General features: G+C 37.2%; 1 protein-coding gene and 2 non-coding genes across 3 annotated transcripts; 1 reads left to right on the forward strand and 2 right to left on the reverse strand.

Moving 5' to 3' along the window:
* Positions 1 to 13,181: 13,181 nt before the first annotated feature.
* Prex2 (phosphatidylinositol-3,4,5-trisphosphate dependent Rac exchange factor 2) lies at positions 13,182 to 312,037 on the reverse strand. Its single transcript, XM_046428586.2, has 40 exons — positions 311,364 to 312,037; positions 243,862 to 243,933; positions 242,116 to 242,238; positions 239,728 to 239,832; positions 235,903 to 236,004; positions 232,368 to 232,529; positions 224,088 to 224,221; positions 220,410 to 220,513; positions 203,519 to 203,668; positions 200,372 to 200,516; positions 197,433 to 197,533; positions 191,863 to 191,966; positions 191,105 to 191,154; positions 188,392 to 188,467; positions 184,106 to 184,178; positions 181,053 to 181,195; positions 180,822 to 180,914; positions 178,247 to 178,395; positions 167,476 to 167,561; positions 164,374 to 164,510; positions 161,800 to 161,917; positions 157,603 to 157,787; positions 155,465 to 155,626; positions 146,296 to 146,518; positions 145,505 to 145,712; positions 138,095 to 138,274; positions 135,622 to 135,716; positions 134,743 to 134,825; positions 133,739 to 133,829; positions 132,927 to 133,055; positions 127,824 to 127,865; positions 113,973 to 114,190; positions 107,897 to 107,999; positions 101,468 to 101,611; positions 82,080 to 82,194; positions 59,164 to 59,230; positions 58,725 to 58,915; positions 31,854 to 31,956; positions 25,360 to 25,427; positions 13,182 to 19,329 (listed from the first exon to the last, which is right to left on the reverse strand). Exons 1-40 carry the CDS (start codon positions 311,502 to 311,504, stop codon positions 19,284 to 19,286), a joined length of 4,821 nt encoding a protein of 1,606 aa, XP_046284542.1. The 5' UTR covers positions 311,505 to 312,037; the 3' UTR covers positions 13,182 to 19,283.
* Trnaa-ugc (transfer RNA alanine (anticodon UGC)) lies at positions 73,958 to 74,031 on the reverse strand. The gene has a single exon. It is a non-coding gene; the product is annotated as a tRNA-Ala (tRNA).
* On the forward strand, positions 152,071 to 152,143 carry Trnav-cac (transfer RNA valine (anticodon CAC)). The gene has a single exon. It is a non-coding gene; the product is annotated as a tRNA-Val (tRNA).
* Positions 312,038 to 430,676: the final 118,639 nt, after the last annotated feature.

A 430,676-nucleotide genomic window follows, 5' to 3' on the forward strand; every position in this document is an offset into this window, starting at 1 on the left:
ATAGGGTAAGAAGAACTTTAGAGAGGCCAGTGTGTTTAACAATAGGCAAGAAGATCAGCTATTACACTATTGCACTCATGTTCATAAGATAACATTATTCACAATAGCCTAAAGCTACCAGCAACCCAAGTGTCCATCAGTAGAGAATCCATACACAAAATATGGTATATACATATAATGGAATATTATTTGACTTTTAAAAGGAAGGAAGTTATGACACATAGTAAAACATGGATGGACCCAACGACATTGTTCTAAGTAAAATAAGCCTGTCACAAAAGACAAGGACTGTATGATTCCATTAATATGAGATACTTAACAGTGGTCAGATTCACAGATACAGAGGCTAGGAGGAGGGAGGAGTGGGAAGTTGTTTAGTGGCTACAGAATTAGATTTGCAAGACGAAAAGTTCTGAAGATTGATTGTACAACAATGTGAATGTTCTTAATATCTTTGAACTATACACTTAAAAATGGTTAAGATGATAAATTTTGTGTGTATTTACTGCAATTAAAAAGGAAGTTTAAAAAAGTTATTAAAACTTTGTCTAAGTGGCTTCATTTGTAAAATGAAGATAATCACAGATATCTCATGCATTTGATGTAAGAATGAACAGAATCATCCATGTAAAATGCCTCTACACGCCCTGGTTTGTAAATGCTGTTACATGTTGACTGTCCTTATTATCACAGTTGCTGTTCTTGCTGTGATTGTACCTATCAGCAATTCTCTAGGATGCTATCTCCTTATTCTGCTTTGTATTTTCAAAGCACCAACCCTCTGTGGAATTATTTTATCTTTTGTAGTGTTTGCTATTTGATTTGCTGTCTCCTTCATGAAAGCAAGAATTCTTGTTGAAATTTATCATCGTGGACCCTTATCCCAGAACATAGCTAGCATAGAATAGGTACCAATACATACCACATGAATAAATTAGCTCTATTATTGTTATTGTCATTATTATATGACATTCAGATATTTTTCTGTAGGCTGGTAGATTCCAAACTTGCCTGATGATAAAAATTATCTGGAATGATTCCCAGGTCCAACCCACCCTGCTGAATCAGAATCTCCAGGCAAATTCCCAGGAAGCCTTATTTTTAAACAAGGCCCCCAGGTGAATTATGTGCTGGGTTGTTATTCAAAATGTGGTTATGGCACCAGGTAGCTTGCTAAAATGCAGAATCTCAGGCCTCACTCGGAACAACTGAGATTTAACAGGCATCCTAGGGATTGCTAAGTACACAGAAGTTTAAGAAAGGACTGGAGATATAGGGTGCTTGCCCAGCACATGTGAGGCCCTGGAATTAGTTCCTAGCACTGGAACATAAAGAACTGGCCTAGAGTTATAGTCTCTTGGAATTTTCAAACCTGTCACCAAAATTACTTAGTAAAATTGGAGTAAGGCCTGAGAACAGGGCATCATTTTCCTTCTGATTATCTGAGTAACTCTGATGGTGAGCCAGAATCAGGAACCACAACGTGATTCCTATTCCCCAGATACAAACTAGCTTACCACAGACTTTAAAGAGAAAATGAGACCTTGCCTCTTAGAAAAATGTCATCCAGTCCTATGCTCAAAGTCAGGAGCATATGATAAACAAAATCTAGCCAATTAATTAAGTAAAAGTAACTACCTAATCAGCATAACCAGTTAAGGATTTAAAGTACAGGTGATAATGTTAATGAGCCTTGGTGACCTCTAAGGAGGTATCTTCCAGCAGTTAAAAATAAGAGTATCTGTCTGGGACTGTTCCCAAACGGCTTTTGGAACAATCAGAATACCAATGGAATTTTTGGGTTTTTTAAAAATGTCTGTATTCATTTATTTTTATGTGGTGCTGAAGATGGAACCCAATACCTCACAAGGGCAAGGTAAGCGCTCTACCACTGGGCCACTACCTCAGCCCACCAATGAAGTTGTATTGTCCTATTCTCAGATACTCAAAGATGAAATTTACAGCTGTCCCTTCACACCCTCCCTACTTAAAAATACATTTTTTTCATTATTCATGTATGGTGAGGTCAAAAGATCAAGAAACAACAGCCCTCAAAAATGCAGTTCTTTATACTCCCAGATCCCAAGTGGAAGGGTCAGCCCATACCATGAAGGAAGCACTGGACTCAGACCAGAGGCAGAGGGAAGGGAGGAAGTGAGGACAAGAGCCTTCCTGTGGCTCCTCTGGGAAGGAATGGGCAGGGCAGAGTGAGCGGGTTTAAGAACAACTGGTCTGAAGAGTCTCCGAGGCTCTCAGAGCTGTCCTTGCTGTCTAGCACCCAGCTGTGGGGATGAGGGCAGGTGAAAGGTGGTCTGGGGCGTGAAAGCCCACAATGCAGTTGACCAGGAGTGTGGGCTCTGGATTGGTTGGTTTGAGTAGGAAAAGGCAGACTGCACATGAGTTATGTTCTCCCTTTATGAATTGACTAGCTCTGGGTATGGCAGTCCCTCCAGGGTCAGCAATGGCCACATGACAAAGCATCAGAAAAACAGAAAATGAAAGACATGATTAATACAAGGCCCCTGCCCCACCACTCTTTGTCTGCCAGAATCAGAAACATTTGTTTTTCTGCCGGTCTGAGACTTTGTCCTGACTTCTATGTAGAAAATACATCTCCTTGTTAACATCCTCCCCTTCCTCGCTGGCATTCCATGTCCCACTGCCTCTATATTTAACATAATGACAAGTATGAAAACTGAGATATGATTCAACTGCGACATTTCAGATGCCGCTACTCCCTTGAGGATTGGCAGGGGTTACAATCAGGGTTCTGCTTTTGAAGTTTTCTCAATCAATTGTTTTTTCTCAACCTATTCCTATTAACCAGTGCTAATATAAATATTAACCTGAACATATTTCAGTTTCCACAATGCCCGTTCTCTAAAGGCAAGTTTGATATTACTTGGGATTCGGGCTTGCCGAACTGTTGAGTTTATGTCACTAACTTTGATGAACTCGCCCTGGGTAAAATGAAATTTAATCATAGTCCTTTCCTTTTTCCCCTCTGGTTGAGGAGTAAAGTGACAGTGAGTTAAAGTCACTCCAAAAGATGCTGGAAATACATCTTAGACACTCGGGAGAAGCCACAGGCAATGCCTCTTACACGCATCTCATGATTTATAGCATCAGATGTAAAAGTATTGCATAATAGAATTTGATCATCTCCTTTGTGATGATGTGCCATCATCATGGCACATCACATTCATTTTAAACCTTAGTTTTAAAGTTGAATTTCAAAGCCATCAATATTTCCTCTTTCATCTATGCAGCAAATTACTACTCTGGTAATAATCATCTAGATCTTCTACCTCAGTGTTCTCATCTTATCCCAGAAGGAATGTTTAGGAAATAAGTTCAGAATTAGACATTCCACCCATTGTTAGGTCTGAATTCAAAATTGTGCCAAGGAACTTTACTCTGATTATCCTTAAAGAATAATTTCATGATACAGACAATACTATGACATTTAAACGTGGAAACCAGCATCATTTAGGTCATTTGCTTTTCAACCCTTGATGATGTCTGATATAAAATATGAAGCTCAGGTTTGTATCATCAACTTGCCAAATATGTCTTGGGACTCTTTAACCCATTTTTACCAAGGTTAACATCACACTGGAAACTCACAGTTGAATAATGCATCTGCAAGGGCCAAAGCCAAATGAAAAAGGGCAGGAAAAAAAAATCCAAGACATGAATATTTACATACTCTTACAGTGAAAAGCATTTTCCCTAATAGCTATATGAAAAATAAGCATCTTCATCCATAAGAAAGGAATCTTAAGTGATCCCTGCCTATAAGGAAAAAGAATTTTATTTTATTTTTAAATTTTTTTTAATTTTACTCTCTCCTACTCAATTCTCTCTCTCCTTTCTCTTTCTAGCACTGAATAAGAAAAGTGATCCATAGTTGCTTTGCCTTTCTCTTCTGTTCAGTATTTAACCTCCTGGCTTCTTGACCAAATATCCATTTAATGATAACTATTCTCCTGTTCGACTTTTAAAAGATAGGAAATTCATAGAATTTACAGTCCATTTCACATGACTGGCACGTCAATGCAAGATAAAGCACATAATTAAGATTGGCACAGGAACACTCTAGTGCTACTCTCCCAGCCATCTGTTGTTTATGCCTGCCCAGAATCCATTCCTGCTTTTGGTAATACCACTCTGATTCTCTTTTGGCAAATCTCTGACAGTTGCATTTCTTAAGAGATGGAAAGTGTAATCCTGGTCTGGTCAACAAGATACCATTTGATTCTAGTGATTGGTTTAGGGGAAAGCATGTGACTCTGTCTAGACCAAGGAGAAGCAGGGCAGGGATTTTTAGAGCAACATTTGTGTTGTTTTCTTCTATTGAAGTTGGTGTATAAAATATAAATTTAGCAATCCTGGTGGACAGCTTGCTATTCTTCCCCCCCCCCCACATTTAAAAAATTGGAGCATTATAATTGTACATAATGATGGGATTTGTTGTTTCGTATTTGCTTATATGCACAATACAGCAGTCTAATTTGGCCAACATCACTCCTCGGCACTTCCCCACCTCTCCCTTCCTCTCTTCCCCTAGTCTCTTTCCTCTTTCTACTGATCTCCCTTTGATTTTCATGGGACACCTTCCCTGCCACACCTTTTTGTTGTTGTTGGTCTTCTTAGTTATACATGGGAGTAGAGTTTATTTTGACATATTTGTACAAACATGGAGTACGTCTTATTCTAATTAGAGTCCAGTCCTGTGGATGTACACCATGCTGAGATTCACTGTGGTGTGTTCATATGGGAAAGTTATGTTAGATTCTTTCCACTATCTTTCCTATCCTATCTCCCTCTCCCTTCCTTTCATTCTCCGATGTCTAATCCACTGAAATTCTATTCTTCTCCCCATCCCTTGTTGTGATTTAGCACACATATCAGAGACCATTCAACTTTCGGGTTTTGGGGATTGGCATGATAGTTTTCAGATCCATCCATTTACCAGCAAATGTTTTAAATCATTCTTTTTTATGGCTGAGTAATTAACTTCCACATATGAAAGAAAATATACAACCCTTGATGTTCTGCATTTGGATTATTTTGCTTAACATAATAGTCTCAAGTACTACCTGTTTTATGCAAATGACATAATTTTATTTTTCTTTATGGCTGAGTGAAACTCCATTGTGTATGTGTACATTTTCTTTATCCATTCATCCACTAATGGACATCTAGGTTGGTTCCATAATTTGGTTATAAACATAGTCATGCATGTATCACTACAGTAAAATGACTTTAATTCTTTAGGATAAATAGTGAATCATATGGTGGTTACATACCTAGTCTTTTGAGGAACCTCCATACTGATTTACCTAGTGGTGGTACTAATGTATAATCTCACCAACAGTGTAAAAGTATTTTTCTCCACATCCTCTCCAGCATTTAATATTGTTTGTATTCTTGATGATTGCCATTCTGACTGGTATGAGATAAAATTTCAATGTAGTTTTGCTTTGCATTTCTCTAATTTCTAATGATGTTGAACATTTTAAAAAATATATTTGTTGGCCATTTGTATTTCTTCTTTTGAGAAATGCTGTTTCATTTGCCCTTTTATTAATTGGTTTATTTGGGGGTTGGGGTAGGGTTATAAAGTTTATTGAGTTCTTTATATGTCAGAAGAGTAGCTAGCAAAGATTTTCTCCTATTCTGTAGATTCTCTATTCACATTCTTAATGGGTTTCCTTGCTGTGCAGAAGCTTTTTAACTTGATGCCATCCCATTTATTAAATTTTCACATTATTTGATGAGCCTAAGGTGTCCTATTGAGAAACTCATTGCCTGTGCCTCTATGCTGGAGTGTTGACCCCACATTTTCTTCTAGTAGTTACATAGTTTCTGGTCTAATTCCTAGGCCTTCAATCTATTTTGAATTTATTTTTGTGCAGGGTTGAGAGGGAAGGGTCTAGTTTCATTCTTCTTCAAATAGATAACTGGTTTTCCCAGCAACATTTGTTAGAAGGCTGTCTTTTCTCCAATGTATATTTTTGGGATCTTTGTCAATAAGATGACTGTAGATATGTAGGTTTGTCTCCATGTCTTCTATTCTGTACCATTGGTCTATGTGTCTGTTTTTAAGCCAGTACCGGGCAGTTTTTGTTTCTATAGCTCTGTAGTATAATATGAAGTCAGGTATTATGACACCTCTAGCATTGCTTTTTTTGACTAAGTGTTGCTTTGGCTATTCTGGGTCCTTTATTCTTCCAAATGAACTTTAGGACTGTGTTTTTTTTCCTACTTCTGTGAAGAATGTCATTGGTATTTTGATGGGGATTGCATTGAATCTGTGTATTGCTTTTGGTAGTATGTTCATTCTAACAATATTAATTCTGCCTTTACATGAACATGAGAGGTCTTCTATCTTATGAAGTCTTCTTTAATTTCTTCTAGTTTTCATTGTAGAGGTCTTTTACCTCCTTGGTTAGATTTGCTCCTGGGTATTTTATTTTATTTGAGGCTATTGTTAATGGGATTGAGTTCCTGATTTCTTTCTCAGCAGATTCATTGTTAGCATACAGGAAAACTATTAATTTTTGTGTGTTGGTTTTGTAAACTGCTACTTTGCCATATTTGTTTCTTAGCTCTAGCAGTCTTTTGGTGCAGCTTTTTGCATCTTCTAGGTATAGGACCATATCATCTGCAAATAGTGATAATTTGAATTTTTTCGATCTTTCTCCCTTTTATTTCTTTATCATCAACTGGTTGTTCTCAAAAGCCAGCCAGTATAAGAGGGCAAAAGGAGATAAAGATAAATTCCTGATGGCACCATTTTAACCATGAAGTGTGGTCTTGCCAAGAAGAGTCATCTGCAGCATTTTTCAGTTTTGTTATAGTCTCTCAATGTTGGTTTTGTCTGTCAAAGCCACTCATACTTTGGTTCTGGTACTTAATACTAAAAGTATTGGGCTAATATAAATATCATTCAGTGTTGATAAAGTTGCTGGGCAATAGGAATTCTGGTAGGACTCTTTATTGCTGTAAGATTTTTGAAAAATAAAATGTTCCTGAACTTTAAAAAAAGCCCATTAAAACTTTGCAACTAATATTTAAGAAAGCACACACATATAAAAATAAAAGTAGTTCAAGGACTAAATGTCCTTTCTACTTCTCAGTCATATGATCCAGTAAATCATTTGATGATTCCCTTTTTGAACTCCATTTTATGGACTTCTGTGGCCACCCAATTAACTGGATCTTCTCCTCCCAACCACTTCAAATATGTGTTTTGGATTTCATCCACAGGATCTTTTCTTTTGCTTAAATTTTAGTGCCTCAGGATAGTACCCTCGGATCTCCAATCTTCTCACCCCATGTGCTCCTGTTGATGCCTTAATTATTCACATACACTTGCTGGTTTTTCATTTCTCATCTTTCACTTGAAATCCAGATGAGTTTTTCCACAAGTCTATTTGCTACCTCCATCTGGAAGTCCTCAAATTCAACTTGTGCCAAAGGGCATGTGTTTTCATTACTTCCTAGTCTGCTACTCATCCTGCCTTCTCTTACTATGGGGACCAACTGTCCAAACTAAACACTTTGTCAACATCCCATCTCGTTTCTACAATTCACTGTTCTGCACCCTATGGATTGGCAACTCTTGTTAATTTACCTTCTAAATCTTTCTCAAAGCATCTCTTCATCTTTATTTCTCAGATGCTCTTTCATTAAGAATTCCAGCTTTTCACTATAGACTTTATGGAGGATCACCACGGCAGGTGCCTGGGGTCTGCAAAATTATGGACCCAGAACCCTGGTCCACCATGAGAAGTGCACAAATATGAGAAAACTGAATGGCAGACTTAATATAGAATATTGAAGGGAGTGGCCTATCATAAGTTTGCATATTAGCAAAAGGATCACTAGCAGCTGAGTACTAAAGCCTGAAGCATTGGGCTTTCATGAGGTTTTGAGAATGGAGTGCTGAAATGCAGGCTATAGACCTGGTGGCAACACCTCAGCCCAGGGGAGGCTATATCTCCTAGAGGATGGTCAGTTCCAGGGATCAGTAACCACCATTGATCTGATTCTGAAAACCTAAACAGCTTCAACATTTGGAAACATGCTCACCGGTGTATCAGGCTGTTCTCAACAGTCAAGAGATTATCTAGCAACTTTATCTAGGATAGTCCCATTTGGTGTCAGTACTCGACCTAACAGGAACTTCTAGACCTTTTAATAAATTTATGTGTACAACAACAACAAAGAGTTCCACTACTGTTAGCCAGGTGCAGTGGTGCACACCTATAATCCTATGGATTTGGGAGGCTGAGGCAGAAAGATCACAAGTTTGAGGATAATCTCAGCAATTTAGCAAGGCCCTCTGCAATTTAGTGAGACCCTACCTCAAAAAAGGGCGGGGGTGCTACAGTGGAGGTGTAGCTCAGTGGTAAAGCACCCCTAGGTTCAATTCTCAGTACCAAACAACAAAGAAAGAATTCTACCACTTTTAGATTAACAATTTACAAATATAGGTGTACAAAAAAGAACCACTTGGGCCCAGTGCAGTGTAGCACACCTATAATCCCAGCTGCTCAGAAGGCCGAGGCTGGAGGATCACAAGTTCAAAGCCAGTTTAATGAGGCCCTAAACAACTTAGCCAGGCCCTGTCTCAGAATAAAAAGGATGTGGGAAATGGCTCAGTAGTTTGGCGCCCTGGTACCAAAAAATAAAATCCCCCAAAGCTGGAAAGCTTACTAAGAATGATACCCCCAAGTACAATTCCTCAAGATGTTCTGATGGGCTTGGCCTGAGAAACATTATATGAATCATCACAACAGTAACTCTTCTGATCAGTTAATTGGCTCCCCTGCTTGAAAACGTTCAAAGGTTCACCCCTGTCTACAAGATACACTACAACTCCTTCACATGGGAAACCATGCTTTCAAACTGCAGCCAACTCCTCAAATTGTATTTCTCAATTCCTCAGACAAGCCATCTGTCTTAAGGAAATGTCTCTGGAGAATAGATCTTTCCTTCTACCACTAACTTAGATCAATCCCATAATACTTAATACTCTTTCATTTAGTTCCCATTAAAGGTGCTTCTAACTGTCAGGCTCAATGCTAAATTCTGATCTATGGATCCTATTTAGTTGGTCTTATTTAGTTCATCTTATAGCCATATGGAGCAAATGGCATTATTATTATAAATTTACCGTTTGAGGAATCTGAGGCTAAAGGAAATAACTTGTTTATGATCATGGAGTTATTAAGTCCTGAAGTGGGATTCTTAATCAGGCAACAAACTTGCTGCTACTTCTAAAATACAAATTCCTCAGGACCTGAAATTTCGGGTACCAAATGCTACAACCAAGTCTTATAGGACATGCTCAATTTGTGCAACTGATTTTCTGAATGAACCAATGCTAGAAGGCAGACAGGACAAGAAAGTAATCATGGTGTTTATTAGCTTTGACAAATGTAATTTCATTTCCAGGTATTTTGCTCTTAAGACTAAGTAAAGATCATATGTATTGTTTACTTAATTTTCCCCAAAGGTTTACAATTTGGAAAAGTGTAGTAGTTTCAAACCAGAATATTGACATGAATACTGTCAAGTAAAAACAATTCCTGTTGCTCTTACCTAATCACACCAACTTCTCTCCTGTCTACACACGAATCTGGTCTATTTCTATCATTTTGCCGGTTGAAAATTTTTGTATGAATGAATGATACAGCATGAAATCTTTTGCAACTTTTTTTCAGAATTCTTTCCATCAGACACGAGTGATTTATGGGATGGTTTTCCACTTCTCTCCCAGTCTGCAACTCACTTTTCATTGTCTTCAGATAGGCTTTAAAATAGAAAATGTTTTAAATTTTGATAAGGTCCAATTTATCAACTTTCCCTTTTATGGATCATGATCTTTATGTCAAGGCTAAAAAAATCTGTCTAGCTCTAGATCTTTAAGAATTTCTTCTCTATTTTTTCCTTCAACATTTTGTAATTTTATATTTTAAATCTAAGTCCATTTGGAGTTAATTTTTTTGGTGCAGTGTGTAACATTTAGTTGGAGGATCATTTTCAGGCCTACAGACATCTGACCGTCCCAGCCCCATTTGTTGAAAAGGCTATCCATCCTTCATTGAAATGCTTCTCCATGTTGGTCAAAAATGTGAATCTTCAATTGTCTCCATATAAGCTTAATTTTAGAAACCCCCATTTCAGGGTGATGAGAATATTTGGAAGTAAATAAAGGCGACACTGTGAATACACTAAAGGCTGTGGAACTGTGGATTTTAAGACAGTTAATTTTATGTTGAGAATCTCCTCTCAAGAAGAGAATGAAGAAGCTTCTCCTAGCTAAGCATCTGTTTAATGACTTATACAACTCAAATAAGTTTTTCAAAGATTGTGTGTAGAAGCCTCCCGGCACCTTCCAGTCTATTCATCATTCAGTATTTTCAGCTCCCTCCTTGCTAAAGTTAGGTAACGTCCTAATGTCTAACCTCCGGGTAAACATTTTTAACAGTGAGGCGACATGTGGGCAGTCAGAACAGCAGCAGTTCTTAGTAGACCTAATATTTCCTGGCAATCAATCCCCACATGTCCTTAGTCATTCTTTGACCATTATTTATGTTCGCACTTGTCTTCATCCCTCTGAAGTAAAGTGCCCTCAACAGAACACTCTATTATATCATGTGGTAATCACTCCCTTTCCCTCTGAGTACACAGCTCTGGAATAATATATTTTATCACTTTTCTGGCAAGGAGTTCACAGGCTTCTGCTAAATGAGAGCAACATAGTGAGTCAAGGGCAGAGAGTCTAAGACGTCTAGGACTTGCTGAATTTCCAGGCAGTCTGGTACGGAAACTTGCTCCCATGGATTCACAAGGAAGAGGGTCCACGTTTAGATATCTGGAAAATTTCGGATTAAAAGAAATCTTGGAGGTGGCATAGGTGAGACAAATATCTTTCTAAATCTAGGGGTTTATATTGCCACAGTATGACCTGGCTTTGAGAAATCAATCAGAATTTATATCACTGCATTTAGATAATCTTCAAGTGGTCAACCAAGGTCAAGCTGGAGAACCCCATACAGTCTATGTCTTTTGAATACTTCTTGTGAAGAGAAAATTAGTCTTTAAGTCATCTAACTTATGACACCTGGGCCATGGCCATCAAGCATTCTAAATTTAGTCCAGAAACCAGAGCAAACTGGAGACAAGTTTTAACACATCAAAGTGACCTCCAACCTGACATCGAATCACATGGCTAGGCATGGGAAGGGAGAGGATACCTTTGAATCCCTGTGGAATGAGCTCTTCCTGGCCGTGGTGCCCTGAACATAGGTTCAGGGTGAAAGAATGATGCAACCTGCTTTTAACCCTAACTTGCTGTGACCGTTCATTTATGCAAATAATTGTCATCTCTTCCTTCTAACCTCAATGTGTGACACCTCATCAGGTAAACACTCTGCCGTCCCCATTAGTGTGTTAACTATTTTTTTCCTTTCATGTTATTTCCCAGAACAGTTCCCCCTGTATTGTCCTTTGATGAATACTTGCACTCCAGGGAAATATTAACAAGTCTTCCAAGAAACACTTTCCATTTTCTCTTGAGCTCAAAGAATACTGCATACCACATCTCTCCTCCTCCACAATCAGGTTTGTTATTATGACATTAGGAGGTTGGGGAGTCCTGTAATAAACTTGCTTAACTTTGTGTTTCTCAAACCTAATTTTACACCCCCCCCCGCGACACACACAAATCTTGCATGGTGTGTGCCTGGGTGCCTGTGCGTCCCAGGAACATCTCTGGAACACAAGGGGCTGGAAGGCTATTTTAAAACAAACAGCCTACACTTGCTGATTCTATTTTCTCACTCTTATAGCTGTATTAAATTTGCCATCTCAGAGTCTACTAGCAATCTGCAAAAAGTAAAATCCAGTTATTGATTTTTGCTTCTTCCATTAATATTGTTTTTGACATTTCCAAAGCTAGTCCACACCTTCAACAGCTACAGATTCTTCAAGCTTCCCACTTGGAATTTGTAATTCCTTATCACTGCCATCAGCTATTTATCTCAATTTTCTTATACTCTCTATGTCCAGACCTCTTAGCCCGGCCTTCAGAGATGCACACCACCCAAACCCCATCTTATTTTCCATCTGTCTTTTTCTAATCACATCCACACATCTTTATCCTCTGTCCGGACGAATCTGTTCACCACCCTACCAAAATACCACTGCATTTCTGTCTTAGAGTCGTTCAGTTCTAGCGAACAAGGTTAAAAAGCTTCCCTTATCCTGATGCTTATTTTTTTTGTCCTGAAAGCCACTACCCTTGCTAACCTAGCCTTCCCATCATTTTTTATATTAATATCAATGTTTCCTCCTTTAGCCTGTAAACTCCATTACAACAATGGCCATATATGTGTTTCTAGTTACAAATTCTTCAGCTTAGCTCAGTAGCTGCTAAGTAATCTGTAGATGTTCCAGAAGTTCAAGTTTAATTGAATCTAAATTCAATTTCTATAGCCTGTGCTTCTCATTGATTTCCATTGGTAGTTAACATTTTGGTCTGTGCACTCCACAAATCACCTTAAATATACCAATTTCTTTAACCTTATGTTTAGGGAATTATGTGCATTTGTGACACCCTCAGCAACCAGGAGAATGGCTCATACATAATTTAAGTACTGGAGACACCTTGAAAGCTCGGCTAGTTAATTCAGAGAACAGCACAGGTCTTATCTCCCATGAAGTTTCCTATGCCATGTCTCATTATCAAGCTTCTTATTCTGGTTCCTTCCTAGTAGTTCCTATCTCCCCAGCTCGTATTTATATATTTGCTTCATGCACACATATCAACTTTCTTCTATTGAGCTTTTGATTTTTTTTTTTAATACCAGGGATTGAACCCAGAGGTACTTAACCACTGAGCCACATCCCCAACCCTTTTTATTTTTGAGATAGTGTCTTGCTAATTGCTTAGGTCCTTGCTAAGTTGCTGAAGCTGGCTTAGAACTTGCGATCTTCCTGCCTCAGCCTCCCAAGTCCCAGGGATTCCAGGCACACACCACGGAGCCAGTCAAGTTTGTGAATTCTTGAAGGGTAAAAAAAATCCATGTTTCATAGTTGGTCTTTTAATCAGGGAAGAATGTAAGAGGAATTAATCACATGTAAATGAAAAGGAGCTGAACTGCTTACACTACAATTCCCTTTATTATTGTTGATATTTGTGATACGATGTTACCATTTCAATATTTAATGCACACACAAATAAATGACATAAAATACATAATGCACTGATAATTTTAATCATACACAAAATATGAAGTGATCAGAACTATGTTACATATATATTTTACAAGAAAAGGGGCTAATAACACATTCAGATGAAATATATCATTAAATTTGGGATGTTATATGATGTTAAATATAGATATACTTAAAACAATTACTATTTAGAGAACCAATCTGATATTTTGCCATTTAAAATAATGAATACTGTGTAAATGAGTACTTATAAAAATATTTTTTAATCAAAAAGCTATGTTCTACTCATTTACTTGGCAGTTACAAAAATATATATTCATCTGAAACTCTAATAAATTTGCTTGAAGCATTAGATATTCAAATTTGAAAGTGTTTTCTAAAGTATTTCACCAACTTAGTCTTCTTGACTACATACAATATTTATATGCACATGATATTAGAATAGGTTTGTTACAAATATTGCCATTTTAAAAGATACAAGTGATCAATAAACACAGACACACCAAAGATTTCCCAACCAAACAACCAACACGAACACTTGACCCACCAGCTGCACCATGTACAACATAAAATCTTGAAAGCATTTGTTGAATTCCTACATGACATTTATTCTGTTATTTGCACCTAAAATTAACTACCAAAACCTTTCTATTTCTAGTAGAACTGTAGTTTTAAAACTTAACGATTTTCTTTTTAATCAGATACTTCTTGATGGCAAAGCCAGATCAAATAATTTCAAACTGAATTGTGAGTAGTACAGTTTGTATTTTGAATGTCCCTCAAAGGTCCACGTAGTAGAGGGCACTACTGGTGGAACCATATGCAGGTGGGGCTTATGAGAGAAAGTTATGTCATTGGGGGGTGTACCCTTGAAAGGGACTGCAGGACCCTGGTCCTTTTTCTTTCCTTGCTTCCTGATCACAAGTTGAGTGGATATGCTCTGCCATGTACTCCTGCCAGGATATGTTGCTTTGCCACAGGCCCAATACCATGGGGCCAAGTGATCATTTAGAACCTCTCAAACTGTAAGCTGAAACGAACCTTTTTTCTTTATAAGCTTATTATTTCAGGCATTTTATAATGGTTTCAAAAAGCAGACTAAAATATACCAAACTAGCATCAGTGATTGAAAGATGTTCAGCCAAGTACACTTACTACTTTGGACAGCTCTGATGTCTACATTACATACACTGAACAATTCCATTTTTCATATCTTACTGTAAAACAAGACATAAGAATCTCACTGACTTTTATAATGAGTTATCATAAAAACAAAAGCCGTAAATACATACAATATATATAGACATACACACAGATATATCTCATTTAGTACACCTAGTAGACTTCAGAAATCTCTTCTCAGAGAGAGAAGCAAACTATCCTGAGTGAAGTAGGCCTTGTGTCTAGGGAACGAAGGCTAAAAGACGCACAGGCCACGTAACAGTCTTCCATGCTTGCTCTTAGATGTTTGCCAATATGAATACTGACATTGCTTTTAATGGCAAATTGTTGAAGTAGTCAAATTCTTCTGAAACCAAAGATTAGCCATAATGACTATTACGGAATTGTAGCACCAAGGAAGATGGCGGCCAGTATTTGTAAAGGGAATCACCTGGGGCTATTCTTGGCACAGCCCCTCTTATATTTTCCCAACCTGTTCTGAAAGTTAAAGCTTTGCTGAGAATTATCACGAAAACTGCAAATACTTGAGAGAATACAAAATATTTTTTCATAATTGAAATTCAGATCATCCTAAACCATTTCAAAATCTTTTTCCCTAATAGTTAAAGAAGACAACTGACAACCCATTCAGCAAACAGGTAAATGAATATATATATATTATTTTTTTTCCCAAAAATTCAGAAGCAATTCAGTCCAATCTAGTTTCAATAGTAAATTGTAAAGGAAAATGACATTTAAAGTAAAATATAAAGTACAAGCGACCTGAAGGATGGCTATTGATTTTACATTTCCTTATTATGAGTTTATAAAAATGTAAGTGAATAAAAAAGGTGCCCACTAATCAGCATTAAACCATGTTAGACAGAAAAAGATCTACTTCATCTAGTGAAAGAATACTTTAGTATTTTAGGTAAAAATATATTCTTAGTTGTTAAATACATGGAGTAATTTATTCTCAACCTAATACTTCCAAATCAATAAATACTAATCTTGCCTATAAAATATGCTGCCAGAGGACTTGAAAAGGGTTTGCTTTCCTTAAATCAGTTTGCCCCTTACAATTTGCTTGCCTGTTCATTTTCTTGGCTAGTACGGTTATCATTAGGATCAACTTCATTTCCTTTTTCATTTAATGATCACAAAATTTAAATGAACAGTCGTAATCAATGTCATAGGTTTTACAGTATCCTAAGAAGTTGACCTCATTTTAAATTGAATATTGTTGCTGCAAGAAGAGTGGCCAAAATGCACAGGACCCTAAACCACTGGAAGAATGTACTTGGAAGGGACAGAAGATAGTTTGGGACTTCAGGTTGGGATACTGGTTTATAAAATAAAGCTTACAATCTAAATTCAACATCACATAGCTAACAAAAGTAAAACTAGTACAGAAATTCTTCCCCTTCCTTACATTCTAATGGAAATAAATGTAAATTTCTAGTGTTTTCAAACTCCTCATACTCTTTAACAGCACACTAAATTTTATAATTAGAAGATATGTATCAGTTATGATAAAATATTTATGATGCATTGACTCTGAATTACTAATTATTATTTTAAAAAATATTTTTAGTTGGAGATGGACAAAATACCTTTATTTTATTTATTTATTTCTACATAGTGCTAAGGATCAAACCCAGTGTCTCGCATGTGCCAGGCAAGTGCTCTACCACTAAGTCACAACCACAGCCCCACTAATTAATTATTTTTAAGTCAGTTCCTATGCAGAGATCCCAAATTTCAATGCATGACTCTCCTTCCCTTTTAGGTAGGAAGGGGCAGATATCCAAATCCAGAGTTTGGATGAACAGTTAGCAAGCTTTAGAAATATTTGAAGGAACCATGGTTACAGAGAAACATGGTTCTAAAATTCAAGGCAAATTAAATGCCCAGTATCATAAGGAGACATAATATGGTATTGAAAAATTGACCCATTAGATGTTTTTTTGGTTTTGTTTTGTTTTTCTACTATTACCACTGTCTTGGAATTAATAGTCAAATTTTATATCATTACATTCTAGACTTGCAATATATATCTAAAACTACCATCTTTTGATGATAAGGCATATGATATAAAATATTTTGTTCAGTTTGCAACAGCACTGGGTTTCCTCAAAATGTATATCCAAATGTTAAAATTTCCAGGAAATCCTATGATTTTCATGTGTTAAAGGCATTTCACATAGTTCCATTCACTTTTTTTTTTTTTTTAGTTACAGATGGAAACAATATATTTATTTATTTATTTATTATCTTTATGTGGTGCTGAGGATCGAACCCAGTGATCTACACATGCAAGGCACGTGCTTTGCCACTGAGCCACAACCCCAGCCCCCATTCACTTTTTTTTTCAGCTTAATATGTATATTTTCATGGCAACACATGCCATATAACTCTAGCTTTACTAACAAGTAATTGGTAATATTACAATAGTTGTTATATCAACATGGAAAAGCAGCATAACATATTAAGAAAAAGGATTTCCTGGGTTTGAACTTTGCTTCTACCACTTGTGAGTCATACGAACTGGTACAAGTCACTGGAACATTCTTTGCTTCAGTTCCTCAAATGCAAATAAAATGGGAGTGATAAAAATAATACCAACTAATATCAATGTTATGAGGATTATGTGAAGTAGTAACAAAATGTGGGAAAAGCAATCAGAGGTGCCACTTAGCACACAGTGATCATTTAGTAAATATTAGTTACAGATATTATTACCGTTAAAAACAACAGTGACTCATGTTAATATAAACCATTCAGGCTTTCATGAATTTAGTAGGTGGCATATACACTGATAGATTGTACACTTACATTTAACCCTGAAAATATTATTGAGCATATTCTATTATAGAGATTAGACCCTTTAAAATATATTAATTTGTAAATACCTAAAGAGCAGATAGTGGAGCCCAGGAGATGTGGCAAAGTTCTAAAATGTTTAGGTGACAGGCCTCTGATGAGGATCACTGCCAGGATGGTGACTAGAAGACAGTAATGACAACATGATAAGTACCAGCTAATTAACCAGTTGTGTTCACTCATTAGCCCTGTGTTGAAAGTTATTGAATTTTCAAAACAGGAAAAAAATCACAAATTAGATGAGCCTTCAGGATCACTTGCTGAAAATGTCAAGAATGTGAGACTTCTGAGAGTCCAGAGTTATTTATATAGAGACTTATGTGAAGGTCATTATCTTCATTAAACTCAAAATGTCCAACTTTTGCTCTGGAAACTTTGATCTTAGTTTCCTTGTTTGTCGCTATACCTATGGGCTCAACAGAAGAGTCTCAAGTGCTTCCGTGCCAAATAACAACTATTACCTTGACCAGTAAATTTACAGACATAATACAGAACATGGTATTTTTGTTACTCAAAACACAACTGCTAGTGATGAAAGTTTTTAATGATAGTATGAAAGCCATTATTAGATTTTGCAAATTAAAATTTAATAACGATTTGCCTAAACCATGGTTATTTCACATACTTAGTCTAAATCCACATGCAGTCATGTGCTGCATAATGACATTCTGGTTAATGAAGGACAGCATATATGACAGGGGTCCCACAAATTAAACCATCTAATGATGTCGTAGCCATCTCAGCTTGTGTAAGCGCATGATAGTTGCATGATGATGAAATTGCCTAGTGACACTTTTCTCAGGGCGGCCTCCTGCTGTGAAGCAAAGTGTGGCTCTAATTATTATAAACACAATAAGAATCTTTCCATTATTTTGAGAATTATGAATTTAAAATAAATGTTAATTATTCACAATGATAAAACCATACTATTCTATCAATGGAGAAATGGCAAAAATCACACAGACTTTAGGATGAACATGGGATATACTTTGTGTCCACAATCAAGGTTTCCAGTGGTCCTTTTAAAGTATAACAAGCTTTATTTTCACATCTTGTACAATACTTGGATGAAAAAAGCACTCCTGATGGTGAATTCTTTTGAGTCTGACATCTTGTGGAAAGGCTTCCAAAAACTGAGTTTTAGGTTTCTTTCTAAGGTAGACATGTGAGTTTTTAAATAGGTTTATTTTTTTCTTCTTGACCCATTGCCTTTCCCCTCACCTTTCTGATCCCCACACCATGCCCTACCCAGGGCCACTGATTTGAGACAGGTATCCTTGGGAAGCCAGGCCCACAGCAGAGACCAAAGACAGCACCAGCTCACTGGACTTGTTCATGAGCATAAAGTACACTTGGAAGTAATGGAAGAAAGTCTTGCTGGAGGCCTGAAAGCTCTCTTCTCCTCTACTGAGCAGCCCTTAGGACAAACAGAGAAGCATGTGTTTCCAGCTTCCACACATATACCCTCCTCTGACATGAGTGGGGGATGGGAAACCTATGCCTCTCAGTCTATACCATTCTTAACTTTCACATGATGATGTGCCGAGTGTGACCATGTGTTTTTCAGTGACAGACTTCTTCAAGCAAAACTATCCATTATTACATGTGTCCATTTGGGGAATGGACTGAAAACAGATACAATCAAACGAATGAATCCGAGAGGAGACCAATAGTTAAATGTTTTTATCTCGGACATTTTTTTTTTCTATAAATTCCGGAGATGAATTTTTGCCCGAAAAATGAAGACATAACATCAATCTACAGAGATCACTTTGTGAGGCTGAAGTCTGAATGAACTCCTACCCATTTCCAGCATAAATATCCAAGTACAAACTGAGCATTAGTTATAAAACACCGTGGGGAAAGATTTAGAGGAAAGAAAAAAATGCAGTTCTTTTATTTTCAGTGGAGAATGCTGAACCAGCATGTACTGGTCAGGGCCAGTGTTCAGAAGCTTCCACCTGCTTGGTTCCTTGGGATTCTCTTCATTCTTCTCCAGCCGTGGGAGGGGGCTCGCACAGCTTGTACAGCCTAGAAGAGGCACAGGTAAGTTTGACAGCTGCCCACTGTATTTTTCTTACCTAAGATAATTTTATTGGTGTAACAAATACATTGAAAGTAATTATTTTTGGTTCTATGAGTCAAGGTCGCATTGTTTACTTCACTAAGCATAGCATATGAATAAGCAAACTCTAAAATTTTGGTTCTGTGATTTAGAAAACCAGGTTTCTTTGCATCTCTCAATGGCTACTGATTATGCCACACTGCATTTTAAAAACCTGCTGTTCTGCTCAAGTGCTGCCAATCCAAGCCTGCTTAGCTTGCTGGTAGTAAAAATCTATTCTCTGAATTCCAGGAGGTAATATTATTATAATTGCCATCACCTCTGTCATTATGAATATCTTGTTTACAGGAAGACAGCTCTTATCTCACAGGGATCTGCTGGTTTTCTGACCAGTTTTGAAGCTAACTGCATTTTGGACTATGCCTGAGGTGTGGATGTGAATAATGGCCTGACATGGCAGATTCCTGAGGCCTGAATCTCAAAGGCACATTAGCTGGGGTTCCCTGAGGACTTGCCACCTGGTTCTGCCATCTATCACTTACCTGGCCAGTGGATTCTAAAGTGGGTCAAAGAATCCACATTAACTGTGGAGATGCCTGGAGATGCTCCCCTTTGAAGCCCAGGTCTAGTTGTTTGAGCACTAACAAAAAACTCCGAGGAACTAGCTAAGTTTACACAAGTTCCAGTCTCTACATTCTTTTTAATAGTTGAATCCTAATTCTAGAACCAAAGTAAAAGTGAACATGATGGCTGCCAGATAACCCTAACTCTAGTGACCTCAAGGCCATGTGCATTACTTTCAGTGTATCCTGAAAGAAGAGAGGCTGAACTAAAGTGGTTGGATATTGGACTACACCTGTTACCTCTAATAATGACCAAGGTTCCACACTCGTCAAACTGCAGAGCTTAAGCTAATGACTTTAAACGCAGAACCCAACGCTACCCCTTCCTCTGTTGTTTATTTATTTCTGGTGCTAAGGATTGAACCCAGGGCTGCATGCATGCTAAGCACACACTCTACTTCTGAGCCACACTCTGAGCCCCAACTTTTCCCTTTTTCAAAAGCAGTCCAAACTCAGGGACTGCTATAGTGATTCACTCCCATTTACAGATTACGTTGAACACAGCGTAAATGAATTGTTAACCTATTTAGTAAATTATAAATTCTCTCTCCTTTGACATTTAATTCCATGCTAATTCTAAATCAATGGGTAAGAAGGAGAAAGCTTTAATTTAGAGTTGTAAATTTGGTTAACAACATGAACTTTCTTAGGAAACGCAAAATGTATTATCTTTGAACATACTTCAAGTCGGGAAGGTGGTTTATGTTCTATATGTTATTTCCATGGAAGAGATGAATAATGAACTAAGGACATGTCACATTATAAAAGCTTATTTCATCTTTCCTGGAGAAGAGAATGCATTAAATTGAGCTAGTGTACTTGAAATGTTCTTTTGCAGCTGAAAGATAGGGTGTTACTTCAAATTGCTTTCTCAGGACTGAAAAAAAAATCGGATGATCAGAAGGTTCTTTTCCTCCTTAATTTCTGTCCTCTTATTTCCCTGACAGGGCTGCCTAAGGAGTAAGAAAGCACAATGGCTTTTACTCAGGTAGAAAAGAAAGAGGAGGATGGGCGGTGGACGTCCTGCCCCATGAGATCTGGGCTGTGCCACCACATCCCATTACCTTGCTCTGCACGTTTGCACAGAATGTAACTAATGCCACTAGGTAGATGAGTCTGAAATGTCTGCCTTGCAAATTGGAGAAAAGGCTACTCTCTGTGATCACCTAATGAAATAATAGCTCTGGGTTCTGTGGAGCTGGGCAGATTCAGCTTCTGAGGCTTCTTGGAAGAGACTCAGGGTTATTTGAGTTCAGCCACATTTGTAATGGAAATTGTTGAGCTCTGGGAATTCAGAGCAGGCAGATGAAGTTTGGAAGTAAAATGTAATAGGTAAAGAGTTGGACTCCAACTCGGCTCTGAGGCATTTGTGTTTTGGCAGCTAAATTGTTGGGCACCAGGAGGACTTTTTTTGCCCAACATCTGGGGCCCTTCCTGTATTCTCATTACACTCATGCATACCAGTGCCCTGCAGGAGTGAGGTCTGTTCCTGGCTCCACTTCCTCCTATTCCTGTTTGGGCTCAGGGAGCCATTTTTGGAGCTGGTGATTCAGTCCAAATTCAAATTAGCAGAGAGAAGAATTTTCAAACTTTATTCTATAGATCAGGCTTTTCATCTTTCTTTTCTTTAATATTTATTTTTTAGTTGTAGTTGTAGTTAGACATAATACCTTTATCTTATTTATTTATTTATTTATCTGTGGTGCTGAGGATCGAACCCAGGGCCTCGTGCATGCTAGGTGAGCACTCTACAGCTGAGTCACAACCCAAGCCCATGCTCTTTATCTTTCTATATAGCAAAAATATAAGATGTATTAATGGAGATGACAAAGTAAATGCCTCTTCTGAGGTTCAAGTACCAATGGTACTCTATCTCAAGACAATTCTCTTTATCCTACAGATTGGAAAATAGAATCTCAAAAAACGAAGACCTCACTAAGATCACATAGCAGGATCTGGGACTCCTCAAAAAATCACTTTTCTTCTTTTTTAACCACTATAGTACGATGCGGCCTTCCCACTACACAAATAAAGTCTTTACAGCAAAATACTTCTGGATTTTGTGACATAACAGAAAACAATATGCCACAACTAGTGGTCTGACATTTGGAATGACATATTTGGTTGTTGATGAAAATTTGATAATTGCTTTGCAAAGCCAATGCAAACGTGGGAGCCAAAGAGAGGAAGTCTGCCCCCAACCCCTACTTCAGTGCCATTCAATCACAACACATTCATCTGATCGCCCAAACCTATGTTTTCTTTCCATTCTATTGGACTGCAAGCGCCTGTAGTACATGGAATGCTTCTCATCCACCTTGATATCCTAAAAACAAAAGTAGTTTCTGATACGTTTCAGACCCTGATTCCTAGAGGGGAGTATGCAAAATGTGATGAAGCCAAGATGCCAAGATGTCCAGGAAACCTGCTCCCAGGAGTAGACTTTCCGTTGTCACTACTCAGAACCAACCTACCTCAGCACTATTAAACCCTAACACTCCTGTCTCCAGCATTCTGATTCCAGAAATTATTACGTTCACTCTTTCTATGGTGTGACCACAGCCACTTCCTCCTTTTTGAATTCTAGAACAACCAGCTCCTATTTTCCTTCCATGTTCCCAATTGCTCTCCTTTGACTCTGTCACTCCTGTTCCTTTGCTTTCTCTTCACTATTGGCGTTTCTCTGGTGGGTTCTGGATCTTCTCTCATCTGTTATCTACTCACCATGGCAATAACATTCACTTCTATATCCTCACTGACTTTATAAATATTGATGACTCACAAGACCACAGACAGCTCCACCTATTTGCCTCTCCTTGGCTTTGGACCAGTGTGTTGAACTGCCCACAAATATAACCCACATGAAAGTCCCTGTGATCCACTATCTCAGGGGACATAACCACCAACCCCTTATTACCCAAGTCAAAGATTTTATAGTCACTCTGGAATATTCCATTCCCCTATCTATCTTCATTCAATTTGTGCCCAAAGACTAGTAAGTCTGCCTTCTAAGTACTGTTCTAATCCACCCTTCAAGCACAGGGGTTCTCAATAGTCTCCTTTCAAACTTCTATTCTCAGTCTTAGAAATAGACCCTTCTAATGTCACCTGAGACAAATTCTAAAAGTCAGATCTTCTTCCAAGTAGGAAGATTATTGATGCTTCCCTACTGTCTTCAATTTAAGATGAAAACTCTTCAGTATTTCTGGTTCATCTCTTTCTGATCTGGCCCCTGCCTGCATCTCCAGCCTTGCTTAACATTATTCTTATATCACTTTCAACTGTCAGTCACACAGACTCAAGTATGGTTCTCAGAATGTAATGTTTTCTCTGGGCCCCCGTGTCTAGACCAGGAGCATTCTGTGACCTTCCTTCTCCCTCCTTTGGCTGCACATGATTCTTCCATGTTCTCATGACAATTTATGCTCAGTTTGTGTCACAGTTATTATCACATGTAGTGTACTATAATGGAGACGGGTTGGGGGATTTGAACCAAAGACCATCTCAGGCAGAGAGAGCACACTAGACTTTTGTGAAGGTAACTTCACTACCCTAGCTTTGCTGTGGGTGGTCTGAGCTTGAGAGACAAATGTGTCTTTCAACTCACTGCCTTTGAGGCTGGAGTGCTGTTCCAGCTGAGGAGGAATGCCAGACCTCTGTGCTCAGAATTCTCTCTGCACCCCACCTCCAAGGACAGCTTCTCACATTCCACCTTTGCTTACAATGATGTTTTCCTCACCAAGCCTACTTAACTAAAAGCTCCTTGAGGGCCAGAGCTACTTCTATTTCAAGTTTACATTTTTCATGAGGCATAGCAGAGTGGGCTGCATTTCTTGGGTCCTAAATAGATGCTTGTAGAATGAATAAAAGAGTAACTAAAATCCATTTTTTTTAAATTACTCTTAATCTCTCTCTCAGGGTTATTATTTTAACTTTATAGCTGGCTAATTTTATTGTGCTTCATTTCAAGTATTACATAAACCAATAAAGAAGAAAGTGAGTTCATCAGTTGCTTTTCTTGTGTTTGGCTTGCATATTGGCTTATTGATCAGGATGCTAAAGTCTTATCCCAGACTCACTGTTTGTTAGTGCTTATAAGATCTAGCTAAAAACATCCTGTAAGCCATTATCTTGTTTTTTTAACACTTCAGTGGGTCTGTTATATAATATACCATGTCTGCTCAAGGCATTGAGGAGACAAGGCTTATGTGAAATGATTCTTCAGCAATAGAAACTGGGAGATTCTAATCTAATCAACTGTGGAAGATAACGATAACAAGACGAGGATTAAACAGAGTTAGGAGTTAGCACTAAAAAGAAATGCAACTATAAAATGAATGCTCCATCCATTTCAGGGTGGGGGATATGTTTTTCCTTTTCAAAGAAATTTCATTTCCCATGTAGTTTTTCAGAATGAAATATAACTTCATAAATGCTGCAGTCTTCATTCTTGCTCTGGTAATGGTGTTGCAAATAAAAACAAATAAAAAAAGTGTCTTGTCCATGACAGTGTTTGCAGGAGCCTACTTCCTGTCCAAAGGCAATTGTATAAAAGCAATTGCATGTAGAAGAAATTAGTTAGCTTTGTCCCACTCCAAGATAGATGACTGCCTACCCTAATCACCAGGGAAACTGAGCGGAAAACATTTTTTCTGTGGATGCTAACTATGTTCATCTGTCTTAAAGGTAGACGGGAGTCCTTTATTATGATGATGCGTGAACTGTGAATATTTAGCATCTCAGACGATAGCCCTGTTAATATGCTTACTCATTCACATGTTCTTGAAATCAGTTTAGATATTGGATGTCTATGGTGAGCAAAGGAATAAAATCTACAAATCCATACTGACTCCTGAAAATTCCTACTCAGGTTGGGCACAGAAACATGTCAACAAAATACCACAGCATAATATAATAACATAAGGGCTATCATACAGCAATATACAAGATACCTAGGGCAACCAGAGAAAAGGAACACAAACAAGACTACTAGCGGAGATGATAACTAAAGTAGATTTTGTGGGTTAAGTAGGAGTCTTCCATATAGACACAGATAGGAAAGACAATCCCAGTAGAGGAAAGAATATGCATGATAATAGAAGGATAAATGAAAATGGCATGTTGGTTGTAGGCCCAGTTAGTTGTATCCATGTGGACTTTTTTTTAAATTCATAATGGAATATGCAAAATAGGATGGTATCCATTTAATTATGATCATTTATAACTAATCACACTTAGTGGCTGGGTGTTTCTGAGGTCAATCCCCAGAAATACTATAAGTACGATAGTGGACATATCCTAAAGTAGGTATATTAGCCATGCAGAACAAAAGCTGGTGAACCCTCTGGAAAGAGAAGGCAGGGATGTACTTACCTTGGAGCTGATTGAGGGGTCCGGTCTCTCACTCCCAAATTCTTTGCTGTGTTCTGAACTCTTGCTCCCTGAAGTCAGGAAAATCACTTTTAGCTCTATACTGTATTACTATTTATTTAAATATCATTAATATCTGAATGTAGAATACTTATTCCAACAATATATTTAACATCAAGAGAGACTGTATAAGGACTACGAGAAATCACCACCTGAACATCTTTGAAATTAATGCTTTTAAGAATCAAAATATGGCATGAAGGTGTTGTAAGGCTGCGCATGGTGGTATACACGTGTATTCCCAGTGATTCAGGAGGCTGAGCCAGGAGGATAGCAAGTTCAAGGTCAGCCTCAGCAATTTGCCAAGGATCTAAATAAATTAGGGAGACCTTGTTTCTAACTAAAAAATAACAAGAAGTGGGGGTATGCCTCAGTTGTAGATCCCTTGGGTTCAATTCCCAGTAGCAAAGGGCAGGGAGAAAATATGCTATGCTGTTCAAAATGATTAATAATTATTTCTAAAGACATCTGAATCATTCAAATAAGTTTAACAGCTTCCTGTTCAACATCCCATCTATGTCTTTATTCCTAGACACAATAATTAATAACTTCAAATGCTGAAAATAGGAAACAAACAAGGTAGAAATACCTGCTGTCCCACCGCCTTCTTGGAACAGTCAGTCATATGTTTTTCCTTAGCTGAATAGTTGACTATTTTAAACTTAATAATATTTAGCAAGAAAATGATTTCTGAAATAGTTCTAAAGCAATTCCTGGAAAAGCCATATCAATATGGATCTCTGAAGTTTAAGAATTTTATCTCAAAGTTTATAGTTTAAATACGATCTTCTTCTTTTCTTTAGTTTTGGGACCACGGATTGAACCCAGGGGCACTCAACCACTAAGCTATCCCTAATACTTTTTGTGTATTTTATTTAGAGACAAGGTCTCACTGAGTTGCTTAGGGCCTTGCTAAGTTGCTGAAGCAGACTTTGAACTTGAGATCCTCCTGCCTCAGCCTCCTGAATTGCTGCGATTATAGGCATGTGCCACAGCACCAGACAAATATGATCTCCAGGAATAAAAAAGTTTCTAAAACTGGTCAAGTTCATGAATAAAGTTATAATTACTGTCCAGTTCCTAATGGAAATTAGTTACTATAGAGAACAAAACAGCAGAGTTTTTTGGATGGGCATAGCTAAAGGAAGGGTGCTTAAGAAACTGCGAAATTGGAGCTGGGGTTGTGGCTCAGTGGTAGAGTGCTTGCCTAGCCCATGTAAGGCACCGGGTTGGATCCTCAGAACACATAAAAATAAATAAATAAAGGTAGTGTGTCTATCTACAACTAAAAATATACATTAAAAAAAAAAGGAACTGAAATGTTCTAGCTTCCAAATACTGAACTAAGTCAGGGGAAGAGAAAAAGGGAGAAAAAAAAAAAAAAAAACACCTAAAAAAAATTCTCTTAAGATGGACCTAATAAAAAGGCAAATAGGGAAACAGCGATGGTAGTGGTACTGGTGACAAAAGACAGGACGGATTAAAGAATTGCAATTAAGTAGCTAAAACTTTCCACTTTAAAGTGATTTTAGATTTAGATAAAATTTATAAAAATAGAACAGAGATTTTTCTTCATGCTTCATCCTTTTTCTCCTAATGTTTACCCTTTACTTAATCACAGTACAATGATAAAAACCAGGAACTGTATTGGTTCAATACAATTAACTATATGGCACATCTTATTCCAGTTCCATATTTTCCCCAATTTCCTTTTCCAGAAACCAATCCTGGATCCCCTACTGCATTTTGTTTCATATCTGCTTTGTCCCCCTGACAGTTCCTTAATATCTCCTTGTGACCTTAATTAACAGGCTGGTCATTATTTTGTAGACTGTCACCATTTATGTTTATCTGATGTCTTCTCATGATTAGGTAGAGAAAAAGAATTTTTTAAAAAATAATAAAATCACAGAAGTGATGTTGTGCCCTTCTCTGTGCATTATATTTGGGGACATATGATGCCAATAGATCTTAATACCTGGAACATTAACTTTGATCACTTGACTTAAGGGGCATCTGCCTTATTTTCCCACTGCAACATTCCCACCTTGCCTTCGCAGACTTAACAAAGACTCCGGGAAAGAGGATATGAGACTTTGCAAACATCCTTCTTCTCTTTGAACTTTCACTCACTATTTTAGCCTCCACTGGTATTTTTTTTGTCTGCAACAAAATTAGTGCAGTGCTTATGAACTGGGATTCTGTAAAGAAGGATTATTTTCCCCAAATTATTTAATTATTCAATTATATATTTAACTCAGCATGGACTTGGATATATTGGTTTTACTGTATGAGATATCCAATATTTTTATTAATTTTTTTTTACTCAAAGCATTCTAGTTTTGACTAATGGGGGCTCTTTCTGGTTGCTTCTTGTACCCTTTTGATATACACTCATTATGTTTTAATTTTAGTGTGTCTTTATTTTCTGCACCTCAAGATATTCTAGGTTCATTTTCTCTGTCTCAGTTGGTAATTCATCACTTCTCCAAGGGCCTTGGCTCTTTTCACTGGAATACAGTATTTAGAAACCAGAATTTGGATACAGGATGTGCTCATTACTGTTGATGATACAACTACTTCTAGGGCTTTCCAGAGGACGGGGCTTATTTATTAACACAAACATACTTGAACACCACATTCATTCCTACATCTGTTTGTGTCTGTGTGTGTTGTGTGTATGGACCCATTAGTCATACTGATATTGCTAATTCCAACCTAGTACCACAGGGTTCATTGTAGATTCCAGCCTTCACCCTTTCCTGATATATGACTTCTTTTTCAGTCACTGAGGGTCTGACTTCTCATTACTTATGACATCTTTACTTATTTGTTCAATCCTAGTGTACACATAAATTGGTTTATGAATTTTTAAGTCATATCCATGTGAAAAACAGATTCACTAACAAGACCCCAGTATTCACATTTAATTCTTTGTCTATAGTGTCATAATATTCCATTAAGCAGTGAATAGAAAGATTTGCTTTCTTTAAATGTGATGCTCATCATGCTGAATACATCATGTGGCATGTTTTACCTTGAACCCATCTATATAATTCTTCATATATTCAACTTGGATTCTTACACACTCATTCATGTTGCTCCCTTTGCCTAAATGCTCTCCCTAATACTCTTTTCTCTGTCTGCATTACATTTTTCTCTGAGATGCAAATAAAATATCACCTTCATTTGCTAATAACAGGTTATTCAGTAAATCACTTAATGCTTTGAGTGCATTAAGTCTATCGATTTATAGAATTCTCATTACAACACTATGAGGCAAGTGCTATTAATATTCCTGTTATAATAGTGAAAAAATTAAGAAATAAAGAAACTAAAACTCTTGTCCCAAATCACAGGATAATAAACAATGGAGGTGAGACTCCAACTGAGGCGGCTTGGCTCAAGAATCTGTGCTCTTAGCCATGATCAAATATTCACCTTGTGTGAGATGCCTTTTCCAATCTTCCTAGCTACAACCATTACTGAACAAACCTCATTTAGCACTAACTTTATACTAAGTATTATTCTAGGAAACTCTGATACCATAATGAATAAGTCTCAGTTTCCCAATTATTGAGGGACCATGCTCCCTGTTCTGTATCCTGAAAGACTGAGGTTTTACACTTGCATGTGGGTGCCTGTATCCTGGCAATTTGCCTACATATTACACTATGAGACTAGGCCAGGACTTTATCACACCCAAGTCTTTTCTTGGTGACTAGTAGGATCCTTGATACCAAAGGTATGAAGACAGAATATGTTGGAATCCCAGCTTTTACTAAAAAGATCAAAAACAATTTTTGCATAGGCTTCCTAAAAGGACATTTGGTATGCATATTTTCTAGCATGGAAAACTTTAATAAGTTTATAATGAAAATAAAATTTTAGACCTCAATATTTTCAGATCACCTGGTTATATAAAAGAGCTGCTTATGGTTATCGTAAATATTATCAAAAAGTGCAAGTTATATGGTCACTTTCCCTTCTATCTTGTATCCTTTCTTCAAACTCAAGCAACAAATTAAAATACCATGTGTACAAAATATACACATGAAAATAATACTGAAATTATAAATAAGAATAAATCATGTCAAAAAGTTCATTTCTAGAAAGAAACTGAAGATCTTAGCTTATTCATTATATTGTTTATTATGTATTGCAAAATTTCAATATATAGCTAACAAACTATTATATCTTAAAATATAAAAATTCAAATTGATAATGAAATAATTCAAATACTTCAAGTTATAGTAAAGATAAAAACTTTTCTAACCTCTCTATCTCTGAAAAGTTGAGTCTAAATGGCTAAATATTTTTCTCTGAGGTTGGAAAGCAAAAAGGACAGAAAATCCAAGTTCTAGCCTTGATTTAGATTTGTATTCTAACTGCTCAGATTCTAAGTGTGTAAGAATTGGCTTGGAGACTGGATCCCGGCCAATAAACCCACCATGTACTTTGGCTGAATACTGAAAAGAAGATTGGCCTCAGAAAGAATACTATAGAAACATCTGCTTGCTTTCCCTAAAAGAGAGCCCCAGGCTCTAAGATCTTCCACAAAGAAGTTTTAAATCAGTTATTTGGGATGCATAACTTGGTGCTGAGGAATCAGCAAAAAAAGGAAGAAAGTATTCTAAATGTATTTATTTTAAAAAATAAGGAGCAGGAAAGAGTGATAAATACAGGAAAAATAATGCAGCTCAGAAATCAATAAAGACATTACAAGACACTGCATGACTTTTCAGTATTTTAAATGATATTCCAGATATCATGTATTAATACTGTATAAATATACCATGTGTTAAAGAGCTGTGCACCATGAAATGAGTTATTAGGCTTATAAAACATTGTCTTTACTTTATCTCTATTTCCATTTTCAGTTTTAGGAAGTTAAAGATATTAGAATCATGGCTATTCATTTCCACAATGTAGGAATGTATATGTAGTGACTTAACCTCTGTAGTGGAATATTCTAAAGAAAGATAGATTCTTGCCATATGTCACAATTTTTGAGATGGCTCTTCCAAGTTCTCCTAGAAATTTACTCTAAGAGCGACACAATAAAATAAAATTAGCGATGCAAATACAATTCTGATGTGACTAATCATAAGTTTATTTTGATTTACTTTTTAAAGGATAATTTGCATATCTGCTCTCCAAAAATTCTTCCTGAGCCCTCTGGCAATTTGCATCCGTGTTTGTCCTTTGCCAGCTGGACAACAGTTTATCCCATACTTCTGGTAGACCTAACCTTTACTTAGTAAATCCTTTGACCTTCTAAGATCTTGGTTGTCAATCTTCAGTTCTTGGGTTCTTACCCAGAAGTGTCATGTATATGCCCTCACTGTACCTGATCTCTACAATGCAGGTGCCAGCTCAGTGGTAATCTTTTGTTGATTTTTTTCATTGGCTTGGTTGACATTCTGTACTGTAATCTTGGGAGCAAGCCCAGAGGGATTTATGTGTCTGCTTAGGAGTTCTACACTAAATCTTTGGTAAATACAAGCAGTTATAATTGCAAATGCATACCTTAAGAATTAATCACTCACTATCACTGGACAACTCGAACCAAAGCAGCAAATAAAGAGATTTGCTATTGTAGTAGCTTAAAAGTGATAGAAAAATGTAAAAAAAAAAAAATAGTATCTTTTGATTTTTTGTCATTCTGTAGGTTGTCTTTTCTTATAGATTAAGCTTATTTCCTAATTAGTAAATTGAAATTAGTCCATTTTTTATTTTGATTTTTTAAAAGAATTTTACAAGTTAAAAACTAAGCTACTACTCTTTAAAAAAAAGCTATTGGGTGATGGCATACAAAGTTCATTCTATTAATTCAGAGAGTACATTCTCAACTATGAATATTCCAGTGACCTAAACACAGCCCAAAGGCAGTTTATTTATTCTCTAAAGCAAAATTTAAAGTCAGCACTTTATCCTTGAAATAAAACATATACTTCTCAGCATAGCATGGAAGTCTGAGAGATCACCAGAAGTATGTAATAAGTAAGCAGATTGCTCAATTTTTTCCATCTTTTTTCTTGCCTGTCCCTCTCTCAATCCATTCCTCAAGATTTACTAAATCACGTAACAACTTCCAGAAAATTCCAAATGTCCTTTATCTTGTCCCTTACACAAGCCCCTAGTCCTTTCCTGTCCTAATTTACATAGCCAATTCCCTTTACTCCTTGAGATTACTGCATAGACCCCTTTTTTTCCAGGGTTGTCCAAAATTCTTGGAGAACACTTACCTAAGAGTCTGTATCAAGTTCTCATCCCACTGGATTGCTTCTCACCCACGACTTACCTTACCAAGTCATGTGTCTGGAAAAGTGCCCTACACATCAAGGCACCAGTCAGATACCTGACCTGATGAATGAACAAAGGAACCTTCAAACACAGGGAGTTCCAAAACTTCCCTAAACAGGCATTAGACTCACCTGCTTCCGCATCACATCTGTAGCCTGCATAATGTAGCGAGGAGGCAGCCCATGGCTCCTGGCTAGAATGATGGCTTGCTCCAGTGTCACACTCAGGGTGCACCTGTGTGCCAAGGCAAGAGGAAGTGAGAACTCACTGGTTTCTAAAACATTCTTCCAGACAGTGTGAACTATTGATTACAAGATCGGAAATCCACCAAAATCAAAGTGCTAGACAAATGAACCACTGATTTCTCTATCCAGATTACCTGAAAAAAGGTTATAGAGTCACAATTAAGAATTTAAAATTGAAATGTTTGTAAAATTAAATGTTTGTAAAAGAGCTCCTCCAAAGGAAATTAAATAACTTTTATAATTAACTATTATTTTTATTGATATTTTATGCAACTTAGAAGAAATGAATTTGTAATGTTTATCATTCATTTCTACATATTGATAGTTACTGCATTTTAACACATGCACAAATATCTTAGAAAAATAAGCAGTGAAATTCACTGTTTCACGAAGGTCAAGTTTGATTTTAAAAATTGTTTTTTGGACCCAATCTAAAACATTATTTGTAAAAGTTTTAAAAGAAATTTAAATTAGTTATATGGAAATATAATGCAAGAATAGCCCTGAGAAATGTGTCCTAACCAGAAGTGAGGGGACTGGTCAGTCTTTGTTCTTTTCTTTCCACTTAAGCCTTTCTTTTATACCTTTCCACCTTTTCTCCACAGCACCCACTAAAGCCCATAATTTAGTTGTTAGTATTTTCAGGTACTGGCCTCTGGGTTGTTTAGGGATATTTTTGCACACACTTTCAAAAAAAAATGCTCATTGAGATGTTTTTCCTAAAATTTGTATTAGTGGATTTTACTTCCTTTCTTGACTTGTTGATAGTTTGATTACAGTCTTTTCTCCACTCTGGCACTGACTCTTGTATGGTTTGGTGTCCTACTCATGTATTTTTCCAGATCAGTCCAGTATTTTCTTCTATAAATAACAGTAATAAGCAACAAATAGCAGTGAAATTGCTTCTGAGTGAGGAATATCTAACTCCTGATCCTTGGTTATGAGGCTGTAACATAAAAAGTCCAATACATTTGGTAGATTTTGATACTGATGAGTTGAGAAAAAGAGGGATTTAAAACATTACTGTTTAAATACTAGAATCTGACAAAATATGAAATATATATAAAGAAACAATGTTAAGTTTATTGATTGTTCAATGACTTGAAGGGCATCATTCCTCATTACCATTATGGAGAATTCTTTGGAAAACCTTAAATAATGAACTTCTCGTTGTACACGATGTTCACGAATATTTAGTGTATGAGTCTTATAGGAAGGCATGTTGTTTTCTGTGCACATTCTGCAGAAGAATCCATGCCAATGAAGGCCAAGCAGAGTAACTGACAGTTCAAGTTTAAGAAATCAATTTTCTACAAAGCATTTAATTGCCTGCCTGCTCAACAGACCGTAACCTTTTTCTCCTCTGTAAGGTCTCCTCTACTTCAACTTTAAATCTTTATTGATCCTAACATTTTAATCAATAATGCTCATTACACCAGCTGAATGACACTAAGGAAAAAAAATCTTTACCTTTTTCTAATCATACTGAAATATGTCTGTGCTTTCCTGGAAAAACATGACTCCCCCTACTCTACTTATGACAAACACTTACACACTATGAGGGTATTTTAACAGGCAGCCTATAATTTTTTATCCATTTTCTTAATCCTTTCAAACTGACCTATTCCTCCCTTCCTCAAGCTGCAGTAAACAGCAGTACAGCAGCAAATTATCTGCCAGAGACTAAAAAGATTTTACTACGATCAGAAAATCAATATAGCCAGTAACATGGTCCTTGACAGGGTACCTCAAAGTGTCACTGCTTTAGAACCAAAGCACATCACCTCCCAGAAAAAATCCACCATCAAATGGATACATATATTTTCCTTCCAAAATATCCAAAATGAATAGCTGCACCTACATTTGTCCTTTCATATTAAATACTGTGTATATCCAATTAGGTCCCAAGATTGTCTTGAAGTTTTTAAAAATATGTGAAAGTGACAAAGATGTAAATGTTGGAAATATTTTCTGTATTTGATTCAGGATTGCCTAGTATTTCCACTCACAGCATCACAAATATTCTATCATCTTAAATTAAGCACACAAATAAAAGCCTAGCAGTAATCCACAACTTTGCGGTCAATAGATCATTATTTGCCTCATAACCTTTTACCTTCTTTCAACTGTATCCATCTGAATGCCTAGAAGAAGAAAAAAATCGGCATTTGCAAGACATATTTTGATTCTGGTGTTCTCTAAAAGCCTCTAGATCCAGAAAATGGCACATGGCTTTTCAATGGCACTTAAATGTATACTCAAGAGTCTGGTTTTATAAGGCATTATTTGATTTTATAGGTTCTTTAAATTACCAGAGAGTCTGATCTAGTAACCTTGGGCAAGAGTGTGAAAGGAACATTATTAAGGCCAGGAACTCTAAGCAAATCCCATTCAATACGAAGTTTGTTACCTGAATAGTCAATTTCCTTTCTATTATTATCCCTAGTTTCATATTAGACAGTTAAATTAAAATTCAAGTAAAGTTATATTTTTATATCATCTGGAAAACATGGACCTTCAAAACTTTCAGCTCCCTCTAGCTGCTATGTCAGTAAAAATTTCTGGACAACTCCTTTCCTAGATGTTGCAAAAATAATAGAATAAATGTCACAGACTAGCATTTATTCTTCCTAAAAAGACATACATATTCACTGAGAAAAGTTTTCCCATAATGTCCGTAATAAGACATTCTAAGTACTGGCTCTGCCCTGCACTTGTGAGGAAGCGCACTTGATGGAATGATAAAATTGCACAGAAATTGTTCATTTCCCCACAGAAAGGAAAAGAAAAGAGTCAATGTATCTGTGCTTCTCATTAATATATTTTCTTGACATATTTCATATTGAGAATAGAGCCCAAATCACTCAGAGTTAACATAGTTCAATGATAGATGAAACCTAGAGTTAATGGGTCCAATTAAATGTAAGACACCTCAATTCAGCAATTCTATGAAAGAAAAACAAAGAAGTACTTTCTTATTCATTTAACAATTTATATATATATATATATATATATAAAATTTATGTCTGTGTGTATATATATTTTGTGTATTTACTTTCCTGATAAAACATAACATATACACACACATTTAATATATATTTTATATATATATTTTCTCCCCCTTGGGCCTACTTTGTACCTACAAATACCATTAGGTGCTGGCAGAAGTGAATTCACAGCAAAGCTAAAAATGCTTGGTTTTTAGAGCCCCTTACTTGCACAGATCTTTTTTCAAAGTTCTTGTAGGGGCCTTGAAGTATACTCTCAGTCACATGCGAAATTTGCAAAAGCAAAATGATTTAACTGCAAGGTTATAATTGCTGTCTTCTTTGCATCCTAGCATCTTTCTGTCCTGATGTGTAGTGTTTAAATGGCTCTTGGTTATTTCTGGAACTGAGCTAAGAGAAGTTGAGTTAGGGATGCACTGAGGATAGGTTTATTGGGGCTTATTTATGTGATTTATAGTTACTTCTGTTTATAGTTAGGTTATTGTGTCCTGGTGTAGGAATGGCTTCCAAAACACTCCTACTGCTCACTATACAAAGTCATCCCATTTAAAAGAGAAATATAGGGTCAGAGGTTTTGCCTATGTATTAGGGCCCCCAGGACTACGAAGTATGTGTGGTGGAGAAGAAGCAGGTTGGAAATGCATAAAGCCAGAAACTATTCTCTGCAATAATCTTTCAAACATTATGGCTCAAATGCTAAAGAACTTCAGAGATTTTTCTTTAAAAAAATTTTTTTTGTAGTTGCATATGGATAGCATGCCTTTATTTTATTTGTTGATTTTTATGCAGTGCCAAGGATCGAACGCAGTGTCTCACACATACTAGGCCAGAGCTCTGCCACTGAGCTACAACCCAGCACCAGATTTTTATTTTTGTATTTCACCATAATTTAAAATTTACAAGACATTAGCAATAATGCATTTTGATGTTGAAAGGCTTTCTAAATTCTCAGTAATTTAAATTCAATCATCCATGCTAGTAAAAAGAATAATTTTCTATTCTCTTCATAGAAAATTATAGGACAAAATGGTTATGAGAGTCAATCAGAAACAATGTTACTAAAAATTGTGGGAGGAAAAAGGATAGGAGTGGGTCAGGCAATAAAATAATAAAATATTATTTTTCTAGATTTTGTAATGATTATACTTACAATGCTTATATTTAAACTTTACAGTGCAGTTTTTTTCTAGCATTCTGAGTAAATATTAATTTTCATTTCTACTCTGTTTGATAACTTTCTATTCTTTTTCTTAAAGAGGGCACTTAATTTTAGACCCCCAATATCTCCATTATTCCAGTGAGTCTGCGGTATAACAATGAACAAAGTCAAGTTCCATTCCTTTTGGTAATCAAACTTTAGTAAGACAAAAGAAAACAAAGAAGCCAACAGTATCAGATGGCAATAATTTATCCAGAAAATAATTTTATAGCAGACGATAGACTATAAAGTAAAATGGCACTAATAGAGTGTGGGATGGCAGAGGGAGGTGCTGTTTTGGGGAAAACGAATTCAAGAAGAATAAATGCAAAGGCTCTAAGGTTAATACCTATTTGGTCTCCTCATAAATAAGCATGATGCTCTCTATATACTAGTGAACATACAAAGACAAAGGCAATGAGGTTAGGGAAACAGCCTAGGCCCAAACATGCAGGTCTTGGGGGTCAGAGTTTAGCGTAAGTGGGCTTCTTATTTACTTCTTTGGTTGACATGGAAAGAATTGCAATATTCACATTATGGGATATAAAAAAACAACTTGTTAAGCAAATTTTCAGACTGATTCAGTGTCTAACCTTAACATCATGTCAATACCGAATTCCAGACATCTTCAATTGCTATCCAATGGCAACATTTGCAAAATCAAAGCTCTTCATTCTGATGCTTAAGGTTTCCTACCAACTGACCAACCATCCTCCACCCCAAATCCCTGGATAGCATGCTTACTCCAACCAACCCATAACTTCTGTTTGTAGCCTATATCTTGGCACCATTACAGAAAACTTGCTCCAATCTGGAACGTTTGTCCAATTTTATTTGTCTTTCACTACTTTCAAAATATCTTGTAGTGTCTTCCCAAATATAGAATGGCAGTTGGCAATAGGAGTCTCACATTCAGAGGCCCTGGGAGGTTGGGAAAATCTTGTGGGGTCCTGGACAGTTAATTCTACTCTCTCAATTTCCATTCCTCATCTATAAGAAGAAAACAGGCGCACTATCTTTATAAAGTCTGTGAGGAAGACATGTAGCGCTGTGTGTGGTCACTCAGCACTACCTATAGTGAGTCCATTTCTATCTCTCTTTGCTACTAAATGATATAACATAAGCCTCCTCATTATGGGCATTATTTTGAAAATCTGAGGAACATGAGCTTTTGTAAATTCCATTTTCACAAGTCTCATCATATTTAACTATTTTTAAAAAGTTTATACTCTTTATTTTTAAAAAAAGGTGCTCATTAAAGGCAACTTGAAGTAAATTATGATAGGATTATGATGATTTCATAAAACTAATGACAAACTGCCACTAACATCTTTTCTATAAATTGACATTCAGTTAGAGTTCACCTAACCATAATCTGGTACTTGCTGATAGAACTGATGAAATTATTTGTGACTTTTTTGTTCATGAGTTTATCTCAATTGATGTTAGACATCAGGTCTAAACTTTATATGCCCAACTGTAGATGCAGAGGTAAGGGTCAGGAAAAGCATGTGAAATTGTCTCCTGTTTACCAGATGTGAGGGGTAAAAATGATGGAGGTACACTCTCCCACTCCTGTCTCTCCTCAACTAAGCCTCACTAGTGAGACAAACCTTAGTTTCCTAAATTGGCTTACAAGCAAAGTATTCTCCTACAACCATTTACTAATGCATACCTACTATACTATATTTGTTCAATTTGTAAGACTTCACATCTTACTTGAAGCAACTTTTTATATATGTTAATCTTCCCTCTTATGAAAATTCATGACATTTTTGTAATATTCTCAAAAAGTAAGGACCTTCTACATACTTGTGATTTACCATGATCACATACCAAAATATCATTACAATTCTGACTATATTCTGAGACCTCCAGAGGTCTACTGACTCATGTGATGTTGATCCAAATTGCAATATCCCAAGGGTTGAAATGCATTAAACAGTACACTTGGGGAGATGCAGTACCTCTTTTGGGCCAAAGGGTGATGCAGAACTCACATCAAAACTGACAGGAACCAGAACAATGTGAGGGTAATGGCTTTGAATTTTGTTTTCCTCCAGTGGATTTATTTGCAGGACCTGTGATGCTTTACTTGGTAGCTAATCATCACAGTGCTATCTCTTGGGGGCAATCACAAAGGATTTTATTACTAGTGGAGGAGAGTTATTCTGGTTCTTGTTATAACCTGGTGCATTAAAACATGAAAAACTTGAGTGATGATGATCTCTAAATTTGTAGCCACAATTTGTCATAAACTGATATTATACAGATGTTGAGGTGAAAAAAAAACTTTCTAAAGTAACTAAAGGTAGAAAATGCAACCTTTAATAAAAATTGCTTTGTTTATTTATTTCCCCACGTTCAGAAAATCTACAGTGGGACTGAACATTAGTTTGAAATTTCAATTGTTCGTCTCAATAAGGTTACATACTTGGCTGCCACTAAAAATTATTCTTTTTTTTTTTTTTTTTTTTTTTTTTTTTTTTTTTTTTTTTTTTTAATTTTTTTATTGTTGGCTGTTCAAAACATTACATAGTTCTTGATATATCATATTTCACAATTTGATTCAAGTGGGTTATGAGCTCCCATTTTTACCCCATATACAGATTGCAGAATCACATCGGTTACACATCCATTGATTTACATATTGCCATACTAGTGTCTGTTGTATTCTGCTGCCTTTCCTATCCTCTACTATCCCCCCTCCCCTCCCCTCCCCTCCCCTCCCCTCCCCTCCCCTCCCCTGTTCTCTCTCTGCTCCCTCTACTGACATTCGTTTGTCCCCCTTATATTATTTTTCCCCTTCCCCTCACTTCCTCTTGTATGTACTTTTGTATAACTCTGAGGGTCTCCTTCCATTTCCATGCATTTTCCCTTCTCTCTCCCTTTCCCTCCCACCTCTCATCCCTGTTTAATGTTAATCTTCTTCTCCTGCTCTTCGACCCTACTCTGTTCTTAGTTACTCTCCTTATATCAAAGAAGACATTTGGCATTTGTTTTTTAGGGATTGGCTAGCTTCACTTAGCATAATCTGCTCTAATGCCATCCATTTCCCTGTAAATTCTATGATTTTGTCATTTTTTAATGCAGAGTAATACTCCATTGTGTATAAATGCCACATTTTTTTTATCCATTCATCCATTGAAGGGCATCTAGGTTGGTTCCACAGTCTAGCTATTGTGAATTGTGCTGCTATGAACATAGATGTAGCAGTGTCCCTGTAGCATGCTCTTTTTAGGTCTTTAGGGAATAGACCAAGAAGGGGAATAGCTGGGTCAAATGGTGGCTCCATTCCCAGCTTTCCAAGAAATCTCCATACTGCTTTCCAAATTGGCTGCACCAATTTGCAGTCCCACCAGCAATGTACAAGTGTACCCTTTTCCCCACATCCTCGCCAGCACTTGTTGTTGTTTGACTTCATAATGGCTGCCAATCTAACTGGAGTGAGATGGTATCTTAGGGTGGTTTTGATTTGCATTTCTCTGACTGCTAGAGATGGTGAGCATTTTTTCATGTACTTGTTGATTGATTGTATGTCCTCCTCTGAGAAGTGTCTGTTCAGGTCCTTGGCCCATTTGTTGATTGGGTTGTTTGTTCTCTTATTGTCTAATTTTTTGAGTTCTTTGTATACTCTGGATATTAGGGCTCTATCTGAAGTGTGAGGAGTAAAGATTTGTTCCCAGGATGTAGGCTCTCTATTTACCTCTCTTATTGTTTCTTTTGCTGAGAAAAAACTTTTTAGTTTGAGTAAGTCCCATTTGTTGATTCTAGTTATTAACTTTTGTGCTATGGGTGTCCTATTGAGGAATTTGGAGCCCGACCCCACAGTATGTAGATCGTAGCCAACTTTTTCTTCTATCAGACGGCGTGTCTCTGATTTGATATCAAGCTCCTTGATCCATTTTGAATTCACTTTTGTGCATGGCGAGAGAAAGGGATTCAGTTTCATTTTGTTGCATATGGATTTCCAGTTTTCCCAGCACCATTTGTTGAAGATGCTATCCTTCCTCCATTGCATGCTTTTAGCCCCTTTATCAAATATAAGGTAGTTGTAGTTTTGTGGATTGGTTTCTGTGTCCTCTATTCTGTACCATTGGTCCACCCGCCTGTTTTGGTACCAGTACCATGCTGTTTTTGTTACTATTGCTCTGTAGTATAGTTTGAAGTCTGGTATCGCTATACCGCCTGGTTCACCCTTCCTGCTTAGCATTGTTTTTGCTATTCTGGGCCTTTTGTTTTTCCATATGAATTTCATGATTGCTTTCTCTATTTCTACAAGAAATGCCGTTGGGATTTTGATTGGCATTGCATTAAACCTGTAGAGAACTTTTGGTAATATCGCCATTTTGATGATGTTAGTTCTGCCTATCCATGAACAGGGTATATTTTTCCATCTTCTAAGATCTTCTTCTATTTCTCTCTTTAGGGTTCTGTAGTTTTCATTGTATAAGTCTTTCACCTCTTTTGTTAGGTTGATTCCCAAGTATTTTATTTTTTTTGAAGATATTGTGAATGGAGTGGTTGTCCTCATTTCCATTTCAGAGGATTTGTCGCTGATATACAGGAATGCCTTTGATTTATGCGTGTTGATTTTATATCCTGCCACTTTGCTGAATTCATTTATTAGCTCTAATAGTTTCTTTGTAGACCCTTTTGGGTCTGCTAGGTATAGAATCATGTCATCTGCAAATAGTGATAATTTAAGTTCTTCTTTTCCTATTTTGATGCCTTTAATTTCTTTCGTCTGTCTAATTGCTCTGGCCAGTGTTTCGAGAACTATGTTGAACAGAAGTGGAGAGAGAGGGCATCCCTGTCTTGTTCCAGATTTTAGAGGGAATGCTTTCAATTTTTCTCCATTCAGAATGATGCTAGCCTGAGGCTTAGCATAGATTGCTTTTACAATATTGAGGTATGTTCCTGTTATCCCTAGTTTTTCTAGAGTTTTGAACATAAAGGGATGCTGTACTTTGTCAAATGCTTTTTCCGCATCTATCGAGATGATCATATGATTCTTATTTTTAAGTCTATTGATGTGGTGAATAACATTTATTGATTTCCGTATATTGAACCAGCCTTGCATCCCAGGGATGAATCCTACTTGATCATGGTGCACAATTTTTTTGATAAGTTTTTGTATCCGAGTGGCCAGAATTTTATTGAGGATTTTTGCATCTAGGTTCATTAGAGATATTGGTCTGTAGTTTTCTTTCTTTGAAGTGTCTTTGTCTGGTTTAGGTATCAGGGTGATGTTGGCCTCGTAGAATGAATTTGGAAGTTCTCCCTCTTTTTCTATTTCCCGAAGTAGCTTGAAAAGTATTGGTATTAGTTCCTCTTTAAAGGTTTTGTAAAACTCTGCTGTATACCCATCTGGTCCTGGGCTTTTCTTAGTTGGTAGTCTTTTGATGGTTTCTTCTATTTCCTCAATTGATATTGGTCTGTTTAGGTTGTCTATATCCTCCTGACTCAATCTGGGCAGATCATATGACTTAAGAAATTTATCTATGCCTTCACTATCTTCTAATTTATTGGAGTATAAGGATTCAAAATAATTTTTGATTATCTTCTGTATTTCTGAAGTGTCTGTTGTGATATTGCCTCTTTCATCCCGTATGTTAGTAATTTGAGTTCTCTCTCTTCTTCTCTTCGCTAGCATGGCTAAGGGTCTGTCGATTTTGTTTATTTTTTCAAAGAACCAACTTTTAGTTTTGTCAATTTTTTCAATTGTTTCTTTTGTTTCGATTTCATTAATTTCAGCTCTGATTTTAATTATTTCTTGCCTTCTACTTCTTTTGCTGTTGTTTTGCTCTTCTTTTTCTAGGATTTTGAGATGAAGTATGAGATCATTTATTTGTTGGTTTTTTCTTTTTTTAAGGAATGAACTCCAAGCAATGAATTTTCCTCTTAGAACTGCTTTCAATGTGTCCCATAGATTCCGATATGTTGTGTCTGTGTTTTCATTAATCTCTAAGAATTTTTTAATTTCTTCCTTGATGTCTTCTATAACCCATTGATCATTCAGTAACCTATTGTTCATTCTCCAAGTGATGTATTCTTTTCCCTTCCTTCTTTTATCGTTGATTTTCAGTTCCATTCCATTATGATCAGATAGGATGCATGGTATTATCTCTACTCCTTTATATTGTCTAAGAGTTTCCCTGTGACATAATATATGATCTATTTTTGAGAAGGATCCATGTGCTGCTGAGAAAAAAGTGTAACTGCTTGATGTTGGGTGGTATACTCTATATATGTCAATTAAGTCTAGGTTATTAATTGTGTTATTGAGATCTATAGTTTCCTTATTCAACTTTTGTTTGGAAGATCTGTCCAGTGGTGATAGAGGTGTGTTGAAGTCTCCCATGATTATTGTATGGTGGTCTATTAGACTCTTGAACTTGAGAAGAGTTTGTTTGATGAACATAGCTGCACCATTGTTTGGGGCATATATATTTATGATTGTTATGTCTTGTTGGTGTATGGTTCCCTTGAGCAGTATGTAGTATCCCTCTTTATCCCTTTTGATTAACTTTGGCTTGAAATCTATTTTATTTGATATGAGTATGGATACTCCTGCTTGTTTCCGAAGTCCATATGAGTGATATGATTTTTCCCAACCTTTCACCTTCAGCCTATGTATGTCTTTTCCTATCAAATGCGTCTCCTGTAGGCAGCATATTGTTGGGTCTTGTTTTGTGACCCATTCTACTAGCCTGTGTCTCTTGATTGGTGAGTTTAAGCCATTAACATTTAGGGTTATTATTGAGATATGGGTTGTTCTTCCAGCCATATTTGTTTATTTATGTTACTAAACATGGTTTGTTTTCCTCTTTGATTATTTTCCCCCCTTTAGTGTCCTACCTCCCACTGTTGGTTTTCATTGTTATTTTCCATTTCCTCTTCCTGTAATGTTTTGCCAAGGATGTTTTGAAGAGATGGTTTTCTAGCTGCAAATTCTTTTAACTTTTGTTTATCGTGGAAGGTTTTAATTTCATCTTCCATCCTGAAGCTTAATTTCGCTGGAAACACAATTCTTGGTTGGAACCCATTTTCTTTCAGTGTTTGAAATATGTTATTCCAGGATCTTCTAGCTTTCAGAGTCTGTGTTGAAAGATCAGCTGTTATCCTGATTGGCTTACCCCTAAATGTGATCTGCTTCCTTTCTCTTGTAGCTTTTAAAATTCTCTCCTTATTCTGTATGTTGGGCATCTTCATTATAATGTGTCTAGGTGTGGGTCTCTTATGATTTTGCACATTCGGCGTCCTGTAGGCTTCTAGGATTTGGGGTTCTGTCTCATTCTTTAAGTCTGGGAAGTTTTCTCGTATTATTTCATTGAATAGATTGCTCAATCCTTTGGTTTGAAACTCTGTCCCTTCCTGTATCCCAATGACTCTTAAATTTGGTCTCTTGATGTTATCCCATATTTCTTGGATGTTCTGCTCATGGTTTCTTAACAGTCTTGCTGAGCTGTCTATGTTCTTTTCAAGTTGAAATACTTTATCTTCATTGTCTGATGTTCTGTCTTCTAAGTGTTCTACTCTGCTGGTAGTATTCTCAATTGAGTTTTTAAGCTGGCTTATTGCTTCCTGCATTTCTAGGATTTCTGTTTGTTTGTTTTTTATAACCTCTATTTCCCTGTGTAGTTGATCTTTTGCTTCTTGGATTTGTTTATGTAATTCATTGTTGAAGTGATCTTTCATTGTCTGATTTTGCTGTCTGATGTCTTCCTTGAGACTCCAGATCATCTGAAGCATGTATATCCTGAATTCTTTATCTGACATTCCATCTGCTGCAGCTATTACCTCTTCTAATGTTGAGTTGACCTGCATTGCTTGTGGTCCTTTCTTTCCTTGTCTCTTCATACTGTTTGCGTTCCTTTCTACTTAGTGAAACTGTTGTGTTATTGAATTTTCCCCCTATATATTTATATTGGTCTTGTATAGTTGCAAAGTCTCCCTCGCAGGCGCGGGCGGCGGCTCTGTCCCACTGCGGGCCGCTAGGCTTCTTCTGTGGGTGGTCACAGTTCTGTCTACTTTGCAGGTGCAGGCAGCGGCACTGCCCCTCTGCAGGCCTCTGGGGCTGTACTGCCAGTGGGTCGCAGGTCCGCCTACCTTGCAGGTGCGGGGGGGAGGGGGGGCGGCTCTACCCTTCCTCAGGCCACTGGGCCTGTTCTGTCTCTCGGTTGCAGGTCTGGCCTGTTCTGATGGTGGTCACAGTTCCACCTACCTGGCAGGCGCGGGGGGTGGGGGGCGGCTCTGCCCCCCAGCAGGCCCCTGGGCCTGCTCTGTGCGTGGTCACAGTTCCCTCTACCTTGCCGGTGCAGGGGGAGGGGGCGGCTCTGCCTCCCAGCAGGCCGCTGCTCCTCTTCTGCCAGTGGGTCGCAGGCCCGCCTACCTTGCAGGAGTGATTGGAAGCTCTGTCCTGCCGCGGGCCACTCGGCCTTTTTCTGTCGGTGGTCACAGTTCCACCTACCTGGCAGGCGCGGGGGGTGGGGGGTGGCTCTGCCCCTCAGCAGGCCGCTGGGCCTGCTCTGTGCGTGGTCACAGTTCCCTCTACCTTGCCGGTGCAGGGGGAGGGGGCGGCTCTGCCTCTCAGCAGGCCGCTGCTCCTCTTCTGCCAGTGGGTCGCAGGCCCGCCTACCTTGCAGGAGTGATTGGAAGCTCTGTCCCGCCGCGGGCCACTGGGCCTTTTCTGTCGGTGGTCACCTGGCAGGGGCGGGGGGTGGTGGGTGGCTCTGCCCCTCAGCAGGCCGCTGGGCCTGCTCTGTGCGTGGTCACAGTTCCTTCTACCTTGCAGGTGCAGGGGGAGGGGGCGGCTCTGCCTCTCAGCAGGTCGCTGCTCCTCTTCTGCAGGTGGGTCGCAGGCCCGCCTACCTTGCAGGAGTGATTGGAAGCTCTGTCCTGCCGCGGGCCACTCGGCCTTTTCTGTCGGTGGTCACAGTTCCCTACCTGGCAGGCGCGGGGGTGGGGGGTGGCTCTGCCCCTCAGCAGGCCGCTGGGCCTGCTCTGTGCGTGGTCACAGTTCCCTCTACCTTGCCGGCGCAGGGGGAGGGGGCGACTCTGCCTCTCAGCAGGTCGCTGCTCCTCCTCTGCCAGTGGGTCGCAGGCCCGCCTACCTTGCAGGAGTGATTGGAAGCTCTGTCCCGCCGCGGGCCACTGGGCCTTTTCTGTCGGTGGTCACCTGGCAGGGGCGGGGGGTGGTGGGTGGCTCTGCCCCTCAGCAGGCCGCTGGGCCTGCTCTGTGCGTGGTCACAGTTCCTTCTACCTTGCAGGTGCAGGGGGAGGGGGCGGCTCTGCCTCTCAGCAGGTCGCTGCTCCTCTTCTGCAGGTGGGTCGCAGGCCCGCCTACCTTGCAGGAGTGATTGGAAGCTCTGTCCCGCCGCGGGCCACTGGGCCTTTTCTGTCCGTGGTCACAGTTCCCCTACCTGGCAGGCGCGAGGGGTGGGGGGCGGCTCTGCCCCTCAGCAGGCCGCTGGGCCTGCTCTGTGCGTGGTCACAGTTCCCTCTACCTTGCCGGTGCAGGGGGAGGGGGCGGATCTGCCTCTCAGCAGGCCGCTGCTCCTCTTCTGCAGGTGGGTCGCAGGCCTGCCTACCTTGCAGGAGTGATTGGAAGCTCTGTCCCACCGCGGGCCACTGGGCCTTTTCTGTCGGTGGTCACCTGGCAGGGGCGTGGGGTGGGGGGTGGCTCTGCCCCTCAGCAGGCCGCTGGGCCTGCTCTGTCCATGATCACAGTTCCCCTACCTGGCAGGCGCGAGGGGTGGGGGGCGGCTCTGCCCCTCAGCAGGCCGCTGGGCCTGCTCTGTGCGTGGTCACAGTTCCCTCTACCTTGCCGGTCTAAAAATTATTCTTTAAAAAGAGTCTATTGCAATCACTGTGTTTACAGATATGTATTGATAATTCAAAAATTACCTGAGCAGCAATTTAACTATTTTGAGCATTAATGATATAATTGAATCACTTGGATAAATGTGATATTTTTGGCATCTATTTAGTATTAGCAGACTAACCTACTGTTAGAAAAACATGGCATTTGGGGGCCCTGGGTTCAATCCCCAGTGCTGAAAATAATTATTAATAATAAAAAATATGATATTTGATAAACTACACATATTCAAAGTCTAAAAGGCACATGTAAGGGTTTTCTGAGTTGAAGGGATCATGTAGTTCTGACTACGGAAATGCACTAGACACAAAGGGCCCCTAACAATCGAGAAAAACTGGTTAATCAAGAAACCCAAATTCGCCCCTTGCACCAATAAATAGGTTAATTTGATTTTGTACTTGGCAATATAAATAAACATTTGCAATCAGTGAGTTCTGCCCTGATGTAAGATTCCCTCATTACTCACAAGCTGATTTGGAGTTTTGGCTCTGTACTTTCACATGTGCTGCCTCATTTCCACTACCCTTTAGAACTAGAGTGCTGCTTTTCAGTGACAGAAATGAGAGGGAGAATATTCCCTTAGGGCACACCCTGCAGAGCCTATGTAGAAGGACAGCCTGAGAAACTCATCATTTTGATAATATCCTTCACATGAATTATGTCTTTATATAGCTATTAGTTTTATATTTAGAATCTTATAGATCCAGACTTTAGAACATGAAATTGTTTCCCCACTCTGAGAATCTTCTTTATTTCTCGTTTAATTAAAAGTCCTTTAATTATCTTTGTTCAAGTGAGTATTGTGAACAAGTTATTAGGAATCTAATCAACTGTGGTTCTCTGTGATACTTTACTCAGTTGATGCTACCTGAGCAGCATTCAAATTTTGGAGAAGAATGATGACTACCTATTTCAACATCAGGAAAAGGATGGGGATGTAATAAGCTGGATGTCCACAGCTCTCCCTGCTCTTAGACACCACTCTTTGAAACACAGATGCTTCTCATGACAGAGGCAAGGGAATCACAATTGATTTTACTCATCCCAGGACACCATCTAAACTTCTGTCCTGGGAAGTATAAGGCAGATTAGTTCCAACGATTTTTGTTTTCAAGCCAAACATACATTTCTACCTATTGGAAAAATTTAAATGATTCTTCTCAGTTTCGAAGTGCATTTAGCTATTTCTGAGGTCCCATTTTATTTTTTATTCAGCTAAAAAAAAGCACCTGTATGAAATAGATGTGTTAGAGATTCATTGGCCTTGAGAAAAAAAAGAGAAATGAGACACAGAAATTATTTAATTCATTAAAGGTGCACTGCACAGGGATTTTAAGTGACCTCAGCCTTTCTATTTTTATAAAACATTCCCAGAATGGGTGTGGTCAGGATTAAAATGATTGCTTTCCATTGCTTTGTCTAGCATTTTTTGATAAACCATTTATGTTTCACCTCTTGAGTAAGGAATTTTATAAATGCCCAAGTTACTGAATTAAACTCATCCATTACAAGAGATTAATGTGTGTGGTCCTGTGTGTAAATGGATCTATTTCAGTACACTTCAGACTTACTGATTTCACATTGTTACAGTCCCTCAAATCTCTTTAACTGCGCTGCTCATACCAATCTCTTGCTTCTGCTGGTATAACCTCCTGAAGGAAATATCCTGTGTAGGATACTGGGATTGCTAACAGCTGACCCTGAGCAAGTTACTCAAACTCTTCAATAATGTTTTCTCCTCTACAAAATTGAGTTTAATAATAGTATATACCTCAGATGCTGTTTCCAGGATCACATTGAAATAACTCATGTTCACTACTTAGCACAGAGTATGTAGCATGCAGTATATTCTCAACAAGTCAGTGATTTTTTTATTAATACCACCACTACCACCACCACTACCACCACCAGTCTGAACTAGTCTGGGTATTGCTCACATCCTTACATCCTACAATACTTCCTGGGACTCAGTAAACATTCAACATATTGAAAAGGTTACATGAATTCCTACCTAATATGTGCCAATGCTATTATATGTATATGCCTTAAAAGACAAGAACAAACAAATGCTAAAACACCTGAATCTTTTCAAGTCCTAAATATCTGTCTTTATTCTAACACATGCTCTTGGTTTTTCACCCTAGGAAAGAAAATGTCCTAACCTTGAATTCAAGAGGAGCTGTTCTGCTGCTTTTTGATGATTTCCTATGAGTTATCAAAGGAGGATTCTAAATACAGCTATATCAGGGCCTGGGGTTTTGTGGATTCTATTTCTTATAAATCAGAAAAGTAAACTCTTGTATTTTAATTTTCCTCCCTTTCATCCTATGGTGACCCTAAAGAGTGATTTTGTAATAATTCTTACTGGGCTTCCTCTGTTTTAGTAAGTATGATGTACTCATTTTAAGCAGATGCTTTTTGTGGGCTGGGGAATGCAGCTCAGTGGTAGAGTGCTAGTCTGGCATGTGCCAGGCTTTGGGTTCAATCCCAAGGTTCTCAAAAATAAAAAATAAAGTTAGATGTGTTCCATATTTCTAACTCTGCAATGGCAAGATGGGTTCACTGCCAAAAACATATATTTAGACTGAACAACCAGAGTGCTCACCAGTGCTAAATCCTGTAGGAGATGCACCCACATACAATGCACGCTGCTCAATGAATGTTTATCCCATTTTTGTGTGAAAAAAAACATTTATTCCCATTTCACCCATACATCTCTGAGAGACCAGGTGAGGCACTAACTTCCTTGTATAAACATGGAGTAGATGGCAGGATTCAAAAACCATTCTCTTATTCAAAATCCGGGGCTCTTTGCAGGACACCAAATTCGCATCACGTAGATGAATACATTTAGAGAATCCTGCTTCCCTACATCCATAATTCAACAATCACAATCTTGATCCCAGCATTTGTATTTTAAATGCATTGTTTTGGCAGAGTCAAATTCAGGCAGCTCAAATTAAAGTGTCATTCTAAAATGTGTTCATGATTAAAAAGGAACTAGATTTGCAGCATGCTAAGTATTTTGATGCATGCTAACTAAATATATCGATTGTAAAGCGATCGAGTAGTAAAAATAAATGGAATGGAGAATGTGTTCCTTTTTCACTACAGATTTGCATTTTTCTATACAAAATGCACTGTTCTGTGCAAAGGTGTTCAATCCTGCAATGATCACATTTATTCTAGCTTCTAATTACTTTTAACTATGGGTTGCACAGAGTGCCATTGTGGAAAGTCTATTGACAACTAGGATGAAGCACCTGACTGAAGAAACCAAAGCTTTCATGGTGCACAGTTATATTTTCCCTGCTCCCTTTATAACCTTGCACTGAGCAGAAATGTACACCTGGGGGCTAATGCAGTATATTAGGCACTCATCAATCCCCAAATGGCTGTTGTCATTCTCCAGGGGCAGAACCCTGCAAAATTAATATGGAAAGGCCAGCTGCTGACCTATTGATCTCTCCCACCTTATTCAGCCTTAGCAATGCCTTGGTGACAAATGAAAAGCTTGAGAAAATTGCCACAAGTCAACAGGGATTTCAAAAACCCAGTGCTTATGTTCTTGTTCCCCGGTAACTGAGAAGCACTTTTCCAAAGCAAATAAAAACTGTGTGTGTGTGTGTGTGTGTGTGTGTGTAAAAGAGCAGTCTATTTGTTTCATCAATGAATTATCATATCTTACACATACACACAATAAAACATTAAATATTTACACTCTCCCTTTAAGAAAATTTGAATGACTGTACAGTAGTAGCTATAAGCCAAAACCCAGTAATCACTCAGGCAAATTTTCAGTATAATTTATAGGAACAATCTCTGGATATCTGTTGATGCTATCAGCATTATGAATTCTTTGACTCTTATCAAACAGTCCCAATGAAATCTTCCCAAGACTGTACTGGGTTCCTATGTTTTATAGTCTTGAGAGCCAAAAGGCAAGGGGTTAATATGTATTTAAAAATATTTAAAGAGAGAGAGTGGCGGGGGGAGAGAGATGGGAGGCAGAGAAAGGCCCCATGGAAAAGAACTGAACAGAATGCAAAAGTGATGGGTAACAGCTGGAGTGAGATCCTGGCGGCAGAAGCAGAGCTAAATTGAATACTCCACTCACTCCATCTATCTTAAGGCAAAAAAGCAATCGAGTTTAAGGGGCACATTTTCAGCACTGCACAGGGAATTAGCCATGAAATTCTCATTAAAGATAATAGGACTTTCTATTACAACTTTCAATACATTCTTCTGAAAGTTCTCCACGTATATCTTCAAACCTAGGCTTAAAAACCAAATGCAAGGCAAAAACATTCCACAGCCCCTGTGCCTTTCTATCAAAGCACACTAAGGTGTGTTTCCTTTTGGGCTGGGTAATGGAGGTGCTTTCAGGCCCTTAGGAATAATAACCTAGAAGAGGGACTGGAATTTTATTTTGTTTTTAATATCCATTTTGCACATTTAGGGAAAACAATAACTTCAGTTTATTTATAACACATATTGAAGAAACATGCCATTTAAAAACTAGATTCTGTATTTATCACTGTTAAATAGCTAACTACAAATTTAGTAATATAAATACTTAAACTTTATTAATATTCTCAAAGAATAAAATTGGGTTTGGTAAATATAGGTGACATATAACTAATAATGTCATAGAGATATGCTTAGTTATATTATAGTTATACAATATGCTTAACATATCATGATATGTTTACCTAGACTTTTCCTATTTTAATGATGGAAAGTAATAACATATAAACTCTTGTTTTATATGTACTGAAAGTAAGTCCTGTTTGGCCAGCATCACAAGATTCCTAGATGTCAGAATTAGAGACCTGCAATAATAATCACTCTCAGAAATATTGCTTAATTAATTTGTTTATATTACACTTAAGAAAACAATAAAATTTTCTAAATAACTTACAATATTAATCTATCAAGATTCATCAATCAAGCAAAGATATGACAGTCAGACAATGAAATCCTTGAAAAATATGGCAATTTTTTTAGGGTAAAAAAACTATCTGCTATCATGTTTAAAAAGTTTGATTTCTCCCTATTATTCTAACCAAAAAATCCCTGTTGTATTTATTTGGTTGTCTTAATTAGCATAAATTTTGGTATTTATTTGCTGATTTTACAATTCAGTAAAACACAGAATTCTGGATTTACTTCTAGTGAGAAGTCATGAGACTAGACATACACTTATGAAAGACAGTGCTACTTATCTATCATAAGTTGGATCTATTTTGTCTTTCAGAGTCCCAATATTGCAGTACTTTATTTTCTTCATTCTAAAAATCAGAACATAATTTTAGAACTACTTTTTACTGATAATGTACAATATTCTTGAATCATGAGCTAGCAGGAATGTTTCTTTGGTTCTAGTTAGTCATCTTTCTAGTGATTTAAAATTCCAGCATCTCCTCTAATCTTGTTACTGGATTTCTTAGAATATTTTTGCACAAAAAATAAATGGCTACATTTGAAACCTTCATTTGCTTATGGAAGCAATTTATTATTTTTCTGGCCCCCACACAGAATCTAACCTACATAAGGAAATCCCCAGAGTAAACCTACTCCTCTTAACGTATCTGCACACAGTAGAAAAGATGCAGCTTCCCTGTTTGCCTGATTGGGACTCTGATTACCTAAGTCAGGTTACCTTGAATGCTCTACTTTTACGACACTCTCCATTACCTAATGTGGGACTATTTTTCAATTTGTCCTTAGATGTCATGATAATGACAGAATAAAATATTACTAAGAAAGGGTCATTTAGAATTTCAAAGTGGTTTTTAAAACAATTAATTCATATTGCCTGAATACGATTTTTGTAAATGCTTATATGAACCAAGAGTTCATATTGATCTTCATGTTAAATAAACACTACTCCAAGAACCACATTGGAAGTACAATGTGGTTGTAAAACATTGGTAGTAGAAATTCCTTTTAGTTGTTTTTATATTTTACCTCCTGGCTTTCAATTCTTTAACAAATGCTCACAATCATACTTTGGGGTCCTGCACTATGGTTAAATGATGGGTAACACAAGCTTCTCCAAGTGGGCAACGGGCAGGGAGGATGACCCTGGGAATTCAACCCCCCTCTGTAATGCTCAATTTCCAAATTACCAACCAATAAGGACATTTTAGAAATGTATCCTTTTAATTTGATTCTTCAAATTTTACATACATTAAAGCTAACTTCTGCAGTGTATTAAAGAAAACTACTGGATTATACAGGCAGTAGCTTGTCTGGTGATCACTATTATTGCATGTTAACAATAGTGACATGCTGGCCTTGCCACAGACTCTCTCATCACACCTATGTGGGGCTCGATCCACAGGAGAGTTTCATGTGATGGGAGCTGGGTATTGATGAGCCACAGACAATGAGGTCCTCCTGATGGTGCCACTAACCACCTCCCTTCAGATGATGGAACTCAAGGTATATTAGTTAAAATGCAGAGCTTTGCTTCCTAGAAGGGATCAAACCTCACAAGAAACATGAAGGTAATTCATATATCCAGATCTCCAATGTTTGGGTTCAAAAACATCACAGGCTAGTTGGCCACATGAGACCTGCACTCAAATCACCCACCTGCCATACCAAGGCTCAGATACCACTGACAACCCATCATTAAAAATAGAAAAAAAGAGTATGAGAACAAAAATTTTCTGGAATGAGTCCTCAGAGAGAAAAACTATGTTCCAAGATTTCTTGCCCTCACTAGAAATTTCTTTGACACATCCTGTATTCTTTTGGGTATTTCTTTGGAAATTTCTATTCACTAGATCCGTCTGGCTAAGGACGCAGAAACCAATGTGTACAATAAAAATGATATCTTTGTTTTTCTACCCAGGAAGACACAGGCTTTGAGCTGTGTAACATTTGCAGTATACTGATATATACTGGTTAAAAAAAAAAACAAAAACAGTTGGCTATTAAGCACGGTGGGAATAAAGAACCCAAACAAATTAAAATGCTGCATTGAACTGAAGGATACTGCAGTAAGAAATAAAAGGGAAATTTAGAAATTCCCTGTAGCAAGCTTTTTGATTGCCTGCCAGAAATAACTGGCATGGGTACAGAAAAGAACTTGAAAAGCCGAGTGATGATTTGATTCTATACCTTAACAAGGTTCAATTTGGCAAAAAGTAACTTTGTTAATAAAGCAGGATATACACAAAATGAACAGCATAAGTCTTTGTAGCAAGGAAATTTTTTTTTAAAAATCAAGTGCTTTCATTTACTGATAAATAAATACTAATTAAAACACTACAGAAATATAATTTTCCATCTAGCAAAAAAAAAAAATACACAAATGGATTCTAATACCCTCTGAAGACAAGGTAAAGTGTGAAAGTGCTCCAGAGCTATCTATCTACCAAACTAGTTATCTTTTGGGGGAGCCCAACCAACAATACATTAACCCAAGAGCTTTCAATTCTTTGATTTTAAATTTGAACTGGAGGATATTTTTTGTTTTCTTTTACTAAGAAAATAAACTGGCATTTGACCAGCAACATATAGAATGTTGCTTCACTGCAGGAGTTAAGTGCAATGGGGAAAGAAGATAAATCACAGAACTTAGTGTTTAGTAAATTTTAGTATTTCCACTAGATGAAATGTCATGTTGCCAAATAGATAACAAGAAAGTCAGGCTTAGTTCCTTTTGTGCTGCTGTAACAGAATACTAAGACTGGGTAATTCATAAAGAACAGATTTCATTCTTATAGTTGAAGCTGAGAAGTCTAAGGTTGAGAGGCCTGCATCTAAGTCTAAGGAGAGAGCCTTCTTGCTGCATCATCCTAGGATGAGTAGCAGATGGGCAAGAAAGCATGAAAGCAGAGAGCAAGAAGGGCCCTAATTCACTAACAACACATAGTTGTGATTACCAATCCACTCCCATGATAATGACATGAATTATCAGAGAGGTAATGATTAATTACCTCTTACTCAGCCCCACTTCACATGCCATTGTTTTAAGGATTAAGTTAGGGGGACACATTCAGAGTCTACATTATGCACATCTGGGACATATATAATTGCTATGAGCATAAAACAAATTATTAAACCACAGTTTGAATGTGTCCTCTAAAATTCACATATTGAGACAATCATCAATGTAATAATATTAAGAGGTAGGACCTTTAGGAGGTGATTAAGTCATGAGGGTTGAGTTCTCAAGATGACTAGCATTCTTATCAAATAAGTGCAAGGTAGCCAGACACAATGGTACATGATTGTAATCCCAGTAACTCAGGAGACTGAGGGAGAAGGATCACAAGTTCAAGGCTAGCCTCAAATTAGTTATTCCCTAAGCAACTTAGCAAGACCTTGTCTCAAAATCAAAAATAGAAAAGGGCTGGGGAAGTAGCTCAGTGGTAAAGCATCCTTGGGTTTAATCCCAAGTATAAGAGAACAAAAACCTGCAACAACAAAATAAAACAAAAAATAAATAAAAAGAAAGAAAAGAAAGGCAGGTTGCCTTCCTCCTCTTTTCCCTTCTGTACCTCTTGCCATGTGAAGATACAGTGTTCAAAGTGCCATCTTGGAAGCAGAGACAGGTGCCCTGAACAGATAGATATTGAACCTGCTGCATGATCCTGGACTGCAAGCCTCCATAAACGTAAAAAATAAATTTCTATTCTTTAAAATTACCCAGTCTGTGGTGTTTTGTAATAGCAGCACAAACTGTCTAAGACACTATACTACTAAGACAATGTTCAAATGTGTTATTATTTAATAGAGAAGCTGTGAGTGGCTGCAAAATGAAAAAAAAAGGTAGATCAAAATAGAAAATTCTGAAAATTTTTCTATTTGCTGAATCACCTTTTAATCGTGTTTATATTGCTTCAAAGGCAAAACCCTGGTATTAAAAAGAGATCACTCCTATCCTTCTTCCCTATTCCACAGCAATGGAGATCCTAAATGGAAATGAACAGCTAAAGAGAGCACGGACAGGAGACTTGGATCAGCTGACTTGTACTGTATGTAAAGAATTATTTCAGGGAATTGTGTTAGCTTTTCATTGCTGTGACAAATACCCAAGGAAAACAGAGGAGAAAAAAAAAATTATTTTGGCTCAGAGTTTCAGTTCATGGTCAACTGGCTCCATTTTTTTGAGCCTGAGGTGACTCAGAACATTTCAGCAGAAAGGTGAGGTGGAGAAAAGCTTCTCAGCTCATAGCAGCCAGGAAGGAGAGACAGAGAAGAGAAAGGGGAAAAGAAGAAATGCCTTTCTTGGACATGAACCATGTCCCACATTTTCCACTACCTCTTGATAGTCCATTCAGCTATCAATGGACTAATCCACTGATGAGGCCAGAGCCCTCATGATCCAATCATTCCTAAAAGCCCTACTTCTGAACACTGATGCATTGACCAAGCCTTCAACACATGAGCCTTGGGGCACATTTCAAGTCCAAACCATAACAGAGAGAGAAGCCAGGATAAGTACTATGAAGAGATTATTTTAATAGTTCATCATGAATTCTATTCCTACTAATTTTATATTCTGTTTCTATATATGCTATTCTATACAGCTCTGGCATTTGATCCAAGCTGACATTAAAATATCTGGACATTAATGATAATTAAATCTGCCTTTTAATCTGAAATCCACATTCTTTCTTTTAATATCAAATATATGCAATATAACTCAATTCTTTAAAAAAATATTTTTGGTCCTCTTCATTTGCCCAGTAAAACCAGAAAAGGCAGAAAGTTGACAATCTAATGTGAATATCATACTTTTGATTATTTCTCATCTTAATTTTAAAAGTAAAGTATAAAGACAACTTTGGAAGTGTTTGTACTAATTAACCCTGTGAATCTCTCCCCTCAGTTGGAACCTGAGGTTAACCTCTGAGGTTCATGTTGCTTGCAGGGTTCTTCTCCAGCTGTCTGCATTAGCACTACTAAAGGATTATTTTAGGAACAGTCTTCTGTGGGATTTTGAATTGCAATATAAATTAGCACAAATTTTATCTTCTGAAAAAAATCTAAGCAAAGCCTTCACTGAAAAATGAAAGATTATGTTCAAGTTCCATTTTACTCTACATAATAGGAAAATTAAAGAATTTTCAAATAGATTTAAGTTCAGCACCTTTTATGGTGCATTAGGGCCTACATCTTAGTAAATATCTTCTGAAATTAACTAACAAAAGGTCTATTTATTTTGAATAATAGGAATAAAGTCAAACTATTTTAAAAATCAATGTTTCTTAACATTCTAACATGCCAATCAATGAATATCAATATTAAACAGTTGTGTAACATTAACATGTTTCTTATACTACACCTGTCAAATTCTAAAATTGTCATAGAACATCTGTGAGAGTAATCTGCACAATATGATCATGTTCTCCAGCATTAAATGGAAGGTTTAATCATATTAACTTTTCATAAATTAATGCAGAGGTAAGAGTATATTTTCAGAGATTAAAGTTGAAAGTGTCTTCCTATTTGACCAGGTGCATCTAAGGATAACTCTGACCTTAAAGTAGGGTGAGATAAGAACACAGTCCAGGTGATGCCACTATGAACTCCTTACTGTTCTCTGAATACAGTAGGCTGTTTGCACTGCTGCTCTCCTTGGCTGGAAAATTCCTTCTCTGAGATGTGAGCACAACTCACTTTTTCATTTCACTTAATGAAATCCTCCCACTCCTATCAGAAGTTATACCTCTCTTCCCATCTTGTCACCGTTTGACTACTCTGATTCCGTGTTTTGGGGTATTTATCCACCTGCCATATCACATATTTATCATCTATTTTCTCCCAATGCCATGCACACTATATGAAAGTCAGGACTTCACTTTTTCAATATAGTAACCCCAGCCACTAGATCAGCATTGGCACCTCGAGAGATCAGCATTGGCACCTAATTCATGCTCAATGGCCATTGATGATATGAATGAATAATGAATGAATGAAAGAATGGAAACAGACTGAATGAACATGAATTTATCAGAGGCAAGATCAATTCTCTGTTCCTAAAAGGTTATAAAATAATATATGATCCATTCAGTTGCAGATAACATTTTCAATTAAGCTCTTGGTAAGATTGCAATAGTGCACAAGGTACACAGCAATTAAAATGAAGGGAAGCTGGGTGCAGTGGCACATGCCTGTAATTCTAGTGGCTCAGGAGGCTAAGACAGGAAGATCTTGAGTTCAAAGCCAGCCTCAGCAACAGCAAGGAGCTAAGCAACTCAGTGAGATCCTGTCTTCAAATCAAATATAAAATAGGGCTTAGACTGTGGTTCAGTGGTCAAGTGCGCCTGAGTTCAATCCTCAGTAACCACCCCCCCCCCCAAAAAAAAGGGAAAAATTTCAGGCTATTTTTTCAATTACAAGGATGTAATGGCCCTTTCAGAGGAATAGTCATGTTACATTTCTTAAGCAAGACAGTGCTGTGTGGGGCTTCAAAACTAGTGAATGGCCATACCAAGTCAAAAGGGATTTCACAGATGAGAGGGTTGAATGGCCCCTCTCCCCTTTCCACTTCTACAACCCAATCCATCAAACCCCCATTCAAACATCACCGTCCCCTTGGAAAGTTTCCAGATCTAACCATCTCAAAGACATATTGTTCCTGTGAATTCATTCTTCAGCTGTAACTTTTCTAGGCCACTTGAATCTTTTATAGTTTGGGGTTTTTTTGGTGTGTGTATTGTTTTTAATCTTATTCCATTATTATTATGTTTTTGTTAGCTATTTTCTGTTCGTTCTTCATGCCTTATGTCTCCAAGACGAATGCCCCACTTTATGATGTTACACAGCAGGCTCTGAAGCACCATCTGAAAACTTTGGCATCAATTAAGCACCAAGTAAATTTGAATAAATAAGTAAACACCATATTCAAAATCTAAATGGCCCACTACTAAGAACTAAGTCTTGCGAGAGAAAACTTGCTCCCTACTCAGATTAAGATTAGGACTAAAATTCTGGCCCTGTTTTCCATCTATAAGGGTTTACTTCATCATGAATATGAGAGATGATTATGAAGAGGGACTTGACTTGGGGGTACCCACTCTCATTTCAGGCCTAAGTCTGATGAAACTACATTAAATTCACACACCTTTCTTGGCTGCCCAGACAGAGCACAGTTGTCTAAGACAAATCACCTGAATAGAACCTGTCAAAGATTTTACCTTGTCTTCTCAAGCATATTTTGTGAGCTCCTGGACCATCAATGATTTTGTCCAATGGAGGAAGGCAGCAGCATCCCCAGGGAAGCAGGGAGCCCATAGGACCTGTGCTCTAGGAATGGGAAGCACTGAATAGTGGAATGTCTATCAAGCTAGTGAGAAAAAGAGTATCACTGAGCTCTCTGAATTCAGCTCTTTCTAAGCAAATCCCTACAGTGAATAAGGAAGCACATTTTTTGCACCTAAAATACAAATATGGTTCATATAAATGCAAGAAGGATAAGATTCTGGGTCACCATGGTATAAATGTAGGCATGCATTCATTTGTGTAAATTAGTATTCACTAAAAATATAAGTACTAAAACCAGAAAACATCAAAAATTTTATTCCAAATGCATCCACATCCTTTTGATGTTTCCAGTTTTGATTTCACGCAGCCTATATGCAGACAAGAACCACCAACTAACACGTGGACTAACAAATGCAAGCAAGGCAGGGAAGCTCACGTACCGATGCACTCCGCTGCTGCACATGATGATGTGGCAAGCTCCCAGCCTGTCGCACAGCTCAGAAGAAACTGACAGCAGTCCAACTCCAGAGGCGCTGCAGGCTGTGTTTGCACAAGCAGCTGTGCGTTTTGATCTGATAAATGAGCCTACCAGTCGATAAAGTTCATCCAAAGCATTGAGAGGCCTCATTAGCTGAAGAAAAAAAGTGAAGAACATAAAATTCAACATGTTTTAGTAGAAACCCTTTTTTAGATGGGAAGCAACTCACAGTTGTTACAGCTTTGAAAGTACAGTCTAAACCAAAATTATTTTGTTATGGAGGTAACAGAGCTGGAGTCTACAAATGTTGCAATTACCCGCTGCTCAAGAAGAGCAGAAAAGCTGAGTAAGGAAGGTCTAGGAATAACAAGGCAGTGATAAATATAATTATCTATTCTTACCTTATCTACATAGGCAGCTTTGGATGTGGAGTTTGGTGGTGAATTTGATTTGTCCAAATAGAATGCCCTGTCAGAATCCAAAAAAAAAAAGAAATCATGGTTGACTGGTAGAAAAAAACGTAAAATGCATCAGGATGTTCAACTTTTGTTGACTTCCTTTTAAAAAAAAGAGAATAAAGCATTGAACCTAGGGTGAATGGGGTTGCACAAAAGTCCTCATTTATCCATTGCAGGGCAATTAAAGCTACCATCAGCTCTATTACATATTGTGTGGCCTCAGATAATTGTCTTTGCTCAGTTTCCTCATTTGTAATTTGGGAATAGTGTCAGCTTCTACTTCGTAACTGCCAAGAAAAGTAAACGAGATAATGTGGGAAAAGGCTTAGAACAGCACCTAAAACAGAGTGAGTGCTTTTTAATATTTATAATAATATTATTATGAAAGTTGAAGACGTATGTTGTGACTACTGAAGAATATTTACTGTGAAAATGTCAGATTATGAAACTAATATAAAAACTAATTTTAAACAGAATATTGAGTTGATATTTTAATCAGTAAGCTATCTTCAGATAGGAAGCTATGCATTTTGAGAATGCACTGGATCTTTTTTTTTAATCAGCAGAATGCAATAGGATAATATCTATTCTAAAATATGAAACTGCATCCTAGTGGCCTGCAATAATCCAAAAAATTATTACTGTATTTGCCTTGTTTTGCTTATGGCTCAATTCTCAACAAAAATTGTAAGGAAATGATCCATAAAGATGATGTGTTCAAGTTTTGACCTAGCATTTATTTTTTAAATTGTGGTAAAGATACGCATAACATAAAGCTTACCATTTTTAAGTGAACAGTTCAATAACACTAAATACATTCACATGAACCACTAGGTTAGCAATTTTTGCTGATATAAAATAATTTCCAAAATGTGATATTTAATATTAATTTAATATTAATATAACAAAATAAGTCCTATAATATTTGAGTTGTCATATTAGATATTCCAATAAATGTTGATCAGATTGGAGTTCTGAACACTTTTCAGATTTCCAAGTATTGGCCAATTATTATCAAATACATGGATAGTAACAGGCAAAAACAAAGAGGGAGAAATCTATGCCCAGTGCTTGCTTTTTCAGTGTCTCTCTCTCTCTCTCTCTCTCTCTCTCTCTATCACACACACACACACACACACACACACACACACACACTGCTAGTCCCATTATTAGTAGTAGTATTGCTTAATTTTGTCTTTTTAAGATAAAGCAATATGGATGAATCTTATCTTAGATATAAATTAGGAAACTTTTAGAGTACCTTTCAAACAATAATTATGTTCATTCTTATTTAGAATTATTTTCTTCCTCTCTAAAATAAAGATTCAACTCTTCTTCAAAAGAATTTGTACCAATTCAGCATCCAAAGTCAGCTGTTGCTCATTAGAATCCATTCTGAACTCCTAAGAGATTTATTTCAAGATACAGGTAACACTCTAAGCCGGAATCCCACAGCCACCCCTTGCCCCTGAGCACATCCACTGTGAGGAGCCTGGGAACTACAGGAAAGCCAGGCAGTGTGTGGCTCCAAAGATGGCTAGGAAGACATGAGCCACAGAGCACCATCAAGTGCCAGGAAATTAAGTCCCTATTACAGTCACTATATCAAGAGCGAAATCAAGGAGTTTGAGGAGTCATTAGAAAATTTTCAAGATTTTCCCCAGTGTCAGGAAAGCAACAATCCAGAGGAAATCAGTTATCAAAAAAGGAAGCAAAGCTTGGGTTGTGTGAGAGGGATAAAAACTCCAGTTGGTGACTCAGGAGGTACAGACAGTGTACCCCGCTAAGGAGTTTGGGTCTTAATCTAAGGGAGTTGGGAGGCAATGAAGGAAAAGTGCAATAGAAGGAAGGAGCCTCATTACAAGTTTTTTTGTTTGTTTGTTTCCAATTTGTATATAATTGTCAGCCATTTATGTTTCCTCTATTTACCTGCTCATATTTCTTACTTGTGTGTAGTCTTACACCATTTTTTTTCCTTTGGTACTGGAGATGAGTGAATCCAGGGACACTTAACCACTGAGCTACAGCCCCACCCCTCTTTTGTATTTTAATTTAGAGACAGGGTCTCACTGAGTTGCTTAGGGCCTTGTTACATTTCTGAGGCTGACTTTGGACTCATGATCCTCTTGCCTCAGCTTCCTAAACCAGTGGGATTACAGGTGTGAGCTGCCACGACTGGTCTATACGTTTTTACACAGATTTTAGTTTTTACTTTTTAAATAAAGAATTAAATTTAATGACTTCTTAGAGTTTCTGCTCCTCTTTCCTGTTTTTTTTTTTTTTATTCTTTGTAGGCTTTCTTCCCCAAGAATATTTTTTTAAGTTGATTATTTAATTCATATTCTCAGTCATTGTTTGCTTGTGGTATATTGTGGCAGATAATTCTAGAATCCAAATTCATTGTAAATTTCCCCCCTCAATATTGCTCTTGGCATTTGTTTTCATTCTAATGGTCTTTAAAGGTGGTTTATTTTTTCTCTATTAACGTTTTCTTTTTATCCTCTAAAGTTTAACCAAAAAGTGTTCAGATATAGATTTATTTTTCTTTATCCAAATAGGTTCTCATAATGTCCTTTCTGACATTCTGAGATTTCTGACTTCCTTGAGGGGTCTCATCTTCAATTCTAAAGCAATAGCAGTTCTCTCTCTCACAGTTTCATCTTTGCACCATTGCTTCTGTTTTCTTCTTCTGGAACTTTCATTTGACACATGTCCACGTATTCTCAGGTATTCTCTCTCTCCCTCTTTCTCTTTCAACATGCACCACACTTTCTTTCTCTTAATATCTTATTTTCCCATTATTACAGTCGAGGTGATTTCCTCTGTAATATCTTTCTGTAATAACTTCTGGAATCTATCTTATCTCTGTGGCCCAAGAATGGAATTGAAATGCAAGAGATGAGTTATAGGCTGGGCTGAGGCCTCTGGCCTTCTGGGCTCTGGAGAAGGACAGAGCAGGCCAGGACAGCTTCTTCAGGATAATGGGAGATCAGTAACCCTTATCTCTGTGTCAAGCAGTTTATCCTTTCTATCAGAAACTGTATTCCAATGATTTTTTTTTTCATTTCTAAGATTTCCACCTGTTCTTATTTTATTTCTGCTATTATAAGGTAAACTTCCTACTAGACTATAAACCCCCTATATGGATATTGATTTTATTTAGTTTTGTTTATTGCTGTATCTCTAGCACCTGTAATATGGTGGAAGTATACCATTATTGAGTATATGATCTCAAGAAATACTTCTAAGTAAACTATAATTAGATAACTGATTTTTGTTTGTTTTAAGACTTTCAGCCTTTCTTTATGGATGGTATTCCCTTGTTTACATTTTAAGCATCCATAATATACTCTGCCAGGCTGTTTCAATTTATCAAATTCTTCTAGGATGTATTTATTATAAATGGTCAGTTTTTTTGGCTGTCTTTCTTACTGTCAGGTTTCTCCATGTGCTTTGGAATCACAGTTTGTAAGTTCCCTTGAAATGAGAATTTCTTTCATTTATTTTTATTTAGATTTTTTTTTATACAGTTCTATTATTGGCTCTAGTGCCATCCTTCTCTTGAAAATGGTTTTGGTATCCATTTGGTGCCCAGAATCATACATCTGTAACCTCTTTGCCTCAGTGGTTTGAGTATGACATTGTGTTGACATCCAGATTATTAACAGCCCCATCACTAACCAGTGAGTGTCTGGTTCAGTTCCTAGTTAGTGCCCTGTTGGCCAACTCCTGGCATCTTAAACCCTGAGCACCATAGTAATGGCAGTCTCAAACAGTAGGAGGCAGCAGACTTCATCCTTCACTTAGACCCAGACAAGTGCTATATGCCCTGGTTTCAAATAGCAAGGCTAGCTCTGGACTTCCACACAGTATAAGGTAACACTGATCTCCCATTATCTGGAAGAAGCTGTCCTAGCCTGCTCTGTCCTTCTCCAAAGCCCAGAAGGCCAGAGGCCTCAGCCCAGCCTATAATTCGTCTCTTGAATTTCAATTCCATTCCTTGGCCACAGAGATAATAATTGTTTTTGAGTTCAGCTGTGACTTTAACTTCTGTCTTCATATTTTATCAAGGATGACCACACATGATTTTCCTCATTTTAAAAATGGATTTTGAAATTGTCTAACATATATAAGGCACATTATTGAAGATTAAATTAGTACATATGAGATGCTCAGCCCCGTGATTAACAAATAGGACTCATTCAATAGCACCATTATTCAAGTGCACAAAGGGGGAAATTAGTCTAGGAGGATTTTTAGACATGGTTAGGAATATAAAGCCAAAGACTTTCTTTCTGCTTTCTCCTGAGACCATCTCAAATATTTAAAAAATAGAGGTTAAAAAATGAAACTTAAGTTAGATATTTGAAATCTAGATTATTACATGATAAGTGCATAAATAGAAGTTTAGGTCTAAATAGAAAAAAAATATTTTTAGGTCAAAGGAAAAAAGACTCATTTAAAGAGCTCATTGCATTAATTGTAGAAACTGCGGGTCTTCTAAACTTTGAATCATCTGGGGAGAAAAACATTCTATAAAAGAAGCCCATGGATCACTAGTGCCACGTAAGGAGAGCATTGCTACAGAAATTTGCCACCACCACTAGGCACACTCTTTCTTCTTTCTGAAAGAGATGTTTCTTTAAAAATAAAACAAACAACAACAATAACAAAAACCCCACAAAGTTGTCGCTGATTTAGACAGTTAAGAGCAGTTTAGATGAGGATGATCTGATTCTGCTATTATTCACTTACAACAGACTTGACAAAAATCTTCAAACATTCAATGGAGCAAAATCTTTAAAGAAAAAGTCCATATTTGATGAAAAGAAAATAAGTTAGATAAATAACTTTTATAGGTTGGAAATGTAGCCCATATCAAGTAAAACTTTATTTAGAAACAATTACATCTTAAAGGCTACATAACAAAACTGAAATACAAAAACCAGCTAATGATATATCTGTACAATTAAAAAAATTCTTAGGGCTGGGGATGTGGCTCAGGCAGTAGCGTGCTTGCCTGGCATGCGCGGGTGCTGGGTTCGATCCTCAGCACCACATAAAAATAAAATAAAGATGTTGTGTCCACCGAAAACTAAAAATTAATATTTAAAAAAAATTCTCTCTCTCTCTCTCTCTTTAAAAAAAAAAAAATTCTTAGAAGATAAAGGCTTACTACAGGTTTAGAGTTGAAAACACTGACATCCATATTTGTGCCCGTGGTAAATCTTTGTTAATCCATAATAATGGAAGCACATTACAAATTATTAACAATTACCAATCCATGATTATGGAAATCGCATTAATAATTATTAATTAACAAATATTAATAAAATATTATAAAGTATACCAAAGTACTGATAAAGTCCAGAGAAGATAATAAGGAGTAATAGCCACTTCAACACTCCCATGCAATAATAACCAACACATTTTTTAAATTCTATTATTTGTTAAAGTAAGAATTTGGACTCAAGGATGAAATTAATTTGGGGTATTTTCATCAGAACAAAGGTTGTTCAGCCAAATATTTTGCCATCCAGAAGGTTTACAGGTATTCACAGAATTTCAATTATCATTTAGACTATGACAAACCATGGACAAGAAATAAATTCATAATGCACTATCCTTAATTACAAAAGTCTTGCAATGCCCTTAATCAAATTTTATGGGAAAAGTTAATGGAAAAATTGGATTAAAGCCAGAACTGACAGTAGTTTATTATGCTTCTGAGGTTAGTAAGAATGAAGTCATTGTCCTTTGTCTGAATACAGAAAACCTTATTAAGGCCATTTTGAATGTGTGCTGCTATTTTACCCAGGCTGAATGGTAGGTTTCCTTTCAGGCTGATGTACATCAGGCTTCCCTGTCACAAGTTTGTAAATTAACTCTGCCACTTCAAACAAATATATTATGATACTATTTTTCATTTAATTCTCATAGAATAAAATACCAACGAAGGAGGTGATAATATCATGTGTTTTAGTAAGGAGTGTTATAAACATATTCATGTTAAATAATGACAATTAAATGAACCTTGTCTTGTTTTTCCTACCATCTAATAGCAAAGACAAGTACCCATGCATTTTTAATGGAAAGCAGATAATAGCAGGTAAATTAAAAGGTGCCAAGAGTTGCTGGGCATATAGAAGGAGGGCACATGAATAAGGTGTAAGAGTTGGACTTGGATGGCTGGATTAGGATTCTGACAGTCAAATAGGAAAGGGACATTTTAAGTAAAGGCAACACCATGAACCGCTCAGCACACATAGAATGGATGAAGCCAACTGGAATAAAGAGTGGGTTCAGGGAAGGGAAGGAGAGAAAACTCTGGAGAAGACTGGATACATGTTCTGAGAAAATAAAATAGCAAACTAAAAACCTATAGTTCATTTGTTAAGTAGTGAAGAAGGGCTACAAAAATGCAGGCTTAGCTAAGAGCTACAATAAAGAATTGGACAGGAAGAAATACTAACTCATAAAATTGAAAATTTAGGAAATTTGAGCTGCCTGAGATCCTAGAAGGGAAAAGAATCATTTAATACCAAGACCCTAGTAATATAATGAAGAGGGAATTGACACTTGCCATGAGAGAAAAACAAAACAAAACAAACAAAGTTTGTGGCACATTGAGATTAATTTACACAGAGTTATGCACGTTCATGTACTAATTTAACAGGAAACAGCTTCCTTAAAAAGGTAAATAGCATCTAGTTCAACAGGGTCAGGCTCATGCTCCAGGAATGGGATGATCAATTTTAATCAGTTTTTCACATAATGGGAGACAATGAAGCAGATTCATCTGAAATATTTAAAGCAAATTATTTTGTCATGGGAGAGAACCAAAAGTCACATCAATGACCAACCTTCTCATTTGGCAAACTTTCCCCCGCCCTTTCTCTGGGCAGCTTAGAGGCTATACAATTTCTAAGAGAGAAGATTAAGGCAAAAGAGTCTCTGATATTTTATAAATAAAAAGGAAGTACAGTTTTCAGCCTAGATCTTTGCTATATTCTTGCTTCTTCTCTAGATCATTGCTTATAAGTTCATTTCTATACTTATGATCATTTCCAGAAATTTTTCACTTGGTCAGACAAATATATATCTCCTAATACTGTATCCTATAAAAAATATTCTAAACTGTTACCAGGTTGTTTCTGATTATTTTACAAGTATTTTGGATTTTAGTGATTACTCTGCATTTCAAAAAGAACTGTAATGGCATTTGGTCAATCATGCATACTGTTCACAGGATCAGGTAAGTCCTTATAATGCAGTTGAGCACAGGTGTGACTGGGTGTCTCATGGGTATTACAGTAGAACTGCTTTTGACTATCATGACACTTAAATTAGAAAAATAAATAAACTATAGGACATCTCGTGAAACACCACTGTTCTCTTGTATAAATGAAAATCACTAGACAGTTTCAATTTATGGCCACACACAGTAAAAAAAAAAAAAAATACAGGCTGAGTGGAAAAGTGGGAGAATGTTAATTTGCACCTCCATTCCATCCATTTTTCGTGCCCCTAAGCATTAGTCTTGGTAAACTTACATGAACAGAAAATCTGTACTTAGGACTATCTTCGATTTGTCTGTCATAAAGGTTTTACTGCCAATATCCATTTTCAGCTTCATTTCCAAATCTTGAGTGTTCCATGTTGGGGAAAAAAAAATGCTACAAAGTTAACAAGAAAGGCCACAGGTGTGACCAGAGAGAAAACCTTTCATATAGATGATGGATAGATAGCATTCTCCAACTTCTTTTGTGTTCTGAAAATGTAATTATTGTGTCAGACACAGTGGAGATATGCGTTACTCCATACTATGGTCAATAATCTCATTTCAGTCTCTGTCTTGAGCTCCTACTGTGAGTGACCTGACTGGATTGAAATCCCATTCTCTGCTTTACAAACATCCTCTTATTCCACATTGATCTTTGCTCTTCCTTTCATGAATCTGCTAAGGTGGACGCTCCTTTTTCCTGTACCCACTATATGTACCTATTACCACAGATATCATCTATGCTAAAACACTCATATATACTTATTTTCCAATGACAAAACAATGCTCTGTGATTATGGAACACAATCTCTATGGAAATGGAGAGAAAAAGAAACAAATCCTTTAAAGTAAGAAAGGCTTTCTAAACAATGTTTACCTATACTGTATGAAACACTCCTCATCATACCCAGGAAGAATATTAAAGTCCGTGGCATTTTATTTTTTATATAACTATTTAATTTAATAATTATGTTTCAAGGTAATCTTTGATTTGAAAATAACAAGCTAACTATTTAGGTTTAAAATCATAAAAGTCTTACAAAGACACTATTGATAATATTATTATATTGTTATAATATTATTTTACAATAACATTAGAATAATAATAATAACATATTAGTAGTAGCAGTGATGGGTCTGTTCCTTTTCTATCACTTCTTTCTCTGTATACCTTCTGTAACTAAAATACCGTCTGTTTTTAGGATTACCTACATAAAGTACAAAGATAACCAATTTATTGCTTTACTTTAAAATCATTTAGACGGAACATGGTGGAGCATGCCTGTAACCCCAGAAATTCAGGAGGCTGAGGCATGAGGAAGGCAAATTCAAGACCAGCCTCAGCAACTTAGCAAGACCATCAACAATTTAGTGAGACTCTGTCTCAAAATTTAAAAGAAAAAAAATAAGAAGAGCTACAAATGTGGTTCAGTGGTTAGGCAACCCTGGGTTTAATCCCCAGTACCCAAAATGTGAAATAAAGCCAGGCCTTAGAAGGTTTTCCTAATGATCTACCAATAGATTTTCCATCCCATGTCTCAGGACTGTGCTCTGCCTTGCTCATGCCCTGCCCCCACAACACACCATCCACGAATTATAAGCTTCCCCACCGTTTTGCATATTGTTCTCTCTTGCTTGGAATTCCCTCTCACCTTCTTCTGCTTGGCAAAATTCTACTGATACTATTAAGCCCAGCTCAAATATGAAATCTTGAGAACTCTACTGAAATAAATTATCTCATCCTATTATTCTAGGTTGAACTCATTTTGTTGCTTGTGCTAAATTATGTACTTTTATGTTGTTGTTGGACCAAGGACTGAACTCAGGGATGATTTTAACCACTGAGCCACATCCCCAGACCTATTTAAAAAAATTTTTTTTGGAGACAGGGCCTCACAAAGTTAGCGAGCTGGCTTTAAACTTGTGATCCTCCCAAGCCCCTGAGATTACAAGCATGTGCCACCACATCCAACAGCTAAATTATATACTTTTCATGGGCACAAAACTCTTCTGACACATGCCATATATCTAATATTTGATGTAGTAATGAACTGAATTGGACTTTTATTTTACGGGAGCTAGGGTATATAAAAGTTGGAGTTACCATACTATAAAGCAACTAAATATACCTACCTGAAAGAGGAAAAGAAATACATTAAAATTTTTAATTATAAAGATGGCTAAATAATCATTACAAATATTTTTAAAAGGTTTTTTTGTTGTTGTTGATGCAAGAGAAATTCTTAGTCTTATAAGTATTAGGCTGTGACTCAATTAGCATTGAAACCTAATACTTAAACAATCATCAGAACTTAACATTAGTGAGCAAGGATGTTTGACAACCTCTACTTCAGAGAGTGACAACTATAATCAAGAGGAAAAATTCTCTAGCAACCTATGTCAGCACTGTTCTACCTATAAATGACTCTAGCAAATGATACAGCAAAATTCTTTTTCCGTTCTAAAGATGAAGAGATGAAAATAAATATGGTTATCTTCTATAACACCAAGCATTTTGTGTATCTTAATTCTTAGCTTGTATACTCTGCACCAGAATCTATACAAAGATGAGTTATCATTTATTTGGCCAAATTCAAGGTTCTTAAATATAGAACCCTTACATATAGTAAGTCATTCAATGCTAGTTGTTGTATTTATTAGTAGTAGTAGTAGTAGTAATAGTAAGTAGTATTACCAGGAATTAAATTCAGAGGCACTCAACCACTGAGCCACATCTCCAGCCCTATTTTGTATTTTATTTAGAGACAGGGTCTCACTGAGTTGCTTAGTACCCTGCTTTTGCTAAGGCTGACTTTGAACTCATGATCCTCCTGCCTCAGCTTCCTGAGCCGCTGGGATTCCTGGTATGTGCCACTGCACCTGGCTTCAATCCTAGTTATTATTCATTATCCAAGACCCATTTTCAGCATTACTTCCTTTCTCAAGCTTTCTAGTTAATCTTTAGTCACCGGCTTTTCCATATACCCCAGCACCCTCTACCTCTTTTAACTTCATTATCTCCAGTTTTATATCTGTGGGATTTGTTCACGTTTCTCTCCCCATTATACTATCAGCACCTTGAAGTTACCTATCACTTCAGAATGCCAGGAACACAGTGAGTGTTCAACATATTTTGTTTGAATAAATAAGTGAATAATTAATTCTAAAATGCATTCATGAAAGTCAGCTTTCAACCAATTCCTAGGCGAATGCATCTCCTTTCAAGTAAGAGTCTGTTTCAAAAAGTACTGAAAATTGTCCCTCATAAATGGTAGCTAGCTATTTGGTCAAAAAAAAAAAAAAAAAAAACTGTCAAGTAACATAAATTTTCTCCATCACAAAACATATACACACATTCACTATTTCTCTTATGAAATGAATTTACAGTAGGAAAAAAAAGATACTTGGCTGGAAAAGATAATCCAGGTCTTTGCCCTATCTTAAACTTTCAAGGAGCTTAATTAAAATTGGCTGAAGCAGCGTGAAATTGTCACCATCTTTGAAGATATTAAGGTCAACAATTCTAGAATGAGACTCATCTGAAAAATAATGTAGAGTCATTATTTATCAGTTATTATTTTCTGAGGGAACAACAGGGAAAATATAATTGGACTAGAATTACAGATATGTAGACAAGAGAAAGATGTTACTAGAAGAATTTAGAGACATAGAAAATATTTCAAAATAAGTCCATTAATTAAATGAAGCCCCCTCCTCAGAACTCTTTTGGTAACTTCACTCCTCAGATAAGCAAAGACATCAAAGGTACAAATTCAATAAATTGGAATTAAAGATAATCTGAATGAGGACTGGGATTCTCTCATATTTAACACCATGTACTCAACACCTAGAAAACTGTCCAACAGAGGAGTTTCTCAGTAAGAAGTTCTGAATTTCAACAAGAGTAAACAATTTAAGGACAGAATGAAAAATCAACCATTATTAACAAAGGACAACCTCCTGCAATACTGAGTCGTTCCTGCAAAGAACTGGGAGTTCGACCAAATTCACTGACTCCATGCCCCTTCTAGATCTTGTCCAATAACTTCTCCTCTTCCAACAAAAATCCATCCCAGGGAAGCCAAACTGGCCAATGCTACTTCCAACCCTTCAACCCATGCTCTGTTGACTATAACCAGGGTGCTCCTGCCACACCACTAGAGCCATCCTCTCCAATGATGCTCACGACTGTGCATTAACCAAAATTCAGTGGACAATATCCAAACATTACTTTCTGAATCTATTCTTAGAAATGGTGCCCATTCTTTCTTCAAATTCTTTATTCTCTTAGCCTTTACAAACTGACCAGGCACCTTGCTTATTTTCACATATTTTTCTTGCTCTCCCTTTTCTGCCTCCTCTCCTAGACTACTCTTCACTGCCTACCACCCCTTAAGCATCTGTTTTCCTAGGTTCTGCCTTGCCACTCAGTTGTCACTCTGAACATTCTCCTAGGTCATTTATTTATTTAGTTAGTTACTTATGTTTTGTAGGAACTCAAATATCTCTAAATTCCAGATTTCTGTATTCATATATTTGTTCATAAACAAATGCTGGGGATAACAATGTGAAAATAAGACAATATTTATCTGCAAAGGACCTAACAGTTATTGACTGAGAAAGCAAAATGGTAATTGCAATCCAGTGGGGGCAACTAGAAAGGTTTAGCAGAGTGCTAGAAAAGCACATTATTGAGCACATTAGGACAAGGAGGTATTACTAAGCCAAGGGAAAGAAGAGTCTTTAAGGCATGAGTAGAGTCTTACAGGTGAGAAAAAGAGTATGCCATTTAGATCGCGAACTTTAAGTCTGTGTAAAGCTGCTGAATTCCATGGAGAGAGGGAAAGCATTGAAAAAAAAACTGGGAGATTAACTGAGTAGATATGAACTTAGTTGAATGAAAGAGAAAAATGGTAGGTAAAATCAGAAAATGGAGGAGGAGAAGATAAGACAGAAAGGCTGGTGGGGAAAGGAGAGAGACAGCCTTATCCTTTATTTATCATAGACTCTGCCAGGTTGTATTAGATAGAAGTGAAGAGGTAAATGATGTGATGCTTTAAAAAATATGCCTTGCCCTTACTGTTGATAAACTACTGCAAAATCTGCCTTACTTTCCTGAAATCTTCATGGCATTCAACAGGAACCTAAGAGTTATAAAAGAAAGAATTTCTATTCATAAGGACATGTTCTTAATATTTTTATTGAATTACTTCAATAAGTATTTTTATGTATCAATCTAGGCACAAAGAAATATTCAATATTTAGAATATAGCAGTGAGCAAGAGTATAAAGTTCCTTCCCTCAGGGATCTTGCATTCTGGCATGCACCAGATGGGCATGTTCTCTGGAGGGAGAACAAAGTTGTTTACGATAGATTTGGGCAAACCTACTTCCTATCTGAGCTAAATCTGGGACTAGAAGCACAGCTGGAGCTGTACATTCTGATAAATAGTTTCCCACATCACCTATCCTTGTGTAGCTTTCGGGCGTGATTTCAAATGCAGTTATCTGCATTATTCTCAGAAGTATCTCCATGCACAAACAAGCTCCTCCCGCTCCATTTTGCGTAGCATTTATGCAAATTTCTTCTACGTTCTTCTCACTGAACAGAGAGGCTAGTTGCACCCACACCAAGCATCTTGGAGAAACTCTTGATACTAATTTTGCTTTCCAATTAAGTGGCTCGGCAGGAATCCTCGGAAACCCATCTTCAGATACAAATCTCTGTGATCAGCTGTTCTATTTGTTAGGTAAATATTGAGGACTAAACATACTTCTTCTCAGCTAACACTCCGAACAGTCTATAAAGCACAATTAACTCCCAAAGACAAAGAAGGAAACAGGGTTGGAGATACTAAGAACTTGCCCCAGGCACAGAGCTAGGCAACAGAGAAATGGGGACTGGAATACAAGTTTGATGAACATCCTCTAGAATAAAGCAGTGGCCAATTTCACATCATTATACTGTTTCTTCTTGTTTATATAATTGCAGATTTTCATATTTCTGCTATCCCTGCCACCATGACCTAAATGTCATTTGGTCTACTAAGTATATTTCTAGGTGTTTCTCCCCCCCCATCTCTCTCACTTGGCTCCTGAGAAATGCCATGAATGTGCTATTAGATCTATTGAAAACACGATTCCTTGAGATTAGCAAGGGATTTGTTCATCCATTATCTTCTTCACCCCTTATTTGTCCTCCATGGTATCATTATCCCTCTTACCCCCAACTGCTTAGAACTCAAAAGCAAATTGCTTCACTCACATGTTTAAGCCTAAGCTCCTTAGCTGGCATCTGAGGTCTTCATGGTCTGTTCCTGCACACCCCTCCTGCTTCACTGTCCTACAGAGCCTGAGCATACTGTTCCACCCAGTGAAACAGTGCTTATCTCCTGTTAAAACAGGCCTAGCTGCTCCACTAGCATCATCTTTTGGAACTACCCCCCAATCCCTAAACTTCCCAGTCTTTTTCTAGTACTCTTTTTTCCATGCTCTCTAGCCTATCCTGCTATCTCTGTCAGTGTTCACTGGAGTATTTCAAAATAGCCTGTTCATTTCATTTACTCTTCTTTTCCTTCTAGATTCTGAATCATCTCTGTATCCTCAATGCTATGTGCATGCCTGTACTTCCATTTAAGAGCACAATAAATACTGATGAGTCATAAGGAAGAGTTCCCACAGCAGGATGGGAGTGACTAGGAAGACCCAAGGGACATTGATAGAGTCCAGACTATTCTCCAAAAACAAATTCACCCAGGTAGTCTGCTGAAGTTATCATGATGTTAGTCAGGGACCTACCACTGTTTGCATCTTATCTCCTGGTCTGGTTACCCTAACTTCTGGGCATTTGTATTCACTTATCTATTAGTAGGTATTTTGCTAGCAATGGGGAAAGAGAGAGAGAGAGAGAGAGAGAGAGAGAGAGAGAGAGAGAGAGAGAGAGAGAGAAGGCTAGGTGAAAAGGAGAAACACATAAAATGAACATACAACATGATGTGATAAATGGTGTCATAGAGACAGACACATAAGGGAATAGAAAGAAAAAGACTCATATGGACAGGGTGGAAAGACCTCATGGAAGTGAATTCTGAGGTGCCAGAAAAATGATTAAGAGTTGGCCAAGGCAACTGAAATGAGTTATTCTGGCCAAATTTACCAAAAACCAAGCAACACTTTTGTTTGATTTTCTTCCTAAATGACAGAATTTCACAAACTTGAGTCTATATACGAATAGAACCTTGCCCTCAGGTAAAGTTGGGCAGTCTATCTCAATAGGCAATTGATTTAACAAATCAAGTTCTATTTTCTTCTCACAAATCACAAGTTTCAATGGAATAGAAGACACAGAAACAACCCCACATAAATACAGTTATCTTGTACTAGACAAAGGTGTCGAAAACACACACAGCCTCTTCAACAAATGATGCTAGGGTTTATTTATTTATTTATTTTTTATGCTGGTGCTGGGGATTGAACCCAGGGCCTTGTATGCAAGACAAGCACTCTACCAACTGAGCTATATCTCCAGCCCCAACAAATGGTGCTAGGAAAACTGGAAATCTATTTGCAGCAAAATGAAATTAAACCACTATCTCTCACCTTGCACAAAACTCAACTCGAAGTGGAACAAGGACCTACGAATTAGACCAGAGACCCTGTACCTAACAGAAGAAAAACTAGGCCCAAATCTTCATCATGTCAGATTAGGTCTTGACTTCCTTAACCAAACTCTAAATGCACAAGAAATAAAGAATATATCCATATTAATTTCTTCCAGGTTGGAATCATGTGTTCTGTATGAGAAGCTCTGGATCCAAGCTAAATTTCCTTACTGATATAAGGTTAAAGCTTTGAAAGGATTATTTATAACCATTTATTCACCTTCCATGGCACATGCACAAAATAAAAGAAGTCTGAAATGTCCACAAAAGGAACTGAACAAAAGCAGTAGGAAAAACAAATTCACCCAGGAAGCTTGACTAAGTTGCCTTGAATATATTTTTAAGGCTGATTGTCCTTGTGATCAGATAGAGAAGTCAGCAGAGTTAAAAATAAAAATCAATCTTGCTTCTATAAGCACTGAAAATTTTTTTCTCACAGAGTATATTTCCCTAACTGATTCTTTGGGGTATCCTTAGGTTTTCTTTGACACTTCCAGTTCTCATTTATTCCAAAGGAAATTCTGAGCACGAAGTACTTTCATCTTTCCTGTGCTTTGGTGAAAACAGTAGCATTTCCTAGCTTAGGGACAGAAAACAATAGGTTTTCTTAGTATCCAGATAGAGATGATTTCTTTCAAAGGATCCTTGAAAAATGAAGACCATTTTATCTGCTTCTGCTTGTCAGCCAGTATATCTATTCATCCTTACGAATATTATCACAGTGCAGGACTCTTCACAAAAACGTGAAAACTCATAGTTAAGGAATTCTAATCTCATGTTCTGCCCTTATCTAAAAAATGCATTAAAATTGCTTTAAGGTAAAAGTAAAATAGTTATAGTTAAAATCCTTCAAGGGCAAATGAATTAGTCTGAATTCAAATAAGTACAGTCGAGGTGAATTAAATATGACTACATGCATAAATGTATATACAGCTGTATTTCACTCTTGGTAAAGTAATGGTGGAAAGGTTTAATAGAATTATAGTACTTTTCAAATAAAAAAGAGATGTTGCTCTCAAAGTGCCACTACAACTTCCTCTGATCTTGTCTCACGTGAAATTTATGAACCTTGGCTACACTGATAAATATGCTGGAGAGGTCTCCAACAGAGTCAGCATCTGTACCCTTCAAATAGCCTGGAAATTTTTTGGATACAACACACAGTAGACTAGATACTGGAATAAATTCAGTAAAATAATAATGTCCAAAAAAATGTCACCATATATTACAATTAATAGGATTTCCAATTCAACTATCTTTATGATTTTATGCTGAGCATAGTGGGAACTAGGACCTGGTTAGCTTCATGAGGGAGGCAGGCAAACAATCCACAATATAATACAAAAGGCTGTTCCAAGAGGAACAATATAATCCAAGAGGCTGTTCACTATTCTAAAGAAGAAGGTCATTAATTCCAGCTGAAGCTGTAACTGAAGGCATCCTGCAAGAAGATAAGTTTGAGATGGGTACTAAATAATCAGACTCTTTTAGCAAATAGCAAAGGAGATGAAGTATGTCCTAGATGAAAGCTGAGTTAAAAGACATTGAGGGGAAAACCAAAAAAAGGAGCATACAGATTCTGCTTGCAGATTGGTTTCATGGCCCTGTTTCTCTTGAACTCAAACTTCCAATTTCTCCTTTCCCTTTTAAAATTTTCACACATGCTATCCCCGCTGCTAGAAAATAACCTCCCTCCATTTGAAGTTTACCTCCTATCCCCTTCTTTCTCTCAATTCCTCTTTTAGATCTCAGTGGAAAGGTCATTGCTTAAAGCATTCATTCCTGAAACCTTCATCTATTCCAGATTAAGAGGGACTCCCTTCCTGCACACCTACCTAGCACCTCGCAGCTTCCCCCACAGAATTTGCCTCATGTATTTTTACAATGTATTAGTGAAAAGTGTATTTTATATTTATCATAACCCACAGACAAAAATGTTGCTGCCAGGCCATGATCTTATCTATTGTTACGACACCAATATTTGACTCTGTCCTTGATACTTTGTAGGCAAGCAGTATTTATCAACTACATTTAAATATCCACCAGTTCCTTTAGTTTTACTTTGTGAGATTTTGGCACTCAAATATAACTTATGTTTTTATAAACAGGAGATACTTTCTATACTTCGTATACAGGAAAGAAGTCTCCAGAACTGTTCAGCATTTTAAGATAATTCAGATTCTAGTTTCTAGACTCTTTTTTTTTCCTTCCACGGGATAATTATTTCTCATGTAAAGCAAAATTCGCAACACTAAAAATTCTGTGTTCAGGGCTGGGGATGTGGCTCAAGCGGTAGCGTGCTCGCCTGGCATGCACGGGGAGCTGGGTTCGATCCTCAGCACCACATAAAAATAAAATAAAGATGTTGTGTCCACCGAAAACTAAAAAATAAATGTTAAAAAAATTCTCTCTCTCTCTCTCTTTAAAAAAAAAAGTTCTGTGTTCACATTCAGAAAACAGAAATAAATTGTACGCATTTGGCTGGTTGTAAATTCACCAAAATACGGATTATCTTAAGCTAAAAAAAAAAAAGGTACAAAAAAACAACAACCAGGTGGTAAAAGACAAAGTAGAAAAAATATTGAACTGATATGAAACCAGAAAGTTTCTGATTAATTAAAAAATAAATTTTATCACATAACTCTATGAGCTTCAGCTATAATAAAAAATTTAATAAAAAGGCATTATTTATAACCTAATTAATATTCTCACATACCCATTCACTTGCTCTCTAATTTTAGCCTGTACTCTCATTGATTTAATATGATTTTTCCATAAATACTTATCGATAGAACATGACATTTTTCTATTTCAAACCTGGATACACTGTTTGCTATCCAATCAAGGAATGGGAAACAGTATTTTTGTGTTGAGGACATTGAGGGAGATCAGAATGTGAGCCTGGTGTCTGGGACAGGATGTAAGAGCTGGAGTCCCTTGTGCCTTCCTGCTGTTTGATAGCTACAGGTGAAGATGTGAAACGGCAGTGAGGCCCTGCCATCCCTCATATCCATCCCATGTCAGGGGTGCATACTCACTAACATTTTATTTTTTCTGCAGAGACAGAGAGAAGTGATAGGTCTCAAAGAGATGCTATCATGGGAATAGTGAAAACACATGTTTTTGGCAGACATTTCTCGGTTGTGAAAATTGTCCAGAATATATGGCTCTGAGGTTGGTACCTGTGTGTAGTATTTCTATTTATACAGAAAATGCGCTTAGCTTTTCAAATCTCTTTTTTTAATGTGCCATTCTTTATCCACAAAGGCACACCTCAAGAGAACATTTATTTTGAATAATTGTCTTGTTTTCTTCCTACAGAGATGATGAATTTCATTTAGATACCGCGAATTGTGGGCTCTAAAAAAAAATCAGTATGAAGCTAACATTTCACAAAAATAAAATATCACAGCAGCCAATATATAATGTGTATCCTTCTGAGTTTCATTATTTCCCATTTATTTTATACTGAAAATATTGCATTTAAAAATAATAACCTAGGCCTCTGAAACTGCAAGGACTATTTTGATACAGGAACTGTTCACATTTATAGTTTTATCTCATTAGTCACCACGTAGTAGTGCTTTTTGCCAATAAAAAGGATGAATTAAAATGAAAGGGTTTGGTAATGATAAATCACCTTTAAGTAGGCAGAGGAAAATGAGGCTGATAGAAACTATGCCTGATGGCCACAGGGAATAAAAAGGAAAGTCATAGGTAGAAAAGAGAATAGAGACGGGTGAGGATAGTGAAGGGAGGGGATAATTGTAAATTTGTCTGAATATCAGAGCTAAAAATTATGCATGCTGCTTCTCTTAAACAGGTGAGAAATCAATCAAGAACATTACCTACTTAGGAGATTGAGGCAGGAGAATTGCAAAAGTCTAAGGCCAACCTGGACAATATAAATACCCTGTCACAAAGGAAGATAAAAAGGGCTGGAGGTGGAGCTCAGTGGTAGAGCATTTCCCTTGCATGTGTGAGGGCCTGAGTTCAATTTCAGTACCTAATAATAACAATAATAGTAATAATAATAAATAAAATAAAAAATATTATCTGACTTGGGCCAGGAAGGAGGTTATGTTTTAGAATATCTGTGAGACATTTCTGCAGCTCAGTCTCACTCATAGGGGAAACAGCCAGGTATCTTCAGGCACCCAGAAACAGGGCCATCATGCATGTGACAAAGGTTCCCAGATCATGTCTCAGTGGATTTCCACAGGAGATGGGAGGATACTGGTTAGACCAGTCAGCTGGCTGTGGCTTGCTTTACTACCTCCTTGTGAAAACTTCAGCCATTTTTAAGATTATTTGTAACTTATGCATGTAGTAGAAGTAATAGCATTAACTCAATAAAACTTTTCCAACAGCTTTTCTGTTGTTCTTACAATAATCCCCAAATATCCTGCAATGGTCTACCACCTTATAGAATCTGGCTCTGCATGTCTCTCTCAGTGTGTACTAGAATCACACTGACTTTCTTTGTCTCCGCCAACAGGACAGCTTGTCTGTATGACATCCATTTACTGTTTTTGTCAAGATCTTCCCCCATATTTTGACAAGGCTGCCTCCTTGTAAGTCAGGATAATGTTTAAGTCATTACTCACTACCCCCTCTGGACTATCAAACTCATAACGCATCAACTTGCTTTCTGTTTTCTTCAATGTACTTTCACTGTCTGAAAAACTTTGTTTATAGATGTATTTTTTTGTTCATTTTCTGTCTTTCCCATTTCCACAAGAATGGAAACCTCAAGTAAACCGGACGAATGAATTACCAAGGGCAAAGAAGGACTATGGGCCATGGGTAATCTCTGATACCAAAATTGAGTAACAGAGAATTCACTTTCAGTGTAAAATGTTCACTCAATTCATTGAGATGGCCTCATTTAATATTAAAAAAAAAAAGACATTAAAGAGAAACAAAAGTCTGTGCCTTAAATCCTGGTTTCATCACATATTTATCTGGGTAACCTAAGTTCCCTTTATATAATGGAAATGATATATAGATCTCATTAGGTTTTAAAACAATCCACATAACTTGCCTAGCAGTGTTACCGACACTTGATACATTCTCAAAATTCGGCATTTTGTATTATGGCCATCATTTTCTTTCCAGTAGAGAATTACTTCCATCTACTCTTGGCCATTCTAGGACAATCTCTATAACTAGAGTGGAGTCCATTGTCTCTGCTCATCCTTCTCCCTTCTCCTCACTCTTGGTGACAGTTTGCTGTTCCTCTGTGGGGTTGAACCCATTCAGAAATGGGCCTGTGACCTATTCTGAGCTAATGCATGCCTACCCTGGTCCTTGGCTAGAGCTGGTGGGCTTGGGAACATTTTCTCTTCTTCTGCGAATGTTACACTAGTTTGGAGTAACCATCTTTACCCAAGAGAGAGAGTAAAAGGAGGCCCAAAGATGAAGTCCACACAGAGTAAAGGAATACTAGCAGATAGAAAGCTAAACAGTCTCTTGAGGAACTCATAATGTCCGATCACACTGTCCCTGTAGCAGCCACAGGCCCTGGACATCTCTGATATGTTAGCCCATACATTAATTTCCTTAGGCCTATTTGAGTTTGGTTTCTGAAATTCATAAAAATCTAAAAAATGCCTTCTAATCAAGCACTAGTTTGATATAAGATTAAGGAGAAAGAGGCTTTTTCTGGCATCCAATTTGCAAATAAATTAATGTCCAGTATGAAATGATTTCCAGTGTAAATGTGAAAAAGGCACTAGGGTTATGAGGAAACAGAAACCTCAGGACTACTTCTCAAAGGGCACAGTAAATGCCCCTTAAAATGGTTATGTTGGCTTGAGGCTCTGTAAATCAAGAACAAATTGCCCATGAGCAATTTAGGACTATTTGTGCTTACAGAGTAACAGGAAAAAATTAAGGAAGAAATTAGCACCTTATTCAAGAAACAAGCAGGAAGAGAAGGTACTATTGGAAGGAGGAACATAATTACCTTTCTCTGCAAAATAAATCTAACGTGCAGCAAGCAGGATGCAGAGCAGGCAATTACTGACAAGGGCATCTAATTTGTACTGAGTTCATACTTCTCAAAATGCTTTCTCGAGGAAATATACACTAAAATGTTTTCTGAGGAGAATATGATAGCATGTAACTAATACATGTGCCATTTTCTAATAAACATCAGGAATCCGGTTCAGGCGATCATATATAATAATTCTATAAGACCCCACAGGGCTGAGAATGGTAAGCCACACCTCCACTCTTTTCTGCTAGTTATGCTTAAATACTTTAATGCAATGAAGCACATTTGTGGAGAGCATCTTATGCAAAACCCTTTGATAAATACAAAGGGGGACACGGAGATCAATTCATTCCTCATCTCAAAGAGCTTTCACTAGATAGAGAGGATGAGAATTCTGTACACATAATTCTATTATTGAGGAGGAGAAGTAATGGATTCTGCAGTAATCATAAAGTAAAGAGACAGGGTGGAAAAATGATACGATATTCATTTCGGCCTGAGATCATGGTTCTGAAATTGAAATGTACAAAAGAATTGCAGGGAAGGCTTTGTTATAACCCAGGCTGCTGGACCCATCCCAGAGTTTCTAGCAAGTCTGCAGCTGGTCTTGGAACCATCCTTTCAGAACTCTAGATTAGGCACCATTTTGGGGGAGCTTCTAAAACATTCTGGTGCCCAGGCTGCACTGGAGCTCCAAAATAAAAGAAAGATAGTTTATAAAGCAGAGTCAACTTTCTCCCAGAGTGGGATATTGAAACTTCAGATTCGCTTCTTGCTGTGAAAAGAGTCAGTACATTGTATACCTTTAAAAAATAGTGATCTAGACAAGGTGATAATGCAGGGGCAGTCTAAGAGACATTTCAGACTCATCAGGATCTTGAACTACATTTTAAAAGGAGGTAAAAATGATCGTAGGGATTTGAGACTGAGAACTTCAGAAAATGATATTTTATCAATGAACCAGAGAGCGGAGGAGAAGGGCCATGTTTGTGAGACCGGGTAAGTAGGCAAAGCATTCCTAGAGGAAAAAGCCAACCCATTGTCTTAACCACCTGAACATATACCACCTCCACGTTTTATGAATTATATTCACAGTGGGGCCCCATCATAGACAAAAACCAAAAAATACCACAACAGTATTTTTGAGTAGAGCATTTTTTCCCTTTATAAATAAAAAGCCTAGGACTAGGGATGTACTTCAGTGATACAGTACTTGTTTAGTATGCATAAGGTCCTGGGTTTGATCCCTAGTGGCACAAAAGTAAACAAACAATAAAAAGCTTAAATTTTTCAAGCAATTTTAAAAAGATACATATGCCAATATTGTTGAAAATTAAAGCTACTGAATTACAATAAACTTCCCTCCACTGATGGTGGTTAATTTTTGCAGCCATTTATCATTGTACCTTAACAATATTTTAGGGAAAAGCTTAACATACAAGCATTAACATATCTATTTGTAAGAAGATAGTTTTCCAAATACCAAGCACATGCCCTGTCATATTTTCCACGTAGAAGATATTCTCCCCTTGAGAAGGCACCAGCTGCTCCATGTACATGAAGGAACCTATGTTACCCTTAATCCCCTGAGTCTCCTTGGGGACACCACTATAACATGTCAATGTCCCCCTCTCCCCTGGAAATGGCCTATGATGTGATGCATTTATTCTCTTCTCTTTATCTTTTTCAAAGTTGAAACATTAATATGAAAATTTTAAGAACACTCTCCTTTATCATTTTTATTAGGAATAAGATTAGCCATTAGAATAGATGAAATCATAAACATTATAAGAGGACTTCATATCAAAGTAAAAATAATAAATAATCTAATATAATGGAAATGTCCCAAACCTTATTGATGTGTTCAAAATAGAGACAATGAAAAACAAAAATGACGCCAACCTGGGCAGCTACATACCTGAGTTTCTGGTTGTACTGCTTGACCTTTTCCAAGGAGGCTGCATTTATCTGGGCTTGAAATTCTTCCACAGAAACATTGTCTCTATAATAATATCCTTCCAGGCTCTCCAGTGCTGTGTAGACAAGTTATGTGTACTGTTATATGCAAATTCATAACTCAATTTGTCCACATTTAGTCAAATTTTACTATTAGTAAATGTGCCAGATAGCGCCAAATAGGAACATACATGCAAGACACTGAATACATACATGCAAGTAGCTTGAAAGAGAATCAAAACTGTTTTTCTGCTCTCAAAATAAACACCAAGCATTTGGTGATTTTTCTGTTAAGTAGGCAAAGGAAATTTCTAGTTTGAACTGTCATCTATTTTTAAAACATTTTGTATGCATTGTGGAAGACTAGAATATGCCACCCCAAAATATGCCTCTTTGGCATAAGGATTATTTTGAGCTGGTTATTTTGAAAAACTGCAAACACTGGAGAAACTCTGAAAACAAAAGAAGTTATCTTTTGTAAGAGAAATTTGCATCTGTAAAGGAAATCTGCATTTGTAAGTGTCTCCTCCCCACCAGGAAGACAGGTGACTGAATCAAGGGACTTGGATCACTTGCTCTTACTAGTTACCTCCCAGTGACTGAATACTTCCCCACCCTTCTTTTTATTTTTCAATGGAAAATACTACAGTGGGCTCTCTCATCCACAGGGTGTACCTTCCAAGACACCAGCCACCCTGTGGACTGCTGAAACCACAGACAGCCAGGATCCTGTATATCTTGTGTTTCTTCCTCTACATTATCACACAAATGTAATGCCTTTTCCATCTTAACTAAGAACTCTAACTTTTGCAGTTTGTGTTGTGACAGTAAAACTAACTTAATTTCCTTTTCCTTCTTCACTATTTCATGGGTAGAGGATCTACTCTGCCTGAAGATGCTAATTAAGAGTTTCCACCTTCTACCTTTTCAAATAAAGGAGGCACTTTAGGGCTTCTTGACATATTCTTGGACATAAGCACTGTGGTACTGCAACAGTCAATGATATGATAACTGGGACCACCAACTAATGGGCAGGTGGGGGAAAGAAGCCTGGACATTGGACAAGAGGACAGCTCATGTTCTGAGTGGGATACAACACACCACACTGCCCAGGATGGCAGGCATTCTAAAACACAGATTGCTCATTGCCCGAATTTTCCAATTTAATATTTTCAGACCATGGTAGACAGTGGGTAGCTGAAACTACTTGAGAGTACAGCTAAGGGGGACCACGGAATGCAAACCTGCCTAAGTTCAAAGCCACCCCCTGGAAATTCACTCACTTCTCCATGGGTGTCTCCTACATATGCAAGACCACGTTATTAAACTTCTGTTTTTCTCTTGTGAACATGTTTTTTGTCATAGGTGTTCATCCCAACTAAGAACTATGAAGAACAGAGAGGAAATTATTTTCCTCCCCTATCACAATCTTTGTGAAACTAAACTCAAGCTTCAAATATATAACTTACGAATATATACACACACATATGCACATATATTATGCATACACATTCAGAACAGATGAAGAGGCAGAACTGTATATGAACATATACCAGAATTTTAAAAGGAAATCATTACTATCCATGTATATTTCCAATCTTATAGCCTCAATTAAATCAATCAATATTAGTGAAACAAATAAAAAGTCTAGATAAAGTAGAACCCTAGGAAACTACTTCTACTCAAACGCTTAATTTAGTTAAACACACATGTAACACTCCATTGATTTTTTTCATATTTTTTACTGTTGCATTATAGTTCTGTATAATTGTGGAATTTATTGCTGACATATCCTAATTGCCACATTCATATCAGCACAAAATATAATTTGGCAAGCGTCATTCCCCAGTATTCCCCCTTTCTCTCCTTTCCTCCTTCTCCTTGGTCTCTTTCCTCTATGGATCTGCCTTCCATTTTCACAAAACTCCCCACATGTTAAATGTCGTTTGGTTAACACAGATTTCCTTTCTTTGCTAACATTTTTTTAAATTAAGTATTTCTTTTCCCTTTAAACTCTACTTAGTGGTATTTAAATTTTCCGTAGAGAGCATGCAACACATGATAGGACTCGGAAATGCAAAATTTCCTATGGAAAGTTTGCCAGCATCAGGAACAATAATGGGTTCGACTTGGCAATGAAAACTGTTCTTCCTTGAACTACACTGCTTTTTTTTTTTGAGCCTCAATTTTCAACAGACTATTTCAAAATTGATTAAAAAATTAAACTTTCCAAACTACTAAATGCAATAGTTCCTTACCTAAATACCGAGGTTTCTACAAATCGACAGAAGTTGCTATCACTATTTTTTTTCCCCGCAAAAACAGGAAAGATACTGCTAATTTTAGCTATGCTATATTTTCTAAACTAGTTCCAGAACACTGAACAAACAAGGAAGTTATTCAAGAGTATTACCAAGTTTGAAATTTTAAGATGGTATAATTGGTTTATAACTGATTAAAGCATCTGTGGAAGGTTAAAGAGGAAGCATATTATTTCAGTATAGGAAATCAAATGTATAGGCTTGTTATGAAGAGCCCTGTGTTTACTTATTCCTTAGACTTAGGAGTAGTTAGAATAGCTGCAACTTAGCTTAGCCAACTTCCAGGTCCTGAATACTGACAGGAAGTAAAAAGAAGTGTCCCAGATGGAACAGCCTCAAATACATACAGAAAGTGAGCTAAGTTTTCCCTCACTCAAAAAACACAGGTGACAAGCTGCTTTCTCAGGAGGATTCCGTCTATCAATAGTCATACTTCAATGTGAGTTACTCTTACTAGTTGGGAAGCTAATGATGAGACCTCCGGCATCAAAGTAAAACCCCAATTTCTGTTCCTCAGTAGCTGTTCAACTTTGGCAAGTTAATCAGTATCTGAGATCTTTGGGTTACTCAATTTTCATGTGGAAACTAAATAGTAGCTACTATTTATGGTTAATTGGAAAGAACATGATTAAATAATATTATTAAGAAAGCCTGTGACTATTCTTATTTATTGGATGTGTTTTATGTACTGGGCAACATGCCAAATACTTCTCAGGCATTATTTAATTCAATTTCCATGCGATATAGATTATGCATGAGTGTGCTTAGCTAAACAGAATGTTTTGGGAACCAAAGGTGCATGCAAGGACACTTGAATTTGTGACTTAAGACCAGAGAAACTGGAAGAAGAACACTGGGAAGGAGCAGTAGTTGAACTGTGTATCCATCTGAGCTAATTTTCACAAAGGTCTTGATGGTTCAACTTTGGCCAGGATGGCCAGCCCTGCTCCAAAAGCTTATAACAGTATAAGAGCACATAATTATATGCACATAATTGAATATAATTTTAATGAATGCTTTCGGATTCCCATAAATTCCTGTTTTCATCAAATCTTTTGAAAAGACTGTCAAATTAACAAGGCAATTAAAAATCACAATTATGTGAAATTTATAAAAAAGTAGAAAAAGTGTCTTACCAATTTGCCAAGAGGTTTAGCAAGAATTTTTTGGTACATAATAGAGTTGTGGGGAAGGAACAAGAAAAGATGAGTTCTGTATTAAAAATTAAAATTTATATGGCCAAGAATGTCTTTTGGTTAACACAGATTTCCTTTCTTTGCTAACATTTTTTTTAATTAAGTATTTTTTCCCTTTAAATTCTACTTAGTGGTATTTAAAATTTTTGTTTTTCTCTTGTGAATATGATTTTTTTGTTGTTGTTTTTTAGTTTGGGTAAATAGAATGTTTATTTATTGTTATGTATTTTGAAGACAGACAACAGAATGATATTCTGCCAAATTAATTTCTATTCTCAATAACTGTAGGTTAAATATAAAATAATGTCATGGTAACCTCAAACCTTGGTGTCTCCTTAGCCTGCTTTTTTGGCATCCTTACTTTTCATTCATATAACATATTTCACAAAAGTAATGCGGACATATTTCATTGACTAAATACTTATTTAGCAGTATGAAGTTAAATTACTTTTGAAATATAACAAGTGTTTTGTTTACATCTATCACTTTTGAATTAGAGGAGGGAACACATTCTATTAAACTTAGGTGTTAGCAAAAAAAAAATCTAATAAATGTTAAGAGAATATTAGAAGTGAAATTGTTCTAGAATAGAAAGTGATCTAAGTTTCCACTCACTCAAAAACCAGCTCAAGGTTTTTTTTTCCTTCTTTCCACCAAAAACCAAAACAAACAAACAAAAGAATTAATCAAGAAAAACAGAGTCTCTGAAGAAATCCAAATGGTCATCAAATATATTAAAAATATTCAACATCTCTAGCAATTAGAGAAATGTAAATTAAAACCACACTGAGATTTCATCTCACTCTAGTCAGAATGTCAATTATCAAGAATAGAAGTAACAATAAATTTTGGCAAGGATGTGGGGGAAATGGTTCACTCATACTGGCTGGCGGGACTACAAACTGGTGCAACCACTCTGGAAAGCAGTATGAAGAGTCCTCGAAAAATTAGGAATGGAACCACCATTTGACCAAACTATCCCACTCCTTAGTTTATATCCAAAGGACTTAAAATCAGCATACTACAATGACACTTGCCACATCAATGTTTATAGCAGTTCAATTCACAATAGCTAAGCTATGGAACCAACCTAGGTGCCATTCAACAGATGAAATGGATGAAGAAATTGTGGTTTATGTAAAAATGGAGTATTACTCAGCTATAAAGAAGAAAGACTTTATGGTATTTGCAAGAAATGAAGTGAAATTTATACATTAAAATGCAAACTCAACATTTAGAAATCCTGAAGACTATTATGCCAAGTGAAATAAGCCAGTCCCCCAAACCCAAAGATTAAATGTTTTTGCTGATATGTGGAAGCTAACCCACAATAAGGGGGGGAGAGAGAAAGAAGAGATATTCATACATTAGACAAAGGGGAATGAAAGGAAGGAAGAGGTGATAGGAAAAGGAAAGACAGTGGAATGAATCTGAAATAATCTTTCTATGTACTTATATGAATACACCATAGTGTATCCCACCATCCTGTGCATCCATACTAATGGGGTCCTCAGTACAATAAGATATACTCCTTGCTTGTATTATTATATAAAAATGAATTCTACTGTCATATATAACTGTAAAGAACCATTTAAAAAATGGAAAACAGTTTCAATCAACTAACACTTTTTTGTGATAGCTCAGTGACACCTTATTGGTTAAAAAAATGAGGTACAGCTGGGCATAGTGCACACACCTATAATCCCAGAGGCTTGGGAGGCTAAGGCCTCCAGGAGGTTAGCAAGTTCATAACCAGCCTTAAGCAATTTAGAGAGACCCTGTCTCAAAAGAAAAAAATAAAAGGGCTGGGGATGTGCTCAGTGGTTAAGTGCCCCCAGGTTCAATCCCTACAACTGAGGGGAAAAAAGTAGAACAGAAGGAATAAAAAATAAGTAGAAAGGAGGCATAAAGGAAGGATAAGAAAATAAGATTTTGATTCAGAATTTTTGATAGTTTTCCAGGCCTGTCATCCCCTAAGCTGTTACTCCCAAATTCTTGGGTGATCTGTAAGTCTACCTGTGCATTGTTAATTCACCTCCTAACAAATCAATTAAGTAAGGAAAGATATGATATCCTGAGGATCCTTTAATTTAGGAGTCTACCCAGCACTATCTATGGATCAAATAATGGAGACTGCATCAGCCTGAGGATCCTGAGACTGACAAGACCACCGGAACCCTCCTTGAGGTAACTGGACTAATGTCATTCCTACATACTTTCCCATACACGCCTCTCATCGAGTTTCCTTTAAAAGAAGAGCCAGGGAACCTCAAAAGTATGTTTCTCACTTGAGATGGCCTGAAAGCTTATCTTGCTTTACCTACAAAGGTGTCTCTCTTGAGGCTATCTCTATTCTTCCTTGAATACGTGCCTACTTTCCCAAATAAAACTGGCTATGCCTCAGATTGGCATGTACTGAAATTCTTTTCTGTCAAGAGCCTCATTGATCTTGATTTGAGTTCCTTCTTCTCCCCAGGAACTTCTTGGACCTTTCTCAGGAGACATCTCTTCTCCAGCGATAGTAAGACACTATACCTTCACTGTTTCAATTCCCCAGATATGGTTACTGCTGGTCAAAATTCCTCCAAATTGGTCACAATTATTGTGAAGAAAGCAAATTTTGTTGATTGCATTCTGACCAACACAGAAGTAGATTTATACATTAAAATGCAAACTCAACATTTAGAAATCTCAATCCTGAGAACTGTTACTTCATTTTAAAAAAGCTATTTGTTGCTTCAATTATAAATGTTGCATAAAATCAAAAGGGAAAACTAAAAGCTTAATTTTCTAATAAACTTTATGAAGATGTTTGGAGGGGGGAAGGGATGAAGATAACTCACAAAATGACAATGTTTACAACAAAATGGTCCCTTCTGTTTACAAGAGAAAGCACTCAATAGCCTAGATAATTTTAATTATTCTCTGAACAAGAAAGACAACTTTTAAAAGGCAAGTGTTCAGGGAAGTAATTTCTGGTGGCAGCTTTTTTTTCTCCTTTCATACAAGGTAAGAAGTCAAAATTGCTGGCAGAAGAAAAGCCAGAACTCCATGCCCCATTTAGTTTAAGGAAAACCACCATCCAGAGACACAAGAACCAGATATTTAACAGCACTTTGCAGGAAAGACATAGCATACTTTAAGGACACTGTGTATTTCAAATTAAAGACCTCTTTATGACACCATGTCTCAAGAGGTAGAATTCCCGATTCCAGAAACCAAGGATGAAAACATGTGTAGAAGGCTATCATTGCCACCTGGCCACTTGAAATTCTTCTGCCAGGGCACCAGCCATCAAGAAGGGCAATCCCCACTGTGGCAAGGCTAGAGGACCCTGATCATCACAGGGAGGTAGGGCTCTTGTTATATGATGGGGAAGGAAGAATCCAGATAATCTACTGAGGACCTTCTCCTGCAATTATTTTGCCTGAATATCATGGTAAATGGACAACTACCTTGGCCTGAGAAGGGCACAGCAACCAGGAGATCAAGTCCCTTAGGGATGAAGGTCTCGGTCATGCCACAGGTTAGCTAACAAGACCAGAAGCGGTTCAGGCTAAAAGTAAGGCTAATCTACATTAGAGCAGGCTCTGATCCAATGACTGGGTGTCTCCATCAGAAAAAATTTTATGATGTGGCCCTGTGAGAAGAGGGAAGAATCTATTGAGGTCCCAAGATTAGATGCAGCAACAAGGGCTATGGCTTGTCCTAGTAAATTATCCCTATTCTCCCTAAATTATCCCTATCCCAGGAAGGGAGGTCCATTTGAATCCTGAAGGAGCCTCTCCTGGACCTTAAACAAAGATAAGAATCTGACAGGTGCAAGGCATGGAGTCCGACAAAGAACTGCCGCCTCAGATCTCCATTCAGAAAAACAGGCCCAGCTAGTGCCCAGCTCTGGTTGGGGAGAAGACATTTCTCAGCTGCTCATTCTGCAGAGCCTCATAGCCTTTGCTGAAGAAAATTGCTCCATTCAAGGTCACTCCTCCTAGGGCCAGCCTGCATCCTCATGGACCTAGAATATAAGAATCTTTTACAATGCCCCAACCCTCCTTGCCTCAGCTCCCCAGAATCTAGATAAGTTGAACATTTGTGAAATGAATTAGTCTAATTAAACAAAGATTAACTGCATAATTGCATAGTTTTTCCTAATCCACACAGACCTTTGGTTTCTTATCCTGGTGAACTCCAGAATTGCATGAAAAGCTGCTAAAATACCCTGATATTTGCGTCCCACCTCCTAGCTATTCTGTCTTAATTCATTAAGGGTGTCGCTGAGTATGAATATTTTCTAAAACCTTTCCAAGATGATTAAAGTGCAGCTAGTGTCAAGAAAAACTGACAGACAGACGGCGGGGCGCACCGAGAATCGGCCAGCAAGCAGAGAGAAAGGGTGCTGCGGATTCTGTGGAGTCCTGGCGGCTGTGCCCTCACTGAGCTCCGGGCTGAGTTCGGGGTTTGAGATGGGGGAAGGAAGCGGTCCAGTTCTTTCCTCCACACCGGACAGTCCACCAAGGAAGCCAGTGGCCACCATACTGGAGAGCTGACGTCACCATCGCCAGTTTCCGACAGATTGCAACAATAAAACAGGTGTGTGTTACTCAGCCCATCTCCCATACAGCGGGGAATTCGCATAAAATCTCTCCCCTGCTTTCCTGGGGAGGGATTATCAGAACGAGCCTGCATAGAGACCTGGGGAAAAGTAAAGACACCTGACCTCCAACTCCCCCTCCCATCAGCGGTGAAAACAAAACCTGTCTTGCCAGCTCTGGGGGTGGGGCAAGCAGAAGAAATCAAAACAATAGGGTGCCAGTTCCCAATAGCCACCCTCCACACCCAGCAAACTGCAGGCCCAGAGTACAGTTTGAACTGCCTAGAGGCATCACACTGGGGAAGTCCTGGTTAGCAGGAGAAGCCAGGGGTCCAGAGGCCAGGAATAAACCTAAGCTAATAGGTTTTGAGAGACACCAGGGGGTGGGAGGAGGGAGCGGCCTCACAGGGACTGTATCCTACACCCAGAGGGCAAAATCTTGGCGCAGAAGGCACAGCACCACCTACTGGAAGTGAAGAAAATAGAAGCCTAACAGTGCCCTCCCCTTTTTTTTTCTCTTTTCTCATTTTTTTAACTCTTTAATTTTTTAATTTTTAATTTTTTGTTTGTTAATTATTATTTTTTTCTTCAATTGTAATTTTTTTTCAATTGAAATTTTTATTTTACTGCATTTTATTATTATTATTATTTTATCATTTCTTTCTTTTCTATTCTTTTCTCTTTCTTTCTTCTCTCCCTCTCTCTTTCTTGGTTTGCATCCTTACCTTTTCCCCATCTTTCCTCTTAAGCATGAACACCCAGATTACATATAACTTACTAAATGCAAATAGATGAATACTACGAATAGGTCTATAGTCCGCCTAAGCCCTTAACTACCCCCAAGTACTCCTGCCTATTCTCTTGTTAATATCCACCTGCATTTGAGCAACCCCCCAAAGAAGCTAACATATACTAACCTCCATACCATCAAATCGCCTGACCTTAACATAAAATCCTAAGTCCAAACCTCAGTTCTCTATATGCCATCAAAATCTGAAGGCCTTTAATGAAACTAATGAATTTACCTTAAATCACAATTAAATCCAACATCTCTAAACATTGTCTCCTAACACAAAGGAGAGATAGTGGAACTATAAAAACAAAAACAAATTTAAAGGAGAAAACAGAAACACAGCAATCAAACAGAGTTGGAAAGTAACTTGAGCACCATTAAAAAACAAGGGAAAAAAGGAGTACAAACAATGCAGGACAACTTAAATACACAGGAGAACCTGGAGACATCAGAAAAATGGACAGAGAAAGAACTCAAGGCATACCTAACTCAGATGGAACGGAATCTTAGAGAAGACTTTAGACAGCAAGTTCAAACAATGAAAGTATATTTTGAAAACGAATTAAATAAGCAAATTCAAATGGCAAAGAACGAGCTCTACCAGGAAATAGAGATTTAAAAAAAAAATCAAACAGTAATCCCAGAAATGCAGGAAACCGTAAACCAAATTAAAAACTCAAACGAGAATATTACAAATAGACTAGAACAAGTAGAAGCCAGAACATCAGATAATGAAGACAAAGTTTATCAACTTGAAAAGAATATAGTCAACACAGAAAGGATGCTTAAAAGACACGAGCAATCTATCCAAGAGATATGGGATGTCATAAAAAAACCAAACCTGAGAGTCACTGGGATAGAAGAAGGCATAGAGGTTCAAACGAAAGGAATGAACAATCTATTGAATGAAATAATCCTAGAAAACTTCCCAGATATGAAAGATGGAATGGATTGCCAAATCCTGGAAGCCTAGAGGACCCCAAACATTCAAAACCATAATAGACCAACTCCAAGACACATAATTATAAAGATAACCAACATACAGAACAAGGAGAGAATATTAAAAGCTACGAGAGAAAGGAGGCAGATTACATTCAGGGGTAAATCAATTAGGTTAACGACTGATTTTTCATCACAGACGTTAAAAGCGAGAAGATCCTGGAACAATGTATTTCAAACGCTAAAAAATAATGGATTCCAACCAAGAATACTGTATCCAGCAAAATTAAGCTTCAGATTTGACAATGAAATTAAAATATTTCATGATAAACAAAAGTTAAAAGAATTCGCAGCCAGAAAACCAGCACTGCACGGCATCTTGAGCAAAACAATACAAGAAGAGGAATTGAAAAATAGCACCCAAAACTAACAGTGGGAGGTAACTCAGTAAAGGGAAGGGAAAAAAAATTAACCAAAAAGCAAAAACTAGCCATATAAAAATAAATAAATAAACAAGCATGACGGGTAGTACTAACTATATTTCAATAGTAACCGTAAACGTTAATGGCTTAAATTCACCAATTAAGAGACATAGGCTAATAACCTGGATTAAAAAAACAAATCCAACAATATGCTGCCTTCGAGAGACTCATATGATAGGAAAAGACATACACAGATTGAAGGTGAAAGGTTGGGAAAAATCATACCACTCACATGGTCCTCGGAAGCAAGCAGGAGTGGCCATACTCATATCGAATAAAATCAACTTCAAACCTAAGTTAATCAAAAGGGATAAAGAAGGACACTATATACTGTTAAAAGGAACCATCCACCAACAAGACATAACAATTATCAATATATATGCACCAAACGATGGTGCTGCAACGTTCATAAAACAAACTCTCCTCAAGTTCAAGAGTCAAATAGACCACAACACAATAATTATGGGTGACTTCAACACATCGCTCTCTCCATTGGACAGATCCTCCAGACAAAAGCTGAATAAAGAAACTATAGAACTCAATAACACAATAAATAACCTAGACTTAACCGACATATATAGAATATATCAACCATCATCAAGTGGATACATGTTCTTCTCAGCAGCACATGGATCCTTCTCAAAGATAGACCATATACTATGCCATAGGGCAACTCTTAGTAAATATAAAGGTGTGGAGATAATACCATGCAAATTATCTGATCATAATGGAATGAAATGAAATCAATGATAAAAGAAGGAAAGAAAAATCCTGCATCACATGGAAAATGAACAATATGTTACTGAATGATCAATGGGTTACAGAAGACATAAAGGAGGAAATCAAAAAATTCTTGGAGATGAATGAAAATACAGACACAACATATCGGAATCTATGGGACACAATGAAAGCAGTTTTAAGAGGGAAATTCATTTCCTGGAGTTCATTCCTCAAAAAAAGGAAAAACCAACAAATAAATGAGCTCACACTTCATCTCAAAACCCTAGAAAAGGAGGAGCAAAACAACAGCAAATGTAGTAGAAGGCAAGAAATAGTTAAAATCAGAGCGGAAATCAACGAAATTGAAACAAAAAAAAACCATTGAAAAAATTGATAAAACTAAAAGTTGGTTCTTTGAAAAAATAAATAAGATTGACAGACCCTTAGCCATGCTAACGAAGAGAAGAAGAGAGAGAGCTCAAATTACTAACATACGGGATGAAAAAGGCAATATCACAACAGACACTACAGAAATACAGAAGATAATTAGAAATTATTTTGAAACCCTATATTCCAATAAAATAGAAGATAGCGAAGATATCGATAAATTTCTTAAGTCATATGATCTGCCCAGATTGAGTCAGGAAGACACACACAATTTAAAAAGACCAATACCAAAGGAAGAAATAGAAGAAGCAATCAAAAGACTACCAACCAAGAAAAGCCCTGGACCGGATGGATATACAGCAGAGTTTTACAAAACCTTCAAAGAAGAATTAATACCAATACTTTTCAAGTTATTTCAAGAAATAGAAAAAGAAGGAGCTCTTCCAAATTCATTCTATGAGGCCAACATCACCCTGATCCTGAAACCAGACAAAGACACTTCAAAGAAAGAAAACTACAGACCAATATCTCTAATGAATTTAGATGTAAAAATCCTCAATAAAATCCTGGCGAATCGAATACAAAAGCATATCAAAAAAATTGTGCACCATGATCAAGTACGATTCATCCCCAGGATGCAAGGCTGGTTCAATATACGGAAATCAATAAATGTTATTCACCACATCAATACACTTAAAGATAAGAACCATATGATCATCTTGATAGATGCAGAAAAAGCATTCGACAAAGTACAGCACCTTTACATTCAAAACACTAGAAAAACTAGGGATAACAGGAACTTACCTCAACATTGTAAAAGCTATATATGCTAAGCCTCAGGCTAGCATTATTCTGAATGGAGAAAAACTGAAGGCATTCCCTCTAAAATCTGGAACAAGACAGGGATGCCCTCTCTCACCACTTCTATTCAATTTAGTCCTCAAAATACTAGCCAGAGCAATTAGAGAGACAAAAGAAATTAAAGGCATAAAAATAGGAAAAGAAGAACTTAAATTATCACTATATGCGGATGATATGATAATATATCTAACAGACCAAAAAGGGTCAACAAAGAACCTACTAGAGCTAATAAGTGAATTTAGCAAAGTGGCAGGATATAAAATCAACGTGCATAAATCAAAGGCATTCCTGTATATCAGCGACAAATCCTCTGAAATGGAAATGAGGACAACCACTCCATTCACAATATCCTCAAAAAAAAAAAAATAAAATACTTGGGAATCAACCTAACAAAAGAAGTGAAAGATTTATACAATGAAAACTACAGAACCCTAAAGAGAGAAATAGAAGAAGACCTTAGAAGATGGAAAAATATACCCTGTTCATGGATAGGAAGAACTAACATCATCAAAATGGCGATATTACCAAAAGTTCTCTATAGGTTTAATGCAATGCCAATCAAAATCCCAACGGCATTTCTTGTAGAAATAGAGAAAGCAATCATGAATTTCATATGGAAAAACAAAAGACGCAGAATAGCAAAAGCAATTCTAAGCAGGAAGTGTGAATCAGGAGGTATAGCGATACCAGATTTCAAACTGTACTACAGAGCAATAGTAACAAAAACAGCATGGTACTGGTACCAAAACAGGCAGGTGGACCAATGGTACAGAATAGAGGACACAGAGACCAATCCACAAAATTACAACTTTCTTATATTTGATAAAGGGGCTAAACGCATGCAATGGAGGAAGGATAGCATCTTCAACAAATGGTGCTGGGAAAACTGGAAATCCATATGCAACAAAATGAAACTGAATCCCTTTCTCTCGCCATGCACAAAAGTTAACTCAAAATGGATCAAAGAGCTTGATATCAAATCAGAGACTCTGCGCCTGATAGAAGAAAAAGTTGGCCCCAATCTACACATTGTGGGATCAGGCTCCAAATTCCTCAATAGGACACCCATAGCACAAGAGTTAATAACTAGAATCAACAAATGGGACTTACTCAAACTAAAAAGTTTTTTCTCAGCAAAAGAAACAATAAGAGAGGTAAATAGGGAGCCTACATCCTGGGAATAAATTTTTACTCCTCACACTTCAAATAGAGCCCTAATATCCAGAGTATACAAAGAACTCAAAAATTAAACAATAAGATAACAAATAGCCCAATCAACAAATGGGCCAAAGACCTGAACAGACACTTCTCAGAGGAGGACATACAATCAATCAACAAGTACATGAAAAAATGCTCACCATCTCTAGCTGTCAGAGAAATGCAAATCAAAACCACCCTAAGATACCATCTCACTCCAGTAAGATTGGCAGCCATTATGAAGTCAAACAACAACAAGTGCTGGAGAGGTTGTGGGGAAAAGGGTACTCTTGTACATTGCTGGTGGGACTGCAAACTGGTGCGGCCAATTTGGAAAGCAGTATGGAGATTTATTGGAAAGCTGGGAATGGAGCCACCATTTGACCCAGCTATTGCCCTTCTCGGACTATTCCCTGAAGGCCTTAAAAGAGCGTACTACAGGGATACTGCCACAACGATGTTCATAGCAGCACAATTCACAATAGCTAGACTGTGGAACCAACCCTGATGTCCTTCAATAGATGAATGGATAAAAAAAATGTGGCATTTATACACAATGGAGTATTACGCAGCACTAAAAAATGACAAAATTATGGAATTTGCAGGGAAATGGATGGCATTAGAGCAGATTATGCTAAGTGAAGCTAGCCAATCCCTAAAAAACAAATGCCAAATGTCTTCATTGATATAATGAGAACAACTAAGAACAGAGCAGGGAGGAAGAGCAGGACGAAAAGATCAACTTTAAACAGAGACATGAGGTGGGAGGGAAAGGGAGAGAAAAGGGAAATTGCATGGAGATGGAAGGAGACCCTCATTGATATACAAAATTACATATAAGAGAATTTGAGGGGGAAGGGAAAAAAAAAACAAGAGAAAGAATTAAATTACAACAGATGGGGTAGAGAGAGAAGATGGGAGGGGAGGGGAGGGGGGATAGTAGAGGATAGGAAAGGTAGCAGAATACAACAGTTACTAATATGGCATTATGTAAAAATGTGGATGTGTAGTTGTTGTGATTCTGCAATCTGTATTTGGGGTAAAAATAGGAGTTTATAACCCACTTGAATCGAATGTATGAAATATGATATGTCAAGAGTTTTGTAATGTTTTGAATAAGCAATAAAAAAAAGAAAAACTAACAATGCAAATAAGTTAGTGGGAAGTGGGTGAAAGAAGGGACCCAAATATGCCTCCTCCTTGTGCTCCTATTTCTTTTTTTTTCTTTATTAAATGATTTATTTATTCTAATTTGTTATACATGTGGCAGAATGCAAATTATTTCATATTACACATATAGAGCATGTTTTTTTCAAGTCACTAGTTATAAACAAAGTATTTACATACCATTCATATCTTCCAACATGTACTTAGGGTAATGATGTAGAACTCATTCCACCATCATTCCTACCCCCTTGACCCTTCCCTATCTCTTCCTTCCCTTTTCCTATCTAAAGTTAATCTATTCCTCCCATGCTCCCCCATCTGCATTATGAATCAACATCCTTATATCAGAGAAGACATTTAGCACTTAGGTTTTTGGGGATTGGCTTACTTCACTTAGTATTATATTATCCAACTCCATCCATTTACCTGAAAATGCCATAATTTTATTCTCTTTTATTGCTGAGTAATGTTCCATTGTGTATATATACCAAAGTTTCCCTATCCATTCATCTACTGCAGGGCATCTGGGTGGGTTCCACAGTTTAGCTACTGTGAACTGTGCTGCTATAAACATTAATGTGGCTGTGTCCCTGTTGTACAGTGTTTTTAAGTCCTTTGGGTATACACTGAGGAGTGGGATAGCTGGATAAAATGGTGGTTCCATTCCAAGTTTTCTAAGGAATTGCCATATAGCTTTCCATATTGGCTGCACCAATTTGCAGTCCCAACAGCAATGTATGAGTGTGCCTTTTACCCCACATCCTTATCAACATTTATTGTTGTTTGTATTTTTGATAGCTGCTATTCTGACTGGAGTGAGGTGAAATTTTAGAGTAGTTTTGATTTGCATTTCTCTAATTGCTAGAGATGTCGAACATTTTTTCATATGTTTGTTGACTGATTGTATATCCTCTACTGAGAGGTATCTATTCAGTTTCTTGGCCCATTTATTGATTGGGTTATTTGTTTTTTTGTATAAAGGTTTTTGAATGCTTTATATATCCTAGAGATTAGTGCTCTGATGTGCATGTGTTAAAGATTTGCTCCCATTCTGTAGGCTCTTTGTTCACCTCACTGATTGTTTCTTTTGCTGAGAAGAGGCTTTTTAGTTTGAATCCATCCCACTTATTGATTCTTGGTTTTAATTCTTGCTCTATAGGAGTCTTATTAAGGAAGTTGTGGCCTAATCCGACATGATGGAGATTGATGTCTGCTTTTTCTTCCATTAGGCACAAGGTCTCTGAATTGCCTAATTCCTAGGTCCTTGATTCACTTTGAGTTGAGTTTTGTGCATGGTGAGAGAGACAGGTTTAATTTCATTCATTCAGTTGTAATGATGTGCTTTATCTCACTAAAGGCTCACGGTTGCCAACAGCATTAATTCTCTAACCTGAAGGAAAGCCTGTATGAATATTAGGTGGGAGATTGCTTTAATATGACCTTCATATTCTAGAATTTAGGGTATGCTTTGTGCTCATTCTCCAGTCTGCTTGTCTCTGTGTGCCTTTCCTTCAAAACATGTATTACTTTCATCTGTCTGGATTCCTGTTTTCCTCAGCAATATACATTCACCTTCAATCTTGCTCACCTCTAACCCTGAAATTCCTGATCTTACAGTTAATTCCATCTCTCAAGATCCACCATCAACTACAATGTCCATCTCCTTCCAATCCTCTATGGAGGCAAAAAAATGGAGGAAGATGATACATTTGCTGCTTCTGCACCAAATTTGTGGTATCACAGATTGTGGAATTCCCTCCGTAAATTATTTGAGGTTATTTGAACATCTTCACTTGGTCTTGAGCCAGGAAGATTTAGGTTTGGCATTGCAAACTATTTTGTGGCTCCTCCCACTCAATGGATTATGCAGTGCACCTCTGTCTTCACTAGGCTAGGAAGACCACTTTTGTTGAGTGTAACCCATTGGAACCTGGACAGCCCAACTCCTACCTTAATTGGTGAAGAACATTCTACAGAAAACCTTTGATGTTTCCCCTATATAAATAAAGCAAACGCTGGCTCTCACTCTCTTTCCAGTGTGGAAGCTTGACCCCTAAGGTCAAAGAGCTGTCCTGGCCTTGCTTTCTAAAATTACTTCCTGTGTCCTGTGGTTTTTTCACTGTTTTCTCTTTCTTAGCTTTATTTCGCAGCCACCCTACTCCACCAAAGAGGAACCTTCACTTCCACTGCCCACGCAGGATGTGGGTGGGAAGAGACAACTTTAGGCAAGCTTTAATAAATTTCCCAGGAAATTTTCACGTTCATCTGACTTTTTTTTCCCTAAGGAAGAACCATGTATATACACCTATAAAAACTAAACTAAATGAGTCAGACATTATTATTCTATGTACATGTATGATTGTATGAATGGTGTGACTCTGCATCGTGTATAACCAGAGAAATGAAAAGCTGTGCTCCATTTGTGTACAACGAGTCAAAATGCAATCTGTTGTCATGTATGACTAACTGGAACAACAACAAAAACACAACTGAACCCCTTCAAATAAACTTTCAATCCAGGAATAGGTGCCATTTAGAATCTCTTCCACTTATCTCTACTTTCAATTACCAGACTGACCTACTCAAATTAGATCTGGTTTTCCTATGCTGCTCCTTAATGAAAGTACTGAAGCTACTCAAGATTCCTTAGGTGAGTTTTATGATGGAGAAAGAAATTTTGCATTCCTTTTAAATAAACAACTTCATCAATGACAGATATTTCTTTTTTTTTTTTTTTTTCAGATGCTGAGGATGGAACCCAGGGCATTGTGCATGCTAGAGAATTGCTCCACTACTGAGCTACATCTCCAGCCTTTTTATTTTATTATGAGGCAGGGTCTCAGCTGCCCAGGATGGCCTTAAACTTGTGATGTTTCTGCCTCATCCTCCCTAGTAGCTATGATTACAAGCATGTGCCACCACGCCTGCCTTATCACTGGCAGATTTTTAATGACACAAACTGTTTTCCAGCCATCTTTACCTATCTGTGACCTCAACTACATGAATTGTTTCCTGTATTGCTTATTCAAACCATTTTTCAAATTTTGCTGCTTTGAGAATATGAAAATCTAATATTTATTATAGTTTTTACTTAAATTACATTTTTAAAGTGATATTAAATTCATCAAATACTATATATTTAGGGGTTGTTTTTAAATTGGCTCTTGCCAAAATTGTAAAACAGTGGCTGCTTGCAAAATAATCATTTTCCTTTGTACATTTGCTATTGGGTATGATTATTCAGTTATTTCAGGTGTTATGTGTCACAAATGCAAGATTTTTGAAAAAAATATGCTTAGTGCCATCTGTCATATCAGTAATTATTTCAAAGACAAAATTTTTAAAAAGAGAAAAATATATGAAGAATCGTTAACAACTGTAAGCCCTAATTAAACCTTTAAAAAGTTAACATTTCAGAACACTGTCTTCTTAAATTATCTATCCCTGTAAGGGTTTTTTTTTGTTTTGTTTTGTTTTGTTTTACATATTTAAGGTTAAATTATTCTAATATATCTTTTTGCCCATTGTTTCTTCTTTTGTATTATTTTTCATTCCGGAATCTTTATTACCTTCACAGAGTCTACCAATAAATCATGGTCCTCTGAAAAGAAATGAAAATACCCCTTAACAACTTCACTGAGAATGTCTTCTACATAAATGTATTCTTTCCAAGGATCTGTCTAGTCAATTGCAGTTTCAAACTATAACAACTGAAGGAAGGTAATCTATCATTTAGTATTTGAAGTTCTAAAATAATATGTATGTAGCACAAAACAAAACTTTCACTTGGTAGGGAATTTAGACTTAACACACATGTCCATTCTTTAGTCATACAGATTGATTATACTTTTCTCCTCTTCTCATTTTTTTATAAGAACATTAAAATTCCACAGCAAAACCAATGAAGCACTTAAAAATTTAAAATACGTAAAATTCCCTATGATATCAATCAGAGAGGTTGACATAATCTTATGACAACAATATGCATATTTTAGAAGGTGGTGGGGATCCTAAATTAAAAGAAACTACATAATAATTTGAATTTCTGATTCTTTTTGGGCATCACAAAAGAAAGATTCAGGATCTTCCCCAGAGACCTAGTCTGTGGCAAGCATCTTACTCATGCTACTCTTGACTTCTTCTACCACAGTTGACACTCATATTTATTTTTTTAAAAAGTCAGGAATATTTATTTCTTGATAAAAGAAGTGACATAATGACTTTCAAAAAAGTATCAATTAAATTACCCAAAGATGAGAAAAACATTTAGCATACGTGTGCCTTACACATACATAAATCAAAGATTGGAGATTAAAATATGTATATAAAAATAATCTGCATGCACTATATTTTCAAACATCTTCTCTCATAATATATTCTAAACATACAATTTTAATGACTTTACCATAGTTCCACTTATCTAAGCAAGTTTATTTAACCTTATTAGATTTACCATTATTTGTTTGAACAACTTGTCTTATTTCTCCCTTGTAAGTAATGCTATAATCCTATTTGATAAATATTTAAATCACAGATGATTCCTTCCCACAGTAAGTATTCCCTGAAGCAAATATATTACCTAAATGTTATAAGAATTTTCAAATTAATGGAAAAAATCTTGATTGTTAAAATTAATTTTAAAAATTGATAAACAGCAAATAATTTAGTCTGTGAAGCATACAAAGGAAAAGTTTACCTTGTGCAAAAAGAACAGGATGAATTTTAAACCCTCCTCCATTTTTCAACCTTTGGGGCAGTTGTTCAAAATGGTAACTATCAATGTAGAAATAAACCTTCAGAGCTTGCCGGCTTCCTTCCACTTGATATGTAAGAGGAACATCTAAAAGGACAATGAATGTTATATTACTTTCTAAGCTCAGAATATGCTATATAGGATATTTGGATTATTTAAGGCAGGTATTTTTAACCTTTACAAACAATCCTGATAATTACTAGTAAGTAATACATTAAAAGTGTTCACGCGTATCAAGTTCAGGTTAGACATAAAATATTGTTCAGTAAAAGTGTACTGAACCAGATTCTCATTAGCTAAAACAACCGATTTATGACTGTACCACATATAAAAATTTGTAATAGGAAACTTCGTTATACTTTGACATACCAGATGTCTCACTTAACTAGATGAGGAGTTTAGCTACACATGGCTTGGATTCAAAATCTCCCAGGGCAGCTGCCTCATTCATATTTGAGGCAAAATGAGACCTTGGGGTATATTTTTGAAGTAGTATGCAAGGAATTGAGTACATACCAACCATTAACAAAATTAGCATGGGTTTTGTCAGCTCCATTCCCTGAGCACCAGATCAAAAATAAATCATCTTCTACTGATACTCTACAGTCATTTGAAATTATCTGTCCAAATTGTAGCTACTTCCAAAGATCCCAAATTTAAGTACTTAAAAAAATCAACTATTTGAAAAGCTGAAATGCTATAAGTTTTAACAATGCGATCATAATTCCTCTTCATTTTATGATTTAATCCATGACAAACATTTACACCTCGTTAAAAAAGAATGTGAAAATCTTCCTAAAAAGCTAAAATGGTCAAACTATCTTGTTAGAAATCAAGGGCTAAATGTAGTAGGCATTTAATACATGTTGTTAATTCAATATTTGTTACTTCTAACCTGCTTCTTGAAATATGAATAAAATAAAACTAGAGTTCAAGGTCAAATGGCATCTATGATCACAGATTCCAAAATCCTTACTAAATTTATCTATTTGCTTCTTCTTATCAATAAAGGAGATATTACATGAACCTTTACAAATCTCTTTTATGCCACCTAATAATGAATATTGTATTTTTGTTACTTTTTTTTTTAAAAAAAAAGAAAGATAGAAAGGCATAAGTTTAGGAAAGAGAGAAAGTTTCTTGGTGAAGGGGTTGCAAATGAACAGCATTTTAATGATTGGGAAAATCTTTTCTTTTTTTCCTGGTTTCTAAAATAAAGAATAAATGATGTATGGACAATGAAGAAAACATAGATTTATATACATACTAAATATTTGTATCTTCCAGCTCTCCTTTCATATATTGTCATATATAGTTTAAGTTATGTTAAATTTCATTCATTGAATACTCACTGGTATCAACATTAACACTGACTAATAATGGTGATGGGGTGTGGGGGGAGCATGGGAGGAATGAAGGAACTTTAGATAGGGCAAAACGGAAGGAGGAGAAGGGAGGGGGCAAAGGGGTAGGAATGATGGTGGAATGAGTTAGACATTAGTACTCTAAGTACATGTATAAGACACGAATGGTGTGAAAATACTTTGTGCACAACCAGTGTCTTGAAAACATGTGCTCTATATTTGTAATATGAAATGAATTGCATTCTGCCATCATGTATAACAAATCAGAATAAATATAATAAAAAAATTTTTAAAAAGAACTACCCCATGTCCATGGTTAGAAGACTTAATAATGTCAAGATATCATTTCTTTCCAACTTGATCTATTGCTTTAATGCAATACATGATCAAACTTCCAAATTATTTCATGGAAATTGACAAAATGATTTTAAAGGTTAAAAGGAGTAGCCAACACATTATTTAAGAATAGAATTGGAGGACAGACAGTACCGGGAATCAGGATTTCTATAAAGCTACAGAAATCAAGATAGTGTGATATTGACAAAGAATAGAAAAACAGATCAATGAAACCCAGAAACAGAAAGCCCTAAAACATAGTCATGTAAACACAGACAATTTATCTTTGAAGAAAAGACTAAAAGTAAAATGATGGAATGAACATAGTCTTTTTAAAAAAATGGTTCTGGAACAACTAAACATCTACTTGCAGAATCTAGTCACTGAGCTTACTGCCTTTACAAAATTAACTCAAAATGGATCAGAGATCTAAAAGTGAAATGCAGAACTACATAAATCCTAGAAGATGGTATAGAAGAACATCTGCATGATCCTGTATATGGTGATTCCATTTTAAACAAAAACAACAGAATAATCAATAAAAGAACTGAAAAGAGGCCTTCATTAAAATTTAAAACTTCTGTTTTGTAAAAATAATGTCTAAAAATAATGTCAACAGAATGAGAAGCAACAGACTAGGAGAATATATTTCAAAAGACACATTTGATAAAGGACTGTCATCCAAAATATACAAAGAATATATAAAACTCAACAATAAAAAAAAAAACTTTTCAAAAACACTTTTGAAAATTATTGGCTTTTACTTGTGGCAATTTATCTATGGTGAAAAACAAACCCTGTCATTAGGATTAATGATTAAAAGTTCAAAACCATTTTTTTTTAATATGGAAAAGTTGTGTGGTCAGATCAATGGAAGGAATGACCCTTAGATGAATTTCAACAAACAGTGCCATCCCATCTCCGCAAACGTGGCACCCAACCACTGAGTGGGCCAGTCAGTTTGATAAGTCTTTTGACTTTGAAAACTCTCAAAAAGGGTTGGATCTTTTTCATCCTACAGTTCTCAGTTTAAAAACTCGTTGTATAGAAAGCCTTCTCTGGTTACCATTTAAAGGACCACCTCACCCTATCTTATTCTTTTTCTTTATATATATATATATATATATATATATATATATATATATATGCTATTTCCTTCATAGGATTTATCAGAGTCCTATCTTTGTAGTTGATATCTTATTCATGTCTCCCAACTAGGCTGTCACCTAACGGATAATATATAAAGTAGTCATATTATGAAGAAGGAGAACATCTGGATGATCCTCCAGGACAATAATAAAATGAATTAAAAAAAGTCTAATTCATCATATCTACATCTCTAGGCATGGTGCTTGGCCCATACAGGCATAGCAGGGGCTCAAAAATATTCTTTCTCCTAGTGTTATGGTTTGGATAGGAGATGAGCTCTGAAAGCTCATGGTGAGACAATGTAAGAATGTTCAGAGGTTAAATTATTAGATAATTAGAGCTATAACCTTATCAGTGGATTAATCCACTTATATGGATAAGTCTGAAGAGGTAGGTAGGTAGGGTATGGCTGGAAGAAATAGGTCACTAGAGATGTGGCTTTAGGGTTTACACTATGTCCCTGGTGAGCAGAGGTCTCTTCCTCGCTGCTTTCTGGCTGTCATGCCCTGAGCTTCCTTCCTCCACCCACACCCTTCCACTACGATGTTCTGACTCATCTTGAGCCCAGAACTATGGAGTTGATAGACCATGGATTGAGACCTCTGAAACTGTGAGCCAAAGTAAACTTCCTCCTCAAAGTTTTTCTTCTAGGGTATATCCGTCACAGAGATGGAAAGTTGACCAAAACACCTAGAAATTAATTATTATAAAATTATCTGTTTCACCATTGAAAAGGAGAAGAACTGCTATCAGTATTTCTTTTAAAAAATGCAGACTTTCCACAAAATAAATTTAATTCTATACAATCTAATCATTTGGCTAGTATATTCCCCCTTCACTATATTTCAGTGATACTTTCCTTATCACTGAAGTGGCAAAGTGCCCATTTATTTCTTTGTGTCTTTCACTAGTCTCTAAGCTCCAGGCCAATAAGGACTTGTTTTATTATCATTATATTCCTAGAACTTAGTGCAGCACTTGGTGGTAGTGGTGGTGATGGTGGTGGTGGTGATGGTGGTGGTGGTGGTGGTGGTTGAGTGTGTGTGTGTTTAAAAACTATTTCCTCGATAAAAATAAGATGTCTTCAATCTAGACTTCTTGGCATGCCATAATTCTTTTCATAATGCTTGGCATGCCATAATTCTTCTAAATTTTATAATTCTCTAATACAAAAATAAAACTATTGGTGAAGCTATAAATATGCTTTTGGGGGAAAAAAGTCAGGGAAATAAAGTGAGGAGAGACTTAAACACTTAACTGAGTACTACAGTGAGCCACATATGATGCTAGAGGATTACTTATTTCAGCCTCTCAACACTGTGAGTTAGGGGAAGTTAATGTTCTCATGTTTGCAGATGAAAATGGAGCCAGGATTTCAACTCAGGTTTCTCAAGGTCAAAGTCAATTGTTTCTTTATACCTTTATGCTTCCTCTTTTCTGTACCCACTACTCCCTTCACAGACAAGCAGTCCATTACTATCCATTTGCATGATGCAGAATTTATTAGTCCATCTAACTCCTCTGTTTCTACATGTATAGAAACGTGAAACTGTGCAATGAATGATAAAACTCTAGTTTCCTTATACTACTTACATAAGACTTGACGACCCCTGGGTTTTGAATAATTCTCTACTCTCTTGAGCCAACATAAAATGAGAACTACGTTCTTATCATCACTTTTTGATATTTGCTTGGAATATTTACTCATGTAGCATTGAAACTAGCTCTACCTTAGAGAACTATTTTCACAAGTCAAGATAGTGCTTTGAGGAAATACACACAAACATATATTGCTGAATATGTATTACAAAGCTTGTTACAGGTACAGCTACATTCATATACAACCATTACTTCCACCTTCTCGGTTACCTTTAATATTTAGCACATGTTCCAACGTGCCAGTGTTAAAGCTCTTACAGTGGGTTTATAACAAGTAAGTGTTTTATCAAGCATATGATATTCTTTCTTCCACGGCTCCACAGACCCCTTGCCAATAAAGTCACATTAGAAACACAGAAAACAGTACTTCTGTGAGCTTATAGTTCATCAGGCAAAACTTTAAAAACATATTAGATCAAAAAATCATAGTCATCTCTGCCTTCAACAAAAGTGTGCCTATGCTACTGAAGTAAACAAAAATACATCCTATTCCATATATATTCACAGATGATCACACAATTGGTTCAAATAATGCCCCTTGTCATATTCTCTCTTGAATATAACCTGCATTTCCAGCTTTGTACATCATGTTCTGATTCTCTTGTCCACTGTTAGAAACACAACTTTAGTTTTGTTTTCTCTCTACTTTCTTAAAATAATATAAACAGCACTGACATTTCTTTTTCTTTTTCTTTTTTTTTTTTGCCATCTGTACAGTTATCTTTGAGGCCAAGTCACCATGATCTCTCACCCTAGTCATTCAGTGGGTAGCTAACTCTTCCCTGGGCTTCTGTCCTAGTCCAGGGAATGATCTATTCAACACAGCAGCCAGAGGCAGACTTTTACTATGTAAAGCCAAATCCTGTTGTTCTCAATGGCTTGGTTGGAAAGGCAAACCTCTTCCCAGGGAGTGATGAGTACTGCATGGTCTGCTCTCTCCCTCTCTGATCCTCTCATTTGCTCTCCTATACCCACGCAGGCCTGCTTGCTCATCTGACAGCACGCCACATACATTCCCACCTCGGAGTCCACTGTGTGTGGGACACCCCGCTCCCAATATCTGCATGACTTGTACCCTCCACCCTGTCAGGGCTCTGTTCTCCTTAATAAGGCTTCACTCACTGCCCTATTCTTTGTGACTTCTCATCTACCCATTCATCTTTTTCCTTTATTCCCTTTTATTATTACCTTCTAATTCATTATAAAATCAACTTGTTCATTTGGCTTATTATTGTCTTTCTCCACTTGAACATAAATCCAATGAGCTACAATGACTTAGTTCTCTTGAGTCTAACACCTGGAAAATTCTTGGCCAGAAGTAGGCATTCAAGAAACTTGTGTTAAACAAATGAAAGAATAATTATCATTCCTAAATAAGATCATGGATTCAGTGAGCCTCTACTGAGTCCCTATTTATTGTACTAGACCTTAAAAAAAGGTGAAAAATAATCTCTTCCAGCCTGAAGGAGCTTACATCTTTATCATATCGTGGGGAGGGGGGGTCCTCACACTTATGAAAAAATAAGGAGGCACACACAAAAAAACAGCAAACTATGGAAGATTCCTTGAACTGATAAATTCGTTTTAAACCAATGCATGACAATGTTGAAACAGTATATGAATGATCATGACTTGCAAAAACTAGAAAATGTGAACATTAAACTGTAGGTATTGCTACTTTTCTGAATGTATACCTTCTAAATTACTGGCTTTTGTCAGGTTTAGTGATAGAAAATTGCTAAACCAAAAGGGGGCTTTTCAATCCTTCAATTCATAAAGTAACTATACAAGATATTAATATCAAAGATGTAGCATATGCTATTGTCTGGTGCTGAAGAAATTCTACAAACACATAATTACTTACTTGCAACCAGTGGTTCCTCTTCTGATGGTTTAAAGTAAAATGAAACCTTTTCCAAATCAAATAGTGCAACCAGTGTATCTTCTAGCATGGCTTGTTCATCGGTCTACAAAGAAAGAAAAACAATATGACAAAATAGAATGCAATGACATAATGTAAATCTGGATGAAACATAGCTTCATTTGTGCTTCATTTACATGCAAAATATTATCAATTCGTCCTTAAGACCTTCCTGACCAAAATGAAATTAACAAGTTCCAGAAAGTTATACATCCCTTTTATGATTTTATATTTTTTCATTTTCTCTGTTGTTTAAATGGTTATACACACATTTTTTTCAGCCTATTTTGTAGCTAGACTGTAATCATGTTGATTTCATTTACAAATAAATTCATAGAGCATGACATTTGACTCTTAGTTTCTAAAGTTTCATAAAAATAACAGCTGACAAGCAAAAGTATAATTTTATTTTAAAATCACATTATATAACAGCTACCCTATTTTATAATGGGATAATTTATTCACTGTTCAATTTTCTGTTTATTAGAACTGTGATAAAAGCAATTTCCACATATGTATATATATTTGTCTCGCAAAGAGCTTGGGGGCAAGAATTATTTTCGCTTAACTGTCTTTAAGGAGATTTAGTCTAGAATCTTGTGAATATCTGATCCAATTTCTTTTAACCATTTGTCTCATTCTTACAACTTATAATTTTCAAGCTTTGGCATCTAAGGCCAGAAATACTTATCATATCAGTGTGACTCTTAGCAATATCACCATGCTATCAGATTTTGGTCTTCTTATTAGCAGTTTAATGCATTCTCTATAGGGTCTTTTAATAGTCTCATAATGAAAATATAATTAACCTTACCACAAACAACTTTTTAAAATTCCCTTAATGATGTACATGAATCTTTTAAACAACTATCACTACATGTTTTAAACAACAGTTTAATATGTTAGTATAAGCTCTTACCATATATTTTTTTAATTTTTTATTGTGGGTTGTTCAAAACATTACAAATTTCTTGACATATCATATTCCACACTTTGATTCAAGTGGGTTATGAACTCCCACCTTCACCCCATACACAGATTGCAGATTCACATCAGTTACACATCCATTGATTTACAAATTGCCATACTAGTGTCTGTTGTGCTCCGCTGCCTTTCCCATCATCCACCATCCCCCCTCCCCACCTCTCCCATCCCCTCCCTTCCTCTCTTTCTACCTCCTCCACTGTATAACCCTGAGGGTCTCCTTCCATTACCGTGCAATTTCCCTTCTCTCTCCCTTTCCCTCCCACCTCTCATCCCTGTTTAATGTTAATCTTCTTCTCCTGTTCTTCGTCCCTACTCTGTTCTTAGTTACTTTCCTTATATCAAAGAAGACATTTGGCATTTGTTTTTTAGGGATTGGCTAGCTTCACTTAGCATAATCTGCTCTAATGCCATCCATTTCCCTGTAAATTCTATGATTTTGTCATTTTTTAATGCAGAGTAATACTCCATTGTGTATAAATGCCACATTTTTTTTATCCATTCGTCTATTGAAGGGCATCGAGGTTGGTTCCACAGTCTTGCTATTGTGAACTGTGCTGCTATGAACATCGATGTAGCAGTGTCCCTGTAGCATGCTCCTTTTAGGTCTTTAGGGAATAGACCAAGAAGGGGAATAGCTGGGTCAAATGGTGGCTCCATTCCCAGCTTTCCAAGAAATCTCCATACTGCTTTCCAAATTGGCTGCACCAATCTGCAGTCCCACCAGCAATGTACAAGTGTACCCTTTTACCCACATCCTCGCCAGCACTTGTTGTTGTTTGACTTCCTAATGGCTGCCAATCTTACTGGAGTGAGATGGTATCTTAGGGTGGTTTTGATTTGCATTTCTCTGACTGCTAGAGATGGTGAGCATTTTTTCATGTACTTGTTGATTGACTGTATGTCCTCCTCTGAGAAGTGTCTGTTCAGGTCCTTGGCCCATTTGTTGATTGGGTTGTTTGTTCTCTTATTGTCTAATTTTTTGAGTTCTTTGTATACTCTGGATATTAGGGCTCTATCTGAAGTGTGAGGAGTAAAGATTTGTTCCCAGGATGTAGGCTCCCTATTTACCTCTCTTATTGTTTCTTTTGCTGAGAAAAAACTTTTTAGTTTGAGTAAGTCCCATTTGTTGATTCTAGTTATTAACTTTTGTGCTATGGGTGTCCTATTGAGGAATTTGGAGCCCGACCCCACCGAATGTAGATCGTAGCCAACTTTTTCTTCTATCAGACAGCGCGTCTCTGATTTGATATCAAGCTCCTTGATCCATTTTGAATTCACTTTTGTGCATGGCGAGAGAAAGGGATTCAGTTTCATTTTGTTGCATATGGATTTCCAGTTTTCCCAGCACCATTTGTTGAAGATGCTATCCTTCCTCCATTGCATGCTTTTAGCTCCTTTATCAAATATAAGATAGTTGTAGTTTTGTGGATTGGTTTCTGTGTCCTCTATTCTGTACCATTGGTCCACACGCCTGTTTTGGTACCAGTACCATGCTGTTTTTGTTACTTTGCTCTGTAGTATAGTTTGAAGTCTGGTATCGCTATACCGCCTGATTCACACTTCTTGCTTAGCATTGTTTTTGCTATTCTGGGTCTTTTGTTTTTCCATATGAATTTCATGATTGCTTTCTCTATTTCTACAAGAAATGCCGTTGGGATTTTGATTGGCATTGCATTAAACCTATAGAGAACTTTTGGTAATATCGCCATTTTGATGATGTTAGTTCTGCCTATCCATGAACAGGGTATATTTTTCCATCTTCTAAGATCTTCTTCTATTTCTCTCTTTAGGGTTCTGTAGTTTTCATTGTATAAGTCTTTCACCTCTTTTGTTAGGTTGATTCCCAAGTATTTTATTTTTTTTGAAGATATTGTGAATGGAGTGGTTGTCCTCATTTCCATTTCAGAGGATTTGTCGCTGATATACAGGAATGCCTTTGATTTATGCGTGTTGATTTTAAATCTTGCCACTTTGCTGAATTCATTTATTAGCTCCAATAGTTTCTTTGTAGAGCCTTTTGGGTCTGCTAGATATAGAATCATATCATCTGCAAATAGTGATAATTTAATTTCTTCTTTTCCTATTTTGATGCCTTTAATTTCTTTCGTCTGTCTAATTGCTCTGGCCAGTGTTTCGAGGACTATGTTAAACAGAAGTGGAGAGAGAGGGCATCCCTGTCTTGTTCCAGATTTTAGAGGGAATGCCTTCAGTTTTTCTCCATTCAGAATGATGCTAGCCTGAGGCTTAGCATAGATTGCTTTTACAATATTGAGGTATGTTCCTGTTATCCCTAGTTTTTCTAGAGTTTTGAACATAAAGGGATGCTGGACTTTGTCGAATGCTTTTTCCGCATCTATCGAGATGATCATATGGTTCTTATTTTTAAGTCTATTGATGTGGTGAATAACATTTATTGATTTCCGTATATTGAACCAGCCTTGCATCCCAGGGATGAATCGTACTTGATCATGGTGTACAATTTTTTTGATATGTTTTTGTATCCGATTCGCCAGAATTTTATTGAGGATTTTTGCATCTAGGTTCATTAGAGATATTGGTCTGTAGTTTTCTTTCTTTGAAGTGTCTTTGTCTGGTTTAGGTATCAGGGTGATGTTGGCCTCATAGAATGAATTTGGAAGTTCTCCCTCCTTTTCTATTTCCTGAAGTAGCTTGAAAAGTATTGGTATTAGTTCTTCTTTAAAGGTTTTGTAAAATTCTGCTGTATACCCATCCGGACCTGGGCTTTTCTTAGTTGGTAGTCTTTTTATGGTTTCTTCTATTTCCTCAATTGATATTGGTCTGTTTAGGTTGTCTATATCCTCCTGACTCAATCTGGGCAGATCATATGACTTAAGAAATTTATCGATGCCTTCACTATCTTCTAATTTATTGGAGTATAAGGATTCAAAATAGTTTTTGATTATCTTCTGTATTTCTGAAGTGTCTGTTGTGATATTGCCTTTTTCATCCCGTATGCTAGTAATTTGAGTTCTCTCTCTTCTTCTCTTCGCTAGCATCTCTTACCATATTTTGGTACAACATTTGTAGAGGGTAAAGGAGGTGATAAGAAATTTTCATTGTATGAAAAACAATCAGTAAGGCAACCCCAGATTTCAAAGAAGTACAATACAGACGCAAATAGGTTGAGAAAATTGTCACCTTTGCACTCTTGGGTATTACCTAGGGGTAGAATTTCTGGATAATACAGAAACTCTATGTTTACCATTTTGAGGAACTAGCAAACTGTGTTCCCAATAGTTGTGCTATTTCATATTCTCATGACCAATTTATGAGGATCACAGTCTGTCCATATCCTCACCATCACTTGTTATTATCTGTCTTATGGATTACAACCATATCCATAGCACAGGTGATGTAATCTTTCTTCATAATTTGAGTTGCATTTCCCCAATGGCTAATGATGGTGATCATGTTTTCATGTTTTTATTGCCATTTCAAATCCTTTGCCCAATTTTAAACTGGGTCATTTGTCTTTTTACTGTTGAGTTATAAGGGTCCTTCGTGTATTGTAGACTAGGTCATTGCTTAGTTATATGATTGTAAAATTTTCTCCTAATCCTCGAGAATGCAAATAAAATTAAGTTTTGCTTTAAAAGAAGCAACATCTGATTAGATGATGAGAGTTTTAAAGTAAAGAGAATAATAAATCTCATTCATTTACTCATTCATTTAACAAATATTTAATGTGACAGGAAGTGAGCTTCCTATCAGAAATTAATTTACATTTGACAAACAATGACTAATTTTTATTTTGTTTTAAAACACTTTTCCAAAAATGCTTTATTTCAAATTAACCAAATAAAAAAATCAATCACCTGTAATCTACCTACTTGGGAGGCTTAGACATAAAAGGATTGCATGTTTGAGGCCAGCCTGAGCAACCTAGTGAAATTATCTTAAAAGAAAATAAAAAGGGCTGGGAATGTAGCTCAGTGAAGAATAGATACCTAGCAAGCACAAGGTCCTTGGTTCAGTCCTCCAGTACCACAAATAAATAAAAATAAATCACCCACATGGAGTGCACAGATTCTTTCCAAAGAATCTACTTAGTTACTTTGAAGTACACTGAGATGGACTTCTTTCCCCATTATTCCAGAATCTCCTACAGCTGTGCAGTTCAGCAATCACCTTGTTACCCTCAACATCACCCAAAGCATTATTTTTATGTATAACTTCATACATATTTAACTCATACATAACTCAACCTTGTTACTTAGTAGCTACATTTTCTATGTATGCTTTAATGAATGAAATAGGATTTCCTACTGAAAATCATAATCCCTTTTAACACGCACCTGAGATTCATATGTAAAAGTGAACATCTATGCCTTTAAACATCATGACCACTATCACAATCACAGAAAGTACATGTGAAAAAAAACCCTCCAAATTTAGTACAGTTTTATTTTTCAAATATTTCAAAATACTTTCTTCATATCCAGTGTGGATGCACACACATGGCCAATTCTATTACAGTTAGCACAGGGCTCTTAGATTCAACAGGGCAAATGTGATACAGAAAAACCACAATTTCTTTTAACACATGCAAATTCTAAACAGATCATCAGACAGCACACATGCATGTGACTTGTCTGAGTCTCCTCTATGAAGTACTCTCCTGATTATCAATCTTAATGGGAATTCGGATTTCACAGTGGGCTGTTTCTTCTGGACTAGATAAGGGAATTACAGTAGAAAGAACCTCTTTTTCCTGATGACCATTTTTAGTCAGTGCTTAGGGACAGAAGAAGCTGTAGCACATGGAGGCATTCTCAGCTCTCAGCAGCCACAGAAAAGAGATTTAAAAATCAGGAAAAAAAAAGAATATATTTTACATACTTATTAAAACTTGAATGACCATGGGAAAATGTGACCTTATATAAAGTAGCTAATGGCAGCTGATGTACTAACGAAGAAGAGAATGAGTGGGAAATGACTAACCACTTCATATTTGGGAACATGCAATAATGTAGCTTACAGTTGATATAGACAGAGTCGTGTGATTCCTTACCAAGTTTGGTGACAGAAGTGACTGAAAGTGAAAGAGAACACCTGCATTTGCTATCTGGTCCAGCCACCTTCTGCTGGCTTCCCATGTCTCCATCTCATTTTCCTTGCTGTTGTCAAACATCTGGTTTAAGGCTGCCATGAGCTGCTCAGAGAAGGCACAGACGGTGGCCACTAGACTTTGGCAGAAAACCATGTCTCTCCGGAGCTGTGTCTGACTGACTGTGAGTTAAGAGAACACAATGACAGCTTTGAAAAAAATGTCACAGATGGAGAAAATGAATACATTAAGCATCTACTTTGCAATGACGGGTATTTCATCTTTTTTTCCCTGTACTGGGAATTGAACTCAGAAGCACTCTACCAATGAGCTACATCCCCAGCCTTTTGTATTTTTTTTATTTTGAGACAGGGTCTCATTAAGTTGCTCAGGCTGGCCTTGAACTTGCCAACCTCCTGCCTCAGACTCTTGAATAGCTGGGATTTACAGGCAAGCACAATCATACCTGTCTACCGGTATTACATCTTTCCATCAAACTCATGCCAAGGGAAAACTGAATTTGGACTCTATTAATGAACACACACATTTTACCAAATATGTTTTTTGGCAAATTTTAAACACCAAAAAAACTTAGGAATATTAAAATTCCTTTATAAAATTTATATTGTGACTTTATTCTGCAATCGTTAAATTGTTTTATAAAATGTGAGAAAAAATAGGATTCATTTATCTATATTTTCTTTACCTGTGGGACACAATTTGCCTTTGTTAAAATATGATGTTATTAATATCGTTTAAAAAATAATTATCTACTAAACCTATCCTAATATTAGTGCATAATGCATATGAGCAAAGATTATTTGCTGTTCAATTATTTGTATGAATAAGCAAATCTGTATCTCCTGAATCCAGTTAGTCCATCAGTTACAAATATGGTCAAATATATAGGAGACAAATTCTTACATATGTTTGACAAAAGTATCAGATTTACAGTTTTACCATGAACTGATTTTTACTCCAAGATACACACACATATATACACTTATATCTTAGATATAGAAGCCTTTTCCTGCATTTGACTGGATTTTTGGGTGACCCATTTGATGGCATGTCTGCTCTGTGAATTGCCATTCTTGAGCTAGTTTTCTTTCAAACGAAAAGAAACTTATCCAGACTTTGTGTCTCTGGGTAAACACATATATACGACCTGTATAAACATCAAGCCAAACATTATGCACATTGAAAAATCACACATACTAGAAGAAAAACACAGGGAAAAATAATCTCCCAAAAGTATATTGAATATTTCAAGGGCTTATAGAACCTTCTTGAACAAAGAAGCATTGTCAATATTTGTGTATAACTGAGATAAATACTGCCTTACTCAGTGCCAAGTTCTTGAATTATTGACAAAGAGACATAATTTTAAGATGTTTACCAAGAACCCTGAACATCTGTTTTTAATAACCACGAAAAGCAAGTGTACACATAACGTATCTGAGGTGAATTTTATTCAGTTTCATCATTAGTAATACCTAGAAATTCTAGAGTAACACTCCAGAAATTTTTATTAGAAATGAATTAACCATTAAAAATATTCCTTTAGTAGATTGAACGGCATTTTGAAGTATATAAACGGCAGTTCCATACAATTCACCTTCCTAATGCAACCCACATATGTTAGACATTTCCCTTAAGTGGTTCTAAACCATGTGTTCCTTGCTACCAGATGGGAAAGAGTGTTTTGCAGGTAAAAAATACAAAAATGTCTAAACTAGGAATTAGTATTTTCGAATTCTCAATTATCAAAAAAAAAAAAATGCCTATTTTGTTGGGTACAATTTCTACAAAGAGTAGGTATTCAATAAATGTTTACAAAATGAGTAAATGGAAATAACAAACCAAAGGAGCTAATAAATAAATAAAATGAAAATGTATTAATTAATCCTCTGTGTTCCTAAAAATCTCTGGATTTAGTTGGACTTAGGAAGGAAATTCATATAGCTTGTTAGTTCAAATGTGCAGCTAGAGTACTAAGGTCTAAGAAACCAAAGAAGTAAAAATTTCCCTTGCTCTTCTTTTTACATTCTTACTTTTCAGTTGTCCTATACTAGAGCAGAAATTCTGAGTGAGATTTTAAAACTATTTCAGAAGCTTTGCAGAAATGTTCTCTTATAACTTGAAAATAATTTAATAAAAATATAATTTGAAAGAAATTCCTGATATCAAGAGTGGGAAGCCAGAGTCTAGAGAAGGAGGGCTCTGGTTCCATTGTGAGCTTTAGCGGAGACCCCCAGGTTTAACTTGGACATGAGTAGAAATACTTATCTCTAAATTGTGTTTGAGAAGAAATTCTCAAACTACTTCTTTTTTTAATGTTAAAAAGAATATATAGATGTTATACTACTCCTTACATGTAGTTAAGACAAATTGAAATTTTCACTCAACCTTATTACTGAATTGGAACTGATTTCAATTAATGTTCACTAGCCTTGCCAATAGGCAAAAGTTGATAATTCTGTATTCATTCATTACTTCGAATGCTTAACCCTGAATGCCCCACAGGAATCAAACATTGCACCAATACACTTGAGGTATAGAGAAGTCCAAATTTGGATACTGGTCATGAAATGAAAGAAGAAAAAATTTTATGTAAGTCTCCAGACCTCTCTTCCTCCTGGGAATAAAGTTCAAAGAATTTCCAAAATCTTCCTTCAAAGTAAGAATTCTTAGGCAAGAGCTACCTCTGAACACTGCAATCAATAAAGCTGCTTCCTGAAAATTCCTCAGGTGTCCAACTTCTTCTGTCCTACTTCAACAATGGATCTGAAAGCTGCCAGAACAGGGGGTGCACAGATCTGTCCTCTGAGTCACAAAGTACTGCCCCACATTCTTCAACATCAAATATACTTATTAAATGCACTTTACAGCCCATATTTTCTCTCTAGGTTTCCTCTGGCAACAGGCTGTCCTGTCCTCTCCACCTAGCAAACATTAAGTCTTTCTTCAAAAGTCAACTCCCTGAACTATGGAAACTCATTGAAATACTAGAACATTCTGTCTCCCTATGTGAAACCTCCCTTCTTTCCATGAAGAACCTTGAACTTCTTTTGTCACCACACACCAGGGGCATCCCTGGTAGATGGCTGACCACATAGCATTCAGAAAGCCCATTTACATATATATGTCCTCCAGGGGATCATCACTACACCAAGGCCAGAGGAAGTGGTGTATCCTGTGGGTTACCCTCATGGGTTTTAGATGCACATAATCTCTATATAACTACCCACTTTAAAGCATATGATCTTAGGTCATGGATCCTTATATGTAAAATGGGGTTCATTCTTACTTCTTAGGTCTTCGATAAAGATAAATGAAATTAAAACCATTTAAATCACTTAAAGTGAAATGGGGTAGACTTATCATTGTGATTCCCCTTTCTCCAGAATAGAGCAGTACCTGACACTGAGTAGGTACTCAGTTTTATTCTTGAATGTAGAAAAAACAATATGATAAACAAAGAAAAAGAGAATAAAATCAAGGCATTTGAAGGTAAATGGATGGGGTTGGAGAATATAATCCTAAGTGAAGTTAGCCAATCCCAAAAAAACAAATGCCAAATGTTTTCTCTGATATGAGGAGGCTGATTCATAGTGGGGTTGGGAGGGGGAACATGGGAAGATTAGATAAACTTTAAATAGGGCAAAGGGGAGGGGGCAAAGGGGTAAAAATAAAAGATGGTGGAATGAGATGGACATCACTACTCTAAGTACATGTATGAAGATGACACGAATGGTGTGAATACACTTTGTATACAAGTAGATATATGAAAAATTGTGCTCTATATATGTAATATGAATTGTAATGCATTCTGCTGTCATATATAACAAATTAGAGTAAAAAATTTTTTAAAAAAGAATAAAGCCTGAACAAATGAGCTCTTCTTCTTGGATACTGGTCTTTACAAATAGTATTTGACATGAAATATTATATTACATTAATGCTGTCCAAAGTATAAAAGTATAATCAGACTATAGAAAATATTATTATAACATACAAAGATGATAAATACAATGATTTAATTTAAAAAAACAAAAACAAAATCTGCTAATTCCCAGGAAAACATCTACTGTTGCCTTTAATCATTCATACTACACAAAAGCCGAACTTTTATTGCACTTCTATCAAGAAGAAAGAAGTTCAACAAGAATCATAATAGCTGCTTCCAGCTTCTAGCAAAAGATAAAGACCAAGGAATTCTAGGTTTTTGTAACAGGTTGCTTACTACTTTTATGGAGCAAGAATTTTCTTATACTGGGAATATGCTCTGAACACATGGTTTTGTTTCAATATTTAAGCACCTACTAAACTCATCTCCTACCAATGTATTTTAAAATATTAACACTTTATTTAATTTCAGCTTTTAAAAGCTCAAGTTCTATGACTAGCTAGCTGGTCAAAAAAGAATGAGATGGGGATTCGATAAGATGGCGGCGAGGGGAGTGCATTGCCCCCGTGTGCTGCTTCACTGTGTGGGAGTATGAGGAGTCAGGACGGCTAAAGGCTATCTTGGTAGGAATTTCCAGCAATAGTGGGGTGCTCCGGAACCTGGAGGAAGGATTTCCATCGCACGAGGATCGGCTACGGGGACTCAAACGCGAGAGGTTTGTCGCACGGAGGGTAACACTGCTTATTCAGCAAATCGCCCCGCGGCTAGAGTCTGCAGCGCGCGCTGGGAAACGAGGAGATAGTGACGCAGGGATACAGCGCTGCAGTTTCTGCCAGCCGTGCAAGCACCGTACTCAGGGCTGAATTCTGGGTTCGAGACGGGGGAAGGAAGCGGTCCATCTCGGTTCTCCACACCGGTCAGACCACAGAGGAGGCCAGCAGCCACCATGTTGGAAAGCTGACGTCACCATCCCTGTTTTCGACTGACCGCACCTCATTCAGCCATAGAACAGGGGAACGAAATGCTGCCATTCGCATAGGACACCAACATGGCAGAGATCTGATGTCGTCAGAAAGCGGCGGAGGAGAGAACTTCAGCAATACCAGCGGCGACAGAAACAGTTGGTCTCCTGGTAGGGGGGGTGAGGCACAGACACCCGAGTCTCTCTCGATCTGTCCTCGAGCCAGAGGGGAGGAGCCGGGCCACCGCCAGTGCCCGGAGCAGTCCCAGCGGCTCGCCGGCGTGGTGACCGCGTGACCCCAATTGGAGAGGGGGCGGAGCGGAGCCGCCACCCGCGCCCGCAAGGTGGGCAGACCCGCGACCCAGTGGTACACGGGCGTGGTAGGAGGGGCAGGGCAGAGCCGACGCCCGCGCTTGCAAGGTAAGCAGACCTGTGACAGACTGGCGGGTCAGGCCCAGCGGCCTGCCAGCGTGGTACACACGTCACCCCAACTGGAGTAGGGGCAGAGCAGATCCTTCGCCCACGCCCGGATCAGGCCCTGCCGGTGTGGTGGTCACGTGACCCCAATTGGAGTGGGGGCGGAGCGGAACCACCACCCGTGCCCGCAGGGTGAGCAGACCTGTAACCAACCTGCAGATCAGGCCCAGGAGCCTGCCGGCATGGTACACATATCACCCTAATTGGAGTAGGGGCAGAGCAGAGTCGCTGCCCGTGCCAGGAACAGGCCCAACGACCTGCCGGCGGGGTAGTCATGATACCCCAATTGGAGTAGGGGCAGAGCAGAGCCAACACCCGTGCCCGAAAGGTGGGCAGATCTGCGACCGACCAGCGGGACAGACCCAGTGGCCTGCCGGTACGACAGACACGTCACCCCATTTGGAGTAGGGGCAGAGTAGAGCCGCCACCCGCGCCCAGAACAGGCCCAGTGACCTGCTGGCGTGGTAGTCATGACACCCCAATTGGAATAAGAAGAGAGCAGAGCCGCCGCCCGCGCCTGCAGGAAAGAAACGCAAGCAGTATGAAAAGACAAGGAAAGAAAGGACCACAAGCAATGCAGGTCAACGCAACTTTAGAAGAGGTAACAGCTGCAGCAGATGGAATGTCAGATAAAGAATTCAGGATATACATGCTTCAGACGATCTGGAGTATCAAGGAAGACATTAGACAGCAAAATCAGACAATGAAATATCACTTCGACAATGAATTACGCAAACAAATCCAGGAAGCAAAGGATCAACTATACAGGGAAATAGAGGTTATAAAAAACAAACAAACAGAAATCCTAGAAATGCAGGAAGCAATAAACCAACTTAAAAACTCAATTGAGAATACTACCAGCAGAGTAGAACACTTAGAAGATAGAACATCAGACAATGAAGACAAAGTATTTCAACTTGAAAAGAACATAGACAGCTCAGCAAGACTGTTAAGAAACCATGAGCAGAACATCCAAGAAATATGGGATAACATTAAGAGACCAAATAAGAGTCATTGGGATACAGGAAGGTATAGAGCTCCAAACCAAAGGAATGAGTAATCTATTCAATGAAATAATACGAGAAAACTTCCCAGACTTGAAGAATGAGACAGAATCCCAAATCCTAGAAGCCTACAGGACGCCGAATGTGCAAAATCATAAGAGATCCACACCTAGACACATTATAATGAAGATGCCCAACATACAGAATAAGGAGAGAATTTTAAAAGCTACAAGAGAAAGGAAGCAGATTACATTTAGGAGTAAGCCAATCAGGATAACAGCTGATCTTTCAACACAGACTCTGAAAGCTAGAAGATCCTGGAATAACATATTTCAAACACTGAAAGAAAATGGGTTCCAACCAAGAATTGTGTATCCAGCGAAATTAAGCTTCAGGATGGAAGATGAAATTAAAACCTTCCACGATAAACAAAAGTTTAAAGAATTCGCAGCTAGAAAACCATCTCTTCAAAACATCCTTGCCAAAACATTACAGGAAGAGGAAATGGAAAATAACAATGTAAACCATCAGTGGGAGGTAGGACAGTAAAGGGGGGGAAAATAATCAAAGAGGAAAACAAACCATGTTTAGTAACAGAAATAAACAAATATGGCTGGAAGAACAACCCATATCTCAATAATAACCCTAAATATTAATGGATTAAACTCACCAATTAAGAGACACAGGCTAGTAGAATGGATCACAAAACAAGACCCAACAATATGCTGCCTACAGGAGACGCATTTGATAGGAAAAGACATACATAGGCTGAAGGTGAAAGGTTGGGAAAAATCATATCACTCATATGGACTTCGGGAACAAGCAGGAGTGTCCATACTCATATCAAATAAAATAGATTTCAAGCCAAAGTTAATCAAAAGGGATAAAGAGGGACACTACATACTGCTCAAGGGAACCATACACCAACAAGACATAACAATCATAAATATATATGCCCCAAACAATGGTGCAGCTATGTTCATCAAACAAACTCTTCTCAAGTTCAAGAGTCTAATAGACCACCATACAATAATCATGGGAGACTTCAACACACCTCTCTCACCACTGGACAGATCTTCCAAACAAAAGTTGAATAAGGAAACTATAGAACTCAATAACACAATTAATAACCTAGACTTAATTGACATATATAGAATATACCACCCAACATCAAGCAGTTACACTTTTTTCTCAGCAGCACATGGATCCTTCTCAAAAATAGATCATATATTATGTCACAGGGCAACTCTTAGACAATATAAAGGAGTAGAGATAATACCATGCATCTTATCTAATCATAATGGAATGAAACTGAAAATCAACGATAAAAGAAGGAAGGAAAAAGCATACATCACTTGGAGAATGAACAATAGGTTACTGAATGATCAATGGGTTATAGAAGACATCAAGGAGGAAATTAAAAAATTCTTAGAGATAAATGAAAACACAGACACAACATATCGGAATCTATGGGACACATTGAAAGCAGTTCTAAGAGGAAAATTCATTGCTTGGAGTTCATTCCTTAAAAAAAGAAAAAACCAACAAATAAATGATCTCACACTTCATCTCAAAATCCTTGAAAAAGAAGAGCAAAACAACAGCAAAAGAAGTAGAAGGCAAGAAATCATTAAAATCAGAGCTGAAATTAATGAAATCGAAACAAAAGAAACAATTGAAAAAATTGACAAAACTAAAAGTTGGTTCTTTGAAAAAATAAACAAAATCGACAGACCCTTAGCCATGCTAGCGAAGAGAAGAAGAGAGAGAACGCAAGTTACTAGCATACGGAATGAAAAAGGCAATATCACAACAGACACTTCAGAAATACAGAAGATAATCAATAAGTATTTTGAATCCTATACTCCAATAAATTAGAAGATAGTGAAGGCATAGATAAATTTCTTAAGTCATATGATCTGCCCAGATTGAGTCAGGAGGATACAGACAACCTAAACAGACCAATATCAATTGAGGAAATAGAAGAAACCATCAAAAGACTACCAACTAAGAAAAGCCCAGGACCGGATGGGTATACAGCAGAATTTTACAAAACCTTTAAAGAAGAACTAATACCAATACTTTTCAAGCTACTTCAGGAAATAGAAAAGGAGGGAGAACTTCCAAATTCATTCTATGAGGCCAACATCACCCTGATACCTAAACCAGACAAAGACACTTCAACGAAAGAAAACTACAGACCAATATCTCTAATGAACCTAGATGCAAAAATCCTCAATAAAATTCTGGCAAATCGGATACAAAAACATATCAAAAAAATTGTGCACCATGATCAAGTAGGATTCATCCCTGGGATGCAAGGCTGGTTCAATATACGGAAATCAATAAATGTTATTCACCACATCAATAGACTTAAAAATAAGAACCATATGATCATCTCGATAGATGCGGAAAAAGCATTCGACAAAGTCCAGCATCCCTTTATGTTCAAAACTCTAGAAAAACTAGGGATAACAGGAACATACCTCAATATTGTAAAAGCAATCTATGCTAAGCCTCAGGCTAGCATCATTCTGAATGGAGAAAAACTGAAGGCATTCCCTCTAAAATCTGGAACAAGACAGGGATGCCCTCTCTCTCCACTTCTCTTCAACATAGTTCTCGAAACACTGGCCAGAGCAATTAGACAGACGAAAGAAATTAAAGGCATCAAAATAGGAAAAGAAGAACTTAAATTATCACTATTTGCAGATGATATGATTCTATACCTAGCAGACCCAAAAGGCTCTACAAAGAAACTATTAGAGCTAATAAATGAATTCAGCAAAGTGGCAGGATATAAAATCAACACGCATAAATCAAAGGCATTCCTGTATATCAGCGACAAATCCTCTGAAATGGAAATGAGGACAACCACTCCATTCACAATATCTTCAAAAAAAATAAAATACTTGGGAATCAACCTAACAAAAGAGGTGAAAGACTTATACAATGAAAACTACAGAACCCTAAAGAGAGAAATAGAAGAAGATCTTAGAAGATGGAAAAATATACCCTGTTCATGGATAGGCAGAACTAACATCATCAAAATGGCGATATTACCAAAAGTTCTCTATAGGTTTAATGCAATGCCAATCAAAATCCCAACAGCATTTCTTGTAGGAATAGAGAAAGCAATCATGAAATTCATATGGAAAAATAAAAGACCCAGAATAGCAAAAACAATGCTAAGCAGGAAGTGTGAATCAGGCGGTATAGCGATACCAGACTTCAAACTATACTACAGAGCAATAGTAACAAAAACAGCATGGTACTGGTACCAAAACAGGCGGGTGGACCAATGGTACAGAATAGAGGACACAGAAACCAATCCACAAAACTACAACTATCTTATATTTGATAAAGGGGCTAAAAGCATGCAATGGAGGAAGGATAGCATCTTCAACAAACGGTGCTGGGAAAACTGGAAATCCATATGCAACAAAATGAAACTGAATCCCTTTCTCTCGCCATGCACAAAAGTGAATTCAAAATGGATCAAGGAGCTTGATATCAAATCAGAGACACGCCTTCTGATAGAAGAAAAAGTTGGCTACGATCTACATTCGGTGGGGTCGGGCTCCAAATTCCTCAATAGGACACCCATAGCACAAAAGTTAATAACTAGAATCAACAAATGGGACTTACTCAAACTAAAAAGTTTTTTCTCAGCAAAAGAAACAATAAGAGAGGTAAATAGGGAGCCTACGCCCTGGGAACAAATCTTTACTCCTCACACTTCAGATGGAGCCCTAATATCCAGAGTATACAAAGAACTCAAAAAATTAGACAATAAGAGAACAAACAACCCAATCAACAAATGGGCCAAGGACCTGAACAGACACTTCTCAGAGGTGGACATACAGTCAATCAACAAGTACATGAAAAAATGCTCACCATCTCTAGCTGTCAGAGAAATGCAAATCAAAACCACCCTAAGATACCATCTCACTCCAGTAAGATTGGCAGCCATTATGAATCCAGACAACAACAAGTGCTGGCGAGGATGTGGGGAAAAGGGTACACTTGTACATTGCTGGTGGGACTGCAGATTGGTGCAGCCAATTTGGAAAGCAGTATGGAGATTTCTTGGAAAGCTGGGAATGGAGCCACCATTTGACCCAGCTATTCCCCTTCTTGGTCTATTCCCTAAAGACCTAAAAGGAGCATGCTACAGGGACACTGCTACATCGATGTTCATAGCAGCACAATTCACAATAGCAAGACTGTGGAACCAACCTAGATGCCCTTCAATAGACGAATGGATAAAAAAAATGTGGCATTTATACACAATGGAGTATTACTCTGCATTAAAAAATGACAAAATCATAGAATTTGCAGGGAAATGGATGGCATTAGAGCAGATTATGCTAAGTGAAGCTAGCCAATCCCTAAAAAACAAATGCCAAATGTCTTCTTTGATATAAGGAGAGTAACTAAGAACAGAGTAGGGACGAAGAGCAGGAGAAGAAGATTAACATTAAACAGGGATGAGAGGTGGGAGGGAAAGGGAGAGAGAAGGGAAATTGCATGGAAATGGAAGGAGACCCTCAGGGTTATACAGTGGAGGGGGTAGAGAGAGAAGAGGGGAGGGGAGGGGAGAGGTGGGAAGGGGGGAGGGTGGAGGATGGGAAAGGCAGTGGAGCACAACAGACACTAGTATGGCAATATGTAAATCAATGGATGTGTAACTGATGTGATTCTGCAATCTGTGTATGGGGTGAAGGTGGGAGTTCATAACCCACTTGAATCAAAGTGAGGAATATGATATGTCAAGAAATTTGTAATGTTTTGAACAACCAACAATGAAAAATTTAAAAAAAAATAATGAGATGGTTTCTAGAGATCCACACAATTATCTCAGATATTACACTGAAAAAGAGATTGTAGGGGAAACATAGTGAAAAGACAATAGAACAACAACAACAACAACAATGAACACAAGAAAGAGCAAGATAGGAACAAAAAGTTAAGAAAGTGGGCTGGGGTTGTGGCTCAGTGGTAGAGCACTTGCCTAGCATGTGTGAGGCACTGGGTTTGATTCTTAGCACCACATATAAAACCAAATAAATGAAATAAAGGTCCATCCACAACTAAAATTAAAAAAAAAGTTAAGAAAGTATTTAATGGACCCATGCATCTTATTTCAAGTGAAATAACTAAAAATATGGAGTATTTTGATTACTGTTTTGGTGGCATCCTATGTATAAGAGGGAAAAGAGAGTACAATTAAGTAGGCAAACGAGTTATGGGAGGTATGAAAAAAAATCAAAATAAGCAACAGCCATCTGAATGTTAATGAACAAAACAATGAAGGCTTTCCAGGTTCACTTCTGAAACTGGCAAAACTAAGTATGACTTTCAAAACTATTTTATTCATTTACTTTTTAAGGCCTACTTTGCCTCATCCTCTTGATGCTCAAAATTATAAGTCAAATGAACGCCATTTACTAGTTATTATTCATATGTCTGAATATCAGTTTCTTTACCTTTAAAACTGTGAAAACAATAACATTCTCACATAGTGGCTGTGTGAGGACCCAGCAGAATCTGTGAAAGTTTGGTCCATGATGTGTGGTATTATTAGTAAAAATTTAGAACTGTAAGATTTTTGTTGATGTTGTCGTTATTGGTAGTCAGCAAAGCAAGGCAAAATCTTGTTTAATTAGAGCAAAAATCAACCAAACAACAGAAAAGCCCTCTTGGTTAACTGGACTAATTCATTCATTGGTAACTAAAAATTGCCACATGTGGTTTAGTGTCAAAGTGGTCACAAATTTTTCCCCTCTCTGTATCCAGGCCCTTGCAATACAGTTTTGTGACTGTTGCCATCAATAGCACATGCTCATCTGCAGACCCAGTTACTCAGGAAGCTAAAGTTAGAGAATCACTGGGGCCTAGGAGTTGAAAGCCAGCAAGCGAGCCTGGACCCACAGTAAGACCCTCTCTGGGGAAAAAATAAAAAATAAAGGCAGAGTCTCCATCTTCACCCCTGCATCTTGCATCTGAAGCTCTGGGGGGTGCCAGTTACGTGATGTGACCAACAGAAGACAGTGAACTCTAGCGTGCTTTTGCTCTCTTCTTGGAACCCTGCAAATTCTCCACATGGAAATGACCAGGCTAGTCTCATAGATGACCATACTAGTCATTTACTTAATACGGCCTAATTTACCTAATTGTCATGATGCTCAAATTTATGTGTCAAATGATTACTAGTTATTATTAACCTGCTTGAATGTCAATATTCTTCACCTTTAAAACTGTGAAAATAATAAAATTCCCAAATAGTGCTTTTAAAGACCCTCACAACCATCAGCCCTGTTATCCCAGTTAGCAGTCAACCAATTGTGACATGGGTAAGTAAGGTCACCCAAGATAATCTGTGCCCAGCCAATTTCCTCCTGGCTGCAGACACATGAACAAACCTAACCACCTCAACAAAACCTGGCAGGGATCACCAGAACACCTCAGGTGACACTAGACACTGGAGCAATGATAAACAGTTATTAAGCCACAAAATTTATACTGTTTTATTAAAAAAAAACAACTAATTGATGGGACAGATAATTATTCAGCTTGCATTTTTAGGTGCAAATTCCTTGCTGAATCTAAAGTTACTGTAATAATACTTGTTTGTATATTTATATACACATACTTGATAAGGAAGAGATTAAAATAACAAAAAATAAGTCAATCAACACATGTATATGCCTTTATATTTACAGAAAAAAAGATGTCTGAGTTTTCCTGATCTTCTGGATCCACATCCTTTTTAATGCATCTTGAATAAAAACCTTGCAGAAATATTTTCATAAAATTTCCCTTTTTAATTCAAATCATAGTCTTGCAGACATATTTATTGAACACTACATGCCAGTTCTTATTTTAAGCATTTGTTGATGATGAAAATAGACACAGTGCCTGCCTGCATAAGGCTAGCAGCTTATTGCCTGTATTTTAGAGTTTGATCAAATACTTAGTTGTCCTTAGTATCATTTCTCATTGCTAATATCTTTTAACCTACAACTAATTGCACAGCTTTACCAAAAACTGTTCCCTTCCTCCTTTTCAATGACACTGTTTAGATATTGATGTACATTTCATGTTATTACCAGTCATCAAAAATAAGCATATACTTTGTGTTTTTATTGAAACTATGTTAGTATCCATTTTTTCAATCTTTCCAAAGTTTAAAAGAAGGTAGGGATAATATTTTCAACTGTCTTTAAACCACTGGAAGTCACTGCCTTCCTATTATAAGACTTCTAAAATCCTGGAATCAGTTGCTTCAAAAAATAATGCAGAGGCTTGGGGTTATAGCTCAGTAGTAGAGCGCTTGCCTGGCACACATAAGGCATTGCATTCAATATTCAGCACCCGTAAATAAATAAAATAAAATAAAATAAAATAAAGGTATTGTGTCCATCTACAACTAAAAATATTTTTTAAATGCAAAATATTACCTGTGTATTCAAGAAGAGACAGGAGTATCCTACACTTTACCTCTGCAGAGAAAGGGAAAAAAAAAACAAAACAACAGTTCAGTTAATTGTTCTCTTTTTCAGTCACAAACATCACATTTTAACTGTGAGTAAAACTTAGCATGAACGTATTTTATATATATATATATATATATATATATATATATATAAAATAGTGTGTGTATATATATATATTTTTTAATTAGGTAATAAAAATCTCATTTACCTGACACGTTATATTTGCCTATATAAATACTATCCACTACTTACACCCTACCATGTCTTCCAGTTATGAATTATGTTACTCAATGAAACATTACATTCTGACAGCTTTTAACTCACCCTTAGCTGTGATAGCATGCAAGGAGTACTCTAATCTCCTATAGCTATTGTGGTCTGTATCAATAAACAGTCAAAACAAATTTTTGCTACTATTACTTAAAAAATACACACACACACACACACACACACACATACACACACTTCTTTCCACCCCACCCTACACAAGGCAAGTCACAGATATTTGATAAATGTGTATTAAACTTCATACCCATTGCTATAGGTCCAATGAGATATGTATTACTATTTGCTTCCAACTGGCAACCAGATCACTTGTAATTGGTAAATTAAAAAACTTACAAAGTTACCCAAAAAAAGTTAATTTGCATCCTATTCTAAACAGGTTCACAGTAGAGTCAGAAACAGAATTAAATGGTCAGCAATGTGTCAAATATTTCAAAGGGCAAGCACTTTTAAGAGACTGCAAGCTATTTCTATAAGACTGCAAAAACAAGGAGGCAGGCAAGTACGTTGAACTAAGAGTCAGAAAGCCGAGTTGTTATGTGCTAGCTTTGTAGCTTTAGAAAATTGCTAAATTACTTTAAGTCTCAACTAGCTCATTCATAAATGATAACAACATGTACTTTATCAATTTTACAGCCCAGTGTAGGAAAAACTGAGTGGGAATATATATTAAGTCTTTGAAAATTGTTTAACATTCTGTATGTGTGATAAGATTATTATTGTTCTAATCTAAACCTGGCTGAGGCTTGGTTAGAATTCTAAGACTAGAAAATATTTTGTCAAAAATTTAAAATCATACTGTCAGGGGAATAGATACATATGCTAAGAGTGTAAAATACTGCTAGCAAAGGAATCTAATACAGAATGAGTAACTAATATTTAACAATCCAGAAGAGAAAGGTTTTATTATGTATTAAATGACTGAGATTGAGAAATTAGAAAGTCCCACTGAAAAATCATTTCTCAAATCAGACTGAGAAATTTGGATTTATGTAACAGATAACACTACAAGGCTGTGGAGCAGAGCACTGAAATAAAAAAATAAGGTGTTTTAAGAAGATGAACTCAGTAATGGTATATATGAATCAGCTAAGATAGAAAAAGAAAGATTAGCCAGAAAACCATCACCGTTACTGGGACATGATAAAAAAGAGGAAAAGTAAGAGCCATACTTTGGGACATTGGGACAAATACAGGAAAAAATGAAAAAGTGGGTTGCTTAAAAAAAGACACAGATTTTGAAAGGAGTACAATTTTCATAGGTGGCAGAACTAGAAATGTTTTGACTAATAAACATTTGAATTTAAGGGGATGCTGTGTTACTCAAGGAAACACATCTTCATTCAGCTGAAACTATGAGATGAGAATTTAGCTCAGGGACTAAGCAGGAGGTAGGCACTGTCATAGTTACACCTTGCAATTAACCAGTCTCCCACTGAGTCCCCTAACTTCCCTACTCTCTTCTTTCTTCAATTTAGAAAGTTATGAGTAGATGAGAGTATAAGGATACAATGTGTGTGTGTGTGTGTGTGTGTGTGTGTGTGTGTGTGTGAGAGAGAGAGAGAGGGGAGGTACTGGGTATTAAATTCGGGGTACCTGGTCACTGAGCTACATCACCAGCTCTTTTTATTCTTAATTTTGAAACAGGGTTTCATTAAATTATCAAGACTGGTCTCAAACCTGCCCAGGCTGGCTTTGGACTTGTGATCCTCCTGTGTCTGTCTCCAAGTAGCTGGGATTACAGGTATGAGCCACCATGTGACACAATATAACTTTTGAATGGCATTGTAACAATCCTCCCTATGTAAAGATCATAGAATGGTGATATTTTGATATCCTATATGGCATACATTTGATAAGATATTTTGAAATTAGAGACAAGGAAACATCAGAGATGGGGTCATCTCATCCACATACATAAACCACAAAATTCTGGCCATGTGGCATTATGATAAATTTTGCAGAGAGCCCTCCTCCCACCACTGACTAAGAGTTCTCAATACACTCAGCCATGCTCAACCAGCTACTGGGCTCCCATGACCAAAAGAGGTACCAGTATATCAACTGGTCAGTCAATCAAAGTATACATGTAGAGTTGTTATTTCTATGGCTGCCCACTGTGACTCAAGGTACAGAGTCTAAAAGCAGGGCTTGAGATGAAAATGCAGGATTCTTAGATGAATATCTTTTTAAAAATTAAGTTTTTATCCCACATTAGAAGTCTATATCTAAATTTCTTCAAAAACAACGAAGACGTTTTAAGAATTTCTCCATTTCTAATAGATAAATGCATTTTATTCTAAAAATAAATATAATTAAATCAATTTCTTTTGTTCATCAACAAGAAACACTCAAGGATGATGAGAACTGCAGATTTACAATTCCTGGGAGTATTATGATAGTGGCATCTACTCAGAGAAAAATATGCTTTTTCTCAGTTAAGTATATGCTTAAATTCCCTACATTCAATGTCTTTTTAAAAATGTATTCATCAACCCACAACAAGGGAAGGTAGGGAGAGGAAGATTAGAAGTTCATTGGATTAGACAAAGGGGAATGAAGAGTAGGGAGAGGTTTGGGAACAGGAAAGACAGTATGAATCGGACATATATGTATGAATATATAACCAGTGAAACTCCACATCATGTACAATTACAAGAATGGGATCCTAATTAGAATATGTTATACTCCATGTATGTACAATATGTCAAAATACACCCTACCCTCACGTATATCTAAAAAGAACACGTTAAAAAAAATGTGTCAATGGTGGAGCCATTTTGGAAAACAGTATGACATTTCCTCAAGAAATTAAACATAGAACTGTAAGATCCAGCAATTCCACTTCTGGGCATATATACAAAAGAATTGAAAGCAGAGACTTAAATAGGTATTTGTATACCAAAGTTCACAGCATCATTATTCACAGCTGTCAAAAAGTAGGAACAACCTAATTGTCCCTCAATGAATGAATGAATGAATAAGAAAAACATGGTGTGCACATAAAATGTAATATGAGTCTTAAAAAGAAATGAAATTCTGACACTTGCTATAAAATAGACAAGCCTTAAGGTCATTATGCCAAATGAAATAACCTAGACATTAAAATACAAATATTGGGATTCCTCTTACATGAGGAACCAAATTCAAAGGAGTCAAACTCAAAGATACAGAAAATTGAATAGTGGTTGCCAGGGCTTAAGGGAAAAAGGAACAGGAAGCTATTGCTTAATAAGTACAGAATTTCAGTCTGAGAAATCTAAAAAGCTCTGGAGATGGAGGGTTATAATGCTTGTATGACAATAAGAATGTACTTAAAGCAACTGAACTATAAACACACACACACACACACACAAAGTTTCAAATGGTAAATTAATGTTATGCCTATTTTATAATTAAAATGATGTGTTATAAAAAATAAACGCATTCATCAATTTTGCTATTCATTAGTTTGGGGGTTTTTTAATTCAGACTTTTTGCTTAAACATGATACCAAAAAATATCCCAGGTAACTGTAATATGAAGTCATAAAATAAAAATATGGCTAATAAATCCAGCTGTCACGAACAAAATATTTCATCCCACAATAGAACTGTTATGATTTATTTGCAAAATTTTTCCATAGCTATACAAAATTTTCCAATCTTAAACATTATATAAACTGCTACATTTGAGTATATTTCTATGCAGAAGACTTAGTAATCACAGAATACTTAAACCATCTCTGTCAGTTAATAAATGAGAAAGCTGAGGCATAAAGGAGTTGAGTGGCAGGCTCAGGCTTCATCAGACACTAGGAACTGTCTTTTGTCAGCAAAGAATAAAACTCTTTCTAATATACCCCCCAAATTATGCTGGAATCCTGTTGAATATTATCTATCACACCCAATTGACATACAAAGGACTGAGGAATAAAAATGTAAACACAGGCATGATATTTACTGTATGTTTCTCAGCCTCAGCTCTATCAACATTTTGGGCCAAATAATTCTTGGTTGTGACATTGTGGCATTGCAGAAAGTTGAGAAGCACCCTTGGCCCCACCCACTAGGTGCCAATAGCACACTCACAACTGTGACAAGCAAATGTATCTCCAGACATTGCTAGTCACTAGCCGAGTCACTGAGAAGAGAACTGTTAAATTATAAAGTTCTTAAAATTATGAAAAACTTCTTATTTTATGTTTTCTATCATAACTATACCGGAAACTCTCAGAATTGTCTACTTAATTACTCTGGCCCCAAACTATATACAATCAGACTCAGTGTAGTATTCTCCATGTTTTATCTCTCCAATTTATAGGTTGTACAAATTAGAGGATGTTGTGTAAGTAATATCACGGTAGCCAATGACAATAACTGAGACTAACACTTCTGAAAAAGAAACTTTAAAACTGATGATAAAAACTATGTCAACCTATTTGATTCTCACACAGATTCACATTCAAATTTTTTGACTCTCCATAAAATTTAGCTTCATGCCTTTTGTGATCCCTTAGAAAAATGATCTCTCCATGTCCAGTTTATCTTCCTAAGTACGCCTTGTTTTATTCTTTGAGAATATTTTCAATGACACCCTATATAATTTTAAGATCCCTGGAATATGAGATTCTGCAATCTTATTCCCTCTCCTCACTTCTTCCTCACCCATTTCAATCCTTTTATTTTTCCTCACAATATGAAACACTGAAAAGTGATGAGACATTACTGGACTTTTGGTTTTAATGGGTTTTAAAGTTATTACTGATGATATCATGCAACATTCTTTGCTCTTCATGCTGACCTTCAACAAATTTTCTGATGTTCTGAGCAAGAGCCCGGACGCTGCTGGGAAGATTCCAAGGATCTTGCTTGATGTGAAGCCTTAACCTTTTTGGACAACTCAGCTTTGGTTCCATTTCCTGTTGAAATTCTAAATAAATACAGAAAATCTCTTTTAATTTTCAACCAAGTCCCAAACAGTGCAACCTGCAGGCTTCAAAGTTTTTTTGTTGTTGTTGTTGTTGTTTTTTTAATCACTCTCATCCTATAATATCAAGATGGTAATTTCTTTAGCTTAATTACAGCAGAATTGGTTAAATCTTAAAAAATCAAACCTTAATGTCATTTTCTTACAAATGTTTCAAAAAGAAGCAAATTTAGAAAACAATTCTACTTTATACATCCTAAACTAGATGTCAGAGAGTGGAAGCTCTATATCTTATTCTGCCTGGCTGCTCTATTTGCAAATTCACATTCCCAGGCCAGTTTCTCATCCCTAGGAAATGACCAAGTAGGCATCAATCTTGAATTCAGCAAAAGCAGCTTAATACTTATGTATCTTCAATTGATACATTTTTGTTTACCCTGGCCACTATTGGTATTAAAATTAAAATTTCAAGGAAACCTAAAAGGTTCATAGTGATCTATAAAAAAAAAAAAAACTGTACTAATAGTTAACATATTTGAAAATTATCAAAATAGAGGTAGTATCCATTGAATAATGAAACATAAGCAATCACATTTTTTTCTTATAAAATGTATTTCCTCCATGACTATATTGTCTATTACCTTTTGTTTCCAGATTTCTTGTACTACTTATTTTTTAAACCTTACCTTGTAATCCTCGACCTGGTGTGAGATACTTAGTTTGCTCAAAGGCCCTCACAACAGCTTGTCCTTTTAGGAGATTGGTAATTGAATCCACCTGTCAATAGCAGATTTCCAAGAGTTACATGCTTGTCTGAAGACATAATAAATATTCCTAAGAATAAGTCTTGTTGAAATTTTTTTTTTTTCATGGTACTGGGGATTGAAAGCAGAGGCACAGAGACACATCCCCAGACCTTTTTAATATTTTTATTTAGAGAAAGCGTCTCAATAAGTTGCTTAGGGCCTTGTTAAGGTGCTGAGGCTAGTTTTGAACTTGTGATCCTCCTGCCTCAGCCTCTAGAGATTCTAGGATTACAGCCATGCACCACCATACCTGTATAAATAAATATGTTTTCCTTAAAGAAACAATTGTTTTTGAAATCTCACAATGCTTACAAAATGTGTCTTTGAATAAAATATTGTAATAAACACCTGTTCATTGGAAAGCAATTCCAATAACATCTTATTCTCTTACCACACATTAATATAAAAAATAAATTTACAAAAGAAAGTGAAATTTCGGCAGTTATTAAAAAACTAAATGTTATTGGAATCCTTTTCAAAGTAGTAGAAGCTTCTACACTACAAACTTTGATTATGATTATAATTTTTTTAATACAAAACAGCAACATGAAAACCAGGATAATCTTGTACCTTTTGAAATTAAGAATGGTGTTGAGTGAGTAGCAAGAAAGGTCAAAGTATTCTGAAAACCCATCCACACAAACAGAAAAAAAAAAAAAAAACACAAATAATCTAAAAGCTATCTTCTATGTGTTTAATACTTTTAAGTTTTCAAGGACTGTAAAATATTTGATATTCACAACAGTCTTTTGGCTGAAGAAATCTTTATTCCCTTTTCAAATTGAGGGCAAAGGAGGAACAAACAGAGGCCTTTCCATTCTACCTCCAAACATCTGAGAAGGTTTTTTTCCTGTGGAAAAAAGACTGAAAACATCCTGTCATACCTGGCTGAAAAGATGCTCAAGGCAACTATGTATCTTGTCCTGTTTATCACGAGAAATGCGAACACTTAGGGGAAGTTCATCACCTAGATGTCAAAAAAAAAAAAGTCATTCATTTCATGAAATATTTTCACATTAAATAAAGTAAAAAAATAATTAAATACGAGCTCTTATTCCACATTATTTGTCATGTGCAAAAATATAATTCCAAAAGTTTTCAGAACACCTGAGATGTCAGATCACGGCTCCTCCCCAAACAAGGGAGAGCAGAATGACATACAGAAAGGACCCTGGCTGCCCCATGCTCAGGAGTATTTCCAAGGGTCTGTTTTTCTAGTGGCTGAAGGGTTGAATCAAACTGCACAGCAAAGAATTAGGATTTATTTTCACTGGATTAAAATTCTCTTTTCTTTATACACAAGAAAGACGACTTTTGAAGCTACTTAGATCACTCCCTGCTTTTCTCACCATCCCTCTCTCCATCTCCCACGTGGAAGGCTTGCTCAGGAACACCTACTGTCTTAAGAAAATCCTTCTTTGAAAATCTTTCTCACGTGTCCACCCCAATCAACAATGCCTCATGCTTTCAGTAAAACTCATTTCCTCTATACTTATGATCCTTGACACTACCGTAGAAAGCCCATAAAACACATAAGATAAAAATGGAGCCTGCTTCTTTCATTTCTTTTTAATTCACTCGCTCTGTAATTGAGACTGGCGCAACAACTTTATCCAGCACATAAAACTGGAAGGCAATACATGCAACCACTGAGAATGACTGATAAAAGGTAACTAGGCCCATGGATCAAAGAAACTAATCCCTTTAAAGTTATCTGCGATGACACCAACATCAGAAAACACAAATGCCTTTGCCAAACGAACCCGAGTCCATTTCGTCACTGTGAAAATAGGAGCTGCACTGGCTGCTGCAAATGCTGGTGAAGGAGGCGATGGAGTTCCTGTTGCTGTTGCAGTCACTGAAAAGAACGGGTTTCACATCACTTTAAGAATACGATGGCCCAAGTCCTCTGCTAGTACTTATGATGGGACTTTATGCCTCTGCCATGTTTCTTAATATGCTTTCTACAAAGTTATGAGACTGAAAAGCTCCTTTGACTTTACATATCTCACTTTTAAAAAAAATATGCATATTTAATCTAATCAAATTTCAAGTGTTGCTATGTCATATACTCCAATCCTAAGTGAATTTTAAAAAATGTGTAATTATAATACTAAGGAGTCAAACCAAACATAAAATTTTTCATGATCTATTTTGGTGACATGGGCCTGAAGCTAATTTGCTTATAGGATCAAAGTCCTGTTTCATGATTTCTGCCTTTCAAACCTTTTCAGGGCTTAAATGCAAGTTATTGGTAATATTCTGAACTCCCTTAGGGAAGTAAATACCACAAGTATTTACTATCCCTGAAGGTAAATACTCAATAATGATGAATATCCAAGGAAAGATGTTTGAATTATTTGGGTGTGAATATGGGCATAAATAGGATTTCAGAAATGGTGCAGGAGTTCCTCTTAGAGTTAGTAAAAAGAACTTACTTAACTTTAAATTTACATTTCAAGTTTCTTTCTTAGCCTAGAGGGAGGTTGTGAGGGTAATTTTAATTATCTGATAACTAGAACGTGAGGTAGAAAGTATTTTAAAACATGTAATTTCCCACCGGAGAAAAACCACAGATTCCCATTAAAGAGCATGCTGCTCTCTTTAGATGCTAAAAGTAAATGAAATGGTAAAGGTAGTTAATCTGTGTGATATATTATCAAATCTCTAGGAAAAAATTAGCTTTTATGTATTCATTAAAATTCTTCCCAGAAACACTGAAATTGGGATAATAGAGAAACGGTGAAGCCAGACAACCTGGTCATGTAGCTAAATTATGCAACTCAAATGGGGCTCAGCTTCCTTCTGTGTAAAATGGAGTTACTATCAGAACCTACCACATGGGGCTGTGGTGGGAAAATATCTGAAATCATCACATTCCCCCATGAGTCTGATAAAAACATATTTCAGTGGTAGAATACAGGTTTAATGTGCATGAAGCCCTGGGATCCATCCCCATCACCAAAAAAGAAAAAAAAAAGTATATTAAAAAAATTTTAATGTTACTTATTACTTTGTGATAAACATCCCTTGTAGGAATAACTTTGATGTAATTAAGATTCACACGATATCTTTTCATTGAAAAATGCTGCATAAGAAATGAGTGAATAAGGTAGCTTTTGCCTTCAATGTAAATGGCTCAGGATATGTCCCAGCTGCCCACGCAGCATCTGTGGCTGATTGATTGCAACAGTCCTCAATGAGGCTTCAGGGGATATAAGGATTCAAGGGAGAAAAGGCACTTTCAAAGAAGGAAATTCACTGGAGAAAGCCTCACCTGAGAATCTAAAAGAACATGACAGCAGACTCTGGAGAGGAAAGTTGAATTGCACCCTCCCAAAATTCATATGATAAAGTCTAACACTCAGAACCTTAAAACATGGCCTTATTCGGAGATGTGGTCTATACAGAGGTAATGGAGATAAAATGAGGTCACTAGGGTTGGTTATTAATTATATGACCAGTGTCCTTATATGGAGGGTAAATCTGGACACAAAGATACATATGGAGAGAAGACAATGTAAGGAGACATGGGAAGAAGATGACCATCTACATGTCAAGCAGGCCTGGAAGAACTGTCCCTCCACCCTCAGAAGAAACCAAGGTGGCTAATGCCTTAGTTTCAGACATCCTGCTTCCAGAACTCCCTGTTAATAAATTTCTCTTGTTTATACCACCCAGTGTGGGTACTTTGTTAGGGCAGCCCTAGCAAACTAATACAAAAAGTATCCAAGTGTACATCCAGAGATATGAAAATTGTGCTCTATATGTATAATATGAATTGTAGTACATTCTGCTGTCCTATATAACAAATCAGAATTTTAAAAAAGCATCCAAGAGAAGAAACAAACAAAGCTGGGCTATGGAGTTGGGCAAGTGGAATTTTTCCAGTTATTTTGGAACACAGAATTTAAGAAGAACGGGGGAAACAGGGCAAAAAAGAACTGCCATTTAGTTCCCAACAAACCAATGATCTCAAACAGATATCCAAAAAACAAATAACAACAACAACAAAAACAGTAAATGTAGGCACAATTTTCTTATCTTCTCTCCATGTTACACAATCCATTTTTAGAACAAGTCTCCCAAATTAGGTCCACACAGCTAGAGAAAAAATGTTCTTTCCAAGTTACTCAGGTTACATAAGGCAAGTATTTGAAAGATTATGCTGTCCCACTATGCTTTGACTGGGGCTGGTCATCACAGGTGAAATGAGGTGGACAATGAATGAATTACCTGTATGAGTCTCTGTTGCTGATGGTGTCATGACCTGAATCTTCCTGCTCATCTCCTGCTACGTTAAAACAGACTCGTTTGCTGTTTCTTTCTCCCTTCTCATTGTCGCTGTCTGTTGGTATTATGCCCTCTGAGGTCTTACGTTCCAATTTTGGAGAATATGTGATTGAAGATAGAAGGCTGAAAAGGGATATTTGGAAAAAAAATGATAAATGCACATTTTGAAATTGGCTGCTACAGATAACTACCTTATTTGTTTAATATGATGGGCTTACAAATATTTCTAGAGTACTCCCATATTGCACATCAAATACATATCCTCTTGCATAAAAAGCATGTAGTAGAGCAGTCGTAGTGACCCACACCTGAAATCCCAGTGATTTGGGAGGCTGAGGCAGGAGGATCACGAGTTCAAAACCAGCCTCAGCAAAGGGAGAGGCGCTAAGCAACGCAGCGAGACCCTGTCTCTAAATAAAATATAAAATAGGGCTGGGGATGTGGCTCAGTGGTTGAATGCATCGGAGTTCAATCCCAGTACCAAAAAAAAAAAAAAAAGCATGTAGTAGAGAGCTCACACTTTCTGCTTAGAATTCATAAAGAAACCACACACAGTTTAGGCCAGAAAACTATGTTTGGATCCTGTTTCTGCCACTGATCAGCTTTGTTATCAGAACAAGCTACGGACACTTTCACAAGCAGGGTGATTAGAATAACTAGCCCACATGGTGCTATGGAAGGAAATGAGAGCCACATATTCCTGGTGCACAGTAGCCATCTCCTCTCGTCTCACCATTACTGCTATCACCACCACGTGAAAATACCTGGTAAAATTTAAAGTGCTTACTAAATATTAAACCCAAACACTAAATGTGCTTTATTATCCTCACTAGCTCACCCTCAAATAGTAAAAACCCACCTACCTGCCAATTCCCACCAGGAGTTTCTCCCAGGTCTGTTCTATTTGAAAGGGACAATATCCTGTTGTCAATGGCTTCTCGCTGGCTACTCGGACAAGCAGGAGTCTGACTTTAGTGATTATAAGTCACCAAACAGAGTCACATCAATGTGACTACAGGAGGAAACAGGGACTACTCTAGTCTCATCTGCAATGTGGCCAGAATGAAATATCACAAATCGGCCCAAATGAGGACCTCTTCCTCTTGGCTCAAGGCTGGAGCACCATATGGAAATGGAGTGGTGTGAAGCCTGGGGAAGACTGCGACCTGCTGGATTCACCACTCTAAGGCCCGGATGCTTGGCCGTGGAATGCTTCCATTAGAACTAACTCAAAATCGAGCAAAGGTGTAATTGGGTTTTATTATCCAACAGAATGCTATAAAACTCACTCAATTAACTACACCACATCTAAAGCAAGATCCCATGGCTGGCTTTCAAGCCAGAACAAGCTCATACTACATGCTTATGACATTGAGTTCCAACCAATAGCACGTGTCTTGACATTTATTTTTTCATAGCAATGAAAATGTTCATTTTATTATTTGGTAGCTTTCTACCTCTTACACATATTCCCTAACATCAAACCCAAAGCTGTGTGTGGAGTGAAATCCTTGTTCAGAGGTCTCACTAATTAAGCACACTTGTTGCACCAGGTGTTATTTGTAGTGGTGTGGATACAGCTGTGTACAAACCACAAAAGTCCCTGCCTTCTTCAGAGTGTAAAATTCCCTGGAAGAAGATCAACAGTGAACAAGTAAACTTTAGAGCATAACAAAGAGTGACAAATGTTAAGGAAAAGAACAAAGAAAACACCGAGCTACAATTTCAAATAGTATAGCTGAGGACAGTGTCACTGTGAAATGATCTTTGAATACTATTTTAGCATTTTATAGGTTTTAGACATCAGTGGTGGTTGAAGGAGCCCTGTTACATAGCTCAAGGCTCTGTGAGCATTTTCAATAACTGAAAGTTACGAATTATTTTAAACAGTTTCTCTATTTGGAAATATACTTTTAATGTCTTGTAAGACAGATTGTATATTTATTCACTCCTTCTACCCCAAAGATTAAAACATTAGAGTAACTCCAATTACCCAAGCACCACACTATACAGACAGATGAACTCTGAATATCAAAGAGGAAAGATATGCAGGAGTTCTCATTTTGCAGACAGCCCTCTGTGCTTATGTATATTTTAAATTAGAAGTCATGGAGCTAAGCATAAAATATTTTCTGAAAGTAATGAGAATTATTTTCATGTATTTATTTTTCATTTCAAACAGTTGCAATCACGCTTGCATTGACCCTATGGGAACAAGTGTTTAAGCTTAAAAATAAATGATAGGAAAACCTGTTCTCAACACCATATTCTCACATAAAATTTCCAGATTCTGAAAAGCAACAATAAGGTATCAGACTATAGTACTCATTTGTGCATGCAAAAATATTTTGCTTTGCTTTTGCTCATATATGATATTAAGCTATTTACTAAAGGTCCATTAATTAAAATTCTGGGCAGCATTTCATTCCATATCAGTCACCTCCTAATGTCACTGATAAAGATTTCTGTGCACAGTGGATTTCATCTACTCGTGCTTTTAAAATATAATCCTCATCCTCACCACAAATAACATGTGTTATGCTCTTTATGTCCATCGCTATGATTTTTAACAGGTATTAATTGATTTAATCCTAAAACTACCTTATGAAGCAGGTAACATTATTGTCATTTCATTTCAGAGGTGGGGTGGGACAGATCCACTGTTGCACATGCTTTGCAAATAAAGCACAACCTTCTCTCCCTGCATATGCCTTAGGTGCTCTAGAGGGAGTAGAAGGGTCATTAGTATGATCACATGATTGGGAGGTGCTCCCTTAGCCCTCTGAGGATGGGCTTGGCCATGAGACTTGCTTTAGCCAAAATAATGTGAGTGGTTGTGAATGGGATCACTTGTAGAAGCCTCTACACACACCAGTACACAGTTTGTCTCATTTCCTTCTCCTGCCATTGATAGAAACATTCCATCTGATGGGGCACTTGTCTTTGACTCTGCGGAAGCACAATGTGGAACAGAGACCTTGTGGGCCAAGGTGGACTCAGAGTGAGTGAGAAAGAAACCTCTGTTGTGAATGATAAAGGGGGTGAAAAGCCAGTGTAACACAGAGATGTACAGAGAAGAGAGGTCTAAGTAACAGGGACAGAGGAGTATCTACTTTAATTGGAGGACAGGCAAACCTCTAAATGGGTCTGCCATCAGTCTGACTCTTGAGCACTCAGGAATTCAGACATGCAGACCTGGGAGGCAGTGCCCACCAGGCAGAGCACCTTGAAGTGGGTCAGAGTTCTGGTAACAGAAAGTGTCTACTGAAGCTGCAGCTCAGTGAGTTGAGTTTGGAGAGGCAGAAGACAGGGGCAGATCATGTAGGAAACTGCAGGCCCCAATAACACATTCATATCACATAGATTCTGCATCCATAGATTAACCAACCACACATCAAAAATATTCAGGAAAAAAAAACTATCTGTACTGAACATGCACAATTTTTTCTTGCCATTATCCCCTACATGATACAATGTATCAATTATTTACATAATATTTATAATGTCTAGGTATTATAAATAATCTAGAGATGGTTTAAAGTATACAGGAGGTTTGACACAGGTTATATACCAATAATAAACAATTTGATATAAGGGATTTGAACATCCTGGGATTTCGGTACCTGCAGGGGATCCTCAAAGCTATCTCCTGTGAATACCAAGGAACAGCCCTAGCTTCACTGTAGCATAATGTGGTTTCATGGTTTTAGGCAGGGGACTACACAATTTACCTTTCCAGGTCCCCCGGGCATCTGCTGAATATAGAATGTATCAGAGCAAATCACAGAGTGGAAACTGCTCCGGTGGTGTTAGTGAGAGAGGATGCTAACTCAATCTAAAGGGACAGACGTGAATGCATTCAGAGGTATAACTGACAGCACCTGGTGCAGAATCAGAGCTGGGGGAAGGCAAAAGAAGAACCAAAGATGACTCTTAGGTTCTGGCTTGAGGAACTGAAGAGATAGGGAATCATCTACTGAGAAGGGGAAGCCCAGGGTAGAGAAGGGTCAAAATAGGTTTAAGGATAAGGAAATCGTAATTCAGTTTTGGAAACAAAGTTAAGCTTCAAGTGTCTGTGATACATCCCAGGGTTTCATAATACAAAGCAGAGAGGAACTGTGAGAATGAAATTAGGGTATAGAACAGCATAACCCTGCCTGGCACAGAGCACCTATCATAGATGCTGCTTTTTATCAATCTATGCTTCTATTTGTACATTTTTTCAACAAAAGGCTTGAGGAAATGCCAAAGGTAATTCCACTAGCCTTTCCATCTGTGACCATCCCCCACCCCCAGGTCACTAACTGTCCTATAATGCAATCAACTCATGTCTTAATCTTGGGGCATCTGCAAAATGAAATCTGTTCCCAAATTTCCTAACTTTTCTATTCCCCAATGTTCTCTTTGTTTCCTCCCTGAAAGAACACACAAATCCTCTAATTTAAAATAGAATGGGGGCTATTCATAAATTATTTTTTGGTTTTACATATTTCAAATCTAAGTGTCTTTAACTGGAAAGAGCCCATTCAAGGACAAAAGTACTTAGTGTCCCAAAGTTAAAGAGCAATCATACAGCTTTGATTAAATTCATCACATCACCTTATCTTGTGTTACTAGATAGCAAATTCATCTCTAACTCTATCTTAGGATCTGAAGTTAAGTAGGAGGATTTAGCAAAATGCCTATGTATTAAAGAAAATTTTACTTCTAGAAGTGTTTTCAAGTGGCAGGGTGTCTAGATTTCATGATAAGACAAGCTCAACACCAGCCCTTCAGAGGAATAAGCAACTTATTAAGAGGCAATTTATTTTAAAACTTGGCAAAGCATCTGAGATCTGCTTTTCCACCCTGACCAAGAATAATTACTATATGGCAAGAAAATTGCTTGTTAACTAGCTTTTAAATAAATTGTTAAGCTCGAATGCAATGTAGCATCTCTGAATACTAAGGGCAACAGGGAATCCAGGCACTTGGACACTGTACTGTTTTAAAGTGATTATATTGCAGATTGAATTGTATGGAACATGTTTATATTTAGAATTAAATTACATGGTATGCAAAGAGAAGACCAGGCTAGCTGCACCGATCACTGGCTCATGTCATGTCACTTTTCTGATAAACATACAGAGCTGGGTAAAGGCTTTTAGAATGGGGGAAACGAGAGGAATAATTAATCATTTTAAGTAGTTCTAGCTAATAAAAATACCTAATGCCTTTCAACAGCTAATGCTTTAAATATAAACATTTCAAATCAAGTAAAGGAACCTCTTTGGCTCCAACATTTTTCTTGAAAATGTATTGACAGTACCTACTTCTTTAAAAAAAAAAAAGTTAATCAATTAACAAAGACAGTCTGATGATTGCCAGGCACTGCCGGCCAGTCAGAGCATTAGAGGCTTAGTTTCTCAAGCAGTTTCAGCTGAGGCACATCAATAATCCTGCCACCAACAAACGGGTCATTCAGAAGTATGAGATTGAGCCAGATATTCCCATAAAATTCCTTAGAGAGTTGGCATCAATGATTCAATACCATTATTTATTGCCTCATTGATAAAAATGCTTCTTTTACATATTTTCTAAATACCTCAAAGGGAAAAGAACTGGTATCTAAAGTAGAACACAATACGTAATAAAATCACATTTATTAGATTAAGCAAAGTATGACGTCCTAAATCATAAACTTCTGTTACCAGGTTTCAAGGCAATCCAAAAATATAATGCAATTGCTTAAAAATAGTTTTCTTAGCAACTTCAGGTGGTTTAATTCATCTATAAGCAGGGAAGTTACAGTTTAATATAGAAATGTTATCATTTTAAAAAGCTAGTTCATTAGACATAGAAAAATAGGATTTTAATTTTAAATCACCCCTAAAACTTCAGGAAAAAGAATAGTAATTTGAAGGCAATTTAAAAATATAATGTATCTATTTTGATCTCCAAATTTCAAAGATATGTAAAATAAGAGATCATGTCAATTAAGACTTCACTAGTATAATGCCTGATTACTACAAAAGCATGCAGTAAGTTCTAAACACTTTGTCTAAAATGAATTATCCATAAAGGTATGGGATGATATGAATGCGTGAAGGAAACATATACACATCTGCCGGCAAATTAAATCAACAACTTCATAAAGACAAAATGCAAACAAGATGATGTCGTTTATAACTGTTCTCAAAATATGCCAATTTGGGAGGTACTCAAAGATTTCCATCTATTGAATGAGTGAGAAAGCATGATATTCGTCGGTACTATGCTGACTGCTTTCTATGTTATTTTCTATAACTGTCACCAGAAACTTGAAATTCATTATTATCTACTTCAATATATAAGGAACTGACCTCTGCCCAAAGCCATGCTACTCTGACCATACTGAACTGCCTTGACTAATGAAGCATAATCACAGGAAAAAAAACATGACAAGTCATCCTACAGTCCCAAAGAGTGTAGACAATTTGCAGATTTTTGTGTGTGTGTGCTGCCAGGAATTAAACCCAGATTGGGGAGTGGGGATCGGTACCACTAAGCTATATATCTCCAGCTCTTTTATTTTTTTTTAATTTTATTTTGAGACAGGGTCTTGCAAAGTTGTTTAGAGCCTTGCTTGTTGCTGAGGTTGGCCTCCAATATGTAATCCTCCTGCCTTAGCCTCCCAAGCTTCTGGGATCACAGGCATGAGCCACAGTGCCCAGCTACCAACTGTCAAATTCTTAAGTAAGAATTAGGATTGACGTAGATAGAAAACTCCTCATTAACTGCTTCCTGGCCAGGCAATTTGGGCTATTATTTATAGGCCAGAATGTGAAACAGAAAATAAAAGAAGTATTGGTCCTGGAGGTACATTTTCCATATTTTCTCATTTAACAACTATGTTAAATATTTTAACTATGTTAAATAATAAATATTATATAAATAATAATAATATTATTAGTTAAATATAAATATTTTAACTATGCTAAAACTGTTTAAACTAGTTAAAATATTCATTATATTTTGCATCTTTCATAAATATCTCCAGTGTACATACATCAAATATCAGGAATTTGAACTGCAAAAGATAACAAGAAAATCCTCATACACAGCTGTTACAGTTTCAAACATATTATTCACATCATATTTTCACACTGAGACTTAGTTTTCCTCTATAAGATAGAATTTTGTCATTCTCTTCCCTGGTATTAAATGTCTACTTAAAATATCTATCTATCCATGGAATACTGGAAAATGAAGACGAACTGTATGATCAGCACAAATTTCCTACATTACCTAAATCTAAAGAATGGATAACTTTTTCAAAAGTCCCACTTTCTTCTGATTGTTTATTAGGCAAACGTTATAATATAAAAAACTTACTCATCTATTTGACAAACACACATCTCCACTTCTCTCAGTGCAGTCTGGATTTTGCCCAGAAGTTTCTGATAGATATCTTGAGTTTCTAAGTCTTCTTCTTTCAACAAATACCGAAGGCCATGGCCATCCTGCTGTCCCAAAGATAGTCCTGAAGGGGCTGCCATGGTCGTAATGGTGTGCTGAATGTACACCATCGGGCTCAGTTTCCCTGAGGAATCAAAATCATTCCACAGTAATATTTATTACCTTAAATGTATGACTATCCAGTCCAATACATTTTAGAGGTTCAGGCTGGTATAAAACAAAATCCCAATCCAACATTGAATTTAATTGAGGAATTAAATCTTGTGGGGAGCAGTAATTAAAAGCTACAAATAGTCCAATCCCTCATCCCACTACAATGATGCAGATTGGCATTAATGCATTTCTAACCAGTTCCTCTGGGATTTTCCCCAAAGTTATAAAGCCATTTCAGATTAGTGGCTTTCACACTCAAGATGAGCTATGCTTATCATAGACATGAGGAATTTTAATTTTAAATCATCCTGTCTTTCTTGAAAGAAAAATAATAATTTTTCATGGTATGCAAAGAGAAGACCAGGCTAATGCATAACTCCAATTTCACTCTGTGTACACTTATGCATGGATATAACTATCCACATGAGAATTCTTTTTTTTTTTTTAAAGGGCAGGATTGCTTGCATACCAGCAATCTAACATATTATAAAATGCAGCAATGCTTATAATTGCCTAAATGTTCATGTGTAATAAAATTTCAAAAGCCAACATACCTTGCTCAGAAGATTTACTTTCTTTATCCTGAGAATTATGCTTCCTACTATCCAGCTGAACACCAAAAGCACTCCCCAGAGAGGTTGATGTTTTGGGATAAGAAACTTCCATCACATTGACATGGCAGTTGGTAGGGCAGAAATCACTGCTGTGCAGTGGGGAGATCTTAGATTTGGCTTGTTTAAAGGTGGGCCAAGCTCGATTCCTCAGCACACGAGAGAACTGTAAATTACAGAAGAAATAAAAAGCAGCTGAACACACAGTAGTAATAACTCAAAACATTTCACCTGTGTCATCGAAAACAAAAAAAAAAAAATCAAAAGAAAATTAAATCATGTCAACTGGAACGAGTGACATAAATTCTAAGTTGTTGGAAATTAAACTGCTCTTTCAAAATCCAAACATTTTTAATGAGGCAAAGCAATATGGACAGCAAATGCAGGATTCCTTTGAAACTCCTGACTGCAAGCTATGTGCTAAAAGAAATGAACCTCAGTGACCAACACAACTTATTAGGACTCTATTCCACTGGCTGACAGAAAGTGAGAGAGTGTAATAGAGAAGCTGGCATCCTAGGGCACCAAGAGGCAAGAAATAAGATTTAAAAAACAGGGTAGCTATCAGGTCCAGGGTGAAAGAAGATGGGATTTTTTCAAGTATCATCAGAAAGCCAATTCAAAGCAGAAGTCCAGGCCAGACAGCAAAGTACTGTGGTGTTGACCAGAATGGCCAGACAACTGTACTGCCCATGTCTCCTGCTAATCCCTGATGTGTTTGGGGGTCACAATCAACTTGCAGATCAGTGTTCACTCTGCTTCTATGCCATTGACAATAAACTGATACTAAAATGATGTATGACTTCCAAGGGTATCTACTCCACTGCTTCAAACCTTACAACAGTCTACCATTCAAGTCTAGCTACTCCTTGCCATGGTCTATAAAGCTTCCCGAAATCCAGTTCTTACACACCTTGTTATCTATCCAAAGCTCTCCTCCCTTGTCCTCTAAGTTCCCTCAGGGTTTTGCACATGGTTCCTTTCATACACAATCTTACTCACTCTGAGCCTTTATTTATAGGTTGGTCAATGTACCTAGAATTTTCTTCTTCTCTCATGGCCAAACTTTTTCTTATGCATCTTCGGATTCTAGCAAATCATCAAGAGGGCTTCCCTGAGTCCCAGGCTATGTTCCCTTTTCCTGGCTACATGCTAGGTTGTAGCACACTGTCACTCTCTTTATAATTGTAAATAATTGCTCATCTCCAGCTCAGGCAGCAGATGGTAAACTCCAAGACGGTAATGACTATATCCATCTTGCACACCATTGATAGGTATCTCACAGAGTTGAACTGAACTGTAGTCTGAGAAGCAGAGGACTACAAGGCATGAGCTTCCTGTGTGTTCCTAGCAGCTGTCACGGTAGCTAATAAGACATCAAACAAATCAGGGTCTTTTCATCATGTGTAGCAAAATAAGGGATATGAATTATATAATCTCTATGTTCCCTTCTTGCTTAAAAACTATAACCATGATTCTATCTACTTATCATACTACTAGAGTAATAATTTTGTCATTAAAAAGAATAAAAACAAAGACTACAAGGATCATTCTCTACCTCTTCTAGGTTAAATTAAAGGATAAGTATAAAAAAATAACATCCCGTAAATATATGTTCACATTAGAATCATTATGGAATAGCATAGCCTGAACTTACTACCACTTTTATTCATTCAACAATTACATGTGTTCCTCAGTATCTGCAGGAAATTAGTTCTAGGATTTCCCAGGGACATCAAAAACCACGGATACTCAAATTCCTTATACAAAATGTCATAGTACTTTGTATAACCTATTGCACCTTCTCCTGTATCGTCTCTAGATGACTAATAATAACTAATACAATGTGAATTCCATGTACATAGTTATACAGCATTATTCTTTGTATTATTTTTAATGTTTTTTGAATATTTTTCATCTGTGGGTAGTTCAATCTGTGGGTGTAGAACCCCGAATACTGAGGGACCATTAGAGATCATAAGGGGTCTCTGTGTACCAGGCACTGTCCTAGGCATGTGGGGGAATATCAGTGAATGAAACAAAGATTCCTGACTTCTGAAAAGTTGCATTCGACAAGAGGAAAGACACGTAATAATGTGGCTCTTACCAGGATGGAAATGCAAAGCCCTTGAGAAAAAAACTGGCTGAGCACAGGGGGCAGAAGAAGGACCACCTACAGGAGAGAGATGGCAGTGGCTCACCGAGGGGCCATCAGTGATAGAGGCAGTAAGGAAAGCCTGCCTATTCTGAAGATAGAGCCAAAACAGAGTTGAGAGAAAGGGGGTGAAGAAGATAAATCAACAGAAGGATGGGTGTGCAGAAGGCTGGGATAAGGAGCTGATGTCAAACACACAAAGTCTGTGAGATCCATGGAGGTCAGACGGAGAAGTCAAGGGGGCTGAGATCTCCTGAGGCATGGTCAATGAAGAGGTCAGGAAGAAAATCAGCACAGAACACTTTGAATGAGCCACCAACAAGAAGAAAGGACAGAAGTCAGGCCTCCAGGGTGTCACAGAGAATGCTAATGAGAAGCTCGAAGTCAACTGCATCAGGTCAACTAAGACAAGGAATTCAATCAGGAAATTAACAGGCTGTGGCAAAATAGAGCCATTTCAGTCATGTGGTGGGTTCCAGAATCCATCTGGAGCATGCTAAGGGGAATGAGCAGGTGAGACAACAGGTACAGACAGGGCTATGGAAAGCTCTTTTCAGGAAGATCAAAGAATTGGAACAGGAGGTAGAGAGGAGTGTAAGAGGCAAGGGAAGCATTTATTTCTAATAAAGGTGATTATGACAGCACATTTGTATATTGATGGGAAAAAACAGTTTTTACAGTGGGAACTTCAAGTTTTGAATGCATTGGTAGCTAATTCATTAATTATTGACCATGGCCACATATTTAAACTCCATGATAGTCACTTGGCTAAAAATCAGAAGTAATACAAAGTAAGTAAGCTATTACTGTGCAGATAGTCTCCCATTTAGTCTCCCATTTCAGTGAAGTGTAAAATTCCTTAGGCACGGAGATACAAAAGTTCTGTATTAGACTGTCTTGTAAGGGGACACGGGGAAGAATTTTACATACAAGTTTCCAAATCCATCTAGCAGTTTGAGGAGTCTGAGTTAGCATTAGATAAGTACCTGGAATGTTCAAAGTTAAGACTTCTAATTCCTACTTACACTATTTCTGTACAAACAGAAACTATCTTCTGAATGCATATCAAGAAAGTATCCCCAATACTGGGGAAAAGTCCATTTATGGAATTGGTATTACGTAGGAGAATGACTCTAAAATTAAGAAGAGTTTCCCAGACAATTTACAAGGCAAATGTTTCTCAAAACAGGGAATAGATTTACATCTGAGCTGTCCACACACCCTGTTCCACACAGAATGAATGCCTGCTCAAGATTCAGTACAGCCTTCAATACGGGCCAACCTTATCATAAGATATCTGTGAACAGGAAATCTATTATTATATCCTGGCTATAGAAATGACAGAAATCAGCTGGTTACTATTTTTAAAATCTAAAACTTCTACAGTCAAAATAAAATAAAGCCTGACTCGTTAAGATTTTAGTTTCTATGGATACATTTTCTTTCACAAAAAAGGAGTGTTGAAACTTTCATCTGCAAGAAAAATATGTTGCTAATATAGTTTTTGAATAAATATGAGAAAAAATTTTAAAGTCTATATTCACACGTGTTTTTGGCTGACATGCATTTGCTATGTAACTGAAGCTAACCTCATATAACCTATTAGGAGTCTTTGTCTTAGGCATCTTCATTTCACTGAAAGTGAAAAGATCCTTTTAATACCTTCTTGCTAACTTGGCTTCTCTAGAAAGAAGATGACCAATTATTTTAAGAACATTTAAGGCCAAGTGCGATGATGATAAGATTAACTTTTAAAGCATTTCGGCCCTGATGTTTCTGACCAGACTTTTCTTTTTATTTATGAATGAAACGTAAAAATAAGTGAGGCTGCATTCCATAGGTCTGCTACTTGCCAGCTATGTGACCGGAGGCAAATGTCACCTTCTTGAGGAAGAAGCATGATGGTATGTCAGTACACACAGATGTTCTGAGACTCAGAGAACGATCAAGGGCAGAAAAGGGCTCTCTATAACTCAAGGGTATTATTTTTTGTTATCTAAAATCAATTCCTGTGGTTCTAGGGGTGTAGCTCAGTGGAAGAGTGTTCCTTGGCACAAAAAATAAAGTAAAATCATTGTCCATAAATGAAATCATTCGCCTGTCCATTTCTAACTTAAAAGCTTGCAGGATGCTAGTTATGAACAATTAAGTAGAACGTATTTCTCACTCACCAAGATGATGATTTTGAGAATCCCCAACATTTGGGTGAAACCCTAAACTATATTCTTTTCATCTCCTGCACATGCACACCTCAGTTTCTAATAAGCCATGTTTTTGTTAGAAACCAAGAAATGACAGCGTCTTCATCTGCTATAACCACTTCAGCAGATCTGCCCAGTTTTTGCCCCCTACCCGTATCTTGGAATGATCCTCTTCATCTCCAATACTGATACAGGGTCCATACCACCATCAACTCGCACTTCCACAGGTAAAGACCACTTACCAACCTCCCTGCTGTGGCTCTTCTCCCACCAACACCTTATGCAATTGCCAAAGTGATTTTCTTACTAACAAATCTGATTCTTATGCTATTCCAAAATATCACTGGAAAAGTCTAATGTTGTCGGGTTTTTTTTTTTTTTTTTAAATTACATCCACACTCAGATCTTCATTTCTAGTCCAGGGAGTATGCGGATTCTTTATCCTTAAGAGCAGTCTCATTTCTGTATCTCTGCCTGAACTTAGGTCACTTTTTATGCCATCTTCCCCTTCACTCTGACAAATCATCCCAACTTACAGGACCTACCATTTGGTGACTATTCAGTCCACAATGACTTTTTCTTTCCTGAAATCCTATTGCTTTTCCAGTCTGAACCGCACTGAGCTGTGTAACACAAAGTCAAATGCAGGTAAAGGAATAACAACCAGTGTTAGTATAAAAGGGAGCAAGTTTCAAATCCCATTGCTGTTGCCAACTGAGTGCCTTGGGCAAGTTACTTAACCACCCTGAATTTCGGGCACTTCGTTCCATGAAATGAGAAATGTGTACCTCATTTCACTGTTTTGGTAAATTCTACAATGTAAGCAAACTAGAAAACACCTCATGCAATGCTAGGTAGCTGGTTGCAGTCTGACAAAAAACCCAGTTACTTGGGAGGCTCAGGCAAGAGGATTGCAATTTCAATGCCAGTCTGGGCAACCTAGCAAGACCCTGTCTCAAAATAATAAAACGATCTGAGGAGGGAGCTCAGTAGTACAGCATTGGCCTGGCATGCTCAAAGTCCTGGGTTCCACCCCAGAACTGTGTAAGAAAGGGAGAGAGGGAAAGCACAGGACACATGCACATGTATGTGTGTATGCACACACACATGCACAGGCACACACACGCACGCACACACACTATTGTGAGCTCATAACTCTAGGAAGCACCATGAAAACTGGGTTATATGGGGCTAGCAAGTTCAGCCATTCAGGGGTATTTCTAGCAGGTTAGGTGGGCACTTGCATTCCTCATGTCCCTTTGGCTTTTCCTTTAGATTAGACTGTAAGTATGGGAGGGCAGGCATCCTGGAACAACTGTGCGTGTGCCCTACTCTTTACGTGATAAGTACACATTAGGGGCTGGGGATGTAGCTCAGTTGGTAGAGTGCTTGCCTCACATGCACAAGGCCCTGGGTTCAATCCCCAGCACTTCCTACCAAAAAAAAGAAAAAACGAAAAAAGTGCACATTAGTTAATATTTTCCTATTCCTCCTGCCCCATCCCACAACAGTTTTGCTTTGAATAGACTGGGTTTTTCATCTACGCCATTGGCTTTCATTAAAGAGAGCATTAAAAATATCTGCAATGTAAAACAGATGTTTTTGTTGAAGCCCTTCTTTCTTTCATGATGGTACGCTTATGGGCAGCACCATACAATATCTGTGTGAGAGATTTCTTTTAGCTCAAGAAAAGCTATGCTTTTCTTATGCAAAATGTCTATTTCACAGGGATGCTGCAAAAATACATCAGGATGTTTGCCTTTACATTTTGAACACCAGGAAGTAGAAAGCCAAATACAGTATTCAATTTTAGAACGTAAATAGAATCTTGGGACCTAAGGACCCTTTCCCCTGTTGGTCAGTACCATCTATTCTAATACAGCTTTACTGTGGAGTAGATATTAATAATTTTCCTCCAATACCCATTCTCCTCTTCTTCCTTTCTGTAATAAGACTCCCCAGATTTTAGTTGAGCCCAGTGAAAGTCTGCCTGAGGAAATATGTCCCAGTCTCTCTTTCAAAAAAATAACTAATAAGGGTTAAACAGAAATGATGTGGATAATTTCTGGGTCAGGCAGCAAAAGCAAACTGTGTACTTCCTCTTTGCCCTTCTGAAGATTCACAGCCTAGACATGGTGGTAAAGCAGCTTTGAACTCGCAGAAGATAGCAATATCCCTAGAAAAGCAAAACCATACATGGCAGAACATTCCTAAGATTGACAAGTTCCCACCCCACTGTACTCCTGTCAGGATGGACTTTTATGTGGGGGGAAAATAAAAATCAATCAATCATCAATCCATCTTGGTTAAGCCTGTGTTATCTTGGTCCTCTGTGAAGCAGATGAAGCAATTCACCACCCAATCTACAGTGGTTCCTAAAGTTTTGAGTGTGTGTGCATGCATGTGTTTAACAGCTCACCCTTTTCATGTATGTTCCTGTAAGCTACTTCCAGCATCTTTGTCATATGAAGGAATGGAGAGAAAAAGAAAATCAAAAAAAAAAAGAAAGAAAACGACACAGACACAAGGGACCAGTTTGACTCCCAGAATCTGCCTGAGCCCCCATCACATCTTTTACAGAACCATCTCTGAAGCAGAATGATTCTCTTTTTCAAAATGTGATCAAAAGGAGAATAAAACTTGCATTTGCTGAGAGCTTTTGAGTTTTACTTCAAAGTACTGTCACAGACTACAGAGAAAAGGAGAAGTAAAAGGAGAATCTTCTTCCCTACAACTTCCAATACTGCCCATTTGGGGACTCCTTGCCAACTCAGATGAACCAGAGTTCAGCAGTCATGGAAAGAGAGCTAATGGGTGCCGCAGGCAGGTCGCAATCTCGATATCACTTTCTCATGCGACTGGACTTTTAGAAAATTATGACAGTAATGCATGCTTAACAACCCAAATATTACAGGAAGTACGGTCTTCTACCCCTTGTCTCACTCTACCCAATGCAGCCAACAATGACAGTCCTTTGGGTATTCATTCACACACATTCTCATCCACATATAGACGCATGGACTTATTTTCACTTACAATATCAACAATATAAAATTCATGTATAGTTAAATAATATTCATTTATATCTAGATAAGTAATAATCACAAGTGTAGACATACCAAATTTTAAGCAATTACATCATTTTGAGGGGGAAATTTAATTAATTAGTCTTCTATGATATAAATACACACAAAAATTAAAAACTATTATGGGATATGCTTTGGAGGTCAATTTCCATTAATTCTATTTCCAAAATATATTCCCAAATCCATCTAATTTTCTGTCTCCTCCACCCTCATTGCTGTCATCATTGCTCAATTGAACTACTGTAATTGCTTCCAACTGTTCTCAATTTCTCCATTCCCACCCTTGCAATTCACCCCTACAAAAGCATGATTCCTTAAAATCCTCAAGTAGATAAAATCATCCCCCTGCTTAAAGCCTTCCCATTGGTCTTCATCAATATAAGAATGAAACCCAAATTCCTTCCAAAGTTCCAAAAGGCACAACACTTCTAACTCTTTCTAACGGACCCCTGCCAAAGCCTCTGACCTTACTGGAGAGCTGGCCACTCCCCCCCACCCCCACCTCCCCACCCCCACCCCCCGCCTTCTTTCTGCTTTGGGGCCTCTGTCCCCTCTGTTCCTTACACCCAAATATTCCCTTCTTCAATGCAAATGGAGAGCTCTACTTGTCATGCACACCCAGGGTTTCACAAGGAGGGTGTCCCTGACTAGGTACCACCCTGACACTACCTACTATACCTCCCTATTTTGATTTCCTCACAAGCTGTTTCAACCCCTTTGCAAGGGTTTTTAATTCTTCGCTATTTCCACACTCAAATGTGAGCACCATGAGAGGAGCGATCTTGTCTATCCCATCCCAGGTTACATTCCTCATGACAAGAAGTGCCTGGCACACAGAAGGTGTCCAAGAATGTATGACAAGTAAATAAACCAATCAATCAATTTAAAGCAGCCCATTTGCCACATACTTTGATTGAGGCCTTCCGTTTCCTTTGTTGGGAGAAAAAGGAAAGAATGACCATAGCGTAATTTAAAATTTTGATATCAGAATTAAAGGATCTGCATTTAAAAAAACCCAGCTCTATCTTTTACAGGTAAATTATTTAATTCGTTAGGCCTCAGCTAATATTATCTTTTCAAAAATGTGGGATAATAATATAGCTTATAGGCTGGCAAAGATCAAATGAGGTAATGGATATAAGACATTTTTAAAATACTCCAATATACTATTGCTATGGTTTGAATATGGACCCACAAAATTCGTGTGCTGAAAACTTAATTCCCAAATTCATGTGTGGACTGCATTGGGAGGTACACTTTGGGGAAGTAATCAAGATTAAATGAAGTCATGAAGTGGAGACTCCATGATGGCATTAGTGGCTTTATAAGAGGAAGACAGACCCTAACTAGTGTGCTGGGTATCTCATCACGTGATGCCCTCCAACACATTATGATGCAGAGAGAAGGCTCCCACTAATTGCCAGCACCTTGATATTGGGCTTCCCAAGCTCCAGAACCATGAATAAATAAACTTCTACTCTTTATAGCCTCAGGTGTTTTGCTATAGTAACAGAAAACAATAGACTAGGGCAGTTGTATAAATGTTATCATTATTACAATAAATACAGTACATAATATATGTATAAAAGGAATATCAAGGATCGATTTAAATTTGGCATTTCAATAATAATCTCAGTACTAATTACATATAAGAGTTATAGAATCTTTACCTTTTTGTAACTGGAAATTCTCTGACAAATGTGCTCAATTTTTTCACTGCACATGGCACTGAATTTACTCTGAAGGTCAGAAGGAATCACTTCATTTAGAGAATTTAGGCTGGCACAGTTTTGCACAAAATGATCATCATTTTTAGCCAGGGCTTCAAGAATCTAGTAATAAACACACAATACAAAATAAAATAAGAAAAAAAACAAACATCAGAAGTAGCCGCATAAAATTTTCATAAGTTAACGCTCCAGGGTGACTTTCCAGTATTGCTCTTCTCTTTGCGGCTCCCCAGGATTTCCATGTTCTTTGAGGCACTGTGAGAGAGGTGATTTGCTTTGCCTGTTAGGTATCTCAGGTTACACCTTCTGCTAAGTATAAAAAGGCTGCTTGGGGAGGTAAGTGGACTTCAAAGACTCCCTGCTGGACAGATCAGACATCTGATGTGGGAACATATTTCCTATATTTTTAGTCAGAGTAACCCAGAACATTTTTTCCGCTCAATTGGGTGGGAGAACAAAAAAAAAAAAAAAAAAAGCCAGGAAAAGCAATAGCGTCCTCTTACAGAGAGTCCAGCACAGACAGTGCAGTTAACAAATGCTTGCAGAAGGGATGAATAAATGAACAGTTATCCGGGTAAAATATAAATTAATGGTTATGCTGTGTCTAAGCTCTAGATGATAAAAGCATGTAAAAGCATCCATGTAATGTTTTCAGTTAGCAAACTTTTTTGAATATTTGAATCAATTGTAAGGCTGTGTGTGTGTGTGTTGTTTACCTTAGGTCACTAGAATTTCCAATGGATTGAGAATTACATGGTGTTTTATGACTGTTAGAGATCATAGGGATTGACCTTACCCTTAACCAATATTTTTATAATACTGTGTAAGACATAAAAATGTGTTGATGTTTTATTTCTTTCAGCCTCTTACTACCTCCATCCACTTCCCTGTTAGTATGAGTTTTTCATTTCACCATTAGTCTAGAAATCAGAGTTGGCCTTGTCATTGGCAGCATGCTCCAGGCTAAATGCCTTAATTCCTTTGACTTTCTTCATGTGTAAAATGGAAATGATTTTTGCAGTACTAACATAATTATCATATGTAGAATAGTCCACGCAATTCTGCAAACTTGAAGTACATGAAAAATAAGATTAAATAACTATAATAATGTGGTTTCAAACTCTTGCATGGTTTCCATTGACTGTATAACATAGTTGCAAAGGAACTATGTTTGGGAAATATATATCAATAGATACATACAATGGCACAACAGCCTCATGATGATGAGTAGTTGTACTTTTTTTTTTAAGTTGGCTTCAAGAACATAAAATAAAAAGGTAAAATATTTATTTTTAAAATGGATCACTTAGATCTCCATGTTACTTTCTCCCACTAAAATTTTAAAAATATATATTATAACTGGTGACTGTCTCAACTACACATATTTAAAACAAGAAATAAAATGAAAAGATAAAAGTAAGAGAAATATATCTCATTTTTCTTGAAGTATCTGAATTCTCTCAGAATGATAGCCAAGCAGAAACAAACACTGGAGGTCACAGAAGGAGTCTGAGGGACTCAACTTTTAGAAGCACCATGAAAAGAAAGCTCAGAGTCACATGTTTCGTCCATTTGGATATAAATTCGCTTCCTCCCTCATCTTGTTTTCGTCTAAGGACCATATGGTGATGTCCTTTCCAAATAAGACTTGTACAAATTTCTGTGGATCTATTCATAACCTGATCTCTAAGCTTCTTGAAATTTTTGACACTTGCAGAATTTGAAATTTCTTATATTTCAGAACTTCAATGACTAGGGTCAGAGGATAATGTGTATTAAAAAAAAAAAAACCTGTGAAGAAAACTATCTTAAACATATCCACAATACTGAATTAACAGAGGCTGCAAACCTATTAAATGTACGAAAGTCTTTGCCCAATCAGCTGGGCAAGAGTTCTATCCAAGTTAAAACCGTCATACAAAAGGATCAATAAAAGTAAGACCATACACATACTCAATACTAGAGAAAAAAGAAAAAGATGTTGAAGGATCTAGCAGCTACAGCATGTACAGTCATTGCATTTCATCAGGTCGTTTTAGTTAGAAGGGAACCCCTGGTGGTGACAGGTCCACTCCTACCTTGGCAGTCAGGCTGAAGAACCCCTTGGGCTCAATCATCTTCTCCACCACATTGCACTTGATCCCAGCTGTGCTGTCATACTCGTACACAACCCCGTACTCCAGGTGGACGTTGTCCACTGTCAGACTCACGTGCTCCTTCTTCCCGTCGATGATGGCCATGGTGTTGAACTTGTCGAGTGCCTCTGCAATGCAGACAATCTTAATTTGGCAACATCATGAAAGGTTTATTCATCTCCTCAAATATTTTGAGCCTCAAATAATTTTTCAAGAGTTCTTCAAAGGTCGGCTAAATCCGATGAATGAAGCATCTATTCTTGTTAACAATTTGAAAAATAAACGTACTTTATACAAAGCAAATGCTTGAGTGATTCAAATCTCACCACTTTAATATGACCAATCTCATCTTTATACCACTTAGATCTGTGGGCCATGTTTATATTTAGTTATACCAATGTAAATACTACAGATGTGATTTTGTGTTATTTTTTCATGAAAAGAGCATACACAGCTTAAATTTAGGGTTTCTAAAAATGCCTTAAACATTGAATGAATATTTTCTCAAAGCAGCAAAAAAAAAAAAAAAAACACACACACACACACATAAAGAAGGGCATATTATAGAAGACAAAGGAGATGTAAGAATTGTTTTTGAACAGAGAGGATAGGATACCTGAAGTTTCCCAAACAGCCTCTTTCAGGGAGAGTTCATTGAGAAAATTCATCATTGCTCACTATACTAAAAATTCCTATATAGGATGTCTTCCTATAGATTTTCAGCCTGCGATCAGTCAACTGGTGGAAAAACACTTAAAGTGCCATGTAAGAAACCAGGAGATCCAATAATAAATATTAAGTAAACAAAAATAAAATTGTTTATTTAAAACAACAAAATCCTAGAATAGGATAGTAAATTGTATGTATTAAATAGGCTAAAGGGGTATATTGGTTTACCTTAAACTAATTAAGGTCCAAAATAGTTAGACACCAATTCCTAACTACCAATTAACCGACCTACCTTACATTGTGACACCAAAGATTAAGTCCAAATGAGAAATAAAAGCCTCAGGTTGAGGTCCTGAGGCTCATCCTATTTTGAATAACTAACATCAGGTCTTATCATAATAATATTATGTTACTCCAATGAAGTTGAGGTATTTCTGGTTTTGCCCATGAGTTGGAACAGGATCCAACTAAACTTTCCTAGGAACCCCTTCCACGATTGGTATACACAGATGTCATATGATAAGAAACATATATTTGGTCTGTGGTCCTATTTCTGATGAGGAGCTTCTAAAATACTTACAATTTACTGAGCTATTGAGACAACAGAGGTGCCTTTTGTTATTTATGACAAGCTCCTTTCAACCACATACTAGTAATGTGTTCATGAGGTGATTCTTAGTGAGCCCTTAGATAACTTCAAAAATGGGGGCTGACGGTCAAAGGAATCAACCATGCAATTAGGGGTCTGGAACTTTCAACTCCACCTGCAGACCTCTGAGTGTAGGGGGTGGGTTGAGATTAAGTTCAGTTACCAATAGCCAATGATTGAGCCAAACCCATTACATAATGGAACCCACTAAAAAACAATGCAAGTTGGAGAGCCCCCCAAGTAGATAAACATATGCATACATCCAGAGGGGTACACATCCCAAAACACTGGGGACACAGCTCCTGTGCTTGGGACTTTACCAGAACTCACCTTGTGAACCTGTTCATGTTGTATCCTTTATAATAAATTAGTGATAGTCAGTGAAGTGTGCTTCTGAGTTCCATGAATCATTCTAGCAAATACTGGATCTAAGAAGAGGGTGTGAGAACCCCTGACCTTAAAGCCAATTGGTCAGAAATACAGGTGAAAACCTGGAACCTACAAGGGCATCTGAGGAGAGGGCAGTCTTGAGGGACTGAGCCCTTCACTTGTGACGTCCATACTAACTCCCAGAAATAGGTGTTGGAACTGAATTACAGCACACCCCATTGGTATCTGGAGAGTAGGAGACTTGCTTGGTGTGGGGGGAAAAAAACCCCACACATATGGTGTTAGAAGTGTTGCCAGTAAAAACTGCCCAGAATACAGAACTCTCTAGCTGTACTGGTTTGAAAGAATCTAATGGTATAATAAAAATAAAAATGTCCAGAGACATCCACCAATAAGATGAGTGGACAACAGGAAAATAATTATAAAGGAGGATTGTTTTTCTGTGAAAAAGTTCTAAAATAAAAATTCAAGGTATCTGTCAGAGGCAGACATACATGCAATTGCTTCAGCTGCTTTTGGCAACGCCTCTGGATAAAGCAATTTGCTGGATTGTTCAATTGAGAAAACAGAAATAGCAGGAGAATTTATCCAAAGACCTCTCTCTCTCTCTTCTTTCTCTTTTCCCATATTAGTTTGCCTCTTTCCTTACTGTCAATGTTAGAATACAGTAAAAGTTACTCAAATCAAGAAAATATTTTGAAAGGGACTATGGACCTTCCAGACCAAGGCTTCTACATTTCAATAAACATGTAAATTTTTTCAAAATGAGGATGGGCTAAGGTTCTGCTTTTTTTTTTTTTTTATTGATACCACAGATTGAACCCAGGGACGCTTAACCACTGAGCTACATTCCCAGACCTGCCCACCCCACTCCCCTCTTTTCTTAGTTTTTATTTAGAGAGGGTGGCACTGAGTTGTTTAGGGCCTCTCTAAGTTGCTGAGGCTGGCTTTGAACTGTCTCAGCCTTCTGAGCCACTGGGATCACAGGTGTGACCCACGTGCCTGGCTGAGGTTCTTCATTTTTTTATGATAACTGGAATAGCAAAATCTAAACAACATTCAATCTGCTACCTATTGATTTCTAGTTTTCCCAGAACCATTTGTTAAAGAGACTATCTTTTCTCCAGTGTATGTTTTATGGCACCTTTGTCTAGGTAACTGTATTCATGTGGATTTGTCTCTGTGTCAACTATTCTGTTACATTAGTCTCCATGCCTGTTTTGGTACCAATACCATGCTGGTCTTGTTATGATAGCTCTGTAGCATAATTTAAGGTCTGATATTGTGATACTTCCAGTTTCACTTTTCTCACAATAGCTTTGGCTATTCTGGGTCTCTTATTTTTCAAAATGACTTTCATGGTTGCTTTTTCTATTTCTATGAAGAATGACATTGGGATTTCAATAGAAATCGCATTAAATCTGTATTGCACTTTTGGTAGCATGGCCATTTGATAATATTAATTCTGCCTATTCAAGAATATGCGAGATCTTTCCATCTTCTTCAATTTCTTTCTTTAGAGTTCTATAATTTTCATCAGAGGTCTTTCACCTCTTTTGTTAGATTGATTTCCAGGTTTGATTTTGTTTTTGTTCTTTGTGGGTTTTTTTGTTGTTGTTGTTTTGGTTGTTTTTTTGTTTTTGTTTTTTTTTGAGGATATTGTGAATGGGATCATTTTCCTAATTGTTCTTTTAGCTGATTCATATCGGTGCATGGGAATGAAATTGATTTATGGGTGTTAATTTTATATCCTGCTACTTTGCTGAATTTGCTTATGAGTTCTAGAAGTTTTCTGGTGGAGTTTTTTGGGTCTTCTAAATATAGAATCATATCAGTGGCAAATAGGAAAGATAGTGGAATGATTCTGATACAACTTTCCTATATACATATATGAATACGCCACAGGGAATCTTGACATTGTGTACAACCACAAGACTGGGATCCTAATTAGAATGAGATGTACTCCATGTTTGTATGAATATATTGTTATACTCCACTGTCATGTATAACTAAAAAGAACAAAAATAAATAAACAACATTCAATTCCAAATAAGGAAACGTGACATAACTCAGGATTGAATCCTCACTTTATCACTTAACCAGAATGGGTAAAACCCTTAACCTACAAAGACCTCAATTTCTAGAAGGTTATGATCATACCTACTTTTTTTTAAAAAATGTTCTCTTTTAATGATTAAGTGAGATAAGCTATGTAAAACATTTAGATGATGCCTAACAACCAAGATATGACTATGACACATTAGGCACAAGCTATTACTGCTTGCTTATGTGACATGACATCTATTTGGTGATAATGACTTAAGATTCAAAGTCATGTTTGGAAGATACAAGACCTTCAACATTAGCAAGTAGATACAGACAGAGTAGAAAAGAAAACTATTAAATCAAAGGGAGAAAAAGAAGAAACCTACCTTCAACTTTGCAGTCAAAAGCATCCCCTGGTTCATCTCCAGGAGGTTTGGAGTTAGATTTTTGGAGGTCTTCCTGAGCACTCTCGATGCTATTATAAACCCACTGTATGGAATCTTGCTGGAAATGAGGGGGGAAAAGAAACTTCAGAGGTAATGAATACTACATCCTAAAATGCATATCCACTTCATAAACTTGCTTTAGAAGAAGAGTTGCCCTTCTTATTTACTACTCTAGTTTGTTTAGAAATAATAGAATTTGAAAGAGAAAGACAATCAACATCAGAACGAAAAGTCAATGACGATTTAACAAACTGACTTTTTTTCAAGCTTAAATTATCATCCAAAGATATGTTTTATGTAAATTTATCTTCCAAAGCTTTGTTCCAAAGATATTTTTTAAATAGGATGTATTTCTCAAATGTCTTACTTAAACGCCTCAAGTATATCTTAAAATGAGTTATAAATTACATCTTAAAAATAAGCAAATGTTAGATGGACAGTTTGGAAATGAATCAATTTTCTATCTCTGTACAAACCATTTTAAATGCCCCCAATAGTCACCTTATTTTAATACATTTAATGCTTCTTTGAATCAAACCAACATGAAAATTGGGAGAATATCTTTTATCTCATTGAGTTTCTAACTATCTTTAATCATTCCATGTCAAAAATCATCTTGTATTTTTATAGAAACAGTAGCTCCAATCTTACTTAGAGAAATGAGAGAGATGAAATGGCTACCAAATAAATGCTTCAAGGGTAATATTACTTCAAGGTTTATACTTTTCTTAGATAAGATGATAAATCAAATCTTAACTGAATTACTGAAGTGTGATGTAATCTATTTTTTCTCTTGCATCACAATTATGTTTATTATACTGCTATAAATCATTAAAATGATAGTTAAGAGCTGGGGATATAGTGTAGCTTTGTAAGTAGAGTATGTGTTTAGCAAGCAAAAAGCCCTGAGTTTAATCCCCAGAACCAAAAACAAACAAAAGCATGCTAGCTAACTTGGTCACTTGTTGTGGCCACCAATGAGCCACACCTCCAATACCCACACCTTCTGTAGTTCCTTCTCACTCTGAACCTTGGCTTGGCCTTGTGACTCCATGTGTCCAAAAGCAAGCACCATCCAACTAGGGGGTAATATTCCTTCTGGAAATCTACACACCACACAGAAAAGGAAATCCTGCTGGAGACTTGAAAGGGAAACCGTACATAGGCGCTCTGGAGGACAACCTGCCACATAGGGCAAGAGACCATGAGGAAGGGAACCCAGGCACCCAGTAAGGTCCCAGTTGAACACAATGACATAGGAACCACTAACCAGTCAAATCAAGAGAAATCATCAATCACTGTTGTTTTAAGCCACTAAGTTTTGGGGTGGTCTATTTTATAGCAACGGATACCTGAGAGAGTGCGTTACTCAGTGAATTTTTCTGTCCATTTTTTCCTTTTAAAAATTATTTCACTGATTAACACTCCTCCAAGAAGGTACTGATAAAGAGGAAAGATTTGATAATTTCTTAAAGAGTCTTTCAGAAAATGCATTCAATCATACAGCTTCTTAACAAATATTTATTGAACTACTATCAATCAGAGTAACCTATGAGTTCATGTGTAAATTCCAATTTCCATGCTAGTTTTGACCTTATTAGTAAGCAAAATTGATCGGTTCTTTCCATGTAAGTTCAAAATTTTGCAGAACATCAGTCCTGGCCTATGAAAACAATCGCCAATATGAGAACACTTTCATATTCTCAAATCCAGAAAAGAGCATTCCACCACGCATGACTATTAAAAATATAAGCCCTATCTAAATTTCCTTCTGCATCTAGTTGATTAAATTGAGAGAAATTTTCTCCTATAGTCCAATCTTCACTTTTTCTTCATGAGATAATGAACTTTGCTTATGAATTAGGATTCCAATTTCATCTCGTTGTGGCCCTTATGGATCAAAAAAAATAATGATTAAGTTTTAAGTAGAGGCAAGCACATTTTGGCATTCTCTTTTAAAAGCTAACCCAGTTTCCTAAATAAAAATATCCAAAAAAATCAACCACACTCTATAAAACCCACAATTTCAACTTTTTCACAGAAGTCTTAGGATAAACAATATATTTATAATTCACATGTACATACACAATGATCATTATTATATTCTAAAGTGATTCTAAGACAACAGCTCAATTCTTTGGATTTCAATTAGATAAACTCTTATCAAACAAAAATGAGGGCTGGGGATATGGCTTAGTTGGTAGAGTGCTTGCCTTGCATGCACACAGCCCTGGGTTCAATCCCCAGCACCACAAAAAGGAAAAAGGAAAATGAAAATACCCAACATCACTTTTTAAGCAACTAATAAGACTATAACAATAAGATACAACCATTTAAACACAGTCAACTTTGATTAATTATGCAGATAAAATAGTCACTATGGGATTTCCAATGCTGCGTTTAAATTCACTTAGAAGTGGAAACTACAAACATCTCCAGTACTATCCTAGGCTGTCCCCTTGGTCTCCTTTACAAGTTTGTTTTCAGATCCAGATAAACTGAAGAGCAGTTTACCTTCATTGGTCGCCTGTATTTCCTGCAGGCTGTAACATGCGCAATGACACTGGCGTGGGTCTCTTTGCTGACATTGATTCCATTTACTTTGATAATACACTGTCCAGGGTGAAGACCAGCTGCTGCAGCTACAGTTCCTTTAAATACAAATGCGGAAAATTGCCAAAAATGTATCTGAAGAATAAGATTCATCTTTATCATATATAGAACAATGAAAGCAATTTTTAAAATATAATAAGGGCCTAGCTAATATACTCCTAATAAATTCGGTTCTGATAGCAATTCTGTCTCAACGTTTTTCTGCTTTTTAACTCACCATTCAAACTGTGATTAAAAAACATTTTCCCACCTCCCTAAGAATTAGTTTGAGGGAATATTTCAAAGTGACCTTTAAAATGCTAATCAGTTATTTTCCTTTTTAAATGTCTAGTCAATCTAATTTCCTAATATACATCTATGTAATAAAAACTACAAAAGCCAGAAACATATGCTTATCTTTCTTTACAGAGTCCCTAAACATTGAAAGAGAACTCACTATTTTAAAAGAATGTCAATAATTTAATATGAACATAAAAAAGAAAGAAAAAAAATTATATATATATATATATATATATATATATATATTGGTGGCTCAGGGGATTGAACCCAAAACCTCACATATGCTAGGCAAGCACTCTACCACTGAGTCACATTTTCAACCCCTAAAAATAAATTTTAAAGGCAAAAATCAAGTCAATTAGCTACTGTGAACAGCCTGGATGTTTTAAGAAAACATAAGTGTTCAGGAACCAGAGAATCTGTGGAGAACAGAGCAGATACTATCAATTTTTCAATCACTTTGTTTGCATAGGTACAGATTTAAATACAGACATGGCATATTCTAGCCAGCGAGTTAAGGTCTCTCTGAACCTTCCAGTGATCGATATTGGATACTCTGAGCAAAATCAACATTGAGAAGGTACCACTGAAAAATAGAATATATGTAATTCTCACAAATGGTTGTAAAAACTAAGTGGTAGGGTGTGACTGGAGGAAGTGGGAATTGGGACATGGCACGGGGGTATATATTTTGTATCTGGAGAATGAAGTCTCTCTCTCTCTCTCTCTCTCTCTTCCTGATCACCATGTGAGCTGCTTCCCTCTGCCACACTCTTCTGCCATGATGTTCTGCCTGACCTTGAGCCCCAAGGAAGGGAGCTGGCCTTCTATGGACTAAGACCCCCGAAATCCTAAGCCCCTAAACAAACTTTTCCTTCTTCACAGTTGTTCTGGTCGGGTCCTTTAGTCACAGCAACGAAAAATCTGACCAAAACACTCCCCAAAATATCTAGGGGTTATTCAGTTATTCTGCATTGAATTGAGTCTTGGGGGAAGGAAGGACATTCCCAGCAGAGAAAATAGTAGGAAGGAGGGAATGGAGTGACAAATCACCTGGACATGTGGGGGTGTGAGCGCAGAACTGGGCAGGAGGGTGTGAAAGAGAGAGAAAGGGGAAGCAGAGCAGAGCCCCAGGGAGAAGCCCTCAGCCTCTGAACCTTAAGACACAGAAGACCCTGAAGGCCTTGTGTCTAAGAGCCAGAATTAGTGAGGTAAGAAAAGAGAAGTCAGTCTTGGGAGATAATTTTAAGAAAAAGAAGAAGGACCTAGCTGATGAAGAACACATTTAAAAAACTGCTGAGTAGTAACAGGGGCCCAGTGAAGACAAGACAGGCCATCAGGAACCACAACCACAAAGCTGTTCAGGAGAAGGGACAGAAAGGTTCATCCGAGTCTGAAATCCAGTGGCCCGGATGTAGGTAGGCAAGAGGACCTCTGGTCACACTGCAGAGAGTGGGCTGACTGCCGTGAATCACTGTGAGAACAAGGCTGGGGAGGCCTCTCTGCTTTGACCACATAACATCAGTGTGAAAAGAAACCAGAAAAACATCTTTTCATTTAATGCACACCGGAGAGGGCAAGCACAGAAGCATTTGTCTTTTGACTCTATCAGAAGCAGAAAAGCGTAAGAATCAGACTTTGACCAACCTCATCACTAATCTCCAAAGACAGAACCTTGCTCTTTAGATGATGGTAGACCTCAATTCACTCAGGATTTCAGTGACTTGCCAGTACTGGTAATGTGAACAACTCTTTTTTGGGGAGGGAGGGGGTGGGGGGTTTGTGAAAATGAAGAGATTTAATATCTAATATCCCATTTCCATTTGATAAAATTGAATGAGTTATTGAAACAGTTTTTAACAGTGTTAAAAAGAGAACAGACAAGTTTTTCAAGTATGACAGATTTTTATCATAATATGTATAATAATTAATCTTATAATCTAATAAATGTCTAACTAAATTTTATTCTGATAGCAAGGCCCTTTTAAAATGGCCTCTCTAATGTTTGAGTGATTATATTAGGATGCTTCCTGTTTCTCAGCACTAAAAGGTATTTATTTCCCCCTTGTTAGATAAATACATGGCTTCTCATGCTTACAGAAATACTTCCAGCTACAGCAATTGGTTATTTATTATGTTTAGCAATGTGGAAACTGTTATTCCATTCCATTCTTAGTGTCAGTAAAACAAAAAAAAATACATAACAACATGTCAATAGATGACTTGTCTTTCAAAAATTCGAATAATATACCAAGTTTTTAATCACCATAATTATTTAATTTAAAATGCATTTTATGGTGAAATGTATCCAAGGTTCATAAGAACACCTAAAGGAATTAAATAGAAACAGGTTATAGAGCCCACAGATCACCTGGAAGCCTCAAAACTCATATCTCTGAATTACGAAAAATGAATTAAAAAAACCAATTACTTGCAGTCAAGAAAAATACAAATATATAACCTTAAAATCATCAATACTCTTTGGTTTAAGCTGAATTATACATAAGCATTTATCCAGGATAAATAGATCAGAATTTCTGAAGAGATTTCTTTTAAAAATTTTTGTTTCTAGAATGTACTACCATTGAGTTAATACAGTGAAAATAAGATTAGTGAGAAAATTCCCAGCAACATGACTATGCATATTTTAAACATATTCCCGTTCTGAATGGAATATCTAACACATGCTGGAAAGCTCTTTACCAAGCAAGATGAATTTCTTACCTCTTCCTACTGCATGTACCACAGAAGGGCCAAATCCTCGGATCTGGAATCCAAGCCCATCAGCTGAATCTGGGATTTTCACAGTCCTAATATCAACCAGAAAATAAGGTAAGACGAATTTTAAATGCCACGATTGGTTAAAATAGCACTCATCTACACCTTTATTCACTCTTTCAATAAATACATGTGGAGGGTCCACCACATGAAAGACATTGGCTAGAAGCCCTGGGAGATAAACTTGGTCCCTACCAACACAAAAGCATATGGCAGGTACACAATACTTAATTTCTAAATTGAACACAATCATTACATAGCATATCCTGAAAAGGGGTCAGAGTCTGGGGGCAGACAAACCTCAATCAGACTCTTGAACTTCTCTGATACAAAGCTTCACTGAAACTGTTTACAGAAAGATACTGCTGTTAAAACTTACATTGCAGGTTATCAGTGAGGATTAAAAGAGACACTGTTGATAAACTGCTCTGCGCGGTGCCATGACCTAGTTAGGTACTTAATACAATGGAAGCTTCTCTCATTAATTTACTGTTACAAAGAAAGAAAGGAGTACCTTATGAAATTTCTTGGTGAATATTAATATAACAGAAACACAATGTTAATACGTTTCTACCTGTTGGGAACTTCATCAAAGAACACTAACAAAGAACAAGTTATAAAGAACAGAGCTGTCAAACACTACATCAAAATAATTAAAGAATCTGATTAACTTTAGTATTTATGCAGTGAAATTCTAAAAGAATTATACATCAAAAGGAAAACCTGAATTTTTCAAAAAAGGGAATATTTCTGATAAATCCACACAGAAAAAAAAATATGAAGGGATGGAAAACGTGAGTCAGCTGTCATGCCAAACCAGTGAAGGATGTTCAAATTGTTACTAATAAATGAGACGCTCCACAGAAGGAAGCCAGAAATCAGATAGCAACAATGCAAAGCAATGAACACCAGATAAGATGTAACATCACAACAATAAAAATGAGTACAAAATAGATGCAGTAGATGGCAAAACCAAAGAATACAATGCAATAAATTTGGATGGATAGTACTTGATGTCAAAGAAACAACATTTTTCCAAAAGATTAATTAATTATGAAATAAATGTTCACAGCTCTTCAAGGGCAGGTTGGACAAAGTCTGACATTAGATACAGCTGGTGGAAGTAGTATAAGCAACACTCTATGCCTAGAAAACTTGAGAAAGCCATAGATTCCATTTAGGCAATGATAGCAAAGGTTGCATCTGCAACCTCACATATAACCTAGGCAGGCATTTAGTGATAAAAATACAAACTGTCTGTTCTAGGGAAACTTTGAAGTATTATTATAAATCAATTTATACAGTATGAAGTGACCTGCATGTATGTGGAATGGAGGTCAGAGAATTAATATGCCCTTTATCTCTAAAGACTCTTAGGTGTACAACACTATATCCATTTCCTTTGAATCGCACACAGTTAATAGTGTCTGTCAATGATACACGGTGAATTTGCATAATACTGAAAATGAAAGATAACAAGAAAAAAAAGATCATAAATACATTTTCTGGTGAGCATGAAACAAAAATGGCCTACATATTATGAATAAAAGTTCATTTGTACTGAAGTAACTTGGGAGTTTTCAGGCATGATGAATTACTCTTGCTTTCAAATTAATGTAATTTACAAGGGCCCCTCAACCCTTTCCGAGTAGGTTTTCTGTCCTTCTGATATTGCTATGTAAGGCTGACTATCTTCCAGAAGATCATTATGTTTTTGTTAACAAAAAAATGTACAAAAAAAAAAAACATAAGATCCACTTTTAGGGGAAATGGTAGAATTCCACAAATAAAATGATCTTGTGAGAAAATGTTTTCCTGGTAGGAATATTATATTGCCTATTAAAAAGAAGGATTAAATTTATACAAGGGAAATGTTCTATTTCCTGTAGAAAATAAGTCGGCTAAATCATCTGCTACATAGGCTTCTGAAAACTTCCTTGATATTATCAAGTATAAAATACAGTTTAAATCAAAAGAAAGCTCAGTTGTATTTACTTCTCATATTTTTGCCTTTTCTCCTCCAAACAGGATGCTACTTAAATTTTTCAAAAGCTATTTTAAGAAAATCTAAGAGGGCCACACAAAAACTTCCATGCAGCTCTTCCTGAGGTCTCTTGCCCTCTAGATCTGAAGTGAAGATGACCCCTCAGGGTAGCCTTGGGAGCCAAAGGCAGGAGAAGGGAACTATGATGTAAGACAAAAGGAACTTATTGGAAAGAGCAGAGATCTTCCCACCTCTATCCAAATCCCCTCCATTTGTACTTTAAGAGTGTGAGAAATAAATCCTGCTGTGCTGAGCCATTGTGTGCATTCTGTTTGTAGCCCACAGTAGCTAATTCAGTTCATGGATTTCCTAAGAAAAGTGACCTGTTCTCTTTTATCAGAAAATTCACACAAGACAGAAACATGCGTTATCACCATTCACTCTCACATCATTTAAAGAAATTGGGAAGAAACCGAAAACAATCAGGAATGCCTTATCAAGCAGGGATATCACAATGAACACTAAGAATAAAGTAAATCTTTATAATTATCTTTAATATGTCACAACTTTCCAAAAACACTTGTAATGATGGGGTAACTACCAATTTACATAATTTGGATGTTAATTTTCAAATAGAAATGTTAAATTTAGTATTGATAATATTTTCAAAACATTTGATTCCATTAATAATAGATAAAGCCGCACTGTGGGTCTGTGCACATTGGACTACAGTGGAGAGTGTCTTTGATTGTTATAACTAGTTGTTGGGAGCTTCTACTGGCATTTAGTGGGTAGAGAATGGGATGCAGGTAAACTTCTACAGTGCCCACAGCATGTCCTCAAGGACGTTGTTAATGCAGATGAGCATTTTACTTCACCAAAGATTTTCCTGGATGGGAATCAGCATAATTGTGCAAAGAATATGTACACATCATGCAATAAAAATTGTGATTTCTCACATTAAATGTCACTCTGGCCTATTTACACTGGTTAAATATATTTTCTAAAATACCGTACTACAACCTTTTTTCCTATTCTCTTAGTAAATTTGCGTGACCATTCCAAACTTTCTCTGAAAGACAAATGTATGCATGTGTATGTGTATGTGTGTGTTTATTAATGAGTGATTTATAGTACTCAATGGAATAAAGACTCAAAGGTTATACATTTCAAAAAAAAGAAAAGAAAAAATGAATATACCATCTTCAAAAAAGTTTTTAAATACAACACAAAATAGGTCCTTTTTATCGTTAAATACAAAATTTATTTTTTGATAATGAAATCCTAGTATTTCCAGGCCTTGCCTTTTAGGAATGGTCCTTTCAACTCAATTTTTCTAGGCTTTAAATGAGACATAAACCAAAATATGTTCTTGATATAATAAGCAATGGAACAAATGAAATGAGAAAATGGGTAAAAGTACCATGTATGGTATCACAAGAGTCCTCACTATGTATTAAACCCCTCACTAAGCTCTTCATGTACCTAAAATTGCGTAGTGTCTTGGCAGCTCTGTGCACAAGCACACCTGTGCCCATCTTATGAACGCATATGCTAAAGTGAACATCGAAGTGAAGTAAAGTGCCACATTTAGCTGGTAAACAGAGAAAGAGAGGGTTGCACCTCAGGTTTCAAATACCATGCAGCAAACACTGAGGGACAGGTAAGAGCCCCCTGTCCCAGATCTGCTCTCCTAGCACTAATTCAAGGATGGGGATTTGCCTCTGTCTGTTTAGTTTGAAGACAGTGGCCTCACACCCATATATTAGCAGTTAGAAGGGTGTTCTCACACCATATGTCAGTGCACCAGTCAATAGTTATGGGGTTAAACCAGAGAGAAAAAGGCAAAGCCTTAATGCTTACTAATGATTGTTTCTGGAATTACTACTCTCTTATCCCTTTCTTATCTTATTCCAGTCTGCCTCTCCCTGTTAAAGTTCCTCAAAGTATCAGGAAATAGACAAGTGGAATAGCCTCATCCCAGGCAGAGCTGGATTAAGGGAGAGGAAGATCATAGTTAGTTTAGAAGGAAGACATTGTTGTGGTTCTTTGCTGCCCCCTAGCCCAGTCTTCCTAAATTACTAACTTTAATTAATGGTCACACTCTATTAGACCACCTGATAAGTTACTGGTGGAGCTAAAGCATCCATCAACTTTAATGATTTCACACTGCCATGAACAGACTTACTAGGGGGAATCTGGACCATTAGACTGCTCTTTGACTCAGGTAAGCTACACACAGTACCTCCAGCTATTCGTGATTATATATAAATATGCAATATTTTTTACATGTAACAATACATTTTAAGACAAGGAAGAATACTATATGTACCCAAATTTTTGTAAGCAGTTAAAAAAAATCTTGGTTTTGAAGTGATAAGTATCATTTATCTGAAAATCAATGAAGTCGCTTATTGATAAATGATATAAGTAATATCTGAACGGTAATTGTGGCATCATCATGGTACATGAAGACAATGCATTAAGTACTTTATACATATAATCTCAATCAGTTAAACAAGCAGGGCAAATCTGACTAGGTAATACTAGTACACTGATGAAAATGATTTTCAGAAGAAAAGTCACTCAATTGCAAGTTTACCTACAATATGTCTTCAAAAAACAGAACACACAGCAGTATATAAAGCATGGCGCCACGCTGTATGTATAAGGTGGTAGATATATGCGTTAACATTTAGAAAATACACTACACCCTAAATTTCAAAAAAATAGCAATTTATAGGTGATAAGACTGTAAGAAAAATATTTCCCCTCAGAAAAATCTGTACTCTCTTACTTTTCTACAATAAACATGAATATTTTTCTAATCATAGGTAGAAAGATGATAGGTCTTTTTACAGATATATTTTTTTAATTAATGAGCATATTACCAAACATATAAAAGTCTTGAGCGTCTCTCAGGCTAGATATGCTCTTATGAGCACTGAATTAAAAATGGAGTCTTGGGCTAGGGATATAGCTCAGTTGGTAGAGTGCTTGCACAAGGCCCTGGGTTTAATCCCTAGTACATACCAAAAAAGAAAAAAAAAATGGTGTCTAATTACCTCAGAGCATCAGAAAGTCTGATAGTTTTGTAACAGTGGTCTTCTTTATGCTTTGAATATAGGTGTTGGTATCCTTCCACTGTACTTATTTTTAAAATGAACATGTTTCTTTCTCTTCTTCTCCGCCTACTCCTCCCTAATCTCTCCCTGTGGCTAATCTCAGGGAAAACAGCATTACCTTTCTTCCCCATGCTCCACAGAGTTATCTGTCCTTGAGTACACACCCACCATAGGAATGAAGTAATCCAGACTTTGGGGATGGTACCAGAAGATCTCAGAAATGACTATCTCCCAAATTAACATGTGAATTAAAACTCCAACTCAGAACACATGGAATGTAGCCTTTGAGTCACCTCTTTAAAGGCCCTCTGTTCCTGCTGATGGGCAGAATCACAGCCTCTGGAACACGAGTCGTCCCCTGTGTTTCTCCTTTTCTGGCAAAGCAATAAATAAACTTCTTTTTCCCCTCGATTTCCAGTAAACCACGTCCTCATTATTGGATTGGCGGCCTCACAAGGACTGAGCTTTCAGCAACAAATTGGCACCCCAGGTGGGACCCAAGAGCAGCCCCCCACTCCAGCTTTCTTGGGCAGGCCTAGCTCTCCAAGGAACCCCACTTCCATGCTGAGGATGTAAGGCAAACTTTTCCTGAGAGCTGACTACTATAAAGTTAGGAGACAGGTAAGTGGGTGTACCTCCGGTCGAACCAAAAGAGGTATTCTAGTGAGTAAAAGAAGGGACTGAGGGACTGTCCCCAGCAGCTGCTGAAGCACTTTTTGCTTCAGGGAACCCCTGCCTTCCTTCCCTCAACTATATGGATTGCTCCATGTTGGTCTATTTGAGAAAAAAGGATGCAGTAAAGGTGTCATACCTTGACTGTTCGGTAAGTTCCATCCCCTTTACCCGCACCGAAACCTTTCCCTTTGTGAAACCATCTTGTCCCTCTTCGTGGGGACATCTGTAGTACCAATGGTATAAAAGTCAGAGCGGGAGTTGGGCACTTGAAGGATTTTCCTGTCTGGTCTGTTTTAAAGGATCCCATCTGATCAGCCATGGTTCGGGAATCCCCTCTGGTTGTCTGTCTGTGTTTCTGTTTTGTTTCTATCAGTTACCGTCCCTTTTAAGACATGGCCAATACTGCACTGATTATACAGGTAGTCTCTTGGAAAAGATTGGCTGGCCAATTTAAAGGTTCCTATTTGTCGGACTTGGTTTTGGGGCTCCTCTCTGTTGTCTCTCTCTGTTTTTTTTTTTTTTTTTTTTGGTATGATCTTGCAATTGGAGCTGGTCTGTCAAAGATAAATTAAGTTAAAGCTTGTCTGAGATAATGTTTTATTGTAACGATCTGGCTTTTGAATAGCTTTCTGGATTACTGTACAATTTTGCAATTGAAGTTGGTTGGTCAAAGGTAAAGTTAAGTGGAAGAAATTTATACATGCAGGTCTGTGTTTTAAAGGTTCCTTCCTGACTGTCAGCCCTGGTTTTGGGATCCTCTCTTATCTATCTGTTTTTGAGGTTTTGTTTGTTTGTTTGTTTTGTCTGTTACTGGGCCCTCTAAGACATGGGGCACACTGCATTGATCTTAGTGGAGTCTCTAGAACACAGAGATCATGGCTGCATAGGCCACCTATAAGGATAAGCCTGACTATGAGAAAGAGGGTTTACTGTAACACAGCTTGACCTTTATATGGTTTTTCTGGATTATTATACAATTCTGAAGTTAATGTTAGTCTATCAGGGGTGAAGTCTATGAAAGAGATTCTGTATGCACAGGCATTTATGCAGTTCCATGATAAGGGGTCTGAACAGTCAGGAACTCATTCAAGGTGCCAAAATGCATTGCCTCTGGGTCACAAGGAGAGCAAGCAGCTCACCAGCCCTAAAATGGGAGGAAAGCTGCCTGGGCTATAGAAAAAATGGCCACAGAGAACCTGGCCTCTGCCCTGCCTCCCAGCCCCTTCAGCCTCTGTTGAGTGGAAGCTGATGGCCATAAATGATGTGGTTTCAGCACTATTAGTATATGACCTGGAGACAGGAACAGTCTCCCCTTTAGGATCTGACAGGATGCCCCATTTGGCCAGGGGATATCCATCACTGGGACAAAATGATTCAATGCCTTGGGAGACTGGCAAAATAAATAACTGCACCCAGAAAAGAAAAAGACAGAAACTACGGCCAACCTGTGTTTTTAGGCAGCCTCTGCAAAGGGATCTTCAAGGAAGCCTAAAGAAAAAATGGAAAGGATCTGCTGGGAGCCATTAGCCAAGTAGGTATGACAATTTCCTTGCCAGCGTACCCCATGTTGCAGTGACATTGAATGTAGGTGACCTTGCTCAAGGACCAAGGCGGATTAGGGCATTCCAGGTTTAGGTTCCAGGTTTAAGGTTTAAGATTATTCCTGCTGGGAATAGGGCGTATCCTGCTGCCTGAGTTCCCCTTGAGTTCTCACGGGATTTAGACAGTATTTTTTGGGAGACAGATGCCCAGTGGAGGATTTTGGGCAGAGAATGTGGATTTGGGCAGAGAACGTGGATTTCCCCAGAACGTGATTGTAGACGGCTGGTGTGAGTTCGGGAATAAAGAGTTGCTGTTTGAATCTACAAGCTGTGTGGTGGCTCGTGATTGTGTGCCCAGCCAGACTGCGGCATTTGTGCCCAGCCAGACTGCAGCAAGGATCTGCCCCATTGCTCATCAATACCTAGTATAAGGAAAAGGCCCCCAAAAAAGCCTCCCAACACAACTCTCAGTGGGGAACTCACTTAAAGCTGATGGCATTGTGATACTGATTACTAGAACAGCCTCAAAAATATCATGTCTTCCAACCCCTTGAATGTAACCTGACAGAAAAAAGATTAAGGCGCAATTTTGTATATGCTAGATTTTCCAACCCTCTCCTAAGAGGAAATCTGTTGTATAAAGTAAATGCACAGATAAAATTCACAAGGACTATTTCAGAATATGAATTTAAGAGAAAGATCCAAAAATAGAAGTTATAGGTATGGAAATATATTTTAGTACAGAAAATTAGAAGGTAAAAGAAATGTTTATGGATGCTAAAGTAATTTTTTCTGGTAAAGTAATATTCTTGGGCTAAAGTCAAAGATAAAAGAGGGCAAAACTAAGGATGCAAAGTTGTGAATGTCTAAGGAAGTTGCAGAAAATCTATGGAAGGTAAATCTCAAAAAGTTTGTGTTTGTGATTAAATTGGGTATAATTAGCTCAGTTGACGTTAATGTTCTGATATGAGGCAAAGTCTAAAACACTGATCTGCTCTTATCTATCAAGATAATTTTCTTGTACTTGTTGGGTTTTCTTTCTTGGGGAAACTAAGTCTTAAAGAAATTGGGGTTTGTACCTATTTGAAAGTCATAACTGATTACTTTGAAACTGGTTAAACAAACAACGGTTACTTAGGTTATGACAATATAGTAACACCCTAATATATGTCTCAGCCTTGTCTAAGTATTATATAAAAACTTATATAAGTTTACTGGTAAGATAACCAATAAGTGCTCTTCTCTTTTTATACATTGTATCTGACATAGAAGGGTCACACTGTCATTTGAAGACCTGTCTTGTATCTTTTTGTTTTGACTAAGTCTATTTCTGATCATTAACAGTTTCCTGAATGTGTAAGAGATTTAGGGGTCTCCTTTGATTTTTTGTTAACCTATGCAGACCTGTGATTACTGTTACCATACCAACACTCCTCAAATTATTCCATAAAATAGAAAAGGAAGGAACCCTTCCAAACTCATTCTATGAGGCTAATATCACCCTGATACCAAAACCAGATAAAGATACATCAAGGAAAGAAAACTTCAGACCAATATCCCTGATGAACAGAGACACAAAAAAACTCTCAATAAAATTCTGGCAAATTGAATACAAAAACATATTAAAAAGATAGTGTGCCATGATCAACTGGGGTACATCCTGGGAATGCAAGGTTGGTTCAACATACGGAAATCAATAAATGTTATTCATCACATCAATAGACTTAAATACAAGAATCATAGGATCATCTCAAAAGATGCAGAAAAAAAGCATTTGACAAAATACAGCACCTCTTCATGTTCAAAACACTAGAAAAACTAGGGATAACAGGAATACACCTCAATATTCTAAAAGCTCTCTATGCTAAGCCCAAGGCCAACATCATTCTAAACGGAGAAAAACTGAAAGCATTCCCCCTAAAAACTGGGACAAGACAGGGATACCCTCTTTTACCACTTCTATTCAAAACAGATTGCCAGAGCAATCAGACAGATGAAAGAAATTAAAGGGATACAAATAGAAGAACTCAAATTCACTATTTGCCAACTACATGATTCTATATTTAGAAGATGCACTCTGGATTATAAATTGTACTTTAAAAGTTGAAGTCAGTTAAAGTTACTTAAATGTAAAGCTTAGGAAAGCACTTTGCCAAGTTGGCGTTCTCCAAACTAAAATTATGTGCAGCAAAAGTGCCAAATTTATATTAAAAAAAAAAAATTGGTTGGTATTTATTCATGTCATTGGACGTTTTATAGCTGGATAAAGTAACCTGTTGTTAATAAGTTACATATACAATTTTGTCTTACTCGTCACAATAAAATTAATATTTAAATGCATTTTTGGAAAATAACAAAGACAGCCTGATCTGTTTAAAGGTGACATTGTAAAACATGGAAGTATTCTGCCATTTTTTTCCACAAAAAGAAGCTGAAAGCTCTCTTAGCCTTTCTTTGATTCATGTTTCAGATATAATGTTGTATTGTGCTATTTGTAAAGAGAGATAAGGCTCTGCCTCCATGTTAGAATGCTCGAAAATAAGCTAGACTTCAGCTCATTTAAAACTGTTTTCAAAAGATTGATTTCTGTTGTAAAGATGACTGATCTCAGACAGGGGATATAATGTATAAGTAAAAGTTCAAGATTATGAAAGTCATTTTTCTTGCTTCATAGCTATTACACAAACTGAATATGTTTTTGCTCTACTAATTTCATTTTGTATTTTCCTTGTAAACTTTGTAACTGATGCCTATTACTGTTTCACACAGGTACTGCTTCTAAAAAAACAACAACCTGGGTTAATTTGTGATAATAAGTCATTACCTACAGGATAAATAGCATATAATGCTGACTTCCAGTACTAATACTGACCCCAATTAAAAGAAAGGAATAACTGTAAAATTATAGATATTGAAGTTATAATCTATTACTCCCTCTTTAAGACTGGCGAAACTGACTTGCTGAGTGTTTAAAACCCAAAATTTGGAAAACAAAAGTCAAGGAAGTAAAAAGAAGCCAACATTTTGGCTCTTGCCCTCTAAGGTGGGCCAGGACCCAGAAAACAACAGGACCCCTCCTGGATCCTGCAACTCCAGCTTTCAGCAACAATTTCACATGCAGTTCTTAATTCTCATTCATAGTTTTCTCACTTTTTCTCTCTCTCTCTCTTTTTTTTTTTTTTTGTTCCTGGGGACTGAACTCTGGGGCACTGGACCACTGAGCCACATCCACTATAAGCAATGTAGGTGTCCATGGCCTACAGACTAATATTTAGGATGCTGGTTATGTTCTAAAATATGAGATGCTTAATTCTAAAAATTTACTTAGTTAACTTCCTATTTCACTCATCTATGTATAATTCATTTAATCCCACAAAAATCATACAACTTACTCCCTTGGCTTTGTGCTCACAAGAACTCTTAGAGGCTTTCTGCTGTTTAAGCATGATTTCAAGAAGCAATCCACTTCATTGAAAGGTCTCATAAAAACCAGGTCACCATTAATAGCAAAAATCTTTTTCCCAACTTCCATGCCAGCCATCTAAAACAGAAATCACACACACACAAAAAAAAAAAAAAAAAAAAAAATTATAATTCAAACAGTGACTTAATAAGAAATCTGTTTTCACAGAACTAGAATCTGAAAAATTCAGACCTTACACACTTTGGCATTTTAAACACATCTGTAATGTTTTTTGCAAATTCACAGAATGGATAAAATAACACAGTTATCATTTTTGAGGGCCTAGTTTTGAATTTGATTATAAAGCTTCAGTGAAATTCTCATCCATTCCTCCTTGAATTGACATTGTACTCCTCTTACTCCCTTTTTCTATTGTATAAAGAAGTCCTTTTAAAATTTCACCCTTTAAAACTATATTCAAACCCCAAGTTAATTTTTTTTTTATACTAAGAGAGTTTCAATCCTTGCTGTGTGTGTATATCTACCGACATATCAATGACACTCAATGGGCATTACTGACATTACTGAGACCCTGGCAAAAGGACCTGAGTATCCACCCCTCCCTCCCTTCCTGCTTTTCAGGGCAGCTATGGAAAATAAGGAGATGTACCCCATGGGCAGCTTCTCTCAGGGCTTTTGGTCCTATAGGAAAAATGGGAGGAGGAGGGAACTTGAGAAGAAAGGAAATCTAGATTCTATCAAAGGGTCAAGACAGCCTCACTCCCTCAGGCACCAGCTCTGGACTCCCTCCTCTGTGGACTCTGGACTGTCTCTCCATTCTGTCCTTTAAAGAAAACTGAATAGGACCAGATACTGATTTTCAAGACCAGTTTCATTAGCATCAGAGTCTCCAGCAGAGCAGAGGAGTGGGCAAGAGAGCTCCAGTAATCAGAGGTGTCAACAGTGCAAGATTCTGAGAGGGGACAAGGAAGACAACACCCCTCCAAGCCAACCAGAAGCTTTTCTTATCCAACCTACTACCCATAAACTCCCTGCTGCTTTTGGCAGCCTATTTGCAGAAGCCAGAATTAGACCAGGCAGATTGGCAAGGGTCAGATCCAGAGAATGGAGGAATTGAAATGTTAATTCCTTCAGAGCCCCTCCTCCACCCTTATCAAGAACCTGCCCCTGCTCCAACCTGTTGCTAAGGTAACCAGTCCCAGGAATTGTCCTTCCCTACAGGGAGTTGTAAAAGTTGCTAATTAACTCACCCTGGGCCCCCTTCCTGCCTGGATCACTCTTCCCAGGCCCCTCCAGCCCACCTGTTTCCCACCTTTTGGCCATCCCACCCAGCATTTCCTGCACCTAGTCTTAGCAGGGAGGAGAGAGATAAGGGGGGAAGGGAGCAGGGTAACAAAGGAAGCCTAGGACATATTAAAAAAAAAAAAAAGGCAAAACCCCTCACTTCCTGGGATACTAGGATACCAGCTATGGCCCGCTTCTCCCTCCTGGGAGAAGTCTACATTACTCCTTTCTAAATAAACCCTGCTTTATATGCTTGCCTCAGAGTGCTTCTCTAATGTTGTACTTCTACATGTGAGGGAGCAGATAACCAGCAGTATCACTGGGAGAGGGCATTCATTTGTGTCACAGCAGATGAAGCTGGGCTGTCCAAAGCATCTGTTCAAAATGCCTGGGAAAACATCTCCTTGCGTGCATTTGTTGGCCAGGTCCATCAATGACATATAAGTTGACCAGAGTTACTTTGTTTGACATTAATGTGCTGTACCTAAAGCTTTATCTTGCATGAATTTGTGTTTTGGTAAAAGCAGAGACCTTGAACATTAACAGCTAGGAGGGATGGCGGACAAGTTACCATCTATTTTAAATACATTCAAAGTTAAAAGTTTTATTTCATTAATTCTCACATTCTTTATTGAGATCTGAGTATTCTGTCTGTTTCATTCATTGCTGTATTCTCACAGTTGAGAACACTATCAAGCATATAACAGCTATTAAATAAATATTCCTGAATGAAGACATGAATTATTAGGGATTCCTCTGTTTAAAACCCTGGTGAAATGAGAGACTGACAATCAGCATTAATTCAATGAGAAAATAAATCAAAGCATGTACTTTGAATGATGAAAGATATATTCATAGAAAAGATAAAGGGGGTAGGTAAATAGAAGATACAGCCCTTGATTGAAGAGAAGAGGCACACATAAATGGTACAGGCACTATGCTGTCTCCATAAGTGTCCAGTTGGAATTTGTGATTAGAGAGGCCCAGGGACATAAGAGGAGCCAAGGTGTTTGGCCTCCCAAGAAGTCAAGAAGTTCAGAGGAATACCACCACCTCCCTGTCCCCAATATCTCTGAATACATAGGTAGGAGTTCAGCAGCCACTAATCTCAAGGGTATTTGGTAGAACCTGAAAACAAGACCATGCAAAGACATTTGTCTTTGCTAAGGATACTTATAAGGTTGATTTCAATTTGTTTGAAACTTTTATGTTTGTCTATCATGACAACAATTTTAAATAAAAATGCTACTATACATTACCTCAGCATTAGACCCCTTTTCTACCAATTTTATTATTGGAACTTTATTTCTGTCTTCTAGCCCAAAGCCATAACTGCCATCATTAGATTTAATCTGAAATACAAAATAATAACATTATTGATGAAAAATTAAAATTAAAACAGAATAAAGGCATATGCATCACCACCAAAATGTTTATGCAGTCTTCTGCTACTGTCTAATCAAGAAGGCTTAACATATTAACTAACTTACCAAGAGTGACTTGGCTATAACATTTTCCACAACTTTTAAATCATGTTTCATAAGTCGATGTTTCATATTTGATCCTTCCATTTCCTCATCCGCAAAAAAACGGAAAAGTAGGGGCTCATCTTTGAATTCACTTTTTTCCAGGACTACACAAACAGAAAGATTTAAATTGTTTCAATTAATTAAAAAGTCAAATTTTCCACACCTGTAGACATTAGGTAAATAAAATATCTGCCCACAATCTCAACTTTATATTTCTAGGACAAATGACACAAATATCCCTCAGATTTTTTTTCTATTTCTTTCTATAATTTCAAATCAATGTTTCCTCTAAATTGCTGTTACCTAAAGGATTATGGATTTTTAAAATAATTATTTTTCCAATGTTAGCTTCTTTTCTACTTAACCAAGTCTGTCATTGATCAGATTAAAATCCAAACTTAAGTAAAAGATTTTAATAAATCCTAACATGCACTGCAATGCAAACTTAGAAACCTGTGGTGTTCTCAACTCATAGTAAACATTTTATGTATGTTTTTAATATCTTGCACAATTATGGAAAATTCAAATAGGTGAAGGGTTGCCTTGCATATGTGAGCAAGTCCCATGTGTCACTTTTCTTCTAAGACTTCAAGCATAAACATGCTTTCTGGGTGAAATGTGATCTTTGTTTCCACATAGTTCTTTTCTGTTTAAAAGCAATATTCAGCCAGGTGGGGTGGAGCACACAGCTCAGGAGGCTGAGACAGGAGGATGGCCATCCTCAGCAAAAGTGAGGCTCTAAGCAACTCAATGAGACATTGTCTTTAAATAAAATACAGAATAGGGCTGGGGATGTGAAAGGAAAGCCAGGAACTAGGAGACAGATGAGCGAGAAATAAAAGATGGAGAGTAGGCAGAGATACAACAGATTGTTTATTTGTCAGAGTTGACAAATAAAGGCACATCTCTCCATAGGTGGAGAGAAGCAAAACAGGCTTGGGGTTCAGGACTTTTATGGGGCAGGCTCAGGGACCTGCCTAGTCCCAATGTAGCCATTAAGGGTGAGGTTGGTATCAGGGAGTGGTGAGCCTTTCTCAGAAATGCCCTTGGGAGGGAAAGTGAAATTTCTCTTAGAATGGTGGCTGTCATTTAAAATAGCCATCCAGATGTATGTAAAGACCTTACAGATGTCATTCAGTGGTTGAGTCCCCTGAGTTCAATCCCCGGTACAACCCCAAAATTGCAATGTTCTCCAATAATCTCATTTCTGCCAAGGTCAGTTTTCTCCCTTCTATCTGACCATTAACGTTTTCGCCCAAAGCCATGGACTGATGACATAAGGTTTATGTTTTGTTAGCCTTGTTTAAACAAAGTCTAAATACTAAAGAATTTGTACAGAATGAGATCCTGACATCTGTCAAAATGCTTTACATGAGAAATCTTCTATATTTATCACTCATTTATCCTTTGTACCTTGAAGTGTACTTCTTGGGACAAGTTGATTCATAGAACTAGGAGCTAAAGGGAAGACAGTGGTCTCAGGGCACAGTAGAAAGAATTATGTTTTGTGATGGATCAGTCCAGGTCTGGAACTGATTCTGGGTGTGACAATGAGAAAATTACTTAAACATTCCACATTTCAGTTTTCTCAGTCTGCAAAATGAGGGTAATAAAATCTTCACCATGTTGTATTAAACTAAAAGGAGGCGATCTACATAAATAACTTGGCAACTTGGTAAGCAATCCAAAAAGACCGCTATTTCATTTTATTATTTTTAAAGAGTTGACTAGATAGGGAGACTGTATTGATCTTTGAATGAAAGACTCACTGGCAACGTATCAACCATGACATAAAAGCAACACAAGCCAGGGTGAACAACAGAAATGATAACATATTTTAGATTAAATCTTGCCTAAATGAGCTAAGCAGAGTCGCAAAGCCCACATGAGGCTTCTGCTATAGCTGTTTTCATTCACCAAATAACCCATCAAAAGGAACAGGGGAAAGCATCAATATAGCCAGGCACGAGGCAAACTTGTTTCCCTTGTCAGTTATGGCTACTCTGTTGTAATACAATATTTTACAATAAATGTTTAGATGAATTTACTGCTTCCTGATGCTTTATGTTAAAATGAAGAATGAATCAAAACTTTGAGCATTTTCAACCTGATATTCTAGTTTAATTCCCTAAAATGTTATAATTTCTTCCATTAAATGGTTTGTTCTTCAGGGACTAGTGTTTCTCTTGAACAACCCACACAGTGATCTGTCTACACAGAGAAGAGATAGAAATCCCCAACTAACATGTGATAACCAAGGATGCTCTCAGAACTGCTAGGACTTTGGCTATATTTCCTTCATAAAGGTGTAACAACCTTCTGTAAATAACTGGCAAATGAATACAAGTGCTATGAAACATAGTTAGAAGCACAATACATTAATAATTGAAAGAAAAATGTTTCGAGTCCACAGATTCTAGAACCTAGTGTGAATCGAGAGGAAAAATCCAATTTTGTTTTGATAAATCCATGAACTTTATTTAAAAACTCTTGCTTGATGACTTTCAGCAAATCATCAAGCCATCAAACAAGAAAAAAATCAATCATTAATGGCCAAAAAGAAACATTTTCCCCAGAGATCTATAATTTAATTCCCTAAAGTGATTTTGAAAATACCCCCCCCCAAAAAATAACAATAAATATTCAGCCATATGTCATTTAATTAGTCTACTTTCCAGTATAATTTTTAAAAATATGAGTCTAATCTGAAACCAATTCAAAGAGGTACATGAGCAAACCAAAACTTCTAGCTCAAGCCATTGCTCTTCTGGAATTAGCATTGTCTAGAAAAATAAAAGTCATGGCAACTGGTAGATAACAGCAATTTGACACAGGAATGGCACCAGCAATGAAATGGATTGCAGATGTGGTGACTCAGCATGGACCCAGGGCAACACCCACACAGCCTTGCTGGTTCCTGTGGACATCACTAGAGTACTGAGATACTCCCAATGTCCTAAGAAAAACCAAAACAATGAAATACATCTGTAAGCTTCCAAGACAAAAATCCCTACCATGGTGCATAAATCCATTGTCACAGAGTCCAATGCCAAATATCATTGCCTCTTCTCTGGTACGGCAATCCCCCTGTTAACCAAAAAGTACTGTGTAAGTCAGAATCAACACAGGCTGTCCTGTATCTTATCACACCTCACACCCTTAGCACTATATTCAGGTAAAGTCATTCATATATTGCTGCATGCATTGTTTCCTAAGACAGAATGCATTCAACAGTTATTATATACATCCATTATTTCATAAGACAGAATGTATCCAACACTCATTTAATACAAAAACAGTTTCTTTTGACAATAAATAAAAATATTTAACATTTGCCGGGTAAAATTTTTATTAAATATGGAAATATATAAGTATATAATATTTGTTGCCTCTACACATAATCCCTGTTATTTCTTAGATACTGTATCATGGTTAAGGAACAGGAAAATAGCCTATAAAATGATGACACTCTAAATATAGGTAAGTAAAAACCATTTTGCATGATCTTGGCCAATCACTCTTCTCTTCTACCAAATGCATTTACTTTTGAGGCACTCTTAACACAGCCTATTAATCTCTGGTGACTTGTAAGACCTCAAAGTGTTTGGTCAAGCCAGCAAATGCAAGCTTTTCTTTTCACTATCTAGCCAAAAGAAATAATCACATCAAGCAACTAAACCCAACAAAACAGCCTAAACAATGTCTTAATATGGTTTTGATTTGGAAAACACGATTCTACTGATAAAGATCCGTCTACCTCTATGAACACATATCTTTGTAGATATATAATCTCATATTTATATGTTTTACAGTTTAAGAAACTTTTTCTCACATATTGTCTTATTTTTTTTCCCTAGCCTATTCTTTAGAACTTAGATCCTGGACCAATCCATTTTCTCTTCTTTATCGATTCTCTTTAATTTCTATTGTCAACACACTAATCTGACATTTGATTTTTCCTTGTACAAAGTATCAACTTTTTTCTGGATATTAACATATGCTATTATAGAACTCAACTTTTATACACAGGAATTTCATGTTCCAAAATTTTACATTTATATCAAAAATTTTATTATGCTTTCAAGACCTTCCATATCCTAGTTTTACTATCCCTCTCCAGATTCACATTACAAAGTTTAATACCCACAGCTCTCACACTAGTCAGCTCAGCCTCCCTGTGTGGCCTGAATTCTCTGTCATTTTCCTCTTGTTCATGCTTGCAATGCCCTTTCCTTTACCCTCCATTCATTTAAATTCTACCCATCTTGTGTGAAGAACCTAGGGTAAGTTTCACCTCATGCTGTGACAACTGCAACCCTGTTACCTCCCAAAGCATTTTTTGAATCTGTAATTTCAGACTATGCATCAGACCTCCTTTAAAAATCTAGCTCCTTGATAATTATAATGCATTCAAGTCAAAAGATTTTTTTCTGCATATTATGCCAAGTGCTAGAGATCAAATGTTAAAATATTCAAACATAAAAAATTTCCTTGCCTTCTAGTCATTTGAATCTACTGAAGAATTTGGTCACTTAGAATGTGGCACATAGTAAGGACTCTTATTCAATTATAATTAATATTCCTCATCAGGCAGATATACCCAGAGAACAAAGATACAGAAGAAATCCCTGAGCCCATGTCAGAGAACCCAGCAAGGCTTCCCAGGGGAGACAATGCTGGAATAATTAGCCCAGTTTCCAACAGCGCTTAAGGCAGAAACCATGCCTGCTTCCAGTTTTGTTGGTTTATTGTATTTTAATCATGAAAGCACTTGTTTAAATGTTAAGTTTACAGTAAGAGCTTGTTTAATACTCACTGACATTTGATTGTTTTATTTGATAAATTATTCAAATGTTACACAGGCCAGACAAATATTATATGGAACAGTGTAAAAAATATGATCTGAAATGTCTTGGCTTCCCTATGCCTTTTAAAAATCCTACTGGTGTCACATACATGTATGAGCATTAAAGAAAGGTACAACAAAATCTGCCTGAGTTTGATGAAACAAGGCATTATTTAATCAAAAATAGGAGTGATGCATACAGACAACACAACTTGCACCAAATGAAATAATGTATTATAAGTACACCAATGCCTTTGTCCAGTAAGGTGTTGACTTCATGGAATAAGATGCTTTATTATATACTATTATACTAGAAGCAACACAGCAGCAAGCAAGAAGAGTATTAGACAAAAACAATAGTCAGTCATCCAAAATGATATCATCCAAGATATTGAAGAAAACTACAAGATCTAGACTACATTCCAAACAACACATTTACAACCTTATTGAAATCAGCTCTTCATTCTGTTCTGCAGAGCTGTCCAAATCAATCCAGTCAATACTGGCCAATACTGGAAATGAAGTCTTACCATTTGAGAATCTTGGTAGAAAGAGACCTTTATTTTATTAAAATCTCTTCTTCATATAAGTTTTAAAAGTTTAACTTGTTCTCTTTTCATTTCATTAGTGTGCATTTATCTTCCAAGATAGCCCATAATATTCTAGTTGGAAGTTAATCAGTGAGTTAAGTATGTCTTATCCTTGAATTTGGATAAGATTTACAATATCAGAATCATAAAGCTTAATGATAGTTCAAAGATGCCAGGCACAGCTATCCCAGTATGTAGTAATCAGTTATAAAAACTATAATCCAGAGAGCTGGAATGACTTGCTCAAATTTGCACTAGTTATTAGCAGAGCATGCATCAATGATCAGGTTTTCTTAAGAGCCAAGTACAGTGCAATTTCTACAATTTCTAATATACACTACTACAGGCATTGTCAAAACAGACCATTATGAAAAACTTAAGGAAAAATGTAAGTTTGTCTTGGTCCAGTTTTCAAGTAACTTACTGTATTATTCTAATGCATAACACTGGAAAGTAAAAGAGAAAAAAAAAAGTTGATAGATGACTTCCTAAGTTAGAACTTTAAATATTTAATCAGTACCAATTTTTGCTTCAAATGAATTTCCTTCAATTTTCTCATTTAAGCAACATATTCTATGCGTTCACGTGAATTTTATAGTAGCATAATTAATGTAAAATTCTAACTCTATATACTGAATAAAGAATTGATTCCAGTGATGTGCGATGATCATAGTGTTATAAGAGGCAAAACCACTGGATACAGAAATTAGGGTTTTATCTGAAAGTAATCGTTCAGTCTCATCTAAAATATTAACATTTAAATGTAAAAGTCTGGGTGTCATTAAAAAAATAAGTAGTCCTGAAGAGTCTAAAAAAATATTAAACAGCTGGGGATATACGTCAGCTGGTAGAGTTCTTGCTTTGCATGCACAAAGCCCTGGGTCCAATCCCCAGCACAGAAAAAAATAAAATAAAAATAAAAATAATATTAAACAATAAAAATCTCAAATTACATGTGCAGAGATGAAGTGAATAGGGTTTAAATATTAATAATGAAACAAAAATAAATACTTTATGATGAAATACCAAATATTATCATCTACTTGTAACAAAGACAGAGACTTTCTTTAAAAACAAGAGTAAATCTGCTCATAAAATTGACTCAAATATCTAAGTGTAATAACAACATTTTGGATAAGCACTATCTTCCCTCCTAGATAATACTTCAGTTAAAAGGGTATCAGTTCTTTTAGCCTTTTTTTTAATCAGTGGAATATTTTCATTCACTTATTAACTGACCTAGTATGAAAAAATATCTAAATAAGTATTATATTTGAATCTTTTATGATGTGCTAGATGCTTTAATTTGTTTTACACTTAGAAGCAAATCATTTTCTCAACACAAGCTGTCAGCATCCAATTCTTGAGGAGCAGAGAAACAATAACAATAATAAAATCTGTACTTTGCTATTTAAAATATACACAGACATATTAAAACTCACATTACCAAAGCACAATTGTTATCTAATAGAGAAAAAGGCATAGGGAAACTAGAATCATTTGCAAGGACTAATTAAAAAGATACTTTAAAACAAACTAGTAAAAAAACATGCAAGAAAATTGTAGCAAGAATTTGATGATGCTCAAATTATGCTTAGTGTTTTTTGATCGATCTCAGCTGATATTTTTAAGATACAACATCATACTTTTAGACAAGACAACATAAAAGTTAAGTTTAAGGATTCTGAATTCAGAATATCTAAGTTCAAATTCTAACTTTGCTTCCTATTAGTGATATGATCACGGAAAAGATACTTCACTGTACCTCATCAGTAGGCATACATTAATTTTTTTAAAAGTACCTAAGTCACATGCTCAAAGTATAGAGCAGTAGTAAATGAAACTCAGCAACTTGTGTATTTACCTGTGCAATTAACCAGTCTATCAATTTGTTGGCCATGACAACAGATTTGTAGGTCCTTAAATGGTAATCTTTATCTCTACAAAGGAAAAAGAAACCATTCACATTTACATTGAGTAAATAATAAGTGAGCACAAGGAAATATTTTTCATTTGGTGTCAGTGTACAACACAAAAGTTTACCAATGTAATGAGAATCAATTGCCCATATTATGCACAAATGTACATGTTTGCAAAGTATGTACAATGCCTGAAAAAAATCCTTCATCATCTCATTCAAGGGGAAGAGAGACGGATTATGACACTGAAGCAGAACATCTTCTTATATACACATAGGCTACTAATGTTTTAATATCTAGTAATAATTTAGCTGGAAGTTATAACACCTCATAAATAAAGAAAAAATAAAACAGAACTTCTTCCTTTAAGTCACAGTAGGTTCTACTAAAAATTTCCTTAAAATGTGGAGAAGAAAGCAACACCCATTATTCCCACTTCTGTATTCTCCAAGAAGGAAGGGTTTGTATTACAAGACTATCCACAGGGCTCTCTGGTCCTGAAAACCCTGCAGGCCTGCCCTGAAGTAGACACCATGAGAACTTGTCACCTCTTCTGCCTGATCAGAGCACAGACACAGTGACACCAAAATTCCAGGGAAAAAGCAGCCCAATGGGCTCTCCACATCAGTTCAGTAGATTTCCCAGAACTGAGGGAAAAAAATCACTCAAAGTTCAGTTAGATACTAACAAAGTCTCATGATCAGGCCCAAGGGCAGAAATCTATAATTCATTCATTTTGCAGGCCTGAATCAAAAGGGAATGAGGAAATCATGGTCCTTTCAAAATGTCAAAAAAAAAAAAAAATGCAAACTGCAAAAGCTTAAAGTGTCTACTAATTACTAGCTCTATTCACTGTTTAGCCTCTGTCAGTAATTTACAATTAATATTTCCATCTTTTTACCCACTTGCATTAAAAAGCTCCCAGATACAGTTGAATTTATGAGATTTCAATATAAATAAACTAGGTCAGCCAGTAATCAACGGCAGCTTTTTCTTTTTTTAATCTTTTAAATCCACTTCCAAGTTTCTGATACCTTACTACCCATTTCATCTGGGTTTCCATAAGCATCAATAAGAAATAAAAGGGACAGTCTGTTATACAACACATGTAGACTTATGGTTAATATACCCATTTTTTCTCTGTGTAAGTTGAAGTCATACATATTAAAAGCATGACGAACATACATTCCCTCTGTATTATGGGTTTTGGTCCATTCAATTTTCCTTTGACAACTCATAAACAATTACCATTTCTAGCAGGAGAACAATTCTTTCTTATCAAGTCTTAGAGAATGTAGCCTTTTGGATAAGAAATCCCATATGGTTAAAATATATTTTCAGAACGTATTTCACACATATAAGATCAACATGCACACAGGTGACATGCCAAATTAAACCATTCCTATTTTCTACTTACTGAGCAGAAAAAAAAAATTAATTACCCAATTGCTATTAAGTACTAAGTATTAAGTTATTCAAAATATTTGAAGGGTATCCATAACAGGATCATGGAATAAAGTCAATAAATATTCATTCTTTTCATTTCTTTCTACTTTGTGAAGCCTGTTTGTAAAAGTGCACATAACATTTCCGGAATAAAGGATAAGATCCTGAGTTCTCCTGTAGGACCTGCATGCAGTGTGATTATGCAGTGTGAAAGGACACTCCACACACTTAAGACACAGCCTTCTGCAATCTCTCTTTCCTTCTCTCTCTTTTAGTTTTGCATTTCTTCGAATTGAAAATCAGAATGAAAAAATAGAAACACTGCACACATAAAACATTTGGATCCTGCAGCCAAGAATGAAAAGCATCTTTATTCATTTCAGAAATGGAGCACGCATTTCTGTTCTGAAAATATGATTTAGCTATTAAACTCCAAATAACATCTAGCCATCTAAAATAAATTTAACGTTCTATCAGTTAATGTATATTACCAAGCTTCAACAATATTCCTCACTATCTAATCTATTAGTAATCTTAATATAAAACTCTAGATCTTTGGCGAAGGCAAAAACAAAACTAATCCTAATTCCTCCTAAAAAAGAAGTCATATCTCTTCAGTAACAAAAACATATGAGAATAAAATTGAAAAGTCATATTTGGTAACTTCAAAGAAATTTTAAATTTTCAAATATAAAACTTATTATTAAGACTATTAGAAGGAACTACCATAAGATAAACTATATATCTATAGTTTATATATATATATATATATATATATATATATATGTATATAATTATTTATATATAATATATCATTATTTATATATATCATAATGATAAATTATACAATGTAATTAAAAGGGTTAAAATACAAGTAATCATAATGTTAAATATTCAGAGTTTATGGTATTTCCAAATTCTCCCCAGTTAACTATTATTTATTAATATTAACTGGGTGTGGATTATTCCATTTTCAAGTCTATAATTTACCAAGTAATAAAAGCAAAATAACTTTGGAAGTCACAATAAAAAAAGTGAAAGACATGGTATAGAGTCGCAGAAAAATTGAGGGATACTTTAAGATAAATAATTACTTAAAATACTAAATAAAGTAAAATTTCCACTTTCAGAAGAAGACAAAATAACCCAAGTTCTAACATGCAATATAAATATTTCTATTTAAGATTCCTGGAACATAGAAACCAGACTCACCTTATCACTGGGGTAAACAGACTATGAAGACGACAATACAATCTTACTCCCTGTGCAAAATAAAGAAATGTTAAAAGCAAGGGAGATGCCTCAAGAGACATGTCAATGCCATATTGAAAGAACAAGAAAATTCACTGTCAATATCCTGCAATCATTACACCAATTTCAACCAGTGTAAAAATCATCCCAATGTTATGATAAATCCAAACATATTATTTTAAATCATTAATAATAGGATTCAATTGTGCTATGAATTTATCATATACATGATATGCTCTACAAATACTTTTTGAAATTATTTTCCTTAAAGTATAAAATTTTTAAGACATAATTTCGATTGAAAGTAAATCTATATAGTAAATAAATCTGGAAGATGTGTTTACTATATGTCAATAAACATTGTGTCAAGTATAAAATTAAAACTGGCATTATATTTATTTTTATACCTATATTTCCTGAATTTATTCAAGTATAATTATTATGTTGCTACATGTAAAAACAATTTTCAATAGTATGAAAACTATTCATGCTTCTGAATGAGGCAATAGCACTTTTTTTTTAACGAGGTAAGAGAACAAAGATATGATCTAACAACAGAATTTTTAAATTATAAAAAGAAATAAAGAGGCTTGTTTGTGTATGTAATTTTAAATTTTCTATGATAGTAGAAATTTTTAAGTCTCTCAATAGCTTTTTGTCTTTCTCAAGCATGATAACATGAATTGTGCTACTGAAGGGGTTGTGGCAAAGAGCATTACCTTTGAAATCACATCCTGCATCTCATTTCTTGGATAAAACGTACCATCGTCATACCGAAATCTATATAACATCTGCTCTGGCTTGAATTGATGTTTATCAGTAACTAAGAACATATAGGAACAATATATTAAAATGGTGACAATCTAAAAGGTGGCAGAAAAAAAAATATATTCTCAAAACACATATTCCCAAATAGAGAAACTTTGATAAAAACTAATACACATGTATGTATAAATATATAGAGTATATTTATGTGAATATAGATAAACAAGCCTATGTTTTACATTTCTTCACAATAATACAAAACTGAACACAGAGTGACTTTCAAAGAGCAGATACTCATATTCAGAATTATGACTCGATTCTCAGTCTTGGACGTGAATGTTAGCATTTATCTGTCTTATCACACTCTGATAAGGCCAAGACCACACATACACCAATCTTGATCATTTATCTTGTATTCAGACCTCCAGAGTAGATTAAATAATTTCAATATGTTGCTGATTCAAAAAATTTAAGTTTTTACACTGAGAAATGCTTTTCTCACCAGTCACTTAAAATATTCTGTCTCAGTAGAAAATGAATGTGGTCTTCCTTCATTACCATCCTCAGGATAAGATTGTCGTATTCCTAAAATCTCCTGTTCCCAAGACCTGATGGTTTCACTGGCAAATTCTAACAAATATCTAAAGAATTAATGCAAATTATTCTCAAACTCTTCCAAAACATTGAATAGAAGAGAATATTTCCAAACTCATTTTACAAGAACAGACAAGGACATTGTAAGCAAATAAAATTATAAGCCACATTCTCAATGAACATAAACACAAAATTCCTCAAACTCTATCAAATCAAATTCAACAGGACATCAAGAATCATATGCTACCAATGAACCATCCAAAGAGAACTTAAGAAAACAATTATATTTATAACAGTATCCAAAAAATCAAGCACAATACTTGGGAAGATGAAGGAGATGAAAAGATCTGTATACTAAAAACTAGAAAACATGGATGAAAGAAATTGAAGACACCAATAAGTGCAAAGACACTGTATTCATAAATAGAAAAAATTATTTTAAATTCCACATTACCCAAAGAAACCTATGGTTTAACTATAACCCCTATTTAAAACTCCAAGGGTATATTTCATGGACATTAAAAAAAAAAAATCTACAGAATCACAAAAGACCCTGAGCAGCAAAAAAGAACAAAGCTGGATGTATCGCATTACCTGACCTCAAAACAAACTACAAAGCTACAGTAATCAAAAAATATCAAAGCACTGACATAAAAAGAGACAAAAAAAAAATCAATGGAATGAAATAAGATCTCAGAAAGAATCCTAAATATCTATAGTCAATTTATCTTCAAAAAAGTTACCAGGAACGCACAATAGGAAAAGACAGAGTAATGCCTTGAATTTTGAGAAAATGTCTGGGGGTAAAATGACCTGACTATGAGAACTGTAATCTGATCAGTTTGAATGGGCTGACTGGGAGTTAACTATAGGCAGGTAGGGCATGGCTGAAGGAGGTGGGTCACTGGGGCCATGCCCTGGAGGAGTTCTTCTCCTCGGCCCCTTCCCTCTTTCTCTGCTTTCTGACCTGGTCAGGAGAGAAGTAGTTTCCCTCCATCACACCCTTCTGCCGTGATGGGCTGTCTCACCTTGGGCCCAGAGCAACAGAGCTGGCCAACAGTGGACTAAGAACGCTGAACCATGAACCCCCCAAAACTATTCCTCTCTAAGTTGTTCTGGTCAGGCAATTTTGGTCACAGTAGTGAAAAACTGACTGAAACAAATTCTCTTTAAAAAGTTGTACTAGAAAAATTGTATATCTGCAAGCAGAAGAGTGAAAATGGATCCTTATTTCACACTATACACAAAACCAACTGAAAATGGATTAAAGATTTAAAGACCTGAAGCTGTAAAACTACCAGTAAAAAGATAAGTAATGAATGTAATACCAAAAGTGCATGCAATAAAAGCAAAAATCAATTAATGGGATTACATCAAACTAAAAAGCTTCTGCATAGCAAGTAAAATAATTAACAAAATGCAAAGGCAATATACGGAATGGGAAAAAAATATTTGCAAACTGCATATTCGATTAGTAGGCTAAATTCCAAGATATATTAAGGAACTCAACACCACACTACAAATACCCCATTGAAATATAGGAAAAGGATCTAAATAGGTAATTCTCAAAAGAAGAAATTCAGATAGCTAACAGATGCATGAAAAGGTGCTCAACATCTCCAGTCATCAGGGAGATGTAAATCGAAGCCACAATGATATCACCTCACATCTCTTAGGATGGCAAATATCAAAAAGACAAAATAAAAGTGTAGAGGAGGACTTGCAGAAAAGGGAACTATAGTACATTGTTAGTAAGAGTGTAAGTTAGTATAGCCATTATGGAAAACAGTAGGGAGGATCCTTCAGAAATTAAAAATAGAATCATGATGATCCTGCAATCTTACTTCTGGAAATATATCCAAAAGAACTGAAATCAGTATGCAAACAGATATCTGCATACCCATGTTCATTGAAGCATTACTCAGAACAGTCAAGATATGTAATCAACCTAAGTGTCCATCAATGGATAAACAGAGAAAATGTGACATAATGTATTATACACTTGAAAATTGCTTAGGGAATAGATGTTAAATGCTACCATCACAAAAAAAAAATAATAATAACTATGTGAGGGAATGGATATGTTCATTAACTAGATTGGTGATCATTTCATACTGTGTGTGTATATATATAAAAATATCATGTTGTACACCATAATTACATATAACTTTTATTTGCCAATTACACCTCAGTAAAGAATCCCATTAAATATTCCCATTAAGTTTTCTCTTTTCCAGGCTGCTATTTTATAGACACCAAAATTTTAAAAATCACTGTTTTAGAAAGTAAAACCTTAAAATAAGTTCAAAGGTTTATATTTTAAAAGTTCAAAGGTTTATATTTAAATATTTTCATTATGAGGAATACAACATTTGCAAAAGAAATAATGTGCTACAATAAGCTATAGGATGAGATAGAAGACTTTGGCTTTCTGCTAGAAACACTGAAAGAGGACAAAAAACTGTCAGAATTAATTCTCATTAACTACATTTGGTGAAACCAGTAGAATATTAAAACATAAGTTAGTAAACACACGCAGTGCACATGCATACGGGCACACATACACACTTTTATCCAGCCCACCAAAGTTTGTGGCATGCAGCAATAAAACTGAACCAAGATTGTTGCCACCCTCCAAACAACAATACAGCCTTTGGAATCTTTTTTCCTAGGATAAACTATAAAGAAAAAGACACATATGGGAAAATTAAAAATTAAGAGAAATATTTTGAAATTTTATACTATATTTCAAGATGGGTCATTTATTTCTCCTATGTCATCTAATCTCATTTTTGCCCCTTAATATTCATTGAAATCAATTATTCTCTAGATATTCCAAACCTCAAGGAAACATTGGGCCCAAATGTCCCTTGCCACAATAAAACAAGTGGTAGCTGAACTCATTGTTAAAGGGGGGTTCATCTGTAATGCAAATGCTTGTGACCCTGATAGTTCCAGCCCTGGACCACTCTGCCAATCTTAGCCACTGCCTTGGAAAAACACTGAAGACTTGGAAAAACACATTCAAATCCACTGCCCCAAATTATCTAGCAGGAAAAATTTATTAACTAAAAAAGAGTTTAGGCCATCTTGTTTAATGCAATCTTTACAACAATTTTCTGAGAGAACTAGAGAGATACAAGGAGGTAGAGGAAAGTGGGGGAGGAGGACCTCTGATTTGTAGCATATGCTAATTTCTGGGATATAAACAGTCTCATTCTGGGCAATTTCAAGCTACCAACTTACAGTTACTAACACATAGTTAATTATGAGTGTCCCACTGTTACAGCACATTTCCACCACACAAAAATAATAACTTCAAAAATAAATACCCTCAAGAATATAGGTAACAATAAAATGAAGTGAAATAATTAGGAAGTGTTTAACTTTCAAGAATGCATCACCTTTGCTTATAATATAACTTGTGTAAATGTTTATTTAGTTTTAACATTAATAATAATTGTTCTTAACAACCAACCAGCTTGCAAAATATTTTTAATTTAATTATCAGCTCTCAGGAGCTTGTATAAGCCAACTTTAGCACACTAGAGGATTTAACAAATGGATCTCTGAATTCTCACATAAGAATTTTACTATAAATTCTAGAGTCAAATAAGATGAATATTAACAGCATACAATGGAAAAAGCATATGCTACCTGAAAACAAGAACTCCTGTTCTAGCAAGGTATTGCTGCGGATGATATTCTCAACAATATTTGCAAAGGGAATGATAGCAATAACAGTCAATTTTTTTTTAACTTGCTCTCTTATAACAGATGGTTCATTCAACTTTATTTTAGGGATTCTATTTTCACTAAAATGCAGCTGGAACTACATACAAATGAATCTACCACATTTGCCTCATAACTTCCATCTAATAGAAGTTCTCTATTAATGTAAAATTGCTTCATATGTTCTTTTACCCCCAGTTTGCGGTAATCAGAGGCTTTAAAAAAATTTTCTCATGACAAAAATTCAGAATACCAAATGCAACATTACAACTGGTCAAATCCTGATAATAGTAAAAGCCCTGGCCACTAAAATCGAATTTTAACCAATGTTGCCTGTCGTGTATGAGGCCCTGGGTTCAATCTCTAGCATGCATAGATAGATAGATAGATATTAGATAGATAGATAGATAGATAGATAGATAGATAAATTATCTGTTTATTTATTTATTTTTAAAACATAGTACTGGACTGGGGATGTGGCTCAGCGGTAGAGCACTCTCCTAGCACATCCAAAACCCTGGGTTCAATCCTCACTACCACATAAAAACTAAATAAAATAAAGGCATTTTGTCCAACTACAACTAAAAAATAAAAACAAACAAACAACAACACACACAAAAAAATAGTACTATCTCTCTTCAAGAATTAATCATATTATAGATACCATTGCAGTTCTCATAATTTAGATACTTGAAGGGTTCTTGCATATGAAATTTCAAAATTAATTTTTATTCAAAATGATTTGATTTCAAAATGTATTATTTAAGAAAGTGGTGCCTGGGGTTGGAGGGATAATTTGATCAAGACTAAAATTTGTTCTAACTGTATTTTGTATTAACTTGTAATTAATTTACAACCTAAATAAACTGTAACAAATGGAACATACTCCAGTTAGAACTTGCCATCTCTTACTCCATAATCCCACAGCACCTACCCATATCATAACTCCTGCCTATGTGGTGGCTGTTCATTTTATGGTTAACAATGGTTTCACCATAAACCCACACTTCATAAACCCACATCATCATCAACCCACACTCACTATTCTACACACATTAGGTATTGAAAATGCTGAGGAAAATGATTAGTTTCCTATAATGTAGAAAATTATAAACTAAACTCATCGGTGGGATTAAGAGACAGGCAATTTGTAAATATATAAGTTAAATAAGTAATTAAATTTTAATAAAATAATCACCATGGTGAATGATTCCATTTTCTAATAATGCTTGTCCCAAGTGAACACCTTCTTCGGGTCTATGAATCTCTCCAATTTCCAACAACCACGACACAAATTCACTGCAACAGAAAGCCAATAATAAAAGTAGAACAGTTCATTTCCTCCCCCATACCCGTCCCGGAAATCTATCTGTACCATGCAGTCATGAAACAACTAAGAAAGGAGTCTCAAAGTATAAAGGGATACTGGCAATGCCATTTAGCAGATATTTTTTCACATGTAAGACCTGCAAGTCATAGAAGGTGGACTTTATTCTAGAAAACCTATGTCCACACATTGTGACTCTCCTAAACTATATTTAATAAACTATTCAAATTCTTGAGGTCTCTCATAAACCCAAAGTGAAAATCTTAGCGTAGCCGTAATTACAAGACTGCTGTCCACAAAAAGGCAAATGGTCATGTGCTATCCTTAAAAGAACATTAATTACACAGACATTTTATAAATAAAAATATTCTCATAGGCATTTTTTTTTAAAAAAACTAACATTTAAACTTTGACATACTAATGAATTTGTTTTAGACTTTTTAATTTTTTGTTGTTGTTGTTACACAGAGGCCAGAAAATCAAACCTACAGACAGCATCAGGAAACTATTTTCCATTTATTACTAAACCAAAGGCAACACAAAACACTTCAAATAATCTAGACATGAAATTCTAAAATGAATGGTCTAGTCTAAGAAATATACTTTAAGGCAGAAAAAGTTGTTAAAGTGTTCCAATTCACTTATTAAATAAGAACCATCCAAAAGAAAGACCACAAATTTTTTTAAAAAGGAAGGAATAGAAGAAATAAAAGAAAAAATAAAGATATGAGAGGGTAAAATAAACTACAATGGTTGAGATCATGTACTTTGCAATAGGACAAGCTGAATTTAAATCCTGTTTCTTCTACCAGCTATGTGATCTTGGGTTAGTCAATTAGCTCTCAGCCTCAAGAATATCAATGTGATGGTGCTGTCAAATTATTAAATGAGATGGTGCATGTCAGCACAGTTCCTGGCACACTGATAAGATAGTGCTTCTCAGTGACTGACAAGTAAGCTGAACGGTTGATATGCAGCTAACCTGTAATTCTCTATCCAAGTGTCACCAGATCCTGAAAATGTCAAATTCAAAGGTAAGAAAGAGCCCCTTTAAATATAAATTGGGAATATTGTTTTTATAAATGGGAGAGGAGGTCAGAAAGAAAGTTAAGGAGTGGCTTTATCATGGGACCTCCTCAGAACAAAGAAGATTCCAACAACACTCTGCTAAAGGATCATGGTCCACTCAGGAGAGATCTGTAACTTGGCTGCATTGGATTGCTGTCAGAGAAAAGCCATAGTTAACATTTCCTAAGCCTGTCCTGGGCATCAGGTGCTGAGAAATGCTTCACGTATCACCACAACTATTACCAGCAATACATCTATATGAGATCGTATGGGTTAAGGGTCAGCAAAATGCTTTCTCCTGCAATAAAACCAAATTTGATCTGGGCTAACTTTCTAGCTTTGTCCCCCTAGACACCTGCTCAACTGGTGAAGTTATAATGTCAGCACTGTTATGGTAAAAATGACTCCTAATGGTTCAATCTCATGCCTCTAAAGGAAAGTCATAATATGAAGTGACTGTCTTGCAAGAGGGCATATCCATTTGGGGACACTGGAAGTCATCACCCTTGGAGTTGTTACAAGAGACACTGTCCTTTTGCTGTACTGAGCTTCTATGTCAAGCTGATCCACATCTGTTCTGCTCTTTGCACTAGCGTTATCACCTGGAGGGATGACAACAGAGCATGGGAGTCAGGAGCTATGCCACAGGGGGCAGCTGTATGGCAGCTCTGAGGGCCATTCTCCCTGAAGAAGAAAGTCCAGGATGCTCTGTAGCAAGGGAGTTTCCTGGCCTACATACTCCTGAGTTGGGGGTTGGGGACAGATATGGCCTATGGTTGTTCTATATGTCCCCAAAGCTAGTTTAAAAGGCATGCTGTTGGGCACTGCAGGTAAGCTCTATAATCATCTCCGTGTTTCCAGAAGAAACAGAAACTTAACTTTCCCAAATCCCATTACTAGCTAATGACAGCACAAAGATTTGAACTGAAAAAGCAAGATAGCAGTCTGTGCTTTGAATTACTGTCTCGGTGTACTTTAATGGACTCAACATTGAGAAACTATATGAACTTGTTAAGATCCCTGATCCATAGTTTCTGCATCTTTAAAAAAGAATAAAGGCATTTAACTCCCAGGTATGTATTAGTCTATTGGAAATTAGAGAAAGAGGCAAGCACAGAGTCTAGCCTAAGGAGAGCTACTGAAGCAGATACCCTTCTCACTGCTTTTGCACTGATTAAACCAGAGAATTCACTTAGCACTGTCTGCAGAAAACAAATGAGACATCATCCATGGTGTCTGGCCCCTCACACGACTCACTAGTTTTGACTCTTTGTCTATTCCCCTTCCCCCTGAACCCAGCTGTCTAAATTCCAGATTGATTGTGAGTTTGAACTGTTTGCCTTTAGCTCTCCAGTATTCCCTCATCTGAATCCACCATCAACTCTGACTTTCAAGCCCTATGTGCATTTCCATGTCAGACCCATCATTCTGTCCCCTATAAACATATCAGCTTTCAGACCACTCCCTGCCTCCCCCCCGCCCCAACCTCCACTTCACACTCAGAACTTGGTAGATCAGATACTATTGAAGTTATAGATGAAGGGATGGATGCTTTAAGTTATCTAAAGGATCCTGGTTCTCTTTTCCATTCCCTCGTCTGGCCATGGCCCAGAAAATGTAGATCATAAAGAAGTATTCAAAAATGCTTAAGAAATATTTTTCAAAAAAGGAAAAAATAAGTAAAGTTAACATGTGAGAGGGTAAACATAAAGAAGTATATGTACCCAGGTTACCAATCCTACCTTCCAAGGAAGCATTTAGGGAACGTAGTCAATTTCCTTTTTCTGTCTTTGATCAGATTTCCTTGTTTGCACATCATTTTATAAAGTTTCTCACCCTGTTCAGAGATCATTACCCAGGTGTCTTGCTCCATTCCTAGTTTTAAACCTATCAAAAATGAGACAAAGGACATGTAATTGAAAACAATCTCTTCATTCATTAGCTTATGCCTTCATTAAAGAAGCATTTATTATGAGTCTACCATGGGCTGAAGGGTATGGATACAGAGCTCTTTAGATTGGGCATAGTTTTCAAGAATTTCATGATATGCTAGGTAGATAGTCAGGACAAGATTCCCAGAGCACAGAGCACCTTTGTTACAATCATACCCCAAAGGAACACAGTTTAGCCAGTGGAGTGAGAGCAACAGATAAGAGGAGCATTACCAGGCATGGTGGTCCTAGGCGTCCCTGTGAAGGGTAAAGTGTGATAAAATAAAGAAATATTCAGGGTACCACATCTCTACCTGGAAAATGTTAAGAAATCTTTCACAGGAGGGCCATATTTAAGAGCACCACTACAAATAGGTATTTCTACACAAAGTATTTGCAAAAGCTAACTAACGTCAAGCAACACAGAGGCCCTCGAGTCCTGGGTTTTAGGCAAGAAGGCAGGAGATGTGCTGGTGGGTTAGGGAGGGTGCTTATAGTTTCAACCTAGAAGAGGGGGAAACATCTGTGTTTTAGCTAGCAGGAAAGAAAAGGCTGTGTGTAGTGTAGGAAAGAAAGTTCTGTTGTTTGGGAAACAGAGCTCAGAGGACAACGTGGAGAACAAACTGAAGGGGGTTAGGATTTACAAAGTGGAAGAATGTTATATGACTTAAATCTGGAATGTCCCCCCCAAAGCACCATGTGTTCAAAGCATGTTCCCCAATGCAGCAAGGTGCAGGGATGGGAATTTTAGGAAAAGGCTGGATTATGACAGCTGTAACCTCATCAGTGGATTAACTCATTTGATGGGTTCATAATATGAATGAACTACTGGGTGGGGCTATAACTATAGGCAGGGGCCATGGCTGGAGGAAGTAGGTCATTGGGGTTGTTGCCCTCAAAGGCTACAAAATAAACTTTTTCTCTTCTTCAAGTTGTTCTTGTAGGGTATTTTGGTCATGGCAACAAAAAGCTGACTAATACAGAGACCATTTGGAGGAAACTGTGAAAGTTACTTAAAGTCCAAGACCCTGCAAACAATAAGGGTTCTAGGGCAAGAAAGATGAAATCGAGAAACAGATGGGGGGTAGTCATGATAGGTCACAGCAACTGATCAAATGTAGGTGTAAAGGAGAGAGAAGAAATCAGGATGTTCCAGAGCTCGATGAGAGGAAGTAAATGGGGATGCTTCTGGCCAGAGACATCCAAGCAATAAGGAGTCCATCAGTGCTCAAAGTGTTGAGTGGAATCTGGGGTCAACAGAATGCACAAGTATAGAGCCTGGGACAGAGGACGAAGGCTGGACATGAAGAATGGGAAACTGGCAGTATAATGTGAAAGTTAATCTACTGGGAATAGATAACCCAAGAAAGGAATCTATTTAGAAGCTAGTGCCAAAGATAAAATGTTGGAACAAGCAACACTTAGTCAGCACATAGGCCAGAGGAAGGACTGTTTCAAGAAATATTTCAATTATTTTTAGTCTTCTAAGCTACAAAAATTTCTACTAAAATTTAATTTTTTCCAGTACAGGAGCCTTTAACAATTACCAAAAATAATGAATAATACCACAGGATCAGAGCCTAACTTTGTACAATTTCCCTATTTTATAAAATGTGCTTTTTAATTTTTTTTCACTCTTTTGTTTTCAATATTTTATCTTGGGTATCTTAAGACAAAGTTTTTCTAGAAAAAAAATTTTAAGTTTCAACTTGATGAGAAATTCAGTTCTCCTTTTAATTTATTTGCTTTTCTACTTGAAAAATTGCTATACTGAACAAAATGGTAGATTCAACAAATCTTAGGAGTCAGTTAAGCATCTATAACTTTTAAATTTTTCTGTCAGATTCTTCATCCATGATCAATCAAAGGAATAAGGATTTCAAAATGCTTTGCAAATTCTTATACAGATGTATACTACAAATATTTAAAGTTGAAACTTTGTATATTCAAGGGGAAACACCTGAAGATAGAAGAAAGCTCTTTTGTCTTGAAATTTCATTACCAAGAGCAGTTTTGTTCCCAAATCTTAGGAAGGGTAATCAGCAGTGCCATGATTGCTAACAGTTAAGAAATCAATTGGTAAAGAAATACAAGTATTAATATTTCTGAGCTGAATTGCACATGTTTGCTTGTCAATAAGCTTCACACAAGTGAATATTTGCCAGGTCAAATATCTTTTAAAAATCTTTCTAAAAGCATGAAACAAATTTTACCTAGGACTCCTAATTGAACAAATTTTTTACTGGTTACATTCCCTAATATTCAATGACATGCTGAGAATATTTCAAGCATACACACACACGCACGCACGCACGCACACACACACCCTCCAAGGGATTTAATTTACAACTAGAAAGCTAACATATTTGATCAAAGGATTTTCATTATATTATTAAACATACAGAGAGGTCCTAAATATACAGAAAGATACTATGACACTACTACATATCTCTTTCTATACAGATAAAGTATTTATATCTATGTGCATTTTTTTTTAGATGCTGGCGATCAAACCCATGATCTCACACATGTTAGGCAAGTGCTCTAACACTCAGCTACATCCCCAGCCCTTACTATGATACATTAATGAAGTCTGGTTAAAGGAAGACTTTGTGTTCTGCATTGGAGGCAGCAAGAATAATGTGCCCAGTAACAGAACAACTGTTAAAATAAGTGAAACTAAAACATTGTCACTCATGTGAAACATTATCATCTATACTATAATTATATTGCTAACTTTATAAAAACTTTTCCTTTTAAGTATTTAACAATATTGTTAATTATTCAAAAATATTTCACGGTAGACCTTATATCACACAGCAAATCAAAGTGAATATTATTTGTCAGTCCACATTCTCATAACTTTTTCCAATTACCTGCTCTAGTGCCAAGTTACAATCTTCACACACACACACACAAAAAAAAAAAAAAATCACAGGGACTAATTCATACACTCACCTTTTCGTCGTTCTCTTTCTTTCAAAATAGCTTCAAACCACTCGTGCTTTTCTTCAGGTGTTTTTGCCATGCACACAAACCACTTATTTTTTGCTGTATTATGTATCTTCCAACCGTTAACAACAATGTGTCCGCTGCTATGGAAGTCAGCTGGAAATTAATGGGCAAAGGCCAATAAGCAAAATATAAAGTATAATATCATATCAACATGATCATTCAATTCATGAAAGTTTCAAGACCACAAAATTCTTCAAGATATTTTTGCTTTTGTATGAAGACTTAAAAAACTAAAGAAACAGCTATATGTTGGATGTAGTCAGTGCTCAATTATGCAACTTTCCTAACTCATAACATATTACATGAAATTAAGCACTACAAACTTATTAACATTCATTTGCTCTATGCCCAAAAATTTGATTTGCTTTGATTGTTAAAGTTTCTAAAGCAATAAAAGATTTCAGGAACAATTTATACCCACAGAAAAATACTCTATTATTTAATAAACAGCACGGGTAAGAATGAGAACAAATCAATAAAATACACAACAAGTGGATATACCAAAGCTGCCATAAAATGGGGAAACACAAATACCAAACCATTATCATGACACGTAGTTGAAACATATCCTTTGAAAACCACATTATCTCATATAATTCTCATGAATAAAGACTCACAAAATAATTTCCTTGAAGATGAGTGCACATCAAATTGTTTTTATTTGTTATGTTATCACAATTTTGTCTAAACTATGAAGATGGATTTGTGAATGTCCCCAGGAAGCCCTCTATGGCCGCTCTCTGACCAACAGGTAGATTACAGTGACAAAACTTGTAAGAAAACTTTACTGGCCAAGACAGTGCAGACCACTCTGAAACAAAGGTTCCAAGACAGAATAATGGAGTTCAGAGGGCTGTGTCAGCATCTGTAGCAACTGAAGTGACTGTTAGGTTTTAGATGTAGTGTCCTCCAAAAGCTCACATGTGAGACAATGCAAGAAGCTTTGGAGGAGAAATGACTGGATTATAGCCTCAGCCTAATCGGTGAGTTAATGATGGGATTAACTAAAGTGGTAAGGTGTGGCTAGAGGAAGTGGGAATTGGAGTGAGGCTTTGGTGCATATATTTGTATCTAGAGGGTGGAGTCTCTCCCTGCTTCTTGATCATCATGATGTGAGCTGCTTCTTTCTGCCACACACTCCTCCATGATGTTAACCTCATTTCAAGCTCAGAGAAACAGAGCCAGCCTTCTATGGACTGAGACCTCTGAATCCGTAAGCCCTCAAATAAACTTTTCCTCCTTACAGCTGTTCTAGTCAGATCCTTTAATCACAGCAGTGAAAAATCTGACTCAAACAGTGACCTTTTTCATTTGTCTCCGCTAAAATTTCTTGAGTAGCCATGGCCATAGACAAGAGGGAAGCCAGAAAAAGGTTAAAGGTGGCTTAGAGAATGACTCTATATAGCACTTACGCTGGCTTGGTGAGTCCTCTCTCAAATGATTGATTTTGCTAAGTAAGTTTTGAACAGAAGCAGAGGTTCTTGGCACTCAGTTTCTGATAATATGCTTCCCACAGTCTTTCATTCGTACCCAAATGTCACCACACATTACCTGCTCTTAGACTATTAATTCCCCAAATTCACTATCAAATGATGTTGTAGAGTTGTGGGTCTTTCAAACTCCCAGGTTACATTTGGTTTAGAATAGAATTATATCAGACATTATAATTTTTGTACTTTTCTTCTTCCTTTTACATATTTGATTCACGTTCACATTCTGTGCAAAGCAGCACAACCTCATAATGCATGTCAGTTTAAGTACTAATGGGCAGAGGGAAAATAAAAGTTATTTATTTCATAATTATACTCTGAACCCTCCTTAATAGCTACAAAAATAAACAAGTAAGAAATTATAATAAACTGGTAGAAAAAAATAGTTAAAAAAAATCAGATTATACATGTTAACAACCCCTCCGCCCAACCACAATTTGTTTCCCTGTAAGACCAGTATCCGTGATTAGCTAAGTGAACCTTGCACTGCACTTTAAAAGATCCCACATTTATTACCATTTAAGCAATAACTCTAGATGAAGAAAACCAAAGTAGCCACATGTAGCCTATGTACTAAACATTACACTTTATTGTGTTTTTTTTTTTTTGTGTGTGTGTATGTGTGTGTGTGTATTACTGGGAATTCAATCCAGTGGTGTTTAAACAGTTTAAACATGCAAAGTCTTTTTTTTTATTTTGAGACAAGGTCTCACTAAGTTGCCGAGGCTGGCTTTGAACTCACAATCCTCCAGCCCCAGCCTCCTCAGAAGCTGGAATTATAGGCATTACACTGGAATTACTGGAATTACACTGCACCTGCCTGGACTTACTTTAAAATCAGCACAACAAATTCCTCCCACAGAGCACAAGAGACAACTAGTTCACACACCAAAGTCATCCAGGTAATGCTCCTGACATGCACAGGTGTATGCCCTGGGCCTACCACCTCTTCCTTCCTTCCCCTCCTGGGTTACTCAAGTCACATCACTGCCCTCTTCTCACCCTGCTGGCTCTTACTTTACTATTTTTTTCATCATGCCACATTTAGCTCAAAAGGCTTTGGTGTCTTGCCACTGAATCAAGTCAAAATATGTAGATTTCTTCTATGCCTGAAGCTCAGCATTGATGGAAATATTAATCATTGTTCTTGAAATTTGCAGAACTGGAAACCAACTGGGAACTACTAGGATCAGGTAGGTATGCATCATATGGCACACCAACTGTGAAAAGGTGCCTACCATTCTGGCAATACCCACGAATTGTTGAAATAAACCACTCCTGAATTAGTTTCCCAGAAAGATGGACTTTGGGTAAGAAACTTCTATCTTCTTAACCAACTAGCTTTTCAGATAAAGTCTCCTTCCTTGACTATATATCTTATCTCCCATCTGGGCCATGAGCAGCAAGATGGATCCTGCAATATCCCTGCTCACTTAGCTGAGGACGTTTTCCACAATGTTGTAATATGTTCCCGCCACTCTAGTCTTATCTACTGCTTCCTGCTTGTCCTGTGACTACAGATGCTTTCTCTAGGATGGGGTTCTCATCAAGCCACCCCACTCTCCTCTGTTGCACAGATTCTTTCTTCTTTTAATGTGTGCACCCAACTCTTCCATGAAGAGAACCTGACTATTCAAGCCTGTGCAATCAAACTTTCTTGGAAATCATACAGCTGAACTCAGGACCAGACAAGCAGGCAAGAGACTGACTGCATGCAGCTACTGTTCCAATAGACAGAAAGCCAGGTAAATTAGTTGACAGCCAAATTTGTCTCAAATTACAGGATAAATGCTGCATTTAAAATATTTTGAAAGAATATCCTCTTTCATATTACAATTTTAAATTTTTAAAGTATACATGCTGACTTTTACTATGTCAATTTTTAAAATTATATGAAAATTTAAATATCTATATATACATAGTTACACACATACACATATGCAAACGATACACATATACGTATAACAGGACTCAAAATGTAGTCCACCTACTTCATAATGCTATCATAATTACGATTTATTTTATAAAATAAGTAGATGCTTCTTGTTTACTTCAAAAGATATAGTGATGTATGGGCTGAGTTTGTGGCTCAGTGGTAGAGTGTTCGCCTAGTACATGTGAAGCCCTGAGTTCAATCCTTAGCACCACATAAAAATAAATAAATAAAGGTATTGTGTCCAACTACAACTAAAAAATAAATATTAAAAAAGGATACAGTGATGTGTACAGCTTTATGATTTTAATCATAGCATATTTTTCAATATACTCAAAACAAGAACTAACCTTCTCTATAAAGAACACTCAAAGATTAAGGAAAAGCCCAACAGTGCTTTGTCCTTAGTAGGAATTTTTTTAAAAAAAATCATAATTAAATAATAAATATTTTCTCAAATGAAAAACAGATAAATTCACAAGCTTCAGTAGATCGAAAATATTAATTTTATAGAAAGTATCAAATTAAATGTTGAGTATCTCAGTTTGATAGTCTCTGATTTTTTCCAGAATCAGAAAAATCCAAGGGTCAGACCTGAACATGTCATTATTGCTCAAAGCTTCACAATTTGCAAATTCTCACACTTAATTCAACTCACTTTCATTTAATGAGATAAGGTTTATCCAAAACTGATATACTAGAAATCTCAGTGGACATGCGGGTACCCTGTCAATATTTTTGCATTAATTAGATAGATAATATCCAAGTATTATATACACTGAAAAAGATTAACAGAAAAAAATGTAAAAATATTCATTTAAAACAACAAGTAATTGGTGTCTACATTCTGGTAATCAACAGTGCAAATATATAAATTTCAAAAGTAAACCTTCAAAATTATGATTTACTCATAAGTAGAATGTATATTTAATGTTATATAACATATTTTTGTAATAATTCTTTGATTTTTATCAAATAATAGCAGACATTTTTCTAGCATGCAAAATAATACAGGACATTATTTACGGCAACAATAAATACATGAAAAAAAGATTCCAACTGACTTTTCATTATAATGCTAAAAAGTAGCTCAATCCTCAAACTTTTTGTATTTTTAAATAATTCCCTTAAATTAATAATGTTCAAATTTTAAGTGTATCAGAAGTAACTATTATGCTCTTCGTCCTCTTTTCAACATTGTAAATTTATTCTTATTTTTTAATTACAAATATATTTGATGTAGCATATGTACTAATGTTATAATTGCTGAGGTAATTTTGGTTTACTCAGTTAACCATTAGGCACCAATTTAAAACTATGCTTATTTGGCAATAAGACATAAAGTTTAAGAAAACAATCAGTAAGATAACACTTTAATGAAAAAGGACAAAAAATTACACAGCTCATGGTCTTACACAGTTTAAAACCTACACATAAAAAGAAAAATTGAAGAAAATATTTTTAAAATATCATTCAGAAACAATATTTAATTTTATATGCAATATGTCTAATATCTTAAACACAAGTTAAAAATGAAAAGTGGAATTTTTTCTTTAAAAAAAAAAAATCTTACTTTTAAAAAACATCTTAAGAATAAGAAAATGTCGAGGATAGTGACAAGATGGCGGAATAGAGGGGTTACTTCCACGGTGGCTCTCTGGTGTGAACCAAGAAAGGCAAACTGGCACCTTTTAAGCAATAAGACATGAAGTGTCTTATTGAATGATCAAGAATTCGGGGAGAGTTTACTGGAATTTAATACTGGACACTCAAAACAGATTGGGGGATTACAGCAAGGCACATGGGCTAGAGGGACAAGGCACCCCCTCCCCATCAGTTGCCCTCCCAGGCCAGTCCCTGGCCCCCTGTAGTGGAGGAGCGTGGGGGGGGGGGGATGTTGCTGTGCGGCTCCTGCCCCAGACCCTTCTCCTCTCCAATTCTAGAACAAGGCTGCTAGGGGTGGGGGGCTCCTGGCACGGGACCAGAAGTCTTCTGCCACTGGACCCCTTCCGGTTGGCCAGAGTCATGTGTCATTTGATGGAGGACCCAGGAGAGCAGATATAATAAAACAAGGGAAATAATAAATATAATAAAACAAGAAAATCCGCCAGCCCCAGAGCCATGGTAGCGCAGTGGCTGGAGGCAAAAGCCAAAGCAGACCTCGCGTGCACACAGTAAAGCAGTAAAGGAACTCTCATTCTCAGGAAGACTGAGGTGAGTCGGGGTACAGAGAGTGTAGAGATCAGAGTCACTGCCTGACACAACAATAAGCTGTGCTGTGCGGTATCACCAGCGGGAAGGAAGCCGCCATTTTTCCCTTGGTATGCCAGAACTACAGAAGGAACCATTCTGTTGCGGCCCCGCGACACTGCGCGGCACTGCGCGGACAGCTACAAAAGCCAAGTACTGGCAGAGCCCAGTCTGGCCCAGGAAACAAGCCTGGCAGACCCACACTGCATGGCAGAGAGTGTGCCTAAGTGACCAGGAGAAAATCAAGCATAGAGAGAGGTTTACACAGGGAGATCGCAGAAACGCACCTGGCTTCCTCCTCCGCATCCAATACGGCTGCTTCCAGAACCAGGGAGAGAAGCACCTGACCGAGAATTCCAAAGGGCAGGAATAAGGAGAGATTGAGCTCTGAGACTGAATCAGAGACCAGGAATTCTCAGGTCCACGGGTGAAGGAGTGGACTATGAACAGGCTGTAGGGCTACGAACAGGCTCCTACACCAAAGAGGATTCCTGACTGCAGTCTTGCAACATATACCTGCAACGGCTGGACCCTGGAGGTATGATGAGGTAAAAATCTCCAGCCAATTGGCACCCAGCAAAGAGATCGAACCATACTTAAGCCTACACCTTGCCTCTAGTGGTTCCACCTCCATGATGAACCCTCTCACCCTAGCAATCCACCCATCCTGCGGGTGGAGCTAGCATCATAGACCAGACAACCTCATGTACATGTTGAGAAGGTAATCTGAGAAACTTCTGATCTCCAATGGAAACAATTTTTCGATTTTTTCAGAGATTATTTTTACTTTTCTTTTTCTTTTTTTCTTTCACATTTCTACCATTTTTGAAACCAATATATTTTATATTTTTTCATACATCAGTTTATTGAAGACTGGGGTGTGTGAATACTACATTACCATTTTGTTGGGTAGTCTTTTATTTTTACTTTTTCTTTCTAGTTTTAATTTTTTCAGATCATCTATATTTTTCCTCTCACATTTCCCTGGATTCTCTTTACTCTTGCTAACAGCCAACATCTATTAATCCCTCTTTCACTCCTCCTATACTTCTTTTATACTTCTTTTCTCCTCCTTCGTCATAAACATCACATCCTACACCACTTCTGTTCTCTTTGTCTACCATTTGAAATTGTAAACCCTTTTGCCAATGTACTTTATATATTATAGAGAAAAATTGATCACATAATTTATTATTATTACAATAAAACTATAGACGCCTTCATAGGCGCTGTTTGATTTAAGGGTGTATGTTGTTTGCATTGTGTGCTGTTATAGGTGGTGGCAGTGCACACCACAGAGCTGCATCCTTAAACAGGCAGCCCATCGCAACTGCATGGCCTGCCCTCACTGCCTCATCTCTGAAAGTGGTAGTGTCCATAGTGGGTTACCTCCGCGGCTGCTATCAATATCTTTAGTAGGAGGAGCTTCCATCTTGGGACACTGGCCAGGGCCTGGAAACCCAACATCAAGGTACCTACAGGTTGCCTCCGCCACTGCTGCCACTGAGAGTTCCTGCTTTCATGTAGGGATAACAGCCAGGGCCTGGAAGACCATCACCAAGTTCTCTGCAGGCTTGGTTACACCTGAGGTGTGCTAATAGCCACAAACTTGCTGCAGAGGTCTTAGCCCCTTAAAGTGCCTGTGGACCTACAATTCCTGACCTCTAATCTCTAAACTGTCTCTCCTATACTCTGGTTTCTCTTCAGATCGTATAAATCTTTCGCCTTTTCTAAACTGTCTCTCCCACCCCGACTCTTTGATTTCCCAATCAGGAACCTCTCTCTCTGGAAGTCTGAGGGCTGAGCATCAGGACCCTGTGTGACTGCCTGGGAGAGCTGTTCTGTACTGTGTAGATCAGGACAGGCATCAAGAGCTTCAGACTACTGAAGACTGGAATGTCTGAATAGTATACTACAGTTTGTAGTATTACAGTTTTACTATTACAGTTTGTATATACTACAGTTTGTACTATTACAGTTTGTATATACTACAGTTGCTGTATATTCTTTTATTTCATGTTTTTTTTTCTTTTTAATGTTTTCCAATTTTTTCTTCTTATTTTTACTTTTTAAATTAATTAATTAATCTTACTCTTTCTCTATATTTTCCTCTCACTTATCTGTTTCCCCGAATCTCTCTTTTCTCCTGCTAACAGCCAGCCACTTTTGATTCCTCTATCATTCTTCCTATGATCTAATACCTCTATATTCTCATTGCCTACCTCATAAACACCACATCCTACATCCCCATAATTCTTTCTTTGTCCACCATTAAAAACTGTAGACCCTTTTGCAAAACTACTGTTTATATTGTTGATAATAATCGAACACATAATTTCTGTTTATTGCTAAACTGTAAGCATCTGAATACAAGCCATCTGGCTTAAGGTTGCATATTGTTTGCATGGGGTGCTATTAATATTGATCTCCCCCTTAAAGGCGAGGTATTGGAAACCTTCAGAGATACTGTAAGTCTATAGGGTAGAAACTGCAATACCTTGGATCCACACTGCTAGAGGGCAAGACAAATGAACAACATGAAAAAACAAGGGAAAAAAGTGCCCCAAACAAACCAAGATGCTACAATAATAGAATCCACTGACAGCACAATAGAAGAAAGGTCAGAGAAGGAGTTCAGAATGTACATAGTTCAAATGATCTGCAAAGTAAAGGATGATATAAGAGAGTAAATGTAGGCAGCAAAAGATTACTCCAATAAAGAGGCAGAGATTCTGGGAAAAAAAAAACTGAAATCCTTGAAAATGAAGGAAACAATAAACCAAATTCAATAGAAAGTATCACCAACAGACTAAATCACTTCAAAGACAGAACCTCAAACAATAAAGACCAAATATATAATCTTGAAAATAAAGGCCTCAAACAATGAAGACAAAATATATGATCTTGAAAATAAAGGCAACCACGCAGTGAAGACGTTAAGAAACCATGAACAGAAATTCCAAGAATTATAGGATAACATGAAAAGACCAAATTTATGATTTATTGAGATAGATGAAATCACGGAGGTACAAAGCAAAGGAATGCACAATCTTTTCAAAGAAAAAATATCAGAAAATTTCCCAAACCTGAAGAATGAAATGGAAAATCAAATACAAGAGGCTCACAGGACACATAATGTAAAAATTACAACATATCCACACCAAGGCACATTATAGTCAAAATGCTTAGCACACAGAGTAAGAATAGATTTTAATGACCCGGAAAGAAAAGTATCGATTACATATAGAGGGAAACCAATTTGGATCTCAGCAGATTTTTCAACCTCGACCCTCAAAGCTAGGAGGTCTTAGAACAACATATACCAAGCTCTGAAGGAAAACAGATGCCAACCAAGAATACCATATCCAGCAAAATTAAGCTTCAGATTTGAAGAGGAAATAAAAGCCTTCCCAGGTAAACAAAAATTAAAAGAATTTGCAACCAGAAAACCTACACTTCAGAATATTCTCAACAAAATATTCCATGAAGATGAAATGAAAAAAAAAAAAATGAAAACCAGAGAACAGCCAATCAAAGAAGAAACTAATTCAAATTAAAAACTAGAAATAAATCAAAATGACCGGGAACACAAATAATATCTCAATAATAACCTTGAACATTAATGAGTTAAACTTATCAATCAAAAGACATAAACTAGCAGATTAGATTAAAAAACAAGACCCAACAGTATACTGTCTCCAAGAGACTCACCTTGTAGGCAACGTCACCCACCAAATGAAGGTGAAAAGATGGGAAAAAAACACATCATCCACATAGATTGAATAAATATGCAGGGGTTTCTGTCCTCATATCAGATAAAGTAGACTTCAAGCCATAGTTAATCAGAAACAGCAAAGAAGGACATTTTGTACTGCTTAGGTGAATCATACATCAACAAGACACAACAATTGTAAATATTTGTGCCCCAAACAATGGAGTATCTATGTATATCAAACAAACCTTTCTCAATTTGAAGAATCAAAAGCACCACAGCATCATAATACAGGTTGACTTTAACACATCTCTCCTATAATTTTATAGGAGATACACTATACAAAAACTAAACAAAGAAACTATATAACTCAATAAAAAAATCAATAATTTATACTTAACAGATGTATAGAGTATTTCATCCATCAAGGAGCTAATACACTTTCTTCTCTGCAGCACATGGATCCTTATCTAAAATAGATCATATGATGCCACAATGCAACTCTTAGCAATTACAAAAAATAGAAATAGTATTCTGCATTCTATCAAATCATAATGAAATGAAATTAAAAATCAATGATAAAATAAAAAATAGAAGCTACTTCAACACCTGCAGACTAAATAATACACTATTGAATGAACAGTGGATAGCAGAAGACATCAGAGAGGAGAAAAAATAATTCTTAGAGGTAAATGAAAACACTGATACAACATATCAAAAATCTCTGGGACACTATGATGGTAGTGCTAAGAGAAATGTTCATTGCATTGAGCTTATTCCTTAAAAGAAGAAAAATAATCAACAAATAAATAACCTAACATTATATCTCAAAACCCTAGAAAAATTTTAAAAATGAACACCAAAAGCAGTAGAAGACAGGAAATAATTAAAATCAGAGCTAAAATCCATGAAATTGGATCAATAGAAACAATTCAAAAAATTGACAACACAAAAAGTTGGGCCTTTGTAAAAATAAACAAAATTGATAAGCCTTTGCCTGTGCTAATGAAGACAGAAAACTCGAATTACTAAAATTCATAATGAAAAAGAAATATCATAACAGATGCTTCTGAAATATAGAAGACAATCAGAAACTATGTTGAAGATTTATACCTCAGTACAACAAAAAAGCTTGAAGATATCAACTAATTTCTAGAGACATGACCTACCCAAACTGAATCAGGAGGTCATACACAAGCAGATCAATTTCAAGCAATGAAATAGAAGATGTCATCAAAAGCCTATTAATTAAGAAAAGCCTGGGACCAAACAGATTCTCAGCCACATTTTACAAGACCTTCAAAGAAGAATTAACCCCAATATTTCTCAAATTATTCCATGAAATAGAAAAGGAGCAAACCCTTCCAAACTCATTCTATGGGGCTAGTATCACCCTGATACCAAAATCAGACAAAGAACATCAAGGAAAGAAAACTTCAGACCAATATCCCTGATGAACATAGATGCAAAAATCCTCAATAAAATTTGGGCAAGTTGCATACAAAAACATATTAAAAAAAAAATAGTGCATCACAATCAACTGGGGTACATCCTGGGGAATGCAAGTTTGGTTCTTCATATGGAAATCAATAAATGTAATTCATCACATCAACAGACTTAAAGATAAGAATCATATGATCATCTCAATAGATGTAGAAAAAAGCATTTGACAAAATACAGCATCATTTCATGTTCAAAACACTAGAAAAATGAGGGATAGTAGGAACATACCTCAACATTGTAAAAGCTATCTATGCTAAGCCCAAAGCCAAGATCATTCTAACTGTAGAACAATTGAAAGCATTCTGTTTAAGAACTGGAACAAGACAAGGATGTCCTCTTTTTACCACTTTTATTCAACATCGTCCTTGAAACACTAGCCAGAGCAATTAGAAGATAGAAATTAAAGGGATACAATTAAGAAAAGAAGAACTCACACTATCACTATTTGCTGATGACATGATTCTATATTTAAAAGATCTAAAAATTTCCACCAGAAACCTTCTAGAACTAATAAACGAATTAAGAAAAGTAGCAGAATATCAAATTAACACTCATAAATTAAATGTGTTCCTACACATCAGTGATGAATCCACTGAAAGAGAAATTAGGGAAACCACCCCATTCACAATAGCCTCAAAAAATAAAATAAAATACTCGAGAGTTAATCTAACAAAAGAGTTGAAAGACCTCTACAATGAAAACTACAGAACAGTAAAGAAAGAAATTAAAGAAGACCTTAGAAAATGGAAAACTCTTAGGCAGAATTAACACTGTCAAATTGGCCATACAGATATAATAGTTTCTATTATATTAAATTATATTAATTAAATTATATTCTATTATATTAAATATAATAGTTTCTATTAAAATTCCAATGAAATTCTTCATAGAAATAGAAAAAGTAATTATGAAATTCATTTGGAAAAATAAGAGACCCAGAATAGTCAAAGCAATTCTTGGCAAGAAGAATGAAGCAGGAGGTGTCACAGCCAGACCTCAAATTATGCTACAGAGGTATTATAACAAAAATGGCATGGTATTATCACCAAAACAGACATGCAGACCAAATGGTACATAATAGAAGACACAGAGACAAACCCACATAAATACAATTATCTCATACTAGAAAAAGGCGCTAAAAATATACATTGAAGAAAAGATAGCCTCTTCAACAAATAGTGCTGGGAGAATTGGAAATCCATATGTAGCAAAATGAAATTAAATCCCTATCTCTCACCCCAACTCAAAGTGGATCAAGAACTTAAACATTAGACCAGAGACCCTGTGCATAATAGAAGAAAAGGTAGGCCTAACTCTCCATCTTGTGTGCTTAGGAACCGATTTCCTCAACAAGACTCCTATAGCACAAGAAGTAAAATCAAGAATCAATAAATGTGATTGTATCAAATTAATAATTTGTAGAACAAATAAAAAAAATAATAAAAAAGTCTTATATCTTATTCAAATTTGACTACTATATTGAAATCTATAATCTGCTAAAACTCAATTATAGAATACATTTTCTATATAGGTGCCCTCTGTCCACACACACAAATAAACTAGGTCTTAAGAGAGAATAACAATATCTAGTGCTACTTTTTGTAAGGCTTTCAAAGTATGCATTATGAAAATCACCATGAAAATTGATTCTAGAAAGTTCAATAGCTTTCCTACTTTAATTTTTAGTCAGATATATTTTATAGCCTCACAACCAAACCAAGATCACCAGAAATAAATCTCAAAGAGGAATTAAGTTTCACCAAAGTCAGAATTGGTATCTAGGGAATCTGATTCTGGTCACAAACTATACGGTTAACATCTTCCTTGAACATAGGAAATAGTAACATGAACACGTTTAAGTAAACAGACAAATTTTTGTACTTCTGCATGCCATTCCACCATTTCATCACATTTTTCTTTATTAACATTAGCTAGGATACAATACAAACCATTAAGCATTGTAAATAAAATTATAATCATTTATTACTCAAAAGATTTGAGATATTTACATGTCACCTGGGAGCTTAGTCTCATTCCAAATGCAATTATTTCTTCTGCATGTTTTGAGGTAAATCAATGCAATTAAGTTTTCTGACAGAGCTTCTTTCTTAGTGGAAAAACACATTTTAATTATACGTACAGCAAATAAAAATATTCAGTATTTCTGTAATTCAAATTGGAGGAAAACTTTTTCATTCAGTTTTCCATCAAAAGTTCCAACATGCTTAAATATATATCTCAATTCATCCATTTTCATTATATAACTAGATATGGAGTAGTTGTTGGTTTTAGAGTTTGGCAATAGGAGATAAATGTCAGAGTATTTGCCCATCCCTCATTCAACTTATCCAGGATCCAGGTGTGGAGAGTATTTGGCAGGTGGGCAGCATTGAGTTCTTCCTGGATCTTTCAGCATCACAGCTCCATTCACAATGTATCTAACAAGCAGACTTAAAACCTGAGTTCATCAAAAAGAAATGTAGCTCCACTGATATTTCCTCTACTTTGATAGATTTTCCATTTTTTTTTCCTTTCTCTTTCTCTTTTTTCTCCCTACCTCTATTTTGGATTAGGGGATATCAGAAAAAACATTCAGGGTCTGGGGCTGTGGTTCAGAGGTAGAGCGCCCACCTACCATGCATGAGGCACTGGGTTCGATCCTCAGCACCACATAAAAAATAAAATGAAGATATTGTGTCCACCTACAGCTAAAAAAAATAAATATTAAAAGAAAAGAAAAAAACATTCAACCTTTGACTATTAGGGACTGGCTTATTTTACTTAGCATGACACTCTCCAGTTCCATCCATTTACCAGCAAGTGTCATAATGTCATTCTTCTTCATGGCTGAGGAATTCTCCATTGTTATGAAGGAGATTGAGGAGGAGGAAGGAGGGACCAGATCAGGGAAGAACAGTGGTATATCTGACTGAACTTTCATATGTACATATTATGAACACGCCACCATGAACAAGACACTACTTAAATTTTTATATATGTATAAATTAAATATATATTTCAGAAAGGTCGGTAGAGAGGGGAGCAGGGGGAGGCAGAAGCAGGGAAGAAGTGCTGGGGTCTAAATTAGAGCAAATTATATTCCATGCTTTTGTGAAAATGTCAAAATGCATCCTAATGTTATGTGCAACTAAAAATATTCAATGAAAATTAAAAGAAGAAATAGCAGCATCAGCAGCAGCAGCAGCAGCAGCTTCTATTATGGAAACGACCAAGAAAGGGAGAAAGTTGGTGGAGCACCCAGATTGGCTTTTTAGGAAAAATAAACAACCAAAATCAATTTTGGCATTCCTTACAGCTCCCCACTTGGTCACTGTGGATTTAAAACCTGTATAAACCTGCTGTTCTCCTATTTCTCAAGGCACGAACACATGGGTGCCTAGCAAACTTGACCCTGGCCCCAACACTGCTCTATGTGAAACAGCTGAAAAACTTGAGTGAGTTCTTAAATCCAACCTCATTTTCACTATCAATGGAAATGTTAACAGAGTATATTAATTGATTTTCAAGATCCTATTCATCTTCAAAATTCAAAAATTCTATTTTTGAATTTCCAAGACTGATAGAGGATATACTTTCCCCCGAGACTGAGTGGATACACCCAAGAGAAAACTACAATTTCCTTGTAGGAAGCTGGAGAAGGTACAAAAGTGGAGCCTGACAATTCTCTAAGTGACCTTGTAGCAACAATGTTTGCAGCCAAATTCCTGCAACATACCGCTTATGTATGTTTGTTTGTCTGGCAAAATAGCCCCGGTGAGTAATAGTCTAATGAATTTCAATGAAAGCTGAACCTTACAAATTTGCCCAAAGAGTCTCCATCAAACAACTAACTTATGACAAGTAAATGTCCCACCTTCACCCTAATGATACCCACAATGGTACTGGGATGTCTTCTAAAACGTTCCTATCCCCAGGAACTGAGGCCCCAAAGACTGGAATCTTCACAACCCCAGGACAACTTTTTGATGAGACTGTCCAAGGACCATTTGTATAAAATCTCTGTCCAAGTAACTCCCCATAGGATCTCACTCCCTATCCACCTAACTCTGCATTATATGCCCACGATTCCAAAGGCCCTGTGCCCTTCTACTTCTTCATCTAGTGCTTCAGTTTCCCGCCACCATCATCAAAATTCACTTTGACCACCAGGGCAGATGGTACCAATGGTGGTGATCACATCATTTATGGGATAGAGAAGGAACTGGAACACATGGGGAAGAGAGGTTCCATCCCTCAGGAAGTAAGGCCAGATCCTCTAAGCCTATGGAAAAGCATAAAAAAGAAACAAAATAAAGGAAGTGACTAAATGGAGGGTAGAGGTCCATTAGAGAAAGGACAAATTTTTTAAAAAAGAGTCAAGGTTTTGAGTTCTGTCTGCTGACTCTTGGGCAAAATGGGCTCTGTACATCCTCTTGAACATTCAGGTTACTGAGGCAAGATGGATCTTAACATTCTGGACAGAGGATGTTTTTAAATGTCATCACATAGTCTTAGCATAAAATGAATTTCTGCCACCTTAGGAAAAATAATAGGTCCATCCTGCTATGGAAAGGTAGCCTGCTGGTAACATCTGCAACTGTATTAGCCTGCAGCACAGAAAGGGATTTGAAATGGGTCACCTGTGCCAAGTGTCTGATGGGTCCACACTCTGTCTCATAGTTAGTCAATGAGGAGCCCCTCCACAGGATGATGTGACTCACAGGTGATTCCTAGTCTCAAGCACCTCCAAGTTTTGCCCAATGTCTGCCTTTTCCCCCTAATTGCCACAATCATGGTTCACTCTTTTAAGTACCAGACTATATGTCATGATGCTCATAATGGGATAGAAAAATAGCATACAAGTGAGCATTTGAAAAAAAAAAAAAAATCTCTACCCCTAACAGGTGATAAGCATTCTTCTCTCTGGGACCCCAGAATGACAATAAAGGTACATGGGGGGCTGGGCATGGCTCAAGTGGTAGTGCACTCGCCTGGCATGTGCGGGGCGCTGGGTTCAATCCTCAACACCACATAAAAAATATAAAATTTTTTAAAATATATAAAATTTTAAAAAAAGAGGTACATGGGAGGTAGACAGCTGAACTGTGCCCCAATTCCATGCTTATAATGAATTATAAAGACATCTCTCTATATGAAAACTAAAGTCACTCAGCAACAATTAATATATTTTATTTCATCCTATCACTTTCCCTAGTCTACCTTTGAAATTATAATAGAAATCATTGGGGAAAATGTGATTCAATTTACTAAGCACTCAATTTATAGACACCTTCTTTCAAATCAAAAATAAAATTTATTTTAACTTCATTTTATTTAATGCTTATGACTAATCATAATTTCATGAGCTCGCTTGCAAAGGTCCATACTTTAAAATTTACTAAACAAAAATGTGCTATCTTTGAGTAATAAGGTATTTAAAATTACACAAATCATCTCTACCCAAGACTTTCCTCTCTTCAGCAAAGCGACAGCCTGTCTATATTAGTCACAGTTGTACAGCAAAAAAACAAATCTGCAGTTTGTTACAGTCTATGGTGAATTTGTTATAGGAACAAAATGTCATACATATACTGATACAACAAAGTACAACCTTAAGAGAACTGAGTTATTTTCCACGCACATACTCTAAAAACAGGAATTGTGCACATCCTGTGAGATTAAAGCAAAATGGACATTCCAAGATAGAACACCACTTAGCTCTCCCTCAGTATTCTTGTATTAATGGCAGAGTTTCAGCCAAACATAATTCTCCATGTTCACAACAGACCTGTACTCATTTACCCAACCTTTCTCCTCCCTTAGCCTGATGGCTCTCTGACAAAATATTCCTAAGGTCTAATGCATGCAGATAAATTATTCAAGTGAGAACTCCGTCTTCCAAGGGACTTCACTGTTGGCATTCCATTTTCACTCCACATCACTCACCGGTGCCATCATCCACATTCTCCACCTCCATCACTTCGGTATTGATCCGGCCCCGAAATAGGTACCGGTGTCCATCTGTGGATGCTTTGCTGTTCTTCAAGCGTCTTTAAATGAATGAAACCACAAAAACTTTGTTACTAAACCTCAGGCAGAACAATGTTAAAACATCACACTTTCTTGATTCTTTAAAGAGAGAGAGAGAGAGAGAGATCAATTAAATCAACATTACAACAGTTTTTTGGCACTTGGAGATCAGACTTATGTCCTAATTGCTTTACAAGATGTGACTGATGTACTAATTTCTTTAAATAAATTAAAGTTGGGGCTAAAGATCATACACAGGTGGGAGAGCTGAGCATATGCTTTTGCTCAGTATATGACATCTGTCTTGCCCAATGAAACTGTGACACACACTAAAGGTTGAATATTTTGATGCTGCAATTCGGTTAGTTTTACCTTCATTTCTCATTACTCAGTAGCTGGTAATTCCCATTTTTAAAATTTTCTGTTAAACAAATTCAGTGAGTACTTCCCTCTTCAAAAAAACTGACTATGCTAGAAGTTCTTAAGCTGAGTGACATTCAGCTGTTAAGGAAAAAAAATCTCCTATACTCATTTTATGATATGATTACTGTAGGCTTGTTGAACAAGTCTCTTAATGCATTTATAATCCTAACCAATGGTCATATTTATTTTAAAAATAACTCAAAACATTTTTTAAAAATCTGTGTATGGTATGTCTAGTACCAACCTTTAATCACAAGGAGTATATAACACAATAAAACACCAAGGTTTACAGATGAACTTTAACAATGAACTAGGTAGTTGTATATGAGAATTCTAAACACTTTTAAGTGTTTTTAAACAACAAAACTTTTTTTTCTAATTAAACAGAAAAGAGTTTGAGAAATGATTCAAGGAGGTTTAAAAAATACCTCGTCACTCAAGAGATTTCAGTGACCCAGACTCTTCAGTTTGACTCACTGACAAAAGTCTGGCCACCAGCTGAACAGACACAAACAATGCCTAATTTACTGTGCTATATAGACACACCTAGAACAAGATGTACCTTTCCACTACCTGTAGCATCTCGTCTAACTGTGCCTGCCCTGAAGTGAATGGATGTACACAGGAGGTGTCTCAAGATACTGTCACACCGCCCCCGGCCACACACATAGGGTTCCTTCCTTGAAAAAGCCTGTATAAACCTGGTCTATCTATCCTAAACCCTCATCAGACTTACAAGTCCTAAGTTGATAATTAATCTCACTGGAGAGCCTGTCATCCCCAAACTTTTATCGCCCTGCATTCCCCATTTCATGTTGACAGCAAACTCCAAGTGTCTTAGTTAATAAGCCTAAATAAATCCTTAAGTCAGGAATTCAGGACAGGTAATTATGAAAATTGGCATCACTGAAGGTCAGATTATACATTCATTAAGAATGCTTACTAAATAGCAGGAATTTAACTTTGTAAAGCTTTTTCTGTTAACTTATTTAACAATTACAGCCATAACAGAACATCAGTTGGTACACTGATGTTAATTTTGCCAAAGCTGTGGATTTGATGTCAGGTAGACAGACAGATAGACAAAAATATCAATATCAATAATATCAACTGTCATGAAAAAAGATTTCATTCTCAAACAGATGCCTTTAATTATTCCACCAAAACACCTTCATTCCATTAAACATTTTGTGTGTGTGTAGTACTGGGGAATCAAACCCAAGGGTGCTTTACCACTAAAATACACCCCAGCCCTTTTTATTTTTTGAGACAGGGCCTTACTAAATAGCTGAGATTAGCCTAGAACTTGTGATTTTCCTGCTTCTACCTCCTGATTCCCTGGGATTACAGGCATGTGCCACTGTGCATGGTCACATTATAATTTTTTGATGAGTTGTACAATGGGTAAAATTTCCTAAAGCTTACTTCTATTAACCCCTTCTTAGCCCCTATGCTATCAAACCCAAGAATTTAGAAAGGAACAATAAAAGATATAAGTAGGTTCATTTTCACGTAGTCAAAAGAAATTTTGAGCTGGACCCATGGACATGCCTGTGGTCCCTGCTCTTCTGAAAACTAGGATAGGAGGATATCTTGAGCCCAGGAGTTCAAGACCAATCTGAGCAACACTGCAAGATCCCAACTCAACAAAGAGGGACGGGTGGGAGGGCAGAATTTTTTTTTTTTAAACTTCATTAAGGTAGAGATGATGACAATTTAACTCTCAATTCCTGACCTGTTCCCTTTCATAAAGGTACATATTACAGTTCTGTGTTTTCTTGCTTCATGTCATTGCATTTTTTAAAACTATTATCTCTTGCTAGAGAATTCTAATACTATAATCCACATGGCTTAATTGCCATATATCATCAACTTAGCTTTCAAATTTTCATTAATTTCCTCTGGGCATCTTGCTAACAGACTTAGGAAAACTCATTTCAAGAGATAAAAGATTGAAGTTCCCTTAATTCTGCCTAGTAAATCAGTTTTGTGTCTCTCATTCTCACTCTACCATAAAATGGTTGGTTAGTTTCCTCACTTCTGAACTTAGCATATCCAATTACTCAAAATCCTGACCTTCCAAACTTCTGCTATGCCTATCCATTGAATGAATGGATGCCTACTGGTACCCTCTCCCTGAAACCAGTGTCCCAGCTACAGTAGGCATTTTGAGAAGTACTCCACCAAGTTAAATGCTGCTAAGAAAACAAGTAAGACCTTCAAGAGTAGAAAAGTGGCCATTGGATTAGGAAACATGGTGGATCCTTACACATGAGCAAGTTAGTGGACTAAAGTCTCATTGAATATTGTAAAGGGGGAAACAATAAGTAAGGGATTAGAAAAATGACAACCTAAAACTCTTCCCAGAAAGGTAGTTATGAAAGAGAGCAAGAGATAGGAGAGAGTAGGACATAAGAGATATCTCTTTTTTTAAAGAGTAGACAATATTTGAAGTCAAAGTAATAGGCTCAAGGATCAGAGAGTAGCTTCCGTGGGAACATTAGAGGAGAAGTAGCAGGACAGGGAATAGTGTTCAGAGTGGGATGCTTACAATGAAGATTTTCAATTTCAAAAGTGCTTGTATTGACAAGGTAAAGGGTCAGTCACAGGACAGGAGGCTCAAGTGTAATGGAGGAAAAGGATCATTGCAGGTAAAGATACTGTGGACTTTCAGGTCCCAAAGTTTGGACAGGTCTCTATATGGATTTTGAACACTCCAAAAATCGGGACAGGAGTAGGGTGAAAGATAGTGACCCAAGAGCTAAAGCAATCACTGAATTGTGTATAACAGGGAGATGTTAAGAGAGTCACCAGAAAATTCAGTGGATCAGAAAGACATGAACTTCACATTTGCTGAGATTCTTGAGGGAAGTGGGGTGGGTGTGGATATGGTTAAAAAGCAGGATTGGGAAAGGGGGAAGACACATGGGCCTCTCCCACAGGCCCTGAGATATACAGGTGAGGAACCAACACCTCTTCTTGGCAAGGCTCTGGGGAGACAGTGTCATGATATGGTAGTGACACTTCTGTGAGGTCTACCAAGAAGGTGAAGATAACAATCAGGCTTTCCTGATTGTTATCTTCAGGATGAGCTCTGGGAAACACAAAGGAAAATGGGGAACTGTGAGGTGGATGGATCATTTCTGAAGTGTGATTTGTTTATGATCTCACCTGTGTTTCCTTTTGCAGTACACCAAAAGATTATCAAAAAGAAAAAACACGCGTTCTTGAATATTTCCAGAAGAAATTTTCAGTAAGACTCCACACATCAACATTTCAGTACAGGTGTCAGTGATGTTAGATCCCTAAATTTAAAAACAAAAAATTAATTAATTAAATTAATAACTTCTGATTACTTGGTCAAGACCTTTGTATGTAAAGATTCTTCTCATTAAAAACTATACTTCAGGCTGGAACTGTAGCTCAGTGGTACAGCACTTGCCCAGCATATGTGAGGCACTGAGTTCAAATATCAGCACTGCTTATAAATAAAGAAAGGTCCGTTGACAACTAAATATAAACAACTGAATCTAGCTCTCCTTCACCTTCCAGGTTCCTCTTCAGTCTCGGCATAGATTCTGGATGTGTGTTCAGACAGTTAATGTATGCTTGCACAAGACAGACGCATCTATAATCATGTCATCTATGCTATTTTGAAAGGAGATAATTTCAAACTAATTCATAACATTAATGTTCATATTTTTTCTTTCTTCTTTGCTTCCCCAGTATGGATAAAAGGATCCATGGACACATAAAAAAGTGTATGAAACTGTTTAAATTTTTATCAGGCATAAATTTATATATCCACCTCTGATATGGAAAAGAAGAGAAAAAAATGATATAAAGGGAACAACCTTCCAAAGAGCCACTGATTTATTAAAGGAAGACATGGGAACCTTTATTGATTAAATAAGCCTTTACTGAGTGCCCACCAAGATTACATGACTAGCGACAAAACTATAATTTCTTTTTTGGTGCTTGAGATGGGACCCAGTCCTCCTGCATGTGAGGCAAGCACTCTACCACTGACTATACCTCTCAGCCCAACAATACTGATTCTTAACACAAAGCTAACCGTTAGACAATGAGAAGAGCCACAAGATGAAGGAGCCTGAGCCCCGAATCATCAACAGAGGAAAGCTGACCTTCTAATCAGAATACCCAGGGTCTTTGGTGTGAGCTGCACATAATTTTATATGGTGAGCCATTGGAAATGTAGAATGTTTCTATACCTAACCTATCAAATAATATGCTAAGCTGGATTAAACACATAAAGGAAGTTTTCAGCAGAGATCTAGCAGTGTTCTATGCAAGAGAATATCAAGTTTAGTTAGGTCTGGTTTCTTTTAATCTGATGTCAATTTCTGATTTATTGATTCAATCAATGTTTTTATTTTTGATTTTTAAAATTTCACATTTGCACAAAATCACTAATATAGTTTTTCTAGTCAACTATAAAAATTTAAATTAAAATGACAACTCTTATGTCTGCAATAAGAAACTTCCAATAGGGAACATAAATTAGGAGAAAAAGCTATTAGGTTAACTTGGTTATCTATATTACAAATACATTTTAAATTTTAGACATTTTCCTTTTTTATTTTTTTCATTCTGACAATAGATATATAAATTAAAATGTAAAAATTTTACACAATTTCATGTATTATGTCATGAGTTTGTTAAGCAAGGATTGTCATGAAATATGAATTGTCATGAAATATGAATATGAGTTGAATATGAATATGAATTGACTGTCATGAAATATGAACCTCAAACCCAGTGACTGGTGTCAATGGTGTCTTATTATTTATTTGTAAAGAATAGCACCTTTATCTTAGACAAGAAGCTAGAATAGAATTGAAAGATAGAAAAGGAAACATCAAATTGATTCTTAAATAAGACCTTGTATAACATTAAGGGAAGTAACTTTATTAGTAGCAGTTTTACTACAGGTGCAGAATATCACCCCCTTGGACTGGTGGTGGCCCATATAAGTCAACCAAGAATGGTAAATTGTATTGCAAAATGTTTATATTTTTGCAAAATGGTTATACTTTTATCTTGAACATTAAATAATAATTCCAAGTAAGTAACCCAAATTAACATAAGCAGATAATAGCAGATACATTCCTATACAACAGAAATCCTAACCTGTTGTGGATTTACAAATATAAGGAGTGTTTTACCTAAATTTGAGCCAACTATAATGGCAGCTTTATGTTACCACGAATTCAAAGTGCTCAGTAGTTACCAAAACCCCCAGCTATTTTTCCTCCACCCCATCCTTGAGTAATTTAGCTTTTTGAACCTCTTTCCTTACATCTACTATATATTCTTACATCTACTAATATTCATTATCATTGAATAGTCCTTTAAGTTGACTGTTATTTACCTTGTTAGTAGTTTTTCTTCATTTTTAAAATCAGTGTTCATTTTTCATTCTAAATATCTATTCTTCAGCAAATACACATTTAATTATTAAACAACCATGCATAACACATATTTTATCTAGATGAATTCTATTCATGCCAAGCAATGTGCTGAACATTTTATCCTGGTATGAATCTCTACCAAGTTGACCTCACTGTAATGTGGAACCACTGATTAGTTAACAACGTTTAAAGTCAGACTCCGTGATCACTTCATCTCATGAACTAAATGTTGCATGTCAATCAGAAAAACAACTGACCACGGAGAGAAACCACAGTCTTGGAAAAGATAAGAGAGGCTTGAAATTTCCATACTCATATATAATGCACAGACCAACCAAGATCTAAAGGAGCCAGGCCCACTCATGGTTCAAGAAAAGAAAACTGACCAGAATGACAACTTGATAGGTGTTCAATATCAATGATGTCTCTTTTTTCCCACACATTTTTAATTGGTGCATTATAGTTGTACATATCAATGGGATTTGTTATTAGATATTCATATATGCACAACATATATATATATATATATATATATATATATATATATATATATATATCAATATAATTTGGCCAATATCACTCCCCAGCACTTCCCCCTCCCTCCCTATCTCCCACCCTTTGGTCCCTTTCCTAGACTGATCTCCCTTTGATTTCCAGGAGATCCCCTCCCACCAAAGGTGTCTCTTGAGAAAACTAATGAATTGTGTAAATATTCTTACAAAAGAGCAATTTTTAAATGCTATTTAATAAAACATGAAGACTAGCATAACTGTATCATACAATTTTGTCATAAAATGAATATCCCCCCCAAAAAAAACAACACTCAACTTTTATTCATTTCTTGAGGTTCAAACTCAATAAAATTGTAAATGGAATTGTCATATATAAATCATACTGATAATGTTTATATTGATTTTGCCAAGATAAAACTTTCCTCTTCTCCCACTAGAAAGTTTGTTCCTCTGTTTAACTAGATTCATTCTCAGTGATCTTTTCACAGAACCACTTATCCTCAAATAACAAGGACCATCTATAACTCATTTCCACCTCAAGGTAGTAGATGAATTTGTGCCTGCCAAGTCACACAGCACAGAGTACAAAAGAAAGCAGCCTCATCACCAATCTCTGGAAGACTCAGGCTCAAGAAATAACAAAAGAACATGACATGCAGTCAGTACGCTGTATAGCACGCTCAATCAAACGGAGCAAGTAAATAGATTCCAGGATGTCTTCGACATGGTCTTGTAGCATTGTATTTCTCCATGAAAAAAAAGGTAATCAAAAATGCCAGACTTCTATTTCTCCTTACTTTCTAAATCACAATAATTATCTTGAATCTCATTTTCCCCAACACCTACAATACTAATAATCTTTCTCTTCTCTTTTGTTCAGACATGTTTTTCTCAGATTTGAAAGACCAATTCCAAACAGGAATATCAAGGATTTTAAAGTTCCATTACTAAACAATGTAATGTTGATGATATTCCCTTGTCAAAATACTTCTGTACAACTCCAAAAGTTACAGTTATCATAAATCAACCAAACAAGAAGAAGGATGAAACAGAATATTACTGTTCTACAAAATGAATCAGCTGATAAACTTCCCATCCAAATCACATTTCCATACCATTACCTTTGGTAGAGTATCTTGCAATGTTCTGCATGTTAGATAAGATATATAATAGATTATGCTAATAAAAGGCATGATTTCAGAAATGAACAATTAAACAATAACTACAGATCTTCTATGCCAGTTACTCCATAAATGCTAATAAAAACCTAATTTCTATCATCAACTTGCTGTAAAAGAAGAAGCAGGAAAACAAAACAAAACCCTTAATCCAAAGAATTGGCTCAATTTTTCTCTCAGTGTGGTTATAATATAACAAAGTAAGAAATACATGGAACTTTAGAATCAGGCTACTATTTTTCAAACTGATCTTGGCCTACCTGTGAGTTGTAAGGATGTAAGTTAAATAGTCCTCACTTTTTAAGTCTATATAATTGGGATGATACCCCAGCAAACTGTTGAGGCTCACTGCAAGGGTCTGCATATTGTCCATCCCCAAAAGGTTAATGTGCTAGTAGTGTTGAGGCGCTGGAACCTTTAAGAAGTGGAAATTTGTGGAAGGTAATTAGGTCATGGAGGCATTACCCTTAGGAGGCATTCATGAAGGTCTTATGGGATGGAATTAGTTCCCACAAGTGGGTTATCCTAAGGTAGCCTTGCAATGTAGTTGTACATGCAAAGGGGATTTGTTATTACAGATTTCCTCCCCTGAATTCCTCTCCACACACACCACATCATTGGCCTCTTCCTCCTACACTCCCGCCTCATAATGCCATCCACCATGAACCCCTCGCTAAAACTAAGCAGAGGCCTGTGACATGCTCCTGAACCTCCAGAACCATAAGCTAAATAAACCTTTTTTCTTTAAAAAGTACTTAGAACCAGGTATTTTGTTAGATTGCACACAGTGCCAGATGAGTACTTCCCAAGGTAGGTGACTGGCATTCTAGGACCTCTGCCCTTCCCTAAGAAAATGGATCCCCCAAATTAGTGGAATCTTAGAATTTCAATTCTGAAAGTTGAAAGAAGTAATATATGGATGGAAAAAAATACAAGAGCCTATTTATCTTGGCTAGGGTGCTGATGAGACAACCAGAAAGCCACAGCTGCCCTAATGCACCTTTAAATCTGAGAAAAGCTTTTCTATTGATTCTGTGAGTGGCCCAATATCTTTCAAATTAATTTTTCTTTTAATTCCCATTACTCGGAACTATACCACCTAAAGTAATCAACACCTTCAATGAAGAGGCACACTGGTCAAATGAGGGGAATTTCTCAAGGGTCAAGTCCCATTGCTGAAACCAAAGATTTAAAATACTATCATATTTGCAGAGCATTTTACAATTTTCAAAGTACTTTCACTTACTTCATTTGACCCCTACAATAATTCACACTGTATATAAAAGAGGTCTGACATATTACCCCCGAACAAAGGGTTGGAGTCCCGACGAAATCCAAAGTCTGCTCAAAAGCCTTGCTTTTCACTATGTCATATTATTTAGGAATGATAAATTTCAATTGCCATTTCACATAAATTTATATAAATGATAATTTAGCAGCATTTATTCACATAAATGACAATTTCAGATCCAAGAATTTATTGCAAAAACAATAAAACCTTCATTTGATTAATGGGAAAATGACACCCTGGGTAACTAAGTAACTTACATGAGAAAATTTCCAACTAAAATGGAAGTAGAGCAAATTCATAATGTATCGGACTTGGATGCCCTTCAAGAGAATTTTAGTTACTAAAGCAAGGGTGTCATCTTGAAGGTGGTCCTGAATGGTCAGCAGCTGTTTCACAGTGTTTGTCCAAGGCTTCTGACCTTGAAAACTCTTCAGGGAAGTCTGGCTTCTGTAAACTGTCTTGCCACCTACATCTGAACCTGGCCCTGTCCTAACCCCACAAGAGCCACACTGCATATACACAAAGCTGCCTTCAGGCTGAGCAGTAATTCCTGTTAGGCTTTCAAAAATAGCTCTTGGGAGCTGGGGTTGCGGCTCAGAGGTAGAGTGCTCGCCTAGCACATTCGAGGCCCTGGGTTCGACTCTCAGCACAACATAAAAAAAAATAAATAAAGATGCTGTGTCCAACTGCAACTAAAAAATAAATATTAAAAAATAGCTCTTGGTAACCCATTCCTGACTTCTCAGGGCCTGAATCCATTCTGTTGTCTAACTCTGCATTCCTATAGAATCCTACCAGACTTAGTTATTTCTCCTAAAGTCCTCAGAAGTGACCAAGATCTCTCCTCATCTCTCCAGGGTGGTGAACTGGAATGAGTAATCAGGTTCTGACCACAGGTTGCCAACCAGCTGGCTAAGCCCCACTCTAAGCTACATCCCCCTAAGAACCCAAACCCCCAACACTCTGTACAGTTGGGGTTGAACACACTCATCAAAATCTACTCAAGGCTGCCAGCCTTCTAGGGATAAGGCATTCACGTCACCTGTGCCTTCCCGATTTTCCTGAAAACTTCATAGAATTCCCTAAACACCACTAACTTTCTTTGGCTTCAATGCTCCACTTTTCTCTTGCATTCAGGATTGTAAAATCACCAAGGTGGTGCGTTAACTAGGTTTTCATTGCTATAACAAATACCTGGGACAAATCACCTTAGAAGAAGGAATAGTTTATTTTGGCCCATGGTTTTACAAGTCTCAATCCATGGTCACTTAGCCCTGTTGCTTCTGGCCTGTGGCAGCACAATAGGTCACAATGGAAACATGTGACAGAGAGGCTGCTCACCCCATGGTGGGCAAGAAGCAAAAGAGAAAGATGATGGGAAGGGGCTAGGTCCTAATATCCCTTTCAAGGGCAAGCCCCCAATGACCTAACTTTTTTTGACTACCTCCCATTAGTGTCACTGGCTAGGGAACCAAGTCTTGAACACATGGGCCTTTGAGGGGACATTCAAGATCCAAACTCTAACAGCTGGTAAGGCTGAGGCACCCTCTGTTATGGGCTACGTATGACATAATACAACCCACATATATCTCCCTTTGAATAGCTGGTGAATACTGTGCAAACAATACTGATGGTGTTTAAGGAATCTCCTTCTGCAGTAGATTCAATCTTCAGAATATACACCAGAAGGAAACAAAATTGAGACTGATTTGGTTTCCTTAGAGTACTGGAAGAAGTCTTTGAAATTCTTGTTTTAGGAATAAGCCTGGCAGATTTCACTGACAAATCCTGCAATTTAAAGCAAGTTTGTTTTTTTCTTCCAATGTTTGAGTGACAACAGAACTGCAAAGCAAACTTGACTCCATTTTTCTCATCCCAGCAGGACAACCACTCCCCAGGAGAGAAATTGTCATCATGAATCAACTGTAAAACACACAACCATTCTAACTGATTGAAAGAAGTGACATTCATGCCGAAATGGGAGGTCACCCTGGACACTTGAAATGGAAGAAGATAGCCAAAGAGGAAGCTAAGTCAGATCCGAGTTAGCATTTTAAAAGATTCACAGCAGAAGTAGACAAATAGAGGAGAATTCCTGAAGGAGAATGTTTGAAGTTTCTTTGCATCTCTTGGTGGATATAATTTTAGATCTAAGTGAAAACCAACATATTGAAGATAAGAAACAAATTAGTCAACTATAAATTCCTAAAGATAAAAGCAATTTACTTGGATTTATGTGATACAGCATTTGGCTGGGAACATTTTCAATCTTGCTTACACTTTTTAAAAATCATCTTAATTGCTTACTTTGTAACATGAAAAAAAATTATAGTAGCCCAAAGCTCATACACATTTAAGTCAAAACCATTTAAATTTTGGCTTATTTTTCTGTATAGCAGAAAAATTTCGTAGGACTCCAACCCCCATGAAATAATTGGGACCCAAAGTTAACGACAGCTGAGAAACATCTTACAGATTCTGGCCCATAGACTTCATTTGCATTTTTGTCCTTTTTAAAGCCTTTCCTTAATGACTCATGAAACTATAATGTTTTTTTCATTTTGAACAGACCTTAAAAATCAAATCATAGAGAGTTCTTCCATTTTAGAAATGAAGAAATCAAAACTTAGACTGAGTGGACTTAAAATGAAATTCAACATCTAACACCTAGAGTCTGAAAATAATATCACAACACACGTAATGGACTTTACTTCCATTCTTTTTGTTCACTCAAGGATAGGACTATGATTTGTTGACCAAAGTTAAGACAGGGAAAAGGATAGTTTGTAAATCACAAATTCTGAAATACCCAAGTTTAGAACCACACGGTGTGTACTGGCTCCATCATTAACTTCTCCGAACGAGACTGTCATTAACTGCTACCTTAAACATATTGTGAGCCTTTTTCAGAATTGATCAGGGTCCTTGAGCAATATCTAGGAAAACAACCACTTATGGTTCCACCAATGCCAATAATTCCACAGGACAGGACCTAAGAGAACTATCTTAATCTCCATAGTGGGCCAAAATGGATGTACCTCCCAGCCTTCAATGTGAGACTGCCATTCCTCTAAAACTTCTAACTTCTCCATCTGTCTCTTGGCCTCGTTTATGTTGGAACAGACTGCTTTCATGGCTTGGAGGGCTTCCATCACTGCCACGTAGTCACTGTGTTTCCGTGGAGTCCTCTTCAGCAACTCCTGTTTATACACACCAAAAAAGGAATTACCCTTTGATCTTCAGTTTTCTGGAACAGTAGGTTCAGACTGACCAGGAAATGAAAATCACAAAGATCCTGAGAGCCACTTTAAGTGACATCACAAACTCCAGTGAGAGTAGGATCAAAAACAAACATGGAATCAGTGAGCAAGCATGATCCCAACGCATATTTTCCAATCACTCCAGTTTTTTCCCCTCAAACTTATTTTATTTTTAAAAACAAAGTTACATTTCTTCTTTCAAGTCATCAAATAACTCACCTGGAGCATGTAAATTTTTTTTATTTATGTTTGACTTTTATCCTAACAGAAGCACATCTTTATATCTTAATTACATTTTCCTGGAGTCTTTAACAAAATAAATCTTCAAATAAGTAGGTTCCATAATGTCAAGAATAATTTAAATGTCTATTTTCTAACATTTTTTTGAGAAACTAAGCAAAGCAAAATTTATGCATGTCTTACATTCAGCAAAATAGTTTACACATTTCGCAATGCTCCATCATTAAGGAGCCATTTACAGGGCTGGGGTTGTAGTTCAGTGGTAGAGCGCTTGCCTAACATATGTGAGGTACTGGATTCAATCCTCAGCACTGCATAAAAAAAAATAAATAAAATAAAGGTATTGTGTCCATTCACAACTTAAAAAAATTTTTAAAAAACAGCAATTCATGTTGTTTCCACCAATTACTTAATTCCTCCTCTGTGATGAATGAAGAAACACATATCCAATATGTTCCTTTTTGTTTGGGTGTCTAGGGGGTTGGGGGGAATTTTAAATTTATGTTTTTTCCATTCAGGATATCAAAATTAGAGTAATCTTTAATCTTTTAAATATATTAAAAGGTCTTGTTAGCTATTGTTTAGAAACACAAAATTAAACATCTTCACCCACTGTCTAGACAGTTGTGACCACATTACTTTTAATTAGTCATTTGTTTCCTTACTATAGTTGCCATCATGTAGCTAACACAATTACAGAAACCCTGAGGCAGCCCTTCAAAAGAATTTTCTTAATTCCCAACATGCAGTGGAAAGTGGGCAGTTCTTACACTCTCCTGAGTTGCCCAACTTTGACCCTGCATTTGGTCGGTTCACATTCTGTTCTGGAGAGCTAACACCAGAAAAAAAAAAAACTCGTTGTGCCACTCCCAGGACAAGATTTAAAAGTTAAACTGGATCACAAACCCATAGAGGAGAAATACAGCCTTCACCAGGAATTCTGTGGGGTCCAAGTACTTGTAAGTTATGTGAAGTGGTCAAGCCAACCTGTAGGCCATGAGATGGGTCTCTACGGGTTGAATATAGATGATGTGAAATAACAAGAGAAACCATCAATAATAACCTGGCAGTTATTGGCCACACACCTTGTGTTGACTGGTTGACTCAATCATTTCAAGTTCCACAGACCAATGGTTTATTTTTTGAACACTTCTGTTCCAATACCTTTAATATTTTTCTCTGAATAAAAAAAAAAAATCACTCCAAATCAAAGAGAATCCCAGCACAATTCTTCAGCTGATGTAACAAACATCAACACCAATACTTCTGCTACAAGAGTAAATAGTTTTTCCATGTTTGTGCAAATAGTATTCACCAAAAGGGAAAAATCATCTTCTTAATATTCCCATCCCTTCTTACTCTTAGAATAAACAAATTTCTGTTGGGCATGGTGGTATACACCTGTAATCCCAGCTATTCAGGAGGATCACAAGTTCTAAGGAGCCCAGTGAAGTTAGTGAGACTGTGTCTCAAAAAATAAAGATATAAAAAGGGGTGGGGATATAGCTCAGTGATAGAGTGAGTACTTGTTCTGGGTTTAATCTCCAGTAGGAGGAGGAAAGGAAGAAAGGAAAGAAAGAAAAAAGGAGGGAGGGAGAGAGGGAGGGGGCAGGAGAAGGAAGGAAGGCTGAATCATAAATCCTCCGAGATTCCACAAAATTTAGGACAAAGAATAACTGCAGTTATGAATACACATACAAACTGAGTTCCATAGTTAGAGGGCTGTAGGGATTCTCAGAAGGAAAGAAAAGAATTATTTACACCAATATTCTCTACTTCCAAAGACTGTGCCAAAGCTTTGCACAACTGGAGACACCTGCGTTAGCTTCTCTGTATGAATATTTTTATGATTTAGCCAAGAAACTTTTGACTTTCTTATAAGAGGCATTCTTTTCAAACATATTTTACACAGATAAACTTTATGCAACTGACAAAAGTTGCAGTTAAATTTATATCTTAAAAAATAAATCAACAAAAACACCATTTAATGTCTATACCGTTTCTATTTTTAAAAATGTAGATGTCAACTAGATATTGATGTATTAAAATAAATCAGAATCAAATAGAATAATGGATAAAATGTATAGAGTGCATGCTATGCTAAATGACTTATATAAAATAGTTAATCATTATGCTAAATTCTATGTGCACATGTCATGCATATTCACTCACAAACATAGAGATATACATTCTCATAGTTACATGTTATAATTTATTTTTCTTCTTCTTCTTTTGGCATAATCACATCACCATCTCTGTTTCATCAATGAAAAATCAAGGCTTGAGGGTTTAGATTACATACCCTTGTCAGAGACCTAGTAAGCACCATACTTGGGATCTGAACTCAGCTCATGTACTCAATAACTACTTCCAACTGCCTATCCTGATGGTATAACTCCAAAACACAGCTTTAAAAATTGACACTCTAACCTATTCATTAAACCTTGCAGTAAGTGTAGTAGTTAGGACAGTACAATATATTTCTCATTATAAAAATATTGCTTCCTATAATGAGGCTACAGATTTATAACCATTATTGGGCCACTTCTTGTCTTTAAGAGGTGTGGTATTTTCTTAGCAATATCATCTCATTTCTACCATTTATTGTCCCATCTGATCCACCCTATTTCCTTACAATTTTAAAACCAGACTCTGAAATTAATGCAATTTTGACATTAACTTCATTAGCATCATGAAGTCACCAAAGTTTGGGAAAATCAAAAACTATACAAACTGTGGTTTCACTTAAAATAGCTAAAGGGCTATATGAACTAGACATAATGCACTTAATGGGATCTCTCTTCAAACTAATGCATTTATTTTCTCTAAATGAAACTCAAACAAGTATGTTTTCTACAAAGAGCACTAAAAGCCTTTTTCAGTGGCTTTTCTACTAGAAATATGCTTCTACCTCATATATAAGTTTGTGACAAAATAGCCATTTTTTTCCAGTAACTATGGCCTGCCTTTTTAAAAAGAATGTCAGACTCTTTAAAAGACAAATCTTTAAAAGATCATCAGCAAAATATGTAGGCATAAAGAAAATGCTACAATGACAAAGCGCATAAAATACCTTCAAGAGCAGAGGGTACTTGCATATCCTTTGAATCGGAGTTACCAAGTATCCTTCCAAGGGGACATCTGTATTATTTCTTCCTCCGAGCAACATGCAGTTCTGAGGTGGAAATAAACATAATTAAGTACATTCTGTAAACCTGAGGCTGTGAAAATTTCTTCTATGGTAAAATGTTAGGCTGAAAAGTTGTGAAAGCCTGTGTCCATAGTCTTCTTTCTCTGGGACGAGCACATTGTTCTTGTCACAAATAACACAGAGACAGAGAGAAATACCTTGGTCTTTCAAATAGAATAGAGAATCCAAAATATGTTTCAATGTATAGCTTAAAAATTAGTTTATATATTCTACCGAGAATAATGTTTCAGGGAAAAGGTAGAGAGGGAGAGGGAAAGAGATGGATGGGTGGACAGATGATAGCTAGACAGAGGAAGGATAGAGATTTTGTTTATAAGGAGAGATACACTGCACTGTAAAAGAGCAAGTGTCCAGATAATTGGTTTCTAACTTCTAACCCAGGCTCTTCCACTGGCTGGTGACACAGCTTGGACTAACCTCAGAATTCCACTTTTCCTCTCTGTAAAATTGGTAGGTTTTAACCAAGTGATCTCTAAGCCACTTTTTGCTGTCCCACTCTGCCAGACACCTGGCAGCCAACTCAAGAGAAGTCAGTCAGACAGAATCTCCGAAGATTCAAGGTGAATGGAGAAATCCTTAAATCAGTAATCACAGTGAACTGAAATTGAAGGCACGTCCAATGACCGTAGAGTAGTGTTTAAGAGAAAACTGATTCCAAAAAATAAAGCCACCATTTCCTAAACAATGCAAAGAAACAGACTCAAAACTTGCCAAAAATCTTATGACCATCGTAATTAAATATATATTAGATAATAAATATCCAATAAAGGGAGAAGAGAGCCTCTCAGATGTCAAACTGGTGAGTTAGCACCTTTCATGACATTGCTTTAAAACACTGTCCCTTCCATATTCATTGAGAAGGCAACCAACTGCTGAGCAGGAACCCATGCAAAAGGAAGACCAATGGTGGGGAGAAAAAATAGCCGAAGCCAATCACCACTTTAGACTGGTTACATATATATACTGTAGAATCTTTATGCATGTGTAAACATATGCTGCCTAAACAATCCTCCAGAAATTTCAATGATCATAAATTTCAATGATCATCATACAGAGGTGGTAGCATAACCAAGGGGCCAAATCCAGGAACTCTTTGGATGTTTGTCAAAGGGTATTGTCACTATTGAATAAGGAAATGAATAAGGAAAATGACACCAGAGATGTAATCTCTATCCTAAGGTCATCCAGATAATTCAGGGTGAATGCATGCCAGGGCAAGAAGTAGAGAAGCAGGTTCCCTCTACACAGGCCATAGAAGCACCTGAACGCAGCATTTTATCTAGGAACTTTATTTTATCTAGGAACTTTACACAATTCACTCGGCCAACTAGATTAAAAGTAGAAAAGAACGTATTAGGCAAGAATTCTCACACTTCAGAAAGAGCCCAAAACGTTCAGTAAGGTAAAGGCTTTCCTAGCGATGGCAGAAGAGATGATCAGTACACCCTCTTTCCAAATGACAAACCAAAAAAGACCAATTTCACGACTCTAGAAATCAACTGTCGTAGAACAAATGCAGACGTGTTTGTTCACGAGGAATTTTTAACCTGAGGTAAGAACACTGAGAGTCTGCAGCATTCTTGCTTAGACTTATCTTCTCCCCGGAACCCATCCCCACCCGCAGCTCATACTGCATAGAGGTTTTCTCCAGGCGGTACCATCACAGTAGTGATGTCAAGAGGAAGAGATAAGCCTGGGAGGAGAGGGAGAAGGGCCCCTAGGTAACTTCCTGGCAGTAGAGCACAAACAGCACCTGCAGATATTTGCTAAGAAACTTACAAAGAGGCTATTTTTAAATCAGGACCTACGTGACTGGGGTCCATGCCTCTCCAAAGAAGGAAAAATACCTGATTGATATTTTATTGGACTAAAGTCTGCATGAATACCTCATGGACACCGAATGCCTTATCCAAAATTGGGCAGGGGGCTGACTTCCTTAAATTTACAGATCTATATAAATCCCTGGACAATAGTCACTCTTGGGTATCCTCTCTTGGGAACCCTCCTTCTTTGGTAGCTCTACTTCCTTTCTGTTACTCTAATAAATCCTGTTACTTTGCTCTCACCCTTGTGTCCATGGATTTTATTCTTCAAATTCATGAGACAGGAATCCAACCCCAAACTCTGGGCTACAGTAGCATTAGCCTGGAAAACTTTCTGCCAAATGGGGATATAGGGGGATGTAGAGGGCAGGAGTGCTGTCAATTAAATTAGAACTCCATAAAGAAAACAGGGAATGCCCCTAGTTTCAGCAGCCTGAGACTGCAGTCTTGTTTGGGGCAAGGGTAAGACTAGCAGATTAGCCAAAAATTTACAGGGAAAATATGGAGTGCTATAGATGGCTTAGAGAAACTCTACATTTATCTCTGGATGACTGGGAAAGCTGTATGCACTTGCAGAAAACAAAGACCTGAGAAGATCCCTAGAAAGAAAGACCTGAGTCAACTTGCAGACCGACCACCTGGCCTTTGAATGTGTCCATACCCACACTCACACACAGATCCATGGACAAGAGAGAGAATTATGCTCTGAGAAATCACTGGCTGACCACTAAACTAAGCAGTCAAATGAGGGATCTCTAAAAAACAAGTCTGAATTATATGAAAATAAAGTGAGCAGAGATATCATCAGCTGAAGATAGATGAGAAGAAAGATTCCTCAAATAAGTCGAGGCAAGTTATTAAAAACAAAGCAAAGAAACGAACAAATAACAATAATCAATCTCATGGAGAAAATATAGAATCCAGAATTGCTATCATAAGTTATTTAAAATGTCTAGTTTTTAATTTAAAATTATGATATGCAAAGGAACAGGAAAATGTGACTCATACACAGTCAATAAAAACTCTGAGTATACTTAGATCCTGGATTTAGCAAACAAAGACTTTGAAACAACTATTATGAATATGCTCAAAGAATTTTTTGAACTGAAAGACAATATGTTAACAGTGAATAAACCAATAGCAAATCTCAATAGAGAAACAAACTATAAAGTCAAAGCAAATACACATGGGATAGGCTACACGGCAGGTTTGAGATGATAAAAAGTCAATGGAAATCAAGGAACGTGAGGGACTTTTTAGGGTGATGGACATACTAAAAAACTGGATTTGGGGGGTGGTTGTATCACTCTGCACTCTGCTAAATATCACTGAACTGTACACTTACAATGTAGTTCTCTGTGGTGTTTAGATTATCCAAGTAACTGCCAAAATATGCATTTATATATGCTGCCTTAAAAAATTAAATATATATTTTGCTGGTTTCGTGAAAACTACTATATATAGAATGGTCTTTACATTTATTTTCTTCCACATCCTTGATTTGCCTCCTGTCTGCCACTGCCCTACTTAAAGCTCTTGGGAGAAGGGAATAAAAACCCTAGGGAGCTGAAAATACAAAGCAATGATGAACTGTGGCAGAAGTTCTTTTTTCACTAGAAATCTGTGGGGTCTCACAAGCAATTTATGATCATCCAGGAGAGGGCATTAGCAGGACTTTCCTATAGAGAACTCTGTTCCAGCTCTAACTGCTTACAGTCATCAAAGGACCGACCCTAGCTTCTCAGCCTGGGTATGCAAAAAGTCATCTCACAAAGAGCTTTTTACACCACACTGATGCTTCCTTGATTCTTCCTGGGCCCATCAATAAACATCAGCCTAGGATAACACATAGAAATACACTTACCAAAAGAAACGTCCGGATTGTTCTTATTTTGTTAAGTTCAAGAAGCAATTTTTGTGCCTTCTCATGGTTGCTACAGTATTCATCATAGATACGAAACCTGTCTTTCTGTGAATTCAAGATAGAATAAATTAGAGTCAGCTTATTTGCCATTTTGAAATTTTAATCTAGGTGATGATATACATAAATAAACTTTACTATGTCTCAAGAGCCACTCTGGGTGTGTACATGTATTTGTTTGTTTGTTTCCTTGTTATTTATGTGTTTTCCCTGATCCATAAAAAATAACCTAGAAAAGGAGACAGATATATATTATTATATTCCAATATGATGACTGCAGTAATAAAAAAAATGAATCAAAGTGGTAGCAAAGTACAGAGAAGAGAGCACTCAGCTTTGCCATGAGAATGGAGCTTTAAAAATGCCATTACTTCTAAGCAAGGTCCTGTGGAATAAATCCATGATTCCCAGGCAGGTAGAGGGAAGAAAGGTATTTTTGACCAAGGGGGAAAGCATGTGCCATACAAACCTGCAGTTAGTAGACACCAATCTGAAACGTTGTGCTTAACAGAGACATTGACATACAGGGCAATATCCAGCAACAAGTGACTAAGATAATGATAGACCCTGAGACATGAGATCTGTGAGGTCATTTCAGAAAGAGATATCTGTTGGTTTAGAAAAGTCAAGGAATAATAACTACTTTCAAATAGCTGTCATACTATAAAAGAGTAACAATTCTAGGTAGCTCTCGAAAAGAACATTAGGATCATTAGGCAGAAATTGCAAGGGCAGTGATGGACAGATGTGGGATCAATGCAGAAATCTAGTAATTAGAGCTGTCATTAAAAATGATGAAGTAGGAACACAAGGAAGTGGTGAAGGTGTTCCTGCCCGGTCTTCATAAATGGATAGTGGAGTTTTTCCTTAAAAGAAAAAAAGTGATTTTACTCGTAATTCCTAAGCCCCACTCTATCTGTAAGATTTTTTTTTTCCTCAAAGTAGCTAGGAGGTATCAAGGAACAACAAAAGAGGAAGACACAAAAAATAATTGATCAAATAGTAGAACAGAAGTGTGTCCTTTGAAATTTCAAAGGCATGCATTCAGAAACATTAAGCCCTATTTTATATAGCCAGCACAGAATGTACTGAACTACTTATCTCAAGAAATGGTATGAGCCAGGAAAAAAAAAAAAAAAAACTTCAGAAATAACTTAGCTAAATTCAGGGATGACAGATTCATAATGTGCTACTAAGGAAGTGACTGTCAGGACACAAGATTCCCATGTGCACCCCTGGCTTGAGATAGCAACTGCTTCAGCTGGCAGAAGATTCTGATCCCTTCATGAAAGGAAACAGGACACAAACACCCATAGCCTCCAGTTGTGCCCAAGAAAAGCATGGCTTGATCTTCCTGCTCCCAAGAGCCTCCCCCCTTTAAGATAATCACCTTCTTGAAATATTTTGACTAAACAGAGCCTACTCATCACATATAGATATAAAAATCACATAGAAAAACCTTCACAAAAGACTAAATGGAAAATCAAAAATATACAAGGTTGGATTTCTATAATGCTGTCACCCGTTTTTTAAGTAAAATATGAATTCTGTAGCATTTTGATAAATACATGGACTCAAATTGGTATTCTGAAAATGAGCATCTATGAAATGGCATAAACAGCAGCATGCTTGCATGCTTTTTTTTTTCTTTTTAAAGTATGAATGTTCTCTAGCCTGGAAACCATTCTCCCTGTACAGGTGGCTTCTAATTTTACACACTGATTGCATAAATGATTTCAGCTATCAAATATAAAGACACGGAAACGATCACACAGGCACGGGGTGTGTAACCTGAGAAAAATTGAGCATCAACTGCTTCTTCCTTCCATGCTGCTCATTCAGAACAACCTTCTGAGAAGCCACCCTTGAGGAGAATTCAGTGACAGGCATACTGGGTTAGTTCACCTCCAGCTTTGTCACAAGCCAATTAACAAGGGAACATTCTGACTAGTAAAAGGCTTGAAGTGCATTATAAGAGTGAGGATTTTCCGCCTCAAAAGAAAAATGCTCTATGTTTGAGAGAAACATAAAAATCCATTCATTATGAACAGCCTGAATATTCATTAGAATTCAAAGCTACAGAGGATGCGAAGAACTAACTTGTCAGGAAAAATAAAAGGCTGTTTATTCTTTGCTGAGTAAAATGGATGATGCAGGGCACTCTCCCCATTTCTGGCTTGAAGTGCAAGATTTCATTGGCCTTAAAAGACCCTAAACTTTTGGCATCCCATTTTATTTCTAATGCTGAATTCACACATAGTACTATGCCAAGAGCTAAACCTTAAACTCAAGAAAGGCAGAGCTTGTAAAAGAAATAAAAATGTATCCTACAAAGTGAAGAAAGCAGGTCCCCACTTCCTGTTGAGCATTGGGTTCTGGGTGTAGGCATTCTTCCACGACTTTTAAGAATTCTTTATGTACTGCAAGGATATCTTCAATGTTTGAGAACAACATCTGTATAAAAGAAAAAAAAATGGGTAAGTGCAACAGCGAAGCAAGTTGAAAAGAAAAAGGAGAAAGTCACCTTTGCATTCTCTTTGCCTCTCCCAACATGGCAGTTTCCGCAAAAAAGTATAAGGGGAAGACTATCACCCCAATGGGCTATGAGGGTACAATAGTCTCTCTCCAAGTGAAACCTTCAGTGGATAGCTACCCACATCCATTCCTTTCTCTCACCTTGCTGGCAGAACCCCAACTTTGTCTGAACTTCCCCTGTACTCCCACACTCTGGGAACCAGGACCCTATTCTTGGCTCTTAGGGCAAAGCCTGAGTCTCCAAACCCAAGCATGACAGTCCCACCATTTCCGGGATGGGCTTCAGGTAAAAGTTTAGGAAGGCTTGTTGGCAAGCTTTTGGGGTACATGTGTCTTTGCTCCTAAGAAGAGTATCCTGAATGGACAGTCTCCTTCTCCTTCTAGAAGGTGCTGTGGCGGGGGGGGGGGGGTGACAAGTAGGACAGCTACAGGGTCACTTCACAATCATAGGAGAAGCCAGCTCAGGAGCAATGCTGATAACCTGGATGGCAGAGGTTAGAGAAGATCTAGTAACTTCTTGGCCTCCCTGAATCACTAAATGGAACTTTTCTTTTATTCAGAGACCTCACTCTGTGAGTGAAAGTGTCTTCTAGTCCATCTGAATTATAGGTTACTTTTTCTTGCAACCAAAAATTCACTAACTGAAATACTGCCATGGCAGGAAACTTTGAAATGAAATTCATCAAATTCTGTTATGTGCATGTATAAATATGTAACAATGGCACCATTGTGTATAACTGTAATGCATAATTAAAAAATAAAAGAAAGGTGCTTAAATTATGAGGAAATAGGGTCAGAAGAACCTAAAACATCCTCTGAAATTTTTTCAGCAAAATAAAACAGTAAGTTAGCATCAATACCAACAATGATTTATACAATTTAAATAATCACTATAGCATACTTAGTTTTCATTTGCCATCCTTTTTCGTTTCTTCACAATTTTTCCTTCACTATTCTGTGTGTGTATATGTGTGTGTGTGTGTGTGTGTGTTTTGCTGAGAATGAAACCCAGGACCTCTACCATTGAGCTCCATCCCCAACACCCTTTTCCTACATATTAAAAGAAAATACTTATACGTTTATGTCTGACTTAAAGATATCATGTGGACTTTCTCTGATGCACCACAGTAAAATATCCAGGTCTGAATTCTTTAGCTATCACAGAGACAGGAAGTCACATTTGCCCACGCCTGCCTTCTTGAACAACCTCTAGCAATCGTCTGACACCTCCCTCGACTTCCTCCCTCTCCTAGACACTGAAGTTCTTAGTCGTATTTCCTAGAATTTTTTTCCTTCCTCTTTGCAAATATCTCCACGATCTTGATTTGAAAAAAATAAAAATAAAAATTCTCTATGCCCTAGGTGCCGTATTCTTGACCTCCCTTTATCCAAACCCTAATTACACCTTTTCATACCATTACCAATGCAAATGACTGGCACAGGAACTTAGAATAGAACCACAGTCACACTGAAGATACTGAAGGAGCATCCCACAGGGACCACTTTATCTATGGGGAACTCATGCCCTCTGCACCCCCTCACCTTCACTGTTTCTTCTGTTACATTCTTGTCCACCTTTGCTGCAGCACACTGGTTCATTCTATGTAAGAATGCCTGCATGAAACAAGAAAAGACGTTATGAAGGGAACAGAAGGTTCATAAAATGACTGGGTGTTGATCAAAATCCAATTCATTTTTTACAAAAAAAAACAAAGCTCAAAAATCCAATAGTTGAGTCAAATGCTGGCCATTAAGCTTTGACTAAAACAGTTTTGTTACCACATGTCAGATCCTGGTGCATTGCTCTCTACCTGAGAATCAAACTCCTTTTATGATGTTAAACAGAGCCCACAATGATCAAATCTATATGAATTAAATTTATCCACCAGTAATAAAAACTTACTTAAGTTCTGGAGTAAATATTTAGGGCCAGATGTTTCCTAAATGTATAAGCATTGCAAAGTACAAAGAGACTAAAATCTAATGAAAAAATGGTATTTCTGATTAAAAAAAAATCCAGGAATTCTGAGGTGACTCCCTTAGAAGTGAGAGAGTCAGAAATAGATACATACATACACACACATCCCTGCCAATAACTATTTTCAGGTTCTAAACGGAATGAAAGAATTTCCTTTCCTCACTTCCACTCCATACGAACACACTTTCAGGAAGCCAGAATTTAAATTTCTGGGTTCAGGTCAGAGCTCTTCATTTCCCTGTGGTTGATAAATGAGCACAATAGTATTTCAAAGATCCAGGCTCAAGCTCAGGATGTATCTCAGAGGTAGACAGCTTGACTAGTAGCATGCTCAAGGCCCTGGCTTCCATCCCCAGATTGTGGCAGGGAGGGGATGGAGACTTCTCGATGGCCATTAAGCTTTGACTGATACCTAAATAGAGCATGATGATTGATTGATATTGAGCTTTAAAAAAACAAAGTTTTAAAAGACAAGGAAAAGGAGACATTCCATTTAGCAAATCTGGTTTATACCCTCAAAACATCATCTATTAACTATACAGTGACCAGGTAAGATCATCCAGAGCCTGGGAATGTTGCTTAGTGGTAAAGCATAAGCAAGCAAGTGTCCCTGGGTCCAATCCCAGAACCACCACAAAAAAAAAAAAAATTCATTCCTTCCCTTGTCTAAGAAGTTTGCCACCACCCGCAAGTCAGGACAGGACAGAACTGTACAGGACATCAACTACTCAGGGCGATACAGAAGCACAGGAGAACCTCAGGCTATCACATCAAACAAACAAAAACTAAGGCAAGAATCATATCTTTGGTAGGTTATATTTACTAAGATTTAGGAGATTAATAAAAATTTACAAAGACTTAAGAGATTAACACAGCCCACAATTGTTCATAATGTTCCAAAATTATCATTGCTACATATTTCTAAGGACAATTTGAATATATCTTAAAGGGTTTGGTTTTGTTTTGTTTTGACTTTCTTTTTCTTTCTTTTTTAGGTTGTAGGCATTGAACCCAGGGCTTTGTGCATACTGAGCAAGCACTTTACTAATGAGGCACATCCCCAGCCCTTTCTCAAATTTTTAAAAGGGCATTTCTTTTAATCTAGAAATCCTACTTCTATAAATTTATCCTAAAAAATATTCAGACAATGGGTTTCAGAGCCCGGCATAGTGGCTCACACCTACAATCCAGGAGTTCATGAGGCTGAGACAGGAGGATCACCAGTTCAAAGCCAGCTTCAGCAATGGTAAGGAGCTATGCAACTCAGTGAGACCCTGTGTCTAAATAAAATACAAAAAAGGGCTGGGGATGTGGTTTAGTGGTTCAGTGCCCCTGAGTTCAATCCCTAGTACCAAAAAACAAAAGCAGGGTGTGGGGTGGGGGGTCAGAACACTGATTAGAAAAGGAGAAATACTGGAAACTATTGAAAGGTCTATCAATAAGGGAATCACTAAATACACTACAGTATATACAAATGATGGGTACTGTGGTTATGACAAAAGTACAACCATAAATGGAATGTGAAGGGGCTGGGGATGTAGCTCAGTTGGTAGAGTGCTTGCCTTGCATGCACAAGGCCTTGGGTTCAATCCCAGCACCATTAAAAAACAAAAAAAGGAATGTGAAGAAAACTACACGTACACACATATGCAAATGTGTATATAGGACAGATAGTCTTAAAATATTGTCTGGTGAAACCCATGTATTAAGTAGCACACCTAATATATATGTATATCTACACACATGTATAATGTGTCTATTCATACTGAAAAAATTAGGTAGCATATATACCAAAATGAAAACAGTAGTTACCTACATGTGGTAGGAAGGAGGCCTTTGTGCACCTTATTTTCAAAATACTCAGCATAACTTGTGTTTTGTTAAAAAAAAAAACATTGAAAAGAGATCAAACAAATGAGCCCTCAAGAACTCAATTCTAGCATAAGCATCAACACCATCCTTATTTCTGATTCCACCAATTCATCTTTCAGATTCTATAACTATAAAGACATATCAAAACTAGTAGCCCCAGCCTAGAATCCTAACAACTTGGGAGATTGACACAGGAGGATTGCAAGTTCAAATGTCTCAGCAACTTAGCCAGATCTTATCTCAAAATCAAAAAATTTAAAAAAGGCTGGAGATGTAGCTCAGGGGGAAAGTACCCCTAGGCTCAATTCCCAGTACCTAACAAAAAAAAGACACAAAAAAACACTCTTAGCCCCAACTCTTTAACATCAGCTGAATTAAATAAAATGAATAAGTATTAGCTGTAACCTTCATTTTTATTGAAAATATGTGATACAATTGTTGAACTATTATCTGAAGTTATACATAAATGGCCATGGAAAATGATTTTTGAGTACCATTTTAATTAGTTTTATTCTGTTTAATTTTTAATTTTAGTTTTGCTTTTCTTGAGTATTTTCCAAGTGCTCATACCAGATATTCTCTTTAGATCTTTTTATTTAGTCTTAAAATAACATGGGTGGTTTATTTGCCTAGTTTACATTTTACATTAACCACACAGTAAACAGGTAACCTCTCGTGCAAGTAGAATTTAAACTTCACCTCTGCAATTATAAACCTCTTCTTCATAAATAGAACCCAGTCACATTCTGAAACCAAAAATTTGAAAGCTACAAAGTTGAGTCAAAATGTAAGTTAAAAGGGAACATACAAACTAATAAGGTATACCACATCTTTATCTGACAATTTTTTAATCTTCTTACCCTCCAGGACAGTATGAAATATTTTGTTAAACTGTATATATAAGGAAACCTGGAACATGCCAGCATCTCTGACCAAGCATTTATTTTTCCTAAGGGCTTCATTTTATACAACATTGAAGGCAGATTTAGATGGTTTACTGGGAATGCACAATCATGAAAACTGTTGACATTTTTTAGAAAATGTTTAAGTCTTTCTTCCTGAAAACAAAAATAAATACATGTTTTCAGAACCACCCTTTAACAACCAGTATCCACAGAGAGAGTTTTTTCAGTCTCTGGCAATTGGGCATTTAATCTTCATATCAATCAAGGAAACACTAGTAATCTAGTTAAAAAAAAAAAATATATATATATATATATATATATATATATATATGAGGGATTTTATACACTGTTTTCTGTCTGCATTCATTTATTATTGCTTGTCCACAATTTCATCAGAATTAGACAATCTTCATCTTGACAAGTATATTTGAAAATAAGCGTTGGAAAACAGCTGTTAATGCCAGTGATTCTCAAACTCTATATTGTATTTAAGACTTAGAGAGTTTCTCCTAAATACAGATTCCTAACCCTAGTCCTGAAAGGCCTGATTCAGCAGACTAGTTTACAACTCAGGAATCTGCACTATGAGCAGGACTCCTCAGTGACTTGCATATTGGTCAAGGGACCACCTTTTGATGGACAATCCCTGATGATTATTCTTCCAGATGGAAAAAAAATAAAAAACAAGGCTTAGAGGAGCACATAAGTGACTCTTAATGGGAAAAACAGGTCCTTTTATTTCATTCTGACTTCGAAATCAAGTAATGGTTATCTTTGTCCATCATCTTCATATTCAACCTTGTGGGGTTTTTGGTGCCCTGACCAAGGATTGCCTTCCCACCCCACTCCATGAAAATTACATCTTGGGCTACACACTGGTCATGATCATCTCTGAAGGCTTGAGAAATACAGAGATAGGTGGTTGAAAAATGATAGGATGTGACCTTTGAAGGAAGTGAAGCTGGGAGGTGCCACTCCAAGGACTTTCAACCCACAGGTGTCACAGCAATACACTCAGTACTCCAGCATTCCCTAACAGTGGCACCATCCAACATCTTTCTAGGTACCATTCCAGTCATGAGCCACCTTTTTCCCACTCAGAGAACAGAAATTGTTTTCCTTTTATCACATATTTGGTAATAGCACATGTTAAATGCAATATGCTAATCAAAGTTTCATAACCCTAAAAATGTTACCAATTTGCTACCAAGAGGTCAAAAAGGAGGGGAAAACTCATTAAGAAAGAAGAGGAAGATGACAGCAATCTCTTTTCTCCTTGTTTGTACAACTGTGCTGCTGCTAGTTCAATAGTAAGGCCATGCCTAGCAAGAATTTCATTCTCCGAATACACTTTTCTTATCATTTCAATGTTCTAAACAGTCTTCCTCAATTTTGTACTTCCCCATTCTGTATCAATCAGGCACTGTTAGCCAGTTTTTCATTGCTATGACCAAAATACCTGACATTAAAAAAGTTTATTTCAGCTCCTAGTCTGCAAGGTTTCCATCTATTGCTCTGGGCGTGAGGAGAGGCAGATCATCATGGAGGAAGGTCATGGTGGAAGAGAGTTGCTCAGCTCACAAGGGCCAGCAAGCAGAGAGAGGAGGCGGAAAAGAAAGAGTGGGGGGAAGGGACCAGGGACAAGACATAGTCCCCAAGGGCCCAAACCCAGTGATCTACTTCCCCCAACCACTACATTTTCCACTAACTCCCAATAGTCCATTCAGTTATCAATGAATTAATCCATAGATGAGGTCAGAGCCCTCAGTGATCCAATCATTTCCCAAAACCCCACCTCTGAACACTGCTGCACTGAGGACCTAGCCTTCAACACACGAGTTGTGGGGAGACACTTCATACCCAAACCATAAGAGGCACACATAATAGATCACTCTCAGAAGTCCCACAGATTTTACATTTTACATTTTGGATTCTAGACACATGATGCCAATGTGAATTTCACAATGTCATATAGGCACTAATCCTTATTTTTCCTATACATATTCTACATTCGGAATCATCTTACCAATACCCTGTTGTTGAGAGCCACAGCCAAAGGGGCCCCAGCAAACTACCAGCTGATTGGCTCATGGTGGCCCCAGAAAACTTCCAGCTGCCAGCTGATTGGCTCCTCTGCGGTGATGCTCATTGGGCTGTTTCCCCGCCCTTTCAGACCACGGAGCTGCTCATTGGGGGACTCTTTTGGCTCTGCCCACACGACCCAGCCAATCGGCCTCAAGAGCAGGAGGAGAGGCGGGTTGAGAGGCTCGCTGGAAGCTGGTGGTGACAGTTGGGCTCTGAGGGAATTCCTGAAGAGCTTGTGTGGTGCAGGGTGTGTGTTCTAAAAATGAAGTTCGTTTCTGCTTGACAAGTGGCTCCTGAATTGTGCCCAGCCAGACTGCGGCACCCTGACTTCTAGGAAATATGGCTATTTAGTGTGGACAGAGATAACATTTTATATGCAACGGCAAAAAGCGAAAATTTCAAGAGGGGCTACACTGATATAGGAATAAAAAAGTACATTCATTTTAGGAAAACAAATTTAAAATAAAAATTAACTGTATTTTCCTTTTATCTTTTGAATTTAAGATAATATCATCACATCACAGTTCTTTAAAAGATTAACTTTTTTTTTTCCTGAGAGAAAAACAAAGTCTTAATAAATGAAAAAAATTGCCATTGAATTTGCCTTAATCATATAGTGCCATTTTATTGGAATGGTAAAGACTGAAACAGGAGAAGGGTTTGGGATGAGAGAATCAGAGTTCATTGTAGCCACATTGAGTGTAAGATGTCTACTGGACACCAATATGGACATCCCAAGCCGGGAGTTGGCTGTACCAATTGGAGCAGTTCTGTGGGGGAGATCAGGGCTGAAGATAAAGAGTGTCACTAGCATGAACATATAACCCAGAGAAAGAGGAAAAAGAAGAGACAACCAACCCCTATCCACTGGAGAAAGTGTGTAGATGGAGAAGAAAAAGGACCCCAAGAGAGAATCTTAGGGCAATCACATTTAGAGGTCAGGGCAGAAGAAATGAAGCCAAAGAAGGTAAGAACAGGCTTAAGAAGAAGATGGTGTCACAAGAACCAGGAAAACAGAGAGCTTTGAGAACAAGACAGTAGTTAACTGCTCAACAGTGTAAGAAATCCAGTGAAATAAACAAATACAGGAATTGACCACTTGAAAACTGCTTAGTTAAATGTGAGGATTTTTAAATAATTATTAATTAATTCATTCATTTATTTATAAATTTATTTTAAAGTTAATAATAAAAATTTCAATGAAAAGTATATTATTTTAAATATTTGCAAATTTCTTCAGTGCCTAGCTGAATAGAAAACAGCTGAATTCTCATGAATGCTCTGATTTGATTTGTTATCATATGTGGTTTTGATAGAACTATATGAAGAAAATACACCCTACTGCACAAAATAGTTCAAAAAGGGAAGAGTATGTTCCTTGTTATAACTTATTCAATTATGGGTATTATTGCTCCATGCAATACCAAAACTCAGTAAATGGCAGTTTCTTAAAAGTCAGTAGTAGTATGAAATTGGAAATCATATCTTTTAAATTTTCATACAGCTACATTAAAATCCATTGGTCTATCTTGCATGTTGAAGGGATACTTCACCCATGTGTGGTTTTTTTAAAATATTTTTTCAGTATTGATTCACTGAGAATTATAGCTATCTTCCAAATAGTGTCATACTTCATCAAATACTGAAAGAAATGTATCACATTTATTAATATCACAGTCAGCTAATCAGAAAAGTCATTATGTATTAGAAAGCTGTCAAGCTCACAGAGACGAACACAAATTTTCCAAACCCAAAATTCACTTAAGAGCTTGAATTCTATTATCATCAACAGTATCAGTTGTTTTCCTTGAAGTGACAGATTCTCTTTCAAAACTTTTTTGGTTTTTTTGAGGAAATGTCTGCCAAATACCCAAATACTCTGAAACAGTAACCATAGTTTGTCCTGCAAACTATGATTTCAAGTCAATATGATGTTCCTAGTAACTCAAGCCGTCACATGGTTCTTTTCCTGGAGACCATCATAATACTTGGGCATGCAGCAAAAGCGCTTCCGGATACACAGGATATTAAAAACGAAGTGCTCTACAGCCAAGGTTTTAATAAAACTCATCTTTACAGTTTTATCAAGAATATTCTTAAGCAAAACTGTCTCTCCCCCTACCCCTTACAAGTGGGTGACAGTGAAGTCCACAGTGACTACTTTGAGTAAAGGTTCGTGCCACTGTTTTGATTCACACTAAAGCATCAGCGTTTTATGCACCATTGCCTTTGCACCATCATTGCAAATGTCAGAATAATAAAAAAAGAAAAGCGAGTCTGCAGCATTGCTATGAAAATGGTTTTGACCTTGTATATCTCCTGAAAGGTTTTCACAAAACGCCAAATGTCTGCAAACCACTCCTTGGGAAGCACTGGTCTAGGCATATGGGACATACCAATAAACAAAATAGCCCAAAGTCCCTGCTTCTATTCTGGGGGAAGAAGCCAGATATATAACAAATAGTAAATTATCTGGTATATTTGTAGGTAAGAAGGTTAGGCCAGGCACAGTGGCACATGTCTGTGATACTAACTACTCAGGAGACTGAGGGAAGAAGATTGCAAGTTCAAGGCTGGCCTGGGCAACCTAGAGAAACCCTATCTAAAAAAAAAAAAATTAAATGGCACAGGATGTAGCTCAGTGATAAAGCACTTGCCTAATATATATGAGACAAAAAGAAAAATGTTAAGTGCTAAAACTATGCAATAACTTTACTATAATAACTTTAAAAACAAAATATTTGAAAACTCTTATATTAATTCCATATTTAATGCTCAAGATTCATCACAATAAATCTGCGCCACCCAAGGCTACTATTTAATTGAACTCAACCTTTTTCTTGCCACGTCCCAAGCATCACTTCTCACACAAGTCAGTTTCATTTGCTCTCCTTCCCTAGGTCTCTCCTAGTCTGGCACCTGCTGTATACCTAAGACTCAGTGTGAGGGGAAGCGCTAGGCCCCCTCTCCATTTCCTGATTACCCCCAAAGAAAAGGATACCAGTATTCTTCAACCTCATTTTTGGCAGGAAAATAACAAAAATTTCAAACTCAGGAAAATGACCAACCCAAGATAGTTTTATAATTATCTTACCATTGTGGCCCTGGTCTAGGGTTTTAGACTTCTTCTTATTAACTTCTAGACTCTATTCCCTTCTCCCTAAATCCTTTTTCTATGCAACTATCAATGATCATTTTTTGAAAATGTAAATCAGCCTGACTATCCAGCACAAAATCTTCAAAGGATCCCTTCCTGCAAAGAATATAATGTAGACATCTTTCCCAGGCCCCCAAGGTCTGTCTTAGTCCCACCAACCTTCTATGACAAAACACCTTTACTTGGGTAATTTATAAAGAATAGAAATTTGTTAGTCACTGTTCTAGAGGTTGGGCAGTCCAAATAATTAATTTCCCTGGAATATCATCTTCCCAAATACGCACGAGCAACTTGGAATTCAGGACAGCACATCATCTCCTTTTCCACCACATGTGGCAACATATCTGGACCCTGACCCACTAACATTTGGAGCTGGGTAATTTTTTTTGTTGTTATGCGGCACTTCCCTGTATACTCAAGGATGGTGAGCAGAGTCTTTCCCACTCAGATACACTGAGCAGTTGTTATAAAATAATATTGGTTTGAACTCCTGCTTCCCATCAGACCACAGAACCCTACAGAACACAGGCAGCATTTTTTATCTTTGGAAGAGTCATTCACTGGTCCTTCAGCTGTCATAACAAGGCTCCATCCATACAAAACGGCAACAATGTATGGAATAATAAATCACTTGTTAGTTATTCAGTAGCACTTAAGACCCGCCCTCAAGGGTATTCACCTCTGCACAAGCCATTGAAAGATCACACCTGGGTTACTCAAATAAATGCCCACAAAAGACTGCAGGCCAAACCCCCAGCGGTCATTAGGATTCACAACTAAAGGGACTTGTATCACTGTTACTTTTAATATCTGCTCAGTTTCCCACAAAAAGATGTTTTACTTCTTCTCAGATCAACTAAAACTCATTCATCTCAGAAACTGGGCAAAGATAAATTTTTATCTTATCCTTTAAACTTTTTTTTCTTAAAGACTCCCTTAGCCGGGATTTGAAGATAATCAAAACATTTGTAGTGTACTCTCTTTCACCTCAATAAGCCAAAAAACAAATGTAACAAAACTTCAGAAGTTTTCAGGAGAAAAAAAATTCACCATTTGTCCACATGATGGGTATATTTTATATAAGACACAAATTTTAAACACATTTAATAGATGACTGAAAAAGTGAACAGTGAAGTTGGAAAAGATGAAGGAGAAATCAAAAACATTTAAGAATTACAGCTATGCATGAGATTATTAAAAGTCAAAGTGAAAACTGGGAAACATTGAGATGCCTATAGTAAAATATTACAAAAATGCAAACTTTTCTTAAGTGTGTCTTTTGTTATTGTTGTTGGTTTTGTTTAACTTTTTTTTAATTTGTTTGTTTTCTAATGTAGAGGTCAAAAACAATGGAGGTATTTTTAAACATAGCACAATGCAATTAAAATATTGATTTAACTGCTACCATTTAAAGTGGAGTGGAGGGAAGCATTCACATAGAGTCATAATAATAGTCTCTGAATTTTCAAACACCTGGAGAAACCCAGGATGGGGCTTATCTATAAGCCTCAATGGTAGCAGGCTAGAGCTAAGGGGGCAACATATTCACTTTAGTTTGCCACAGTCATCACTATTCCCTATTAATTCTATACCAAAGTTGAATGTTAAATGACATGCGATCCCACATTATTTTCTTTTTCTTAATGCAAAGCCTGCTTTGCTCATTTTTGTGACTTGGAAATCTCTTTAGTCACAATCTTGAGTCTTTGTTAAGGTTCTTTGCTCTTACATTTTTTTAGTACTGATCATTCCAGAGTTCTAAGTTTTAAAATGGCACGTAAATTTAAAGTGTTTAAGTGAAAAAGCACTCCCATGATGAGAGGGAAGACATTAAAAACTCAAAAATAACCTGCAAAAATCAGTGCCTATTTTACTTAACTTTTACTTTCCTAAGGAATCTAATATTATGTAGGATGTTAACCCTTAGAAGTGATATTTGCTAGAATCAGCTCTGACAATTTTCACAAGGATTGGAACAACTTCTTGTTCTTTATTTTAAACTGTATTTTTAATGAGGCAACTTGTCAGCAATAAACTCTGCTTAGTATATTCATTCCAAGGATCACTTGATTGATGAAGATCCTGTGTTCCCTATATTGTCTGGAGTGATTAATGTCTCTTTCCAGAACAGCCATGGATACATGAAAGTCTAGGGAGAATTCAATGGAAGAAAGTGAAGAAGACTCTTTGGAAGCCCTTCAAAATTAACTCTCTGCCTTCTCCCCCAACACACCTGGAAATATTCACCCAACACATACACAAACACAGATGTCTCCTGGAGGTGGCAACCTGTTCTGTGGTAAGCATTTATGAGATACCAAAGGCTCCGAGTCTCAGATTCTTCACCTACTAAGTCAGGTTAGTAATAACAGCTGGTTCAGAGAGATGGAGAAGATTATATGGAGGTCTTTGTAGTTGGCACTCAGCACAGTACAAACACACAATCAGGTCCCCCAAAAAATCTGGTATTTCTGCTCCTGCCACTACCATCACTATCTGCATCCACAGCCATATTTCTTATTCCTAACACTCAAAAGAACAAACCTACAAAGCCACTGCTTTCTCTTCTCTGCTCCTCTGTTAATACCAAATCAATCTGAGGGACTCTAATTTTTGGATAATTCCTTGATATCAAAACAAACATAATTCAGAACTCTGGTGAAAAATTTTCTACATTTACAGATGATCCTCAATTTATGGAGGAGGTCACCTGTTGACAAACCCACTGTAGATTAAAAATATCCTAAGTCAAAAATGCTTTTCATTCACCAAACCTACAGATCATCCTTGCTTACAACAAGATCCTTCGTACAGTATGAGCTGTTGCCCCTCATAATTGATCACAGGGTTTTCCTGTACCTGCCTGGGAGCTGGGATCAAGGTCACTGCCCAGCATGGTGAGAGGACCACAGGGCACAGCACTACCAGGGAAATGATCCAAATTTGAAATTCAAAGTATGATTTCTATTGAATACACAATTGTTAAATCAAAAACTCCCAAATCAAACCATTCTAAATCGGGGGCTGTTTGTGGTCTCAAAATATTTGCATCTTTCACACTGTATTGGATTCCAACCTGTCCCCCCCAAATCGTGTATACATATCAATCTTTCTATTCATACATTTAATTTTTCAACATTCCAGAAATTTGGAAATTCACCAAGAGTGGAAGTAAGGGGGGAAAAAAATTAATGATCAAACTAAAAGATCTCACAGAGATTGATGTCTGCCTCCTCAATCCTTGAGAGGTCTTAGGGTACAAAGTACTAATAAAGATTGGATAACATACATGAAGCATGGCCACAGCACAGCTTTTATTTCAGTGAGATGCTACAAGGTCTAAGTATAGATGAGAATCACATAGGCTGATTGAAGGAACATGACCGGCCAATCTCAGATGGCCTATTTAGAAATGTTGCATGACCATTAGTCTTGAGATTGCCTTTGTTCTTCTCTACTTAGCATCCAAAGAACAATGACACAATGACAATTGCTCAGACTGGTTTACAAAAATTAAAACAAAATGCATTCCTTTATGTCTGACAAATCATTACTTTTGTAAAGACACTTAACTTTGGAAGAAAACAATAAACTTTTAATGAGGCTAACAAAGAAGGAGAAACACACACACACACACACACAAAGAAATAAAGAGATTTCAAATACCCCGTAATTATTCTGGTGGTATTTCACATAAAAGTGTGTTGCACAGTGTCAGATGGTAACCATCATGTCAGAAAATGGATATCTAAAAGTAGTTCACAAGCTTACATGAACATATTTGTGAACTGTTTTTCCTTAGTAAGACATTGGCTACAGTACAGCCTTATTTTTATTTTTACACAAATATTTATACTGAGATGTCAGTGGACTATTGTGTCTCTGATATAATACTTCATATTGTGCTGGTCAGGAATTTACATTGAGAGCAGATAAATAACACAGCACAATGAAAGAAAAGGCAAAGCGGGAAGTACAAAGTACAGTATAGAGATAATATTCTCAGGCACAGACTTTTCTCCGGCACAGGAAACGGGTCATTTCCCAAATTTAAAGTGCAGAACACTATTCCTGTTCAAGTCGTTATTCAAGAATTCGGTTCCCATGAAAAGGAAATGTTAGCAGAGGGGGAAGGAAAAGTATTTGATGCTGGAAAACAACCCAAAGAAATGAATCAGTAGGGCGATGTGAAGCCCTCTTTCCTCTCCCTCTACTCCAACTCACTTCCCAATCCTGTGAGGGACAGAGGGAGGATTTACAAATGGCTTCATGATAGATGTTTGATCCGATTAATAAAAGGACCTTTTTTATTCCTGACATTTACTATTCACCTTGCTTCTAAGTTTTATACCTGAAAAATTTAGGTACCTACGTTACCGGTTCTTTAAAACTGACTTCTAAAATTGCCCACCCTTTTCCTGAAAACACACAATTACAACACAGGTCAATACCTTCTGTCTCCTTCTAACTTCATATATCCCTTCCTCACCTTTCCTCATGACCAAAGATTGTCTTTATTTTCTTCATTCAATATGCTGCCTGTTTCTTAGTCTACATTTTTGTTTCCCTTCCTTCTTAATTCTACTCATTCTCTATTCCTAACAGGAATTAATGTATGGTAATTGAAATGGTTATCATTGGGATAATTTACATACAAACAGGTCAAAGGCATTGAGATGCTCTGGAAACATCCCAGGTGGTAGGGATTCAGTATTTGAAACAGAAAGCATTTCAAATCAGTGGAGAAAGAATGCCAGGTGTTGGAAAAATAAGCAATCCAATTTGTAGATCTGACTAAAATAGAACAAAAGATAACAACATGAACTGGTTTTTAAAAGCTTAAACTCCAGCCAGGTGTGGTGGTGCCTGTCTATAATTTCAGCAACACAAAAGGCTGAGGCAGGAGGATCCCAAGTTTGAGGCCAGCCTCAGCAACTTAGTGAGGTCCTAAGCAACTTAACAAGACCCTGTCTCAAAACAAAAAATTTTAAAAGAGCTGGGGATGTGCTCAGTGGTAAAGTGCCCCTGGATTCAATTCCCAGTACAAAAAAAAAAAAAAACACTTTAGCTCTCTGGGTTCAATCCCAACTCTGACAAATACTAGTTAACTTTACTCCTCTGAGACAGTTTCAAATTAATATGGCTTCTATCCCTATCAACTTGCTGTAAGAATTAAATAAATTAATACATGTAAAGTAACTGGCATATCCAGGATCAATATATAAGTGTTTTCTGTTACTAATTCATTTATATTTTCTTTTTATCATTAAAAACACTTGCTGGATGCTGTTTTCATTATTTTCCTTTTTTCTTTTTTTTTAAACACTTAAAATTTTATTAGGAGCCTATGAAGTATTTATTTAAAAATTTATTTACTGACATATACAAGGGTACCATCTCATCTACCACCTTATAAAACTAACTACTTAGCTTGGCATAGATTAGTGATATTTTATTTTATTTATTTATTGGTGCATTATAATTAAACATAATAGTAGAATTCATTATGCCATATTCATACATGCACAAAACACAATTTAGCCATTATTTTCATTAATGACACAATCTCGGAAGTAATACTGTCGAGGAGTATCATCATTTTGTACAACATCCACACAGCAAGTCATCATCAATAGCTTTAATCACCAACTAAGAGGAACAGGTATTGAGCATGCATAAATATGTAAATTATTTTTATCTGTTTTAAAGACATTCATAATTTATTATTCATAATTTGCTTTCTAAAAATTATACTAACAACCTATAGAAGGCCATTGCTTATGCATTCGGGAAACATGAGAAAAAATTAAATAATGAACAACTGAAAATTTAGGATTACAACTACAAATAATTTTATTGTACTCAAAATCAAAAGCATAAAATATGAAATACCACAAATACTCCTACATTCTTCATGAATCAAATAGGAACCAGCAAAATGTGACTAGTGAATTCATTTCCATAGATATTGGGTGCAGCTCTGTCAACAGATGAATATTCTTGAGGCAAGTTGGGTGTAGATAAACAAGAAAACTTTCCTGGGGTTGAGGGGGTGGCTATGATAACTTAAAAAAATGTTGTATGCATATTTTTCAAACTTGGGTTATGGACAATAAGAAAGACATAGCTCATGTCTGTACATAGCCACAAAGATACAACAGATTTGCTTAACTGCTACAAAAAGGCAAATATCTCCTAGCAGCAATAGTTTCTTGTCTAAATAGGACCTGCAGATTTTTAAGTTCACAAGCAGCAGCCATTTGGGGATGCAAATGAAATGGTCCCTAGGCTGGGTATGATCATTAATCTGGTTTAGGGCAATTATCTGCAGAGTCTGAAGCCTGTAAGTGCACATAATATGTAATAGGATATGGTAAACTGAAGCCTAATCTGAACAAGACTCAATCTTTGGGAGTGTATACTGGAGGCCCTAAGCACCTCTGAAAATACACTCCAGGCAACAGTAATAGTACTCTATTCAGGGAGAAAGAAGCAGATTGCACCTGGTCACTGGGCTGATGTTGACAGGAACTAGACGCTTGCTTGAAGCAGAATGAAGGTAAGATGGGTGTGAACAAGGGGTTAATAGCTAATAGGATATTATTATTATTATTATTATTATTATTATTATTATCTTTTCCCAATGCAGACTGATTAAGGTTTGAGGCCCTGATATGCTCTTAAGAGCTAGAATAAAACATTGGATGAGGGTAGAATCTAATTTTAGAGACCAGATGGACACTATGGAGACAGATTGGTGGCCTACAGCTCAGTGGTGAAATTGGGACCTCTTCCCATCCCAGGATACCTGATGTTCCAGAACAGCAAAACTAATTTCAGATCCTTGTCTGCTAGATGAGGCTCCTCTGACCCTCTGCATGGGAGGGAGCTGTTCACACAAGAGCTTACAGGACCTGAAAACTGCTAATGAGCTGCTCCCTCCATGTCCGATGCAAAATCATGTATTCTGATCAAAAGGATTATGGGAGAAATTGATCACAAAATATATATACAATAATATACCCTCAGATATATTAGAAGTGGGTGTCCACAGATATATCAGGACTAATGCATATGTCCTGAAATATCTGTACCATTTTACCTCTTGTCATTAGACCAAAAGGAGCAATTCTTTCATAGTATAAGACAGTCATTGTGTATTCATTCTTTCTATACCAGGCTCTGTCTGGGAACTGGTAAGTGATGATGGAAAGGCTAGTTCTCTGCCCTCAAGGAGCATGCAAAAGATGTATAAATTGTGGGGCATGGTGGCACACACTTGTAAGCCTAGCAGCTCAGGAGGCTGGGACAGGAGGATCATGAGTTCAAAGCCAGCCTCAGAAAACTCAGCAAGAACCTCAGCAACTCAAGACCCTGTCATAAAATAAAAAATAAAAGGGGTTGGGGATGTACTCAGTTGTTAAATGCCTCTGGGTTCAATCACTGGTATATAAAAAAAGAATAGATCACTAAATGGAGGATGTAAGATTAGGTGGTGGTAAACATTTCAAAAAATAAATAAAGCAAGCTAACGAGGAGGGATGAGGATCTGACGGCTGGAGAAGGCTTCTCTGAACAATTGTCATTTGAGAAGAGAGACTGAGGGAAGCACAGGAATAGTGGACAAAGGTACCAGCAACTGGAGTGAAGGAAGGAAAGGCATGTGCAGACACCAAGAGTAGAAGGCTTGACTCAAGGGAGGAGGAGAGAATCAGTAAAAGCATCTAACAGTTAGACAAGGACAATGGACAGAGGGCTGAAGGGGTCATGGTAAGGACTTGGCATTTTATTCTCAGTGTGATGAGAAGCCATTGAAGGGCTATAAGCAGAGGAGTTGGCCGAAAGCTTATTCCCACTACTGCATGGAGACTGACCATGGAGAAGACCAACTGGGTTTCAATTGAAATAAGACAAGTAGAGATGATGCTGTGTGTGGCTAAAATGGTAAGTGGTCTGCATATGTTTTGAAGTTATTGTTGGAAGGATTTGCAGATGGACTCATGTAGACTTGTAAGGGAAAGAGACAAAGCAAGGTTGCTTCCTAAGTTTTTAGTCTGAGCAACTGAGTGAAAACTGGAGCCATTTACTGGGAAGGACAGGGGATGGCAGAGTTGGAGGGAAAAACATCAACAGATCTTATCTTGCCAAAGCAGTACCTGAATCAGCAGGGAAAACTCAATCCACTCAAAAATAATATCAATTAATAAGCACTTATGCAAGGAATCTCTTTTCTATTTCTAAAATCTACTTAAAACACCAACTAATGAACAGATGCATAGCTATTTCATCTGTTTTGTTTCTTATCTCATTAAAATACCCTTCTGTTCAACATACCTAATTAAGGGAAGTCATCAAAAATATTACTAGTAAATAGCATTAATAGTAATAGTGAATAGCAATTCATTTCTTATTTTCTACATGTAAATTTAGAATGAGATGTGATCATGCTTGGTTTAGAATTCTTATTCCGAAGTGACATAAATAAATGAAAACCTCCTAATACCAAAAGTCCATGCTTGAGGGTATATGGATTCAGAAATGAAAAGCCTTGTGTATATTTTTATGAAATTACTAATATTAAAGAGAAATATTAAAAATTATTTTCATCAAGAAATTATTTCATCACTATGAAGTTGCAAACTAAACTAAATAGAATAGTTCAAGTAAGTTGACATGGTCCTTTTATTAGTTGCCAAAAACAAAGAATTTTGAATTTTCAACAGATTCGCAGTCAGTAAGGAAGGGTACAGCGGATTCACATACAATCTCTAAAAAGGCAAATGAAAACACATAAATGAACGGCCGAGAAATAACTACTCACATTGAATGTCACATGATACCCCATTAATATGAACAATTTTATGATTTTTATCTATCAATTTTTTGTAAAAATTAGACTGAGGATTTATCTCAGTAGTACAGTGCTTACCAAGTATTCACAAGGCCCTGAGTTCCATCCCCAGCACCCCCCTAAATAAATAAATAAATAAGCAAGCCAGCCAGCCAGCCAGCCAGCCTTATTAGATGAATATTAAATGCAAGAAAAACAGCTACAGAAAAATTAAGGTGACTATTCCAACTTATTCTATCATACTTAGTCATAGCAAAGATTATAATGTGTTCATTTCTTTACCAGCTATACAAACTATCTCAATTAATGCTTCAATAATCCTGTGAAGCTGGAGGTCATTTTAGCTCCTTTTTAGCAATGAAGAAACTGACTCTCACAGAGGTTAAGTAACTCCTCCAATGTGAAATAACCAGGAAATGAGTCAAATAGCCTGGATTCGATGCCTGCCTGAGGCAGCAGAGAAATTTTTTAAATTTCTTCTGTAACACCAACAAAACTGGTTGAACTGACTTTCTAACTTTAAAAAAAAAATTTATAGAATTTGAGTAACCTTGTGTTTCTGAAACAGAATGTTGCTTATAGAAGAAAATTTTCCAGAAATCCTTTCCTCTCATCTTAATTACAGCATGTAAATTAAGAAGATTACTTTAAAGAACACAATGCCATTGAGCATCTACTTCTACTTAACAAATTCCAGCAGTTACCAGGGGCTGGCTGAAGTTTTCCTGGTTAACATACTACTCACTAGTTCCACCAGGAAAGGTGTCCCCTCCCCACCCCGATGATCTTATGTCTTCTGAGGAATTTAGATCTTAAAAAGTGACAGTTTTAATCAGAAATTACCATATTAAGAAATTCTGGGGGAAGGGGGTTCTCCATGTTACTTTTTTATTATTATTTTTTATTCTAATTTGTTATATATAATAGCAGAATGCATTGCGATTCATATTATACATATAGAGCACAATTTTTCATAGCTCTGGATGTACACAAAGTCACACCAGTCATGTTTTCATACATGGACTTAGGGTAATAATGTCCATCTCATTCCATGTCTTTCCTACCCCCATACCACCTCCCTTCCCCACCCCTTGCTCGACCTAAAGTTCGTCTAATCCTCCCATGCTCCCCAAAATCCTATTATGAATCAGCATCCTTCTATCAGAGAAAACATTCCACATTTGGTTTTGGGGGATTGGCTAACTTCACTTAGGATTATATTCTCCAACTCCATCCATTTACCTGCAACTGCCATGATTTAATTCTCTTTTAATGCTGAATAGTATTCCATTGTGCGAATTAAGAAATTTTTACAGAGAAATATAGGAGCTTAAAAAGAGTTTACAATATAGGTAGGATAAACCTCAAACCCTGAAAAGAGTCTTCAAAAGTCTTAAAAACGATGTATGAACTAATTAAAAATAATATAAAACTTTTTTGAAACAGACCAATGAAGTCAATGATATAAATTAATCATAATTAGCCAAGCACAGTGTTATATGCCTGTAATCCCAGAAGCTCAGGAGGCTGAGGCAGGAGGATCACAAGTTCAAGCAACTCAGCAAGACCAGGTTTCAAAATAAAACATACACAATGCCAATTTTGTTACTAAAGCTTTATAGTATAGTATAAGGTCTGGTATTGTGATACCTCCTGCTGCACTCTTCTTGCTAACGATTGCTTTGGCTATTCTGGGTCTCTTATTTTTCCAAATGAATTTCACAATTGCTTTTTCTATTTCTATAAGGAAGGACTTCGTGATTTTAATTGGAATCACATTGAATCTGTACGGCCATTTTGATAAATATTAATTTTGCCTCTCTAAGAACATGGGAGATCTTTCCATCTTCTAAGGTCTTCTTCAATTTTTTTCTTTATTGTTCTGGAGTTTTCATTGTAGAAATCTTTCACCTCTTTTGTTAAGTTGATATATTCACAGTGGAATATTACGCAGCATTAAGAGAATAAAATTATGGCATTTGCAGGTAAATGGATGAAGTTGCAGAATATCACGCTAAGTGAAGTAAGCCAATCCCAAAAAACCAAAGGCCAAATGTTCTCTCTGATAAGTGGATGCTGATCCATAACGGGGATGGGGGAGGCATGGGAAAATGGAAAAACTTTGGGCAAAGGAGAGGGAGGGGAGGGAGAGTGGGTGGTGGCAGGAAAGATAGTAGAAAGACATGTATGACTGCACATAAGGTGTGACACTACATCGTGTACATGTATGACTGCACATAAGGTGTGACACTACATCGTGTACAACCACAGAAATGTAAAGTGTAACTGCAATTGTGTACAATGAATCAAAATGAATTCTGCTGTCATATATAGCTAATTAAAATAAATAAATTTTAAAAATAAATACAACATACAATGGGCTGAAGCTGTGGCTCAGTGGTTGAGTGAACCTGGATTAAATTCCTGGCACCACCCCCCCAAATTAATCATAATTATCATATAATCATCTATCTTCTGGAGAGATACTTGTTCCCTGTACAATATTAAAATGTGTGTTCCTTAAACAACACACTCTGCCTACTAGCACTTCTCTGAAATTCATAATTTGAACAGTCATTTAACTAGATTCACCGAGTCATCAAACTATGTAATATCTTCCACTTTTCACAAGCCAAGCATTAAACAAACTGTTTTCTACCGTGCAACTGGTATTACGCTTTCAAATCTCTTAAATTTGGCAAGTTCTACATAAATTTTGCAGCACATTTTTAGGAAATGCTGCTCACAAAAAAGAACAAAGAAAATGGAGTTGGATGGGGTATGAAAGTCCACCTAAGGCTGGATGTGATGTCGCACACCTATAATCCTCAGGAGGCTGAGGCAGGAGGATAGAAAGTTCAAAGCCAGTCTCAGCAACTTAGTGAGGCCCTAGGCAACTTAGCAAGACCCTGTTTCAAAATAAAAAATAAGAAGTGCTGGGATGTAGCTCTACTAAGCATTCAGGGGTTAAGTCCCCAGTACAAAAAATAAATAAATAAATAAATCCACCTAAGAATGCTATCTAAATTTCCTGAGTTCACATATTACAAATATATTACCAATAAGCTCACATATTACAAGCAATACACCAAATACTTTTACCAAGACAGGGACAAATGTATTAAGAAAATTGGTTTCTTCTCTGTGCATCTTAAGTGAATATTTTTTAAACCTTTACATTAAACTTCCATATTGCAGTTGTGATGTGGGAAGTTACAAGATACCATTGCTCCCACCCTAACAAGCAGAATAAGTTACATAAGCTAAAACATTCACAGATTTTTCAGAGAGCTAAATGATGCAAAGACACTTGAATTGAACGCAGTCTAGAAAGTGATGCACCCTGACTAAGTACACAAAGAGCTATAGCTGCTCTCATACCTGGAGAAGCAACAAGAAGAGTAAGAACCTGCTGTAGCTTAGGCTCAGGGTAATCAGCTACATGATTAAGGAACTTTTATAGGCTTCACCTAAAATTGGCATCCCAAGGAGTTCTAGCCACAGATTGAGTTCCATAAGCCTTCACCAAGTGCTGAAGTGTGTTGCAGGCGGGGAAGCCAAGTTAAGAAAGACCTAAAGAGCCTTCTCCACTACAAGGAAGGCACCTACTGAAAGCAGGGGATGGGGCAGATGAGCAGAAAGCAACCCTTCTGAAGTCCTTCAGTTCTTCACAGAGTACCCTGCAGCAGCCCTCAGAATGCCGGACTCAGGAGTAGTTGGACAGAAAGAGAACTGCTGAGGTGCAGAAGCCAGCTGTGGGACTAACACACTACATAATAGTCCTGACAGCAGGACTGCAGGGCATGCTGAATTCTCCCAGGCTGGCCGCTGAGCTGCAAAATACAAAGGGATCTCCTGACCCTCACTCAACAACACCAAAGCCCAAGCCCAGCAGAAGAGGAAATCCTGACCCACAATCAAAACATTTAAAGATAGTAGTGAACAAATGAGTAGAAGGTACAGCTTCTTTTAAATATCATTAATAAAAAGCTTAAAATAGGGGGTGAGGCTGTAGCTCAGTGGTAAAGTGCTTGCCTCCTATATGTGAGGCGCTAGGTTCAATCCTCAGCAACACATAAAAATAAATAAAGATACTGTGTGTTCATCTACAACTAAATAAATTTTAAAAAGCTTAAAATAACGTTATAGTTTAAAATAAGCAAAATCAAGCTATTGCAAATAATCTAAAGAAAGAAGTGAAAGATCTCTACATTGAAAATTATAAAACAAAGCTGAAAGACATAGAAAAGATCCAAATGAGAGACAGCCAATGTTCACAGATCAGCAACCTACTTTTAAGAGTAAGATATCAATTTTCCCCCAAAATTTTTAAAACATTTATTTTTTAGTTGGACACAATACCTTTATTTTATTTATTTATTTTTATGTGGTGCTGAGGATCGAACCCAGGGCCTCACACATGCTAGGCAAGCGCTCTACCACTGAGCTACAACCCCAGCCCTCAATTTTCCCAAAATTGACCTATAGATTCACCACAAACTCAATCAAAATTTTTGTAGGTTATTTTTTTAATTGACAAGGTATTTCTAAATTTTATTGGAAAAACAGAAGCTCTAGAATGGTCAAAACAATATTTACAAAATTAGGAAGTTAGAAAACATGATTTCAAGAATTATTGCAGAGCTACTATAATCAAAACAAGGTAGCAAGCGCACAGAATAGATAAATCTATAGAACAGAATATCTGTCAAATGCAAGCTAGATGATTCCTGGGTTTGAAAATGTCACTTTAATACATGTTGCCAGAGCTGTGTACATTCATATGTGGAAAATAAAATACTCCTCAACTCCTGCTTCATTCCTTACTAAAAATTAATCATAGTTTTATCACAGACCTAAATGAATAAGCTGGAAATATAGAACTTATAGAATAAGAAAAAGTAGAAAAATATAACATGATCTTGGGATAGGCAAATATTTTTAGGACCAAATATACAACAGCTTTTATCATAATTGAAAACTTTTGTCATGAAAAACAACCCTTTGGGCCACAGATTGCATAACAGTATCATCAGTATCATTCTTATATATACATATATATGCACACACGCACACACACATATATACATACACATACACACACACACTCACACACACACACACTTCCTTATGTTCAATATATTTAAAATACTAAAAGTCAATACTAGAAAAGGAAAGCTATCCAGTTTTTAAATGTAAGAACAAGATAGAAATAAGTATATGAAAGGGTGCTTCAGATGATTAGTTATCAGGAAAGTGCAAATGAAAATTAGAATAAGACACCACTAAATAAATACCATGAACTAAAATTATAAACACTGACATAACAAGCATTGGCAAGGATATGGAACAAACAGAACTCATACATTGCTGCTGAGAAGGTAAAATAGTAAGCATGACCACTTTAAAGAAACTGCTTCTTAAAAAGTTCAACATACAGTTACCATATGACCCATCCATCTCACTCTTTGGAATTCACCCAAGAAAACTGGAAATATACATCACGGCCAAGATTCATGTTGGAACATTCATAGAAGCTTTAATTCATAATAGATAAGAATTGGAAACAACATAAACATCTATCAAGTAGTGAATGAATAAGTAAATTATGTTTCATTATGTGCTATAAACATGAGTGAGCATGTCAATTTTTATCATAAACCCTATCCACTAAGATATATTTTAAGTTTTTACTGATTAAGTAAATATTTACATATCTAATAAATAACTCAATAGTTTTTCACTCATGTTGACTCTGAAAGTTTTCCATGTAAATAAAGTTTTCTCTAAATAGGTTCAGCATGGATAATGAAACACAGAAAAGAACAAACTAATTCTATCTGTTGTGCAAAGATAACTATTTTCAAATTGCAGTATTATATAATCAAGTGCATATGGCATTTTTTATAATACAAAAAATAAGTTAAAGGGACAATCATCAATTATCTTCAAATCAGGGCCTTATATTCTGTTTGTGATTCATATTAATGAAAATAAAAAATTTAAATCAGTAATAAAAGGGCTTATAAAGAGAAAATATTAGCCATTGTATTCATCATAAAGAACATAAAAATGAAATACCATGTAAATTCTATTTGGCTTTACATAATTCTAAATGTATACTTTCATTATTCATAAAACATTTCTTAGGCATTCCTATGTTTGGAGAGCAGTAGACATAAAGACTTCACCAAGTAATCAGTCTTAAAATGCGAAATAAGAGAAGACTATAGAAGGAAGAAAAGGAGAAGAAAAAAGAAAAGAAATAAATAAAAGGAAATAAAGGGGCTGGGGACATACAGCTCACTTGGTAGAGTGCTTGCTTCACATGCACAGAGCCCTGGGTTCAATCCCCAGCACCATTCACACACACACACACACACACACACAGAGAGAAAATAAAGCCCCTCCCTCATCATGCTTAAAATTCAGTTTTAGGAAGAGCTATACACATGCGGAATTATCTAAAACCCCATAGAACTGTTAGTATAAAATGTCTTCTGGGATCTAACCCCTAGGTCATCTACAGAGAAACTTCTGTTTCTGTTGTTTTGTTTTCTATTTTTTTGTTTTCATTTTCATAGTTTATTTCTTTATTTTTTTTTAATTCCCCCTAAATTTGACAATGCCTGGAACATAGCATTTACCTGTGCTTAACTCACTGCCTCCACCTTATGGTGAAGTTGTCTCCCTGAAAATGTAGTCAGAAATGCTGGTTATTGATAAAATTCTTCAAGACCAGAATTAAGTCTATTTCTCTGATTTGTCCACAGAATCTAGCACAAAACTAGATCATAATATCAAATGCTTAACACAGGCATGCTAAATTTACAGTATACAAATATTTCCTTTCTCCAAGGTTTCTTTCTGAATTGATCTTTCCAACAATTGTTTAATGCACTATTAATGTGACAATAGCTCATAATCCAGCCTTATCTTCTTTAAGTACAGGAAGATATTTCATTCCATATATAAGAAAACCAACTAGTTGAAATCTAAAATCTGCAATCAATGAATCTCCTCTGTTCTCTACCCTCCTCTTATAACTCTACCCTCCCAAACTTAAAATAACACATCCAGTAACAATTTAAAGGTGATTACAACAACTGAACTTTTGTTTTTCTATCCATGCCAGGGTGTAATATCTGCCAAATGCAAACAAGATGGCCTGGACTAACACAGGCTTTCTTCTTTAACGGAATAGTGGTGATCGCGCCACTCCACCTGCAGAGGCATGTTTCTGAGGCAGTTCAGTGTTGTCTATCATCTTGGACCAGAGCTAACACATCCTGGCTTCCATTAGAAATATGCTTTATCAATGGAATCACCCAGAACCAGTTGACAATTACTGAGTAATACTCATTTTAGAGATAAACACAATTGCTATGCACCATTCCTACAGTACTTAATTTGCCTTTTCAAACATTATCCATTACCTAATTTAATATTATCTTTAAATTACCTTCCTACAGTCACTCTAATCACTTCCCCCCTTCAATCGTCATCATCAGTGTTACAGAACATTCTGAAATTTTCTTCTAAACATAATCCAACAATATTTTCAAATGGCTCAAGTTCTGAAATAAGCCGTTCATATTCTTCAAATATCTATTTTCAAGTTAAACACTGCTTAACAAACACATCACTTGTCTATATACCATTCAACCCATCCCTGAATCCCTAAATCAAAGACCACTTTCTCCATGAATATTTCTCCTAATTCCTTAACCCAGACATTTTTCTCTCGATTAGTTCACGGATAGAACATATTAGATAAAATGCTTATTTATCATTTAATATTCAAATGCTCCCATAGTGATTTGGCACTGGATAAAATATTCAATAAACAGCTACTCAACTGAAGTAACAGTCTAAAATGTCAAAAAAAAAATAGTTGCAAGAGGTAGTATTCTAAGAAACTGCCAACTGAAACATTTCATTACAAATTAAATATTTCATTCTCAGTCATAAATTCTAAAGGCATCCTGGCATAGGTGGATGATCCAATAAAGCAGGTTGTGAGTATTAGAAAATACAGCCAAAGCACGGTTTTAATTTGAGAAACTATTTGTATTTAAAGATGCAGATTTGTACAGAATTATTAGTTAAAACATTAACCTATAAATACTTAAAAATCCAGAACCACTTTAAATCATTGTTTCTTCATTACTAAAAAAAACCCAGAACATTCTGAAATTTTCTTCTAAACATAATCCAACAATATTTTCAAATGGCTCAAGTTCTGAAATAAGCCATTCACATTCTTCAAATATCTATTTTCTTCAAGTTAAACACTGCCATTTTTAATGACCTTAGAATTTTCAACTGAAATGTGTTTATCTGAAGTTCCTCCTTAAGAATAACTAATTACATTGCATCTGTTTTTGTAGGGTACCAGTTATGACCCCGTATAGCCCCTGAAAGAATAAAGTTTGGTTCCTCTAACAAGAAGACAGCTACTATTATGTTCAGATGAATAACCCAAACTAAAGGAATCTGGACCGTTGCTATAGCGGCTATGGAAATAAGCTTTTGTCCTCTTCAACATCAAAGTGCCAACATTCGGATCCTGTAGTTATATAGCCATTTATGATGTATTTGTTGCAACATACTGCACTGTTTTTTAAGAATACCTAATGCATTATGATGAAAAAGAAATGAATGTCTTAAAATTTGCTTTTGACACTCCTTAGTCTGAAATGCTTTTTTAAAAAGGCTCAAAATCTACTTCAGGAGACATTGTCTCAAAATAAAAGGGCTGGGAATGTAGCTCAGTGGTAGAACACTTTCCTTGCATATAGGACCACTGGCTAGGTTCAGTTCCCAGTACCCAGGCGGAAAAAGAAAATGTCCACATCTGATCAAGTCAGATTTTAAGCAATGCCCCATGAAATTACAAATGCTATATTTCTCCAAGTTCTAAAATGCTTCTCAGCCTACATGCTTACTGAATGAATACATGCTAGAGAAACATTAATCAAGCTTCTCAGCCAAGCCTAATTAATATACACAAATTAGAAAATGATACTAGAAAATAGAGAAAATCTATGCTCCGCAGTAAATTGATTAGGGAGTTGTATCTTTTTTTTTCTTTTTTGTTTGCTGTGTGTGTGTGTGTGTGTATGAATGAATGTGAGTGTGTGCATGTCTGCTTCTACATCTACAACATTCTTGGTACTTGAGTTCAAACCCAGGACATCACACGTGTGAGGCAAATGCTCTACTGCCATTATTTTATTTGGGACAGTGTCTCTCACTAAGTTACCCAGGTGGTCTCGCACTTGTGATCCTCCTGTCTCAGTCTCCCAAGTAGCTGGGATTACAGTTCTGCATCACTAGCCTGGCTAAAGGTTTATATCTTAACACCTGTCTATGACATTATAATATTCTCATCCTTGCTGACCATAGAGATGGCAAGGAAACTGGGCCTTGACCTTGACATGACCTTCAGAACATAATGGTTTTTCAGTATCCATAGCTCAGCTTTGGCTTCCCAGAACACTTGTCTATAGCAGTTCCAGAGAAAGAAAGATAAAGAGCAAGTGTAGGTCAGCATAGACCCTACCTATGGGAAAGATCAATCCCTCACCAAGAAAGTACACATGCTTCCTTTCAAAGCTTAATGTGTTATTTGTGTTATTGTTCAGCACCTCTGTCTTGACTAGGGTTTTCTTTAGCAAGAATGAAAAATAATGAAGAGAATGTAGTCTGTAATAAAGGTTGAATGGCTTGTTTTAAAGTTGTAAAAGATTCATACTTAAAATTTCAAACACTTAAGACTGTTTCCTAGGAAATGAGATGTCCCATATATACTGGGGATCATGTCCGGGCCTGGTAACAACTGGCCAGAGCTGAGTGGCAGTGGGTCTCTGCATTCCCCACACTCCACTACTCCCTAAAGTCTACCCTTCATCTCTGCTCCCTGCCTTACATCAAGAATATCCTTATTGGGTTCCCTTGGTGTGAAGGTGAATCATGTGAATGCTGGAATCAGACTTGCTTGGGTTTAAATTCTACCACCTACTAGTTGTGTGAGCTTGGACATATTACTTTCCTTGTTCCTTCTGCCCTTTTGTTTTTTCCTTATACAATTATAATTCTAACTACTTTGTTTGGTTTAGGGGAGAATTAAACATGATTCTGACAGCAAGTACATAGCTCTTTACCTCCATAAATTATCTGCTATTAAAGAAAACACAAATGAGTTTAGATGAAATTCCCTCTACTGCCATCTCTTGGAGACAACCTTCGGCCAAGGTGGAGGACCCAGAGCCTGGAAGCTTCGTCTATGTCTGCCACTGGGGTCTGGGGGGAAGTGAGCTGAGTGTTAAAACTCAAGAGACATTGAGTCTGTTTGCTAACATTCTGATGATAGTTTTTACCCATGACTGCACATTAAAACCACCTGGGTAACAGTTTAAAAACTAACAATGCTCAGTCCTTACCCCATACCCTGTAAATCAGGATCTATTGAAATGGACCTAGATTTTTTTTTTAAGGTCCCACTGTGATTCTAATGCACAGATAGGCTTCAAAACCACTGACCCATGGCACAAAAAGCAGGAGGCCTATCCAGCAAGACTCATGAAGAGGTCTAGATTCTTTTATATTTTTTTTAAGTATAGATGGACACAATACATTTATTTCATTTGTGTATTATTATATGGTGCCGGGGATTGAACTCAGTGCCTCATGCATGCTAGGCAAGCGCTCTGCTCACTGAGCCACAATCCCGGCCCCAAGCTCTACATTCTTAAAACAAGCAGCTTAGGAAGCTTCACAACTCAGAAATTCCTTGTCCATCTAGCAGAAAATACTGTTGTAAACATGCCTGCCCTGCGGTTACAACAGTTGCATATTTAGAAAAATATGAAGACAAATGTTTATGGAATGTGTTTTGTGTTTTTTGCAATACTGGGGATTGAATCCATGGGTGCTCCACCACTGAGCTACTGCTGTAGACTCTTTCTTAACTGTTTATTTTAGGACCAAGTCTCACTAAGTTGCCAAGGCTGGCCTCAAATTCACAACCCTGCTTCAGCAGGGTTTAAATTCTACCCTATTTGACCTTGACATGACCTGTGAGTCAGCCTTACAGTAGCTGGGATTACATGGGTGCACCACCACACTCCATGGAATATGGTATTTCTTAAAGTGTGTTCCCAGAGGGGTTATTTTAAATACCTATTCAGGTGCATTTATACAGATTCAGGAATAATAATTTTTAAACTTCAAAACATCACTGAATTTAGCAATACCATACTGAGTAATCAAGTAATAACAGATAAGGCTATTTGTATCTTATACTGAGGCAACTTCAAATTGCTGTAGTAAAGTCCTAAGCTTTCTATTTAAAAATGGCAAAATCATCAATAATTTTGCATGAAATGTAAAGCAATATTATTAAAACAACACTCATATATATGTTAATTTCCATACCAATTTGGCTAATATTTATTAAACTACAGTAGCATATCTAGGACGGCAAAAAAAAAACAAAAAAAAAACAGTCATTCAAGCAATTTTATGTCAATAAAATAAAATGTTATTGTAATTCTTTAGTAATCTAATATTCAAATTAACTCAGAATATTTAAGTTTAAAAAACATTGTTAAGCACAATTTAGGTAAAGAGATAACTAATTTTGGAAAGGGGGCTATCTTAAGGACAGGTACTATTCTTTCAGATCACTAAATTAGAATTCATTTGTATTTAAATGTAAATTTAGATGTGCTCTACTTACTTTAGCACGACTTTTTTTTTAATCAAACATTAGCTTTCTTCTCTCACCTCTTTTTTCATATCTGTATCTCATTTATTAATTCTGCACATTCGGATGTCCATGGGGTGGGTTGGGCAGACCACCCAAGCTAAGTGGTAGCAGAGCAACGTCCCCAGACAAAGATCAAAAACTGGTGGCCAATGAACCTGATTCAGACACATGCTTCATTTGTTTACTCCATGTTGTAAAAATCTGAAAAACTCAAGATTCCAGCTTCTTCTAGAAAAGCAGGATCTCTAGGAAAATGGGGGCCACACTTTCTTAGCAGTTGGCTGGAGCTAAGTCTCCCTGCCCCCTTAAACAGGGCACAGGCTTTGTCCAGTATCTTAAGTCCCCACAACCTGTGAGTCATGAATATGTGACCTGCCAAGCTACTGGGGACTTCTGAGTTGCCACCTTTCTCACAAAAGGGATAAGCTAATCAAGGAAGAGAGCCCTAACCTAGGCCCAAGACTATGAAGCTGCAACGGGACCTGCAAGATGGAAGGTAAAATGGTAGGCAGCAACTCTGGGAAATGAAGAAGATGGGAAGAGCTTCCTGTATATATTTGGGCAGTCAAGAGAATGTGTTATAAGAGAAGAGTCAGGCAGACCTGGGCTTCAGTCCTGGGCTCAGATGCAGGACTATCAGTTGTAAGCCCTCAGTGTTGGTGATTGGCCTCTCTGTAAACAACAATGGCTATCAATGCTAAACTGCAGCTTCAATCAGGATACATGTGGTATATTAGTCTGTTTTCTATTGATATAAGAAAATATCTGAGGCCAGGTACTTTATAAAGAAAAGAGGTTGATATAGATTATAGTTTGGGAAGCTGAAAAAATCAAAATCAGAAGTTCCTATTAATTCAGCCTCTCATGAGGGTCTCTTCTTTGGCTACATCACATCATGGCAGATGGCACTGTTGCAGGAATACAAGCAAAAAGGAGAGATCACATGATGAGCTAGGAAGCCAGAGACTGGGGAGAAGTCTTACTCTTTCATAACGACTCTCAAGATGCAAGAACTAACCAGTCTCTTCTAAGGGCAGCATCTTCAGGTCTCCCTTTCTGAGGGCAGCGTGCTCAGTGACCTACCACTAGCTTCACCTCTTTAAGATTCCACCATCCTTTATATCACCATGCTCAGGAGCAAGCTTCCAACACAGGAACCCTGGGTGGACAAACCACAGCTAAACTAAGCCCTTGGTAACTGAAGCTTTGCACTCAACGCACATAACTTTCCTCATGGGGAGACAAATCCAGAACTCCTGCAGAAGTCCAGCAGATTGGAGAGGAATCATGTTCTAAAAGCATCCATAAAGTACAAAGGGAAAGAATCAAGCTTTAAGATGATAATAGTGGTTCTCAATTAATTTATTTGGCAATGATAACCAAACCCCTTGCTGGCTTAACTTTTACAGAGGAGCAGGGGAGGTTGGCTGCCTGTACATGGTTCCAGAAAAAGGAAAACATTAATGATAAAGAGGGAGAGCAACCAAACACATCAGAAATGAGTGCTTTTCTTTTTTAAAAATCATCTTTTAACTTTAATTTCAGTGAACTCTAAACTCTGATCCAAGACATTACCTCTGTTCATCCTGACAAGAGCTGACAAAACTCATGGAGACCACTTGAAGCCCTCTGCCTTCCTGTTCCACTCTGTCCCAGGTTGCTGACACTGAGATCTGCAAACGGGTAAAGGTCCTCAATGGCAGGCACCAAGCGGGGTGCCAGGACACAGAATAGAACCCTTCCCTCCAGGACTCCACTGGAAGTGACCAAATGCAATTGATGACTTACACCCAATGGGACACTGCTTCACAGAATGCCACAGAGCTCAGGAACATACATAGCCCTACTATCTAGACCCTCTCTGCATGTCCAGGCAATTCAGTACTCTGGCCACAACCAGAGTCTCTGTCACAAGACTGCAGTTCAAATCCTAGCTCTGCCATTTACCATCTGGGCGATCTGGGTGGCTCCTCAATCTCTCCACATCTCAGTTCCCCATCTGTAAGAACTGGGGAGTAATGGGGTCTACCTTCTGGGATGATAGTGGGAAGTAAAAGAATCTGTACACACAAAAGCACCTCAAATTGTGCCCTGGACACGTAACCACGTTCATCAGTCTAAACCAATTAGCCCAATGTAGAAAAGCATGTTCATCTTTGCCCCATTTGTCCTGTCTCCAGCCAAAGGAAACATTATGAAAATGAACTTTTCCCTCAAAACTTTTCTGCCAACCGAGTGAAACTAACCTTGAACTTCCACCTCCCAAGGGATGGCTGGTCTGAGATCTTTCCACCACTATGTGGCTTTCTATTCACAGAGTTTCCTTACAGCCTCTTAGGGAGCTGTGTTCCCTGCTAGAAGCCCTCATGGTCCTGATAATAAAATTAAAGGGTCATCACTCTGGACAGCTCTGTTGGGGGACCACCAGCTGCTTGCGTGGATGAAGCAGCCACTGTCCAAAAGGAAAACAGCTGCCTCAGGACCACCTTCACCCAAAAGTCCTACCTAGCACCACCACCCAACCATTCCCTGCAACTCTGTCTGACCATGCAGGGAAGAAAATCCCTCTCCTAATTCCCTTCCAGACTCCCAAACTCAACAACCTCCCAGGGATTTCAGGCTCTGATTTTAAGATTCACCGCTTAGCAGTGAGAGCTCTGATGTTCCAGAGCAAACAGTTGTTTTCCTAGCCCTGACAATGAGGTAAATGAAGTTCCATCCGGGCACAAGTAAGTCATCACACAGATAAGATGCTCTGGTATTGACATTGAAATCCAAAGCAAACTGCCTTTTCAAAAATTCATCATATTTGTAAAAGGAAAACATGGGGGGGGGTGGTAAAATCCATTGCTACTACAATAGCATCAATGCTAAGTATTACTTAAACACTGCATAATACTTCAGATTAAACATAACCAGTGGACTTCATATTTATACCATGTCAGAAAATTAGAAATAATCCTTAAGGAAAAGTCAAATTTCCCACGAAGCTTCTTGACAGAAAGCATCCCTTTTATTCTCGTCCCTCTAAATTGAAATCTGTTAATTAGCTTGGCAGCAAAGCCTACCCAGTGCTGGTGATTGTTCACAAAGCTATTGTGCTTGGCTCTGAAAACAAGTCATGATTAGGAAATCAACATGGGAAGCGTACTTCAAACATCCAAATGCATTTGCTCTGCCTAGCAACTGGCAGGAACTTGGTGTGTTTTGTCTGCCTCTAATGTCATGTTGCTCTGGTCACTAGAACAACGTAGTTGCTACAAAAAGGGGGGGGGGTGGGTAGGGGGGAAACTTCTTCATTTCAGCACAGCCCGAAAGCCTGAATGAGGACCTGTGTGACTGGCTGGGTGCCTGTCCCAGTACTGGCCAAGGAAAGGAGAGGCAGTGAGGCACCCCCCACCCCCACCCCCGGATCTATTCTCGCTTTCCTCCTCACCCCACATGGCAGCTAGGGACCTTCTGCATTTCCTCTTCAGGGAAGACTGGGAATTGGCTGTTTCTATGAAATGAACATGACCCAGAAAAGCATTCAGCATGATCAGGCCCCTGCACTTGAGAGAGTCCTCAGCTGTACTTCCCATCATAAAGTGTCTGAGCTCCTGTTTATTAAAGCACAGCTTGAACCAGCCGACACGCAGTCTTCCAGGCTAACTGTCACAGATCCTTGGCACTGGATCACCCTAACTCCTGGCTTGCAGTTCTACAGAGGAAGTCGCAGAAACTCACTTCTATAAACTATCAGAAGTCAGTGAACAGAGGAATAACTCACAGAAATTAATTCTATTTAATCAGGCATATGCTGATCAAAGGACACACATGTAGCCATGGCTGTATGCATGTGTATCAGCATAACACAGTGATAAAACACTCTGGATTTGAGTCCTAGAATTTGCAGTGCAATACCTCCACCTCTTAAAGTCACAAAGTGCTTAATTGTTCGATTTGAAAAACACAAATTTATTGAATACCATGCGCCAGGCACTGAGCTAACCTCCAAGAAATCAACAACGCTGAGTACATCAGAACTTTGCTCTCCTAAATGTGCAGTCCAGCAGGGGACACTGACAGGTACACAAACACTCAAACTGAAGTGTGCTCCATATACTTTTTGTTTGCAAGGTTCAGAAGCAGGACAGAGGATGGAGAGATCTGTTGTGAGGGTGGATGGGGTGATATGAAAGATTTTTACAAAGAAGTCAATACTTTAGAAGGATTCGAAAAGATGGTCAGAAATTCTTCAAGTTGATGGAAGAGAACATTCAACACAGGGAGAAGGGCAGGACAATTGGCATGAGTTTACCAACTCCCAGAGCACAGAGTGAAAAGGCACACACCTCACCTCTGCCAGGCACTGTCCTAGGCTCTTTCCAGGCATCTCCTCAATCCTGGAGACAATTCTTTGATGTAGGCACTGATACTATTTTCATCTCACAGATGTGAAAACTGAAGAAGATAAATTAAGAACCACTTCTAGGATCACACAACTCTTGATACAGGTCCGGAGAATTCAGAAGATCCCCTGAATTCCCAATGACCCCAGATACCCAACCACAATTAAGTGCTCAATAATATTTAATGAATAATCTATAGGTAAATGAGTGCAAACAATTAAACTTGGAATTTTGAAGCAAAACATTCAAGGAGTCTGGCAGAAGGAAGAGGACAAAAAGGGTCTGGCTGAAAATTCAGTGGAGGAGGACAAGGAGGTAGGGGGGCAGCTTCACTGCCAGGAACCTATCCTGCAACCCTTCTGGCTAGGAAGACATGATCACTGTATAGAAATTCCCCTTCACAGCAAAGTGAGGAACACTGCCAAGTCAAGAATGAAGCCAAGGGGCCAGGGGTGTGGTGGCACATGCCTGTAATCCCAGCAGCTCAGGAGACTGAGATAAGAGGATTGCAAATTCAAAGCCAGCCTCAGGAACTTAGCAAGGCCCTAAGCAACTCAGCAAAACCCTGTCTCTAAATAGGGCTGTGGATGTGGCTCACTGATTAAGCACCTATAGGTCCAATCCCTGGTGTCAAAGGGAAAAAAAAAAAAAGAATGAAGCCAAAGGGCTGAGCATGTATCTCAGTGATAGGGTGCTTGCCTAGATGTGCAAGGCTCTGGGTTCAATCCCTAAAAGAGAAAAAGAGAGGGAATGCAAACAGGAACCTCAATTATGGGACTACTATAATAATTCAAGCGAGAAACTCAGAGCACAAAGTGATAGAGAAGATGGAGAGTTGATAGACCTTACAAAGCACTTGCATATCCAAATATCTCTGAGCTAGCACTCAGCTGAGCAATGCAGGGGAGAATCACATCTGCAGGTCGGCAAAGCTGGGTCAACTAGGGGGAGCATTTTATCATCTGATCTTTTTTCCTGAAAACTCTTTGGCGCAGGTCAGAGTGTTTCTTTCACCACTGATTCACAATCATCGGTATGCAGATACCAAACAAAGATTCAGAATCGGATCTCATTAAAAGTAATGTTTGTTTTTGAAGAAATACACAAACTTAAAAAATTTTAGGAATTACCATATCTGTTTAAAAGAAATACTACCAGTATAGCTTCTACACAGCAAATGTTCTGCAGATGTCCCTCGCTATTTGTCTGAAAGGATCAGGAAAAGAGATGAAAATTATAGCTTGATATAGCTTTAAATTTGATTGACTCCACTCAGTCAAATAAAGATTTGAGTCCCCATACACCAAAACTAAACTATTCCAAAAAATACCACCAACAGAACACTGAAGGTCAGGCCAAAATAGAGCTTTGGATCCACTGGAGAGGATAAGAAAATAACATAAGTAAATATACTGTAAGATAAGAAACAATATCACAGGAGAGTAAGAACATTCTAGAAGGACTCAAAGGAAAACGCAGGCCCGTTTCATTCTGAGGGTCAGAAAAAGTTGTACAAAGTAAGTAGCATTTTCAGATTGACTTTGAGAGATTTTGTGCATGATGAAGGAAATGCAAAGGCAAAATGTTTAAAGCTGTTCTTGTTTATAAAAATGTAAGTCTATCCATATGCCCATCAACTCCTTGGGGGCTCTCTACCCAATTCTCGAACACGATGCATAAGTTTTTAAGTATTTTCCCTGTAAAGAATGAAGATTCTGGGGCCAGGGTTGTGGCTCAGTGGTAGAGCATTTGCCTAGCATCTGTGAGGCACTGGGTTCGATCCCCAGTACCACATAAAAACAAATAAAATAAAGGTATTGTGTCCATCTACAACTAAATATATATATATATATATATATATATATTTTTTTTTTTAAAAGAATAAAAATTCTAATGTTTGTCAATATTTTCTTTTGCTAATGATCATATTTCCCTGCCATCCAGTGCCACATGAGGGATCATCAAGGTGTTGTAGTGAAAACAGCCTAGGCTTTGAAGCCATAATAAAATGAAACTATGACGGCAGACTTCAACACTCACATTTTAACCACACAGCCTACCTGTGTGGAAAACACCATTATTCCACACTCCTAAATGGGGGAGCAGAGACATAGAGGTATTATATAACTTTCTAAAATTCCTAAAGTTAGTAAATACCACAGCCGGACTTAAGTTGTTTAACCTCTGTTTATTCCCTGGTAAAAAGAGTTTCGGATTTTTTCTTAAAGTCCCACCATCCTTGTTTGTTATAACCATTAAAGTCCCACCATCTATGTTTGTTATAACAAAGTCCCACCATCTATGTGTGTTATAACAAACCAGATGACATGTAGAGAGTGCCAGCTGAGCAGACACTGACAGGCACTCAATCCGCCCCTAGTAGCTGTGATGATTATGGAAGCATCAGAGTTTAGCAACCAAGTCACTTCTCACCCATAAAACCTCCAATAAAACCTCTCAGCACATGGTCCTCCTCATGACCAGGGCTCGCTGGCCTCAGGGCTCTTAAGTGCATCCAGCTGAAGCCACCTGGAACATACACCTCTTAGGGAAACTGAGAGTCTAGTTTACCCTCTCAGACATCTTATAGTGACACCGACAGCCATTCAGGTGAAACTGTCACAGCACACAGCATCCCCGACAAGGTGGCTCCATCCTCGGCTGGAACCCTCCCAGTCACAGGGAACTCATTATCTTCAGGGTTTTTATTTCAGTGTTGTTTAGTTTTCTGCTCACAATGAAAAGCATCAGAAAAATCATCTCCTCATAGAACCAAAGCTCCCACCCTGGGCTTGTATTTAGTGGTTGTTGTCTTCCTTCCAGACAATTCTTCCTCTCAGCAACTGTCTGGTCACTTTAACTCAATTAGAGGGTAGAAAGCCTCAGTTTCAGTATCTATTTTGCCTGCGATATTGTTCCCAGAGTTTTCACCACCCTGGTTTCCTTCCCCTGGCCATTCTCTTCTTTGTAATTGTTGGCTTTTAAAGATGTCATCTAGAACTAACTAAAGTGCCTTGATGGGAGGTGGAGAGGCTGGAGAGGCCCCAGGGAGAGGCCCTCTTCCCTTATCCAGGTCTTTCTTTCCTTGAAAGGGGACACTTACTTCTTTGACAATCTCATGATACTGTTCCCTTACATGAGGCATTTGTATAAAACACCTGACGTCTTTTTCCCAGTAACTGAACTGTGGAACTTAGAATTTATGTCTTTAAATTTCACATTCTCATTCCCCATCTTCTCACGAAAAATATTTGTTGCCTGATCACATTTACAGCTATTGCATCCAACTGCCCGCTACAATTTCACACAGGTCACTGCAGAGAGAGACAAAGGCATACAGACAGCCAGGCGCAAGGCCTGTAAAACTCTAGAGAGGCCTCCCTTCAAATCCTGCTCCCAGTTCATCTGTAGTTCCTCTCTTTTAGGAACAGCTAACTGATTTGCTTACTGTTCTGAGAACATGCTGGGCTTTTCTCCCCATTTTTCATATCCATTTTTTTTCTTCTTTTCTGGAATACCTAATCCTATAGTTTTTGCTACTCAAAAATCTACCTTTACGGAGCTGGGTTGTGGCTCAGTGGTAGAGTGCTCGCCTAGCACAGGTGAGGCACTGGGTTTGATCCTCAGCACCACATAAAAATAAATAAATAAAATAAAGATATTGTGTCCATTAACAACTAAAAAAATATATATATTTTTGAAAAAAATCTACCTTTCCTTCAACTCCTGCCATTTCCACAAAGGGTTACCAGTTCCCAAATAACTGCAGCATTCCAAGTTTAAAAAGTCAGGAAAGGATCTGGGGAAAGGCTGGGTGGTTAGTTAGTTTCTGGCTATGAGGACAGCAACCTACCTCATCCTTACTCTTCCCATCTCTCTTTTCTCCCAGCATGCCCTAAGCTTCGCGTCTCGATTCAAATTTTACCTGCTCCATAAAATGTCCAGGACTCCCCTACATAGAATGAATTCGTCTGATCTACTTTGTTCCTGTATCTAAGTGATGCCATATTGTGAATATCTGTCTTCAAATTTGATATCCCCAGGAGAGTGATCTCTTCCAGGGAAGAGCTGTGTCTAAAGAACTGGAACAACCTAGAGTGATATTCACTCCAAGGAAAACAAAAAAAGCTTACAGAATAAATAAATGAATGGTAAATGCAAGAGACATCATAAAACAAGCATAAACCAAGATAGAAAGTACATGGCATTTGTTTGTAAACATATATATTTTAAGCGTGTAGTTAAAAGACTCTTTAATCTTTTTATATATCCTGATGCTTCAGAGTTAACAACCACAAATATGAACCACAAGCTACAAAACCATCTGCCATTAATTTCAATCTCCGTGTCACTCTTTTTTTTTTTTTGTCCCAGAGTTATACACTAACCCACACCCCCTCAAAAAAAAAAAAAAAAGGTCTGGCATTTTGGAGTCAAACTTTTCCATATGGTATTGGCATGTAAATAAGTGTGCTAGGATTGAAAATAATCAGACCTGGCTTATTTGGAATAGTTTGATCATTGCAATTTTTTAAGTAAAGAGTCCAAGTGTTACACCAAAAAAGCAAGGAACAAGAAAATTCCTCCAGTTGATTAGATGTAAAGAAAAAATGTTTAATTTTAGTTCTCATTAATTTTCCTTGAAGTAAATGAACTGATGCAATTGGAAATATAACTTATCAAATAAAGAATATATGCCCTCAGACTCTCTTCAGTTATAAAAACACCAATATAATTTATTAGCACTCTTTTAACAAATGATTCACTGAAAACCCTTAAAACCCCTAAGTATGATAATGGCACATAGAAACTTTCAATAGTTTATTAGTATCCCTTTTTATGTCATTATAAGAAACAAAGTGATTTTCTTTCTCACACTATTTGCAGAACAAAATAACAATAGCTCTGAGCAGATGAAATACTTTTGAATAAGCTGTTATTAATTTTAAAAGAATGTTTAATTGAAAGGACATTTCCTTTTTTTTGGACTGAAATACTGGAGTGTAAACTCTACAACTAATTCAAAACTTTTTTTGAAACTTCTGAAGGATCAATCAGCATATATTATTAGATAACCACTCTAAGCTATGAAATCTACTTGCTAGGTATATTAATGAGAAAGAAAAAAGACATATATAAAATTTAGCCATTACTCTCCAAACTGGCTTAGAGGCTACTTTTAGAAATAAAACTTAAAGCACACTAAAACAACGGAAAAACCAACCAAAAGAAAGGTGTGCATATGTTTACCAAAACATATTTATAAGAATGCTAGTAGCAGGATATTCAAAATTGTCAACTGGAAATACTCAAATATTCATCAACAGTACAGTGGACAAATCATATCAAATTCATAAAATGTGATGCTATATAGCAATGAGAATGTTTTAACTATAGTTACACTTAACAATAGGAATAAATCTTACAAACATAATAAATGAAAAAATATATAATGGACTGATAAGGGACTAACTGGGTAGGTAGCTCAGTGGTACAGGTCCTAGGTTCAAATCCCAACACTGAAAAAGAAAGTATATAATGAATGTCTATTTACGCAAAATTCAAAACCAAACAAAAATAACCTGTAGCGCTAGAAGTCAGAGTAGTCACAATGCTTGAACAAGGCCACTACTGGAAGAGGACATGAATGATTTCCAAGGGGCTGGCAGTATTCTGATCCTTTAGCTGGGTGCTAATTACACAGGAATATTCAATTTGTGAAATTCACCGATGACTTACACATATTTCTACACGCTATGTTTTAGTTATCTATTGCTGCATGTCTTCGTTCAGGTTCCTATAACAAAATTACTATAGGTTGAGTGGCCTATAAATAAGAGAACAATTTTTTTTTTTCTCACAGTTCTAGAAGCTAGAAGTCCAAGATCAAGAGGGTAGCATGGTCTGGCTCTGGTAAGTTGCAGACTGCTGATTTCTGGCCATAGTCACACATGATAGAAAAAGGGCAAAAGAGATTTCTGGGATCCCTTTTGTAAGGGAACCAACCCTATTCATGACCCAATTGCCTCTCAAGTTCCCATCTCCTAATACCATCACACTGTGGGCTACAATTTCAACATATGAATTTTGGCAGCAAGGGACACATGGCTGTGTTAGCTTTTTTATCGATATGACAAAATACCTGAGATAAAGAAGAAAATATTCATTTCCATTCATAGTTTTAAAGGTTTCAGGCCACAGTTACTTGACCCTGTAGTGAGGCAGAACATCGTAGCAGGGCAAGCATGATGGAGCAAATCTACTCATCTCATGGCAGAGATGAAGCACAGAAAAGAAGGGGTCAAGGACAATATAATGCTCCCAAGACCACTTCACCACCACCAAAGAAAGATCCACGCCCTTCAACTAGGTCCATACCTCCTTCAGTTTCTACCACCTCCCAAGAATCTCATCAAATTATGAATCCATCAATGCATTAATCCACTGAGGAGGTCAGAGTCTCCATGATCCATTCATTTCCTGAAAGCCAGACCTCTGAACACAGCTGTATGAGGACCAAGCCTTCAGCACATGAGCTTTTGGAAGACATTCCAGACTCAAACCAAACTTTAGTGGCTTAAAATAACCATTTGTTTTCTCACTATTTTGTGGGTTAGTAACTGGAAGAGAGTTTGGCTTCATCTCTGCTACATGCGGCATCAGCCAGGGTGGCTGGAGGATCCACTTCTTAGATGGCTTTTTCTCTCCATTCCTCACATGTCTGGCCTACTAGTGTACCTGCTTCAGGGCCTCCCCATGTGACTCAGCTTCTCACACAGTAGTCTCAGAAGAATGACACCACGTACATGGCTGAAGTAAAGAGAGAGCAGTCCAGAAGCAAATCTTCCAGGAGATCCAGGCAGAGCTGCAAAGACTGATCAAACTCAAGTTCCTCAACCAGCCCAGAATCAAAGACAGGGTGCTTACCCAAGCAGTGTCTATGGGAGGTTTGGTTCGTTGGGAAGACAACTTTAGAGACCAGTTGCAATAGTGTAGTATAATTTAATCCAAAACTATATGAAAGCATTCCTGCACTTGTGTAACCAAAAGCCAATTACTGAGTTCCTGATAGAAGCGAGGGCTAGGGATGTAGCTCAGTGGTAGAGCACTTGCCAATCATGCAAGAAGCCTTGGGTTTAATTCCCAGCAGAAGAAAGAAAGAAAAAAGGGAGGGAAAGAGGGAAGGAGGGAGGGAGGGAAGGAGGGAGGGAGGGAGGGAAGTAAGAGAAGGAAAGAAGGAAGGAAGGAAGGAAGGAAGGAAGGAAGGAAGGAAGGAAGGAATGAACGAACGAACGAACGAACGAACTAGATTAATAAAATATAGTTGGGAAGATATAATTTATATGCTAAAAATATAATACCTAGACACTGCTTCCCTGCCATAGTGCCCATTAATAACAATCTCAATTCTGTTGTTCTCATTCTCTGTATTTATTTATAAAGAGATTACTATGAACATGGAAATGCAGAAGGTAAAAAGGTAACATTTAGTTGTTTCACTTTAAAAACATGAGTCACCATTTTCAGTTCACCAGGGGACTGGCACAGCATTCAAAATCAATTAAAGAGAATAAAAATGTGAAAAAGGCCAGGTTCCTGCCTACAGGTCCTTGTTTAAAAATGCCATGAGCAAAACAGAGACAGCACTGGATAGACCATGTGTGGGGTTGAACACAGGAACCTCCTGGTTCCTTTGTTCAGAGTATCTCAAATGACTGCAGGGGCTCAGGGAAGGCCAGGCGTTCACCCTAGTTTTCTACAGGTCATGATGAGCCATGTCTTGGTTTGAGAAAAGGGAGTAGCTAGAAGTCATTAGGAAAACTCATTTCTTAGCAGCGCAGGAGGGCTTGAGGAGAGAGAATAAAGTCAGGAGCCAGTTCAGAGGTCTCCAGCTTGAGATGGAAGGAGAAATAATGGCCAGACTGGAGCAAGAAGCTGATTCTGATTTACAGTCAGACTGCAGCAGAGACTGAATATGAAGACGGGAAATGCCCATTTTCCACCTATTTTTTGCAACTAAGTAAGTATCCAACTGTTTATCTCCTTATAGGAAAAAAAAAATCACTAAAACAGAAAGAGACCAACGCAATCGATGGATCTGAAGCAAAATTATTTTTAAAAGTCCATCACTATATCTTCTCTAGGCTAAGAGAACCGCTTGTCAAGACTATTCGCTGCAGTAAAAGTTAAGCAACTTCTTTTCTGTTTTAAGAGGGTCTCACTGTGTTAACCAGGCGGCTGGTGAAAAACAGTGTGCTTAAGTGATCCTCCCACCGTAACCTGGAGCACCTGGGAGTACAGGCGTGTTCCCCTTCACGACAGCTAAGTAACTTCTTGGTATTAGCTTTTGTACGATCAGTTGCACACAAATTCTCAGAATTTGCATGATAAGTAGTAGAAAAATTTTCTCACACTCATGCTTGACCAAAGCACGTTATTTTAATCTACCCAAGACAATAAAAATGTCAACTCCCTTTCATTTATCCTTTTGTTATCCTTTATTTGGGAAAATTAGCTCCAAAACTTAATAAACTTAATAAACTATGATATTCATAGGTAGGCTTTTAGCTAATCCATCTAAGACCATGTTATAAAGTATGATACCTATTAAAATATAATTTCATATTATAAAAAATAGTCATAAATTTTCATTTTAAAAATCGACTTTCGGAGAATGCTTTTAAAAACTCAGCCAGGCGCGGTGGCAAAGGCTTGTAATCCCAGCTACTTGGGAGGTTGAGGCAATAGAATTGCAAGTTCAAGGCCAGAGAGGGCAATTTAGTGAGAACCTACAATAAAATAAAAAATTAAAATGGCTAGGGATGTAGTTCAGTGTCGCAAGCCATCCATGGGCTGTGTGTGTGAGCTATGAGCATCTGAGTGTATGAGGGGACTGGTCTGGCATTGGGAGTTGATTGAGCTGTGTAATGCATGAGTCCCTTTCCTCTTGCTCCGCCTGTGATCCCACACAGCACCTGAGATGAGTGTGACTAGCCAAGATGTCAGTCAATCTGCTGACCACAGACATCACAAAGCAAGACTCCACACTATCGAAACCCTATTTCTTGCCTTATTTGGTGAAGAACATTCCATAGAAGCTCCCTTGTGTGTGTCCCTCTTATAAAATAAAAAGAATCCAGGTGTCTAGCATGGAGCTGACCTTTGGGGTCGCGGAGCAGTCCCACCCTCGATCATAGAAACTCATGTTTGTGTGCTGCGTGGTTTCTTTGCAATTTTCTTAGTTATTCAGATAGCCAGCGCCTTTGAACCCAGTTCATCTTGCCAGCCCAGCCAGCTGGGGTTAGTTCAGTGATGTGAATTGTCCAAGGGTTCAATCCCTCGCACTGCAAAAATTAAAATTAAAAAAAAAACTGTATACCAATTTTCTTTTCTTTCTTTGTTTTCTTTTTATCTTTTCAACATAGCAATCATCTGTTTCTTCTTAATCAAGAGACTGGCAAAATTATATTTTGCCAGCTAAGTCCAGAGAAGTGTCACCAAAGCACCTCTGAGAGAGGAACTGTCACACATGAGCTTCCTATCATTTAAATTATCCTAAGAAAACTGTGTTTCAGAGCACATCCCAGCAATTTGGGGCAATCATTCACTTTTACTCTGATTTTCAAGTGCATAAAGATAAACAGTTGCCTAATTGAGAAAATATTTGCCTGCTTACTTACAGCATATATTGCTACAAATACTTCAATCAAGACAACATTTCATTCACATTTCTTTGTAAAAGGCATACACTGGTTTCCATGAAAAATATCAAGAAAACTAAATTTTACAATAAATAAAAGCATCTTGAAAGTTGGAATAACTGAAACAGCATTGCTCTTGACATTTCTATTTTCACATGTAACTCTTAGTACCTATGTGTTATGAGGCTCATACTAATATTATTATTCCCAACTGTAGAATGTCTGACTCCTTAATTTATGAGACACAAATACAAAAATGCTTTATAAACCATGATGTGCCACAGAAATAAGGACTACAAAAAACAAATAAATAATGACAAGACCAAAAACACCAAAATCTAAAATATGTATTAGCAACAATAAAACCTGTATGAATTGACAGAAGGTAATAGTGGTGCAGAACTTACTATTTAGTAAGGGGTGTCATTATGGAAAGGTGGTACTTGAATTGGATCCTGAAAAGCATTTGAACTATGGAGAAGGAAAAGGCATCCTAATTAAAAAAAAAAAAAAAAAAAAAAAAGCACAGACAAAGGCAGAAAGGTAGCAGCAGGAAGATTTTTAATTGGATTACTTCAGAACCAAACTAATCAACAGGAGGGATTGTTTAGAGGGAGATAAAATGAGCAAATTTGGACAGACAAGAGTTAAGGCCTTTGTGTGTGTGTGTATGTGTGTGTGTTTTCTGGGACTGAACCCAGGAGCACTTAACTACTGAGCCACATCCCCAGCCCTTTTTATTTTGAATTTTGAGACAGGTTCACACTAAGTTACCTAGGGCCTTACTGAGTTGTTGAGGCTAGCTTTAAACTTGTGATCCTCCTGCCTCAGCCTCCTGAGCCACTGGGATTACAAGCATACCCCACTGCACCCAGCTGTTGAGGCCTTTTTATAAAAGTTCTAGAATGCCAAATTGAAAAATCAGGATGTCTGAGCAGCAAGGAGGTGAGGCCTATGACAAAAACAGGTCCCCTGTATCAAGAGGTTCTATATTTGTGGATTTAACCAACTGCAAATTGAAAATATTGAAGAAAAAAAAAAGAACTTGTATTTGTACCGAATAGGTATAGACTTGTTTCTTTTAATAATTCCCTAAACAATATAGTATAATAACTATTTACATAACATTTATATTTGGTTTTAGAAGTAATATAGAGATTATTTAAAGTATATGGGAGGATTTATAGATTATATGCAAACTGTGCATTTTTATATAAAGAACTTGAGTATCTGTGGATTCTGGTATCCACAAAGGGCTCTACAACCAATGCCCCCTGGATTCAGAGGAACTCTTCTAAACTATTTCTTTTTCCTATTGGCTTTGCAGTGTTGCTACATTGTTCCCCAGAGTTAAATCTGTCCTTGCATGTTTTGTGCCCTGGTGCTTCCTTTGCATCACTATTCCTATGCATTAGGGCCATTAAAGTTACTGAAAAGCAAGTGCTTGCAATACCATGACAGTCTAAAAGTAACTAATGGGAAGGTAGCATATACAACATGGATACATTGGCCAAAGGGATGACTTACACCCCTGGATAGGATGGAGTGGAATAGGATGGAGCTGTTTATTTCTAGAATTTCCAGTTAATATTTTCTGACAATAGTCAAAGAAGTTGAGTATCTTATTAGGGAAAGAGATGGATTCAGTTTTGCACATGTTGAATCAGAGACAAAAGTGAGATGTACAGTGTCCTTTAAAGGATAAGGGATTCATTTCATCAATGAACCCAAGGTAAATAGACAGGGAGGGAATTTCAAAAGAATAACATTGATCAACCAAGGCAAACGTCAGGGATGCAAAATGAGATCAAAATTGGTAGAGTTAAGAAATGTGGTTAAAAGATGGTCACAGGAAAACCCAAGGTGTCTCTCTTCCAAAGGCTAATAAGTTCAGGAATCCAGGCTGGGAAATGTACAAGGGGGCAAGGAAGCTTTGGAGATAATTTACACAGCAGCTACAGGAGGCAATGAGACTCCGACAGGTTTTCCGCATCCTTTTCAACACGAAACACCTGACTACAGCTGGTAACATGGCCAGAAAGTAAAAGTACCCTTTTGTTCCTTATTCATATATAAGGGTAATGAGTTCTGTGGATTCCACCAACAGACTCAATTCTTTTATTGCAGAAATTACAGCAATCACAGATCAAGATCTATTACTGCCAAAAATAAAGACATCTGAGCCTCTGACAGTAGCAAACTTTAATTATACCTTTGGACCCGAGGGATGAGATGAAAACAAAACACAATTATTAAGGACATTAAAAGCAAACAGGTAGCTTCACATAAATCAGTTTCTTGCATTTTCAGATCTTCCTTGGTATACACGTGCTCATGTTCACAAATTGGCACTTAGAAAATAACCCTCCATAGCTCATCACAACAAAGACCTTTGGAAAATACATCAGTGCCCTGTGGGAATCCTCAAAAGACTTAAAAATATTAATTTCTATAACATCCTTATTTCCCAAAGTAGCTTACTTCCTTTCCCACATCAAAAGTACTTCCCGCTAATCACGGTTGGCTTTTGCTTCACTCAGATACATGGAAAATAAATTGACTTTTTTTTTCTAAGTTGTACCAAAACTTTAACAATATCTTTTCCACTACCAGAATTTTTTCTTGCTATCAAAAAGTATTACTAGGTCAACGCTGGATTTAATATCTCCTTATAAATGCAGTCTCCTGGATGATTTTATTTCTTTTTGGCTTCCTTTTCAACATTTTGTTAGTCTTTTTCTAAGTTCATTTTGTCTCTCCATCTCTCACCACTTGTTCTATTATTGATATTATCTACTCTGTTAAACACATAACATTTATGGATCTAACTCAAGTTTATAACCCTTTATTAGACCTCTAATTTCTTTCCAATATATGATAATTATTTCCAGGCTTTTTCTCAACAAAAGGTTTTTAAAAAATATTTCCTTACCTTAAAATGCTGAGCACTAGTCACACTGAGTCATTCAAATGACACTAATTGAACACGTACTAGGTGCTCGACATTTGTCTCAGGGCTGAGCAAAGAGCAATTAGTTTTTTTGTTTTGTTTTGTTTTGGTTTTTGTGGTGCTGGGGATTGAACCCAGGGCCTTGTGCATGCAAGGCAAGCACTCTACCAACTGAGCTATGTCCCCTGCCCCGCAAAGAGCAATTAAATATGAGTCCCTTCCCTAATGAGTTCACTTTCTAGTGGAGAAAGCAGACATAAACAAAATGATTAAGATAATGAGTATGTCAGCAAGTGCTGCAGAGAAATTAAAGCAGGAAAGGTGGTTGGGAGTGTTGGACGAAAGGTGGAATGATTATAACCTGGAACACAGAGATCAGGGAGCCATCTTTAGCAAAGATCTAAAGGAAGCAAAAGAGCTAGACATAAAGGTACCCAAGAGAAGAACAGTCCAAAACACAAAGCAATAGTGCAAAGGCCCTGAGGCAGGAGCATGGCGGCATGTAGAGCATCAGCAAAGAGGATGTAGTGATTAGAAGAAGGTAAGGGGAAGAATTGCAGGAAATGAGGTCAGAAAGGAAATGAGTAAAGGTGCACATCATAGAGTCTCCCAGACCACCAGAAGGACTCTGTCTTTTGCGTTGATGGAAATGAGAAGTACAACCAGCCCTGAGTATCCATCTGAGGATTCTGCATCTACAGATTCAACTAACCACAGATGAAAAATATTTTTAAGAAACCTCACATCTGGACCGAACACATATGGATTTCTTTTCCCTGTCATCATTCCATAAACAATACAGTGCAACGACTATTTACATAGCATTTTTATTAGGTATTAAAAGTCATCTAGCGGTGACTTGAAGTACACAGGAGGGTGTGCCTAGGTTATGTACAAATGCTGTGCCACTCTACCCAAGACTTGAGTGTCTGGGGATGTGGGTGTCTGCAGGAAGTCCTGGAACCAATTCCCTGCAGACAACAAGAAGCCACAGAGAGTTTAGAGCACACTAAAATGGCCTAACATGTTCTAAAAGAAACACTCAAGCTACTGGATTAACCTGTAGCTACAAAGACGCCAGAGAGGAGACAAGAGACAGCGGGTTCCAGGGAAGCCACAAGACCAGGGTAACAGCAGTAGACAAAGGTGGCGAAAAGCGGTTAAAGTCTGGGTGTTTTTTAAAGATAGAACTAGAAGGATTTCGCTGCTATTAGATGCAAGATGTGAGAAAAAGATTTAAGTTGTTTATTGCCTGGGTAAGATCAGGGGCAATTAGGGGAGCGATCAGGAGTTCTGTGTTGGCCATGATAAGTCCAAGCTGCTTACTGGACATCCAGAGGGACAGACAGGCAGACAGGGTGGAATCTCAGGGTGATCACCAAGGGAGTCAGTGTCAGTAGGGGAGAGAAGGGGTGCAGGGAATGATTCCTGGGGAGTCAGGAGGAGGTCAGGATGAGATCAGAAGAGTACGGCATCCTGGAAGGGAGTGTCCCAATGAGATGTGGGTTGAATATTTCTTTAGGTCAAGCAAACCAGGACTAAGAAGCCAACCACTGGATTTAGCAATATGAAACTCCTTGGTGACTTTGGCAAAGGCATTTTTGAAGGAATGATGGAATGAAAGCCAGTAGGACTGGATTTAAAAGTCAATGGGAAGACAGTAATGTGAATTTATGGCTCTTCAGTCCAACTCTTCTCTTTATTCTTGGGGTATGGTAAGGGAATTCTGCTTTCTTATGTAATCTCCTTTATCTTCATGGTACCTGAGGATGCTGTCCATCTGGGTTAGTCCATCTGGGTTATCACCACAATAACTAATCATGACAGTAATAATCTCTGTGCTCCCTTCAATGAGAAAGCATTTCAAGTTTCTCTCACCTATGCTGAGACAGACTTTAGAGCGAGAGCAGGTAGATGTTCTCTCTCAAGCTAGGAGACTTTTTTGATTCCCTTTTTTTTCCTCTAACATTGGAGGCTCAGATCCCACACCACAGGACTGGTGTGCAGGTTACTGATCATGTTTATAAATCCTATTATATGGGAGTTGCATATTGGTTACTTGCTCCTTTTTCCTAATGAGCAGTGGAAGAACAAGAAACCAGATTTCACTGCACCAAGGAGCCAATTTTAACTCTCCCCTGTACAGTACATTTTAGAAATAAAAAAAAAGGGGGGGGGAGGTATTCTTCTTTTCAAAGATTCATGAATCTGGAGAATTAGAGTAAACCATGAGAAGAGAGAATCAAAAAATCCCTAAGCACACTCAACTACAGAAAAAGCCTGTTCTTTCCCTCTGCTTCATTTCTGGTCACTGTGGCCCATCAGCAAGGTCTCTCTCTACTGGTGGTCTTCCAATTACTCCATAAACACATTTCAGTTCTCAACTCATTTTCTTTTCCTCTGTCATCTCAGAGTTCTCGAAAGCAGTCACATCATTTAAAGTACAGGAATCAAGTTTTTAGGGACACACTGGAGAGCATTATCTATCTCAATCCTTGATTGACATGCATATGAATGCCCTGTCATCCAGCTCCCTGTATTTCTCAACCCTACCTACAAATTAGAATCACTTGGGGAGCTTTTAAAAAACATTGATTCTTGTCATTCTTAGGTACAAGCTTTAAAAAAAAAAAGCCAATTTCATAGATGTAGAGAGCAGGACAATATTAGAAGCTGGGAGGAGGAGAGGGGAGAGGCTAGGGAGAGGCATGTTAATGGGTACAAAACTATGATTAGATAGGAGCGATAAGTTTGGGTGTCCTACAGGACAGTAAGGTATCTAGAGTTAACAATTATTTATCGCATGTTTCAAAACAGCTAGAAGAGATGATTTGAAATGTTCCCATCACACAAAAAAAAGGATACATGTTTAAGGTGATGGGTATGACAATTACCTTGATTCATTCATTACATATTGTATCAAAATTTCACCCTATGCCCCATAAATGTATGCTATTATTTGTACCAATTAATTTTTATTTCAAATACCAATTACCCCTTGCCTCTTCATTATGAGATTCTAATGAAAATGGTCAGGGGTGACCCGGGCGTATATCCCCCACTGAGTTAGTCCTTCCCACATTTGATGGACTTAATAGGTTGACCTCTCTCCATCTCCACTGTGCCCAGCAGAGCCATTCGCCTCTCTTGCTAACCCTCCCCATCAAATGACTCCTCTGAATCAAGGCTGAGTTCTGTGATTCCCTGGCTCAAACACCTTACCTAGCCCCTCACTGTCTACTAAATTAATTCTAAATTCCTACTTTTGGCTTTCAAGGCCATCCAGCTTCTGGCCCAGGACGCCTTGATCAACCCCATCCCATTCTGCACCCCTATCGTCCACCAATCTGCAGTCAAGACCATTTCAATCACTGTTCTACCAAGGCAAAACCCCGGGATGAGACACCCTTTCCAACAATTCCCATCAAAAGTAATAATCTACTCAAAAATCACAGGCTTTCCTTCTGTGTTACCAGAGTTATATATGAGAATCTGGTCGAGCCTGTAATTCCATTGGCTGCGGAGCTGAGGCAGGAGAAACACGAGTTCAAAGCCAGCCTCAGCAACTTAGCTAAGGCCCTAAGCAACTTAGTGAGACCCCGTCCCAAAATAAAATATAAAAAGGGCTGGGGATGTGCCCATTGGTTAAGCACCCCTAGGTTTAATCCCCAGTACACACACACACACACACACACACACAGAATTTGTCTAGCTTAGGTAAATAAGTAGGTGCTTAGGTAAATAAGCACACTGGCTTCACATAGTACAGACAGTTCAAGCCTCACTGGGTCAGCAGATGGGTAAAGTGAGCTGAGCACCCCCAGCCTGTACTGACCCTGACCTCCTGATATGAGGTCTGGGTAAGCTAGTAGATGACATCAATTGTATCCCAATTGCACAAGAGGAGAACGATTTGCTACTGATATTTTTTACATTACTTACTTCGAAGTCATAAAAGGATTACCTTTGGTTGAAGAAAACATGAGTTTATAGCTACTAGTGTGAGAACTCAACTCCAAAAGTTTTTTTTTTTTTAATGTATTTTTCCCAAACTAGTATCCCAGCCCAATCTTTGTAGGAGGTTGGTGGGGCTGAGAACTGCAAAGTGAAATATCAGGCTTTATTTGTAAATTGGTTCCATCAGAGACACAGAACCATGGAAATAGATTAGGGGTATTGTTATTGTTGCTGGGATAATTAATTCCATGTTGTCAAAAGACGGATGATCCTTATAGTATTTCTTCCTATAAATAGGAATAGCTCTCATTTGAGGTTTTGAGGCTTGGGGTTTTCTATTCACTTCTGGGTTTTGTCTTGGGGTAGAAGTTTGTTACTAAATGGTATCTGGACTTCACATTGCCTTACATGAAGTTTAGGGGCTATGGTTCCAAGGAACAGATCTTAACCTGACTAGAAACAACTGTTACTCAAATGCACACATCAAGTTAATAAACAAAACCACTTTGCACTTTGGTTTTTCTACAGTGAGAGTGACTGGTTTCCCCTCTTGCTATTTTCCCATATTTTCAGAACTGTGAGACAAATCATAACAATAGTATAAACAATCAAGGGCAAGAAATATTTAAGGTTCTGGGAATTACAACAAATCAAGCCATAGGAATGTTAATCATTGGTAAGCATGGAAATCAGGCTCAGATGAAGGGCAAAAGATTCTCTAACTCTATTCCTTGTCTTTAGACGTTTCCCCTGTGTGCACCTGGGAATGCACATGAGCTGAAGGAATGAAGGCCCTTTCAAATGTGTACACAGTGGGAGCAAAACAGACCTGCTGACCAAAATAAATAGCAGTCTTCCAACGAGCTGTCAGGAAGGTTTCTAAGCTTTTTCCTAATGGCTCCATCTCCAGATGAGCCTGCCCTTGATTTATTAAAGGAAGGTCCCAGTGGCTGGTAAATAATCTTCTAAATTATACAATAATCGTAAAATATTAATAAACCTTCCTGGGTGGAAAATGGACGAGGGAGAGTAACTACAAACCAAATGGCTCAAATGATTACTCTAATCATCCAAGTAAATAATGTGATAAAAGTAGTCAGTCAAAATCTACCTCTATTTTGTTTACAATTTTTAGTCCTAATCTTCATCATTACAGAATTATTCACCCTTCAGAAATTATCAGAAGCCCAAAGTCCATTCTCCAAGCTACCCAGTCAGTCTAGCAAAATTGCATCTGCCAAAGGATGCTGCAGGTGAAAGGGTACAGAAGAGGACAAACCTAAGTGCATGGGAAGGGGCTGGACTATAGGAACCATGTTTCTCAAATCTAGAAAGTGGCAGAGATCCTCAGAAGCAGGGCTTTTTTTTTTTTTAAGCTCTGGTGGTCATAAACCACAGACCTCAACTAGGTTAACCACTGACCCCAGTTCCTTTCATGACCCTCCACCATGTTCAGATATTATCTTGGACTAAAATCTTAAACCCAGACTCACTGCTCAATGATCGCCCCAACTGAGCTCCCTGTGCTATTGATTAGTGAGCACCATCAGCCTTCAATGGCTCTTCCTCAGACTTTGGCCAGGGTAATCTCAGCCTGGAGACCCAGATGAGGGCTAAGGCACTTAGCAGGGTGAAGCAGAAAAGCTAAGCTTCTGGCCGGGTGCCGTGGTACACGTCTGTAATCCCAGCAGCTGGGGAGGCTGAGGCAGGAGGATCACAAGTTCAAAGCCAGCCTCAGCAACTTAGCGAGGCCTTAAGCAACTTAGTGAAACTCTTGTCTCTAAATAGAACACAAAAGAGGGCTGGGATGTGGCTCAGTGGTTAAGTGCCCCTGAGTTCAATCCCTGGTAAGAAAAAAAAGAAGAAAGGAAGGAAAAGAAAGAAAGAAAATCGAAGCTTCCAAGCAGCGATGTTAATGGGATTGAAATTTTTGTTAGAGTTAAAGGGATATTATATACCAGATTTCCCTCAGAGGCACATATCTTACATGATTTAATCACAAAAATCTTGACTTTAAAGCTCCTTCGCATGTACTCATCCACATCTTGTGGTTAGTTTGGTACCATGGGTGTTGGCGTTACAATTGATTTTTGTCCCCATTCTGCCAGATCCAAACCACAGTCAAAAATCAGTTCCACTGATAAGGAACCCAGGTTTTTCCTTACTTGGAAACAATCAGGCAGACAAGTCACAAATGGCACAAAGGAGAAGTGAATGGCAAAGATTGCAACTTTCTGCAGTAATTGTGTTTGCACTTCCTTTAAACTTTTATGATGAATTAGCCGTGGAAAGGTCTCCTTAAAGAGTAACGGAAGAGGAAAGCACATAACCTTATCAAAAAAATACAGACAGTTGAGTCCCTTCCCTTCGGTGAGACTCCTTTAAAGCCTAATGTAATTCACCAATTTCCAATCTGAATCTGGTAATGACGATAGTGATGAGTCTATTTCCCTTCCTCTGTGCAACCAATTCAGTGAACTGAAGAATAAAGCTCAGCAAGAGGCTGTTTTAAAAATATCATGTATAGAACGAACCCTGAAAGGGATTTCAGCTCCAGAACCCAAGCTACCAGACTCTATTAACAATTAGGCAAGACACAAGGCCTCAGGATGCTGAGGAGAGAGGGAATATTTTCCACAGTCCTTAAGTGACCTTCCCCCTCCCCCACCCACAGCCTCTGGCAGCAGCTCCCAGTGACAATTTATGGGCCCCTAAGGGGCTGCATCCAGCTGTCCACAGTCTCAGGGGAGGCACTTCCATCGGGCCATCAGTAGGCAATTCCACAGGAAGAGAGCAGGGAGGGTTTGCAAGGTACTCATTATCTTTCCTCCCAGGAAAAGGCCAAAAAAAAAAAAAAAAAGTTTGAAGCCACTTCCTCCCTTAGCTTTCACTCCTGTCTGGGAGGATCTGGCAATGGCCACAAATCAGCCTTCAGATTCTGCTGCACATTCAGCATCGCCAGCCTCCACCCCAACCCACTTGTTGGAGGCTGCAGTCCCCATGCTTACAGCTAAAGGGCACCTCCCTTCAGAGGAAGCCTGTCAAGCCAATCATGTGCAACCACACAGCGTGCAAGGTTCCCAATGATGGTGAATTGGGACCCTACTAAGCTGTTGGGGCTGAAACCCCATTAGCAAAACACTATAAAATATTCTCCTTAATGAAGTAACAGAAAGAGGTGGCATATTTTTCATTCATACCTCCAAAAAATACATGCCCTTTATATTAAAAATCAGTGTGCTAAAAAATAATAACTAAAGAATAAAGTGGGTAAAATACCCTAAGTCTTAGAATCATCAAAGCAACATCAACTTCTCATATTTTAACTGAAAGCTCTGTCCACCTATTTATAACTTGATCCCCTTTGGGACCCTCAGATTATATGGTTGTGCAACTTCTCCAGACTAGAAACTGGGGAAAATATTCCCGTCTGTATAATAAGGCTGATTTACCAAACTGTTCTGAGACTATCAGAACACCACTTATCCTATCCCAAAAAAATAAGGCCCAGGGCTGGGAACACTGGCCTGGCATGCATGAGGCCCCAGGTTCCACCCCAGCACCACAAAAAGAAAAGGAGGAGGTGGCTTGACAAACAAAGCACTCTGAAAAATAATGACATTTTAACAATGAATAATTTGTTTCATTTGTGTTTAAATTACATTGCTTTCTAGAAAAGGAATCTGTGCAGAACAGCACACACATTTTGCAGAGTATAGGTATATACAGACTAATTTTATGCATATGTAAAATTTCTATGGGTGTATGTATATGTATGTATGTGTATATACATACATACACATATATATGCCTCAAATATATTATGGTCTACTCATATATCAGATAAACATCTTAGCTATACTTAAATATAAAACCATGGATTCAAACCTGTTATGTAGTACAATTATCCAAACAGAATTAAATGAAACTAGTAACCATAATAATGTTTATTAACAGATACACCATCAGGAAAATTATGGTGGCATAATTTTTAAAGGTTCTTAGTGTTTCCTGATTTCCACGAGGGAAATCGATCCTGGCTTCTGGGTAACATTGGCTCCTGAGCGCTCGCCTGGCTCTGACCCGTTTTGGGCTGACCATGAGCTTCTGCTGCTCTCTTGCTCTTGACCGTTTGCCTGAAATGAACTACTGTTCCTTCCTGACTTCTAGCTTCTGTGCACTTCCGGAGTCAACAAGTTCTGTGCCCGATTCCAACACTGCCCTTGATTTTCCTAGTCCGGATTAATCACACCATTCCCACAATCCAGAAATGCACGAGCCAGTGAATCAGCAGCAGAATGTCCTAGAATAGCCGAACAATGGATCTACTCGGAATCCCCACTCTCCCTCAGGTGTGTGTTCAAAGGATACAAAGGAATGGGGTTGCAGTACAGGAATAGGCAGCGCCGACATTTCTAGATTATCCTGGAGATGTCAGAAAATTTTAAAATGAAAGAAAATCTCCAAATCCCCCAGTCTCCCTATGGTATAAACCAATGGGAAAAAAAGTGGGGGAGGGGAACTCTTAAAAACATAATGTAAAAAGATAGATAAATATTAGATGTATTTCTATGTGGGCAAGAATCTAGGAAGAAAATAATGTTTAAAATTTGAATATAATCAGCTCTTAGAGTAAAGAAGCAAAGAATTAATATATAAAATTTCGAGGACATGAGACTCAAGAATTACTGGGTTCAAACAGTGGCAGAGACTACCCTTTGCCCTTCAATATTTATTTTCCACGTCTTTATTTACTGCAGAAATCCTGCAGGTTCCAGCTGGCCACATGTCACTCCAACTAGTCAGCATATTTCCCAGTCTCCCTTAGAGCTAGTCTGGCCATGTTACAAAGAACTGGTCACAGGGATGACAGTCACAGTGATGTGTGTAATTTCTGGGTCACACCCTTCAAGGGAGTGCTTGCCCTCCACTTTGTCTCCCACCTTCCATCCCCGCCAGGGCCAGAATGTGAAAGGGGTACTAGCAAGCCAGCCTCAACCACACAGAGGAGGATAACACTACCGTTCTGGTTGCCACCTTTTCTGCACATTGGAACCACCTGGAGAAACTATGTGAATACTGATGATGGCTGGCTCTCACCCCCCCCCCCCCAGGCTCTGATTTAACTGGGGATGTGAAGCAATAAGATGGAATGACCTGATGTGGCTGAGCTTCTTACTCCCCTGGAACACCGCTGGGCAACAGTATCAAAAATAAAAAAATAAATACAAAATTACCGGAGCTCCAAATAGGATGCAAAAAAAAAAAAAAAAAGACCATGTTGAGCACATACAGCTTTCCTATTCACAAACAATTCTCCTCTATTGTTTAAACCATTTTTATTTGGCGTCAGTTAAAGCAGCTGAACAAATATCCCTATAAATTTAGACAATAAACACAAAAATTCTGGCTTTCAGGAGAAAGAATATGTAAGTACAGGCTAAACAAAAAATTTTTTTTCCTGAAGAAAAAACTATCTGTAGCAACACACACACACACACACACACACACACATACACACACACAGTACAGTTTAAGCAGAATCCAAGGAACTCATGGTTAAGGTAGAGAAGATTTTAGAAGATTTTAAAGACAAACTACAAATATTAAGCATATTCAATTTGACAAGACAAAGAGAGAAAATATATAAAAGTTGGCCAATCTGTTAATGATTTGCATAAGCCAATGAGCTCTTGAATCAAAACGTGATGCTTTTAGGACGCAGAGTGTCCTAAAATAAGGAGTGATTTATCTTATAGGTCCATTTTTGACAGAACACAGATGAGACTGCTTTATTAAGAAATGGTCTCCTATTTTCTTACTATTCCACTCTCAACCTGTAAATTCCATTTCATGGTCCAAAGTGGCTGCCCCATCGCCTGACATTACATCCTGATACCAGACAGGGAGAAGAGAGAAAGGGGAGGTGGGAAAGAGTGCACACTCCTTCAGTAAAAGACCGCACTTTAGAAACTACCCATGCTGAGTAGCGGGTGTAGCTCAGTAGTGGAACACTTGCCTTGCATGTGTGAGGATCTGGATTCAATCCCCAGAACCATGGGGGGATGGAGGGGGAACAAAAAAAAGTCTTAAATTGTACAATTATATAGAGAGCTAAAATTTTTTACCACTATAGAAGAAAAGAACAATGGGTATTTAAGTCTTGGCCAAAAACTTCATTATTAAGAGGTACAAGAAAAACTGAGATAAAGTTAAATATAAACGAGATATTCAAAATAGACTGTGTAAAAATATAAAACATATAAATACATTTCTACATAAAATATAAAGATATATTAAAGTTACACAAAGTCAAGTATGACATGGATTGTGTGGGTGAGAGATTAACATTTAGGTGAATTAATAGAGTGTAATAATGCTTTTCCAAAGATCTTACCCTCACGCTACTGACAAAAAACAAAGCTCTGACATGGGAGATGTCATTTCTGGAATCCTAAGATCTCTTTCTTTGGGGCCACAGTCGTGAATAAGAACAGGCTGGAATTCAAAGGCGCATGAAACAAGGCCAAGCAAGGCATTAAAGAAAACATCAACATTTCTTGCATAATCTCAAAAAATGTGTCACTATCTACAAAGCCTCTCCTACTGGCAAGAAGACAACTTAAATAGATAATTGGAACAGCAAAAGTGGCAAAGCAAAGTCAAGCAGATATCAACCCTATTTGACTGTCTCAGGGAAAGAGTTTTAAAATGAATAAAAATGTTTACCCATCCCAATTCCAAATTGCGATATTTTTGCTATACACCCAATGAAGACTTTTATATCAGTATTCTAAATTTAACCAGCTGGAGTCATTTCTTAAGTATTGTACAATTTAACCTTTTCAAATGAAGGGCTTGCCTTTTAATGGAAAATATGTATTTCGCATTAATGAGAGAACGCAATGTCCTTGGCTTAGATATTCTCCATCAAAATAGGTCCTTTTTTGTACTCTATGTTTAGCTATATGGTAAGGCTAGAAGACAACAAATTTATTCAAGGAATCGATGTCTAAAATCATTTATACTACCTAAAATTTTTTCGAATTCATAACCTCAATTTAAATTTTCAGTTTTCCTTTAATTACAATCATTGAGCTCTTGGATCAAAAGCAATAGTTCATGAAAATGAGGAAAAACTTAGAAAAAATATTTTTATTAAATATATCAGGAGTCAAATGATTATGCTCAGTACCATGGGAAAAATGACCCAACCACACTTTTAAGCAATAAAAAACATCTCCTCAGGGATGTTTTTCCTGGAACTTTTGATTGTTCAAAGAAACTGTAATGCATAAATCAAAGAAGGTCTTGATTTTAATACAGTTAATAATCCAATTCTAATAGGTTAAAATTTAAATAAATTTAATAAATATTTTAATCAAAATAATAAAAGTCCATCTATTTTGAAAATTAAATTACAAGTAAGATTTGTTAAGAATTCATGCAAACAAAAACGATTTTAGTTTAAACTAATATGCTAGAAACACAATTTTATTTGGTATTAACATCAGGTACAGAGGAAAAGAAGACTTAAAAATGTAATCACATCAAAATGTTGTCAAATCCATGCTTCTTCAAGTGTGTACAGTGATGGATGTGTGCATAAAATGCAAAAAGGCAGCTCTTTAAAATTGGCACTGTGGCTCAAAAAATAACTGTCATTATTTCCAAGATCTGAACCTAGTCATAATATATTTACTACACCAGGAGTGCTCCGTTCTGTATTTTGACTCCTAAATATATATGCTGCATTTAAGTCACATTTAAAAGAATAATTGAACAGAGTGTCATATATCCAATCTCAGGTGTCCAAGTTCAGTTCTCTTTTCTACTCTTGAATATGCAGTGCCCCAAATCTCTGCTGTTCTCTTCAGGGCACCTTACTCTCAGCAAGAACACACAACACAACAAAAACAAAACAGGACACCAATGTGAGTTTGACTTCATAGGGAAGTACAGACCATCAGGTAGAAACCTAAAACTTCCCTCTCCCTTAACCTCCTTCTTCCCCAAAGTGGCCCTTGGCAGCATGCCTCCCTGACTCCAAGACTAAGCCCTCCCCTGCACTCCAAAAAGCCCCTCTGACCATCCCAGGACCTTTCCCTATTAAACCCTCCCTATTAAACCCAATGAGCTAGGGTTAGGGTTAGGGTTAGGATTAGGGTTAAGGTTAGGGTAGGTGAATATTAAGCAGATCTGAACAAGTGCCAGGCCCATTCTGAGGTTAAAGAAACAAAGGAGAGGAGATAAACTTGTGTCTGGAGAGAGGAGAAAAGGAGGAAGTGTTCACTACCTATGGAGACTTAACCAACAGAAGCTGGTTTGTATTTCAGGCTAGCCCTGTGAGATATTACTGTGTGTGTTTTTCAAATATGCAGCCTAGGCATAAAAAGACTATGTTAAGGGCTGGGGATGTGGCTCAAGCGGTAGCGCGCTCGTCTGGCATGCGTGCGGCCTGGGTTTGATCCTCAGCACCACATACAAACAAAGATGTTGTGTCCGCCGAAAACTAAATAAATACATAAGTAAATAAATATTAAAAATTTTCTCTCTCTCTCTCTCTCTCTCTCTCTCTCTCTCTCTCTCTCTCTCTCCCCCCTCCCTCTCTCACTCTATCTTAAAAAAAAAAAGACTATGTTAAGTTTGCCCAAAGAGACACAATTCTTAAGTTTCAGGGTGAGGATTTGGACCTAGGACTCCCTAACCCATGGTCTGGGCCATGCACTTCACCTCACTGTGCAGGGTGGAGGCGGAGTCCTACATGGGTGTTCACAAGGTGTAGACTGGAGAAGCAGCACAACTTTAAAAACACACAAGAGACAGCTTGCTCATTCTTACTGTCTGCAATGAAGCTTTTTGTGAGTATGTTCCATAGCAGGATGGCTTGGTAAATTCTGCCAAATGCCTACCCACCTACCAGTGTCAGAGAGGACCTTGCCATGACTTTCCTGAAGATGCCATCCGCTAGCCATGTGCCACCTTCCCTTGTAGATGACTTAGGTCCCTTCCCCTTGCTATCCTAATGTTCCTTAAACATCTTGGACAAAATCGTCCCCTTACGCTCCTAACCATTTCTCTCCTTGTATTTACCACCAAACTCCATCATTCTCTCCAGCTTCCATCATGGATCGACTCCTTCCTGCATTCCAGCTTCTGTTCACACTACAGAAGTGAAAACCTCAAGGCCATTCCTAACTGCCCAATTCAGCATCTCTTTAGTCTTCACACCACCTGATTTTCCAGAATTTCGGAAGTTCTTCTGGAGACTAAACCTGTCCTTGGCTTGCATAATACCATTCTCTCCTGGTTCTTTATTTCACCCTTTGACAGCTCAAAGTCATTGGCGACCTCTATACTTCCTCTCATCTTGACATATTGACTCTCCATCATCATACTTTGGTAGGTTGGTTCCCCATGTGCCGATGGTGGCTTCAACATATGTGATTAATTTCCAGATCTCTAACTTCTGCCCCAAATTCTTTCCTAAGTTTCACATTCCTATCTTCAAAAATCATAGCAGAATTGGCAGCTCAGATCACCATGTCCAAAACCAATACGATTTCCTCTTCCCAACGCTATTCAGTCCCTTGCATTCCCTTCTCAATAAATGGCACTCACCACCTATTATTCAAACAGAGACTAGGGACATACTCCATTCTACTTAAACCTCCACTTCTTGGTGAACACAAAATACTAAAGGTTCTACCCCAGAAAAGCCTGGTAGCTCTTGGGTGTTTGGTTTCTACGGTTTGATCTTGTGGTGGTATTAATTTTTGTATTTGCTTTTTGTCTTCTCGATTTCTTCTACCTTAGATCAGACATTCTGCATTTCTTTTTTTGGTGGTGGTGGGAGAGCGAGGTTGTCCCAGGATGAATCCAGGGACATTCAACAACTGAACCAAATCCCCAGTCCTATCTTTTGTATTTTATTTAGAGACAGGGTCTCACTGAGTTCCTTAGCTCCTCAATTTGGTTGAGGCTGGCTTTGAACTTGCAATCCTCCTGCCTCAGACTCCCAAGCCGCTGGGATTACAGGCCTGCGCCACCACACCCAGCTGACGTTCCACATTTCTTACCTGAACCAATACAGTGGCAGGAACTCCTCATGAGTAACTAGATTCCAGTCTTTGTTCCTCAACCCTGTGGACAGAATTTTTTTTAGGAAACAAATCTAATCTCAATAGAGACTATTCTTATATCAATGCCATCATATTATGCTAAAATATAATTATGTAGATGAAATCAAGACTAAACACACATCCCTCTGAACAGGGAATGGGCTCTTGCCCTATGATTAATACTCCAAAAATCAGAATTAAGAAAGAACCCCATTTAGTTCATGGTTCATTCGCTACAAAAGAAAAGTCAGTTCATTCTGCAAGCAGCTTCCTGATGTCATCCTTCTTGTACACATATTCAGACTAATGACTAGGAAACAAAGAACCCAGGCAAGTCAGCCAGTAACGCTGAGGCAGGGTGATCCAATGAGAGCAATCTTGGAACTTGGTGGGGGAAGAGGGCAGGTCTGCGGACCCTGAGAGCAGGACCTCCTTGGTCCTGCACAAGCTAGGCTATGTTTATGTTTCGTGCAGTTTCTAGGATTCCTGGCTTGTGCTCACCCTTAGTAAACAGGAACAACTTTTGAAGGTTATAGCCTGTCCCAAGTTAGGAAGGACAAGGAGAAGGCTTCTCTGTATGCTGTGTGGACTGCTAGAGAAGCCTGTGTGACAAGGCCAGGGAGGTGGGGAAGCAGTCAGCCAGGAGAGGGATCCAAGGAGAAACTCAGCCACACAGATTCAGGAAATCTTGGCCTGGCAAATTCTTCCCAGGGGAGACTCCCGTTCAGTGCCAACTGTGGAGGTCTCAGACCTGCTTATCATTGAAAGAGCCAGTGTCCCCTCACAGTTGATTCCCCATTACTTAGAGGAGAAGTCAGAATTCTCAAGAATGGAACTTTTCTCAAGCTGGACTGAACTTACTTGGTCTCCTACCAATAACCCGAAACACAGGACTTTTTATGTCCAGTCATGAAGACTGTTTCAGCAGCCCAGGGTGCCAAGCTCTGCCATAACAATGTCACACTGCACATGCTTCTGGGGGACAGGCAATTTTCCTTCCAATTTAGCACATTCCTCCTCCCCCTTGCTGGGTCAGCTCATGGTCACCTCTCCCTCACTTCTAGTCTTGGGGACTCCTATAATGCTCCCATGTCCCCTTGCTTATGACTCTAATATTGCTCCTGCCACACAGCATCATGGTTATCTGTGCACTTTTCTTTTTTCCTCCAGCAAATCATGCACTTACTATGGATAAAACCAAGCCTAACTCCTCTTGGCATCCCCAGTACCTAACAATAAGCTGTAACTGTCTCCTCGGCTGCTATAACAAAATACCACAAACTGAGGACCTAAATGGAAACTTATTTCCTCACATTTCTGAAGGCTAGATGTTCAAGATCAAGGTGTCAACAGATTTGGTTTCTGCTGAGGCCTCCTTCCTTGTCTTGCAAATGGCCACCGTGTGTGTGTGTGTGTGTGTGTGTGTGTGTGTGTGTGTGTGTGTGTGTCTCCTCCCATGGGCTTGCTTCTGTGAGCCTCTGGCCTTTCTCTGTGTCTCCAAATCTCTTCTTTGAAGAATCTAGTCACACTGGATTAGGGTTCACTGGAAGAGCCTCATTTTAACTTAATCACCCCTTTAAAAGCTCTATCTACAAATTCAGTTCCATTCTTAAGTACTGGCAGTTAGGACTTCAACAAATGAATCCTGGGGAGAGAAAGACAATTCAGACCTTAGGCACAATGTGTTGAATCAATTCATATTTGCCTGGAAGACTCAGGTCATGACTGAAAGAGGTTGTTTTCAGATTCATTCAAACTCAGCTTTGTTTGCTTTTGCTTTGTTTGCCTGTTTGTTTGTTTTCATGAGCACCTGTTATTTACAGAGCACCATGTTCAAGCCAAGAAAAGCCCACATAGGAAGTAAACTCACAATCCCTGTTCAATGGGAACTGTTCACTGGGAATTTACCATTGAGATAAGTGGTTTTACTGACTGCTTTTGCAAAAGCACAAATCTAAAGCAGGTGGACTGTGCCTGGAAGAAGCCAAAGTAGGGAACCCACAGTCATAAAATTCAGCTCCCCCTGGCCACCTGAATGAGTCCCTGGAGCTCCAGGGAGCACCCTGTGAGAGAGCTAAGAGCCTTGTAATCCCAGTGACTCAGGAGGCTGAGACAGGAGGAATGTAAGTTCCAAACCAGCCTCAATAACTTAGCGAGGACCTGAGCAACTTAGTGACACCCTGTCTCAAAATAAAAAACTAAAAGGGTCTGGAGATGTAGCTTAGTGGTAAAGCGCCCTAGGTTCAATATCTAGTACCAAAAAATAAAAACGAAAGAGGTGAGAAACTATGTGCTAAGCCAAATCAGATAGCAAATATGCAAATTCTTAGTGTAAACCATAAGGCACCAAATTAACTTTGGTGATTATTACACAGAATATAGAGTTTTTTTCACAGTTTTAAAGTCAATTTGCTCATTAAAAAGAGTACCATGAAAAGGACTACATTGACAGAAGAAAAATACAAGAAGAGGCTTAGAAACATAGAGAAGCATAGAGGAAAATATACAGAGAAAATTATATCTAATGACCCTACAAACCTGAGTCATTTCTAACTGTAGAATCAGAGGAAATAACAGGAACTGCTTAAGGTCCTTCTTAGGAGCCAGACCCTGGGCTGAAGACACAGCATGTGCCACTGCAATCTGGAGAAATGCTATTTCCCCTTTTTACAGATTAAGAAAAAGAGGCCTGAGAAGTTTAGGAATATCTTATGTTACACAATAAACTGAAGACAGGACTCAAATTCTAGAAAAATCTGAGGTCAATGCCTAGACAGACGACAAAGGTCAAAATCTTATATTTACAACAAGACTCATTATATGCCTATAATGTGAATAACCACGCCTTCTGGTACGCCACAAAACAATCCCTGTTTGAATCTGTTTCCAGTATAATTAGTGACAACCCTACCTTTCTCTCTCAGAAGTGTAAAGGAGACAAAATATTAAATGGTTATCCTGCTTCAATGCCAGTGGCCCATGATGAAACTTGTCTACACAATTTTTCCACTGAAAAATAAAAATTGGAGGTCCCCTTGTTCAAAAAGCAGGGGGGAAAATACTAGTAAGGGTTTGGAAAGACAAAGCTTTTTTTCTTTCATGTATCTGCTCTGCTGGTGCCCCACTGTCCCACCTGATCTCACTTGCAAAATAAAAGATAAAATCAGTAAGAACTTCAAGATGGCGGTAGATGAGCGTTAAACCCTGAGCTCAAAGCCCTGTACCACTGCACAGGATGCACACCCATGAAGAGCCCTGAGTCTGCCCTTTCTCCGTCCACTCAAAATGGGTCTGTGATCTTGGCATGCTGTGTCGCTGGACTGCAAACAGGAAGCAGGCCACAACCTACTATTGTCCACACTCCAGACAATAAATACTGGATATTAGGCCTATAAAATCATTTCTCTAGAAGAACTGTTTTATAGTATTTCTAATGCAACACAAAAATTCATTTCCCAAACAGAACAAGATATAAAAGTAAATTAAGTAAATATAACAGTAAATTAAGTCACTCTCTAGCATTTTATCAATAATCTCAAAAACAACTCATCCAGATAATGTAACCTACCCATGATCTCAAGTGAAAATTCAAAATACCTGAGATGAAACAATAGTGCATTACAAAGTCTTTAATATCTCAATGCCTCATTGAAGACATGTTTCTGGTTTAAAGGCAGGTATAGGTCTCTTTTGAAACTTTTTGTGGCACAAATTCAAATGTGCATGAGCAAAGCTTAAGAAACTTAAGACCAAATGGGGGCGAGCGGAATTTGAATGTTCAGGATGATTGAGGAACTACCCTTAAAAAACAGGGTTAGGAGGATGGAGGATGCATCAATTCATTGATTCATTCCATCACTCAATAAGCATTTATTGATGAGCTACAGTGTTACAAGCACTGCACATAATTCTGGGGAAGCACAGACAAGCAAAATATATATCCTGGTCCTCAAGGAGTGTGTAGTAGAATGAGACAAAGGGAAACAAATAAATGCCTCAACTACTTTGGCTTCCAGAAGAAGTAAATATGGAGTCTAGTGGGTATAAAATAGGGAGTAGTAATATGGGGTAGAGAAGTAGATACAAAGCAGGGAACAATTCTGGGACAGAAGGAGAAAACTGAGCCTTAAAAACCCAGTAGGAATCACCAGGTATATAAAGAAGAACAAAGGCTGAGGCCTGAGAAAACATGGCACATCATGGGAAGGGCAAGTCATTCTGAATGAGGACAGCCACCTTAAAGCACAGAGCTTTGGTCAAACAATGTGTGCTCCTGGGTGCCTAGGCAGCAACTAGAAAAAAAGATGCATATGGAATGATACTATGGTACAGAGATAAGAGTGATGAGCATAGGTCCTCTGGGGGATGGGGTAGGAGAAAAAGCACTTTATTTATTTATTTATTTATTTATTTATTTATTTATTTATTTTTGTGGTGCTGGGCATTGAACCCAGGGCCTTGTGGATGCGAGGCAAGCACTCTACCAATGAGCTATATCCCTGGCTCCAAAAGCCCTTTTTAAAAAGGCCAAAAAAGGTAGAATTGAGGAAACAGGACTCAAAGGTATTTAAGATCTTAGTAACAAATTTTCCCCTCTGGTTCTATAATCTGTTTTTCTTTTTTTGCGGGGGGAGCCCATGGAAGGGGTACCAGAGATTGAACTCAGGGGCACTTGACCACTGAGCTACATACCCAGCCCTATTTTATATTTTATTTAGAGACAGGGTCTCACTGAGTTGCTTAGCCTCTTACTGTTGCTGAGGCTGGCTTTGAACTCGCAATCCTTCTGTCTTAGCCTCCAGAACCCAGATGTGCACCACCAGCCAGGTGGTTCTATGATCTTTTTTAAAATTTTCTTTCAAGATTTTTGTTTTTTTTGGTGGGGTGCTGGGAATTGACTCCAGGGCTTTGTGCATGTGAGGAAAGCACTCTACCAACTGATCTATGTCCCTAGCCCACTATGATCTTTTAATCAAAGGAAATAATGCCATTTGTGTTGCTCATTCATGGACCCATAGTAAAAATTTGTTGTTAGAACTAAAAATGTGTTTTCCATCTCTTCTTCCTGTTCCTAATAAAGTCACACTTTATTCACATCAGTATGACTTAAGGCAATCACAGAAATCTAAACCAATGATTAATCAAATATTTAGATTTGACTTAGGATCGCACTATCAATTCATTGCAACATATTTGCTGCTCAATTTTTTTAATACTATGGTTGATTTTTTAAAATAATTTTAATTGTCTCTGTTTCTGCTCATTCCCTTAGAATAGGATTCTAGAAGATAAATTATCAAGCCAAAGAGTGTGAATATTTTTAAGCTCTTGGTACATGACAGTGTAGTCTGATATGAAAACTAGATTGATTACATCAACTACAGGTGACCAAGTAAATTCATAAGGGGATTAAAGTTGCTATAATAACTCCTAAAAGAGAAAACTGAATATAATAATTTAAAATAGATTTTTGGCTTTGAATAACCAGTCATGACCAAAAATAAGACAGAGTAACCCTTTGTTTAAGGTGACATTCAGGTCAATAAGTGCATTTGTGTATGTAAACATACATAAGCACAAATACTGGGTAAAGTAGAAGAGTTCATAATTTCTAAATAAGATTAAAAACAGTGAAATCATAATATAATCTCCTACATGTAAAAAGGAAAATACAATTTATTTTAGACTTCCCATACTATTTTACCTTGTTGTCTATATAGGAATAATAAGTTTTCAATTGTAATAATCAGATGTTCAGATGAGAGGAAAAACTGATGAAGATCAACAAATCATTTTTTAAGGTAGATTATGTTAGTAGTGTATTTCTCCAGCTTAGTATTCTGCAGGGTACTTTTTCCAGCTATTTTCAAAAAGCAATACCTCTTTAAGAAATGACTCAAATTCTTCAAAAGTCAAAGGACTCTGTCACCCACAAAGTACCATGAAAGCCAAATCTAAAGCTACTAAAAGTTAAATCTCCTTAAAAAACTCTTTTCACAGTCACTATGGGAAAGAAGTGTAAAATCATCCTATGTATCACCAATTGCCAGGATATTCTCAAATACCTGAACCATTGCAAATAATAGGACTGAACTATACTGATTTTGAGAAATCAAGCAGTAGCCAACCTGTGCATTTTACATCATTTGAGACATCCTTCTTTCCTTCTTGACTCAGCCAAGAAGTGAATTTCCTCTATGGGGACTGTAAGCAGAAACTTTACAGATTTCATACAACTGGGCAGGAAGTTTGGCACTTGAAATATTTCCCTTCAGACAGGAGGGGTATGGAACAGAGTGAAAGAAGTGGAAGTTTAGAGGATTTGAGTTGAGATTGCAAAGCTTCTTTAAATGATGTTGTTGCTGGCATCTGGGTGGACAGGAGCCAATCTTCAAATTCTTTGTCTTGTCAGCAGTGAACAGGAAAAATGTACTGTTTGAGTGATGTCTCAGAAGTTACTTTCACTAAATTTTGCCCCTCCTGCCCTAAAATGAATGAAATATTTTCAAAGCACACTTCCAGTGAGTCAAATTGAAACCTGCAAACCAAGTTCGTGCCCAGTTCTACGAAATCCTGAAGTTGTTAGACTCGAGTTTTATTACACCACTCTCATGGGCTCATGTGCATAGCAACAGAGCAGAGGATAGATTTAAACCAGGAGGAAGGAGATTGTAGGACCAAGGACGGGGGAGCGCACATGTGGCTTTAATATCCAACAGCTGCGATAGAATGGTAACCCCACCACCACCACCCCCCAGCCAACCCCCGCTGCTCCTTCTGTACCCGCCCCGCCAAGATGTTGCAAAGATTATAACTAAGGGGACTTCACTGCCAGGTTATCTGAGTAACTCCAGCTCCAGTAGATTCGAAGAATTTTTTAAATCTACATGTACCTGAATGCAGCAGCTTAGATTTTAATCACCAAGGCTTTATAACAAAATCTCCAGGGTTAGGAGACCGAGGGAAGAGGTGGGGGGTCACACTGCAAACTGATCAAACTGCGACGGAGGAAATAAAAAGTGAGGGAAGATCAGGCAGCCAGGATTTCCCACACAGGACGCCTTCCTTTAGAGCTTAACTTTTCAGATTCTCAGCTCTCCAAGGCCCTGGTCACTCAGTGGGACTCTAACCATTGACAAATCCCTGCAGCGGATCATCGCGACCGCGAACTCCGCGTCCCAGCGCGGATCGGATGCCCCCACCGGTCCCTTAGTGCCCACAGAGACAATGCCGCGGATGCTCCAGCACCCACTCCCCCTCGCCGCCCCGCGGTCCCCCTGCGTAGCAGCGCAGGGGCACTCACCGACACTAGGAACTCCAGGGTGCCCACGTAGTCCCGCTCGGTCTTCTGCAGCTCGCTGAGCACGCACACGCGCAGCCGAAGCTGTTTCTCCATGTCCTTGGCGCTCTCGGCGCGGCCGTCCCCTCGGCTCTCCTCGCTCATGGTGGGCGGCGGGACGCGGGGCTTGCCGGCCGTGCTGCGCGCTGCCCCGCGCGCTTCTGCTGCTCTGCTCCCGGCGGCTAGAGAGGAAAGTTGCCGCCTCGGTAAAGTCCGAGGAGGGACGGACGACTTTACATGCTGTGGTGAGGATGGGGAGGTGGGAGAGGAGGGCACTCAGACTGGAACTCCCGCGCGACAGGCGCGGGGCTCTGCACAGGAAACTCCCGGGAGAGCAAGCTCGCGCTCGGGCTCTGAGCGCCCAGCCCCGCTGCTCCGGCCTCACGCGGCCTGAGCCCGAGTGTAGGCGGCTCCTGCAGCCACAGCGGTGTCTTGGACATTCATCAAATGCTTTCTATCCATGTGACTCCGACCCTTTACCCTTGGCCAGATCTCAGGAAAAAGGAAACACAACCCTGGGGAAGTGTGTCGTGCTAGCTAACTAAACACACACACACACACACACACACACACACTCACTCTCTCAGCACTTGAGATGGAACTAATTGGAGGTTCCCAAACCTAAGAGGACACACTCCAAGACAGCTCCAGGGTTGCTCCTGAGACTCCCGCCTATTGTTAAGCTTTACTGTGTTTTGCACAAATCCTGAAAGCAAAGAAACAAGTCCCCGGCGGTTACATAACTTGATGGGAACAAAAACAACCCCGGTATTGACCCTCCCATCTTTGAAAAGAAACACATTGATTTCTGGTTTTATTCAGGCACAAAACAGGTTTGCATTTAAAAACCCCCAACTGAGAATATTTCACAGAACAGACACCCTCCTGTCTGCACTTGGAAAGTCAATTAGCATAATAAATGAGGATGCTATAGGAAAGTGACAGCCCCTACCCATTCAATAAACTCCAGATACAATAAGCATCACCCTTGCAGCGGGGTGTTTAGACATCTTTGCATGTCTATAACTTTTCTTCAAGGTCCGCATAGTATGTAAATTCAAGGAGAGGCAGAATCTTTGTGCTAGTTTTGTTTCTAAGAGCTGCTGTGATTTAAAAAGGTAAAACTGTTATTGAATGCTCATGGAAAAGAGACAAAGAAGGAAAGAGATTGAGAGATTATCTTAGGTTTGAGGATAGAAACAGAGCATTCTGATTTTAAGGTTTAAATTCATTGCCTTTTCTCACTTGGAAATAGAGTCAAGACCTCCAAGAGCTGATTTCTTCTAATGAATGTAGCAAACAAAATAATCCATATATATTTTCATCTACATATTAACCACATATTTTTCAGAATCATTTTTTATCTATTTAAAACAACTTTAAACAGTCCACACACAACTAATGACATCTAAATAAGTTTATTTAGATGAGTGAATGGTTTTGATGCAAGAAAGGGGCATATTAATTTGTTCCCATAGTTGAAAACACTTGTGAAACTCTAAAAAAAGATCCTTTCCTCAGTATTTTCATTAAAATCTACATCAGTTTGATGATGATGTCTTTTCAGAGCATGATTTTAGGCTGTAATAAGTAATGAGACAGAGAGGAATTGTACTTTCTTGAAGGAAAGATGAAGTTTTGAATGATGTGTGTGGAGCTGATGAAAAAGATGCAGATTTTCCTCTTTCTTTTGCATATGGCTAAAGAGATAGCCGAGAGCAGAGAACAAATAATATAAAAAGCTTTACATCCTGTGGCGGAAGAATGGAGAGCAAGGCACATTAAAGAGCAGACCTCACAGCACCTGGTAAACAATAAACAAAAGAAAAGGAAGAACTAGGAATCACACATCCAGTGGTGAATGGAAACCTCAAACCTAACCTGCCTCTCCATGGACTACAGACAGCAAAGAATGAATGCATCTTTTCCTCTTTAGGTCTCCACCCTTCCTCAATGGAAAAAAAAAAATAAGTTACCTAGAGCTTTTCATTAGAAACTTTAGATAATCCAGAGTAAATTTATCTAGAGCTTTCCATCAGGAACTCTAGATAAAAGAGAATCCTCTTAAAATTATCCCCAAACAGAAAACTGCTTATGCAATTTCCTTTTAACAACAACTTTAGTCCCTAAGCAACCCACTCAAACTGCTGTCTCCCCTTTGCAAACTATATGCTTGATTGTGAATTACCCCTGAAGTTTAACCCATCCAAAACATTTGCCTTGGCTTCACCAACATGCCTCCAAGACCTTGTGAAGAATGTAGTGTTAAGGCACCAGGACTACAGATGCACTTATTTCTAGGCAAAATTTCTCAAAGTGGACAATAGACCATTGCATTACAACACCTAAGCTCTCCTTAAAGTCAAATATTCCTGGGCTCCTCCCCCAAAATGTATTGAATAAGTATCTCAGACATTACACTTTAATGTCTTTTAACAAAGCTCTCAGATTATTCTTAGGCTCACTAACATATGAGAACCACCATGTGAGGACTTAACAATAGACTCAGGGAGAGGGTCATAAGTGTAAGTAACTATATATTAAAGGTAAGGGGTAATGAATGCTTTGCCCAAAAAAAATGGAAAATTAATTAATTAATTTTTAAAAATTCTAAAAATGCAATGGAAGTTCGAAGATACTCATTTATTTGTGCAGATTCAAATTTTTCTCAGAAGTGCCTGTGTATAAAATATTATATTTACAGTTTCTGACCATTTTTCTGCTCCTCAGTCTGCTCCTCAGTATCATTTACAATTAATGAACAACTCCAGGACACCATGTAATGCCTTCTGCCAGTCACCTTTCAGTGTCTTCTGTAACCCTGGCTGGAGTTCTTAATTCTCCATCAAAGACATAAGAGCATAAGAAAACAGGGCTGGAGTATCTGGAAACTTTCACTTTGATGGTAAATAAGGTCTTTCATAAACTCTGAATGTGTTGTATCCCTTCCCACTTCCCCTATTGAAATTTCAGGCTCTGCCTGCCAGGAAAAGGAAAGCAACAACCAAAATGATGGACAAGATCCAGTTTTTTCCTGAAATACTAATGAGGTTGAAGCCTCCAATAAAAAAGAGATGAGAGAAAAGAACATCAAGAGAAGTAGCTGAGTACTAAACTAGCTCAGCCATTAAATTTATTTCGTATGCATGAACTTGGTGTGGTTAGAATCCATTATCATAAAGTTCAAAGAGCCAAAGCTCAGGAGCACAGTGGGCTTCCTTTGGTCAGGCCCAGAGAAGGAAAACTCCTGGACTAAGATACTGAAAAAATCCAAGGCTGGTTCTTTGCGAGAAGACAGCTCTCCAAACCTATTCAGAAAGAGGTCATTTTAGCCTCTTCATCATTTTTATACTACTATTTGTCTGGGTAAAGGACTAAATTAAATTAGATACTGAAGATCAGTAAAAGATATAGCTTTAAAAAAAAGCAAGATTGCTTTAATGCATAGCCATCTTGTTAAATAGAGGACTCCAAGTATCCAAATACTCTTTATCCACAGGTAAAATTGATGTATAAGTGTATCTGTAGTCCTGGTGCCTTAACACTTAAAATTAATTTCCTTTACTGCTCTGATCTATGATAGATGTCCCTACAGTATATTAGTGTAGAAAAATATTGCAGACACCTTGCATTTATGTTAGTGTATATTTTAAGAGTCTTCAACAAGAAGTAATTCTGATAATATTTATTAATTTAGTTAATAATTTCTGCCTAATCCCTCAGTTACTTGCACTTCACTTTGTTGATCATTTAGCATGATAAGTACAGCATGTTCTGGAGCATGTAATCAATTCTATCATACTGATACAAGTATTTAGAATGTGTCTTGTTTAAAAACACAAAATATAGTTTTCATAAACCATATTTTAATTTCCAGGACAATATTTTATGGCACAGCAAACTAAATAAATGTTTAGATGATGTTACTTCAGCAAGACTCCAAAGTTCTTAAAGATGTGATCATTTCCAGATTAGCTTAATTAAGAACAAATCATCCTCATAGCCATAATCTAACATGTAATGGGTAATCACTTTCTCAATATGAGGACTTAACTTATAACCATCCCAGCAAAATCAACAGGCAGTTTGGGTCTGTTATTAGTCTCAGAAGAAGATCATCCTTGAAGTGTTCATCTACCTGCCATTCTCCCTCCCGGCAACTTCCTTAAAAAATTTGTCTGACCCATATACCTTTAAACTACACCCTATTTCTCTAGTCCCTGGAAAAATTATTCTAAAGAGTTCTACTCATTTCCTGTGATAGGCAGAATAATGCTCACACACATACAAAGACACCTTCATCCTAATCCCCAGAACTACAAATATGTTGCTTTAAATAGCCAAAGGTCATCACATACAGGTGTGATTGGATTAAGGATCTTGATATGGAGGGATTCTCCTGGACAACCAGAGAGACTGGTGTGAGGACCTAATCACATGAATCCTTAAAAGCAGAGAACCTTTCCAGGTGTGATTACAGAGGGAGATGTGACTGTGAAGGATGGTCAGACATGCAGCACTGCATTGAAGATAGAGGGAGCAAGGCACTAGCCAAGGATCACATGCAGACTGTAGAAGCAGAAAATGGTTCCCTAGAGACCCCAGAAGGAATGTACCCGTTAACACCTTGATTTTAACCCAGTAACACCAACTTTGGACTTCTTTTTTTTTAAATATTTTTTTAGTTGTAGTTGAACACAATGTCTTTATTTAATTTATTTTTATATAGTGCTGAGGATCGAACCCAGCGCCTCACATGTGCTAGAGGAGCACTCTACTGCTGAGTTACAACCCCAGCCTCCCAACCATGGACTTCTCACCCTCAGAACTATATGGTAATAAATGTGTGTTGTTTTAAGCTACTGAATTTATTATTCAGCAAAAAAATCTAATACATTGTCTTTACCTCCCAATCTTTTCCCAAATTCCTATAATATGATTACTCTCTGATTAGCGGAATAGCACTGATCTTGTAAGGGTCATCAGGGTCCTTTATGCTGCATCCAATGGATGCTTTTCCTTCCTTGTCCTATTTTACCTTCCTGTAGCATTTGACAGTGGTGACTGTCTCTCATCCAGGTAAAGCTCTTTGCTCTGCTTTCTATGATATTGTTGATCTGGTTTTTCTTTATCTATTTTGCCTTTCCTTGCAGAGTTCTCTTCCATGGCCCATTTCTGAAAGTTGATGTTCTTGGGAGTTTGGTCCTAGGCGACCTTCTTCCTCTTGGCCCTTTATTCGTCATCTCCTATTCTCAATTGGTTAAGGATTGCCTCATGGGCATTAACCGGTCCTTATACTTCCATGTTACCTATGCATAAGTGCCTAGAATTTTTCACAGAGAAGATTTGAGCCAGAGGTCAAAAAGGATAATCACTTTTAGACTGTTCTTACATGAAGTTGGTCTGAGCTTTTGTAGAACTGGTTCTATGATCATCAGGAAAAAAAGAAGAAAGGTCAAGAGGGTTTTTTTCCTAGAATACAAGAGAAATGTGATCCTCCTTCAAATCCTTCAAGATAAAGGCAAATGTCATTTATGACCTAGCTTCTCTGGCTTCATTCTGTGCCAGTTTCCCAACTTGCAATATGTACCCTAGTCAGACTAGAGTGCTTTTCAGAATTGTTAAAATGCCAAGCTCCGTGATATAGTACAGTCCTTTCCCCTATTACAGCACTTATTATGCTTTATCATAACTGTAGGACAACTGACAACTCTGTCCGAAGGACCCAGAGCCTCTCTAGAACCTGGCAACCTGTAATTGTAATTCAACAAACATTTGCTTATAAATATATGAATGAATGAATGGATGAAAGAATAGAACACTGAGATTACAGAGTTTAATCATTCTATTTCTTTTTTTGGTCCATATTTACTAATACATCTTTTCCTTTTTTAAATTTCTTACATACATGACAATAGTGGAATGCATTACAATCATAATTATCCATTCACAGCACCATTTTTCGTAACTCTGTATATATCATTCTATTTCTTAATAAAAATAAGTCTGATTTGGCTTTTTGTTGTGTTTTAAGCCACTGAATTTATTATTTGGCAATAAAATCTAATACGTTGTCATTACCTCTAGTTTCCTTAGGGAAAAAATGTTCTCTATATAAGAAGAAATAAAAAATTTCTCATTTACTTTATTCTATTCTCAAAGATATATTATTCATCTTATCTGAAATGTGCTAATCACTTGATCAAATCCATGAATTCTACTCCTAAACCAACCATGAAAAACAGTGAAATAAATGTATGGTAAATTTAGAAAAGAAATCACAATTACCAAAGCACAAAAATAAGTTTACTGCAAAGAGATGTTTTATTTATTAAGCCTCCTTAGAAATGGAGAATTTCTTTTTTATGGACTACTTCAGGAATCAAATAATTATAAAATAGAACCATGTGAAATAGCTTTCCTCACGTTTTTAAAAATTATTCAAAATTATTTTTGAGCACTTTTAAGTTTACAGAAAAACTGAGCGAAAAATAAAGAGTTTCCATATAACCCTCAATATAACTCCTCCAAGATTCCACTATTTTAAATTTTGCATTAGTGCAGTATATTTGTTATAATTAATGAGTCTATTGTCAGTCTTGTGTTACTATTTAAAAAGTACCCAAGGCAAGCTGCTTTAAAAAAACCAAAAAAGTTCTGTTTTGGTTAGTAATTTTAAGGCCGAGAAATCCAAAGAGCATGGTGCAGGCTCTGGTGATGGCCCAATCCTTGGTGGCATTACCCCATGGCAGGGGCATAAGAACAGCTCGCTATATGTGATCTCTCTCTCCCTCTCCTATGAAGCCACCAGGACTTAATCATGGAGACTCCACCCTAATTACCTAATCTTCTAACCACTTTCCAAAGACTCTACCTCTAAACACAATGGTTAAATTAAGTTTTCACCTTTAAAAAAATATTTTTAGTTATAGATGGACACAATAACTTTATTTTGCTTATTTAGTTTTTTTATGTGGTGCTGGGGAACGAACCCAGTGCCTCAGGCATGCTAGGCAAGTGCTCTACCCCTGAGCCACTACCCCAGCCCAAGTTTCTACATTCAATTAAGATTTGGGGTGTTAAACTACTGAATGAGTTTGGTGAGAAGGGGGACAAACTGTGTACAAACCATAACAATGAACCAATATTGATACAATATTAACTAAAGTCTGCAGTTTACATTAGGACTCACTCCTGATGTTGTGCATTCCATGGGTTTTGACAACTGTAAAATGACATATATCTGCCAGAATTGTATCTTACAGAATGGTTACACTGCTGTAAATATCCTTTGTGGGCCTGCCTCTCTCCCTCCAAGCTGCTTGCAACCACTGGTCTTTTTATCATCTCTCTAGTTTTGCTTTTTTCCACAATGTCATATAGTTGGAATCATATAATTGGCAGCCTTTTCAGATGTGAATAGTATCATGTCTGGGTTATTTTTGTTGTTGGTGGTTATCATGGTGGGTTTTTTGTTGTTTGGTTGGTTGTTTTTGCATGTAGATAACCAGTTGTTCTTCCAGCACCATTATCAGTTGACTGTATTTGTTTAGTTTATGTCCACTGTTCTGCTTGCCTATTCTTTGGTAAATAATACACTGTCTTGACCACTGAACATTTCTACAGCAAACCTCAGAGTTACTCTCAAAGTAAGGGAGAGTTAGTGCCCTGACTTTTCTCTTCTTCAATATTATACTGGCTATAATAAGTCTTTTGTCTTTCCATATGAACTTTAGAATAAGTTCGTTGACATCCACAAATTTATTTACTGGATTCTGGTTGGGATTGAATTGAGGTTTGTTGTTGCTGTTGTTGTTGTTGTTGTTGTTGTTGTTGAATGGGAATTTATAGATTGGATAATCAAGTAATTTGTGAATAAAGCCAGTTTTATTTCTCTTCTTTCTTCCCATCTGTATACCTTTGATTTCCTTTTCTTGTCTTATTGCATCAGCTAGAACTTCCAGTAGATGCTGAACAGGAATAGTGACAGCAGACATGGTTGCTTTGTTCTTTAATGTAAAAACATCTAGTTTCTCACTATTAAGTGAATGTTAGATGTAAGTTTCATAAATGTTCTTTAGCATGTCAAGGAAGGTGTATTCATTTTTCAGAGTTATAATTTTAATTCCTCCATTGATATATTTTTACAGACATAACACTTAAACAAGTACTTATTATTTAGAAAATAAATAGGCAATGTCTCTGGACTACTCACAATGTTAGATGAGACTCAGCAATTCCACCCTTCTCTCCTCTCATCACCTTCTACTTTCTACCTTCTGAACTGTATCTTATTTGCTTTATATTTTCAAATTTGATAGTGTTTACATTGTGTTCTGTAATCACATGTAAATCACCATGTTTCTTTCTAAAAGCCTGAAGTTAATAAAAAGGGGTGTATATAATTATTTTAATAATTCTCACTACAGAAACAACTAATATGGTAAGATTGTTCTCATTCTTTCTGGGCCCAAAGTCACAATCCTCATGACACTCGAGGGACCACTCCTAAGTTAAGTGGTGTCTCTTTCAGAGCATACAATCAATTGCTGAAAGGCACACATGACAATTCTTGGTTGCCTTCACTATTTGAACCCTGACTTTATTATACAGGCTGTTTGTTTTTGCTTTCTATTTTTGGTAGAGATCCTAAGTGGAAAGATGAAATATATCCTTTCTTCACAAAGTCACTAACTTTATCTAGCCCCTTAGGCTAGATTTTATTTGTGGGTTTTTGTTGTTGTTGTTGTTGTTGTTTGTTTGTTTTATTTTATTTTTTTATGTTCTTTCTTCTTGGAGCGCTCTGATTCCATTCCCAATTTGGGCTGACTGCTTCAGGATCTCAAAGATAATTCTCATCCTGGTATTGTTTTCTCAAGGCCTCTGGGTGAATTCCATTATTTCCTGTATCAGAAATCATTTCTCTCAATGTATTAATTACCAATGTCTCACAGTTCTGGAGATAAAAGTTCAAGATCAAGGGCTCTGTGGGGTTCTTTCCTTCTCAAGATAGTAAGAGAGATCCTGAGCGTGTCCCTCCAGGCTTCTGATAGCCTCAAGCATTCCTTAGTTTCTGGATGGTGTTCTCCCTGTGTCTTCACATTATCTTCAATTAGTGTCTCACTCTATCTTCAAATTTCCCCTTTTGGTAAGGACATCATCATACTGAATTTGTGACCTCATCTTAACAATCTGAAAAGACTCAAGATCATTGTATTGTCATGAACAACTAATAAAATAATAATAATAATAATAATAATAATAATAATAATAATAATAATCTGAAAAGACTTAATTTGCAACGAAGTTTGCATTTACATATACTGGGGGGTTAGAACAGTTTAAATAGGAATATTTGATATCTATATTCAGTTTTTAAAAAATTATTTTTAATATTTATTTTTTAGGTGTAGAAGGACACAACCCGATGCCTTTATTTTTATGTGGTGCTGAGGATCGAACCCAGGTCCCACCCCTGCTAGGCGAACACGCTACTGCTAAGCCACAATCCCAGCCCACTATACTCACTTTTGTAAATTTTATATTATGCATTATATCTCAAATAATTTCCTTACAAAGAGTACAAGGTATGTAAGTTTTCTGAGTTCTGATATAATTATTTTGCCGTCATGCTCTATGGAATAGCCTGACTGTAAGAATTTTAGGTTTGGAATTATTGTTGTTCATTAAAATTTTTAATGCTTTTCTCATTTTTCTTCTACCATCATTCACTGTTGGTGATGAGAGTCCATGCCAGCATGACTTCCTCTCCTTTATCTACATGAAACTGTTTAGGAATCTTTTTATTCTTGGGTTCTGAAAAAAACAAAAAACTTCAAAACCATGTTTACATGTAAGTTTTCTTTCAATTATTTGCTAGAAGTTTGATAGAATTTTTTTTTTTCCCCAAAGAAGAAAAGTTACCCCTCTGATCTCTGGGTAGATTTTTTTTTTTTGTATTATTTCTTTTTTTTCTTTAAGTTCAGGAATAATGATTTTATTAATCACAGGAGAGACTGGCATTCTATTTGTCCTTTTTTACTGTAGCTGAACAACATCTAGCCATCAACTTTTTGTTTTCAGATATACGTGACAGTAGGATGCGTTTTTTTAAAATTTCTTTTTAAATATTTTTCCTAGTTGTAGATGGACACAATATCTTTAATTATTTATTTTTATGTGATGCTGAGGATCGAACCCAGTGCCTCCCATGTGTGAGGAAGGCACTATACCACTGAGCTGCAGCCCCAGCCCAGTAGGAGGTATTTTGACATGTTCTCCATACATGAGGTGCAACCCCTGACAATTGTGATCCCATTCTTAGGGTTGAACATGATGTGGAGTTACACTGGTTGTGTATTCACACGTGAGCATAGAAATGTTTTATCTCTTTAAAATATTTCCCCTCTGTCATCAAGTGCCCATTTTTCTGGACTTCCTATTACTTGAGTTGGACTTCCTAGAATTATTCTCTTATCTGTCTCCAGTCCCCAATCACTTTGTTTTGTTTTGCTTAGTTGTTGTTTTGTTTTGTTCAGTCTCTTTGCTTCCCCACCCCCCTTCTGTTGTGAGAGACTTTATATTTTAACCTATTTTTTTTCTGAAATTTTAATTTGGCTTATGATTACACAGGTAACAAGTGTTCTAATTTTTGATCCCTGCTATAGTTGGGTCTGGATTATTCCTCCCAGACCCATGTGCTAAAGGCTTGTTACCCAGCTTGTGGTGCTTTGGGGACACAGCAGATATAGAAGATGGAGCTTAGTAGGAGGTCTTTAGGTCTTTGGACCAGACCTTGAAAAAGAACTGTGAGAGCATGGTCCCTTCCTTTCCCTCTTTGACTTTCCAGCCATGAGGTAAGCAGCTTTGTTCTACCATGCACTCCCCACCATGATATGATGTTCTACCTCACAACAGACCTAAAAGCAAGAGAGTCAATGATCTTAGGCTGGAAATTCCAAAACTGTGATTCAAAATAAACCTTTTCTCTTCATAAATTGATTTTTCTGATGTATCTGTTATAGTGATGAAAAGCTAACTAATACAATACCCAATTGTTCCTTTCAATCCTTTCACATAGCATTCTGGGTTCATACTTTGGCAGCATTACCCTCTCAAGTCTTTCTCTGACTTGCTTTTGTTTCTTCTACAGATAGTTTTTTCTTTTCTTTTTTTAAATTGTCCTTTCTTTCATGATGTTGATAGTTTTTGGGCATTTGTCCTATTTAAGAAAGAGGAACTAAATAATTTCTCTGTGTAGCAAGGTTTTGTTTCCCCTATTATTGTATGTAGATCCATTCTCCTGTTTGATTTGTCTCATTAGCTGGAAGCCTGACTGGGGAATTTATACAAGTGTAACCTGCTTGACTAAATGAAATGAAGCTTCCAGTAAGAACAGTCAGGGAAGTTGGGGGTGGTGGCACACACCTGCAATCCCAAGAGGGCTGACTCAGCAGGATCACAAGTTTCAAGACCAGCTTCAGTAAATCAGTGAGCTCCTGCCTCAAAATATAAAATAGAAAGGGGTAGGGGTGTCAGTCAGTGGTAGAGTACCCCAGTACCAAAAAAAAAAAAAAAAAAAAAAAAAAAATCCCAGCATCCAGGGCTCCAATCTTTAACCATGGAATTCCCAACTGCCATAAGGTAATATCAGGGCTTCATTCTGGGGTGCTGGCACCCAAAGTTCTAATTCTGTCTATTCTGCCTATGTAGATATTTACATTTTATTAGAAAGAATCCTTAGGTAATTTTAGAGATTGAAGCTTTGCTCCTGTGTGAAATATCAAGAACACAGAGAAAGGAAGCAAGAAATGGGTATGTCCAGAAGAAAGCATTAAGTTCCTCTGAAAATCAACTTCTCAAGGAATCCTGTCCCGCAGCATCTCTCCCCTGCTGCAGTCCCTGCCTGTCTCCTGATTCTACCGCTTCTTTGTTCTTTTTTTTTTTTTTTTTGGCCATTGTTGTAAAAAGCTTCTATTATATTTTTATCTTGAAAAAATTTGTCAAAGTCTGTCTTCAGAACCTGCTTCTCTTTCATTATCTTCCAGATGATGGGTTTCTCTCTTTCCCTACTGTGTAATGGTGGGTTGAGGAGGTGGTCTGAAAATTTTAGGAAAAAAGATCCTCCGCCAACCATCTCGAACCATCTTTCCAATGCAAGTTTCAATTGCAATATAATACAGCTGCTAGAGGAATGTTTAAATAAGGGAATTTATGACAGAAAAAAAAAGAATAGAATCAGTGGTGTCTTCATATCTTGATTAATGGCATGTGCACATACACTGGAACACATGTTCATATGCTCTGATGTGTGGAACACAAAGCCAGTTCTGCAGGGAAAGCAATGAACCGCCATGTGCTGTAGATGGGGGAGGGGCCCACACGACAATTTTTAAAGATAGTTCGGGACCTTGGGTTATGCAACATCTGTTACTTTCATTATACATCTTGCCTCACTCAACCACAATAGATAGATAATGTCCCTCAGGAAATTATAGCACCTTGTGTTCTCACCTCTTTATTACTTAACAACTCTGCTGCTCTAATTAAGAAGAGTTGAGGGTCTAATCTTTGTACCTTCTTAACTCTTAGTTGATCTTGGTAATTATCTTTACCCACAGAATATGATAGAAATAATGATGGACGAGTATCAGAGACAAAAAGGCTTTAAAGAACCTTATAACCTCTACTCTTCCTCTCTTGGAAATCTGAGACCACCGTGTTAGGTAAAAGCCCAGTGTAGCCTACTATAGGGTGAGAAGTCACACCAGGGAGAGCCAAGGGACTCCAACCAACTGTTTGCATCAAGTGCCAGATATGGGAGTGAGGCCATCTGGGACCCTCCAATCCAAATAGAGATACCAGATGACTGAAACTGCACAAATGACCTCTGGCTAGACCAGAAGAAGAACCATTCACAGTCCCAATTCACAAATGTAAGATAAATAATAAATATTTGACAGTAAGTTTTGGAGTAGTTTGTTCTTGAGCAATGTTTATTGAAGCAACATTTAACCAAAGTTCTCTCTCTCTCTCTCTCTCTCTCTGCCTCTAATTGAACCATTTTCATGGTATGGGCCCATCCCTTCAGCAATCCTTGTAGCTAAAAAAATTTCATGCACTGATGATGTTTTTACTTATCCTCCAACTATTTGTTATAGCAAGAAATTGCCATGGTTGGCTTAAATCAAATCTGCCCAAATTCCTAAAGCCCAGGGTGAGTTGATTTCCATGCAAGCAAGTGAGGAGATTGAAATGAACCTTGGAGAGGCTGTGCTTATCACAGGTGTGGGAAAGTAGTGATTAACCACGGGAAACATCTTCTCCTGAAGCCAACATTATCACCATGGAAGCAGCTGCCACCTTTACCTACCCTGCCACATCAGAATTGACACCTGAGTCCAGTGCAGTTGCAGACAATACTCCACACCCACTACTGCCAACATCAGGAAGCCCCTCCACATCGAGAGACTTTGACTTTAAAAGTGAGCTACAACTACCACCAAAGTGCTAGACTGCTTTCCCGCCTACATACCTAAATACAGGGTGTAGGAAGGGTATAACCCAAAAGTAAAGTCAGAAAGACAAGAGACATGAGTCAGAAATAAGGACTGGTATATGGGGAAGAATAGGGAAATATCAAATCAGAGTTAGACTGAGGGTGGAAGATGGCCAGTGTCTGATTGGATGGTTCTTCTGCCCAGCGCAATCCAAGCCACCCTAAATAGCCACTCTAAATCTTAACATCTCAAATAATTAAGCCACTCTAAATCTTAATATCTCAAGTAATTAACAAATGATAAAACACAAACATTCAGAGATATATTTACAAAAGCGAAGCCTCTGATAGATAGTCCACAAGAGTTCTTGAACTAGACAAAGAAAAAAATGGCTCCATGGTTTATTTAAGGGGTTACATCAAAGACAGGGGTAAGGTTTCAAGGGCAGAGTCTTGCTTTGTGATGTCTTTGCAGTCAGCGGGGTTGACTGACATCTTGGCAAGTCACACCCTCTTAGGTGCTGTGTGCTTAGGCAGAGCTTGAGGGGGAAGTTCAAGGGCATCAGTTGATCAGTCCCTGTGAGGAGTGCCCCAGGGAGTTCCCAGTGCCTTAACCCCTCAGGAGGCCACTGTGAACAACAGTCCACACAGCCCACGGACAGCTCGGGACAGACTGCGAAGGTAAAGGATTTGTGAATGGTCTGGAAAAGGCTGCATGTTCCTTCAGTTAGAACCAACAGAGCTGTGGAAGGGGCAGGATGAGGGGAATTAAAAATTGAAAAATATGGATATCATGGGCAGGTTTCTCCCAGTTCTCACATTCTTCGCACACATTTTTGTATATTCAAATCATATTTTCATTCTAAAAATATGGTACCAACTTGATGAATTCTACTCAATATTTTATTTACTTTTAGGAGTTTGCATTCATATTCATAAGAATAGTACATGAGTAGTTTTCTGTGCTTTCTTTAACAAGTGGTGATGGCTTCCAGCTGTCACTAGGCCTTGAGAGTGCTTCAACACCTTCTGGGAGTTGCCTTCACCCTGTCCAAAGCACTGAAAGTAATCCCTTCACCAAAATATTCTCCTGAAAGATCCCAGCCAAGGGGCTGGGGTTGTGGCTCAGTGGTAGAGTGCTCGCCTAGCATATATGAGGCACTGGGTTCAATCCTCAGAAAAATAAAATAAAGGTATAGTGTCCACCTAAAACTAAAAATTGAATATTTTTTTTAAAAAGAATCCCAGCTGATTCTGAACACAGTGGCACACTCCTATAATCCTAGTGACGTGACAGGCTTAGGCAGGAGGATCGATGGTTCAAAGCCAACCTTAGTTGCCGCAGTCTGGCTGGGCACAATTCAGGAGCCACTTATCAAGCAGAAACGAACTTTATTTTTAGAACACACACCACACCACAGGAGCTCTTCAGGAATTCCCTCAGAGCCCAACTGCCACCACCAGCTTCTCACAAGCCTCTCCACCGCCCCCCCACTCCTCCTGCTCTGGAGGCCGATTGGCTGGGTCCTGTGGGCGGAGCCAAAAAAAGTCCCCCAATGAGCAGCTCTGTGGTCTGAAAGGGGGGGGGAAACAGCCCAATGAGCATCACCAGCAGAGGAGCCAATCAGCTGGCAGCTGGAAGTTTGCTGGGGCTGCTGTGAGCCAATCATCAGCTGGCAGCTGGAAGTTTGCTGGCAGCTGGAAGTTTGCTGGGGCCCCTTGGCTGTGGCTCTCAACACTTAGTAATTTAGCAAAACCCTTAGAAATTTAGTGAGACTTCACCTCAAAATAAAAAATAAAATAGGCTGTGGATGTTGTTCAGTGGTTAAGTACTCTGGGTTTGATTCCTTGGTACCAGAAGGGAAAAAAAAAAAATCCAGCTGATGATACCATCTCTTTTATTCTAGGACCTTGATGTAAGCATCCAGGATAAAGACATATTCCTGGTAAGATGCTTCCAAAGTAGATAATTATCGTCTGCATTTCTGAGATTTATCCATATGATAACTGCTATGAACTGCATGCTTGCTGAACCCAAAATCCATAGTCCATATGTTGAAACCTACCCCCAGGTGATGGGAGTAGGAAGGGAGCTTTAGGGGGTAATTAGGTCCTGAGAACTCTGCCCTTGTGAATGGGATTAGTGGCCCTATGAAGAAAGTCTGAGGGAACTCGTTCCCTTCTTCCACCAGGTCAGGGTGCCATGTATGAGGCATAACTCCTTACCACAACCAAGCAGCCTGTGCCTTGATCTTGGACTTCCCAGCCTCCAAAATAGTAAGCAATAAATTTTTGATATCTACACATTACCCAGATTGAGCTGTTTGATTATAGCAGTCTGAAGAGACTAAGACAAATAAAATATCAGTAAATATTAAACAAGAAAAGATGAAGAGATTCAATTGTCATTTTGCTGACTTGATTGTGTGCTAAAATAGAAGACTTAATTACTTTTTAAGAGATAAATGTGCAATACCAGACCTTAAATTATACTACTGGCCTACAGTAACAAAAAAAGCATGGTTTTGGCACCAAAACAGATATGAAGATCAGTGGTACAGAATAGAAGACACAGAGACAAACTCACATAAATACAGTTACCTTATACTAGACAAAGTTGCCATAAACACAAATTGGAAAAAAGATAGCTTCTTCAACAAATGGTGCTGGGAAAACTGGAAATCTATATGTAATAAAATGAAATTAGACCCCTGTATCTTACTCTGCACAAAACTCAAAGTGGATCAAGGACTTGGACATTAGACCAGAGACCCTGTGCATAATAGAAGAAAAAGTAGGTCCAACTCCCCATTGCATGGGATTAGGAACCAATTTCCTCAACAAGACTCCTATAGAACAAGAAGTAAAATCAAGAATCAATAAATGAGATTTTATCAAACTAAAAAGCCTCTTCACAGCAAAGGAAACAATCAAGAACATGAAGACAAAGAGCCTACAGAATGGGAGAAAATCTATACTACCTGCACCTCAGATAGAACATTAATATCTAGGATATACAAAGAACTCAAAAAACTTAACACCAAAAACCAAATAATCCAACCAATAAATGGGCAAATGAACTGAACAGACACTTCACAGAAGAAGATATACAATCGATCAACAAATATATGATAAGATGTTCAACATCACTAGCAATTAGAGAAATGCAAATTCAAATGAAACAGAGATTTCATCTCACTCCAGTCAGAATGTCAATTATCAAGAATACAAGTAACAATAAGTGTTGGTGAGGATGTGGGGGGAAAGGCACACTCATACATTGCTGGTAGGACTACAAATTGGTGCAACCACTCTGGAAAGCAGTATGGAGATTCCTCAGAAAGCTTGCAATGGAAACACTATTTGACCCAGTTATCCCACACCTCAGCATATACCCAAAGGACTTAAAATCAGCATACAATATTGATGCCACATCAATGTTCATAGCAGCTCAATTCATAATAGCTAAGCTATGGAACCAACCTAGGTACCCTTCAACAGATAAATGGATAAAGAAACTGTGGAACATATATGAATATTACTCAGCCATAAAGCAGAATTAAATTATGGCATTTTCTAGTAAATGGATGGAGACTATCATGCTAAGTGAAATAAACAAATCCCCAAATCCCAAAGGCCAAGTGTTCTCTTTATATGTGGAAGGTGACATAATAAGGTGGTAACACAATAAGGTGGGTATGACAATGGGGAATAGAATTTCAATAGATTAGTCAAAGGGGAATGAAAGAAAGGGAGGGAAGGATGGGAACAGGAAAGACAGTAGAATGAATCAGACATAACTTTCCTATGTTCATATATGAATATATGACCAGTGTAACTCTACATCATGTACAACCACAAGAATGGGAATTTATACCCCATATATGTATGCTATGTCAAAATACATTCTACTGTCATGTATAACTAAAAAGAACAAATTAAAACTCAAAATAAATAAGTAACAGAAATAATTTTAGAAACAAAAAATGATAAATGTGTATAAAACATAATCTTATTATATAATAACAAATAAATAAAATAAAAATGTATTTCATTTATAATACATTTAAAAACTATAACAGATAAATTTATTTCAAGTAAAGTACTTATTTAAATATAATAATAAAGCTATTATCAAAGGCCATATAGAAAAATCTATAAATGGGGAACGACTTTGTATCATGTAAAAACAAAAAAACACAACCTGAAAACAATTTTAAAAATTATGAAAAGGGCAGAAGATATTTGCCTGGCAAATACTACAACTTAGTATAAAGCCACAAAATAATACCACACTAGCATGTGAATAGGCAACTATAAGCAGAAAATAGATATATGTATAGAAGTAATATTTTAAAAGGGCAGTATTCAAACATAGGGAAGACATCGTACTTCTGCCTCATGCCGTGATGGAGTATCATGAACTGAATTTTGCCTCTCAAACAATTAGAAAAGCAGACTGGATAGTCTCAGACCTTGGACTATCACAGCACTGATTCCTAAGAAAAGGAAAATGAGCAATAAAACCTATGGGTTGAGGACACTTGGAGCCCAGTTGTAATAATACTTCAGAAAAATAGGTTTAGAGGGCTCCTGCCACCAATCTGAACATCCCAACTTCTGTGTTCAGTGATATGAGGGAGCTAAGTCCAGAGTTCTGTGAATACATCTGTGGGCCATCTCAGCCAGACTTAGAAGAAATCAGAGAAGGTTTCATGGAAGAAATTTCTAAATGGTGTTTGAGTGAGAAAAAGCTTTAACTAAGAGAAGGGAGTGAGAGGAAAGAATGGCCCAGTGGGAGCAACATCATGGAAAAAGGGTGAGAGGGCTGGGGTGGATAAAGGGAGGTCAGATAATGAATATCAAAACACAACTTGGTAGAAGGAGTAAGTTCTCATGTTCCAGAGCATAATGGGATGACTGTAGCTCACACTAACTAACTGCCTTAGTCAGCTTTTTGTTGCTATGACCACCATACCTGACAACAACAGGTTAGAGGAAGAAAGGTTTATTTTGTCTCGTGGTTTCAGTCCATGGTCAGCCAGCTCCGTTGCTCTGAGCCTGAGAGAGCACAACACAGAGACAGGGCATGGCAGAGGAGGGCGGCTCACCCTGTCACAGGAGAGTGGGAAGTTAAAGCTCTAGACCTCAGTTCCTGTGTTCTGATGAGAGAAAATTTAAAGTCAGATGCAAAAAGCCCACCAATAGAACTTTATTAGAAGTGAAAATAAAGGGAATGTAAAGTAAGGCACAAACACTCTCAAGAGAGAGTGGGTCATCTCTGAGCAGAGAATTACTGAGGAAACAGGGCTGTTTCCAAACCTATTGTTGTTTTATGGTTGTTTTGGGAACTGAGGTCCACTTTTGCACTCTATGCCAATCAGGTGCTTAACTCCTCCTTCATGTCAAGTCAGGTGGTGAAGTTTTTGACCCAAGTTGGTCCTCCCTGGAACTGTCATGGTGGCCTTTCTATTCAGGGGAGCTTCATCTACAAGTCAATCCTATGTTAATGTAGATATTGGGTTCAGTGGCCTGACAGAATTTGCCTTAGAGTTTCTACACTACTAAAGAAATTTCTTTTCTGATAATACATTGAAAAATCTATGCCCATATATCCTAACTTTACAATGACTCCAATAGACCCTGTCAGGAGTTAGTTCCATTGATCTTTCTTTCTTGATGTATTTCCTAATGGGCTTTTTTGTTTCCATTTGTTTATTTTCAGGGTTTGTGCACCTTTTTGTTTGTTTGTGTGCTTTTTCTATAAATTATTTGATTATTCCTTTGCCTTAATAGTAACTTAAAAAAAAACCTCAGCTGGGTGTGGTGGCACATGCTTATAATCCCAGCTCAGAAGGCTGAGGCAGGAGGATCTCAAGTTCAAAGCCAGCCTCAGCGATTTAGCTAGATGGTAAGCAACTTAGAGAAATCCTGTCTCAAAATAAAAAATACAAAGGCTGGGGAATGTAGATCAGTAGTTAAGTGCCCCTGGGTTCAATTCCTGGTACAAAAAAGAAAAACAAAATCTTTAAAAGTAACTTTAAAATCTATGACCCTGCCACGTTATTGGTTTGCATTCCACTGCTCATTACTAGACAGAGAAGGGGTGTGTGTGTGTGTGTGTGTGTGTGTGTGTGTGTCTGTTTGTCTGTGTGTAAGAGCCAGGGAAAAGATAAACTCATCAGTGCATGCCCCCAGTGACCTACTTCCTTCAATGAGGCCCCAGTTCCAATCATCCATTCAAATTATCAATCTATCCAATGGATTGATTCACTGATGAGGTTAGAGTCCTCATGATCCAATCGTTTCCTAAAAACCTCCTCTCTGGATGTTGCTGTGATGGGTGCCATGCTTTCAACACATGAGCTTTTGGGGAGCATCCAAACCACAACACTTACTATGCATTTTCTGAAGATCTATTAGGAGCTTGACAGCTCTAAACATAAAGAAATGGTAAGGAGAAGGAAATGGTGCTTGCCCTGATGTGATCAGTGCATGCTATATGCACATGTTGAAATATCACACTGAGCCCCATTCATATCTACAGTTAATACATAATAATAAAAATACTAAATATATACATATATACACACATATGTACACACACACACACACACACACACACATAGTGGGAATGCCCATTAATTCATTTTAAGCAACTGGAGTGTAGAAACTGAGTATTTTCCTTTCTTCTTTAACTGTGAGGAGCTGCTTTGGATGCAGACGCCTTTAAGTCCTGATGCAATGGGTTCTAAAAAATTATTGCCTTCAGTCTGGCATGGTAGTGCCTGGGCTCAGTAACTTGGGCGTTACCACAGCTCTGATAACAAGGTGTGGCTCCAGGAGTAGGTGTCACCCACTGGGGTTGAGTTATACTCACCTGTTCCTTTGTAATCCTACCCCTTTGCCCTTTTTGGGATAGAATGTTCAATGGAAACTTGTCCCCTATATAAGAATAAAGAATTCCAGTGGCTCTCTGTCTTTCCATGGATCCCTAAGGACAGAGAACCCTCCCAGATTTTGAAAAGGTACTTCTGTGTGTTTGCATGCTTTCTTTGTCGTTTTTCTTAAGTTATTGGGATAGTCAGATTTTGTGAACCCAGCATTAGGTCGCCACCTGGGATAGATGGCGATACTTAACCTTCTCAGCAACCAACAATAAACACTTATTGATTAAAAGTGAAATGAAAAGAAAGGAAATTACATATTTAGGTTCAAAATAAATATTTGTCATAAGTGGAGAATGGGGAGTTAAAGGAAGGAAAGTGAAAGAGGATGAAAATACAGGAGAGAAAGAGAAAAACCAATAGACCCTTTCTTGGGAAAGGATGACACTTGGGGTCCAAAGCACAAATGGAGGACTTCACAGACAGGATCATCTTTTCTGTCTTAACAGAAGAAAGTGAGAGGCACAAACACGGCACAGGTGGGGGTTTGGACCTATTTGGGTGAGCAAGGAGTTCCTCCCGATGCCAACTTTATCTATGAAATAGCATGTTAATTCATTGGTTGGATTGTAAAGTCAGAGGCTGATGAAGGAGAGAACTGAAGGTCCAGATGAAATTGAAGTCTTAGCTTCCTAGAGGCATCAGTCTGATTTGTGGGTGAGTTCCTCCAGCAACACTGCTGCTACTCATAAGTGAACTCCAGAAATGACACCAGGACACAGTGGAAACCATATCGCCCACCATCTTTCCCTATGTCACCTTCTCTCTCTCTTCAAGGTCAAGCAGCTTCCAAGTGTTCTGAGCACTGTAGAAAAGGAAACAGATGGATGAATCATTCCCAAAGCTTTCATAAGAAAAAGAACTATAGATCTCTTTACTGCAGTGAGCAGTCCTGACTCACAATGCTTCAGCTCTCTTGAATCCCTTTCGTTGATATATATCCTCTTTCATGGAAAGAGATCACGTACTTTCAATCAGGTGGATTCTTTTTGAAATCACTTTCATTTTTGCTATTGAACACATTACTTAGTACCCTTTTCTCTTCAGTGTATTTTTCAAACCATTTTATATCTATTTTTATAACTTTCAGTATGCTCTTAAGTGTAAATGATGAGTCTGTATTTTTCAGAAGCAACATCTCATAGAATGACTCATAAAAAGATTTGTAACTTACTGAATAGAACCAAATGCAACGCATGTTGACTTCATCAACACTTTTACAAGAGCATTAGGCAGCAAGCAGGTTGCTAGGGAAATTCTAAAAGAAAGACATAACCCAACTAGGGTGTGGGCTCTTTCTGAATATCTCACAAAAATAAATGGAACCAACGAGAAATAGATCATCCAGAAGGGGTAGATGTTTATTTCATACCTTTATCATTCACATTTTACTTCCAAACCCAAAAGAGGCAGAGAGGGATTAGAAAACTGAAATACCAGTCAAAGAGAAAGTTGGGAAAGAAATTTCCTCTTATTCCCTTAACCTACCTTCAGCTAGGTAAGGTGGCACATGCCTATAATCCTAGCAGCTCAGAAGGCTGAGGCAGGAAGATCTCAAGTTCAAAGCCAGCCTCAGCGATTTAGCTGCTATGTTAAACAATGGCTTTGTGTAACTGAATTCAAATCAGCTTTTTGAGTGCTTATCTCTTATTTTAAATTCTCTCAGAAGCAGAAACAGAAGCCATTCAGGTCAATGGATAAAGAACTCTGTTTTAATGTATGAGAACTGATTAGATGAATATGGGGAAGTCAAACAAGAAGAATATTTGAAATCTGGACAATTCTGAAAAAGTTGGATAGTTTGAACTCTGAATCAATTAGGAACAAAGGTGGCCACACTCCACTGACATCAGTTGAGAATTTGTGAAAATTCTCTGGAATTTTCAAGAAGTCAATTTTGATGTATTATGAATGATCAGCAAAATTGAGAACCCTCTTTATATCAAACTTATGATTTTCTTAATTTATTTTTATTTTTAGCTAAAGAACTATTATTTAATTCAATAGTCCAAGTTTGCTTTCCAGCCAGATAGGGTAGTGCATGCCTGTAATCCCAGCTACTTGGGAGCCAGAGCAGGAGAATCAGAACTTTGAGGCCAGCCTGGGTGATTTAGTGAGACTCTGTCTCAAAATAAAAAAACAAAAGGGCTGTAGATGTAGTTCAGAGCTTATCTAGCAAGTGGGGGGCCTTGGATTCAATTCCCAGTATCATCAGAGCAAAAACACAAAATCAGACAAAATAAAACAAAACAAAATTGGCTTTCTAATTAAAAAGGATCCTCAAGAGAAAGGAAGTACCATATCCTATTTGCAGATTGAAGTATAGGAAATGTAATCAGTTATTTGCAATTCAGTAATTTGAAAGTTATTGGCTAGTAGTCACTATTATCAGAAGAATGCATATTACTCATAAACAATATTCTTCCATGATGTGCTTTTACAAGTAGCACATTGTTTACTCAAAGTTTAGAGGAGGAGATATTCCTAGTGTGCTTACACATATTGTCATATTGGGACATATTTTAATCCTATACAATGGTTGTCAAGTAAAAGAAAAATAAATACTGGAGCTGGGTTGTAGCTCAGTTTTAGAGCGCTTGCCTAGCACAGGTGAGGCTCTGGGTTCAATCCTCAGTACCAGGTAAAACAAATAAAGGTTAAATTCTTTAAAAAAAAAATAAAGATTCTATCAGAGTTAAGTACCCTTTGAGTTTATTGCTAAGTGTCCTCAACCAAAGACTCTAAAGATCAAAAATTATCCTATGAAGTTGAACATTCTAACAGTACATGAAAAAAGGCACAAATTGCCTTAGCTATTCAGCACAAGAAAGATGCTTACTGATGCTGACCTTAATTCCTAACCTTTTGTGATTAGAAGGAAGTATTTTTCACTTTAAACTTCTTTTCTGGAACTCAAAATAATCTGCTAAAAATGTGAGGACTATTTTTTTTTTTATGTGACTGACACGGTCTTTGAAAATTTAGTTATGGCATTAGAGAATCTGTTTGAGAGCTTCTTTTGAGCTATCTTTGAGGAATGGCTAATAATGTAAGATTTCTTGTCTTTATTTATTTATTTTGGAGTTGTAGATGGACAGAATGCCTTTCTTTTATTTGTTTATTTTTATGTGTTGCTAAGGATCAAACCCAGTGCTTCACACATGCTAGGCAAGTGCTCTACCATTGAGCTACAGCCCCAGCCCCTGTCTTTAAAAAAAAATTGGAGAAAATATAGTCAAATCAGATGCCACAGAAAATTTATCTTTGATTCAGATCATAAATTTTCAGTATGCTGTTCTTCATAGGAGATATTACTCATGTCATATACAGACTTTTCAAATGCTCCTTTTTAAAGGAATACTATTTCTATTAGACTCTAAGAAATACTTTGGATGGATCAGGGCGTGGGATTGTCTAAAGTGTACTTGTTTGTTTTTAACCAAAAATAAAGATGACTTATGAAGCAGCTCTAGGCCTTTTTCCTGGGCTGCTCATTAAGCAAAGATGAAAGCATATTTGGAAAGTCCAGATGATTCTTATTTTTCAAAAATTGGGTAGCTTGGCATGCAAGTCTCCCAGCTACGAAAAAAAGAAGAAGAGAGAGGGGAGAGAGGGAGAGAGAGAGGGAGAGAGAGAGAGAGGGGGAGAGGGGGAGAGGGGGAGAGAGGGAGAGAGGGAGAGAGAGAGAGAGAGAGAGAGAGAGAGAGAGAGAATGTTTTTGACACTAAAATGTTCCATTTTATATCATCTGTACTATACTCATAATCTCTAGCATCCTACAGCAACCCCACCCAACCCCATTCTTTCTCACTTGAAGTTGACTTTTCTTCAGTATTATACAATGTGCTGTGCAATCAGGTTCTAGGTGGGTCCCCACATTTTTCTGGCCCTGATTCACCTTCTATGAATGTTTCACCATGCAAGGTCTTCCCAAGAGACCTCACCTGACTTGCAGTACTCTTTGTAGGCTCCTTTGCCTCACATCTTCCCTTGTGACAAAGAAAATATTATTATCTACCCAGAGATTTTACTCCCACCCCCTTATGTAAAAAAGAAAATGAGAATAGTAGCTCTTCTCTTAAGCCAAAATCAAAGGTTTGGGTGACAATACTGTACTATAATCACACCACTGAAAACAAAGACCGGTGTCAATGATGTACTATTATCACAGGACTGAAAACAAAAACTGGGCAAAACAGGCAAACTAGAAACTGAATTTGCTACTCAAATCTTAAATGTCTCTGGGCCAAAGATTTACTAATACACATACATATGTATAATTTATTAATATGCTAAATAAATATGGAAGACATTCAGTCAAGCTGTGTGGAGGATATGAACACAACCACTTGCAAACATTGATTGTGTTCTAAAGTAAAAGAGCTATATTTAAAATATTTCCTTTCAGAAATACAGTTAACTTAGAACAGTGTTGTTTCCTAATGAATGTGTGTTTATTTGGGCTTCCACAGTGTGTGTGTGTGTGTAAAATTGTTTATGTGTTATATATAAAACTGTCCAAAGACATCAAACATGTTTCTAAGCTATGACACATATTAAGAATGCAAATCCACACAAATAATCTTATCTTCTAATTGAGGTAAATAATAAAATATTTATGGCAATTTTTTAAACATAAACTTTGAACAATATAATTCTCTTAGATTATCTTAAACAATATCAAATCTTTCACTCTCATTATATCAGCTTTTGCATGATGATCAAGTCTTCATTTTAGGATGAATCTAGTTTACTCAAATGAATGGAATTATTTAGGAAAGCTGAATTTAGAAATAATGTCTTCTTTCCTCCAGACTGAGGAGTTTATATCCGGAATTAACATTAATGGGAATTCTCAGACTTTTCAAGTGGAGAGCAGCCTCCCACAGAGATGGCGGGAGGGTAAACCCAAGAAATCTTGGTCATGTCTACTTCATACTGTTTTCTGCAATTAAACTTAAAATTGCATCTCTAAAACATTGAGTGTTAGGAATAAAAACATTTTGTAGAGTAGCTGAAGGCAAGTAGCCTAATTGCAAGATGTAATAAGTAGAACTACAAATAAAATCGTATCTTTGTGGATACATACAATGCAAGGGAAATAAATATAATAAAATTTTAAAATTTTGCCGAAAGAGTTTCTCTGAAATGTCAAGTATGTTGTTCAGAGAAAAATATTTTGAGAGCCTGTTTCCCTACATGATTAAGATTCTTTACAATTAAAAACCTCTGGTTTTAAAACATTTTTCAACTTCAAAGACATTGCTAGTCAGGAAATCCCCCTGGACTCCATGATGACACTTCTCATTTTTTTCAGTCATAGGAAATTACAATACCAGAACGCAACAGGGCCCACGCATGTGTTAGCCACTCCGTTGCACGTATTCAATTGATGCAAGATGTGCCTGTTGAAACGTGGGGGAGGGGACTCAAAGCAAAGGAATAGAACCTGCAGATGGAGGCACCAACTTGAGACAAAAGGATAGGAGACACTTTTACCCCATGTAAAGTGTATATGTATATGTAAGTGTGTCTGTGTATGGATGTATTCTGTCTGGGCACAAAGGTATTCGATAAACACTAGTTGACCAGGTTTTGTTTTGCAAAATAGGAATCCCCACTTGAGAAACAGAATTGAAATAGTCACTATCACTCAGAGGGTACTAACAAAACAGGATCCTACTAACGTAATCAGGAACAAAATATAAAATCTATTTACTTAATTTGCCCAATACCTGTGAAGATGTAAGTGAATGTATTGAGAGCAGTGTTAACACTTTCAATGATACCTTTATCACCAAACATCCCAAATAGTACCAACAGCTTCAATTTGTTCGACACCCACTGTCTTCCACACACTGTAGCAAATACTTCCTGGAATTCTAGCAACAACTCCATAGGAATTATCACTCTGTTTTACAGATTAAAAAATTAAGGTGGAGTGCCAGGAGTGATGGCACATGCTATAATCTCAGCAACTCAGGAGGCCAAGGCAGAAGGATCTCAAGTTCAATGCCAGCCTCAGTGACTTAGTGAGGCCCCAAACAACTTATTGATATTCTGTTTCAAAATAAAAAATAAAAAAGGCTGGGGCTGGAGCTCAGTGGTAAAGTGCCCCTGGTTTCAATCCCTACTACCAAAAAACAAACAAACAAACAAAAAAACAAAATTAAATGGAGCCAGACACAGTAATGTGCTCCTCCAGTCCCAGCCACCTGAGACCAAGGCCGGAAGATTCCTTGAGCTCAGGAGTTTGAGACCAGCTTAAGCAATATAGCAAGACTCCAAAAAATGAAATGAAATGAAATTTCAAGAAGTAAATAGTGAATAAATTGATTCTATATAGATGTCAAAATTGAATTGAAATATCCAGGATCTTTCCTTTTAACTATATTGAGACAAAAAGAAAGATAAAGACATAACTTTAATAAAAATAACTCTGTGGTTGGGGTTGTGGCTCAGTGGCAGAGTGCTTGCATACCACATGTGAGGCACTAGGTTTGATCCTCAGCACCACATATAAATAAATAAAATAAAGGTCCATTGACAACTAAAAAGAAAAAAAAATATTAAAAAAATAATAATTCTAAAATTGGAGTTATCATTGTTTATCAATTTAGCTCTTGATTGACATCCATTAATATTAAAATATAGATATTAGTTTATTTGTATACTTTGTTAACTGTCCGTAGATAAATTATAATCAGCCATCATTACTATGTATAGGCATTCTAAAATTTCTTGAACCAAGTGTGATGCTGCACATCTGTAACCCCAGCTACTAAGGAGGCTGAGGTGAATCACAAGTTCAAGACCAGCCTGGGCAACTTAGTAAGACCCTTTCTCAAAATAAAAAATTAAAAGGGCTGGAGATGTAGTTCACAGATAAGTAGTAGAATACCCCTGTGTTCAATCCCCAGTCCTGAAAAACAAACAGCAACAAAATCCTAAAATGTCCTAAATATATACATCTATTTACTTTTTAAAAAGCATCTTTATACTGTACAAAGAATTACCTGTCTCCAGATTGATAAAGAATGAAGAGCAATACACAACTATTATGAGAAAAATAAATAGTTCAATTTTAAGAAATCATGGAAATTGTCGAGATCAATGCCACCATTTTATAAATAAGAAAATTTATGTTCAATGAGACCAAGTGGACTTACTACACATAGTGTAACCTTTCCTTTATATGGAATTTATATTTGTTGGAGCTGGTCTATAAGTGTGTGTTGCCACAAGTTTCTTTTCTCCCTAAATGCACATGCCACTCCTCAAATCAAGAGATAGAATTTATTTCCTTTCCCTCTATCTGAGAAAATTATTTTTACTCTATTTTGGGTGTATGGATGTGTTGCTGAGGATCAAATCCAGGGCCTTTCAACATGCTAGCCAAGTGCTCCACCACCAAGCTACATTCCCACCTCTTTCTTTTACTTTTGAAAGATATTTCCATTGGATATAGAATTTTCCTTTGGCTCTTAATATATGTCATTTCATCCTCTTTTTTCTTGCATAGTTTCTGATAAGAAGTCTACCGTAAATCTTATTATTGTTCCTCTGCAAATGAGTCTTCTCTGATCTCAACATTTTTCTTTGTTTTTGACTTTCAGCAGTTTGAATATGATGGTATAGGCTCACTTTTTTTTTCTTTTTGGAGAATTTTTTAAAAAATATTCTTGATCTGTGGTTTAATGTCTGTCAATTTTTACATATTTTACATATTTTGAGAATATTCCAGACATTATTTTTCTTTATATATTTCTTCTGCCCCATTCTGTCTCTCTTCCCTTCTGGGATCCCTGTTATGCATAAGTTATACCATTTGATACTGTCCCACACTATTGGATACTCTGTTCGATTCTTCACTGTTTATTCCTTTATGTTCCAATTTGAGTACTTTCTATTGACTTAACTTCAAGTTTAACTGATTCTCTTCTAGGTGAGGTCAAGTCTACTGACAACCCTTTCATCCCTTACTTCTTTATTATTTCTGCAATTTCCATTTGATTCTTTTGCATTTTCCATTTCCCTGTTGAACTTGCTTATCTGATCTAGCATATTTCTTTTTCACTAGTGCCTTTAACATATTAATCAGGCTTATTCTAAAATATCTGGTAGTTTCAACATCAGTGTTGTATCTGAATCCAGGAAGACTTAATTTGTTTTCCAGTGGTTTCTTTTTTTTTTTTTATGTTCCATAAGTGGTTTTTTTGTTTGTTTGTTTGTTTTTTAAATCTGGGCATGCTGTATAGGATAGCAGGTACTGATGTAAAGAATTTTTAAAATTTGCAGATAAGTTTGTCTTCCCATCTGCTAGGCTTTTAGGGTGAGGATTGTGTTAATATAGTCAGAAATTGGGCTGTGTTGCAAGTGTTTTGTTATTATGGCTATTCTTAGTGAACTAAGGCTTCAGATTCATCTAGTGACATTTAGTGTTTATGGTGTGGGTTAATTTGCCAGTGGGTTTTCTTAACGCCTGCTCCCCGCTTAGGGTTGGGTATTCTGTTTGTACTTTGACATCGTAGGTTCCATTGTTCTTTGTGCTCAACACTTGTCCGTGTGGTTGGGAGAGGAGAGGTCATTATCTGAGGTTCTGATTAAACCTCAGTCTTAGGCGGGCACTGTGAACCTGGGTGTCATTAGTGTGCCCATTGCCAAGGTTCCTGTTCCTTCTTTGAATGTGACACTACCTCCAGCCCTCCCTGCTTTCACTACATTCCTGCCTTCTCCATAGCTTGGGCTTTCTCTTTCTTTTCCCTTGATTCCTTCCCCCAGCTTCATTACAGTTTTGTTGTCCTTTCCCATGAAGATTAAGACTTTGGTTCCATAATGAAAATAGGGGAGAGATTTCCTGGCAGAGCTGTGGCAGTAGGTGAGGTTCCCCACCCCAGAAAGCACCAGGGGGCATTTTCTCAGGATTTCCCCTGGTCTTGCCTGTGAGCACTTGAAATTCTTAGCGGGAGAGTCTGCATAAAGATGCAGTCCCTCCTAGACCTGTAATTTCCAGGAGATTTGTGTTCTCATTCTAGCCCATATGAGGTCTTTAATAATTCATTAAAAATTGCTAGCTGAATCTTTTTATACTTTTTGGTACCAGGGATTGAACTCAGGGGCACTCAACCACTGAGCCACATTCCCAGTCCTATTCTGTACTTTATTTAGAGACAGGGTAGCACTGAGTTGATTAGTGCCTCTCTTCTACTGAGGTTAGCTTTGAACTCTCAATCCTCCTGCCTCAGCCTCCAGAGCTGCTGGTATTACAGGTGTGCTCCACTGCACCCAGCTTAGCTGAATCTTCTTACCAGTTTATTTGGTGTTCGGTGGTATGTGTCCCAGGTAAGTAAATGCTCACATTTTATTTCACTTTGCAGTTACCTGTCTCTCTCCAGATTTCAAATATTTATTTGCCAAGTTCTCGCAAAGTTTCACAAAATGTCACTGGTTTGCAATTTGTCCCATTTTTTTCTAATAAAGAGAGAAGTTTATCCAGTTCTCCAATCCTAAATTCAAGTCTTCCTTTCCTTCCTTTAAAATCCTTCAACAATAGCCTTATTTTCTGATTGGTTTTGACCAATAGATGAAAGTGATGCTCTGAGGCTTTGAACCAGATTTCTAAAAGAACAGCTGCCTCTTAGGTCACTGAGCCTCAATGCAAGAAATCCAGCCTTGGAGAAAGAGTCTGTATGTAGGAGTCCAAAGTTGCCCAATATGAATGAAAAAGCCTTCTAGATGACCTAGCCCCGTCTACTACTTTGTGGCAACCTGATGTGAGACCCTAAGCAATGCCAGCAGAGCAAACACACAGCTGAGCTGTGCCCTATCCCCAGAATCCTGAAAAAAACAGTAAGATGGTTGTTTCTTGAGCCACTATTTTGGGGTACCTTGATATTCAGCCATAGATAACTAAGCAGTGCTCAGGAAATACTTGAGGAATGAAAAAATGAAAATGTTAGACATTTGCTACAACCATAATTCTCAAAATATTACATCTTTCATCTTCTCAGAGAGTTTAGGCAACCAAGCATGTGAGGCAATGGACCACTGAAAGAAAGATATCAATCCCAGAGGATCTTAAACATGACAACTATGTTGTTATCTCCCACCCCAGCCCCACCTCCTGCCCTGGATCTGTATGGAGCTCAAGAGTCAGTTTAGAGATAAGAGAATCAATGTGTTATCTTGATCAAAGTATGCGCTCAATAGAATGTTGTCACATTAAGCTCAGAATTTTTTTGTATGGTACTGAGAAGCATTCTATTTGAATACAATATGATAAAAGAGGAAACCATGTTACAATATAAGCTTTTTAGAATTCAACTTTCATGGATAATGATTAAATCATGATCTACACAGAATATTATTATTTCAAGAAAACCATTCCAAAAGTATGTATACTATTCCGAAGAGATTTCCATAACTGATCCCATTGTGAAATTGCCCTATTTACTTAAAAAAAAAAGTAAAATTTTAACCACGCTGAAGAGAGTCGGATAATGATTAAAAATGGCCAAAATAGAGACATTTTTATCAACTCAGAAAACAAATTTCACCACACTACAATAAGTGCTGTTCTCTAACCATGGCAGTTTCCTAAAACTTAATTAAAATTTAACAAAGAAAGTCTAATGAGTTAAATGAGTCAAAGGCTGGCCAGCCCGAAACAAAACAAAAATAAATTCCAGGAATTTAGATAAATAGGGCAAGTCCACAATTGGAATAAATTTAGAGTTCTCTCTGAAGTATTCTATAGTTCCCTTATCAAGATTTTCCTAAAACAATTCCTTTTACAAATCTACTTCTGATGATAAGAAGAAAAATTATAGGCATAATGTGATTAATTTTATAAGTCGGTACTCCTATCTGCCCCAGGCCTACATAGATTAAAGCTAATGAAACATGCTGGCCAACCAGGACTGATTGCTGGGTCTACCCATGAAGGAACTGCATATTTTCTGGCACTTGGAGTAAAAAAAAAAAAAAATCCTCTTTAAATTTAACTTCCTATATTTAATCTTTGGCTTCCCAATTTCCCCAGCTTTGTTCAGCCCAACTGTATAATGCAAGTGCTGGGATCATCAAGATTAGTGGGCAGCCATAGTATTTTGCTTTAAGAACATAAAAATACCATAAAATATATGCCTCTGTTTGAGCCATAGTCAAAACAATGGTCAAAGCAGGAACAAGTGAATAGAGGCAACTGTGAGAATTCGTGCTTGGAATTTCCTGGGGAAGTTGTAAACTTTTTTTTTTTCTCCTTTCTAGTGGTTGTCAATGGTTAAGACTTTGTTTATGTGCTGTAATACTTCCTGCACAGGTGTAGCTTGAAATTTAGGGAGGAACTTCAAGAGAATAAGACTCTACCATTTGTTTACTGTTATAGATGGTTGAGTTGTAGCTGAGATTTTGAATTCTGACTCAAAGAGAATAATAGAAGGATAAGTTGGATCCTACAAATCATTTTTGAGCTAGAGGTGATTTTAAAAGAGGAGGGAAAAAATACATAATAATAATTGAAATTTTACTATCTGCCAGACACTATACATAAGTTAGCTCTTCTAATTCTTAAATATTTATCTCAAAAATATTACTCCTATTTAAAGATGAGAAGACTGAGACTCAGAAATACTGAATTTATTGAAGTTACTACAACAAAATGGTAGCCAAATTATAATTAGACACCAGTTTTCTCTAAGCTTGGAGCAGGACACACAGTGATAATTAGGAAGCTTATGTAATTTATTCATTTATAAAGTAAGTATTTATTGCATGTCCATTATATTCTGAGTAGAGAATCACTCCTACCAGGTGCTCACACTCTGTAATTTCTGTTGCTTTGTCTTGATGTATCATTTCCCCTTGAATAGTCATTTATTCATTCAATAAAATTCTATTGGCAACCTATTCCAGGCTAGGCCCTGTTTTAAAGAAACTTTATACATAGAGAATAAAACACGTTCTTTAATAGCCCCTCCCAAACCTATCCCCCTATAACACACAAAGTTGTGGAAGAGACAACGAACAAATAGTAACGTATATAGAACATTGTTTAATAATAAATGAGGGGAGGGGAAGGAAATTTGCGATAACAAAAAGGAGAGCAGGAGAAGTCCACACAGAGTAAAAGCCTTAAGGAAGTTAGGAGAGGAAGCATGAAGACATCTGGGTGAAGGAGAATTCTGAGCAGAGGGTGGAGCCAGTTGTCAAGGCCCAGCGGCAGCCATAACTGGAAGAGGAAAATGACTAATGATGTCCAGGGAGAAAACAGGGCTAGTTTTGCAGGACCCAGAGTGAGGACTTGAGTGAGGTGGAATGTCACTGGTGGGTCTGAATCGGTGGGATGCCATCATCTGACTTCAGTTTGACAGTTGATTTAACCGTATATACTTATCCTAAAGCCTAACACAAAGGCAATACCTTCCTTTTCATATAAAATCCAACCAATGCAGCATGATATAAAGACCTTTAAGAGTGATTTAGGTTTAGCACAGATGGGGCAGCCTGAAGAAAAGATAAATGAACTTCCCTTGAATAAGGTATTTCCTGTATTGTTTTCAATCTGCCCATAGCAAGTCCGAGGCTCTGGGCCAAGGGATACAATACCAACCAGCAGTTTTGGCAACTGCTTTAGGGGTGTTCATAGAGCCATGGAACCAAGTGTTTTTCAAACTTTGTGAAAATGAATCCTTTCAGCACTTCCCTCTGTGCCTCCAGGCAACCTATTTTTAAATAATGAATCATCAAAAAAAAATAATAATAACCATGGAATATTTTTCTCAAAAGGAATAGACCAGCTTGAAAATGGTTGATATTCCCACCCAAAGGCATTTCCCTTCTGCTGAGAACTTCACCACTGTGATTACTGGGGAGACATTAGACTCCAGGTTTGAGTGATGATAGTAGCATGGGTTTAAGTGACTTTCCTAAAGTTGCACACTTAAGAGTTGCCAGAGGTTGCATATCTAATTAACAACAACTTTCATGAATGAGCATCTGCACCACGCTAGGCACTGTGCCAAGGAGCTCCAAATGTGCAAAAGGAGAGGAAAAGGGAAATCCTGACTTGAGAAGGGAGAGCAAATCCACTCTTCTTCTGCGTTTTTCTATTTGGGCTCCTAATGGATGGATGATGCTGGCACACATTAGGGTAGGTGAATATTTTTTGATCGGTCTGCTGATTCAAATTCCAAGATTTTCCAGAAACGCCTCACGGGGAATACCTCGAAAATGTTTTACTATCAATCTGGGCATACCTTGGCCCAGTCAAGCTGACGTAGAAAATTAACCATCACATCATCTCTGAATTAGAGTTTAAGCAGTTATTGCATACGATGGGGCTTTTACTCAAAGCATCCCCTGACTTTACTAGGCATACACCTGGAAACTGTTAAGATATACATTTAAGGCTTCTCTACGCAGGCAAGGTGGTGCACCTGTAATCCCAGCTACTCTGGAGGCTGAGGAAGGAGGATCAAAAGTTCAAGGCCAGTCTGGGGATTTAGCTCAGAGGCAGAATGCCCCTGGGTTTAATTTCCAGTGCCTTAAAAAATAAACAAACAAAAATCTTCTCTGTTTACTTTCAGTTACCCATGGGTATGCTCTTTGGAGTAGAAATCCCTAATTTCTATTTTGGTAGAAATCATTCATTGATTTGAGAGAATTCACTAGATCTTGACTATGTGTCCTGATATTTTTCTGGAATAAATGTTTTCAATTACATAAAAAGACTAAAGCCCTGGCAATGAGAGAACATACTTTGAAATTCCAGATAAATAAATAAATTTTCCCAGAGTAATTCCAAAAGACTTTGTATACTAGTCATCCTCGTATATAAATCTACATGAAGAAAAATACATACTGCAGGTTCACTTAAAAATAACCTTCTCATAAACACCATCCTTGCTCATACCCTCATCTTCATCCTGATGATAATCAGCGATGTTACCAGTATGCCATTTCAGGTAATGTTTTGAAATAAAATTCCGTGTACAGAAGATTTTATTTTAGCAGCGTTGAGTGAACTGGGGGCAGAGGTGATATCAAAAAATAACCCTTGCCCTTGAGGATTTCTTTTCAATCTTAAATCAAACCAGAGAACCATCATGTACATGTATGAAATTATGTCAGTCATTCTAAATAATGATTAGAAGCTGACGTAAAGCAGATAGGAAACACTCATTCAATAAATATTTGGTCCACACTTACTGGCTGATTTTGCTTCAGGCATTGGCTCAGACAAGATAAAGAGATTTGATGAAACATGGAATATTGCCCTACTCTTAAAGTACTTAAAGTCTTGGGGGAAGAGAGAGAATGACTGAGAAATGTGCAGCCTTCTAGGTGGCAAGGATTTGCATATGGCAGCATGTGCTTTGCATGGGGACAGTAAGACAGGATGCAGTTTGGGGGATTTACAGAACATCCAGAGGAGGTTGTGTCTTACCCTGAAGGAAAAACAGGAGGTGACAGGTGATGAGGGTGGGGAAGGAAGAGTGGGAGCTGCTCCAGAAGCTGGAAAGAGGAAGCGTGCTTTAGATCCCATGTGTTAGGGGTGATGGCGCTGGTTCTCCAGCCTGAGCCTACACCAGCATCCCGTGGAGGATTTGTTAAAGAACAGATTGTGGGGCACCATCCCAGGGTTCCTGATTCAGACCTGGGCTGGGGCCCTGGGTAATCTGCATTTCTACAGGTTCCCAGGTGCCACTGACACTGAGGACTCCACCCTGAAATCCATGGGTTAGAACAGTGTGTGAGGTGAGCCAAGGCATGAGTGAGCCTGGAGCTATAAACTGATCTCTGTCCCTTCCAAGGGTGCTGAGGGCAAAGAGATAAAGGGAGAGGATGATAGGTTGAAATTTGGGTTTTAAGAAAACTTACTCTGAGTGGGGGGTGCAGTGGTACATGCCTGTAATCCCAGCGGCTCAGGAGGCTGAGGCAGGAGGATAGCGAATTCAAAGCTGGCCTCAGCAAAGTCGAGGCACCAAGCAATTCAATAAGACTCTGTCTCTACATAAAAAAAAATACAAAATAGGCCTGGGGATATGGCTCAGTCACCAAATGCCCACAGTTCAATCCCAGGTACCCACCCACACCCGCCACCAACACCAAGAAAAAGAAAGAAAGATTATTCTGGAAATAACGGACAGGAGAGGCAAGACTAAATATTTATTTTGGCTTTTATAATAATAATTCAGGAGATAGATACAGGCATTAGAGTTAAAGAACATGAAACCTCCCATTTGACATTCTGGGGAAAACCAGAGCCAGAACACTATACCAAACTAAGTCCAATAGGCTAGAGAGAACTCTAAATACACCACCTAGTTCAGGGACCAAGAATAAAAGACCAGAGCTGGGCGTGGTAGTGCACATCTGTAATCCCAGCCACTGGGGAGGCTAAGGCAAGAAAATCACAAGTTCAAGGCCAGCTTTGGCAGCTTAGAAAGACTCTAGGCAACTTAGCCAAAATAAAAGAAAAAGCAAAAGAATTGCAGTAGTAGCTCCATGGTAAAGCATCCCTGGGCTCAATTCCCAGTATAAATGAATGAATGAATGAATGACCAAACAGATAAATAAATAAAAGACTAGACAGACAAGTCAAGGGACAAGTGATTCTGGAAATTACCCGAGCAGCCATTGTTGTCCATTGGTCTCCCACTCCTCAGTGGGGACACCCATGTTAAAAAGACCCAGCATGAAGAAGTAAAAATTGAAGAGATGTTTTCCTTAAAGAAATCAGTAGTGTTGGGGCACTCTGAGATTCCGTTAATTATTGATTTGTATGTAGGCTCCTTGAGTTCCAGGTAAACTGTAGAACAACTCCTGGTAAGTCAAATGAAGCTGAAGCTCAGGCAAGATGACAAATTGGTCAAACTAAAGCTTTATTTTATTCTCTAATCTTCACAATGATACCAGCATGATGGAAACTAGGATTTCTAAATTCTGTCATAGGCATTGCAAGAACCACTTGTGTTACATAGTACATGTGGTTGGAGCATTTAACCATAAATTGGGAGCAAAGTGAGGTCTTAGACTAACAGGATATAGTTATTAAGAATGTCAAGGAACTGCTGCTCTCTTTAATCATACTAAAATAATTGGAACCTCTAAAAATGAAACAATGGCCAAAGGTCCTTTCCATTTAAAGAATTACTATTAGCTAGAGGAAATATGCCTTGTTACTCTGAATTGATTTCCAAACAAGGGCAATTACACTTTATACTAAAATAATCCCATGAGCCTACAACAGATGCAGGGAAACACGTACCAAACACTTGTGTGTGCACCCACACATGTACACTATATGTGATAAAAAGCTCATTGCAAATGTGTTTTTTTTTTTCTTTTTGGTACCAGGGATTGAGCCAGCAGTGCTTAGCCACTGAGCCACATCCCAGCCCTGTTTTTATTTTGAGACAGGGTCTCGCTAAGTTGTTCAGGAGCTCACTAAGTTCCTCAGGCTGGCTTTGAACTTGTGATCCTCCTGCCTCAGGTTCCCTAGCTGCTGGGATTCCAGGTGTACACCACAACACCTGTCTGTTTTTTCTTAGTTAAGGGTGGATTAAGCGTTCCCTAAAAAAAATAAAATAAAATTCTTAATATATTTTTGTCATTTATTCATTCTCATTTATGTGCTAACTAACTTGAACAAAGACAAAATCTGCACTATTGAAGCTGTGGAGAAGAATAGGTATTAAAAGTACATTTTAAATATACCTAATGTTTAAAGCTGAAGAAGTTTTGGAAGAGATAGAAGAAAAATATCCATTTTCCAGAAGGCAAATTGAGAGGAGAGCAATGTGGAATTATCATTAGTGCCAGTGAGAGCTACAATCTCATCAAGAGAAAAAGATAAACCTGATCAGATGCTGTTAAACTGAAGTATCCAAACACGCTGATCATAGTAAGAAACAAATACAAGTTAAAAATTCCTCAAAACTTGCTGGGTACAATGGCACATGCCTGTAATTCCAGTGGCTCAGGAGGCTGGACAGGAGAATCTTGAGTTCAAAGCTAGCCTCAGCAAAAGCAAGGCACTAGGCAACAACCCTGTCTCTAAATAAAATACAAAATAGGGCTGGGGATGTGGCTCAGTTGGCTAAGTGCCTCTGAGTTCAGTCCCTGGTGCAAAAAAAAAAAAAAAAAATCCTCAAAAATGAAAATAGCAACATTCCTTAAATAATGTAGGGTCCCCCTGCTGCCCCATAAAAATAGCAAATCTCCATTTCCTTATCATTAGCTTGCTTTCCTCCAGACCTGTAGTTGCAAACAAAGCTTGCTAAGGAGGCTTTTGCCACCAGCAGCAGGGATTCCCTGATCTTTACATTGTTGTTGATGCTTGTTCTAATCAGAGCTTTGATTTTTTGCTGAGCTTCAGGACAAGACTCTAGATCCAGTTTGTGAACAGCAACAAGCAATGTGGCAATTAGAACAAATTCTTCATAAGCTCACTTCTCTGCAAAGACTGGAACAGTGCCCAATTCAGAGAAACTTGTCATTCAGTTTGCAAAGACTCTGATCCAGTAGAATCAAACTGGGTTGGGGTGCAAAGAAATTCTTTAATAATTCTTAGAATCATAATATTAAGTGATAAACTTAGGCACATTAAATTTTTAAAAAAATCTTTTTAGAGATAGGTGGACACAATATTTTTGCTTTACTTTTATGTGGTGCTGAGGATCCAACCCAGTACCCCACACATGCAAGGCAAGCACTCTCCCCTCTGAGCCACAACCCCAGGCCCACATTAAAATTTTAATGAGTTTATTTGAGCAGACAGTAATTTATGCTTTAGGTAGCACCATCAGACCCCAAGAAGTTCAAGGCTCCGCCAAGGGGAAGAACAAGCAAAGCTTTTATCATGTTCTCAGGGAAGAAAGACAAAAAAAAAATGTGATTGGTTAAAGTGGAAAGTCCCTACTTAGAGGTTTAGTTTGGCAGTTGCTGATTGGTTAAGCTTATGTTTAGTTTTTCTATTTACATTGAATTGGGCTTTGGTTTGCTTGCGTAGAAACCCAAGGCACTGGAGCCTTCTCAGCCCACTGGCTTCCCAGTTAATTTTAACAGTAGATTTGTATGCAACCTTAGAGATCTTCTTCTCAGTGTCACTTATTTCATATACTCCCTGGCCTTATCAAATTGTAGGAAGTTACATATCAAATTGTATGAAGTTACTTGCTTTCTTATAGCAAGTTTACCCATTGCTCTAAGAATGACTAAACAAATATTTCTGTCTCAATATAAACTGTACTAAAACCAAAACAGTGAATGCTTAGAAGCTGACCACAAAATTTCATTTGGTCCCTCATCACCTTCCTGGTGGAAAAAGGGTGCTTCAGTGAAAAACTGTGTCCTGATTAGAGGTTTAGCATGCAACCCTGGGAGTTATATGACTTTGATTCCATGGGGACCCTGTAACCTTCATTGCCCTTGAGCTATCTTACAATTGTAATATGTAGAACAAAAGTAGCAATGCAATAATTCTTGTTCATAGTAATACAAATAAATTCTGTCCAGTGGAGGAACCCACTCCCCCAATCTGCACTCTCAGAGGGACAGACAATAGAAGGAGATGGGGAGGCTGTTCTGTTATTCATGTGCATGTTTCTTCCAATATTTGTCATCTATAAATGGCCCAGCTTTTTGACATCCTTGGTCACGTTGTAATATCTTTGTGTTTTTTCATTGATGACATAAAATCTTTGATACATGTTCATTTTATATCTGTATAGAAATCATGCACGCCTTTACCTTTTTAAAAAAACATTATTCTCTAACAGCATAATGACTTTTTAAAAAATTTTTTAAATATTTATTTTTTAGTTTTCAGTGGACATAACATCTTTGTTTTTGTATGTGGTGCTGAGGATCAAACCCAGGCCGCACTCATGCCAGGCGAGCACGGTACCACTTGAGCCACATCCCCAGCCCCCAGCATAATGACTTTTAAATAATTCCAGATCCTAGTAATTGAAACTAATCAAATCCATTTTTTTTTCAGTTTTTGTGTTATTTTCTTCTTACTGCAGTAGTCTAGTTGAAAACAATAAATGGCTAATTGGCCAAAAAGCTTTAATTTCAGTTAATTTTCATATTGTCTAAGTAATGAAAAAGTTAAAACATCAGCAAGTAAGTTTAGGAATTAAGCTGTCTCCCCACACCCACACCCCTGCCGTGTGTGTGTGTGTGTGTGTGTGTGTTGGGGTAAAAGGAAAAAGAAATTGATTACACAGTAGGCACTAAATACTAAAAGTATTAACCCAAGAATAGGATGTGGATTGAGAATATTACATGATAAAAATTCTAAAATATTCATTTGGAGTATCAGAAAAATAAAGTTAGATGAAAGCATTTATCATGAGAGAAAACAAAAAACTATTATCTTAAAAGAAGTTATTTTCAGGGCTGGGGTTGTGGCTCAGTGGTAGAGGGCTTGCCTGGCACATGTGAGGCACTGGGTTCAATCCTCAGCACCACATAAAAATAAATAAACAAAATAAAGGTATTGTGTCAATTTACAACTAAACAAAATATTTTTTTAAAAAAGTTATTTCCAACTCTATTAAAGATTACGTAGCACTATAACCATGTTCCAGCATTCCTTCAATTTGTACTACAAGTTGATTTAATATTTAATTACTGAGACTAGTACAAATAAAAAGTAAAGGAAGCACTGGGCTTCTGCCATACTTAGTCATATCCTCAGACAGGTGCACTCATTTGACAAACAGAAAATGTGTGTGTGTAAAGCATCATGCTGAATATGATGACTGTTGATTTAAGGTTCATTTCCATCTCTACAGTGTTAGCCCATTCCATACCCAGCCGGGCAAAGGAGACTGTACTTTGGCACTTGTCTGGCTGAGCTGAAGGAAGGCACCCAGCCACTCCCACACCTCAGCCTCCTCATCCACAATGGGATAAGTCCTGTCAATCAAATGGTTGTTTAGAGGATAAGACTGCATACTATATATAAAATATTGTGAAATTTGGCTCATGTTTTATTTATTTATTTTTTTAAGCAATGATGGCTATTGAACCCAGGGCCTTGCACATGCTAGGCATGAGCCCTACCTCTGGGCCACATCCCCAGCTTTAGTTCATATTTTAATTATTATTCTACTGAACTAAAAACACATTCATTTTAGAAACACATGGATATCTAGAGGAAGCTTTTGAATCTATCCTGGGATTGAATTATTATTATTATTACCCCAAATATTTTCCATGTAGTGTTGAATTTAATGATCACAATAATCTTATGATTTAACCATAACTAAAATCAATTTATATAGGTGATCAAATGAGGATCAGGAAAGTTAAATCATCTCCTAGTCCATACCAGTTAACCAGGGCCTGGGTCAGCATTTGAACTGGGGCTTGACTTGTTCCAAAAGCCTTCCACTGTTCTGTATTGTTGCTCATTATAGTGGGTGATTTTAAACTGCTTAACTGAAGAAGTCAACATTCTTCAAATAATTATTCTCCCATTAAGAACCAAATCTATATCATATCCTTCATCAAGAATCAACAATGACATTTAGTTAATCCTTGTATAAACTAGCTAACTAGGACTTCAACCTGCTTGATTTGGCAGCAAACAGTCCCTGTAAACCAGAACTCCTTCAATGCTGTGGACATTTTTCAGTATTCAAGTGCATTGCAGGGTCCTAAGAAATGTTCCTCCGCAGGAGAAAGTTTTCTGAGGTAATTGAAGTAGCTATGGTACCTGATGTAACCTCTGCTAGTTCATTCAATTACAAAATATGAAACTGCACTAAAAGGTTTTGGGAATTTTCAAGAGTAAATATTTTAAGTAGTTCTTCCAACAGTGAGCTAATCTTGAATAAATAATGCCTGAGATATAACGCCTATAAGAAATAACCTTTTGAAGCTAAAAGAAGAACTCTAAAACGTAAACCATAGATACTTCAAGTGCTATCACACAGAGTCCCAAGCAAGGACAAAATTATGATTCTATCAATGTTCTCCATTTCAAGAGTCTCTTGGTCTATTGAAGAAATTCTCATTTTTGCTGGGCACTGTGGTACACACCACTCAGGAGGCTTAGGCAGGTAGATCACAACTTCAAGGTTAGCTTGGGCAACTTAGCAAGACCCTGTCTCAAAATAAAAAATAAAAAGGATTGGGGATCTAGTTCAGTGGTAGAACACCCGTGGTTTCCATCCTGAGTATTACATACACACACACAAAAGTTTTCATTTTGATTATCTGTCTATGTGGTGATGCCAATACCTCAGCTCCTCCTGTGAATCTGTCCCTAAAAAGAGCAAGGCTGTCCAGAAATAGGAGTCATCAGAACTTGCCTTATTATCCACCAAGATTTAAATTAGTCTTTTGGTAAAACAAGTCAGTAAATCAATCATCTGCAAATCTGTATGTATAAAGAAAAAAATGTAAAATAAGGTCAGATGGAGGGACCAAGCCCTGCGCAACTACTACCTGTAGTTTAAGTTGGAAAGTAGGATAAATATTCAGGAGTCTGGGAAGGACCAGTGAGAGAAGTCAGTGTTCACGCACAGCAGTGGGTGATGATGGAGCCATAAGAATCATTTTTTTTCAGAAGGAATACATGGTCCATGGATAGAGTAGTAAGTAGTACACAGGCTGGTGAAATGAAAGCACAAGAGCATGCATGTCTCTCAATGAAGGTCACAGTGACCCTAAGAGAGTCATTTTTGTTGGAAACATGGGGATGGAAGCCAGATGGAGGGTGTGGAGGGACAAACAGGATATGAGGAAACAAAAACAGTGAACACAAAGAACTTTCTGGTTAGTTGGACTGTGAAAGGTAGGACAAACATAGGAAGGTTGACAAACACAAGAAAGGAGCTTGGGGCCAAGGTTCTGTCTTTACATGGGAAAGATTAGAGTGTACTGAAATGCCAACGGCATGAATCAAAACTGAAAATACAGCAGGAGGAAACAATGAATTGGGCAAAGTTTTTTTTAAAAGTGGGATCCTGAATATGTGCAAAGACATGGGCCTTGATGAGAAAAGGAACAGGCTTGGGAACAAGGACAGGCTGGGGGCAGAGATCATTACCTCTGATGCTGGTAGAAGAAAAGGAAGAATTTTTTCTTGTGGCTTCAGATTTTTGAAATCAGAAAGTAGACATTAAGTTTACCTGTTGATAATGTAAAAACTAGGGGCAAAGTGACAGTATGCTTTTCTATCTTTATGCTTTATTATTGATTATCCTGAGTATGTGCAGATTCCAAAAATTAACTGTGTTGTTTAATAACATTAGCTGTTGAGGGTTTGATGGATTTTTGTATTCTTTTTTTGCAAAAATCCTGAATTAGAGCAACTGGAAACTGTGTTTGAAATAGCTCATTTGTATTTCAGAATAGATTTCCTGGCAGTATTTAACTTTCAAGTCCAGAAGTCAGACAGGGATCTTCAAAATAGAGGGTGGGTCAGTTCAGAAAAGAGGAGGATATAATTGTCTCAGGCATATTCTGATACATGCAGTGAGATGAGTCATATCATTGAAAGAAGATTCCTCGACAGTGAAGACAAAGAAAAGTAAAGCTGTACCTTTTATTTTTTTTAAAAAATAGTCAACATTAACAGGTGAGTTTCTGTTGCAGAGATCAATTTGATCAGAAGCATAGGGAAATAATCTTAATTAAGGAAATTTTTAAACTAACACAGAGGCATTTTAATTGCTCTATGACATTAATTTAAATGACTCTAGTTAAAAAAAAGAGGACAGTGAAAAACAAGAAAATAACCTGGAAAATGAAATGGAAGAAATCTGTTAGGGTATAATTTTGTTTCTGTTACAAGTGCTTATCACCAAGAGATGAAATTTCTAGCATTGAAGAAAAGATCATGGGTAATGGACAGGGAACAGGAAAAATAAAGAATATAAATATGTAGGTATATACATATATAAAATATGTATATATATACATATATATTATATTGAGTGGACAGAAGAAAAAATCATCTAGCACATATGTGCTACAAAATAACATGTCTTTAAGTGATATTGAGAATCACAATTAAGGAAACAATACACATTGTGCATAGTGGAATCAGATTTTTCAAAGGACTTATTTAATAAGGAACTGGCCTTGTTTTTGAAGCATGGGAAACTCACAAGAAAACCATACCACTCGTTAGATGTAATTAATTTCACACAGGATTTTCTGAGAATAACTAAATGAAAACCAAGTTGCAGCTTATACGGAACAAGCTTTAAGTTAAAATAATGAGAGCAATCAGCTATGAAAGACAAAATTGTCACACGCAAAGCTGTCGTGTCAGTGATGTGTTGTTAGAAGTAGAATCTATGCATCAGCTGGGCCCCTCCGCTCTATTGAATTCTCTAGAGACCCAGACTGGAATCATCATTTTGCATATTGTGGAAATTCAAAGTTTCCCATACTTGGAGAACAATCTTCTTAAGATCTAATCTGTTCCTAGGTTTATAACTCTGGGCCTGATGTCTCCATTTAACATCCAGCTGAGCGGGGTATAAAAATCACATCTTTTTTCAAGTCCGTCTGTGCCTGCGTTGGTGAATGTGGGGCACTTTAGGATTTGGTGAAGGATGAGCCAGCAGATGAATGCCTCTCATTGTCAGATGCGGACAGTTTCCATTGAGTCTTCAACAGTCCTCTTAGAAAACCCTTCAGACACTCTATTTTTTTCCCCACTGGTTGCTTTAACTCCTATCATCCAGTATATCCTATTTTTTTTCCCCATAAACTCTGTTCTCTTCTCTCTCTTCTTGGCTTCCCCCTCTTTTACATGCCTCCTTCTCAGAAATATAAGAAATTCCTTTTTCATAAAGAACACTTGAATCATTCTCTTTTCTGACTTTGGCTTTCCTGAACAATACACCTCACCATGATTAATGGAGGCATCTCCTCAAACCAAGGTAGCTTCTTCCTCCAAAGAAATTCTAGCGCAAATTGCTATGAAAACAAATTTAATACCTCCATTACACAAGCACTTCAAAATGATGGCTTTATCCCAAATTGCTAGAAAAGCCCACGCAATGTAGCTAATAGTAATAGACAATGTTACCTGCAATTACTGAGTCTTTCATAGTTTAGGCAGTACCTATAAGAGAATTTTTCTATTCTAAGAAATTTTCAACAAGACTGGCAATTACATATGAGAAAGCTTTCAAGAAATAAATAAGGACAATTCTGTGTATTGTGAGATAATAATTTTAATTAAGGAAATTTTTAAACTAACACAGAGTTAGTTTTTGTATTGTGAGTGGGCATAACCTCCACAAAGTCACCAGAGCTTTCTCTCCCATCAGACCTCCTCTGTCTGCCCAGTGGAGCATTAGGAGCAAGCAGCTGTCAGCTCAACTCTTCCATATCATGGGCTGACTTGGGACCATGGCTGATTGCCCACCTTCCTGTTGGTAGGGAGTTCTTCATGCCATTCAGTGAAAGCACCTGACTCATTCCACATCCTCCTCAGTTTGCTATACAGCTGTCATACAAGGATTTCATTGGGAATTCTCTTTAGCTCTCCACTGTATTGGATGTTTGCTTCCCTGCATCCCAAGGCTTCCTGATGCTGTTCATAGTTCTTTTGGAATGCCATTCAGTGTCTAGTTTTTATATGTGACCTGCTTTTTCCTCTTTAGAATCTTCTAAAAAAGTTTTGGATTCTTATTTTCCTGTCTTGTATGCATGGAGATTCAATGGATCATTTTAATCTAGAAACTTAGGTTCTTTGGTTCTAGGAATTTTGGTTTCCTGTGTGCTATTTCCTGCATATTTTCCTGTCTCTGTTTTCCTTTGGGGGCTCTAAAAGGTCAGGTGTTGGACCTTTCACCCTGATCTTCTGGATTTGTTTTAACTTTCTTCTTCAATTTTCCACTTAATACTTCATCCATTTTTAGATTCTCAACTTTGCCATTCAGCCCTCCTATTGATTCTCTTAGCTCTTATATATTCTGGTATCTAACAGCTCATTCTTCTGCTTTGATGATTCACTCTTAAATCACATTATATTCTTGTTTTGTTGATTCAATAAATTCTCTCTGTTTGAGGATGGTAATAAAATATTTTTGAAATTGCTTGATTCTTCTTGTACTTTCTTCTTTTTATGAGTTTCACCTCTGTAGCAAAAATGAGGCTAGGCATTTTCTCATTATTATTTTGGGGAGAAATTTTCTATTTCTAGAGTGAAATTCTAGCATTCTGCTAGGAGGAGGATAGGAAAACCATTGGCTGAAGTTTGGAGAAGATGCAGAAGCCTGTTTCATAGCCAAATTTCCAACTTGTGATTCAAGGATCCAGTTCCCAAGTCCTTCCCAGAACTGAAGAGACATGAATCTTTCTTTTTGTCTACTTTCCCCTAATACCACGATATTCACCTTTGCCTTTTTCTAGACTGGGTAAATCACTTATCCTTGTCCATTCATTTTCCATACGAGAAAGCTTTCAAGAAATAAATAAGGACCATTCTGTGTATTGGGAGTGGGCATAACTTCCACAAATTCGCCAGAGCATTCTCTGCCATCAGACCTCCTCTGTCTGCCCAGTGGAGCATTCAAAGACTTATTGAAATCTCTTACTTGCTTCTGTCTTCCTTTCAACTCTTGTGGTCTCCAGGGTTCATTCCTTTTTTAAAAGAAACCTCCATTACTGTGTTTTTAATGATGTTATGAAAGGGGTCCTAAGTAACCACTTATATTCAATATATCTTGTTAATCGAAAGCATAATTCTCTCTTCAATCCTTATCATTTGAGTACCATTTTTATTACTCTAGTGAAATTGTTCCTGTCAAGGTCCTTGTTGCTAAATACATCGAGAATCGTCCTAATCTCATTCTTTTTGACTTTTGGCATTTAATCAATTAATCACCTATGTAACTCTCCTTTTTTTGATGTCAAATAATAACAAATTCTGCTTGTTTTTCTCTAACTTCATCATCTAATTGTGAGTCTTGTTCGCCAGATCTTCCACTTTTGTCATCTCCTAAATGATCCAATACATATGTGTATGAATATATGCAAAGATTTATTATGAATAACAGACATATAATTATGAAGGCAGAGAAGTCCCAAGGCAGCAAGCTGCAGATCCAGGTGATGTTGTTGTAATCCAATACAGGCAGGCTCAAAGCTCAGAAAGAATGGATGTTTCGATTTCCAAAAGCAGGAAAACATCAATGTCCCAGCTCAGTCAGGCAAGGAGTTACCTCTTACTTCATTTCTATTTAGGCCTTAGAAGGGCCATATGATCTCCTTAGTGCCCACCAACAGATAAATGGTTAAAGAAAATATGGCGAATATACACCATGGATTATTATTCAGCCATAAAGAAGAATGAAATCCTGCCATTTGCAGGAAAACGAATGGAAGCGGAGATCATCATGTTAAGTGAAGCAAATCAGACACAGAAAAATATCAAATGTTTTCTGTCATATGCAGAAACTAACCCTCCCCCCCCAAAAAAACAAAAAAGATTACCTGAAAGTAGAAGAGGGATTAATAGGACAGGGAAGGTTGGCTGAGGGAAGAAAGGAAGAGGGAAGGGTGGAGAGAGCAGAAGGATGGATGGACAGGATCAATGCAGGTGTATGCTTGTGTGGAAATACCATAGTGAAGCCTGTTAATTTGTACAATTAATATGTGTTAATAATTATTATAGAAAATAATAATTATAACAATAAGGAAAAAAAACCCAAAATTAAAAACCCTCACCGAAACACTGAAAATGTCTTACCAAATATCTTGGCACCCCATGACCCGGTCAATTTGACTAATAAAATTAACCACCACAGTTAATTAATCAAAAAATGTCAGTCATATTAGACAATCATGAAAAAGAGACCTTAAACTTTTAATTTTACTTCAAACATAAAATGCTTGAAGATTCATTTAATCTTTTGTAGTGGACTCCAAAGATTTTTCTTTAAGTATGAATCTGGTGATTGAAGTATCAGCTGGTCTTGGCCATAATTTATCATCTACATTTTCTACTGTCTGTTTTCTTTAGTGAGAAAAAAAATTAAAGGCAATTACAATATACTTTTTAAAATATTTAATTTTTAGTTGTAGTTGGACACAATACCTTTATTTTATTTATTTATCTTTATGTGGTGCTGAGAATCGAAACCAGGGCCTCGCACATGCTAGGCAAGTGCTCTACTGCTGAGCCACAACTCCAGCCCTACAATATACTTTGAACAAAAATTTTCTAGGCTTGTGTATGTGTGTATGTGTGTGTGTGCACGCGCACATGGGTGGTACTGGGAATTGAACCCAGGGCCTTGTGCATGCAAGGCAAGCACTCTATCAACTGAGCTACATCTCCATCCTTTTAGGCTTTTGAAATTGCTTTTCCAATACATTTATAGTTATTTGATTTGATCTCATTTGGTCACCAGAGTACTAAATGGAGTTTCTGATAGCTTAAGTACCAGAGCATTTTTATCTTTATTCACAAATAAAGTAACAAAATAGTCTTTCTTAGATCAAAGTAGTTTACTTTTTGAGATATTCAATTTAGTTTTCATAGCCACGTTTTTCTTTTAGATCTTGTCGTCTATCTGGCTGGGTAATATGTAGTTGTCATATTACTACAATGACAAAGTTTGGGATTAAGTGTGATGGAATCCAGGGAAGCATACAGCTCACCTGATGGGAGGGAGCACAGGTGCATGCACAGAACAGAGTTAGTACAACAGGGAGGTCTGGTTTGTTCTGAGCAGGAACTAGTGTCATTCAGGGAGAGGAGGGGGAGAGTCAGTTAGGGAGGTCCACTCTGTGGAGGCTGGCTTTGAAAGTTGTTCCCAATGTAACTGGGCTAGAGAATACTAAACATTAACATCTGTTTGTATCAATTTATTCAGGAGTCCCCAAAGGACACAGACTATCATGAAAATCAAAATAAACAAGAAGAGGAAGAGGAGCCACTTCCAGAATTTTCTAGATTCCTTTTGGTTATATTTGTCACTTCCTCTTTTCATGACTGCTATTAAATATGTAATTAAAAATTTTGATTCTCACTCATCTTCCTAAGACATGCCCTGTTTATCACAAGAATAAAAATCACACATGCAGCTTTATTAGTGTCCATTTTTATTCTAATAGACTTTAAAAAAAGGAAAATGCTGCTGTATTACATTTAGATGATAACATAATCTGTGCCACACAATGAAAATAACTCATATATGGGCCACGTAGTTAATAACATCACACCAATGCAAGTCGCAATTTCTACTTTTCTGTAATGATAAAATGCAGTTAAATATTTACATGAAATGAGATGACACCATAAAGTTGTTTTCTGTTTATTTATTTAATCTTTTTTCACTTTTTGTTAATTACCTCCATGACTTGCATGTTTGTAAATGTGATGAAAGACTAAAAAGTTTCAGATGGAAAAAAAGACTATTTAGTTACTTTATTTGTGAATAGTTTTAAAAAAAGATAATAATGCTCTAGCAGTCAACCTATCAGAGACTTCATTAACTATCTAGTGGCTAAGCAGTAACATTAGTGCAGGGATATTTGTCACATTTTCCTTTTGAAGTTATAGCACATTGGAGGCCAAACAGTGAGTTATTTGCTAGAGGGCTCTATGGTCCTCTACCTGGATCTGAGTTTCAGCCCCACTCCTCCCATTTTAATAAATGTGGGAAATTATTTATTTAAGTTTGTAAGTAAAAGACTTGTCCAATAGCGGATTCTTGAAAATATTGCCAGAATAATCCACTTATAAGATAAACCTGAGTTCATTACTTGCTGCAATAAGGAAGAACACTACTTTGAAAATGCATTAGTAAAATTTTGGAAGGGAGAGAGCAAAGTTGTGATATTGTGTGGTTTGGGGATTGGATTAAGGCAAGTTTTTGGAAGCAGGGGCTAGAGCTTGATGAGGATTGGATAAAGATCACTAAAGAACATGATAGGGTTGGAGGGGGGAGCAAAATGAGGGTTTTGAGGTGAGGATATGGAAAAATCTTAAAGAGCAAAGTGATGTTTGATACCATCCATTCAAAAGTCAAGCAATCTTGCATTTATTAAAAAGGAATTTTCCCTGAATCCCTGAGAGGAACATTAAGGTTATTTTTAAGTTTTATCTCCTTGGACAAAAATTTCCTGGAATAGTAAAGTCATAGTGATGAAGACAATGTTAGAATAAAACCATGATAACGAGGACAATGAGTTGTGCTTGTGGGAAGGAGGAGAGTGGATAGTTTTGATTCTCAGTTTCTCCTTTGCAAAATGGGAATGAGAGTAGTAAATTTAAAGGTGATGGTACTAAGTACTAACAACCTCCCAGAAGGAAAGTATATGTGAAGAAAGCAGCAAGGATTTAAATTTAGATTTTTAAATTTAAATCTATATCTGAACTACAATTTTTAATAGGTATGATCCTATTTTGAGACTTCTAGTGATGATAAATCTCTTCCAACAGTGTTGTGAAATTTAAAATAAAAGTATATCTGAGGACCTGGGGTTGTGGCTCAGCAGTAGAGCGCTTGCCTAGTATGTGTGAGATCCTGGGTTCAAACCTCAGCACCACATAAAAATAAATAAATAAAATAAAGATGATATTTAAAAAAATATATCTGAGGATATAATGTATGTGTTTCAAGCAGAAAAACTACAACTTATGGGAAAAATCAAAAAGGGTTTAATGAAGGACTAATTGCACAGGTTAAGGAACCAGTAGAGGATGTTGAAGCAATAGCAGGAAGAACTGTTATCACTCTTAATCCTGATGGATCAAGGGAGGGAGGTGGTCAGGAGCCTGAATAGAGCTGTAATGTTGGGAGAGAAGGCACTTGACCACCTGCCAAGGACTGAGGCCACAGGTGAAGGTATGCTCACATTGTTGACCAAGCAGGGAGCAGTATGAAAAAAGATGCTGAACTCTTTCTCCTCCACTCTCCAATCTCCTGCAATGCTTTCATCAAACCCAACTAGAAGGAAGAAGGCAGATATGCCTCCTGGGTAATGTAGTTCCAGGTCAGGCTCCTGGAGTAGGAGGGAGAAAAGCAGAGAATGTGTCAGGAGACACATACCCACAGACAAAGACCATCTCTAGCAGGTGCTCGCGAAGTCTTAGTTTTCCTACTGCATGTAATTTGGGAATAATATCACAGTTGAAGTAGAGGTATAAGCCAGCACAATACTAAAGAATTCTTTATATATCTATTGGGGGTGGGGCCAGGGAAGGAGACTTTAAAGAACTATGTACAATTTTCGGTCTAATATAAGTGAGTTTATTTAAGAATGTATAATTTTCAGAAAGCTACCAGAATAGATTTTAAATGTTTTCACCACAAATAAATAACAAATGCTTGAAAAGATAGATGTATGTAAACAATTTAAACATCACATAATATATACATGTACTGAAACATCACATGATGCACCATAAATATGTCTAATTTTTATATTTTTACGTATCAATTAAAAATAAATTTAATTTAGATTTAAAAAATAGTATGAGAAAAAAATGTTTACTTACTAGGCCTGTTCACTCTCTAAGGGCATCAATATTATATCTTGCTTATGTATAAGAAAATACAACATCCATTAATTTTAGAAACCTAATATCCATTCACAGTGTCCATTCAATTCGAGAAACATCTCTTTAAAAATATATATGTTTTGCTTTGTTTTAACTTGGAACAGAAAAGAATTGGTTGAATAGAAATGAGCTCACATTGTGAAATAAATAAAGTACTCGTGCACACACCACACACACACACACACACACACACACACTGCAAGTAAGGTGAGTTTTTGTCAAGGCAGTGATGCTAACTGCCAGTTCATTTTTATAGGGCTTGCTGAAGAGGCTAGCTAGAAGGCACAGCAGAGTGCCTCTCTGGGACCTCTTCTTTCTGTCCTTTTGTATTATCCTCAATAGCAGATATTTAAAATCTCAACTTGGTCCACTCAGAGTAGTCATTTGCTTATAGCAATGCTTGCTATTGATTGTAGATCCCACTCAAACACAGTTGGTCAGCCTATTTCTATTGCCTTCCAAACTCCTTTTGAATGTCCCTGGATAGCTTCCACAGACGCTTATTTCTGCTGGACAGGAAGGTACTCACATCTCCCTCCTCATACTCCCTCTCCCCCAACAGTTTTAAGTAGGGAAAGGAATATCCTCTGGAATGAGTCCTATCTGATGGCCTTTCCCCTATTATTCAAAGCCACTTCCTTTTGTACTTGATTATTGTTGCAAAAATGTCCACATTCTGTGGGACCCAAGCTTGACCTCACCTCCTGAACTAGGGCTTTAGTACTCAAATGCGCTCCTTGTATCAGCTATTCTTAACCTTGTTACTGTCTCATGTAGAAAATGTTGAATGGAGGATTTTCTCCATTAAGTAGATAATGGAAAGGCTTCTTTATGGATCATCACCCTTTTGAGAAACCAATTATCGAGGTTCAAGGAATTTTACATCCTAGTGCTCCTTGGTGACTCTGTTGCTGTTACATTATCATCACAATTCATTTTTTAATCAAATAAGCTTTTGAGACATGACAGTGTACACTTTCCAGGAGACCTTTTTAAAAAGACAATGCCAAGGTCAGCATGTAATCTTAGATATGCTTATTTTTAAAAAATATGCAGGAGTTTTTAAAAAAGCATTTATTTTTTTAGTTCTAGGTGGACATAGTACCTCTATTTTATTTTTATGTGGTGCTAAGGATTGAACCCAGTACCTCATGCATCCTAGGCGAGTGCTCTACCTCTGAGCCACAACCCAGCCCTATGCAGGAATTTTTATATGCAGTATGCTCTTATGTACAAGTCTATTCACCTTATCTTAAAGATATTGAGTTCCTTCAAAGCTGAGACTATAACTTACTTATCTCTTTCAATTTACCAATATAAATAAAATGTATCCCTTTACTGAATGACTAATGCATTTAAGACACTCTGCCATCAAGAGCCATTAAATGAAAAAAAAAAATTCTCTCAAATTTAATGGGAAAGAGAGATTCAAGATGGCTGGCTAGAAGTCTGCTTTCATTGTCCATCCATGACCTGAGATTCAAGCAGCAGGAATTCTGCTTCTCTGGGAAGTGGGTAAAAGAGGGATTTCACTCATTATTTGAGAGTCAGAGTATCTCAGAGATGCAGAAATTTGGGTACATTAAACGAAGAAAAAACACCACATTGGAACCAAGCTATTTGCAGCAACAGCAATAGTGGCACTGGTTGAGCACAGAGGGAAGGAGAATGCAGAGAAACACAAAGGACAGTATGAAAAATCCTGAGATCATAAGAGCAACCTGCCCTTAGCTGATCCAGAAGCTGCTCTTATGCTGGTGCATGAAAAGCACCCCGTGTTTCCCAAGGACCACAGAGAGCTGAGACAGGGGCCATCTTGAGATGTCCCCACTGCAGCTGCTGCTGCAGGAGCTGAGAGATGGGAGCAAAGGTGACTTCATGGTCCTGGCAAGCACCTGATGCATGACTTAGGCTGCACCTACCAGAAACAGGGTGCAACAGGCCCAGAGAATATTTACCCAGGGGGATTCAAGTCAGAAAAGTGAAAGGGAGCCCAGCTGAAGCAGGAAGGTGTGAAAACACCCAGGGACTAGCCTGGGAAGCCTGAAAAGGCTGTTTGTTGGCAGCAGAGGGGGTAAAGGATTGGCTCCCCTACCCCATGAGTAGAATCCTAGGGAGACTCCTGAGACCTAGACTCACAACAGAGATCGGCGGCGACTGCCAGGCTCTAGAAGTGTGTTGATCTGAGCAGTCAACACCCAACAAAGCTCCTGAGGCCTGTTTAGACTCAAGCCCCATTTGCAGGAACTCTACTCATAGAACTCTGCAGGGACCTCACCCTAGGTGAGCATTGACCTAGTCTGTGAAGACAAAACTCCAGCTGACAGTACTTCCCATCCCGTGTCCTACCTTGTACTGGTGAGAAAAGGGAAGCTGAGATTTTTTTTTAACTCCAACTGGCAACCTAGTGAGCAACCAAAAAAGAGGAAGAGCCCTTACTCTCATACTTGGTACATAGCTCATGCAGAAATGGATAGAGATTTGGGCAGAGACAGTGACTATATATTCTCGTGACCTCAGTGGAAATAATTTTTAAACTTTTCCTTAAATTCTTTTTTCTTAGTGTGTGTGAGGGGTTGTTCTTGTTTTGTGCTGATTTGTCCGTGGACATATATAAACATACATATTTCTTTTTTTTCCTTCTCATTTGTAGCAGTTCTTTAAATGAAGTTATTTTTCCTTTCCTTGTCTTTTGAGGGTTAGGGCTTATGATTAGTAAATTTTGGTTTTGTTTTGTATTGTTTTCCATTTGTCTGTTTCTCTTCCTCTCTTTTCTTCTGCTAACAGCCAAATTCTATTATTCTTTCTCTCACTCTTCCTTTAATTTTTTACTTCTATTTTTTCTCCTTTTTCCATATAACCACCACATCCTACATTTCTTCTGCATTCTCTTTGTTCACTTTTTGAAATTGTAAACTTGTTCCTACCTTCCTGTTCCTTTTTCTTTTCTCTTAATTAACTGTATTCTTCCCATCTTTTAGCATGAATTGGTCTATGTAATGCCTGCCCCCACCATTAATACTGTTGCAATTATTACTATTGTGGATACCATAGTTGACACCTTTTGATTTAATACAAGATATAATACATGTTACTTATTGTTTTTTCTGATGGCAATTGCTGACCCTACCATTTCTGGTTTTTGTGGCAATTAACATTGTAGATGTCATAGCAGGAATCAAGTATTTAGTTTAGAGCTATATATTGTTTGTATTGGTTTTTACTATGAATTGTTTTTTCACTAATTTGTGAGGAGCTGGGAACCTGTAGAGACACTACAAGTTCACAGAGTACAAGTTCTTCTGCTGAAATAAACTCAACCAAAAGATAGCTCACACACAAATTAATGGCACTCAATTTTCAGCTATTCTTTAATACAAAGAATAGAAAAGACAAAAGCCCAAACTAACAACCAGGCCCTGAGTAGACACAGGAGAAGTGGGTTCCCAGGTTATGCCTACAAACATCCATTTCTATAGCAGAAACAAATAGAAATAACACAAAGGCTGTGGACACCACACCTAGGAGGGGATCTCAGTCCAGATCACTCTAGGACACATTAGCAACTGAAGACTGTGCCATAAAAAAAGAGGTAGTGGAGTCCACTTCAATTGATGCACAAGACCAAGACTTCTGAAAACATTAAAAAAAAAAAAAAAAAGGCAAACAGAACTCCCCTAAGGGCTGGGGTTGTAGCTCAGTGGTAGAGCGCTTGCCTAGCACATGTGAGGCACTGGGTTCAATCCTCAGCACCACATTAAAATATATATATATATATATTCCATCTACAAAAAAAATACAACCCCCCCAAAATCCACAGTCCCCCAACCCCCCAAATCCACAGTCCCCCAACAAAGGAACCCACTAATAGTGAGATAGTTGAAAACCCAGAGAAAGATTATGAAAAACTGATTATCAAAATGTTCAATAAACTAAAAGAAGATCCAAGGAAGGAATTAAGAGAGCATCAGGAGATGAAAGAACATTTTAATAAATAAATAAAGTGAAAAAAAAAAGCAGAACTCCTAGAAATGAAAGACGAGATTAATCAAATTAAAAACTCACTTGAAGGCATCAATAACAGACTAGATAGTATAGAAAACAGAATCTCAGACCTTGAGGAGAGAACTTCAGGCATTAAAGATAGTTGATCTGATCTTGAATACACAGCAGAAGTAAAGGGAAAAAGTATAGAAAATGACTAGAATATATAAGAACTTTGGGGAAACCTTAAAAGACTAACCCTGAGAATCACTGGGATAGAAGAAAACATGAAAACAAAAACTAAAGGCATAAAGAACATTCTCAATGAAGTAGTTACAGATAACTTCTCCCATATCAGAAACAAGATGTACACCCATATACGGGAGGCTTTCAGGACCCCAAATAGCCCCAGCCAAATGAGAAGCTCACTGAGACATATCATAATCAAAATTCTTAACATAGAAAACAAGGAAAGAATGTTAAAAGCCACAAGAGAGAAAGAACAGGTCACATTTAGAAGTGAACAAAGATATCTCCAACCTAAACAACACTATAAATCAAATGAACCTAATGAATATCTACAGAATATTCCACCCCAGCACACCTGAATTTACCTCTTCAGCTGCACATGGAACTTTTCCCAAAGTAGATTGTATTCTAGGCCACAAAGCAAATCTTAGCAAATGTAAAAAAAAGGGCATAATCCCACATATCCTATCAGATCATGATGGAATGAAGCTAGAAATCAACAGCAAGAAAAATAATAGAAATCACAATAAACTCATGGAGTAATGAAAGGTGGATGAAAAAGGAATTGGGAACAGAAAGCAAGAAATTTTTAGAAATGAATGAGAACAAAGACAACATATTGAAATATCTGGGACAGTATGAAAGCAGTACTAAGAGGCAAATGTATAGTACCAAGTGCTTACATTAAAAATTAGGTCCCAAATAAATAAGCTTATGCTCTACCCCAAGGCCATCGATAAAGAAGAACAAACTAATGCCCAAATCAGTAGAAGACAGGAAATAATTAAGATCAAAGTCAAAGGTGGAATGTTTTCTCTCATATGTTGAAACTAGAGTAAAAGAAAGCGGGGAGGGGAGGATAAGATTACATAAAGAACCAATCAAATCAAACTAATGGATGAGCAAAAGGAAGGCTAGTAGAGTATCAGACGAAGAAGGGGAGGGGCTAGAAGGGAGGGAAAAGGTGGGAGGGAATTAGGAAATCATGAACTGAAATAAATTTCCATGCATGTATGAGTTTGTCAGGATGAGCCCAACTATTGTGTACAATCATAAAGCTCCAATAAAAAAAAATTTACTGTGAATATTCTGATGCTTTCCATCAGAACCCAAGACATTCAAGTGATTTTCTTAAGACAAATCTATTTTTTAAAAGAAAAACATATGAATCAAACAATAAAAACAACTTGTAATTAGTAAAATTTCTAAAGTAAATGAATACAGTTTGTACTTGTAATAATGACTTATTTACTTTCCAAAGAATAAAAGACTCATGATGGTGGGTGGTCGAGACTGTGAGAAGGATTTGGGATGGAGAGGACATTCGTTCTGTGACATTTTCACCATCTTCTGGACCTTTTGGGGGGTTCACAGTTGTCTCACGCTCAATTCTACCTTTAGAATAATTGCACAAAAGCATACCTTTAGAGAAAAATGAAGGCTCCATAACCAAGAGAACACTTCAAAGCACTTCCAAATAGCCCATGTGAATAGCAGGCTGAAAAGATCTCCCTTCCATCCCCTCTGCTGCTTTTAAGTGCACCGAGGACAACATTGTGTGGCCATGGAGTGCAATTTGAATTCATTCCATATGCTATTCTCTGACTACAATCTTGTTTGGAGTGAATTATGTGTGTCTTTGCCTGAAATTACAGTGTTGACATACAACTTCTTATAGAATATTTATTCAGTGTGTTTTGGGGAAAAAAAGTCATTGCCTGGAAAGTAGAATAACTTTTCAAAATAGATGATGTTGAAAAGTCATTAACTTAACACTCATTAAGTGAGGTAAGACATACATAGAACATAGCATGTTCTCATATCAATGAATGGATGAATCAATAATCAGATGCCATTCTTTTGCCAGCTGTATTGGAAGGTCATTGAAAGCCATGATTCAACTGGTGAGTTGCTTCAGATGAAGAAGTTGTTTTGGTTGCAACTGTTAAAATGTCTTCCAAAATGTTTACATTGCTATTGAGTCTATTTATTCCCAGGCATCTGTTTAGACTTCTAATAATGTGACGGAGCCCTCACATTGGTTTTCAGCAATTCTGCAGCTGAAACTAGGGCAACATAAACATGAATGCCTATAGATGCTGGAGGAAAGTCAGGGTGAAGGAATAGTCTTGAAGAGCCAAAGACCTGCATCATTCATATCATCCAGCATACCAGAATGGCTGTTTTTTTTCCTAACATTAATCAAAATTACCCTTCTCCCTCCTCTGTTTATCCTCACTTTTTTTTTTTTTGGTAGTGCTGTGGATCTAACACAGTCATCACACATACCAGGTTAACTCCAGCACTGAGTTACATCCCCAGCCCCTCCTCACTTAATCTTTAAAATGGTCAGTACTTTATCTTACCTAGCTTGTCCCTCCTCCTTCCTTTCTTTCCTTCAGGCCCCTTTCAAACACTATCCTAGAAGGACAAACCTGAGAGACTACCTGGCACTGTGATATGCCTGTTTGTTTCTCTGTCTATGATATTTTTCTTTAGTGTACCACTTTATATTTGTGAGGAATTCATGTGATCACACAGTCCTGAAATTATAAATAATGTCTTCTTTCCAGCAAGAATGCTATTGCAAATCACAAGTACAGGATTGTTAGCGTCAGGAAGTATAATCCTGTGCCAGGCACAGTGGTGCACGCCTATAATCCCTGTGGCTTGGGACGCTGAGGTAGTGGGATCGCGAGTTCAAAGCCAGCCTCGGCAAAAGCAAGGCACTAATCAACTCAGTGCTATCCTGTCTCTAAATAAAATACAAAATAGGGCTGGGGATGTGGCTCAGTGGTTGAGTGCCCCTGAATTCAATCCCTGGTACCCCAAAAAAGTACAATCCTGGATACTTTTGGATGCTTTGATCAATCACCTTGTTAGCTGGTACAAATTTAGTTATTGGTTATTTCTTACTATTTTCCCCACTTCCATCACCTTCCTTATCTTCTTAGGGGTTCAGATTAAAGACAAATTGAAACAGAAATAAGCTGAAGATTTCAAATTTCTCCAAAGAAAGTTATTATATAGTAATGAAATGTCAGTCCTAATCTGGGTAGTCATCCAAGCACAAAATAATTATCCAATTCTGTACATGCTTCTCAACAGTTTTATTTTATACTTTATTTTTATTATTATTATTTTTATTTTTTATTATTATTATTTTTATTATTTTATACTTTTAAAAATATCATCATTCGATCCTATCACCAACTTCATGAAAAAAGAAAAAAAAGTGGGCCATAGATTTTTGTCTCTTTAAGAGTGATTGCTTTTAAACAAATAGTGACTTTAATAAGATCAATAGGTTTAGAATCTAAATTGAGCATATATACGATTTTAAAAATCCACTTTAAAAAGTTACTGGGGAAGATCTTACATGAAATTAATGGAAACACCCACCATCCCCCAAAAACCAAAGGCTGAATGTATTCTCTGATTTGTGGATGATAACCCCAAACAAGGGAGGCTGGGGAGGGGAGTAATAGAAATAGATTGGACTAATCAAAGGTTAACAAAAGTATGGGAAGTGGGTAGGAAAGACAGTAGAATTAATTGGTTATAACTTTCCTAGCCTTGTATATATGACCAGGGTAACTCCACATCATGTACAACCACAAGAGTGGGAACCCTAATAGAATAAGTTATGTATGTATATTCTGCTAAAATACATTCTACTGTTATGTGTAACTAAAATTTTTTTAAGAACATCCATTTCCACCAGCAAATTACGATTCCAACCTACCTTTCAAATCCTGCTTGTCTATTTAGTATAGGCGAATGAAGCTACCATTTGTCATTTACTGCCAGTTTAAAAAACTTTAAATGTACAATTCAGTGGCATTAATTACATTCACAATGTGCAACCATCACCTATTTCCAAAATTTGCATCATCTCAAACACAGATTTCATAGTCATTGAGCAGTTTTTCCCTTCTCCCAACCCCTGGTAACTTCTCATCTATTTTCTATCTCAATGAATTTACCCACTGTAGATATTTCATGTAAGTGGAATCATACAATATTTATCTGTTTTGCTGTTGTCATTGTTGTTGTGTATTCTTACTGTGTTGCTCAGGCTGGTGTCAAAACACTCATAATTCTCCCACCTCAGAATCCCAAGTTGATAGGATTATGGGCATTAGCCACACATCTGGCTATTTTAAAAAATCTGCCCTAATTCACTGAATATATTTTTAATCCTATATCTAAATGTCTATTCCAGTTCATCCACACTGTAGAATGTATCAGAACTTCATTCTTCCTATGACTAAATAATATTTCATTGCATGTGCATACATAGTATGAGTTGTGTGAGTTGTTTTGAGTTGTTTTCTACTTTTTGGCTACTGTAAATAGACATGAATATAAACATACAAATATCTGAGTTCCTGCTTTTCATTCTTTTAGGTAAATACCTATGGTTAGAGTGTGTGGATGTCTTTGCAGTAATTCTATGGTCATATTTTTTTTTCTTGCAGTGTTGGGGATCAAATCCAGGGCTTCATGCATTGCTAGGCAATATCCCTAGTCCTATGGTTAACTTTCTGAGGAATCATCAAATGCTTTTACAGAAGCTGCATCATTTTACGATCCCAATAGCAACATACAAGGATTCCAATTCTGCAAATGTTGCTCAACACTTGTTATTTTATACTTTTTAAAACTGTAGCCATCCTGTAGGTATGAATTTTTATTTTAGTATGGTTTTGATTTGCATTTTCCCCATGATTAGTGAAGTTGAGTAGCTTATTCTTATTGCTCAGTTGTATATATTTTTTGGAAAAATGTTTATTCAGGATTTTGGCTCATATTTTAATTGAATTGCTTGTTGTTGAGCTTTGAAAGTTCTTTATATATTGAGGATGTTAAACTCTTAATCAGATAATGTGCAAATATTTTCTTCCATTCTGTAGGTTGTTTCTTCATTTTTTTAGTAATGTCCTGTGAAGCACAGGTATCTTAAATTTTGATGCATTCTAATTTCCCTATTTTATGTTTCATTTCTTATTGTTTTGATGTCAGATCTAAGAATTTATTGACAAAATCTAAGACCATGATTATTTATTTCTTTTTTTTTCCCTAGGAGCTATGTTTTTTCATAGGAGCAATCCTATATGCCCATCATTAGGCCCTTTTGAGTTAATTATTATGTAGTATGAATTATATTTTTACTTTTGAAGATTATATCTTAAGATAAAAGACAAAATGGCATTATTATGAGAACCCCCAAATGTACACAGATTCGCATTTGTCCATTCGGGCATCAAATCACTCTAAAGTGGGGAAAATAATGAAGGAAATAGAGAATGAAATTAACAATGATTCTGATGTTTTAGTGTAGAATCCTAAGTTCAGAAGGAAAAGAAGAAAATAATTGGAAGTTTTGATCAGGTAAGATGTATATTCCCTATGATCTATAACATACTGGCTCCCCATATTTCATAAAATGCTTCATGCTAGAAAGAGATAGGGAATTAGAGAGAAGTTTAGGACAGGGAGACTACAGAAAAGAAATCTATGCTCAGCTTCCAGATGGATTCCTAGCAAAAGGAAGAGGCACAATTCCATATTTGGGGGAATTTGAAAAGCAGAGAAACAAGTGCTATATTTCCTACCTGGCTAGTCATGGTGGCTGTAAACCCCACTTGGTGGTATCATGATGGAAATTATTAAAGGAGATGGCTACATTGGCAACACATGTACAGACAGATGGTCCAAAGATAAGCTTCAGAATTATTGGCTGAGCCTCCCCACCCACAGGGATAGGAGCTGCCAAACTTCTTATATGAAACATTGCAAATTGCCCTAAGGGTATAGAGTTTCTGTTACAATGATTTCAAAATCAAGTTCAAAACATGTTTAATTAGATCTAATAAAATTTTATGCATTCAAAAGAGAGTTATTACGTTTGTATGAATAGAGAAGATATTGGTGAGGGCTTTATTCAGTGTTGCTTCACCTCGTGACCAAAAGTTCCTCACCAAAATTCACAACTCCATGATCATTTAGAAGATCCACCAATTTAAATAATTCTATAGCAGCTGCCAACTAAATACAATCTATTTACATGAAATTGTATCACTATATTTTAGGAGAATATCGATATTTTTATATAACACTTTTACAAAGTGCCTTGAAATGATCATTTGAGATACTATTGCACTCAAGACAATTCTCTGATTTGTGTCTATATCTCCAGTGCCATTTGACTCAAGAGACAGGCAAGCATTGGGGGCTAGTAAAATTTGGCAAGAGTCATGTCTCTTTCTTTGCATCATAGCTTTATAGATGTTGGGGCTCATAAAATAATACCTCAAAGTGTGGTATTCTAAACTATAGGAAATTGGAAAGCCTAAGAAATAGCCTTGGAACCAAAATCTCTCTGGTCTTCCCTTATTACCCCCATTGAAGTGCAAGGAGAGGCTTTTCTCTAAAGTTCCTTTAGCTACCTAAAGACGGGAATGCCAAAATGGAATACAATTGCCTTTAGTCCTTTGAATAAATTTTTATTACTCAAGAAAGATTAAACTCACATCACATTGGCAGAGAGTGAAGCTCAAACAACATACCTATGGCCCTGGGAATTTTTTTCTCAGGCCATTGTCTATGCTTCAGGCCCATTCATCCCCGCCAACAATCATCTACCACCCCTGTAAATTGCCTACCCACCTTTCCTCTCCCCTATGAAGAAGAATATATACATTTCTGAATCTCATTGGGTTATCATCTACTTTCTTTCCTGCAACATCCCCATCCACATAAATGAATCTGTATGCTTTGTCTCCTGTTAGTCTGCCTATTGCTGCTTTATTTCATTAGATATAAAGACTTGAATCTTATGAGGGAAAGGGAAAAATTCCCTTTACCCTTACATAGATTTCGGCATGCAAGGACAAAGTCACCTTAGTCTCTGCTCTCACTTCAAAGGAGTTTAGGCATTAAATCTCATGCTTTCAGTAGAAGACCCGTGAAGATGGGAAACTGATGCAAATCCCAGGAAGAGAAAAGGCCTCACATGCAAACACAAATCACCTTGCTGGATCTCATCAGGTCCAGTGTGAGGGAAAATATGTTGAGAAAATGCTTTGACATATTGAAGGTGAGCACCACGGGATGTGAGGTTGAGTGTTCCTGCTGGAAGGAGCTCAAGGGAGAACTCACGGGTGCTACCTGCCTCTGTACTTGTAACAAGTAGTTATACTTTCAAGTTCAAAGACTTAATTGACTTGTCTTAAATCATTATCATTTGTATTTTAAAAAGTCTTGGTACAGAACATTTTGTAGTATTAAAATCAATAATATTTCTCATTAGACAATAGGAAAATAAAAAAAAAAAAAAAAAAGCAAAACAACCCCTACCGGTCAGCTCTAAATTTCCAAACTTCTAAGGACTTTATTATTAAGTAACCAACAATGAAGAAAGTATTTTATGTTCAGTTCAATCAACACACACTGAGTATATAGTGTAATTTTAGACCCAGATCTTTTTCTTTGAAAGGAGAGGGACTGTTATGATTTGAGTCTGAGGTTTCTCCCAAAAGATTCTGTTGTTAGTGCAGGAATGTTCAGAGGTGAGATGATTAGATTATGAGAGCTGTAACCAATCAGTCCATTCAACTTTGATATAGACAGGGTGGTGACTGTAGGTAGATGAGACATGGTGGAAGGAAGTGGGTCCCATTTGGGGCGTGCCCTGGGAGGCTTCATTTTCCCTGTGGCCACATCCCTTCTATCTGCTTCCTGGATGCCATGAATGGAGCAGTACTCCTCTGCCATGCCCTTCCACTATGTGTGCTGCCTCATCTCAGGCCCAGAGACTGGACTGAAACTTCTGAAACCATGAGCCCCAAATAAGCTTTTTCTCCTTTAAGATGTTCTTGTCAGGCATTTTGGTCACAGTGATGTAAAACTGACTAAAACAGGGACTTACATATTCATAAAACATAAATCAGTAAGAAGCTTTCACAGCACAAATATCTTACGGTAATTTACCAAATATGATAGAAAGCTGACTGTAATCAGTGATATAACCAATAATATTTTTTTTGTAAGCCCAGAAAGAACAAGTGCTCTCCCTGGGGGAGAAATTGTAAAGCTTCTCAGACAAGGTGGTGTTGATGCCAGTCTTGAAGAATGAATAAGGTAATAAGGATGGTAGAAAGAGAAAGGAAGAGCATTGTAGGGAAACAACCTCTGTAAACAAAGGAACAGTCTAAGAAAACCAAGAAGACCATTCTGATAAATATATCTGCAGTTTGGATAAAAGAGTCATAATTTCCGATAGCCATAAACTCCTATTATATTTCTCTAAGATTTTTCATACTTTCTACAAATGATATTGCTAGTTTCTAAGTCAGTTACATAAGTCAAGGTCTTACAAAAAGCAGGGTTAAACATGGTAGAATTTTATTAGAGTTAATGTCTGTGAAAGGAAATGGGGAGGGACCTAGGAAAGGCCAACTTACACATTAGACCACAATTAGCGTCTGTCCTCAAGTAAAGAGAGGAAGGAGAAAAGCAAATTAGCCAGAGAATCCTGGACTGCTACAAGTGCACTTGTAAGGAAAGTTGCCAAGGCTGTTGAGGAGTCCTTAACCAAAATCATCCATCAGAAGAGTTCCACATGAGCCAGGAATGGGTCTGCCATAGTATTTCCACCACACTCTGTCACTAACTGAGAGCAGCATATGGGAAACATGGCCATGGTACCAACATGGTGGTGTTGAAGTTCAGAGCCAGGTAGGAAGGACTCTTGGTTAATTATGCTCCATGCTCTAAAAGGCATAATATCATGGTGGCCCCAGCAATGAGTCAGCTCCTTGGGCATGCCCATAGGCATGGATTCAGTATAAGCCACATATCTGTATATCCTTTATCATTATCAGTGTCTGTCTAAATGAGAAGGAAATTAGTTTATGTATTTAGTTGGTACAGAAATAAATATTTTCTCCTTCAAAAAGATAAATTTATTACTCAGAGAAATTTCGTACCTACTTGATTCCTTTAAAAGCTACTACATGGTTTTTAGTTCTTTTTTGTTTTTAATGGTTGCTTACTTGTTAGTAATTGGTAAAGAGGGAGAAAAAAATTCCTATTGCATTGATACAGTATAAAGAAGGAGAAAATCTATTCATTTTTTTCCACCCATAGTGACATTTTCCTCTTCATGAAAAATGATTCCTCAGCCTGAAGATACATATCATTAGGATACAAAGGGTGGAGTAACCATATCTACAGTGTTCTCAGCATCTCTTTATTACAGAATAATTCATTACATCTGTCTTCTGCAGAAAAGTTTCTCCTCAACACAATATTTATTTCACAAGTTGGGATAAATAAGAAGTGAGGTAGAGTGGCATTCTGTTATGGCTTTGCAAGTTACTACAATGATTTCCTTGTTGTCTTGATGTCAACATTTCACCCCATCATGGTATAAATTGATCTCATCATCATGGCCTGTGAATAATTACTGAATATTTGTTTTACATTTACCAATGAGAATGCAAAAAGAACTTAAGACTCTTGATCTCAATGGACTTATAATCTATTAGGGGAAAGGGGCATGCATATAAAAATCATGCAAGGTAGTATAGGTTGTCAAGGTTGGATTTGATTCTATCCCACTTATAAGCTGCTGAATTAATCTATAACAATTTCTCATATTCTCAGTAGAGGACATGAGATCCTGGGTCAGAAACAATGGACTTCATTATTCTCAAAGCAACAAACATCAGTAGAACTTAGAGAATCTACTGCATTTCCAGCACATAGCAAGCTCATCTGCTCCTGGTCTGAGGAAGATACATCACCTCATCTCATAGATTACCATTTATATACAACAAGTGTGAGAAGTGGCCTGGGTAACAGGACCTTGCAGTGTTGCCACACTCAGCAAGAAGTGGAGGGACTCCAGAAGCTCAAGGAGGACTGCCTCTCCCAATGCAAGCAGAAAAAAAAACCAGGATACTTAGGTCTTAGATAGGGGTTGATGGTTACAATGGCTACAAAACCAAAAGATTATTGGCTATAGTAACATGTTTATTACCAACCTACCTCAATAGGCAGCAGTGGTTTGCTTAAAAAGAAAGCAAGAACAGTGACAGATGTAGGAAAGGAAGACTGGGTCTTTGGGAGCTTTAATTATTACTAACAATAATGTGATTGTGGATTAATTACATTCAGAAATACAATGTAAAACTATCATTATGAACATTAATTGTCAGTGATTTAAAGGAAGAGATTGTAAATACAGGAATCTGCTTATAACCAAGTGGGTGGAAAATTACTCCATCCATACAGTTCTACATATTGTTTATTAAATATTCCTCCTAAACCACAAGAGAAGCCCAATGCCAATGTTTTAAGCTTCAATTAGTTATATAGTGGCTGATGGGAGTTTGGGGATTTAAAACCATTTAGGCTTCTATCAGATAAAAATCTGTGAACTGTAAGTCATTATTATTCATCAGCATGGGGCCAAATCCTGCTCCACACCCATGTCTGCTTGGCCCAGTTCCCCCCATGAGCTCCAGAGCCACACAAGAGGTTGTAGCCCATAGTGACCTTTTGTACCAGAAACTCCACTGATTTTAGCAGGAAATTGGGTTTCCTCCACTTGATTCCAGAGGACACTGTACATGACCTTGAAGTATTTTGCGATCCTATTGTGAGGCCAACAGCAATGAAGCAGCAACATTTCCCAGAACAAAAGTAGATGAACTCAGGCAGACACAAGACGGACAGTTTTGAAGCAGGCTGAGACCCTATGCTTTGCAGAAGAGAAAAGGATCCATATTTGTGGTCACTTCTTTTCTAAAATGATCAATGTATAGAAAAAGAACATTAAAAATGGAGATTATTGTCTAGTCCTGAAGTATTATTCAATATGGAAAAGGGCCAAATACAAATGTAAAAATCTATTTTTTCCCAAAAATAATGTTGATCACTTTCTTATTTATAGGATAAATATAGACTCTGATCAGTGCAAAGCTTTATGTGCATGCACATGCACGAGTTGTGGGGCCTCAGAAATTGTGGAATACATGCATGTGTGTGTACACACACACATTTTTTTTGTGTGTATACATATGTATACACACTTTTTGTGTGTGTATATATATATATATATATATATACACACACACACACACACACACACACACACACCAGAGCTTGAATCTAAGAATGCTTAGCCACTGAGCCACATCCCCAACCCTTTTATTTGTAATTCTCAGACAGGGTCTCACTGAGTTGCTTAGCACCTCGCTTTTTTGCTGAGGTTGGCTTTGAACTTGCAATCCTCCTGCCTCAGCCTCCTGAGACACTGGGATTACAGGTATGCACCACCTCATCTGGTACATTTATATATATTTAAATCAGAATTTCTATTTTAGGAGGAAAAATGAGTTTTCATTTGCATATAGAAGGAAAGATCTTTGGGAAACCTGGTGCAGTGACGCATGCCTGTAATCCTAGCAGCTCGGGAGGCTGAAACAGGAGGATAGCAAGTTCAAAGCCAGCCTCAGCAAAAACAAGGCGCTAAGCAACTCAGTGAGACCCTGTTTCTAAATAAAATACAAAATAGGGCTGGGATGTGGCTCAGTGGGTCAAATGTCCCTGAGTTCAATCCCGAGCACCAAAAAAAAAAAAAAAAAAAAAAAAAAGGAAGGAAGAAGAAAAGACCTTTGGGAGATGTCTTTGTCACTTAAATTTGAGATGCTGTTTCCCACTCCCTGAAATTGCCTTTTTCTTCTCAAAGTTTTCTCTACTAATTCTGCTTCACACCTTTTCCTATCTTACGTGGACACCTAAACATTATTTTCTGCATCAATTTTCAAGTATATAATGTTGTTATGAAGAAAAATTTCTTCATTTTGTGAAGGCTTGTGGGAATGAATTGACATAAATAAACTACATTTGAGAAAAAATATATGAATATTTAACAAGCATTGAGCGGGGGGGGGGGTGAGTCCACAGTACAGGAGTCATATACAAAGTCTGAGCATCCCCAAAGGGCCATACAGTTGAAGTGTCCATAAATGTACAAGCTACAGAGAAGAATAGGGATTTGGATTGGGAGAGGCTTGCCAAATCCAGGAAGGTGTGAGGGGAGCCCAGCACACGAGCAAGGGTCTTTTTCTATAGACAAAGTATCTTAGGGAATGTCTTAGAGCTGCCCTCAGAAAAACAGATGAAAACTCTGTGCAAGTGGGGTATTCTGGGCATGGAGGCCTTTAGTATTGTCATTCTCTGGTGGTTATTTCCAGATTAAGGTTATATCGTAACAATTGCATTTCTTTCAGGAGCAGAACCACAGGGGAAGCCCCTCTTTGTGTTTTGAAAGAAAAAAGCTATTAAGAAACTGTACAGTAGGAAAGGCAAGTCAGAGAGAAGTGTTGAGGTTGCTCCTTTAGTTCAAAGTCACCCTACTTCAAAGTTTGGGAATTGTTTTTCCCAAAACCAACAATACTGTGAACTCCCTCAGCTACATTTGCATTTTAAAAGAGAAATTTTTATTTAAAAAATTCAAAGGGGCCTGTTCTCAACAGTGGATTTTTAAGAGATAACTTCTGGAGCAAAGGGATCTTCTCCGACTTCTAGAGCTACCAAATATTTGACAAAACATTTAGACCGCTTCTGCTGAAATCTATTTCTGGTCCACTTCACCCAAACTCAGCTTTCTACACCCAAAACTCAGACTGAATCTTTAACTTCTGGTCTGTTTGTGGACAATGCCAAATATCCAATGAAAAGTTTCCAATTCCAGCAGTTAACTAGACATTTTGTCTTGATAGCAACCATCCAGATTATTTGAGAACACATAGATGTTTGATTGAACTTTTCATTTGTCATCTAAATTTTTGGCACTAAACACACACAGCCTTTAGAAATCACAGGAGAAATTCATTTTCTCGGCATTTCATGTATCTGCCCTACAATGTTGTCTTTCTGTTCTGAAAGAAAGTTCCACTGTGCATTGAAAGGGGTAGCAGTGTGGAAATCTGTCATAATAGAGAAATTGGATATTTAGGAGGCTGTTCTGTTCTGGGAAGCCAGTGCCAATCATGAGCTCCAATTTCTTGCTGTGTCCTTTGGGGTAAGCTAGATTATGCTGTGGTAGGCCAAAATGTCCCAAATCTCAGTGGCTTAAACAGCAAAGGTTTACTTTTTCACTGTATAACATGTTCAGCATGGGTCTGGATGGCAGTAGTTGGAAGTATGCAGGGTCTTTCTCAGTAGTTACTCAGGAACCCAAACTGTGTGTATTTACTTCTGCATTTGCTTTAGAGGGGAAGAGCAGGGATTGTGAGTTTCTATAAAATCTCAAGTTGGAAAGAATCCTTATTTTTTGGCTAGAACTAGTCACAGGGACACATCTAAATTCACAGCATAGTCCCCAGAGTGTGGTCCAGAAGGAGGATGGGGGCCAGATATCTGTCAACAATATTAATACCTTTCGAACATTTATTCAGGTCTCAGGAAAAATTCGGCAAAATGGAATTTCTTTAAAACTGTATTTCTTCCTAAAGCAAAATCATTCTTTGATTCCTTCTGCCTAAATGCAGGGTAGTAATTTATCAATGCATTATTATATAGCTAAGATCACTGGAAGTATGCTTTATTTGGAATATAAAAGCTTATTTTCTCTTTCTCTCTGGAAAAAGCGAATATGTAAAATTAAGGTGTCCCTGAATCTTTTGTAAAATAGACATATAGAAACATACCCATAGTTGCTGTCAGTTCCACTAGAAAAGAGACCATATTTTATCACCTCGGTTTCCCTGATGCCTAATATAACCCCCTCATACTCTACCCTTTAGGTTTCAGCACAATTCCTGTAGCCTATTTGCAATATGTAATTGCTATATATAAAACAAAGCAATAGCCATCAAATCAAATTAAACAAGACAATGATTTACATTCCAGGACACTACATAGATGATAAATTCAACATGTAAACTATGAGTTTTGAAGGGTGACCATTTCATGTTTCTAAAATCTTTGCCTACAAATATTTAACAATAATTTTTTTTGTTAAGTCTAAACTTCCACCCTTAAACTGTTTCCATCAATTTGCTATCAAAGGTGGAGGGACATGGTCTGCATTTGAGTTTGGCTTAAAATATTTCTTACTGGTTCACAAAGCATTTTAAACATTTGCTACATGTATGTCATGATCCACACCTTAGTGTATATAGTATTTATTTTTGCCATGTGCTATTCTGAAAACTTATTAACACATGTTAACTTTGAATATTTAACTCTCTCTCTTTTTTTCTGAGGCACTGGGGATTGAACCCAGGGCCTTGCACATGCTAGGTAAGCACCCTCTTCTGAACTATGTCTCCAGCTCCTTATTACCTCCATTAAAAATAATGGATGGAGTTGGAGAATATAATGATAAGTGAGGTTAGCCAATCCCAAAAAACCAAATGCTGAATGTTTTCTCTGATATAAGGATGCTGACTCAATGGAGTTGGGGGTGGGAATATGGGAGGATTAGATGAATTCTAGGTAGAGCAAAATGGAAGGAGAGGAAGGGATGGGGCATGGGGGTAGGAAAGATGGTAGAATTAGATGGACATCATTACTCTAAGTACATGTATGAAGACATGAATGGTGTGACTACTTTGTGTACAACCAGAGACATGAAAAATTGTGCTCTATATGTATAATATGAAATGTAATGTATTCTACTGTCATATATAATAAGTCAGAATGAAAAAAAGATGGAAAAAGCAAATATGTAAAATATGTAAAAGTAGCCTAGAGTTGGCAAAATCATTTAACCCTAAGTCCATTTTATAATAAAGTGTTAAATAGCTTAAAAAAAAGGAAGCCATGACAAGAGAATGTAACTACTTCGTCTGATATCACACAGCTCATAAGTGGCTCTATGATGCAGCCATGAACCCACAAGGTCTAACCCCAAACCAAATGTAATGTTGTCTGAGGTACCATGTGGTGACAATAGGAAAGAGACTCTGTCCTTTGTGTAGAATAACTTCACATTAGAACCATAGTGTGCAAGAATAGGACAAGGAGAACTGTTCTCTCCACATCCTATCAATATAGTTTTGGAAATTCTAGAGAACGCAATAAGCACTACACTATCCCACACTATCCTCACACCATCTTCTAAAGTGATTCCTCTGTACCATTACATACCTTGTTCCCTAAATTGTTCCCCAACCCATCCTCCACAGTGCTCCCTCCTCCCCTCCACTGGCCCCTGCCATCTCCCCTATAATATGATTCCCCACTAGTCCCTGCATTCCTGCATTGTCCCACTCTCTGCCCTATATTACCACCTACACAGTCCCCTAGAGTATGTAACCCATTTTCAGGACTCTTTTTCTCTTGTACATCTGAAACTCTGTATGTATTTGGTTCTTATTTTGGTAATTTCCATTTCTCTCTTCATTTATTCATTTGCTCATTTATCATAAGAATACTTTCCTTCACCCTCATGAATACATTTATAATAGATGCTTTCAAGATTTTGTGTTAATTACAGCATCCTGCACATTTTGAGATTAGTTGCTACTGCCTGCTTTTTGACTTGTGTAAGGATTACATTTCCTGTTAGCTCATGATGTTTTTTTTCTCCAGAATTGGGGTTTGAACCTGGGGCCTCATGCATGATAGGCAAGCATTCGACCACTGAGTTATATTCCAAATCTTTTCATTTTTTTTTCCAGATAAGATCTCACTAACTTGCCCAGGTTGGCCTTGAACTTGTGATCCTCATGCCTCAGCCTCCTGAGTAGCTGGTATTACAAACCATGTGCCTGACTTTATCTTATGATTTTTTTTTTCCTTTTTGGTACTGGGGATTGAACTCAGGGATGATGAGTCATACCCCCAGCCCTTTTTATTTTGTATTTTGAGACAGGGTCTCACTAAGTTGCTTAGTTAGGGTCTCGCAAAATTGCTGAGGCTAGCATCTAACTTGGGATCTTCCTGCCTCAGTCTCTGGAGCTGCTGGGATTGCATGCATGCACCAAGACCCCAGCATGAATTTTTAAATTGTATTCTAGACACTAAGAATGACAGCTATGGAGACTGCAGATTCTATTGCATTCTTTTGAAGAATGTTGATATCTTTCTAGCAGTGAATCAACCTGACTGGCCTTGAACTTCAATCTCTATCTCCTTATGGTGAACACAGCTGAATTTCTCATTCAGTTCATTAAGCTTCCAACTACTGTTTTTATACAAGTCCCCAGGGTTCTGCCCTGTATATGTGTTGATAACAGTCTGCCAATAATTTGTGTATACATATTTAAATGCATATTTTGGAATTTACTCCTTTATAGTTTCTTCCCTTCCAAAATTTCTTCCATGACATTCCAGGTATTTTATAAGCCCAATAAATATTCTCTGCAAACCACAAATAAGACTATAGTTTTCTTCCTGCTTGGGCTGTGTACAGATTGTGAGATGCTTTAAGACAAAAGATTCAAGCTTCCAAAGTATTTCTTTTTATAATTTCATCATTCAAGATTTTACCCCTTCTAAATTCTGTTTACATATTTTTCTCTTCACACACACACACACACACACACACACCAAAAATCCAAATGATAGTCATCAAGGGTTGACTGGATAAATATGTTTTACTATGTTCATATTATAGAATATTAGAAGCAATTAAAATTAATAAATAATACCTATACCTATGGCATTGAATCTTTTACCTTAACGTACTCCACAATCTTCACATGGGCCAGGCAGGGATTAAACTAGAATTTTACTTGTGGTTGCAGAGAATATATTTTGGGGCTTATAGAATGCGTTTTTCCACAGTATTATGTATGCATTTGTTAGAGCTGATGAACAAATGTGAATGCATTATTTTTCACCAAATTTCATTGTTTTTCATGGTTCACTCCTTGTGTTCTATATTATTATATGGATTTAAAAAAAGTGGATAGCAACATGTATCCACCACTAAAGGATTATATGGGATAGTTTCGCCATCTAAGTATCTTCTGTGCAACACATTCTGATGTTAAATAGTAAGAATAGGCAGTGTAGTCATGGTTTTCTTTATTAGCAAGTTGTTGAAGAATGTATGAAGATAGTCATGAATGTACTAAGTGTTCAGATCTTGCTTCGGTTCACGTTTGTTGATAACAAACATTTAACAGGGAATCAAAATGTGTCTGGTGTCATCAGTGCTAGTGTGCCCCTCAGTGTTGGCTCTAAATCTGGCTTTCTTTTCAAGTTAGGATCATATCAGCAGCAGACATCAACCAACCAATGGGATTTTCTTAGTGGTGACTGGTTGGCTATTGAAACCATGAAAGCTGCTGACCTGACCACACCATGGCATGACCACTTGGGTTCTGGTAGAGATGTCCTCTGTTTCCACTTTTTCTTGCCTGATTAGAGGGATTCTCAAGGCCCTTGTTTGGAGCTGGATGAGCTCTTGCCCTGCCTGACTGTGTCGACAGTTCTGAAGTGGGGTTGCTGTTGGGAACAATTGCCTCTTATAGACCCAGCCTTAATATCTTCAGAAATCGTTGCGAAAGCGGTGAAAACAGACCCTGAACAAAGTGGATATCAGAATTTACTATGAGGAGACAAAATAATGGGAAGAGTTTTACCAAAGATAATGCAATATTGCATAGTGTCTGTATATTACCATTGATTTGATTCCATCTTTAGAAAACTGAACAAAAACCCAGACATTTTTGGAAATTGTATGCTATCTAGAAACTTCGTGTGAATTTTTATACAAGCACTGTGAGTTATATAAAATGTTTTAAAAATAGAAAAAATAAATAAATATTCTCCATGTTCAACCTTCTTCCTCTGAACCACTGGCAACTACTGATCTTTTTACTCTCCCTCAATGTTATGTGTTTTACAAAAAGTTATACAGTTGGAATCATACAGTATGTAGCCCTTCCAGATTTGGGTAAATATCAAGAATTGCGTAATGAGAATACACTTAGATTTGTAAGAAACTGCCAAATTGTTTTCAAATTGCGTGCACAATTCTTGCATTCCCACCAGCAGTAAATGAGAACTCTTCTTCCTCCTCACCCTTGCCAACATCCAGTGTCAGAGTTTTGGATTTCAGCCAACTTAATAGGTATGTCAAGTTGTTATAATTTGCAGTTTTCTAATGACAGATGATGCTGAGCATTTTCAAGTCCTGGCTATCTGCACATCTTCTTTGGTGAAGTATGTGTTTAGAACCTTTGCACATTTTATAACTGGGATGTTCATTTTCTTATTGTTGAGTTCTAAAAATTCTTTATACATTTTGGATGCCAGTATATCTTGATCTGTTTGGACTACTGTAAGAAATACAGCATAGACTGGGTGTCTTAACAACAGTCATTTATTTATTTTTTCACATTTCTGAAGGTGGGGATGTCTAAGATCAAGTTGTCACCAGATCTGGTGCCTGATGGAGGCCTCTTTCTTGGTTTGTAGATGGCTGTCTTCTCACGTGGTAGAGAGGGAGGAAGCAGGGTGGAGAGAGAAAAAGCGTGACTGAGAGAGAGAAAGATAGAATTTCATGTCTTATTAAAAGGACACTAATCTCCATTCATGAGAGTCCCACCCTCAGGACCTAATTATCTCCTAGTAGCTCCATCTCCTAATGCCATCACAGTGGAAATTAGGATTTCACTTCGTAAATTTGGGGGAACACACATTCAGTTTATAACATTTTTACATCTAGCTCCCCAAATTCAAGTGCTTCTCATGCAAAATGCATTCATTCTTCTTCTTGTATTCCAAGTACATTAGTCTTCACTGCAGTGTCAATTCTGAAGTCCAAAGTCTTATGTAAATATAACCTAAATCAGCTACAGATGAGACTCAAGATACATTCATTCTGAGGCAAAATTCCCCTCCATCTGTGAATCTGTGAAATGAAACAAGTGATTTGCTTCCAAAATACAACCGGGAGACAGGCACAGGGCAGACCGTCTTCTAAAAGGAGCAGTGGGTAAGAGGGAAGGGGTGATAGGCTTGAAACAAGTCCAAACCCTGTCAAGACAAAACTAGTAAGACTTTAAGGCTCATACATGGTCTCCTTTGGCTTTCTGTCTGGTCCTCTAGGCCACTCCAATAATCCTCCTGATCCCAGAACTCACTGGGGCCGTGGCCACCTGCTCCCAAGCTCTGCCAGGTACCTTCCTGGCTTGGCTGGTTTGTTGTCCCAACCTTTGTAACCAAGATTAATGCAGCCCTATCCTTTAGACTAATGTTCTCTGAGCCTGTGTGGTAGAGTGATAGCCCTGTGATCTGAGTCCCCCGAGGTGATTCTTCTCTGTTCTTGAACACATTCGAATCCTTCCTTTATCCCATCCCACTTTCTCCTTTTCTTTAGTTCTGGCTGACAGGGTCTCAGTTGGTAGAATCTCATCTCTATGTCTGGCTTCCATTGAGATGGCTGAGTCTGTGGTTCACAATCTCCTTTATCATATGGTCAGCTTTGTATTCTCTTCCAAATTCCTGCAGGCTCTTTTTGTCTCCCCACCCCCTTCCACCAACATGGAAAATATAAGAATTTATTTTCCAAATATTTTAAGTTCTGGTTCCTTTTTGCCTAAGAATTCTGCCTTCAATTCATTTTTCTCTTCTCACATCTTACTATCAACAGTCAGGAGGAACCAAACCACTCCTTTAATACTTCATTCATGAATCTTCCCTCTGCTAAATATCCAATTTTGGATCGCTCAAGTGTCTACCTTGTGGTGTATGCCTGTAATCCCAGCTAGGCTGAGACAAGAGGATTGCAGGTTGAGACCGGCCTCACAATTTAGCAAGATCCTGTCTTAAAAAAAGAAAAAAAAGTAAAGTAAAAAGGGCTGGGATAGAACCCAGTAGGTTCAATCTCTAGTACTATAAAAAGAAAAAGTTCTACTTTCCTTAAAACACTAGAACACAAATCAACCCAATCTTTGCTATTTTATAACAAAGATTAGGTTTTTTTTCCTTGACCATCTGAGATCTCATCAGATTCAACATTCACATCCAAATTTCTACCCAACATTCTGTACATAATAATTCATATGTTCTGTATCTACTCCCTCACCATTTAGTATGATGTTAGCTGTACATTTTTAAATTGTTTTTTAATTGTAGATGGACATAATACCTTTATTTTATTTATTTTTTTGTGGTGCTGAGGATCAAACCCAGTGCCTCATATGAGTGAGGTGAGCGCTCTGACACTGGCCACAATCTCAGCCCATTTTGCAGATGTTTTTTTTAACAAATTAATTTATTTCTAGTTTTGTGAATTTTTATTATGAATGGTGCTGCATTTTGTCAAGTGTTTTTCCTGCATTTATCTATATGATCGTAATTTTTCTGATTTGATTTGTTTATGTGATAGATTATATTGATTGATTTCTAAATGCTAAACCTTCTTGCAGACCTGGGATAAACCCTACTTGGTTATGGTATATGATTTCTTTTTTGCCTTTGCTAATATTTTACTGAGAATTTTTGTACATATCATGAGAGACAATGGCCAGTAGTGTTCTTTTATTATAATGGCTTTGTCTGGTTTGGATATTAGGGTAATGCTAACTTCTTAGAATGAGTCAGGAAGGAGTCACATTGCTTGCATTTTCTGGAAAAATTGTAAAGAATTGACATAATTTCCTCTTGAAATTTCTGGTAGAATTCTCTGGTAAACCCATCTTGGCCTGTACTTTCTATTTTTATGGTTTTTACATTGTTTTAATATCTTTGATATGGTTCATTCATATTTTTTTTCTAATTTTCTGATATGCAGGTGTAGATTATTGAGTTTATGTTTTCCTTCTTTTCTAACATGCATATTTCACTGAATTATTGCAGATTCTATGCCAAATTTATTTGCAAAAAAATAGGGTGTGATCACTATGTGAAACTTTTCTTTTCTTCTTCTTTTTTTTCTTTTTAGAAAAAACTACTCTGGTATTACTTGAAAATTATTTACTGTCTTTCACAAAAGATTTGGGATGCATGGAATGATCTTGATTATATGTTAAAAATTAATAGTCCAAATGGATGCACATCATTTTTTGTGACAGTTCAGTGAATATTTTTTCCAATCTGGAAAAAAAGTGAACACACTATTTGTTATTGATTTGTGCATTATAGTTTAAATATTATACTCCAGAAAATTTACTCCAGTGTTGCAAAGTATGGACTTACAACATTTCATTTTCTGTATCTGGAGATTCTGTGCTGCTAGCATTGTTTTTTTTTAATCTGATGTGTTGTCCTCAGTGCCACACATAGGAGTTATGTTTACAATTAGTGCAGCAGCACTCTAAATCAACCATGCAAGTCGTCTTTCCAGTATGCCTTGACAAGTCACATGTGCTGAGAGCCCTAGGTTCCCAGCCCTCAGTGCATAAGAAGACATCCACATGCCACTGGTGAATACTTTGCTGCTCTGTTTGCCTGTTAAGTGGTGTGACAAACAAAATTATACCATGCAACCATTATGCAATGAAAGGTTATAAACCAATTTTTTTTTAATTTTTTTTATTGGTTGTTCAAAACATTATAAAGCTCTTGACATATCATATTTCATACATTAGATTCAAGTTGGTTATGAACTCCCAATTTTACCCCAAATACAGATTGCAGAATCACATCGGTTACACATCCACATTTTTACATAATGCCCTATTAGTAACTGTTGTATTCTGCTACCTTTCCTATCCTCTACCATCCCCCCTCCCTCCCCTCCCATCTTCTCTTTCTACCCCATCCACTGTAATTCATATCTCTCCTTGATAAACCAATTTTTGGACTGAAAAAACAGCGCAACAATTATGCAGTGGTGACCATTATGTAGTGAAATATGACAATCTTTTCATGCTGTGTACTTATATTTCTTGAAGTCCAAAATATTTTCAAGTTTCTCTTGCGAATTCTTTGATTCATGTGTTATTAAATAAAGTGAGGTTTTAATATACAGGTTTTTTGGGACTTCTCAGCTTTCTCTTTTCAAAAAATTTATACTTTAATTCCACAGAGGTCTGAGAGCACATTCTGTATGATTGCTACTCTTAACTTTGTTAAAGTGTGTTTTATGGCTCAGAATATGGTGTATCTTTATTGGATGTTCCATACAATCTTGAGAATATGTGATAATATGTACTCTGCTCTTTTGGAATGAAGTCCTCTATAATGTCAATCAGATCCATTTGATTAATGGTGCTATTGCATTCAACTGTGTCCTCATTGATATTCTACCTGCTAAATTGTCAAAAATTGATAGAGGGGTTTTGAAGTCTCTGCCTATAATGGTGGATTTATCCATTTCTCCTTGTAGTTCTTGACTGACATATATTGAGGACTTTTTGTTAAGTGCATTTACATTAAAGATTGTTATGTCTTCTTGGAGAACTGATCCCTTTATCACCATGAGATAGCACCTGTGACCCAGCTTGAGAAAGACCGCCTTTTATTTGGAAACATAACACTGAGCTAAATGTCACTGCCAGTGCAGAAGCTGCTGATGATACATCTTAGGACCTCATGGGACTTAAAACCTAATTCAGGGTATAAAATGGGAAAAGAAATCAATAGGGCAAAGCAGTACCTAATCAAAGAGGTCCCAGAGGTGTTCAGAGAAAGAGGAACTACAGAAGAAAGAAAGTGAGATATTAATGGATGGATAAGGTTTAGAAGAGAAGAGGATATTATGGCCCTCTGACTTTGACAGGGCAAGGGGCCGAGTCAATCAGAGATACCAATGAGTTCACTCTAGACATCACTCAGAGTCATAATTTTGAAGATGACTCTGATGTTGGGAGAAATTGAGCTAAGGGAGGGCACAGGACTTATTTCATAAATCAGTATGATACAGAAACTATGAAGTATTATTATATCAGTTGGTTTACCCTTAAATGCAAAAGAATTACCTCCTACTAACTTGTTATAAGTTGATTGGAGCCACCCATTTTATATGGAAACAATATTTATCAGAGTGTTTGGAAGTCCAGGTTAGGTCAAATAAGCAGATGAGGCTAGAGTATAATTGAGACATAGCACTATATCACCACAGAATCTACCCACTTCATAGAACATATGGGACCAGCTTGGGGTGGGGGTATGTTCTGACCTTGAAACCTGATAGCGGCCATTGAGAAATTTTCCCTCGCTTTACTTCTTAGCTACTTAGGATATTTCCTCTGTCCCAAGAGTCATAAATTTCACCATGGATGCCCTCACAGCACAAATGGGTTGGTGAAGGTTTATTAGATGGTGTCTAGTGGGAGTAGTGAGAAAAAAAAGAGTTCTTTACCACAGAACTGTGTTCATCTGCAATAATATTGGCACTGAGGTTCACAGTATAAGGTTCTATAAACTGGAGTTACTGGTGAAAGAGTATCCACATTTTCTGAGGCCCTTTTACTACAAAAAGATTCCTTACTCAGTATGTACCATAATATCTTGAAAGCCAAAAGGGGTAAAATAAGAACAACAAAGATACCACAAATACACTGCTATCAGTTATGATTTAAAAAAAATAGAAGTCCTAATACAAATACAAACACTAATAAAAAAAAAAGATGTAAACTCAGTATATGTGAGAGTTGTGATGGACAGGGATCAGCTTAAGGAATGGACGGAAAGCTTGCCGGTTGTCATATGGGAACTCCTGGGAACAGAGCTCAGCTCGGACCCAGGTCTCTTGAATCTCAGGCTGTCTTTCATGACATGCATTACCAGTGAAGAAGCTGATCAAGGCTCCTGGTGTATTAAAAAAGAAAAGGAGGAGGCTCATTTCTTTACATCATTTGTGCTTAAAGCTCATAAGGCAGCAGTACTGCTTTACAGGAACAAACCATTATTCCCTAAAATGTCATTCTCAGATAATTGTGCCCACACTAAATTGGGATGGGAGTGGGAGTTGAGAGGGAGGGAGACTGAGCGGTCCCTGCTGTCATGGACTGAATGTTTGCATCCCTCTAAAAGTCATAGTTGAAGCCCTGATTCCCCACAAGTTGATGTACTTCAAGATAGAAGTAATTACAGTTAAATGAGGTCACAAGGGTGGTCCCTTGGTCCTATAGGACTTGTATTAGGTAGGGATAATAGGAGATGGGCGGTATCTCTGTGAAATAGGAGAATTAACGCAGAACACTGCAGGTTTTGATTGATGACAAAGGAGTTTAACCAGATGCCCAGGAGTATTAACTTAGTAATCAAATGCCTAACATCATCCCTAGAAATATTCCCAGAACTTTCCCTTTGGACACAAGTTTTTAATCTTCAAAAATGACAGACAAATATCGAAGCAAAATAAAACATATAGAAGAGAAACATGAATGACGCTTTGGCAGACGCTTACAGGGAATTAGTACCAATATCTCACATCTCTCGGAGCCCCACTTAAAGGATCTTCACCAAGATCACACTTGTTCTACTCACGAGAAGAGACCTCAGGGACTCTAACCTTATTTCTCATCCCATCAAAACCAAAATGAAATGACCCACAGGAACAGAAAAAATAGATATTAAAACTTTATTTCCTCTTTTAAAGAATGCAAAGGATCTAATTGTAAGTGCAAGCAGTGGAAAACCAAATCTACTTGCCTCCTGGCAAAACCAGCTTTTCTCCTGAAAGTATGCTCAATGCTTTGTAATCTCATCACCAGCAATAACTACATTTAATGTGGTATATAATTAACTTTTCTATGCACAGGTAAACATGCAGTTGCTTTTATAAAATGGGAATTATGCTCTATTCTTTTATGTCCTGCTTTTCAAATACTCAGTATTATAATCACATAACAATTCTTTGGAATAATTCTGGTGGTTACAGAATATCAAATCCAAAGAACACATAAATCATTTCAATTATTTTCCTTTTGGACATTTAGGTTGTTCCCATACAAATTTATATTTATACAATGATTTGATAATTGTTTGTTTTTCTCAATAGACTATAGAATTCTTGTCTTTGTTGTATTCTCATTCAATAGTAGTACCTCAAATACAGTGGGTAGTCTACTGCACTTGTTGAATGAATTCTTGGCTCAAATCGACCTCATTCACGAAACATTTCTAATCCTAGCCTTATTTGTACATAGTAATCTTTCTATCTCCCAAATTTCACTATAGTTTTTCTTGTGTGTGTGTGTATTTCAAAACAACTTTCATTCTGGGAAAAGAAAAAAATATGCTGCTTATTGAGTACTATTATGTGCCAAGCACTCTGTTAAACATATTTAAGGAGGAAGTATGCCCAAAAGGTTGTACCTTAAAGGTAAAGGATGTGTGAAAAAAAAATCACAATGAATATTTTAATCAAGAATCCTTCCAGACCTCCAAGGTGAGCTCACCAAACAGTCTAACTCTGGAAAGAGCTCCAGTCCTAACCCAGCTGAAATCTCTATCCTCCATCTCTGGGGACTGTCTGAGAGGACAAAAGGTCAAAGGACACTGCAGCTCAAAGCATCTTCCAGAATCAGATCCCTGGGCAGAGGTGTGACCCAGTAGCTCACAAGTGGGTGCACTAAAGCAAATTCTAAATCATCAAAGAGCTTTGTGACATCATCTGGAAAGAGAGACAGAACATGTAAAGGAGAAATCTTGAGTGATATGTCTTTAGCCCATTCAGGAGAAAGGGAGAAGAATTAGTACTCTGAGAATTTCTTGCCTTTTAACTATATTTTGCTTTTTCTCAGAAGGGCATGTTTGAAGTTAAAAACATCATTTCCATCAGAAATTAAAGTGTGAATTTTAGCAAAAATACCTAATTCACTCAAGGGAACCGTCTGTATATTCTTCTCTTTTGAATGGTACTTACAAAACTAGTGTCTCAAGGACAGATGTGGTGATGCATGCCTGGAATCCCAGCAGTTATGGAGACTGAAGCAAGAGGATAGCAAATACAAGGCCAGCCTCAGCAATTCAGTGAGGCCCTAAGCAACTTAATGAAATAGGAGACCCTGCCTTAAAAGAAAAATAAATAAATAAATAAATAAAAAGGACTAGGGATGTAGCTCAGTGGCAAAATACCTCTGGGTTCCATCCCTAGTACCAAATAAATAAATAAATAAATACAAATAAAAATGAAAAATAAAACAAATAAAAAAATTATAGTCTCAGTTTTTTACCTTACATGTGGAACCTATCAAGATATCATGTGAACCTCCCATGCTTCCATATCAAGAGATAATTGAAATGAATTAAAGACATTTAATTTCCTATAAATACTATAAATGTTGAGTGATTTTATTTGTGTGTGTATCTATCATACACATACATTTAAGTAGCTGAACTGATTCTAATCAATCTTTACAAATGATAGCAGGGAAATACTACTTCACTTTGTAAGAATAAGTCTATATGTGTGAAGGATGTAGTGGGTGAAGGAGGAAAGGATGGTAGCTGGAGTTTCCAACATTCAAACAGATATTTTCTTTTAGAGACAACATAACTTCAACAGTGAATCAATTTATATGACAGATTTCTAGGATAAAAAATGATGCTAGGATATAGGCGAAACATGGCAGAGACACTCAGCCATGTAGGGGTGAAGTAGATATGACAAAGCTTATTACAAAAATTTACTCTATTCATTTTGCCATCTGGACATTCTTACCCCATCACCCTACACTATCTTAAAACTTCATCTCCCACAGGGAACAAAGGTCATGGTCATTCTGATAAGAGAGAAAGATAAACACAAGAACCACTCTCCTCATGACATCTCTTTGCTCACACTGTTTTCTCCTCTTCTCGGGTCCAACTCTACCCATCCTTATAGATGCACTTTAGCGACTATTCTGCAAACAAAGCAAGAACACAATGATATTGAATGTTTTATCCTATTTGATTTGTAAAAAACTTTCTACATATAGAATTTCAAAAGCCTATAAGTATCATTAAAAATCAAATAGCTTATTGAAATTAACACTTGAGAGATACTGACATCAGGAGAATAACTGGGGTAATGATCACTTTGTATAGGTTTCACAGAATCAGGAAAAATTACCATTTTCCTTTGATCTTCAAGAATAGTCGGATCCTCTCTTAATGACCAGCCCTCATTGATAACCCTGATATTCCAATATAGATAAAGGATGATGCTTAGGTATCTTTCCCTTTTAAAAAAATTCAGCTCCCTTCTTTTCAGTCTGAAAATTGGAATTCTTCAAAGGCATACTTTTCTCAAATGTCAAGGGACCAAAGTAAACCAAATTATTTCCCAGCCAACCTCTCCTATCCTTATCAAGAATTCCTATTTTTGTCCCAACCAATATTCCAGCTATAAAAATAGCTGTAACTTTAATATTCATGCAAATCTCTGTATTCCCTGAAGAGGAAAGAAGAACGTAAAAAAGTGAGAGAAAAAAGGAACAGATGTTTTTCAGCTATAGCATAAAGCTGGCTCTTTGTAGAAATGAAGGGCTTGCAATACCCTTCCAGAAAAGATGAATAGTGGCTTAAGCTAAAGGCCAACAAATGACTTCTTACCTCTCCATTTTTGTGTCTTATCATCATTAATACATCTGCAACCACCTCCCTCCAGCCTGCCCGAGGCTTGTGTTGTCTGTGAGACACGGCACACCTTCAGAGAGAATTGCACGTTTTAGACTAGACAGGCAGCATCCATGCTAGATAGGCACAGGCTCTGTAATTTCACACACTAGTTTCTCAAGATTCTTAGGTGGGGAGTTTCCCAAACCTTCTGAAAGAGTGTGGACATACTTTCATGCCCTCTTAAGACTCATGATGAATATTTGCATTTTCTAAACCAATTTGACCTTGAGACCTATGTATCTCGTGGCACTTATTAATATTCCAGGCATTTAGTGTTCTACAGAAAATGTTCTAGAAAACATCAAGTTTATGCACCTGACATCATCTTGGAGTCTAAGTTCCAGAAAACCCAGCAGAGTGGTTAAAGTGTGCTTTTGTCCTGTGCAAGGCCCCAACAGCCTAGAACATATTTCTTCTGCAGTATTTTCTGAGTCCAAAAAAGTGCTGCTTTTGCCATATGCATATCTCTTGTGTTCACTGCTGAAACGCATTCCTGAAATGCACATTCTGCTGTCTTGCTCTGTGCCAGGTCTCTAAAGACCTGACCCACCCTCTTCCTTCCTTAACTAGCAAACTTCCCTTCTATCAGTCCTTTAAGACCATTCAATCATCACTTTCTTTAGGAAGTCTCACCTTCCCCCTACTTTTCACCAACCTAAACTCCCTTCTCCCCAGCTGGATCAAGTGCCCTTCTTCTATACTTGCTCACCATTCAACAAATAAAATTAAGGAGATAACTCACTGTCATTTGCTTAAGGCTAGGTACTTAAAGTTAATAATTAAATATTTATGAATGAATCTCCAACTGCTATATTTGCTCCCGGAGGAAAAATATTACATTTTACTCATCTTTCTAGCATTAGCCCATACAAACAGGTTAGTAACAGCCCAATAAATACATTTGTTTGAATTTATATTATATTATGTATTTCCTACCAGCTCTCAGAAATCAAAATTTTAACTATTTGAGTAAATTAATTCTTTAATTAACAGAAAAGGATTGGGATAGAAAAAGGGAATCTTCTGTTTAATATGTGAATTAGAAATATATGAGAGATAAGGACATTACTCCAAATTTTCTTTCTTACTCATATGAATGTTTTGTGTGTGTGGTGCTGGGGATTGAACCCAAGGCCTTGTGCATGTGAGGCAAGCACTCTACCAACCAAGCTATATCCCCAGCCCTTGTATAAGTCCTTTGACAAAAGGTAAGAGAGGAGAAAAGAGGCCACTTTGCTAGCTACTGTCTTCTGTCTTAGGTTTATATTAGGTTCCTACTACAGCTGAAATACCAGAGAGGCCACAAAGCACCATCCCCCAGGCTGTGTGGTATCGGGTTCCACTCACCCTAAGCATTTCCAGAACTCTAGACTTGAGTCTTCTTTCACATTTTTTGAGGCAGAATTTATGCTTCAGAACTGAGATTTGCTTACACAAAGAAGGACCTAGAGAGTTACAGACAATGTGCAAGGATCACCAAGAAGCAGGAAGCCGTTGGTTGTGTCTTCTCCCAAAGCACTTTGAATTTTCTTTTCAAGAGACACAGAATCATCAACTTCAAAAGGGTGCCAAAAATTGAGGACTTCAGAGGCCCAAAGACCTCAGCCATGGGAGGTTGGATAGAACTGGAGTTAAAAGCACAAACACACATATAAGCTCTGCCACTTGCCAGTTCTGTGGTTTTTCATTAAACTACTTCTCTGGGCGCTCATTTCCCAATCTATTGACCCTTTAATTGACCCATTCAATTTTACATTGGATGATGGGGCATAATGGTTAAGTGGCATTTGTGACTAAAATTGAACAGAAGGGTATAGAAAACCTTTTGCCATTGTTATTTGTTAGTGTTTATATTATTGTTGTAAATCCAGCTCAAGAGAATGACAACCTTATGTTCTCTAAGACAGACAGGTAAAAACCATGCAAATCAACAACGAACAATTGAGAAAAGAAGATATTCAGTGCTTCCTCATTAAATTTTAGTTGTATTTATTTCTATGGAAATATTTCCCTCCCCAAACAAACATGGAATAAGATAGAGGAGAGAAGGAGAGGGAAGAGAGAGCCCTGCGAGGAAGTCTAGACTCTCAGATTTCACCTTTCTAAGGAGTCCTGCCCAGGTCCACCTCTTGACATTTGACTGACAGGGGGATTGTCTCAAACTTCCAAGTCCCCACTTTGCATGATAAAGATCCAGGACAACTCTAAGTCAATCTGGCCCTTTCCAATCAGTTCTAATTAGAACATGTTCTTATAGATTTTATGGTTAGAGGAAATTATCCTTATCTCCCTGAGTTCTGGAACCTGGTCTGTGTAAGTGTCATAAAAGTTCCCTTGCTTCAGGGTAACTTGTGTTCTTATCAGCATTTGGGGCCTAAATTTCTCATGCAGATAACAGGTTGTTTGCTGAGGAAAATAATACATCCTATTGCCTTAAACCAGGCAGGGATGTAGGTAAATTGTTTTTTAAAAGAAAGCATGTTGGGTCAGCACAATGGGCCCAGTTTATAGAATTATCCTCGTAACCTCGAGTTCCTCTTGCTCACATCTGTCTTATCCATCACAGGATATGTTTATTTTTAGATCCGTGGTACAATGCCAAACACAATATGCTCCCTCCAGTAGGGAGAGTTCTCGTTATTCCACATCCTCAACCACACTTGGTGGTGCCAGTAATTTTAATTTTAGCTATTCTGTTGGCTGTGTGTTGGTATCTCCTTGTGATTTTAATTTGCATGACATGATTGTTAATAAAGTTAAAAACATTTGGAGATATCTTTTGTATATAACATCTGTTCACATTTTCTGTTCATTTTTCCATAGATTTGTTTCCTTTTCTTATTGATACGTAGGATCTCTTTATATGATCTGGCTGTGTGTCCTTTATTTTTGTAAATAAGTTGTGAATATTCTGTGTCCAAAATTACAATCAGGAAAGTCAGAGAATGATATGTAAATCTCCTGATGGATTCCTATGCAAAGGTGCACATTCACTAGAAAACTGTAAGCCTCGAATCATCTGGTTGACTTGAAATAATCACTGACTGAAGGCTTTTAGTTGCCTAGTGGTTTCCTTTTGTGTAACACTATGCTATGGGATTACTGATCAGAATTCAATAATATTTTTATTTTTATATTTAAGAATAGATTACCAAAATAAAGATGAATATGCCTTAAGGAAAATCTATTCCAAGTCTTACAGATTAATAGTATAATACATATTTTTATTTAACTTCATAATAAATATGTAGTTCTGAGACTAATTCCAACCACTATTCTCCCAAAGCAAGCCTGAAGCTCCCCAGACACTTCACAATGCCTGTGGATCAATCAATGTCCAGGCTTGAACTACTCATCAAATCACTGAAAATAGGGTGACTTCTGGGTGACTCTGACCTCTGGCTCATCTTCCAAGGGGCAAAGGGGTCAGAAGATCCTCTCTCCCAGTAAACAGTGAACTGCCCAGTTTCACAGGGTGCTCACATTCCCTGCTGAATTATGATATCATCTAAATTAAGACAGATAAAACGGGAGTGGGGAATATAGAAAAATGGTTCTTGAACCTAGGATGGGGAGACACTTGGGTTGAGGCAGCCAAGTACACGCATTATGTCAGGATTTGAAAACAGAGTTGGGTGATAACTCATGTGTCCCTGTCCCGTTTTAAGTACAGTGATATTAAATATGAATAGAAACTATTCATATTTAATATCAGGCCAAGGTTTGTACTTGGAGGTTAACTGAGTTTTGGTTTGGGGAATGATGTGGTCCTCATCTGTGGGCCCTGACCTGAATTTCAGTGCTCTGTGTCAGAATCTCCCTCCATGGCAATCAAGGCTGTTCCCCTGTTCTAGGGGATGGCAGTAGCTATGCAGTTATATGTGCCCTGCTTTCAGAAATCTCCTGGGGAGACACCACTGCCCTCCCTTGCATGAGAAGTACAGCAGGAAGGAGTGCTCTGCTCGCCAATCTGTACTCTGGTGGTTTTAATAGGTTGCAAGGAACTGCTTCTGGGTAATAATAACTCTGCTGCAAGAGAAAGTAAATCAGAGCTAGAAGTAGCCAGGGTCTTTCAGGCCGGCCTGGGACTGAATAACTCCATGGACACCCGCGTAGGCACTAATGAGTCCTCTGTGATGGAAACCTGCAACTACTCAGGGGTATAGGGCCTGAGGTTTCAGCTTATAGAGTGGGGTTTGTGGGAGCTTAAAACCAATCCAGTAATTAAGATGCTGACTGCTAGTTATTTGTGGAGAGGTGTTTGGGCTACTTTTTGTTTCATGTTAGTCAAAGGAAATGATGGTGGGGGTATGGAGAGGAAGAAAGCCTAATGACCAACAAGTCTATTAATTTAAAAAAAATCTTCATAGCATTATTCTGACTCATAGTTTCTTTACAGTTGGAGCTAAATTGTAACTTTTGGTGTCCAAATTGCTGATTTGATTACTTATGATCTTTTATTTACACTTCAATTTAGAACTTTGATGCTGGATTCTAGGACATAGTTCTGACCGTTATTCTACCCATTGCCTGCTCTAGGTTGTTCCAAAAACATGAGAAACCAAGTTGACTAAATACATACTGTTTGAGTTCCATGACAGCAGAGACTATGTCAGCCTTGTTCACTGCTGTATTTCCAGGGCTTAGTGCAACATCTGGCACGTAATTTGTTCTTAATATCAATTGAATATTGATATTAATATCAATATGAAAAATATTCATATTGATAATATGAAAAATATTCATATTGATATTTCTTAATATCAATTGAATATTTTTCATATTGTCTTACTTCAAATTTCTAAAACAAAGCAGTAGTAATAGTTTCTAAATAACAGTGATTTCTGCTAAGCTTCCAGTTTCCCTTGAAGGGAAAACTCATAAAAATAATGTGCCATGGTACCACTTATTCAATGTACCAGGGATATCAGACATTATTATTATTATTATTATTATTATTATTATTATTATTAGCTCATAAACAACTCTAATGAGAGTTACAGTGGCAGTATGTTTAGACACTCCATAAACCAGGCATATCTGTTAATTCAGCCTTTATAGGTTTAGGGGCTAGAAGGAATAAAGCCAAAGAGACAAGGTTTCTTACTACTAGGAACATAATGTGCTTCATAGGTTGGGGAGTGAGCTTTGAAAGAAATCCTCCTTATAACGATGCATCTCACCTTTCAGGGTTCAGTTTCCATTGAAACAGTAAGGAGCTTCCAGTAGTGCCACTGGAGCACATACTGTGCACCATCGGGTCCAAGGTGCAGGTGCTGGCCCCCAGAGGCCTAAGTTTCATAAGTTACAGAAAAGGGAGGTCACCATCTTTTGAAATGGGCAGGTGCAAAATCTCTGCCTGGCAGGGTCAAGGATAACTGTCTGCAGCATTCACAGCTTAACTTTTTGGAGATTTAAATTTGAGACCTGTAGAGACCTTTAACAATTGCTAGTCTGACAGAGTCTAAGGCAGACAGAATCATGGTAGAAGTATCTGAATCGGCACAAGCCATGAACAGGCAGAAGCTGGAAGAGCTGGGTCTCCATAACAGCAGCCTCAGCTCCAGGAGTAGTGAATACCCACCATAAGGAGACAGCCAGGAGGTGTTCAATCACAGAGCTGATGTCAGGAAGCTAAACCCCAGGTCCACCTCTGACCCCAGATGATCTTCCATTCAGGGCCCAGGAGGCCTGATGAAAATTGTTTATGTTTTTTCCCCTCCTATCTCTTTGGCTAATCCAGAATTGCCTAATTAACACATGTGTAGGTTAAGATCTCCTCTGGCTTTAATATTCTAGGGTTATCCCAAGCACAGTAAAGACTCATTAGTTCATTTTAATGAGTCTGCACAGTCCATATTCCTAATTAGTTTATTTGCACTAAGCTGAAGTTTATCTTTGCTCAGCAAAATTTTGTTATAGATAATTCAAATTACAAAGAAAAGGACTAGAGAAATTATTTTAAAAATTTAAGGGACAAGGCATAGTCGTACACACCTGTAACCCAGCTACTCAGGAAGCTGGGGCAGGAGGATCACAAGCTAACCTGAGCAACTTAGCAAGACACTGTATATAAAAAAAATAAATAAAAATTAAAAAATGAATAGATGAACTCTAGATAGGGCAGAGGGGTTGGAGAGGAAGTGAGGGGACATGGGGTTATCAATGATGGTGGAATGTGATGATCATTATTATCCAAAGTATAGGTAAGAAGACACGAATTGGTGTGAATGTACTTTGTATACAACCAGAGATATGAAAAATTGTGCTCTATATGTGTAATAAGAATTGTAATGCATTCTGCTGTCATATATAAATTTTTTAAAAAAGTGAATGTACTTAATTCCACTGAACCACTTAGAAATAGTTAAAATGGTAAATTTTATGTTTTAGACAGTCATCCATATACATGATAGCAGCTCTCAAAGAATATACTGATGAGTATCTATGTGCACACATGCCCTATTGTTAACATTATGTGTAAGGGTTAATTTTAGATGTCAATTTGCCTGGATGCCTAGGGATATCTAAATAGCTGGTAAAGCTTTACCTTGGGGTGTGTTTGTGAGAGTATTTCCAGAGGAAATTGATACATGAGTCAGAAGACTGAATGGGGAGGGGACACCCTCAAGGTGGGTGATTACCATCATATTGGCCAGGGACCTGAACTGGGAACAAAGGGAGAACAAAGGGACCTGAAATGGAACAAAGGTGGGAGGGAGAGTGAATTCTAGCTCTCTCTTTCAGAGCCCAGATGCCATTGTTTTCCTGCCCTTGGACATCAGGACTCCATGTTCTCTGGTCTTCAGATGCCAGGACTTAAACTTGTGGCCCTAGGTTCTCAGGCCTTTGACCTTGGACTGGGTTATTGGCTTCCCTGATTGGGAGGCTTTTGGACTGGGACTGATCCAAGTCTTCCTTGGATCTCTGCCTTAGGGATGGCCCATCATGGGACTTTTCAGTCTCCATAATCATGTGAGCCAATTCCCCTAACAAATCCCCTCTCATCTGTCTATTTATATCTATATCTATCTCTCTTTCTGGAGAACCCTAACTAACACACCATGTAATGATATTTACTACATGAAAAAAAAAATTATGAGATCTAAAATGATAGTTTAGAAACTTCTGTTTTCTTGTTTGGAGGAATGAATATTTTCATTGGCATTTTTACCATACATTACAAACTTTTACGATATTTAACCTTTATATAATATTTAAATTCTCATAAAAAGATGGAAAATAAGATGTTTTAATATGTTAAAAAGATATGCATTTATTTCCCTCCTGTCATCAACCACAAAAATATTTGAAGGGCATATTTTTAAATACCTTTGCAACTCTATAATAAAGTTTTTATCCACCCCATATTTGGATGCCTGAACATTCCCTTCCCACATATATTAGAAAAGGAAAAATCAATACCAGTTTTACATCCTCCTGTTGGATTCATAAGTGAAATCCATTTTCTTTTTTTCTTCTAATATGATAGGAAACTCTCACTAGCACAGAAAACTACAGTAAAAGTTCATTGAAATGAAAATCCTCTCCTAAGATATCAGAATTAGAAGCCAATTTAAAATTCAATTCAAAATCAAAATATCCTGAAGTCGTAATAAGATCTCATTCCAAACCAAAACCTTATCTAGAAGGATGTTAAAAAACTCAGACGATGTTCTGTGGTCTTATTTTTATGTTCTTTGGCTATTGCTATTTTTATCCCATGATAGAAATTTTTCTATACTCCCACACAGACCAATTTTCAGTGACATTTCTAATCAAACCAAGCTCTAGACAGGAAATCTTATAATAAGGTCTTCATTCTTGGGCGTTCACATTGCAAACTAAAACAGAGAACACAATAAATAACACAAAGCTAGCTCTAACTCAGGCAAGCCTACTGGACACTGAAATATTGAGACTTCCTTGGATATTTGCATTGAGTGTGAATTTGATACTGAAACAATCAGAAAAAAAAAGTTTGAGTCAGCGGGGGTGTCACACAAATTCCTCAGTATCTCAACAACATAATTATACATGTGACCATCTCCATAAAATGTTATCCTTAGGTCATCAAAACAAATTGTTTCTCAGATTTTTTTCTCTTCAGTTCTTTTGTGAATTCATCAAATGTACAAAAAAATTAAGTGCATTATAAATAAGTACTCATTTAAGACAATTTGGGGGGAAATGTGTAGATGCTTTCTTATATCATGCAAAATGAACTTCTTATAAGTGAGAGACATTAGAAAACGAGTAAGTATTGAAAGCAGAAATTATATATAGCAACATGAACAATAACAGAAATCATAACTTTCTTTTTTACTAGTAAGCTTCTTAAAGTTGAAAAAATAATTAAGAACAAAAAATATAAACAATGTCTTTTGTGAGCTAAACCCAGAAGAGGAAAGAGGGTAATGGGAGTATAACTTGCCACAAACTTTCTAGAGTGAATTTCTACAGTATTCATATTAAAATGTTTTAAATGCTCTTACTCAGAATTTCTACTTTATGCCAAGAAAACATTTGGGGTATGTGGAAAGACTTGTTTGGCAAATATTTATTAACTGTGAACATGTGGGAGGCACCTGGGATGGACATAGAAGTGGGCCTGTCGGGATCACCCTTGAGGGAAGGGCTCGTTGCCTTCAGCTGTCAGTTCCTGCATGGACGGCCTCATCTGTAGAGCCACCTCTCCCAGGTTGGGTCACTTCAATGACTGATGAAGCTATTCCAGCCCCACGTGGGATGACTGACAGGCCATTTTCCTCAGGAGGTAAGGCACTGGGCCAGCATTGCAGATCAGTTCCTATCTCTACCTGATCCTGCTTCTGCTTCTTCCCTTCCACAAGTGTTGGTCCTAAGGTACTGTCTTAACAGAGTTCTCCAGAAAGAGAGAGCCAGTAGGATATATAGATATATGAAAGAAGGTTAATCTGGAGGAATTAGCTCAGGTGATTATGAAGAATGAGAAGACCCACGACAGGCTTCCGGAAAGTTGGAGATACTGAGATTCTGATGGTATGGATCAGTCCACATCCAAAGGCCTCCAAACCAAATTAGGGAGTTGCTGGTATAAGTCCCTGAGTCTAAAGGTCAAAAAAACTGGAGTTGATGTCAGAGGATCGTGGAAGAGTGTATCCCAGTTACAGGAAAGGGAAGAAATCACCTATTTATTCCATCTGGGCACCCAGGTGATTTGATGGTGCTGCCCAAATTGAGGGCCAATTTCCCCTCAGTCCACTGACTCACCTGCCAGCCTCCTTTGGAAACACCCCCACAGACCCACACAAAAATAATCATCCACCAGTTCTCTAGGTTATTTTTAATCTGGGCAAGTTGACATCTAAAATGAACCATAACAACCACACTTTACCAAGCAACTAGCACAAATGCCCTGTCTCAGTGTCTGTGCCTGGGCCCCAAGGACCCTGCCCATAGCAGCTGGATGTCGGGGATGCTGAATTGAGCAAGACAAAGACACCGGCTCTTAGGACTTACACCTGGCTTAGAAGGAACATAAAATAAATAAGTGAACAAAGAGACAAACAAGATCATGCAGACAGCCATAAGTGCTTTGAAAAAAATAACAGGATAATTGAGGAGAACAAGCCATCCAGCCACAGAATTACTTTTTGATTTAGAGGTAAATATCCATCATATACATATTCATGGATATTCACCATTTACATATTCATTCACATACTCACCTATATATTCATATATATTTATATTTATCTATATATTTGTCTATTTATTCATTTATATTAATATATTTATTCATCTATTCATCTATATTCAAATATTTATTTTTATATATTCATGTATATTTATATATTTATTCATGTGTATTCATACATTTATTATATAGATATTCATATATTTATTTACATATATTAATATATATTATATAAGTATTCATTCTGTTGTTATATTCATATGTACATTCATTTTTTTGTTATATTCATATCAATATTCAGATGTTCATTTTGTTCTTATATTCATATCTATATTCATTTTGTTGTTATATCCATATATATGCATATATTTTTCATTCTGTTTTTATATTGATATATATTTATTGTGTTGTTATAACAAAATACTTGAAGCTGAGTAATGTATTAAGAAAAGAGTTTTATTTAGCTCTGAGCTACGGAGGCTACGAATCCATCATTGGGCAGTCCCATCTCTTCAGCCTCTGGTGAAGGCCCCCTTTGCTACAATCCAGCATGGCAAAAGGCATGCTAGTAGGGTATGGGGGTGGGATATCACAGTGGGGAGACAGGAAGCCAAGAGAAGTTCCAGCTTTCTCTTTTTATAACAATGTAACCCCACAGGAACTAACCAGGCCTCCATGAGGAATACATTCATCCCTTCCCGGGCACTCCTCTAATGACCTAATTTCCTTACACTGGGTCCCAGCTCCTAAAGGTTCCACTGCGTCTTAATACTGCCTTACTGAGGACCATGCTTCCAGCACATTGTCCCAGGGGCTCACATTCAAACCTTGTCCAAGCCCTCACACACTACAGAAAAAACAGATCAGCAGTGAGGGCTTTTCATTTGTAGGCTTATAGTCTCATTTCTATTAAAAATGATTTAAAGCAAGGTATCTGAATGCTGATAGTTAAGACCCAACAAAAACAAATGGAAAACTGGTATTCATTTTAATTGGCCTCTGAAGATTCTTAGTATCGAAAATACTCCATAATTAAAAAAAAAAATCCCATGAACCTGGGGTTTGAGGAGTGAGGAGGAAGAGATTGTAAAACAGCAACTGGGTTGAACTCTGAGGGCAACAGGAAGCAAGTGGACAGTTTTGAACATGGAATGATGTAAGGATTTTAGAAACCATTCTGATTATTATGTGAAGAATGGATTCTAGATGAGCTAGAGAGGAAAGGAGGGACCCTGCTAAGGCTATTGTAGCTTTCCAGACGAAGGAGCATGGTGGCTTGACCAAAGACAGTGGCAAAAAAATGGATAAATTAGGAAAAAAATTTAACTGTTAATGGTAAAATAATTGCTGACTTACAGAAAAGATTAAAAAATAGGATGTAGGTTCCCATATACTCTTTTTACCCAACTTCCTCTAATGTTAACACTTTACATCACCTCAATGAAATGGTCAAAACCAGGGAACTAATTAATGTTGGTCCCAGTGTATTAATTATAGATATTGATTTTTTTTTCTTTCCATTTCCTGTACCTCTACACACTATTTGTAGTCTGTTCCAAGATCCAATCCAGAATTTCACATGGTCTTTTGTTCTGGTATCTCTTATTCTCCTCCGATGTTTATAGTTTCTCATTCTTTCCCAACTTTGGGAATAGTGGTCAATTATTTTGAAGAATATCTCTGTCACAGTCCATTTTGAGATGCGGTAGCAGAATACCTGAGAATGGATAACTTATAAAGAACACAGATTATTTCTTAGAGTTTTGGAGACTGGGAAATCTAAGAACATGATGCCAGGGTCTGGCGAGGACCCTTTTGCTTTATCAGAGCATGGTGGAGAGCATCACACAGAGAAGAAGCATACCCACAAGTCTGAGAGAAAAATGGAATTGAAAACATCCTTTGATTAAGGAACCCTCTCACAATAACTAATTTATTCCTGAAATAAGAAGCCTAATCCATTCTGAGTGGATTACCTCTTAAAGATCCCACATCTTAATATTATTACATTGGCAAGGGAATTCCAATATAAATTTTGGAGGGGATACTCAAAAAATAACAGACCCCCAATTTGGGTTTGTTTAAAGTTTTCTCATGATCACATCAAATTTATACCTGTTGTCACGAATACCGCAAGCTGATGCTCTTTCCTCCTTGATGTATCAGATCAAGGAATATATAATGTCAGTTATGGGTGATGTTAACTTTGATCACTTGATTAAGGTGGTGTCTGCCAGGTTTCTCTACTGAGGTACATTAACACAGTGGAACATCACATAGCAATTAAAGATAACTATGAAGTTACTCTTTTCTCCTCTATAATTAATACATATTTTTGAGAAGATACTTTGACATTATGCAAATACCATTTTCTCCCAAACTCTTGCCTAGTAATTTTAATATCCATCACTGGATCTTGCCCATAGTATTTTTAATGTGGTATTAGTCTAACAGTGATTTTCTTTCTTTTATCCCGACAAATTTATTTATTAATTCACTGGAATTCTTTTTTCTCATAAAAGAGTACTTCACTGAATAAGTAATAAAGATTATTTGCTCATCTATAGTTTGAAAATCTTTTAAACTGTTTATGTCTTTTAAGCAATTAAAGATCTAAGTTAAGAATCACTTCCATATACCTAGAATTTAAAACCTCAAGACAGGATAAGTCCCTAGGAAATATCTAGCTGTAAGGATGTTCACTGCAACAATATTTATAGTAGCAGTAATTGTAAACCACATAAATGACCAACACAGAGGAGTTCTTTAAAAATAATTAGTGTATGTACACAGGCTCAGGGGCCAGTTAGGGGAAAAATGTAGGTTCAGCTTAAATCTCACCTCATCTGATCCCCTGGGGTGTCTTGGGAATAACAAAACCACAGAGGCAAGAAGATCAATCTTATGTACTTTTATATTAGTCAGTTATTGGATTTAGATCTCACAGTGCTGGAGACAGGAAAGGCTGAAATCTTCCAATCATTTCAGGATGGAGGGTTTCTCTTAAGGGCAACTTTCAGAGAAAAGTGCACTACACCAACTGGATCAGGGTGGGGCCAATGGCACCTGTTAAAATCCATACAGAGAAATAACACTCATTTAACCTCATTTCAAAGTGTGTGTGTGTATGTGTGTGTGTGTATGAATTAGTATATATAAAACATATATCAATTATATATGTGTAATTCTCTATGAAATGTTTTCATGATATTTGATAAACAAAAAAAGGTGGTCCTACTTTCACTAAAAATATGTCTTATATATAAATATATGAGTGGGAAAAAGAACAAAAAGATTATTTACCTAGGTTATTAACATTTTTCTGTGGCAGTTCCTTATAAATTTTTTTTTCGTTGTTATTGTTTTTTTATTGGTTGTTCAAAACATTACAAAGCTATTGACATATCATATTTCATACATTTGATTCAAGTTGGTTATGAACTCCCATTTTTACCCCGTATACAGATTGCAGAATCACATCTGTTACACATCCACGTTTTTACATATTGCCATACTAGTGACTGTTGTATTCTGCTATCAGACCCATTAGCTCAATCCCCAGGTCTATACCCCAGAGAACACTAACCACAAAAAAGACTTGCTTGAAAATACCCATAGCAACTAATCCTAATTGTGTGAGACTGGAAACAGCCAGATTACCTCTATAGAAGAATGAATAAATGTACTTCCCTATAATTCTTCAGTGAAATATCACATAGCAATACAGTTGAGTAGGAGAAATAACTTCTAATGGTCTGTTATGGTTTGGATGTGAGGTATCCCCCAAAAGCTCATGTATGAGACAATGCAAGAAGGTTTGGAGAAGAAATGACTGGGTTATAGCCTTAAGCTAATTAGTGAATTAATTGTGGTAACTGGAGGCAGGTGGGATGTGGCTGGAGAAAGTGGTTCTTTGGGGGCGTGGTTATGGGAGATATATATATATATATATATATATATATATATATATATATAGTGTATCTAGAGGGTAGAGTAGAGTAGAGGTAGAGTATCTCTTTTTGCTTCCTGATCAACATATGGGGTGCTTCCTTCTGCCACACCCTCCCTTCATGATTTTCTGCTTCACTTCAAGCCTGAAGGAATGGAGCTGGCCTTCTATGGACTAAGACCTCTGAAACCGTGAGCCTCTTAACTTTTCCTCCCCTAAAATTGTTCTGGTCAGATCCTTTACCCACAGCAGTGAAATAGATGACTAGAACAGGTTCTGTAGCCCATGACTATGGTTTACAATGATTAATTGTATATTTCAAAATTGCTAGCAGAGAGAAATTTGAATGCTCCCAATACAAAGATGTGATGAATGTTTAAGAAATTCAAAGTAACTGGTATATCCTTCTTACCATTACACATTGTGTACATGTATTGGAATATCACACTAGATGTTATAAACATACTAATAAATGAAAAATTTAAAAATTAAAATAAAAAAATTAAAAAGATCAAGCTATAAATACATGTCAGTTTTGAAAACATCGGTGACTTGCAAAAACATTGTGCAGAGGAAAGGAATCCAGATATAAAATAATTCAGTATGTTTGATTCCATTAGTGTCCTGTCCTTTAAGAACAGAATGAACAAATCTAGGTGAAAAAAAAATTAAAATAGTGCTTGCCTTTGGATAGGAGGTGAATTAGTAAGAAGCATAGTGAATTAGAAAGAAGCAGCATAAGTCAATTATCTGGTTAATTAATTATACATTATGCTTTATGCATTGCACTGAAAAATTATATCTCAGTATTTGAACCATGGGGGCTGAGGAGTGTGATACTGGGAACCAGACCTGGTTTCTTCTTAAGCACTGGGGTTAGTTAACGGGCTTCTTCAAATTCCACAGCCTTTGTCTTTTTAATGCTACTGAGCCCATGGATAGGTATGAAGATTAAATAAACCAATATATGCTAGGCTCTTGGCGTAGTCAAGAGCTCAAATATTGTCTGTTTATAGTTTAAATTCAGGGTCTAGAATTTCTGATATCAAAGAGATATGGAGCATCAAAGTCTCTTTCACCCATTCCCCTCAATTTTGCCACATTGGGTAAGCAGCAAAACAACTATTTGCAAGGCTGAAGGCATCAATGGCATTAATGTTATTAAATGTTATCTCTAGGGATTTGCTACGGGCAGAAGATGAGTAAGAATTCTGCTTTGACCCTCAGAGCCTTGAGGAGGCTGAATTCACTCACACATTCCGATCATTATCAAATCAAAATATTCCCACACACTGAATGAACCTCAGGGATGAAGCACTTTGTGTTCTGTAGCAGGCTAAACCGGCCTATGAAATAGAACGGCAGAAGGTCTCTTATCCCCATATCTTGTATCTCCATGCAGAGAGGGACAAACTATAGAAAAGGAGGCATTAGTCTCAAGTCCTGAGCTATCATCTGGCTACCCCCTTACTTTTCCTCTGGATATCAAATCATAATACCAAAGTGAATCAAAGTTTTGGCCATTACTAGAAAGTAACAGACAGTAATTGTTCAGTAAGAAAATCTGTGACAATTCATATTCAATACTACAAGGCTTTTTACCTACTCACAGTTCAAAATGAGATTGATTCCACTAGCTTCATGCCACCTTATCATGTGGTCATTATCAGAAAACTCTCTTTAAAATTGCCCCAGAAATAAAGTTGTTCTTCATATGTTTTTACAAAATGTCCTTCAATAGATGAAGGAATTTAAAAAAAAAAACTTGGAAGAGCCATACAATGCAATATTATTCATTAATAAGAAGCAATGAGGGCTGGGGACATGGCTCGGCGGAGCCCTTGCCTGGTATATGTGAGGCCCTGTGTTCTCTTCCCAGCATCATAAAAAAGATAAGAAAGAAGTGAGCCATCAGGCCATGAAAAGAGATGGAGGAAACCTAATTGTATATTGCTAAGGGAAAGAAACCAGTGTGAAAAGGCTGCCTAGTATCTGATTCCAACTATATGATGTTCTGGAAAAGGCAAAATCATGGAGACAGGATTAAGACCAAAGGTTGCTGGGGGGTGGGGGAAGAAAGGGAGGGGTGAATATGAGAGCTGTGGGGGATTTTTAGGGCAGTGAATGTATGATATAATTATAGCATAATGTAATGGCAGATATGTGATATTATGCATCTGTCCAAGCCTCTCAAACTATTCAACACAAAGATTGAACCCTAATATAACTATGGAATTTAGTTAATAATAGTGTATCAGTGTTGGCTCTTCATTTATAACACGTGAACCATACTAATGTAAGATGTTAGTAATAGGGAAATCGGTGTGCTATGGGGGAGGGAACCTATGGGAACTGTCTTAATTTTTCCATAAATCTAAAACTTAATCTATTACTTATTTATTTTGGTACCAGTGGTTGAACCCGGAGATGCTTAACCATTGAGCAACATCCCAATTCTTTTTATTATATATATTTTTTTTATTTTGAGACAAGTGTCTCAAATTTGCTTTGGGCCTTGCTAAGTGGCTGAGACTGGTCTTGAACTTGTGATTTTTCTACCTCAGCCTCCCGAGTCACTACTGTGCCTGGCTTTAAGTCTATTATTTTTTAAAGTCATATTTTTCAAGCATAGATGAAGATAGAAAAGTAAAATTAAAAATCTCTCACTGTAGTGGTCTAATTTCTCTCAAGTAGTACAGATTGAATTTTTTGTCTTTTTCTGAGGGTCACATGTGAGTGGAATATGATAGTGATGTGTGGGTCATTGCTGTGGCATCAGATATAAGAGTCGTGGGTATGTTGTTACTCCATTGAAATACAATGACGGTTGGTGAATGTGAGCATTCACAGAGAGTGTGATGTTACTGGCTAGAGACAAGCAGATTGTAATTGAAGTCAATCCCATCCCAATGAACTACACCTGTTTGAGTATGTCCATCCCACGTGCCACACAGAAGAGCTGAAAAACCACAAAAATGACTCCAGGCCAGCAACTGTCCTATAACTTCATGAAGTATTCTCAGCCAGAACTACCTGGCTGAGTCCAGTCAATCCCAGACCCGTGAGAGATTCTAATAATAAATGGGTCACTATTGCATGCCAACAAATTGCAGCTTGTTTTACATGTTTAAAGTGTTTTAAAAATGATTCATAGGCTTCTCTTTTTACTATTCAACATACAATGACATTGTTCTAAGGGAAGAAAGTGTCTTCAATCTAACAATTAGTACATAATTTAAAAATCATGTAGATTTTAGTAGATCTGAGTTAAAATTTTGAAATCAAGCTCAGGAATATATGATTAAGAAAAAAAATGTGAAAAAAAATCCTGGTTCATGAATATTGCATCTGAGAGATCTACCAGTCCATCAAATACTTTGTATATAGTATCATTCATGATTAATTTTTTAATTTTTTTAAGTTGCCAATAGACCTTTATTTTATTTATTGATATGTGGTGCTGAGAATCAAACTCAGTGCCTCACACATGCTAGACAGTCATGATTAATTTTAACAAGTTTTTCTTAGTTCATTCAAGGATAAATATAATGAAGACCATAGTAATGTTCCATACAGGGCCAGAATCAAAGACAGATTAGGCAGGATGAATTATCTTTATTTATTATATATTACTAATACATTAAAATTCTCCTTAGCCAAAAACAATTTCTATATAATTATAACATAATGATCAGAGATCATGGTGACTGATACCAAGTGTAGCAGGAAAATATTTGGGTTGGAAAAGGCACACTCATATTATAATGACTATATTGCAAATGTGAATGCATCTGGATAAGATTTATTAAGAATAAAACATCTAGCATAACAGAAAGTTTCTACCTTTGTTATTAGCCATGCATATTTTATCTCTTTAATGCCACATCTGCCACATCACCTTGATTACTCGAAGGGTGTCATTACTTTTCCCATGGTCCCCTCTTTTAATTTAATTTGTGATCTTATAATCAAAGGCATGTAGTACTTTCAGCATGCTAGAGTGAGTTGTGCAAGACATACACATGAGAGAGAACATCTGTGATCAAAAAATAAAAAGATCTGTCATCTTCCAGATGTTGCAGAGAAGGTCAGTCCTCAACTGCTGTTTCTTGGGAACAGGGGTATGTTTATTATTTGTGTTACTAAATATTTATGTGATACTTAAGATGACTAAAAATCTTGAAATAACTTTGACACGCTGTCTCTTTCAATGGATTGCCTTGATAGAATGGCATCACTATACACATTTTACAGATGAGGGGCCAAGGTCACAAAGATGGGTATGTCAAAACAAGCACAGAGCCCTGCCCTGGTCCCAGGACAAGGAATCATAATACCTTTCAAGAAATAGAAAAGCACTGTGGACTTTGAATAGGAAAAGGAGTTTGTTGTCTGTTTGTTTGTTTTTTAAGCAGAAACAGATTTCTTTTAGAGGGATAATTTGACAGAGTGGCAAGATGAATTGTGGTGAAAAGAAAGAGAGAAGGCAACAAACAGGTGGGGTATAGTAGAAGAGGTTGCTTGAAATGATGAAGGTCAGACAGGGATTTAGCATTTGCAAGTGCAGATGTAAAGCAAATTGGTGAGGAGGCACAGTCTGAAGGCATCAATACATAGGCAGGTTTTGCCTTCTTCTCCCAGTAAGTCAGGCTGAGAATCATATTTGAAGTGGGACAAACCAAGAGCATTGGCATGGGAAAGCCAATTTTCAGTTCTGGCGAAAAGGGAGGAGGCAGAGAGCAGGGACGTGTTCTTTTGGTAGATTAGATGGAACAGGAAGGGCAAGTCCTGAAGCTAGAAATACCCATTTGATGACCATTTAAATGACTTTTAAATGGCCATTTAAATGACCATTTGATGAATTTTAAAACAAAGACATCAGGATGTTCTAGTGAAATAAAACCATGTCGTCAACACTGGACAGATCCAAAAAGTGAATGTGGAATCCAGCAACCTATAGAGACTCAACTAGCCCATAGCATTAGGCAGGTATGATAATTCTCCTATTCCAAAGTGGGAATTGACAGGACTGAGGTGTGATCTGTTCCAGATAAGTAGTACACCTGACAGACAGGTATTTGGTCCAGGGTCTCCAGAAAGGGGAACAGGACTCAAGGCTACTAGAAATATTGGCTACTAAAGAGCCAATAGAAATGAATTTATTTTAATGCTCAACTGCTAGAATTGAGACCAAAGTCAGTACAAGGTTGACTTAATGCTAAAGCACATTAGTATTAATGCAAAAAGGATAATATTTGGTCCTGGAGTCCAGAGCCAGTGGTCAGTTGGTCCTTTCCATGCAGGGAGGAGTAAAGAGACACTAGGTGCTTTTTGAGGTTTTCAGAGGAGTAGTTGAGATCACAGCCAGATTGAGGCTCCTGAGGCACACTGAAAAGAATTTGACATGACAACTATCTAGAGACTAATTTGAGAAGCAAATATCTTTCTTGATGGATAACTAAAAAGGTATTTTCCTTCTTATTCTATGATATTATAATGAGCAAAAATATGGAAGGAAGGGAGGGAGGGAGGAAGGGAGGAAAGGAGACAGAGAGAAAAGGCAAATCAAAGTGATCTTCCAAGGAAGAGACTCCAAGAGATCCATCCAAGACATTATTATACTGCCATAATTATTATTGGTATTGTGATATCCTGTGACTTCTCTTATCACCAGGATCACCCAGCGTTTTAATCATATAAAATTTCTCATGTATGGTGAATTGTCTTCGTGAAAACATTTGTTAAAACTTCTCCATTCTAATTTGGACCAAGAAAGTGCAGGTTTGCCATGCACTAGCTTTTATCCTAGGTTTTTTTAGTTGTACTTCTGGGTCACACCTCCTAATTTGGATCCTTTGCCTTTATTTTTTCTGATAGACATTTAAAATATTTTTTTCTGGCAAATGTCTTCTGGTAGTTTTCTCAGAGTAGGTATGTCAGTAGTGAATTTCTAAATTATCACAAATATCACATATCTAAAACTGTTTTCATTTTTGGTTGATGATTTGATGAGGAGTAAAACAGAGTATTTAAATTTTTCAAAATTAAACAATTTCCCTTGGAACTGGTATGACACCATTACATATTTATATAGCATTCCAGGATTGCTGGTTTTCTCTGGCACGTCTCATTTTGAAGACATTGCTTTGTACTATTTAGAATTCCATAATACCAATAACAAGTTTGATATTGATTTGATTCTTGTTCACGTGTAAATCACCTGTCTTTCATTCTAAACCCTTTAATATGCTCACTTTATACTTCACATGCTAGAATTTCACAAGGGTGGAGCTAAGAGTGTCTCTTTTAAAATATTAATAGTAATTATTATTCATTCATTCTTCTTGATGCTCAGTGAGCCCTTTCAATTTGAATATGGGTCGTTCTTCATCTCTGGGAAGGCATGCTCCTATATTTCTGTGTATATTCCTTCCATTTACTTTTTTTTCTAAAAGTTTCTAATTAGAGGGATTAGTTAGACTTAACCTCTTTTCCCATCTTATCTCTTTTGTTTTCTATTTATTGGTTATTTTGTTATAAAACTCCAAGTTTTCCTAGGACTTTTCTTAAAAGTTTTCCTGCTAATATTTTAGGTTGTTGTAGATTGTTTTTCTTAACTTTTTTAAAAAAATATATTTTTTAAAATTGTACATGGACACAATATCTTTATTTAGTTTTGTGTGGTGCTGAGGATCAAACCTAGTATGTCAAGTGCAAGGCAAGTGCTCTACCACTGAGCCACAACCCCAGCCCTTAACTTTTAATTTAGAAATAATTCAAAGTTACAGAAAAGTTTGCAAAAGTAGTTAAAAAACACCTACATATTCTTCACCCAGATTTACCAGTTGTTCACATTGCACCTACTGGCTTTGTCTTTGGCATGAGTGAGCCCATGGTATTTATATGCATGTACCTACATTTTTCTGTATAAATCAAGAAGAGAAGCTTGGGAAGAGGTCCTTTCCTAACAGTCCTCAGAAGGAACCATACTTGCCAATCCCTCTGTTGTAAACTTCTAGCCAAAGAACCGTGAACAATATATTTCTACTGTTTAAGTCACCAGTTTGTGGTGCTCTGTCAAGCTGCCCTAGGAAATGAGTATAGCAATCAATGTCCACTTGGTCCAGGTTACTTTTGATTACCCCATGAAGATATCCTCTGTGTTCCTCACTGAACAGTTAATATTTCTCTCTGGTGGCTAATAAGCAATCTATGGAGAGATGCTTTAAGTCTATGTAAACATCAAGAGTTTTGCTAAATGAGTGGATTATAGCTATTCTTGCCATGGGGGGGGGGAAATGGGTAAGATGATGGATATTTGTTCCATCTATCTGTCTTTCTGTCTATCTGGATATATTCAATGTGGGTACCTTAAATATACACGATAACATTTTAAAAGATTGTAAGTATCCTTCCCTCTATCAATATATCCCCCTCAGATTTAGCACTCTTTGATGGCTGTTATCTAAATCAACCTACCGTTTTGGTTGCAAAATGGCAGTTTTCTTCTCTAGTATGTCCTCCCCATTTACAAATTGGTAATCAGCACACTAGTATAAGCAGGAGTCCTCCTCTCTTTTCTTGACTATTTTTATTCTATTTATTATTGGAATAGACACTTGGATCCCCATTTTAAAATCAGTAATTTACTGCTGTGCATAATTACTTTAATGACAAATTGTTCACAGTCAGTTGAAGCATCTTTACATATATTATATTACCTTTCATGTCTGTTTAACTTACCTCCATCATTAAAAATAACAACAGTGACAGTTACCTTAATTTCTTCACTCCTTTCAATGGAATGTGTGGAGGGAGGAGAGGTTGATGTGAATATTCAGTTAGACAAACATATAATTTTTTTCTTAGTACATAGATGGCATCATAGACTTTTCATGGATCGTGTGGGATGAGATTAAGACTCATTTGGCAGGGGTTAATGTTAATGTGCATGAGAGTTTGCACTTTGGGTAGGAAATTGTGGTTTATGGGAACCATGTTGTGGGTTCTACTTCAGGCTGGTGGCACCTGTCATTGAAGGAGGAAGAGCTAGCAGAGCAAGAGAAGTGCTATGCCAGTCGCCCTGGTCAGTGTGGAGATTCCCAGTGGAATGTTTTGCCATCTAGTACATTCACCCCTGTGTAGGCCACAACCATTCAATTCTAGCATCCTAGCACATAAAGAGACTTCATACAGTGATAGAACCATAAGTCAATACTGTGAATTCCCAATTGTCCTATTTTATGATGTTCTTGCACACAGAGCACATCTGGAAACTACTTCCCTGGTCACATACCAGGAAGCACTAGGCTGCTTTTTCCATGTACATATTATTTCATAACAGTGTTGGTAATGGTCATAATTAGGTAAAGGTGAATATTGAATACTTCTCAAAAGAGCACTGATGGCAATGAGACTCTAGTTTTCTTTTTATTTTATTAATTTTTATCTCTGGTTGTATACAAAGTATATTCACACCAATTTGTGTCTTTATACATATACTTTGGATAATAATGTCCATCACATTCCACCATCATTTCTAACCCCATACTTCTCAAAAGAGCACTGATGGCAATGAGACCCTACTTTTCTTAAGTGAATTTTAATGGTCTCGTGTAGAATCACTTCAGTATTTCTGTATTAGCTGGGAAAATGGAATGATCCTAGGAGATGAAAACTATATTTCTTAATAGACATAAGAAGGGAAGGAATTCTTTAATTGCTGGATTCATTGTGCAAAGAGAATTGGAGAGACCTGATCACTCCTCCTCAAGTTCTTCTGCATGCTACCCTGACCCTACTGTAGTGATTAACACCACTAGTATTAATTCTCTATTTCATAATTCCTTTTAAAAAATTCCTGTATGAAGTTTCTAACTAAAAATTATTTTCTTATTTTATCCTTCTTCTTGAAGCTAGACTTTCATTGTTTTGCAGATTTCTTATTAATAAAAATTTGTGGCATGGAATCTCAAGCTCAGATTCAAAATTGTTTTCTGAAGAATCTGACTCACATTCTCCTTACTCAGTGTCTTCTTTTTGATCTGCAATGTGTCATCTATTAACTTAGATTCACATTCATAGAAGTGAGACTTGTCACTGTCAGAATCATACTTTCAAAAATATGTGAAGGAGAGTGTCTCAAGCATGGGTTTCTAATGCTTCTAAAATTCTGTTTGATTTGTCATCTCTCTTTTCTTGTATCCCCATTCACCTTGTCACTTGATGCTTTAAAGGTGAATGTTTCAGGAAGACCCAAAGAACAAATCTGGGGATAAAGTTGTTGAGAGCTTAGCAAAATTCAGTAGTCTTTGCTAAAGGTGGTGTTTTAAAAAATAATAGGAAAGCATATTTAGAATTTTCAATTGCAAAGTCTTATCAAAATACTCGTAGAAGTAAAATCAGAGATTAAAAATGTAGTAGCTTTCTGGCTTGAGATTTTGAAGATTTTATGAAGGCTACTCCATTGGGTCTAGAACCACTTACACATTCTGTTTGCACTTTTTTTTTTAAAAGAGGTTTAGAACATAGGTCCTTGTATCATCCCCAAAGCAAAGGGACAGTCAAACATCATGTCCCTGAGTGCCTTCTTTCTGTTCCCAAAAGCCAGGCCAATTTAAGAGAACAATGAGAGCAAGTCTGGGATGGAAAGTCCAGATACATACTACCTTAAAGGACAATTGCTTTCTCTTATGCACACTAGGACAAGTCGGTGTGATCTGAAGAAGCTACTTTCTTTCATGTACATCAGGACAGTTGCTTCTTGGGATGCTGTCACATAAGCCAACTAAACAATCTAATGCTGATGTCACTGTTTCTGCAGCCTAACATTATAAAACCCCTCTCTGAGTGGAGACAGGGGCAGACCTAAGGGCACTGTGGAAAGGCTATGTGGCATTTGTTCGGCCTCCACCACTGAACAAAACACCACGAGGGAGAGAAGGCACTGCTTGGCAAATCAGCATGGAGGATGGAGATGCAATCCATCAGCCCGTCACCACAGGACTCTCCTTGGAGCAGCCTCTGATCCTTATCAGCTTTCCCCAAATAAAGCCCATGCTATCTCCAGGCATTTTTTTTGGCCTGTCTGTGACCTATCCCCTGCCCTGGCACACCTGACTGAGGATAAGACAGTCTTATGTTTAGAGGGACAAGTTTTCAAATATACCTCATATAATACATTATTTATATGATTTTATGTTATATAATATTATTGAGTTTAATTTTTCTAAGGTATAAAATGAGGGCCCTATTCTTTGTGTAAGTGTCCTACAAAGGCCCATTGGTTAAAGCCTTGGCCACCAGATTGTGGCACTATTGGAAGGTGGTAAAAGCTTTAGGAGGGAACATGGGGACCCTAGCTCACTCCTCTCTTTTTGCTTCCAGTTGCAATGAAATGGGCATCCTGTGCTGTGTGCTTCCCACTGTGATATGCCACCTCGTCACAGGCCCAAAGGCAACAGGACCAGGCAACTGTGAATGGAAATCTCCAAACCTATGGGTCAAAATAAATCCTTCCTATTTTTAGGTTGATTATCTTAGGTCTTTTGTTTCAGTGATGGAAAGTGAACTAAATCAGACAGTAATAATAAATAATAAATAATAATAATAATAATAATAAGTATTTCACGGAGTTATTACAATGATGAATTATAACGTGTTTGCAAAATGCTTCGCAGAAAGCCTGACATATAGGAAGTAAAGGAAAATATTAACAAATGCAAAGGAATTCTGCTTGAATAGGATTTCTATACTACAATTAAAGATACATTATGAAATTGCTACCTTTGTTTATCCACTGTTTCAATGACTATTTTTTGAATGGACAATGTGACCTCCTACAGTATAACTTCTTTTTTAATATTTATTTTTTAATATTATTTAAATTTAAATTTAATATGTCGGACACAATACTTTTATTTTATTTATTTTTGTGTAGGGCTGAAGATCAAACCCAGGGCCTCGAATGTGCTAGGTGAGCACTCTATCACTGAGCTACAATCCCATTATAACTTCTAAAAATGCTTAATAAATCATATATTTAAAAGCCTTTTGAAAGATTGAATAACCCTGCAATAAAGTATCTAAAAAAATCACAAAGAGTAGCAAAGCATGGGGCAAAAGAGGTGAGTGAGCCCCAAATCTGAGAGAAACTTAAGAGTTTCTACTACCCTAAAATCAGGATCCTTGGTGAACAAAGAGGTCCAGAGACAAAGCCTTGAGTCTTTGTAGGAAGGAGATGGAGAAATACAACCTTAGGAACAAAACAAACCAGTGGGGAAAAAATGGCCTTTCTATAAAAGCAGTCAACAAGAATGTTTTCTGTCTTGGTGCTGGTTTTAGAAAGAGGTTTAAAAACTTCTTTTTAAAAAAAAAAAAGGTTTCCTGAGGATTCCTGGTAACCAGCTAGACCTCGTATGAGTTTAGGTCTTGATATATGTTATTTTCATGGCCCTAAAGTGCAAACTGAAGGTCATAGTGTGTGCAGGTTTGTGCCCCCAGGTACTGGTAGGAGCAAAAACAAATGCTCCCAGAAGGTTGCTACATGTTTTTGCCCCGATTTAAACAATTCTTAAGAATACCTCCAACACATATAAATTCATGGTAAAAATGATAGTAGAATACACAAGAAAATAAGTCAGAGCCAAGAAACAACGAACAACAGTAACAGACCTGCAAAAATATGATATACTGGGACTCCCAAGGGTAGAATACAAAATGCAAATAATTATGTTAAATAGGCTTTTTAAAATATGGAGCAAAACAAGAGCAAGAGACTATATAAAATGAACACTTTTTTTTAAAAGAAAGAAAGGTTCTAGAAACAAATGATGTAATAATTTAAACATTAAAATGGTCCAGAAATGAGCACTAGTAAACTTGAAGATAACAGACCAAACATCAACAGAAAAGTGATGGGAAATATTAATGGTGGATTAATAGGAATTGGAACCTACAAAGAATACAAACTACTTATATAATTTGAACTCCTGTTCCTGTTTTTCCTCCACCTCTAGTAGTGGAAGCGACTTCTGGCTAATGCTCAACTCTGACTTGTTATCCTCCATAAAGCTTCTGAGCATTCCCATTATCTCTGTAACCAATCCCCTGTATTAAATTCCCTCTAAGGAAAGACTTGAAGTGTCTTCTCTTTTATTGGCTGGACCCAGAATGATAAAAATGATTTTAAAAATATTGACTGAGTTAAATTTTCCATAATAAGTATGCTTATTATAAGTTTTAGAGTAACCACAAGGAAAAAAGTAGGAAGAAAATAGCACCCAATCAGTTGAAAGTAAAAGATGGCAAAGAAGAAAAGAAAAAGAGAAACGGGGAAAAAAGAAAAATAAAAAGAACAAACTGAAAGTGTAGGGATCTGTATTCTACAGTCCATTGAAGGGGGTTAAAGGAAATAATTTAAATCTTCAGTTAAATGGCAGAAACTTTCATAGGAAGGTCAAAAGTCAGCTAAATGCACAAAAAGAAAAGACACATAAGAGACTGGGAAACAAGTTAAAAATAAAAGGCTGAAAGTAGATATATATAGCCAATAACAACCAAAAGAAATTTGAATATACTATATAAACATCAAACAATATAGAGATTAAGGCAAAACTAATTTTACTATATTATGATAAAAGTGTCAGTTCGCTGGAAGGATGGATGACATAATTCTAAATGTACTTGCACATCCTATCAAAGTTCAGGAATATAAGAAAAAAATGACAGAAGTGGATGTATTCACCATCACAGTAGGAAAATTTTGACACATCTCTCATAGTGAATAGAACAAGTCAATTTTTAAAAATAGGTAAAAATAATCGTTATTTGCAAGAGTGATCTAATAAATATATATAGAACTCTAAATCAATAATTGTAGATTACCCACTATCTTCCAAACCAAGTGAAACATTTCCAAAAATGCCTGCTGATAGGAACTTCTTCTTTAGTTACTATGCTGCAACAGAAACACAATGCTGTCCAGGGTTACATGGCTTCTGTCAGTTGCCAAACTGCTCTGTTGCTTTGCAAACTGAAGAGCCAGGGCCACCCTGGAGTAGTCTATCTCACGGAGCATTTTTAAAATTGTTATTCATTATATCTAAACTCCCTGTGTCTAATGGTCTGTTGTTTGCTAACCAAAGTCTGCCTCTGCCCTTATTTCTTCTTCAGAGGAAGCTAAAATTGCCCATTCTAAAATACTTCCAGGAAGTCCTGGACATCTATTCTCCCTCAATCACAGCAGATGTTTCTAGAATATGCCTACTTGTCCTTAAAAATCACTTAAAAGCCTCACCTCAAATGTTCAATAGAAAATAAGTTATAAACTGGTTTTCAGCTCTAAATTTTTTAGAGACTGTGTGAGATATAAAATAATTATAACTGGCAAATGTGTTGTTCTTTAAAAAAAAATCTTCAAGTACATAAAGTCATGCAGTGCATAAAAATATTTTTGAAGGGTAGAAAAATTTCCACATAGTACCTGATATTCCAAGGCATGAAAAGTCCTCCCAAGGATAAACATCATCTGCCTGTGTGGATTAGGGTTCCACAGACAAGGAGGTAATAAAATGAAGAATGTAGTATAAAGTGACAATTTTAAATGTCACTTGATCTCTCTGATCATGGAAAGCTGTGACAATTGAGAAATCCTCTATCCTTTTGTGACTATTTTAGGTTGTGAGAAATCGCAAACTGGGTAAGCAGCTACCAGCTAACTGGAGGGTCACCATGTCCTCTTATCACAAGATCCACTCTGACCCTTCCTCAGTAATTGCCTTGTTCTATGAAATCCCAAGCATTTCTTTGAGACAACCATCCTTAATGAATGTTCTCCCTATTTCACAAGCCAGAATAACTTGCTTGATTTCCTGGTGCATGTTGTCTTTCATGGTGTGGGGTGCTATGATTCCTCACCTCTGGATCCAGCTTACCCCCACCAGGTGAGGAGGGCTCTGAGAGCCCCTTGTGCTCCATCCCTGAGTGATGATCCAGGGACCCAAGTCTGAGTTAACCTCCTGATCTGCATATGAACTCCTGTCCATCTGTAGCATGGTGAGTATTTGAGTCCTTTTCAGTACTTGCCTTATATCTTGTATCAGCTAATTTGGTTTAATGATATGATCATTTGGTGATTTTGGTAAATGTATTGGCTATTTATAGTGATCTTGTTTCTCTTGGTTTGAAAGACAACAGAGAATCTGGTAAGTTTTTTTTCTGTTTATGTTTTTGTCTATTTTGAACTCAAATCAATTAAGAATTTGTACCCACTGGGAGGGAAATAGTACTTGGATATGAATGAATGAGACTTGTATTTCTATGTTTACACTTGACTGATGACTAAAAAAATTTAGATGAAGGTATCATGCCTCAATCTGTGTCAGTTTGAATGTGTATATGTCTATATTTCAAAAAGGCTTTTGCATTTCATTGTGTAAGTATGTAATATCTTCTTCCTCTGATGATATTGACACATTAAATTATGACCTTAAAGGAGCCCTATTCTTATTGACTTCAAGAGAAAAAAGGTGCTTATATATGTTAAAATTCCTAAAATTTCCATAAATTAAGGAAAATCAGCCTCAAATATTTTCAAATATTAAAAAAGTAGCAACTTTATAAAAATAAACTCAAATGTTTTAAGAATTTAGATTCAAATAATTTATATAAATCTTTGCAAAGAAGACTAGTTTAATAATTTTTATTTTATTAAAACAGCTATGTATTCTCTAATAGGTCAGTGTTACATATAATATACCTACCTATACTACCTATATCCTATTTTGTTTGTTTGTTTGTTTGTTTTGGTACTAGGGATTGAACCCAGGGGCTCTTTACCACCCAGTTACATTCCCAGTTGTTTTAAAAAATTTGAAATAGAATCTCAATCAGTTGCTGAGACTGGTCTCGAACTTGTGATTCTCCTACCTCAGCCTTTCAATTGACTGGAATTACAAAGCATGGGCCACTGTGCCCAGCTACCTGTATTCTTTTTTTCTACTTGGATTATGTTTTTCCTAAACATACAGATTTTCTGGTTGCATAGGCTAACATTACTTTTACTGATTATGAAATATTTAAATGTATGAACTAAACAATCACTGTTTTGACAAATTCTATTTCAATAATGTTGAGGACTGTCTGCAAAGAGAACACCCACTCAAAATGTGCTTGAGAATGAAGACTAACAATGTCACACAAGTACCAAGAAGGTCTCAGGAGATTTATTCACTTTAGGAGGACTTCTGGAGGAAGCAGGTAAGTCCTTCCACATGGATACAGAATGACTGAGAAGAGGGCAGGGGAAGGACTGGTTGGGTTTTTATGGTGGTTACAGGATGGTTTGCAGTGAAGTCTCTCACCTACAGACAGGAACTTGGCTGGTTTGCACTTCCCACCAGCACCATAGGAGGAAGTGTCTGAGCTTTCTCATCAGTTTGCTCCAGTGTGGGATGGAAAAGGAAGAGGTGAAACATAAAATCCGTCAGCAGTCAAACATCAATATAGGCAGTATCTTTATTATAAATAGTATTTATGTTTTATAGTATGGAAACTTGGAGATAATTTCTAAGGTGTTTAAGGTAACTTAAAACTTTGCACTGATATTTTGACTTACACAATATTCACTGGATGCCTGGATCTTTTTTAAATAAAGGGAAATACTGGAACATTGATTACTAGTCATATTTTTAAATTCATGTATTTTCCCTCTTATTTTTATGATCCTGAAAGGCTCTGTATCTGGGTCTCCTAAATAGCATGTTTGTATTTGCCACTTTGAGAAATTTTACTACAAGGGATGTGTTTGTGTTAATGGCATGAGAGTAGTTTTGTCCTAAAGTACAATGACTGGTTGTTTCAGAACAAAGAGCAAAATGTAGGACAAATCCTGAATGAATATACAAAGCTTTGGATGTGGAAGAAGGGGATTTTTCTTCTCATAGTCAAAGCTGACTAAAGTTTGATAACCATATTGGTTTCCAATTGTTACCACAAATTTAATAGCTTAAAACCACTCAAATGTATCATCTTGTGATACTAGAGGTCGAAAGTACAAAATGAGTCTCTCTAGGAATTCCCTTTAGAGACTCTAGAAGAGAAACCACTTCCTTACCTTTTCTGGATTGTGTGCAGACTGCCTGGATTCCTGGGTTTATGATCCCCTTCCATCTTCAGAGCCAGTGATAACCCAGCAAGTCTTTCTCACTCTGCATCACTCCTGATCATGGAGAGAAGTTGATACCTGAGATAAGACCTTCCTGGAGACTGTTCTCAGCTCTTGTGCTCTTGCATGAGAGGATTTCAAGACATAAGACTTAGTAAAAAAAAAAAAAAAAAAAAAAAAAAAAAAAGCATGGCAAAGTTTATTAGGACAGAAAGAAAAAAGGAGGAAAGACACTCTTCAGGAAGAGCGAGTCCTCTCAAAAAGGAGAGTGACAACTGACTTCTTTGTAAGCTCAGTTTTACTGGGATAGGAGGGAGGTTTCTGGAGAATCTCGCCCAAGCCCTACCTCTTAGCGTTTGATTGACAGTAGGATTGTCAAAAAGCAACTCTCAGTCACTATGGTTTGTGTCAAGGTCACAAACACCCTCTTTCATCAGGGTCTGTCCTGGACAGGGTAACTTGTGTTCTTTTTGTTGGTGGAGGAATTTTTGGACATGTATCCTCAACCTTGAGAGAGAAGAACAACACAGGAAATACGAAGCTCTTAGTCAAAGGTTGCAGTATATTATTCTATTTTTAAATTAGAGCTGGGTCAGAATGATCTTGTGTGAGCTGCTTCAAAGAAAGACATGTAGGCTCAGTCTATAGAATTAACCCTTTAAACTCCATGTTCCCACTGCTCATGTCTACCTGCTACCTAACGCTCTGACATCAACTCTTCTGCCCCTTTCTTCCACATGTAAATGGTCATTGTGATTACATTGGTTCCACTAAATACTCTCATTATTTTTAAGGTCACATGATTAGCAAATTTAATTTCATTAGCCCACCTCCATTCTCCCATGCCACTCATTCAGAGGTTTCAGGGATTATAATGTGGACATCATTGGCAGAGGTGTATTATTCTGCCTACCCTAATGAATTTCTTTATAAGATTTCCAAAAGGGAATTTCATTTCAAATATTGGAACAAAGCTGGAATTTGGTCCTGCTTCTGCTAAAATGGCAAACTTTTCTTTGATTGTTAGCCCTCTCTGAGATGAGGTGGTAAAGGGTTATTCTTATCTTCTGTGTGATCTGCTTAGATAACTGCCCAAATCACCGAGGGGCTGGGAGACTCTTAAGTTGCTTAGCCATTGGCCCTTTGCCCCAAAATCTGAAGAAGCTGAAGCCTGAGGACATAAACATCAAAGGATTCACCTTCTCTGTCAGCCATGCAAAGCCTCAATGTCTCTCCGGACCCTATGGCAGAGTCATCTCAGCCATTAGAGAAGCCTAGTGAAATACTTGAGTGATGCACTTAGTCTCAAGAGAGGCAACTTTGACCTTGGACAGCATCACCAAGGACATTGATGTTCTAACACCAGAGCTTCAAGAAAAGAGACCCGTGGTCTTCCATACCCCCAAAGATTTTCCTTCACTGATCTTTTAGAATCTACTTGCCTTATTATCTTAGAGTTTGGTTCTAGTTCTTTATTTCAATCAACCATTTATGTTAATATTAATCTTTTTCATTTCCATCATAGCTCCTTTAAGGTGCTACATCTTCATCATTCTAAAATCACAGATTTGGCCAGTGTGTTTCAACACATTGTTTAACTGATTTTGAAGAAACAATGCCAACAAGGGATCAAGGGATTATTTTCTAGACCCTCCTTGTCCCACTTGGGAGGTCCATAACTATCACTCAGCTGTTCAATAAGAAATGATACTCATCAACTTCAACAAAAAATAAAATTGACACCGTTGAACTATCTGAACCCTGTGATTATGGTGAGTAGTATACCATGCAATGGAAGAGAAATTCTTCCACCTTTTGGGACCCTTTTGATCTCAAGAAATGGCCAACTAGTAACAGCAAACGACCACCCTGCATTTGTAAATTCAGAGGTATGGCTTACCTCCACCTTTCCTCAATAATTCCCTTGTTTTATAAAATTAAGTTCTCTCTCTCTTCTTTGAGCTGTCCATTATTAAGCATTCTACCTGTTGCAATATCCTGATTAAAGCATTTTATTGCCTAGTACATTCTTTCACAAAAGCAGAAAATCATTCATAAATTTTCAGTTTTCCAAGTTGAATTTGGCTTCACTTGGAATCCCACCTGAGATGGTTCAGAGCAAGGGGTTTAGAGTAAGTCTCAAATTCTGGCTCTACCACTCATACTATGTGACCTTAGGTAAGGGACTTGGTTTTTCTGTGACTCAGCATACTTATTCATAAATGGAGATGATGGTAATGGCAATGGTAGGGACAATGGTGATGGAGCCTACATCACAGGACCATATGTAAAGAGCTCATGACAAATGTTTGGTTCAGAGAGTTACATAAGTGTTTGTTGTTAATGTTTGAAGAACACCTTAGGCTCACCAGGGTCCGATATTCTGAGGAGAGTTTATATCCCATTCCATACTTCTGAACTGAAATTTCATATTCACTTTTTGACTATGAAGTTTGCACAGTGCACAGTGTCAAACAATAAATGTTGACTAAATCAGTGGATGGGTGGATGGATGGATGAATGGAGAAACGAAGGGAGGAAGGCACTCTGGGAGAGAAAGCAAGCATTACTCTAAGCAAAAGATGACTGCTTTTAATAAAACGCAATATTTCTTTCCACAGCTAAATGAACAAGTTGAATTCCAAGCTCTATCTCACAGATGTGCCATTAAGGCACAGAAATCAAATCAAATACATTCACTGGAGGCAGGAGGTGACACAGGCAGCTGATATGATCCAGAACACTGCACTCAATGTTCTGGGGTCAAGGCGTGTGAGGCAGCTCGCCCTAACTTTAATTAATGACAGCTGTCTCTGGAAACCTGGTTCCTTTCCTTAGGGAAACAGAATACAAATTAAAGTCTAGCCAGATTGAAATGCATCACTGTTCGACTGAGTGCAGAAACCTGGAATTCATACTTTTTGATTTGTCGGTAAGACAGAAATACTTTCAACACAGAAGCAGCTCTATCATTCTTCATACCAAATAGGAACACACAGACTCATCCAGGCACTAAATGAGGGAAATCTTTTAAAACTTTAAAACTGTAGAAATAAGTCATTTTTTTTAAAAAAATTAAGCTGTAATGTGGTATTCGATTTGTGTCCTGAAACAAATCAATATACCAGGCAACCAGCCATAATTCTTACTATCTACTGCCCTCCAGTGGATTGCTGTCACATATAACCCCTGGAAATCTTGTAAATAACCTATACATAAGCTTTCTTACAGATGTGATATTCAATCTTGGGCATAAACTTTAAAAATGTTTTCGCAAATGCTAAATGATAATCGCTAAACTCCCCCTCCCCCACCACCCCACCCCCCATTAATAGCCTTGTATTTAAATTAACAATGGTCAAGATAAAGTACCTTTGGCTTTTCCCCAGAAGTTTGACTCCCTCGTCACTTGCCATGGTTGCTTGGTTGATTTCTATCTGGGCTTTCTCATCAGTGGAGCTGGATGCTACCAGTACATCTAACAAAACTCAACTGAGTTAGAGAGAATTCCTTCATACTGTACTGTCTTATTAGTTTTTTTTTTTTTTTTTTTTTTGGTGCTGAAGATCAAGCCCAGGGAATTTTGCATGTAAGGCAAGCACTCTACCAACTGAGCTATATCCCCAGCCTGTCTTGCTTATTAGAAGTGCAAATAATTTCCTTCCGCACTGTCTTGACACATCTGGGTAAGCAAACGACAACTATTTCTTCTTATTTGACAACAAAAGTCACAGATCACTACGAAGCTTAGAGTAGAATTTGGATCTTCCCGTTTATGGTGACCTGTGGATGTGCGAGATTCTGAAGGATAGCTTCTAACACACCATCGTTCTGACTTGTTCCACTCTGAATTTGGTTTGGTGAATTTTTTCTTGTCTTTCAGTGTCTACCTGATTTTTTGCCACACCTATTATATCTGGACACTCATGTTTTCTGTTGTTCTAAAATAATACCATAGATTAGAATCTGTTCAACCTCAGCTGATTATCTTCTCCATTTTTCTTTGACAGACACAGCAAACATCCCATTAGGAATTGGGAACTGAATATAGGAGATTTTCTTAGGGCAGATATTTATGATGAATACTAAGCAAGTGGGAGTATCTCAAAAGTAACTAATTAGAAAGGAAAATGACCAGAGGGACATTTCTGGGAGAAAATTATTGGTTTTTATTTTCTTTAAAATAATTATGACTGAAGTTAGACTCAATTAAGTCCTCTTAAATCTATGCAAAAATATTAAATCATTCAGTTGGAACTAGGCTCTTTTCAGGTGGTAAAAGAAATTTTTAGAATTGGAGTTTTAAAATGTGGCTCTGGTAGTAATTCATCACCAGATTATTGGACACTGAAAATGTGCTTGCTGTCCAAAGAAATTTTGAAATAACATAGCATACTGATCTCTTTGGGTTTATTTTGAATGCATTTTTACTTTCCCTCAATGCTTACAAAAATTTATTTAGCAAATTATCTTTCTACCTTAGAATAATAACCTCAATTATCTTTTATATATGCTACAAACTTTGATTATTCTCTTTATAGAATGCTTTAACAAAAGACTAAATGTTGAGTAAGGGGAGCTCTTGAAAGTGATTGGCATTTGACTTTATTATATTATATAGTTAACTTTATTTTAATTTTTATGTATTCAGTTATTCATTCTCTTGCTTTAAATATAAGCACTGAGCATTTACTTTATGCTGGAGCCTTCATGACAAGATCCTGCTAAGTAGGCATCCAACATTTAGAGAGAAATCTGATCAGTAAATATATAGTTAAAATATAAATAATAATCAAGTGTTATAATCAATGTATGTAGAGGTCAGATTATTAGACCCTAGAGGGAACATATAACTACAAGTGGGGAAGCTTCATCAAAGCATTATTGGTGTTCTAAAAGATAAGTGAGACTATTACATACACAAGCTGCAATGAGATTTTTTTTTTTTTCAAATGCAGATGCCACTGGGCACCAAAAAGCTGGCTCGTGAGGAAAATAGCAAAAGGTTCCATTTGGGCCTGAGCATGGGCAAACCTGACCTTGTGTAATGGACTGCTGTCACAATGCAGGCAAAAGATATTGTATAAAAATTACCTTCACAATACAAGTATAAAGTGTATAAGAAACAAATAAATTTCATTTTTATACTTGAGTCCCATTCCCAAGATATCTCCTTACACATATGCAAATGTTCCAAAATTTTTTAAAATATCTGAAAAAAATTGTAGTTAATAGCATTTTGGTAAGGGGTATTTGATCTGCATATCTACTTATAGCTATTGTCTATTTTAATGATTATTCTTAATCCCTTTCTCAATTCAAAATTCTCTAGTATTTATTTTACAGAAAGTCCAAAGGGTGAAATACATTGATGACTTACTTCAAGCAACTTGAGTTTTAAAAGTCTGCACTATTAGATCCACATTTACCTTCAATTTCTTTTCTTTTTTAAAAAATTTGTTTTATATTTTTGTTCTAATTTGTTATATATTATAGCAGAATGTATTAAAATTCATATTACACATATAGAGCACAAGTTTTCAGATCTCAGGCTGTATACAAAGGATATTCACACCATTTGTGTCTTCATACATGTACTTAGGGTAATGATATCCATCTCATTCCACCATCTTTTTTACCCCCTTGCCCTCTCCTTTTCCCTCCAACCCCTTTACCTATCTAGAGTTTGCCTAATCTTCCCATGCTTCCCCTTCCAACCCCACTATGAATCAGCCTCCTTATATCAGAGAAAATATTTGGCATTTGGGTTTTGGGGATGGGCTAACTTCACTTAGCATTATATCCTCCCACTCCATCCATTTACCTACAAATTCCAAGATTTTATTCTCTTTTATTGCTGAGAATAAAATATACATTCCATTGTGTATGTATACCACATTTTCTTTATCCATTTATCTACTGAGGGGTATCTAGGTTGGTTCCACAGTTTAGCTATTGTGAATTGTGCTGCTATAAACAGTGTTATGGCTGTGTCCCTGTAGTATGCTAATTTTAAGTCCTTTGGGTATAGACCGAGGAGTGGGATAGCTAGATCAAATGGTGGTTCCATTCCCAGCTTTCCAAGGAATCTCCATATTGCTTTCTATATTGGCTGCACCAATTTGCAGTTCCACCAAGCAATGTATGAGTGTGCCTTTTCCCCCACATCCTTGCCAACACTTATTGCTGTTTGTGTTCTTAGTTGATGACATTCTGACTAAAGTGAGATGAAATCTTGGAATAGTTTTGTTTTGCATTTCTGTAATTGCTAGAGATGTTGAACATTTTTTCATATATTTGTTGATTGATTGTATATCATCTCCTGAGAAGTCTCTGTTCAGTTCCTTGGCCCATTTATTGATTGGGCTATTTGTTGTTGTTGGTTTTTTTTTTTTTTTGGTGTTTAGTTTTTTGAGTTCTTTATATATCCTAGAGATTGGTGCTGTATCTGATGTGAGAGTGATAAAAATTTGCTCCCAAGATGTAGGCTCTCTATTCACCTCAGAAAACTTCTAGAACTATAAGTGAATTTAGAAAAGTAGCAGATACAAAAATCAACACCCATAAATCAAAGTCATTTCTATATATCAGTGACAATCCTCTGAAAGGAAAATGAGGAAAACTACCCCATTTACAATAGCCTTGAAAAAACAAAATACTTGGGAATCAACCCAATTAAAGAAGTGAAAGACCTCTACAATGAAAAACTATAGAAC

This window comes from Marmota monax, unplaced genomic scaffold (genome assembly GCF_021218885.2).
Source record: "Marmota monax isolate L192 unplaced genomic scaffold, Marmota_monax_Labrador192_F-V1.1 WCK01_AAM20220418_F8-fsc00044, whole genome shotgun sequence".
Taxonomy (NCBI): Eukaryota; Metazoa; Chordata; class Mammalia; order Rodentia; family Sciuridae; genus Marmota; species Marmota monax.

Coding starts and splice junctions, on each gene's coding strand:
- Prex2 (XM_046428586.2), bottom strand. CDS start 311,504: ATGAGCGAGGAGAGCCGAGGGGACGGCCGCGCCGAGAGCGCCAAGGAC. Junction 134,826..135,621: donor CAGTGACGAAATGGACTCGG/GTTCGTTTGGCA, acceptor TTTGACATCTAG/GTGATGAACTTCCCCTAAGT. Junction 58,916..59,163: donor AAGCTGCCTATGTAGATAAG/GTAAGAATAGAT, acceptor TTTTTTCTTCAG/CTAATGAGGCCTCTCAATGC.